We start from the raw sequence: 456,742 nt of genomic DNA, 5'->3' as shown, positions 1-456,742 counted from the left end.
TTACGTAATCCTTACACTGTGCCCATGAAGCAGATTCGGTTTCTATTCCCATTTTACAGATGAGGAAAAGGAAGCTGAGCGGTTAATTGACATGTCAGAGTCACAGCACTTAGAGTAGGCTACCGAGTACCTGAACTCCTACCCACTCTGAATACTGCCTTTTCCGAGAGAGAAGCAAAGGAGATGTGCTCTGCACAGCTGTTATTGTTTTACTGGGATATTGATTTTGTTGAGAGGTCATTAGGAGGTGAGCCATTGTTGGTGCTTTCCTCCTGAAAGACGCTCATCTCTGAAGAGTTGCTCAGGGCCACCCTGCCTGCACGTGCACTCTGAGGTGCATATGCTACGGACATAAAGCCAATGGTTTCTTTCATTTTGAAGATAGGAAATCCACTCCCACAGCACTTTAAAACAAGGTGATTGGGGTGAATGACCAGATGAGCAGAGACTGTGAGCAGAGGAACTGGGAAGTCACAAAGGAAACCAGAGGCTGGTTGGCTTCCTCTCTCAAGGACAAGGAGGCAATATACTGGGGAGAGCCCAATACAAAAGCAGCACATAGACACCAGACACTGGAAAATAAGCCTGGAGCTCTGCTCTCAACCCCACCTCATCAGTGTTCTGGGGAGCCAGCAAAAGGCACTACAGGGAGGTTTTTTAAACATGTCAAACTTTGGTGTAAATCAACAAATCAAGCATGTATGCTTTTTAACCTGCCAGAAGCTGCAAAGCCATCTGAATTTGGCTTCTCTACTCCAGGAAAATAGGAAGAATTTTATACTTAAAAAATAAAAAAACTTAGGTTCTGGAGTCAGGGAGCAGTGGTTGATGGCACCCTCCTTCCCACCTGCCTCCTCCCTGGAGAGAGGAGAGGGGCAATGAGAACAGACTGTTCCAAAAGAGGTTTTCACCTTCTCATTGCTTACCTGCCCTCCCCCCAGCTCCTGCCCTTCCAGAAACTGAGCTTCCTAGGGTGCAAAAGACTCAGCCCACACTGCCCACCCCCTGCCCATTCCAATGCTATTTGTCACCCCAGAAAGCCAAAGCAGAGAACTTGGCTAGGAATCCAGCCAAAGCAGAAATGAAAAGAGCATTTGCATCACCTTAGATAATACCTCTCTTCCCACTATCCCATGCATGTCTTAGATAGCACCTCTCTTCCCACTATCTAAAAATTGCAGGGAGTAGTAAGAAGGAAGGAAGGAATGGAGGGAGAAAAGAGGGAAAGAAGGAAGGATAGGAAGAAGGAGGGTGAGTTTAAGAATTCTGGAGCACAGCTATTGTAAACACTCACCAGCTCACAGTCACTGTTCTTTGTAGTTAAAATAACCAATTCTAGGAAATTATCACTTCTGTGTCTGAAGTCCAGTGTCTCCAGCAACTTCCATGTCTCAGCCCAGCATAGAGCATGGGCTGAGCACTTACATGTGAGGAGCAGCAACTGTCAGTCTTTCCACTCTGGCCTTGTAAAGGCACTTGAGTGTCAGGATGTATCTGAACTGCAAGGGCTCCCCACTGTATACTAGGCTCAGGGACACAGAAGTGAGGAGCAGCCCTTCCTTCAAAGGGGCTGGCCGGACCACGGGAGAAGGCACATACTAAAACACAACCCAGCTTAATAAACACCATAAGAAAAAAATAAAAAAATAAACACCATGAGAAGGGTTACCTTGGGTGCCAGAGAGAACAGATGATGAGGATCTAGGGAGGGGCTGGAATTGGGGAAGGTTTCTTAGAGGAGGTAATGCCCTCAGTGACTCTAGAAAGCCTCTGAGTGGGATGGAAAAAAGACCCTTTCACTATGTCTTTATGGGAAGAATAAAGCTCAAGCCCTTTGGGAGGCAGGGATTCTGACCACCTGGCCAGCCTCTCCCTTATCTCTTCCTGCCTGACACCTCACTGTCCCCATTCAAAAATTTAACAAGCTTCTCTATACACACCTGCCTGTTTTCTCCTGTCTGCAGGCTAAACCCCTCTAACCATCAAGTCTCCACTTAGGCATCATTTTCTCTAAGTGCTCTTCTCTAATACAACACCTTAGTCAAAGAACTAAGTAGAAGTATTTATGTGTGCCTGTCTCCTCCCTTCAGTGAATGAGCTTTTTGAAGTTGAGAACTATGATTTACTTCTGATTATCTTCACAGTGTCTAACACAGTGACTGGAATATAATAGACAATCAAACAAATGTTTATTAAATATTTATGAGCATCCTATTGGCACAGAGGGGCTGCTGTGTGCAGGGAACTCTTGATTCTGGCTCAAGAGAGAGACCACAGCTAGTGTGGTGTATTTGAGTCTGCACCTAGTGCTGGGAAGGGGAGGGTGACGAAGCTAGAAGAGTGTTCGGGAGCGAGTGAGATGGTGTGGATCCCTGGCCCGTCCAGCCAGGCTAGTTGTATTTTATTCTGAAAGCAATGGCAGTCATCCAGTTTTTAAGCAGGTGAAGAGCTTGAGCTAGTTGGCATTATAGAGAGGTCACTTGGTTGGGGGGTGGGGGGGTGCATAGAAGGAGGTGGGAATAAGACTGGAGGCAGAACAATCAGGAGGCAGTGCTGGGCAGCCGCTGCCATTAGAACCCTTGCGTTGTCCCACATGCTGATAGCTTCCTGGGTGTCTCTGTCTGAGAGAATGCTCTGGCCAGAAGAAGTACAACCGATGGGGTACGCAAATACCCCCGTTTCCTTACATCTCAGGAAGGCCATCCTGAAGCATGTTCCCAAAGTCCCTTATGGGGGGAGACCAAGTGTTCCAGTGGATCAAGCCCCAACTACCTACAGAAGTGACCTACTCATCAGCACATTTCTGTTACCTCTCCTCCCTTCTGCTGTGTCATTTCCTGACTCTCTCACAGCACTTCCGGGGATCACCTCTCAAACAAACTACCAGCACTAAAACCCATCTTCAGAGGCCCACTTTTCAGAGGACCCATTTAAGGCAGATGGTACCTGTGTTTAAGAAGAGGACCTGAATTAAGACAGTTGACAGGGGGTGGAGTAGGGGAGGAATCAAGGGCAAAACAGAGTGCTGGCTTGATGGTCATTGAACCTGGGGTTAGGGAAGGTTGAGGAATTCCCGGTGCTCCCAGGTTTCTGTTTTGGGTTAACAAGTGGACATCGTTTAAGTGGGGAACACTGGAGAAGATGAGATGTAGGTGCTTGATGGGGAGAAGTTAGATGAGTTCCAGTCTGCTCATGGTGAATATGAGATGCCTGTGGGATAATATATCCTTAGCCTTGGGGTCTGGAGAATGATACAACTAGATGAGACTGGACACTTCATGGAGGGCTTCTTAAGGAGGAGAAATTTAAGCAGAATATTGAAGTCACAGTGCATGGGCTGGAGAAAAAGGGAAATGACTTATGGAACAGAAGAATGACCAAACGGGAATTGACAGGAAAGAAAAATGGATTTATAAAGAGAAAAAAGTACTTTTACCTAAACCAGAGAAAACTAGAGCAAATAAACGATTGGGGCAAAAATAGCTTGGAAGGAGTTCTAATTTGTGAGCTGCTTGAAGAAAGGGACCATGCCATGTTCAATCTTTCATCCCCAAGACTTACCCAAAGTTGGTATTTATTAAATTGTGTGAACCAGGTGAAGTGTCTCAATAAATAATCTTCATGATGCTTCAGTCATATAAGAATATAATTAAAAATTGAAGGTTTTAAGTGTATTATCCCAAATCAGTAAATTCTCCCTCTAAAGTTAACTTTGTATAAAGATGTGTATGTTTTTGAGAAACACCACAAATAGAGAACCTACATCTTACTTGTAAAGTTAAATCTAATATAAAGTCAATGACTTGTAAATTTTTCATAAAATTAAAATCTCACACTTTAAAGATAAAAAACATGATCCACTTTGTACCATGAAGAAAGAACTGCGAGTTCTTTAGAGTTACAATCACTAATGTCTGTGTGGACGAAAGAGAACATTATATACATCTTTTCTATTGCAAGTTCTGTGGCAAACACCCAGGTCTAAATGACAGGTTTTCTTTTTTTTGCAGTTTTTGTCCAGGGCCGGGTTTGATCCCACTACCTCTGGTATATGGGGCCAGCGCCCTACTCCTTTGAGCCACAGGTGCCATCCCTGACAACATTTTACAATACAAGGAACCAGGGCTCCTTGAAGAAATGGTTTATTCCAGGACTAGAGGAGGAAAAAAAAAAAAAAAGAAAATGACAAAGCCATGTCAAAAGCACATAGGAACGAACCTGTGTCCCAATGACAAATGGGACACATTCAAAACACGAAATCATGTGAGTGTTAGATTATAATCCATAGAATAAATAAATATCCATGAGCCTATACTTACATAAATAAATAACTGAATGAATAAAATTAAATGAGAGAGAAGATACAGATCTTCTTCCCAGGAGAATTCCGATTTAATAATGTAGAAGATGTTTATCATCTTTAATCATTAGAGAAATGCAAATCGAAGCCAATCTGAGATATCACCTAACGCCACTTAGATTAGCCCACATCATAAAATCCAAAATCTACAGGTCCTAGTGTGAATTTGGAGAGAAGAGAACACTTCTACACTGCTGGTGGGATTACAAACTAATACAACCTTTATGGAATGAAGTATGGAAAATTCTTAAAGAACTAAAAGTCAACCTTCCATTTGATCCCACAATTCCATTACTAGACATTTGTAGTAGAATGTTTATTGCAGCTCAATTCATAATTTCCAAGTTGTGGAAGCAACCTAAATGTCCATCAACCCATGAATGGATTAACAAACTGTGTTATATGTATACCATGGAGTACTGTTCAGCTGTAAGAAAAGATGGAAACTTTATATCTTTTATGTTTACCTGACTGGAGTTGAAATACATTCTTCTTAGTAAAGTATCTCAAGAATGAAGAAAAAGAATCCAACATCCTCAATATGAATATAAAAGCTATATATAAACAATTACATGCCCACAGGAAAAATAAAACACAAATATGGTCTAGCAAGGGGGAGGGGAGAGGAGGGAAAGAGGAGCACGGTGATTGGCGGATCTCACCTAACGTTCAAATGTGAGGGTGTTCAGCACACCTCCTGAGTGAAGGGCTCAACTATAACTTGAACTTTACCTTGGAAATGAGAACAATGCAACCCAAAAATTGGTACCCTGATATTAATTTGAAATGAAAAAAATAAAAATGTAGAAGGAATGAGAACAATATAAAACCACCATTAGACAAACACCACTGTTAATCATTGCTGCAGTGGATGAGAGAATGATGAGACATAGGACATATGCATAGTCTCCAAGTATCTCCCTACAAGATATTTATTAATCAAAAGAGGAAAAGACTAACTTTACAGTAGAGAAACCAGCAGACACCACCATAACCATGTGAAAAGGTGACCATCATCAGTAATAAAGTATATCAATATCATGTACCCCGCGGTATAATACAATGAGAAGAGTCCATCTCTTCCTTGGGGTTCTTGCTAAAAATGTACAACCTGCATCTAATCATGAGAAAACACCAAACTGCAACTGAGAGGGCATTTTACGAAACAACTGATGAGTAAACAGACTACGAAAGACAAGGGAATTCTGAGGAACTGTTACAGACTGAAGGAAACCAAGGAGACCTGACATCTGAATGCAAACTGCAATCCTGGATTGGATCCTGGTACAGAAGAGACAGTAAGTGGGAAAACTGGTAAAATTTGTCAGTTCTTTATAATTATATAATACGATAGGGTTATATCTATGTTAACTTTTTGGTTTTAATAATCATTGTCCTTATGTAAGACGATAACATTCGAGGAAGAATTTAATGAGTATTTTGTACCATTTTTTAAACTTTTGGAACATCTAAAATTATTTCAAGATTAAAAAATGTTTAAGAGGCAGCACCCATAGCTCAGTGGATAGGCGCCAGCCACATACACCAAGGAAGGCGGGTTTGAACCCAGCCCAGGCCTGCTAAACAACAATGACAACTACAACAAAAAAATACCTGGGCATTGTGGCGGGCGCCTATAGTCCCAACTACTTGGGAGGCTAAGGCAAGAGAATCACTTAAGCCCAAGAGTTAGAGGTTGCTGTGAGCTGTGACACCACAGCACTCTACCAAGGGTGACATAGTGAGACTGTCTCAAAAAAAATTAATTAATTAATTAAAAATAAAAATAAAAAGTGTTTAAGTGATAAGATAAAAAAGTTTAGTGTTCTATAATTTACTCCCCAGTTTTTAACCTTTGTATGGGGTTACTGTAACTAGTATAAAGTATTTTTATAACACCTCTCAATAGTAAATTCAGCTTCAGCTCAAGCAATGTTAAAACCATTAGTAAAATGTTAATACGTATGAATGTTTTAAGGTGACCAATGTTCTGAGGTGAGGTGATAGAAACACAGAATATAACAAAATATTTCCAATTATTACACGAAGCAGGTCTACGTATTCCTAAACATTAGAAACTGCCATATAAATATGTATAACTTCTAATGTGGTCTATTACATCCTTTTAAGGCATCAACAGTGGTTTCTTATTTTCATATCACGGGGGCTCTTATTCTTGAATGCTTGATGATAAAAAGGATGAATTCAGATTCTCAAAGAAGGAGATAAAAGAGCTTTATTTTGCTCAGTTTATATTCTTACATGTAGAAGTCTACATAAAGATTAAATAAACTTTAAAAATATAAGAAATTGAATATTTGACAGCTGGATGTCTCACACAATGCAACTTCAAATAAGTCTTTCAATTTCTATTATATGTTGTCATTTTGTTATATTGTATTTTTTCTTCCATACAGAGTTTGTTCAGACTTTGTTATTCTTCTCTCCACAACCAACAATATATTCATATGTCAATTATAGTCATTCCAAACTTTGAGTTTATTATATTTTCATGTTTTTTACTCCATCCAAAGAGGGGCTGCATCTCACACATTTCTCCAATCTTCCACCCACATCAACCCTTGCAAGTGAAACTGTCATAATCTCTCTCTACTGGTGTCTCTGCCTGTGTATGTTCATCACAAATATTTCTTCTAAAAGAACCTGTCCTTCCAGGCACCCTTTAGTTCCCCTTCAATAATTTCCTTTGAAATGCATTCCAGGAATTACCAGACTCTGCCATGCCTATTAAGATGTCCATTTAAACCTGTTCTGGGCCTGTATGTCCCTGAAGATCTCCAGCCAAGAGAATAGTCAGTTCTCTCCGTTATTGCCGCATTGTGCAAATCATTCCCAAATTGCAACTCATGATCTAGCAAGGCCTTTAGCTGTTCGAATATTAATATGTTGAGGTTTGAGACAAATATTGGGGTCACTGAAAAAGAACACAGATTCGGGGTTCAAATGATCCTTTGTTTAAATCACAACTCTTCCGTTTCCTATGTGTATAACATTAGGCAAATCAGATGATATTAATCCTTGTTCAAGGTTATTTTGAGAATCAAGTAATCCACATAAAGCACCTCAATAAGCTACGTGTACCTACATAAATAATAGCTACATGTGTGGTGAGTCATTCCACCAACTTCTACTGGGCTAGGCACTGCCCAAAGCACTGGTAAAAGAGAGAAGACCCATGTTGTCATGAAGCTTGTAGTCATGGGGATTGGCAGATAGTACCAAAAAAAAAAAAAAAAAAAAACACATAAACAAGAAAATGTCAGATAATGATAAAAGCTGTGATGAAAATATCACGAGATCATGAGAAAGAGTAATTGAGCTTATGTCTTAGCTATGGGTTCAGGAAAGGCTTCTGTGAGGCATGACATTTAAACTGAGAGGCTAAAGGAGCTGGCCAGAGGAAGACCTAGGAAGAAAGTTTCAGGCAGAGGGAGGAACAAAGTTTTTGAGATGAGACCAAGATTATTTTGTTCAAAGAACAAAAAGAACACAAGGTGGAGGGCGCGGTGGTTTTCAAGCCATCAGAGGATTGCTGTTGTGTTGTCATTACCTGAGTAGGATAACCAAGAAACAAAAGATTAAATTGTCAGCAGGTTGGTACAAATTGCTCCCTTCCTGCTCAAAAGGGGCAAGCAAATAATCAGGGGTGGGTTTTTTTTGTTGTTTTTGCTGTCAGTTGTTTTGTTTTGTTTTTGTTCTTGCTGCAAATGACAGGAAGCCAATCCAAACCAACTTAGCTCAAATATTAAAAGAGGGGGAACTTAATTGGCTTATTGACTGAAAGATTCAGGGACAGATATTGGATTGAAAGCTGAAATAGCATCCTCCATTCATACCCACCCACCCCCAATCTCCATTCACCTCTTCTGTTGCTTTCACTCCCAGGCAGGCCCTCTTTGCACAGAGTCCTCCAGCAACTCTGGTCTTAACATTTCCAAATTAGCATTCTCTGTTAAGAAAGAGCTTTCTTTTAAAATTTTATTATCAAAGCCCCAGAGTTAAACCTAGACTGGATCACATGTCTCTCTCTGAGTCAATCTTTGTGGCCAGAGCAATAGAATGCTCTGATTGGTCATGCCTGGGTTACTAGCCCACCTCTGAGTCCCTCAACAAAATCCCAGGAATGCATTGACTGGGGGTGAGGGGACCTATTCTCCCCAAACTGGGATGCTATTACCAGAAGGGAAGCCTGTGTGCCATTAAGTTTACCTATCAACTAGGCCAACTCTGCATTACTTGGACCTAAAGCTAATGGTTCCAAGTTCCTGCCAGCCTGCAAAATTATCATATAAGCCAATCACATTCTCCTGCAGGAATTAGGGGACATCCCACCTTTTTGATACTACAAAGCCTCTACCTGCAGCCCCTGCTGGTTTACTCTGCTCTTGAGCACAACCCCCTTGTGATGCTACATCATTTGTGGTACCCTCTTCCCCCAGGCTACGAGTATATACGACAAATAAACCGCTGCCAATCTCCCCTATCCACTGTCAGGAGTCTGAGTCTGGCCATCTCATATTAATTAGGGCAGGGGATCCCCCTCTTCACCAATGGGATGAACAGGAAATGATCAGAGCACAAACTTCAACTGCTTTCCTAAGAATAGCCAAAACCCTTTGTACTGGCCAGTTAACTTCAGTACTAAGTGGTGGTCTATGATAAACGCCTCCATACCTGTAGTCCCTCGCCCTTCTTCTCTGATAATCTTTAATGTGAATTCTGCCCAGTAGCAGGGCATCTTTTGTTTTTTTGTATGTTTTCAGCTTAATATAAGGGCATAGGCCATTAGGTTACATTGTTTGCATTTGTTAGGTAGAGTCCAAAGTTGTAGTGTCCCTCAACCAGGAGGTGTGCCATATACCCTTAACATTGTGCCTGTTAGTTGAGAGCACACTCCTCTCCCCCTCCCCCAACCATTTGAGTTTATTTGTTTTTCTCTTATATGGGTATGTATTTGTTCATCTACATCATTGTTTCATACTAGACTTGACTAGATTGATACTTGCTCTTCCATTCTTGTAGTACTTTACCAAGTATAATATTCTTCAACCCCATCCAGGTTAATATAAAAGATGCAAAGTCTCCATCTTTTTTTTTTTTTTTTTTTTTTTTTTTTTTAGAGATAGAGTCTCACTTTACCACCCTTGGTAGAGTGCCATAACGTCACATGGCTCACAGCAACCTCCAGCTCATGGGCTTAGGTGATTCTCTTGCCTCAGCCTCCCAAGCAGCTGGGACTACAGGCGCCTGCCACAGTGCCCAGCTATTTTTTTTGTTGCAGTTTGGCCAGGGTCGGGTTTGAACCTGCTACCCTTGGACGGGGCCAGCGCCCTACTTACTGAGCTACAGGTGCCACCCTAAGCCTCCATCTTTTTATGGCTGAATAATATTCCATGGTAAATGTGTACCACAGATTTTTAATCCATTCATGAATTGATGGGCACTTGGATTAATTCTACATCATGGCAATTGTGAATTGAGCTGCAATAAACATTCTACTGCAAATGCTTTTGTGGTAAAATGATTTTTTTTTCTTCTGGGTAAATACCAAGTACTGAAATTGTGGGATCAGAGCAGAGGGGTATCTCAGTCGTTAGTGCCCTCCCCAGAGTCCCCAGCTGGGGACTTGACACATAGTAGGCTTCCAATAAATGTTCCCTCAGTGAAAGAATAGATCTCTGTCTTCAATCAGGCAACAGTAAAGTGCGGAACACTCTGGTCTGATTCAAAACCTTGGTTTAAGTTAGAGCCAAAGTGACCAGCCCAGAAACTCCGGGAATGGAAAATCTATTTCACCTTGGTCTTTACAGAGGAAGTACATACTGGAGATCAGAAGCCCTGGTTTTCAATGTTCACATTAGCTAAGTATTGAAATGGTTTACAAAAAAAAAAAAAAAAAAAGCTTCATTCTATGCTTATATTTTTCCATGAGGTCCCTGTTTTTGTCTGAAATTTCAACCTCTGCTGTGTAATTGCACAACTCCTGACTTCACTTGGCCTGCGGAGCCTTGGCATGACTTTTTTGGGTACATGCTGTAGGCAAGATTTTTATGAGGCTTGACTCTTGTCTTTACTTTATTTGATCATGTATATCTGTAATTCGGCACACAGATTAAAGCAGACAGCACCTCTCAGTAACCATGATAGTGAACACCACAGAAAATGATAAAGTATTTATCATATACAGATCTACAGGAATGCAAGAAACCTTTCCAAAAATCATGCTCTGGCATGTTGTGTGAATTAAGCACACAGTTGCAAGGGACTAGGTCCTCTGCTTGAGAATCATTTACAGTTTCCAGCAGCTTGGGTAAGTTGGGTTCAGCCTGGTGCCTCCCCGCCCCCCCCCCCAAAAAAAACTGAAATGCTTTATCAGAATTATTCAGCAGTAGGGCGCCGGCCCCATATGCCGAGGGTGGCGGGTTCAAGCCCAGCCCCGGCCAAACTGCAACAACAAAAAAAAATAGCTGGGCGTTGTGGCGGGCGCCTGTAGTCCCAGCTGCTCGGGAGGCTGAGGCAAGAGAATCGCGTAAGCCCAAGAGTTAGAGGTTGCTGTGAGCTGTGTGACGCCATGGCACTCTACCCGAGGGCGGTACAGTGAGACTCTGTATCTACAAAAAAAAAAAAAAAAGAATCCTTCAGCAGAGTTCTCTGTCCTGCTCTTTGGATCTATAAGAGGGTGCATTTTTTTAAGCAACATCTCTTTAGAATTCCTGCTCTAGAACTGCACATAGTGGCAAAGCTGAGAGGTTACAGAAAGACTCCATTTTTCACCTTTCACATTTAAAAAGATGAAAAGGTTTGTTAACATGCTGAGTTGGCAAGGACATATAGAAACAGGTATTCTTATACATTGTTAATGAGAGCAAAAAATTGGTGCAATCTCCTTGGAAGGCAATTTGGTTAGTATCTATCACAATTTTGAATGTGCATTCCCTGCACCCAGCAATTCCACATTTAAGATTTGACTCCATAGAGACACTTACAAATATTCCTTGCAGAATTGTTTATAGTACAAAATAATTGAAGAAAGCAACAAATATCTATCAAAGTGAGATTGAGTCAATAATTTACAGTACAACCATGTAAGAGAATACTATTGAGCCAGTTATTACAAATATACAACAGCTAAATGAGTGTGTGTGTGTGTTTTTTTTTTTGACCAGTTTTTTTCAACAGGAGAGACATTTGGTGACGTCTGGAGACAGCTGGGGGTGGGTGCTACAGGTATCTGGTGGGTAGAGGCCAGGGATGCTGCTAAACTTCCTACAATCAAAACAGCCCTTCCATCCACAACCAAGAATTGTCCAGCATGAGATGTCAATGATTCCAGGGTTAAAGACTCCTCCTAGACAAAGCTCCATCTCTGAGAAAGGAAACTAGAAGACTGGGTGTAATGCTTTGTCCTGATGGGAATTTTACATGTGCATGTTTGACATGTACTTTTAAAGAGCAAATGCTAAGCAGTTTTCCGATGTGCATTCTCAGACTCTCAGGCAAGGTGGCGGCAGACGTGGGTGCCACACCAGTACTTTCTGCACCTTCTTTTGCCCCGATCCTTTCATTGCTTAGAGAAAACAGCAGAAACAGTGAGTGAGCTTGAGGTTGAGAAAAACTGCTTGGAATTCACAAGTTCCTGAGCCATTTCTGGTCACCTGGACCAGAAACATCATTGATACGCTGACTCAATACTGTAAAAAAATAGTAAAACACTGTGGTTTTGTTTCATTTTGTTTTGTTTTGAGACAGAGTCTCATTTTGTCACCTTTGGTAGAGTGCTGTGGTGTACAGCTCACAGCAACCTCTCACTCTTGGGCTCAAGTGATCCTCTTGCCTCCACCTCCCAAGTAGCTGGGACTATAGGTGTCCACCATAACTCCCAGCTATTTTTTTTTTTTTTTTTTTTTTGGTGTTTGGCCGGGGCTAGGTTTGAACCTGCCACCTCCGGCATATGGGACCAGCACCCTACTCCTTGAGCCACAGGTGCCACCCAACTCCCAGCTATTTTTAGAGATGAGGTCTTGCTATTGCTCAGGCTGGTCTTGAACTGCTGAGTTCATGCAATCCACCTGAAAATAGTAAAATATTATTTTTTTAAAAGTAAAAAACATCAAAATGTAAGAGAAAGTATGTAAAAGACTATGGAATTAAAGAGATAATTAAAATGAATTGTTCTTTAAAACTACACCTAAATTCATTTACAGTTAAAATGGCACACACATGAACCTTCAAATATGACAAATGTCATTGAAATGTCATTGACTGGAACATATCTTGTTATTATTATCATTGTCCTTATTATGATAGTTGCCATTATTTTTTAATCCATTAGTATTTTTGAGGGTCTACAACAAACAGAAAGCCTTGTAGCTAATTCTATGAAGAAAGTAACTATGATTAAGATGTGGACACAGGTGTATACCCCTAGAGTTACCTGCCTGCTGCGGTGATGGGCTTACGCTGGTTTACGTCTGCCAGCTAGCTGACCCAGGTTAAGAACTCAGGCTACTCCCTGCTGAGGATCAGTCTGGTCTGAGCACCAATTGTTACAAAAATCTCTCCCTTGTGGATGGACTAGGGCCTGAAATCTCCATTATAGTGAGTCCCAGTGTTGACAAGAGAGACTGTTTTAAAATAAAATGCTCATGGAGCAGGCACATATTTTTTAAGCTATGCAACGTAGCTTCTCAGTGTAATGTGTTTTTATTCCTCCTGCTAGCAGATAATATAAATCTTTGCCAACTGGGGGCAAAGTGGGTTATTTCCAGTTGAATCTCATTCAATTCAGGGATCTTCCCCTTTCGTATGTTTGGGCCTGACCTATATTGGAATGGAGGGAGGGAGAAGCTGGTTCTTGGCTCTTCTCTGTAACCAGTTGGCATCCCCTGAGATCTCCAGTCCACTCTCGCTCTTAAGCACAGTCATGGCCACTTGCTGGTAGCTGCCAAGGCTGGGCCACGGCATTCCTCCCCCAGCTGTGAGGCTCTTCCAGCTGCTCTATTAGTCATAAAATGCCTGTAAAACCCCACCAGACAGATCACAGATCAGATCCCCTGGAATTTCATCCTAGTTTTGTGGTTCTCTACCTTGGCTGCATTTGGAATCAACGGTGGAGTTTTAGCACATATATAGGCCTCCTCATTTCCCCAGATCTTCTGATTTAATTGGCTTTTGTGTGACCTAGGTGTTGGGATTTTTCAAGAGTCCTCAGGTGATTTTAAGGTGCAGCCAGGATTAAGAACCACTGACCTACTTTCCCCAGGCAACAGAAGCTTCTATGGAGGGTTCCACTAGACGTCATCACGAATTAGCTGAATGGGAGACAAGTGAGTGCTTGAAAGAACACATGGTGAGTTTTTCAGGCACAGGCTTAGGAGGGACCCTCAAAACTTCTGTTCCCATTCCATTTGCAAAAGCACCAGTCCCACAGCCATGCCTAATTGCAAGGAGATCTGGGAAATACAGTCTAGCTGTGTTCCCGGGAAAGGGAAGAAAATGAATTTGGTGAAATTATCTGAGTCTCTACCACTTTTACTCTAGTTACTTTCTGCCAACAGCCTCGGTTTTCTTGCTCCCTCTTTGCCTTCAAAATAATTAGCTGACAACACCCTAAGTTTGTGATGAACTCATCATCTGCCTTCTTGCTGACACCACCTAAGTAGCTGAACGTGGCTGGACATGGTTTGGCATTTAACTCACGACTCTAAACCTTAAATGGGCACCCAGCACCTGCAGCAATCAAACATGTCTCCTTACTAAGCTTGCTGTCCTCTTGCCCAGTGTGACCATTGTACACCTTGACCTCTTCTCAGTTTTAATGTGTTGAAAACTGACCTTGTGTTCACCTCTCAACCCAAACCAGACCTTCCCCCAAGCATCATGTTTCCTGGAAAAGTATCCTCCAGCCAGTTGCTCAATGTAGAAACTCAGCCATCATCCTGATTCCTCCCTTTCTCTTCCCTACATCCAATCCATGATTGAGTCTCATAAGTTTTGCCTCTAAAACAAATCTTAATCCTACCCTCTTCCTTGCATCACCTCTCTCACTACTGCAGGCCAGGCCACCATTTTCTGTTCTCTCTCACCTGGGCTGCTGGCTCTTGCATCTCTTACAGCCTCGTCACCATACTTAGCCTTGGGATGTTCCTGAAACATAAGCACTATCGCCTCATTCCCTGGCCCAATCTTCTACAGTGGCTCTCTTTGTGCTTTGTAAAAACTCCAGACTGGTGATTGGGCCTCCTGCTACACCACAGCTTGCCTCCCCCAATCCAGCCCTACTCTCCTCCTGTCCGTGGGCCTTCTGCCTTCAGCCCTCAAGTCTCTTTCCTTCCTCAAGATCTTCACACTTGCTGTTCTCTTTGACCTCAAGGCATTTCTCCTGGGTCTTCCAGGATAGCTCCTTATACATCTGTTAGGTCTCAGTTTAAAGCCCAGTCAGTTGGACGTCTAAACAGGTCCTCTTCATTCTTTACATTTCACAATTCTTCCCTCACAGCACTCATTATTCTTTGTAACTGATTAGTTGTGTGTGCTTATTTGCTGACTGCTCACTCCACCAGATTCTTTTCTACACCAGGGGAGGGCTCATGCATGCTTTGACAGTGGCTGTCCTTGATGCCTGATACAGTCTGTGTTCATTGAATGTGGTACAGGTTGGTGAATGCAATGCAGTGAAAGAATCCAACAGGGCAGTGGTTCTTCTCTATCTATGTGAAGGAACTCTTAAGAACCTGATGAAAGGGGTATCTAACCTTCTACCCATGGGCCACGTGTGGATTACGTGAGGACTTTTTGCTTGCCTGTGGTGGTGGATATCACAAAAATATTCTGACAGACCTGGGTTTTTGCGCATCAGCTTTCACTGGTGTTTGTGTATCCAAGACAATTCTTCTTCTTCCAATGTGCAGCAGAGAAGGTAGATACTCCTACCTGGGCCTTTTCTTCTGAAAAAAATCAAGCTCTTACAACTTTGTATTTAGTTTTAGGTGATCCCTGGGCCTCCAGAATCCCATTCACTCATAAATTAGATGAATAATTCTGGAACTAAATACTATTTTAGCTCTAAAATTCTTGTGGTAATGCACAGTACAGCCTTGATAAGATGGCACCTGGGAAAGGTGGGATAGTAAGGGATAGTAAGAAGAAGCAGGAAATACCAGGAGTGTAGGCCATTGCCTTCAAAAACACGGCTGGAGAAAGACACTCCCAAATGGAATCTCAAAGCCATATTGGAAGGGGGGAGCTCCTAAAACAATCCAGGAATATCCAAGTAGGGCCCTTAGAGCCAGCTTCTAGGCCAAGAGGCCCCCCTGGATTGCCTGATGCATGGTATAGCTGGGAGAGAGGGATCACCTGCAGGCTGCTGCCATGCGCTCCCTGAAGAGTGCTCCAAAGCCCATGTTTGTTATCTTGGCAGCCATGGCTAATGGAAGATGGGGGACAAGAGAACAGTCCATCAGGGGACACTTCCCAAGGTACAGCTGTGAGAGTTCTGGCAATGAGTCTCGCCTTGTTTGAATTCCTTTAGCACTTCCACGTGCCTGTGTGCTGGAGCTACCTGTTCCCATCCATTCTCTCTCTTGTCCTGGACAGCAAACAATGCCCACAGCAACTGTTGCAGGGTTTGCACAGGGGATTCCTAAGAAACATTTATCATAGCAACAAATACATCTTGTGCTACTGCCTGGGCATTCACAAGCCCCTACAAGCTGGGAGTAGGGGCTAAATAAAAGGAGCCACTCCAGGGAGGCAGGCATCCTCATTATAGAAGAAGCATTAGGACCAGGCAACTCATCATGTCGAATGTCAGGTGACATGCAATAGCCTCATCCTTGGTCCAACAGGTGCTGGAGCACCTGTCAGCATAGCTCCTACAAATGCCTGGGTATGTCACAAAAAGAACACAGGGTCAGCTATCCGAAAGGCAGCAAGGGGTTTGGGTAACTTCAGGGTCCTCACCTACAGGTCACAGCTGTCCCTGGCCTTGGGCAAGCAGGCCAACAGCCACTAGCAGGTGCCACCCATAACTGCTGTGGGCCAGAAGTTGATACCTTGATCATTCAGCTGTTGGACATTCTGTGAAACATGTGTTGTGGGTTGTGGGCGGGATGATGCCAGTGTTTGAAATTTTAGGATCAGTTTATAGATAGGCTTTGGTCCCACTAGTTATTTATATAGAAAGTGGGTTTTTGCACATGGAAGAAACTACCCAGAATATGAATAGGACCCCTTTGTCCCAAGAAAATAGGTTTTTTCTTCCTTCCTTCTTTCCTTCCTTCCTTCCTTCCTTCCTTCCTTCCTTCCTTCCTTCCTTCCTTCCTTCCTTCCTTCCTTCCTTCCTTCCTTTCTTGACAGAGTCTCACTCTGTCAAGCTGGGTAGAGTGCCATGGTGTCATAGCTCACAGCAACCTCAAACTTGTGGCATCAAGTGATCCTTTTGCCTCAGCCTCCCCAGTAGCTGGGTACGGGCACTTGCCACAACACCCAGCTAATTTTTCTATTTTTAGTAGAAACAGGGTCTCGCTCTTGCTCAGGCTGGTCTCAAACTTCTGAGCTCAAGCAATCTACCTGCCTTAGCTTCCCAGAATGCTAGGATGACAGGTGTGAGCCACCGTGCCTGACCTTTTTTTCTTGCTTATTAAAGTATTGAAAAGGTTATCATAGGATTGTATATTATTTCAGCTTTCAAGTAATAGTTTAAATAATTAAATTTGGACTCTACATTATTTAATAGATGCATTTAGAGTAAAAGTCTGATGGCAAATATTAACTTCAGGAGAGTTAAATCCCCTGAAGTGCAAAGGAAAAGGAGAAAAAAGAGGAATGGAGCAGAGAAACTCTCAGCTATTTATTTATGTTTACTTAAGAAAAATACACACATGCAAAGATCTGAAAGAATTATAGCAAAACATCAATGTCTGTTAAATCTTGGAAGTAGAGGCTCTGTGGATGTGTGTCTGATTATTTTCTGTCCTTTTTTGAACCTGAAACTTTATAATCAAAATAAACATTGGTTTTAAATGATGAGATGTAGAAAGAAAGAAAATTTATGGAACTTAGATGCATACTGGAATTTTTAAAAAGTGTGTATGTGATTATTTCGCCTTGGAGATAAGAAAAAGGCATAATAAAAATAAAAGCAAACAGGTATTTAGTAGGTGCCGGACACAGCTCTAAACACTCTACTCATTAACCCATTTAGTCAGGTACTAGAACAAATTTCCATTCAGAGACCTGCCCACCTGACAACAAAATGGTTTCAGTTGCTGGGGTTTCAACCTTGCCACACTACGTGAAAGGAAATAGGGAAGCCTCCAGCCAGCAAAGATTAAGTTCCTGTTTCTCAATGCTTGAGTCTCAGGATTAAGTGAGCCAGGGAGAAATAAGTCTCAACTTCTGGTATAGCATCCTGTGTGAGATGGAAAATCAGACCCCACTTCTATGAAGGGACCAAAGACCATAAGTAATAAGGGAACTGAACCCTGCCGGATAGCTGTCATGTGCAGTAACTATCCCTTCACTTAAAGATAACTATCATCCTGACTGCTAGCACCATGGATTACTTTTGCTTATTTATATAAAATATAAAAATATAGTTTGAATCATTTTGAATTAATATATAAAATATATAAAACTATATATAAAATATATAGTTTGAATCATTTTGAATTAATTCTTCTGTCTTGTTTGTTATACCCAAGGCTATATTCATAAAATGTATTTATGTGATTGCATGTATCAATTATTCACTTGTCATTACAATGTAGAGCTTTTCATTGGTCTGAATAGATTGTAATTCATTAATCCATGATGCTATTGATGGACAATTGGGGAGTTTCCAGTGGAAGCTATTATGAATGGTGCTGCTATGAATGTCCTTATGTATGCTTTTTGGTGTAAATATTTATTCCTTTCTTTTTAATACATCCTTAGATTATGTTCAGTTTTTGTAGATGTTGCCAAACAGTTTTCCAAAGTAGTTCTACCAATATGCATTTCCTCCAGTGGTGTGAATGTGTTCTCATTGTTCTATGATATCATCGAAACTGAAATTTATCTGTTTTAAATAAATTAATATCTAATCTATGCCTCTGTGCTCATATTTAATATTTTTATAGGGAAGAGATCCCTGGTATGACAAGAACCTATGCCTTACACTATTTTTCTTTTTCAAAAACTTCCTTGTTTCTTTCATTCCTTTTTTATTCTAGGTGAATTTTATGATGAATTTATTAAGTTTCATAAAAATTGGCAATTGCTAGCCTAAGGTTACACACATGTAGTTTTAGTAGATACTGCAAACTTGCCCATCAAAAACGTTGTGTCAATATATAGTCCTAAAAATAATACATCATTCCCAACTAAGGATAGGAGTTAGCTGGAATGGGCATGAATTTTGTGCTTTCTCTGTGTCTCTCAAGAAGATTATTTGGACTTCTTTATTCTTTAATTGGGACAAATCCTGCCCCTAGTTGGGAATAATGTATTGTTTTTATATCACTGATGGATTTGATGTGCCAACATTTATTAGGATTGTTACGTATATTCAAAAACAAGATTAGCATTTTTGATACATACTACACCATTGCATAGATGTATTATATTTAGCCAGCTCCCTATTAATGAACATTTGCATTTTCCCCAAATTTTTCCAATACAAACAATATTACAATGCTGTTGCCATTGTGTGCGTTTACCATGTCACCCCTGTGCAAGTACAGCTGTAAATAAATTCCCAGATATGAGAGTGCTAGCTCAAAAAGTTAGTTTGGTATTGCCAAATTGGCTTCCATACAGTTTTTGTCAATTTATACTCATACCAGGAATGGATGAGAGTGGCTATTTTCCCAGATTTCCCAGCAGAGCGTGTCCATCTCCATCAGTGCAGTAAGGCCACTGGGCTCATTTGTATCCTCCATTGGCCCCAGTGGTCTAGAAATTGTCTCCAGGAAGAGAGTAGGGCAATTGTTTGGCTCATTTATTTTTCTTCTCTGAGGGTTCACAACCCTGTACTGCCTGTTGTTCAATATCAGTTGTTAAAAACACTTTGTTAGGCTTCTTGGTTGTTTATGGTGAAACATTAAGTCTGTTCTTACTACTCTCTATCATGGGACAGAAGCGAAAGTCCTGGTTTTTCTTTTTACTTTCACCCTTTCTGTACATAGCACAGTTAGGTTGGGTTTTGTAATTCAATCTGAACATCTTTTATATACGTAAGTTACTTTACATTGATTGATACAAACTTACTACCATGCGCTTATGTTGGCAGCCCTGTACAAACAACTTGGTAAAGTTTCATAACCTTGGTCTATCAGGGTCTCACAGCTGTGTTCATCTCAACATGTGGTGATGACTTGCTAAGTAGCATTCATTATTGTTGTTGCATGTTTTGGGGTGCCCTCACAAGAATGTTGGAGCTTGAATTAGAGCAGGGGTCCTCAAACTACGGCCTGCAGGCCACATGAAGCAGTATGATTGTATTTGTTCCCGTTTTATTTTTTTACTTCAAAATAAGATATGTGCAGTGTGCATAGGAGTTTGTTCATAGTTTTTTTTTTTAAACTATAGTCCGGCCCTTCAACAGTCTGAGGGACAGTGAACTGGCCCCCTGTTTAAAAAGTTTGAGGATGCCTGAATTAGAGCAATGAACAAACATTCATAAATTTCATGTTAAAATTGGCAAGAGCAGATCAAGGACACATTAGTTCAAGTTTGTGGGGATAATGCCATGAAGAAAATGGCAGTGTCAGGTGGCACCTGTGGCTCAAAGGAGTAGGGCACCGGCCCCATATGCTGGAGGTGGTGCCAAAAAAAAAAAAAAAAAAACCTGCCCCCCCCCAAAAAAAAGGGGCAGTGTACAAGAGGATTAAATGTTTTTCTGAGAGGAGAGAAAGCATCCCCAATGCAGAGAGGTCAAGGCAGCCAGTAATGAGCATAACTGATGAAAACATTGCAAAAATTTATTGAATTGTGTATCAAAATTGTTGCCTGACTGTGAGAAGCATAGCAGACCAAGTAAACATTGAAAGAGAAAATCTTAGCTCAAAATATTGGCCAACAACTCATGGCTCTTACATCACAATGCACCAACTCACATGGCTGCCTTTGAGGGAGTTTTTAGCCAGTAAACAAATAACTGTAGTGGCTTGGGCCCATAGCACACTGCTTATGCTGCCTGCTGCATACATCAAGGTTGGCGGGTTTGAACCTGGCCCAGGCCAGCTAAACAGCAATGACTGCAACAAAAAAATAGCCAGGTGTTGTGGTGGATGCCTGTAGTCTCAGCTACTTGGGAGGATGAGGCAGGAGAATTGGATTAGCCCAAGAGTTTGAAGTTGCTGTGAGCTGTGACACTACAGCACTCTACCAAGGGTGACATAGTAAAACTGTCTCAAAAAAAAAAAACCCCAAAAAACAAACAAAAAATAACTGTAGTGGAACACACTCCCTACTCACCTGATCTGGCCCCTAGTGACTTTTTTCTTTACCTAAAGATAAAGGAAATATTGAAAGGAAGACATTTTGATGATATTCAAGACATCAAGAGTAATAGGACAACAGCTCAGATGGCCATTCCAGAGAAAGAGCTCCAAAGTTGCTTTGAAGAATGGACTAGATACTGGCATTGGTGTGTAGCTCCCCAAGGGGAGTACTTCAAAGCTGCCTGTAGTGATATTCAGTAATGAGGTATGCTGTACTTTTACTAGGATGAGTCCTCAAACTTAAATGTCAGACCTTCTATGACAGATCAGGGTCATATCTCAGTCTGTCATATTATTTTCTATTCTGCTTACTTTCTCTATTAAAATCATTCACTGTTTGCCTTTTCTTTCCCCTCACTTTATTTTTGGGCAGGATTTTTCTGCTGTTCAGGCAGGTTTGCATTTTTTGGTGCTTACCTTTGTAATTATAACTTCAGATAATGTTCTTAATTCTCAACTTCTTTGGACTATGCTGTCGGTTCCCTATTATGAGCGACAATAAAATTAGCATAATTCTTCTTCCCTCCCTATATTTTGTCTCTCCTTCAACACCCAATTTAGTCAATATTAACTTTATTGTGTTTATCTTTGTACATTTAACATGGCTTCAATTCTTTTATATGATTTTTAACCTTAAATTATATGCTTTGATTCTTGCTATCACGAAAGTCAGTTAGCAACCTCATTTTACCTCCCACTTTTCCCCCTTCTCTCTTTTATTCTGTAATTATATTATTTCTACAGTTTCAGCAGATTGTGTGACATCTATTTTCTGGAAATCTTTTTTTTTTTTTTTTTTTTTTGCAGTTTTTGGCCGGGGATGGGTTTGAACCCGCCACCTCCAGCATATGGGGCTGGCGCCCTACTCCACTGAGCCACAGGCACTGCCCTATTTTCTGGTTTGTCATATTTATCTCCATGTTCATTTTAGCCTTAGAATAATAGTTAGGAATATTCCTTACTCAATCATCTCTTGGCTGCCTGAAATTTGTCCCCAATATTCTGTATGTTAATCATCCTTTGTTTGTCTTCTAGGTCTGACATTTTTTCTTTTTCTTTTTTTTTTTCTTGTAGAGACAGAGTTTCACTTTATTGCCCTCAGTAGAGTGCCGTGGTATCACACAACTCACAGCAACCTCCAACTCCTGGGCTTAGGCGATTCTCCTGCCTCAGCCTCCCAAGTTCTGACATTTTTTCATTAATCTTTTGTAAAAACTTCATTTCCATTTCATCTGTTCATTTTTCTCATTTTTACCATTTTTGTCTGATGTGTTCCTTTCAATTTCTATGGTGCTTTTGCTAGTTTTTTTTTTTTCTACTTCTTTCCTGAGTTCTTCAAGTGTTATCATTATTTCCTCCTATTGTCTTTTCATCACTTCCCTGGTATTTTTATTTTTCAATTTTAATTTTGCTTTGTGGTTTTACTCTCAGAGGCAATTTTTCCATTAATTTTTAATTCCATGACAACATATTGGTCAACATTTTTATTTGGTTCATGATGTTAGAGTTTGTCTGATAAGTATTCTTTATTTGGGGTGGCGCCTATGGCTCAGTTGGTAAGGTACCGGCCCCATATACCAAGGGTGGCGGGTTCAAACCTGGCCCTGGCTGAACTGCAACCAAAAAATAGCTGGGCGTTGTGGCGGGCACCTGTAGTCCCAGCTGCTTGGGAGGCTGAGGCAAGAGAATCGCTTAGGCCCAGGGGTTGGAGGTTGCTGTGAGCTGTGTGATGCCATGGCACTCTACCGAGGGCCATAAAGTGAGACTCTGTCTCTACAAAAAAAAAAAGTATTATTTATTCGTTGGTAAGTCTTGATGATTTTTCCACAATAAAAAACCTCTCTAATATCTTTGAATTGGTGTTTTATATTATTGGTGGGACTTTTTTATTATTCATTGTTTAATGACTTGAATTTTCCTGACTCAAGAGGTTTCTGACAGGGGGTGATATGAAGAGGAGGTTTGAGCCAGTATAAGCTTCTGAACTTCATGACTCACAAACCGTAGTCTTCTCTGCTACCACAGATAGACTGCTTCCTACAAATAGGGCCCATATCTGTGGTTGTTTGAGTAGCCCCACCTCCGCTGTTTCTTTGAATCAGATCAGGCCCAAGAGTGTCTCTGCTGCAGTTTGCTTATTATTATGATTGTTATTATTACTGAAAGCAGAAGATACACATTGACACTTCTAGGAGAGCCCATCACATATTTTTATCGGCACTTTCAGCTCAATTCTTTTATATGATTTTCAATCTTAAATGATATGCTTTGATTCTTGCTATCACAAAAGACTTAGTTAGCCCCAACTTCCAGAGGAGATGGGGCTACTCAAAGAATCACAAAGATGAGCCGTATTTGCTACTGGGCCATTTGCTCCTCTTGGAGACTTTTTCTGCATATTCTCCTCACAGCTTTTCCTTAACATCAGCTGTTTTGACATGCCTTGCACCTTTTTTGTAGTCAGTATATAATATCTAGCTATCTTGGTTTCACTGCAAATGGAGTGTATAGGGCTTTTATCATTCTCCTTGCTGCTTTTGTAGGATTCTCTGGGGGACCAGATGAAAGATGTTGACTTACTCAACCATGTTCTTACTTGAAGTCTGACCCCATTCTTTGTCCTTGCAGTTAAAACATCCTGTTGACAGCATCCTTGTATATTTTGGAAAATGTATTATTATCTATGTTACTCAATATTTCAATTCAGTCAAAATGTATGATTATGTAATTTTTATAGATTTTATTTTTATTTGATAAAAAATAAAAGAATGATAAGCGTGAAAGAGTGAAATACGCACCAGTTGGGGTGACAGTCTGACTCTCAGTGGTTCCTTCTTTCAGAATTGGCACCAGGACTTTTGGGCAGATCTTATCTCTATCCCTCTGACCACAATTCCCTAGTACAGTAATACAAATGATCAGTAGGAAATGCCATCAATAACTCAGAAATAACATAATTTCAGAAACTCATCTCTTATCTTTTTTCTACTTTCTTCTAGAAAGAAAATGGAAATACATTTTTAAAAAGTTTATTGTACCTACAGCTTATAATAACTGCTATTATTATCTTCATTTTATAGATAATGAAAGCTCATAAGCTCACAGAAGCTTAGTTCCCCTGATCACACAGCCAAGAAGGTGCAGAGATAGGATTTAAATCCAAGGCCACCTAACTCTGAAGTCCACATTCATTTTAATATGCTATACTATCAATACTATATACCATACTACACTGTACATCAAACTATGCTATCCATACTGTACTATTTCATATACCATAGTATACTACATAGCTTCCTTGCTTTCTAAGGTGAGTTTGCATTCTTGGAAATATACATATTCTATGGGTTTGTAAACTTTACCAAATTATTAAGTTTAAAAGCAGGAACATTTGGTCATTAGGTTGTTAGTAATGCCTATTTTTCTTTTCCAAATGATAATCAAAACTAATTTTTGCACAGGAAAGAGCCTTTTGCTTTTCCTCAGATTTTATACTCTACCCCCAGGAAATGAAAATTTCAAACATGTTGAAGAGTTCTTTAACTCAGGGTCTAAAAGCAGGAACACATTTCCTATTCAGTAAGCCTTGGAACTCATCTACATTTCCTCCACCTCAAGAGGCAGAGAGAGCAGAGTCTTTTCAGCTCCTGTCTGAAGGTGAACACAGACAGCTCATGGGCAGCTCCCAAGGCAGCAGGATGCTGAGGCAAGAATCCAGACTTCCATGCCCTCCTCTGTGGCTCTGCAAGCTGGGAGCCTTGGGCAAATTACTTATTACCCTCTTGGGATTTCAGTTTCCTCATTACAAAGAGTGTGTTGGACTAGATTGTTTTATATAAGTTCTCCCCTAGGGCAAAAATGATATAATTTTATGCTTTTTATAATGCAGGCTACCTGAGTTACACTGTTGTAGTTTAAAAAAAAAAATGTAGCTGACAAAAGTTATTGAATATACTATAATCCAAATAGCATCTGAAAGGAAATGCAATGCATTTCATAAATCTCTATCTCTGGGGGGGTAGAATTTTCTTCTTCGTGTTTGTCTGCCTTTTTCAGTTTCTGTACAATGAATATGTATTATTTTTGTAATATAAAAAAAGCATTTTGGGTTTTTTTTAACACATTGGAAACTGCAAAAGAACCAAAAATAGAATAAAACAACCCAAATTTTAATGTAGCCAGGATACCAGACGGAAGGCCCAACATCCCACATATTATGGAATGTTTTAAGATGTCAGGGGGTCAGGATCTCATCTGACAGATGGACTCACCAGCATCCCAGTCCTCTCAGCAGCATCCGGGGACAGTGTTTCCATAATGACTCATGCGACTATGCCAGCCAACCCCAGATCACAGCCTTTTCCATTTCCAGACCTAGAGTTGTCACGGCCTGACACTGTGGTTCTCATGGAATTCTGAAACAAGCCTGGCTTCAGCATAATGACTGCCTATTCAAGGCAGAAATGGGAAGGAGGATGTGACTAATGACATTTGGAGGGAGTATGGGAACAAAACCAAAAATTACAGTGACTTTCTGGTTGGGACACACTGGATAGGAACAGAACTGTGTATTCACAAATCCAAGAGTGTGTGGCCTGGCCAAAGGACCAGAGGCAAAAATAGACCACAGACCTGCCCAGTTTGTCAGTTTTGAGTGACGAGTCTTGAGATTCAGACTGGGAGTTGGGCAAGAAGCCATTTGACAGGTGGACTCCTCAACACTGGGGTCAAATACCCTTGCTCTGGGAACCACAGTGGAGGGGCACGAAGGACATTCCCATTTGTTCTGTAAATACTATTTTCCCCCTTCTGCACCAAAACTACCCCCATGGCATCTCAGAGTAAATTTAAATCAAATCATTGCCAGTTCACGAGTTTAGCCAATTGTGTAAAATTCCCAACTCCTAGGCACTCCAGTTTCCATTCATTAAAATGGGAACTTTTAGCCTGGATCTATAGACCTCTCAGGGGTCCATGGATGGAATTCAGAGGTTCTTGAACTTGGATGAGAAAACAATCGCATGTTTATTTTCATTAACCTCTGACTAAAATTTAACATTGCCTTCCATAATGTATGTTGGCAACAAACCACAGTAATCGTAATAAGATCCTGACATTATTACCAACAGAAACTGTGGATATATTCAAATCACAATACCATTGTTGCACTCAGAATATTGTTTATGCTCATTGCTACTTGAAAATCACAGAGCTTATCAGAACCACTGCTAGGTCTTGTTATTTAATGCATTAATTAAGAAGCACATCTATTAATATAGAGCAAATTCACTCAGAAAAATACTCTGGTAACTATATCTACTACAATGGTTTCTTCTTTAATCTTCCACATCTTACCTGTGCTTCTCATAACATTCTGATACACTATCCATAGGTTTCACAAGATGGCCAGAGGGTCCACAATGTAAAGACATTTAAGCATGACTACATTAAAATGAAAATGTATCCACATTCAACATGAGGCTAAATCTTTGGCATTTCACTACCTCTGAAGACTCCTGATTCCAGACAAGATGAAATAATGGTTTGGTACTCTCCATCAATAAAACTTAAAATTTGCACAAAACACATGAAATAACCATTTTTAAGATATTAGACATCAGGCAACAAAGGGTGCTGATCCTTGAGAGACAGGGAATGAATGAGGGAAACTCTCCCGTTGCCTAAATGTACTGCAAGAAGAGAATTTCTAGGCATCAGAGGGAGGGGAAACACAGGTGAAACTAGTTTAGGAAATGGAGCTGGCTTTCTGCTAGACCAAGGTGACTAGAGTTTGCAAGACAGAGTATCAGAGAAGAAAAAAATGTGAAGAGAAAGAGCTCTGCAGATCTTTAAGGGATCCCCCATAAATCTTCAGCTGAGGACAGATCAGCACCTGAGTAAGAGAAAGTGACCCAAGGCTGAGAAAAGAAGTGCCTGACAGGATTGGACGAGCAATCTCCAGAGCTCACACTGAGCAGGCAAGAGCACATAATTTGTTGGGCCCTGTTTTTGCCTCAGTAGTGGGGAAAAAGTTAGCTCTATGCTAAATGCTTCTCTGATCAAAACTTAAAAATAAAACCAGAAAGAATCAAACTAGCGTCCTAAGTGCCTTAGTTAAATTTCACAAAACTCAAGAATATTGATAGGAATAGGAATGCAAAAATGTCCAATACCCAAAAAGGTAAAATTCGCAATGCTAGTATACTGTTAAAGATTTTAAATTACATATATATAATAAGTAAACATTTACATTAGAACTCATTTCTTCTATGTAACTGTATGTTTGTACCCATTAACTAACCCCTGTTCTTCCCCCCTTCCACCCACACACCCTTCCCAGCCTCTAGTATCTATCATTCTACCCTGTACCTCCAGAGACCAATGTTTTTAGCTCCTACATATGAGCAAGATCTAAATATATGCTGCCTACAAGAGAGTCACCTACATGCTAAAAATAAAAGGATAGAAAACAAATACTCCGTGTGCAGAAAAGAGTTGACATAGAAGACCTAGGACTGCTATCCTAGTCCTTCTTACAAGATTGGTCTTTGGCTGGTGTGTGGGAACTTGTACTTTGGAAGTGTTAATGCCATTTTCAGAACTGATAACTGTGACTCAGTGTGCCTAACTATTTGTATAAACAATGTGCTTTATGGTGAACAACTGCTTACCTTCTGGGAATCTAGAATTTTGATATTGCTAGGCAGAGAGTATCCATGGGAGCAACTCCCCTGCCTTAAAAAGAAAACAAAGAAGAGAAGACAAGAAGGGAAGGGAAGGGAAGGGAAGAGAAGAGAAGAGAAGGGAAAAGAAAAGAGAAGACCGTGAGCATTGAGTCTTTAACGAGTTTCTCTGGCAGGAAACATTTCATATATATTGTCACCATTCATTGCTGAAGGAACTAAGGGCATCCTGTGTCCTGATTGTGCTTTGCATCCTTTTACTAAACTATAGCCATGAGTATAATTCTCTATTGAATCCTGCATGTCCTGCATTTTTTTTTTTTTTTTGGTAGAGATGGAGTCTCAATTTATCACCCTCGGTAGAATGCGGTGGCCTCACACAGCTCACAGCAACCTCCAACTCCTGGGCTTAGGCGATTCTCTTGCCTCAGCCTCCTGAATAGCTGAGGCTACAGGCGCTCACCACAATGCCTGGCTGTTTTTTTGTTGCAGTTTGGCCGGGGCCAGGTTAGAACCTGCCACTTTAGGTATATGCGGCCGGCGCCCTACTCACTGAGCCAAAGGCACCACCTGTGTCCTGCATTTTTATGGTTAGAGAAGAATAGTTTCTAATGATCAAATGGCCCACTAATCTAGAGGATGTGATAATCCCAAATGTGCCTGTAATGCATAACAGAGTTTCAAAATACTTGAAGCATGACTGTTCCCTTTTCTCCACACCCATGCCAGTATTTGTTGCTTTGGGACCTTGTGATATAGGCCTTTTCCCACAGGGTTTAGGTGATATCGCCAAGTGGTTTTGATTGCATTTCTCTAATGATTAAGGACAATGAGCATTTTTTTTTCATGTGTTTCTTGGCCATGAGTCTATCCTCATGAGAAAAATTTACACACTCCTCAAAGAACTAAAATTAGACCTACCATTTTATCCTGCAATATTGTAAGAATGAATTGCACACTTCCTGGGTGAAGGACACAACTAGGAACCCAGAGTTTAACTGCACAAAAACAAACTATGTGACCGAATAGTAAATAGTATATTAATATGAAATTAAAAATAAATTATTAATTAATACTTGAAATAAAAAGCAAAATAATTAAAAGAAAAACAGACAAATCATTAATTACAATTAGAAATTTCAACATTCCTCTACCTATAATTGATACACCAATTAGATAGAAGATAACTAAGGATATAGAAGACCAATTTGACCACAAAACTAAAGTAGAATTCAATAAAAAGGTATTTGAGAAATCTCTAAACATTAGGAAATTAAACAAAATATTAAAAAATTCATGCATAAGAAATCACAAGGAAAGTTAGAAAATATTCAGAACTGAATGAAAGTAAAATACCACATAGTAAAGATATATGAAACGAAGGAAAACTAGTGCTCCCATGGATACTCTCTGCCCCTCCCCTCAAGTTGAATTGAAATGAGTTTTTCCTTCTCAGTCGGAATATTAATATTAATAGCAGGAGAAAAAAGAAGTTATCAGGTTACAAGTTATCAAATTAGGAGGTACCAGGTAATTCCATAAGGAAAAGATCCACCTTTCAATAAATGCTGTGGGGAACAATAAGCTGTCCATATACATAGTCCATAATGGAATAAAAGATATAGACACTAATGACTGCTTTTCTGATTCTTTGTTATTTTATAATTTCCAATTTTCAAATATAAGGATGAATTACTTTTATATATTTTTTAAAAGTTATAATAAAATATTCTTAGCCAGATGGCATGGTGCAACAAAAATCTGGCTATTGGTTATTGGAGAGTAAAAGAGAATAGAAGAAAAAAACAAAAAACTATTGCTAAGATCATTTCTGACCTAAAAATTCAATGATTCTCTATTCCTGCTAGTTAGCTATAACCCAGGGCACGTGAAATGCAGCTCTGTCAGTGGGTATGGTCTTTGTCACCACATCATAATGGCCCTGCTTTCCTTGCTCTAACACTAACTTCCCTGCCTCCCTCCAATATGCGTCTCGACCTTGGAAAAAGATCCAGTCTATTCTTTGGTCATTTCAGCAGGCATCTCTTGCCCCAACAATTTTTGTGGACTCTAGGCAATTGTCTTCTTTTGGATGCTGAAATGATATTTTAAAATTTTTAGGGGACATTTTCTTAATTGACTGCAACCGCAAAAAATAGAAAAGATTCGCAGAAGTATGATGTGAACAATATTATACACAGAACTATCTGGATCAGATCTTGAGTTGTCTTTAAAGGTTTTGTTAAAAATTTCATAAGGTAAAAGTAACACAACCTTTATATATGCAGTTCCTTCTGTTAGAAATGTTCTTTTCCTGTTCAGCCAGCTAACTTCTTTTGATCTCTCAACATTCACCTGAACCATTGCTACCTCAAGAAAGTCATTCCAGACTTCCCAGAATAGATTTGGTCCAGTTATATCTTCCTGAAGATCCTGGTTCTTTCCTGTATCACAGGAGGCAGCTGTATACTTATAATTTGATAACATCTGTCTGATCCCCTGGAATGCATGTTCCACCAGGCCAGGGAGTGTGTCTGATCAATCACCTGAGCACTCCTATTTTCTGATCCAGAAAATACCAAGAATTCAATAGAGAATATATTTGACACATACCAAGAATTCAGTAGAGAATATATTTGTTGGGTGGTGCCTGTAGCTCAAAGGAGTAGGGTGCCGGCCCCATATACTGGAGGTGGCGGGTTCAAACCCAGCCCTGTCCAAAAACTGCAAAAAAAAAGAGAGAGAGAGAGAGAGAATATATTTGTTGAATGAGTGCATGACTTTTCCATCAAAACCAATGTATAGACTTCAAATTAAGGTTTCTACTAGTAAAAGTGAGTAGACCATATTTGTTAGACTCCAATTAAAAGGTTTTTAAAAAACAGTTTTCTTCAAATACGTGCTAGTTCCAGACCCATATGCCCTGACAACAGCATTCCATTTTCTCTGTGTTTACTTTATTATTTTTTTTTTTTTTTGAGAGTCTCACCTTATCGCCCTTGGTAGAGTGCTATGGCGTCACACAGCTCACAGCAACCTCCAACTCCTGCGCTTAGGCCATTCTCCTGCCTCAGCCTCCCGAGTAGCTGGGACCACAGGCACCCGCCACGACGCCCGGCTATTTTTTTGTTGCAGTTTGGCCAGGGCCGGGTTTGAACCCACCACCCTTGATATATGGGTCCGGTGCCCTACCCGCTGAGCCACAGGTGCCGCCTGCTTTATTATTTCTTTTTTTTATTTCAGGTTTAATGTAAGGGTACAAACAACCAGGTCACAGTATTTGAATTTGTTAGCTAGAGTCCCTCTTGTAGTTGTGTCCTGCACTCCAAGGTGTGCCATATACCCCTACATTGTGCCCATTCAGTGGGAGCACCCAAACCCCCCTCCCCTCTCTCCCTCCCCTCAAGTTGAATTGAAATGAGTTTTTCCTTCTAACTCAGCATGAATTAGATCATCTACTGGCTTCATATTAGTATTGAATACATTGAATATTTGCTTTTCCATTCTGTGATTCTTTACTGAGAAGAATGTGTTTCAACTCCATCCAGGTTAAGACAAAACATCTGAAGTCACAGTCTTTTTATGGCTGAATAGTATTCCATGGTATACGCATACCACAGTTTGTTAATCCGTTCCTGAGCTGATGATCATTTAGGTTGTTTCTATATCTTGGTGATTGTAAATGGAGCTGTGATAAATAGTCTAGTGCATATGTTCCTCTGAGTTCATTTTTCTTTAGGACAGTCTTACTCTCTCCTCCAGGCTAGAGTGCAGTGTAGTCATCATAGCTCACAGCAACCTCAAACTCCTGTGCTCAAGGATCCCCTGCCGTAGCCTGCCAAGTACCTGGGACTATAGGTGTTCAAAACCACACCTGGCTAATTTTTCTATTTTTAGTAGGACAAAGTCTTGCTCTTGCTTGGGGTGGTCTTGAACTCCTGAGCTCAAGCGATTGTCCTGCCTTGGCCTCCCAGGGTTCTATGATTCCAGGGGTGAGCCACAGGCTTATCTTGAATTTACTTTTCCTGCAGGAATTCTCTCCTTTGTTGAGCATCCTCAGTTTTCACATGCTCACTCTGAACCATCTCTAGTTACAGTTGCTCTAAGTGTTCTGAAGTTGTCTGAAGATTTTGTCTCCTAGATTTAGTCAATAGCTCTTTGAGATCAGAAAATATTTTTTATTTCTTTCAAATCCCCACAGAATATTCAGCACAACAGACGATAGATGAAGCTTGGTTATTGATTGTGACTAACTTATCTAACGTGCCTAAGTCTCTACAAAGTAAAAAATAAATTCAAAGTTGAGGGTGTAATGCCCCCAGTTTTTCTCTGTGAAGGTAGCTGCTTTGAAATTAGTAGAAGGGGAGGAGCAGAGGGGAAAGGGAGAGATTCTACAGAGGGCAATCCCTCCCTCCTGGTGAGGGGACAGTTGAGAGCAGGAGTCAATCCTCCACATCCCTGTGTCCCTGCTGTCTCAGTCAGGGTTCACTGGTAGACAGCAGAAAAGGATTTACTACAAGGAACTGTAAGCTGAAAAATTCAGTGGAAGGCTTCGGGCGCAGACCTCAGGATGGGCTTTGAGGAACAAAGAACGTGTACCGGGAGCTGCCACATCAGGGGGAAGGGGAATCCAGAGCTGCCCAAGATGCCCTGCCTGTTGGACACCTGCCCAATCCAGGGGTCAGAAAGCCACTGTTGAAACATTAGCTCTCAAGCCAAGGTGGTGAATTTGACAACACCAGCAAAAGATGAGTGCTCTGCGCCCTGCCTCTGGAAGACAAGATGGAAACTGGGTCATCTGAGGTAACAGCACAATCCAACATAGCCTTGTGGGATTTGACAGCAAAAACTGCAAAAATGTGCCCTGCACCTGACTTCTGCCTGCCAAACTTTGTGTAAGGGCACTCAAACTTTGTGTTGTGATTGCCAAACAGAATCATAGCCAAAAGACGAGCTGCAAGGGATCCTGGAAAAAGCAGTTGTTAGCTTTCTAGCCTTCCAGGACACAAAGTCCTGCTAGGGCGGTAGGATGGACTGTGTGTCGATCCGTAGCAACTTTCTCACCTTAGCCTCCCACTAGACTTCATTTTAAAAAATGTTATGAAGAGATGGAGGATCAAAGTTTGTATTGAAATATAGAAGTTGGAACTGTTGTCCTCAAGAGTCCTGCAGATTGCAAATCCTTAGTGAAGGGGCTCTGTGAGGTGCTGATTTTTCACGGAATTTCGTCTAGACCTAAGAGAATCTGAGCCTCTTGGAGTAGGAAGAGACATTATTTCATTCTCACATTAAAGCTGAAGAAAAGCTCAGCAAAGTCCAAGCCCTTGGCACTCATATTCTAAATTGAGCTCTCAGACACACAATAATCCCCTCATAGAAAATACTTGCTGTTCTAGAAGGAAGCTCCTAAAATCATATTTTCGTAGGTTTTAAAGAGTTTCACAGACTACACAGTCAGAAATGTAACTGAACAGAGTCTTTTTATGCCTGAAGCAAGTTCCAAGTGCCCCTCCAATTCGCGCCCCTTATTTGCCAAACCAAGGGACAACAAACCTGTGATTAAAGTTGTATTTTTAAATTGACTGAGTTTTATGTGGCACTTTTTCCCCTACACACAGTCTTGCCAAAATGCTGTTATTTTCACCGAGGAAATACAAAGAGTGGGCTTAAAATTATAAGTCACATTCTAGCTCAGGAAAAGGAAGTGGGTTCTTTGGGGCAACCTTCAAGCTGGACTCCATGCTGTTGTCCAGACCTCATTATGCCACAGCGTCCAGCACTTAACGCTAGCCATAGTCTGCCCCTGAAATGTGAAGACTGCTGCTTCCAATATTTCTACCCAGATCCTCAGTACCTTCTCGGCCCCTAGATGTGTGTGCACAGGCACCCATGCTTCTGGTGAGGTTGATGAGGAGAAAGTTTGGCCCCTGACAACATTTCACTTAAATGTCAGATATGTTCTCATCGCCAAATGTCCTTGCCCCATGCCCCACTGAGCCTCATGACATTTTATCTGTTCTAGAAATGACAGAAGACAGGTCCCCCTGGGATTCATGAGCCTCTGCTGGGATTTTCACACCATTCACCATGTTAACATGAAGCAACAGCTGGGTTGAAGAGAGCTGTTAAAAATAGCAATATCACGCTGCAGGCAAGCTGCACGGAAAAGACGGAGAGTCAAGTACTTAATGCAGGGTGGCACTGCTTTCTTTTTTTCTCCATCCAGACATCCAGAGCTGCATTTCTTGGAACATCCACTTTTTCAGAAAGAGCGGAACGAATTTCTTTCCCATGTGAGTGTTGGCTAGGAGAGCAGGTAGGGCCAGGCTGCTCCCGCTGTCCTGTTCCTCTAGTGGACATGGGCGTGCCTGACTGTCCTCAGGTAGATCAGGCAGCCAGCTTAGCCCCCTGAACAAGTGAGCTCAGCCAACCCCGGGAACTTGGTTTTCAAGGTTGCTGTGTGTTGCTGCAGAAACTTCCTGCCATTACCCTATCTTTCCATTCATTAAAGTATAGCTTGCAATTGAACATTCTGACATAACATAGCTGAAATTTTTGGCAGCCATGTTAACCATATTCAAGCACTTCCTTCAGACGATGTTAAGTTTTTATATCCTCATGAATGCCTGCCACCTTCCTTTAATAACTTGAAAAAACAAGCTTCTCTCAGGAACTTCATTGCCCCACTATTTCCCCAGCACACATTTACTCCTTTTAGAAGTATGTTAGGTGTGTGTTTATTTATAGAGTCTGAGTGTACATAGGAGGATTAGGATTTGACATCTTATAAAAAGTCGGCGATGTGAATGGATCTCAGAGAAGAGGTATTAGAAGTCCTGTATTTTCTTCACAAGATCATGTTTTTCTCCTTCTAAAATATTTGATCATTTCACCACAAAATTGTATTTTATCAAAAAGGGTGCATTCACTGACTCTCAGATTCCAAGTTTGGAAAATAGCCTTTTATATTTGTAAGGCAAAAATGTGTAGAAACATTAAAAAGGCGGGGTGGGTGAGGGTTTCCTTTCCCTTCCTCCATCGTGAAAAATGTAGTCTTATTGCATACATTTATGATAGAATTTAAGTAGAATTTAACCAAATTAATTGGTTTAAATTTCTAGCTACTTCGGCAACTGGAAATCTTTTTAAACCCATTCTCATTAAAATGCAAAGTGACAGAGTACAAATGCAATGGAAAGCCAAAATGAATTTGTAATTTTTAAGTGCCCACACAAATGAAGTTTGTCCTCTTCTTGGATGGCAAATGATTTAGTAGGTTCTCTAAATCAAAAGTGATGGTTGTTTGCAGGCTGAATTACGGCAGCAGAGTTACTGTTTCACAAAACTTTAAAAAGCATTATGTAATATAACTCAGTGTGGTTAACTGAGATTTTGACCCAAGTTATGACATTATTGAACCCAACAAGCTCTACTTAAATTTGGAAATTGAGATAGTTGTGGTTCTACATCCCTGATCTACATGAAGGACGAATACACAAGGACAAATACAAATACAAGCTAGTGTAGCACCAGAACAGCTATGATATTAATGACTTACTTCATCTTGAATGTACATAGCAAACTTTAATAGTCCCTGTTTTACACATGAAGAAAGTGATGCTGAGAGAAGGTAAGGAAATTGTCTGAGCTGGTGTTACTAAATTAGACTCGAAACCCTGGCTTGCTAACTCCAAAGTTGACATTATAGCCATCCACGTGAGTTTGTATTTGTCATCTGAACCTTTTGGGTTTATATCATGTCACCTGCTGGGATCTCTTGTCTTTGTGTGAATTAGAATTAAATCATGATGGTTTTTAATTGACTTCATTTCCCAAATGTGTGCAACACTAAACAAAAAATAAAAGATCACAGATGGGATTCTGGAATATGATTTCTCCAACAAAAGATTTTATAAATGTATCAGGCCCAACTTGCTTGGTTGGCCAGATGCTAAAATTGTATCGCAGAAGTTTGGGCAGCATCTAAGGAAACCGGCTGCTTCCTGTGTGCATTTGTCAAGCCTGCTGTGGCTTTAGCCCTCACACTCTCCCCCTCCCAACTCTAATCCCACAAAGAACCCACATCTGGCCAGAGTGTGTGCCTGGGGCAGACAGGCCAATGCCAGCCAGGCCAGTATGGTACAGAGCTGGGGGGCTCTCACAGAGCCCCAAGTACCCAGAGACTTGTGAGTACCCTGATTTCCCAGAGGAAAAAATACTGTGGGAAGTGTGAACCAACAGCTGAAATTACATAAGAATCAGAGCCTGGGTGGACAAAAGGACACAATGGAAAAGAAGAGAATTTGGGGAGGTGTGAGAATGGAAAGTCCTAGAAAAACTAGCACATGCAGAGAGAGGAAGGGAGAGAAAGATGTGAGAAAGTAGGGGAAGAAAGGCATGTCTGTGCAGGGAAGGGCCAGTGCAAATTAACTGGCATTGAGAGACAACACCTCCATGTCCGGGGATATTGTGGAATCCTGTCCTCTGTTTTAGTTAGGCCATTCTTGATTGGAGGTGTGGAGAGAAACATAACTGGACAATTTTTAACTAAAGTAAGAAAATGTGGCTCGGTGCCCGTAGCACAGTGGTTGTGGTGCCAGCCACATACACCAAGGCTGACAGGTTTGAATCTAGCCAGGGCCAGCTAAACAATGACAATGGCAGCAAAAAAAAAAGCTGGGAATTGTGGTGGGCTCCTGTAGTCCCAGCTACTTGGGAGGCTGAGGCAAGAGAATTGCTTGAGCCCAAGAGTTTGAGGTTGCTGTGAGCTGTGATGCCACTGCACTCTACCGTGGGTGACATAGTGAGACTCTGTCTCAAAAAAAAAAAAAAAAAGAAAAGAAAACGTACTATCTCTTGTAGCCTAACTGTGGGAAGGCAGATAGGCACCTGCCATGGGGGCATATGAAGCCAGGACCTGACTGAGAATAGACCATTCTCTTGCTGCTCTCTGTTTCTCATCTTGGTTTTTGTGAGTGGGCTTCACTGTCTCATACCAGTCCTCTATGAGGCGAGGGATACCATGCCTATGCATTGGACTGTCCTGATCTTCCTTTGCCCAGATTCCAGACTAGAGATGAGAGAACATGTGCCTTCTTAACTACCCTCTACCACTACATTTGAAAAGTCCTTTTGGGCCAATCATTGCATCCAGGGGCAAGCAAGATGCTGTGATTGGCCCAGAGTTGGTCATGTGCCGACTCTCGGGGCCAGTCACTGCTACCAGGGGCAGGTGACTTACTGTGATTGGCCCAGCTTTGTCTGTGTGTCCTGCTATGGAGGAGGAGAGGCTAAGTCTTTTACTTGGTGCAGAGCAGTTGGGGTGCTGGACAGGTGAAAACAGTAAAGGTCTTTTTTACTGTCCACCTTTTTCCATCATGTTTTGGCAATGGTTTGATCTTTCAGGACTCAACTGAGACTAGCCAGGCTACTCTCTCTGTTTTTGTTGGATGGTCATATCAGGATCTCAGGGGGTGGGGACAGTTGCATAAAGCATATTAAATTATATGATTCATTCAGTGTGCAGATGGGTGGACTAAAAAATATATGATTCATTTGCTTTTCTTTGAATCACAATATTTAATTTCATTTGAAATTTCAAATAATATTGAAGAAAGGCACACAATGTTTACACTAATCAGAAAGGGGCCTGGCTTAGAAATGTCTGAGAAACAGCATTGTAAGGGGGAGGGAGCTTCTCTAACTGCCTTGCAGTAGCAGAACTCATTTCTGTTTGGACAAAGGCTGGCTTTAGTTCTTTGTGGGGTGAATGGAAGATGTGGTCCAAAATGGTCAGCCACCTTCAGAGGCAGCAGAGGAGAGGGACGGAACCACCCACGTACTGTGAGCGGGTACCGCATATCAGGCACACCGCGTGTACTTTCTCAAAGTGACCCCATTTCATCCTTTTGGCATCTCAGCGAGGTGCAGCTGCTCAGGCTATTTGTCACAGATGCACCCAGCCTTAAGACAGGCATCTTGGCAACTTGCTTAGACTCTCTTTCAAGGTGCTTCCAAGTCTGCCACGTGAATAACAGTCCATTGTGCCTGCATCAAAGTACAGAGAGGATGGATGAGACAGCGTTGGCAAAGCCAAGAGTGATGAAGACACTTCTTTCTGTTCTGAAACCTTATTAGGATACTGAGAGTTCTTTCAGTCCAGCATCTACTAGGGTTTTGGTCATGCTGCAGCCTTGAAAATGACCAGCCTGTTTCCATTTCTTGCCTAGAGCCAGCTCTCAGTAGAAAGCAGTGGGGGTGAGTGGAAGGCTGGGTGACCACAGGCAAAACACCACGGGAGCCACAGCTCCCTCCCTGTGAAATGAGGGTGACAATACTAACCTTTGAGGGTTTTAGTAAGGGACAGAGAATGACCATATAGTGTCTGGAGCCAGGCCAGGCCTGTAGGACGAGCTGGATACGTGCAGCTAGTGTTACAAAGGGAGCATAAACATCTGCCAACTTATTTTTGTTTTATTTATTTATTTATTTTTACCCTGAGCTTGGAGGCCTAGCTTTGCTCAGCTTGCTGGATGCCAGCCAAGCTAAATTAACACTCTTATCTTCTGGCCCCTGCAGCTGGCAGCCTTCCCATAGGACCTTGCTGCATTCTCTTTAGGCTCAGCCACTCACACTGGGAAGACGTCTTGGGCTGTTCCAGACTGTCCTCTACCCTAGGCTCTTTTGCCTACCTACAGGGGAGACAACCCCAGGCTCTGTCTCCAGGGCCAGCGGGGCCCATACTTCTATGCTGGGAAATGGAGGTCACTGGGGCAGCCATTAAGTTCCACAGTCAGTGGAAACACAGAACATCTTGCTGTGAGAAAGAAGAGAAGGGGCAAAAAACATTCAAAATAATTGTCCCTGCTGATCAAAACTTCACCCAGTTTTGCCAGAGGGGACTAAGCTATGCATCTAGCAATATCAGCAGTACCATGGGATGCCTCCCAGGCTTTTTGTTAGGCTACAGTCTCAAACTCTAAAGTGCATGCTAACCCCTAGGGACCTGATTACAATGCAAATTCTGACGGAGGAAGTCTGGGGTGGTGCTAGAGATTCCAAAGTTCTGACACTGGTTTAGACCTTGCTTCTGGGATTCTTTCATTTCAGCAGAGTTGATATTTCTGCAGGAGCATTGAGAATTCTGGAAGGGAGTCACGGTGATTTTTGGACACTGTACTAACTGCTGCAAAGAGCACCTTGCTGTGCCCAGCAGGCCGTGTGGGAGTAGGGCTCTCCTAGCACGAGCCAGGGGACCTAAAAGCAGTAGACTGTCCTTCCACAGCTATATACAAATTGCATTTTATTATTGGCCACAAATTTTGTGAAAACCTGTGCAGTGACTAGAGAATAGAAAAAAAAAAAAGTCTAAATTCCCTGCTGACTCTGAGACGCTTGTTTACAACGTAAAAAGTCCCTGGTGAATTGTTTCATTTATAATTAAATCTAATAATAAGCCATTGTGGCTAAATTAATTTTGAACTAATTTCATAGGAACTCCATGTCCTGTATAACTTCTGAACAAAAGAGCTTGATGTGGCACATTCTGAGGCCACGCCCCCAAGAGGAGCTCCAGGACTTTGAGGAAGAAATGCCAGGTTAAGAGCTAGTGCTTAGGATCCCTGGAGGCCAGACACCCACGTGATGGGTTCTGGAAGCTCCTGTAGGTTGTGTGTGGGTTAGTTACCAGAGAGTGGCTCCCTGCTCAGAGCACCACGCTCTGAACAGCCTTTGACTAAGGTCTAGAATCTGGCCTGCTCTGAACACAATTTGCAGAGAGCCAGCATCCTGGCCACATATGTTTCTATACAGCCTTTTTAGTGCTACGCACACCTTGATGTGTCAAGCACCTTCCCAAATGGGATCCCACCTCATCCCCAGCACAAGAGGTCTGCATAGTTCTCTTTTTGGGGGAGGCTACAAGGAAGCTCCTAAGACCATGTGAGAAGGTTGGTGAAGGGGCCTCCACCTGGACCCAGATTCCCGTCATTCTGTTCCTTTAGGAAACAGTGACTATGAAGATCCCCAACCTCATCTAGGGGATATCTCCCAAATCTCTTGGTGAGGATCTCTAAAGTTTCTCTGGGAACTTCTTCCTTTGAGTCTCAGATTTGATTCTGGTTCTTAATTTAGCTATCGGTTACTCACATTTGAATGTGAGTAATTTTGAGACAGACTTTGGGCCCCTTTGTTCTGTGGTGGGAGCAGTGAGGGGCCCAAGAAAAGGGATGGCGAGGGTGCCAAGGACAAGCATCCCAGGATTCACTTATCCTTGGGAGAAATGACCACTCTTAGTCTTCCTTTCTTGTGCCAGTTTGTTGAAAGGACAAATCCATGCGCCTCCCACCTTCCGTGTAACAACACCTGCCTGTGGGTGTTTTCAACCATAGTAGAGTGGAATTCTTTTCCTGGTTGTGCAACTGGTTTGGATTAGGATGACCTTTGAAAGAATTCACAGACCAGGTCCTTTATAGGGTTTCTGAAGGGATGCATTTTAATTGAAATTATTTCTGCAAGCAAAAAGATTAGGTTAGTGATACTGCTCCCGTGTTTCCTGTTTGCTCGCCGACACCACGGTTTCCTTCACATCTTGGCCTTCCCCACCTGGACAGGTTGTGTCTGAAGGCAAGGACAGAGCCACTGGTTGGAAAATTTAGAGTCTTGGGGAACAAATGCTGCGAGGCAGTTTGCCTGTGTTAGGACCTAGGGAGGGTGACATTTATGTTCCTGAGCAGGATATTATTTCCAGCTGAATAGTCTGGGCACTTACTCAGCCTTTACTTTGGCTTGACCGTGTGTTGAGTGCAACCAACATCCCTTTTAAAAGCTCCTAACAACTTGAATTGATGCAGCTGTTTTGTTTCTAACCAAGGGATGTCTGTGGCATCAGCAAGGAGGGCAAACCCCCTGCACGTGGTGACTGTAGGAGCTAAGCAGAAGGGCAGGAGCCAGCTCCACTGTCCAGGCTGATAGGCGCATTTCCAGGGCTGAGAAATGGCAAGATGGAGCAGTGCCTGAAATACTCGAAATACTCGTTTTCTTTTCCTGTCATGTTGCTTCTTTGTTATCTGATGGCCTGCACTCTGACCTTCCCAGCAGGCTGCAAAACAGTAACTGCTGCTCCCTGTGGGAGGTGACCTTTAACTGGAAATACTATCCTGTGGAGAAGGGGGCACAGCAAAAGGTCATCATGTGGACCACCAGGGGCTTCACCCTCACTCAGCCTTATCTTTCCTGCCCCTCCTCCCGCCATCCTGGGACAGGAGGTGGTCTCCCTCCCATGTTCACATCCAGTTTGTCCCGCTCCTTGCCCGGACCTCATGTCAGCAGAATCTGGTTTCATCTCTGTGTCCTGCTGCAGGAGTGGGAGGGAGTGGCCCATTACTGAGCAACTTCATTGGTGGGCAGTCAAGCACTCCTGGCCACAGTGGCCTTTCCTTCCACTTAGACGTATCTTCCGGCTGGATGGACGCAGTTCCCAGGGGAGGGGTTCCTTCCTGCCGCCTCTTTCCAGCTACTTGATCCTTGCCCCTGTGCTGTCCCTTCTCTGACCCTCTTCCCTGAGGCAGAATCTCTTTGTCCCCTTGGCCTCCCACTTGCTGCTTGGTTTGGATCCTTGAGTGGAGCATCTTGGGGACCATTAGAGACATTTCTAGGAGTTCCCTGCCCCAGTGTGTTTCTCAGGTGAAAGGAAAACCGTTCCTTGTCATTTGTTTTTGCTTCTCAGCATCTGAGCCTTGATCTTTATTTGGACAATTGCCTTTTAATTTTTTTTTTTTTGTCTTTGTGAAGAGTAAAACCACCAGTCTGAAAGGTAATGTGATGGTCAGATACTTCCTTTTCCCAGCCTGCCTTGCAGCTGGGGCTCAACGCTTGCAGCTTTGCTGTGGCTGGGCAAATGCACCCATGCCAGACATAGGGCAAGTGGCTCAGGAGGGAAGGGACGATGATGCCACAGAAGCAGCCTCGGGAAGACGTGCAGGTGCCTTAGTGGTCATGGCAGGATTTCCCCAGCAGCCTCACTCTGTGGTGTGATTTGACTCATTGTTCCTCAAAGATCAGCTTTATACCTATCCTCTAACCCCATATCCTTTTAATGGACTCCCTTTCTCCACATCAGGCCAGAAATGGTTTCTGTTGCCTGCCACTAAGAACTTCATTGCAAACCGCATTTGTCTCCCTCCACCTCAGTGCACATCCCAACTCCTGCCCTTGAGATGTCTTTTCCTTATCACATTTTCCCTATTGGGCTAGGAAAGGAAAGTCATTTGAATTTCTGAGTGGATTTTTTTTTTCAACCTATAGACGAGTAGCAGTAACAATACTCTTTTAAAAAGCCAGGACTTTGGTTTCTTCAACAAATAAATTGAAGTGGGGGGGGGAAGCAAGAGGAAGTGAGCCTCATGGAGAACCATGTGCACCATGGCACCAGAAGCATGGAGGGACCCCAGCAGATCGGCTACCTGTGGCCTCCCAGAGCCCCCAACATCCCCAGGTGGTGCACCCAGTGTTTCTGTGCCATGGGGGAACAGGGGTATGCCTGAGGGCAGACTGGGGATGAAGAGGACATAGAGGTGCCTGCTTGGGTCTGGCACCTGGAGAGTGGAAGGGGCACAGATACAGATGTGGCAAAGAAGGTGTCAGTGTCCTGGGGCCAATAAGTATTGGCTGCCAGGGTCACAGCCACACTACTCCTCCCAATTCAAACAATTCATAATGCATCCTGCTCAAACTTATCACCTGGAGAGAAGGGGAGGAAACAAGAATGAATGAATTCCAGACTCATTCAGTTTTTACCCAAAGAACACTGAGTAAAAGCTGGTGGTGACTGAATGTAAATAAGGGCTTGGGAGCTAATTAAGTTCAATAAGAAAAAGAAAGTAATTTATTTGCCTGAATGAGTCTGTGAATACCCTCATCACCTCCTGGGGTTACCCTAGCTTTGATAAATGCTGGATTCCAGATGGGGGTGGAGATTTGGCATAGAAAACCATCCATCTTCCAACTCAGCTTTATCTTTCCTGTTAGAATCCCAGGCTCTCTGCACTTGACATAGTTACATCTTTGAACTTTTTGGCCAGAAACACATGTCTGCAATTTGGCCTTGAAAAGTGATGCCTACAGGCAGGTCACATAGAAGGGCCAGATCCTTATTCCAGGAAACTTTCTGCTTTCCTGGGAAGAAAAATACTGCAGTGAATGAAAATGAGGTGAAACAAAACCAAAGGAATCAATAGATTTCCATCTGTCCTTGCTGCCTTAGTCTTCATTTGCAGAAGCTCAGCCTCAGAGGTGGTTGGGAGCCTACTGAGAAAGTTTTCCAAAAAGGTCAACGTTCCTGGGTCATTAAGACTAGTCCTGGAGCTCCAGGCCTGCCACTGCAAGGCCCCTCCTCTGTACCCTTCAGCCTCACGTTGTTCTGGAAACATCTCCTTGGATCAAGTATGAATGGATGGATTGACCCCTCTCTGCCTCTGGCTTTAATGACATTTTTCCTTGGGCGACACTCAGGGTGATAACACACAACCTCCTCACATCTGTGTGTTGCTTGGTGCCCTCCACCTTCAAGGATAGACACCCTGCCTGCTGTGAGCCAGAGGCCGGAGTTTCCACACCTGCTCTTGCCTGACTCAGTAGGCTCTAGGCCACATTCAAGGAGCTTTTCCTGTGGTCCCATCTGCCTTTGCACTGCACAACTGGCTCCTGTCCAAAAATGTCACCCGCTTTGATGACTGTGCCTCTAAGCCACATTGTCTCCTCAACCCAGAATACTCCTTAGCCTGCACGTCCTCCCCCGCACCGTTCCCTGCCTTCCTCGGTGGGGTGTGGCTTGAGCATTGACCGGATGTGGGATGGTGATGAATCATTCAGTCTCCCTGGCCTCTGCTTCCTCATCGACAAGCTGATGGGGGTGGATGGCTGCATCTTGCTGCCACCTTAGCATGCCTCAGTGATTCCAGTTGTGCTCCACGTTGGCTCACTCACGTGCCTTTTGAGAGGAAGCCTCGTTCCTTACCACACAGACCTCTCCATGAGGCTGCCTGAGTGTTTTCACAACATAGCAGCTGGTTTTCCCCAAAATGAGAGATTTGGGCGGAGACAAGGGCAAAAGCCACCACATCTTTTATAACTGTCTATCACTCTCCTTATTATTTTTCTTTTCTCTTTTTTTTTTTGTTTTTGAGATAGAGTGTCACTCTCTTGCCTAGGCTAGAGTACCATGGCCTCAGCCTAGCTCACAGCAACCTCAAACTCCTGGATCAGTCTCCCAAATATGTAGAACCACAGGCATCCACCACCATGCCTGGCTAATTTTTCTATACTTAGATGGGGGTCTCACTCTTGCTCAGGCTGGTCTCGAACTCCCGAGCTCAAGCAATTCTCCCACGTCAGCCTCCCCAGAGTGTTGGGATTACTGGCTCAAGCCACTGTGCCTGGCCCATTCTGCTTTATTCTACCACATAGACCAAGCCTGCTGTGATGTAGGAGGGGACCACACAAAGTACAGCTGGTGGGAGGTGGGATCATTGACGGCCGTTCTTGGAGGCTGGCTGTCTTAGAGCTTTCACTCCAACCTTAATTAAGCTCACCTGGATTGACAAGACATCTACCTGGGGGATTTCATAGGAGTGCCTGCCCTCAGAGTCTGTCTCCTGGCCTTGTGCTGCAAAGGGATGGTGGGTCCTGTGGAGTTGGATCCTAGGAAAGTCCTTACATGAGACAGAGCACTGCCAGGCACAGAGTTCACAAATAAGACTTGAGAGCCCGAGTGCAGTAGGGCCCAGGGAGCCAATGCTGGAGCTGAGTGCAAGAAGACATGATTTTTTTCTTTTTGAAGGAGGGAATAGGTTCTTCTTAGTTATCACTGAAGTGTATCCAGATTAATATCTTGAATTATATTAATGTGCTTTCCTTTTTTGTTGGTGAGTTCCACTTTTTCTTTTTTTTTTTTTTTTTGCAGTTTTTGGTGGGGGCCGGGTTCGAACCCACCACCTCTGGTATATGGGGCCAGCAACCCTACTCCTTTGAGCCACAGGCACTGCCCTATTTCCATATTTTTAACCACCGTCTCCGTTACTGGTGTGAGCAGTAGCTGGAATGAAGGAGAGAAAGGGAACAGGAATGGAGTACTCTCAGCTGTGGAAGTCTACAGATGCACAGGAACAGGAGGGCTGAAGGCTAAATTTTCAATTGCAAGAGCCAAGGGCCTGGAGAGAGGAAAGCATTTCCTAAATTCATATAGATTTCTTTTAAATACATGCGTAAACATCTTGGAGGACAAGCATGGTGTCCTACACATTATGAAGCAGGAAAGGATGTGACCTAAGAGGAGTTTCCTACCCCACAGGCAGAAGAACAGCCCTTCTTGGGCTGGCATGTCGACGGCAGAGGTGGGAGATATTTTCAGTTAATGCGGTTATTAGATTAAGATACTATATTTAGGGGGCAGGGAGAGATGGTGGAAATTTCGGATGGGCTGAGGCAGGACCTAAAAGCTTGCCTTTCACTTTATGTTTAGAATTGCAGGCTCAGGACACATTGCAGGTGACCAACGAGCCATGCCAGGTGGTTTCAGGAGGGGAGAAAGGGTGGCACAGCACATTTAGACAGAGAAGTTTGGATCCTAGGAAAATCCTTACATGAGACAGAGCACTGCTGGGCACAGAGTTCACATACGAGACTTGAGAGCCCGAGGCCTTGGAATGTCCAGAGCCACAAGTGCAGGAGGGCTCGGGGAAGCCAACGCTGGAGATGCCAAAGATGAGGTTCCGTAGGTCTGTGTATGCCTTTGGGGAGATCTAGAACTTTCTGTGTGAGATGGGAGTGGGGAATAGTAATGTTAGTAATGTTAGGAGGGTGGGGGAGAGAAAAAGGTAGTACCCGGTAGGGACGAGACCCTGCAGCTTGAGGCCACAACAGAATCACCATGGGTGGAGCTCATAGCCAGGGATGGGGCTGGCCTCTGGACACCAATAGGTCCACCCAAGAGCCTCCCTGACAGTCAAACTTGAAACTGGAAGACAGAGAGTGACCCAGGAACATCTACTTTGCCACCATGAGAAATAGAAACAACTTCCTGACCATCTTTGGGGGAACAGGAAGACTTCTGAGAGGACAGAACTCTGAAAAAGACTGCCTATTGATCTACTGAATTACATCCTCAATTGCTTGAGTAATTATACAAAGGAGATTAAGTTTTTAAAGGGGTGAGAATTAAACTGAAAGCAGAAAGCTTAGTTGTTTTGTTTTCTTGCTTTCAGTGAAAATAAAGTCAGTCTTGAGTCAGTTGTGAGTCAGTTGAGTTTGAGTAGAATTCAGCATTTCAGCCATTTGGGTGACAGAGGGTATGCTTTTTTTCCCTAGTCCTTTTTTTATTTGTACAAATTTAAGGTGGACAAGTGCAATCTTGTTACATGGATATATTGCATAGTGACAAAGTTTGGGCATTTGGTGGATCCATCACCTGACTAATACACATTGCACCTCTTGAAGGTGCATTTTAATTCCCAAAGGGATGTGATAGAAGACGGAAAGGGAGGGGTAGCAGGAATTCAGCTCAAGGGACCCGGGTAAGATGATTAATGACCGCTGTTTTACTTCTAAACACCTTCCTTTGGTCTAGAACAGTGTTTTTCAACTTTTTTTTTTTTCTTTGAGACAGAATCTCACTTTGTTGCCCTGGGTAGAGTGCGGTGGCATCATAGCTAACAACTATCTCAAATTCTTGGGGTCAAGCAATCCTCTCACCTCAGCCTCCCAAGTAGCTGGGAGTACAGGCGTCTGCCACAACACCCAGCTATTTTTAGAGACGGGGTCTCGCTTTTGCTCAGGCTGATCTCCAATTCCTGACCTCAACCAATTCACACACTTGAGCATCCCAGAGTGCTAGGATTATAGGTGTGAGATACCACACCCGGCCTTGTTTTTTATCCTTTTTTATATCACAGCATAGTAGGGGGAAACTTCCATGGCACACTTAAATTATGTTGATCAAAAAAAAGAGTAAAAAACGAATACACTTACTATGCTTTGGACTTCTTTCAAAAATAATTTAATTAAGGATCTTTAAAAATGTTCATGGCACTCTTAAGATCCTCTCATGGCAGATTCCAGACCAGTTGGAAATCACTGGTCTGGGATATGCAAAGAATGCCTACAAATCAACAACAATCAAAAAAAGATGAACAGTCTAATAAAATGGGCAAAAGAGTTCAATAGACATCTCACAAAGAAGGTTCATAAATGGTCAACAACACATGAAGGGGTGCTCAACATCTTTAAGCATTTTGGGAAATTCAAATTAAAACTAAAATGAGCTATCATTTCACATCCACTAGAAAGAGCCAAAATACAATACAATGAATGTTGGCAAGTATATGGAGCAACTAGAACTTAGTCATTACAGATGGAGAACTGTTTAGCAGCTTCTTGTAATAGTAAATACACATCTGCCCTATGACCTAAAAGTTCCATTCCAATGGAAGGAAAACAAATGTCCACACAGAAACTTGTAGAAGAATGTTTACGCTAGTCACACTCATGAGAGTCAAACACTGGAAACAACCCAAGTGCTCATCAACAAGACAGATAAACAAAATAAATACAGGAAGTCCATTTAATGAACTATCACTCAGCCATCCAACGAACCATCTACCTTGATACCTGCAACATGAATGAACCTCAAAAAAACATTATGCTGAGTGGAAGCAGCCAGACACAAAAATGTATGTACCGTGTGATTCCATTTCTATAAATCACTAAAAGAATCAAAATGGATCTATGTTGATACAGGTCCAAAGGTAGTCGGGGGCATGAGGTAACTCTCTAGGGTGGTGGATACGTTTTCTGTCTTGGTTTTGCTGGTTGTTCCATGAGCATATACAGACGTCAAACCTCCTCAAACTGAATACTGAAGTGCTGTGCATTCACTTTATTACATACAATTTATTGTATGTAATTTACACCTCAATTTAAAAATGCATCAAAAGCACCCTCTCCTCAGAGTTTTGGTTCCAGGTTCTTACAGCGGATTAGGCTGGCAACCAAAATTTACACCCAAGCCCCAGAAAGTTCTGGATCTGTAGGGTGCCCCTCGCCTTCATCGCCTCATCTGTTCCAGGTATATACACACTCTCTTACACACACACTGCACACTTGGTGCACGCACACACATGCCGCTCCATCCCCTCACAGGGACCCTACAGGGATGCCCTGCCCTCCTGCTGGTCCCTTCCTCCACCCTCCCTGACCGCTCCCTCCTTCTCCCCACCCCCGGGGTGGTCTCTAACTGCACTAGAATCATCTCCGGTTCTAAACCTCAGCACACTCTAAATCATAGTTTGTATATGTGTTTTTTTTTTTCTTCAGCAAAATATGGATGCTTTTGAAACCACTTTCCCCTCTGAAGGTCTCCTCCTTCCTTGTTAACTCCAGGCTCAGCTATTTCATAAATAATGCAGTTCCCTCCTCTCTCGTCTCAATTACAAATGTGGACTCTTTTGGAAGGATCAGACAGGCCTCTTTTGAGTTGCCTGCTTGTTTCTCAAGTCTGGCCAGCAGCCATCCCTGGAACGAAGGGGTCGCTCTGACCCCCTCGGAGGCAGCTCTGTCTTGGGGCTCAGTCACTTTGTTAAATGTGCCTTAATTCCTCTCTGTCTTGCTTTTGCCAAAAGCAGCTCTCCCTCTCCCTTCAGCCTGTGGGGCTATGTGGGAGGTTCTCTGTATATGTGGTTCCCAGAGGAGCAGCTCTTTCCACGGGATCTGTGCACGTGCCATGTCACCAGCCTCAAGGAACAAATGCATCCACCATGATTATCTAATTCTCCATTTGAGGTTCACACTCTCCAAATAGTTACTAATCTGGTACCAGCCAGGCCAGAAGGCTATTCCTCAGCTGGCAAAGCTGCAAGTCCATAGGCCAGGCCAGGCCTCCACTGTCTCTTCTCTGTCCCCCACCCACAGCTGGTGGTCTCAGTGAGGTCAAGCACATCCTTCCCTTCCTGTAGTTGGGCGTTGCTTGGGAGGCAAATGGCACCCTTGGTCTATTGCTGAGCTCCATGCTCGCGCTCTTCCCTGTTAGTGGGGGAGGCCGTTCTGGAGCTCGCCATGTCTTTAGAATTCCTAACCCTATTGCTCACCCCAAGATTCCTGGGTCCTCCTTGAGAGATCATCCTCCCTGGGCTGGCCCCATCTGCTGACAGTGGTAGCAAGGCGCCACCTCCTAGGAAGAAGCTGGCCAGAGAAAGGGCACTGGGTGACACCCCTGCCACTAAGGTCACATGCTGGCTGCTGACTGATAGGCTCCCAAGACATGAGCCCTAAGAGGGGAAGCTCTTTCAGATCCTGCCATGCAGTGCCCGTTATGCAGGGGGTAGCAGTCATGAGGCCACAGGGCCAAGGTCTGGGGATGAGTGAGGCCAATGGCTGCTGCGAGGGGCCAGTGCAGCAGCTTCTCTGTGGAGGGCTGGGGATCCTGGGGAGGGCATGGGGGCACCTTCCCACTGGGGGTCATGGGCCACCTCCAGGCAAGACATAGCTGAGTTGGCCGTGTTGTCTTCCCAGGTCTGGCCGTGAGCCAAGGTGACTGAAATAGATCACTCAGGAAAAACTGATAATCTCATATAACACATGTATCCACCTTGCCTTTTGATGCTTTCCATTGTGGAGTTTATAAGAAAAAATTCATGTCCCTGTTCCCTTGCACTGCAGGTGCAGGCTGGAGGATGGTGGGTCTGCCTAGGGGTCCTTGAGATGTGGCGTGCACGGCCTCAGCCACAGGCCCTGGGAACACATGATAAGTGCTGTGGGGATGGCATGTGCCAGCAGGCTTCAGAGCATCTTGGCCCACTGAACAAGGCCATACAAGCAGAGGGAAGGCCCAGTGACACCAGGGTGTGGAGGCCCATGGTGGTCACAGCTGTAGTACAGCACAGGGTGGTCAGCTGTATCCAGAAGGGCTGTTGTGGCAGGGACATTCCTGGGCTGATGGCCTCCCAGCCCAAACCACCCCCCACCCTTTCTGTTTGCTTCTCACCCCCCAACTTTATCTCTGGGCTCAAGGTTTGTATGCTCCTTTCTAAATATCATGAGGAATATGGCCTGGTCCAGGTTCAGAACTGCCCCCTGGGAGTTTCCCAGGCTTGAGCTTCCCATCCCTGGAGATTGGGTGTCAGAGGACAGTCCTGCAGTGAAACCAAAGGTGGAGCAGGACCTGGTGAATGATGGGAGACAAGGCCAGGGGGCATGTGGGATTACAGAGGGGCTCTGGGCTCATGCTCAGGGCATTATCCCTCCCCCTCTTTTTTAAATTAAATCACAGCTGTGTACATTAACGCAATCATGGGGCACCATGTGCTGGTTTTATATACAATTTGAAATATTTTCATCAAACTGGTTAACATAGCCTTCCTGGCATTTTCTTAGTTATTGTGGTAAGACATTTATATTCTACGTTTAGTAAGTTTCACGTGTACCCTTGTAAGATGCACCATAGGTGTGGTCCCACCAATCAGCCTCCCTCCACCCATCCTCCCTCTCCCTTTCCCCACATTAAAAATATGGAACGCTTCACGAATTTGCATGTCATCCTTGCACAGGGGCCATGCTAATCTTCTCTGTATCGTTCCAATTTTAGTATATGTGCTGCCGAAGTGAACACTATCCCTTTTTTTAAACATTGTGAAGAGTTGCCCAATGTTGTTAACTGGGGACTAGGTCTGATCTAAGTTTTCAAAAGCTCCCCTGAGGCTATGGCTAGGGAAATTAGGACTAAAAATTCAGTACCTATTTTTCCAGCACTGGGACTGCCTCCCAGCTCCCCTTTTGCCCCAGCTGAAGGCTGACAGTCACTGAAGCTGCTGTTGAGGCCTGAGGGCTCCCCCATTCTCCACCTTCTCTTTCTCTTCTGGGGTTCTTGTCCTCTTCGGCTTTCCCTTACCTCCATCTTACTGTACACCTCACCCTGCGTCATCTCCTCCCAAATCCCTCCACGTTCACCACCTCCAGGCTTTATATCACAGTTCCTGTCTCTCCCTCCTGCTGCTTGCCTCTCCTCCTTGGGACTCTCTCTGTCCCTTGTCCCCCAGTATCTCTTTTGATTGGCTATTTGGGAAGCGGAAACCCTGGATATGCACAACTCAACTCCATCCTTGCCACTCTGGGGGAGGCTGCCTGTCTTCACTGCTTCCTTTGTGGGCTGCCTTTGTCAGAGGGGCCCAGTCCATATCTTAAGCTTGCCAATTTTAGAGTTGAGTTTAGCGTCGGTTTAAAATTTAGTGCTAGTATCATGAAGGCCAAAGCCCACAGATAAATGCCTTGTCCTCCAACAAGGGCTGAATGTCTGTGTCTCCCAAAATTCATATGTTACAGGCCTAATCTCCAATGTGGCATTAGAAGGTTGGAATTTTCAGAAGTCATTAGGTCATGAGGGTGGGGCCCCCATGAATAGGATTAGTGCTCTTACAAAAGGAACCCAGAGACCTCTCTTGCTTTCCTTCTGTCATGTGAGGACATGGAGAAAAGGTGACCATATGCAATCTGGAAGAGCACTCTTAGCAGAACAAAACATGCTGGTATCTTGATCTCAGATTTCTAGCCTCTAGAACTATGGAAAATAAAATTTTCCGATTTATAATATGCCCAGTCTATTTTACTTTGTTACAGCAGCCCAGACTAAGACATCTTGTTAGTAATATAGGGTGATGCTTTGGGTTCTACCTCTTACTACTTACTTCTCACTTGCTTCAGAACCCAGGTATTATTTGTTGAAAGATGCCAAAATGAGGGTTTCTACATGTCTGCAGAGGTCACAGCCCATTCTCACTTACTTGCTTGTCTCCTGTGTGTTTGCAGGATAGGTGTTTGCACCTGTTGTTTTGAAATGAAGAGGAAAGGACTTTCCCTTCCAAGAAGGAGTGGAAGACAACATCATGCAAGGCTGTTGCTGCAACAAGTGGAGAAAACAATTACACCAGGGAAATAGTATTAAAATGACCTTAGAACTATGGATGCAATGGAGACTAGATAAACTAAGAGATGAGAGAAGAAAGACCTCCTTCCAGGGCTGGTGGGATAGAGAACTGCTAGACTTTCCGTAAAACATCTGGGTGGACTCATGTGAAGAACAGGGAGAATAAACCAGGAATGACTCAACCTAACTAACTAAACCCAGCCCCCAACTCAGCTTCCTTTCTTGTGGATTGAGGTAATCAGCTCCATCCTGTCAACTAGCCAGAGGACAGGGTGAACTTCTTCTACATCCTCCAGAGTTCTTTGATACACACTGTCCAGCATACATTAAAAAATTTAGAGACACATGAAGAGACAGAAAACTGTGAACAAAAATTAAAAAAAAAACTGCAGAAGGGGTCAAGGACTTTAAAGTTAATAGATAAGGACTTAAATATAATTACAAAAATATTTTAAATAAAATAGAGGAAAAGATGACAAAATAGGTAAAGAGAATTGAACAGAAAATTGGGATCTAAAGCAATTAAGTGGACATTCCAGAATTGAAAAATATGGTCTCTGAAATCAAGAATTCTCTCTCAGACAGATTTAATGGTAGCAGGCCATAGCAAAAGGCTGGATGTGTGATGCAAATCAATGAGAAATTTTCAAACTGAAATACAGAGAGAAGAGAATGGCAAGAACAAAGCGGAGTATGAAAGACACCTGGGGAAGCATCAGGTATCTAACACCCGGGGCCCCAGAGGAGAGGGCCGAGGCTGGGGCAGAAGCAATATTTGGTGATACAGTGGCTGAGAATTTTTCAAAACCAATTTAAAAAATCGATCCACTCATTCTCAGCAACCCCCAAGAAGGATAAATACAAAGAAAACCACACTTAGACACATCATGGTCAAACTGCTCAGAACCCAAAACAAAGATAGAGTCTTAGAACCATTTTTTTAGAAAAAAGCACATCCCCTGCAAAAGAGCGATCCTAAGTGTACGACTGACTTTTCAGTAGAAACTCTACATTGTGGGCAGAATAATGTCACTCAAAGATGTCCAGGCCTCCATCTCTGGAGGCTGTGATGATGTTACCCTACATGGCAGAAGAGACATTGCACATATGATTAAAGATCTTTAGACAGACTGTCCAAGCAGGCTTAGCGTAGTCACAGGATCCGTGTAGGAGGGAGTGGGAGAGGCAGAGTCACAGAAGGAGATGTGAGGATGAAGTGGGGTGGAAGGACACAATGGCTGGGGAGGGGACACGAGCCAGAGAATGACAGCAGCCTCTGGAAACTGGAAAGGCAAGGAAACAGAGTCTCCCTAGAACTAACACCTCGATTTCATGTGGCAACCTGAATCTAGAGTGGAAAGATCATAAATTTGTGTACATTGTACAGGTATATTGCGTACTTCCTGGGTGAAGGAGTCAACTACAGCTTGGACTTTAACCTTACAAAAGCAAACTATGTAGCCTAATCATATGTACCCTCATATTAATCTGAAATTTAAAAAAAAGAAAAAAAGTTTGTTTTTTTAAGTCACTCAGTTTGTGGTCATTTGTCATAGCAGCAGAAGGAAGCTGATACACTACAGAAGTCAGCACAGTATGGAATAGCATCTCTCTGAGGAGCTACATAAATGAATAGATTAGCTGTCACTTTGGTCTGCATTCTTAAAGTTTGGGGATCCCATCAGCTAATCACAATGAGACCCTTGGATGCAAGCTTTGATACCTCAGCCTACCTTAGAGACAGATGAAACTCAAATCTCTTGACGAATCTTAGCACTTCTTCTTCTTCCTTTTTTTTTTTTTTTTCTTTTTAATTTGAGACAGAGTCTCACTCTGTTGCCCAGGCTAGACTGCCATGGCCTCAGCCTAGCTCACAGTAACTTCAACCTCCTGGGTTCAAGTGATCCTCCTGCCTCAGCCTCCCAAGTAGCTGGGACTACAGGTGCCTGACACACACCTGGCCAATTTTTCTATTTTTAGTAGAGATCTTTAGTGGGAAAAGATCTCTTTAGATCACTCTTGCTCAGGCTTCTCTCCAACTCCTGATGTCTAATGATCCCTCCACCTCAGCCTCAGCCTCCCAGAGTGCTAGGATTACAGGCATGAGCCACTGTGTCCAGCAACCCTAGCACTTCTAATACAAGGTTATTGAAAACAGAAGGATAACTAATCAATTACAACTAGACTGTAATAAATATAATATTGCCATAATATAATATAATTGCAAATTATACCTAAACTAATTTATAACTAATTAATGACATTTTTTCTTTTTTCACATTCTTTTTTCACATTTTCTTATCCCAGTTTAGCTAGGAGAGGATTCAGATTATTATAGGATTAAAAAGAGAAAGCAATACTCCCCTGGCAGGGGAGACACCATGATCACGAAGGTGGTTTTCCCAGGTCCAGCTCGTCCACTGCACTGCTGATATGCTGACCCTATGATTTCTCCAAATGCAGGAAACCAGACCATGTAATTTGTGGTAGGGGGGAGTGTCGATGCTTTCCCCTAATATAAGTAAATGAATGAATGAATAAATAAATAAACTTTTAAAAGAGAAAGAAACCATGTTTCTTGATATCCAGGAGAAGCTCCTAAAGCCCCTATCAGAAGTAAGAGTGAGGCTTTCAATGGTAAGGGTCAGGTACATGGGAAACAAGTCTTCTTACTCCCCAAAGCCAGAAAAACAGAACATGGAGTGCTGTTTTGTTTTATTAGGGTAAAATACACATAACATAGAGTTTACCACTTCACCTATTTTTGTGTGTACAGCTCAGTGTCAGTAAGTCCATGTACATAGTTGCACAACCGTCACCACTGTCCATCTCCAGAACCTTTTCATTTGCCCCAAACTGAAACTCAGTACCCACTAAACATTACTGCCCATTCTCTCGGTCCCTACCCTCCCTCCTCTTCCCCCCCCACCCCATTCTGCTTTCTGTCAATATCAAGTAGAGAGCTTTGCTTCTCAGCTGTAGAAAGGGAAGGGAACAGGCAATTTCCACATAAGAATGTGACAGATCTCACTTTCTCAGGCTGGAAGAAGAGTGCGAAGAGAGAGTCAAAAAGAATTGAGGCTTAAGTGTGTGGCCTGTGCCACTGGAGGTAGGAAGGAAAAGTAGTAATCCCAGTAGGTTGGGGCAACCAGAACAGGGGTGGTTGCCTCACATCCCACCAGCTAGAGGGCCTGGTCCCTCACCCAAGATTGCCCCAGGCTGCCATGTGCCACCTGGAAAGACTAAACATTTCTACAGACATCTGGACTCAACCAAACTGTAAACTCAGTGTGACTACATTCTCCAGGATGGATGAGGTTAATCTTTTTCCACTACTGAGTAGAAATGAGACTCTTCAACAAATTGAGTTCAGTTGTAGAAAATAAGGAAAGTTAAATTTCCTAGCGTCTGTGTCTTAATTGTAAATTTTATATCTGCTACAAATACCCCAACCCAAGAGATTCCTTCCTGTCGCCTGCAGGGTTCAAGGCCGGTGTCCCTTGTTCCCCAGCACTTTGGCTCTGAGCTGGGTGGGGCCCGCACGCAGGCGCGGCAGCCCTGTGTTGAAAGCTGTTTCAGATTTCTCCCCTGGGCAGGGTGCCACACGCACATGTTGCAGTCCCTGCCGGCAGCCATGCCCAGCGCCCTGGCAAGCCACCCGCCTCCCAGACTGCTCAGACCACTCGCACACACCCACTCCTCCTCCAGCCCCTCCCTTTTCCTCTACCACCCCACCTCTCTCTCCTGCTCCAGGAAAAATATTTTGACATTGCACGTCCGTCCTGTCACGAAACACACACAGAGGACAGAGGACAAAGGCAGGTCCATAGGAGCCTAGGCGACCTCAGAGCAGTTCATTTGTACAGCCAGCCTAGGGGACGTGGGCTGCATATCCACCGCCAGGCTAGGGAAGCTGGCCCGCAGATCATAGCCCCAGGGACTGACTAGGATGTGCTGGGGATTTGCAGACTTGGGGAACATGTAGGTCTGTGTCTCTGATTTCCTCTCACTTCTCCCAGACGTGACCTCCTTGAAGGCAGGGGTGGGCTTGGCTATTTTGAGTCCCTCCATCTCATCTGTCCTTGCCGGGAAGACCCACTGCTCATCTCCCTTCCCTCCACCCTCAGCACCCCCCTAGACATTGTAGGCTCCTGGGGTTCAGGCTGCTGTGGTGCAGAATGCAAAGTAGTGCAGTTCAACAGTCAGAAATTGTCTGGGGCAAATCCCACTGTTCACTCACATTTCCCCCCAAAGATCTTAGACAACACTTCTTAGACAAAGTCTCTGGAACACTTCCGCCCTCCTTCTCACCCTGCTTACCTTCAAATGTGGAGAATAAAATAGTGCCTCTCTCTCTCTCCCAGTCCTTCCTCAGGAAGTCCTTGTCTTCCTCCCCCCTGCTCCTCTCTCCACCTTCTTATTTATTTATTTTTGAGACAGGGTCTTACTCTGTTACCCAGGCTAGAGGACACTGGTATCATCATAGCTCACCGCAGCCTTAAACTCCTGGCCTCAAGCGATGCTCCTGCCTCGGCCTCCCAGAGTGCTGGGTTTATGGCATGAGCCACTGCGCCCAGCTCCACATTTTGTCTTCTGTGTTGACTTCCCTGCTCTCTTATATTTTGGGTCCCAGCCTTTCCCATCCAGTTTGCTCAGAGGTGGCTTCGAGGAGAGTTTCTACTCTCTCGGACCTTACCTTTTTCTTTTCTAGAATCATATAGCAGTGGATACCCATAAACATTCTGGTCTTGGGGATTCTTGAGGTTTGGGGGGGCACAGTCACAGAGCATCCCCTGAGGTCCTAAATCCACACCTTCTTGTCCTGGCCCAATCCTGCTAGGCAGAGGCTGGGAAAGCTGGACGAATGAGAGGCTGAACTGTGACAACTGATGGCCTTTTTTCTATAAAGGAGCGAGGAGACAAGGTTTGGCAGTTCAAAGGCAGGCTGGGCTTAGTCTCCCTTAGGGTGGGGAGATTTGCTTCTTTCCCACAAACACCTCCTTCTTTCCATGATCCTTAGGTGCAGTTGGGCCTTGTCCAGGAGACATTGTCACCACCAACAACCTCAGCTGTGACCTCAGGAACAACTCAGAAAATCGGGGTCTGCAGGAGTGCTCTTCCTGGGGAGCCACCCAGTACCCAGAGACAGCAATGCTCCTGGAAGGGGGGGTGGTCAGAGGTAAGGGTCTTCAGTGGGGGTCGGAAGACTCCAGAGTTCTGTGCGAAGCTCCTTAGCCTTTGTGACTCAGAAGATGAGAAAAAGCTGCCCAGCCCCAGCTGAGGAGGAAGATATGGTAGATGTTTGCCTCTCGGGCTTCTTGCCTCTGTGCCGGGGGCTGTTAGAAACGTGTTGTTCCGGGCGGCACCTGTGGCTGAAAAGGAGTAGGGCACGGGCCCCATACACCGCAGGTGGCGGGTTCAAACCCAGCCCTGGCAAAAACGGCAAAAAAAAAGAAAGAAAGAAAGAAAGAAATCAGATAATTGCTGCATCAAAATATTAAGCGATAATAATAATAATGCAATGAAAGTAACATTCACATTCAAAGAAGAGTATGTCTATTATAGAATGTTTTGACTCTGAGATTGAGTATGGAGTCATCAGTAAACTTTTTATTATTTTTTTTAAGTCTCAAAAGTATACAACTAATATTTATAAATAAAAGTAAAAGATAATTTCAAAAAACAGATCATGCCAACTCTTATAGACAAAAGAAAACAAAGAAATACTTCAAAATCATTTTACTTGATCTGGGTACACCTGATATTAAAACTGGAGAGACTATATTATTGTAAAGGGGAAATTAAAAACATATTTCACCTATAAATGAGGAGGCAATATCCCAAACAACATATTAACAAGTTGAATTGAAAATTAATGTTTAAGTAATGTATTTTGGTCAAAATTAAATCCAATTTATGTGAGAATTAAAAAAAAAAAAAAGAAAGAAAGAAACAAACGTGTTTTTCCTGACACCGTAGACCTCCCCATGTGGGAGGTCCCCACACCCACCACTAGCAGAAGAAGATGAGGCTCCCCTATGTATCACGATTTCTGCAAAGCCATTCAGAGTCAACCTTTAAGTCATGTCAGACGTGTGACCCAGATGTGTGACACTTAGGACATTTATGACCGATTACGATCTGTGGGTGGCCTCATCAACAGACTGATCTCTCTTCATTGCATCCATATTAGCTTAGAGTTACTTGTGCCTCGTTTAGCACATCATCTGCTCTTTCGTCTTCCTTCTTTGTGAAACTGGCTTTCTTGGCCAAATGCTGAGATGCCTGTGAGCAGCTCCTCTGCCTCTTATCGCATTTATTCTTTTAACTCATTTCATCTGTGCGCTGGCTGTGGGCCAGACACTGTCCTAGAACCCAGGGACACAGCCCTGAGCAGAATAGAGTTTCTACTGTCTTGGATGGAGCTTACCTTTCTCTTTTTTGGAATCATATAGCAGTGGATGCCCATAAACATTCTGGTCTTGGAGATTCTTGAGGTTTCTTTGGGCAGAGTCACAGAGAAGCGTGCCCCAGCCTGCACTGGCTCCGTGCATTTGCCTTTGGTTTCTCCTGTGGAGGCTTTGTTCTCTATTTGTGTTGACACATCCCCTGGAGAAAGACCACCATCCCTGCGCCTGGGCATTGACATTTGATCCCTGGCAGGGCATTTGAACTTCCTAAGCCCTTTTCTCCATCATATGATGATTTCTTATATGACAGGTTTGTTGTGAGCTGTAAGCGGGCTAAAGCACATGGCAAGATGCAAATGTCCCTTATTATTGCAGCACAGTCATATTCAAAGATAAATATTCAGGATCCTCTTTCCACCTCTCCCATCATGTTCTTATTGCCTTGATTCTTCCGGAGGTGTCCTTTCCCTGGAAGAGAGAGGATGCAGCAGAATACAAATATCAAGGAGTCCAACCAGTTCTTCACTTTGGAGTTTCAAAATAGACTTTAAAAATGTTTAGAAGAAAAAAATAATCAAGTGAATTAAGATGTTTTGCTACTTAAGAGGGAAGCTTTTTTTTTTTTTTTTGTGGTTTTTGGCCGGGGCTAGGTTTGAACCGGCCACCTCTAGCATATGGGAACGATGCCCTACTCCTTGAGCCACAGGCACCGCCCAAGAGGGAAGCTTTTTGAAAGTGAAATGGAAATCTCAGTACAAGAATATGGGGAAGGGGAAGGGAGGGGAAGGGTGGGGGAGGAAGGGTAGAGAGGGAGGGTGATTGGTGGGTCCACACCTAGGGTGCATCTTGGAAGGGTGCAGGTGAAGTTTACTAAGTGTAGAGTATAAGGGTTTGAACACAATAATTAAGAAAATGCCATGAAGGCTATGTTAACCAGTTCAGTGGAAATATTTCAGACTGTATATGGAATCGGCACGTTGTACCTCATGATTGCATTATTGTACACAGCTATGATTTAATAAAAAAAAAAAAAAGAAAGAAAGAAAGAAAGTGAAATGGTTTACTGAGTTTCAAAGAAGATGGAACATAAAGTTTATAGCCCAACGGGAGAATGGGAAGAGGGTAGGAGAAGAGGCCCAGTGAGCCAGCTGCCATGAAGATGAGATCCAGGTTACCAAGGCTGAGGGAGAAGGGGCTAGAAGGGAAGGAAAGATAAAGAAACCCCTAGATGAGTTTAGGGAAATCAATGGCAGGGATGTGGGAACAGCAGAGTGAAAGTCTGGCTTTGGTCTCCTGAAGTCTTGCAGAGACGGGGAGGGCAGCCAGGTGTCTTCCTGTCCTGAGATAGACTCAGTAGTAAGCAGAGAATGGGAGCTAGTGGTCCAAGTGGGTGGCTCATTCTCACATGACAAGAAGACACAGCCATCAGTGGCAGAGTGGGCTGGGCAGGCCAGAGACCAGATGGGGCTCCATTCAGTCCCATAGACAATGACCTAAGGAAGTGGTGGATGCTTTGATAGATACCAGTGGAAATCAGTGTTGGTGGCCAATGCTGAATGTGTGTGTCTCAGTAGGGGCCATCACAGGTTGACTCTTGTTTGTCAGGTTAAGATAGGCTCTCTCCAGTGGTAACATGAAACAACTACACTCTAAGACTCTAAGACTTAGTAGTTTGATACATGAAAACATGTTTTTTTCATTATGGTCTACTCTACTGCACGTCTGGAGGGTCTCCTGAGTAGTTCCCTTCTAAGCAATGACTCAGGGGTCCCATTTGCTTTGATTTTAGTTTTGACTTCTAGGGTGATCTCAGCAGAAAAAGAGGTCTGGAACACCACACGGGGGCTTCCTTAGCAAGAACATGATGGCCGTTGTTTCTCCCTACAGCCCCTTGGCCAAAACTAATCAATCACATGACTCCAGCCTAAATGCAGAAGAGGCTGGGAAATGCTGTCTTCCCTGTGCCCACAAGGAAGAAATGGAATGGGACTTGGGAAACCCTAGCATTGTCTTCTATCACCATTGCGTACCAGGCATGTCCTGAACATGATGATCTGTAAATTCCCTGTGGAACTAAGATGTCATCTCAGGGAGAAAACCCTACATTTCAACAAGCTTTAACCTATATTGAGAAATCACTGAATTCAATTTTTTTTTCCATGAAAATGACTATGTTACTTTTTTTTTGTCATCAGGGAGAAATGGGAACCAAAGATGAGAAATAGTTTCAGATAGAAAAGCAAACAAAGTTGAATCTTGGTACACATGAGAACATGGGCATGGTATTTGTGCCTCCTACATTATTGGTTATGTATTGTTAATAGCTGGGAAAAAGATCTCACAGACTTTTGGTCAGAGGTGGACAGCATAGTGATTCAATGCGTTGGTCCATGGGTTCAAAGCTGAGTTCTGCTGCCCCTTGTGAGCTGCTGTGCGGGCTATGTGGGCTCAGAAGTGGAAACACCAATCATCAAGCCCCTGCAGTCTATATCAGCTACTAGTGGTTATAAACCTTCGCAGCTCAAATTAAGATCCAAGGATTCTGGCTTCCCATATGGCGCTTTTCCTTTACCCCTGCCCCCCACCCAAGTTCTTGTTATATTGTTTCCGCTGCTAAGATGAATGATAACGATGATAATAAGAAGAGGAAGCATATAAAGAAGAAGGAGGGACACTATCATCAGCTGAGCTCCCACAATGTGCCAGGTGTACACCACTTAACTCATTCAGTACTTAACAACAACTCTGTGAAGTGGGTATCGTCATCACCATTCATACACGAGGTCATTAAGGCCTACACACAGTCACTGGGGAAGCTTTAAAACATATTCACATTGAGATCCAGCACTGGCCTTTCTGTCCACTGACTGTCAGACCCTGCTGGGAAAATTACCCGACCACTCTAAGATTGCTTTCTCTGCTTATAAAAGGGAAATCAAAATTAGTCCCTGTATTTAAAAACAAGTCCACAAATTCTTTGACCTTCTGCCAACCAAAAAGTAGAATATCTGCCCCTTCTCTTTGAGTCTTGGCTGGCCTTTATGACTTGCTTGTAATCAAATTGAATGAAGCTCAATTTTTTTTTTATTTTTATTGTTGGGGATTCATTGAGGGTACAATAAGCCAGGTTACACTGATTGCAATTGTTATGTAAAGTCCCTCTTGCAATCATGTCTTGCCCCCATAAAGTGTGACACACACCAAGGCCCCACCCTCTCTCTCCGTTCCTCTTTCTGTGTTCCCCCCCATAACCTTAATTGTCATTAATTGTCCTCATATCAAAATTGAGTACATAGGATTCATCCTTCTCCATTCTCGTGATGATGAAGCTCAATTTTTAAGACTACTGAAAGGAGACAAGGTGGTTTTTGCCTGGTTCTTTTGGGACATTTGCTTTGAGAGCCCTGAGTGGTCGTGTGAGTGGAATTGGGCCAATCTCCCAAATTTATTTATTTATTTGTTGTAGTTGTTACCCTCAGTATCTCAGAATGTGACATTTAGTCATAGGGTCTTTACAGAGGTAATCAAGTTGAAAAGAAGTCATTAGAGAGGGCCCCAATCCAATATGACTTGTGTCTTTCTAAAAGGGGGAAATCTGGACACAGAGAGACAGAGAGAGAGAGAAGACAACGTGAAGAAAGACCCAGGGGGAAGACAGCTGTTTACACGCCAGGAGGGAGGTGGGAAGGGCCCCTCTCTCATAGCCCTGCAGACAACGATCTTGGATTTCCAGCTTCCAGGGCTATGAGAAAATAAGTTCCTGATGTTCTAAGCCACCCATTTTGTGGGGCTTTGTTATAGCAGCCCTAGCAAATGAACACAGTTGTTAGGTAAGAAGCCTAACTCCCCAGGCCATAAGGGGAGGCTCCAGGCAGCTCCAGGTAATGTCTCAGCCAACAGCCAGGCAGCATCTACCACCAGACAGGTGGTTTCAGCCCCCCGCTGTGAAGTCACACTCCCACTGTCACCTTTAGTGTTCCCAGGTGAGGCTCCAGACATCTTAATGTAGATCCTACCATGCCTCACCTGAATTCCTGACCCACGGCATCTGAGAGCGTGATAAATAGTGTCTTACACTGCCAAGTTCTGGGACTTCATGCAACAACAGTTAACAGGAATAGCATCACGGTGAGTGAGGGCCAGGTTCTGGGCCAGGGTGCTAGACTCTGTTCCTTCCTCCTTCCTGCAAGCTCAGCAGCCTTGTTGCCTCAGAGGGTGCCCAGAGAGGAAGATTTTGCTGAGTCTTGTCTCAGAGGAAGCAGGCCTGGCCCACATGAGCTAGACTCTGTTTAGCCCATGAGGACTGCCTGGCATTTGAGGAAGCCTGGCGGGCTGGCCAGGCTCCCGAAGGCAGCCATCAAGTCTGAGCACTTGTTGAGGACCAGAAATGGCAGGTATTGCTTGTGCCTGTTCCCACGATCATTTTGCTAATGGGTTTGTGTAACTTTAGAACTGTCGAGAGGCAGAATAGAAGCTTGTTGTCTGGCTGCCTGGTTTAAATTCTGGCCATGTAACAGCTCATTAGCTGTGTGGCCCCGGGAAGTTACATAACCTCCCTGAGACTGTTCCTTTGTCTGCAAAATGGGCAAATAATAGTGCCCACCTTGCAGGGGGTCTAGCTGGGGTTTGGTCACCACATGTTCATGTGACACTGGAGCAGAGGCCTGCGTAGCATACAGCCTGCTGCAGGTCAGCAACATCAACCGCCTATGGGTAGGGATTTGTTTGTTCTCTCCAGTGCAGACTATTTTAATGCCTGGAAGCTTCCCGCAAAGGGGAGAAGCAGCTTAAAATAAACCCAAACATTGAGCTCTTTCAAAAGTTAATTTAAAGAAAAGTAAAGATGCTAGACAGACGTAGGGTAGCATTATTACTGGTTTCATTGTTCCAAACAGCCTTGAAAAACTCCCAGCTTTGAGGCACCAAAGGGTAGCAATTAGGCCTCTGGCGAAAGTCTTTAAGAATAAAACCTTGCCAAAGGACTTCCCTTCTTCCCCATTTTGTGGTCACCATGTCTGCCTGTGCCCCCCATCAGGGACCAGACAGGAGTGGGGTGGAGGGCCACGTGGTCTCCTAACTGCTGCAGGAAAAGCTGCCTGCTGTCCCGATGACTCCCACAGAGAGAAAGCAGGTGGGGTGACTCAGGTGAGCCGCCGCCTCCCCCCACTCATGCTCGTGCCTGTATGCTGCACCCGGCAAGTCCCCTCTTCTGAGCTCCAGACTGAATCATGGCACTGGCTGTGGGGACGGACTGCAGGGTGCCTCTGCTGGTCAGAGCTCATTCCCTCCTGAGCAGCAGACTGCCCCATGGCAGCAGTTTGTCAGAATGATCTCTGGGCTTGCTGCTGCCAGGCTGCTTGCTGACTTCTAGTCCTCATCCTGCTCCACACGGGGCAAGGCTTGTCCAAATATTTGGCCTGATCCTGCTTTCTGATTCATCATGTGCAAGAACCTCTGTAATTTCATCTACTGCATGACTCAGACAAGAGCTAAGCACAAGTGCCGTGCACTGGAGGCCCTGAGCTGGCACAAGGGCTGGGTCTGCTGCCAGCGCCCGCTGCTCCCCAGCTGGCCTCCTGGGCTTGGGGGGAGATTCGGGTGCTCTCCAGACCAGCTAGCCTGAGATTAAATCTCTTTTGTCTGAGATGATTAATGGAGCCCCAAACACATCTCGGCACAGGGTGTGAGGTACACTTTGTACCTTTTCCAAGTTTTTTTTTTTTTTAATGCTATATCTATTTGCATTTCATAAATTATATTGGCTTCAAAATGAAGTGTTCCTGACAGCAGCCGGCAGGGTATGGGCTCCATTAAAGCATTTTCCCCGTAGTCCCATCTCTCACTCTGAGACCCTAGGAAATACCCTGCTGATCTTCTAAAGGAGAAGGGGAGGCAGTGAGTGACCTAGATTTCAAATCAGAAACACGGGTAGAGCTGGCTTGCCTGTCTTCAAAAGGCTGCCCATGCACAAGTTCTAGGGGTGCAGAAGGAGCTCGCAGGAGGATGTGCCTTTGTGCTCCTGCCCAAATGCTTCTGCTTATGGGTGACAAGGTTATTTGCTCCTTCAGTAGGTTTGTGTGCTTAAGAAAAGCGACAAGTTGGGTTGGGGGGGCCTCTGAGGCCCCCGCACTGCCCCAGGTGATGCTATCTGGGCATAGGGGAGGGCCAGGAGTGGGTGATTGACAGCAGAGATCAGGCGTCCGTTGTGCAGGTGTGTGGGATGAAGGAAGGGGACCTCTGAACAGGGGGTAGGGAGTGAGGATGGAAGTTCAGATATAGGGTTCCAGGAGTCAGAGGTGGTGGGGTCTGAATCTTTCTTCTACCACTGTCCAGCTCTGTGACTTTGCCCTCTCTGAGCCTCTGTTCCTCTATCTCTTCATTTGTTCAATACCATTTCTTGAGCACTCCTTCTGTGTCATGTCAGGATTAGACTTCCCCTTGCCCTATGGCTCTTAGGTTCCAAACACTACATAGTAAACACAACCATGTACATCCATAGCACATCGGCTGGTGGAAAACACCAAGCAGAGGAAAGAGTGTGGTGTAGGCCAGACAGCTAACAGCCACGTATGAGGCAGGTTAGGGCTGAGCATATGAGGAGAGCAGCCCAGGAGACTGAGAAGGTGCAGCCTGGGAGGAGGAGGGACCAGAGAAGGCGAGGGTGCAGATAGAAGGCACTGGTGCACACGCAACACAGTGGGGGGTCAGCAAACGTCAAGGCTGCAGTTACCATCTGGCAGTGAGGATGGCAATACAATCGGGGCGAGGACACCAAAGAGAAGAACAAAGAGAAAGTGGCGGAAGACGGCTTAAGATCCAGGGTAAATGGCACAGCCCCGTGAATGCTGTCATTTCCCTCCCAGGTGCCCTTGGTTCCCGAGGCTCCAAGGCACAGGCAGGCTTTACTTCCCACCGTGCCCAAAAGGTCAACAGCTGGGGCCTCACAGGTGGACGTACCAGGCCTGGGACCCACATGGGGAGCACTCTGCCCATGGTCAGGCCTCCAAGCTCCTGTCCAGGATCTGCTGCTGGGGCTCTGGCCTGTCCCAAGGGACCCTGGCTGCTACCAGGCTGAGATGTGTCAAGAAGAGGAGAGAGATAGGCCCCGCCATGGGCAGCTGCCCTTACCCTAAAGGACCTGAGCCATGCTTGGGTCAGGGAGTCACGGTCATGGGCTCTTCCAGCTCTGCCCGGAGATCGTGTAGAGGGTACAACGTGTTTAGACATATATGTACGTGTATGTGTATGTATCGACCGTACGTATATGTGATTTCTTTGCTTGATATATTTAAATTTTTATTTCATTTAATTTCCATATCCTATGCGGTGTCTCTTACTTATCCCCATTTTATAAGTAAGGAAAAATAAGACTCAGAGAAGTCCAAAGAAACTAAGCCAAGAAGCAGGCAGGGGAACAAAAGTTCAAAGCTGGAGTTCTGCACCTTCAGGCAGTGGTTGTGGAAAAAGGGGGACCAAACCAGGAGGTTGTTCGAGCCTCTCTTCTTCTTTTTTTTTTTTTTTTTAGAGAGATAGAGTCTCACTTTGTCACCCTCGGTAGAGTGCCACAGCGGCATAGCTCACAGCAACCTCCAGCTCTTGGGCTTAGGCAATTCTCTTTCCTCAACCTCTCGAGTAGCTGGGACTACAGGCGCCTGCCCCAATGCTCGGCTATTTTTTGTTGCAGTTTGGCCGGGGCCGGGTTCTAACCCTCCACCCTCTGTATTTGGGGCTGGTGCCCTACCCACTGAGCCACAAGCACTGTCCATTGTGCCCCTCTTCTCACTACAGAAGTCATTATGCTTCATTAGTATAAATGAAAGGAAGTTTTGTGTCTTCTTTTTTAAGGTTGAAAGAATCAGAAGAGCTTAAACAAGGTCCCCCATCTCCTTCACAGGCCAAGCCAGCACAGCTTGGCCCCATGCTCTAGGCTCTTGGAGGATCCTTCCTAAGGGAGGGTCCCTGAGGGCTCTGCCCTTCCCCTCCCCTTTCTAGACACTATTTGGGGTGTGCCTTGGTTATTTAGGGGTCTCATGGTGCCAGATACAGTGGCCAGTGACAGGGACTCTCTCTGCTTTCCACCTTTGTCTCCACAGGGGGATGAGAATGCTCCGCAAGTTTGGGCCAGGGCACAGCTCAGTCTGTCACTAGCAGTAGACTCAGCTGAGAAATACAATCCTACCCAGCTTTCCGTGGCTGCAGATGAGAGGGCAGAACCAGCCCTGCAGAAGGCTGTCAAGTGACAGAGCAAAAAAATCACTTCTCAGCCTCAGAGGCTGCAGCAGTCCAACCTGGAACGGAATAATTCCTCTTAGTGGGAATAAGGGCTCTGAGCTCAGTCACAAAGCAAGGGCTGCCTTTCAAATGGGCCTGGAGGAGCTTTTCAGAAATAAAGGAAAGTGGCTTTTATATCTTAGGGAAATTTAAAGACACTCAGAGAATGAAATCTTAGATTTTATCTTCCTGAAAGGCTGAGGCTGGGCAGAATTCTCTGCCTTTGTTCCCCTCTTTGTCTTGGTTAAATGTTCCTGGCCATGCTGTACCTGTGGTTTTATTGTCATCCTTTTTGGAAACGGGCAGGGTATAAATCAGTCAGTGAAATTTAAAAATGTAGCTCTTTGGTCTAGCATCTAAGTAGACAAAGAAGAAACAGGAACTTAATAAGTGCCTCCGAAGGCTTGTGATTTTCATGGGGCTTCCAATAAAAGGCAAAGTCTTTGCTTTGAGGTTATGCACATTGGACCCAGGGTGGCCCTCAGGCCTCTGGTCACAGCATGCTCAATGCTGGTGCCTGGATCTGCAACCCTGGTGCACACAGCAGCTGGGGACCATCTGTCCCAGGCTCACCTCCGGGACTTCCCGGAAGGGGGAAGAGCCAAGTTCCCTGCTCCTTTCTGTAGCCAGCAGTGGACATGCTGCCGTGATTACTCCTCTAGAAAAAGGGAGTGTGACTCTGAACAACCCCCCTTCCATACTTCTTGCCACTGTGGCTTCCCTAGATTTTCCCCCAGTGCCAAGGAGGAGACCTGACAAAATTGGGGAGTCAGAGCCTTTGGGAGGGTCCCCCTGTGAAGCCAGGTGAAGGCTGATTTGCCTGTCCACACACTGGGTACAGCATACTGGACGTGGTGGGGTCTTGGGGCTTGGGAGTGACTATAGAAAGAAGGTGAGAGGGATTGCTGCCACAGCGCAGGGTTTACCACAGCCAGCGCCAGAGTCAGTGAGTTCCCTGACATAAGGAAAGATCCAGGGAAGGATTGTAAAATCCTGGCCAAACACTATTACGTGGAATGGTTTACATACCTAAGCGAGGCTGTGGAGGAAAATAGGTGTTATGAGAAACTGCCCACCTGCAATTCTTATCCTTTATTTGGGAGGGTAGCCATGATAAAAACCTTGAAGACAGGTCTCAAGGTCAACATGCCATCCTGAGTCATTAGCCAAACATCTTAGTAGATTAATACAGAACAGTCTTGACAGATGAATTACACCCAGAAGTTGTGTGTAAGTCTTTGGTGTTGATGTTGAAAGTTTCAGTTATCATAAAGAGAATGATGCTTGCTTAATTTTGATAGGGTATAATCATTGTGATAAATGTCCTTAAAGTTTTCTTTTATTTTTTTTGACAGGAAAAAATATTTTTTTAAATATGAACTCAATCCATTTGGTGTATTTCAAGGGTGCAATACTTTTCTTCATTTATCAGTGAAAGAAGTTAGAAATTAACTTCCAAAAAAAAATCAGCCAATGGCAAACAAATTTCCTTGAAAGTCACAGTCACATAGATAGTGCATCCTAGAAAAGAGGAGGGGCAAGACAGGTTCTACTCACTTTCACGAGTTTCATCAAATGCTGGATCTACTCAAGGGTGGAGAGAAAAGGCAACTTTCAAAAAGGAGTATGTTATTAAATGAGGCATTTACTGTACTCCTTCCTAAGAGCACCAGATGGGGAACATGTTTTCTAAACTAGATCTAAAAAGTGGAATGTGGAATCAATCCAGCCTCCTCCCCTTAGGGCTGTCCACTGGTTAATGAATTAAAAAAACAAGACTAAAAACAAACCCCACACCCACTCCCCCCAAAAAGAGAGGAAAGAAAAAAAAAAAAAAGAACACTAAGATGTCCCAGATTACTCTCCAGAGGGGAACCAGGGAGCAGCTTCAACAATTCAAATTAGTCTGTTACAGAGTCATCACAAGCATGCCATGCTTTAAAAAAAAAAAAAAAAAAAATTCTTTTTTTTGAAACAACAAAACAAAAACTAGTACTGATTGCTTTTCTGACAATACACAATTACTCAAAATTAACTAGTACTAGGAGGGGAAAGAGGGGCCAAACGTAGGGGCCTCGTCTGACACAAGTGCATATGGGTAGGTGCAAGGCATTTGTCATTATTGCAAAAATAAATGTTAATTTTTAATGTTTAGTTTGATTTAAACATTGCTTTAGTATGATGTCAGCTGTACAGAAAGAGCTCTGGAGAGATGTTCAGCAGCACACACCTGTGGCTCTTCTTTGGTTCTAGAAGTTCCAGGGCAGCCAATATTGTTTCATCAAATACATTCTTGAGGCCTTTCTGTATACATGCAGAACACGCCACGTACTTGACAGCCTTCAAGTCATGGGCCAGCTTTTCAGCAGTCTCTGGTGCAATAGGTTTCTGTTTGATGTTGGCAAGTTTCTCAATAGTAGAAGGGTCATCTCTGAGATTGATTTGGGTCTCAACAAGCAAGAAAGGAATCTTTGGACAATGGTGAGTTATCTCAGGCACCCACTTTTCTTTCACATTTTCAAATGAGGATGGAGAGACCACTGAAAAGCAGACTAGAAATACATCTGTTTGTGGATAGCTCAGGTGTTGTAATCTGTCATAATCCTCTTGCCCTGCAGTATCAAAAAGTCCAAGAGTATATGGCTCTCCACCAATCATAACTGTAACTGCATAGTCACCAAAAACAGTCGGAACACATTCAGATGGGAGACATGTTTTGCCATCGCCTACCACAAGGCACTTAATTGTCTGCATGGCTGAAATAGTTTTATATCCACTTTAGATATTTCAAATCTGATGTTGATCTCAGCATCTCCAATGTCCTTGAAGTTTAACTCTTTTATTTCACCCACCATTGTGGACTGCATATTGGTCTCTGTCCAAAATGCGTATGTTGAATCCTTTTTGTTGTTGTTGTTGAGACAGTCTTGCTCTGTCACCTGAATAGAGTGCTGTGACATAATTATAGCTCACAGCAACCTCAAACTCCTAAGCTCAAGCCATCCTCTTGCCTCAGCCTCCCGAGTAGCTGGGACTATAGACCCCACCACAATGCCTAGCTAGTTTTTTTATTTTTAGTAGAGATGGGGTCTCACGCTTGCTCAGGCTGGTCTCCAACTCTTGAGCTCAGGCGATTTACCCACCTCAGCCTCCCAGAGTGCTAGGATTACAGGTGAGAGCCACTGTGCCCAGCCCATATGTTGAATCCTTAACCCTCAGAGGTCCTCAAACTTTTTAAACAGGGGGCCAGTTCACTGTCCCTCAGACCATTGGAGGGCCGGACTATAATTAAAAAAAAAAACTATGAACAAATTCCTATGCACTCTGCACATATCTTATTTTGAAGTAAAAAAGCAAAACGGGAACAAATACAATCACACTGCCTCATGTGGCCCGTGGGCGGCAGTTTGAGGACCCCTGCATGTTATTAGGAGGTGGGGCCTTTGGGAGGTGATTAGGTTTAGGTGATGTTGTGAGAGTGGAGCTCCCATGATGAGATTATAAGAGAAAGAGACTGGAGCTCTGTCTCTTCATCATGTGATGATGCAATGAGAGTGGCCATCTGTGAACCAGGAAACTGGTCCCATCAGAAATTAGACCTGCTAGTGCCTTGATCCTGGACTTCCCAGCCTCTGGAACTGTGAGAAATAAATGTTTGTTGTTTAAGTTGCCCAGTCTATAGTATCTTCTTATAACATCTCTAACTGACTGAGATATTGTCTGAGCATTCTCCAGAGAAACAGAACCAAGAGGATATACATAGATATATAAAAGGAGATTTATTATGGGAATGGCTTACATGATCATGGAGACCAAAAGTTCCACAATCTGCCATCTGCAAGCTGGAGATACAGGAGAGCTGGTGGTGGAGTTCAGTCTAAATCCAAAGGCTGGAGAACCTGGGGAGCCAATGGTGTGAGTCCCACTCTGAGGCCAAAGGCCTGAGAACATGGGGAGTGGAAGGCTCAGCCTTAATGAGTCACCTGGACATTGGAGGACAGGGTTATATTGTGTAGATACAGTTGCCAGGAGCCCTCCTCTGTAGGAAGGGGGTGGAGGGGCTCAGCACTCAGAGAATAGAGTCATTATGAGCAGGACAAACTCTCCAAAAGAAGATGTGTCCTGCTCCTGAGATCAAAATGGTGCACAGTAAAAGGAAACAATCAACATAGTGAAGCAATTACTTAAGGAATGGGAGAAAATATTTGCAAACCATGCATCTGATAAGGGGTTAATATCCAAAATATGTGAGAAACTGAAACAACTTAATGGCAAGAAAATATATAACCTGGTTTAAAAATGGGCAAGGGACCTGAACAGACATTTCTTTCAACAGATCTATGAGAAGGTACTCAAAGTAATTAATTATCAGGAAAATGCAAATCAAAACCACAGTGAGATATCACCTCAGATCTCGTAGTATGGCTATTATCAAAAAGACGGCAGACAAGTGTTGGCTAGGATGTGGAGAAAGGGGAACCCTTGCACCCTGTGGATAGGAATGTAAATTATTATAGTAAGCTATCATGGAAAACATGGAGGTTTCTCAAAAAATTAAAAATAGAACTCTACCATATAATCCAGCAATTCCTCTAGTGAGAATATTTTCAAAGGAAATAACATCAGGAGATCTAGGAGATCTCTACCTTCCATATTCATTCCAGCACTATTCACAATGGTCAAGATGTGGAATCAACCTCGGTGTCCCACAGCAGATGAATGGCTTGCACACAATGGAGTACCGTCCAGCCTTTGAAAAAAAGGAAATCCTGTCATTTCTAACAATATGAATGTACCTGGAGGACATTATATAAAGTAAAATAAACCAGGCACAGACAGACAAATACACATGATCTCACACCTGTAGCTCAGTGAGTAGGGCGCCGGCCCCATATACTGAGGGTGGCGGGTTCAAACCCGGCCCCGGCCAAACTGCAACCAAAAAATAGCCAGGCGTTGTGGCGGGCGCCTGTAGTCCCAGCTGCTTGGGAGGCTGAGGCAAGAGAATCGCCTGAGCCCAAGAGCTGGAGGTTGCTGTGACCTGTGATGCCACGGCACTCTACTGAGGGCAACAAAGTGAGACTCTGTCTCTAAAAAAAAAAGGAATCTAAAAAAGTCAAATGCACAAAAGGCACAGAGGCAAAAAGTAGATGGCAGTTACCAGGAGCTGAAAGGACACAAAATCTTAGATCAAAGGAATAAGTTCAAGACTTATCATACATCGTGGTAACTGCAGTTAATAACAAGGTATTGTATACTTGAAAATTACTAAGAGAGTAGATTTTAAGTGTTGTCAGTACAAAAAATGATAAATTTGGCAAGTAAAGCATATGTTAATTAGCTTGATTTGCTCATTCCACAAATGCTGTACACCACAACTACAGATGTCCCAAAGGTTGCCATGCATAGGGAAAATGGAAAATTGTAGCTAAATGTATGAAATTTTACAAAGAGGTGGTCAACATATAGAGATTATTTTGTAAAATTCTGTAGTGAATATTTTGTAAATAAAGGTATATTTAGCCACAATTTTCTAGTTTCCTGATGTATGGCAAACTTCAGGACACCCTGTGCATACAATTTTTATTTATCAGTTTAAAAAAATGAATCAAAAATAGTGTTCCGGGGGTTTCCCGATGCCAAGACAGCGTGATGGAATCCTGGGCGTTAAGACACCAGCCTCCCCACTCTGCTCTCTCACGCTCCTCCTTTTCTCTGTATTACAACTTGCTTTAGCAAATAAAGGGCCTGGTGGTCATGGTTTCAGCCCTATCAGTTATACAGTTCAAAGCTTGATTCCCGCAGAGGCGCTTTTGACGTGTGGGTGTCTGGGCTGGGCAGCAGGATTTGAGGTGTCGAGATCACCTTCTCTCACAACCCTCCCTCCAGTGGGGGGTGGAGGGGCATGGAAAGTGCCTCATTCAATATTGCAGACACATCTGGATTTTTACCCATATTCTGCTACTTACTAATATCTGCCCTTTCTAAATCTTGGTTTTCTGTCTGTGAAATGGAGATAGTAAGTGACACACATCCCTCAGTGTTGCTGTGAGAACTGGGAACCCTCACTTTAGAGTCTGGCACAGGGAAGACGTCCAGCACACCTCAGAACCCTCAGAGTCCCTCCCCACCACACCAAGTCCTCCGAGGGCAGCAGTATTGATCTTCCCGCCCCTTCCCTGCCAGGGAAACTTTTAGCCAAAGTCCTAATGGCAATTAGTGCCATCCGTGAGTAGTCTTAGGCTTCATCACTCGGGGTGCTCGACCACTTAGAAGAATTAATATCATAAACATTTAAACAGGCCCGTGCATTTATAATCAAACAGGGCATCTTGACCCAGTGCCTCAGAGATACGACATTTCCTTGAAACCATCAGAAACAGATTCTGGGAGGTTGAGCCATGGACACTCTTTAATTTTTGAGTTAATGTTTCTTGAATGAGTGAGCCAGGATTAACAGATGATTCAAACTTTTCACAAGTCGGACCACGTAGAGAGAATGAAGTGAGAAGCCCACAAGGCCTGGGAGAATTTCTGAAGCATCTTCCCAGAGTGGTTAGGACAAAGAAACACAGGAGCCCTCCCTGTCTGCAATCCACCTGGACCCCCACCCCTGGGGCCAAGGTCCCAAGTCTGTCAGCTGGAGGCTGGGGCGGCAGAGCAAGGACAGGTCCCAGGATTGAAGGGAAGTCCAGTGTCCAGTCCGGTAAACCACCTACTGTAGCAGGTGGGTATCTCCTGAAATCCAGACTCCCTTCCCCTGCCTGCCCCTGCTCTGCAGGCTTCCCGGCACTGTCTGCACCAGGAGGCAGGGAAAGCCCCAGCCCACACCATTTCCTGTTCTTCACATCCGCCCAGGTCTTCTTTGTCCAAGGTTCTTCCTCTCTGGAGGGCTTCTTATCTGCAGTGCCTCAAGTACACAGCAGCAGTAGGCCTGGAGGGGGCCGGCCAGCTGGTTTCCTGCCTAGGCCTCTCGGATCTGAGTCAGAAGGTCTGGGTTTGAAGCCAAGGTCTGAAGTTCTTCCCAGCTCAGTGACCTTGCCTGTTATTTTCATCTCTGCTAAGCCTCAGTTTCTTCATCTGTAAAATGAAATGTTTTTTGATGTTGCATGTTTTTTTAGCACAATCTGTCATTAAAAGTGAAAGTATGCCTCTCAACTATTCCCTTCCACCCTAGACATCAGTGTCAATCCTTTATGGATCTTTTCATGCATGCATTTACAAACATACTTAACCCTGAATTTGTTTTATAGAAAAAGAATGACATAGACATGCTCTTCTATGTTCAACTCTGATTCAGGTACTTCCCATAGACCTCTGTTATTCATTCTAACAAGTGCTTATCTTGTGATGGGTGAATGGCCCGGTTTACTTAGCTGGGCTCCTAATAGCAGACATATAAACTGTTTTCCTTCAAAACATTTTTTATTTAAGTTCTTATTTTGTGATAACTACAGATTCACATGCAGTTGTAAGAAATACAGAGAAGTACCATTTATCCTTTGTAACATTGTTTGAAACTATAATACGGTGTCCCCACCAGGATATTGTCCTTGAATACATGGCCAAGATACAGAACTTTTCCATCCCCATAAAGATCCTTCCTATTGTCCTTTTCTTTCAGCCACTTCCACTTCCCTCCCATCCTTACCCCCAACTACCTGCACCCCATCCTTTACCCCCGGCAATCACGAATCTGTTTTCTATTCTATAATTTTGTCATTTCTAGAATGTTATAAAATGGGAACATACAAAATGTAATCTTTGAGGATTGGCTTTTATCCCTTAGTATTATTTCCTGACAATTTATCCAGGGAGTTGCATATATCAGCAATTTGTTCCTTTTTGTTGCTGAATATTATTCCAGGGAATGGATGTACCCAAGTTTGTTTATTCACCTTTGAAGAACATCTGAGTTGTTCACAGTTTGGGGATACTACTTATAAAGCTCCAATCAACATTTATGTACATGTTTGTGTGGAAATATACATTTCATTTCTCTAGGAATAATGCTCAGGGGAGCAAATGTTGGTCCGTATGGCAGTTGCATGTTTACTTTTATGTGTAACTGCCAAACTGCTTTCCAACATGGCTGTGCTGCCATTTTACATTCCTGCCGACAATGTAATCAAGTTTCTCCAATAACATTTAGAGTTGCCCCTATTTTTATTTCAGCCATTCTGACAGACATGTATTAATGTCTCACTGTGGTTTTAATTTGTATTTCCCTACTCCCTAAGGATGCCAAATGTCTTTGGTGAAATGTCTCCTCCAGATATTTTCTAATTGGCTTCTTTGCGTTTTGTCCTGTTTTGTTCTTTATTATTAAGTCCTTTGTTGGGTATGTGGTTTGCAAATATTTTCTCCCAGTTCATAGCTTCTTTTTTTTTTATCTGCTTAACACAGTATTTTACAAAACAAACCTTTAAATTTTGATGAAGCCCCATTTATCAGTTTTTTCCTTCATGTATTATGTTATGGGCATCAAATCTAGGAACTCTTAGCTTAACTATAAAGCCCAAAGATTTCTTCTAATTTTTTTCCTAAAAGTTTTATAGTTTTACATGTAAGTTCCTGATTCATTTTGAATTAGGTTGAGTTTTAGGTTGAAGTGCGTTTTTTGCCTATTGCTGTCCAATTGTTAGAGAACTGTTCGTTGCAAAGGCTATCCTCCCTCCATTGAATTGCTTTTGTGCCTTTGTCAAAAATCAGTTGGGCACTTTTGTGTGGGTTTATTTTGGGGTTCTCTGTTCTAGCCTTCTGCCAGTACTGCACGGTCTTGATTACTAGCCAGATTAAGTCTTGAAATTGGGTAGACTAGCTCACTTTATTCTTCTTTTTCAAAAAGATTTTGGTTATTCTACTTCATTTACTTTTCGAAACAGGTGTGTCAATATCTTCAAAAAATCTTGGTGAAGTTTGGATAGACATTGTATTAAACTTTTATATCAAACTGAGGAGAAGTGACATCTTTACTGTGTTGAGTCTTCTAATCCATGAACACAATCCATCTCTTCATTTCTTAGATCTTTGATTTCTTTCATCAGAATGTTGTCGTTTTTAGCATACAGTCATCCCATGTCTTGTTAAATTTTCATGTAATTTTTCTTCTTTTTTTTTTTTTTACAGTACTTTGATATGCTGTTTTATTTCTTTTTAAAAAATAAGTGTACCTGCCTGTGCATGAACAAGACCCTGTCTGTACTAAAATAGAAAAAAGCAGCTGGGTGTGGTGGCTTATACCTATAGTCCTAGCTATTCGGAAGGCTGGGGCAGGATCCCTTGAGCCAAGGAGATGAAGGTTGCAGTGAGCTGTGATGATGCCACTGCACTCTAGCCTGGGCCACTGAGCAGGACTCTGTCCCCCCGCCCCCCCCCCCAAAGGAAATTGTACTCTGTTTTTTAATTGCTAGTGGTCATTGTTATTATGTAGAAATACAATTGATTTTTGTATGGCTATCTTGGATTCTGTAACCTTGCTGAACTCACTTATTAGTTCTAGGAGTTTTGTTTTGTAGATTCCCCAGTGTTTTCTACATAGAAGGTTGTCATTTGCAAAAAGGGACACTTATTGTTTCCAAACCGTATGCCTTTATTTCCTTTTCTTGCCTTATTGCAGTGGTTAGATCTTCCACTGATGATAATGGACATCCATGCTCTATTCCCAGTCTTAGAGGGAAAGCATTTGGTCTTTTCCAAATATGTTAGCTGTAGGTTTTCTGTAGATTCTTTTACCAAGCTGAACAAGTTGCTATCTATTCCTCATTTGTTGAGAATTTTTATCATAAATGGGTGTTGCACTTTGTCAAATGCTTTTACTGAATCCACTGATAGGATCACACAACTATTCTTCCTTAGCTTGATGGTATGGTAGACTATCTTGACCGATAATTTCAATTTTGAACCAACATTGCATATCTGGAATAAATCCTATTTGGTTATAGCATGTAATTCTTTTCCAATATTGCTGAATTCCATATGCTTATATTTTGTTAAGGATTTTTGTATCTATACTCATAAATTAGTAGTCTATAATTTTATTTTTTATACTATCTTTGTCTGATTTCGTATCAGAGTAAAACTATTTTTGTTAAATGAATTGGGAAGTGATCCATTCTCCTCTATTTTCTGGAAGACAGTGTGTAGAACTAGTGTAATACAGTGGTGATTTTTTTTTTTTTTTTTTGAGACAGAGCCTCAAGCTGTCACCCTGGGTAGAGTGCCATGGCATCACAGCTCACAGCAACCTCCAACTCCTGGGCTCAAGAGATTCTCCTGCCTCCACCTCCCAAGTATCTGGGACTACAGGTGCCCACCACAATGCCCGGCTATTTTTTGGTTGCAGCCATCGTTGTTTTTTGGCAGGCCCAGGCTGGATTCAAACTCGCCAGCTCAGGTGTATGTGGCTGGCGCCCTAGCCACTTGAGCCACAGGGGCCAAGCCGGTGATGCCTATTTTAATGCCATTGATTTGTGCTCTTACCTTGTTTCCTTTCTTCCACTTGCTTTGAGTTTAACTTTATATTCCTTTTATATATTCTTGAGATAGGAGTTAGATTATTGATTTGAAACTTACCCTTTGATCTAATGCAAACATTTATTGCTACAAATTTCTCTCTCAGACTGCCATAACTGTATTCCACAAATTTTGATACATTATATTTTCATTTTCATTTAGTTCAATATGTTTTCTTTTCCTTGAGACTTCTACTTTGACCCATGAATTATTTAAAGATGTATGTGTTTGATTGCTAAGTGTTTGAAGATTTTTGTTATCTTTCTGTTAGTAATTACCAGTTTGATTCCACTGAAGTCACAGTACACACTCTGAGTTCAATTTCTTTAACTTTGCTAAGATTATCTGCATGTCCAGGATATAGTCTGTCTTGGTAAAGGATTTGTTGTAATAGGCTCTTGTAAAGAATGTGTTTTCTGCTGCTCTGGGATCAAATGCTTTGTAAGCGTCAATGAGATTCCATTGGCTGATGTTTTGTCTTTCTTGTCCTTGCTGAATTTTTGTCTAGTTGTTCTTTCAATTCCTGGAAGAGAAGTGTTAAAGTCCCCAACTATAATTATGGATTTGTCTGTTTCTCTGTTTTATCTGAACAGAGAAATAGTTCACCTAGATGAAATAGTGTTTCTCTACTACAAAGTTACTGTTTCCCCTACCCTCACACTTGCTTTCTTGCTCCTCAGAAAGGAAGACACTACCCACAACCCACATGTAAGGAGTAGGGAGTTAGGTTTCATTTCCTTGAGGAAAGAGTATCTCAATTATTTGGAATTGTTCTGCATGTGAGAAAATGGGAACAATGCCTCTTTTCTCCACTTATTTATATAGTCAATCATTTATTTATGGCAGTGTGGACTCAAAGATACTTGTTTTATTATACTTTAAATGATAATCTAACACTGTTTTGTGGCTCAAATTGTCCCAGCGTTAGTCCTGGAGAGCTCTTTCTGTTGGCTCCTGTGTTCTTTTGACATGCTCCCATAACCATATTTTGTTCTGTTTTGGCTTGGTTTTGAGTACTTCCTTACTTTCTGGCATTAAAAGATGATCCAGGATCCTCTCCTGTATTCCTTGCCCCAGCTGTAGAATCAGCTATTCAGAAACGGGGTCAGAAATCAAGATTGGGCACTAGGTGTGCTCCCAGAAGCTCTATGGCTTCTAGCCCCTGGCAACTGAGAAAGCAGGGAGATTTACATGTGCATACTAACTTGTGTATACACACTTACCTATAAATGTTTCTAAATGTATCCATCTGTATCTATATTTTAGGCTAAACATGAGTTTATACTTATAGTCTCTGAGTGTAAGAAGCCATCACCTCATGGATCATTCTAGCCTTCTCTCCTTATTTATAAGTTCCCATTCCAACGGTGAGAAAGTTGGCTTTGAAATCCACCACTGATTTATGTAATTATTCAATTCCAGTATACACATATGATTTTTTTTTATTAAATCATAGCTATGTACATTGATATGATCATGGGGCCCAGTATACACATATGTTTGTTTTTAGAATTCTTAACTCATATCCCTGAGGTATGAGTTTTTTGTTTTTTTTTTTTTCACTTTGTCACCCTTGGTAGAGTGCCCTGACGTAAGATCTCACAGCAACCTCCAGCTCTTGGGCTTAAGTGATTCTCTTGCCTCAGCCTCCCAAGTAACTGCGACTACAGGCACCCGCCACAAGCCCAGCTGTTTTTTTGTTGCAGTTTGTCTGGGGCCAGGTTTGAACCTGCCGCCCTTGGTATATGGGGCCGGCACCCTACTCACTGAGCCACAGGCGCCACCAGCCCCTCTGCACCAGTTGCTTTTGCTTTTAGTCTTATAGTTTCCACTTTCTTCCTCACCTCCTTTGGTAAGCTTGTTTCTTCACCAACGTAGATATTTGCAATACAGTTCGATTATTTTCTCATTCATGGTCTGCATTCCATCTCAGGATCCTTTGTCCTCCTAAATGGTTTTTTTAATTTGCGTACATTAAGGTTCACTCTTTGTGCTGTGAAGTTCAATGGATTTTGACAAATGTATAGTGTCACAGATCCCCCATGGTATAATTATTTGGCCTCAAAAATAATCTCCTGTGCTTCACCTCCTTACCCTTCCTCCTCCAAACCCCTGACAATCACTGCTATATCTATAGTTTTGCCATTTCTATATAGCTCATAAATGGAATTATGTAGTTTCAACCTCTTCTGACTGGCTTACTTAAATTATCAATGTGTTTTTAGGATTCACCCATGTTTTGTGTGGCTTGATAGCTAATTCTTTTTTATCACTAATATTCCATTCACCTATTGAAGGACATAATGGTTGCTTCCAGTTTTGAGCAATTATAAATAAAACTGCTATAAATATTCACATACAAGTTTTTGTGTGGAGTTATGTTTTTAGATCTCTAGAGTAAATGTCTAGGGACATGATTGCAGGATCGTATGATAGAACTATGTTTAGCTTTGTAAGAAACCATATATTTTCCAAACTAGCTGTACCATTTGACATTCCCATGAGCAGAGAAAGTTCCTCTTGCTTAGAATGCTAGTGTAGCAACTGGTATTATCCATTTTTACTCTTGCTTTCTTTTAATTAGTATCCATGTATCTTTTCTATGCTTTTACCTTCAACATACTTATGCTATTATTATGTTCAAAGTAGGTTTCTTATAGACAGCATGTAATTTCATTGTGTTATTAAATCTCCTTTGCCAATCTCTGTCTTTTAAATGATGTATTTAGAACGTTTACATTTAATGTAATTATTTATATGTTACTGGTTAAGTCTGCCATTTTACTATTTATTTTCTCTTTGTTCTTTCTGTTTTCTATTTCCCTGTTTTCTTATTCCTGCCTTCCCATGAGTACTTGGAAATTTTTAGAATTCCATTCTAATTTATTTATAGTGTTTATATAGTATCTCTTTGTATACACTACAAAGGTTGTTCTAGGTTTTGTGTTATATCTACATAACTTACCACAGTCTACTGGTGTTGATATTTTACCAGTTCAGGTGAAGTAGAAATCTTACTTTCTTTATATCCCTTTACCCTTTCTTGTTTATAACATTATTGTCTTAAATATATCCTCTGTATACAGTTAGAACCACATTAGATGTGCTATAATTTTTGCTTCAATTTAGAAAGCTCAAAAGGAGAAAGAAAATGTATTTCCTGTATTTTTGCTTTTTCCATTGTTCTTTGTTCTTGATGCTCCAAGATGAAGGCACCTTTCATCATTTCTGTTCAGATAACTTCCATTCTTTTAGGTCTCTAGTGACAGATTCTCTTAGCTTTTCTCCTCCATTCATAAAGGATATTTTCTTACTGCATATAGAATTCTGGGCTGAGATTTCTTTTCTTTCAGCACTTAAGAAATACAGTAGAATTTCTTTTTGGTCTCCTTGGCTTTTAATGACAAATCCACTGTCCTTTGAATTATTTTTACCCTGTAAGTAAGGTGTCATTTCTCTCTTGCTACATTAAAGATTTTTATCTTTGTCTTTAGTTCTCAATATGATGGGAAAGTTTCACGTTGAGTTTTACTGTAATGAGTCTCGATGTATATTTCTTTGAGTTTATCTTGTTTGGGGTTCACACAATGTTTTGAATTTGTAGATTCATGTCTTTTGTCAAATTTGGGAAGTTTTCAGCCATATTTCATTGAATACTTTTTTATCCAAGCACTTTCTAATGTTAGATTTTTGTTGTTGTTGTTTTTGCTATCATCCCACATATCCTCTTTTTCCTCTTATTCCTCTTTCTCCTCCTCCTCCTGTGTTCTCTTTGATGTTCAGACGGGTAATTTCTGTTATGCATCTTCAAGTTTGCTGACTCTTTTTTCTGTCTATTGTATGGTTAAGCATAGCATTGACATTTTAATTTCAGTTATTGTGTTTTTCAGTTTTAAATTTCCTATATCTTCTATTTCCTTGTTTAGGTTTTCTATTCTATGTTTGTTTCGAGTGTGTTAATTATAATTGTTTACTGAAGCATTTTTATAATGTTTGCTTTAAAATCTTTGTCAAATAAATCTAACATTTCTGTCATCATGGTATTGGCACATATCGATTGTCTTTTTCACTCAAATTGAGGTTGTCCTGTTTCTTGATATGATGAGTGATGTTCAATTAAAACCTGGACATTTGGGGTATTAGATGTGAGAATTGGGATCTTAGTTAAATCTTCTGTTCTAGTTTGCTTCTTCTGAGATTGCTCCAGCTGCAAAAACGGGATGCTCTGCTGCCATGTTATTGCCAGATGGAGGCTGAAGTGCAGCTTCTCTGTTTGTTTATTACCACCTGAAGCAGGACCATTCTGTGGGTTCAGAGTGGTGATTCCAGATCCTCTGCTAGGCCTCCAGTGATTCTGCCCTGATGGGAGAGAGGGAGAAAAGCCACATTCTTGGTGAATCCAGGCTCTGCACATACTCTCCATTGACAACATGGGGGCAGGAGCTAAATTGTTTTCCTCTTTAAAATATGTTGTCATAAATGAAGATGTGATGACCATTTGTGCTCAAATGCAGTAAAATTTCTTTTTACTGAGAGGGTCTGGAGTCTTGGAGGTAGATCTGCAGGTAAGAGGGAACACTCCTGACACTTTGAGAGTAATGCTGCTTGAAATAGGCATTCCATGGGGTGCTGGAAGCATCATGAGGAAGCACAGGGAGCAGCAGTTGAACCTTAGTTACAAGGTGTCACATCTAATATCCCAACAGTTACAAGGTGCCAGGCCAACTGGGGCTCTGGGTTCTCCCCCTGGATTCGACAAAGACATTCCCTCTCCCTGTTTCATTCACTCAGCTTCTGGGTAGAATTTCATTTGAAGAGTTAGTTCCATGGCTGATTTCCTGTCTCTAAAAAGAGAAAGAAAAAGCATTTGGAAACCACAGTGAAAATGTTTGTGTTTCCGGGCGGTGCCTGTGGCTCAGTTGGTAAGGTGCCGGCCCCATATACCGAGGGTGGCGGGTTCAAACCTGGCCCCGGCCAAACTGCAACCAAAAAATAGCCGGGCGTTGCAGCAGGCACCTGTAATCCCAGCTACTTGGGAGGCTGAGGCAAGAGAATCACTTAAGCCCAGGAGTTGGAGGTTGCTGTGAGCTGTGTGAGGCCATGGCACTCTACCGAGGGCCATAAAGTGAGACTGTCTCTACAAAAAAAAAAAAAAAAAAAGAAAGAAAATGTTTGTGTTTCCTTACATTTGTGAATTTCTGTGATTATGTGACTCACAAACTGTCCCAGTCATGCTTGCAAGGCTGCCTGGGGAAAGAGCCATAAAGCTGAGTGTAAATGGTTATGAGAACCTTGGAAAATAAAGAATTTGCCATCAAATTATCTTAAAACGCACACCACCTCAGTGCATTTAAAACAGCGTTTAATTTGTAACAAAGCCAATTAACATAATTTTTCAGACACACATCAGTTCTGTGGAGGAAGGGGCACCTGTCCTGCAATTCCTAGGTTCATAAGTTCAAGGAACATCTGTTTGGATGGGCCCTTAGAGATGCATTTGAAAGGAGGGTCAGATCAGGATGTTGGCAGGGGAGGAAAATAGTTGCAACAATATTCTGAACTTTAAAAATAAAGGTCTCTTGCTAACAGAAGTTTTTTTCTAAAATGTCCCTCCTCCTGATCTCCATCTACCACTTCCACCCTGCATGCAAGTCTCACTTCCAGAGGCAGCTGCCTCACATTCAGCTTGTGACACCTTCAGAGCTTTTGCTAATAAATGCAGATTGAGAAAGCGTTCTGTCCATGGGGACCAATTTCTTTTTCCATCACCCATGGTTTCTCAACATGAAATTAAAGGCAGAAGCAAGTAATTGCAGCTGGTGGCTGCTCCCAAGGTTCAAGTGCTGCTGAGGGACCCAGTCTGTGTGCCTCATCTCCTCTGTCTCTCCCACTTCCCATGCAGGGACCAAGCAAAATGTGGCACTTGGCCCTTGAGCAAGTGGTCCGTCCTGCTGGCTAGAGCACCATTCCTAGTGTGGGGGTTCTCAGGAAGCCTCTGGATCTAGCCCAGCCAGGCCTTGTCCCAAGTACAGAATATGGGGGAGGATGCTGCCAGCCCTCTGTCCCCAGCTCAGGATCATCAGGAACCTCAGAACCTGCTGGTTCCTTTCTCCACTCAGAGAGAGAAGGTAAAAAAGAAGGAGGGCTTCTCATAGTTCCCATCTGGCCTTGGCCAGAGTTATCTGTGACATTGTGACATTTCATAGTCACCTGGTCAAACACAGATATACGGGGGGGCGGGGAGGGGGGAAGAGCAAGAAGCTTTGGATTTTGTATGTGACCTGTGAGAGAAATATGGGAATCAAGGACATCACCATGAGTTTCAGCCCAGATTAAGAAAGGATGGAGCTGGCAGTGCCTGTGGCTCAAAGGAGTAGGGTGCTGGTCCCATATGCCAGAGGTGGCGGGTTCAAACCCAGCTCCAGCCAAAAACTGCAAAAAAAAGAAAAAAGAAAGGATGGAGTTGCTGAGGCATCAAGAGGAGCAGCTTTGGGGTTGGGGGTGGAAGTCAGGACTATGGGTTTGGGGAGGATTTATGAGCCAGGATTTCAGGGGAGAGGGCCTGTCTGGAGATAGAATGTGGGAGGCAATGGCTGGTTTAGGCATTCCTTCCCTGATGACTTCATACCTGGCAAAGGCCTGGCTTCCCCTAACTCCCTTGTGGGGTTAATTGTGCTCTCGTTGGGGTCTCTGCCCACCTGCACTCTCCCCCTGTGGAGAGGCGACCTGGGGGACAGTGCCTGGGTCTGTGCCCCTGCCAGGTTCCAGGGCTGGAGAACTCTCTCTCTGTCCCCACATGCAGTTCCCCTGATAAGATTCCTCACCCACACACGGCTGCCCACCCACACCAGCCAAGTGTCACGGAAGGAATGTGGTGGCAGCTGGGCCCGAATCATAAGACAAAAACACCCAGGACATGGACGTCAGGCCGGGAAGTGCCGCCTGAAAGGGAGAAGCCCCAACAGGCCACAGAGGGGCGGGAGCTCAGAGGAAACCAGCCCTGGTGACTCAGCCTGCAGTTCTGCTGGACCAAGCAAGCATGTGTTGCCAGAGAAAACAAATTCCTCCCGCAGGTTTATCTCCTTGTGGAGGAGGCACCGTCAGCAGCATGAAGTGGCAGAGGAGGGAGGCCATGTGCTCTTGACCCCGCCTGCCCACCCGTGCCAGGTGGGGTCAGCTGGGCTGAGCATGGGGTGCTGGCCAGAGGCTCATGCTTGGTGGGCCTGTCGACAAGGGGGATGGGGCAGGGGGGGCACCCCACCATGCAAACAGGTCCACCATCGCCCACACTGCCCCAGGGCCAGGGCCGCAGGGAGATGGGGCTCTTACATAAATGATGAGGGACAGAGGAAGGACGAGTTAAAGCAAATGTAGGTACAGAATTTCTGAGGCACCATGTGAAAGTGTCCATGGCTGCACTCCCAGCTCTCAGTGGGAGGCTCGTTAGGTTTGACAATCCCGAGAGGGGTGTACAGATCCATGCGGATGGTGGCTCCTGGTTGTGCCATACATGATCTGCCTGGCCATCCCTGGGGATGCAAGGCCCCAATTCTCCACCTATAAGGTGCTATTACGTTAGAAGAGACAGGTTCCCACGGCTAGCAGGTAGGTGCCTTTGGGAGAACCCCTCCCTGGGGAGCCATGTGTAACACTTAGGACAGTGGGCCCTACCAAACAGATCAAGTCACACCCTAACGGTGGCCATGTAGGACCACTTTTAGCTTTCTCTGCCCTTTTCTTCTATTCCAGTGGTTCTCAAAGTGTGGTCCTCAGTTTGGCAGCATCAGCATCCCCTAGGAACTTGTTGGAAGTGCCATTCTGGGGACCCAAGACCTGCTGAATGGGAAATTCTGGGGTGGGGCCCAGTTTTCTGTGTGTAACAGCCCTCCAGGGAATTCTGATGCCTGCCAGCTTCAGAAACACTGTTATTCCCTACACAGCAGGGGGACAGGTGATGCTCAGCCTTGGAATGACCTGGTGAACTTTAAAAAATGCTGATACCTGGATCCCACCCCTCCAGATTCAGATTGTACTGGTCTGAGTTTCAGCCTGGCCCTCAGGATTTTTAGCCGCTTCGCAGGTGAGACCTTTGCTCTCTGGCGTGCTTGGTTCAGGGTCACCCTCTGGAACCTGGGGATTAGTCCATAAGGTGGAGGCTACACCTGACACCTCAGATGTTTGACCCTTACACTTGGGGAGGCAGCTCAGCTGGGGAGAGGTTCTTGGTCTTTGCTGTGCACTAGAATTCTGCCTGTGTGAGGGATGCTTGTGGGTGCAGCTTCCTGGGCACCCAAGAATCCCAGTTCAGTAGGTCTGGAGCAGGAGTGGGCATGTGCATTGTCAGCGATGTCCCAGATGGTTCTGATGTGGGGTCAGGGTCCTGCCCTTGACAGCCACAGGACTCTCAAGCAGTCACCAACCACGTGACCTTCACAAGTCACTTCATCAAATTTTGCTGCATAACCTAGGAAGAACAGTACCTGCCCTGGGCACCTCAGAACCATCCTGATACAGTATAGCTGGTTGAGTGTGACAATTGTGAATAGTGGACAGACAGAAGGAGCTTCTGGGTTGTCTTCCAGGCAGCCTATGGTTGAGCCTGGGTGAAAGTACTTACTAAAATAGGAGCAGCTGGCAGAGGTGAGGGGACTCCTGGCTGAAAGACCAGGTCCAGAGGGAGTGGGTGCCAGTCTCAGCTCCTAGCAGCCACGAGGAAGGGACTGTGAGCCAGAGCCAGGATTTGGGGTGTGTGGTAGCAGAAGAGATGGGCTCTGAGGTCCGGGGGCCAGATCTGAGACCAAGACCTTGTCTTTTCTGATGGGTTTCATGACCTTTGAGGTTTCAGATTCTGTTCAGCTGCTCCTGATCACAGCCGACCACAGCCACTTAACTCAATAGGAGTTTTGCTTTCTTACAGAACAAGGTTAGAAGCAGACAGAGCTGGTGGGGCCCCATGAGGAAATGCTGGGACCCCAGGCTTCTTTGAGTATTGGGCGGTGCCATCCTTAGCATCAACTCTGCCCTCAGAGTCACCAGATGGCCACCCCCAGCCAAGCTCTGCTTCTGCATTCAGGCAGGAAGCAGCAAGGAGACAGGGCGGTGACTGTGTCTGGAGCACCACACTTCCCCAGGCGTCCCGGCACCCTGCCACGTGCAACTCATTGGTCAGACTGGATCCTGTCCAGGTTCTGGCTTTGGAAAAAGCTGGGAAATGGGCTTGCCTGGAACAAAATCCAGGTGGTGAGCCAGGAGATGGAGGCGGGAGGAGTGAGCAGACTCCTGCCTGGTTGCACTGCCTCTGAGGTCGCCTCTCCTTGAGCACTCCACCACAAGGTCACAGTGGCCCCACTCAGGCTGTCACGGGGCAGAACAGGACCTCTGCCCTATGCCCTGGCCCCACAAAGCCCAGAACATACCCCCAAAAGGCTGTACCCTCTGGAGAAAAGCCCCTGACTAGGAAGAGCTTGCTTCCTAGTCACCACAGCCACACATGTGACCTGCGGAGTATCCTTGTGCCTGAGAGCCTTGGTTTCCATGACAGTCCCCAGCTACCCAGGGTTCTTACAAGAATCAAATGAGGACATGACTGTGGGAAAATCAAAGGGTTAGAAGTCTAACAAAAGTGCGAGTGATCCAGCCCTGCCTTGCTCACTGCCTCCTCCCAGTTTTCTCTCAACTCAGACCTGGCCCCAGGTTGGATGAGCATTCACAATTCCCTGGCTTCTGTTGTTCCAGGGGCACTGGTGTCTCTCTCCAGGAGTGCTGGCACCGAGAGCGCCAGGGTCCTCTGCACACCCCCAGGCTCCGTGCTCAGGTGGCAGGGCCTCTGTGGTGGCCTGGGCCATGTCAATGTCTGACCTTGGCTAGTCTCATGGCCTTTCTCAATCAACACCTGTAAAGAGGAGATAAAAATGTTGCCCTGACTAAGGCAAAGGCTGGGAGGGAAGGCAAACAAAAGACCCAGCACTTGGCAAACCTAAAAAGCCCTAGAAATGCTTCCTAATCAAAATGCTTTCTCCCTCTTTTGAAAACAGAAAGGAGGGATCGTGTAAAGGACAGAGAGAGGGCGGCAGGGTCACTGCTTTGGGCAGGGAGGGGAAGGAGAGAAGAGGAAGGGGAGGAGAGGAAGGAGAAAAGAGGCGGGGAAGGGGGGGAAGGAGAGAGGAGGGGGAAGGAGGGTGTTTGCAGTAGGCACCTCAGGAGGGGGCTGGGAGCAGCCCCTCTTGGCACTTGTGAAGTGCCCCCAAGGGGGTGGACAGGGTGGCCGGAAACCCTACTGCTCCAGGCAGCAGGAGTGTGGTCCGAGATAGTAGTTGTAGGACAGCAAAGGATAAGATGTCCCTGGGCTCTGCGTGATGGCCACCAGCTTCACCGAGTTGCCAGGAGGGGATTGTGGACAGAACTCAATTCTGCTTTTAGGCTCAAGGAGGACAGAGAGTGTCCAGAACCTCTGAGCAGGGAAGTTGTGTCACCACAATAATCAGAGCCCGTATTGCTGGGGCCTACTCCTGGGGTGACCTGGAGCTTGTCTGGGGTCCCTGACTCCAGCCTAACCAAGAGGTTCCAATGGCATCCCTGACACAGAGCCAACCATCAGAAGGAGCACCCCCTCTTCCTCACTGATCCTACCTAGTGAGTACCTCTCTTGCCAGAGGCTAATTAGTTTTATGATGGGGGAGTCTCTAGGCTTGGAGACTCCCATGAGTCAGATTCCCAAGTTTTCCAGCTTGTCACAGGGAAATCAAGACCCTTCCATAGAGATAGGTGTCAACTGTTCCTTTCAGGCAAGTTCTGACTTAGGGGGAAAGAGTGGACAAGCTAAGCCTGTGATTTGTGATTACACAACCACAAAGGGACTGCTCTGACATGGAAGGAGTTTGGAGCTTTGATCTCAGAGAAGAGAAGGCCGAAGGGGTGGGAGTTTGGTCATTATCTTCCAGCGGGTGAGAGCTTTGTTCTGAAAGTGGCCTGTCCTTCCAGTGAGTAGCTGACCTCATTGGGGAGAGGGGGTGGGCAGAACAAAGCAGGAGACTGGGCTCAGATACAGGGAGTGGCTTCCCAACCAGCAAGGTGAAAACAACAAATCACTGGCGTGGGTTGTAGGGAAAGGAGTAGCCAGCTCTGGGCCTGGGCCTGGGCCAGGGAGTGTGTTTATAAATTGTCATAAACAATTATAAAATCAATACCTGTGCATGGTGCCCCAATTCAAACATGCTTCTCAAAGTGAGGTCCCTGGACCAGCAGCAGCACCAGGGGACTTGCTAGAAATGCACAGCATTTCTCCGTCCCCAACTCTTCCCCTTCCACCTCCACCAGGCCTGCCTGATCATACATTCTGGGGATGGGCCCAGCAATCTGCATTTGAACAAGACCCTCCAGGGAACCCCAACAGCACCAGAGTCTGAGAAGCCTAGAACACAGAGGGAAGACCATGGAAGGTAAACTTCTCATTCTGAGTCCCCGAAGGACCCTTTTTTTGTTCCTGTTCTCACATAAATGAGATCACACCCTGCTACACACTGCTCAGCCCTTCACCTTTTCACCTAATAAATATATCCTAGTTCCACCCTGCTCCTGCCCAACTGGGACTTAAGAATCTACCTCACTCCTTTTAACAGCCGTGTAGAACCCCCTCGCAGGGAGAGAAGGCCGTAAGACTTTCAGCCATTGCTCTATCAGAGGCATTTGGGCTGTTTCTAGGTTTTTACTATCTCAAAGGCTGGTGCGGTGAGCATTCTTGTGAGCAGCTGTTTGTGGGGCAGATACCACGTGGTGAATGCATTGCTGAGTGGAACTGTGTCTGCAATGCCGATTTTGTTTAAATAGTGCCAGATCCCAGATAATTTCAAAACCAGTTCATCAATTTACACTCCCTCCCAGAATAGTGGGCTGGATGCTGTGGCTCATGCCTATAATCCTAGCACGCTGGAAGGCCAAGGCAGGTGGATCTCATGAGCTCAGGAATTCAAGACCAGCCTGAGCGAGAGAAAGACCCCTTCTCTACTTAAAAGTAGAAAAACTTAGCCAGATGTTGTGGCAGGTGCCAGTATTCCCAGCTACTGGGAAGGCTGAGGCAAGAGGATCGCTTGGGCCCAAGAGTTTGAGGTCACTGTGAGCTATGATGTCACAGCACTCTATCAGGGAAACAGAGTAAGACTGTCTCTCAAAAAACAAAACAAAACAAAAAAAAGGAATATAGACAAGTTTTCCTTTCTCTGTTCTCTCATTCCTACTAGAATTGTGAGTCTTTTCCATTTTGCCGTTCTGACTGGTGAAAATGGAGGCGCAGCATTCTGATTTGCATTTCTTTTTTTTTTTTTTTTTTTTGTAGAGACAGAGTCTCACTGTACCGCCCTCGGGTAGAGTGCCATGGCGTCACACGGCTCACAGCAACCTCTAACTCTTGGGCTTACGTGATTCTCTTGCCTCAGCCTCCCGAGCAGCCGGGACTACAGGCGCCCGCCACAACGCCCGGCTATAATTTGCATTTCTTTAACTGTGGCATCCTTAGGTGACTTTTTACCTGTTATTAATGGTAGCCACTTATATTTCTTCTGTGAACTGTCTGTTCATAGCTTTTCTCTTCACCTGCACTCCATTTTTCTTTGGGATGTAGAACTTTTTCTTATTGATTTGGAAGACCTCATTGTATGTTAAGAAAGTGGTGATTGTCAGATATTATGAGTGGTCTCCCAAACACTTCTTTAGTCTGAGTTGATCATTATATTATTATTGGCCATGAATAGGTTTGTTTGCAGGAGGTTAAATTGATCATTGTTTTACTTTAATGCTTCTGGATTTATGTCATGCTCTAAAAAGCTTTTTCCACCTTGATATTTTAAAAAATTCCTTATGTTTTCTTGAAGTTCTTGGTTAGGAGGCTGAGCTCCAGCGTTAGGCAGCTTGTGTTCAAATTTACTGGATGATCTGGGCCTCACTTTTCTACTCTGTCACGTGGCGGTAAGGAAGCCTGCCTCATAAAATCAGGATAGGCGAGTGTTTCTTTAGAGGATGCCTCCTTGAACTCTCAACTCAAAGGTGGTTAAAGATCCAGATTAATGTGGAAGATTAACTGGTGCCCCAGGGGAGCTGAAGCCTAGATCACATGGCCTTTCACAGTGGTTCCCAGGATTTTCCAACTCCAAGAACAAAGGTCTTTTCCTGAGCCTGAACATGTGCTTCACCACAGCTTCTCACCTAGAGGTGGGAACTTCCCAAGAAAGGAATGTAGTTAATATCTTCTGCTATTTCTTTTCTTAGGGTTTCATAGTTTTATGCTCATGGCTGGGAAGAATCAACATTGTTAAAATGTCTATATTTCCCAAAGCAATCTACAGATTCATTGCAATCCCCATTAAAATACCAACATCTACTTTCAAGATTTGGAAAAAAATAGTTCCTCATTTTGTATGGAATCAGAAAAAATCCCATATAGCTAAGGCAGTTCTTAGTAATAAAAACAAGGCTGGGGCATTAGCCTACCAGACTTTAGGCTATACTACAAGGCCATAGTGATCAAAACAGCATGGTATTGGCACAAAAATAGAGACATATACTTCTGGAATCGAATAGAAAACCATGAGATGAAACTAAAATCTTATAGCCACCTGATCTTTGATAGACCAAACAAGAATATTCACTGGGGGAAAGAGTCCCTATTCAATATATGATGCTGGGAGAACTGGATAACCACATGTAAAAGACTGAAACTGGATCGGCACCTTTCTCCACTCACAAAAATTGATTCAAGATGGAAAAAAGATCTAAATCTAAGGCATGAATCAATAAAAATCCTCGAAGAAAGTATGGGCAAAACACTAGAAGATACCAGCCTGGGGAAAGACCTTAAGAAGAAGACTTCCATGGCAATTGCAACAACAAAAATAAACAAATGAGACTTAATTAAACTGAAAAACTTCCGTACAGCTAAGGACAACAACCAAAGCAAATAGACAACCTACACAATGGGAAAGGATATTTGCATATTTTGGATCAGACAAAAGCTTGATAACTAAGCTCTATAGAGAACTCAAATTAATCCACAAGAAAAAAGCCAATAATCCCTTATAGCAATGGGCAAGAGAAATGAATAGAACCTTCTCTAAAGAAGACAGATGAATGGCTAACAAGCATATGAAAAAATGTTCATCATGTGGTGGCTCATGCCTGTAATCCCAGCACTGTGTGAGGCTGAGGCAGGAGGATTGCTTGAGCTCAGGAGTTCGAGGCTTGTCTGAGCGAGAGTGAGAGCCTGACTCATGAAAAAAATGGAAAAACCCAGCGGAGTGCTGCAGTGAGCACCTGTAATCCCAGCGGTTTTGGACACTGAGGCAGCAGGATGCCCACAGCCCAAGTGTGAGGCTGTAGTGAGTTCCAATGCCAATGCACTCTGCTCAGAGCATAGGGTAGAACTCCTCTGTCTCAAAAAAAAAGAAAAAAATTTTTAAGGCAAAAAAAAAATGCTCATAGTCCCTAATTATCAGAGAAATGCAAATGAAAACCACCCTAAGATATTACCTAACTCCAGTGAGAATTGCCCACATGACAAAGACTCAAAGCTGCAGATGCTGGTGTAGTTGTAGAGATAAAGGAACACTTTTACACTGCTGGTGAGACTGCAAACAAGTAATGGTATATGTATTCTATGGAATAGTATACAGCCACTAAAAAGGGTGGTGACTTTACATCTTTTGTATTAATTTGGATGGAAATGAAATACATTCTTTTTTTTTTTTTTTTTGTAGAGACAGGGTCTCACTTTTATGGCCCTCGGTAGAGTGCCGTGGCCTCACACAGCTCACAGCAACCTCCAACTCATGGGCTTAAGCGATTCTCTTGCCTCAGCCTCCCGAGTAGCTGGGACTACAGGTGCCCGCCACAACGTCCGGCTATTTTTTGGTTGCAGTTTGGCCGGGGCCGGGTTTGAACCCGTCACCCTCGGTATATGGGGCTGGCGCCTTACCGACTTTTTAGTAAATCATCACAAGAATGGAGAAGCAAGAATCCAATGTACTCAATTCTGATATGACAATTGATGTCAGTAGATGGTGGGGGAAGGGAGATGGGGGAGAGAGGGAAGGAGGGAGGAAGGTGTGGGACCATGGTGTGTGACACTCTGTGGGTAGGACACTATTAATAGAGGGACTTCACCCAGCAAACGCAAGCAGTGTAACCTGGCTCATTGTACCCTCAATGATTCCCCAACAATGAAAAGAAAAGAAGGAACATAGGTTCTGCCCCAGAGTTTGGCAAGCGGCAGACACCTTCCAGGGGTCCCTGGAAGGCTGTTATGGACTGAACTTTGTCCCCTCTCAAAATTTGTATGTCGAAGTCCTTAACCTAGTACCTCAAAATGTAACCATGTTTAGAGATAGATAGTGTTTAAAGAGGCAATTCAATTAAAATGAGGTCATCAGGGGATTACTAATCCAACCTGACTGGTGTCCTTTCAGGAAATTTGGACACAGAGACAAAGAGAATATGATGTGGAGACACAGGGAGAAGGCAGCCATCTAGCAAAGCAGAGAGTGGCCTCAGAAGAAACCAAGCCTATCAACATCTTCAGCTCAGAATTCTAGCTACAAGTTTGTAGGAAAACAAACTTCTGTTGTTTAAGCTCCCCAGGGTAGCCAGTTGGGGGATAGGCTCTGCACTGGGCTGTCCAGTTGAGGCCTTCTTGCCTCTGACTGTCGAGGCCTCAAGCTACAGTGGGAGCATGTGTATTCTCTCCGTGTCTTTTATCTCTGACCTGAAGCTAAAGTCCACCACCCTGAAGAGACAACTGTTCTCTGGGCTTTCTCTCCCCCTACTCCATCCCAAGGCAACCCCTTCCCCAACCCCCACTGAATAATTTGAAAGACAGTATATGAGGCTTGGGCTTGGACAAAGATCAAAGGTAAAGGACAGGTGCTCAGGCAGAGAGTGAGGCCCTTCCTTCACCAGGCATGGACAGAGACATCCACATGGACCTCCCAGAAGCTCTGGCGGTCCTCCAGCGGCCCTCAGACAGCTGCAGCAAGAACAGGTGTGGGGGCCCACAGGAAGCTGGCAGCCTCCACAGTCTCCGCAGTGGGAAGGACAGCACAGAGGGTGGGTGGAGTTAATGTGGGGAAAGAGTGATGGGCAAAGGAGAGCATGGCATCTGGCTCTCAGAGTCCCCCTCCTCTCCTGGCCCAGCAATGTCTCCAGGCCTCCTGGGGGGTGGGGAGGGGCCTCCTGCTGGAGGTGGGTGGGGCCACTTAGGGTGGGGCGTATCCCCAGAAATTCCTCTGCCACTGTCAGCTTGCCCCAGAAGGAACCAAAGTAGAGGGATGTGTAGGGCAAGAGATCTGGGGGAGATGGGTATAGTTTAGAAGTTTTTCCTGAGTTCAGGGATGGAGATTGGAGTCCATGTGCTGAAGGAGCAACAGATCTGAGTGGAGGACAAAACTGCTGTTGAAATTTAGGAGACAGCCCTGCTTGGAGAGACTGACAGTGCCTCTTTCACTGCCCTGTGCCTTCACTGTCCTGTGGGCCCTGAGGAAGTTGTTTCATGTGGGGCAGTGTTAGGGCCTTAAGAACCTTTCACAAAATGAGAACCCTGCCTCTTTTAGGTGCTGGATGCCTGCATGGGTAGAAAGTCTCCACCTGCCACCCCAGGGCCAAGCTGGGTTGGGAGTGGCATGGTGGGCATGTACCACTCTTTCTGGGGTCTGGGCCTGAGGTCCACACAGGCCCATGTGACATCTCTACTAGCTCTGTCCGCTGGGGAGGCTGTGTCTGCTAATGAGCCACTTGCCAAGGAGTGGCTCCTGGCAGCTGTCCTGGCCCCATCCAGTGTGTGTGGCTGAGGCCACTTGCAAAGGGTAACAAGCTGGTGCTACAGGATCATTGTCCCTCCAGGAAGGCAGACGTGATTTCATTAGTGATGTGCACAAGGTCAGGAAAGGACTCCTGCTCCCCTGGGTTGAGGACGTGCTCAAGATAGAGAAGGTGCACCATCTGCTCCAGGTGCAAATGGGACCAAGGTCCAAGTTTCATGGGAATAATGGAGGAAAAGAGAAAGAGACTGGGCATTCTAAAAAAAAGGGATGCAGAGACTTATGCCACAGTGCTCCCTGGAGAGTGGGCCCATGGCTTGCTCCTTCCCCAGCAGTGTCAACTCCCACCTTATGCTCAGGCCAAGTCCCTAGCCAGAATGCCCTTCCTCTGTAGACCAGAGCTCTCTTCCAGACTACTGCTTCATCCTTTCTCTTTCCTCTGAGCTCCTGTGCTGCCATTACATGCTCCACCGGGGTTGAAGGAAACTGCCAACACCTGACTGTGCTGAGGACATCCCTAAACTTCCAGTGCCTTAATTTGTGCTGGGTGCTACTTCTTTGGTCCCCATTCTTGGCATAGGAAAGCACCCCCAGAAAAAGAGGAAAATTAAAAAGTAAGCTGGGTGAGTTGAAACGAAGAAAAGTCAGCTAGTTTACATGTAAGCTAGCCATTGCTCCCAAGCTTCCTGCCTTTTCTGAAATTCTAGCCTGTTGGGGATACAGCTTACAAACTTCCCTGCTGAGTCTGTGAGCACTCTAAGGAAAAATGGCCGTGGAATAGACTATGGCAAGACCTAGAAAGATACATTAACTGGGTCATTTCCTGCCTACTAAACAGGCAAAGCAGATACTCACTGTTGAGATCTGCATTTGCCTGGGGCAGAGATCATGAGAGTAGTTCGAGCCCTGAGATATGGGCAAAAGAGCTTATATCCCTTATTGCAGAGGAGGATCCTCTGTGGTGATGGGAGGAAAATTCCTCCCTCCCACCGATTCATCAGAGAAGATTAACAGGGAACGAGTGGAGTTTAACACCTCCCTAGAAATCTGTGTGTGTCATCTCAAGCAGAAGGCTCTCCCAATACAAGGCTCACATTTCATATTTCTCAAGGCTACCCTTAAGGTTAATAATAATAACAGTAGGAGCAGATATGCCCAATCAGAGAAATTGCTGGCGTCTTTGTTCCCTCCCTCATCTTACCCTCTGGGCAAATAGACTTCAATAAAAGCAAAGTGGAGCAAACATACGGTGCCATTGCCTGAAGCCCACAAATGGGCAATGGACCCCTGAGCTCCCACTTTTAATTCTACGCTATGTCTCATGTCTTGTTCTTTTTATTTTTTTTGTGTGTGTGTTTTTTTGGCTGGGGCTGGGTTTGAACCCACCACCTCCGGCATATGGGACTGGCACCCTACTCCTTGAGCCACAGGCGCCACCCTCATGGGTGTTCTTACTGTCAGTTCTGACAGTTCTTTACTGTCTTTTCTAACTCTATATTTCTCCAGTCGGTAGCCACCAGTTTCCACAGGTCTTAGCAGACCCTACTCCCTGGGCAGGACCCTGATGCTCTACCACTGTAGAGTCCAGTGTCCACTGATTTGCTCTGTGAATTCTGCTCTCCTAATCTTTTTCTTTTATTGCAGGGATATTGACTTTTTTTTTTTTTTTCTGAGCAAGGAGACTTTTTGGAGAACCTGGTGGAAGCTATGGACGTCTTTGGAGAAAAATGTACATAAAAATAAAAATAAAATGTGTGTAATATCTGGAAATCTGTGGATTCTCTAACATCCATCTATGACCCTTCCAAGCCAGCAGTTTCCAAATTTCAGGGTGTATCAGAATCATCGGAGCTTTTCAAAAATACAGATGTTCAGGCCGTACTAGCTGCTCTGGGGTATAACAGGGAATCTGCATTTTGGCCAATGTATCTGTATTTTAAAACTACATTTCAAGAAACACTGCTCCAGGAGTCCTTGGAGCCCATGTGTACAGATCTTAGCTTCCCAAAGGAAATCCCAAGTTCCCTAACAGAGGAACTACATCTTAAATCTCTGTATCCAGCCCCCACTGCCCAAGACCTCATCCATAGCCCTCACTGGTCCGCACAACTCCTTAAGATTCCCTAAGGAGGAGTCTGGGGAAAATCCACAATCTAAGCAATGTGGGCAGACTCTTTTTTTCTTGTGATATGATGGGATTCCATCCGCTCACCTCCATTCTTTCACCATCAGAGGCACTTAGAAGGGTCTTTGCAAAAGTAGAAATAATCCCCCAGGTTTATGGTTTTTCCTGCCTGACTCCACTGACTGCAGGTAGGCTACCATTCAGGGAGAATGGGTGTGATGCCATTATCATGCCTCTGTGTTAGCTAGTTTGAATTTGGAATTCTAATCTGATTGACTAAGTAACTTTTACTCTAATTAGAACAGTAGGGTTTGTTCTTAATCTGCAACCATTTAATCTTCTGTGTCATTAATTGTACAAAGGTCTTTATGAATATGTTGATTGGGAAGGGAATACAAGATTATTTGACCTTGAAGAAACACATAAAATAGGTGTACCTTCTCAGCCTCCCATTTCCTTTTATTATGCAGATGCGAAAATTGGTAGGGCACCAAATCAGGCTATTGTGGGTTATTGGCAACCTTGCAGCCTATTAGGATGCGACATTCTGATGAGCAATACAAGTTTAATAATTAGTATAGTATTTACATGTGAGTTGCTTACTGAGAATTTGCATGTGAATAGGATTGTGTCTGTCAAAACCAGTCAGAAACAATCCACTGGTGAAAAATGTCAAAAGGATCCAAAATAAAAAAGGAAAATGCTTGTGGAGGAAGGGGTCAAATGCCTCCAGGCTTTATAAACACTCATTTTTAGAGTAAACAGCCTTCTGAATATACCTCATGTCTTTGCTTTTAAAGATATTGGTAATTTGTCCTTGGAAAAGCTTGGAACATGAAGTCAGACAACTTGATTTAGTTGGTTAGAATCTTCACCGTCCCACCCAGCAGCCAGGACCCCTTCCAGTCTCAATTTTCTCATCCATAAAATGGGGGAAAATCCCACCTTCCCCCACAAGATTGTGAGGATTAAGTTAAATGACACTGAACATGGAACTCCTTGTACACACAGACTGCCCATAAAATGGACATAAATATTTACATATTTATTTACTTTCTTCTTCCTGACAATGTGTTTGGAGTCTAGGAAGAAAGTATTTTCTTAGCTGCTGAATTGAGTCATGGGGAGAAGCCTGTTCTTGGTTAGGGGAATGTTTGTGGGAAATAAAGGTTCTTTATTTAGCAAACCACTGGCTTTTCTTGTGCCAAAGGGGTTTATAAGTCAGAGCTAGGGAGACAGAAGTTCACAGTTTGCTGGGATCGGACCTGGTGTGATTGTTAAATGCCCTCTTTCACTTTCAGAGCACCCAGAGTGACATTCGTCAGAACTGAACTGTTCGTGACCACCAGCAAGGTCCTGAGAGGCCTCCTGGCAGAAGAGGGCATGGTGGATGAGGCAGCTGATGGGGGCAGAGTGAGCCTGGTTCCCATGACAGCATTATGCCCCTGCTCTGTGCTATACCACAGTCTCTTCTGGCTCCCCCAGTGTCTTCCTATGTTACGCCGATTAACCTGCCATGGAGTTGGATCTCTGCAGGATATGAGGATTGCTGAGATGGCCTCAGGACAGGTGTGTGGAAAAAGAGGGGACCATGGAAGTCCCACACTCCTGCTCATACCTGGGACTAGTGTTTGGCCAGTACTCCCAGTGATGGCTATACCAAGCCATCAGCAAGTCCATGGCTGACCCAATACTACCCCAGGGTCCCTGGGATACCCAGAATCTCCAGGACAGCCCCATGCCCCATGGAGTAGGCTCCAGGATCCAGCACCAGCCCATCCACTGCCATGTCTTCTGACGTGACTCCCTATAGGCATGCACCAGCAGTTATTTGTTGGAATATCATGTCTCAGGTTACCGATGTCTGCACCAAGCTCAAAATTCATTTTCCATATACAATTTCCAGTGGCAATCCTGTGTTTAAGAAGACTCAGCCTTGTTATCCTCCAAGAGGGAATCATCTATGCTCTTTTCCACTGTGGTCCAGAAGGTGTTTCAGTGAATGTTAAGAGGGACTCAGCCAAAGCACCCGCGCTCTCTGCTCAGTGATAATAGGCACCCAAGGTGGTGGGCAGGGTGGGAAGAAGGCATGGCTGGGGAGGAGAGGATGTGGGGTGGGGTGTGATTTTTGGCACGTGGCCTTTGACATAGTTACTAATCCTTCCCTCTGCCAAGAGCCTGTGATGGAGATGGGGTGGAGATTCCTCCACTAGCCATGTTCTGAAGCAGGAGAAGTGGACACACAACTATTGCTGCTTCTATTCTTTCCATAGAGAGCAAATAAGAGCTGAGACATTTTAATAGTTAATCAGCAGTTTTCAGATGACATAGTTCACATTCCTTTTTGTGTTCAAACACCAGTGAGAGAACTCTGGCAAAAAGATCAACTCCATAGATGCTTGAGTGATGGAAAAAATAGTGACACAGTTTTTCCATTGCAAATCAAAAAGATATGATCTTATGTTAGTACAGGGAAGTGTTTATGAGCAGTGATATTAAAGGGGACAAAACAAAAGCCGGCATGTATACACCAATTAAAAGTGTATACAAACAGCTCTAGGCACATCCACAAAGATTGCATGGAATCAAATAGCTATGGTAGGACTCTCTTTCGAATGCAAAGTTGAGTTTTGCATTGTTCATGTAAATAGTAATCAGCAATCTGGACCAACGGTTCCAGGAGGTGGGTAACATTCTCAGGGCTAACCAAGTGTTTCTTGAATGACTGGTGCCAGGCCCTCTCCCTGCACGCCATCGCTTCAGTGCCAGCCACCTAAAGTCGACTTCAGACAGGTCAGAGAGTGGGGGAAGGAAGGAGGATGCCGAACAGCACAAACTATGCAGCTGCAGTGTGTGCACAAAACACACCCAGACACGAAGGTGCAAATACGCCCAAGGGTGCACAATCTGTGTCTGTTCCAGAGTCGGCCTCCGGAGATTAGAGAAAAGGCTTGGGCACAGGGAAGGAGTGAGGCTTCACTCAATTCTATTCTGTGCTATTTGGTAAAAAATATTACAAACATTTTCCATAGCAAAAATGAATTTGCTAATTACTTAAAATATTTAAATGCACCTCATCAGTGAACTTATCTGGGCTCCAAACAAGAAGTCCTTGGAACAGTTAAACCTTGTCCCCCACTAACACCTACCTCAGTAATGGCAGCCTTGGTTCACTGCACTGGGGACAGTGCTTCAATAGGGTTAGCCCTGAGCTTTTCCTTGTCTAAAGTCCTCACACCCAATCTTTTCTCTGGTGGTTGCTTAGAGGTGATCACACCCTCATTGCTTTCAGAAAGAGGAAAGTCATACTGAGAATGAAAAAAAGCAAAAAATAGGTGATATGCTTGAAAAAAATCCGCTTCTTTTTTTTTTTGTAGAGACAGAGTCTCACTGTACCGCCCTTGGGTAGAGTGCCGTGGCGTCACACGGCTCACAGCAACCTCTAACTCTTGGGCTTACGTGATTCTCTTGCCTCAGCCTCCCGAGCAGCTGGGACTACAGGCGCCCGCCTGAGATAGCTTCTTGCAAATCAAAAAGGAAACTAGAAATAAGCATAGAGTTTGTTTCTTAATAATAATGTAGAGAGGAGACAGAACACCTCTTCCCCCTCTGAGGGGGGACATCTGGGCTGGTGTGGCATTGAGGTGAGAAGATTCCAGGGAGGCTGAGGGCCAAGGGTGGGAGACCAAAGCAGAGCATGGGGTAGGGGGTAGATAATAAAATGGATGATACGCAGTTAAAATAAAGTTTCAGATAAACAATGATAATGCTTAAGTGTGTCCCAAACATTGTGTCGGATGGGCCTGGACTGGGGTGAACCCACCCTGTGGCAATGATATTCCAGACTCTTGACCTCCAGGAGAGGCTGTCATCCTACCTGGCGTAAGCCAAGCATCCTTAGCAACTATCATTCCAACATTCTTATTTTATACATAAAAACATGAAATGAATCCAATTGTCCAGTTCTTTTGTAGCTGTCTACACAGTAAGTGGTAGACTGGATTCTTACTGATACCAACGCCTCTTGCTGTGGCCCTCAGAACGTGGCTGGGCAGTAGAGAGGACGCTGGAGGCCAGTGGTTCTCAGCCTTCCTAATGCCATGACCCTTTAATACAGTTCCACATGTTGTGGTGACCCCCAACCATAAAATTATTTTCATTGCTACTTCATAACTGGAGTTATACTACTGTTATGAATTGTAATGTAAATATCTGATATGCAGGATATATTTAGGCGACCCCTGTGAAAGGGTCGTTTGACCTGCCCCCCGCCCCCGAAAGGGTTTGCGACTCATAGGTTGAGAACCCTTGCTGAAGGCTGTGACTTGCAGCTGTAGTTGCCTACACCTGACAAGTGCTCAGACTGAGTCACTGCTCAGACAACAGGGTTCAGGCATCACTGAACATGTTCCCTACTCTACCCAGTGGGTCACAATGTCATGTTCCTTTTTACTCTTTCAGCTTTGGAAATCCCCCCAGTAAAGACCAATGTGAGCACCACTAGTAGTGTCTAAATCACAAATTCACTCAGGAGGTTGAAGCCAGAGTGAATTTGTGATTTGTTGAAGTTAAAATGCTGCTTGCCTGGAACAGATGCCTTCCCACAATGCCCATTGCAGCCCTGCTTCCAAATTGGATCTCAGAAAAGCAGAGAAATGGAGGAACCACCGAGTCCAGGAGTTGGCACTACTCTGAGAGGACAAGGCTGAGCAGACAGGTTAAGCCCCTTGTCTCGGGTGGCCCAGACAGAGGGTGTGGCCACCAATCCTGGGAAATGAGTAACCCTCAGCTCTTTCTTCTTTCCAGCTTATCTCACGGCTCCCAGGGATGGGGCTGTCCACAGCTGTCCCCTCTCTCCCCTCAGCTGCCGGATGATGCGATTGTCTAGCCGCAGTTCTAGGGAGAAACCCTCCTTAGCCACCCTAAGAGGCAGTTTTGAAGAGAAAGCAGCATGCCCTTCTACCTTTTCGGGGCTAGGAGGAGCCTTTTGAGCCAAGTGGACGTGACGGTGAGGCAGGGAAGACAGAGAAAGTGAGAACAAGAGCAAGATCCACGGATCCATCGACAAGACCCTATGTGAATGACGGAAGAATCCAGTGCAAGTGGGCTTAGGCAAAATAGAAAGAAAGAAAGAGAGAAAGGAAGAAAAAGAAAATTTATTTCCATAATACATTTCTGTGAGATGGGCTCTATTTGAACCCCTATTTTAGAGATGAGAAAACTGAGGTGGAATTGGTTAAAAAGCTCGCCTCAGCTGACAGAGCAGGCAGCAGGGCGGGGTTGAACCCAGGCTACTGGTTGCTCTCACCCTGGGCCAGCAGCCTGGGAGCTTGTGAGGAATGCAGGGCCCCAGGCTGTTCCTTAAAATGCTGACCAGATGCTGCTTCTAACAAGGCCCCAGGAGAAATGCACCTCTGGGGAACTAGGTTTGTTGGAACACAAAGTGGTGGCAGGAATCTTGGTTGTGTTACTGTTGTCATCTCCAGCACCTAGAACAGCGAGTGGTTCTCAACCTGTGGGTCGCGACCCCTTTGTAACAATGAAAATATGTCATGGCATTAGGAAGGTTGAGAACCACTGATCTAGAACAATGCTTGGCATATGGTAGGTGTTCAATAAATGTTTATTGGATGAGTGAATTGAATTGAATTTAGGCCTGGCTGGGTTTAGACTCTGAGCTCAGAATGACCTTCTGGTGGAGCTTTTGCCCTGGGCTGGGCCCCTCTTCCCCAGTCATCCTGATGGAAGGTGGGAAGGGGGAAGGTTACCTGGGGATTGATTTGTCATCATTTGGGAAAATCTGCTTCCCTCATTTGTGGGGATAATCAGCAGTGGTAACTTTGGCCCCATGTTGGATGTGAAATCTCTGGCAGCAATCTCCCATGTTCCTCATTTCTTCCATTTGTTCATCTAACCATCCCCACCTCGGGCACCGGGGCTGTCGTTGTCTCAGGCACATTTCACATACCTGGGAGTTATTTCAGCAACATCTCTCCAAGGTCTGCGAAGGGTTTTATTTTTGTTCCGTGAAAAGCCTTCAAAGCCCTCTCTCTGAGCTTTGAGTTTGGTGTGGGCAGTTTGAAACATTTAATGGGAATTGTTATTTTTTTTTTTTTTCAAGAAGGAATTATTCTCAGCAAAGTCTGGGACCGGCCGGAAGGAGACAGCCAGACATTGGCAGGTAGAGCGAGCGTCCTGCTGTTCCCGGGTAAATCAAAGAGAAACCTGCAGCCCCTGCCTCCCACCCCGAGTCAGGCCTGACCCTGGCCTTTCATGTGGGGCAGCAGCAGGCAGGAGAGAAAGTACAAAACCAGAACAAATCCTCCAAAGTAAAGGCTTAAAATGAAGCTATTTCGCCATGACAATACTCTGTTCTTCTTTCAACTCTACCCAAGAACAAATGGAAGTCTTTTTGTCCGTGGAAAGACTGGATGGAGGCTTTTATCCTCAGAGCCCTTTATTTTGGGTGCCTCCCCCTCTTCCCTCCTTTCATTATTTCACACCTTCTTAGAGGCCGAGTGGGGGCAAGGAGAGGGTAACAGGAGGCTCCAACCAGCCCCAGCTGGAGGACCCAGGCCTGGGCCTGGTGACGCTTGGTCTTGGGCCTGCTCTGGTTTAGGGGATAATGAAGGATCTACTTTCATCCTGGCAGTGTGAAATAAACTAAGTGCAGGGAAATAATGATGCTGTTGCCCCCCAAGCCCCTAGCAGGGATCTGCTCTGCCATCTTCTTTCCAACCTGTATTAACAGAGAGAGTCATAATAGAGCTGGTGCATCTGGTTGGAAATCTGGGTCTTAAAATAAAATATTGTCATCCAGCCCACTTGGCTAGTGTGACTCTGGGTCCCTGCACAGTGTGCTGAGCAGGAGGGTGGCATGAAAGGCTATGTTGGCCACATGGCCCTGCTGGGTGGCCCCAAGGCCCAGGATGACTAAGGGAAGTCTTGGGGATTTCAGGGTTAGATGCTGCTAGTCATTCCCGTGGTGAGAAGGCATTCACACGTGGCTGTAGGTGCACAGAGAGGTGAGAAGAAGCTGAGTTTCAAGTAAAACGTTGCTCCTTCCCTGGGCACAAGACTTTAAAATCAAGGAAGGGTGGCCAGGCAGGCGTGGCCCCTACAGCCCAGTGCTGAGCCCACTCCTGGTCCAGGCCTCAGAGAACATTCTGCATGGAAAGTCTTCCCAGCCAGAGGGGCCCCCTGGAGAGGGGAGCCTGGGGAGACAGTGATCAGAGGGTGTCCCTAGGGGAGGAGGCTCCCTGGGAAACATGCAGACAGCTTAGCCACTTCCCCCTTGGGTCACCAGTGGCTCTCAGTCAGGTCCCTCTGGCACCAACACTCTACTGCCTTGTGTCAAGGGCTTTGCACAGTGCTGGCTTCCTCTCTCTCCTTGCATCCTATGTCCCAGGCGGGCAAGGACTCCCAGTACACTGGACCCTGTGTGGCTCCCTGGGTAGGGATGAAGCTAAGAGGTGATGTGGGCCCCAGCTCTGCAATGGCCTCTCTCCCAGGATGGGAGATGGTCTCTGGCCAAGGCTGAGTGCTCAAGGTGAGCAACGTGGGAAAAGCCAATGGCAATAGCTGCTGCTCTCCCAGACAGGAGTCAGCTGTCCTGGGAAGATGTGGAGAGGAAGGTTACAGGGAGAGGTTGAGGAGGGAGAGCTGAGTGGCCAGGCAGCAAGGAGGGTGGAGTGCCACTGCCAAGAGCCAGTGCAGGCCACACAGGGCCCAGGACTCATTGTGGTGTGGGAGCTATGCTCTACCTCCATTGCCAGCACCACCCCTACCTGCCTGCCTGTGAACTTGGCTGCATGGGATAAGATTTCCTGGCGGGACAAGGGGCACTCCCCTTGACTTCTGCCACCTACCTTCTCAATGCCAGGGTATAAAATCTCAAGAAAGACCCTCTAACTGATATGTGTGTGCCCGTGATACATGGGGGCAGGGAGGGCAGTTGGGCCTGGCAGGCCCCAGTACATGTGGGGACAGAAGGAAGTGCCCAGAGGAAAGAGTGCTGGCACGGAAAAGTGGAGGGATGCTGTGCTCACCTGGTGCCCATGTCCCCGTTTGGCCTACGACCTGACAACGTCCACAAAGGTGGCCCTGGCAGGAAGCCCCGACCCAAAGACTACTAGGCATGGCCCCTCCCCACTGCCCAGCATGAAGTGTGATGCTGTCCACCTGTCCCTGAGAAATGCGGAAGGGCCCCTGAAGGGTCACAAAGGTCAGGCTGGGGGCCCTGGGAGATCTCCCAGTACCATCTTCCCATTTTACACCCTAGGAAAGGGAGACCCAGAAGAGCTGCATGTCTCCTCCGATCACACTTAAATTAGTGTCAGAGGCTTGTGCTCCTGAGCTGCGCACTTCACAGAGGGGCTGTCAGGCCCTCCCCCAGGCACCAGAGGGGGATAGGGGCCAGGAGAGCCCCCCTGAAGGCTGCACTGTGTCCCCTGGGGGGAGGGGCACCTGTCCTGGTGGCCTCCAAGAAGGAGCATCCCCTGTGGATCCCACATGGAACATGAGAGTGGACTGGATTTTATGGGCTTGAGATAGCAGAGGGGTCTCAGGCGAGGCCCAGACCGGGCAGAGGGTAGGGGCGACCTGAGCATGGACAATTTAAGCCCTTTTTAACCCCAGAGGCTTCTTCTTTCCTCTGAAGCACTGTCCTGGGCAAAATCAAATATGTTTGTGTTCCCTTTTTCCTGCACTCTGGGCCCCAAGAGGATGGCGTCAGGTTGCTCTGAGCTACACCCCCAGGGTCATTTCGCTGCCTGCCCCCTGCAGTGACTGACCGGTTGCAGACGGAGTAGCTGAGGACAGAGAGAGAAGAGGCTGGCAGGGGAGTTGGGGTGATGCCACACTGGGCTTCAAATGACCCCAGGGCATATCTGTACCCTGTGCTCCCTGCAGACCAAGCCCAACTGCGTGTCTAACCTTCATGTCTATGGGGGGCATTAAGCTCCCTAACGGAATCTCTGCTTCCACATCTTTTTTTAAGGGCAATAAAAAAAGGATCAGGCTCTGGAAATCTGCCTGAGTTTTTTTTCTCTGAAGCCATGAAGTGGAACAAGGAGGATGGAACTTATCTCTTCTTACCCAAGCCACTTTGGGCATGCCACTTACCTTGTCATCTGTAAAATGAGATGGTGAGCTGGCTTAGTAAAGGCTCTTCTGGCTCTCCTTTTTAAAGTACTGAGAACTCATTCCTGAAGTGAAACTTTGTTCAGAATTTCAATATAAAACAGACAGAAGCAGAGCTGCCTGGCTGAAGTTCAGATGTGAGGGATGGGGGGTGGGGTCAGGCTAGACTCCTCTTTGCCCTGGTGGCTACCCCCAAAACTCCTCCAGGGAGCCCCAGAGTGCCAGGGGACCCCAGTTTGAAATTTGTTCTGAAGGCCTAGAACTCTCTCCAGATCCAATTCAGATGCACAGACAGAGGGGAACAGCTTTGCCCCCAGGAGGCCCCACCCCTCTAGCTGCCAAGAAAGCCTCAGCCCCGTCCCTCTGGACCCCAGGCAGCATCCTTGGGTGTCATTGGTGGAGGCTGGGGCCATCCTACAGACCTGAGAAGGCTGGGGCCAAGCCGGAGGAGCCCCAGACTGCTGGGCTCAGGCCTTTCTGGAATACCTGTCACCTGGCTCCTCCCCTGCCAGCCCCCTGCCACCACCATGCTGTGACAGACACACATGCCTAGCATAAGTGGCTGCTGCCTTCCTGCTAACTCCCCTACAGGGCTATGGCTGGCGCACCCTGCAATTAGGGCTGCCCGTCCCCTGCCTTCCTGTAGTGCCTGCCTCACCTCCCCACTCCTCTGGTTAATTGCCGGGTTTGCCCTTCACCATGAAGTAATGGGAAGGCCTATCCCTCCACTGCTGCGCTGGCTGTTTCAGTGGCTGCAGGGGAAGAGAATTAAGATGGTTTCAGCAAAGCACTACCCATCGCCTGGGGAAGGGAGCTCAGTGGGCAGCCAGTGCTTCTCAAACCAAAATGTGTGCTTGTTTGACCTGGATATTTAGTCCACCAGCAGACTCTGGTCCCCATGGGTCCAGGAAGGGGCTGGAGATGTGCAGCACCCAGAGGAGAGTCAGCAGCCCTCAGTGCGAGGCGTGAGAGTGTGGGGGTGTGTGCAGAGGAAGTCAGGGGCCCCGGCCAGTGGGTGGCTTGCATGGGACTTGCTGGGCAGCATGAAGTAGGTCCTGCCACCCATCTGGGGGTGCAGGCTCAGGATGTCCCAGGCTTTGGTGAGGACCAGAGGCAGGCAAGTACACTCTATTTGAGCCCAAGGTTGGTCCTGCCAGAAGGGCTTCTAGGAGCAACAGGGACCCCAGGATCTTCCCTTTCCACCCTGCTAAGAAAGGGTCACCCTCTTCTGAAGAAAGGATTCTTTTTATTCACAGAGTGCCTGTGGCATACCGGGCACAGTTTAGGTCCTGAGAATAAGGAACAAACGAAACAGACAACATCGCTCCCTCCTGGAGCTTTTATTCTACTGGGCATCAGGGCTGGAAGAGACAAAGTAAGTAAGTCAAATACAGAGTGTGTCACTGGCAGTGCGTGCTGGAAGAAAAACAAAGCAGGAGAGGGAGAGGGAGAGGTGTGGCTGGGGGGGGTCTTAATATAAATAGGGTGGCCATAAGGCCATTCAGGAAATCCCAGCAGGACCTTTAGAAGACCCAAATGTATAGGCTTTTTAAACATATTGACTACCATGCTAGGAAAAAATATTTTTCCTTGGGGCCATGGTGATTTATTAGATCAAGTGCATTAATGGACATGTGAGTTGTATTTAACTCACCCTAGTTTTGAGCCCAGGGCCTCATAAAGCATACATAACTCCCACATCTCTTGATCTAATAAAATACAAGGAAAAAAAAATTTTTTTCTAGTGTGCCCATCAAGGTGCAAGAAACACATGAGTTATATATGCTTCATGACACAACTCCCATGGCACTTAATGTTTTAAAAAACTGAAAAGATTTCTGAATGTGTGACAAGAAAATGAATTCCCTTATGACAGGCCTTGTCCATCTGGATGTGGGCAGTGGTGGGATGGGAGGTGAGCTCTGCTGGCTGCTTTGAATCTGTGGCGTCATTAAATCTTCCCCACAGCACTCTGTGGAGCCTGTCTCTTTGACAGGGGGCTGCCTTCCTGGTCCTCAGCCCTGCTTTAGGGGAAGGAAGATAAATTCCCCTCAGCCAGAAGCAGCAGTCACCCATGGCCTCCATAGTCCCATGGTGTCCCTGCCACAAAGAAGTTGCCAAGAAGCCCCCAGAGCCACCAGGGAACCAAGCTGGGGCCCCAGAGGTTCCTGCCAGGTAGAAAGAACAGATTGAGAAAGGGCAGCTGAGAGTTTCCAAATTCACCAGGGTGTTCCCGGGGTTACATCTGGCCTTCCACGTGGTCCCACAGGGGGCCTTCTCCCGAGGCCTGCGCTCCCTCCCTCAGGTCTAACCCAAGACAGAGGTGGGGGTGGTGGGAAAGAAACCAAGCCAGGAAGCTGCAGAAATAGCTTTCAGGGGGTGGGAGGGTGTGGCGCTTGCTTGCTGAAGGCCAAACACCCACTCCTGAGCAAGGTGTTGTTTCCCCACCCTACAAAGCCCGGGGATTTCTCAGACACAGGCTGCTTTCTCAGGAGTTAGGCCTGTGAGCAGCCAGGTCCCTGCCCCTCCCAGCCTCTGTTTCCTCTTGCTGTTGTCCACTAAGCAGCTGGGAGCACCAAGAGCTGGGCCCAGTGAGGAGAGGACAGCTATATCCTGCTGGCCTTGGCCCTGTGATGTGGGGGGAGGGGCATTGGCCAGAGAGTCCTGTGCCTGCCCGTGTCTGGGCTCCGTCTAACCCCACTTCACCATGCTCACAAGCCAGCTCCAGGCACTAGTGTGGCACCTGTGGGGTCTGTCTTCAGTGTTCCCTTCTCATCTCACTCCATGGCCTTTCCAGTCCCAGCCTCACCCACAGGGGGCCATTCCTGCCCCACGCTGGACTCCTTGGAATCAAGGCTGCACAGGGTTCTGGATGCCCATCTCGGGGGAGCTGGTTCAGGAGGAGCCCCGGGTGGATGGGCCCCAGACCTGGCAGCAGAAGCACTTGCCCAATGGGACAGCAATCAGCTGTGGCTGGGGCCTCATCAGACAGAGGGTGTGAGGGCCAGAGGGGCTAGGGGTGGTGAGGGGAGGGACCCAGGAACCACTGGGGACTGGATTGTGGGGACTGGGTTGTGGGCTCTCCCTTCACCAGAGAATGTGCTGGAGGAGCAGCTGCCTGCGGCTGCCTCAGTGAGGGTCATTGCTCACACAGAGGCTCTGCTGTCCTGGGCCACTCCAGTCAGTGACACAGTGCCATGGCACAGGCATGAGAGCAGGGTCCTGCCCTACTGACTCCCCTGTGCCAGCCTCAGCCTTGCTCCCTTCACTGTCTTCCCTCCTCACGTCCGGCTGCCTCTGAGGCTCTCTGCACCTGTCCAGCTCCCAGCCCCCATCTCCTCGTGCATCCTCCTGCAGTGGCGCCTCTCTCGGCAGCACACAGTAGGGCCTTGAGAGCACTTGGGAGGATCTATGAGCTCTGCATAGACCAGGCCCAGGAGCCAGACCTGGGCAGCCACGCTCTGCACCCCTTGCTCTGTGCCTCCTTCACGCATGTGGGCCTGTGGCAATGTGGGCCCAAGACTTGCAGGCGCCCATCCACTTCATCACCCTCTGCCAGTGGCTGCACTGGCTGGGCACCCTCCTGGCTATATCCCAAGGTCCAGTTCCAAGGGAAGAGACCGGCAAATGGCCTGCCTTGAGTGAGGGTCCCCCTATTTTGGGTCAAACCAATGTTGCCAGAATCCTTGGCTGGGTCTAATCTAAACAAGGTGAGGCAAGAGAGCAGGACCTCTGAGACCCAGGCAGAGCTCCTTCCCACACTCTGTCCTGGGCTGGAGACTGTCCACCTATCTGAGGACAGCCCAGGGCTCCCATGTCTTCCCCTCCTCCTTAGTACCGCCAGGGCACAGAGCCCTCCCCAGCCTCTCCCATAAGGGCCTGACCCCTCCCACAGTCCATTGCTCATGTTTGGCCCAGACCCCTGGGCGGCTGGAGCTTCTGTCTCCCCAGTATCAGCTGGGGTCCTGGCACCCAGCAGGCACTCACCATACTCCCTGGGAGCTTCCAGGTGGGATCACGTTGGAAACCAAATGGAGAGAGGACCCACCTATCTTCAGTTGCCACATCAGTCTGGTCCCCATGCGTACCTCAGCTGGGCCATAGCCCTCCTCACCCCTGCCTAGTCACACACCCACCACGGCTTCCCTTGGCGACTCCTGTCCACCTGTAGGTGTGGTTCCCAGACCCTGCAGGGAGGCCAGTCTTTCAGGTCTCCTCATGGCTGTGGGCACAGTGGCCACCAATATCCCTTGTGCTATTCCCGTCGTGAACTAAAAGGACTGATGTGATAATAACGGCACAGGCACAAGTTAGAAACAATGATGCCCAGTGACAGAGGGATGGGGCTAGGTAATGCATGTCAGTACCGCAGAGGTGGGCCCTGGGTTAAGCACTTTCTCTCATCCAATGCCACCAGCCGTGTGACCTCTGTTATGTCACTTAAGGTCTTTGTGCCTCAATCACCTTGTCTAAGAAAGTGGGGAAAGAGAAGAACTGCCCTAGGTAGAGTGGTCAGTGAGGGTTCCGGTGCTACTTCAGCCAGGTGCTGAGACAGTGTCTGGACTTGTGTGGGCTTCAGGAAACGTGAGTGATGACAGTGCTGGGGGAGGAACTGAGAGCCAGAGGCAAGGTGACGTGCCCAAGGTCACGCAGCCAGCAGGCAGCTGCTCTGCTGCCAAGGGAGGGCAGGAAATAGATGCGGACTGGGCAGGGTCGGTTTTCAGACTCTCTCCACAGAAAAGCCAACTGAAGTGTCCCTCGCCACACAGAAATCAATAGTGGGAGGCTGTTAGAAACCACGTCCTTATCGAGCCTACCGCTGGCCGGGAGCTGAGGGCTGCTGTTCCCTGCCCACCCTGCTCGGGGGTGGGGGTGGGGCCGGGGTCCGTCCACACCAAGCAAGCGCAGCCTGCACAGGGACAGGGGGGCAGGGCCGGGCCTGCCAAGGTCATGTGCGCCTCTCAGCTCCCTGCCCAACACTGTGCACTCTTGGGAGAGAAATTTCTCCCTGGCTGCTTCACATCCAGAAGAGACTGTCAGCTCTCAGCAAAAAAAATAAGGCAAGTGTGAAAACAGCTTTTTCTGCCAACTGGGGCCCCACTTCCAGGGGAGGCCTTCCCAGGAGGCCAATCTTCTGCCTGGCGGGGAGTCACACACTCCCATCAGGAATCCTCACGGCTGCAGTTGTCCCCACCCCCACCCCCAGGGAGTGCTTGGGGGTCTTTAGGGGGTTGGGGGGAAGACAGTGGGGATGTGGAAACACTTCAGACCATCCACTGTGTTTCTAAAAGGAAGGCCGGACACCAAGAACAAGAACCAACATGTCACAGCCATGGCTAGAGGGAGGATGAGGTGACTTATTTCTGGGACTTTTGAGAATATTTGGACCTTGACACTACCAGGATAAGTGGGGCTACTGTAACAGCCCCCAAGTCTCTGTGGCTAATCGCAACAAAGGATTTTCTTTCTTGCTCATGACAAGTGTTCACCATGGCTAGCAGAACAATAATCATTTCTCTCCAGGGCCAGATCCCTGGGAAGCTGCCATCTTGGACTTTGCCAGCCTCCATTTCAGAGGGAAGGAGACCCCTGAAAGCTCTCTGTCACACTGGTGTTCAGAAGCTCCTGCCTGGAAGTGTCACATGTCACCTCCACTCATTGGTCAGGATTGGTCTTACGCCTTGCCCAAACATGGAGGGCAAGGAAGGCAACCCACTGGGTGACTCCCATTGGTGCTCACTTCTCAGGCTCCAGGCCACACTCAGACAGGACCTCCTCCTCGCCTGCTAGCACCCGCCTGTCACCATAAAAGCCACACTGCCCGTCACAGGGCTCAGGGCCAGGCCTGCTTGGAGCCCTGTGACTCAGGCTGAGCCATCCCTGTGAGCTTCTTGTTTCAGATGTTTACTCTTATAAATTTTTTTAAGTTATAAATTGGCAAATTATTGTTATATATTTATAGGGTATAGGTGATATTATGATTTATGAGTATAATACAGAAAAATTAAATCAGGTTAATTCACATATCCATCCCCTCACATATTTATCATTTTTGGTGGTGACAGCGTTTGAAATTTACCCTCTTAGCAATTTTGAATTGTACGATACATTATTATTTACTATGTTCACCACTCTGTTGTAAGTCAGAGATTGACACAATTGTATAGCAAAGAAAAATAAAACTTGTGGTGCACTCCACTAGCCCTGGCCACTCAGGAGGCTGGAGGAGGAGGATTGCTTCAGTCAAGGAGTTTGAGGTCAGCCTGGGCAACATGGTGAGAACCTGTCTCCTTTAAAAAGAGAAGAAAATGTACTTGTTCTGCCTAATTGAGGCTCTGTACCCTTTGACTATCATCTCCTCATGCTCCGCGCCCTCCACAGCCTCTGGCAATCACCGCTCTACTTCCTGCACCTTTGAGCTGAGGGCTGCTGTCCCCCTGCCCACCCTGTGGGTTGTTTTAGATTCCACAGTAAGTGAGATCTCACGGTGTCTGTGCTTGGTTTATTTCACTTAGCGGAATGTTCCCCAATTCCATTCACTTGGAGACAAATGACAGAATTCCTTCCTTTTTCAAAGCTGAACAAAATTTAGCTATCTGTACACCCCATTTTCTTTATCCCTTCATCCATGCATGGACACTTGGGTTGATGCTATCATTTGGCTATTGTCAATGGCGCAGCAAGAATGTGGGGTGGCAGACCAGATAGATGTTCATGTTTGATCTGAGCCTGGACGCAGATCTCCAGGAAGGGACCTAAAACTATATATAACCGTGTATATACAGGGTGGCCAGAAAATTGCACATGAACTTTATGGCCATCCTCTGTGGGTATGTGTATATACACACTGTATATGTGTGTGTGTGTGTGTGTGTCCCTACAGCTTTCCTTGGAGATGACTTGCAGCTCTGGAGAGAACCTAAGGTCTGAGCACTTTTACCATTCTAATCAATGCTAACTAAGGGTCAATCAGTCGGGGGGTGGGCAAAGGGACCCTGGAAGCCATCTTGCTTTAGTATAGCTGCTCATCAGGCAGGCGATCAGAGGATAAAGCGGGGCCTCAGGAGATAAAATACATGCGCTGTTACCAGCTAGAACGGGCAGGTGCTGACTTTCATCTGGAGGGATTTGGTGACACCTGAGACATTGCCGCAGGTCCATTGTCAGGTCCCACTAAGATTGCCATGTCCTGCCCCTGCCTGACCACCTCTGCCCCACACTGCATGTTACTACCTGTGACTGTGAGGGCTCTGGCTGTGTTAATCATCTTACCTTCCTGCCGCTTGTGGCCCACAGAGCCCAAAGAGTAACTCCAGGTGGTCAGAGAGGATGAAACAGCCAATAGAAACTTCTCCCCACTTGTCTGCAACCCAAGGGGACATTTTCAGTTGATTTTCCGCCTAGGAGAGTGTTCACACAGTCTCTCCATCCACCCAGTCAGTCAGCATTTTCCTTTCCTTCAGTTTCCTGAGAGCTGGTGTCTGCCATGTGCCACGTTCACCAACTGAGTGTGGAACGAGGACCAAATGGAGATGGTGGCCCTAAGGGGAAGGAATGACTGCTCTCTGATCCTTTCCAGGAGCAGATTTTGATTAGAGAAAGGAGCCCAGCAGTATGAGGAGGGGCAGAGAGGAGGGGAGAGATGAGGGGCACAGAACAGGGCGGAGCAATGGCTGCTAAAGAGAGTCTTTATTCACGGCACACAGAGCAAAACTGACCACCAGCCAAACCCCATCCAGAGAGAAGGCTTGGAGCAGAGACCCCCAAACAGCCTATGGGGACAAGTGTGGGGCCACCCTCCGGGCTCAGTGCAGGGTAAGGGTTTGCAGGTCCTGCCAGACCGGTGCCTATCAAGGCAGGCTTTGGGGGTGGAGAAGCCACCATTAGAGGTGGCTGAATGGTTCCTGTGGGCCAGGAGGAGAAACAGTTTGAGTACATGGAGATTTTCTGTGCAGAATGTGTTATTATAGTCGTAAGTGAGAGATTGACTCCAAGTTTTAAAATGCAATTTCCAGGCTCTTGTTGCCACCCACTATGGGCGATAGAGGTTGGAGAGCCTTCCCCTTTGACACCTCCCCAGGCTACTCTAGACTGGATGCATTTAGGGGGTTACTTCCGGCCTCAAAGCCTGCTGTGGCCGCATTACCCTGCAGCACAGACCACCTTCAAGACTCCCATCTTGTCTCTACCACCAGCCCAGCCTGATCTGCTACAGGACATGAGCCTCTGGCATGTCTGCACTGTCCACCCTGTGCCGTCCTACCTCCTGGGACATCCCGCACAGCAGGTCCCCTGACTTCTCTCCTCTAGCTGCACCTGCTGCTTGCCTGAGGCCCTCCAACCTCACCCTCAACAGGGCCTCTCTGTTCTGGGGTGTTCTGCAATGCCTGGGGCATGGTTGTGTATGAATGGTTATGTGCCAGCTTCAGTGGTTCTCACAGGGGTCTTGCCTGGGCCACCTTGTCTCAAAAACTTAGTATTAAACTCAAAAATAAATGAGATAAGCCACTCAACATTGGAATCAAAACAGCTGGATTCAGGTCCCATCTCTGCCACAGTTAGGTGATCTCACAAATGTGTCCATTTCCTTGTCTGCAAAATGGAATATTTCCTGGGCTGCAAGCATCTGGAAGTGACTGTGATAAAGATCACGTGAATGTATTTCAAACTGAAAATGCTTTGCAGATGCTGGCCTGGCGACCAAAGGCCTGGCTCATATATCTGATCCATTTTCATAGGACATAGGCTTGGGCATATAGTAGGTGCTTAATCAATCCAGGTGACCATGAAGGAGGGCTGTGGCCAGAGGAAGGCAGGCAGGTCAGATTCTGTTGAAAGGCTCAAGGCTGCACTATGGGAAAGGCCAGGGGAGTGAACAGGATGGGCTGGGACAGACAGGCCCTCCTCATGGGGAACCAGGAGCCCCTGCTCCTGGTTCTCCACAGTGGGAGAACCAGGAGCACATAGGAGGAGTGGCCAAGGCTCTCCCCCTGAGGATGTTTAGAGGGCACAGGATCCTCGAAAGTGGCCCGGTACCCTCCTGTGGGCTGGCGATGTGGCAGGGCAGTGTGTCTCAGCATGGAATCACTGGACAGCCAGCCTGAGATAGGGTTGGGGCTGGGGCCAAGGCAGCACACAGGGAGCCAGGGACACTTGCAGGTTCCTGATGGACACAGGGCCTACGAGTGGTAGAGCTCTCATTTGTTGACCTGCAACCCACGTCTGGAGCTCAATTCCTGCAAGGAGCCACTGAGAACCCTGGTGGTAGCTCCTCCACCCCCAGGACATGTGGGACGCAGGTATACAGGAGAGTTTAGAGAGGACCCGAGGCATGAGCTGTTGAGGGGCTCCACAAACCCTGGTCCAGGCTCTGATAGAGGAATGGAGACCTGGGAAGAGGCCCTGGGGCCCTGGTGTTACCTTCTCTGCCTTCACACTCCATAGAAGGATCGGAAAGGGCTTCCCAACCCAGGCCCAGAAACTTCTTCCCCCTGGCTCTACGGTGGGACAGGTTGCATTCTTCCTGCCTGAGAGGGGCCACCACCTTCCCCTCTAACTTGGCTAAGACAGAGCAAGGCCCAGGCTGGGGGCCAGGCCCTCGTGCCAACTTGGCACTCCGCTAGGACTACAGAGTCAGAGATCGGTTGCAGGTGGGAGAGTGCGGCTAAGGCATCCTGGGCCCAGCCAGACAATAGGAAACTCTACCTTCCACCCAAAGACCCCATTGTGGGTGTCAGTGACCTAGAGGACGTTCTGGTTTCTGTCAGACCCTTGAGGCTCAGGCAACCTGATCCTGAAACAATGATAAGCCTCAGAACAATCCCTCCTAGCTCCCTCAGAGAAGTGTATCAGGCCTGGCCAAAAGCACAGCAGAACGGAAAATGACGTTGGGAGGGAAAGGTCAGGCAGCTGGGCCTCCCATGGCTGGGAACAGGTGGCTGCTTGTGACAGAGGGCCAAGTGGCATGGTCTGTGGGCACAGATGGGTGGCAGTGACTTGCAGACCAGCCTAGGCCCTGGTCACTGACGCTGAGCAGGCAGGCCCTACTGCCCCAGGCAGGACACCAAGGGACATTGCCTTGGCTTCTAGGCCAGCAGGCTGGCTCAAGCCCTAGGCTGCTTGTGGGTGCAGGAAGAGATGGCAGACAGAAAGCAGAACCCTGCTACCTGGCATTCGGCACAATAACTGATGCAGCAGGCCTCCCTTATAAAATGGGCGATTGTAGAGCCCCTACTGTATGCCAGGAAGTACATTTGTTACGGCTTCTCTTCAGCAGCACCATTAACACTAGCCCCATTTCACAGATAAGGAGATTGAGGCTTCAGTGATCCAACAGAATACCTACCCCCACTACCTGGACCCATGGCTGCCCAGCTGTCCTGTAGCACAGGAGACACAGACTACCCTGCTTCTCTATTCTTTCCTTCTCTGCCACCTTGGGAATGTGCTCCCATCCTGCAGGTACAGCTTGATCACGCCAGGGGATGCTGATCCCCCAGGGCCTCACATTCACAGGGATGCGAATCTGTACCAATGCCCACCTCCGCCCTGTCCTGAAGGGACATCAGAGGCCTGTGTCCCATAGTCTCTCTGAAGGCCCAGAGGGCTGAGCCCACTGCCCGCAGTGGAAAACCTCATTCATGGACTCGGTAGGGCCCCCTCTCTGCCCTGCCCTGCTTCCCTCCTCCATCCCCAGGCCCCTCCTGTGCTTAGTGGGATTACTTGTGAATAAATCACCCACATCCAAGTTTTTGCTATGGTTTGGTTTGTGGGGAACCCACATGTAGCCATGTCCCTTCCAGGCCGGGTGAGAAAGCATGGTACCCACGGCCAAGTGGGATGTGGGGTGGGGGAGGGAGTGCAAGCACCAGGCCTCAGTTCAGGATTCAACCAGAATAAAGCATCCTGCTGCAAAGATGCATGCAGACAGCCTGTGAGAAGTTTAAGGGGGAAAGATGTTGGGTACAATCGTGGTGTCAAAATGCTTTGGCTCCAAGTAATAGGAAATCCAGCTCAAACCGATTAGAGCAGAGGTGAGGGCTGGAGGTTGGGCTTCCCCATAGCTCCTGCTCTGGGCCCTGTGGTTCCCCTGTGTGGTCCTCCACCCACCAAGAGATACGACTTGGGGGACCATGACAAAAGGCCTGGGTTCCTCAGACAGCAGTAGGAGTGGTGGAAGCTGGGTGAGTAATCTAACAGCTTCCACCGGAATCTTTCTTCTCCAATTTAATTTTCTCTCTGGTTAGTTATCCTTAAACCCCCACTGACTGGGGGCAGAGGATTGCCTGCTGCCCAGTGCTAGCCAGTGACCCAGGGTAGTGCATCAGTCTTCACAGCAAAGCTCAGAGATGGGCAATACCTTCACAGCATTTCTGTGTACATGGGTCACGACGAAAATACTGAGATGGACCATGTTATGGTCTATTATTTCACTTTCAAGAAACACAGTTGACAGAGTCCTGAGTCAGCCAAGCAGGTTTCACCTTGCTCAGCTTATCAGTGTCGCTGGGAGGGCTTCATCTGTTTCCATCAGTGCGGATTTTGTGATTCTTGATTTTTGTGTATTTCAAAACTTCCGTAATGACCTAGTATATGGCAAACCCATGCACTGTGGTTTGACTGTGTAAATATAATAAAGTTGTATTATGTAAGTAAACATGTTCTTTCTTTCTTTCCTTTTCTTTTTTTTTTTTTGAAACACAGTCTCACTCAGTCATCCTGAGTATAGTGCAGTGGTATCATGGCTCATAGCAACCTCAAACTCCCTGGTTCAAGAGATCTTCTTGCCTCAGCCTCCCAAACAGCTAGGACTACAGGCATCCATTACAATGCCCAGCTAGTTATTCTATTTTTTTTTTTTTTTTTAGTGGAGACGGGGTCTTCCTCTTTCTCAGGCTGGTCTTGACCTCTTGAGCTCAGGCAATCCATCCACATTGGCCTCCCAGAGTGCTAGGATCACAGATGTGAGCCACCAGGCCGGACCAGTAAACATGTTCTTAACTGCAGGGGTGGATTTAATGCAAGAGAGTTCCAGGGCCTTCTTCAGGGAGCTGGTGCTTTCCCAGGATCCTCCCACAGCCCCACAGGCTCCTGGCTCTGCCTCGACCTGACAGTAAGGGCTCAGGGCCTGGTATCCCTCATTAGGGCATCCTGAAAACAGAGGGCACATCCCTGTCTCATCCCCCATCAATCCCAGCAGAGATTTTTCAAGGCTTCAACAGTTCCTTTAAATTCCTAGCTTCTATACGTGGGAACTCCAGGAGCTACTGAAGCCTAGAGTCTTAAGGCCCTACCTACTCCAAGAAGTGAGAGAGGACTTCTCCTCCTTGTGTGCAGTGGAGCGGGTGGATGATGGGCTCCACTTGCAGCTGTGTGGCCCTGAGCAAGGAAGTCCACCCGTAAGACCATGAGCGGGTTGCGATCATGGAGTTCGTGGGCCCCAGGCACAGGGCAGCTCTCCAGTCACACGGGTCCTTGCCTCACTGTGTCACTCAGGGTCCAGCTGGAAGCAGAAAGCCACCTCAGTTCTTTGAATCCATAGAGTTTACCTCAAAGAACTGCCAACCCTTGTGCATGCAAAGGCAACAAGCAAAAGCTAGGTAATACCATGGGGGAGCAACAGTAGAGAGAGGGCCAGGGACAAAGAGGCTGGAGAGGGGATGATTAACTCCCCAAGGTCTGGCCACTGCTGCTCTGCCCGAGTGAGGGAGAAGCAACAGTGTAGCAGGCTTGGCAATGTCCCTTCACGCTTCGTCCTGCAGGACCCTGTCCCTTCCAGCTGTTTGGCCTTGCTGTGCCTGTCCCCTCCTGCAATGCCATGTGGCAGGCAGCCTCTCAGACAGCAACCTAGCAACTCGCTTCTACTAAGTAGAATCTGACAAAGGTAATGGACGGCACATCCAAAATGATCAGCTACGGATGAGTGTGACTCCCGTCTTGCCTGCCTTCTCTTGCTCTTCCTTCTTCCTACTCTGGCTTTGCAAAAACCAGCCACCATGTTCTGAGCAGACTAACCAATGTCTGCAGCCTACAAAGCCAGCAAGGGACTGGGCCTGGCCAGCCGTCAACTAGCTAGAGCTTGGAAACAGATTCTGCAGCCCAGTCAGGCCTCGAGAGCCTGCCCACCATGGCTGGGGCCTGCTTACCAGAACCCCAGAGAATTTCCAGGGTCCCCTTCTCCCCTTCCACTTGAGACTGACCTTCTCCGATATTGTGGCCGCCCTCACAGCAGCCCTAGTAGGGTGTCAAGGCAATCCACACGGACAGGTGCTCCTTGATTACAAAGGGGCCACGTCCCAGTAAACCCATCCTAAACTGAAATATAAGTTTAAAAGGTTTGATACATTGAAATGATTGAACATTGCAGCTTAGCCTTGCTGAAATTAAACAATGCTCAGAACACTTTAGCCTACAGCTGGGCAAAAACACCTAACACAAAGCCTATCTTAGAATACAGTATGGTATTGCTTGTGTAATTTATTGAATCCTGTATGAATCCTGTATACTATGTCAAAATGTCAAAATCACTGTGGTTTTGCACCATCCTAAAGTCAAAAATCTTAAGTTGAACCATTGTAAGTTAGAGAGCATCTGTACTTCCTCAGGTGGACAAAGATTATATGGAATATCTACTTCCGACAGCTGGTAGCAAAGAATGCCCCAGCCTTGAGTGAGGGTCAGTAGAGGCAGAGAGGGTCCTGCCTTTGACCTAGGATTCTGTAGCATCCCTCACAGAGTGCTGGTGGCCTGGGTCATCATGCTTTGGCTCTCTCAACACTGCCATTGTCCCTCTGTCCCCTCCCCACTAGGCTCATTTCTTGCAGGCACCCTGAGGACTCAGCTCCCTTTCAGCCTCTGTCTGGGCAGCCTGGCCAAGGCCCTCAAGGCAGGGACATTTGACTTCATAATGATATTTCCTGGCAAGGTGCCCAGCTGGATCCTCGGCAAACCCTGGTGACCTCCCTCGGAAGCAGGGGATCTGCCAGGCTTCTCCCCATACTGCGGGGACAGAGAGAGGGAGGAAGAGTGGGTTTCATGCCTCCCTCCCACGGAAAACCTGCTGCAGCTGGGTTCCCAGGAAAGCCACCTCTGAGGTGGAGACTCGTCTGCAGGAAGCTGCTGGTGCCCTTCCCTGACAGGGGTCAACCCTGCCAGGAGGGAGGAGAACGGAACGAGCAGGAGGAGCCAAGGGAGACACCGGGCTGTGAGTCTCCACCAAGGGCTCAGGAGTCTTGGAATGGGGCAGGTTGACACCCCTAAGCTGCTCCCGTGTCCTTGGGTGAGGAGGCTGCTCTTCCAACCCAGACGATCCCAGCAGTCGGAGAACTCCTTGAAGTTCTGAGCCTTTCCCCCTTCTCCTTCCCTGGGGCCATGAGCTGCGTGACTCAGCCCTGGAGGTGGAGGGCTGCACGGAAACGGAGGAGGAGGAGGAGGGAAGGAAGGGACCTAAGAGCCACCGCCTGCAGACTCCACGGCCAGCCAGCCCTGTGCCTTGGGGAGATGACTCAGCCCTGGGGCCCGCAGCCCTGGACAGAGAGTTGCCCGTCAGACGTGCTGGTGAAGCTGCTACGGCATTTTGTGCCTGCCCCTCCTTGTTTCCTCCCTCCTCCCATGTGCTGCAGGAATGACAGCTTGTGAAGGTCCACCCTGGGTGGGACCTGGAGACCCTCATTGTCAGGGCTACCTGCTTCCCCAGCCTCCACGCTGGCTACTACTGGCTCCTTTCTGACTAGAGTTGACAGCTCATGGTGCTGACAGGAGCTCCTCCCACCCCCCCAACTGCCACATTGGTGACTTGTCACAAAGATGCCACGTGACATTTCACCCTAACACTTAGCTACCTAAGACAAAAAGCAATTATTTAGCTCAGGGACCTGTAGCTGGTGACTTAGGCTGGGCCCAGCTGCTGCTGGTCTAAAGTGGCCTCAGCTGGGGCAGCCGGGCAAGTACTTCTGTCCCGGGTGTCTCGTCCACCAGCACACCAGCTGAGGCGTGTTGTTGTGGCTGCAGCCAAAGGGCAGAGGGAGCAAGTCCTGTGCCAGACTTTTTAAGTCTCTACTTGCACCCCACTTGCTGACATACAGCTGGCCAAAGTGAGTCATGTGACTGACATGGGGTCACAAAAGGAAGATCCTGTGAGCGGCCCCATAGTAGGGTGGACACAGGGAGTGAGGGTGAGGCTGTCAGCTCCCTGCTCACATGTGTGCCTGACAAGACAGGCCAGCAAAGAAACCACAGTGTCACAATCACAAAGCTGATTGTGACATTAGAGCACATGGTCGGCCCCTGACAACTTCCCTGGGAGGGACCAGAGTGGCCATGACCTCATCGTCACGTAGCCCCTGAAGTCCAAAGGATACTCATTAGTCCTGAGTGGAGGTGACTTAGGGGGAGCTTCACACAGGCTGGCAGAGGGTCTGCTCTGAACTGGCACAAAGCCTGCCCCTTATCATAGCCACACGCTGGCTGGGACCCCATGGCCAGAAAGGGGAGCAGCATAGGGGAGGCGAGGTGGAGACAGCAAGCCCTCCGCGGGGTCCTTGACCAAGCTGGATTCTTGGCAAGTATGTGGCAGTGTGGTGTGTGGGAACATGCCGGTGGGTGGATCACACAATCCAGTCACGTTCACTAGCCTGCCACAGGCCTGCCGCTCCCCTGCACCTCTGTGGCTTTCTCTTTCCCAGTTCTTTTCTCACCTTCTTTGTGCTGGGGGGAAATGAGGGTCCACACAAGGCATCTTGTAAGAGGATTCAGAACGTGGAACAGATGTGGGTAACTGGGGCAAGAAAGCTCTTCACAATTATAAACGGTATGTGATTCATGTTGGGCATGAGTGCTGGGTGGAAGGAAGTTTCATTTCTTTAGTTTCTCTTGATTCATTTACCTCCAGCTCTGAACCTCATTGTGCTGGGCTGGACGGAACTGGACTTCAGTCATCCTTGGGCTTTTTCCTGGGGAAGAACAGCAGTCCTAGGCTTTCTGCAGGTTCAAGGGGACAGAGGCTCCGTCCTGGATTTAGCTAGACACTCGAACCCGGCCTGCCCTGCCCCGTGTGAGCGTCAGAATCTTGACAAGTCTAGGAGTTCTGGAAGCCTCATACTGCCCAATGCTGCTGGACAGCACCATCTAAGATATTTAAACCCCATCCCCCAGGGAAAAAATAAAATCACACAAAAAATGAAAAATATAATAAATCCATAAACAAACTCAAAGGATTCTCTAGTCCTACAAATAATAATGAGAATAATCATACTAATAATATCAGCCAAGTTTTATCACATGCTTACTATATGTCTAACATTATCCCAGGGTTTTTTTTTATGAATAATTAACTCATTTAATCCTCACAACAGGGTGGTATTACTACCATTTTACAGATGAGGACACTGAGGCATAGAAGTGGTCAGTAGTTTACCCAAGGTCAAATAGCTGACAAGCAGCAGAGCTAGGATTTGATGTTTCTGTTCCCTGGCTCACTCATAAGGTACCCTGGCACTCTGGACCTCTATGGCCTCCCACCTCTCTAAAGAGAAGCGCCATCACCAAGACTGCCAGGTCTCTGTAAGCGAAAGTGGAGTCCTGGTATTGGAAGTGTCCACAGGGAGTTGCTCTCTTTTCCTCTGGTCCCAAAGCCCATTGCCCTTAGTACTTCCACTGAGGGTCTTGGGGGAGACACAGAGGAGCACTAGGAAAGGCGTCCAGGACAGACAGAGCCAAGGCTTCAGGTACCTTTGACATGCCTATTAATCCAGACAGATCACCCCACAGCATCAATGGGCAATATTAATCTTTGAATTGCACCAACTAATCTCAGAAAAGGCATGTTGGCCAGAAAGGGAGTTGTGGGGAGAACTCGAAGAGCCCCCAGATCTTAATCACCTAAGGTCAAAGGAAAACACCTTCAGTAAGAGGCCAAATCACAAGGAGGTCTGCTCTCACATAAGCAGATGCTCAGTATTAGGGTAGGCTTCAGGAGGGGCTGAATCCAGGGTCTCTCAGTGATTCTCTCTGCTTTCCTCTCCCTAACTGTGTTAGCTTCATCCTCAGTCCACTTTTCTTCCTGGTAGCAAAATGGTGGCAGCTGTCCCAAGCTTTGCACCACATGCCCAGATGTCCAGAGAACGGAAAGATGTTTCTGTTGCCTGGCTCACTCTTAAGAGCAAGGATCCGTTTTCACATCTATCTGTTTCAAAGTGAGTCACATCTACCACCAAACTGCTAGAGCACCAGTTCTGAGGCCCAGGTTGATGCCATGTGCTCATTGGCTTAGTCCTGGATTCCTCAACCAATCACATTGCCCAAGTCAAGGGGAAGCCACTTAAACCAATTGTACTGAAGCCCTGGGGCAAAGATGATGGAGGCAGGCCTGGGGGAGGTGGGAGGGCTGGCTGGCAGAGGCAGTGAACCTGACCTCTTAAAGGAGAGGACATTTGTTTTAAAAGTAGGCAAACTCTGTAGGGCGTGGTGACTCACACCTGTAATCCTAGCACTCTGGGAGGCCGAGGCAGTTGGATTGATTGAGTTCATGAGTTAAAGACCAGCCTGAGCAAAAGCAAGACCCTGAGTCTAGTAAAAATAGAAAAACTGAGGCAAGAGGATCTCTTGAACCCAAGAGTTTGAGGTTGCTGTGACGTCACGGCACTCTACCCAGGGCGACAGCTTAAGGCTCTGTTTAAAAAAAAAAAAAAAAGTAGGCAAACCCCAGAAAATCAAACACTCCAGCTCAGAGGGGTCCTTTGCCTTCAGGCTGGGCAGCTAGGCTGGCTGTGTCTGGCCATAGATCCTGAAAAAGAAAGAGAGAGACAGCCAGACTCCTGGTCTTCGCTCAGCCTTGCATTCGCAGAGCCATGAAGGTTGGACCTGGAATTCCTCTGTTGTGGGCCATTTGCCCAAGGTTGCCCAGGTCTTCAGAGACTATGAGAACTCATGGCTTTAGTGCACTGATTATGACTCTGAGAGTAGGTTTGACTTGCATCCTGGCCAAACAGCCCTCGTGAAGAAAGGGCCCTGCAGTGGGAGATGAAGAGTGGCATAGGAGCCTCTCATACAGTACCAGGGCAGGCACAGAGGCGACATTTATGATAGAGCCGCTCTAGATAGGTTCCCTGTTGAGCAGAGCCTGGCTTGTCAAGTGGCTGCTGGCGTGGAATCTGTGCTGTCTGTGGGGCTCATGTTCTCGGGGATGCTTTGATAAACAAGCGGCGGCTTCTCATACAGCTGGGGACACGGGAGAAGCAGGTGGAACCCCAGCCTCCAGCCCAGGCCCCGCTCCCGAGCTCCCTCTACTCCTCCCAGGATTAGGTGTTGGGTACCCTTCGGGGTGCTGTGACCATCACCACCACCCAGATTGGGTAGCAGTGTCCTTTATGTGTCAGTCGGCACTGAAAACCTTTCTACAGCCCAACTTGAAATGGGAGCAAATGTGCTTTGTTTTCTATGTTTTTTAATTATCACCAAAGTGAGCATGTTGTGGTCTGGAAGGAAAATCATTCCTTGGCCAGGCAACTGTCTAAGAGTCAGCACATGCCGGTCATTTCTGGAGAGTACAGGAGGCAGCCAGGAACTTGCGAGAACATGCCCCAGTGCAGCAAGGCTAAATTAGTGAAAAAACAGTTGAAGAACAGGACTATCCGTGCAATGCTCACATAACAAATAAACAGAGACTCCAGACCACAGTCAACAAGAGAAGCTGCATCTGATGAAGGGGCTGGAGTCTGGGTGGGCACAACATTGATCCCACCCATTGATTTTCATTCTTTCTAAGTCCTTCCTCAGGCTGCTGGGAGTGGAGGCCTGGCCACCCAGGGAGGTATGGTTTGATGTCTGACCTTGTTTTGGGTTTAAAGGCATCCAAGCAACTTGTCACAGCACTTAGAAGTGTACTAGAGACACATGTCTCCAAAACTGGCCTCAAGCCACAAGGAGAGGAAAGGAGGCCGGGGCTTGGCAGGAGTATGATCTGAGTGGAGTCTAGAATCAGGCCCCTGGGAGCTGATCCCCTGGGGACAGAAGGGCCTTCTTCTACCACTCCTCACCCCCAACCTAATTCAGTTCCAGGGAGGCGAGGCTAAACTCTGAGCTAAACTCAAGAGAGGGAGAGAGGGGGCCAGAGGGGAGAGGGCTTGGCAGGGGTGAGCGGGCTTTATAATATCCTGGGCACATTTCATTATTCCTCAAAAGAATCCCGGGTGCAGCATCTCTTTGTCGTCTCCCTTTGTCAGATGAGGAAATGCGGCTTAGTGAGGCTAAGGGGCCTGGCTGTTCACACACAGTCTGGCTGTATAGCTGTGCCCGGTCCAGGGCAAAGGGTGCTTCTGGACATTAGGGACAGCAGAATGTGGGGGTGTTGGTGGATGAAACTTGGGGAATGTCACTTCCAGAGTCAGCCTGACATGGCCACAGGAATGCCTAGCCATTCCTTCTCTGGGTTCTTTGGTCCCTGGGCCAGGTCCTAGAAGCCCAGAAGAGCCGTTCTGAATGCAGATCTGGGCCCACGAGGCCAGCAAAGGGGAAGCAGGGTCTGGGGAGCCACACGTGGAGGCTCACATGCAACCCGCTGCAGCACCAGCACACCTGCCTTGGGTGGCCCAGCCTGACCCAAGACTATGTTGACATCTACATACACTTTGTCCAGAAACGTGGAACAGTAAAGTAGCAGTTACTCAATAAACGTAGGTTTCCAAGGCAGAAAAAAAATCTTTCAGGCACATGGGGCCCCGGGTGGGTCTTGGGGTCAGCCATTAAAGGTTCCTGGTGGAATCTCTGGGCAGGGTCCTCAGCCCTGGCTGCCCTCTCTGGCTTATGGCTGGAAGCTCCCCACTCTCTAGCCGATCACAGTTGTCCTTGGCACTGCCTGAGGTCCCAGAACAGCCAAGTGGTGACTGCCTCAGGCAGGGTATCAGCATGATATGGGCTTCCACACATACCTGTTGGCTGGTAAGGACCTACACTGCACGGTGGGAAGAGTGAGCCCCAGCCTGTGCCTAATGCTCCTAGCCCTGGTCACCTAGCTGGGCAGGTGTCCTTATCTCTCTGGTCCCGGCTGTCTACATGGGCGGCCCGAATGCTTCCTCAGAATAACACACAGCACCACATGAAGCAGGGTAGGGGGTGGGGGTGCAGCTGCAGGGCCGACACTGAGAAGGGCAACTGCAGTTCACAAAAGCATCTAACCATTCGGCTTGAGTTTGGGTAAGAATCAGGACCCACTTTTTAGAGCATCTGCTCTCTTTCTCATCTGAGAAACTCTCACCACATCTATTTCTGATCTTTGGCTGGAAGGAATCTTTATTATTAAGATGCTAACCCCGGCACATCCAAACCACAGAGTGGCAACGCTTGGGAGCTCAGCAGGCGTGACAGGACCACCCGGGCGCACCTGGAAGGCTGGCCTTTGCTTTCAGAGCAAGGATGAAAATTTTTGCTGCAAATCGCTGGCTTCATAAGTCCAATCCCACGTCTCTGAACAAAGGAAACTTTTTAATTTGCTTGTTAGAAACATTTATCAGTGCGAGAGTTATTTTTATGAGCAAGAAGACACGTCAGTGCTACCATCTCACATCTGCAAGAGTGGCTTTGCCCAGGAGGTGTGCGGTCCTCATCCGACAATATGGTAACTACACTTTCTCATTTCCTAGTCATGCCCACAGGTACCCGTGCCCCCAACCACATCACGTTCAGTTACTTCACCACAGCCTGCCCAGGGTGCCTTGGGTGGAAATGGTGACCTTTGCTGGGCGGCGCCTGTGGCTCAAGGAGTAGGGCACCAGTCCCATATGCCAGAGGTGGCGGGTTCAAACCCAGCCCTGGCCAAAAAAAAAAGGAAATGGCGACCTTCCCTAACGAAGAGCAGAGACCAAGGCTCCGGGCATCTCCTCCTTCTGGAGCCACATCCCCGTTCCCTGCTTGCCCTGTAAGGAAGGGCTGCTGTGGTGTGGTGAGCATGGACAGTGGAAGCCCAGGCCCACGCTGTTCGTGCCAGTTGACTCACTTTCTTATTATTCATTCCATTCACTCATTCACCATAGACGAGCCCCGTCTGATCTTTGGAGTCGCCCAGCAGTGCAGTATGTTTGGTCATACGCCCTCTCCCCAGGCTCTGTGTCTTGGGAGAGCCTCTTTCCCCTCCCCATCATGGTGAGGATGACCCATTAGGGTCCTTGGAGCAGTGGCAATTTGGGCTCCCTTAGCCCAGGAGCCCTCATCTAAGAAAGAAGAAACTGGGGACCCCAAGGATCCTCATGGAGGGTCTCCCCAGAGGGCTTTCTCCAACCCAGCAGCAGAGGGAAGTCTCGAGGGGACATTCAAATGGGACCCATCATGCCTGCCGGGGGTTGGGGGGATGCTCCTGGGAAGGAGGGGTTGGCCAGCACCCAGGCACCCAGCATCACAACGTCCCTAACTGAGCACATGGTGGATTGGAATAGGATGGCATTTATCCTTTTTTGATTATAAGTGTGGCCTCTTATCTATTCCCTGTTTCACTTTTCTACTAAGTATTTCTCACTCCAAGGGGTATAAATGAATGCATTATCAACTTCTCAACGGCACAGACTATGTTCCTTATGTATGATTTGACAAGATCCTCTGCTTTACCAAACCTTAGACTTGTTCCTGAGCCCATCTGTGCCCTTTCTTATAAAATCCAGTTTTTTTTTTTTTTTTTTTTTTTGAGACAGAGTCTCACTATGTCGCCCTTGGTGGGGAGTGTCGTGGCGTCACAGCTCATAGCAACCTCTAATTCTCTTGGGCTTAAGTGATTCTCTTCCTCAGCCTCCCAAGTAGCTGGGACTACAGGTGCCCACCACAACGCCCGGCTATTTGTTGTTGTTGTAGTAGTTGACATTGTTGTTTGTCAGGCCCGGGCCTGGTTTGAACCTGCCAGCTCTGGTGTATGTGGCCAGCGCCCTAGCTCCTGAGCTACAGGCACGGAGCCTAAAATCCAGTTTTTTTTGACAAATTCAGTTGATAATGCATTCATTTATACCACTTGGAGTGAGAAATACTTAGTAGAAAAGTGAAACAGGGAATAGATAAGAGGCAAGTCAAGTTAACAAGAACACCTGTCAGCGGTATCTGATCACCCTGGATATCTGATTGGGTTCCTCATCCTCCCCCCCCCCAACCCTGGTGAGTCTGGTCATCCTGGCCTGTCTTTACCAAGAATCTCCCTCCTTCCTGCTATCACCTCTTAATGATTTTCCAGCCACAGAACCCCACCCCGCTCCTTGGCTATAAATCCCCACTCGCACATGCTATATTCAGAGTTGGCTGACTCTTCCCCAAGGCAAAATACCGTCACAGCGCTGCTGGTACCTATTGCCATGGTCCTGAATAAAGTGTACCTTCTTGTGTTTTTACAACTGTCATCAAATTATCTTAGAGACCATAGGTACTCAGTAAATATTTCTAGAATGATAGGACCTGAACTCTCCTGCATTCATCCATCACAGATTGCGTGGGAAGCAGAGCAGCAAGAGAGCCGGAGCAACAGCGGGTAAAGAAGGAAGTCACCACACCCTTAGAGAACTATGGATAAAAGGCAGTGTGAGAGCAAAGGGGTCGAGTCTGTTGCTGCCCAGTGGAAGCGTAAAGGTCCAAAGGCATCTGAGCCAGAAGGCCAAGATAAGCAAAGGTGGCGATGTGTGTTCCCGGGCTCAGGCTGAACTCCACAATGTCGCTGGCACAGGCTAAGTACCAGGCATTAGTGGGCAATGTAGACACTTAGGAAGCCATAGAGGGAAAAGCAGGACCCCAGCTCCCAGAACCCCATAAAGAACAGGGCAGGGCATGGCCAGCAGATGTTCCGCGGGAGGCTCCCACCTCTGTGCCTCTCCCTTTCTGTAGGGCCTCCTGGAGAATGCAGCCTCATCACTGGGGAAAACCCAGGCTGCCTGGTGCCAGCAAATCTGGTTGGTGGTGCCAGCTGTTTGCAGGAGTTGTCTGGGAAGGCCAGCTGTCTGGCAACTGGAGACCCTGGCCAGAGAGAGTCACAGAGAAACCACTTGTCCCAAAGGAGACCGAGCTCAGTGGCAGCCCCTCTGACTGGAGGCAGGGGGCCCACGGCCCAGCTGGCTCACGGCGTGAGCAGCACAGTGATCCCTTGTGTTTGCGGATTGTCCTGCTCCGTCAGTGAAGCAATCAGTTGCTGCCATCTAGACAGAAGGAAGAGTTTTGAATTTAAGAAAGTGAGCTCATGGGCGGCGCCTGCGGCTCAGTCGGTAGGGCACCGGCCCCATATACCGAGGGTGGTGGGTTCAAACCCGGCCCCGGCCAAACTGCAACCAAAAAATAGCCGGGGGCTGTGGCGGGCGCCTGTAGTCCCAGCTACTCGGGAGGCTGAGGCAAGAGAATCGCTTAAGCCCAGGAGTTGGAGGTTGCTGTGAGCTGTGTGACGCCACGGCACTCTACCGAGGGCCATAAAGTGAGACTGTCTCTACACAAAAAAAAAAAAAAGAAAGTGAGCTCATTAGAAGCCATTCTGTATAAGAAAGTCGTGGAAAACCAAGAGCAGAGGAATAGGTTGACTCCAGAATGAAGTAGTGTCAGGATGAATGACAGCAAGGAGGACTTAGCTGCCCATAAGAGAAAGTGGATGGGACAGGGGTGACTTTGTTGTATCAACGGTCCTGCATCCCTGTAGGATCAGATGACAGCTCGAAGCATCCTCCCGGAGGCCTGAATGCCCTGGATGGCAGGACCTGTGCTGGGAGCTGCTAAGCGCAGCCGCCCGGGAGTGCTGCTCATGGACGGTGAGGCAAGATGGTGGTTTGAGAAGTACAGGTGGGTGAGAGTTGACCAACTTTGAAAGATAGTCAGGGGGAAAAGTCAAGCATGACTCCCACGGGAGGCAGGTGGTGGCTCCCTGGTGACGAAGGCATGGCTGTGGAGATTAGGGCTGGGAATGGGACAGGGGAGCTGGTGGGCATTTTCCTTTGTTTGGTAGGTATAATTTACATACCATAGACACACTCTTTGAATGTGGTATTCAATGGTTATTAGTATATTTAAGAGTTATGCAACTCCCAACGCTGATTTAAAATGACCAGTTGAGCAGTTTGTGAGGCTGGGGTTCAGGGCAGGCCTCCGGGTGTGCAGTAAGCAGGGGAAGGCCCCCGGCAAACCCCAGTGGGGCTGCAGGCAGCGGCTGCTGCCAGGGATAGATCGGCTGATAGACCTTGGTCCCGCTTCTTGGGCTGTGTCGGCTTAGCAGGTGGGAGTGCAAGAATGGCACAGAGAGGTTTGCAGAGCCGGGAGCCCTGTGTGGGGCAGTGAGTGGGGTGTTGGAGGGCCAGGCTGGGGGTGGGTGGCACTTTACCTTCTCCTCCCCTGTGTCCTCTGTGTGTTCTCCCCTGGCTTAGGCCAAGCCACCTCAGCCCTGACCTCCGATTCCTCTCCCCAGCATTACCCTGAGCAGTGTGGCAGACGTTGGCCTGCCTAGAATGCATCACAGACTCTCAGTCCTGCCCAGGGCCCTGTTTAGCCTCCCCATGGCTGTCATGTGGATCCTGCCTTAGTCCTGGGACAAGCCCTGCCTCTGAGCTGTTGGCTGTGCCATTCCCGGGCCTGGAACATTCTTCCCTGGCCACTCTGTTCCTTCAGACTCCCCAGGCAGTCCCCACTCACCCCTTTCTTGACACCTTCCCGTTTTCCTCCCAGGCACTCATCATGCTTTGTAACTAACTCTCTGGGTATATTTTTGTTTACTGTCTGCTTTCTTTCTCTGCCACCCCTTGCGTCTCCCAAGCCTAGCACGGTACCTGGCCCTTCAAAGGTTTCGTTGTGGGTGTATATGAATAAATGCATGGAGTTTTAGCCTGAATTCTTTTATTTATTTATTTATTTATTTTTGCAGTTTTTGGCCGGGGCCAGGTTTGAACCTGCCACCTCCAGTATATGGGGCCGGTGCCCTACTCCTTGAGCCACAGGTGCCGCCCCTTAATTCTTACTGTTATGCTGTAAATCCTTAGCTATGTCTTCTAAATTCCCTTTGGTGTTGCTTTTCTTGTCTACAAATGTGGGCAAAACCATCAGCCTCCCACTTTCTCTTGGCTGTACTGTTAGATGGCTCTGCTTGGTTTTTTAGGCCTCTGGACAGCCTTGGTTTTCTGACACTGGGGCTGTTTGTCACTGTAAACTGGTCCTCTGCAGAATGGCACTCCCAGCTGTGCCCTGCATTGCAGAAGGGGCCTGGCAGCGGTGAGGGGCTGGAACCCAGTGGCACATCTGAGTATCTCAGCCACGCTCTGTCTGGGGGACAAGCTGCTGGTCCTGGCTGCATCTCCCAGGGACACTAGCCAGGTCCTGCCTGTGGATCCCTTTCCCGAGTCAACAATCAGCACCATCTTTCCTATCTTGTGTGACTTTTCAACAGGTTGAAGTTTTTCATTTTTGGTGTCAGGAAAAGGGAGTCAAGTTTCTCTCCTCCCCTTGCTACTTTGTTTAAATGCCATTTTAGCTTTTCTTTGTTGTTGTTTTGGTGCTGTGAAGCATGCCTTGTTAACACCAGGTGCTGAAAGATTAAAACTTATCATCAATCACCGTCATCAAAGCAAGGTGGGGTAGGATGGTTTCAACTAGTCCCAAGTTTCCTGAAGGAATTTGGCTTTTTGTCAGTTCTTCTCTCCTGCTGGCTGGCATTACTAGCAGAACAAAGTTCTGTAGCTAAAGCTACAGCTGGCCAGTTGTGGGTTTTCTCCGTTAAAAATCTTACATAATGGGCTCTGTGCTAAGCACAAGGAAGGGAGCAACATTTTTTGACTGATAATATATTAGTTGTTTCTTGCAATTTGACTGTGGGACTCTAAGAATAGTATATTTTTCTGGAAGCAGAGTTTTAACAACCTAGAAAGCTTAATTAAGCTTTCCTGCTGCATTTTTTAAAAATTGAATTAGTAGCAAGGAGAGTATTTTTAGCATTGAAGTGATTATTTCATGTAACAGATACATGTCTGAATATTCTTAAACCTCTATATAGGCCAAAACGTAGCAAAAGGATTGACTTCACAAGTCTAAAAGTATGAACGGTGGCTTTTACATCAACACTATCATATCTATTTATTCTATTCATTCATTATTTATACTTTTCAGTTCTTCCTAAATACAAGGTGAGGTGGGGTTAGGAGGATGATTTTTTAAAAACACTTTACAAACACAGTTGGCATTGAGTGGGTTCACTGGTCCAAGTGGGTCCCCTTCCTAGATTTCAGTCTCATTTGGATTTTTTCTTCTATTCAGGTGAACCAGAACATCACTTCATAGTGACGGCCTTGTACATTACTGGATAGTAATGTATGATTACTATCCATTAATGTATTATTTACTATCCATTACGTTGGATAGTAAAAGTATCATTAAAAAGTTTTGTGATGAAGAACCTGCAGTTTAAAAAAGAAAAATCAGCCATTTAACTAAAGTTTACAATGTACATTGTCTCAGCAACTGTGAGGGCTTACAGTGAGGTACTGGGGGGCATGTTTTCAAAGGAATCCTCTGACTTGAATGGACCGTGAAGACTCCAGGGAAAAACATGACACAAAGGTGGTCCCAATGAAAGTTTAGGATTTTTTTTTTGAGAAGGATCTTCCCCTACAAGGAGAATAAAGATTATTTTAACATTGGCGATGTGGAAAATGCAGTATGCAGATTCTGGCCACCACAACGCCTGATTGACATCACTAAAATAATATACAATTAATGGGAGGCAGCTATAAAAGGAGAGGGAGCAATCTGAAGTAGAAATTATCCACATTTGCACACTACAGGTTTGGCAAAGGGGCTGAGAGAGATCCTTTGAGAAACCTGAGGGTGAGGTGGGGTGGGGCGTGATGAATTCTGTTTGAGGAATTTTCCACGTCCTCTGAGATAGGTTTGCCAATTCAGATACATCAGTGAGATCCACACAAAGATATGGGACTGGGCAAGACTGTCCCAAAGGAAGGTGGCGTGTGAAGACAACTCCTTGGGGTGGCCACAGGCACAGGCAAAAATCAAGTTATTTCTTGTGTTCTTTTGATATCAGATGATTTTGTTCTTTAATCTCACATTTTTATGTTTTCCTTTGAGCGAGTTTTAGTATTTCTCTATGTCTCTTCCTCTGCTAAGCACTGAAAATCCAGGGACCTTTCATAAAGCACCATGCACCATTTCTTCTGAAATCATATAGTATCTCCTCGTATGGTAACCTTGCAGGTTTTGCAAACCTTAGGGTTTCCCCTCATCTTCAAATACTCACTTAGCTTAGGCTCCACAGACAGAGGTGGCCTCACTTTCAGTCCAGTTTTTCTAAATTCTGAGTCTAAGTCTACCACACCCCTGGAGACAGAGTCCAGGCCACCCCCAGCCTATTAGCAATTTTGGCTGCTGGCAGGTGGGTGTCCCGCACCAGAGAAATCGGGGCACTGTGAGTTGTAGGCGGACTGTAGCTTAGTAGAGGCAGAGAATATTAATGGGGCATTCCTTTCCTTAAATTTAGATTTTCTTTCACTAGCAGGGTGTATAATGTTAAACTAACAGAAGTGGAGAGAAAACATAGGTACTGGTAAAATTAGGTCCCTTTTTAAGTAATGCCTTCTTCTGAAGGTGGTATTTTTTTTTTTTTTATCACCCTTACCTCCTTTCTACCCCTTTCTTTTCTCTTTGCCGCAATCTCTTTACTCTTCACAGTTCCTAAGTCTGCAGAGTTCCTCAGCCATGAAAAATCCCCAAAGGGTATGGCTTGCACTTCGGTAGCTGACACACATCCCCTCTGCTGCGCCTACCGGGTCTTTCTGATGCCATTTTCTCATTGGCATTCACACAACTCTTTCTGTGAGCTTCTTGTTTTTGTTTTTTTTTTTTGAGACTAAGTCTCAAGCTGTTGCCCTTGGTAGAGTGCTCTGATGTCACAGCTCACAGCAACTTCCAACTCTTGGGCTTAAGCGAGTCTCTTGGCTCAGCCTCCCAAGCACTTGGGACTACAGGAGCCCACCACAATGCCGGGCTATTTTTTTTTTTTTTTTGGTTGTAGTTCTCATTGTTGTTAGGCAGGCCCATGCTGGGTTTGAACCTGTCAGCTCTGGTATATGTGGCTGGTGCCCTAGCTGCTGAGCTACAGGCACCAAGCCAAGCTTCTTGTTTTAACTAAAGCTGAATTTCATATTTTATTTTTGCAGTGACCCCAGATCAATGTGTGAACTATTAATACTTTGGCCAGGAATCAGATATAAACCAATGTAGTGAATTTAAAATTAAACAAAAGCTTAATCGATCAAATTCCAGCTCACTTCATCGTTGTTGTTCTTACATAATCTGCCAAATGGAAACGTGTCAGGAAAACCTCTGACCGAAAAAACTGTGTGGCCGTGGCACACAGGCTTATCAGATGAAGACGGTCTGGCCGCCCATCACTGACAGCCAACCTGCAGAGATGGGGTAGGTCCACCAAACTTTGTCAGAAGGCCAGAGATTCTGGAGAACAGTGAGAGTCCCCTTTCCAAGACTGTTCTTTTCTATTATTTACAAAATCACAGTTTTATACATAAAACTTCAAAGCAAAGACCACACCAACCCCTATTCCAAATAAAAATCACTGTAACTCAGTGACTTTTTACAACATTCCAATTCCAAGTTGATCTCCTAAACCAATCCATCTAAACTATTCAGGATAGGCATCTTTAGGGTGGGAGCTAAATTTACAAAACAGTAAGAATGGGAGACAGGAGGTAAAGATCACTTAGGACCTAAACCCACCAGACCACCTGTGTGTGTCATGTTGTCCCCAACCCTGCTGATTGCATGTCTTTCAACAGAATAGTTACACAAACAAAAGGACGTTTGGAAGTAAATCTTATTTCAAAGCCATAGTCATAAGTGAATTTAACATCAAATAAAAGGATAACATTTTATAACACTGCTCTGGTTGAAAAGAGCTGAACTGAATCTTTGATGAACCACATAAGAACATACACTGGGGGAAAGAATCGCTATTCAATAAATGGTGCTGGGAGAACTGGATATCCCCATGGAAAAGACTGAAACTGGACCAGTACCTTTATCTGCTCACAAAAATTGATTCAAGATGGATAAAAGACCTAAATTTAAGGCATGAAATCATAAAAATCCTCAAAGAAAACATGGGAAAACATTTGAAGATACTGGCCCGGGGAAAGACTTTATGAAGAAGACTCCAGTATCAATTGCAATGACAACAAAAATAAACATATGGGGCTCAGCACCTGTAGCACAGTGGTTATGGCACCAAATACATACACGGGGACTGGTGGGTTCAAACCCAGCCCAGGCCTGCTAAACAACAATGACAATTGTAACAAAAAATAGCCAGGTGTTGTAGCAGGCACCTGTAGTCCCAGCTACTTGGAAGGCTGAGGCAAGAGAATCACTTAAGCCCAGGAGTTTGAGGTTGCTGTGAGCTGTGACTCCACGACACTCTACCGAGGGTGACATAATGAGACTCTCTCTCAAAAAACAAAACCCCAACAAAACAAAACAAATGGGACTTAATTAAACTGAAAAGGTTAGCTAAGGAGACAACAACCAAAACAAATAGACAACCAACACAATGGGAAAGGATATTTACATATTTTGAATCAGACAAAAGCTTGATCACTAGAATTTACAGAGAACTCAAATTAATCAACATAAAAAGAGCCAACAATCCCTTATATCACTGAACAAGAGAGTTGAATAGAACCTTCTCTAAAGAAGATAGACAAATGGCTAACAAACACATAAACAAATGCTCATCGTCCCTAGTTATTAGGGAAATGCAAATCAAAACCACCCCAGTGAGAATGGCCCACATTACAAAAATCTCAACACTGCAGATGCTGGCGTGGATCTGGAGAGAAGGGAACACTTTTACACTGCTGGTGGGACTGCAAACTAATACAACCTTTTTGGAAGGCAGTATGGAGAAACCTCAGAGAACTCAAACTAGACCTCCCATTTGATCCGGCAATCCCATTACTGGGTATTTACCTTATGGTAAAATCCTTTCACCAAAGGATAAGGACACTTGCACTTGACTGTTTATTGCAGCTTAATTTACAATTGCCCAAATGTGGAAACAGCCTAAATGCACACCAACCCAGGAAGGGATTAATAAGCTGTGGTATATGTATACCATGGACTACTATTCAGCCACCAAAAAAGATGAAGACTTTACATCTTTTGTATTAACCTAGATGGAAGTGGAGCACATTATTCTTAGTAAAGCATCACAAGAATGGAGAAGCAAGAATCCTATGTACTCAATTCTGAGAGCTGAACTTTTATAAAGTAGCAATGTACTACTTGCTTGTAAAGGAATTAATCTTTAATTTCTCAAACAAATTGCTACTACATAGAGAAGAAATGGGAAGACATTGATATGTTCAAGTACAAAAGCAATGAGAAAACATTTTTAGGTTTAGAAATATATTAAATATAAACATACTAAGTAATATTGGCAGAAATGTAATACTATGCAGTCAGAGATTATGTACAGCTATATTTATTGATTTGGATTTTCATAGTAGTTGAAGAAAGCAGGTTATAAAACTGCACCTTGTCAGGTGCCAATAGGTCAGTCCACGTGTGTATGTGTAAAATTCATACAAGAGAGAAAAGATGGATAAATACTCATCAAAAGATGAGAAGGATTACTGAGATTTTAAGCTTTTTCTTCATATGTTATTCTAGCCTGGAGCACTGCTTTTGTAATCAGAAAAAGGTTACTCTAATGTGAATTAGAAACTATTAAAAACAAAACCCTACATGGATAGATAATTCCTGTAAGGAGACTGGGATTAAAGTCTTCTGTACTAAATAAGAAAGAAGAGGTTTTCCCTTGTAGGGTAGTCTATCAAGTGTTTAATGATTTAATTATATAATTAATGTACAGGACTTAACAGTAATAGCTCATAATAAACTCACCTGGATTCTTTCAAATAGTAAGATCATTTGTCCTCTATGTATTACAAATGGATTTTCCATTTTTAAAAAATTCTTTGCCTTCCCGATCAAATAAAGAATACAGACCCAAGAGAGCAAGCTATAACTACTTTTTATACACAATTGAAAATATCATCTATAATATTTAAAATTTAACAAAATTTTGTTATTTAATTATACTATGCACCATCACAGAGGGTATATTTTACTTTTTTTCATTTTTTTAACTTTTAATTTTCAGATTAATATGAGGGTACAAACACAATCATTATGGATACCACTGTTTATTAATCCATTCATGGGTTGGTGGGCATTTAGGTTCTTTCCACATCTTGGCAATTATAATTTGAGCTGCAATAAACAATCCAGTGCAGATGTCTTTATGATAAAATGACTTTTTTTTTCCTTCTAGGAAGATGCCTAGTAATGGTATTGTGGGATCAAATGGAAGATCTATTTCGAGTTCTTTGAGGATTCTTCATACTTCCTTCTGAAGAGGCTGTATTAGTTTGTAGTCCCACCAATAGTGTAAAAGTGTTCTCTTCTCTCCTCATCCATTCCAGCATCTGCTTTGTGATGTGAGCTGTTCTTACAGGGGTTAGATTAGCGGTTCTCAATCTGTAGGTTGCGACCCCTTTGGGAGTCAAATGATCCTTTCTCCTTTCACAGGGGTCACCTACGTCCATCAGAAAACACATATTTCCAATAGTATTAGGAACCAAGACACTGCTTCTCATGTGTGGGGGTCACCACAACGTGAGGAACTGTATTCAAGGGTTGTGGCATTAGGAAGGCTGAGAATCACTGGAGGTGATATCTCAGGGTGGTTTGATTTGCATGTCTCTGATGATTAGGGATGACGAACATTTTTTTGAATGTATTTTGGCCATTTGTCCTCTTTAGAGAAGGTTGTGTTCTCTTGGAGGTTATATTTTTCTTTGGTCAGTAAATGTAAAAATGACTTTTATCAGGTTCAGAAATTTATAAACAGATTTGGGTTAAAGTATTTTTGGAACACTTCATAAAATAAACACCAATATTTAATAATTACTCTGAAAAGTTAGAACCTTCAATAAATAATTCCTCCCTGTACATTTTTGTTCTAGATAAAGAATGGTACCAAAACACTGTTGGAAACTTAGGGAAAAAGCAAATATGTCTTCCAACTGTGTTATAGGGAGGTACTTCCTAATATTTTACAGAATTTTGCATTTCATTATATTTTCAAACACATTAATTTCATGGTGGTTTACTTTCAGCAGGTTTTGGTCCTTGAGGGGCCCTCCCTGGGATGGCATCTCTCACCAACTAGATGGAAGACTCACCAACTAGAGTTTTTAAAATTCTTGTTCCTGATTTCATTTTATTTCAGGTTAGTATGAGGGAACAAATGATTAGGTTACAATGTTTGCATTTGTTAGATAAGGTTCCTGTTGTAGTTGTGCCCTTCACCCAGAAGCTGTGCCATATACCCCCACGTTGTGCCTGTTAGGTGAGGGCACACCAATCCCCCTCCAATCTCCCTCCTCCCGGAGAGGGCCAAATGTAGGGACCGGCCCAAATAGAACTGTCCTGCCCAGGAAAGAACATCCCACTCAGGAAGGAATGAACGTGCCAATCCCTACTTCCGAACTCTTACATTCCCATCTGCCTTAACTCACGTGCTGACTTCTTTTTCAGACTCAGCCCGCTTGCATCTGAGTGAAAGAAAGGCCACATTGCCCACACAGAACCTGGACCCCACTTCCAGTCAGTCACATCTTGGAATAATCTCTTGTTTTTGGCCCTTAACCTGCCAAGAACCTGGGAAGGGGAGAAACCCCCTTGGGGGGCCCAAATACACCCCATGGAACCCACTCCCAACTAGACAGACTTGTGCAGACTGAGCCCACTCGCACACGGGTGGCCACATTGCCCACACAGAACCTGGACTCTGCTTTTTTGTTCACATCTCAGAATAATCTCTCATTTTTGATCCTTAACCTCTCACTTCCCCAACTTGAATTGAGTTTTTCTCTTGTGTGGGTGTGTGTTAGTTGTCTACTGGCTTCACCAAGTAGAATTTTTTTTTTTTGGCTGGGGCTGGGTTTGAACCCGCCACCTTCAGCATATGGGGCCAGCACCCTACCCCTTTGAGCCACAGGAGCCACCCAAGTAGAATTTTTAAATGACTACAGTGGCCTGCTGTTGGTGTGAGGACAGAACGCCTAACCAAGAGTTATCACTTAGTTTCCATCCATTTTACAGCCACTGTGATAGCAGTTCCATTCATGGCTCCTGGAAGTTTTAGTTTATCCAAAAAATTTATTAACAAGTATGTAAAGTAAGTTGCATCACTACCTTTGATTTTAAAAATTGATATATAATTTATATTCCATAAACTTTACCCCAATTCAGTGGTTTTTAGTATATTCATAATGTTGTACAACCATCACTGCTATCCAATCATTTGTTGCTAATATATGAACTTTTCTATGCTAATCTCGTATCCTAGAACTTTTGTTGAATTTACTAGCTCTACTATTGAGGGGAAAGATTACCAGATTTTGCACCAATATATTAGCTATGACTTTTTCATAAATGCATTTTTATCTTCTTAGTTTTTTTGAATATTTTCATCAAGAAAGGGTGTTGGATTGTCAAGTGTTACTTTTTCTATATACATTGAGGTGATATGTTGTTTTTGTCCTACTTAGGGTTCATTGAGCTTCTTGTGTGAATAAATTTTAATTGAATTTCAAAGTGTTCAGCAATTTCTTTTTCAAATATTCTTTCTTCCTTCATCTCTTTCTCTTCTGGGACTCCAATTATGCCTACATTGGTATGCTTGACAGTGTCCCACAGGGTTTTAAGGCTCTATTCATTTTTTCTTCATTCCATCACCTTCCTGTTCCTCAGACTAATCTCAATTGACTTTTGCTTGCTGATTCTTTCTTCTGTTCCTCAAATCTGTTGAGCATCTCTTGTGACTTTTTCCTTTATTATATTTTCATCTTCAGAATTTATATTTGGTTATATTCATACCTTTTTCTTCAGTTCTTTGAATATATTTTAAATAGCTGATTTAAGGTCTTTGAAAGTCCAAAGTCTGGACTTCCTTTGGTGCAGTTTCTGTTGTGTTTCTTCCTCCTCTGCAGAGGACGTACTTTATTTTTGTAGAAAACTAGAGATTTTAAAGAATGTGGTAACTCTGGAAATCATATTTACTTACCTCCCAGTCAAGCTTTGATGTATTTGCTGTTTTTATTGATTCTTCTGAATTAATTCAGCAGTCTATACTAGCTTTGTGGCATTTTTAACTTGTCCCATTTCCATACCTCCCCCATCTCTGCTTATCCTTGAAAACCAGCAGTCTGAAAACTGTAGGTGACAAATGGGGTTGGACCACCTTTAAAGTTTCATTTCCAGAACATTCAGTATTTGCCTATCTTCCCTGTCTGCCAGCCCCCTGGAAGACGGCACCAGATTGAACCTCACCAAGTGTTAAAAGCCTTTTCCCCAGGGACATTTGTTGATAAAAGTCTCAGGGGCAATTGATTAACTTTATTGCTTGCTGAAGTGGTGGATAACCCTTGGAGTAGGTGATAATTTTCTTGTTTTTTTTTTTTGAGACAGAGCCTCAAGCTGTCACCCTGGGTAGAGTGCTGTGACATCACAGCTCACAGCAATCTCCAACTCCTCGGCTTAAGCGAGTCTCCTGCCTCCACCTCCCAAGTAGCTGGGACTACAGGCACCCACCACAACGCCCGGCTATTTTTTGGTTGCAGCCATCATTGTTGTTTGGCGGGCCCAGGCTGGATCAGTATGCTCCGAACACTGGTGTGCCATGAGAGGATCTTTGGTATGCTGAAAAATTTTAAAGATCATTAATTAAGAGTGGTGCCTGTGGCTCAAAGGAGTAGGACGCCAGCCCCACATGCTGGAGGTGGTGGGTTCAAACCCAGCCCTGGCCAAAAACTGGCAAAAAAAAAAAGATCATTAATTAAATTACTTTTGAAAGAAGTTCAAAGCACGTCTTTTTTTACTCCTTTTTTTTTTTTTGATCCACATAATTTAAGTGTGTTATGGAAGTTTAACTATAGGTTTAAGTGTGCCATGAGATAAAAGTGATTGAAAAACACTGCAGCACTGCAGCAGGCTTACCAAAAGCTGGGTAATGAGATGTCCAAAGCTCTGATATTCCTGGAAATTTAGATGGTCATGCACATGCATAGGGCTTTGCACATTTCCAGGGTTATGCTCCTTCTCAGGAAAGACCTAAGAACATCCAGGGCTGTCATTTTGTTGCACAAGGTTGACCTTGATGCACAAGCAGAAAGTAGAATCACAGGCAGAGCTGTCACCTTCTTGGATGAGTGCTGAAGGGGTGCCCCACCATGCAGGCGAGCTCCAGCACAGACTGGGAGACTCACCACTCTCAGATGTTTAGAGAAATCTCTGTCCAGTCATTACCTGACCACTAACCCACCTGAGCAGAGACTTCAGCATGCAGGCATCACAGTGAGTATAGACTGCTGAATTTCCGAAGAATCACTGAATAAAAAACAGCAGGTCTTGGGAAATCCTTTCATTATATATATTTAAACCTAGGATCATTATAGACTCAAAAAAATCACTATGGGAAACAAAACCTGATATTCTTTTAACACAAGTAGCAAGAATAATCCACAGCTGTGAGTGGAAGAAAACATGACCAATCCTTGTAAGTCTCTTTAATTACACAGAGGAATGATCTCCAAATGTTCCACCTTCTGCCTAGCCACCACACTGGGCCGCCAGTACTTTTCTTTCTCTGAAATACAAGGGACCATACAGTTAAGCTTCAAACAGAACAGCCTATGCTGTGAAGCAATCTCTTTTCCTGACCGAGGATAATAGTCACTCGGCTGTGATCAATCCCTTTCCTGTAAGACACTTGCATCACTTTCAGATCTATTAGCTGGCTGATGACAGAGGGAGGTACTGCCCAGATAGGGACAGTGAGATCTGGGTGATTTTCAGACAGAGATGGAGGAGAATATAGACTTTATAAAAATCCCGTTTGAAGAAAAGGCAAGATGAGTTCCTAGAACAATGTAGAAGCTCCTCATTAGGAGCAAGCAGAAACCACAGGAATAAAAGCATAATAAAATGGCCAGGGTTATGTAAAGATACTTCAAGAAAGATTCTTACAGAGTGTGTTCATAAGCCTGTGAAATGAATTTACATCTCAATATTTAATTGCATCAGGTTGCATTAGAGTCGATCCAGTTAGGAATCCATGTTCATAAACCATCTGAGTAAGAACGTATTGATTTGTGCGGAAGTGATTTATCATGTTAAGCATTTTATAGTAACAAGAATGTGTGACCTTCCAATTCAGGGAAGAGAAACATAATTTTATTATCAATAATTTTTAAAATTAGCTTCGCAAGTCCTGAGAGATTACAAAATAGGTATGTCTTTTAGGGAATACTATATTCAGAGCCCCATAAGCCAACTGGCATAGAAGCCTTTTTTCTTAGACTGTAAACATTTTAATTTGTAATGCTCAATCTGAAATAAAATTGAAATGTCATTAAACCAGTCAGACAAGCCAGAACGTGAAGGGTGAGCATTGACAAAAAGTTGTTTAATGTGTACCTTTTCCAGAACAAGGGGGTCAGATAAAGAAATTCATCAGAGTGGATACTCCAATAGTCAGGGATATTTTGTGCATTGATCCTTTAAAAAATTTTAAAAGTGTGTCCAAAATACATATATATATATATTTTTTTTTTTTTTTTGCAGTTTTTTTGGCCAGGGCTGGGTTTGAACCCACCACCTCCAGCATATGGGGCTGGTGCCCTACTCCGTTGAGCCACAGACGCCGCCCCAAAATGCATATTAATTGAAGATGCAACAGTTTGCCTACACAATACTATGCAGTCAAGGTTTTTGTTATAACAATTAGGCTGAAGACTGATAGGAAATTCACTAAACGGTTCCCCTTTGTACCTCATCATAGGAAGGCCTCTGCTCAGGAAGCTACACTGAAAGTAACCTCACACCAACTCGTTGGTGTCATCTTACCCGAACAGATGATACTTTCCAAGTAGCTCATCTTTTTTGGCATTATTCTTACTTGTGTGATGTATTTTTTTACCTACTGTAACTGTTGCTCAAAAAAATAACTTATATAATAACTTTAGATTCACTTTTCTGAAAAGCTTTGGACACAATCCAAATACACAGCATGAAGGCAGATTTTCTCGTCAACAACATTCCTTTATATCAAAAGATTAAGAATGGGTGGGGTGAGGTGGCTCACACCTATAATCTTTGCACTCTGGGAGGCTAAGGCAGGTGGATCGCCTGGGCTCAGAAGTTGGAGACCAGTCTGAGCAAGAGCAAGATCCTGTCTCTACTGAAAACAGAAAAACCAGCCAGGCATTGTGGTGGGTGCCTGTAGTCCCAGCTATTTGGGAGGCTGAGACAAGAAGATCACTTGAGACCAAGAGTTTGAGGTTGCTGTGAGCTATGATGCCACTGGACTCTCGCCAGGGCGAATCAGTGAGACTCTTGTCTTCAACAACAACAAAAAAAGATGAATAGTGGTATCAGAGAATCCAGTACAAAATTTCCAATGTGAACAGCACCAGGAAAATCACGGATGTTCTATTTCTCATTGATTAAGCTCAGGTGCTACACCTGAAGGTTAAAGTTGTGACTGCCCAGAGGTTATCTTCTGAGCCCGCTGGTCTTCAACACATGGTAGTTTATAACAATTAGAGAGAGAATACTTGGATGGTAAGCTTCTTAGTAAAATTTCCAACAAAGTAAAATTAATGTATTATATACCTTATCTCAACAAACAAGAATCCTGAATATCAGGTTAGTGCGTTTCATAGCTCCATTCTAAAACATGATCGTAGAGGATGGAATAGAAAGATGTAGTGATATATTTACTGTCACTTAAGTGACAGGTAGCAGACACTTAGGTCTCAAGAACATTTGCGAAGTTTCATGCCATATTTTTTCATGTGCCAACTTATATACATGTAGAGGATACGTTACAACTTCAATTATTCCAAAGGATGAAAGAAGCGTTACAGTTTGATATAGATCTTCAGGTCCTATTATCCTATAAGCTTTGAAATGTTAAGGCTGAATAGACCATGTTATGAAAAGGGACAAGAGGAAGTAAGAACAGTGCAGATGCAGTGAGGGTACATGGTAACTTTCTGCCTTTGCCATTCTACCTGGACAGTGTGCTTTCTGAGCAGCAGGTGGTGTGACTGTAAAAAAGATCACACATTTGTCAGTAACTATGTAGGATTTTTGGCACTGCTAGAGCTCAGCATTACAGAGTAAGGGCAGCTAATAAAATTGCATCAAGCAAATTCTTTATTAAGTCTGAAATTTTTTTCAAAATGATTTTTCTACCAAGTAAACTTTCTTGGTTCTCCTTTCATTCCTGCCTTTTAGAAAATTCATCATTAAAATAAAAAACATTTTATAAAAAGAATCACTTCATAGCAACCAAGATGAACATCTGGTAGCAAAGCAACATTAAAATGCCATACTTTCAAAGAAAGAGCAAATACGTGACTCCTCCATGAAGAGCAGTTCTTGCTGGCAGGGTGGAGGTTCAAGACTTGCTGTTTATGGACTTGCCTGCAAGTCCAAGGCTGAATTTGGACCCTACTTCTCCTGTACTTTCTCAATGGTATCTGGACAACAATATGTTAAGTATATAAGAAACCAGGGTAAAAATGAGGATGATCTCATAAAGGCTAGTAGCAGAAGCAGCTGAAGTCCATTTTTCACATGTAACAAAAATATTTCAGTCATTACAAATGTAATCATAAACCCATCTAACAAGAACACTGGAGGTCTTATTTTGATGGATAAGTTTCCTTCCCATTTCTCATTATAAAACACTGTTTATTATAGGAAAACTGTTTAAATCTGAGACCAGGATCAGATTTTGGAAAGCCTCAAATATGCCTTCCAACTCTTCTCATATTAAAAAAAAATCTTACAGAGAAATAAAAAAATTTCAAACTTTTTTCTGTAAATAGTCTTTTAAAATATGAATGTATTTCTTTACAATCTATATTTTTGTTTTTAAAAGCCCTCGTAAAAGTCTATTAATACATTTGCAAAACCTTCAAATGGCTGTAACTTTCCAGAGATACGGTATGGGTCTGGGATCCTCGCTGCACCCCACCCTGCTGTCCTGCAGTGCTGAGATCAGGGGACTGCTGACACTCTGAAAATGACAAGTTTCCACTGGAAAGACTGTGGAGAGTAACCTCTTGAGGAAATAATTCTCTGAGGAAAGAAAGAAGTATTGCCAAAGGTATGTGGATCCAAAAGTTAATGTGGCTGTACCATCACATTATATTAATTGTTCTTCAGGGAATGGAAACTTGCTTTAAATTAGATTTGGGAGGCTCACCAACCTGAATGGTTTTTGTACAAGACACACTCACATAAAAAGGAAAAACACAGAAGACAAAGGATCCTTAGTTTGGAGGAGGATATATTCCAACTTGGGGGAAGGGTGAAGGCATTTTAGCTCTGAAGCTCAATTATGACATTTCCAGAGAGTTCTGGAGTGCCCCCGTGTTTGACAGGACAGGGTGGATGAGCCTGTGCCGGCCTGGCTGGACTCTCTCGCTCCAATGCACAGTGTGATGCACAGGCGGGGCAGTGCTAAGCTGGCAGTCCTAAACTGGCAGTCCTCCCAAGGCTCTCAGCGTTCATCAGCTCAGCAGGTCAAAAGTCTGCAGACACTGGGTGGAGCAGCAGTAAGCTACAAAACTAACCGTTGTCCTCCTGGAAGGGCAAAAAGGGAGAGAGGAACACTGTGAGTTCAAGATTAAAGGCCCTGGATCCTTCCCATTAGAGACAGTCTTGTTACTGTCTTACAAGAGAGTAGGAGGCACGGTTAACGAACAACATAACAGAAATGCAAATTTCCTTTTCAACTGAGCCCTGAAATCAGGTGAGCTGTATGCATATGAGAAGTCATTTTAGTAGTGGTATCAGATGACCTGCTATCTCTAAAGTAGAAGCTGGGGAAAAAATAAGCCTTTTCCATATTATGTTTTGAATTCTGCATACTAGAACATAGTACAATCATAGAATTTGTAGTACCTTATAAAATCATAAAAGACATCACCAATTTAGCCAGAACACATACATATTGCAGAGCTTAAACAACATAATTGTAAGGAATTTATCCTGCAAGTGTATTCACCTAGTTTGCTCATAGAGGCAATTTTGGAATCTTATGCAATATAGTTTGAGGATCTTTCCACAAAACAGAGGAATCTCTTCTCAAGCTCTCCTTTAGGCACCTTTAGGGAGTATGCCATGAGCCCTTGGGGTCCTTAGACCCATCTGGACAGCTCCAACTCTACTGCTAATTTCACAGAACCCTCTGTGCTTCTCCACCTCTTAATCCAGCCTCTGCGTTCCGCTGTGGCCCAGGAAGGGGACCTCCACAGACACTATCACCAAAGCTGCCTAAGGTCTGGCTTCTGGTTAGACCAGTGGGAGGCACGCAAAAGAGCAGGAAGAGAGAAAGGTTTTTCTACTCCGCTCCTTCTTTGCCCATGACAGCTCTGCTTCTCACCAGGCTCCAGTCTCCCTTTACCCTTCAGGCCTGAGGATTGAGGTAGGCAAGAGCTTCCTACTGTTGCAGGTGCCTAGGGCCTCATCATCTTTGTGCATGTTCTGAACTCTTCCTGACCTTCAGTAAATTGTCCTTCTTCACTAATTCCTCTTCAAAATCCCAGCTGAATATTACTTTGTTCTCCAGGCCTAACACAATGCATGTTTTGGGGAGTGGCCCAAGGAAAGAGCCCATCAAAACATGATTCTGCGGTTAGGATGGTGAGTTTTATGTGTGACCTCCCTGCTAGGAAGAAGTGGGACCCTGCTAATCTGTAGCATGCTAGGGCATCAGGATCACTCAAAGTATCACTTAACGAGAATGTTGATGGAGGGTAAAGCACTTACCCACAAGGGTAAGATCAAGGGACTTGTGGCACTTGGTTGCTATGACATTGTGGTGAATTCAAAGTTTGTGGGGGTGGGGTGGCTTCTTCCAACTGTGATGAAGAGATTTCCAAAAAAAAAAAAAAGATAACCTTAGTGCCTTGAAATCTTGACTCAAGGTATGGGTAAAATATTAGAAAGTTTCTATGATGGCCTTAAAGAAATCCTTATCTTAGGCAGGTATGAGGGACATGGCTGAGGAATGCAGAAGTTTCAGGAGCACAGGCCTGACAAAGGTGTATTTGCTAAGTCTCTTACGCTAAGGTGAAGGTGCTGGTTGGGAAGGAGTGAGAACTTTAGACTTGAGATGGGAGCCTGTGCATAGAATGTCCGAACCATGAACCTCCGACATCTCCAAACATTTCTTCATATCAGAAACAGCCCTTTCCACCTTCTAAGAAAACCTTCCTGTGTTTGAAAATGTTTCAATGAGCAGGCATGGTGGCTCACACCTGTAATCCTAGCACTCTGGGAGGCTGAGGCGGAAGGATCATTCAAGATTAGGAGTTCGAGACCTGACTGACCAAAATTGACAGCCCGTCTCTACAAAAACAAAAAACAACAAATATATAAAAACACTAGCCAGGCATGGTAGGGCCTATCCATAATCCCAGCTACTTGGGAGGATTGCCTAAGCCTAGAAGTTGGAGGTTGTAGTGAGCTATGATGAGGCCACTGTACTCTCCAAAAAAAAAAAAAGAGAAAGAAAAAAAATTCCAGAACTGGATGCCCCATGATCGCATTAATGTACACAGCTATGATTTAATAATTAAAAAAAAAATTCCAGAACTGTAATTATATATTTTTTTTAATAATTAAAAAAAAAATTCCAGAACTGCACCAGAGACATGAGAGTTTTAGGGGAGAAACTCTGAGCTAAGCAATAAGCTCCACAGTCAAGAAAAAGATGCTGTTAAATTCCACAAAGAACATCAGACATGACATTTGTTGCTTTAGAATCTCTGAGCATATTTACAGGCAAGGCAGAAGAAAGAGCATTTCAGCTTGGTTTTACAATACAGAAATACCACTATTCCTTGAAAGAACGAATCACAATGCTGTTGGCACATACTGGAACCCACGAAAATCTTAAGAAATGTGGGATATTTTCTGCAAACGTGTTCCCTGATTAAAAACGAAAAATATCTTTGAGTCATGCAGAAATTCAAGCCAAAAGAAAATTAATATTTATAAGACAGAAATAATCAGATAAAATCTCGAGCATCTAATAACATTGCATCTGCTTGTCTTATTTACATGAATTGTGACTGTCTCTCATGGGAAAATTCTGGGCGCCGAATCAGGGGCCTAAATGGCATACACTTCTTCCTTTTTTTTTCTTTGAGATCATAGTCTTGCTTTGTTGCCCTCAGTAGAGTGCTGTGCCGTCACAGCTCACAGCAACCTCAAACTCTCAGGCTTAAGCGATTCTTTTGCCTCAGCCTCCCAAGTAGCTGAGACCACAGGCGCCTGCCACAACGCCCAGCTATTTTTTAAAAGACGAGGTCTCATTCTGGCTCCAGCTGATCTTAAACTCATGAACTTAGGCAATCTACCCACCTCAGCCTCTTTAGAGTGCTAGATTACAGGCCTGAGCCACAGTGCCTGGCCAACTTGCTTCTTTCTTGATTTATCCTTGCCCCATACATTGGGAGTGAGATATCTATGTGAAAGGGATTAGGTGGGTCTGGTCATACCAGATTCTCAGTATTGAGAACAGAGCATGGAACATAGCAGATGGTCAATAAATAATTTTTGAATGTTATAATGAGGAAGAATAGTTAAGAACTATTTACTTAAATATGTTGAATGATATTTCACTTGTGGAAAATTAAATAAATCACCTTAAGAGGGTGCCAATGAAGACTTCAGATGCAAGAAAAAAAAAATCCCCCAAATTGAGTATGCAAGTAATGTCAGTATTACTCATTTGGTTCCATAGAAGAAACTACTACTCACAAAAATCAAGAGTACAGAAATGTGAAATGTTTCATAAGTGACAAAATAGAATTACACAGAAGTATTAAAAGTAAACTCCTAGTTGAGTGGGAAAAGGGAGTAGGAAGCTGTTCTGAAATACAACGGGAAATCTTCAAAGTCAGTTCTGTATGTCCTCTGACAAACAGGTCTCTAACCCAAGGCGCAACAACAACCCAGACATCTGGCATTCTCCTGTAATCACTCTGCCCTGGAAGACCAAGAATTTCTGAAAGAACAAACTGTAACTCTGAGCTGCAAGCGGCCTGCCCAAGCCGGCAGCAGACGCTCAAAGCATGTTTGCTGACAGACTGGATGAATTAATCAACAAGAGGAGGAGTTCCTCTGGGCCGTGTGGAAGTAACTAGAGAAATACTTTTCACATGAATCCAATGGCTACTAATGTTTTAAATTAAAAATATTTTTAATTTCTGAAGCAATATCAGTTACAAAAATTCAATGCTACTCAAAGGAAAATTCAATGCTACTCAAAGGAAATCCTTTATGTTGATGTAGGAGACCTTCAAGATTTTTTCTACATACTGTTCAGAAGTGTATGTGCATGTATATACTATATACGTACACACATATAAACACGTGTATTTGCACCCATAACTGACAAAAACTGGATTACACTATGCATACTTTTATATAACTTGCTTAAAAACATTTCTGGAAAACACTTTTACTTAAGTAATATTTTTCTTTTAAAAATTTTTTTATAAACTTTTTTATCTTTTATTGAGACAGAGTCTCAGTTTGTTTTCCTCAGCAGAGTGCTGTGGCATCATAGGTCACAGCAACCTCAAACTCTTGGGCTCAAGCGATTTTCTTGCCTCAGCCTCCCTAGTAGCTGAGACTACAGGTGCCGGCCACCATGCCCAGCTAATTTTGTTTGTTTTAGAAGAGCCAGGCTGGGTTTGAACCCACCAGCCCCGATGCATGTGGCCGGCACCCACCTAAAAAAATTTTTAGAAAGGGTGGTGCCTGTGGCTCAGTGAGCAGGGCGCTGGCCCCATATACTGGAGGTGGTGGGTTCAAACCCAGCCCTGGCAAAAAATAAAATAAAATAAAATTTTTTAGAAGACTGTTTACATGTAGTAGTGACAAGAGGGGAAAGAGTAAAATAAGGAGTTCAATCTGCAACTGACTGTGAACATTCAAGTGAGGTAAGTCACTACCTTCAGACCAGCCTTTCCCTTTCTTTTTTAACATGTACAAAGTTTTAGAGATTAAAAAAATCTCTCTAGATGTAACTTTAAAAAAAATTGTTTAATAGATTTGTAAAAATATATCCTCACTGAATGTACAGAGTTGAAAATTAAAAGTCTCCCTCCCACCTGATCTTAACGCCAAATTCTTTCTTCCCAAGATAACCATAGTAGAGAGGCGGATTGACATTTTTCTAGACTTGGTAGTGCATACACCACACACACACATTAATGTATGTATATGTATAAATACACGCGCACATATTTCAAAAGTATCTTGCTCAGAGTAGAGAGTCTTTAATATTGTATTTATGAGTATTATTTCAAAATTTCTTCATGCTGTATGGTGATCCACTTAGTAGTTAATTGTACAGCACAGCAGCAAAAACAGATTTGGAGCTAGATTTATAGGGTTCAAATCCCAGTGCTGCTGTGAGACCTTGGCCAACTTTCCAATATTCTTGTACCAGTTTCCCCTGTGAAATGGGGATATTAGACCTAATGGACCAGATGGAAGTCCTAAGGTATATGATTCAGCCTAACAATAGTACTAAGAGAAATAATATAGTTTAACTTCCAAGCTGGATCTCCTGAATCCTAAGACCAGTGAGTTCTTTCTACTGCATCCCAGGGCCTGATCGCAAAACCTGAATGTACACTGTAATAATCTGTTATGGCTAAAATTTATCCCCACAGTATAAGAAAAACCACTGGGATACTGGGCCATTTGCAGCTACTATCTCAAAACAACCTGGTGATTTAAGTAAGACCTTTTGATGGCCTGTGATAGCTAATTTTACATGTCAACTTAATTTGGCTATGGTGGTCTAGATGTTGCTGTAAAGGTATTTTCCTTTTAGATGTAATTAACATTTGTATCAGTAGACTTTGAGTAAAGCAGATTATCCTCCATAATTTGGGTGAGCTTTATCCAATCAGTTGAAGGCCTTAAGGACAAAGAGGTAGAGGGCATTTTCCTTCTGTCCAAGTTTCCAGCCCTGCAGAATTCAGACTCAACAATACAACATCAACTCTTACCTGAATTTGCAGCCTGCAGTCTGTCCTACAGTTCTGAAGTTGCCAATCATGTGAGCTGATTCTTTTAAATTAGTATCCTTCTCTTTCTCTCTGCCATGTATGGACAGAGAGAGAAGTTCATTGTCTACAACCTGGGAAAAGAGCCCTCAACAGAACCCAGCCATGCCTGATTTCAGACTTCTCTTCTCTAGAAGTACAGAAAATGATTTTGTTATTGCCCAGGCTGACTAATACAGAGACTTTATTTGGAAACACTATCTTTGCACATGTAACAGTGAAGTAAGGTACTTAGTGTGGGACCCTAATCATGACTAGTATCCTTACAACAAGGGGAAATTTGAACACAGAGGCAGACATGCATAAATGGAAGATGATGTGAAGAGACACAGGGAGAAGACAGCCATCTACAAGCCCAGCAGAGAGGCCCAGAAAGAACCAATCCTACACACACTTGATCTTGGGCTCAATAGCCTTCAAAACTGGTAAGACAATAAATTTCTGCTGTTTAAGCCATTTAGTTTGTGGTACTTGTTGTAGCAGCATAGCAAACCAATGCAATGGCCTTGAGAAACGTTGGGTAGCCTGACTTCCTATTGGGAAACACTGAACTTGTGAGATACATACATGCTTAGGAAAAGCCAGGCATGCTTTTTTACTAACAAATAATCTTGTAAGTGGAAGTTCTCTATTTTGATTAAGTTTGGGGAATGAAAAGTTTTTATGCCTATAGAATCAAAAGTTATAAATTTACTAGCTATTCTTCTCTAATACGTATATTTGAAGGTTTGAGTATTTACTGTTTATGCAAAATGCTGCCAGGTCTTTTTATTTCACTCTGTATTAAATTTAGGTTAAAACTAACACTTCTATGGAACTTGGTATTTTAGAAGAATATTCAATATGTTCCCTTTTAAAATAATGCCAGATGTCCACATTAATTTAGATATTGGCTGATACAATGTATTATTTTATGACAAGCAATGCAAACTGAACTGAATATATTAGAAAACTTAAAAATAATCTTATCAAGATCTTTCAGAGTTCATGATATTAAAGAATATTGATTTTATTTTCAGCAACAATGTACTCTAGATTCAAGTATTTGATTTTCAGTTACAAAAGAAAATACTTTAAAGACTATAGTAGAAATTAAAGTCAATGCTTTTAATACAATCTCCATGGCAACATGGGAAGGAGAGCAGCCTGGTGAGCCAAATAAAAGCCATAAAATCTCAATTTCAGACCTTAGCATTAACTTACCACAGAAAGCTACGTTTATATCTTGGCATTTCATCTCTGCTACAAACAGAGGCACCCTGGCTTTACTCAACAAAAGGGAATCGTGTTAATCCTATGTATATATGTACTCATTTTACTAAATTAATACTATTATATCTATGTTCTGAAACAGTATAAGATTATTCACACCAAATTTCTGGGTTGTAGCAGGGAAATAAGTAGCAGCACATGGAAAGTGCAAATACTAAGTTCCCCAAACTTCATATAAAGACAATGTAAAAATGACTTCATTTAAAGGATCCACTTTATTTTCATAAATGAATGACCAAGACAAAAAGTTTACTTTTATTTTTTTGAGACAAGAGTCTCACTCTGTCACCCTGGGTAGAGTGACATCATCATAGCTCACAGCAACCTCAAATCTTGGGCTCAAGTGAACCTCTTGCCTCAGCCTCCTGAGTAGCAGGGACTATAGGCAGCTAGCTTTTTCTGTTTCTAGTAGGGCTGGGGGTGTCGCTCTTACTCAGGCTGGTCTCAGACTCCTGAGCTCAAGCAGTCAACTCTCCTTGGCCTCCCAGAATGTTAGGGTTACAGGCGTGAGCCACAGGCTTGGCTTGAGTTTACTTTTGAAAACAGGTATTTTGAATTTGATCAGCTACTAACTGAACATCCTAACCATATTGTTTTGTTTACATTTTAAGAAAATGTGTTCTATAGGAAGATGATGCATAAAGATCTGAATAATAGTTAAATGAATTAGTTAAGATTTTCCTATGATAATATCTTGCTAATATGAAGATCATTTGCTAAAAACACAACAAAAATAAGAAATAAAAACATCTCAGTTACAGTAATAGTTAATAGGAGTTAACATTTACTTAGTATTTATTACATGCCACATATTATCCTGGGGTCTTCATGTGAATGATCCCATTTAATCCTTACAATGACCTTATCAAGTAGATATTTTATTGATAAAAAGGCTAAGCTCAGGAATGTTCAGTAATTTGCTCCAGTTCTCCCAGTGGGGAGTCAGAATCAGGCCTGGGCACTGGACTACTGTGTGCAACTACTTCTCAGAGAGGAGTCTATTTCATCTGTTCATTTTATTCACACAGTAACACACTTGAAACCTCAGTTCTTTTTACTCTAATTTAAATGTAATTCCACCAAATTTGGTTATCTGGTCACATAAGATTACAAGTAGCAAACTATAATGGTTCAGAGGGAGCTCCTGTAAGCAGAAAACATTAAAAATATAGAAAATTGAAACAGGAACTGAAAGTTTAACAAAACAAGATTATCCACAGCAAGAAAAAACAAACATGTTTTGGGGACAGAGAGGGTAGAGATATGAAAATGGCAACCACCATTTGTTAAGTACGTCTTACATGCCAGGCTTTTGCCTTCATCATCTGCTAACCCTTATGCGGTCCTACCACACAGCCTGTTATTTCCCCATTCAAGAAGTTCAGCAGCCTGTCCCAACTCACAACAGAGTAGCCAGGCTTAATGCGTGAAAGGCCCCTGCTCTGAACAATGCACCACACTGCCCATCTTGCAAGAATTAAGAAATGAAGGAAGGAAAGAAAATCTTACAAAGTTTCTATAAAAATAATTACAATGGCTTTTTGGCACTGAAGGGGTAATAAGCTTTAGTCACTGGGAAAGTTAAAATCACCCAAGATACATCTCACAGTGATAAGTGAGGTGTTATAGTACTTTTTCAACTTTAAAAGGTTCAAATTTAGAAAATCCATAAGATAAAGTTGTGCAAATGGGATTTTTTTTTTTCATTTGATAACCTGTTTTTGTCTGGTATTCTTTTTTTTTTTAAGTACCAATATTGGAGTTTTACTTATTGAACAGTCTTAGCAAATTCAAAGCACTGTGGCAAGAAACTAAGAGTGGTATGAGAATGTCATTTGGAAGGGTTAAAAATTCAAAACAGAAATGTATGCACACCCACAGAACTCAGTCACACACTTTCAGTTAGACAGCAATTAAACAGAAGGGCTGGGGCAGGTGTGGTGGCTCAAGCCTGTAATGCCAGCACTCTGGGAAGCCACGGTGGCAGGATCACTTGAGCTCAGGGGTTCAAGACCAGCTTGAACAAGAGTGAGAACCCATCTCTACTAAAAAAAGTAGAAAAATTAGCCAAGCACTGTGGCAGGTACCTGTAGTCCTAGCTACTCAGGAGGCTGAGGCAGCAGGATCGCTTGAGCCCATGAGTTTGAGGTTGCTATGAGATAGGCTGATGCCATTGATACTCTAGTGTAGAGAAACAAAGACTGTGTCTCAAAAAATAAAAATAAAAAATAAACAAATAAGTAGAAGGGCTAGGCTCATTCCATTACACAACAAATTATTTTTTCCTGTATCCATCCATTATTGCTTAAAGACTACTGTGAATAGGGAAGTAACAGGAAAGCATTCCCATAAAGAATGAATCACATGAAGTAATACAGGCCGTCTATGGGTTACGTACATGAGAGGTTCTGTAAGCTTGTTCTTAAGTTGAATTTGCATGTAAGTTGGAACAGGTACATTTACCTATCACCTGTAATAGCCTCAGTTCATAAGTGCAAGTTGTACATCAGTCAGATGTTTGTAATTCAGGGACTTACTGTAATAGCCTCTGTTTGTAAGTGTGAGTTGTACATTAAGTTGGATGTTTGTAACTTCATGACTGCCTGTATACACATTCTGTATGTGACCAAAAAATTAACTAATAAAGGAAGGCTAGTTTTCTTTTTTTTTTTTTTTTTTTTTGTAGAGACAGAGTCTCACTGTACCGCCCTCGGGTAGAGGGCCGTGGCGTCACACGGCTCACAGCAACCTCCAACTCCTGGGCTTACGCGATTCTCTTGCCTCAGCCTCCCTAGTAGCTGGGACTACAGGCGCCCGCCACAACGCCCGGCTATTTTTTTGGTTGCAGTTTGGCCGGGGCTGGGTTTGAACCCACCACCCTCGGCATATGGGGCCGGCGCCCTACTCACTGAGCCACAGGCGCCGCCCAAGAAGGCTAGTTTTCTTGTGATGCTGAATATATGCACATGTTCCACTTTGCCGTATCTCAGGAAGCATATTATGCCCCTTTGGAGCTGCTTTCATGCAGGGCCTCCCCACACCCCATGCTGTACCCCTTGCCCGGTGTAAGGCCCGGTGCCCACTTAGGCATGATTACCCCTGGTGCAGCCCTGCCATCGGTGTCTCTCTCAAGGGGAAGAGCTTGGGGTAGACGATGGTAAACATGGGCTCGCTACACCGGTGACAGTGCCCTAGGGGGCAGTGCAGCAGCTCCAGGAGACTTCTGGGTAGTGAGATGGGAGATAGAAAGTTCAGATCTGGAACATAAGAGAAAATCATGCACATAAGCAAAAATCCAGACTTCTTTAAACTAGGCTTTAAAAAATATTTCTCTTTGTTATCAAATGAGTTCCGTTAGCTAAAAGTACTTCATGTTGAAAATTCTGTTATCTGATAGGCATTGAATAAAAAAACTAACATTATTTGGAAATGAAAGGTTTTTTTTTTTACATTTGTAATACTAAAAGAAAATGTAAAACCACTCTTTTAAGAATAATCAGACTCTGTCCTGAGGTAGAGGGCAAGGAAGGAATAAGATCAAATATTTTTTAAGAACAAGATCAAAAAGGCATCAACTTAGCCAAAGAGGACTTTGTAAGCTTATAAGAGTCAGAGAAATAAAAAAAGAACTCAGACTGAAGACCAAAACTGACTTTCATTGTGTTCTCCCTAAATCCATTAGGCATGTAGTATCAGTGAAGCATCAATCAAGGCTAAATCATATTTATAGAAAAGAATGAAACATAGGAAATCAAAGAGCAAGAAAAATAATGAAATCAAGCTCACTCCCAGGAACTGTTGTTAATAAAAATAGGGAGTTTCCTTCTCAGCTTAGTCTGAGCTTCACAAAAGAGACATTTAAAACAAAACATCCCAGTGGCCCAGGCAATGTTGGGCACAAATTTATACTGGATTTCTACTGATGATAAACATCCAGAAGAGAGAGAAATGGTAATGCTGAGGTGAAATCTAAAAATTACTGACTTAACTTTGGGAAGAAAATATAAAGCATCTTCTTACATTTTTATATATGTCCAGACTCAAAAATAACCACTTAAAAAATGTAATTTACTCGTAGGTGAAAAACTATAATTTTTTGTTTAGTTTTAAAAAACAAGTTAACTTTATATTAGACATTCCTGGGAAGCTAATGTTAAATGTTTTCGGATTCCTTTTTTTTTTTAAATCAAAGACAAAACATTTAGCAGCTTTAAAAACACTTGAAATATATTTTTCTTATTAATATTGCCTAGTGCTGTTTTATTAAAGCATTTCAACCTCCCCCCACACACAATACCTATAAAATCTATGCACTGCCAAATCCTTTCTAAAATAACTTAGCATGTTGTGATAACACTGCCAAAGGCTCTTGATATTTTTTTTTCTCTAGGTATGTACATTTCTCAGACGCGAGCAGGCTGTAAGGCAAAAATCTGCTTTGCTGTAAGAGGTATCCAACTTTGCTTTAAAGATAAGATCTTTCCAAGTTTCCCTACTGCCAGCCTTTCACTTCAGTTAATACCTATTCTCAAACACCAATTTCCTTCCACTTAAATCCCCTAGTTTTAACTTTTAACCACTGTCCTTTCCAACTAAAGACCATATTTTAAGGAATACTTCTCTATGTCTGTATGGGGTGCTAAAGGGATCAGTGTTAAGTCAATAAAATAGTAAAGCCAGTTTTCTTATAAGAAAAATCCTGGCCTGGCGTGGTGGCTCACACCTGTAATGCTAGCACTCTGGGAGGCTGAGGCAGGCGGATTGCCTGAGCTCACAGTTTCGAGACCAGCCTAAGCAGGTGCAAGACCCCATCTCTAAAAAACAACCAGGCATTGTGGTGGGCACCTGTAATCCCAGCTACTTGGGAGGCTGAAACGAGAGGATTGCTTGAGCCCAAGAGTTTGAGGTTGCTGTGAGCTGTGACACCATGGCATTCTATCGAGGGTGACAAAGTGAGACTCTGTCTCCAAAAAAAAGAGAAAAGAAAAAGTAAAATCTTTTTTTTTTTTTGTGGTTTTTGGCCGGGGCTGGGTTTGAACCCGCCACCTCCGGCATATGGGACCGGCGCCCTACTCCTTGAGCCACAGGCGCCGCCCAAAAAGAAAAATCTTGTTGTGTAATGACATAAATGTACTTAACATGCCACTGAACTATGTACACTTAACCATGGATAAAATGGTAAATGTTGTGAAATGTTTATTTTACCATAATAAAACCAAAATAGAAAAAAAGAGGCCAAAACATAAAACGCAATTTTAATGTTCATTGAATCAGAGACAGAAAAAAAAGAAAAGTCCCATGTACCTTTCAGAAAGCTGTGGTAGGTGTGATACAGACTTCTCATGGCCAGCTCTTGCAGAGGCAGGACGTGATCATTCTCGGTCCCGATGGCCTTCACCTCGGCTGGGAGGAAAACAGTTAGTTGCCCTGATGAAAAGGAAAGTAGCTTCATCTCGGAAACCTGAATGGGAGCACCACAGCTGCAGAAAGATAAGTATTCACAGTAGTATTAGCAATAAGAATGTGGGTGCCAATAAAAGTGTTAATCAAAATATACATTTGAAAATTTATGACACTGCTGAATTGCCAGAATTCTTCTCAAAGTGAACAGATGCTATCCTGGGTTCCTTAATAAAACCTGGCTCATAAATCTGAACTCATCTGTTGGAACTCTGGTAAATCATTGCTGAGGCCCAGCCATTTCCAGGAAGGATAAACTTTAAAGAAACTTTCCTTCTTAGGAGCTACACAATTTGCTTCGTAAGCTCTATTTTCCCTCATTTTTATACCCTCTCCAAATGGGTGTTAATTGAAACTTTCACAATTAAATGGAAAGTCCTTTGTTGATTTTTTAGTATCTTGGTTTAATACAATTTTTGTGGAGAAAAACTTAGACCCACAAAGCAAACAAATTTTAATTGGTGTAAGACAACCTTATTGGATCCCTCCACAAACTTGTGGAGAAAATATTCTTGGTATGTTGTGTAAGCCAACTCATGCCACTCATAACTCATAACCTGAAGGCAAAGATGTCATTGTTCCTTCAGCTGCACAGTTACCAAGTCTTAGGACTCGAATCTCATTCTGCATCTTGTCTGAGACCAAGAGAGATACCTAAAAGCCTGGATACTTCTCCTCTCTAGTGCCAACAAATCTTGACTCTCTGAAAACAACATGAGATATTATCACTAACCTTGATCAGAAACGCAATGGAGCACAGGATGCAGGGCTGGAAGGCAGAAGCCCTTGACTCACTTATTTGTTAAAAGTTCCCTCATATGTACATTTCTTCCCTCTATTGGAAAATATTTCCAGAGCACCTACTATATGCCAGTCAGTTAAGATACTTAGATTAAGAAAACCAAGATGACCCCCTTACTAGAGAAGACTAATTACAATACAGTTGATCTAAGCGGGGAGCAAAGAAGGGGTGACTGACTGCCCAGGGATTTAGAAACGATTTTAAAGAGGAGTCAAATGACTAATATAGCTCGACTGATTTCATCAGCAATAAATGAAAGGCCAAATGTACTAGTATTCCAAGCAAAGGGAACAGCACATGTGGCAGTGCAGAAACTTGAAAGAATCTGGCTATGTCTGTGGATTCAAGATGGCTGGAAAAATGAAGAGAGAAAAAGGCCAGGATTATTAGCTGAAGTTAGATGGTTTTAATTTATAGAGAAAAGTGTTAGATGGTTTTTACAAAACTATCTGGCCACAGTATAGTGAACAGGAAAGAAATTGGTAGCAAAGAGATAAAGAAAACTCTAAATACAGAAGGAAAAGGAATGAGGAAATTGTTAGGGTTTCCAAAGCAAGAGCCTGAGGTAAGTGGAAGAGGTAGGGAAGAGCCATTGTGGGTAAGAAGCCAGTAGCTTTCTTTGTTAAGTTCCTAAAGCAAATAACTTACACTTTCCAATCACTGATAATTTAGAGGGCTTGATATATTTTAAATAGAAACCTCATCAAATTGTAGAAGCAGAAAAGTAAGTCATATGTGAGGTGGGCTGGACAAATTTCCCTCTTTTTTTCATAGAGCTGTTTTTAAAGATTTGATCATAGGAACTCCATCTTTTTTCACTATAAGTATGCTTTTAAAAAAATTACTCAAAAAAGTCTAATATTGTAAATTTAAATTATGAAAATAATGCATGCTTATTGTTACAAGCCCAACAATAGAGAACATGAAGAAAAAGTGAACAGTTCCCCTCCTCACATCCTCTTTCTCCAAAGTAATTACTATTAACATTATTAGTTTGATGTTTATCATTCTACTCTTTGCTCAGGCAAAAACATAGAAAAAGAAATCCTCACTTATTTTTTTCCCAACAAATAAGATCACTTAATTCTGTAATGTGCTTTTGGCTCAAGTAATCATTTAGGCCAATCAAGATAAACTTAAGAGAATTTTTTTTTTTTTTTGAGACAGGGTCCTGTTCTCCCAGACCACAGTGCAGTGGTATCATCATAACTCACTACAATCTCAAAACTCCTGGGCTCGAGTAATCCTCCTGCCTCAGCCTCCCAAAGTGCTAAGGGCATGAGTCACTGTGCTCGGCTTAGAGAATTCTACTTAACTGCTACATAATATTCCATATTATGGATGAATCATACTATATTTTGCTGGTATAAGTATACCTTTTTTGCTCAAAATTTTGAGAGAAAAATAAGGTTGCACATTATACATGGGTAGTATGGCTCAGGAGCCAGGTATCCTAGCACCCTCCCCACATGGGCTCGCCAGGCACACAAGGTTCCATTCTGGAAGGATCTGGGACCTGGTGGGAGTGGGCCTCAGTGGCCTTGGCCGAGGGCCCCAATCAGGGGAGGTGAAGGTGGTGGGGCTTTGCAGGTCAAGGGCTGAGGACCAAGGTCCGCCTGTGTGGAAGGGGACCAGAAGCTCTGTGTAGGCCCCAGGGACCCGCCTGGACACCTGAGGGCCAAGTGGCCTCAGAAGCTCCCACTCACTGGCCACACCCATGGTGATCTTGGCTGCAGCCCCTAATATGGCAAGGAGGAAAGGGCTCTCAGAAGGAAGGGAAGGGGCAGCTCTCACAAGGCCAACAGCTTCAGGAGGGCAGTTCTGCCCATTTACCAGGGGAGCCGTAGCCCTTCCCAGATGTGTCTCTCCTGGCTGAGCACCAGCCACTTTCTTGTCGGGTAGTCTACTGAAAGTTTGGGGCAAAAAGTGAGCATGCATTATACATAAGAGCACATTACACATGGCAAAATACGGTAATTTACTAACCTTTCATTATGTTCATCTTTGTTTTTCCAAAGATTTCCCTCTACTACACAAATAGCATCACAATAAATCTTACATACATTCCTATCACAATTTTTTTTTATTATACGATGAAATTCCCAAACTGGGGTTGCTAGCCATAAAAACTGAAAATTTTAAGTGCTGAGATTTTCCAAAAAGGTTGTTATAAAAGTATTCATTTACCTACATCACATCATAACCAAATGTCATCAATCGTTTTAGTCTTTTGCTAATCTGATTAATAAAAATTATCTTCTTACCTTTTGATATGCTTACTGGCCATTTTTTTTTTTTGAGACAAAGTCTCAAGCTGTCGCCCTGGTTAGAGTGCTGTGGTGTCATATTGCTCACAGCAACCTCCAACTCTTGGGCTCAAGTGATCCTCTTGTCTCAGTTTTTCTATTTTTAGTAGAGATGGGGTCTTGATACTGCTCCTGCTGGTCTCAAACCCGTGAACTCAAGCAATCCATCTGCGTTGGCCTCCCAGAGTGCTAAGATTATAGGCGTGAGCCATCGTGCCTGGCCTGCATTTCTTCTTCTGTAAGCTGTCCACTTACATCCTTTGCCTAACTTTCTATTGACTTAAAAAATCAATTTGTAGGGCGGTGCCTGTGGCTCAGCGGATAGTGCGCCGGCCCCATATACCGAGGGTGGCGGGTTCAAACCTGGCCCCAGCCAAACTGCAATAAAAAAAATAGCCGGGCATTGTGGTGGGCGCCTGTAGTCCCAGCTACTTAGGAGGCTGAGGCAAGAGAATCGCCTAAGCCCACGAGTTGGAGGTTGTTGTGTGAGCTGTGTGATGCCATGGCACTCTACCAAAGGCGATAAAGACTCTGTCTCTACGAAAAAAAAAAAATCAATTTATAGGGATTTCCATATTGGTAGTAACAATTCTTTGACATATGTGCCGAAATATTTATTTCCACAAATACATACTTTTCGTTTTTTTTTATGTGTGGCTTCCATGAGGCAGCAGAATCAGGCCACGCTCCAGGAGGCCCTAAAATATTTTTTGTCTTTTAACTTTTGTCATTAAGCAGTCATTCTCTTTTGAGGTAAAATCTATCCATTTATTTCCTTTATGGAATCTACATTTTCTGATTTTAAGAGGGTTACACTAGTTTAAAGACTGTATATATGATATCCTCAAGTTTCTTTTAGTATGTTTATTGTATTATTTTACATGTAGATGTTTTATCTATTTGTCTTTTTTGATTTAACTTTTTCTTCTAAATGGACAAATAATATTGGTAGCATTAATAAATAAAACTAATTCATTTCTGAAATGTTCTCTTTATCATATTAAGTTCCCATATACCCTTGCATTAATCTGGAGTTGCTGATGTGTTTCAGTGACGTATTTGTTTAATCTTATGCTAATTCTACATTGTTTTGATTACAATAGCTTTATAGAAGTGTCTATTATCTAAGTCTGCCAAACTTCTTATCCAAATTTTTTCTCCAGAATTCTCAGTTACTATTCTATTTGAACATTACAATTATTTTAATTAGATCGCTCCCAAACCTTTTAAGGATCTGAATTAGAATTAACAGTGCTTTGTATGTTAATTTGAGTAAGACAGGTAATTGATGTTAACTTTACTCATTCAGAAATATGCTATGTCTATATTGTTCAGTTTTTGTTTTCTATTATAACTGTAATAAAAATCTCACAATTTTTTCATATGGATTCTGTATGAAATACAGAATGGATACATATGGATTGTGAAATTTATTATTTTATATTTAAATATGTAATTCTAATGTGAATGAGATTTTCCCCCCTTATTTTGATTTTTAATTAACTACTGAATATATAAGAAAAACTGATCTTTATATGCTATTGTATATTTAGCCACATTACTTATTAAATTCTTTAATGTAGCTGAAAGTTCTTTTTATGGAGTACAATATCCAGAATTTTCTATGTATTTAAGTACCCACTTGTAAAACAAGGATCTTTTTGGGTTTTCTCCCTAGTATTTATAATATCTATGACTTTTTTTTTTTTTTTTGAGACAGAGTCTCAAGCTGTCACCCTGGGTAGAGTGCCGTGGTGTCACATCTTACAGCAACCTCAAACTCTTAGGCTTAAGCCAGTGGTTCTCAACCTTCCTAATGCTGTGGGCCTTTAGTATAGTTCCTGTGGGTCGTGACCCACAGATTGAGAGCTGCTGGTTAAGCGATTCCCTTGCCTCAGCCTCCCAAGTAGCTGGGACTATAGGCATCTGCCACAATGCCTGGCTAATTTTTGGTTGTAGTTGTCATTGTTGTTTGGCAGGCCCATGTTGAATTCGAACCTACCAGCTCCAGTGTATGTGGCTGGCGCCCTAGCTGCTGAGCTACAGGAGCCGAGCCAGTATCTATGACTTTTTAAAATCTTATGGCATTAGCTAGAACTTCCATAATAATGCTAAATAACGGTGGTGACAGCCACCCTTCACTCCTAATTCCTGATTTTAATGGCAATAGTTTGAGTGTGTCATCATTTAATATAAAATTTGCTCTTCTTTTTGTGAAATAATTTATGAAGGATGTTTTATTTTAATTATCATCAATGGCTATAAAATTCATCAAATATTTTCCTGAACATACTAATGTGGTATTTTAAAATATAAAACTAAGGTAGTAAATTATATTTATACTTTAAAATAAACTTTAAAACATTTAATACATTATTCTAAAACATTGATAATCACATAGAAGTCTGCAAATCACAACTATATAGCTTGGTGACTTTTCTCCAGAAGAACACACTAATCGAACCATTGCCTAGTCAAGACAGAGAACCTCAGAAAGACACTCTGGGTCCCACCACTAAACAAAACCCCTACCCCAAAGGAAACTACCATTCTAAGTTTTAACACTGTAGTTCGGTTTAGCCTTTTTGAACAGCATAAAGTATTGTGTATCTGGTTCTCCTTGTGAACATTATATTTCTGGAATTCATCCATCTTGCTGTGTGTACTTTAGTTTATTCATTTTTATTGATCTGTAACTGACGGACATTTGGGTTGTTTCCTGTATGAAGCTATTATGAATCATGCCTCAGTAAAAACTGTGTATATTATTATTATTCGGTATATGTGAACATACATGAGCATATGCTTTTGTTAGGAACATATGTAACTGGAATTGGGTTTATAGTGGGGGGGGGGATAGACAATGAATGCATCATACATAATAAAGTAGAGTGAAGGGAAATAAGAGCTGGACTATTTTAGATAGCATAACCAAACAAAAGCTGTCTGGGAGGGTGACATTTGAGCAGGTAATTGTATGAGGAGAAGAGGAGACTCAGGACAGAAGAACCCACTCATGGGTTCTTACCCACCGTAAGCTGAGGACAAAGCAGCTAGAGTTCACAAGACAGAGAACCCTAAAGGAGAGAAATGCACAGGGAGAAAACATTGTGATTTGCAGAGGGTCCTCTTAGATACAGGGGTCCTCAAACTTTTTAAACAGGGGGCCAGTTCACTGTCCCTCAGACCATTGGAGGGCCGGACTATAGTTCAATAAAAAAAAACAAAACTATGAACAAACTCCTATGGATACTGCACATATCTTATTTTAAAGTAAAAAAACAAAACGGGAACAAATATAATCACACCACCTCGTGTGGCCCGTGGACCGTAGTTTGAGGAACCCTAAGAGTATCCAGCTAAGGACTGATCGACACGTACACGTGAGGAAACTAAAGTACCACCTGAAAGAATTAGAGGTAATAGTGCCCAGAGTTCACACAGGGTTGAGATTAGTACCTATTATTACCAATGAGACTCGGATCTCATTGTTCCAGGACCACTGAGTAAAGTAACAGAAGGGACTTACTTCAATTGTGAGAAATAATCAGCCCTAGTCTAGACTGAGCACCATTCCATTCCCATCTAACTAATCCTAAAAGCCAGACCCAGAAAGATTAAACTATTTCCAATGAACTTAATTGTGTTCCAGAACACAGATCAAGAATAGTGTAATGAATACAAAAATACCCAGCACTCAACATGGTAGAAGTCACATTGTCTAGCATCCATTACATCCATTAAAAAATTAACAAGCTTGCAGGAAAATACGATCTATACAGAGAAGAGAATCATAAAACCAAAACCTACCAAGAACTGATATAAATGTTAGAATGACAGAAAAGGTCATTATAATATTGGTAATTATTATAACTGGAACTACATAAAGAGTCATGTTACATACATACCTGCCACTTAAAGAAACTAGAACTATAAGAACAAATTAAATTCTAAGTAAAGGAGAAGAAATAATACAGCATCAAGATAATTGATGATATAGAAAATAGAGAAAAATTTATGAAAACAAAAGCTATATCTTTAAGATCAATAAAATTAATAATTCTCTAGTCAGATTAATCAGAGAGAAGACATAAATTATCAATATCAGGAATCAAAAAGAGATGATATCAACTAGTTTCTTCAGATAATAAAAAGGCAATAAATCTTTCATCAACATAATGCTTAAGAGAAAAAGGAAACAACTAATTTTATGCCAAAGTCTGTGAAAGACAACAGTTACTAAAGCTTACTCAGGAACACCTGAGACGAGCAGTGCTATATCTGTTAACGACATTAAATTTGTAGTTAAAAATCTTTCCACAAAGAAAGCCCAGGCTCAGTTAGTTTCCATGGTATACTCTATCACATATGTAAAGAAATAATTACATACGAACTCTTACAAAAAATTTCAAAGGTTTGAATACTTCCCAATTCATTCTCAACTTATTCTATGAAGCCAGAATTATTCTGATACCAAAACCAGACAAACACATTATAAAAAAGACAGAAACAACAACAGTGAACATGACTGAAAAAATCCTAAATAAAATTTAAGCAAATTGAGTTCAACAATGTATAAAGTCACTATGATCAAACAAGGTTTGTTCTATTAATGCAAGATTGCACTGAATTGGAAAACTCAATAAAATTTACTCTCTAAATATTACCCAAAAAAGAAAAACCATATAATCATTTAATATGTGCAGAGAAAGCTTTTAACAAAATTCAATATTCATTCCCATTTTTGAAAACTCTCAGAAAAATTAGCCCACTGTGTGGTATGCATCTAGCTCCTGCTACCTAGCTACTGAGGAGGCTGAGGTGAGAGGATTGTTTGAGCCGAAGAGCTCAAGGTTACAACAAGGTATAATCATGCATTGCACTACAGCCTGGGCAATAGGGCGACACTGTGTCTCAACAATGAAACAAAACAAAATTCTCAGCAAACAAGTAACAGAAGGAAATTTCTTCATCTGACAATATATATCTATGAAAAAACAATTGTAATACTGATATTATATTTAATGTTGAAAGATTGTTTTCCCCATTAGTTCAGCAGCAAGACAAACATATTTGTTCTTCTACATGTATTTAACATTGTACTGAAGCTTCTAGCCAGCTGTGGGGAGAGAAGGAGGAAAAAAGGGAACAGAGTGAAGGGTAGAGAAAAGGGGAGAGAAAAGGGGAGAGAGAAGGGGACAGATGGGGGAGAGAGAGAGAGAGAGGGAGAAGTAAAATGTATTTATCCACAGAACACATGATTGTTTGTATAGAAACCCAATGACATCTACAAAAGACCCACTAGAACGAATAAATGGGCTTAGCAAGGTTACAAGATCAATATACAAAAATCATTTTTACTTCTATATGGTAGTACCCATCAATTAGAAATTTAAAAAAACAATTAAATCTACAACAGGATCAAAAATATGAAATAAGGATAAATCTGACAAAAGATGACCAAGACCTATATGCTAAAAACTATAAAATATTGCTGAGAAATGACTAATGCTGTGATCACGGGTTAGAAGATGCAATATTATTAAGGTATTAATTCTCCCCAAATTGATCCATAAATCAAAAAAAAGTTAAATTACAGTTTTATAAATTGAAAACTTTATTTTAAAATTCAAATGGAAATACAGAACAGCAGGAATAGCCAAAACAACTATGAAAAACAAATTGAAGAATTAAAACACCTGATTTCAAGACTTATCATAAAAGTTCAGTAATCAAGGTAGAGTAGTCTTAGTATCAAAACAGAAAAACAGATCAACAGGAGAGAATGTCCAAAGCAGACCCACAAAAAATTTCTGACTAACGTATAAAGGAAACACAGTAGAGAAAGGATAGTATTGTCAACAAATGATGTTGGACACAGGAACTGGGTATGAACATGCAAAGAAAGAGAACTTCAACCATACATTATATTAACCACAAAAATTAACTCAGAATGGATCAAAGACCTAAAGGTAAAACTTAATCTATACAATTTGTACAAGAAAACCTTTGTGATCTTGGGTTGTCCCCAAAGTATGATCTAGAAAGGAACAAACCAATAAACTGAACTTTATCAAAAACATCTGCTGTCTGAAAGGCCCTCTTAAGGAAATGGGCTGGAAGAAAATACTTGAAAAGCATGTGTATAATAAAGGTCTGTATCTGGAATCCCTAAAGAACTTTCAAAACTCAATACTAAGAACACAACCCTATAAAAAATGGGCATTTATTTTTTTTTTTTGAGACAGCATCTCAAGCTGTTGCCCTGGGTAGAGACCATGGCATTATCATAACTCACAGCAACCTCCAACTCATGGGCACAAGCAATCCTCAATGGGTAAAATATTTAAACAGATACTATACCAACACAGATATGTGGATGGCAAATATGACATGAAAATGTGCTCATCCTTAGTCACTAGGGAAGTGCAATTAAAACCCACAATGAAATAACCACTACAAATCAATTATAATGGACAAAATGTAAAATACTGGCCATTCTAAGCATTGGCAAAGACGTGGAAGAACTAAAAATCTCATAGTGCCATTGGGAATATAAAATTGTATACTTATTTTCAGAAGGTTGGGCAGTTCCTTAGAAAAATTAAACACATACCTACTTCACAATCCAGCCACTCCACCCCTATTGTATTTCATTCAAGGAAATGAAATTTAGGTTTATTAAAAGATTGTCCACATATGTTCACTGCAGCTTTACTTGCAGTAAAGCCAACAACTTGAACCAACACAAATGTCCATTAACAATGTCCATTAAATGGAGACAATCTGTGGTATATTTATATAATGGAATACTACTTAGCAATAAAAAAACTATTGCTACATACTACACCACGGATAAATAACTCTTATGCTGAGTGAAAGAAGCCAGACTAAAAATGTGTATATACTGCTTGACTCCAGTCACATAAAACTCTAGGAAATCAAAGTTAAACAACAGTGACAGAAGATAGGCCAGTGGTTGCCTGGAGATGGGGTGGAGGGAAGGAATACACAAGACACAAAGAAACTCTGGGGGTGACGAATGTGTTTATTATCTTAAGGGCAATGATAGTTTCAAAGGTGTATACATGTCAAAACAGATCATATTTTATACTTTATGTAGCACTTCATTGCACTGTATGTCAATTATATACACACTAGGAAAAGCAAAGTGCAATAAATAGAAAGCGAGAGTAGGAGATTTTCAAAGGTAAGAGATGAAATAGGTGGAAAGGAAACAAAGAATAGAAAGGGTAAATAATCCCCAAAACTGGTTTTTTGAAATTACAAAAATAATGCAAATGCACCTGGTGTATCCTGATTAAAGGAGAGAGAAACTAAAAAAAAAAAAAAAAAAAGATTAGAACGAAAATGTATTAATACAACAGACATGAAAGAGATTAAAAGATTCATAAGAGAAGTTCCACTTCTTGTGATAGCAAAGCAGGTAATAGTAACTAGCTAAGGACAATTTAATAAGCTGGATAAAAATAATCTGTTTTACTGACTCAGCATTCTGGAAAAATTACAGAAGCAAGACGAAGACAAGATAGAAACTCAAGGGATAAGCTGGCATTTGGGCTTGTTTCTTTTCTAAGGGTATTTGTCAATTACTGAAAAGACTGGGTAGCATCTGACATCCTAATGGAGCTAGAGGGACAATACTGGTGTCCAGAACCCATCAAGAGGCAAGACTGATGAAGTCCTCTCACGAGGGGGTGTTTATTTCCCTCGAGTAAGTAGTAACTGATGATAGAGAGAGGCCATCTGAGGGGCAGAAGCCCAATTATGGATCATCTCAATCTGTGAAAATGGAGTAGTAATCCCTGGCAACTGGAAACTCCTAACAAAACGCTAGAGCATTACTGTTTCAGTCAGAGTCCAGCAAAGAGACAGAAATCACACAAGTAATTTGAATAGGGAAAACTGTAAAAAGTGTTAACCAGTAAAAAAGGCTAAAAGGGCTATTGAAGTAACAATAGCAGAAAGCAAGTACTCCCCCTAGAATTTAAGAAGTGTAAAAAAGAAGTTACTTAGAAACTTGGAAACTTTGGGGGAGCTCTTAGGACTGTAAGCTTTGGGACTAGGAGATGTGTTAAGAGAAGACATTACAAATATCTGTACGTGGTTATCCAAAAGGATGGCCACATTTAAGGGAACGATTATTTAGGAAAATAATAGCCATCTGTTAAAATACCATTTTAGTGACTCCCTAAAGCAGATTATCCTCCAAAATGTGACTGGGCTTTATCCAATCAATTGAAGATCTTCAAAGTGCCAAGAATGAAGTCCTCCAAGGAAGAGAGAATTCTGTCTCCAGACTGCCTTTGAACTTAAGCTGAAAGATCAAGTCTTCCTAGGGGCTCCCACATGCCAGTCTGCCCTGCAGATTTTGGACACACTAGCCTTACAATCATGTGAACTGAATTCTGACTAACACGCATAATAAGATAATATTAACTGGGTCCAATATTATCTTACAACCACACCACAGTATGAGAACCTTGGGAAAAACATAAAATAAGGAAAATGTAGTGTGGAAAACAAGTAAATCACTTGTGAACGTTTTCTTCACAGTATTATTGCTTTAAAATCTCCTGCTTCTTGGCTGGGCACAGCAGCTCATGGATGTAATCCTAGCACTTTGGGAGGCTGAGGCAGGAGGATCACTTGAGGTCATGAGTTCAAGACCAGTCTGAAGAAGAGTGAGACCTGTCCGTACTAAAAATAGAAAAATAAGCAGGGTGTTGTGGTGGACACCTGCCGTCCCAGGCACCTGAGAACCTGAGGCAGAAGGATCACTTGAGCCCAGGAGTTTGAGTTTGCTCTGAGCTAGGCTGATGCCACAGCACTCTGGCCTGGGCAACAGAGTGAGACTCTGTCTCTAAACAAATAATTGTTAAAAGCTGCTGCTTCTTAACCCAATTATGTATGAACTTTACATGGACATTACCCAAAGAGTTTAACAATACAGAATAACAAATAAAAGGTTAGAAAATAGAAAGCCATATTTTTCCTAAGGCTTTCCTTGTCTCTAATACTTAAAAAAAACAGGTGTCTAAACAGTTGAAAAAGCTCACATTAACAAGATAAATGGAGGGAACAAGATGGCGGCCAAGTAACAGCTTCCTTGTATCTGGGCACTGTGAGTCTGGAGAGATTAAGACTCCAGGCATCTCTGGCTGGTGGGATCTGCCTATATTCATCCCTTTGAGGATATAGGGAGTCAGTGAGAGACTTCTGGACCCCAAGAGGAGGACAAAAACAGTGGAAAACTGGCAAGTGGTCGCATGTGTTCAATTGGCCTAATCCCAATATAAGTACAGTAGCAGTGAGACTGCAAACTGGAAAGGCCTTACCTGTGAATTGTTTTGGTGTTTTTGGACTTGGCACTAAGTTGAACTGCCTTGGGGAGAGCTTGAGCAGGAATGCGGAGAACTTTGGGTGTTGTCTAGGGCCCCAAACTGAGCCGCTGAGCCGGACAAAACTAATAGTGTTTGGCTGTGGGCTGCAGGGAGCCACTGGGTGAGAACTGCCCCAGCAAGGTCTGCCCTCAGGGTTGCACAGCAAGGATTGGATGGGAGCTATTAACCTAGTAACTGAGCAGCCTAAAGGCAGGGACTGAGCTGCCTTACAGCCCTAACACTCAGGGGCAGAGTGAGACCGGTTTTGGCACACTGGGTAAGTGGATAGCCATTTCAGCAGCGATTCCAGCGACAAGCACTTTCCTGGGAAAGCTTCTGCTTAGCAAGTTTAGAAGTTTAAAGTGCCTTTTAAGAGGGCTGAAGAGAGATTTAGGGTGTCTACCCTGTGGAGTTTGAGAAATCAGCAGAGGCCTCCAGTCGTATCAGCATTATGATTAACATCTCATACCCCAGAAGACCACCTGTTGCCCAGACAATATTCAACAAGATATATACACTGTTTTGTTTCTGGTTGTTTTTTTCTTTTTGCTTGTTCATTTTTTGTTTATTTTGATGTTGTTGTTGTTGTTTTGTTTTTCAATTTCAACCTTTTCCGTAGAGATTTTTTCTTTCTCAATTTTTCTAGTTTAAATACAATTTCCCATTGCTGCCTTTTTCAATATCTAGAACTTCATTTTTGCTAGTGTTTCTACCCCTATTATTTGGTTTTTCACCCAATTTTATCCTGTAAAGTTTTCTGTTTGCTTGTTTTGGTTTGATTTATAGCATTTTTGTCTTTCTACTTGGTGGAGGTGGGGTACTGTGTCTACTCAGGTTAGCAAAGAGCTGCTGACCTCAAGGGACCCACCCAACCAGGCACCCCCAGAGGTTGGGTTTTTTTTAAGGTTGTATCAAAGTACCCTACTGTACACCTATATTGCTCTGTCTCCCTCTTTCTGTGCCTCTCTTCTTTTTGTCAATATTCCTTTTACCCACCCCCTCTCCTTTGTCTATCTTCTTTTCGCTCTTTCCTTCTTTCTTTTCCCTTCTTGCTCTTCAACCTTCTCATCCTTCTGGTCCTGTACCAAAAGGACTCATCGAAAGCTTAGTCCACAGGCACGGGAACTTAAAGAGCAAGAGGAAGTGAAAGGAAAATTAGGGCAAGGAAACAGATAAAAGAAATCACTCATGAGGAAGAATCAGCAAAAAACTCCAGGCAACATGAAGAACCAGTCCAGCACAACCCCTCCAAGGGACCATGAGGTAGCTACTGTAGAGGATTCCACCTATAAAGAAATGTTAGGAATGACAGAAAGGGAATTTAGAATACACATGATGAAAACAATGAAGAAAATGATAGAAACAATGAAGGAAACTGCTAATAAAGTGGAAAATAACCAAAAGGAAATCAAAAAACAGAATCAAATCAGAGATGAATGATATGAAGAATATAAAAAGGATATAGCACAGCTGAAAGAACTGAAGCAGTCAATTATGGAACTTAAGGATGCAATGGAAAGTATCAGCAACAGGTTAGACCATGCAGAAGAAAGAATTTCAAAGGTAGAAGACAAAGTTCTTGAGATAACTCAGATAGTAAAAGAGGCAGAAAAGAAGAAAGAGAAAGCAGAACTTTCACTTTCAGAATTATGGGACTTTATGAAGCATTCCAACATACAAGTTATAGGAATCCCAGAAGGAGAAGAAGAAGGCCCCAGGGGAATAGAAACAATACCAGAGAATATTATAAGAGAAAATTTCCCAAATATCACTACAGATTCTGACACACTGCTTTCAGAGGTATATCGAACCCCAGGTCGCCTCAACTCTAACCGAGCTTCTCTAAGATACATTGTGATGAATCTATCCAAAGTCAAGACAAAAGAAAAGATTCTGCAAGCTGCCAAGAGTAAGTGCCAGTTGACCTACAGGGGCAAATCCATCAGAGTGACTGCAGACTTCTCTAATGAAACTTTCCAAGCAAGAACACAATGGTCATCTGGTTTTAATCTACTTAAACAGAACAATTTCAGCCCAGAATTCTGTACCCTGCTAAGCTAAGCTTCAAAACTGACAGAGAAATCAAATCATTTACGGATATACAAACATTGAGGAAATTTGCCACAACAAGACCAGCTACAGGAAATACTTCAACCTGTTCTACACACTGACCATCACAATGGATCAGCAGCAAAGTAAGAACTCAGAAATTAAAGGACAAACCTAACCTCCACACTGATGCAAAAGATAAAATTAAGCAATGGACTTGCACAAAATAAGATGAATAGAATACTACCACACTTATCAATTATCTCAATAAATGTTAATGGCTTGAATTCCCCACTGAAGAGACATAGATTGGCTGACTGGATTAGAAAACATTAGAAAAAATTAGAAAAATTCTGCAAGAAACACACCTGGCTTCAAAAGACAAATTAAAACCCCAAGTCAAGGGTTGGAAGACAATTTTCCAAGCAAATGGAATTCAGAAGAAAAGAGGAGTTGCAATCTTACTTTCAGACACATGTAGATTTAAAGCAACTAAAGTCAAAAAAGACAAAGATGGTCATTATACATTGGTCAAGGGAAAAATACAACAAGAACACGTTTCAATTCTAAATATCTATGCACCAAATTTAAATGCTCCCAGATTCTTGAAACAGACCTTACTCAGTCTGAGCAATATGATATCTGATAATACCATAATGACAGGGGACTTTAACACTCCCCTTACAGAGCTGGACAGATCCTCTAAACAGAAATTAAACAAAGATATAAGAGATTTAAATGAGACCCTAGAACAACTGTGCTTGATAGACGCATATACAACACTCCATCCCAAAGATAAAGAATATACATTCTTCTCATCACCCCATGGAACATTCTCCAAAATTGATCATATCCTGGGACACAAAACAAATATCAACAGAATCAAAAGAACTGAAATTTTACCTTGTATCTTCTCAGACCATAAGGCACTAAAGGTGGAACTCAACTCTTAACAAAAACACTTGACCCCACACAAAGGCATGGAAATTAAACAATCTTATGTTGAGTAACAGATGGGTGCAGGAAGAAATAAAACAGGAAATCATAAACTTCCTTGAGCACAACAACAAGGAAGACACAAGCTACCATAACCTGTGGGATACTGCAAAAGCAGTTTTGAGAGGAAAATTTATCGCTTTAGATGCCTATATTAGAAAAACAGAAAGAGAGCGCATCAATAAACTCACAAGCCATCTTTCCATCTTTCTGGACTTGGAAAAAGAACAATCTAAGCCTAAACTCAGTAGAAGAAAAGAAATATCCAAAACCAAATCAGAGATCAATGAAATTGAAAACAAAAGAATCATTCAGGAGAGATTAAAGATGGCGGCCGAGTAACAGCTTCCCTGCAACTGGGAACGGCAAGTCTGGGGAGATAAGACTCCAGCCATCTCTGGCGGTGGGATCTGCCTATAATCATCCCTTTGAGGATACAGGGAGCCAGCAAGGGACTTCTGGACCCCAAGAGGAGGACAAAAACAGTGGAAAACTGGCAAGTGATTGCGTGTGTTCGATCGACCTAATCACGCCGGCAACCGTAAGTACAAGCAGCAGTGAGACTGCAAACCGGAAAGGCCTTACCTGTGAACTGTTTCGGTGTTCTTGGACTTGGCACTCAGTTGAACTGCCCTGGGGAGAGCTTGAGCAGGAGTGTGGAGGACTTTGGGCATTGTCTGTGGCCCTAGACTGAGCCACTGAGCTGGGCGCAGGAAGCCATTGGGAAAGAACTGCCCCGGCAAGCTCTGCCCTCAGGGTCTCAGAGCAAGGATTGGGCGGGTCAAAGTAACCTACTGACTGAGCTGCCTTACAGCCTTAATCCTTAGGGGCAGAGTGAGACGGTTTTGGTACACTGGAGCCTTGGGCTATTGCCCTGGGTCACAGCTCATAGTAACCTCAAACTCCTGAGCTTAGCACCGGCCAGACCTCCATAAGAGCTGTGCAGCAACCCCAACCGGTGACCCGCACCCACTGGGCCTCCACATTCCCTGACCAGGAACTGCGGGAGCCACGCAACCCTGCGTCCTCCCTCCTGTGTCCTCCCAGCTTCCACAATAGCCCGTTCATCTGGACAGGGACACTGGTAGCTGCGTGACCTTTGGAGCCCTCCCTGCCTCTGCGCAGAGCTCTTCTCCTGGCCAGAGACTGCTGGAACCTTGGGCTCTCTGTGCCAAAGTCACTGGGTGCCTGGCACTCCCAGAACCGTGCGCACCACCCCCAGCCCTGTTCTGGATCCGGGTGTGTCACAAACTGGAGCTGCTTCTACAACCAGAACGCCTTAGCTAGAGCAGCCCCAGAGGAACGACACAAGGTCACGCCCTACAAAGATCCAGCAACAATAGAGTGATCCCGCTGGGGTCTAATCTTGGAGAGACACCTCCCCAACTCTGAGGAAAGCCAGAGGCAACGGTAAAAAACAATCATGAGGCGAAATCAACAGAAAAACTCTGGCAATATGAATAATCAGAGTAGATCAACTCCCCCAAGGATCAATGGGGCAGAAACAGCACAAGACCCCATGCACAAACAAATAGCTGAGATGTCAGAAATTGAATTCAGGATCTGGATAGCAAATAAGATCGAATTAGAATTCCAAAAGTTATCTCCAGAATTCAACGATTCAAAGACCAAATGACCAAAGATTTCGACACATTGCGACAAGAAGTTGCATCCCTCAAAGATCTGAGAAACACAGTAGAATTCCTCAGTAACAGAATGGAGCGAGCAGAAGAAAGGATTTCTGACAATGAAGACAAAGCTTTCGAACGCTCTGAAACCCTCAAAGAAGAAGAAAAATGGAGAGCAAAAACAGACCACTCTCTCAGAGAGCTCTCGGATAATTTGAAGAAAACCAATATTCGTCTTATAGGGATCCCCGAAAGTGACGAAGTGGCTTCACAAGGAACAGAGTCTCTTCTCCATGAGATTGTGAAGGAGAACTTTCCAGACATGCCAAGAGATTCCGAAATTCAGACAGCAGACAGTTTCAGAACTCCAGCAGCACTCAACCCAAATAAGACAACCCCCAGACACATCATAATCAATTTCACTAAAATTAATATGAAGGAGAAAATTCTGAAAGCTGCCAGATGAAAGAAAACCATTACCTACAAGGGGAAGAATATCAGAATAACTGCAGATCTCTCTACAGAAACCTTTCAAGGTAGAAGAGGATGGTCTTCAACTTTTAATCTCCTAAAACAAAATAACTTTCAACCCAGGATCCTGTACCCAGCTAAACTGAGCTTCATTTATGACGGAGAAATTAAATACTTCAATGACATTCACATGTTGAAGAAATTTGCCACAACTAAACCAGCTCTCCAGGACATTCTTAGACCTATCCTCCATAAAGACCAGCATAATTCTCCACCACAAAAGTAAACCCACCCAGAAAATTTTTTGATCAAATTCCAACTTCCACAGTCACAAAAGGATTAAAAATGTCCACCGGTCTCTCGAAAGGCTTATCAATACTCTCAATTAATGTGAAGGGTTTAAATTGCCCTCTAAAGAGGCACAGGTTGGCTGAATGGATACAAAAACTCAAGCCAGATATCTACTACCTACAAGAATCGCATCTTACATTAAAAGACAAGTATAGACTCAAGGTGAAGGGATGGTCATCTATATTCCTGGGAAATGGAAAGCAGAACAAAGCAGGTGTTGCAATCCTGTTCGCAGATGCAATAGGCTTTAAACCAACCAAAATAATTAAGGATAAGGATGGACACCTCATATTTGTTAAAGGTAATACTCAATATGATGAGATCTCAATTATTAATATTTATGCACCCAACCACAACGCACCTCAATTTATAAGAGAAACGCTAACAGACATGAGCAACTCGATTTCCTCCACTTCCATAGCCGTTGGAGATTTTAACACCCCTTTAGCAGTCCTGCATAGATCCTCCAAAAAGAAGCTAAGCAAAGAAATTTTAGATTTAAACTCAACAATTCAACATCTGGACTTGAAAGAAATCTACAGAACGCGCCTGTAGTCCCAGCTGCTCGGGAGGCTGAGGCAGGAGAATCGCTTAAGCCCAGGAGTTGGAGGTTGCTGTGAGCTGTGTGAGGCCATGGCACTCTACAGAGGGCCATAAAGTGAGACTCTGTCTCTACAAAAAAAAAAAAAAAAAGAAATCTACAGAACATTTCATCCCCCAAAAACTGAATACACATTCTTCTCATCAGCCCACGGAACATACTCCAAAATCGACCACATCCTAGGCTACAAATCTAACCTCAGCAAATTTAAAAAAATAGAAATTATTCCTTGCATCTTCTCAGACCATCATGGAATAAAAGTTGAACTCAATAACAACAGGAACCTGCATACCCATACAAAAACATGGAAGCTAAACAACCTTATGCTGAAGGATACATGGGTTATAGACGAGATTAAGAAGGAAAGCACCATATTTTTGGAACAAAACAACAATCAAGACATGAATTACCAGAACCTCTAGGATACTGCAAAGGCAGTCCTCAGAGGGAAATTTATAGCACTGCACCTTCCTCAAGAAAACGGAAAGAGAGGAAGTCAATAACTTAATGGAACATCTCAAGCAACTGGAGAAAGAAGAACACTTCAACCCTAAATGCAGCAGAAGAAAAGAAATAACCAAAATCAGAGCAGAATTAAATGAAATTGAAAACAAAAGAATTATACAACAGATCAATAAATCCAAAAGCTGGTATTTTGAAAAGATCAATAAAATAGATAAACCTTTGGCCAACCTAACCAGGACAAAAAGAGTAAAATCTCTAATTTCATCAATCAGAAATGGTAATGATGAAATAACAACAGACCTCTCAGAAATTCAAAAAATCCTTAATGAATACTACAAGAAACTCTACTCTCACAAATATGAAAATCTGAAAGAAATCGACCAATACCTGAAAGCACGCCACCTACCAAGACTTAGCCAGAATGAAGTGGAAATGTTGAACAGGCCTATATCAAGTTCTGAAATAGCATCAACTATACAAAATCTCCCTAAAAAGAAAAGCCCAGGACCAGATGGCTTTACGTCAGAATTCTACCAAACATTTAAAGAAGAACTAGTACCTATACTACTAAACCTCTTCCAAAATATAGAAAAATAAGGAATATTACCCAGCACATTCTACAAAGCAAACATCACCTTGATCCCCAAACCAGGCAAAGACCCAACAAGAAAAGAAAATTATAGACCAGTATCACTAATGAATATAGATGCTAAAATACTCAATAAGATCCTAACAAACAGAATCCAACAATACATCAAAAAAATTATACACCATGACCAAGTCGGATTTATCCCAGGGTCTCAAGGCTGGTTCAATATACGTAAATCTATAAATGTAATTCAACACATAAACAAACTTAAAAATAAAGACCATATGATTCTTTCAATTGATGCAGAAAAAGCTTTTGATAATATCCAGCATCCCTTCATGATCAGAGCACTTAAGAAAATGGGTATAGAAGGGACATTTCTTAAACTAATAGAGGCCATCTACAGCAAACCCACAGCCAATATTGTATTGAATGGAGTTAAACTGAAATCATTTCCACTTAGATCAGGAACCAGGCAAGGCTGCCCATTGTCTCCATTGCTCTTTAACATTGTAATGGAAGGTTTAGCCATTGCAATTAGGGAAGAAAAGGTGATCAAGGGTTATCCACATAGGGTCAGAAGAGATCAAACTTTCACTCTTCGCAGATGATATGATTGTATATCTGGAAAACACTAGGGATTCTACTACAAAACTTTTAGAAGTGATCAAGGAATATAGCAATGTCTCAGGCTACAAAATCAATACCCATAAATCTGTAGCCTTTATATATACCAACAATAACGAAGCCGAACAAACAGTCAAGGACTCTATTCTTTTCACAGTAGTGCCAAAGAAGATGAAATATTTGGGAGTATACCTAACACAGGACGTGAAAGATCTCTACAAAGAGAACTATGAAACTCTAAGAAAAGAAATAGCCGAGGATGTTAACAGATGGAAAAACATACCATGCTCATGGCTGGGAAGAATCAACATTGTTAAAATGTCCATACTGCCCAAAGCAATATATAACTTCAATGCAATTCCTATTAAAGCTCCATTGTCATACTTTAAAGATCTTGAAAAAATAATACTTCGTTTTATATGGAATCAGAAAAAACCTCGAATAGCCAAAACATTACTGAGCAATAAACACAAAGCAGGAGGAATCACGCTACCAGACCGGAGACTGTACTATAAATCCATAGTGATCAAAACAGCATATACTGGCACAAAAGCAGAGAAGTAGATGTCTGGAACAGAATAGAGAACCAAGAGATGGATCCAGCTACTTACCATTATCTGATCTTTGACAAGCCAATTAAAAACATTCAGTGGGGAAAAGATTCCCTATTTAACAAATGGTGCTGGGTGAACTGGCTGGCAACCTGTAGAAGATTGAAACTGGACCCACACCTTTCACCATTAACTAAGATAGACTCTCACTGGATTAAAGATTTAAACTTAAGACATGAAACTATAGAAATACTTGAAGAAAGTGCAGGGAAAACTCTTGAAGGAATCGGCCTGGGTGAATATTTTATGAGGAGGACTCCCCAGGCAATTGAAGCAGTATCAAAAATACACTACTGGGACCTGATCAAACTAAAAAGCTTCTGCACAGCCAAGAACATAGTGAGTAAAGCAAGCAGACAGCCCTCAGAATGGGAGAAAATATTTGCAGGTTATACCTCTGATAAAGGTCTAATAACCAGAATCCACAGAGACCTCAAACGTATTAACAAGAAAAGAACACGTGACCCCATCTCAGGGTGGGCAAGGGACTTGAAGAGAAACTTCTCTAAAGACCGATGCAAGATCTAAAAATACATTAAAAAAAGCTCATCATCCTTAATCATCAGAGAAATGCAAATCAAAACTACTCTGAGATATCACCTAACCCCAGTAAGAGTGGCCCACATAACAAAATACCAGAACCAGAAATGTTGGTGTGGATGTGGAGGAAAGGGCACACTTCTACACTGCTGGTGGGAATGCCCACTAATACGTTCCTTCTGGAAGGACGTTTGGAGAACACTTAGAGACCTAAAAATAGACCTGCCATTCGATCCTATAATTCCTTTACTAGGTTTATACCCAGAAGACCAAAAGTCACAATATAACAAAGAAATCTGTACCAGAATGTTTATTGCAGCCCAATTCATAATTGCTAAGTCATGGAAGAAGCCCAAGTGCCCATCGACCCACGAATGGACTAGCAAATTGTGGTACATGTATACCATGGAATACTATGCAGCCTTAAAGAAAGATGGAGACTTTACCTCTTTCATGTTTACATGGATGGAGCTGGAACATACTCTTCTTAGCAAAGTATCTCAGGAATGGAAGAAAAAGTATCCAATGTATTCAGCCCTACTAAGAAGCTAAATTATAGCTTTCACATGAAGACTATAACCCAACTGTAGCACAAGACTATAGGGAAAGGGTCAAGGAAGGGGAATGGAGAGGGGAGGTTTTGGTGGAGGGAGGGTAATGGGTGGAACCACATCTATGGTGCATCTTAGAATGGGTACAGGCAATTGTACTAATGTACACAGCATGATTTAACAATAAAAAAATAAAATAAAAAAATAAGAAATAAAAAAAAGAATCATTCAGAAAAATTAATGAAACAAAGTGTTGGTTTTTTGAAAAAATAAATAAAAAAGATAAACGATTGGCCAGATTAACGAGAAATAGAAAAGTAAAATCTCTAGTAACCTCAATCAGAAATGATAAAGGAGAAATAACAACTGATCTCACAGAGATACAAGAGATCATCTCTGAATACTACCAGAAACTCTATGCCCAGAAATTTGACAATGTGAAGGAAATGGATCAATATTTGGAATCACACCCTCTCCGTAGACTTAGCCAGGAAGAAATAGAGCTTCTGAACAGACTGATTTCAAGCACTGAGATTAAAGAAACAATAAAAAATCTTCCAACCAAAAAATGCCCTGGTCCAGATGGCTTCACACCAGAATTCTATCAAACCTTCAAGGAAGAGCTTATTCCTGTACTGCAGAAATTACTCCAAAAAATCGAGGTAGAAGGAATCTTCCCCAACACATTCTATGAAGCAAACATCACCCTGATACCAAAACCAGGAAAAGACCCAACCAAAAAGGAGAATTTCATCCCACTCATGAATATAGACGCAAAAATTCTCAACAAAATCCTAGCCAATAGATTACAGCTTATCATCAAAAAAGTCATACATCATGATCAAGTAGGTTTCATCCCAGGGATGCAAGGCTGGTTTAATATACACAAGACCATAAACGTTATCCACCATATTAACAGAGGCAAAAATAAAGATCACATGATCCTCTCAATAGATGCAGAAAAAGCATTGATAAAATCCAGCATCCTTTTCTAATTAGAACACTGAAGAGTATAGGCATAGGTGGCATATTCCTAAAACTGACTGAAGTTATCTATGACAAACCCACAGCTAATATTTTACTAAATGGAGTAAAACTCAAAGCTTTTCCTCTTAGAACTGGAACGAGACAACGTTGTCCTCTGTCACCTTTACTATTCAACATAGTGCTGGAAGTTCTAGCCAATACATTAGGCAAGACAAGGAAATAAAGGGAATCCAAATGGGAGCAGAGGAGGTCAAACTCTCCCCCTTTGCTGACGACATGATCCTATACTTAGAGAATCCCAAAGACTCAACCACAAGACTCCTAGAAGTCATCAAAAAATACAGTAATGTTTCAGGATATAAAATCAATGTCCACAAGTCAGTAGCCTTTGTATACACCAATAACAGTGAAGATGAGGAGCTAATTAAGGACACAACTCCCTTCACCATAGTTTCAAAGAAAATGAAATACCTAGGAATATACCTAACGAAGGAGGTGAAGGACCTCTATAAAGAAAATTATGAAATCCTCAGAAAGGAAATAGCAGAGGATATTAACAAATGGAAGAACACATCATGCTCATGGATGGGAAGAATCAACATTGTTAAAATGTCTATACTTCCCAAAGCAATCTACCTATTCAATGCCATTCCTATCAAAATACCAACATCGTACTTTCAAGATTTGGAAAAAATGATTCTGTGTTGGAACCAGAAAAACCCCCGTATAGCTAAGGCAGTTCTTAGTAATAAAAATAAAGCTGGAGGCATCAGCATACCAGATTTTAGTCTGTACTACAAAGCCATAGTGCTCAAGACAGCATGGTACTGGCACAAAAATAGAGACATAGACACTTGGAATTGAATAGAAAACCAGGAAATGAAACTATCATCTTACAACCACCTAATTTTTGATAAACCAAACAAAAACATACCTTGGGGGAAAGACTGCCTATTCAATAAATGGTGTTGGGAGAACTGGATATCTACATGTAAAAGACTGAAACTGGACCCACACCTTTCCCCACTCACAAAAATTGATTCAAGATGGATAAAGGACTTAAATTTAAGACATGAAACAATAAAAATCCTCAAAGCAAGCATAGGAAAAACACTAGAAGATATTGGCCCGGGGAAAGACTTCATGAAGAAGACTGCCATGGCAATTGCAACAACAACAAAAATAAACAAATGGGACTTCATTAAACTGAAAAGCTTCTGTACAGCTAAGGAGACAACAACCAAAGCAATGAGACAACCTACATGATGGGAAAAAATATTTGCATATTTTGAATCAGACAAAAGCTTGATAACTAGGATCTATAGAGAACTCAAATTAATCCACATGAAAAAAGCCAACAATCCCATATATCAATGGGCAAGAGACATGAATAGAACCTTCTCTAAAGAAGACAGACGAATGGCTAACAAACATATGAAAAAATGTTCATCATCCCTATTAGAGAAATGCAAATCAAAAAAACCCTGAGATACCATCTAACCCCAGTGAGAATGGCCCATATCACAAAATCTCAAAACTGCAGATGCTGGTGTGGATGTAGAGAGAAGGGAACACTTTTACACTACTGGTGCAAACTAGTACAACCTTTCTGGAAGGAAGTATGGAGAAACCTCAAAGCACTCAAGCTAGACCTCCCATTTGATCCTGCAATCCCAACTGGGCATCTACCCAGAAGGAAAATAATCCTTTTATCATAAGGACATGTACCAGACTGTTTATTGCAGCTCAATTTACAATCGCCAAAATGTGGAAACAGCCTAAATGCCCACCAACCCAGGAATGGATTAACAAGCTGTGGTATATGTATACCATGGAATACTACTCAGCTATTAAAAAAAATGGAGACCTTACATCCTTTGTATTAACTTCGGATGAAAGTGGAAGACATTATTCTTAGTAAAGCATCACAAGAATGGAGAAGCATGAATCCTATGTGCTCAATTTTGATATGAGGACAATTAATGACAGTTAAGGCTATGGGGGGAAGGAAAAGCAGAGAGAGGGAAGGACGGAGGGGGGCGGGGCCTTGGTGTGTGCCATACCTTCTGGGGGCAAGACATGATTGCAAGAGGGACTTTACCTAACAAATGCAATCAGTGTAACCTGGCTTATTGTACCCTCAATGAACCCCAGCAATAAAAAAAAAACAAAAACAAAAACAAGATAAATGGATCCTTGTTTTAGACAAAGTTTAATTTCTCTTTAGCACTTTTTCAGCAGAAGTTCCTACTTTCCACCATTAGATATCAGAAGCTAATTAAATTTATTTTGAGATACATTTATTAAATGCCTCTGTGTATAAGGAGGTACAGCTAGGTAGAAAGCAGGCTGCAAGTAAAAAATTCGCATGAGTTAAGAACTTCAGCTGTTCCATGGCCAACAGCTTTGAGTTGTATCTGAGACCAAATGTCTACTGTCTCTGCTCTGGGGAGCTGGAAGAAAAGCCACATACATATAGTGATGATTCCTGACAAAGGAGAAGAGGGAGGCAGTGTACATGTACAGAGGTTAAGAGTATGGACAGTGAATAACTCTACCCTCACCTCACTTTGTGACCTTGGACAATTTACTTAATCTCTCTGAGCTCTGGTTTCTTCAGTTTTAAGACAGGAGCATAATAACACGAGGGTTGCTGGGAGAATTTTGTGCAATAATTGGTACACAACAAGTGTGAAGCCATTTTTACAGCCATGCTTTCTTTTTAGTATTCTCTATTGTTACAAGTAAGATTAGAGTGATGATATTCCAGGGAAAAAGAACCACATGAAGAGGGATGCAGCTCTCTGAACACACCAGGGCCCATGGGTAAAAAACAGTTCCCACCAGCTTGAGTGGTGTGTGTATAGGAGTGAGCAGCCAGTGGGAAGAAGTGCTGAAAAGTGAGTGTTGCTCACCTAAAACGATGGTGATAATGAACTGTTAGTAAGGAGGAATGGAACCCCAGGAGGTGCTTCAGTTCACAAAGACATAAAAGAATTGTTAGCTGGCAATTATTAAGCTTTGGTATCTTTGATTTATAACTCAATAGTTTTTATAAAATAATAAATGCTGAGGTAGTTACAAAAACAAATTTGTACACCAAACCCTCAGGTGAGGTATTTAAATGAGTTGAAATATGTTACAAATATTAGTACCTTTGGCTTAGTAAATATAGCTAATTTATAACATTAAGAATTTCCTCTCAACTCAATGCTTGTACAGCTGACATTCAACATTTAACTCAAAGCAAGCTAAATGAATAGTGACATCATCTTGCCACTGAGATTTTATGACATATGTGTACTCAATCAGTGTGTAATTAAGCAAATTAATTCAAATGCATTTCCCCACTCACAATTCTACCTAACAAATGTGTTAAAGGATTTCAATTCCCTTGCCCCAAACACACAAATATAACTCTTTTACCCTGAAAGTACATCATTGTGGGAACTGCCACAGATTACCCTCCTTTTTAGAAAGAAGTTTTTCTTCAGCTTAAAGTAAGAGGGAAAGAAGAAGAGAGAAGTGGATATGGAGATGAAAAGAAACTATGCCACCTAAAAAGAATAAACCTCGGTCTGGATAATGAGTCCAGCTGTCATCTTGGCAAAGCTGCTGAGGTCTAAGTTTTGTTCTGAGAATGTGTTTATATAATTCTGAGTTGACTTATTTCTCTAGCACTTTAAAAATCTTTTTCCATTGTTTTCTGGCCTTCGTTTCTGATGGTCTTTTGAGTTGTTCCTTTGTATGTAAAGTGTCCTTCTTCTTTATGAAATTTTCTTTTAACCTTTGGTTTTCAGCAGCTTTGCCTAGCTATGGTTTTCTCTGAATTTATTACTGCTTAGGGTTTACCATGCTTCTTGAAAATGTTCTCAATCAAATTTGGCTAATTTTTTTTTTTTTTTGTAGAGACAGAGTCTCACTGTACCGCCCTCAGGTGGAGTGCCATGGCGTCACACGGCTCACAGCAACCTCTAACTCTTGGGCCTACACGATTCTCTTGCTTCAGCCTCCCGAGCAGCTGGGACCACAGGAGCCCGCCACAATGCCTGGCTATTTTTTTGTTGCAGTTTGGCCAGGGCTGGGCTCGAACCTGCCACCCTCAGCATATGGGGCCGGTGCCCCACTCACTGAGCCACAGGCGCCGCCCCAATTTGGCTAATTTTTGAACACTATTTCTTAAAACATTTTTGCTGTTGTTACCTGTCTCTCCTTACTCTTCTCCGGGGTTGCCAATTATGCATGTATCAAGCTTTTTTATATTGTCTGAAAGGTTCCTAATGCTGTGTTCATTTTTGTTTTCAATATTTTTTCTATGTTTCTTAGGTTGGGTCATTTCAACTGATTGACTTCCAAGTTCACTGATTTTTCTGTGTTTTATCCATTTCACTATTAAGCTCAGCAAGCAAATTTGTTATTTTAGACATTGTATTTTCCATTCTAGACTTCTCCCTCCCTTTCTATTTTTCTGGTCTTTTCATTCATTATAAACCTTTTTTTCTTTTACTTTATTGATGACAGTTGTTAACAGCTGCTTAAATTCCTTGTCTGTCATTTCAACATTTTAGGTCATCTCATGTTGGTCTCTGGTGGTCACCTGTTCTCTTGAGAATGGGTCACATTTTCCTAATGTCATGTAATTTTAGAATGTTTACTGGATATCTTAAAAGTTATACTGTGGGGATATAAATTTTGTCATATTCCTCTAACACTTAAAAAGACTGTTAACATTTCTGTTTTAGCAAGCAATTAACTGCATGGAGTGAAACTGCAACCTCTGTCTTTCAGTGACTATTCAAATTACACTTCATGTGTAGCCGTACTGCTTTAGGCCTGACCATTGGAGGAATGGTTCAGATATTCTGTGTGTACACAGCATACCCCTCACCCCCAACGTACACAGAATATTTTTAGTCTATTAGTTTAACTCAGAACTCAGAATGACTTTCTCATACAAACAACTTTATTACCTTGAGGGGTTAAGTCAACCAATCTTTAGAAGGTCATTTAACCAATCTGCACACAATTCTAGTTACAATTGCTCATTACTGACTCAAGAAACAGCAAAGCAATGATCCTCCTATAGGATCATCTTTACCATCAAATTCTCTTCAGTAAGTAAATATGCCAACTAAAAACTTGCTCAAATTCTAACAAAGATGGACTTCTCTTTCTGGGTACAAGGTAGAAGTGCAGACATTTACTTCTATAGTAACAAACTCAGATGAAATGTAAAGATCATACTTTCCCACCAGTCTAGCAAAGAGCATGTACAGCACAGCTGTGACAGCCAAGCTCTCTGTGGGCTCCCAGGCATTCTCCTCCTAATGGTCACTCCCCATGTCATCCCCTCTCTCCATAAATAGGCTTCTCCCATGTCGTAAGATGTAACAGAAATAACGTGAGTGGCTTTGAGGCTAGGTCATAAAACACAGCTGCATGCGTTCCATTTCCATCATTTGTGTATCACTGGCTCTGTTGTTGCTGTAATTCTCTTAGACTCTTAAACTGAAAATGGTACTTATGAACTTGTTTCAGAGATACTACATAACAGGAGAAGGACATTCTGGGCCTACATCTGGGCTAGAAGCAACATGTAACAGCAGTGAAGAACCCACTGAACCCTAAGTTCTCAATGTCCTTAAAGAGAATGAATACCAAGTTTGTTCAACTATGTAATATTACTTATTTCCCTTCCTGGCTAAATTAGAATTTTAAATTAGTAATTTTTAGGGCATTTTACTCACTCACTCACAAATTAGAAGGTCCAGGACAGGGACTTCACTGCTTTGCTCACCACTGTATGTACTGGTTATCTAGCATGGTGACCCAACAGAGCAGTTGCTCAATCAATGCTCACTGAATGAACTGAACCAAGATCCTTGCTCAGGATCAGGAAGGGTAATTTCTTTTTTTTTCTTCTTAGAGACAGAGTCTCCGTTTGTTGCCCTCAATAGAGTGCCATGGCGTCACAACTCACAGCAACCTCCAGCTCTTGGGCGTAGCAATTCTCTTGCCTCAGCCTCCCGAGTAGCTGGGACTACAGGCGCCAGCCTCAACGCCTGGCTATGTTTTTGTTGCAGTTTGGCAGGGCTGGGTTTGAACCCACCACCCTCGGTATACGGAGCCAGTGCCCTACTCACTGAGCTACAGGCACTGCCCCAGGAAGGGTAATTTCTAGGTCTCAAATACACCTATGCCGTTTCTGTTAGATTTTCCTCAGAATGTTGTTATACCCCTCTAACCCTCCTTCCCCCTAGGCTAGGGCAGTAAGCACCACCACTTTGACATGCAACTAGGGAGGCCCTCTTTGCCTAATCCACAGAAAAAAGGAGACCTTTAATTCTGTTGTCAAGTCATCAGCAGTTATCTATTTAACTTCTGAATATACTTGCCACAGGAATATAACTTTTTAGGTGCAAAATAAGTCAAATAACCTTTTGATGAGCTGGCTTAGAAATGTAATGACTAGAACTGTTTCTACGAAAAATGCATTCTGAGTTTTGAGTCAAACCAACAGACTAAAAATGTTTTTTTGGTTACAATCTGTTTTGTAAGTGAAACTGCTTATACCTCATACTAATATAAGAAAATTGGTTGGTTAACTACTAACAAAAGAAGACCTTAATAATAAAAGTATAGAATATGTGTATCAGCTAGTAATTTGTATATTTTCCCCACTATTTATTTTTTTAAAGATTTGGAATTCACTAGTACTGCTATCAGACACCAAGTTGAGGATGAGAAAATCTCCTTCTATTCAAATAGCAGAAAGCACAAACAGAACTTCCTGGTATTAATAACACCAATATCTAAACATGAAAGAAGGCTCTTCATCTTCAAAGTTATTCCTTAATTGTGATAAGAGACTTAGGTCATATCTCAGTGCAGTCCCTGGAGGTTTGGTTGTAGTAAAAAGCACTGTTAGCTTTGGAGCTTGCTTGCATCATTCCACATATCAAGGTGATTCAGGGCATTCTACTCACCACTTGGAAGAATCAGGCTGTATTAAAATCCTTTAAGACCTTAATAGGATTAATAACAATGTAATAGGACAGCTGTGACATAATCAGCTGTAGAAAAATCACCAAGCTAGTTTTTACTAATCTGCCCTAGTGTCTCTGCCTCACAGAAGGTTCTGGAATACACCTCTCCGTTTGGATTTCATCAGCTTATATAGGCACTGAACTTACCTGGGGGTTTCCCAAGATAACAAATGTATTCCTAAGGGAAGACACTGATTCTATGATCACCCACTTTGGAGCAATCACAGTTGGCTGCCCATCCCCTGGAGTCATGATGTGATAACAGGGGAGTGGCTGTCCTTTATGTATAAACTTATTATCATCCCTTTTCTTTCCAGAACGTTGGGGATGAGAAGACGACCGTCAAACATGCTGGTTAGATAGCCTCAGAAATGTTCCTCTGGCTGCTTAAGTGGGCAAAGTGAGTCAGACAAAAACAGGTCTTGATAGTCACACAGTCCATTTTAATCCCAGACCACTCTGGGAAGAATTTTAGGCTGATTCTGTCCCACTGTTGTAAGAGAAGCTAAAGCCATCTTTGTAAAAGACTGACCAAAAAGGAAAAATTATTTCTGTTCTAAAAATAAAACCCCATTAACTAAAATGCCTGTTTTGGTTGATAGAATCATGACTTATTTTGAGGGTCTTTCTCAAATGCTGAGCTCTAAATATTTCCAACTGGTAAACCCTAGATATTAGGTCTGTTTCTTCAGTAAATTGTCACTGCAATAGGGTTTAGAGAAAGTAAACATCCACTTTCCATGACTGAAACCACTGAGTTTATGATGGTACCTGTGGCACTATACACATACATAAAATCATTACACTGTATACTAGAAAGATGCACAATTTTACTTTTCATTTTATACCTCAATAAACCTGGGGAAAAATACAACCATTCATTTCTATTGCAAAAAAGAAGGTACATATGGATTCATTTTTCTCTAGACTGGCAAATAAAAAAGTTAGTGAATTCAACGTGCACTATTCTAAACTGCTTGTCCAATATTCTTAGTTTCTAAGGATATGTGATTTAGCGTATTAAGGCCAAAGACAAAATTGAATAGAATTATCAAAAGTAGTTCACCTGTTTTTGAGTTCAAAATGTGAAATCGGCCTTACCCACTGCAGCCGATGACTTTATTGTACAGATAAGATGGCAAGCCTTTCAGGTGAATGTTGTTATCCACGTATACATACTGTAGTTCTCGAGATCGACCTAAATCTGTATTAGAAAGAAAAGTACTATAATTCCTATAAATAGGCACCATCACAATATGAAATAAAAATTTAATACATAATATTAGAAGTATTCAACAATTTCTATTCTGGAAGAAAAAATGTTATAGGTTTAGATCTGAGTGTGAAATTTTATCAGCAGCTATGTTAGATTCTGTATTAGAAAACATGACTTTAGGAAAATTACTTAACCAAATTAGACCTCTGTTTCTTAAAGTGTAAAATGAGATAACTGGAACCAGAATGTTATTAAATTTCTTCCTACATAAAAATTCTATCATGTTTTATAGACAATTTAAATTTAAGAATAAAGTTTGCAAAAAGAAAAATCTCAAAATATCCTTACAAGTGCATTTATTCACAACATAATTATTAAATAAAAAAAAAGAATAAAGTTTGCTGTAGGTCATTTATTTTCATTTTCCTCCACAGAAAATGTTATACAAAGTAAGTTGATGGGTCAGCCTAAAAGCCTAGTTCTGCTTGTTGATGAAGACTTGCTTGCGTTGGTCCGGATTCTAAAACTTTTCTTAAGTCCGTTTGTGGACTTCCCTGTAAAATCCAGTTTTAGCAATGAACCCTGCTACGTCAGCAAGAACGCATCACTCTGGTTATCTGACTGGGTTTCTCACCACCCCTCCTCCCCTGGTCTACTCACCCTGGCCTGTCTTCAGCAAGAATCCCCCTTTAATCTTAAAATTACCTCTTAAAACTATTTTCCATCCAGTGACCTCCATCCTATTCCTTGGCTATAAAGTCCCACTGCTCATGCTTTATTCAGAGTTGACTCATTGCAAGACTTTGTCACAGTGGTCCCCTTAGCTATGGTGATGGTTTCAAACAAAGTTTTCCTTACATGCTAACAAGTGTCATTGAATAATTTTTTCTTTAACACTCTATATCAAGATTTCCCCCTCCCTGGGCAGAGAGATAGGAAGTGGGTATAGGAGGGCTGGGAATCAGGTGCTAGCTGGACTGGGGTCTCCTGATCCCTATGGATGTGGGAATGGACAGAACTGCCCCCGGTTTCAGGGTGAGGAAGAAGTGAAGCCAAACCCAAATCCCAGTCCTCGTGAGGCATGAAGGTGAGGTGGACAAGATCTGTGAGCTATAATGGGGGCACCAAAAGAAGGTTTGTAACAGAAACAGGAATGCCAGAAATAGGAGCAGGGCAATGGGAAAAGCAAAGACTAGAAGAGGATTAAGTAAGGAAATAAGGTTCAAAATTCAGAGGGAGACTTCCAGCCAGTATAGGCATCAGAGATGTTTCCCAAAGTCCAGGCTATCCCTCCTCACATGCCCAGGAGTGTCTGGCCAGCTCTCCTTTCTACTCCTAACACTCACCTAGTAGGGCTACTTGTTTTTATTGTCACAGAGGCACACAACAGAGTCCTCAGCAGTCTTGCTAACCCTCTGCTTTCTGAAGCAAGAACATAATCTTTGAAAGGCTTTTCTAGGATTTTGCTTGTGAAAAAGGGCAGAGAGCTAAATTAGAAGTTTTTAGATTGACAGTTCAAAAGAAAACCCATTAAGGACCTTATAGACACTATTCTAGGCCTTGGAGATAAAGACATAAACACAGCATTACAAGATGTGAACAAAGACAGGAAAAATAAAAACTGTTACACAATATGGTCACTTCCATTAGAGAGGCTTTACACCAGCCTTATGGTTCATAGATGGGTTCTGGACAATTTGTCATAGGAATTTGGGGAAGGTAACAGAGGCTGAGGTGAGGGCCAGCTCCTATGGGGGAGAGAAGGGAGGGTTGACATCATGTCCCTCTCTCCACTGCTGAGATAAATGTTGGCAAGGGTATAAAGAAAAGGGAACCTTAATACACTATTGATGGGTATATAGATTGGTATAGCCATTGTGGAAAACAATGTGGAGGTTCCTAAAGAAATTAAAAATAGAACTAACTACCACATGACCTAGAAATCCCTCTTCTTGTATATATATACTCAAAAGAGGTGAAATCACCACCTCATGAAGCTATCTGCACTCCCATGTTCATGGCAGCATTGTTTACCACAGCCAAGATAGAGAAACAACCTAAATGCTTATTGACAAAGGCATGGATAAAGAAAATGTGGTCTGTATGTATACTAAAATTAGCCTGCCATCTTCCACAACCTAGTGGAACAAAAGGACGTTATGCTAAGTGAGAGAAATTAGATACAAAAAGAAAAATACTGCATGATCTAACTAATAAAATGGATTTTTTTAAAAAAAAGAAATAGTTCAAATACACAGAAAAAGAGAAAGCAACAGCGGTTACCACGGGCGAAAGATAGGAGAGTAATTATCAGGATGGGCAGGTCAAAGGATGCAAAGAGCAGATATGTCGGATGAAAAACTTTAGAGAACTAATGTATAACATGAAGATCAAAGTCAATGAAATTATATTAGGGATTTTTCTTAAATAGTTTTAGCTTTTCTTGTCACAAAAAACTATGTAAGATTCTAAAACATGTTAACCTGCATCTAAACAGTAACCATTTTACCATTTATTTGTATCCCATAACATGTTGTAGCCTTAAATATACACAAAATTTATTGTATATATTCCCTTCTGCAATGGAAAATAGCACTGAACAGAGATCACACAATGTATACAAGTTTTTATGTATTTTTTAGCAGGCAAGGGTTTAAATAAAAAACACTTTTGATGAGTTTGCCTCCATTAAAGCCAGAAAAGTAAGATGGCTTTATGGTGCAATAGATAGCACATTAGATTTCTTCTAAAGCCAGAAAAGTGGACTTTTAATAAATTTTGGCTTTGGTATAAACATAATATTTAAACTTAGAATAATGTCACGTTTTAATACACCTATTTTCTTTTGATTTCTGTAAAGCTTTCTGTATTTGCGAAATGAACAAACCCAGCTAGAGGTATCATTTGTACCAACAGCTTGTTTTATGCTTGTTTTATGAACATTGGTGGTGCTCACTATTAAACGATTAAGGACAGCAAAGGAATCCATTGCCCCATTTTTACATCCCCAAACCCCATGACCTCACACTGTATTTGAGGGACTGTGGCACAATCTGAACATTTGTACTTCCTTATCTCCCATCATTGCAGCTATTTGAGGATTACCGAATGACTAGCTCCACATCTCAACCTTGGTCTGAAAATCTGGGTATCTTCTTTTTCAGAATTTCAGGAGTCATTTCAGGAAACAATACTGAAGTTCCCTTTTAAAGCTTCTTTCATCCCAGCTTCATTTTCTACAACAATTACCCTTAAGCCTTATTAAGATCTCCCTTGGAGAAGTAGCATCCATTATGCTTATTCATATCAACAACTTTATCAAAATATCTAGTAAGCTTTTTTTTTTTTTTTTTTAGAGACAGAGTCTCACTATGTCTCCCTCAATAGCGTACTGTGGAGTCACAGCTCACAGCAACCTCAAATCTTGGGCTTAAGTGATTATTTTGCCTCAGTCTCCCAGGTAGCTGGGACTACAGGCCACAATGCCTGGCTATATTTTTGTTGTAGTTGTCGTCGTTATTTAGCAAGCCTGGGCTGGTTCGAACCCACTAGCCCCAGTTTATGTGGCCAGTGCTCCAACCACTGAGCTATGGGTGCCGAGCCAAGAGTAAGTTTTAAAACCAAAGATATACTCAGCTTATTAAGAGCAACCTCACAGAAACAGTGGATGTAGCCTGCTAATGCATTCTCCTCTTCTCTCCTTTAAAGCAGCAGACTTTAGCTGCTCTAGAGGACATTCCACTTGGATGTCTAGTCCCCAGTGTACTTAAGCCCGTAAACATCACCTAAAAAGAACACAACCTTTTTATTTCTGCTTGAGATACAAATGCTCAGTTTGGATGATGAGAATAAGTCAAGTACTAGAGAGAATGGGCATTTTTCTTGTTTGTTCCAGTGAACTCACATGGAGGAAGAGGCTAAACAGGACCTGGGCTGTTTCAGTTCTGTGACATCCATCTTATCAAATCTACAGCCTGGTAACTATTTTTTTTTTGTAGAGACAGAGTCTCACTTTATGGCCCTTGGTAGAGTGCTGTGGCATCACACAGCTCACAGCAACCTCCAGCTACTGGGCTTAAGCAATTCTCTTGCCTCAGCCTCCCGAGTACCTGGGACTACAGGCGCCCGCCACAGCACCCGGCTATTTTTTTGTTGCAGTTTGGCTGGGGCTGGGTTTGAACCCGCCACCCTCAGCATATGGGGTCGGCGCCCTACTCACTGAGCCACAGGCGCCGCCCCAGCCTGGTAACTCTTGAGCAGGACCATCCAGTAAGGCTGGAAGTGGTCAAAGTTAAAGATGAAGATGGCAAATAGAATTCAATATGTTCATGCAGTTTAGTCTGATGCCTTTACATGTTCTCTGAAGTTCCATATTTGGGGAAGAGCCTGGAGTGAGACCAAGGCCCATTTTTGTTCCACTGCTCCTCTGATTCTGCTTTGTCGTCTTGGAGAGACAGGTGGGGAGCTGGTGGAGGCCATCTCCTTGGCAGCTTGCTGAGACAACCAGTACTTCTATCTTTTGGTCTTGGGCTTCTCAAAGTTCACCACAGACGTAGGTGTTCTCAGTGTCAAGCCCCACCGTGTGAAAGGCTCTTCTGGTAACTTTAATGCATGTGGGGCGACCACAGCACCAAGATTCTTGAAAAAGTAGCAGGCAATTATTTCCGGGTTCAGCTCCCATTTGACATTGTTCTTCATTCCCACCTTAGTAAGTGGAAAACCAGGATGCAGACTCAGTTATGACTCCAAAGCCCACTACAAGATGTAATTTTCATACTGCCTTTCCCCACTGTATAGCAGATTGTGTTCTTTGGACAGATGAAGTATCTATATTAAATACTGATGTGCAGGTGGTATTATGCCGGCTAATGTATAACAAATTTAAACATAATCAATACTGGTTTTCTTTCAGCTTTAACATAAAATAGTTCATACCATTATGGGCATACATAAAAAATTATATTCCACAAAGTGGTTAGGAGATGGAAGCTGATTTCTGTAAAATGTTGAAAACCTAAGATAATATCTAAACCAAATAGCATTTAAAAAGTATTGACCCGTAATTTTTTTTCTATAAAACTAATATAGGAAAGAACACTAAAGTGCATGAGAAGTAGCAGGTGTCAACTTGTATTTAACTCTGTAGCGTGGTCTTTGCGTGTTGCCTCATTTAGTTTGCATGAGCTCTTCTGTGTGTGTTAGAGAAGACAGGTGCTTTCTCTGTCATGTCCCATACTGTGTCCTTGCTTGAGGGATGAAGCACTGTCTCCACAGGCTGTTGCCTCCCAACTGTTCTCTGTGCAATTAGAGTATAGAAAAGTGTTAGTACCATTTGCTGCATGCCAATAGGCCACACTTCCAAATATGTCACTTACTAATGATAATGAGAATGATAACTGACATATATTGAGAGGGCTGCATGCCAAGAATTATGCTTGATAATTTTTTTTTTTTTTTTTTTGCAGTTTTTGGCCGGGCCTGGGTTTGAACCCACCACCTCCGGCATATGGGGCCAGCGCCCTACTCCTTTGAGCCACAGGCACCGCCCTATGCTTGATAATTTTTAAACTTTGTTTGTAGTTGTCACTAAACTTGAGGGACAGCTTTATTTTCACCATTATACAGATAAGGAAACTAAGGCCACATATCTAGTAAGTAGAACAAGGATGTAAACCCAGGTTGTATGACTCTAAGTCTGTGCTCTTGCTGTCTTCCTTAGCATACTGCACTCCTTATCACTACCTAAATCTAAAGAAAGCATATTTCTTTTTTTCTCGAGCCACCTTGGGGCTCTGAAAGGCACATCTGAGAACAGAGATTATTTTATTTGTATTTTATCAATGTAGTTTCATTTTTTTAATTCCAGAGTTTTTAATATCCCTTTAAAGTTTACAGATTTCTATTTTTTGACTAAAGGATTTGTATACATATCAGAAAAGTAGTGAAGTAATCTAAAATAGGAATTCTTGCAAATGGATTCTAATATTTATGTTTTTCCCATCTATGTTATAAATGTCTAGTCTTTTATACCAGCAGATATGTATACACATGTTTACTAAAGTAGCACTATAAAATTCTTTGGTAATTTTATATTCTGATGCTTAAAAAACATTGCATAGTGATTTAAATTTCATAGATTGCTTTCGTATTCACTGATCCTTGGAAAGGTTGAAGGACCTTTAAATATAGATACTTCATTTGTCCAAATAACACAATCTGCTATACAGTGGGGAAAGGCAGTATGAAAATTACATCTTGTAGTGGGCTTTGGAGACATAACTGAGTCTGCGTCCTGGTTTTCCACTTACTAAGTGCTTCCTGACACCAGGAGAGATGAAATGCTCTCAGCCAGTTTCCTCCACCAGAAGATGGAGACTGCCTATGAAGATCAAACCTTGTATTACAGTGCCAAGCTTGATTCTTTGAAAAATGATTGCTGCTCAATACATATTAGTCTTTTACCTCCCCCTTCTGAATATAAAGAGAAAATCACAAAACAGCACAGAATTCTGAGGAGAACAGGCAGCTCTGTCGTTCTAGCTGACACAGCACAGCCTGCTGGTGAGGCTGAGACACCTGAACACTTAGGGCCGCAGGCTGTGAAGGTGGTGCTGGTGACAGCCCCATGAGAATATGTCGCCCCCTGGCAAAAACCCCAAGCACAATGGAATGGCGTTTTCAATCCTGCAGCTGAAATATGAGTATGTTCTTCGTGATAAAGGTTTAAGATATTTCTTGTATCTTAAGACAAAATCTTCACTCAATAATTAATATTAGAAGAGACCATTCATCTCCTAGCCAATGAGATGGTTTATTTTCTTCTTTCTGTTAAGAACAATGCACCAATACCTTGTAATAAATATACTGTGCAATAATTCAATAATATTTTTTAAAGTTCCTGTACAAAAATGCCAAATATATAAATTTATTAAGCAAGGAAGATATTAATCTACACAGATGCTAAAGCTATCACAAAACTTTTTCATGTGGCTTTTATTATGTTTAAAATATTTCCCTTTTTCCTTCCATGATTAACAGATCAAAGTTTACTTAGAAATTAGCAAAAGGAAGGAGTATTGCACAACTTCAATTCCTTTTTTTCTTGGTTTGTTTTTTTTAACCTCGAGGCTCTGGCATATGCAGTCCACATGGCTGAGATGGCACGAAGAGCTCCTGTTTAGGCTATTTCTCTTTAAAACATACCATGAAAGCAAGACTAGACACAACAGGCTCTGCATTACTGCACACTGTCCAGTATGCAACTCATCCATTTTGTCAAAAGGTGAACAATGCATTCTCTTAAAGAAAAATGAGGCAATTGAAACCATACTATCAAAGCAAAAGACCAAAACAGGTTGCCAGCATGCCTAATCAATGCTAGATCAATTATCATAGTTCAAGAAATCAGAGCTATTATTTATTAGTCATAATTAGAACATTTTTAATGTGGGTTTCTTAACAATGGACTCAAAGAAATTTACTGTGTATTCCAAAATAATTTCATTTTTTTTGAGACAGACTCTCATTATGTCGCCCTTGGTAGAGTACTGTGGCATCACAGCTCACAGCAACCTCAAACTCTTGGGCTTAAGTGATTCTTTTGCCTCAGCCTCCCAAGTAGCTGGGATTACAAGAGCCTGCCACAACGCCTGGCTATTTTTTGGTAATAGTTGTCATTACTGTTTGGCAGGCCCGGCTGGATTCGAACCCACTAGCTCCAGTGTATGTAGTTGGTGCCCTACCCACTGGGCTACAAGAGCAAAGCCCCAAAATAATTTTAAAAATTAATTTAAATTGCCGACACGCTGCCTTTTACAAAGAGAACTCTTCAACTACTTTTTCAGAATAATGAATTTTTTTAAATTCACATACACACAGACTCTATTAAATCTTTCATATAGGTGTAGTCTTTCAGTCTATTTAACTTTTACAAAATGAGATTTCACAGTGCATTACCATTTAATAAGACACTTTATACACAGATCAGTAACTGTTAAAATAGATTGATTTTAATGAATTTGAATGACTGAAAGTTTCCTTTGCTGTTGATGTAAATATTCATGCTTCAGCATCTCTCTTTCTGTTGCACAGATAACAAAGAAATGATAAGCAATGGGCCAGGCTCTTAGCTAAATGCTTGGGGTATAAACTTGAAGACACACAGTCCCTCCCCTTTCTAAGAATCTAGTGAAAAAATAGTTGATATTGACTGTATACTTCTGTAGTATTTATGAAGGCTGTGTGTTTTAAATTGATGTTATTTAATTCTCACAATCGTAGGATGAAGTAGGTGCTACTGAGACTTAGATGAATTAAATAAACTTCCTAAATTCAAGACTACACAGCAGTTAAATAGTAGGGCTGGGATTTAAAGGCTTGTCTGCCTATTTCACCATGATGTGAGTTAGACAGCACCTCCAACACATCATTTCCACATCAGCAGGGCACTTGCACACAAGGTAGGGAGTGGTACTACCCAGTAGGCTGCATGGGGGCTGCAGGTACATGAGGGCTGTGCCTCAGAGGTAGGTCTTGAAGGGGACATTGCCAAGAAGACAAGCAATGAACACAGCATCTCTTTCCCTCCTTTGAAAGAGCAGAAAACTGGTGGGCTAGTTCTGGCTTAGGGCAGAATACCAAGAATTCCTTTAGAGAAAATCCTAGAGAAGGAGACTTCATGCTAATTGCCCAGTACAGACTCAGGAAACACAACAGCACTGTGGCAGCCAGCGTGAAGAGCAAAATGTCTTTTCTCTGCATTGCACCTTGAACCGTTGCTCACTTGGACTTGTGCCTGTGTTTTCTTCCTTGAGCTTAAGAATACTGAAAACTATGTTTGATTAAACTCCATTCACATCTTCCGGACTTCAGTAGTACTGCACATCCTGGTCACTATTTAAAAAGCTACAAACCCAAGAACCAGAATAACAAAATACTTTGCTGGGAAACATTCTGCTCACGTTTCTAGCCGTCATACTATTTATTTTCTAAAATCTCTACACCTTAGGAATGAGCACAGCATCTTTGTCAGTATAGTGGTAAGGAGAAGAAAGAGAATGAGTAGCAATTTTTTTCTTAATTGATATTTAGGAAAACAAGGCTCATTTTCTTCACATTAATCACTTCCCATCCTCAAATCTTATTCTCCAACTTAGAAAAAAATATGTATTTGTACACCTGTCCATTTAAAACTAATCTGGCCAGGCACAGTAGCTCATGTCTGTAATCCTAGAACCTGGAGGCTAAGGTGGATGAATCACTTCAGCTCAGAAGATCAAAACCAGCCTGAGCAAGAGCAAGACCCTGTCTCGACTAAAAACTGAAAAACTAGCCAGGCATTGTGGTGGGTGCTAATAGTCCCGACTTCTTGGGAGGCTGAAGCAAGAGGATTGCTTGAGCCCAAGAGTTTGAGGTTGCTGTGAACTGTGATGCCACAGCATTCTACCCAGGGGGCAGAGTGAGACTCTGTCTCAAAAACAATAATAATAATTTACAACATCAATAGTCATTTAAATAATATAACCCCACCTCAAGTTTTTCTTTCATTAATTTATAATGACAGTTATCCAAAAAAAAAAAAAAAAAAAAAAAGAAATTCACCTGATCTAAATGCACTTTTGTCTTCATACATCAGCATAGGAAGTCAATGGCTAAGAAAACATGAGGCAATGAAAGAAAAGAAAAGCACTGTCCCAAGAGAGTAGAAAAGGCTCAGAAGGTAAGCAGCACAAGGATAAAGAGTTTTTGTTACAAAGACTTGCAAAAAGAGCAAGCTCATAAAGAAGCACTGAACATCCATTTTCTTGAAAAAATATGCATTCCAGAATTATAACTTAACTCCTAAAGCAAGATCTGTATGGATCTTAAGTTAACAGACTAACTGTCTGACAATTCTTTCCACCATTAGTTTTGAACCTTGTTTTCAAGCTTTACTTTTCTCTTCTTTTTTTAAATTATTAAACCATAGCTGTGTACATTAATGCGATCATGGGGCACCATACACTGGTTTTACAGACCATTTGACATATTTTCATCACACTGGTTAACACAGCCTTCCTGGTATTTTCTTAGTTACTGTGTTAAGACATTTATATTCTACATTTACTAAGTTTCACATGTACCCTTGTAAGATGCACCATAGGTGTAATCCTACCAATCACCTTCCCTCTCATCCCTCTCCCCCTTCCCCACATTCTTAGGTTATAACTGGGTTACAGCGTTCATGAGAAAGCCATAAATTAGTTTCATAGTAGGGCTGAGTACATTGGATGCCTTTTCCTCCATTCTTGAGACACTTCACTAAGAAGAATATGTTCCAGCTCCATCCATGTAAACATGAAAGAGGTAAAGTCTCCATCTTTAAGGCTGCATAATATTCCGTGGTATACATGTACCACAGTTTATTAATCCATTCGTGGATCGATGGGCACTTGGGCTTTTTCCATGACTTAGCAATTATGAATTGGGCTGCAATAAACATTCTGGTACAAATATCTTTGTTATGTGATTTTTGGTCTTCTGGGTAAATACCTAGTAGAGGAATTATAGGATTGAATGGCAGATCTATTTTTAGATCTCTAAGTATTCTCCAAACATCCTTCCAAAAGGAACGTATTAGTGTGCATTCCCACCAGCAGGGTAGAAATGTTCCCTTTTCTTTACATCCACGCCAACATCTCTGGTCTTGGGATTTTGTGATGTGGGCTAATCTTACTGGAGTTAGATGATTATCTCAAAGTAGTTTTGATTTGCACTTCTCTGAAGATTAAGGATGATGAGCATTTTTTCATATGTCTGTAGGCCATGTACCTGTCTTCTTCAGAGAAGTTTCTCTTCAAGTCCCTTGCCCAGCCTGCAATGGGATCACTTGTTATTTTCTTGCTTATACGTTTGAGTTCTCTGTGGATTCTGGGTATTAAACCTTTGTCAGAGACATAACCTGCGAATATCTTCTCCCATTCTGAGGGCTATCTGCTCACTTTACTTACTGTGTTCTTGGCTTTTTAGTTTGATCAGGTCCCAGTAGTGTATTTTTGAAGCTGCTTCAATTGCCCGGGGGGGTCCTCCTCATAAAATACTCGCCCAGACAGATTTCTTCAAGGGTTTTCCCTGCACTCTCTTCTAGTATTTTTATAGTTTCATGTCTTAAGTTTAAATCTTTAATCCAAAAAAAAAATAATAAAAAAAAAATCTTTAATCCAGTGAGAGTCTATCTTAGTTAATGGTGAAAGGTGTGGGTCTAGTTTCAGTCTTCTACAGGTCACCAGCCAGTTCATCCAGCACCATTTGTTAAATAGGGAATCTTTTCCCCACTGAATGTTTTTAATTGGCTTTTCAAAGATCAAATAACGAATGGTAAGTAGCTGGGTTCATCTCTTGGTTCTCTATTCCGTTCCATATACCTACCTCTCTGTTTCTGTGCCAGTACCATGCTGTTTTGATCACTATCGATTTATAGTATAGTCTGAGATCTGGTAGTGTGATTCCTCCTGCTTTGTTTTTATTTCTGAGTAATGTCTTGGCTATTTGAGGTTTTTTTCTAATTCCACATAAACAAAGTATTATTTTTTCAAGATCTTTAAAGTATGATAGTGGAGCTTTAATAGGGATTGCATTAAAATTGTATATTACTTTGGGTAACGTGGACATTTTAACAATGTTGATTCTTCCCAGCCATGAGCATGGTATGTTTTTCATTTGTTAACATTTTCAGCTATTTCTTTTCCCAGTGTTTCATAGTTCTCTTTATAGAGATCTTTCACATCCTTTGTTAGATAAACTCCCAAATATTTCATCTTCTTGGGCACTACTGTGAATGGAATAGTCCTTAACTGTTTTTTCAACTTGACTATTGTTGGTATATATAAAGGCTACAGATTTATGAATGTTGATTTTGTAACCTGAGATGCTGCTATATTCCTTGATCACCTCTAAGAGTTTTGTAGTAGAATTCCTGCTATTCTCCAGATATACAATCATATCATCTGCGAAGAGCAAAAGTTTGATCTCTTCTGACCCTAGATGGATACCCTTGATTGCCTTTTCTTCCTTAATTGTGATGGCTAAAACTTCCATTACAATGTTAAAGAGCAGTGGAGACAACGGGCAACCTTGTCTCATTCCTGATCTGAGTGGAAATGATCCATTCAATACGATACTGGCTGTGGGTTTGCTATAGATGGCCTCTATCGATTTAAAAAATGTCCCTTCTATACCAATTTTCTTAAGTGTTCTGATCATGAAGGGATGCTGGATATTATCAAAAGCTTTTTCTGCATCAATTGAATCACATGGTCTTTGTTTTTTAATTTGTTTATGTACTAAATTATGTTTATAGATTTACGTATATTGAACTAGCCTTGAGACCCTGGGATAAAAGCAACTTGGTCATGATGTATAATTTGTTTGATGTGTTGCTGGATTCTGTTAGGATTTGTTGAATATTTTTGCATCTATATTCATTAGTGATATTGGTCTATAATTTTCTTTTCTTGTTGGGTCTTTTCCTGGTTTGGGGATCAGGGTGATGTTTGCTTCATAGAACGTGTCAGGTAGTATTCCTTCTTTTTCTATACTTTGGAACAGGTTGATAATATAGGGACTAGTTCCGCTTTAAAGGTTTTGTAGAATTCTGATGTGAAACCATCTGGTCCCAGGCTTGATTTTGTATGGTTGATGCTATTTCAGAACTTGATATAGGCCTGTTCAACATTTCCACTTGATTCTGGCTAAATCTTGGAAGCTGACGAGCTTCCAAGTATTGGTCAATTTCCTTCAGATTTTCATATTTCTGAGAATAAAGTTTCTTGTAAATTCATTAAGGATTTTTTTAATTTCTGAGGAGTCTGTTGTTATTTTGCCTTTGTCATTTCTGATTGATGAGATTAGAGATTTTACTCTTTTTTTCCTGGTTAGGTTAGCCAATGGTTTATCTATTTTATTGACCTTTTCAAAAAACCAACTTTTTGATTTATTGATCTGTTGTATAATTTGTTTTCAATTTTATTTAATTCTGCTCGAAATTTCCTTATTTCTTTTCTTTACTAGGTTTGTGGTTGGAATGTTCTTCCTTCTCCAGTTGCTTGAGATGTCCCATTTACTTGTTAACTTCCTCTTTTCTGTTCTCTTGATGAAGGCTTGCAGTGCTATACATTTCCCTCTTAGGACTGCCTTTATGGTATCCCAGAGGTTCTGATAATTCATGTCTTCATTGTTGTTTTGGTCCAAAAATTTGGCAATTTCCTTCTTAATCTCATCACTGACCCAGCTATCATTCAGCATAAGGTTATTTTACTTCCATGTTTTTATATGAGTATGCAGATTCCTGTTGTTACTGAATTCAACTTTTATTCCATGGTGGTCCGAGAAGATGCAAGGAATAATTTCCATTCTTTTAAATTTACTGAGGTTAGACTTCTGACCTAAGATGTGATCAATTTTGGAGTATGTTCTATGGGCTGATGAGAAGTATGTGTATTCAGTTTTGTTGGGATGAAATGTTCTGTAGATGTCTGCTAAATCCAAATGTTGGATGGTTAGTTTAAATCTAAAATTTCTTTGCTCAGCTTCTTATTGGAGGATCTATCCAACACTGTCAAAGGAGTGTTGAAATCTCTGACTATTATGGAGCAGGAGGAAATCAAGTTGCTCTAACTCTGTTAGAGTTTCACTTAAAAATTGAGGCTCATTCTGGTTGGGTGCATAAATATTAATAATGGAAATCTCATCATATTGAGTATAACCCTTAACAAATATGAAGTGACCATGCTTATCCTTCCTTACTTTTGTTGGTTTAAAGCCTATTGTATCTGCAAACAGTATTCCAACACCTGCTTTTTCCTGATTACCATTTGCCTGAAATATGGACGACCACCCTTTCACCCTGAGTCTACATTTATCTTTTAAGGTAAAATGTGATTATTGTATGCAGCAAATATCTGGCCTGAGTTTTTGTATCCAGTCAGCCAACCTGTGCCTCTTTAGAGGATAGTTTAAGCATTCACATTAAAGGAGAATATTGATAAGTCTTGTAAAATTTTGGGTATCCAGTTTTTCCAAAGTCCAGTGGACATATTTAATCCTTTCGCCACTGTGGAAGTTGGAGTTTGATCAAAAGTTTCTGAGTGAGTTTAGTTTTGTGGTAGAGGATTAGGCTGGTCATTATGGAGGATAAGTCTGAGAATATCCTCAAGAGCTGGTTTGGTTATGGCAAATTTCTTTAACATGTGAATGTCATTAAAGTCTTTAATTTCTCCATCATAAATGAAACTCAGTTTAGCTGGATACAGGATCCGGGGTTGAAAGTTATTTTGTTTTAGGAGATTAAAAGTCAATGACCACCCTCTTCTGGCTTGAAAAGTTTCAGAGAGAGATCTGCAGTCATTCTAATATTCTTCCCTTTGTAGGTAATGGTTTTCTTACGTCTGGCTGCTTTCAGAATTTTCTCCTTCATATTAACTTTAGTGAAGTTAATTATGATGTGCCTGGGGGATGACTTATTTGGGTTGAGTTGTGCCTGGGTTCTGAAAGTGCTATCTGAATTTCAGAATCTTTTGGCATGTCTGGAAAGTTATCTCTCATAATTTCATGGAGAAGGGCCTCTGTGCCTTGTGAAGCCACTTCATCACTTTCAGGGATTCCAATGAGACAGATATTAGCCTTCTTCGAATTATCCCAGAGCTCTCTGAGAGAATGATTCATTTTTGCTCTCCTTTTTCCTTCCCCTTTGAGAGTTTGGGAGCGGTCAAAAGATTTGTCATCAGTGTCAGAAATCCTTTCTTCTGCTTGCTCCACTCTGTTACTGAGGGATTCTACTGTATTTTTCAGATCTTTGAGGACTGCAAATTCTTGCTTCAATGTCAAAATCTTTGGTGGTTTTGTCTTTAAATTTGTTGAATTCTTGAGACAACTTTTGAATTTTTCCTCGAATTTCTAATTCCAACTTTTGACTTGCTCCTCAAATTTCTAATTCCAAATTTTCCTCCATTCTATTAATCTTGTTTGCAATCCTAATTCTGAATTTGATTTCTGACATCTCGGCTATCTGTTTATGAATGGGATCTTCAGTTACATCTGCCATATCTTTTCTTGGGGGAGTTGATTTATTCTGGTTATTCATGTTACCAGAGTTTTTCCGCTGATTCCACCCCATGATTATTTTACACCGTTTGACTTTTCCCCCTGGAGCTTTGCCAAGGACCCATACAGTGCTACGACCTGAGAAACTAAGTGGCTCTGTCTTGTTTTCAGCTGTTCTCTGTCCAACCCTAGTGAAACAGTTACTCTGGGTTGAACTCTCAGCTGTGGAGAAATGCCAGCAACTAAGTCACCCTGCCCCCCACAGGCAACAATTGGAACAGGAAAATCAAACCTTCCTACAACCACACACCCAGTGCACCACTTGGATAGTCCTCGGGGAATTGGCTCAGTCCAAAAGGTCCAAATCAATTGTCTCAGTCAGCACCTGTCTCAGGTGGAAGAGTTTAAAAGGTCTCTGGCAACTAGATCGCAGGGGTCTGCTGACAACTCAAATACGACTTGCTCTGGTGCTCTGTGAGGTCAGGAGAACTGAACCATCATATAGATTAGTCTGGGAGGGTTGATGCTTCCTTACCCATCTTGCACCTCTGTCACCCCCAGTCACTGATTACCCTGGAGGGATGTGACCCAGTTGCCTCCAATGAGCAGAGATACTCCAGGGGTTTGTACCTGCCTGAATCAGAAGGAAATCTGTGTCTCCTCAGCCAGGCCACTGCTCTCTGCCTCTATCTGGCAGGGGCAGGAGAGGCCTGACAACCTTGGGTGCTTGATGGAGACTGGGGGGGTGTTCACTCAGTTCCAGCCCTGCCCCTGATTGATGTTGCTGACCAAAGAGAACAACTTTGCGGAATTTGTTTCTGTCTCTGCTAAATTCCCCTGAAGAAGAGAAGCTGTTTTGAGTTCACAGAACCTGCGCCTCAGGCCCTGTCTTTGCTGTTGCCCTGTAGTTTGTATTCGCAGCACTGTTAGCTGTCAGTTCTAGCCTCCTGCCCTCCTTTGTCTAGGCTGATGATGCCTTGGAGGCCAGGTACGTCTTAGGCTCAGTAAAGCAGTCCTCTGGGTCAGCCCCACCCTGGAAGTCAGCCGGCACTGCACATGCGTTTTCTAGTCCCCGTGTTCCACCCGGGCCAGTACTGCCTCAGGCAATCCCTTTACTCACGGGGCCTGCATTTAGCTGGTGGTTGCCACCTGAGAAGATGCCCGGCCTTCTCTAGTTGCCCAGAGAGACAGGGGGTGTGACTCCAGAATATCCAGGTGTGAGCCCTATTGTTGCCAAAAATGGCTGCTGCTCTGCGCCTCAGGGCACTGCCACTCCGGCATGGTTCCCTCTCAGCTGACAGTCCTCTCCTCACTCCCGTGCTGCAGAATCAACACTGACCAGCTACAGGCCAGGCCCTGTCCACACCCCTCGAGAATCACCCAAGTATCTGGACTCCTGGGGGACAGGCCTTCAGACCTCAGAGTGAGAATGGAGGGGAGTGCTGGGAGCTCAGAATTGCAGGTAGAGAATATTTACAGTTTTACACAGTTTAATGCCTGGCGGGAGAGTGCCATGGCACCCTAGTAGGGGAAGTAGGTCCAGTTTTTAGAGGGTCTCTCCCATGGAGTATATGGGAGGACTTTTGAATTCTGCTCATTTGTTTATGGGGTACTCCGAGCCGTTCTAATGGGGGAGGGAACTCCCGTTTGCTTGGTGATGGATTTTGTACCTTTTGTTTGTATCCTTGGGGTCATGGCTCACCTCAGCAGGGTTGATGTGTGTTCTTCAACCTTCTCTCTTGGCACAGCTCTAATCTGCCAGGTTACTTGCTAAATTTCCGTCCTTTAATTCTCCTTCTGAACCGGAAGCTCTGTGGAAAGCTGGCTTCAGTCAGCTATCTTGTCCCTGCCTCCTACTTTTCTCCTTCTTCACCATGCCCTTCATCAGAGATCTGCCCAACAATTCACCCAGGCAACAATTTTCCTCATATGTTTGGGTCCTCTTTTGGAAAGCAGTTATCATATTTTCTACCTAATGCAAGACTAACCCCGGCTCCTAGGACTTTTTGTTTGTACTAGAATAAACTTTTTAGGGTCACAGACTCTGAAAATTAGTACTATTAAATAATGACATCCAGAAAGTAGCTCTTCAAATTGCAGATAAATACATTTAGAGCTTAGTACTTACACAGATCTCTGAGATTTAAAAATAATTAATTGGTTTCTACCTTGTTTCAATACTGGTTTGAATTCTGAATGGTTTTACTACATGAAAAAAAAAAGAGTAAATGGCAATTCTTTTCCAGACTTCCTAAGAGAATACAGAAAAGGCAGGAAAAAGAGGCAACAGAAAAAACAAGTCCAGTTAATAGTTTCTATATGGAGTTTACAACAGAGCAGAAATTTCAGCATGTGTTCTAAAAATCCTGGGAACTAATTTCTAAAACTATGCCACTACTTGACATCAACTTTCTTCCACACAAGGTGTCTGATTCCTACAAAGGAGAAACAAGTACCCACCATAGTAGACTCCTGTTATGTGATAAAGGGCCGGTTTTATAACCTTCAAAACATCAATAGCCATTTAAATAATATAACCCCACGGTGTATGATCTGTACATACACAGTGGTGGAACCAGGCTAGAACCTGAGTCTCTGAATTTGTAACCTGGTACTGGTCCACTTATACTTGTTCTGTAACTTGTGGGTTAGTGTAGAAGGTACAGTGATTTAAAAAAAATCTGTTTATATTTAATATTTTTCAACATTATGTAGCACAGGTCCTAGAGACACTTAATAACTGTAGTTGAGAAAATAAATACTTTACTACTAGAATCTCCAAGAAACAGCTCTGGAACTGGTAGACAAACCCCCATAATTTCTCATTGGCAGGAAGATAGTCTCCATTAACTTCTGGACTTACTACATGGTAATTGATGCATAGGCTATTATATAAATCTCAGTGTCACGTGCAAATGTTCTTGTTTGAGAATTCATTCACTGTTTTCTAAATTAACAGTTAATTAAAATTCTACCTGCTAACATGAGTGCAACTTTTGTTTTCTTAAACTATAGAAGTTATTGGCATTGAATTTGGCTGACACAGCACTTCCTGGGAGCTAATTAAGGCATGCTTTTCCATAGCCAATTTGTACATGGGCAACCTTACTATCCTTATATCTATTATTCAACATTAAAAACATTGTAAGCATACTGGAATAATTGGGCAAATTAATTATGCAAGGGAAACCAGGAGCACATAGTGAAAAGCCTTAGTAAAAAAACTTTTTTCTTTATATTTCCCTACACTTTCAGAAGCCAAGAGGTGAGCCATAATTCTATGAGTGATTTGAGCTATACTGAATCAATAACAAATATTCAAGTTTCGAGGCTTCTACTAAATTTCATAGCACTAGGCTCAAATGACTGCTTTCCACTCCTCTGTGCTGGTAGTCACCACTGTGAGTAAAGCTTTGATCTGTAGACTGATCTGTCACTCAATTGCCATGGTGTAATAATAATAGGAAGATCCTTCTTTTTGATGCATCTTTTCATCTTAAGAAGAACTTTGGCACACTTAAATCATTAAAGAGTCTTAATGATTTCAATAGTATTACAAGTGACTTAAGAAGACCTACTGTTCTACTCACAGAGTGTTAATGGGTTAGACAGTATTGCAAGTGATTTAAGTCATCCTTACATATAGTTTCTGTAGTCACCTTTTGAAGAAGCTACCTGACATTCCTTTAAGAAGCCTCATAAGACGCCTGTGGCTCAGTGAGTAGGGCACTAGCCCCATATGCCAAGGGTGGCGGGTTGAAACCCAACCCCTGCCAAACTGCAACAACAACAACAACAACAAAAAAATAGCCGGGCACTATGGCGGGTGCCTGTAGTCCCAGCTACTAAAAAAAAAAAAAAGAAGCCTCATAAGGGCCAAGCACAGTGGCTCAGGCTTGTAATCCTAGCACTCTGGGAGGTCCAGGCAGGTGGATTGCTCGAGCTCAGGAGTTTGAAACCAGCCTGAGCAAGAGACAAGACACTGTCTCTAAAAGTAGCCTGGTGCTGTGGCCAGCGCATGTAGTCCCAGCTACTCAGGAGGGTGAGCCAAGAGAATCACTGGAGCCCAAGAGTTTGAGCTGTGATGCCACAGCATTCTATCAAGGGGCAACAAAGTGAGAGTTGTCTCAAAAAAAAAAAGAGGCCTCATAAAAACTGGTTTTCTCCGAGTCCAACTTCTTTATCAAGAAACTGAATTCAGTAAGAGGCTCCCCAAACTAAGATTCTCACTTGCCATCATAGGCAGAGATATCACAGCACTCTTTTCATAAAACTTTTAAGTTTCTGTATTATCCTTATACTAAACACAGAAGTCTTCTGATATTTGAAAACCTTTTGTGTGTGCTCGAATACACGTGTATATGTGTGCACGTGTGTGTGTATGCAGATAATCTCCAAACTATTGTAAAGAGATACAACAACTTGCTAAGTTTCTAAGAACACTTCATTTCTCTAAGGAAAGGCAGTGCCAGCAGCTGCATGCTTCGTTTGACTCTCTTCAGGAGAGTTCTTAGCAGTAGTTGGCTTTGGTTTATCAGAAAAGAATTCACAGAAAGGTTTCAAATGCACAAACTTAATTATTTTTTTACTAAAGGCAACTAAAATTCCTTTGCAAACATGTCTTCATGGTAGGAAAAAAAAAATTCCCAAGAAAGATAAAGACAAGGCAGACAATACTTTGGTCAGCTTCATTCTCTTCATCTTCATGGATCATCCTTCTCCAGTCTCCTGCAGCCTTCCCTGGTGACCTCACACTGCAGCTCTAGTTGTCTCATCCATTTCTTTACAAAGGACACACAATACACCAAATGTAGAAAGGCCACCAGTGCTTGTATCTTCTCCATGACCCCTTCTTCCTGCTGTTCTCAAAGAATCCAGATTTAGATCACGGTACAGGATTGCTTCAGGTAGCTTGCTTCTTTTTTTACTGGATAATCTTTGCCATCATCCTCTTGCTTGTATGATTTTCTATAGCAAAGTAAAATCTCTTCACAGGCCTATGTCCTGCCAGGGATGCGAGCCCATGAGTCTATTCTCTAATTGTTCTCATCACTGAATATTGAGTAGTGAAGAAGTGAGGCCCATCCCCACTTAGCCACACTGTGTTCAGCATGGTGCACACAGAAAACACTCTATTAATAGCTGAGGATGCCAAGGTGAAGAGACAGCCAGCCAACATGGCGCAGCACTCAATTCTCCACCTAACAACCATTTCTATCACCTTGCTTCAGCCAATCCAAGTCAGGTCCTCTGTGACTGCAAGCCTTAAGCATGACACAGTGTCATCGGCCAGCACCCCTAAATTAATAGTGCTCAAGTTCCTACAGGAATGGCTTTCCTCTATTCTCCCAGCACCACTGCCACCTTAGCCCGTGCTCAGCTGTGTTGCAGGTAGAAAAAAGGTAGGAATGAGCATCAAATGACCAGAGGAGTGAGGAGCCAGGGCTGCAGTGAGGTAGGGAGAAAAGGCAAGGTGAAGGGCATGGGAAGTGACAATATTAAGCAAAAGACATTCAATTTAAAAAGTCCAACTGCATGTGGGATTCAAGGCAGAGATAGGGTTCTAGAATTAGATGGCATTCTGACAGGAGGACATCTGGGTATCAGACAGGAGAACAGGGCTGTGGCAGGCTGGATGAAGCCAATAGTTGTATGAATGGTTTAGAGCTGAGAGAAAGAGTACGTCATAGAAGAACCAAGATAAGAAGAGAAGGAAAAAACAAGCTGTTAGGAACCAGGAGCTCTGGTAAAGTTAAAGGAGCCAGGTTGAAGTTGAAGAAGAAGAGCTGTCAGCACCGAGACAAACCTAGATAACAGGTCTCTGGGCTAGGCTTCTACAAGGTTTCTGTTGCTGTATGAGCTGCTAAAGGCAGGCCAGATGAGCAATTGGGAGCACCTGGATGGTGTACAGACTGGGTGGTAAGAAGGCATGAGCCTTTGGGGGCAGATCTTGCTAAATGAATACAGACTAAATGAGGTTAACTAGAGGGTCCATAGGAGTACATGAGCCCAAAATGACAGAGCACATTTGACAATGGAGACGGCCACACAGCAACTAGGAAGATGCTCAATATGGTTCAGCCCTCTTCCCAAATGGAGGTCCTTAATGGAAAGATTATGCCTGAAATACGGGGACAGCATGTCCATCAAGGTGGAACAAATATGAGGTTTAGAATCAGAAAAGAAACTCAATTCTGTCTCCCACTAGCTACAGGTTACTTCTGTGAGCTTCCATTTCCTCATCTGTAAAATTAGGTTGTCAATAGGTTTTGTAATAAAAGATTTTGTTATAGGTTTTTAATAAAGAGTATCTGTACAGAGATACAAGAAAACTTGCCTAAAGACTGGTGTTCAATAAATGATAGCTATTATTTCTAAAAATAGTCATAGTAGGATACATAATACCATTATTGCACATGGAAACACTCCTTCTTACCTATATAGTCAATAATAATAATACTATGAATAGGCAACCCCAGACTCAACCAACTAATCTGTTTCAGGCAACATCTGAAAGTCAAAGGTTGTTTATGATGGAATTTGTAGCTTTACCATGAATGCTAATGTTATGCCAGTACATTGCATTTTCTCCCACACAAATCATCACATCTTTTCCTTCCCTCCCTTCTTGCCTGCCTTTGGTTTCACGGCAGCATTGACTACATCATCCTGGCAATCACTGGGCAGGGAGTCAGTGCTGACAGAGGTTCCATTTCCATTAGAAAGTGGTAAATACAGGTTTGGGTAGTTATTATGGTGGGGGAGGAGGGTCTTAAATATGAGCAGGGTAAAAAAATTTTAAAGTAGGATATGATAATCCACAAGTTGCATCTTCCCATATGAGAGTCATCTACATTTATACAGTGATTTATAATTTTAATACATAAATTTTTGTATTCTACTTCAAAATAAGTCTCAAAGAAACAGGATAAATATTATCTATTGCTTAAAGATTAGAAGAATAAAGCTCAGAAAGGTACTGTTGACTTATTCTAGGTCACGCACTGTAAAATAGTGGCATCAGCCTAGAAGCTGGATCTTTGGATCTGTAACTTGGTGTTCATCCACTATAATTATTCTATAACCTGTGGGTTAGTGAATTGGGTACATTAAAAAAAATCTACTTGTATTTGATACTTTTCACATTCGAAAGAAAGCTCTGATTTCTTAGAAATGTAGCTTACTTCTGAAATAGCTTTACTTCATTTTATTAATTTTATAAGTATAGAACTTAATTATATTTATAAAAAATTAATTTCCCTAAATTTGATAATTATTTCTTGAGTTAATTTTAATGTCTCTAGTATTTTAAAATTTTCTTGATGAGATTTTAAATAGAAAGTAACATGTGCACTGAATAATGTTGGAAAATATTTCCTTTCAGGGACTAGTAAATTATTCACTTCATTGCCCTCAGAGATAAATTATTCATTATAAAAAAGTTCTGATGAGTAAAATCATATGATTCTTATGGTGATAGTTTAGCATTCTATGTGGCTTCATATTTTAAGTTTTTAACAAAATTATTCAGTTCTCTATGAAATAAATGAATTGTTTTGTTAAAGTCCTTTGTTCTTTGACATATATCAAAATGGGCCAGCTACAGAAAATCTGTACTATATGTTATATATTAGACATTTCCAGCTCACCAGGCAGTCCAGGCAATATTAAAGTCTTTGAAGTTTTGTAGTCTGGTTATTTGGCAATATTGATTATTAGAATACCCCAATATTAATTTTTCTAGGCAGAAGTCAAATATATTTAAGCAGATGTAACAAGTAGCTATCTCTTCTTACTATTCAAGAGCATCTATTAAATTTATAGTTATATACACACACGTACTTTTTTTTTTTGCAGTTGTTTTGGCTGGGGCCAGGTTTGAACCTGCCACCTCCGGTATATGGGGCCGACGCCCTACTCCTTTGAGCCACAGGCACCGCCCCCATACACATACTTTTAATTCCTTTCTCTGAGCAAATTATCTCACATATCTTGCCCCTAAACAAATTTTTAGCACAGATTTCTTTTTTAAAAAATGAATGTATTCATTCATTCCCTAAGTTTCAATTGTTAACCAAGAACATCTGCTTTGTTCATTGCACAAACAGATTTAGAGAAGTAATCTTCAAGATAAAGAGAAAGAAGGAAACTAACGGGTCCTAGTCAAAGAAATAAAGTCTTTCCACCTTATTCCTTGGATGTTTTACTTTACCATATAAACACAATCACTTACCAAGTGGCAAAAATGCAAGACGGTTTCCAGCCATGGAGAGCTCATTAAGGCTGGGCAGCTGGCAGAGATGGCGCGGCACACACCACAGAAGATTTCGGTCCACAGTGAGGTACTGCAGAGAAAGGCACAGGTGAAGCCTCTCGGGTAAAGTTAGCAAACGATTGGTAGAAATGTCTAGTGTCTGCAGCTCCTTCAAATCGCCAACCTCTACAACCAAAATCAAAATTAAGATAAATCACATCCTGATGAATTTAATTAAATGAAATGAATCAAATCTGTAATAGTTCAACCAAATAAAATCAGAAACTACAACTATTTCCATATATATGAATGCTAAACCACAGAATTTGGGGCTAGCATGCAAATAATTGTGTCTTTAAAATAGTCTGCTAGAATTTCTTGGCTGGCAATGAAGAAAGGAATGGCACCAAGTGGTGAATCTGACCAGAAGTCTGTTATTATGGCTTCTGCTTCTTGATGAGTCAAAGTTGTCACTATGGTAAGAAAAGAATGATTATAGTCACTTCAAGGTACCTGATTACTGCTACTTGTGAGATTCTACTGTCCATCTAAGTAGAAAATAGGAGACATAAATTATAGCATTCAATTAAGTACAACTTCTTTATACAACCTAAACAGAAGATTTCTGGAGAAATTAGGATATCTTCTGGAAATTTACCATAGCAAAAATTATAATAGTTAAATGAAATTATTGTTAGGTAACATTTTTAGATATTATTCAGCTAGGTGGCTCCTTTTAAAAATCCACTCAAAGTATACACAGCTATAAAGATTTACTTTAACTTCATCCCAATTAAATACTTCTAGTTACTCCATAATTCCCTCAACATTGATGTCTACAGCTGTAATCTGTTCCATAATGAGGACAATTATATCCTTTTGGAACATTAAATCAGTAAACTTGAGTGAAGAATGGGATGTTCTTACAAGAAACTTAGTTCATCCCAGGGAAAATCAGCATTTTAGGAGAGGGGCATTGACCCTTTCCCAGGACAGCACATTCCATTTAAGACTGCACAGTACACACTGTGTAGGATAAGCCTACTTCTTCTGCACCACAGACAGACAATGTAGAAGACCACTATGATGCCACCTTTTGCCCTTCTCCAATCCTGTCCCCAATCTGGGGGCCACTCTTGTTAGGTTAAAGTTTCCCACACTTGGCCACTTGACTGTACACCTCTGTGCACGTTCTGGTTTGTTCAGGACTGGATTAGTATTAGCAACATCTTCTCTATTGGATAGGAAAGTCTTCTGCCCTCTTGGATGCTCAATCAAATAGATTAGATTTGCAAACAGCTACAGACCAGAGACATGATGGCTCACAGGCTAAATCCAGCTTCATAATGTCTGCAATCTGACACTGGATTTACATTTTTAAAAGATGGTAAACAACAAGAACAAAGGACATGTGACAGAGACCATGGGTAGCCTGAAAAGCCTAAAAACACGATCTGGCCATTTAGAGAAAAAGTTTGCTGTTATTTGCTATGGACATATTGTTAGTAAGAGTATTTTTAATAACTATTTTACCTGTATAAAAGTAATACAAGTACAAAATACACTAATTTCTAGTTATTTTATAATATTTGCAAATTTGTGCCAGGACATTCGCACTTTATTGCTCAATTTCCACAATACTAAACGAAAATACACATTTGAAATGGGTAGGCAGAATTCCATATACAACCTGTGACTCTGCATGGAAGTTTCATTCTATTTGAACTTACCTTGTATACATGGGAGTTAATTTCACTATTAACTGGCACAGTGTTCCACCTAGCTAAGCCTATCTATTTTACAAAACTAAAATTCTTCTGATTTGGGGTATGTGGGGAAGAGAGAATTGGAAAAAGGAACTTCATGTTTCAGAAGTAAATTAACACAAAATCACATACACACAAAGAAAAAATAAAAAAAATTAAAAAACCCTTTCTGACCTAACTTCACAAAATGATTACAGAAGTGAAATGAGAAAGAAGAGCAACTAATCCACTACACTCTGTGGGGCCAGGTGCCAAGAGAATGAGACAAGACCTCTGCCATTGAGAACCACGTCACAGGCGGCGCCTGTAGCTCAGTGCGTAGGGCGCCGGACCCATATGCCGAAGGTGGCGGGTTCAAACCCAGCCCCGGCCAAACGGCAACAAAAAAATAGCCGGGCGTTGTGGTGGGCGCCTGTGGTCCCAGCTGCTCGGGAGGCTGAGGCAAGAGAATCGCGTAAGCCCAAGAGTTAGAGGTTGCTGTGAGCCGTGTGACGCCACGGCACTCTACCGAGGGCAGTACAGTGAGACTCTGTCTCTACAAAAAAAAAAAAAAAAAAGAGAACCACGTCACACCAGTGTACAACAGGAGCTCAGAGAAAGAAGAGCTAATGAGGGTTAAAGAAGCTTTTGAGAAATTTTGAAGACAGGAATTTATGTCAAAAGGAAAATGAATACAGTACTCGCAGCACGAGGTGAGGCATGGAAAGGAAAAACTAAATACAGCACACACAGTGGGCTCTTTGGGGCCCAACAAGAGCCAAAGACACTGATGACCAATGGGGGAAGAGCAGACAATTAAGTGCAGTACAGAAGGCCGGATGGAGACAGGGACAACAATGAGAAGCCTGGACTTAACAGGGATAACTGACATCTCCTGAAGATTCTCAAAAGATGTAAGGACTCTTTTCGAAAGGTTAAACTGGCAAATGCAGAAAACAATGACATGGAAAGAGATCCCAAGCTAAGAAAACAAGTGGACATCTGACTAGAATGTAGAGGCAAGTATAAATAGAATGTGATGGTAAATTCCAGAGATATTTTAACAGAAACATGAGGTAGGCTTGATTGGATATGGAAAATAATAAAACAGTAAAAAGTCAGAGACAGTAAGCTTCTAGACTACTAAAAAATTATTTTTACAGAAAAGAATATTAATACTACTGAACTGCATTATCTATAAAATCACCTACTTGAAGGCATTTGAAAAAAATTCCATTAAAATTTATAGGGAAGCAAGCAAATTAGATGATTTGCATCATTTCGAAAACACTGTAATAAAATATGCAAAAAAGTGTTTTGACATGGCAGCAGAAATTATAAAGGCTTACTTACATTGGTCTCTCATTTCAGATTTGCTTTGCCTTTACTGTATTGTAAAATGGGGAAATAACATGAGATTATAAATTTAAATTTTGATGAAAAATATTAATCTAAACATTTAAGAAGCTCAATCAAAACCAAGTAAGATAGACCCACAGAGATTGACACTGATACACATCATAATCAAACTGTGAAAGACAAAGATAAATAGAATGTCTTGAAAGCACCAAGAGAAAAATGACTCATCATTTTCAGGGGAACAACAAAAGTAAAAAATATACAGTAAAAAAAATTAACATATTAATTGAAACTGCATACCAAAAACGTTTGTCTAACATAATACAAGGCAATAATGGAAGCAGAAAGGAAATGCAAATACACATGGCAAAATGCCGGATGTAAATACAACCACTTTAATAATTACATTAAATGTAAACAGACCAAACAGCCCAATCAAAGGAGAGAGGATGTCAGACTACTAAAAAACAATATTCTATCTACTAGAAACACACTTTAGATTCAAAGGCACAAAAGGCTGAAAGTAAAAGGATGGAAAAAAATACACCATGCAAGCAATAACTATAAGAGAGATAGAGATATATTCATATCAGAAAAAATAGCCATTAAGACAGGAAATACTATAAGAGACAAAGAGGAATATTAATCTCTTTATGGTAAAATGGATAACACTTTAGAAAGATATCCCAATAATAAATACATACACCCCTAACAAGAGCTCAGAATTACATAAAACAAAAAGCTTACTGAATTGAAAGAAAAAGTAGACATTTCATCAATGACAAATGGAGATGTTAATATACCACTCTCAATAACTGATAGAACTAGACAGAAAATCAGCAAGGTTACCAAAGACCTAAACTATACAGTCAATGAAATGAGGTTGGGCCATCCTGAACAGCATATTCCTAAATGCTGAGATCCCAAAAGATCAAAATCCATCACTTTCAACTCCTTTCATCCCTTGCTTCCCTGGGAGTAAACATCAGTTTGTTTATCTTATTTCCTTAATGTCCCTGGAATAATCTTAACTTCACGCTTGTCTGGGTTGTTTACTTCTGTGCTAAACATACAATACCTTCAAACTTCACAGCCACTTTTTCAGAACATCCTAAAAATGATTTCATTATTGCCACACAGTGCCAATTTTGTGTCACTTAGACTAAGCACAAAAATAACATCATGGTGTCAATTTTAAAAGAAAAAACAATAATTCCCCTTTAAATTATCCTTTTCTGCTGATGAGCACTGACCTAACCTAAAATTTAAATGGGAATGGGAAGGAAGCCACCCACTACATGCCAAGCCCGTGACCACAGAGGCAATAACAAGGCTGGCTATTTTCAAGCACTGGTTTTTCCGGTACTGCTAAAAACAGCTCTAATTTAAGCTCCAAAGCACACGGAGCTAAGGAGAACACGTAGTAATCTCCCCTTATCCGCGGCTTCACTTTCTGAGGTTTCAGTTACCCACGGTCAACCACAGTCTGAAAATATTAAATGGAAAATTCCAGAAATAAATTTCACATCATTCTGAGTAACACATAATAGAAATAAAGAGCAAAGGCTGCTGGGTATCTCATGACAGACCACACTCCCAAATCTATACAAATTATAGACTGTCAGTAAAATCTTAAACACTATCTTACTACCAACAAGGTCCCCTGCTCAGGCCTGGCCTGTCTACCTTACCTATCTCACTAAAATCTAATTACCCTGTTTCTGTCTGGCCAAATCAAGTATCAAGTTATTTCTTCCCTCAGAAACTCTGAATCTATTATTCTTCTGGCGAGAATGTTCTCTGCCTAATTCTTCAAACTGTGGACTCATTCTTGTCTTTCAGAGCTGCACTATCACATGTTCCACAAAGGTGTTCCCTGACTCTGTGAGTAGGTTCTCTACTTCTCCATTATAGCATACTATGTATTCCCTTTCCTGTATTTACAATTTATTTGTTCACCTGTTAAATCATAGCCTGTGCTTCCACTAGAAATAACCTTCCTAAAAGCAGAGGCTTGGACTGACTTATTCACTGTTATACCCCTCGCACCTACCAGTGTCTAGCACACAGTAGGTGCTCAATAAATGTTCTTTGACTTACTGAATTACTTAAACTGTCTCATTGACCATAGAACATTCTTATCATGATTCAGATTTTTGCTGAGCAGTATTATAACTATTATAGGCTCCTGAGGAAACTCACAAATCCTTGAAAAAAGAAATACGAAATCTAAGACTCGCAGAGGTTTGGTGCACATTGAATATAATTTTTCTTCAATGTCTTAAAATTACCTCTGTGAATCCAAGTGATGGGAATATTCCATAAAAGTACCAACAGAAGACCAGCTGTCCACAAGCTAAACAGCCCTAGACTGTTAAGAATTTTCAAGTTTTGCATGTGATTTGCTATAGCTGAAACAGTTTTAGAGAAATAAATATAATGTGCATAGCTTATACAGTTGATTATAAGATAATGTAACTAAATTTTCAGCATACATTCCGGAAGTAAGCAAATAAATACTGCCCTTCAAGGTCATAAACCAGCAAAAACCCAATCCATTCATATTTTTGAAATTCCCATTTTGAAATTCCTTAAGATCTTGATGTAGGATTAATTCATGGATTCTAGGGATGAAATCCAACCAAAAAAGGATAAGGATTTGCCATACCTAATTATATTCATCAAACTCTAGTCTAAGGGCAAGTGCAAAAGAAAAAAATTATTTTAAAGGTTTAAACAAGATTGGCATTCTCAGAATAATATATGCTCCATAATGGCCCAGGGGCTTTCTTATAACATTGAGGTTCTTTTTGAAATTGTTTTTGAAATTATTTAGAAACCCTAATAGGATATCTTATTTAAAGTTATGGAGTCTTGGAGTAAATATGTCTTCAAGAATTACTAATTTGAAGACATTAACAACAGTTTCACTTCATAAATTCAGAATCTGGGTGTTATCTGCTTAACTATTACATCATTTTCACTTTTGGCAAGTTACAACCAGATCTACTCACTTTGGAAAAACCAAATCCAAGCCTTGACTGGTCTTTTGATGGGCCAGAAATAGCTTGATTTTTGGTTCACATGATGATCCAATAAAACTGAGGGGTCTCCAACAGCACCAGCGTGTTTCTCCCACCTTCACTTTTACCATATTTCATGGCGGCTGCATGCTTACTTGCACATGTTCCCTCCTACAACAGCAAGTGCATAATATATTTCAAAGGCACCAAGAGTTAAACAGGTGTTGGGAGACTTGCTTTGGAACCTACATACCAATTACTTTGGCTTTAAGAAATAATGGTCTACAAATTTAAACATGAACTCGTGTTAACACTTTTACTACCCTTAATGATATATTGATACTTAGGGTCTAGCGAGATAGGATACAACTGTCCATAATCATAAGAGGCCTGCTATATGGCTTTAACTTTGAATGTGTGACAGGTTATATTTAATAACAAATGCATAACAAAAAATAAAACAATACCAGAAAAAGTACTGGGAAAATCTATTAATTATGCATTTGTCTAATATAAACAACATACATATATAAGACCTACTTTAAAAAAAATTAAATCAGCAATTAAGAAGCCCTTTTAAAGAATATCTATTTATGAAAGATAATTAAATATTACTTGGCACCTAAACATATGACATAAAATTTTTCATATGACAGCTGAGAAACACAAGAGAAAGTAATTTGACTTATTTATGCCTAAGCATCAAGCTTACTAATTAATTCCCAATAGAAATTCTTTTTTTGTTGTTGTTGTTGTTGAGACAGGGTCCCACCCTATGCCCCTGAGCAGAGTGCAGTGGGCGTGGTAGATCATAGCAACCTCAGCGGGCTGCAGGCACCCTGCTGCCTCAGCCTCTGGAAGCCGCTGGGATTACAGGCGCTTGCCGCAGTGCCCGGCTGGGTTTTTCCATTTTTTTCATGAGTCGGGGTCCCTCAGGCGAGTCACGAACTCCTGAGCTCAAGCGATTCTCCCTCCTCAGCCTCCCACAGTGCTGGGATTACAGGCGTGAGCCACGGCGCCCGGCAGAAATTCTTATTTATATATATATATTTTTTTTTTTCAACACATAATAAATAAGGCATTTTTATTATAAGTCAGGAAGCTTAGTTATCTTACTTTTTTTTTTTTTAACTTGAGTTTAAAAGTGACATAATTTTCTTACATACAAAAAAAATCTCCAATTTAAGTGTACAGTAGAATAAATTTTGAAAAATATATACCTCTGTGTAACCACCACAAAAGCCACAATAAAAGTATAGAATACTTCCATCACTCCCCACAATTCTTTTTTTTTTTTTTTAATTTTTTAATTAAATCATAACTGTATACAATGATATGATTATGGGGCATCATGCACTCACTTCATAAACCATTTGACACATTTTTATCACAGTGGTTAACATAGCCTTTCCGGCGTTATCTCAGTTACTGTGCCAAAACATTTACATTCTACATTTTTTTTGATAGAAATTTTTAAGGGTAAAGATACTACTTCCAAAAAGAAAATCACATTGTTTTGACACTTTACCTGGTACTTCGTGTATTAATAAATTATACACCAGAATTTCATTCTATATTCTTCCAAATAAGTTATTTCTCAGGTATTTCATTGTATATTTAACCAAACTGTCAACTGGGTAGTAGAGGTACCCAGCAAAATATCACTGAGAATAACTAAGAAAAGTAACTAGACGTATTCTTGCTAAGTGGCAATTGTAACTAACTGCTAGAGAGAAACGGCTTTTATCTCTTCTGCAGATATATTATCTTTGATTTTTAAAAGCGTTTATTCTGAAACAGCATCTTTGTTATTGCTTTGTGTCAGCACATGGATTTTTAAGTGGAAAAATCCTGTAACTTCCTCATTCAGCAAGACTCAGGAGACTACATATGCAGAATTTCATTTATTTCATTTATTTCAGTGATTGTCCATTTTACAGATTTTTTTCTAAGTAGGTATTTTTCCTCTTTACTGAGGTAGCACAGTGAAGTTTTTAGGCTCTGACCTGAATGAGACCACTAGGTGTCCACTGTTGAGACACTAGGTGTCCACTGCCTCAAGAACGATCACAGCATAAATTTTTTTTTTTTTTTGTAGAGATAGAGTCTCATTGTACCGCCCTCAGGTAGAATGCCATGGCGTCACACGGCTCACAGCAACCTCTAACTCTTGGGCTTAGGCGATTCTCTTGCCTCAGCCTCCCGAATAGCTGGGACTACAGGCGCCCGCCACAACGCCCGGCTATTTTTTTGTTGCAGTTTGGCCGGGGCTGGGTTTGAATCCACCACCCTCGGCATATGGGGCCGGCGCCCTACTCACTGAGCCACAGGCGCCGCCCCACAGCATAAATTTTTAAATTTTACTACTTTGCAGGGAATAACTAAAAGCAATCTATATTCTTTGAGAAGAATGATACGATGATGCCTATATTCATTTCACTTTCTGAACTCTAAATAGGAAGAAATGTTAAAGAAAAAAATTTTAGTATATATAGGTACGTATGTATTTCAAGTTATTAAATTGATTCATTCCAATTTATTTCTTTGAAATTCCTATATGAAAAGTAACCACCATAAAAAATACAAAGTGGTAGATGACTCCTATTGACAGAACACTTAGAAGCCACTGGAAAAATGTATTGAACACAGTACATGAATCATATTAAAAACAGTAGTTTGACTTAAATATTTATGGCCCTAGGGATCAAGCTTACTTTAATTACCCCATTAGTTAAAAGAGTGGCACATCAAATTCAAAATATAACTCTGAATTCCTAAATACATACTCTTTGTAAGAAACAATAATCACATCACTGTTTACGTGAAAAATTTTGCAACAGAGATTTGCATGTATTGGTTACTAATTTTAGTATAAAAGCAAAGCCTCTAATTTTATGACTTGCTATTGTTTAGACTTATATGGTGGTAATCACCTATAGAATTAAAAAAAAGTACTCAAAAGTCATTATGAAGGGAGGAATAAAATGAGGCCCAGAAAGACATTAACTTTCTAAATTTAAAATTTTATTTATGTGCCCATGTATTACATTTATAATAAAAATTAAAGTAATTATTTAATGATACCTCATCACACACTTTACAATTCTTCAGAACAGGAAATACAACGATTCTAAACACCTGCTGCATTGGTTTTTAAATGTACTAGTTTTATTTATTTTAGTTAGGAATAATCACACAAATCTGTGACTAAAGTTCTAATAATTTGGGTTTCCTAATGTTATTTTAGTTCACTAAAAACAAAATTTAATAAATTTACACAGTGCTTCTGTGTAAATCTGTATTGCTGAGGGTCTTAAAAGTTGTCATAAAATCTTAAAAATTTCAAGGTTTATACAGTTCAAATGTAAGTATTGTAGAAAACTGTATGGTGATGCTAATAAGAACATATAAAAACATATTTCTTCAGTTTTTATTTATCCCCCAACCTTAGCAAAAATACTACAAAGAGTACTACTGCTTTGCTGCAAGTAAGTCAATATGTACTGGAGTTCAAAATCTTTTCTTGTGCTCTATAAATCCTCTGTTGTATATTGCATTAACAACACTTACAAATGTTCCTCAATAATTTAGCTTCATGGTAGAGCTGAGTACATTGGATACTTTTTCTTCCATTCCTGAGATACTTTGTTAAGAAGAATATGTTCCAGCTCCATCCATGTAAATATGAAAGAGGTAAAGTCTCCATCTTTCGTTAAGGCTGCATAATATTCCATGGCGTACATGTACGACAATTTGCTAGTCCATTCATGGGTCGATGGGCACTTGGAGGCTATAACCCAACTATAGCACAAGACTATGGGGAAAGGGCCAAGGAAGGGGAAGGTAGGATAATGGATGGGGCCACACCTAGGGTGTATCTTAGAATGGGTACAGGCGAAACTTACTAAATTCAGAATACAAATGCCTACATACAGTAACTAAGAAAATGCCATGAAGGCTACATTGAACAGTTTGATGAGAATATTTCAGATTGTATATGAACCCACACATTGTACCCCTTGATTGCACTAATGTACACAGCTATGATTTAACAATAAAAATAAAATTAATAAAAAAAATGTTCCTCGACTGCGGAGCAAGATGGCAGCCGAGTAACAGCTTCCTTGCATCTGGGCACCGTGAGTCTGGGGAGATAGGACTCCAGGCATCTCTGGCTGGTGGGAACTGCCTATCATCACTCCTATGAAAATACAGGGAGTCAGCGAGAGACTTCTGGACCCCAAGAGGAGGACTAAAACAGTGGGAAGCCGGCAAGTGGTCGCGTGTGTTCAATCCGTCTAAACCCGCCCACAACTGTAAGTTCAGTAGCAGCGAGACTGCAAACCAGAAAGGCCTTACCTGTGAACTGTTTTGATGTCCTTGGACTTGGCACTGAGTTGAACTGCCTTGGGGAAGGCCTGAGCGGGAGTGCGGAGAACTTTGGCCGTTGTCTAGGGCCCCAGTCTGAGCCGCTGAGCCAGACGGAGCTGATAGTGTTTGGTGGTGGGTCACACGGATCCATTGTCAGTGATCTGCCCTGGCAAGCTCTGCCCTCAGGGTCGCAGAGCTAGAAACGGGTGGGAGCTGGTAACCCAGCAACCAAGTAGCCTAAGGGTGGGGTCTGAGCCGCCTTGCAGCCCTAACCCTCAGGGGCAGAGTGAGATCGGTTTTGGCACACTGAGTAAGTGCATAGCCACTTCAGCAGCGATTCCAGCGAGAAAGCTGGGAAAGCTTCTGCTCAGCAAGTTTACAAGTTCAAAGTGCCTTTTAAGTAGGCTGAAGAGAGATTTAGGGTGTCTACCTGCTGGGGTTTGAGAAATCAGCAGCCTCCAGTTGTATCAGAACTGTGACTAACATCTCATACCCCAGAAGACCACGTGTTGCCCAGACAATATTCAATAACATATACAAACTGCTTTGTTTTTGGTTGTGTATTTTTTTCTTCTTTTTTTTTTTTGGTTTGGTTGTTTTTTTTGTTTGTTTATTTTGACGTTGCTGATGTTCTTTTGTTTTTTTAATTTCAATCTTTTCCACACAGATCCCTTTTTCTTTCTCAATTTTCCTAGTTTAATTATAATTTCCCATTGCTGCCTTTTTTAATAACTTCAACTTCATTTTTGCTAGTGTTTCTACCGATATAATTTGGTTTTTCACCCAATTTTATCCCCGTAAAGTTTTCTGTTTGCTTCTTTTGGTTTGATTTATAGCATTTTTGTCTTTCCTCTCTACTTGGTGGAGGTGGGGTACTGTGTCTGATCAGGTTAGCAAAGAGCTGCTGACCTCAAGGGAACCACTCAACTGGGCACCCCCAGAAGGTGGGGTTTTTTTAAGGTTGTGTCAAAGTACCCTACTGTACACCTATATTGCCCTGTCTCCCTCTTTCTGTGCCTCTCTTCTTTTTGTCAATATTCCTTATACCCACCCCCTCTCCTTTCTCTATCTTTCTTTTTTTCTTATCACTCGGTCCTCCTTTCTTTCATCCCCTTTTTTTGCTCTTCAACCTTCTCACCCTTCTGGTCCTATAACCCTTAGTCCACAGGCATAAGAACTTAAAGAGCAAGAGGAAGTGAAAGGAAAATTAGGGCAAGGAAACAGATAAAAGAAATCACTCATGAGGAAGAATCAGCAGAAAACTCCAGGCAACATGAAGAACCAGTCTAGAACAACCCCACCAAGGGACCATGAGGTAGCTACTGCAGATGATTCCACCAGTATAGAAATGTTAGGAATGACAGAAAGGGAATTTAGAATACACATGTTGAAAACAATGAAAGAAATGATGGAAACAATGAAGGAAATTGCTAATAAAGTGGAAAATAACCAAAAGGAAATCCAAAAACAGAATCAAATAAGAGATGAACGATATGAAGAATATAAAAAGGATATAGCAGACCTGAAGGAACTGAAACAGTCAATTAGGGAACTTAAAGATACAATGGAAAGTATCAGCAACAGGTTAGACCATGCAGAAGAAAGAATTTCAGAGGTAGAAGACAAAGTTCTTGAGATAACTCAGACAGTAAAAGAGGCAGAAAAGAAGAGAGAGAAAGCAGAACGTTCACTGTCAGAATTATGGGACTTTATGAAGCGTTCCAACATACGAGTTATAGGAATTCCAGAAGGGGAAGAAGAATGCCCCAGAGGAATGGAAGCCATACTAGAGAATATTATAAAAGAAAATTTCCCAAACATCACCAAAGAGTCTGACACACTGCTTTCAGAGGGATATCGGACCCCAGGTCGCCTCAACTCTAACCGAGCTTCTCCAAGACACATTGTGATGAACCTGTCCAAAGTCAAGACAAAAGAAAAGATTCTGCAAGCTGCCAGGAGTAAGCGCCAGTTGACCTACAGGGGCAAATCCATCAGAGTTACCACAGACTTCTCTAATGAAACTTTCCAAGCAAGAAGACAATGGTCATCTACCTTTAATCTACTTAAACAGAACAATTTTCAGCCCAGAATTCTGTACCCTGCTAAGCTAAGCTTCAGAATTGACGGAGAAATCAAATCATTTACGGATATACAAACATTGAGGAAATTCGCCACAACAAGACCAGCTCTACAGGAAATACTTCAACCTGTTCTGCACACTGACCACCACAATGGATCAGCAGCAAAGTAAGAACTCAGAAATCAAAGGACAAAACCTAACCTCCACACTGATGCAAAAGATAAAATTAAGCAATGGACTCTCACCAAATAAGATGAATAGAATACTACCACACTTATCAATTATCTCAATAAATGTTAATGGCTTGAATTCCCCACTGAAGAGACATAGATTGGCTGACTGGATTAAAAAACACAAGCCATCCATTTGCTGTCTGCAAGAAACACACCTGGCCTCAAAACACAAATTAAAGCTCCGAGTCAAGGGTTGGAAGACAATTTTTCAGGCAAACGGAATTCAGAAGAAAAGAGGAGTTGCAATCTTATTTTCAGATACATGTGGATTTAAAGCAACTAAAGTCAAAAAAGACAAAGATGGTCACTTTATATTGGTCAAGGGAAAACTACAACAAGAAGACATTTCAATTCTAAATATTTATGCACCCAATTTAAATGCTCCCAGATTCCTGAAGCAGACCTTACTCAGTCTGAGCAATATGATATCTGATAATACCATCATAACAGGGGACTTTAACACACCTCTTACAGAGCTGGACAGATCCTCTAAACAGAAATTAAACAAAGATGTAAGAGATTTAAATGAGACCCTAGAACAACTATGCTTGATAGATGCATATAGAACACTCCACCCCAAAGATAAAGAATATACATTCTTCTCATCACCCCATGGAACATTCTCCAAAATTGATCATATCCTGGGACACAAAACAAATATCAACAGAATCAGAAGAATTGAAATTTTACCTTGTATCTTTTCAGACCATAAGGCACTAAAGGTGGAACTCAACTCTAACAAAAATGCTCAAGCCCACCCAAAGGCATGGAAATTAAACAATCTTCTGTTGAATAACAGATGGGTGAAGGAAGAAATAAAACAGGAAATCATTAACTTCCTTGAGCATAACAACAATGAAGACACAAGCTACCAAAACCTGTGGGATACTGCAAAAGCAGTTTTGAGAGGAAAATTCATCGCTTTAGATGCCTACATTCGAAAAACAGAAAGAGAGCACATCAACAATCTCACAAGAGATCTTATGGAATTGGAAAAAGAAGAACAATCTAAGCCTAAACTCAGTAGAAGAAAAGAAATATCCAAAATCAAATCAGAGATCAATGAAATTGAAAACAAAAGAATCATTCAGAAAATTAATGAAACAAGGAGTTGGTTTTTTGAAAAAATAAATAAAATAGATAAACCATTAGCCAGACTAACTAGAAATAGAAAAGTAAAATCTCTAGTAACCTCAATCAGAAACGATAAAGGGGAAATAACAACTGATCCCACAGAGATACAAGAGATCATCTCTGAATACTACCAGAAACTCTATGCCCAGAAATTTGACAATGTGAAGGAAATGGATCAATATCTGGAATCACACCCTCTCCCTAGACTTAGCCAGGAAGAAATAGACCTCCTGAACAGACCAATTTCAAGCACTGAGATCAAAGAAACAATAAAAAAGCTTCCAACTAAAAAATGCCCTGGTCCAGATGGCTTCACTCCAGAATTCTATCAAACCTTCAAGGAAGAGCTTATTCCTGTACTGCAGAAATTATTCCAAAAAACTGAGGAAGAAGGAATCTTCCCCAACACATTCTATGAAGCAAACATCACCCTGATACCAAAACCAGGAAAAGACCCAAACAAAAAGGAGAATTTCAGACCAATCTCACTCATGAACATAGACGCAAAAATTCTCAACAAAATCCTAGCCAATAGATTACAGCTTATCATCAAAAAAGTCATTCATCATGATCAAGTAGGCTTCATCCCAGGGATGCAAGGCTGGTTTAACATACGCAAGTCTATAAACGTTATCCACCATATTAACAGAGGCAAAAATAAAGATCACATGATCCTCTCAATAGATGCAGAAAAAGCATTTGATAAAATCCAGCATCCTTTTCTAATTAGAACTCTGAAGAGTATAGGCATAGGTGGCACATTTCTAAAACTGATTGAAGCTATCTATGACAAACCCACAGCCAATATTTTACTGAATGGAGTAAACTGAAAGCTTTTCCTCTTAGAACTGGAACCAGACAAGGTTGTCCTCTGTCACCTTTACTATTCAACGTAGTGCTGGAAGTTCTAGCCAATACAATTAGGCAAGACAAGGAAATAAAGGGAATCCAAATGGGAGCAGAGGAGGTCAAACTCTCCCTCTTTGCTGACGACATGATCTTATACTTAGAGAACCCCAAAGACTCAACCACAAGACTCCTAGAAGTCATCAAAAAATACAGTAATGTTTCAGGATATAAAATCAATGTCCACAAGTCAGTAGCCTTTGTATACACCAATAACAGTCAAGATGAGAAGCTAATTAAGGACACAACTCCCTTCACCATAGTTTCAAAGAAAATGAAATACCTAGGAATATACCTAACGAAGGAGGTGAAGGACCTCTATAAAGAAAACTATGAAATCCTCAGAAAGGAAATAGCAGAGGATATTAACAAATGGAAGAACATACCATGCTCATGGATGGGAAGAATCAACATTGTTAAAATGTCTATACTTCCCAAAGCTATCTACCTATTCAATGCCATTCCTATCAAAGTACCTACATCATACTTTCAAGATTTGGAAAAAATGATTCTGCGTTTTGTATGGAACCGGAAAAAACCCCGTATAGCTAAGGCAGTTCTTAGTAACAAAAATAAAGCTGGGGGCGTCAGCATACCAGATTTTAGTCTGTACTACAAAGCCATAGTGCTCAAGACAGCATGGTACTGGCACAAAAACAGAGACATAGACACTTGGAATCGAATTGAACACCAAGAAATGAAACTAACATCTTACAACCACCTAATCTTTGATAAACCAAACAAGAACTTACCTTGGGGGAAAGACTCCCTATTCAATAAATGGTGTTGGGAGAACTGGATGTCTACATGTAAAAGACTGAAACTGGACCCACACCTTTCCCCACTCACAAAAATTGATTCAAGATGGATAAAGGACTTAAATTTAAGGCATGAAACAATAAAAATCCTCAAAGAAAGCATAGGAAAAACACTGGAAGATATTGGCCTGGGGGAAGACTTCATGAAGAAGACTGCCATGGCAATTGCAACAACATCAAAAATAAACAAATGGGACTTCATTAAACTGAAAAGCTTCTGTACAGCTAAGGACACAATAACCAAAGCAAAGAGACAACCTACACAATGGGAAAGGATATTTGCATATTTTCAATCAGACAAAAGCTTGATAACCAGGATCTATAGAGAACTCAAATTAATCCACATGAAAAAAGCCAACAATCCCTTATATCAATGGGCAAGAGACATGAATAGAACTTTCTCTAAAGATGACAGACGAATGGCTAACAAACATATGAAAAAATGTTCATCATCTCTATATATTAGAGAAATGCAAATCAAAACAACCCTCAGATATCATCTAACCCCAGTGAGAATGGCCCACATCACAAAATCTCAAAACTGCAGATGCTGGCGTGGATGTGGAGAGAAGGGAACACTTTTACACTGCTGGTGGGACTGCAAACTAGTACAACCTTTCTGGAAGGAAGTATGGAGAAACCTCAAAGCACTCAACCTAGACCTCCCATTCGATCCTGCAATCCCATTACTGGGCATCTACCCAGAAGGAAAAAAATCCTTTTATCATAAGGACACTTGTACTAGACTGTTTATGGCAGCTCAATTTACCATTGCCAAAATGTGGAAACAGCCTAAATGCCCACCAACCCAGGAATGGATTAACAAGCTGTGGTATATGTATACCATGGAATACTATTCAGCTATTAAAAAAAATGGAGACTTTACATCCTTCGTATTAACCTGGATGGAAGTGGAAGACATTATTCTTAGTAAAGCATCACAAGAATGGAGAAGCATGAATCCTATGTACTCAATCTTGATATGAGGACAATTAATGACAATTAAGTTTATGGGGGGGGGAAGCAGAAAGAGGGATGGAGGGAGGAGGGTGGGGCCTTAGTGTGTGTCACACTTTATGGGGGCAAGACATGATTGCAAGAGGGACTTTACCTAACAATTGCAATCAGTGTAACTGACTTATTGTACCCTCAATGAATCCCCAACAATAAAAAAAAAAAAAAAAAAAAAAAAAATGTTCCTCAATAACAGTGGAATGAAAAGAACAATAAAAACTTATAAGCATACAGAACCACTGTCTCCAAGGCCCCTAGCCCCAGTGCCGTAGGCAGGTACCAGTCCCTCCCTGTTAGGAAACAGGCCACACAGCAGGAAGTGAGCAGCTGGTAAGGGAATGATGCTTTATCTGTATTTACAGCCGCTTCACATCTCTCAAATCACTGCATCCTGTCCCATCTGCTGCAGCATTAGATTCTCAGAGAAGTGCAAACCCTACTGTAAATTGTGCATATGAGGGATCTACATTGCAAGCTCCTCTTGAGAAACTATGCTCCCAACCCCAGTCCTTGAAAAACTATCTTCTATGAAACTGGTCTCTGATGCCAAAAAGGGTGGGGACTGCTGATACAAAGAATAGCAAACAGTTCAGTGTGAACAGATGGCTTGTCCCTATAGAGTCTTTTTTCCCCCAGAAATGCTTTAGTGGCAAATAAAACTTCCAAGAACATTAACATTTTCCAAATTAATTTTATGCTGTACTCATCCTATTATGTATTTGAATTAATAATTTAGTAAAACAGAAATTATGCCAAAACAACACCCAAAAAAGCAAATTTGAAAAAAAGAACTAAAACAAAGCCCATATGTAGTTTAAAAATTAATTTTATCAAAAACACATTTGTCCTAAATGCCCAGCAACCCAGGAATGGATTAACAAGCTGTGGTATATGTATACCATGGAATACTATTCAGCCATTAAAAAAAATGGAGACTTTACATCCTTTGTATTAACCTGGATGGAAGTGGAAGACATTATTCTTAGTAAAGCATCACAAGAATGGAGAAGCATGAATCCTATGTACTCAATTTTGATATGAGGACAATTAATGACAATTAAGGTTATGGGGGGGGGAAGCAGAAGGAGGGAGGTGGGTGGGGCCTCGGTGTGTGTCACACTTTATGGGGGCAAGACATGATTGCAAGAGGGACTTTACCTAACAATTGCAATCAGTGTAACCTGGCTTATTGTACCCTCAATGAATCCCCAACAATAAAAAAAAAAAACACACATTTGTAATAATATGTAATAATAGGTACTACAGCATATATGGAACAACACTGATCTCGAGTAGTTTTTAATCCATTTTCACTGGAATACCAATTTAGAGTAATGTTCCCATGGTCTACCAAGTTTAGGAAAACCAATTGTGCTACTGTCCATCATACACATCATAATACACATTAGCATATTAAAGAGCAGTTATTTAGTCAGGGAACTCATTTACCAAGGAGTTCCCTGGACTGCCAATGGTACTACTGGCATAGGATCCTACAATTCTGTTTCCTGCCATAACAGGAAAAAAAAGTTAGGATGGTAGTGACCTTCCCCTGGTAGTTCATCTTAAGTCTATAATTGGAGAGTAAGAAAAGTTCATTAGGTTAGTGATTGAACATACCAAGACACTCTTTACATCACCAAAACAATGCAGGAACAGTAAGCACCCCAAACCATGAATGAATTAATTTTCTATTGTCTACATACATGTATTCTGTATTCTTATGTGTTGATCTGCTCTTCTCCTGAACAATTGTCATACTTTAAAAAATTTTTTTAATTATCTTTTTTTTTTTTTGTAGAGACAGAGCCCTCGGTAGAGTGCCGTGGCGTCACACAGCTCACAGCAACCTCCAAATCCTTGGGCTTAGGCAATTCTCTTGACTCAGCCTCCCAAGTAGCTGGGACTACAGGCGCCCGCCACAATGCCCGGCTATTTTTTTTTTCTTTTTTTTTTTTTGTTGCAGTTTGGCCGGGGCTGGGTTTGAACCTGCCACCCTCGGCATATGGGGCCGGCGCCCTACCCGCTAAGCCACAGGCACCGCCCAGTTAATTATTTTTTTTGAGACAGAGTCTCACTACATTGCCCTGGGTAGAGTGCCCTGGCATTACAGCTCACAGCAATCTCAAACTACTGGGCTCCAGTGATCCTCTTGCCTTAGCCTCCCAAGAAGCTGGCTCAGGTGCCCTCCACAATGCCTGGATATTTTTTAGAGACAGGGTCTGTCTTTTGCTCAGACTGGTCTCAAACTCCTGACCTCCAGCAATCCAACTGTCTCCATCTCCCAGAGTGCTAGGATTACAACCATGAGCCACCTTGCCCGGCAACATGTCATACTTTAATCCACTGAAATTATTCTATGCATCTCTGGGAACTGTTATAAGATTGGCATGCTTACTTGTTTTAATCCATCTTATGATAAAATCTTTTTTTCAATCCTCTATAGTTGAAAATCTAGAAAAACATTTCCCAGCTTTTGATATTTTCTTTACAGAGAATGAAAATTGATGTTAAATAATGCTCTAAGAAAAGCCAAGACTTGAATTTGTATACACATCTTACTGCTTTCTGAGAAAACTACAATCAAGCATTTACATTTGTCTTTGATTATATATTTACATATAAATCTGCAAGAATGGAAAAAATGCCATTGTCCTGAATGAGCCATACTTCAATGCCAAGGATACCAGAAAGATTTCTAAAGTTATACTTGAACTAAGAATCATTAGCTAAAAATGACAAAAGCCTTCCATCTTCTCCACTAGAGAGACTGATGTGCAAACATCTTAGAAAGGAACCTATTCCCCATATTAGGTGGAAGGGGTAAGAAGGCTGTCACCCTCTTTAAGGCAGTTTGCACACCTAATATCATCCCAGTCACTTTAAAATAGAAGTGCCACAGAACCAGGGATGGGAAGATACTATCACAAAATTCATGATAAAAACATGGCTTCTACAGATCAGTGGCCTCCTTAAGTATTTTTAGATAGCTAATTAAATAAATGGCCTGAGGATATTTAAACAGTGGCATTCTAGGGCAGTTATGAAGAGCTCAGTGATGTTTTCTCCACCAAAAACAAACATACCACTAGACAAAACTATAAGAAAAAAACAAACAACCAAAAAAACCCCACCAAAACCCACCATTTCAGGGCTCTGAAAATGAACCAAAGACAGACATCAAATTCAGATGCATTTGTTCTTAAAAACATGTCAAGTTTCATTTAACAATAGTTGGGGTCAGCCAGGTGCTGTGGCTCACGTCTGTAATCCTAGCAGTCTGGGAGTCCAATGTGGGTGGATCGACTGAGCTCAGGAGTTCAAGACCAACCTGCAAGAGCAAGAGCAAGACTCCATCTCTACTAAAAAGACAAAAACTGAGGCTAGAAGATTGCTGGAGCCCAGGAATTTGAGGTTGCTATGAACTATGACACTATAGCACTCTACCCAGAACAACAGAGTGAGACTCTGTCTCAAGGAAAAAAAAAAATGAGCGAGACCCCATCTCCATTAAAAAAATAGAAAAACTAGCTGGGTGTAGAAGAGCATGCCTGTAATTCCAGCTACTCGAAGATTGCTCAAGCCCAGGAGTTTCAGGTTGCTGTGAGCTATGACACTACCGTGCTCTACCCAGAGCAACAGAATAGGACTCTGCTTCAGAAAACAAACAAAACAAAATAAAACAACAACAGGTGTCTACAATATTTCCTTGCTTGGGATGGTTTGTATCACATCATACCCGCCACCAGCTCAAACTGAATGAATGGTAGTTTACCAAAAGGAGGTTGACTACAAAAAACAGCAGCTTGGCTGCCAGAGTGGGCACTTTCAATTTGAGGCAGAGAACAAAATCCCACAGCTTTGTCATCTAAAAGTATAGGAAAAGACAAAAAATGTCAACCAAGAATGGTACATCTTGCAAAACCATCCTTCAAAAATAAAGTTAAAGACATTTCCACATAAACAAGAAATGAGGAAATTAATTGCTAGCATACCTGCCCTATAAGAAATATTAACAGTGTTGAAAGAAAATGGTATCAGACAATAATTCAAAACAACAGAAAAGAATCAATTTCTTTGACATTTATTGAGACTTTTTTATGGGCTAGCATAGGGTCTCTGCTGGAGAATGTTCTGTGTGTGCTGGAAAAGCCTTCTATTATTCTGTTTCTGTTGAATGGAGAGCTGAGTTAGTTCAACTTGGTAAACAGAACTGTTCAAGTTTTCTGGGTTTTTTTAGTTTTTTCTTTTGAGATAGGGTCTTGCTCGGCTGTCCTGGCTGGAGTACAGTAGCACAATCATAGTTCACTATAAGCTGGAACCCCTGGCTTCAAGAGATCTTCCCAGCCTGCCTCCCAAAGCACTGGGATTACAGGTATGAGCCACTGTGCCTTGCTAAGTTTTCTACATTCTTATTTGTTCTATCAGATGCCAAGAAAGGAGTATTGAAATGTTCAACCATAATTAAATTGTCTATTTCCCCTTTTAATTCTGTCATTTTATGTTTCATGTATTTTGGGCCTCTTTTGTTAGATATATACATTTAAAATTGTTGGGCTTTCCTTTTATTTATTACAAATTATCCTTTATTTCCAATATTTCTTGTCTTAAAGTTTATTTATTTATTTATTTTTGGCAGTTTTTGGCCAGGGCCAGGTTTGAACCCGCCACCTCCGGTATGTGGGGCCAGTGCCCTACTCCTTTGAGCCACAGGTGGCAGCCCTTAAAGTTTATTTTGTTCTTTTTGTTTGTTTATTTTGTTCTTAAAACAGCTACTGCAGTTAATAGTTATATGTGCATAATGTATCTTTTTCCTTCTTTTTATTTTGGCCTTATTTGTGTCTTTGAATCTAAAGGGTGTCTGTAATTTGGATCTTGCTTTATTATCAAGTTGGAAAATCTCTGCCTTTTGATTGCAGTGTTGTAATTATTGATAAAGATATATCTGTGATTCTGCTTCTTATTTTTTAATGTCATGTCTTTTTCTTTATCTCTTTTTCCATTACTATTTTTTATCTTACACAGTCATGAGCTGCTTAATGACATTCTGGATAACAATAGGCCACGTGTATAAATGGTGATTCCATGTAATTATAAGGAAGCTGAAAAATTCCTATCACCTAGTGACATTGTAGCCATTGTAATTACAAACACTGTCACTGAAATCAGAAACATTTCTCTTCCCAAGTACTTTAATAAGGGATGCTTAACCTCTGTAAGTTTCTACCTTAATTAAGAAGCTAAAATTAGAAAAGTAAATCAAACCCAGAGTAGAGGGCGATAAATAATAAAGACTGGAGAAAAAAAATCAATACAATATGAAACAGAAAAGTTACAGAGAAAGCCAACAAACCAAAAAAAAAAAACAACAACAAAAAACAAAAAACAAGGTTCTTTGAAAAGATCAACAAAATTGGCAAACGTTAGCTAGAGCTAGACTGAGCAATGAGAGAGTACAAAAGTGAAAGAGCCAGAAAGAGAACATACATTGTCAAAATCAGAAATAGCCCTCCATGAAGTAAAAGAATTGTGAGAGAATATATTAAGTTTATGACAAGAATCTATGTAAATGAACTTGAAAAATCTTTTTTTTTTTTTTTTTTTGTGATTTTTTTGGCCGGGGCTGGGTTTGAACCTGCCACCTCCGGCATATGGGACCGGCGCCCTACTCCTTGAGCCACAAGTGCCGCCCGAACTTGAAAAATCTTAAAATATTATCAGAGGGACTGATGAAGAAAAAGAAAATCTTAGCAGAACTACCTGTATTTGCATAATTAATTAAAAATATTTACACAGGCACATATTGCTTTGTAGCTGAATTTGAGAAAACATTTTTCAATATTAATTCTGAAGAAAATGGATAGGCACATCCAAATATTTATATGGAAATTGAAGAAACCAGAAAGCTGAAATTTGAAAAGAAGGAGTAAGTTGGAGAACTAATACTACTTGATTTCAAGGCTTACTATAAAGCTACAATAACCACAACATATACTGACATAAAGGTAGACCAGAGGTGAATGGAACAAAATATAAAGTATAAACCCATAAGCCATAGATCATTAACACAGTTGCCAAGGCAATGAGGAAAAGTCTTTTCAACAAATGATGCTGAAACAGTTAGATGTCCACAAGCAAAAATGCAGATCATTATCTCACACCACAAAAGTCAACTCAAAATTGACCAGACTAAATGTAAGAGATAAAACTATGAAACTTCCTTGAGAGAACATTTGCCTAAAGTCAAAGATTTTTCAGATATATCCCCCCAGAAAAAAGTAATCAAAAAATTGACAAACAGAGCTGCATGTAAATTAAAAACCTTTACTCTTATTCCCTTGCTTTTAAAAATAAATCTACTACCTGGGTCTTTATATACAAGTATTCCTTGTTTCGGAAATTTATAAAAATGGCATAATACTGAATAAAGCAGTATTACTTTGATGTAAAAAAAAAAAACTTTGCTCTTCAAAAGACACTACTACAAAGCAAATCAAACACCTGATAAAGAAGTCCCATCTGAAATACGTTTTAAAAATTTTCAAAACTCAGTAAGGAAAAGATAACACAATTAAGAAATGGCCACTTTGGGCGGCGCCTGTGGCTCAATCGGTAAGGCGCTGGCCCCATATACCGAGGGTGGCGGGTTCAAACCCGGCCCTGGCTGAACTGCAACCAAAAAATAGCCGGGCGTTGTGACAGGCACCTGTAGTCACAACTACTCGGGAGGCTGAGGCAAGAGAATCGCTTAAGCCCAGGAGTTGGAGGTTGCTGTGAGCTGTATGATGCCATGGCACTCCACCAAGGGCCATAAAGTGAAACTCTGTCTCTACCAAAAAAAAAAAAAAAAAAAAGAAGAAATGGCCACTTCATCATAGAAGATATATAAGTGGAAAATTATATAAAGTCATCATGTTAAAAGATTAGCAACATCATTAGTGATTAGGGAAATGCAACTTAAAACTGTAATGAGACATTACTACACACCAACTAGAAAAAATATAATAAAAAAAATGACAATATTATGAGGAAGAGGGGGAGAAGGGAAGGGGTTGGGGATTCTTGGTGTATGACACACCTCTTGGGGGCGGGACACAATTATAAGAGGACTTTACCTAACAAATGCAATCAGTGTAACCTAATTCTTTGTACCCTCAATGAATCTCAAACAATAATAAATAAAAAATAAAAATAAGAAAACAATTGGATAACATTTATCACAAAAAAAATTATCAATTAAAGGGCGGCACCTGTGGCTCAGTCGGTAAGGTGCCAGCCCCATATACCGAGGGTGGCGGGTTCAAACCCGGCCCCGGCTGAACTGCAACAACAACAACAAAAAAATAGCTGGGCACTGTGGTGGGCGCCTGTAGTCCCAGCTACTCGGGAGGCTGAGGCAAGAGAATCGCTTAAGCCCAGGAGTTGGAGGTTGCTGTGAGCTGTGTGATGCCACGGCAGTCTACCGAGGGCCATAAAGTGAGACTCTGTCTCTACAAAAAAAAAAAAAAAAAAAATTATCGATTAAAGAAAAGAGTTGGTGAAGATATGCCAAAAATAGAATGGTCATACATTGCTGGTGAGAGTGTAAAATGATACAGCCACTTTGGAAAAGAATTAGGAAATTTTTTAAAAAGGTAAATGCTAAAACAAATACCACATGTACTCACTATTAAATTGGAACTAGTTGATCAACACTTATGTGTTCATGTGATAGCAGAAATTGATAGAAATCAAGCAGGTAGAAGGGGCAAGGGAGGAAGAAGGAAGGGGTAGATTCATACCTAGCCAGTACAAGGCACGCTATGTGAGGGATGGGCGCACTTGTAACTATGACTCACAGTGTACAAAAGCAACTCATGTAACCAAAGTGTCTATACTCCTGTAATATTCTGAAATTAAAAACTAAATAAAAGATAAACAGAGAAAAAAACTAAATAAGATCTAACAACTGCATTTGGCCGACATGATTCTTAAATCTTTTAATTTAAAATAGTTCTCTCTCTCCCTTTTTCATGTCTTTCATTTATTTAAAAAAAAACTAGATTTTTGTGTTGTATAATTTCCAACGTCCTAAATTAGTTTACTGTGTCTTCATTGTACCATTAAAAATATTCATTTATCCCTTGTTCAGTATACTTTGGCAAGAGTATAAGGCTAGAGCTGTATAATTCCAATTGCATCACACTGGATATATGACATAATGGCTGCTTGTCCCACGTTTAATTAAGTTAAAACTAGTGGAATTTAGTACTATCAGCCTGATTCACCTAATACGAAAGTTCCTATCGACTTTTTATCTAATGGTTTAGGAAGCTACTAAGAAATTTTTGTTAAGATATATTATTTCATTGGAAATTATAAACATTTATAATTTATTAACTATAATTATTAATATTATGGAGCAAAACTCCCTCATTCAACTATTCAATTGTCCTTCAACATAGCTGGTTTAGAAAAGGTAAAAATGTTTGATTCTTTCCTGCTAAAATTTTTCAAAGAACAAGTTGGTGGTACACTAGCAACGTCCAGAGTTTACCAATAAGTTATTTTTTAATGCATATCATTGTGAACTCACAGCTGTTTCTATATTTAATGTTTTGATTTAATGACTTCAGTCATTATTCTTTTGGAAGCTCGAATAGTCCACCTTTGACTTACACGCCCCCCAGTAGTATTTGATTGCATCTCTGTTTTCTGGTACTGGGTGCATATTCTATACATAGAAGACTCTGTGCCTCAACACAGTAGCCCAGATTCATTTTAGCAGGAAATGGTTTTCATTTATTTTATTTTTATTTTTGAAACAGAGTATCACTCTGTTGCTCTGGGTAGAGTGTCATGGCATCATAACTCACAGCAATCTCAAACTCCTGGGCTCAAGTGATCCACTTGCTTCAACCTCTTGAGTAGCTGGGACTACAGATACCTGCCATGACGCCCACATTTTTTTATTTTTAGCAGAGACAGAGCCTCACTCTTGCTCAGGCTGGTCTGGAACTCCTGAGCTCAAGGGATCCTCCTACCTCGGTCTCCCAGAGTACAAGGATTATAGGCATGAGGCACCCCACCAATGAGGAAATGGTTTCTAAAGACTGCAATTGCTCTGGTCTGGGAATTCTTCTTTATTTTGCTAGTCTACAAATGCTTTCAAAAATTATTAGATTAGATAACATATATTATTAGTAGATTCCTCCTCCCCAGTTTTTCTAGTTGCTTTCAAGGGGGAGGCAACTGAATTATTTAGCCTGCCAATTTTATAAGCAGAAGTCCTAACGTATAAAATCTTAAGTAAAATAAAAAGGATGAGGGCGGCACCTGTGGCTCAGTTGGTAAGGCGCCGGCCCCATATACCGAGGGTGGCGGGTTCAAACCTGGCCCCGGCTGAACTGCAACAAAAAAATAGCTGGGCGTTGTGGTGGGCGCCTGTAGTCCCAGCTACTTGGGAGGCTGAGGCAAAAGAATCGCTTAAGCCCAGGAGTTGGAGGTTGCTGTGAGCTGTGTGATGCCATGGCACTCTACCAAGGGCCATAAAGTGAGACTCTGTCTCTACCAAAAAAAAAAAAAAGGATGAGGAAACAGGCCATAAGAAGAAATTGTGATGGACAGTACCCAAAAGCTGTGAAAAGGCATCTTCCTTCAGCTGTAGGTCAGACACACAAAAAAAGATTGGTTCATAATAACAAAATAAGCTGGGCTAGAATTTGGAGAAGCTTCAGGAGTATAGATTCAGATCACAGTTCATTTTCTGAATACAGGAGTTGGTTCTACAACTTAATTTCATTTTCTTCTCAACTTACTTCATTTTCTGAACCCAAGAGTTGGTTCTACAACTTAATTTCTTAATTTAGTAGGCAAAGAATCTATAAAATATCACCCTGGCATTGGACTATGAGCAAAGGTAGAAGTAAACTAGGAAGTGAGACGGAAAAGAGCCACCAATAAACATAATTAGTTTGTTTTCTAGTGGCAGAAAAATAAGGATAACCTCTACCAATATACACTCTAGACACCAAGATTCTTACAGAATGAAATGAACAAGTGTTTATACTTCAAGTGCTAAGTTTACGTATCCAAAGCTCAGGTAAGAAGGAATTGATACTACAGAAAAAAAGACAAGGGTATCGTGTTCTTTTCCTAGGATGGCAAAAACAACCAAGAGTTCCTTTATTAGATTGCTAACATTCTAAAATATACAAAATTTCATTATATGATTTCAGCTATTTTTGTCCTAGTCTCAAGCACCAGAAACAGTATTAAGAGATCTGTAGTAAAATGTAGAATGTGAATGTCTTAACACAATAACTAAGAAAATGCCAGGAAGGCTATGTTAACCAGTGTGATGAAAATGTGTCAAACGGTCTATAAAACCAGTGTATGGTGCCCCATGATCGCATTAATGTACACAGCTATGATTTAATAAAAAAAAAAAAGATCTGTAGTAAAAACCAGATCTTTCTGCAGTCAGGCCTCAGATGAGACCACAGCCCTACCCAACCCAATCTTGACTGTAGCTTTCTGAGACCCTAAGCATATCTAGTTAAGCTGTGCCTGGCCTGCACTCACAAAGAAATTGAGATAATAAATGTGTATTATTCTATGCCACTAAGTTTGTGGTTAATTTGTTATGTAGCAATGGATAAATATGGTATTAAAAGCTAGTAAATGATTTTAATTTCCTCAATCACACAAAATATTTGAATCAGATAATTTTTAAAAAGACTGTGCTTCTGTTAACAGCTCGGGAAAAAGGCCTAGACTGAGAACCAGAAGGTCTAGTGTAAGTCTTGATTCTACCTTATTATGTCACCTTGCGTAAGGATCATAACTTCTCAGAGACTCAAGATTCCTTATTTGTGATCAGGGATAAAACCTATCCTGTGGACAAAAGAAAATGAGTGAGACACTGTGAAAATTATAAAGCACGGAAAAAATCAAAACCCAACTGATTCTCATCACTACTTCTCCTACAATTCTAGTGCAAGTCATCATCATCTCTTGCCTGGGTTATTTCCCTGGATTCCTAACTCATCTCTCAGTTTTCATTATTGGCTCCTACTTTACACAAAGAATCATGCCTAAATAACCTCATATCACTCCTGTGCTCAAAATCCTCTAGTGATTTCCCATCACATCTAAAACAGAGTCTACAATGACTAAGGTCACACATACTAAGTCTTTACTGTCAAAAAAGTATAGTATATTCCTTCTTTTTTTCTTTCTTGAGACAGAGTCTCACTAAATCGCCCTCAGTAGAGTGCTGTGATGCCACAGCTCACAGCAACCTCAAACTCTTGGGCTCAAGCGATTCTCTTGCCTCAGCCTCCCAAGTAGTTGGGACTACAGCACCCAGCTATTTTTTTTTGCTGCTATTGTTGTTGCATTTGTTTAGCTGGCCTGGGCCAGGTTGGAACCTGCCACCCTTGGTGTATGTGGCTGGTGCCCTAACCACTGTGCTGTGGGCACCAAGCCAGTATATTGCTTCTTAACAAGATCTTCAATCACAGTATTTTAAATTTTCCTTTAAAATTCAGACAAGGCTCCGTGCCTGTAGCTCAGTGGTTAGGGCGCCGGTCACATGCACCTCTGCTGGCGGGTTGAACCAGGCCCAGGCCTGCTAAATTACAATAACAACAACAACAACAAAATGGCCGGGTGCTGTGGTTGGCACCTATAGTCCCAGCTACTTGGGAGGCTGAGGCAAGAGAATTGCTTAAGCCCAAGAGTTGTAGGTAGCTGTGAGCTGTGATGCCACAGCACTCTACTGAGGGTGACGTAGGGAGCCTCTGTCTCAAAAAAAATATATGAAATTGAGATGAGATAAAAATCCTAAAAGAAAGTGTGAGAAAAATTCTTGATGATCCAGCCTAGAGAAATATTTTATGAAGAAGACTTCACTGGTGATCACAACAAAAATAAACAAATGGGACTTAATTGAACTGAAAAGCTTCTGCACAGCTAAGGACACAATAATTATAGCAAATAGCCTTCAGAATGGGAAAAGATATTTTCATGTTATGAATGTGACAAAGGTTGATAACCAGAATCTGCAGAGAACTCCAATTAATCAACAACAAAAAAAGCAAACAATCCCATGTATCACTGAGCAAGGGACATGAACAGAAACTTCTCAAAAGAAATAGATGAATGGCCAACAAAGCGAATACTTTTATAATGCTGGGAGGACTACAAATAATACAGCCCCTTTAGAAAGAAGTATGGAAAATCCTCAAAGAACTAAAAATAGATTTTCCATTTGACCTAGCAATCCCATTACTAGGCATCTACTCAGAAGGAAAAAAATCATTTTACCATAAGGACATTTGTACTAGATTGTTTATCACAGCTTAATTTACAATTGCCAACATGTGGAAACAACCCAAGTGCCCATGAATGGATTAATAAACTACAGTATATGTATACCATGGAATACTATTCAGCCATAAAAAAGATGGAAAATTTGCATCTTTTGTAGGGGACAGAGTTGGAGAATATTCTCTTTAGTAAAGTACCACAAGAATGGAAAATCAAGTATCCAGTATACTCCATACTCGTATGAATCCAGTAGACAAACGAATACCCACACAAGAGAAAAACTCGATTTGACTGAAGTTGGGGAGAGGAAGAAAGAGGGGATTGGTGTGCTCCCACCTAATGGGCACAATGTAAGGGTATATGCCACACCTCCTCAGTGTGGGACACAAATACAAGAGGGATCTTACCTAACACATGCAAACACTGTAACCTCATTATTTTACCCTCACAATCTGAAACAAACAAATAAATAAAATTGAGATGAGTGTTGGAAGGGGGGTAGTAGTGACTAAAAAGGGTAAGGGGGTTTCTGGAGTATTCCAACAACAATCAAGATCAGTATTCTTGATCTGGGTGTTGATTACAAGGTGTACTTATTTTTTGAAAATTCATTGATTATATACCTTTGATCTGTTCACTGTTCTACCTGTGACAACTTTTACATTTTAAAAAATGAATGAATTGGATTAGAATCTTTGATCCCTCACTTACTAGCTGTGTAACTTCTGGTAAAATATTTAATCTTTCTAATATTAGGTTCTTCATCTTTAAAACAGGTGAAAACATTAATATCTATCCCGTATGATTATTGCGACAATAATAAACAGTGGAAAACATTTAATAGTATGCCTGGCTTAGTTTAAATACTTAACGAATGCACTAATAATAATAACAATCTCTTGATTATCTGGAGAAGAAATAAAATTTACCAATTTTTCAAGTAACTATGATATATAATAATTGTTATTATTACTAGCAATAATATAAATACACTGCATTTAAAAATTGAAAAATACTTATAAATAGAAAAAATATCCACATACTAGATTATTACTAATATTAAGAATTACACAGTAACTAATAAATGCCAATTTATGTCTTTGGCAATAGGGATCTCCCCCTGCCTGTCCCTTACAGCCAAAACCTTTTTAGAATAGTGATCTCAGGAATAAACTGGAAAGCAAACAATGAGATGAAGAAGAGGGTAAATTCATTAAGTATATACTTAACTTCTACATTTTTTTTTTTTGTAGAAACAGAGTCTCACTTTATGGCCCTCGGTAGAGTGCCGTGGCCTCACACAGCTCACAGCAACCTCCAACTCCTGGGCTTAAGCAATTCTCTTGCCTCAGCCTCCCGAGTAGCTGGGACTACAGGCGCCCACCACAGCACCCAGCTATTTTTTGGTTGCAGTTCAGCAGAGGCCGGGTTTGAACCCGCCACCCTCGGTATATGGGGCCGGCACCTTACCGACTGAGCCACAGGCGCCGCCCCTTAACTTCTACATTTTTAAAAATGAATGAACTGGATTAGAATTTTTGGTCTCTGATGCTAAGCACCAGGCATTTATCTGCCTTGTTGAGATAGCACACATGTAGAAAAACAGGTAACTTTTAAAACCATTTTCACAGATGGGTAACCTTCTGATCAATTTTGGTCAAGAAACTGATGATGTTTAATATTCTTATTTATATTTTGCATAGCATTTATAAGATAGGAAATCATACTAATCTTAAAGTCAATGAGATCTGATAACTAAGTTTACATTAGATCCACTTGCTCTATATTGTGACCAATATTGCTTTAATCATGATTTAGACCCTGCACACTGTATCTTCCTCCATATCCCACTCACAGTAGCCCCAGTATTAGAATTAACTGTTCTCATTCCTGTTTGTTAACAGTTTTACATAGGATGAGATAAAATATCTATCTATCTCTCTCTCTCTCTCTCTCTCGCAATGAAAGTATACTGAGAATTACCTGCTGCCACTGTTTTACATACAGCTAAAGCCAATTAAACAAAGATCACCAGGGCAGACAGCTGGCTCTATTCTGACAATGAAAGGTAGAGGCTGAAGAAATGCATAATAGTTTGAAGGAGAAAAGAAGCAGGCTAGTGTTAAGGGCTTCAAGGCTCCTCTTCCGATGTAGAGGCAATGAACCTTCAGAGACCAAGGATGTGCCAGACCAGACAAAGCAGCCAGAACGAAAACTGTCAGCAAATAGGAAAACAGCCTGGGTGCAAACATTCAGGAAAGAAACCACTGCAAACCATCATAACACTGGCACTCTTGGTACAGGACAGACAACAGTCACCAGAGTCACCCAGCCAAGTTAGTACCAGAGCCAGTGTATAAAACCAGGCTCTTTTTTTTTTTTAATCTGTCTGAACTTTCTTACATTTTCTCATACAGAAGCACACTGAATATGTACATTGACTCCTTTATATTATGCTATTTAAAGGGTACTGAACATATATAATATCATTGAACAGAATTAGCAACTAATTTTCATGCATTATTTGCTGAAAGACAAAGAGCCTTTTTAAAGTTGACAAAAAATATGAAATTAAAAACATAAACATGAAGGGTAATTTTTAATTTTGGAAAAGGAAACAATATATCATTTTGTGTACATATGTGTTTAAACAAAACTGACTTTATTTAGGTGGCAGCGGGTTAGCTGAGTTCCTTTAAATAGTTAGGGATTTGCAAAGTGCAAAGCTCATGTAACATAATCTCTGTTTTCCTCAAATCCCCATCGCTCCATTTACTTAAGAAACCCATGCTTCCTGGCTGGGCGCCGGCATACCAAACCTGCCCAGTCGTGCATAGTTTTATTTCTGTTACTAAATTAGGAAACCAAAGCAGGCAATGTCTGAGCCAACAGCAAACAGAAAAGGCTCAGCATCATTAGTCTGCAAGTCTCCTTAAAAGCCAGATCATTATAAGATATTTAATTTTTAATTAGAGAGACCAAAGTAATTTAGCTTAATAAGGCACAATATTAAGAAATAAATTATACTAAGATAAAAAGGAGAAATCCAAATGTTTAACAAAAGTATTCTGAATAGCCTTAACATGTTAAAAAATAAATTAACCACTACCACTCAAGGCTTAATTTCTCACTGATACTAAAAAGGGTCCTCTTTTTCTTTTTTTTTTTTTTGCAGTTATGGCCGGGGCCAGGCTCAAACTTGCCACCCCCAGTATATGGGGCCAGCACCCTACTCGAGCCACAAGCTCTGCCCAAAATGTCCTCTTTTTCTAAGCAGTGTTAAGAAAATCCAAAGTTATTAGTCACAATTTTTACAAAGACACACTAATATACTTTACGTATAGCTCAGTTTAGAGAGATTTAGAAGAACACTCAAGTAGGCAAGTGGAGAAACAAAAGAATCAACAGAAAAGAAGCCATACTCTGTAAAATAATTTAAAGGGGTTTATTCTGAACTAAATTTGAGGACCAGGACCCAAAGCCACACCCAAGAAATCTTAAGCAAGTGGACTCTTTGTGGTGGGATTACAGTTTGGTTTTATACATTTCAGAGAGACAGGAATTACAGGTAAAGTTATAAATCAGTACATGGAATGCATATTGGTTTGGCAGGAAAAGGTTAGATATCTTAAAGTGGGGGGCCTTATACTAACGGGTTATAGATGGCTTTAAAATTCTTCAGTTGACAATTGGTTGAAAGAGTTAGGCTCTAATAGACCAGGAGTCAGAAACAAGGAATGCTTGAGCTAAGATAACAGTCTGTTAATCAGAGACAAAGTACAAGACATAGGCCCAGATTCAAGTAGTTCCTCCTGTGTATCTGAGGACCTGCAGGTATGTCTTGGATAGCCTTAGGCCTGTTAATAACTCACTAAGGACATCTCTAGAGATGTCATCTCTAAGGCAGGGGGACTGACGAGTCCTCTCTGATCTCCTTTCTTAAGACTAGCAACTCCCCTTGGGGGAGTTTTAAGGGATCCCCTTGGCCACGAGGGGAGTCCAGTCAGTTAGCTGCTAAAAGGGAGCCTTAAGATTTTTAGTTCACAAGGATTTCATGATAAAAAAGTCACTGTGGTTATTTTCAAATTAATTTATAAATGACATAAAAATATAGAAGAGAAATATATAATTCTCCTTCCAAATTTTATAGGTCCTGAATTAGCATATTATATGGCTTTTTAAAAAGACAGTAGCTATTAACACCTGTAACAGAATTTCCAAATGAACTCTGATACTATATTAAAAACTAAAGTTTGAAAATTGAAGGTATTAGGAAAATTTTAGGTCTACTAATATTTGGATATTTTTATTATAAACATTTTATTAATGTTAATAAATTTCAAAGTAGTATTTATTTTACTTTAGTTCTGTGAAAGACAAAATTAAATTGAGGGGGAGGAGCAAGACGGTGGCCAAGTAACAGCTTCCTTGCAACTGGGCAGGGTGAGACTGGGGAGAGAAGACCCCAGGCATCTTTGGCTGGGGGCATCTGCCCAGAAACATCCCTTTGGGGACACAGGGAGTCCGGGAGAGACTTCTGGACCCCATGAGGAGGACAAAAGCAGTGGAGAACTGGCAAGTGGTTGCATGTGTTTGTTGGGTCTAATCCCGCCAGCAGCCATGAGTACAGCAGCAGTGAGATTGCAAACTGGACAGGCCTTACCTGTGAGCTGTTTTGGTTTTTTTTGGACTTGGCACTCAGTTGAACTATCTTTGGAGAATTTGGGTAAGAGTGTGGACTTTGAGCATTGTCTAGGGCCCCAGACTGAGCTGCTGAGCCAGACAGAGATAATAGTGTTTGGCTGTGGGCCCAGTGGAGCCATTGTGGGAGAAATGACCCAGCAAGCTCTGCCTTCAGGGTTGCAGAGAAAGGATAGGGCAGGAGACCTTGGGCGAGTAATCTAGTGACTGAGCAGCCTAAAGGCAGGGACTGAGACGCCTAATAACCCTGGCCCTCAGGGCCATAGAGTGAGACTAGTTTTGGCAGACTGGGTAAGTGAATAGCCATTTCAGGAGAGATCCCAGTGACAAGCGCTTTCCTGGGAAAGCTTCTGCTTAGCCAACGCTGGCAATTTAAAGAGCCTTTTACGCAAGCTGGGGAGAGATTTAGGTTCTCCACCCTGTGGGGTTTGAGAAATCAGCAGAGGCCTCCAGTCTCCCATCTCATATAGCCGTGTCAGCATTGCGATCAACATCTCATACCTTAGAAGATAACCAGTTGCCCAGGCAATATTCAACAAGATACACACACACACACACACACACACACATACTGTTTTATACTGTTTTGTTTTTGGTTGTTTTCTTTTTCTTTTTTAAATTTCAACTTTTTCCCTCTAGACTTTTCCCTTTTCTTCATTTTTCTAGTCTAAATATAATTTTCCATTGTTGCCTTCTTTATCAGAACTTCATTTTTGCTAGTGTTTCTACCCCTATTATTTGGTTTCTCCCCCAATTTTGTCCCATAAAGTTTTCTGTTTGCTTGGTTTGTTTTGATTTATAGCATTTTTGTTTTTCCTCTCTACTTGGTGGAGGTGGGGTACTGTGTCCAAACAGGCTAGCAAAGAGCTGCTGACCTCAAGGGAACCACCCAACCCAGCACCCCCAGAGGTTGGGGGCTGCTTTTGAGGTTGGCTCAAAGTACCCTACTGTACACCTATATTGCTCCTGTCTCCCTCTTTCTGTGCCTCCTTCTTTTTGTCAATATTCCCTTTTACTCATCCCCTCTCCTTTCTTTTTACATTTCCCTTTTTTTTTTTTTTTTCTTTTTCCCCTTCTTGCTCTTTGGTCTTCTCATCCTTCTGGTCCTGTACTAAAAGGATTCATCGAAAACCTAGTCCAGAGGCATGGTAACTTAAAAAGCAAGAGGAGGTGAAAGGAAAATCAGGGCCAGGAAACAGACAAAAGAAAACACTCATGAGGAAGAATGAGCAGAAAAATCTTGGCAACATGAAAAAACAGTCCACAGCAACCCCCCCAAGGGTATGTGAGGTAGCTACTGCAGAGGATTCTACCTATAAAGAAATGTTAGAAATGACAGAAAGGGAATTCAGAATACAGATAATGGAAACAATGAAGAAAATTGATGATAAAGTGGAAAATAACCCAAAAAAATCCAAAAACAGAATCGAATAAGAGATGAACGATATGAAGAATATAGAAAGGATATAGCGGAGCTGAAGGAACTGAAACAGTCAATTAGGGAACTTAAAGATGCAATAGAAAGCATCAACAACAGATCAGACCATGCAGAAGAAAGAATCTCAGAGGTAGAGGACGACAAAGCTCATGAGATAACTCAGAAAGTTAAAGAGGCAGAAAAGAAGAGAAAGAAAGCAGAACATTCACTGACAGAATTATGGGACTTTATGAAGCGTTCCAACATACGAGTTATAGGTATCCCACAAGGGGAAGAAGAATGCCCCAGGGGAATGGAAGCCATACTAGAGAATATTATAAATGAAAATAACCCAAATATCACCAAAGATACTGACACACTCCTTTCAGAGGGATATCAGACCCCAGGTCGCCTCAACTCTAACAGAGCTACTCTAAGACACACTGTGATGAACCTGTCCAAAGTCAAGACAAAAGAAAAGATTCTTCAAGCTGCCAGGAGTAAGTGCCAGTTGACCTACAGGGGCAAATCCATCAGGGTGACCGCAGACTTCTCTAATGAAACTATTCAAGACAGAAGACAAGGGTCATCTACCTTAATCTACTTAAACAGAACAAATTCCAGCCCAGAATTCTATATCCTGCTAAGCTAAGCTTTAAAATTGACAGAGAAAGCAAATCATTTACTGATATACAAACATTGAGGAAATTCGCCACAATAGGAATTGTGGCAATACTTCAACCTGTTCTACAGACTGACCATCACAATGGATCAACAGCAAAGTAAGAACCCAGAAATTAAAGGACAGAACCTAAATTCCACAATGATGCAAAAAATAAAACTAAGCAATGGACTTTCACAAAATAAAATGAATAGAACACTACCACACTTATCAATTACCTCAATAAATGTTAATGGCTTGAATTCCCCACTGAAGAGGCATGGATTGGCTGACTGGATTAAAAAACACAAGCCATCCATATGCTGTTTGCAGAAAACACACCTCATGTCAAAAGACAAATTAAAACTCAGAGTTAAGGGTTGGAAGACAATTTCTCAGGCAAACAGAATTCAGAACAAAAGACGAGCTGTAATCTTATTTTCAGATACATGTGGATTTAAAGCAAATAAAATCAAAAAAGACAAAGATGGTCATTATACATTGGTCAAGGGAAAAATATAACAAGACGATGTTTCAATTCTAAATATTTATGCACCCAACTTAAATGCTCCCAGATTCTTGAAGCAGACCTTACTCAGTCTGAGCAAGATGATATCCTATAACACCATAGTAACAGCGGACTTTAACACTCCTCTTACAGAGCTGAATAGATCCTCTAAGCAGAAATTAAACAAAGATACAAGGGACTTAAATGAGACCCTAGAAAAACTGTGTTTCATAGATGCATATAGAACACTCCATCCCAAAGATAAAGAATATATATTCTTCTCATCGTCCCATGGAACATTCTCCAAAATTGATCATATCCTAGGACACAAAACAAACCTCAACAGAATCAAAAGAACTAAAATTTTACCTTGTATCTTCTCAGACCACAAGGCACTAAAGGTGGAACTCAACTCCAACAAAAACCTTCAACCCCACAAAAAGGCATGGAAATTAAACAACCTTCTGTTGAATGACAGTTGGGTGCAGGAAAAAATAAAACAGGAAATCATTAACTTCCTTGAGCACAACAACAAGGAAGACACAAGCTACCAAAACCTGTGGGATACTGCAAAAACAGTTTTGAGAGGAAAATTTATCACTTTAGATGCCTACATTCGAAAAACAGAAAGAGAGCGCATCAACAAACTCACAAGCCATCTTATGGAATTGGAAAAAGAAGAACAATCTAAGCCTAAACCCAGCAGAAGAAAGGAAATATCCAAAATTAAATCAGAGATCAATGAAATTGAAAACAAAAGAATCATTCAGAAAATTAATGAAACAAGGAGTTGGTCTTTTGAAAAAATAAATAAAGTAGATAAACCTTTGGCCAGACTAACTAGAAACAGAAAAGTAAAATCTCTAGTAACCTCAATTAGAAATGATAAAGGGGAAATAACAACTGAAGCCACAGAGATACAAGAGATCATTTCTGAATAGTACCAGAAACTCTATGCCCAGAAACTTGACAATGTGAAGGAAATGGATCAATACTTGGAATCTCACCCTCTCCCTAGGCTTAGCCAGGAAGAAATAGAGCTCCTGAACAGACGAAATTCAAGCACTGAGATGAAAGAAATAAAAAATCTTCCAACAAAAAAAATGCCCTAGTCCGGATGGCTTCACACCAGAATTCTATCAAACCTTCAAGGAAGAGCTTATTCCCATATTGCAAAAATTATTCCAAAATATTGAGGAGGAAGGAATCTTCCCCAACACATTCTATGAATCAATCATCACCCTGATATTAAAACCAGAAAAAGACCCAACTAAAAAGGAGAATTTCAGACCAATCTCACTCATGAATATAGATGCAAAAACTCTCAACAAAATTCTAGCCAATAGATTACAGCTTATCATCAAAAAAGTCATACATCATGATCAAGTAGGTTTCATCCCAGGGATGCAAGGCTGGTTTAATATACGCAAGTCTATAAACGTTATTCACCGTATCAACAGAAGTAAAACCAAAGATTATATGATCCTCTCAATAGATGCAGAAAAAGCATTTGATAAAATCCAGCATCCTTTTCTAACTAGAACACTGAAGAGTATAGGCATACCTGGCACATTTCTGAAATTGATTGAAGCTATCTATGACAAACCCACAGCTAATATTTTACTGAATAGAGTAAAACTGAAAGCTTTTCCTCTTAGAACTGGAAACAGACAAGGTTGTCCTCTGTCACCTTTAGTATTCAACATAGTGCTGGAAGTTCTAGCCAATACAATTAGGCAAAACAAGGAAATAAAGGGCTTCCAAATGGAAGGAGAGAGGGCAAACTCTCCCTCTTTGCTGGTGATATGACCTTATACTTAGAGAACCCCAAAGACTCAACCACAAGACTCCTAGAAGTCATCAAAAAATACAGTAATGTCTCAGGACATAAAATCAATATCCACAAGTTCACACTAGGTTCAAAGAAAATGAAATACCTAGGAATATACATAACAAAAGAGGTGAAGGACATCTATAAAGAAAATGATGAAACCCTAAGAAAGGACATACCAGAGGATATTAACAAATGGAAGAACATACCATGCTCATGGCTGGGAAGAATCAACACTGTTAAAATGTCTATACTTTCCAAAGCAATCTACGGATTCAATGCCATTCTGCCTTAAAATACAAACATCATACTCTCAAGACTTGGAAAAAACGATTCTGCATTTTGCATGGAACCAGAAAAAAACCCCGTATAGCTAAGGCAGTTCTTAATAATAAAAACAAAGCCAGGGGCATCAGCATACCAGATTTTAGGCTGTACTACAAAGCCATAGTGGTCAAGACAGCATGGTACTGGCACAAAAATAGACCTAGACATTTGGAAATGAATAGAAAACCAGGAAATGAAAACAACATCTTACAACCACCTAATGTTCAATAAAACAAACAAGAACATACCTTGGGGGAAAGACTCCCTATTCAATAAATGGTGCTGGGAGAACTGGATATCCACATATAAAAGACTGAAACTGGACCCACACCTTTCTCCACGCACAAAAATTGATTCAAGATGGATAAAGGACTTAAATTTAAGGCATGAAACAATAAAAATCCTCATAAAAAGCATAGGAAAAACACTGGAAGATACCGGCCTGGGGAAAGACTTCATGAAGAAGGCTGCTGTGGCAATTGCAACAACAAAAATAAATAAATGGGACTCAATTAAACCGAAAAGCTTCTGTACAGTTAAGGAGACGACAACAACTAAAGCAAATAAACAACCTACAAAATGGGAAAGGATATTTGCATATTTTGAATCAGATAAAAGCTTGATAACTAGGATCTATAGAGAACTCAAATTAATCCACATGAAAAAAGCCAACAATCCTATGTATCAATGGGCAAGAGACATGAATAGAAACTTCTCTAAAGAAGACAGATGGGAGTGAGATTAAAGATGGCGGCCGAGTAACAGCTTCCCTGCAACTGGCAACAGCAAGTCTGGGGAGACAAGACTCCAGGCATCTCTGCCCGGTGGGATCTGCCTATAATCATCCCTTTGAGGATACAGGGAGCCAGCAAGGGACTTCTGGACCCCACGAGGAGGACAAAAACAGTGGAAAACGGGCAAGTGGTTGCGTGTGTTCGATCGACCTAATCACACCGGCAACAAAAAACAACAACGGACAAGTAGCAGTGAGACTGCAAACCGGAAAGGCCTTACCTGTGAACTGTTTTGGTGTTCTTGGACTTGGCACTCAGTTGAACTGCCTTGGGGAGAGCTTGAGCAGGAGTGTGGAGAACTTTGGGCATTGTCTGGGACCCCAGACTGAGCCACTGAGCTGGGCGCAGGAAGCCATTGTGAAAGAACTGCCCCGGCAAGCTCTGCCCTCAGGGTCTCAGAGCAAGGATTGGGCGGGTCAAAGTAACCTACTGACTGAGCTGCCTTACAGCCTTAATCCTTAGGGGCAGAGTGAGATGGTTTTGCAACACTGGAGCCTTGGGATGTTGCCCTGTATAGAGTGCCCTGAAGTCACAGCTCATTGCAACATCAAACTCCTGGGCTTGGCGCCGCCCAGACCTACATAAGAGCTATGCAGCGACCCCCAACCGGTGACCCGCACCCACTGGGCCTCCACATTCCCTGACCAGGAACTGCGGGAGCCATGCAAACCTGCGTCCCCCCATGTCCTCCCAGCTTCCACAATAGCCTGTTCATCTGGACAGGGACTCTGGTAGCGGCGTGACCTTTGGAGCCCTCCCTGCCTCTGCACAGAGCTCTTCTCCTGGCCAGAGACTGCTGGAACCTTGGGCTCTCTGTGCCAAAGTCACTGGGTGCCTGGCACTCCCAGAACCGTGCGCACCACCCCCAGCCCTGTTGCTGGATCTGGGTGTGTCACAAACTGGAGCTGCTTCCACAGCCAGAACTCCCTAGCTAGAGCAGCCCCAGAGGAACTTCATAGGGTCACTCCCTACAAAGATCCAGCAACAATAGTGATCCCGCTGGGGTCTAATCTTGGACAGACACCTCCCCAACTCTGAGGACGGCCAGAGGCAACAGTGAAAAACAATAATGAGGCGAAATCAACAGAAAAACTCTGGCAATATGAATAATCAGAGTAGATCGACTCCCCCAAGGATCAATGGGGCAGAAACAGCACAAGACCCCATGCACAAACAAATAGCTGAGATGTCAGAAATCGAATTCAGCATCTGGATAGCAAATAAGACCGAATTAGAATTCCAAGTTATCTCAAGAATTCAACGGATTCGGGCAGCGCCTGTGGCTCAAGGAGTAGGGCGCTGGTCCCATATGCCGGAGGCGGTTGGTTCAAACCTAGCCCCGGCCAAAAAAAAAAAAAAGAATTCAACGGATTCAAAGACCAAATGACCAAAGATTTCGACACATTGAGACAAGAAGTTGCATCCCTCAAAGATCTGAGAAACACAGTAGAATCCCTCAGTAACAGAATGGAGCAAGTAGAAGAAAGAATTTCTGACATCGAAGACAAAGCTTTCGAATGTTCCCAAACCCTCAAAGAAGAAGAGAAATGGAGAGCAAAAACAGACACTCTCTCAGAGAGTTCTCGGATAATTTGAAGAAAACCAATATTCGTCTTATAGGGATCCCCGAAAGTGACGAAATGACTTCACAAGGAACATAGTCTCTTCTCCATGAGATTATGAAGGAGAACTTTCCAGACATGCCAAGAGATTCTGAAATTCAGATAGCAGACAGTTTCAGAACTCCAGCACGACTCAACCCAAATAAGACATCCCCCAGACACATCATAATCAATTTCACTAAAGTTAGTATGAAGGAGAAAATTCTGAAAGCTGACAGACGAAAGAAAACCATTATCTACAAGGGGAAGTGTATCAGAATAACTGCAGATCTCTCTGCTGAAACCTTTCAAGCTAGAAGAGGATGGTCATCGACTTTTAATCTCCTAAAACAAACTAACTTTCAACCCAGGATCCTGTACCCAGCTAAACTGAGCTTCATTTATGACGGAGAAATTAAATACTTCAATTACATTCATACGTTGAAGAAATTTGCGATAACTAAGCCAGCTCTCCAGAATATTCTCAGACCTATCCTCCATAAAGACAAGCGTAATCCTCCACCACAAAAGTAAACTCACCCAGAAAATTTTGATCGAATTCCAACTTCCACAGTCGCAAAAGGATTAAAAATGTCCACTGGACTCTCCAAAGGCTTATCAATACTCTCAATTAATGTGAATGGTTTGAACTGTCCTCTAAAGAGGCACAGGTTGGCTGACTGGATACAAAAACTCAAGCCAGGTATCTGCTGCCTACAAGAATTGCATCTTACATCAAAAGACAAGTATAGACTCAAGGTGAAGGGATGGTCATCTATATTCCAGGGAAATGGAAAGCAGAAAAAAGTAGGCGTTGCAATCCTGTTTGCAAACGCAATAGGCTTTAAACCAACCAAAATAATTAAGGATAAGGATGGACACTTCATATTTGCTAAAAGTAATACTCAATATGATGAGATCTCTATTATTAATATTTATGCACCCAACCACAACACACTTCAATTCATAAGAGAAACTCTAACAGACATGAGCAACTCAATTTCCTCCACTTCCATAGTAGTTGGAGATTTTAACACCCCTTTAGCAGTGCTGTATAGATCCTCCAAAAAGAAGCTAAGCAAAGAAGTTTTAGATTTAAACTCAACCATTCAACATCTGGACTTAAAAGACATCTACAGAACATTTCATCCCAACAAAACTGAATGCACATTCTTCTCATCAGCCCACGGAACATACTCCAAAATCGACCACATCCTAGGCCACAAATCTAACCTCAGCAAATTTAAAAAAACAGAAATTATTCCTTGCATCTTCTCAGACCATCATGGAATAAAAGTTGAACTCAATAACAACAGGAACCTGCATACCCATGCAAGAACATGGAAGCTAAACAACCTTATGCTGAAGGATACATGGATTATAGATGAGATTAAGAAGGAAAGCACCAAATTTTTGGAACTAAACAACAATCAAGACATGAATTACCAGAACATCTGGGATACTGCAAAGGCAGTCCTCAGAGGGAAATTTATAGCACTGCAAGCCTTCCTAAAGAAAACGGAAAGAGAGGAAGTTAATAACTTAATGGGACATCTCAAGCAACTGGAGAAGGAAGAACACTCCAACCCCAAACCCAGCATAAGAAAAGAAATAACCAAAATCAGAGCAGAGCTAAATGAAATTAAAAACAAAAGAATTATACAACAGATCAATAAATCCAAAAGCTGGTTTTTTGAAAAGATCAATAAAATAGATAAACCTTTGGCCAACCTAACCAGGACAAAAAGAGTAAGATCTCTAATTTCATCAATCAGAAATGGTAATGATGAAATAACAACAGACCCCTCAGAAATTCAAAAAATCCTTAACGAATACTACTAGAAACTCTACTGTCACAAATATGAACATCTGAAAGAAATCGACCAATACCTGGAAGCACGCCAGCTACCAAGACTTAGCCAGAACGAAGTGGAAATGTTAAACAGGCCTATATCAAGTTCTGAAATAGCATCAACTATACAAAATCTCCCTAAAAAGAAAAGCCCAGGACCAGATGACTTTACGTCAGAATTCTACCAAACATTTAAAGAAGAACTAGTACCTATACTACTAAACTTCTTCCAAAATATAGAAAAAGAAGGAATATTACCCAGCACATTCTACAAAGCAAACATCACCTTGATCCCCAAACCAGGCAAAGACCCAACAAGAAAAGAAAATTATAGGCCAATATCACTAATGAATATAGATGCTAAAATACTCAATAAGATCTAACAAACAGAATCCAACAACACATCAAAAAAAATTATACTCCATGACCAAGTCAGATTTATCCCAGGGTCTCAAGGCTGGTTCAATATACATAAATCTATAAATGTAATTCAACACATAAACAAACTTAAAAATAAAGACCATATGATTCTTTCAATTGATGCAGAAAAAGCTTTTGATAATATGCAGCAAAGCTTCATGATCAGAGCACTTAAGAAAATGGGTATAGAAGGGACATTTCTTAAACTAATAGAGGCCATCTACAGCAAACCCACAGCCAATATCGTATTGAATGGAGTTAAATTGAAATCATTTCCACTTAGATTAGGAACCAGGCAAGGTTGCCCATTGTCTCCATTGCTCTTTAACATTGTAATGGAAGGTTTAGCCATTGCAATTAGGGAAGAAAAGGTGATCAAGGGTATCCACATAGGGTCAGAAGAGATCAAACTTTCACTCTTCGCAGATGATATGATTGTATATCTGGAAAACACTAGGGATTCTACTACAAAACTTTTAGAAGTGATCAAGGAATACAGCAATGTCTCAGGCTACAAAATCAACACCCATAAATCTGTAGCCTTTATATATACCAACAATAACCAAGCCGAACAAACAGTCAAAGACTCTATTCCTTTCACAGTAGTGCCAAAGAAGATGAAATATTTGGGAGTATACCTAACAAAGGACATGAAAGATCTCCACAAAGAGAACTATGAAACTCTAAGAAAAGGAATAGCTGAGGATGTTAACAGATGGGAAAACATACCATGCTCATGGCTGGGAAGAATCAACATTGTTAAAATGTCCATACTGCCCAAAGCAATATATAACTTCAATGCAATTCCTATTAAAGCTCCATTGTCATACTTTAAAGATCTTGAAAAAATAATACTGCGTTTTATATGGAATCAGAAAAAACCTCGAATAGCCAAAACATTACTGAGCAATAAACACAAAGCAGGAGGAATCACGCTACCGGACCTGAGACTGTATTATAAATCCATAGTGATCAAAACAGCATCGTACTGGCACAAAAGCAGAGAAGTAGATGTCTGGAACAGAATAGAGAACCAAGAGATGGATCCAGCTACTTACCATTATCTGATCTTTGACAAGCCAATTAAAAACATTCAGTGGGGAAAAGATTCCCTATTTAACAAATGGTGCTGGGTGAACTGGCCGGCAACCTGTAGAAGATTGAAACTGGACCCACACCTTTCACCATTAACTAAGATAGACTCTCACTGGATTAAAGATTTAAACTTAAGACATGAAACTATAAAAATACTTGAAGAAAGTGCAGGGAAAACTCTTGAAGGAATCGGCCTGGGTGAATATTTTATGAGGAGGACTCCCCAGGCAATTGAAGCAGTATCAAAAATACACTACTGGGACCTGATCAAACTAAAAAGCTTCTGCACAGCCAAGAACATAGTGAGTAAAGCAAGCAGACAGCCCTCAGAATGGGAGAAAATATTTGCAGGTTATACCTCTGATAAAGGTCTAATAACCAGAATCCACAGAGAACTCAAACGTATTAACAAGAAAAGAACATGTGACCCCATCTCAGGGTAGGCAAGTGACTTGAAGAGAAATTTCTCTATAGAAGACCGACCCAAGATCTACAAACACATGAAAAAAAGCTCATCATCCTTAATCATCAGAGAAATGCAAATCAAAACTACTCTGAGATATCACCTAACCCCAGTAAGAGTAGCCCACATAACAAAATACCAAAACCAGAAATGTTGGTGTGGATGTGGAAGAAAGGGCACACTTCTACACTGCTGGTGGGAATGCCCACTAATACGTTCCTTCTGGAAGGACGTTTGGAGAACACTTAAGAGACCTAAAAATAGACCTGCCATTCGATCCTATAATTCCTTTACTAGGTTTATACCCAGAAGACCAAAAGTCACAATATAACAAAGACATCTGTACCAGAATGTTTATTGCAGCCCAATTCATAATTGCTAAGTCATGGAGGAAGCCCAAGTGCCCATCAACCCACGAATGGACTAGCAAATTGTGGTACTTGTATACCATGGAATATTATGCAGCCTTAAAGAAAGATGGAGACTTTACCTCTTTCATGTTTACATGGATGGAGCTGGAACATACTCTTCTTAGCAAAGTATCTCAGGAATGGAAGAAAAAGTATACAATGTACTCAGCCCTACTATGAAGCTAAATTATAGCTTTCACATGAAGACTATAACCCAACTATAGCACAAGACTATGGGGAAAGGGCCAAGGAAGGGGAAGGGAGGGGGGAGGTTTTGGGGGAGGGAGGGTAATGGGTGGGGCCACATTTATGGTGCATCTTAGAATGGGTACAGGCGATTGCACTAATGTACACAGCTATGATTTAACTATATAAAAAAAAAAGAAAATAAAAAAATAAAAAAAAAGAAGACAGACGAATGCTAACAAACAGATGAAAAAATGCTCATCATCCCTAATTATTAGAGAAATGCAAATCAAAACCACCCTGAGATACCATCCAACCCCAGTGACAATGGCCCACATCACAAAAATCTCAAAACTGCAGATGCTGGTGTGGTTTGGAGAGAAGGGAACACTTTTACACTGCTGGTGGGACTCCAAACTAATACAACCTTTCTGGAAGGGAAGTATGGAGAAACCTCAAAGAATTCAAGCTAGACCTCCCATTTGATCCTGCAATCCCATTACTGGGCATCTACCCAGAAGGAAAGAAATCCTTCTATCATAAGGACACTTACACTAGACTTTTATTGCAATTCAATTTACAATCGCCCAAATGTAGAAACAGCCTAAATGCCCACTGACCAATAAGCTGTGGTATATGTACACCATGGAATACTATTCAGCCGCTAAAAAAAAAAATGGGGACTTTACAGCCTTTGTTATTAACCTGGATGGAAGTGGAACACTTTATTCTTAGTAAAGCATCACAAGAATGGAGAAGCATGAATCCTATGTACTCAATTTTGATATGAGGAGAATTAATGACAATTAATGACACAGTGGGGTGGGGGAAAGGGAGAGCAGAGAGAGGGGGGTGGGGCCTTGGTGTGTGCCACACCTTTTGGGGATAAGACACGATTGTAAGAGGGACTTTACCTAACAAATGCAATCAGTATAACCTAGTTTCTTGTACCCTCAATGAATCCCCAACAATAAAAAAGAAAAACCACAAATTAAATTAATATTTGCTATAAAATCTACACTTTATATGGATGATTTATGTATTTAAACACCAGAATTCAGAAATTACAGAGAAATTATATGAGAAATGTTGAGTGGAGGTAATAGGCCCTGATATCAACTATGACTAAAAAAAATGTTCATGATATATACTATCTACACTTTAGCGAGAAAATTCATTCATATTTATAAAAATGCCAGAGAGATGAATTCATAAAAGAAAATAAAAATCTGAGGACTCTTTCCCCCACACTCCTCATACCAAAGGGAAAGTCAAGATTGGAGGCTGACCTTTGCAATATCCCCTTCCAAATGAACAGCTCTTACTAATGTTATGCATCAGCCAGATCCCCACAAAAGGTAAAAGGCCTTGGCATCTGTAAGGACTGTCCACCCCAGACCATTCATAAGGAAATTCCTCACTGGCCTCCCATAAATAAGAACAAGGAAATTGTAACTTCAGGTTGGTGGGCCAAGTATAGATCCTAAAACTAAAGTCTGTTCAATTCCACACTAATAATGCTGTTTATAAGTTTATCTTCCCAGGTTGCAGTACAGCGGAATGATAGAACATTCTCTGACCTACCAGGGACATCTACGCAACTGATACTTCCTCTACTTCTTTCTTGTCCTCCACCATTCACCTTATAATGATCTGAGACTCACGGAATGTAACCATTTGTCTCACTGCCCACTCCCCTAGTCATTTTTTTTTTCCTTTCTGCATGCCCTGTCCTCTTTAATTAAAAATTGAGTTCCCATATCTCACTTGGGAAAAACTGCCATAGATGTACCTGTGGTTTGTGTTTTTCCTAGATGCATGCTCAAATTTTGGCTTAATAAACCTCCACTGATTGAGATCTTTGCCTTAAGTCATTTATTTCAGCTGTCAAACTCTTCCAATAACCATCTTAGCTGTCTGGTGTGCTTTCATCGAGTCTCTTTTTACACATATGTATTTCCATGATCTCTAGGGGACACAGAAATGCACTTAAGCAATCTGGTGTGTGCCAAAACCCATAGCTATTCCTTTCTTTTGTTTAATTCCCATTACTAAGATCTGGCCGTTAGTGAAGAGTGTGAGCAGGTCCACAGGAGTGGGTGGGGGGCTGGGGGGGCACATGAGGTCTCAAGCCTGTCCTTATCCTTCAGTTACTGGAGTCACAGTAAGATCATGTCATCTGGCCCTCTCGTCTGGTTCTTCACTAACCCTGTAATTGGTAAAGGCATAATGTTTTGCAGGCACTATAAAATTGGAGAAGACTAAAGCCATAAGTTATAGAAATATAAAAGATAAGGACTAAATTAATCGAAATTATACTGAGGGTAGGTACAGTGGCTCACACCTATAAAGTGTGTGCTAGGGCATTTTGGGAAGCCAAGGTGGGAGGACTCCTCAAGGTCAGGAGTTCAAGACCAGCCTGAGTAAAAGTAAGAGTAAGACCCAGTCTCTATAAAACAAACAAACAAACAAAAAACCCCAGAAAAATTAGCCAGGGGTTGTGGCATGTACCTATAGTCCTAGCTCCTTGGAAAGCTGAGGCAGAAGGACTGTTTAAATCCCGGAGTATGAGGTTGCAGAGAGCTATGACGACAACACTGCCCTCTAGCCTGGGCAACAGAGTGAGACCCTGTCTCAACAACAACAAAATATACACAAATAGTGTCACGATCTCCACAGATCCACTTTGATAAAAGGTGGGTCAGATGCTTATTCTTATTATCACTGCAAAAAATTGATTAGGCTAAAACAAATTTGAAAAAGAACCAAGTTAGAGGACTTTCACTGTTTCATTCAAAACCTACAATAAAGCTACAGTAACCAAGCCAGTGTACTACTGTCACGAGGCTAGCCATTAAGATGAATGGAACAAAATAGAGTCCCCAGAAATAAACCCATATGGGCTTATTTTATGGGTTCAACAGGTTTTTGACAAAGATAACTCAATAAGGAAAGGAGGGTTTTTCCAACAAATTGTGCTGGAACAACTGAATAACCCATAAGTAAAAATACTCAACTCTTACCTTACATAATACACAGTAATTAATTTGAGATGGATCATAGACATAAATGTAAGAGACAAAACTTTATATAAAACTTGTAGGAGAAAGCACAAGAGACAATCTTTGTGACACAGGGTTTGGCAAATGGTTCTTTTTTTTTTTTTATAAGACAGCCTCACTTTGTCACCCTTGGTAGAGTGCCGTTGCGTCAGAACTCACAGCAACCTAAAACTCTTGGGCTCAAGTGATTGTCTTGGCTCAGCTTCCCAAGTAGCGGGACTATAGGTGCTCGCCACAATGCCCGACTAGGCAAATGGTTTTTAAATATAAAATCAACAGCACAACTCGTAAAACAACTGATGAACTGGACTTTTTTTAAATTTAAAACTTTTGCTCTTCAAAAGGCACCCCCAACTAAGAAAATGAAAACACAAACTACAGACTGAGAAAAAATATTTACAAATCATATATCTGATAAAGGAATATAATAAATATACTGCCAAGCGGACAATAGCAGGGTCCAGCAAACTTATTGTGAAGGGTTACTTAGTAAAGATTTCAGGCTTTGCATAGCATATGGTCATTGTCATATCTACTACACTCTGCCACTAAAGCACAAAAATAGTCATAGATGATGTGTAAATGAATGGGCACAGTTATGTTCCAATAGCACTTTATTTACAACATCAGATGAAAGATTGGCTAGAGTTTTACACCCTTGGTCCATCTTTGCAGGTTATCTGATCCTGATTTTAGGAGAGCTCTTTTACAACTCTGCAAGTTGAAGATAACTCACAGCAATGTAAATAATCTTTGTTTATAAATACACACATAAATTATGTCCAGTGGATGGACAACCCTTGGCCCCTGTGAAGAAAAATCAGCTTTTCCTCCAAATACTCATTTCAATATTCTTGATTTGTGTTTGTTATATAGATTTCTCCTTTGAACTGGTCATAACACCTTGCCAATTTTCTTATTAATGAGTTAAGTAAGAGCATTATCACCTTTTAAATTTCTTATATTTTATAGGAGTCATGATCTTAACTTTCTGGTGAAAATCATTCTTTAGGCGGCGCCTGTGGCTCAAGGAGTAGGGCGCCGGTCCCATATGCCGGAGGTGGCGGGTTCAAACCTAGCCCCGGCCAAAAAAAAAAAAAAAAAAAGAAAATCATTCTTTAGACAAATACATAAAGAACTCTTACAACACAATAATAACACAAACGACTTAACTTTAAAATGTCTGGGAGATTTGAATAGCTCTTCACCAAAGAAATGACAAATAAACACATGAAAAGATCATTAATTTTTAATTATTAGAAAAATGCAAATTAAAACCACAATGACATAAAGATACTAGAATAGCTACAATAAAAAAAGACAGAAAATACCCACATTAGTGAGGATAAGGAGGAACTAGAACTCTCAAACATTGCTAATGGGAATGTAAAGGGTACAGCCACTTTGGAAAACAGTTTGATAGTTTCTTTCTAAGTTAAAAATATACTTACCATGCAATCTAGCAATTCTATTCTTAGATATTTATCTGAAAAAAAGGAAAACACCCCCACAAAAGGCTTGTAGCAACATTATTCATAACAGCCCAAAATGGAAATAATCTAAATTATCGATCAATTCAGTAAATAAACAAAATATGGTATAGCCATACAATAAAATATTACCAAGTAATAAAACTAGATTATGCTGATGGTTCCTAAACTGTGGAGATTTAATAAAATGTAAAACAGTGAATTTTATGGTATATAAATTGTATCTCAATAAAGCTGTTAAAAAAATCAAGGGGGGGCAGTTGAAATAAATAACTCATGCCAGGAACAAAATTACTGACACTGTCAAAATGTTTAACAAGATACTATTAAGAAGAGATTTAAAAGTGATATAGAGAAAAAAAGTAATATATGGAAACACACTTTGTAAATTATTTATAGACAACAGCCTAAGGATAAGAAAATCAAAGTTCTATTTCTTTTCTTACCATTTATATATAATAACTTTACATGTGTTTTTGAATTAAAATTATTGTAGTTAGAAATTTAAACTGTGAATAAGAAATAAGCAAACATAATATGTAAACCCTCATGCTCTATTTTATGTAAACGTTCTTACCTTGTTACTATAACATGTAAGCCTTCATTACTCTATTATCTCATGTTTTTTAGCAGGAGAAACAAATTTCCAAAGATATCATTGTAAGTCTTTCATAAAATCAAACCTGCTAGAGTCAGTATAAATTTAAGCATGTTGAATTTTAGTGGTAGAATATTAGGCCTCTTCAAGTTAAAACCTATCTACCACATTGGATAACAAAAGGGAGATAAGGGGATCAAGTAACATTAACTTTATAGGCTTTTGTTTAATTTAAAGTTACAGTACTTAAAGCTCCATGAAATTCTAGATAGGAGAAACTTTAGATAGCTTTATTTATTAAGTGTAAAACCAGTTTCATAAGATATTATAAGCAAACCAAGAAAACCGGAATAAAATATACATTTTAGAAAAAATTCTTAAGAAATACAGAATAGATAATAAAATTATCATGAAGCATTGATTTATATAGCTGATCCAATCTACATTAAGAGCCTAAAAAGAAAAACATTAAAATGTTCACTTTTACTTATAATAAATAGTATTCTATAGTCTATATTTAGTACATACTACAATACTCACTAAATACAATATAAATATTTGGTTCTTAGGCTACCAAATAATCTATGGATTTGATCTGTGTTAAATACATATTGGATCCTACTGTTTAAAGTGAAAAAATCATAGAAATTTATCTCTAATCAAGAGCAACCCTTTTGGAGTGTTAAGACTGCAAGACAGAGGGACTTAACAAATTCAATCAGTGAAGCCTAATTCTTTGTACCCTCAATGAATCTCAAATAATAAAAATAAAATAAAATAAAATAAAAAGACTGTAAAAAACTTAATGTACAACACATTAATAGTGATGCCTCCTTCACTAGCAACATGTATGGCACCAGACAGGAAAAAATGTCAGACATTCTCAGACATGTAGTATTCAGTCTACATTACCTAGTGATATCCAGTAACAGAAGAATAGCATCACAGAAATCATAATTTTGGTTCAGGATACATACAGCAATATGCATAATTGTGCATACTTTAAAAAATGTTTTCCAATGTACTTCTGCTCTGTTCTAAGTATTTGCACAGCATGTAAAAAGAAAATTAGAATACTTCTTTGATTACTTGATTATTTTAATAATCAAAATTTTAATATACTTCACATACTAGAAACTTATACTTTCCCTCATAAAAATGTGTATTTATATTTTAAAAGGAGGTAAAAATGAATACAGTAAAGACTAATTTTAAGATTATTTTAGATATCGTCAAACACAGTAGCTCACGCCTGTAATCCTAACTCTGGGAAGCTGAGGTGGGTGGATTGCCTGAGCTCAGGAGTTCAATACTAGCCTGAGCAACAGTGAGACCCCATCTCTACTAAAAAACAGAAAAACCTAGCCAGATGTTGTGATGGGCAACTCTACTTCCAGCTACTTGGGAGGCTGAAGCAAGAGGATCGCTTAAGACCAAGAGTTTCAGGGTGACAGAGTGCAACTCCATCTCAGAAAAAAAAAAAAAAAGATTACTTTAAACATCCATACATATCTGTCAGCTATTTTTAATTATTTATTTTTATTTTTTTATTTTTGAGATAGTCTCACTTTGTCACCCTGACAGTGCTGTAGCGTCATGGCTCACAGCAACCTCAAACACTTGGGCTCAAGTGATTCTCCATGAAACTATAGTAAAAGCTATCTCATTTAAGAAAAATGGATGCAACAGGACTTAAATAATATGTAAGTAAATAATATGACTTCCACAAAACCTGCTGTTATTCCTAATAGTCAATATGTGTACTAACATTGGTACTGTAATTTCATACTAAATGATGAATACCAAACTTCTGAAATTAAAAAGCAAAAGTCACCAAAACAGACATTCAGACTTAATTTTCTTTCAGAATATACCAGGCATAGGAATGTCAGAAGATCAAGCTGAAAAGCACAGGAGATGTACAACTAACTGACATTTGTTATATGCATATAAGAATTTCCATTTCAGAGTCCTACCTTACTTCTATAGTCATAGTTTTGACTTCAAGTTTTCTTGCTACCTACAAATAAATACAAAGTAAAAACTAAAACTTATTTAAGAACTCAAAGTTACTTGCTTAAAATGTTGATTTTTGAATAAAAGGATTAATAAAAAGAATTAATGCCAATTATGTATGGGGGGATGTTCATAACAAATGATATCAAACCACCTTTTTAATCAACCCTTGACAAATCATAAAGCTTTTCATTCACTAAAATAATCAGTTACTCTAAAATTACTTGTAAACAATTTATAATAAATTGAAACTTTTAACAAGTTAAAACAGAATGTACAAATGAAGTAAACATGTTCCAAACCAAATGAAAAATAAAATGTTTTACATATTGAAGACATTACTTTTAAGAGATGTCTATTTTGGCAAATAACATGTATATTGTGAAGAAAGCAAGTATACAGTTTGACATGAAACTATAATTTTCTGGTCATGTAACAAAACAACAATATGCTGAAATCAAAGTAGAAAAATTAATTAAAACTATGAAATAATTACACAAATACAATCTTTGTTAATATATTTATCTAAAACTCACTTTTTCCAAAGCTTGGCATCATTAGTATAAGAAAAATGCGTCTGATACTATTTCAAGTAAAAATGAACTACTAACCCAAGTGTGGCCAAGGCAACCCAACTTGCCTAAACTGAATCTGAGTTTGAGACTGTGGTCGACAGTTTATTCAGTGGTTTTCCAGCAAGCTGAGGAAGACCATTTTTGTCCCTCTACACATTAGGTATGATATAAATTATTACAAGCCACCTCTAAAATACTATAAGGTGATTTGGATACAAAATGACAATTACATCTCTGAAGTCTCATTAACAGATGTGTCTAAGAAAACACATTTCATAAATTCTTAAGAAAATTCACTCAAAAATATTAAGAACACTTGTATACTAATCAGGTTTTTAAAAATATTCCTAATTCCTAGTATCTATCATAAACTATTATGAACCACGGCAACCACAACAATTTTGAATCTATTTGAATGAAGTATTTTAATTGGGGAAATAGTTGATCAAATCTGTATTTGAGAGCAATAATCCTGTAAGCAGTTTGTATAACAGACCATGAGATGAGTACATTTCGGAGTACAGAAAGTACTCAAAGTACTCAAAGTAACAGAAAATACCCAAATCCAAATCGCTGGCTCCTGTAAATGGTGATATAACTCACACACCAGCTTGGTCCCTCACACGTCACTCCTGACTCCTCTGAAACTCTCCTTAACCAAGGACCTAGTATTGTCATCACTGTTCCCATACAGCACCCAGCCTGTCACACAGGATGGCGCAATAAATTGTATAAGTAGTTCTGCCTGTGAAGTGAATTTGGATCACTTGGGTTGTGATGTCAGCTGCTTTTAAATCTTTTCACAAAGGAATGGTCCCTGGAAAACAGTTCCATGTGCCTTAGCCAGGAGTATGATTGATAGTAGTGGCTCTCCAAGACTGAGGGACCAATTTTTGATTTTTTAAAAAAACTACTGTTGCAATGAACTTTTATTTTTCAGACATTTGGCAAGTTTTCCATTTCCCCTCACATTTTCCTAAAAAGGAGTATTTTCTTTATTTATTTGACATTGAGAAATATATGTAATCCAAAAAACAAAATTTTTCTTTTTGAAGAACTTTGACAGCCATTATTACTCTAAGGTTTCTGCCAAACTTTCAAAACTTGTAAAAGTTTTAAAAATAAAATTTAAAAGCCTTTAGCTGTATTTGCAAGCAGATTTTACAATATGTAATACTATCTATAGTAAAGATGTTTTTCTGAGAAATCTTATCTAGTATACCAAGATAATTTTATGTAAAAATATGTTGGCTGTAAAGTTACTATATTTTAATTATACTATAAACTTATTTTACTAATAAAGTTCTATATATACTACAACATTACTAATAAAGTAACTTGACGTCTATAAAAGACACTGAGAGAATAGATTCTGAATCTGAGTTTAGGACTCTGGTAGACAATTTATTTATTCAGTGGTCACCCAGCAAGCTGAGGAAGGCAATTAGGTTTTTGTCCCTCTACCCATTCATTGTCAGAATGACTACTTAACCTCTCGGCTCTGTGCTTAACCTCCGACTACAGTGACACACTCTGTATTTCTCTATCTAAGTTTGTTTTTTTTTTTTGGTGGTTTTTGGCCAGAGCTGGGTTTGAACCCACCACCTCCAGCATATGGGGCTGACACCCTACTCCTTTGAGCCACAGGCACCACCCCTCTATCTAATCTTCTTTGGAAGTGGCATGTATAGTTTAGCTACTGGACAATGAAATATTATAAGCCCCCTTGATGGCCAGGTCTAGAGTTGGTCCTTTCACAGCACTTGCTCTCTCCAAACACAGCATGGTATACTTTGTGCCAACAAATATTTCTTATTAAGCTGATGAAATTGTAAATCTCCCCCCAGTCATGTAGTCTCCCCACCAAACAGAGAAAGTCTATTTATATATGTTGCTGATCACACATATATAGCCTAATGACACCAGAGGGCTGCTCTGCCAGTAAATTTTTAGATTCTTTTTAGTGAGAGAAGTGCTAGCTATTTTACCAGCACTGATGTGTAATCAGTGAAAAGCTGAGTCTCCTAGAAGGGTAAATCACCCAGAATTACTATGGTAACCACCTAAGAAGGGTAAGATGGGGTGAAGAGCTTTGATTATCTGGGGACGGAAGGCATGATAAAACACTGTGTTTCGAGGATTCACAAAGAGAACAGCTATGGTGCCTCTGAATTTAATCACCTAGGAGAGGAGGCAGGCACAGTGACAGAGATAACAATGAAACCAGGGCTGACCAGTGTTCCTCAGCCACCCGCATAACTACACACTGTAACAAAAGGGATTTAAATGCAGAGCACCTGCCACCAGGCCTGTGACTCTGGGGTGGGTGCAGCACCTCTGAAGTATCACCCAGCCTGTGCTACAATCCACAGCTTGTGCCAATACAGTAGCTTCAACAAATAGGGTAGTAAGCACTTGTGGAAGCCCTAGGGACCAGGCTCTGGGCCCTTCTATGTCCTCCACAGGAAAAAGGCTGAGCTTCTCCTACACACCTCCACACTAGACCAGTAAACACACAGATTTCAGAGCAATTCAGGTGGCAACATAACAAACTTATGAAGAGATACTCTTTCATTCCAATAAAACTATAGAGGTGCAACTGGAGAAAAAAATAAATCCTAAGAAAAAAAATAATAATAAACTTGACCATACTTGAACCCTGAGGTTTAGGAACAATTCATGCTAGTTATATGTAGTACAGGTCTCTTCCTTTTTTGGTATGCAAACCAACTTTTCAAGGACAAAAGTATCCCCCCATCACACAAAAAAGGCTGATTTATAAACTAGATATAAGTAACATCTTTTCTGACTTCTGGTTGTTGTTTGTTATCATAATCTGCCCTCATGGGAGTTCATAGAGCATTTACAGCAAATCACAGAAGTATCAAGCTTCTTTTAACTATCAAGATCAGCTGGTTTTCTAACTTCTCCAATACCCGCTGGCTTTACCAAGGACGAATATCAGAGTGTCTGAGAAGTAGTTCTGCACAGATAGGAACTTCCCCACAATAATCCTGTCTTTCTAGGTGCACAGTATCTGTATTTCTCCTCATCATAGATCCAATAATTTTATTATATCAAGTTTGAAAAAAAGCCTTTGGAAAAAAATTAATGTAAGTTTGTTCTATAATAAATGATATTTGCTTTGATACTGAAGAAAGACAATATATAAGTGTCTAAGTGGTACATGCTTAAAGAAAAATATATACATAAATATAAGAATGTGGGTAAGCAATCAGTTTAGAAATCAAAGGATATCTAATAGGATTTCCACTTCCAGACATGACAGGGTACCAGATACCAGATGTGCCTCCTACCAACTATAACCTAGTTAAAAACATTCAAAGCAACTCTTTTCAAGCAATGGACAGGAAACCCAGAACTACGATCCTTGAACTAAGGAGATCACCACAAGTGAACCCCATGTTGTACCAGGCTATGTGCCAAGGGGGATGTTTTGGGCCGCAACACAGACTAATGTAAGCCAAACAGAGCTCGGGTCTCACAGAGCTGAAGAGGCAGAAATCAGAGTCTGGGCTAACTGAAGCAGCTGGAAAATATGGGGCAGGGCACCAAAGATGCAAAAGCTGTGATGAGGGGGCTACGGTCTCAATGTGGCCTCTCAAAATTCCTATGTTGGAATCAAATCCCCAAGTAAGAGACGGGGCGTGGGGGTTGAGTGGTGATACTGTCATGAGGCTGGAGCCTCATGAATGGGATTAGTAGCCTTAAAAGGAGGCTCTAGAGAGCTGCCTTTCCCCTTCAACCATGTGAAGATATAGCAAAAAGATTCTGTCAATCAGTAAATAGGCCTGCACCAGACACTAAATCAACCTATGGGCCCCTTAATAATTGGATTTACCAGCCTCCAGAACTATAAGCAATAATATTCTGTTGTTTATAAGCTACCTAGTCTATGGATCTTTTGGGTTTTTTTGTTTTTTTGAGATAGAGCCTGGGTAGAGTGCCATGGCATCACAGCTCACAGTAACCTCCAACTCCTGGGCTCAAGCAATTCTCCTGCCTCCGCCTCCCAAGTAGCTGGGACTACAGGCACCTGCCACAATGCTGGATACATATATATATAAAATTATTATTATTATTATTATTTTTTGTTCAGAGCCGTCATTGTTGTTTGACGGGCCTGGGCTGGATTCAAACCCACCAGCTCAGGTATATGTGGGCTGGTGCCTTAGTAGCTTGAGCCATAGGTGCTGAGCCATCTTTTGATTGTTTTAATAGCAGCCTGACCACACTAAGACAGAGGGCCATAATATTAATAAATAGCATCTAGCATCCTTGGAGAACACAAAAGCCGCAGTGAAGCAGAAGACAGATCAACAGGTATCATCTAATCTAACCTTTAGATGAGAAAATCTCATCTTTGGATGAGGAGAAAAAAATAAAATTACAAAAAAAAATCAAAAAAGGAAGAACAAAATTCAGTGACCTATAGAATACTATCAAATGATCTAATATGTGTAACCAGAATTCCAGAAAGAAAGGAAATGTGGGGCAGAAAAATATTTGAAGAAATAACAATAGAAAACTCCTTAATTTGAGAATCAAGAAAACTCCATGAAGATAAATATAAACGGCCGGGCACAGTGGCTTACATCTGTAATCCTAGAACTCTGGGAGGCCGAGGTGGGTGGATTGCCTAGCTCACGGGTTGGAGACCAGCCTGAGCCAGAGTGAGACCACATCTCCAAAAATAGCCAGGCATTGTGGAGGGTGCCCATAGTCCCAGTATGTAGGAAGCTGAGGCAAGAGAATCACTTGAGCCCAAGAGTTTGAGGCTGCTGTGAGCTATGATGCCACAGCATTCTACCAAGGGTGACAAAAATATATGATACAATAGTACAAAGAAAAGAAGGTAAATAGAGGTATAATAAAGTTCCTATAATATATATGAAATGGTACAATATGCTAAGTATAATGAGTTAAGCATGCATATTGTGAACCCTAAAGGAAAACCTATAGAAAAAAATAACATAGAAAATTTAAACATACTCAAGTAGTAAAAAAGATGATAGAAAGGAAGCAGAGGAACCAAAACAAACTGTAGAAGCCATTTGGAGGAACGGGGTCTTAATTCCAATTTGAAAATAGAAAGCCAAAAAAGATCATCACTCTAACCCTAATGACCAAAGCAAGCTGGATAAGCTACATAATCATAGTGTTTAAAATCCACTACAGATTAAGGACACAGGAAACCTAAATCAACTCCAAAGAATGAAAAGTCTGTTTTAAAAGAGGTCATCAGCTGCTATCATCCTTGACTGAAATAGGATAAGCAAATGGCTAGAAAGAAAGGTTAAAGAGAAACCAGTCTAACTTTGAAAGCTATGTGTGGATTGGCATACCAGTGAAGAATCCAAAGGCACCACAGATAAAGAGAGACTGTACTCAGCCTCCCTATTACACAACACACATTCACTCACTTGGTCAAACTCATCCTACCAGTCTTCACCAAAAATGAAGGCAGGAAAATTGCTGAGAGAATCTTCCCAAAGTACTTTAGGCTCTTAGCTAAAGAAGATTGGAGGATTGGGCATAAGGGGGTAAGAGAAAAGCCGAGAGAAACTTCTCAGAGGCACGACCCACCTTCACAGGATACAGGGCAATTACAGTCCACCTACATAGGCCTACTACATAGGAGCAGTAGGACTGAATGAGCTCTCCAAGGCACCAAAAGCAGAGGGCAGAACTTGACAGCAAAAAGAATTCTTCAGCATTCAAAAATGATGACAGCTGCTCTATAAAGCAGGGAGAAAACTCCTACAATTCAAAAGGAAGTTTTGGCATAGCCCATAAAAACATGAGAAGGTGCTCAATAACATCAGTCAAGAGGGACATGCAAATTAAATTAAATGTAAAATACAACAACCCAATACTACCTCACCCACTAGGTTGGCTAGAAACAATCAACATTTTTTTCACTCTGGGGTGTTCACCTCCTCATCCCCTAGAAAGAAACTTATGTCCACAAAAAAAATCCTTATACAAGAATGTTTATATTAGCGTTATCCAGAATAGCACAAAGCTAGGAAAAAATCACATGTCCATCAAGAGGAAAATAAACATACAAATTGTATAGACAATGGAATACTACTCCATGAAAGGCATGAAGTACTGATGCATGCAACACCACGGATGCATCTCAAAACCATTATTTTATTTTGAATGAAAGAAATTAGGCACAGAGAATATACTGCATAGTTCCATTCATATTAAGTTCAACAAGAGTTAAATCAATCCATGATGATTAAAATTAGACGAGTATTTACTTATGGTCTTCATGTAGCTACGCCCTGGCACTAGTGTTCTCTGGGCCTTCCAAAATACTAGCTATACTAAGAGAGAAAAAGACATCTAATAGAAAGGGTACCAAGTACATTGTAAAAAGGCAAACCGCAGGTGACAAACAGAATGAACCACATCATACACACATACTAATGATGATGTTATTACTAACCCTGAACTTCCTACTATCAATAACAACTTTTACAATTTCAAAGCACAATAACTAAAAGGGTAGTTCAACATACAGTACAGCAGTTAAGTAACTAGGAGAATTCAAAATACAATTAATCCTATACCTCAGACAAATTGTTTTAGGCCTCTGGGGCTGCTTGTTAGTACTCTTTGGGTTGCAATTAAGAAGCCCATTAGAGCTAACCTAAATAAAATGTCTACAGATCTCAAAAGTGAACCCATGACTGGAACCTTAAAAAAGGTTTGAAAAGTTTTTTCTACCTTCTCCCTGCTTCATCTTTCTCAGCTTTTCTGTTTCCCACATGGCTACTATCAGTATTCCACAAGATCACATAGTATTATATAGCAAACCAGAGAGAATGAGAAAGTGATTTTCCCCCACTCTTTCCTTTCTTACTTTCTTATGCTCTACCGACTAAGTTAGCCGGGTGTTTCCTTTCTTACTTTCTTTTTTTTCTCCCCCAACCAGTCTCTTCCAGAAACCCCAGGAATAGGTCTGGTCCTGCCTGGGTTATGTATCTACATTTGGACCAGTCAAATGTGGAGAAAAAGCAATGGCATGTGGTTTAAAAGAAAAAGCAGTACCTTTCAATCCAACAGCAAGAAAAAAGGGAAATTCCCAGAAAATACTGGGCAAAGGGCAAACCCCCAAACAGATATCAACCATATAAGTCGTGGATCTGTTTGAGAAACTGCTGGAAACCCTGGACCTTCTTCACAGCAATATGTAATAAATACAAACACCAAACTGTGCAAACAATTTCAGGGAGTTCATAAAAGCCCTGTAAATCCCTTCTTAGATCCTAATTTTCAAACTCCCTATATCTATCTAAATTTTTCAAATTTTAAATACTGAATATGAAATTACATTCAAAGGTTTTTAAACCACAACAAATAAACATAGCAAAATATCAAGTCTCTGGAGGGAATATAGCATGGCCATAAAGTTCGTGTACAATTTAAATAGTTACAACTATTATGGTCCACCCTGTATAATACATGAGAAGTCTGTACGTAACAGCATGATCTATGTACAAGGGACTATCAATGACATATTGAGTGGTTTTTATTGTCACCAAAAGGGGCCACATGACAGTCCCTCACTTTATTTTCTACGCTTAGAATACTTTCCCAAAGTATGTCTCCAAACACAACCAAACATTTGGGGGATATAAACCTAGCCTTTTTATTCATTTGAATCATACTTTATAATGAATCATACTTTATAATGTGATGTACACATAAAGTGAGTCAAGTAATAACAAGGCCTAATTCATTGCTACTCACGGTGGCCTAGAAAGAATAAAGCCTACACATGGCCAATCAACAGCTCTTATCCCAAATACATAGCTATTTCTGTGTATAATTTTACTCAAAACAAAACCAAAGACAACAGAAAGCAAGCTAGGAAAATAAAAACAGAAGGCCATGCCCTAAGTCTCTGTGACACAGGTGAGATATAAATTAAAACTTACATGAAAGTAGTCAGGAAACACATCCTTCACTGGTTATTAGTAGGCAGTTAATGATATTAGAATAACTTAACTTCTAAGAATACATAATGGAAGGAAATGACCACATTCTACCACAAAATGTTCTTATATTACAAGAAAAGACAAAATAGTACAACACACAGAACAATGGTTTAACACATAATTTCATTTTTTACATATTCTTTAAACATGTAAAAATTTTATAAACACAGCATTGTATCAATGCCTTTTGATTCTATACTATATCTTATATAAGTTTAATATATGAAATGAAAATTTAAAGTATTATCTTTACTGATACATCTTCTAGGCAATCTTCAATAGAGAATCTAATTTTCTGGGTATCTGAATACATAAAAACTTAATAAAAACCATAACTCAACAAATTGCCATTGAGCCTGATGATACATATTATACTCTTAAGGAAAGATCATATTCCTATATTGTGTTAATAATATTTGTATTAAGTATACTAGGAAAAAGTAAGACACTCACTTTATGAGGTTGAAAAATTATTTTTTAAGCAAAGTCACTGCTACACTGGTACCATTTTTGTAAACCATATTGAACCTCATATTAAGGCTAATATGTAAAGTCTAAAAATTAATCAGTTACTATGTGTTCATTTAGAAATTTCTATACCTAAAAAATCTTTTAGAGAAAGTATTTGTAAAATAACAAAGAAATACCATAGATTTTCTTCATTCATGGGTTTAACATGCAAAGTTTTTAACATTCCCCTGTGACCCTGAAGTTCTATGATAGGAGTGATTTGTAATCAAGAGTCACACAGTTGACTTTAGATACACTAAAAGCCTGACTGCTGGTCCTAAAGAGTTATAAAGAAAATCAGTTGCAGTCAAATCAACAACTGTATCTTTCTTTGCTCCTTCTTGAATACACAGTAACTTACATATAACACATGAAGCATAAGGTTTTTATTTTTTAATTCATTATACTTCATCTATTTTTAAATACAGGAAATAACATGTAATAGTGAGATTTACAATTGTGTGGATTCATAAAACAAGGTCTCTGAATCTCTCTCCCAAGAAAGTCACAGGGTTTAATGGTGGCTCTCAAAGGAATGCAGGATTTCAGTACTGCCTGTCTATAGGCACATCATAACCTAATCAGATGTTCACCATGCAGTACTGACAATTCTAGGACTCACATTTAAACTGTGATACTTAATTTTAGTATGATTCCCTTTTAAATCAAAATTAACATACATCAGATGCCTACTGGAAAATAAAAGAAAACACTGTATCTGCCTTTTAGACACTAAAATGATTCGTATCATGGGAAGTTCACCTAAATTCTCTTATGTGAAATTCAGAACTGAACTAGCTCTCTGTGCAAGTATTTTGCCACAGCTGTGATTCTAAGGCGCGCTGATTCTACTGCACAGCTGTAGTAACTATAGCCCTACTTAACATAAATACTACCCTCTCGTTCGGCTTGCATCAGGAGAGAGACCCTTAGTGATATTTTATCCATATTCCTTAGTTTCACCTTCAAACAAATGGACAATTACTTACAAATATATCCATTGGCTAGACACACAGTGAGAAACATGAATAAAGACAGATTTGTAACATATAAGGAACTATTATGTGCTATTGGTTACCTGGAGGTAGGAATTGCAGTTGGTTATTAGCTAATCGAAGATGACGTAAAGCCCTCAGACGACCAATTTCTGGGCAAACAATTTCTAAGGCATTGTCACTAAGATCCAGACACTGGAGTTTTACAAGGGACCCAATGGCTTCAAAGAGAAAAGAAGAGGAAAGGCAAAATGATCCAGGTGTTACAGCCAAACTATAACACAGGTGTTCCAACTTAAAACATTTTAATACTTAATACCCCATCTCAGTTACTCACAAAACAGTAAAAATAATTAACTAAATTTTAAGGAAGTGATAAATACATACACCTCAAGATAGAATATAATAAACTTAAAAAAAAAAGCACAAATGAAAACATTAAAACAATGTAAAAAATTGTTTGAACAGGACAGGCACAATGGCTCACACTGAAATCCCAGCACTTTGGAAATTCAGGGCAGAAGGATCACTTGAGGCCAGGAGTTGGAGGCCAGCCTACAGAACACAGTTAAGACTCTATCTCTATAAAAAAAAAAAAAAAACAGAAAAATTAGGTGGGCTGGTGATGAGCAAGTCCTAGCTTCTTGGGAGGCTGAAGAGAGAGAATGGCTTGAGCCCAGGAATTGGAGATTATAGTAAGCTAAAATTGGGCCACAGTGCTCCAGGTAGGTGACAAATTTAGACCCTGTCTCTTAAAAAAAAAAAAAAATTGGTTAAATAAATCAATAATTCAGGAAATACACAAGGTCTTTTTTATCAGAATTCTTAGCTGCATTTATTGAGAAATTATTTTATTTACCTAATAGCAATAAATGTAATAATAATTTACATGCTGTATTTATTAAATTGAGAATTTATTTTATTTACCTAATAGCAATTCATCTAATAATTTACATAAACATTTTAGCCATTTTAGACTTATTATTTGTTCATAATTCTTAATTGGACTTATTAAAGGGAAAATTTTTGAACCTATAAATTAAAGGTACTTTAGAATTAAAATATCCTAACATATCAACAAAAACAGGTTTAAAGAGCCAATGTGAGCCATTCATGGTGGCTCAAGTTTGTGACCTCAGCTTTGGGAGGTTGAAGCAAGAGGATCACTGAGCCTAAGAATTCAAGGTTACAGTGAGCTATGATAACACTATTGCAATCCAGCATGGGCTACGCAGCAAGACTCTCTTCCTTAAAAAAATAAAGGTCCAGAGAGCGAGAGAAGACAGACAGACACACAATTTACTTACAAAGTAAAGCTTAAACTACATTGTTTTCTCACCGAAAATTCTAAATGTACCCACCTTCTGGAACAACAACGATGTTATTTGAGTGAAGGTACCTAGGGGAAGGAGAGAGAGAGAAAAAAAAAAAAAACCCAGCCATTATCATTAGTGCTTGTGCCAGATAATGAGTTTATACAATGCTTCCTTAGAAATTATCGAATACAAATGTGGCAAAACTTTTTTTACACTCTACTTTAATGAACCAACACAAAATACATGGTTATCACAGCCAATTAATAATACTTTCAGAATAATATTTTATGCTAGAACTGCAAATATTAAATCTATTTACTGATCTAGTTGCTATTTTAAAATAAAAGTATCCATAAAAAATTGAGGGTTTTTTAACCTCATATAACAAATTACTCCCTTCATTTTAGATTATTCATGTTTTCAAAAATATGTCCACTATGTAAAGAAAAATAAACACCTATTATGTAATAAAAACTTACTTTTTAAAGAATAACTTCATAAAATACATTTCTAGCTAACATGCCTACTGAAAACCAAGAATGGACAGATTACTCATTTACAGTATCTGTAGAAATATTCAAATGTTAAGTTATAGAATTTATTTCACAACAAAATAAACTTCATAAACAAGAAATGAAATTCCTCTCTTAAAAAAAAAATTTGCCCAGGCTGACAATACTAGGCAAATCTAAGTAAATAACTTCACCCACTGAAGTATCTTCAGCACACTCTAGTGGAAACTTTATGCAATCATCATAACCAATTATTCAGAGCAAAACAAAGTGTAGATCATACAGTAGTAATTTAAGAAAATAAATTTGTACCATTAATTTTGAAACAAGAATACTACATTCTAGTAAACTATTTTCAAATCTATAGTTTTACTTTAAAAATAATTAATCTTCATAATGTATTTTTAATTAGAATCTAAAAGTTTTCTTCTACATTTTAAGACTAATACTGAATGTTAAGATGTCAATGAACACAGAATAAGAAAGAATTTTATAAAGATTATTCTGTGCTGAATTAAATCAACTTTGTAGACAGTTTCAACCTGCGAGGTATAACACAATTTAAAGAACTAAACCATTCTGTATGTCATTCCTTGCTTTGTATATATGAAATGATTACACATTGTTTTCTTTTTGATTGCACATTTTTAAATCAATACTCCATAAACATTAATTTTAGAAAGGAATATATAAGTACTTATTAGGAGATGCTAAAAACAAATATCCACACTTGCATTTGTTATAAAATAGAGAACTGGGCGGCGCCTGTGGCTCAGTGAGTAGGGCGCTGGCCCCATATGCCGAGGGTGGCGGGTTCAGACCCAGCCCCGGCCAAACTGCAAAATAAAAAAATAAAATAAAATAAAATAAAATAGAGAACTGAGTTTCTAAAATTTTTTCAACAAAACATTCACCTCAAGTTCTACCTATGAAGAAAAAGGACCCTAAAGTGACAAATTAAAATATGAACTAAAGAACCCACTATTATAGTTAAAAATTTTTAAAACATTAAATTTATCTGCATTATAATAAAGATGCTGTATAAAACGGCACATAGTATTCCCAATCCTGACTACACATTAGAGTCACCAGGGTTCTTATTGGTGCCCAAGACCATCCTATACCAAGCAAAACACTCAAGTAATTCTGATGAACAATGAAAGAAATGAGAGCATCACTGGCACTGAAGCCAGGCTGCCTGTACCTTAATGGCCATGTGACCATGGGGAAATTACCGAACCTCTCACTCTCCTAATGTATATAAGCAAATAATAATTATACAAACAACATAGGGATGATGTGCGGATTGAATAAGTGACAGTGCCTCAAACACAGTACCCAGTTCAGTGAGGCTAAATTTATTATTATTATAATCACTTGTAATCATAGGCTTAGGACTTTCGATTTTAAGGTGCTTCCTTTTACTTATTTTTGGTAGTTTCAGAGTTGTTAAAATGTTGATATTTCAGTGTAACTAGTTTTCATTTTGTTCTTCTTCTGCTCAAATAATGCAGAAATTCTCATCCATTGCTGGTGGGAATGCCAGTTTGGGGTACAGCCATTCTGGAAAATAGCTTGACAGCTTTTTTACTAAAGTTAAAGATAGATATTTACTTAATAGTACACCATTTTCCCATTTCCAGTTTTGACAAATGTTCTATGAAATTCTACGATGTTAACAAATAAACTAGATGAGGTGTATGCCAGAATGCTCTGTACTATCTTTAGAACTTTTCTATAAATATAAAATTCTTCCTAACTTGAAAAACTATTAAGTTGTGTTTTAATTAAAAGAAGAATTTCTACTTCCAGCCATGATGAAGTAACAGGGATAGAGTAAACAAAATTTACCTGACAGCTATAAATATTAAGAAAAGCAGATGAAATACAATTACGCAGTGTTTAATGACTAGGATACATTCTAAGAAATGTATCGTTAGGTGATTCTGTCATTGTGCACAAATTATACTGGTGTACTTACACAAACCCTGATGGTACAGCACACTACACAGCTAGTCTATAGGGACACCCTATATTTAAACATCAAAAAGGTATAGAAAAATACAGTAGTACATATTACATGTATAATCTTAAGGGACCACTGTCAAATATGTGGTCCCTCACTGACCAAAGCATCACTATGCTGCACATGACTGTTTATGAACCAGTTACTTTCAGGCATTAACAATAGGCAAGTAGGACTACGTTCCCTAAGAGAAGGGAACATACAATCTTCATAGCTTTCTGTTTGGAGGCAAATTCCAAACTGTAGAACAGGAAGGAGACTTCAAAGTATAGAAGTCTCTGAGTTAAATAAACATTTCAGACAAGGAAAGTTGAGGCAGCTGGAAGTTGTGGGGTAGAGTTCTAGAAAAGAGGAAGTTCCTCCCCTCAAAATAAAATAAATTAAGAACCTTCAAAAATTTAAATAAGAGATTCCTTAACTCTTGGGTGAATTCTAAAATACATACACATAGAAGAAACTCTATGCAAAAATCAACTTAAAAGCTACCAGTTGAACAGTCCACAAAGCTGACACAGGGTTGAGAGGCATTCAAGTCCTGAGCAAATGTGCCAAACCCTTGTTGATAACTTAAGGTATTCAAAAGAGATCCTAGAAAGTTCATGCCTTAGAAACAGGGTTACAAACTTTAGTTTAGAGGTTATTCTAGACCAGGGGTTCTCAACCTTCCTAATGCTGCGGCCCTTTAATACAGTTCCTGTGGGTTACAACCAACAGGTTGTGAACTGCGCTGTTCTAGACCCATCCTAACAAAGCATTAAAAAGAAGCCACAAAAAGAGCAAACTAAACTGTAAATAATGGCAACTCAGAAAAGAGGAAAAGAAAAAAAGAAGAAAACGGAAATCTAGACCTTAAACAATATAAACATTTATAAGGTCCATCACCCTATAAAAAGTATTAGATGTGCCAAGAATCAGGAAAATATGACTCATAACCCGTCAATACAATAGACCCAGAATGACTGAGATGACAGGATTAGCAAATAAGGACATTACAACAGCTAGAACAACTTTATTCAGGTATTTAAATGAAAATATGAGCATTTTGAGAATTGAAAGATGTAAAGAAAAACTAAACAGATCTTCTAGAGATGAAAAATACAATAAGCAAAGAAAACTTTTACTGGGTAGGATTAACAATGGATTAGACACTGAACAAAAAGAAAATTACTGACCCTTATATATAGTGTGTCCCTGCCGAGACACATGGAGGAAAAAAAGACTGAAAGGTTCTTAGTAACTAGCGGACAATATTAAACAGTCTAACAAATGGGGGGGAGAGAGGGGCCAAAAAGTGGAGGCCAGGAATGAGATACAGAGATAAATATCTGAAGAAATAGTATCAAAATTTTTCCAAATTTGATAAAAATTATAACAAAATCTCAACGAACCTCAAGGATAAGGAAAAGAGAAACTACAAGAAGGTGTATCAAAATCAAATTCCTGAAAACAAGAGTGAAAAATGAAAACTCTTCAAAGTAGCCCTAAGGAAAAACAAAATAACATTCTGCACACAAAAGAACAAATAGAAGAAAAATAGGATGTCTCCTCAGAAACTATGTGAACCAGGGGATAATGAACATCACGAAAGTGCTGAAAGAAAGAAAAAAAAAAAAAACCTGGTGCCTAAGAATTGTAATTCCAAGGGGGAAAAATTATTTAAAAATATAAGAGGCAAATGTACAACAGAAAACTGTAAGATTTTTAGAGAAAAAAGATGGAAGAAAAATCTTTGGACTTGGTAAACGGTCTGTGAAGCTAGTGAATGATGCCCCATGATCATATCAATGTACACAGCTATGATCCAATTAAAAAAAAAAAAGAAAGAAAGAAAAATCTTTGGGATCTGGGCTTGATAAAGAATTTTTAGACTTGACATCAAAAGTATGATACAACAAAGCAAAAAGTGATAAACTGGACCTTATCAAAATATAAACCTTTTGCTCTGAAAAAGAACATAATGAGGATGAAAAGACAAGCTATACACGTTGAGAAATATTTGTAAACAACAAATACAATGAAAGACTACTTTCTATAATATGTAAAGAACTTTTAAAACTCAGGAATAAAAAATACAATAAAAAGATGAGCAATAAACATGGACAGATATTTTAACAAAGAAAAAAATACAGATGATAATGAAGTACATGAAAATATGTTCAGTATTATTAGCCATTATAGAAATACAAATGAAAACTACAATGCAGTAGAACCACACATCTATCAAAATGACTAAAATGAAAAATAGTAACAACACCAAATGCTGGTGAGATGTGATGACACTGAACAATCACAGATGCCAGGAGAAATGTAAAATGGCATAGCAACCTGAAAAATTATTTGGCAGTTTTGTATTAAATAAAAATTCTGAGCAAACATGGTAGCGTAAGGACTTCCAAAAAATTCTTTTCCATGAAATCAATGAGAACACTGGCAAAAATTTTCAATAGCTGCATGTACAGAACTCTGGAAATGAACCAAAGTCCTCCAGTAATATAGAGAGCACTTATTCAGGAAAAAAAAAAAGTAGGTAAAAGTCAGTAAGAACCATGGGCTATGAATTTCATGAATTTTCACTTGCTCTAAATCCTATCCCCCACTTCCCTGTTCTGCAGAAACCTGAGAAGCCAACAGCCTACAATCAAAGATTAAAGTATCCAAGTTGGGAGAACCAGGTTGGAACTCCTTCAAAGCCTCACACCCAGAGAATTGTCATTATTTGACTTGTCTCCTCGGTCCCTGGAAGACCTCATATGTAAGGCTGTCTTTATTTGATCTGACTAGAATCTGCCCAGCAAAAAAACCCCTTCCCCAGCGTTTTAAGTTGAAGCAAACTACAGGCAACTGTTGAACTTCACAGCTGCCTGAGACAATTGGAGCAAACTAGGAATTTAAAAGAAAAAAAAAATGGGGAAGGAGATGTCCATAGGAGTTTTGAAAAGCTCTGGAATATTCCTAGGAATCTATAACAGAAGATCACAGGCATTAGGGAGGTTGTTCATATGCCCAGAATTGTGCAAATGCTCGGGTAAGAACTGAGAAGACCTAAACTTCCACTTTTGCTGAACTTGATCTATATAAGCAAGAAGGAAAGGCTAAAAACTCATATTTAGGCATATCATAAACTGCTAAAAACCAATGATAAAAAAAAAATCATGAAAGCAACCAGAGAAAAATATCTTATCATACATGTAGAAAATGATTAAAATACAACTCAAAAGATGGTCAAAAATACCTTTAAAGAACTTAAAGCAAAAAACTGTTAAGTCAAAAGTCAACATCCACTGTATATGTAATTCAAAGTGGAGTATTGTGTTGAAGTCTTCAAGTTCATGATATTTCACCTCATCTCTGAAGGCCCCAAGAATTTTTTCTTCAGCTTTAAAGTCTGAAAAGGCCTTTCACAAAATTCCACACCCATTACTAATAAAATTCTTAGGGATCTAGGGATTAATGATGTGAAAGGCATGCCCAAAATAGTCCCCATTGATCTCTACCATCTGGCATTCATGTCCTTCTCTCAAGTGTGGGCGAGACCTAGTGACTCGCTTCTACTGAACAGAATATAGCAAAAGCAATGGGTTGTCACTTTCGAGAATAAATTAGAAAAAGAAGTGGCTTCTGTATTCTACATTCTCTCTTGCCTGCTCACTTTGATTGAAGTCAGCTGCTATGTTAGAGAGAACTACCCTACAGAAAGGCCCAGTGGCAAGATACTGAGGAGCTCTTCTGACCAACAGCTAGTAAGAAACTGAGTCCTTTAGCCCAACAACCTGTAAGGAATTGAATCCTGCCAACAACCAAATGTGTGAATGCAGAAGAGGATCCTTCTCTAGGTGAGTCTTCTTATGAGACCACAGACCTTCCCAGCAACCTTGACTGCAGCCTTGTGAGAGACCTTGAGGCAAAGGCATCCAGGTGCCAGCCATGCCCAGATTCTAGGGCCTCAGAAAACACAAGATAATAGATGTTTACTCTTTTAAATCACTATATTTTGGAGTAATGTGTTAAGCAGCAATGGATAATTATTTCAGATGGATTTTTGCTTAACACAACAGACTACATATACCTTCAATGTAAGCCAGCATTTTCTAAATGAGGAAATCTTAGAGGCATTCCCCATCAGATCAGAAAGAAGGCAAAGATGCCTCACCATCTCCAGTGTACTTTTACATCAATTGGAGGGACTAGCTGATGCAATTAGACTAAAGAAAATAATGAAAGGCAGTAGAGTTGCAAAAGAAAAAAATAACACTATCTGTAATTTCAGACTTGAGTATACCTGGAAAACCCTAGAGAATCTATTATAAAACTAACTGAAACAATAAAAGATTTTACAAGATATCAGGATGTAAAGTTAACATGCAAAAATCAGTTATGTTCATATATATGTAACTAACCAATTACAAGATAAAACAGATAAGAAAACTCATATACAACAGCAGGAAAAAAATAAATTAAATATTTAGGAATATACTTCACAAATCTTCAAAACCTGTATCAGAAAAACTATAATGCACCCTAAAGTAAAGGACATAAAAGTAAACCTAAAAAGATGGAAAGACATCCTCATTCTTAGAAATACACACTGAAGTATTTAGAGGGAAAGAGCCATGATGTATATAACTTACTCTCAAAACCTCAGGAAAAAAAAAGTACACATGTACAAAAAGAAGGAAATCAACTTGATAAGACAAGTTTTAGGTTCAAACACCACCAAAAATGTTTAAATGGAATCTAATCAAGAGGAAACAATTAGATAAATTCAGACATCTACTTTAAAAAAGACATAATTTTTGAAAACTGGGATAATTTAAACACGAATTATAATGTTTGGTTATACTGAGTTAATACACTACTTTCATAGGTGTGATAATGATATTATGCCTGCAATTTACTTTCAAGTGATTTAGCACAAAAAAAAAGTGTGGGGGGGGGTGAGGAAAAGGTAGGCAGGAGAAAGAGAAATAGCAAAATGCTGAAATTAGTACAGCAAAATGCTAAAATAAGTTAAATTGAGGTGAAGGGTATATGGGTGTTCTCTGCACTAAGGTTTTAAAAAATTTTTTTTCTTTATTAAATCAAAACTGTGTACACTGATGCATTTATGGGGTACAGTGTACTGAATTGATATATAATATGAAATGCTTACATTGAACTGATTAACAAACACATCCATCACCTCGCTTACTTATTTGTTGTGGTTAAGACAATTATACTCTTTTCTTAATAGTTTTGAAATGTACCATTGCATTAAATGAAGTCCCACCAAATACTCTCCCTCCTACTTTCTGGACTATAGTTATGTTTTGCCATTCATATGAATGTGTAGGTGACTATATACTGATTTCATAGTAGTATTGAGTATACTGGATACTTTTTATTCCATTCTAAGAAGAATATGTTCCAGCCCTATCCAGGTAAACATAAAAGATGTGAAGTCTCCATATTTTTTTGTGGCTACATAGTATTCCATGGTGTACATACACCACAATTCGTTAATCCATTTATGGGTCGATGGGCACTTGGGCTGTTTCCATGTCTTGGCAATTACGAATTGGGCTGCAATAAATATTCTGGTACAAATGTCTTTGTTGTAAAATGATTTTTGATCATCTGGATATATACCTAGTAGAGGAATTGCAGGATTGAACAGTAGGTCTACTTTTAGTTCCTTGAGTATTCAAACTTCTTTCCAAAGCATCCTAGGAAAACTATAGAACCATGTGTAGGTAGGGGGATGATTGGAAAGAAGTTTGCACTATGTTTTCAACTTTTCTATTAGTTTGAAATATTCCTAAATGAAAAGGTGAGACAAAAGGAAATGACAGGGAAGATGGAGGTATAAGTTAGCTTTCCCTTTTCTACCTCCTGAAAATCATGTCAAATAATAAAAAGAACAAGAACTAGCAATGAAAACCCTTCTGCAAAAAAATTAGAAGGCATCTAGGAAGAAAGATAAATATATCTAGATTCATCTTCCTTAGTGGTAAGTTAATAAATACTAAACATTGATGCATTAAAAAAACAAAGGTATAAACATATTCTTTAACATTATGGAAGTAATCACAAAAAGAACTATTAATAAAACAAATGAAGTATGGAAGATGTAAGGAAAGAGAGTTTTACTATGTATTTTAAATATATTGTCTGCCTGTTTATATCAAGGATCACATAGTAGTAAGAATAATAGCAACAGCTTTTCCGAATTACATGGACTACCCAGGATTCTTGACAAAAAGCACTATACTGAGAAAATGCATCTCTCCCTATCTTCATTGCCTTGAGGTAAGATATTTACAACTCAAATTTTAAGGGTAAAATACTAAACATACTATTAGTTTTAGCAGAATTGCAGGTCTAGCTACATGAAAACCATGATCATGATAGCAAAAGAAATTAATATATTAAAATGGTATTTCCTTTTTCAAATAACGTAAAATTATTTTCAGTCTTTTAAAAAAAAATTAAACAGACTCACAGTTCCACAAGGTTTGGAAGCTTCTGAGCAAGGTTTTCTGGCTGAAAATAAAAACTCAGAATTAAATTTTATTTTTGAAAAATGTATAAACATTTCTAATTAGCTTAAGCATGAAGTATCTCTTTGAGGAGTGTAAATTTTGAGAAAATGTGAAAGTAATAAATCAGCAGTCCTGCATTTTATGCTTGCATAGACAATACTCCAATTTATATTTATCAATTTGAACACTTTAAATCAATATCCCTTAAAGAAACCAGAAACCTCATATTGCATGGTCATGGAAACAGATGTGCAGACACAGACAAAGGGAAGAAAACCATGTGGAAACAGGGCCAGAGACCGCAGCGATGCAGAGCTAAGCCAAGGAAGACTGCTAGCCTGGACAGATTTAGGAAAAAGGCCCAAACACTCTCCCTCAGAGCCCTGAGGAGGAGCCAACCCTGACCACACCTTGATTTTGGACTTCTAGCCTCCCTAACGGTGAGAGAACAAATTTCTGTTGCTTTAAGATACCCAGTTTACGGTGATTTCTTACAGCAGCCCCAGCAAACTAATATACCCTCCAAACTCCCAAGTTACGCTGAAGAGAAACTAAAGGCAAGCCCCAGGACCCCCAGGTACCAAGACCTAACCATGTATTCCAAAAGAACAGAGGAAGCTGGAGCCTATGTGCTCCCAGGGAGTGTCAGGCCAGGCCAAAGGTTCTGAGAATCTGAGTAGAAGTGTAGTGTGGCAGGGATAGGAAACTGACCTTCACGTAGAGAGAGAAAGGAAGCAAATCTATGTCCCTTACCCAGAGTCAGAGCCCTCAAAGTGCTAGCTCTCAAAGAAAAGAATCTTAGAATAATTCCACTCACACGTTGAAAGCAGGCTTCTCTCTGCTGGAGGCCCTGCGTAGGGAAGAAAGCTGCCTGTAGATAACTGAAAGGCAGCTGCATGTGTGCGTGTGCGTAATCTCATACATACAAGGTCCAAATTTACTTGTACACAAAGATTTGAGTTATAAGACTGAAAGAGCACAGTGAGTCAGGAGTATTTTTCCATTCTACATTCAAGCAAGCTGTAGTGTAAACTACATATAAATAACAAAGAATTAGGAATGACTTTTTAGAAGAAATTAGGTCTGACTTGGGTTCTGAAAGATAGAAGTGATAAGAGGTTGACATGGGATGAAGAGGAAGGTAGTTCTGCATAGCTTTTCCATAGGCAAAAGCAGCAACACATGAAAAAGTGAAAGAGAATGAGGTATGTTTGGGAAATTCTAAACACAATCTATTCTGCTGTAACTCTGTTAAGAGTACTCCTGAAGAAATCTGACATTTTCAAAAATTCTTTTTATAAATACAAATGTGTCATAGAAAAACTAAAACGTTGGAGACTAGAAAGTTTTAGATTTGTTATAACAAAGCATGTTTGAAATTATTTCAAAATAAAAAAGCAAAATTTAAAAAAGTAATTTTTCATATAGAAAATTATCACTACAAAAAGCATTAGAATTGCTACTCTCCATCTACTCCTCCATTTGATTTAATGAGTGTTATGTCTTTTATAATTGAAAAAGTAAAAATTAAATCTTAAAATGTAGTATATACAGAATAAGCTTTTATGTAATTAACCAATTATATATAATTTGAAATCTAAACACTCAATAGCACAAATATCATTAGTTTGGTATAGCTGGGACATTAGATTATGAAAGTGTATGATTTTGCAGAGAGTGGCAAGAAACAGATGTATATTTTATACTAAGGAATAATTTTTTTAAAAATTCTGAATATAATACAAATCTACTGGTTTCTTTTAAACAGAAAATGGCATTATTAATTTCATATTGGCATGTTAATGTATTTAAACACAATACTTAGCAACAATATCCCAAGCTGCTTTTAGACATCTAACCTTGTCCTTTTTAATTATCAAGTATCACTGAAGCAAATGAAGTATTTAATGAATACCCACTTCTACCAGAACTTCTTGTATTTAGTTTTATTTATTTTTAGATACAGGGTCTTCCTCTGTTGCCCAGGCTCGAGTGCAAAGATGTGATTATAGTTCACTGCAGCCTTAAACTTCTGGGCTTAAATTATCCTCCCAGCTGGGCCTCCCAAAGCCCTGGGAACATAGGCATGAGCCACCACACCCAGGCTGAATTTAGTTTTAAAATGCTGAAAGCTGTGGTCCCCTTCCCCTCCCTCCCCCGGCATGTTTTGATATCAGTTATGTGCAATGAGCTCCTTCAAATGTTACTCATGATCTACATAAAGCCCTGGAATGTTTCTTTTAGTACTGGTTCTGTTTCATCTGCTACAATATCAATATTGCATCTGGGTAAATTATACAATCCCTCGTCCTTCTTTTGGGATGCCTACTTGGCTCCCTCAGACAGCACTGTATGTCCTCTTTTCATGACAAACTAGTCAGTTCTTTTAAACTACAGCTATATACACAATTAAGCAGTGAAATAACACCTCTGCTGCTCATAGTGTGCCTCTGTCTTTATTAATAAGTATCGTTAAGTTTTTATTTAAGAAGTACACTGGCCTTGAGGAAAGTGCAGTTTATTAGAATAATGTCCTTTAAAAACACAAACCAAAAAACCAATTATGAATAGATTTCCCAAAAATCTGGCAAATAGGCAGCTGGTTGCATAGGCTATGGCTGACACCTACTGGTGTTCTATACCATTCTCTGCTTTCTAATTCATTTTTAGCAATATAGCTCAATTAATATATGGGAAATACTATACATTTTAATGTTTATTCAGGGGTCCTCAAACTTTTTAAATAGGGGGCCAGTTCACTGTCCCTCAGAACGTTGCGGGGCTGGACTATAGTTAAAAAAAAAACTATGAACAAATTCCTATGCATACTGCACATATCTTATTTTGAAGTAAAAAAACAAAACGGGAACAAATACAATCACACCACTTCATGTGGCCCGTGGGCCATAGTTTGAGGACCCCTGATAGATACAGCAAGCAATTGGACAATTACAAATGAATGTCAATGTTTTTGTTACTCTCTGGATAACTAAGCTATAATGCTTAAGATGTCACAAGAGTTAGTTTACCCAAATCCACAGGACTAACAAACTACTAAGCTTTTACATATTTTTAAGTTTAAAATCCTGATAAAAGCAAGTCTTAGTTTTCTCAAATCTGTTATTACTATTACTTCCTTCTCTTTTTCACAATTTTGAAACAGGAAAGTTTTAACAGATGAATAATCTGTACCCAAATTCCTTGAGCATAAATATGACACTTCTTACTAAACATCTTGAAAAGTTTTTCTACATTAAGCCAAAGAGTCTCTTTATTAAATCTCATTTGCATTATCATTTAGCCAAACAATTTTTCTTTACAAATGAAAAACTGAACTTCAGCAAGTGCAGTTAGTGTCAAGTTTACTTTGGATTTTTAAGCAAGGATGCTTCACCATATACTTTTAGAGTCTCCTTAAGTGGGACTGTTTAAAAATTTTGTATTTTGGAACAAATACTTAAAATATTTTGCAACCACCACCACATGCAGTGATGTTCTCTGCTAGGCATGGGTACTTCCTTTTCTTCTTTCAAACACCTAGTAGGACTACACTTCTCTTCAAGCTGGCCAAGGCTAAGTAACTTGCTTTAGTCAGTGAAATAAAGTCAAAGCCTTGCAGAGATTTGATGCAGAAGGCCTCAGCCCTTCCACAGGGACTTCCAGGTAGTGGAAGCTTGGTCACACTTCATCCATAAGTAAGGACACCACAAACCAGAGCCTTTAAGCTTTGAGAGAGTAATGCAGGGTGAGCGAGAAATATCTGTGCTATTAGAAGCCACTAAGACTCAGGGATCAGCAAACTATGCTCTTTCTTGGCCTCTAATAGCACATTTCAAAGAAATCACAAATTAAATGCATTTGGGGTTTTATAGCAGTTATGAAAAGTAGAATGAAGCAGAATGAACTTGGATACCAATTTCATTCATACCACATATAAAATTTAACTCAAAATGACTTAAATTTAAAAGCTAAAAGAAAAAACATAGGAGTCTCCATAATCTTGGATTTGGCAATGGATTCATAAATGTTACACCAAAAGCATAAGCAACAAAGAAAAAATAGATAAATTGGACTGCATCAAAATTAAAAACTTTTGTGCATTAAAGGTCCTGGCAAGAAAGTAAAAAGACAACCTAAAGAATGGCAAAACATATTTACAAATAACATATCTGATAAGGATCAAGCATCTAGAATACAAAAAGAATTCTTATAATGCAACAAAAAGACAAGTAAAAAATGGGCCAAGTATCTGAATAGACATTTCTTCAAAGAAGATAAACAAATAGCCAAAAAGCACATAGAAAGATACTTAACATCTTTAGCATTAGGAAAATGCAAATCAAACCCACAATGAGGTACCACTTTATACCCACTAGCACAGCTGCAACAATAAGGACAAAACAAAAAATGGAAAATCGTTAGTGTTGGCAAGGATGTGGTGAAATTAGAACACTATACATTGCTGGTGGTAATGTAAAATGGTTCAGTCACTGTGGAAAACAGTTTACTAGTTCCTCTAGAAGTTAAACATAGAATTACTATATGACTCCACAATGTTTCTTTTATTTATATAACCAAAAGAATTGAAAACGGGTCCTTAAATGGGTACATGTACATCCTGTTCATAGCAAATATTAACAGCCAAAAGGTGGGAACAGCCCAAATGTCCATCAACAAATGGGTAAACAAATGGTAGTATATATATCTATATAATGGAATCTTATTGAACCATAAAAAGGAATGAAGTACTGATATATGCTACAATTTGGATAAACCTTGAAAACATTTTACTAAGCGAAAGCAGCTAAACGCAAAAGGTCATACATATTGTATGATCCCATTTGTATGAAATATCCAGAATAGAACAATCCAGAGAGAAAGAAAACAGATTAGTGGTTTCCAGGGCTGGGGGTTGGGGGAGAAGAGAAATTAGGAGAAACTGCTTAATGGGTAAGGGGTTTACTTTGAAGAGATGAAAACGTCTAGAACTAGACACAAGTGGTGGCACACACTACGAATATACTAAATGCTAATGAATTGTTCATGTCAAAATGTTTAATTTTGTTACATCAATTTCATGTCAATAATTTTTTAATCATTTTAATTTTTTAAAAGTTAATGAAGTTTTGGTACCAAAGGAAAAAAGTACTTCATTCACCACCTACCACAACACACTCAACAAAGTTTCTTGTTGGATCAATAACCTGGCGTCATTGCTTCTGAGCAGGTTCATGAGTTAAATACCATGTTTTCTATACGAAAACAACTGTAGTCAACTTCTTTTCCTGCCAGCAATATTTGCCCATTCTTCCTCCAGTATGTCCCTACGTTTTTATGTATGTGAAAGAGCAGTATTTATCAAGAGAAGGCTCAGGAACACTAGCAGGCTAACGGGATCACAGATAGATAACCAGCACAACCTTTCTTCTTCCACAGTAGCATAAAAGCCTCCAGAGTCGTAGTTCCCATTTGCTCCCCAATGTTCTTTACCATTTACCTTTGTCTTGTCTCTTGGCTAACATTCCATTAGTTACTTGTTTTCCTTTTTTTATTTCTGTCATGATGGAAGTATTCTTTATCTGTGTTGTCCAACAAGGCAGTCACTAGCCACATGTAGCTATTCAATACATAAAATGTAGTTATGAGGCTGAGGAACTGATTTTTAATATTCTCTCACTTTGATTTAAATGTTATTAGCCACGTGTGTTGCTAGCTACATTAGAGGGTGCAGAATTTATCCTTATACTCATGATCAATTTTTCCACTTACATTCCACTCTTTTAAATGTAACACATAAAAAAGAACTATTTAACTGTATGAATGATAAATTTTTAAGATTATTTTTCATAAAAATAAGTGAAATACTTGCTTAGTATTTATAGAGACTAAAATTACCATCTTAATATAAACTTTAAAAGTTTTAAATATTGTATTTTCACAACTGCAGATATTTTATTGCCAAAAATGTAAAATAAATATCAAGAGAATTATTTTTAACTTGCCAAAAACTACAAAAATACATTCAAAATTAAAAATGCTTTACATTCGGTATATATACAAAAAGGAAATATGTGTATGAATTTGATAAAAGCTTGATAACCAAGAATATTTTTCAAAAGAAAAAACTAGGCCAAGCACCTAGGCTCATACCTATAATCCTAGCAGTCTGGGAGGTTGAGGCAGGCAGACTGCCTGAGTTCATGAGTTCAAGACCAACCTAAGCAGGAACAAGATCCCATTTCTACTAAAAACATAAAAAACTACCTGGGCATTATGGCCAGCTTCTTGGGAGGCTGAGACAAGAAGAATGCCACGGCACTCTAGCCAGGGCAACAGAGTAAGACTCAAGAAAAAGAAAAAAGAAAAGAAAAAACTAGCATTAAAAATTGTGGAAATGCCTCATTAAGTATTAATCTTAAAATTATCTATTTAAAAATGAAAGCTATATAAATATTATAAACAAAAGTTGAAGGTTAGAAAAATCAATTGCCTTTTCTATTTTTTAATACACTTTCACTAAGTATGATTTTATAACTATAATTTTCAAAGCAATAGAAAATAAATACAAACAAAATACTAAACACTTATTCCCAAAAAGCCACATCTACCATTTAAAATTATACCTAGCCTAAATAATTCTGCAAATTTACAACATAATTGTTTTTTTGGGGGGGAGCATGTCCTAAGCCAGCAGTTCTCAACCTGTGGGTCCTGACCCACTGGAACTGTATTAAAGGGCCATGGCATTAGGAAGGTTGAGAACCACTGTCCTAAGCTATTGAGCTTAGTATATTTCAAGTGCCTTATTTACATAATGTATGTATTTGTTAACTGATTTCATGGGCTAACACTGGTGTTTCACTTTCAGTATACAGGTGCCTCATATACTCATAGTGCACTGAATGTTTGAATATGAACTTAAACTTATGAAAACATACACATGGCAATGGGCTTTGAGCCTTCTGCTGCAAATAATACCCTTCAAATACACAAGAAAATGGTCTGGCTGGTTGGTATAAGGGAAAGACTCCTAGACCTGCCATCTCTTTCTACCCTACACCAAATTTCCAGGCAGAAACTAGGAATCACAAAATGTAGATTAAGCCAGGTTCCATATATATATATTTTTGTTTGTTTGTTTGTTTTGTTTTGTTTTTGGCCGGGGCTGGGTTTGAACCCGCCACCTTCGGCATATGGGGCCAGTGCCCTACTCCTTTGAGCCACAGGCACCACCCTGAGGTTCCCTATATTTTAATTAAGAAGGAATGATACATGCTTCTAAAATATTTCCTTTAAGTTAGAGTTTAACTCACAGGAAAATTCAGAGGTAAATTTATAGAGGTTAACTGGGAAAATTCACTTAACAGGCAACACAGTGGATAAATGTGGTTAAATTTTAACTACATGATGCTAGGCTAGAAAGAAGTCATCCATAAATACCTGTAGAATTAAAGTGAAACCAAAATTAACTGGACTAAAAATTAAGAAACTTTGTTTTTTGCTCTAACCGGCCATAAAAGTGACTTTAATCTCTCCTAATCAGTTTCTTCAAAAAGAAAAATCGTCTAAAATATAGAAAAGCTCCTTCTAGCTTTAGAATTCTGTAAATCAATAAACAGAATTAAATTATGGGACATTTTCTGAAAAAGGAGAGCCTTTAAATTATGACGTATAAGAGGCTTATCTAGCGTATCTTAACTATCTGATGTGGAACCACTGTCAGTTAAACAGTAACAATGAGGAAAAAAATTTCTAAATCTGAAAATTCAACGTGAAAACAGCTTTGATTTGTAACAAAACTCTTGAATTTTCAGGCACAGATGTATTAATAAGACAGGATAAATCTGTAACTACTGCTTTCAAGGGCTGTACCACATATTACATATAAACACTAAAACGAACAGATCATCAGAATGCTTTATTATTTCACATTCTTATCTATTTTCATATACTCAATTTAATAAATAATTGAGAGCTTTTCTGTAGAGATAGTTCAAGAACAGAGCGATCAAGGTGATTCTGGAGGCCCTGCATCCCATTGCAGGTGAAGCTGCAAGGGTCCAACAAACTGGGGAAAACCCAAAACCCCTTGACTTGAATTCAAAATGTGAACCAAACAAACAACAAAATTAATTCCCTCTCCCTGGTTCTCCTACCATACATGGTTGTGTGATGCTCTTTTATGCCATCTCCTTATTTTTCCCTTTAGATGTTCCAATGCTCACTTGATCCAATTCCTACTATTACCAAATTCAAAGGTAGATGTAGTTGTGTGTCTTTCCGCCGTCAATCTCTCACCCTCAGCCTAGCCATTGAGTCACCTATGTCAATACAGCATAAATACATGCATCACCACCACTGTAAATCAAATAGACTGATTAACATTTGAGAGTTTGATAAAAACTCGTGGTACTACAGTCCAACCATCTAAAATTTATTCTCAATTATAAAAATATTGAAAAGAGTATAAATGAAACTTAATAGTTGAGCCTTCCCCTTTTACTATAAATACTTAAGGCTCTGTTTCTTCCAAACCCTCCACCCATCCACACCTATAATTATATTTGATGTACAACTTTTTTAATGCCTTATTTTCTTTGTCTATAAAATGGGGATAATAACAGTACCCACTTTGTAGGATCATCTTAAGGATTAAATAAAACATATAAATTGCTTGTAACAGTGCCTGCAACATCAAGCGATGTTAGCTGCTGTCACATTTTAACCAATCCAATACTAATGAAATTAGGTTTTATAATTTTTCATCACATACAGTCCTGTGATAAAGATCTGTTTCCTTTTTTTTTTTCTGTTGGGTAAATTCTTGCAAGTAAAAAATGCAGATACAAACACATACTTGTGTAAAATTTTGCTAGATATGGTTAAATCACCCACCAAAACCCTTGTGATTCTCCCTCCAAGAATGTGTGATAACATCTTCCAATGTTGGGTATTAATAATCTTTAACATTAGATATTATAATCTTTTTCATCTTTGCCAATCTGATAGGTAAAATTGATCACTGTTGCCATTTCTTCTACTGACAGTTGAACATCTTTTTATGTGTTTTTACTCTCTGTATTCTTTTATCATTTGCCTGTTCAATATTTGATGTAGGAAGTTGGGAATGTTTTTTCCTAGGCCAACAGGAAAGAAAACACTTCATCTGTGTCTGGTTCCCCAGCCTAATTCAGGAATATGATTGACAGAGCTCTTCAATTTCAAGGGAATATAATTTTTAAGTTAAATTCTCTCTTGTTGCACAGATTAATTGCTTAATAGGATCCATCTGCTCTTGTTGCTGAGCCATAAGCCAAACTCTCCCTCTTTCATTAAAATTTAGATGCCTCTTTTTTGTCCAACCATATTTACAAATAAAATTAGCAACTGGTAAGAGTGCCATCAGTACTTGAGTCATTCTTTCACTGCTTCAGGAAGTTCACAGACCCATTAAGCACTTCTGCTTCCAGGTTGAGATTTGTTGTGTTATTTTCCTCCAAGTCTCTTGTGGCCTTTTATTTTATAAATGAGGAAACTGAGGCCAACAGAGGTTAAGCACTTAGTACCTTGATCTGTTACCTCTCAGTCCAGAGTTCTGCTACCATCAGTGAAAGTTTTGCTGCCCCTTTCCTGGAACTGTAGCCCTCAAATGTTCCTACTGCTAATTTTCCTCCCTTGATGAGTTTCAGAGTTAGGAAGAAATGGTGATAGCTACTTCTAAGTTACATTCCTTCTCCCTGTTACAAAGACCCACAGTTACTGATGGCTTCACCTCAGCCCCCTCTACCCAGCATATCCAGACCTTGCTATCATCAGAAACCTTTCCCTTAATCTATTCCTCCCTCCTCCGCATATCACACTCAAACCATCATTGTAAATGATGGCCCCCTTCTAAACTTGCTCCCTATTTTTCTCACCTCCTTCTCAGCACTTAACCCACTTAACTTGGATTCTAGTCCCCAGAGCTTTTACCCTTCAATAGCACTATCGTGTCACTGAAGTCCTTGGACATATATTGATCTTTACCTTATTTGATGCAACTTAAATCACTCTCTCTGGCCTCCGTAATATCAACCTTTTTTTTTTTTTTTTTTAACTGCATGCTCAGCTCTCTAAGACTTGCTGGCCATAATATCAAACTCTTGATTTTTTTCCCTGCCTCTTTGACAGCTGCTTCTCATCTTTTATACACAAATTTCAAATGTAGAAATTTAAAAGAACTTGTTTCTTAATTTTTTAATTATTTCATTCTTACTTCCCTTAGCTTCTGTTATCATCAATATGGCACAGATTCCCATATATATGTACTAGAACTCTCAGGGGTCCTGAGAATACCTGTATTCTTCAAACCTGGTCCACCTCTAATATTCCCTCGCCCACTAAAGCAACAGCCACATGGTGGTTACTCAAACTGAAACCTACAAGTTATATTGTTAATCAAGAATTCTTTGGTCTCAAAGAAGAGAAAAAAAAGCCACTTCAAAGTAATTTCAGCAAAAAGAACAAGGAGGGGAAGGAAGAGAAGAGAAAAAAAATGTATAGACTTGGGTAACTACAATATAATAGGCACTCCTTAAATGTGTTAAATGAATGAATTATGAATAAATGAATAAATGGGGAAAGTCCAGGAATAAATCTAATTGCAGGGAAGCTGCACCTAAGCATTTAAATTACATCCTCCGGAAGCCTCTTGCTGTGCCCCTCAGATCAGCTTCCTCTCGGCTTGCTTCACTCTGGGGTCACAGCCAAGACAGCCACCAGAGCTTTAGGTTTATAATTTCAGATTCAGCATGACCTGGCCCCCCTGCAGAGTTCTTATCTCAGCTTTATCTTTTGCAATTCCCCTCTCACAAACTTTGTGCTAATTCAGTGATGTTCTAGTCCACTCTATGGATTCCTAAAAATTATATACAATTCCTTGGAAGGAGAGGAGTTGTATATTGAGCAACACTCCTGTCTCCCTCTTCTCCACCTAAATAAGAATAGCTTCTATGCATCTGTTTAACTTACTGAACTTTTAAAAAACCAGTTCTGCTAAATCGGGTATGAAAATGTTTCCTAGAGGTCCTCTGCACGTCACACCCGAGGGGCACTTCTGTGTAGAGAACCCCAATATACAAAGCAAACAAAAGGAGAGCTGCTCTGGATGCGGTGACACACCACTGCCTTGTTCCTCCTTGTGCTCCCTAGATTTCCCCACCTCAGCGTTGCTCAGCACACCTAGGGAGCCCATGAAGCCACTGCTAGACTTGTCATCTGAACTTTTGGCCATTGAGTCTTAGTTCATTCTTGTCCTTCAACTTATGTGAAGTGCTAGCATTTAATTTGAAATACTAACAAACTAAAATTCCACAAAAGAATCTGCTCCATGACATTACCTATTGTTAGTGCCTTGAAGAGTGCTGGGTATACAGTAAGACCTCAATAAATACATGATGAATGAATTATGCTCTTCTAAGCTCCTGCCAAAGTCACTCCTCAGTGACATAATTAAATTATGTGTTCTCCAAATATCAGGCAGTAAGTCAGGCAATGGGGACATAAAACTCAAGACACAGTTCCTGCCCTTGAAGGTGCTCAGTCTGGAACTTTATACTTATAGGCCTTACTCAGTTCTACTTTACATTAATTTATTTATTCATTCTACAATTACATGAATACCTATCACATGACAAACACAGATCTTGTATTATTCCTATTATCTTATTTATCTTAAAACTACCACAAGGACCCGAGAGTTTATAATTCTTGAATGACATTTAAAGTAATTAAAAAAAAATTACAGAAAAATTCTTTAAAACATTTTCTAAAGTAAATGTTAGGGACCCAAATCATATTTCCTAACTACTTCTTATCCTATTAGTTACATAACTAGATCCCTATATAAACCAACTCATATTATGTAAAAAAAAAAGAAAAAAAATTAAGGTTTCTCAGCTATATAAATAAATAATACTACATAATGAAATATTGCTTAAAGTGATTTTTTATTTTGGATTAACATAAGGGTGCATAAGATTAGATGACACTGTTTGCATTTGTTAGGAAAAGCCCAAGTTGTATTTCAGTCTTTCACCCAGGAGGTATGCCAGGTACCCCTACACTATACCCATTAGTTGGGGTGCTTAAAACTATTTTAAAATGTGAAATTTGTCTGCCCTTTGACCAGCAATCCCACTTTTGAAATTATCCTAAAAATACTATAAACATACATGTACGTACAAGGAGGTAAGTATATATACTGGCCTAGAGGTTAGTGGAATAATATGAAGTGAACAAAGAAATTTGCTGAGAAATATACATAGTATGATTCTATTTTTGTTCTTAAAAAAGAAAAAATATATCAAGAGAGTATATAATTACATAAACACAAGCAAGAAGATGAAATATGCTATAGTCTGAATGTTTGTGTCCCCCCACCCCAAATTCACGTTGAAATCTTCACCACCATCCCCAAGGTGAATATATTAGGAGGTAGGGCCTTCGGGAGATGATTAGGTCATGCCCTCATGAATGGAATTAGCACTTTAAAAGAGGCCCAAGAGGGCACAATAAGAAGGTGCTATCTATGAACTAGGAAGAGAGACCTCAGACACTAAAGTTGCCAATACCTCCATCTTTGATTTCCCAGACTCCAGAACTGTAAGAAATAAATTTCTGTGTTTATAAACCACTCCATTTATGGTATCTTGTTACAGCAGCCAGAATCAACAAAGACAGCAGGATACAATCAAACTATTAACACTGATTACTCCACAGACTGGATGGAGAGAGAGAGAACATTGCTTTCTAGATATTCGTTTATGTTGTTTGACATAAGGACATATATCATTTTTGCAACTAAAAATGAAAAACTTTATTCTTTTAAGTGTATGGAAAGGCTTTTTTCCTGTGCTTCAGTTCTCAATATGGGCACTCCCGAAGTTCTGCACACTTGACATACAATCATCTTACAAATACAACCTGCTATACTATAGCAAATGACTTGAAGGGCAAAATGGAGAGAGTAGAGGTTGTACATTGTGACAATTTCTCTTCTCACCAAGAGTCTTCAAATGCTCAGGAGTTGGGAAGAAAAGGAGGAGAACGTGAGAGGGCACTGAACACAATAAAACGATGTTAACAAGAAACAATAAAACAACACGAAAATGGATATGACTGGCAGGTTCCCAAGCTTGTTAAAAATAAACAACTAAAAGGCCAATTAGCCTATACTGTATGGGAGATAACATATCCTTTCAATGATGTTTTATCCTTTTGGCTAATACTATAGTTGTAAATCAAATTCCACATACTAGTCGCTTTCAGTAACTATATTTTAACAATAGCAAATATTTCAAAAGCCCTAACAGTTGCTGGTTTAGAGCACTCTAAAATAAGTAATGTTTTATCTGTTTTCAAAAACTGTGCAGTAAGCGGTCTTATATCCAGTATGATCAGGGAACAGGATGGCTTTGGGATAACTGCTACTATTCCCACCATTCCCTGGTATCTGCACAGCACTTTATAGTTTACAAAGTTCTTTGAAACACAGGCATCATCTGTTTCAGCTAAGAGAAACCAATTAAAATATATGTATCTATCATTATAAACATATGAAACAATTTAAACTTTGATGTTTAAAAAGGTGGCAGGGAAGGCAGCACCGTAACTCAGTGGGTAGGGTGCCAGCCACATACACCGAGGCTATCGGGTTTGAACCCAGCCCAGGCCAACTAAAACAACAATGAGAACTGCAACAAAAAAATAGTCAGGCATTGTGGTGGGGGCCTGTAGTCCCAGCTACTTAGGAGGCTGAGGCAAGAGAATCACTTAAGCCCAAGAGTCAATTTCTTTGAACAAAGTCTACCCCAGTAGGCCATGACTGATAGTTAATAAGTAACCCATTTAAAATTTGTATACAAATAACAGACACATGGGAATATCTGGGCTCTAATCTCTTTTTTTCCTTTTTTTTTTTTTCAAGAGACAAGATCTCATTCTGTCACCCTTGCTGGAGTGCAGTGGCATGATCATAGCTCACTTGCAGCCTGGAACTTCTGGCTCAAGCAATCCTTCTGCCCAAGCCAATTGAGTAGCTAGGGCTACAGGTATATGCCACCACACCACTTTGGGCTCTAATCCTGGACGGAATATTTCTCATACACTTCTTCCTGACAGTGTTAAAAAAAACACTAGATATATATGGTTTCACATTATGGGATGATGATTTTGAAATAGGATTCATAGAACTATATATAGAATCTCCAAGTTGATAAACTGAAAAATCTAATTTAAAAAATCTACCTAGACACTCAGCATATATACCAACATACTAAACACTATAGATGAAAAATACATATCCTTTTAGTTCCAGACACAGCAAAGATAAACAAATTTTACAATGCTTTCTACCCACTATAGGTATTTTACACATATTAAACTTTTCCAGGAAAACATGCCATATATATAATGCCAGTAAGATATACTTTCCAGACATTTTGGGAAGTCTGATATAGAGAAGAGATGATAACTGGGGTTAGTCTACAAAGAAATAAGACATCACAAATCATCTCAAATGAATAAGAACTAGCATGAAAATACAATATTCAAGTGAAGTTATTAGCAATAACCAGAAAAGGTCATACAAAATAAATCAAATAAAAAGCTTGATTAAGACATTCCCTTGAAAATATTGGGGTTTTTTTGAGACAGGGTCTCACTTTGTCACCCTTGGTAGAGTGCCATGGCTTCATAGCTTCACAGCAACCTCAAACTTCTGGGCTCAAGCCATTCTCTTGCCTCAGCCTCCCAAATAGCCAGGCTATTTTTAGAGACATGGTCTCACTCTTGCTCAGGCTGATCTCAAACCAGTGAACTCAGGCAATCCACCTGCCTCAGCCTCCCAGAGTGCTAGGATTATAGGCATGAGCCACCACACCTGGCTGAAAATATTTTTAAATAGTTTCTTTATCTTATATGTAATAAAATCTGAGTTATAATGAAAACTATGTGCTTATTCTTAAACATTAAAAGAATGAATCGAAAGATTTGGTTGTTTTTCCAACAAATTTGATGGTAGTCCATTTAAAAATAATTTGATTTTCACAGGATAATCATAATGTTTTGTTTTGAAAACACTCAAAGGTGGGCGGCGCCTGTGGCTCAGTGAGTAGGGCGCCGGCCCCATATGCCGAGGGTGGCGGGTTCAAACCCAGCCCCGGCCAAACTGCAACCAAAAAATAGCCGGGCGTTGTGGCGGGCGCCTGTAGTCCCAGCTGCTCGGGAGGCTAAGGCAAGAGAATCGTGTAAGCCCAAGAGTTGGATGTTGCTGTGAGCTGTGTGATGTCATGGCACTCTACCCGAGGGTGGTACAGTGAGACTCTGTCTCTACAAAAAAAAAAAGAAAAGAAAACACTCAAAGGTTGCATTAAGCTTAAAAGTATTAAATGCCTCTCTTAATACTTTAATCTTCAAATCGTTCTCTTTTTAATGCTTATAACTCAAAGCATCCTGTTGCTTTCTTGTATACTTTGTTTTGGAGCCGGGCCTTGCTCCATTGCCTGGGCTAGAATACAGTGATGTCATCACAGCTCACTGGAACCTCAAATTCCTGGACTCAAGCAATCCTCTATTTCAGGCTCCCAGGCAGCTGGAACTACAGGTGCAAGTCACCACACCTGCCTAATCTTTCCATTTTTTGTAGAGATAGGGTCTCGCTATGTGGCTTAGGCTAGTCTTGGGCTCTGGATCTCAAGTGATCCTCTCACCTCAGCCTCCCAAACTACAGGGATTACAGGCCTCTTGTGTTACTTCATAACAGGTTTATTGAATGCCATAACAAACAAAACTCATGTAGGAAGATTAACACACAAAGAAATTACAAGTCAGGATAGATGCATACACTATATGAAGAGGAGTTGTCCAATAGGGACTAATTTTATAAGTGGTACATCACTATTTTGCTTTCCTATACAATTCTTCCTGCAACCTCATACCTGCAGGGACTTGGGTGAAAAATTTACAGCCAATGAAAACACCCTATGTATTTATATTATCTGTATACACAACAAGAGGGGATATACATCTTGATCTTAATATTTTAGGATATATAAAATATATCTTGATTAGGACCACATTTGTAAGAATTTCTTTTAATGTAGTATAATACTGTACCAAGGTTGTAAGGGAGTTCCTTTTCATATAGAGTCTTTCCAAGTACTGCAGTCCCTCATCTTTCAGTAACTCCAATGGGAAATGGTGCAGATTCCTATAGTTTAAGAACAAATTCTTGTGCTTTTCCAGCCTTGCCACAGAGATCGTCTTACAAAGTTCAGATGCCATGACTGAATATATTCCATTAGGCACGCTGCAGCACTACATCTTGTCAAAATTGGTCCATTTCTATAAAGAGAACAATATTTAATTGTTATAAGACTTGTTATAAGCCGTATAAACCAGTTAGCATATAGAGCTACTTGCTGGTATAAAAAGATAATTATACATTTAATCCTATATTTTTATTTCACAGCAACTAAAATTGCCACACATATTTAGGAGGAGATTAAAACGAATAATACAAATACTCTTGATAAACCAATATTCACTAGTTATTAGATATAATCCTAGTGGAAAAAAGCTTTTGGACTCAAGATAGGAATCCTTGTCTAAAAGAACAGAGGCCAGTTTCATAACACAGTCAAAGGAAAAGCTTAAAAATCAAATGTGGCAAACTGCATTTCCTTTTTGAACTATCTCATTTTGTATTTAGCTTTAAAGCATTTCAAAAATATTAAAACGTATATTTGAGATTACATATATGTGCGTGTGTATATGTACACACACACACACACTATTCTGTCGCCCTCTGTAGAATACCATTGGTATAATCATAGCTCACAGAAACCTGTCTCTTGGACTCAAGAGATCGTCTTGCCTCAGCCTCCTGAGTAGCTGGGACTATAAAATATATTAAAATAAATATTATTTAGAGGCTGTGCACGGTGGCTCACACCTGTAATCCTAGCACTCTGGGAGGCCAAGGTAGGTGGATTGCCTTGACCTCAGAGGTTCCAGACCAGCCTGAGCCAGAGTGAGACCCTGTGTCTCTACAAAAAAAAAAAAAAAAAAAGCCGGGTGTTGTGGTGGGCATCTGTAGTCCCAGCTATTTGGGAGGCTGAGGCAAGAGAATCGCTTAAGCCCAAGAGTTGGAGGTTGCTGTGAGATGTGACACCACAGCACTCTACTGAGGGCCACAAAGTGAGACTCTATCTCCATTTAAAAAAAAAAATTAAAATAAATATTATTTATATCTAGAGCACTTACAGCTTCATTTTCTTCAACTTTTTAGTATCTACATATTGTCCTATAATTTTTTTCTTTTATCTCTCTCTTTCTTTTTAGCTTTGCAGATCATTAGATAGTAAAGGAATAGATCCAGGCGCATATAGTTTCATTATTTTAAATTATTTCAATGAAAGAAGAAACACTGCATGCACTAGGAAATGTGAACCCTGTATTATTCTATTACACTCCCTCTGAGCCTCCATTGTCCAACGTATAAAATGGAGATAGCGAATTAATGTATTAGTTTAAAGGCCTGAGTCCAGGACAGATTATATTAAATTCTCCTCTAGCTCTAAAATCCAAAAGGCAGGAAGAGAAGTAACATTCTGTATAGAAAGTGCAACTTTCTAGGTAATTATTCACTCAACTAGTAAACTAGAAGCAGTTTAGATGTCTCACAAGCATCTCAAACCTACTACATTCAAAAAGAGCTTTTGATTTTCATTACCAATCCAAATCTCCCCAGTTTTTCCCATCTCAGTAAAGGGTGCACACCTCTAGCCCCCACAGCTGTACAAGCCAGAAAGCTGGAAGTCATGAATGATTCCATCCTCTCATTCACCGGCCACCTCCCATTCACAAGGTTAATGGTTTCCACCCCCAAAACTCATCTGAAATCCATCCACATTTCTCCTTCTGCCAAAACCACAAGCCACTGTCATCTTCTGGCTGGCCCACTGTGTTGCTGGTCTCCCTGCATCCTTGTCACTTCTGACACATTAATCACAGCAGAGGACCTTTAAAAATGTAAATCTAATTATGTCAGTCTCTCTCTCAGACATACATCTTACAGAATAAACCTTTCAGAAGTTTCTTATTTAGAAAATGAAACAGCATAACAAGTCTTCAGGGCTCCTCACCATCTGCCTCCACCCACTTCTCCATCCTTATCTCTAGCACTTTCCCTGGCTTCTCACCAAACTCCTGGGTGTTGCTAATCCCTTAAACTACCAAACTCCTCATAGTACTTGCTACTCTCCTCTTAGCCTTGGAAAGCAATGTCCCATTATCTTTCAACGTAAAAAACCACTTGCCCATCCCAAAGTATTTCCCTGGTATTGTTTCAGAGTAACCCAGCTATTTGTTTTATTCGTCAGAGTCTTCACAATTTATAAACTTGCATTTATTTGTGTACCTGTTTACTGTCAATCTACCCAAAAACCTGTAAAATCCTGAGCCGAGATTTTGCTTTCTTCATGCTTGCATACTTGCATCTAGTTAAAAGTAAGCCTTCAAACAGCTGATGAGTGGAGGAAGTTAGGACATCTGGAATAACTCTGCAAGGCTGATTTTTCATCTACCCATCTCAAGGCCACTTACAGAGTCTAAACTTGCTGCATGCCATAAAGATTGCTAATCTTTACAACTATGCATTGCAATAGATATTATTTAGCCCATTTTATAGATTAGGAAACTGAGTTTCTCACAGAGTAACTCGCCAGAATTCCAACACAGGTTGACCAACTGCAAAGTCTGTGCATTGCCCTACAATGCAGTCTTTCAGGCATTTCAATGTGATCAGTGCTTCTATCATTTTTACATTGGAGGCAAAGCTTACACAAATGGAAGACTTGCTTTTGTCAAGTAAAACTATATCCAAAACCACACTCACTGGTGGAAGATTCAGTTTAAGAACTCACTGTAAACTGATCATCTCTGTTCTGAAAGAGCTGGCTGGGAAGGCTGCCTCACAAACATCATTACTCAGGTTAAAATTCATCTTGCTACAATGGCAGATTGGGAGATAAAATATACACAAATGAAATCTGAAAGGTGCCAGCAATCAACAATGCTCATGGTTTTCCAATATGCATTCATTGGCAATATACAGCCTTTAACAAGATAATTTACCTCATTTCACTTAAATACCTCCCACCTACAACAAAAGCACATAGTATATTTAATATTAACTGTATACAGCTGCACTTTTATGAGAATTTTCTGACAGGTAAAACACTATCTTATGACTTTTAAAAAACCCAGACACATCTTAAGTAAATTCCACACATTTTAAGCCGAGTGTTTTAAAGGAAAAGAATCCCTTAGACCGACTTCTCTGTACTCAATTCCCCATTCCCATTTCCTAAACACTGGAGATTAGACCATTTTAAACTGTATATTAAAAGAATTTGTAAATGGCTACTTTCTCAGTACTGTACCAAGAAACACTTACGTCTCAGGTAAAACACATGCCGTTTTGCCTGAGTTAGCGAGACACTAAGGTCGTTACAGTTTGGAAGAAGCGAGCCCAGCGACAGGGATGTCCCAGTCCGGGTACCGGGATCCTCAGGTTCCAGGGGCCGCGGGACGCAGAGGGCAGTAGGACCCGGCAGCCCTTGTGATGTGACCGAAGGCCCAGACGGCCCCCTGGTCCTGCTCACAGCGGCCTGGACGCTTCTGCGGGATCGTTATGGGGCGACCCAGCTTGGGGCCGGGCCAGGGGGTCTTGCCACGTTCACCACCCGACACGGACAACTGCGCTACTTACCTTGGCGCCCGCAGAGACAGCGCTTCAGAGCACAGCGGCGCTGGACCCCAAGCGGAGGGACAGCAGGCGGGGGTGGAGGGGGGCGCTCTGGACGTCGAAGGCGGGGTCTTGGGGCGGGGCGGAACCCGCACTCTTAGGAGCTGGGGAAGAGGGAGCTGTGGAGCGGAGGACCAAACCTCGCGATAATTAGCGGTATTTTCGCGGTTTTACGATAGGTGGGCCGGAAGGCTCGTCTTCCAAGCGATGTGTCTATTGGCCGAACGTGCGGTTTGCTCCAGGCTGGCCCCGCCCCCGGCTCAAATCGTGCTTCCGGATATGGCTGGTGGCTTGATGTGAGAAGAACGGCTTTTTGCTTAGCGTCTCGAAGGGGTAATTTAACTGGCTCCTTCCTCATGAATCGCCAGTTAGTGACATGTACTTTTATTCATACATTCATTCAGGCACTCGGCATCTCATTCTGTGCACACGTTAAGGATTATAATAACATCCGATGTTGAATGCTTAATATGTAGCAGGCAGCGTTCTAAGAGCTGCATGTAGATTATCTCATTTAACTCTTAACAGAGATCCTCGACACTGTATTATACGGTCTGCTAGGTGGTAAAACTAGGCGGGTAGATTTCTGTAACGCAGCCAAGGTTAATTAACAAGTAATGAGGTTAAGCCCCGGATGTGAGGGCTCACTTTGGAGTTCCAAAATTGAGGAGGTAACCTAGTCTCTGCCCTTCAAACACCCAAGGGCTATTTTGAGAAATGATTTCTGAAAATGATAAAACAACTTAGTACGCTAAATATTGTGGCAGTTTCTGGCAGACTGAGTAGGGTATTAATAAAAATATTTCTTAAAGACAAAAAGTCCTATATCAATAAAAGACATCAGGAAAGAGGGCTTCATCTTGGTTATTAAAAGAAAAAACAAGCATCGTTTGTGAACATCAAAAAAAAAAAAAACACCTATTTTTTGGATACTGTGCTCATTAATATGGCAACTTTCCTTGAATTTTAAGGAAAAAATTGTTTTCCTCTTCTGAAATTGCTGTTAATTTTTGGAAATTTTTTCCTTGAATTTTAAGGAATTTTTTTCCTTAAGGAAAAGTTTTTTTCCTCTACTAAAATTGTTGTTAATATTTGTCCTTTGAAAAGCTTTGTGTCTTATTAACCTTAACTTTATAATGAATTAATTTTACATTAGCCTACTTAATTACTCTTAAAGATGAATAACCTAGAAAATAGAGTTAACACCAGGTCTAAAATGAGGTATAAGTTACATTAAAATATTTACCAATTATTTATTAAATGTGGTCTTCGGGAGTTCCCGAACGTGGTAGATGCTATGTATTTCCAAGACCTTCTATACAGTCTCATAATACCTAAGAATTTGTAGTACTGAAGAAACCTGTATTTTGTGTGAAAACAAAAATCGTTAAGGTATTAAGGATCAGCCCAAATAAGACTTGCTTCCAATATATGAAGTCACACACACACAAAAAAAGGATTAACAATAGAACAATTTTCAAAAAAGTAATCAGCCTCTTACATTTCAGTTCTATTTTTTTTGAAAAAAGGAAATGTTATTTTTCAATACATTAATTTAACATGTAATGTTTGATCACGAAAATCAATCATGTTAAAATAACTTTTACCTCCTCCCCAATTGACATAAAAATTGCCAAGTGATTATATGTGATAGTTTAATATCCTACGACCACTCCTAGAAGTTCTCTTAATTTGTAGAGCCAACTTGCACATTTTGTCTCACTTAAAACAAAGGGGCCACCCTCTAATTAAAGTTGGTGATCTTACAGTCTTTGACAAACTTTAACATCAACAGGGAGCAATACCACTTTAAGAAAATTCCAAGGAAAAAGACAACCCCATTTTAAAATTCCCACCTCTTGCTCCGAAGGATTGGGTTCTAAACTTCGACAAATTACTCTCCTCCATTCCCTATTGGTGAATGTTCTATCATTCAAGTCTTCTGCCTGGAGTTTTGCGCGGTACCGGTTGCTTTACGGGAAAAGGCTGCAGTAATTTAGTTTGGGACTGCCCTACTTTACTTTTTTTCCGTTGTTATCAATCCATCCAAGGAGCGAAACGGGAGCGAAAATGGCAAATCGGGCTGCCAACACAATTGTGTCATTCTCTTGAAAAAGAAATGGAGAACATCTCAAGCCGACTGGATAAACTGACAAAGGATTTTACGACGTAGTTGGAGTCTTGAGAGTTAAAGAAACTTCTCCGAGTTTTTCGCTAGTTTTAAAGGAGAAAGTGTCAGGAAAAACAGAAAATACAAACACAGTCCAAGAGTGGCAGGACGGAGAGTTTTCAGAGGGCGTTTTTCTCTTTAGTGTGAGGATGGAAAGCATCATCGCCAGATTATCAGTGGATTTTTAAAAGGTAAAGGAACCAAGATGATAAGATTAATTGTAGATTATTTTCTACTTAAGAAACTGCTTTCCTTTTCTTTTTGCTTAAATGTGGATTTATAAGGACATTTTAAAGGATATGAGAAAATTAGAATTGGCTTTGGACACAAACTTTGTGTATATTTGTTAAGAAATCCAGAGACAAATCTGCTAATGACCAAACAAAACGTATTATTAATATCTGAAGCAGAATCAGCAGGTAATTAATATAAGGATAAATTCTCCAAAAAGAAATTCAGCATTTATATTTTCAGAATGATATTTTGTATTAAAGATAAAATATAAAACAATAGGAAAATATTGATAAATAAAAATAACTATTACTTGAGTGGCCTCTGTTAATTTATGTATGGATATATAAAATAAAATGTAGTCCCTCTAGAAGGTTTTACTCAACCTCAAGAGCAAATGAGCCTGGGAACATTTAAATCAAAATTTTGGACAGGCCAGGTGCAATGGCTCACTCCTGTAATCCTAGTACTCTGGGAGGCCTAGGCAGGTGGATTGCTTGAGCACAGGAGTTTCAGACCAGCCTGAGGAATAGCAAGACCCTCAGACTCTAAAAAATAGCAGTAGTCCTAGCTACTCTGGAGGCAGAGGCAACAGAATTACTTTAGCCCAAGAATTTGAGGTTGCTGTGAGCTATGAGGCCATAGCACTCTACCAAGGGGGACAAAATTAAACTCTTGTCTCTAAACAAAAACCAAAATAACTTCTGGACAGTTCTTAATGTCCAAATGACTGTTATAGACCATAAGTACTTCAGGAGCTCATATCAAAGTGAGCTGAATTATTCAGGCAAGGTTTCACAAATTATGGGTTAAGATCAAATTTTGGCCTGAGCAATGGCCCAAATTTCAGATGAAAAAGAAGAGAAGTGACATCGAAGGTAGTGAGTGAGTTGTTAGCAAGTATGTGTAACCTAAGAAAGATTTGGCTTTGACTGCAGCGGAAGCTTCATTTGGGAACTTTGGTTACAAAAGAAAAAAAAAAAACTCAAGAACTTACATGAAGTGCTAAAATTGTCAAAATTAAGGGATACCTGCTTTTGAACAGGAGGGACACCTTACGAAAGGAATATTTAAAGATGATAAAACTGGGTGGCGCCTGTGGCTCAAGGAGTAGGGCGCCGGTCCCATATGCCAGAGGTGGCAGGTTCAAACCCAGCCCCGGCCAAAAACCACACACACACACACACACAAAAAAAAAATGATAAAACTGACAGTGCAATTTAAGATGGCCGCAAGGGCAGAGACCAGACAGAAGCCTGAGAGGCTCGCTACTACACTTAGGTTGGTAACTAAGCCTCTTAAGCTATTGTATCCAAATTCCTTTACCATTGTTAAATAACATAAATCTTGATTCATTTCTTTATAGTCTTCGAAATCACTGAGTTTATTAAAATTTTGGGGACCAGGAGCAGTGGCTCATGACTATAATCCTAGCACTCTGGGAGGATCGCTGGAAGCCATGAGTTGGACACCAGCCTGGGCAACCTAGTGAGACTTCCTACCCCCACCCTTGTCTCTACAAAAAATTAGAAATTAGCCAGGTACGGTGGCACCCGAGTCCCAGCTACTCAGGAAACTGAGGCAGGAGTGTAGCTTGAGAACAAGATTTTGAGGTTGCAGTGGGCTATGATGATGCCACTACACTGTAGCCCAAGTGATAGAAGGAGACCCTGTCTCAAAATTGAAAAAAGAAGATTTGGGGGGCCTCTGCCACACTGTGTTGGAGAATCAGGGTTGCCCTGTTTTACAAAAGTTTGGTTGTGGTAAGATGTATAAAACTAGAATTACACTTAAAACTGCATTATGGTTTCATAGATGTTTTTTAACAGCTTTAATGAAGTGTAATTTACATACTATAAAATTCACATTTTAAGAATACAACTCAATTATTGTTTCAGAAAATGTACAGAGTTGTGCAACCATTACCACATTCCTGTTTTTAAAAAATTTCCATTACCCTAAAAAGGATACCTTGTGTTCACTTGTAGGCAACTCCTCACTCCTATACTCACCCCCAGATTATAATTGTATCACAGTAAATACAGAACAGTATTTTCCTGTTATAAATAATGCTGCTGGAAAGATAAGTACAAGTTTTTGTGTGAACACGTGTTTTCAGTTCTCTTAGGTATATACTTATGAGTGAAATTGCTGAGTCATGCTTGAAAGGTTAGACTCTACCTTTAATTTTTTGAGGATTTGCCCAACTGCTTTCCAGTGTTTCCACCATTTAACATTTCCACCAGAGTGTGTGAGGGTTCCAATTTGTCCTCTTCCTCACCAACACTTCTTACTCTTTATCTAATTTACTATAGTCATTCTGGTGGGTGTGAGGGGGTATCTTGTTGTAGTTTTGATTTGTTTTTCTGATGACTAATAATTTTGAACTTCTTTTCATTTTTTATTGGCCATCCATATATCTTCTTTTGTAAACTATCACTTCAGATAGTTGGCTTATTTTTTAATTGAATTATCTGTCATCTTATTATTGAGTTGTTATTTATATATTTTGGGTCAAAGACCTTTATCAGATACATGATTTGCAAATATTTTCTCTCATTCTGTGGGTTGTCTTTTACTTTAATGATGGTACCTTTTGAAGCAACAGAAGTTTTTGTTTTTTTTTTTATGAAATCCAATTTTTTTTCTCTTTTATAACTTGTGCCTTTGGTGTTGTATCTCAGAAATCTTTGCCTAACCGAAGCTTATGGATTTTACTCGTGCGTTTGCTAAGAGTTTTAGTTCCTATTTTTAGGTTTGTGATCCATTTGGAGTTAATCTTTATGTATGATGTAAGATAGAAGTTCAACTTTATTCTTTTGCATGTACCTATACTGTTGTTCCAGCACTACTGGTTGAAAAGACTATTCTTTCCCCATTGAATTGTCTTGGCGCCCTTGTCAAAAAATAATTGACCACATATTTAAGGGTTTATTTTTGCACTTTTAACGCTATTCCATTTTTCTATATGTCAGTCCTTGCATCAGTACTACACTGATTTTTGGGGGTTTTTCCCCTAGCCTTATTGAGGTATGCTTAACAAAAATCTATATATATTTGAGGTGTACATCATGATATTTTGACATAAATATACCTCGTGTAATGATTCCTGCAATCAAGCTAGTTTATATATTCATCTCTGGACAAAATTACTCTATTTTGTACATGTGAGAACACTTAACATCTATTCTCTTAGCAATTTTCAAGCATGTAATATATTACTAACTATAGTTACAGTGCTATACATTATATCTCTAGAAGTTATTCATCTTATAACTGAAGTTTTTTTCTTTTTTTGAAACAAAGTCTCAGTTTGTCACCCTCGGTAGAGTGCCACAGTATCACAGCTCACAGCAACCTCAAACTCCTAGGCTTACGCGATTCTCTTGCCTCAATCTCCCAAGTAGCTGGGACTACAGGTGCCCATCACAACACCCAGCTTTTTTTTTTTTTTAATTTATTTATTTTTATTGTTAAATCATAGCTGTGTACATCAGTGCAATCAAGGGGTACAGTGTGCGGGTTTCATATACAATCTGAAATATTCTCATCAAACTGTTCAATGTAGCCTTCATGGCATTTTCTTAGTTACTGTATGCAGGCATTTGTATTCTGCATTTAGTAAGTTTCACTTTTACCCATTCTAAGATGCACTGTAGATGTGGCCCCACCCATTACCCTCTCTCCACCAAAACCTCCCCCCTCCCTTCCCCTTCCTTGGCCCTTTCCCCATAGTATAGTTGGGTTATAGCCTTCATGTACACAGCTTTTTTTTTTAAAGATGAGGTCTTGCTCTGGCTCAGGCTGGTCTCAAACTCCTGCCTCAGCCTCCCAGAGTGCTAGGATTACAGGCATGAGCCACCACACCCAGCCGTAACTGAAGTTTTAAGTATGAAACTTTTGATTACTATAGTTCCATAGTAAGTTTTAAAATTGGGAAGTGTAAGTTCTCTATTTCTCTTATTTTTTTAACATTGTTTCATCTATTTGGGGTCTCTTCATTTGCACATAAATTTAAGGATCAACTTGTCAATTTCTGCCAAAAACAGACAACTAGAATTTTAATAGGGATTACATAAAATCTATGGATCAATTTGAAGGGTATTGCTATCTTCATAATATTGAGCTTTCTAATCCATGATCATGGAATGCCTATATGTTTAAATCTTCTTCCATTTCTTTCAACAATGTACTTCTTTTATTACATTTATTCCTAAGTATTTTATTCTTTTTGATGCTATTGTGAATGGAAAAGTTTTCTTAATTTCATTTTTAATGATTTATTGGTAATGAATAGAAATACAATTTTTGTTTCTTTACTTTGTATCCTATGGTCGTGTTGAACTCATTTAGTAGTTTCGGTAGGAGGCTCATTGATTGATTGACGGACTGAGGATTCCTTAGGATTTTCTACATAGAGAGTCATGTCACCTGATAATAAAGTTTTATTTCTTCCTTTCTACATCGCATGTCTTACTTTCTTTTTATTGCCTTATTGCTCTAGCTTGAATATTAATTACAATCCTGAATGCAAGTGACGAGAGCAGTCATCCTTGCCTTGTTTCCAGTCTCAGAAGGAAAGTATTCAAACATGTTATGTTGTTAGCTTTAGGTTTTTTAAATTCAGGTTTTTATCAGCCCTTTATTAGGTTGGGGAAGTTTTTATCAGGAGTGAGTTTTGGATTTGGCCTAATATTTTTCTGCATCTGTCAAGGTGATCATGTGGTTTTAGTCCTCTACTCTATTACATTAATGATTTTAGGTTTAAAACAATCTTCCATTCCTGGAATAAATCCCCCTTGATCATAAAGTGTTGTGAGATTTGCTTTGCCAATATTTTGTTGAAGATTTTCGTGTCTGTATTCATGAAGGATATTTGTTGTTTTCTTGTGATGTCTCTGTCTGATTTGGTATCTCTGGGTAATACTGGCTCCATAGAACAAGTTGGAAAGAGTTCCCTTCTCTATTTTCTGATAGAGTTAATAAAAGACACATCTTGTTTCTTCTTTAATAGTTTGGTAGAATTCATTACTGCTATTGTCTGGGCCTGAATTTTGTATACATATTTGTAATTACTAATTGAATTTCCTTACTTGTAGATTGATTTGGATTTTCTATTTTTTTATACAGTTTCAATATTTTGTATTTTTCTCAGATGTTTTACTAGTGCCTCAGCTGACATACAGGTAAGGTTGTTTTTTAAATAGTGTACTCTCATATATGGTTGTTATTTTCTAAGAGCCACTGCCTGAGGGCTCCTGCCCCTCCTTGAGGCCGTCCTACATCTCCAAGTCAGCACCCAAACGTTAACACTTCAAACAGCAGGGGACTTTCAGAACCTAGCTCCAGCCTAGTTGTCATCCATGCTAATTGGTTGGTCCTTCTGCTGTTCCAGTTCTTAATTATTTTCATCATCACCTCTTAGAATGGAAGACTGAGACCCTACTGAGATCCACCTTCAGACCTTTTCTTCCTCACTCTTGATCTGGGGCTGATCATGTGCTTCAGCATTCTATTGGGCAGGTCTGGCAGAAGGAACAGGCATCAATTGATTAAGTCTAACTGGCAGTTGTGGGTCCTGGTAGAGAAGCCTGGAAAGCTAAACCAAGGCTGGCAGAGAGAAGGTGGTGTGTGAGTCTGGGTTGATTGCTGATAAAATTGTAACCCCAGCTATGGCTATTACAAAGAAAAAAAAAGTGGCTGATGATAAGCCAGTACATCAAAGTAAGTGAACTGAAGAGTAAGTTTTTATATTAAAGATGTTACTATATGATGTCATACACATTGGAACAGACATAGTTAAAGCAAGTTCACTCACTCAGTGCCTCCAGAAGCCATGGTAACATGCTTCTCATTTCACTGATTCAGAGATGGACATTTCTTTTGGCATTTCAACATCTCTGAATAATTTCAAGATTACACATTACAACTGCTCATGAAGGGTGTATAAAATAGCAGGGTCGTCTAATCAGTGGTGCTTTACATCAGATGAAACACAGGAAATGAATGGTGTGGGCCAGGAAAATCACATCTCTCTATGTCAGCTTTTCACTTTTGAAAGAGAGAGTTGGATAGACCTTGTATAATAAGAAAAACAACACAAGAGCAATGACAAATGGCAACTACTGTGCTGCCTCCATGTCCAGGAGCCAATAAGGAGTGGTGGCAACTGGCAAACAGGAGAGTCCTCTTGCCTCCAGGGACAGCCACCCTTCTGCCCTGCTGGTTGTTGCCTGTGGCAACATGGGGCCAGGGTTGACAAGTATTCTGAGCTTTCAAAGAAAGTCAGAAATTTAGATATTTATATGAAACTTCTAATTTTAAAATAATAGTTCAATTTTTTTTAAGGCAAAAAATGCTGTACCAGTCAGATCCAGCCTATAAGCATTCAAATTACATATAAAACTCCTGTTTTGAGGAAGCCATAGTAAGAGGCAGCATGAGACAAACCACTTTTTGCAGTTAAGGCAGGAAAAAAAAACCCATTTCAAGGTTTAACACTAAGTTCAGAGGGCCAGAATAACAAATATTTCAGGGCATATTTCTTATGTCATCTTTAGACCTTCTTTTCTGCTTCCTCCTAAATAGAAGATAAGAAAATGTTCAGGAATTCAAAGTTGTAGTGAGCTGTAATTTTGCCATTGCACTCCAGCCTGGGTAACAGAAAGAAACTCTGCGCGCCTGTGGCTCAGTCGGTAAGGCGCCGGCCCCATATACCGAGGGTGGCGGGTTCAAACCAGGCCCCGGCCAAACTGCAACCAAAAAATAGCCGGGCGTTGTGGCGGGCGCCTGTAGTCCCAGCTGCTGGGGAGGCTGAGGCAGGAGAATCGCTTAAGCCCAGGAGTTGGAGGTTGCTGTGAGCCGTGTGACGCCACGGCACTCTACCCGAGGGCGGTACAGTGAATATGTGGTTAAGTTTATTGACAATGTTGCTTTTCTTTTTTTTTTTTTGTAGAGACAGAGTCTCACTGTACCGCCCTCGGGTAGAGTGCTGTGGCGTCACACGGCTCACAGCAACCTCTAACTCTTGGGCTTACGCGATTCTCCTGCCTCAGCCTCCGGAGCAGCTGGGACTACAGGCGCCCGCCACAGACAATGTTGCTTTTCTGATCACGCTATTGATCACTTTCATAAATGCATGCTTAGGTTTCCAAACCAACAGGGTTTGCTTCCCACTGCTATAGACTTTGGTCAAAGAAAGACAAGATAATGTGTTAGAAAATGATAAGTTATTAGAAGACCCCAGGGTCCTGGTTCTGGTCATGTGATTTTGTATGAGTAATTTAGCTTCACTCAGCTTCATTGTCCTCATTTATAGAAAGGAAATAATGATTCCTGCCTTAGCAATTATGAATTGGGCTACAGTAAACATTCCGGTACAAATATCTTTGCTATAATGTGATTTTTGGTCTTCTGGGTATATACCTAGTAGAGGAATTGTAGGATCAAATGGCAGGTCTATTTTTAGATCCCTAAGTGCTCTCCAAACATCTTTCCAAAAGGAACATATTAGTTTGCATTCCCACTAGCAGTGTAGAAGTGTTCCCTTTTGTCTGCATCCACACCAACATCTCTGGTTTGGGGATTTTGTGATGTGGGCTAATCTTACTGGAGTTAGATGATATCTCAAAGTAGTTTTGATTTGCATTTCTCTGATGATTAAGTATGGTGAGCATTTTTTCATATATCTGTAGGCCATGTGCCTGTCTTCTTCAGAGAAGTTTCTCTTCAAGTCCCTTGCCCAGCCTGTGATGGGATCACTTGTTCTTTTCTTGCTAATACGTTTGAGTTCTCTGGATTCTGGTTATTAAACCTTTGTCGGAGACATAACCTGCAAATATCTTCTCCCATTCTGAGGGCTCTCTGCTTGCTTTACTTACTGTGTTCTTGGCTGTGCAGAAGCTTTTTAGTTTGGTCAGGTCCCAGTAGTGTATTTTTATTGCTTAAATTGCCTGGGGCGGGGAGAGGGTCCTCCTCATAAAATATTCACCCAGGCCAATTTCTTCAAGTGTTTTCCCTTCACTATCTTCTCGTATTTTTCTAGTTTCGTGTCTTAAGTTCAAATCTTTAATCCAGTGAGAGTCTATCTTAGTTAATGGTAAAAGGTAAGGGTCCAGTTTCAGTCTTCTACAGATCGCCAACCAGTTCACCCAGCACAATTTGTTAAATAGGGAATCTTTTCCCCTACTGAATGTTTTTAATTGGCTTGTCAAAGATCAAATAACGGTAAGTAGCTGGGTTCATCTCTTGGTTCTATATTCTGTTCTATACATCTACCTCTCTGTTTTTGTGCCAGTACCATGCTGTTTTGATCACTATTGATTTATAGTATAGTCTGAGGTCAGGTAGTATAATTCCTCCTGCTTTGTTTTTATTTCTGAGTAATGTCTTGGCTATTCGAGGTTTTTTTCTGATTCCATATAAAATGAAGTATTTTTTTGAGATCTTTAAAGTATGACAGTGAAGCTTTAATAGGGATTGCATTAAAATTATATATTACTGGGCAGTGCCTGTGGCTCAAAGGAGTAGGGCGCCGGCCCCATATGCCAGAGGTGGTGGGTTCAAACCTAGCCCCAGCCAAAAACTGCAAAAAAAAAAAAAAAAAAAATATATATATATATAGTATGGACATTTTAACAATATTGATTCCCAGCCATGAGCATGGTATGTTTTTCCATTTGTTAACATCTTCAGCTATTTCTTGTCTTAGAGTTTCATAGTTCTCTTTATAGAGATCATTCACATCCTTTGTTAGGTAAACTCCCAAATATCTCATCTTCTTTGGCACTACTGTGAACAGAACAGAGTCCTTGACTGTTTTTTCAGCTTTACTATTGTTGTTATATATAAAGGCTACCGATTTATAAGTGTTGATTTTGTAACCCGAGATGCTGCTGTATTCCTTGATCACTTCTAAAAGTTTTGTAGTAGAATCCCTGGTGTTTTCGAGATAATACAATCATATCATCAGCGAAGAGTGAAAGTTTGATCTCTTCTGACCCTATGTAGATACACTTGATCGCCTTTCTTGCCTAATTTCAATGGCCGATTACAATGTTAAAAAACAATGGAGGCAAAGGGCAAACTTGCCTGGTTCCTGATCTGAGTGGAATTGATTTCAATTTAACTCCATTCAATATGATATTGCCTGTGGCTTTGCTGTAGATGGCCTCTATCAGTTTAAGAAATGTCCCTTCTATACTAATTTTCTTAAGTGTTCTGATTATGAAAGGATGCTGGATATTATCAAAAGCTTTTTCTGCATCAATTGAGAGAATCATGTGGTCTTTGTTTTTTAATTTGTTCACGTGATGAATTCTATTTATACATTTATGTATATTGAACCAGCCCTGAGAACCTGGGATAAAACCCACTTGGTCATGGTGTATAATTTGTTTGATGTGTTGCTGGATTCTATTTGCTAGGATCTTGTTGAATATTTTTGCATCAATATTCATTAGTGATATTGGTCTGTAATTTTCTTGTTGGGTCTTTTCCTGGTTTGGGGATCAAGGTGGTGTTTGCTTCATAGAACATGTTGGGTAGTATTCCTTGTTTTTCTATATTTTGAAAAAGGTTGAGTAATATAGGTACTAGTTCATCTTTAAAGGTTTGATAGAATTCTGATGTGAAGCCATCTGGTCCTGAGCTTTTCTTTTTAGGGAGATTTTGTATAGTTGAAGTTATTTCAGAACTTGATATAGGCCTGTTCAACATTTCCACTTCATCCTGGTTAAGTCTAGGAATGTGGTGTGCTTCCAAGTATTGGTCTATTTCCTTCAGATTTTTGTATTTCTGAGAATAGAGTTTCTTGTAATATTTATTAAGGATTTTTGAATTTCTGATCAATTTGAGGTTGATTGTCATACCCACAGCACAACTCCCTTTTATCTTGCTACTTCTGTATGTGGCATCACTGTTTTTAGGGTTCAGTAAATTTTTTCTGAAAAGGACCAGATAGTAAGTATTTTAGGCTTTGAGGACCATAGGATTTTGGTCACAATTACTCACCTCCACTATTGTAGTACAAAACTAGCTGTAGACAATATGTAAGTAAATGAACATGGCTGTGTTCCAGTAAGACTTTATTTTATAGAAACAGTGGGCAAGATTTGGCCATGGCCATAGTCTTGACTGTCCTAATGTATATATGTACAAGCAGCTCTCAAGTTGCAGTCATGATTCCGTTCAGTAACTGCCCCATAGGTGGCGCCCACAAGTAGGGCGCTGGCCATATACACCTATGGTGGTTGGTTCAAGCCCAGCCTGGGCCAGCTAAACAACAATGACAACTACAACAAAAAATAGCCAGGCGTTGTGGCAGGCACCTGTAGGCCCAGCTACTCGGATGGCTGAAGCAAGAGAATCGCTTGAGCCCAAGAGTTTGAGGTTGCTGTGAGCCATGATGTCACAGCACTCCACTGAGGGCAGCATAGTGAGACTCTGTCTCAAAAAAAAAAAAAAAAAAAACAAGAAAAAAAAAACTGCCCTTATCACTCCTGCCTCTTCCCTCCACATTGCTACTCTGCCCCTAAATTCCTTCTGTATAATTGCAGTAAAATACTTAGTGTTTTTTTTTTTTTCAACTGGAGGTGTGTGAGTAACTGTAGGACTATATCTATTTACTGAAGAAATATCAGAATTTTGGGGGATAAGTTTTAAGAAGCATAAGGAATATTATTCTATTGTTAGGGAAAATGCTGTTTTGTCAGCATATTAACTACAGAAAGTAAAATTTGATGACATCTTCTCAGATGATGGGTCACAGTTAAAAATAGTGTGGAACATGGTTCAGTGTCTTCCCAAGGTATGCAGTGCTTACACTGGTGATATTAAGTGGAACATGGACAAGCTTTTAAAATATTGATAACCTTTTTTTGTTTCTTTTTGTTGTTGTTGTTGTTGTTTTGAGACAGATGCTCACTCCATTGCCCTGGGTAGAGTGCTGTGGCATCATAACTCACAACAACCTCAAACTCCTAGACTTGAGCAATCCTCTAACCTCAGCCTCCTGAGTAGCTGGGACTATAGGCACCCGCCATGATGCCTGGCTAGTTTTTCTATTTTTAGTAGAGATGGTGGTGTAGCTCTTGGTCAGGCTGGTCTTGAACTCCTGAGCTCAAACAGTCCACCAGCCTCAGTCTCCCAGAGTGCTAGGATTATAGGCATGAGCCAGCACACCCAGCCCCTTATACCTATGTTTTTATTTTAATGTGTATTAGGGGAACATATGGCTAGTACAGCAAATATCACTTATTATTTATTAGCATGAGGCTGAAGTAAATATTTAAGTTTTTTTTTTTTGAAGTATGTGGATTTAAAGAAAACAATAAAGTTCAAGCAGAATGAAGATGCTGTAAAAGTCATCAGGATGGTACTAGACTATCTGAAGTTTGAAATCAGTGTGTACTTTGCCTCCTACTGTTTGATTATAATTTATTTGTATGCTAGTTACAGGTCAGTGTCATAGAAGCATTTTCATTCCTGATGGAAACTTTTGGTGGCTAACCACTTCCCACCCAATAAAGTTAGTCAAACTTATCCTGAAATCAGTGCCTTCTTAGCCTAGAATCTAGCCTTCCACTTTTTCTCTATCTCAGAGTTTCTCAGTGTTTTAAAATTACTAGTTTTCAGGAGTTCAAGACCAGCCTGAGGAAGAGTGAGACTCCATCTCTATTAAAAATAAAAAACTTAGCTAGACATGGTGGTGGGTGCCTATAGTCCCAGCTACTTGGGAGGCTGAAGCAAGAGGATCTCTGAGCCCATGACTTTGAAGTTGCTGTGAGCTATGATGCCACAGCATTCTACCCAGTGCAACAAAGTGAGACTCTGACTCAAAAACAAACAAACAAACAAAAATGGCTGTGAACATTTGCATGTAAGTCTTTGAACATATGCTTTTATTTCTCTCAAGTAAGTATTGAAGAGTGAAATGGATGGATCCTGTACTAGGTACGTGCTTAACTTATTAAGAAACTGTTAGATATTATAACACCAAAAGCACAGGCAAAGAAGAAAAAAAGAAAAAGTAGATAAATTATACTGCATCTAAATTAAAACCTTCACACATCAAAGGATACTCTCAACAAAGTGAAAAGACAACCCATGGAATGGGAGAAATATATATGACGGGCTTAAGATATAGAATATATAAAGAACTTCTAAAAGTCAGTAACAACACAACAAAAAAAAAAAACAATTTAAAAAAGTGAGAAAAGGATTTGAATAGACATTTCTCCAAAGAAGATGAATGAATGGCAAATAAGCACATGAAAAGATGGTGAACATCACTGGTCTTTAGGGAAATGCAAATCAAAGCCACCGTGAGATATCATGCCCATTAGCATAGCTATTACTAAAAATAAAAAACAAAAATTAAGTTTAGGGGAGGATGTGGGGCAATTGGAACCCTTGTGCACTGCTGGTGGGAATGTAAAATGGCATAGCCTCTATGGAAAACAAAATGATGTTTTCTCAAAAAAATGTAAGTGTAATTATCATATGATCTAGCAATTCCACTTCTGGGTATATACTGCCCCAAAATGAAAACAGAAACCCAAAGAAATATTTGTACACCCATGTTCATAGCAGCATTATTCACAGTAGTCAACAGGTGGAAACAACCCAAGTGTTCATTGATGGATAAATGGAAAACCAAAGTATGGTATTATATTATTACAATGGTATTATAGTATTCAACCTTAAAAAGAAAGGAAATTCTGACACATGATATAACACGGATGAACTTCGAAGACATGCTAAGTGAAATAAGCCAGTCACAAAAGGACAAATACTTACATGTGGACAAATCCACACATAAGAGATACCTAGAGGAGTCAAATTCCTAAAGACAGAAAGTAGAATGGTTGCCAGGGGAATGTAAGGAGGAGCAAAGAAGACGTTACTGTATAATGGGTAAGAGTTTCAGCTTTGCAAGATGAAGAAAGTTCTGCAGATGGATAGTGGTGATGACCACATGACACTGTGAATGTACTTAATGTCATTGAACTGTACACTTAAAAATGGTTAAAATGGCCATCTGATGTGCAAAAGGAAAACAAGGATAAAAGAAAAAATTGTAAAAAATGGGAAATATTATTATGGATATATACCATGATGAAGAAAAAAAAGCTCTGCCAAACTGTTTTCCAAATTGGTTCTACTGTTTTACACTGCCACCAGCAGAATATGAAAGTTCCAGTTGTTTACCAATACTTAGTACAATCAGTCTTTTTAATTTTAGTTATTCTAATTAGCATGAGTGATAACTCATTGTGGTTTTAACTTGCATTTCCATGAGGCCTAATGATGTTAAGCATGAAGTATGTGCTTATGTGTTCTTGGTATATCATCTTGGATGGCATGTCAAAATAAATTGCCCGTTTTTATTGTTAACTGTTTTCTTATTGAGTGTTGAGTTCTTTTTATCATTAAGATACAATTGTTAATTAATTTATTTTTTATTGTTTGGGATTCATTGAGGGTACGATAAAGAATTAGGTTACCCTGATTGCATTTGTTAGATAAAGTCCCTCTTACAATTGTGCCCTGCCCCATAGAGGTGTGCCATACACCATGACCCCCCACCCCTCACACTCCTTCCCTCTCCCCACATGCTCATTCCCCTACTCCTCCCACCCCTGTATTAGTTCATCTGCTGCCTTCATACCAGGATAGAGTATATTGGATTCTTGCTTCTCCATTCTTGTGATACTTTACTAAGAAGAATGTATTCCACTGCCATCCAGGTTAACAAAAGATTAGCCTCCATCTTTTTTAGTGGCTGAATAGTATTCCACAGTATACATATACCATAGATTGTTAATGCATTACTGGGCTGGTGGGTATTTATGCTGTTTCCATATTTTGGCAATTGTAAATTGCACAGTCTAGTGCAAGTGTCCTTATGATAAATGATTTTTTCCTTTTGGGTAGATGTCCAGTAATTGGATTGCAAGATCAAATGGGAGGTCTAGTTTGAGTTCTTTGATGATTCTCCATACTTCCTTCCAAAACAGTTGTATTAGTTTGCAGTCCCACCAGCAGTGTAAAAGTGTTCCCTTCTCTCCACATCCATGCCAGCATCTGCAGCTTTGAGACTTTGTGATGTCGGCCATTCTCATTGGGGTTAAGTGATATCTCAGGGTAGTTTTGATTTGTACGTCTCTGATGGTTAGGGACAATGGGCATTTTTTCATATGTTAGCCATTCATCTGTCTTCTTTAGAGAAGGCTCTATTCATCTCTCTTGCCCAGTGATATATGGGATTGTTGACTCGGTTTTTCTTGCTTAATTTGAGTTCTCTATAAATCCTAGTTATTAAGTATTTGTCCCATTCATAATATGCAAATATCTTTTCCCATTCTGAAGGTTGTCTGTTTGCTTTGGTTGTTGTTTCCTTAGCTGTACAGAAGCTTTTCATTTTAATTAAGCCCCATTTGTTTATTTTTGTTGCAATTGCCCTGGAGTCTTCTTCATAAAATCTTTCCCTAGGCCAATATCTTCAAGTGTTTTCCCCACACTTTATTCAAGGATTTTTGTTGTTTCTTGCTTTAGATTTAAATCTTTTATCCATCTTGAATCAATTTTTGTAAGTGGTGAGAGGAACGGGTCCAGTTTCAGTCTTTTACATGTGGTTATCTAGTCTTCCCTGCACCATTTATTGAATAGGAATTCTTTTCCCCAGTGTTTGTCTTGTTTGGTTTATCAAAGACCAGGTGGCTATAAGATGTTAGTTTCATTTCATGGTTTTCTATCAGGTTCCAAAGACAATGTCTCTATTTTTGTGCCAATACCATGATGTTTTCATTACCATGGGCTTGTGGTATGGCAGAAAGTCTGGTAGGCTAATGCCCCGGGCTTTGTTTTTATTAAACTAAGAATTGCCTTAGCTATACAGGGTTTCTTCTGGTTCCATACAAAATGAAGAACTATTGTTTCCGAATCTTGAAAGAATTTTAATGGAGATTGCATTGAATCTGTAGATTGCTTTGACATTTTCACAATGTTGGTTCTTCCCACCTATGAGCATGGTATGTTCTTCCATTTGTTAATATCTTCTGCTATTTCCTTTCTCAGGGTTTTGTAATTTTCTTTATAGAGGTCTTTCGCCTCTTTTGTTAGGTATATTCCTAGGTATTTCTTTCTTTCTTTAAGCTGTTGTGAAAGAAATTGTGTCCTGGATTAATTTATCATCATGACTATTATTGGCATATACAAAAGCTACTGATTTGCAGACAATGATTTTATATTCTGAGACATTGCTGTATTTTTTCATCACTTCCAGGAGTCTTTTGGTTGAGTCTTTGGGGTTCTGTAAGTATAAGATCTTATTGACGGCAAAGAGCGAGAGTTTGACCTCCTCTGACCCTCCATTTGGATGCCCTTTATTACCTTCTCTTGCCTGATTGTATTGGCTAGAACTTCTAGCACTGTGTTGAATAGTAAAGGTGATAGAAGACACCCTTGTGTCTTGTTCCAGTTCTAAGTGGAAAAGCTTTCAGTTTTACTACATTCAGTATAATATTAGCTGTCAGTTTGTCGTAGGTAGCTTTGATCAGTTTAAGGAGTGTTCTACCTATGCCTATATTCTTCAGAGTTCTAATTGGAAAAGAATGTTTAATTTTATCAAATGCTTTTTCTGCATCTAATGAGAGGATCATATGATTTTTGTTTTTGCTTCTGTTGGTGTGGTGAATTGTATTTAGAGACTTGCATATGTTAAACCAGCCTTGCATCTCTGCTTGATTGTGATGAATGATTTTTTTTAATGTGCAGCTGTAACCAGTTGGCTAGGATTTTGTTGAGAATTTTTCCATCTATATTCATTAGTGAAATAGGTCTGAAATTCTCTTTTTTAGTTGGGTCTTTTCCTAGTTTTGGTATCAAGGTGATATTTGCTTCATAGAACTTGTTGGGGAAGATTCCTTCCTTCTCAATGTTTTGGAATAATTTCTACAGTATGGGAATAAGCTCGTCTTTGAAGGATTAATAGAATTCTTGTGTGAAGCCATCTGAACCAGGGCATTTTTTTGATGGGAAATCTTTTTATTGTTTCTTCAATCTCAGTTATTGAAATCAGTCTGTTCAAGAGATCTGTTTCCTCTTGATTACGTCTGGGGAGAGGGTTTGATTCCAGGTATTGATCCATTTCCTCCACATTGTCAAATTTCTGGGCATAGAGTTTCTTGTAGTACTCAGAGATGATGTCTTGTATCTCTATGGCATCTGTTGTTATTTCCCATTCATTGTTTCTGATTGAGCTTATTAGAGATTTTACTGTTTTGTTTCTAGTTAATATGGCCAAAGGTTTAGTGATTTTATTTGTTTTTTTTTTTAAACTTTGTGTTTTGTTAATTTTCCAGATGATTCTTTTGTTTTCAGTTTCATTCATCTCTGATTTAATTTTGGTTATTTCTTTTCTTCTGCTGGGTTTGAGATTAGATTGTTCTACTTTTTCCAATTCTATAAGTTGGTTCATGAGTTTGTTGATGCACTCTCTTTCTGTTTTTTAATGTAGGCTTCTACTGCGATAAATTTCCCTCTTAAGACTGCTTTTGCTATATTCCACAGGTGTTGGCACCTTGAGTCTTCATTGTTGTTATGTTTGAGGAATTGAACGATTTCCTCTTTTATCTCTTCCTGAACCCAACTATCATTTAGCATAAGGTTGTTTAATTTCCAAGTTTTTGGGTGGGGATGAATGTTTTTGTTGGAGGTGAGTTCCACCTTTATTGCCTTATGGTCTGAGAAGATACAAGGTATAATTTCTATTCTTTTAATTATGCTGAGGTTTTATTTGTATCCTAGGATGTGGTCAATTTTGGAGTACATACCATGAGTTGATGAGAAAAATGTATGTTCCTTAGCTTTGGAATGGTGTGTTCTGTATATGTGTATTAATCCCATTTGTTCTGGAGTCACGTTTAAGTCCTTTGTATCTTTGTTTAGTTTCTGTTTAGAGGATCTGTCCAGTTCTGTCAGGGGGGTGTTAAAGTTCCTGACTATTATGGTTTTATGGGATATCATATTGTCAGACCCATCAAGGTCTGTTTCATAAATCTGGGAGAATTTAAGTTGGGTGCATAAATATTTAAAATTGAAATGTCTTCTTGTAGATCTATGATGAGTACCCTGGGGTGTCTGAATCAAAGATTTTGATTAAACCCTGTAACTCTGAGGTCCATTGCAAAAAGATTCCTGTTCATCATCATCATGGGAAAATGGACACACAATAATCCAATCATTCTCTAGTGAGAAAGATCTTGGTTATTATCTTTTTGAAAAAAATATATAGAAACCTGTAAGTAGCAAAGTAATTGCTTCTGGATTGGTGATTTTTTTATGCATGTTAAATCTATTATTGCAAAGGAATAAATGGCTACATATAAACATAAAAAGAAAAAAGAAATGTCTTCATGTTATCTTGTTCCTTTGACCAATATAAAGTGTCTATCTTTGTCTTCCTTAACTTTAGTTGCTTTGAATCTGCTTATACTTGAAAATAAGATCGAAACCCTTCCTTTCTTCTGATTTCTATTTGCTCAAAATACTGTTTTCCATCCCTTACCCCTGAGTCTTGATTTGTCAAGACTAGGGGTGTCTTCTGGGGACAACATATGGATGGCTTATACTTTTTTATCCAGTCAGCCAGCCTGTGCCCCTGTGCCTCTTCAGTGATGAATTTGGTGCATTGGCCAGCCTTTGCCTCTTCAGTGGTGAATTCAGTCCATTGACATTTATTGAGAGAATTGATAGGTATGGTAGAGTTCTATTTCTCTTCTTTTGTGAATGTCTGTTATGTAGTTTTATCCTTTGCACTATTGTGGAAGCTAAATTTTGACCTTTAGCTTCTGGGTGTTTACTTTGCTGGTGGTCCATTATGGTGATTAGTGCTGAGAGTAGGTCTAAGTATTTCCTGTAGAGCTGGTCTTGTTGTGGCAAATTTCCTCAGTGCTTGCATATCTGCAAAAGATTTGATTTCTTTATCAATTTTGAAGCTTAGTTTAGCAGGATACAGAATTCTGGGCTGGAAATTGTTTTGTTTAAGAATGTTGAATGAAGGTGGATGACCATGCTCTTTTGCCTTAGAAGATTTCAGTTGAAAAGTCTGCTGTCATCCTAATGGCTCTGTCTCTGCAAGTCAATTGATACTTACTCCTGGCTGCTTGTAGAATTTTTTTCTTTCATCTTGACATTGGAAAAGTTCATTACAATTAATCTTGGAGAGACTCCGTTTGAGTTGAGATGACCCAGGGTTCGATATCCATCTGAAAGTTGGAAAGTTTAGTAAAACTTGGGAAATTTTCATTTATGATAGTCTCCAGTAGGGCTTCCTTTTGGAATCTTCTTCCCTTTCAGGAATCCCTATTATTCTTATGTTATAATGCTTCATAGAGTCTCATAGTTCTCTAAGTGCCTGTTCTGCTTTCTCTCTCTTTTTTTTCTGTCTCTTTAACTACCTGGGTTAACTCGAAAACTTTATCCTCTAGATCTGAGGTTCTTTCTTCTCCATGGTCTAACCTATTTTTGATACTTTCTTCTGCATTTTTAAATTCTCTGATTGTCTCTTTCATTTCCTTAAGCTCCGTCATATCCTTTCTATATTCTACGTATCTCTCATCTAACTTTTGGCTCTGTCTTTCCATTTTTTCATCCATTCCTTTTATTGTCTTTATCATCCATATTTTAAATTCCCTTTTTGTCAAGTCCATTAATTCTTTATAGGTGGAGTCTTCTGCAGTAACTGCCTCATGGGGAAGTTGGGGAAGTTCCTCTTTTTTGTTTTCTCATGTTGCCCAAAGTTTTCTGTTGGTTCCTCCTCATGTGTTTTTTCTTCTTGTTCACCTCCTTATCCCCTTTTTGCTTCTCACTGCCTCTTTTGTTTCAAACAGAAGTCCTTGCTGTTGATGACAGTATATTGCAATATGTCACCAGGACACCAGGTTGCACTGTGGTTTTTCTTAGGAAACAGAGAACTCAGCCAGCATCCTCTGTGGTCCTTAATCCAAACTTAGTTGCCTTTGGTGATTGCCTAATTGTTTCCTCAGCATTCAGACCCTGTGGGGATGGGAATCCTTCAGGGGCAGGTCTCACAGTACCCCCTGATGCCAGTTCTCTGGGGTGCGGGAGTCCCTCAGCCTGTCCCAAAAGTGGAGTTCTGATCCTGGCAGGCAGAATTCAGATGTTGTGCTTTAGGCTCCTGCTAAGACCTTCTCATGACCTTCCTGCAGTGGCATCCCTTTGGCTGCCTCGCCAACCACCAAACCTATGGCAAGTCCACTCCAACTGGCATTCAAATCTGGTTGCTGTATACTGTTCAAGTCTGCCCACTCTTCCAAGCTTTCCACTCAACATGCAGCTTCCCTCAACTACTGAAAACTCTAGAAAGGCTTCTTCTCATCCCAGACCTCTGTGGGGAGGCAGCTGATCTCAGCCAGTTGCAATCACTTGCCTAATTCATCAGATTTCCACTGCCAGGGACCATATGCTGTATCCAGCTCACCACTTCCTCACTGTGCTCCCTGAGCAATGACTCTGGGTAAGGTCCTCCCACTAGGTATGGCTGGGTTCTCTCTTTTTCTTCAGTCATTCTAGGAGAGCTCAACTGAATGATCCTTTTGGTCTGCCATCTTGATCCTCCATCCTAAGATACAATTCTTTAATCAGATACATACTTTTAAAAATATTTTCTCCTGGCTTGTGTTTTTTTAATTCTCTTAATAGTTTTTCTTAAAAAGCAAAAATTACACATTTTGATGAAGTCTAATTTGTCATTTGTTCTTCCTATGATTCTTTTTGTGATGGCCATATATAGGGAATCTTTGCCTAAGCCAGGGTCACTAAGGGTTTCTGATAGAAGTTTTTAGCTTTATGTTCCATTTTGAATTAATGCTTATATGGTGTATTGTGAGGGGTAGATGAGAAGGTTTTCTTATTTTGTTTTTATATGTGAATATCCAGTTGCTCCAGCACCATTTGTTGAACAGGCTAATCTTCCTCCAAGGAATTGCTTTTGTACTTTGTCAATAATCAGTTATTTAGGTCAGGCATGGTGGCACTCTGGGAGGCTGAGGCTGGAGGATTGTGTTAGCTTAGGTGTTCAAGACCAACCTGAGAAAGAGATAGATCCTGTCTCTACTAAAGAAAAAAAAAAATCACCAGGCATTGTGGCAGGCACTTAAAGTCCCAGCTACTTGAGAGGCTGAGATAAAAGGATCACTTGAACCCAAGAGATTGAGGTTGCTTTGAGCTGTGATGATGCCATGGCACTCTACCCAAGGCTACAGAGTGAGCCTCTGTCTTAAAAAATAATCAGTTATTTAATGTGTGTATAGGTTCATTCCTGGACTCTCCTTTCTGTTCCATTGCACCATTTGTCTATCTAAACAATGCAAACTGCCTTGCCTACCATAGCTTTATAGTAAATCTTGGGGAATATTCATGTTAATCCTCCAACTCTAAAGTCTTTTTAGTGTTCTAGGTTCTTGGCATTTTCAAATGAACTTTAGAAATAATTTGACAATTTCTACCAAAAACATATTCCCATGAACATCCTTGAGTTTTGTTATCTGGTACAGTTAAGTTGTTTGAAAGCAGTTTGGTCCTTTTAGGTCTTACTTTTTATGATTTGTTAAGTGTCTGAGCATAGTTCACTCTAGGGCTAATTATTCCCCACTGCTTCGACAAAAGCCCTTGAGTGGTCTCTCCAGTGCTTCATGAATTGTTTTTGTAATTTGGTCGGTGGCAATAGGTGCTGCCAGCCCTGTGTAAGCACAAGACTTCATTCCTTGTAATCTTATTGCAGTATTCCTCTGCAGACTCAAGTAGATTTCTTACACACATGCTAATCAGTATTCTCTCCCCATATTTGAGGGAGTCCCTTTGCGAATCTCTAGGGTCTTCTCTTTGTGTAGCCTTCTCTTTAGAAATCTGTCAACCCTAGCCATCTTGATCTCCCCAAATTCTCAGTTCTGCTTCCTCAACTCAGGCAGTCCCACCAGGTACCTTCTGAGTCTCCCCTCTGTACATTGTATCCTGGAAACTCTCTCAAAGTAATAATAAGCTGGGGCAATGGTAAGTCTCACTTGGTTTTATTTTGTATTTTTTCTCTCTCTCTCAGGAATCACTTTTGTTACCTGAGTCTTGTCTTTTTTTTCTTTTTTTGAGACAGAGCCTCACTGTGTTGCCCTGGCTAGAGTGCAGTGACATCAGCCTGCCTTATAGCAACCTCAAAACTTCTGGGTTTAAGGCTTAAACTTTAAGCAATCCTCCTGCCTCAGCCTCCTCAGTAGCTGGGACTACAGGCACCCAACACAATTCCCAGCTAGTTTTTCTGTATTTAGTAGAGATGGGGTCTCAACTTTTGCTCAGGCTAGTCTCAAACTCCTGAGCTCAAGAGATCCTCCCACCTCAGCCTTCCAGAGTCTAGAATTATAGGCATGAACCTGTCTCTTGGTTGGAAGTAAAAGTTGTAACAATAGTTATTCATTTTCTACCTCAATGTCAGTTGGGGTTCAATTGAGAGTTGGTTGGGCTAATCTAATTTCTACATGTGTCTCTCTCTCTCTATATATATATCTATATGTATGTGTGTGTATTTATATATACACACACATTATCATTATTTTTTCCTTAAAGAATGTTTGATTTGGTTGAAACTGGAAATCAGACTTCTTTTTCTTTTGAGACAGACTTACTCTTGCCCCAGGATAGAGTGCCATGGGGCATCATAGCTCACAGCAACCTCAGAGTCTTGGGCTCAAGCAACTCTCTTGCCTCAGCCTCCTGATAGCTGGGACTATAGATACCCACCATAATGCCCAGCTAGTTTTTCTATTTTTAGAAAAAAAAATTAGAAATGGGATCTTGCTCTTGCTCAGGCTGGTCTCAGACTCCTGAGCTTAAGCAACCACCTGCCTCAGCCTCCCAGAGTACTAGGATTACAGGGGTGAGCCACTGTACACTGCTTGGCCATGAAAATCATTCTTTAAGTTTCATAAATAAGTCGTGGGTGTAGTATTAAAATGTATGTTTTTTTGAAGTAACTGTGGAAATTATTATTTAACACCTTTATTTTTTCCTTAAAAATTAGAAGACAATGTATATAAAAATATGCAAGAATCACAGGAAACCCACATATCCAACCACCTAGATGAAATTGTTGCAGCTGTCAGCATCACTCCAAGAAAGAAGATCCATAACAAGTTGCCTCAGACAGCGCTGTTCCAGCTTCCCCGAGAGAAACTCCACCTCTGTGAAGAGAAAGCAAAATCCTACGCCAGTAGTCACGATGTAAGGAGCCTTTATATTATATACTTCTATTCTGGGAATTGAGCTCTATAACATGTGATTGAGAGAGGTTGGATATTTTAGGTTATATTCCTAAGTGCAAGCAAGTATATAAGAGAGCATGAGTGAGTGTAGTGCTTTATTATAGCATGAGTGAGTGTAGTGCCTTGGGGCATTAGTACTGGTCAGCATCAATTGGAACGGCCCCCGATAAATATTTCTTGAGCTCCTACTATGTGCTGAGCGTAGGCTCTGGGATTTAAGCCAAACAAAGCAGATGAAGCTTCTGCTCTTATATATAATTGAGAATCATAATTCTTTATAGTTCTAATTTTCTCTTCTGTGTACTTCTTTTCCATTTTTTCCTCAAAAGGCCTCTCATTCATTCATTCTGCATTTCTCTACCACCTCTTGTGTGTCCCATCCTGTTTTTCCAGTCATTTAGTTCAGAAATATCTATTGTGTGCCCAGTATGTGTCAGGTACTATATGCAGGTGTATGCTGGGGGCAAAGAAGGGAAAACCACGGCCTCTGCCTTTGAGAGATGTATGGTTTGGTTGAGAAGATAGACAGGGGACAGATAATGGTAGTCAATGTGATAGTTTCTGTAAGGACACAAGCTCAGGGTAGTATTGATGCAAAACAGAAAGAGGCTGGCAATGAGCCTGGAGGTGGGAGAGGGACAGCAGTTAAGGGTCACATGTTGGGATGGGAGTTACTTGGACTGCACTAGTAAAACAGTGCTTAGGAGTTGGGCAGGTGAGGAAGAGGCCATGGTCTTCAAGGCAGAAGCAGCAGTTGAACAAGAGACAAGGGTCTGCGAGAGTGAATCTATTTGGGGAACTACAAGGACTTGTCTGGGGCGAAGGCTTTAGTGACAGGAGGGAGACAGGAGGCTGGATTATGGACAGAAACTAGGCTGCTTGGCCCTCTATATGTTTAGTGAGAGTTTTAATTTTTTCCTAAAGGTATGGAGGATGATCCTGGGCTTTCTTCATGAGCAGCAGAGTGCCATATGAGCAGATTTCAGTTGTAAGGATAACCACTCCCATAGTTGTGGAGGGGTATGGATACGAAAAGAATAAAACTGGAAGAGGAGCAACAATTAAGAGGGTATATGGAATAAGCTTGGCAAAGAGTTGGGAGGGTCTGAACTATGTACATCAGTGGCGGTAGAGATGTAGCGTTCTTTTGAAAGGAGTTTTGAAAAGCAGCTCAGTGGGACTGGATGACGAAGGGGATAAAAGGGATGGAAATGTGAGAGTGAGGCAGAGGGACCTCCTGACTAAGGTCTCTGTCTGCTTGTGGGGGTGGGGCTTATCTGTGTCCTTAATCAACATATGAATACAAGAGGAAGATCAGGATGCTGGAGATGGGGTGAACATTTAGTTTTGAGTGTGTGCTTGTTTACTCTACAACAGATTTTATTCAGTACTTACTCTGTGCCAAGCCCTGTGCTAGGTAGGCTGTAGGCTGGCAGCCTTTCTCAATCAGAGTTCTCTGTCAGAGAATAAAGCCCTAACGTCTAAAAGTCATTTAACAAACGTGAAGGCTTAACTTCTCTTCTATGTGTCTAGAAAGATACTAAAACATTTCTGTGTCCTATGGTTCAAATGAAGACCCTGGAATATAATGGTGACCAGGACAGGCAAGGTACATCCCCTCATGAACCTGAGCAGCAATCAACATTGTAAATAAAACATAATTATAGACAGTGATAAGTGCTGAAGAGGAAACAGTGGGCCCATCTTGGGTGGGGTGAACAGGGAAGGCCTTGTGAAGAGGAGCAGATGACCTGAGATCTGAGGAAGAGAAAGAGCTCTAGGGCGAGGAAACAGCTCCCATAAAATCTACAAGGTGGGCCCAAGCAGGACATGTTTGAGGTGAAAAGAGGAAGCCATGGGCTGATGTGAAACCTGGTTAGGGAGGCTGTCAGTTCACTTAGGGCCAATCTAAGTGCTATGCAAGGCCCCAAAAGTACTTTTCAGCAAGGTATCAACATGACGTAATTTACTTTAAAAAATCTTCAGTTTGGGAGTAATTTTTTATTTTAAAATAATTTCAGGTTTATAGAAAAGTTATAAGATCTACCAGTTGTTAACATTTGCTTTATTGCTTTATTAATCTCTCGCACCCTCTCTTTCATTGTTTCTCTGAACCATCTCAGAGTGAGTTACAGATATTATGGTCCTTTACCTCTAAGTACTTCAATGTCCCTTTCCTAAGAGTAAAGATATTCTCCTACACAACCACAGTACAGTGAATCTAATTAGAAAATTATTAGTAGTACAATACTATTATCTAACCTATAAACCTTACCTGTATTTCTCCACAAATAATGTCCTTCACAAAAATAATGTCCATGGTCTAATTTGTGAAGTCATGTTGAATATAGTTGTCATGTCTTTTTAGTCCCCTTTCCCCTGTAATACTTTCTTTTTTTTTTTTTTTGCAGTTTTTGGCTGGGGCTGGGTTCAAACCTGCCACACCTGGTATATGGGGCCGGAGCCCTACTCCTTAACCCACAGGTGCCACCCCCCCCCAATAATACTTTCTTAACTTGCATGTTTTTCATGATCTTGATATTTTTGAGAAGTACACTCCAATTATTTTATAGACTGTCTCTCCATTTGATGCATGTGGGACAGGGCCACAACCATAGATGTGATGTGGAGCTGTCCCAGTGTCTTTGCATCTTGTTACTGTGATGCTAACTTTAAACACTTGGCTAAGGTGGTGCCTGGCAGGTTTCTTTACTGGAGAATTGCTGTTTTTCTCTTTCTAATTAATAAGTATTTGGTGGGGTGATTCATTGAGATGATATATATATTTAAAAGTTCATCCCACAGTTTTAGCACCCAATGGGTAATTGTTCACCAAAATCAATTCTTACAGTGATATTTGGCATATAGAAAGTCTTTCAGTTCAACGTTCTTTCAACACTTGTTTGTTGGTATCCTATTATAAGGAAGAGCTTTTCTTTTTTTCATATCTTATTTATTATTCATAATAAATGAATAATAAATTATTATTCATTAATATATTATTGATAATAATCAATATTCATAATATTCAATAATGTTCAATAATTCAATATTCAATAATATTATTATTCATTTATCTTATCAGTATGGGTTCAGGAAATCAAATATACCACAACCCATTGTTTTCGTTGAATTTTAAATTGTCCCATATTTTCCAGTAGGAGCCCATTCAAGCTGCCTCCTGAGTTCTTGATCCATACCCTCATTCTTTGAACACTTCCTTAATTTTTGGCATGACAAGAGTTTTGGGGTTCCTCTTGTACCTCTGCTAACAGCCCTGGAGCAGAGAATCTTGGTTCCTCTTAGTGGAGTAAAGTATGGGCATATTTTTAAGTATATGTATGGCCAGCCCTACTGATCACCAGAGTTGCATAATTTTTTTTTTTTTTGAGACAGGGTCTCACTTTGTTACCCTTGGCAGAGTGCTGTGGCATCATAGCTCACAGCAACCTCAAACTCTTGGGCTCAAGCAATTATTTTGCCTCAGTCTCCCGAGTAGCTGGGACTACAGGCACCCACCACAACGCCCAGCTATTTTTTTGAGACAGGGTCTTGCTCTGGCTCAAGCTGGGTCTCAAACCCATGAGCTCAGACAATCCACCCACCTCGGCCTCCCAAGTGCTAGGATTACAGGTGTGAGCCACTGCGCCTGGCCTCAGTGTTGCATATTTTAATATTAAGAAGTCCTAGACTTAATCAAGAAGAAATAGATCTCCTGAATAGACTGATTTCAAGAACTGAGATCAAAGAAACAATAAAAAATCTCCCAACAAAAAAATTCCCCAGTCCAGATGGCTTCACACCAGAATTCTGTTAAACCTTGAAAGAAGAGCTTATGCCCATACTACAAAACTATTCCAAAAAATTGAGAAGGAAATAATCTTCCCCAGCACATTTCTATGAAACAAACATCACCCTGATATCAAAACCAGGAAAAGACTCAACTTAAAAAGGAGAACTAAAGACCAATTTCACTAATGAATATAGATGCAAAAATTCTCGGTAAGATCCTAGCCAATAGATTACACCTTCTTATTAAAAAAGTCATACATCACAATCAAGTAGGTTTCATCCCACGGATGCAAGGCTGGTTTAACATACGCAAGTCTCTAAATGTAATTCATCATATTAACAGAAGCAAAAACAAAGACCATGTGATCCTCTCAATAGATGCAGAAAAAGCATTCAGTAAAATTCAACATCCTTTTCTAATTAGAACTAAAGAATATAGGCATAGGTGCACATTTCTTAAACTGATCGAAGCCGTCAATGACAAACCGACAGCTAATACTATACTGAATGGAGTAAAATTGAAAGCTTTCCCCCTCAGAACTGGAACTAGACAAGGTTGTTTTCTGTCACCTCTACTATTCAACAGAGTGCTGGAAGTTCTAGCCAATACAATCAGGCGAGATAAGGTAATAAAGGGCATCCAAATGGGGAGTCAGTGGAGGTTAAACTTTCCCTCTTTGCCAACGATATGGTCTTATACTTAAAGACTCAACCACAAGATTCCTGTAAATAATCAAAAATATAGTAATTATTTCAGGATATAAAATCATTGTCCACAAATCAGTAGCTTTTGTATGTGCCAATAATAGTCAAGATGAGAAGCTAATCCAGGACACAATTTCTTTCACAATAGCTTTAAAAAAAAATGAGATACCTAGGAATATACCTAAAAAAAGAGGTAAAGGACCTCTATAAAGAAAATTACAAAACCCTAAGAAAGGAAATAGCATAAGATACTAACAAATGGAAGAACATACCATGTTCATGGCTGGGAAGAACCAACATTGTGAAAATGTCTATACTTCCCAAAGCAATCTACAGATTCAGTGCAATCCTCATTAAAATACCTACATCACACTTTCAAGATTTGGAAAAAACAATTCTTCATTTTGTGTGGAACCAGAAGAAACCCTGTCTAGCTAAGGCAATTCTTAGTAATAAAAACAAAGTCTGGGGCATCAGCCTATCAGACTTTCTGCCATACTACAAGACCACAGTGATGAAAACATCATGGTATTGGCATAAAAATAGAGACATAGACATCTGGAACCAAATAGAAAACCATGAGATGAAAATAATATCTTACAGCCACCTGATCTTTGATAAACCAAACAAGAACATACACTAGAGGAAAGAATCTATTCAATAAATGGGTGCTGGGAGTACTGGATAACCTAAAGGACTGAAACTGGACCTGCACCTTTCTCCACTCACTAAAATTGATTCAAGATGGAAAAAAGGTCTAAATCTAAGGCAGGAAACAATAAAAATCCTCAAAGAAAGTGTGGGGAAAACACTTGAAATTATCGGCCTGGGCACAGAGTTTATGAGGAAGACTCCAGTGGCAATTGCAACAACAAAAATAAACACTTGGGCCTTAATTAAACTGAATAGCTTCTGAACAGCTAAGGAGGCAACAACCAAAGCAAAGAGACAACCATCAGAATGGGAAAAGATACTTGCATATTATGAATCATACAAAAGCTCGATAACTTTGTATTTGAGTTCTCTACACAGAACTCAAATTCAGCAATGAAAAAAGAGCCAACAATCTCTTATATGAATGGGCAAGTGAGATGAATAGAACCTTTTCTTTTTTTTTTTTTTGGCCGGAGCTGGGTTTGAACCCGCCACCTCCGGCACATGGGACCAGCGCCCCACTCCTTGAGCAACAGGCGCCGCCGAATAGAACCTTTTCTAAAGAGGACAGACGAATGGCTAACAAACATGAAAAATGCTCATGGTCATTAAATATCAGACAAATGCAAATCAAAACCACTTTGACATATCATCTAACCGCAGTGAGAATGTCCTTCATGACAAAGACTCAATGCTGCAGATGGTGGCGTGGATGTGGAGAGAAGGGAACACTTTTACACTGCTGGTGGGACTAATACAGACTAATACAACCTTTTTGGAAGGAAGTATGGAGAATCCTCAAAGAACTCAATCTAGTTTGATCCTGCAATCCCATTAACTGGGCATCTACCCAAAAGAAAAAAAATCCTTTTATCATAAGGACATTTGCACTAGACTGTTTATTGCAGCTCAATTTACAATCGCCAAATTTTGGAAACAACCTAAATGCCCACCAATCCAGGAATGGAGTAACAAGCTATGGTGTATATATATACCATGGAATACTATTCAGCCACTAAAAAGGATGATGATTTTACATCTTTTGTATTAACCTGGATGGAGGTGGAACACATTCTTCTTAGTAAAAGCATCACAAGAATGGAGAAGCAAGAATCCAATGTACTCAATTCTGATATGAGGACAAGTGATGCTAGTACATGATAGGGGGTAGGGGAAGGGAGAGAGGGAAAGAAGGAGGAGCCTTCAACAATAGCTACTCTTTGCACCAGAATTTGACATATCCTTTATCGAATAATGCCATTTGTGGGAATTTATTTATTTATTTTTTTTTTTGTAGAGACAGAGTCTTACTTTATGGCCCTCGGTAGAGTGCCGTGGCCTCACACAGCTCACAGCAACCTCCAACTCCTGGGGCTTAAGCGATTCTCTTGCCTCAGCCTCCCAAGTAGCTGGGACTACAGGCGCCCACACAACGCCCAGCTATTTTTTGTTGCAGTTTGGCCGGGGCCGGGCTTGAACCCGCCACCCTCGGTATATGGGGCTGGCGCCTTACCGACTGAGCCACAGGAACCGCCCTATGGGAATTTATTTTAAGGAATTACTTTCACAAGCAAAGCTGTCCATATAGGATACTCAGAGAGCAAAACCTTTAAAAACAACCTAAATGGCCAACAGTGGCTTGAGCAATTCAATCATAGTCATATAATAAAATACTGTACAGCCATTAAAACTTATAGACGATGACATGAGAAACATTGATAATTATTTAAAAGAGCAGATGCCAAACCTGCATGTAGCTTATGAGCCTATTTATGAAAAAGAAAAAAAAGTATAGATAAATTCATAAAAATAAAAAATAAAGGAGTATTTAGTGACTTGGTTATCTGTAGGAGGTGCGCTTGCAGTTTTTATCTTTTTTCCTGTTTTTATCTTTTTTCCTATCTGTGTTTTTCCTATTTATGTTCCTTTTGACAAGGAACATAAATTAATTTTGCAGTAAAAAACATGTTACTATAAAAAAAGAGCCACAGCCCAACTTCTTTCAGCACCATGGGCTGAACATGTGCCTCAGATTCCTCCTGCTTGGGTCACAAAAGTTACTCCTTTTGGTCAACTCTCTGGCTCTGTATTTTTGTCAAGAAGAATGTTATTTCAGGATGAAAATGTTCCTTTGCATATGGGAATTGTGTGGTCATGCAGGCCCTTTGAGCTTTGGCATCGATGGTGGTGCATCCCAGGTTCTGGATCTTACCCCCCCCAACTTTGTCCTTGTTCTTAACTTTCTTTCTCTGTCCTATAGAGGATTAAACATCATACTTACTACGATAGCCACCAACATCATAACTCATTTGAGGAATTACTGAGAACAAGATGTTCTCCTGGCAATCCTGGAAATCTCTTGTGACTTGGAAGGAAGGCAAGCCACCAACTAACTCAGTAATCCTAGAGGAGCAAAGTTCAGTCCTGTAGTAGTAAGGCTAATGTTAAACATTAAGCATTTTATGGCAGTTCCTTGAAGGATTAGTGGAGAAAAATTGCATGTAGTATTTTTGGAGATCATTTCCCTTACCACCCTGGAAGATCATTTCCTTGAGTACGTACTCTCTTAGCACCTATGAGATCATTCCCTGAGCACGCAGCCGCTGCATGTCTTTGCTTAGTAATCTTTCTGCCCATTATGTATCTTCTCAATAAAAGGACTCGGCGAGAAGTGCTGGGGGCTATCCTGCACCTATGGTTAGCCTCACCTCTTGCAGTGTGTACTGTCAATCCATGTCTCACACGATCATTTGTGCGGTCATGACAGTTCCCTTCAGCTTTCTGTTGTCAGCCATTTTAGCTCCTACCTCTCTTGCTGTTCTGGCTATTTATTGCTGCATAACAACCCAAAACTTAGTGGCATAAAGCAAAAACAACCATTCACTTTGCTCATGAACTTGTGCAGAGTTCCATGGGATCTGGTTAGCTCTGCCCCACGTAGCAGTGGCTTGGCTGGATGAGGAAGGAGAGTCTGCTGCCATAATGGCTCACCCAGACTCTCAGTGCCTTTCCCTGTGGTCTCTCCATAGGTTCACTTGAACTTTCTCAGAGCCTGGCAGTTGGACTTAAACAACAAAGTTCTTTTTTCCGTAGTTCTGGAGGCTGGAAGTCTAGATCAAGGTGTCAGCAGGGCTTGATTTTATTCTAAAGCCTTTCTCCTTGATTTGCAGGTGGCTGTCTTCTTGCTGTGTCCTCCTATGGTACACACACACACACACACACACACGAATGTCTGACATTCCTAGTGTCTCTTTTCTCTTCATATATAAGGATACCAGTCATTCTGGGCTCAGGTCTATCCTAATGGCCTTATTTTTGCTTAATCATCTCTTTAAAGACCTTATCTCCAAAAACACTTACATTCTAAAGTACTGGTAGTTGAGACTTCAATATATAAATTGGGGGAGGGAAACAATCCTGGCCCATAACAGGTTTCAAGAATGAGTACCTAAGAAGAGACAAAAAGTGGAAGCTACCACCAACCGGTTCCTGAAGACTTGGACTTGAAAACTAACTGCAACATTTCCTGTATGTTCTACTGGCCAAACATAAAGCGTATGTTCAAAGGGAACGGAACATAGACACTCATCTCTGGATGGAAGGAGTGTCAATGAATTTTGGAGCTATGTTGTGAAACTACCAGCTTTACTTTGAGCATATTGATGCTCCAAGATGACTGGGACTGTACAGTTACCTGTTGTCTTTGTCCCAGCCCCCAATGAAAATGTGCTTCTTGTTGCTTTAATAGAGTCTGTCAGTTCTACCAATCTCATTTGCTGTGGAATATCCTAGGCTGCCAAGGAAGGTTTTGAATTGAGAGTTAAAGTGACATCATTCGAAAACCACTACTACTTGCACCCTTGTTGTGCCTGAATTAGATAGTAGCTATTCACTGACTGGCAGCTGGAAAACTTAGACAACAGTTTAATGTCTGCTCTACCTTTTCTACCTTCTCTTTATTTCATTACATTCTTCACCATTAAGCATACTACAAATGGTACTTATTTCTTATGGGTTTTTGTCTGTTTCATCCTACCAGATGAATACTCTACCAGTTGAAACAAATATTTGTCTCTTTTATTCTCTGATAAGTGCTTAGAACCATGAGTAGCACATAGTAGGCACTCAATAAATATTTATTGGATAGATACAAATATAAGTTAATTTTGTGCTTTGTCATTCTTAAACTTTAAGTTGTCTGACTGGCAAGCCCATTTTCTCTTCCTAACAGCATAAACAGGCTATCCATGAGCTTGTGCGTTGTGTAGCACTGACAAGAATTTGCTATGGTGACTCACATTGGAAACTAGCAGAGGCCCATGTTAATCTGGCTCAAGGCTACCTCCAGCTGAAAGGTGAGCTCGTCTCAGAGTGATGGGATTGGTTGGTTTGTTTCTGCTCTTCTCCCTAAATGTGATTCACGCTTAACTAGAAGGATCAGGGTTTTGAATATTCTCCTTTCCAAATGTTGGGAAGCCATTTCCTTTTACAACAAGTCAGTAACTTACTTAACATATTTTTTTCAAAGGGGGAAAAAGGGAAGAAATATTATAACCCTTCTAGATTTTGTTTTTTATAATCTCAAAGGTAGGGTTCTTAGGAGAGAATAAATCTGTTAGGTCAGAAAGTGTCATAGAAAAATCCCAAGGTGGGACCTAGAATGGGATCCATTCACATTTTTATTGCAGAATCTCTTGACTATAAGTAAACAAAAATAAAATAGAATACTAACCCAAACTGACAAATATAAAAATTTATTGGTCTGTGCAAGTGCAACTTAAAAATTTAAGGGTAGAGCTTGCTTTAGACTTAGCCATATCCAGATGTTCAAACAATGTGACCACAATTCAGCTTCTCTATTTTCCTACTGCTTGGGTCTGTTTCTCTTGATATTGACTCCATTCTTAGTCAGGTTTTGTCCACATGGCAGCAGCAAGGCTGCCAGCAGTTTTAGGCTTCCCTTCTAAGCATTCTCAGGAGAAAATATCCTACCTCAGGATTTGGGGATGGGGGTGGTTCTAATTGGACCACCTTGGTTGTATACGAAAGGTAAGGGATAGTCTGATTGGCTAGATCTGCCTTTTGATTCCACTGGATCCTGAGGGAGAAGTTGGCCTTGGCCAGGTTACATGAATTGGATGTACAAGAGCCAGGTATTCTAAAACAGTGGTTCTCAACCTTCCTAATGCCGTGGCACTTTAATACAAAAATTAGCTGGGTGTGGTGGCACATGCCTGTAGTCCCAACTACTTGAGAATCTGAGGCAGGAGGATTACTTGAGCCCAGGAGTTGGAACTTGCAGTGAGCTATGATAATGCCACTATATTCCAGCCTGGGCAACAGGGCGAGACCCTGTCTCTGAATTAAAGAATGAATTAATACATAAATAAATAATGTGAAAGCAATATATATTATTTATTAAGGCCTCATTGGATGCCAGGCACCATGCTATTTTCCATGCATAACTTCATTCCATCTTCACCACAATCCCAAGAGATTGAGGTTAAAGGGTATTATCTCTGTTAACAGTTCAAGAAGCTGAGGCCAGTATCTCCCAGTACATAACAGAGCGGGAGTCCATTCTCAGCAATTTGACTTTAGGACTGAGGTTCTTGAGCCTCAGCCTATGCTGCCTTCAGAAGACTGAGTTCAAGTTCCATAGTGCAGTGAACCACAGTTGAATTCATTCCACCATACCTTTTATAATATCACAAGCACAACTGGCACTAGAATAAATTTCTGGCAGTTTGATTAAGTATGTGCTTTTAAAAAAATAATAAGACAGCATTCTTTAAGAGCATGAAATGCATACCCTTGATTTTCTCCATTAGAAAATATATTCTTCTTGTTTTATAGACTTAGGAACAGAATTAACTTCATATTTTGACAGCTTTTGGAGAGATTTGAGGTACAATTTCACATAATTAAGAACATAGGATCGGGGGTGTATGGATGTGAGTGGAGAAGGGTGTCAGTGTAGAGGAGGAGAATGGGAGTGTAGGGAAATGCAAAGCTCTGATGCCTGGCTGGTGATCCCACTGTCGCCCTTCCCACAGAGTAGCAAGCCCGTGGGAGAACACAACATGCTGGGGAATTCATTCTGCATAGTAACTTTTTTTTTTTTTTTGCTCCATTTTGTTTCACATTAGTCTTTTTGACAAATGAGAATAAAAAATTGTCTACTCAGCCCTACTATGAAACTAATTTATGGCTTTCACATGAAAGCTGTAACCCAGTTATAACCCAAGAATAGGGGGACAGGGGAGGGGAGGGAGGGGGGAGGATGGTCCGAGGGAGGGCGATTGGTGGGATTACACCTGCGGTGCATTAAAAGGGTATATGTGAAACTTAGTAAATGTAGAATGTAAATGTCTTAACACAATAACTAAGAAAATGCCAGGAAGGCTATGTTAACCAGTGTGATGAAAATGTGTCAAACAGTCTATAAAACCAGTGTATGGTGCCCCATGATCACATTAATGTACACAGCTATGATTTAATAAAAAAAAAATAATAATTCAAAAAAAATTGTCACATATTAGTCTATTACCTAATTGGAACTGTGTTTGTAAGTTTTTATAGATATCATCCTATTCATGTTAAAATAATTCTCTGACATTATGATTATGAATATCTTGTTTCCTGCCCAGAATGCTACATAGCCCTTGTATTCCATTTGATTTTTATAATTATTTGTAAATGTTTTATTTCTGATATTGATGAGGTTTCAAAGCTGTTCAATTCCAGCTTATTCTGTTTGTTTTATTTCTAAAAGGGCCATTTTGGGGAAAAATTTTTCTTGAATACTCAGTACAAAACACTTCTTTGGTTGTTACAGTTAAGACACTATTTCATGATGGCCAGATACATCCCCATGTGCCACTTGGCGCAATGTGCAGGAAGACCTTGTTAGCTGTCCTTCCATATTCCTGTCCAGTTGAGATTAAAGAGAAACTGAGATCTCTTTTCTTTGTCCACAGGACTGTCACTGCAAGCAAAACAACATGCAGAAAAAGCTAAAGAAATCCTCATCGCATCCATTGTGCCTCCTTATAACGACGATACAGATGTTTTCAGGTGCTCTGTTGAGCTTTTCCACACCATGGGGAGAGCCTGCCTCTCTCTCCAAAAGTATCCTTTTGCCTCTGATATTTACAAATACTGCTCACAGAGTATTTACATTTCATTCTCAAGGCCAAATAAAAAGCTAATAGATGACCCAGGAAGGGCAATAGGAAGTACGGGAGCTGAGGAAGTGCAGGACCAGGGGTCTTTAGAACCTAGAACCAAGTGGAAAGTTTCCTGAACACAATACAGATTTAAAGAAGCTTCAGAAAATTTGGGAAAAGCAGAGAGACTTTCAAAGGAGCTACTACAGTGTGAAAGAATTATAAAGGAAGAATGGATAGAAATTCAAGCCCGGATCAAATTGTCATTTGCACAGTAAGTTTCAAGTTTTGGACTTTATACACATAATAGCTGGAGGTTCTTTGCCGGCAGAATCTGAACTCAGGTAGGAGGAGCCTGTCTACAGGGCATGTCCACACCTCTGCTAAGGCCATTGTCTAGAAATAAAAGAAGAGCATGGTTATGTTAGAGTAGCCCCAACCAAGACATCTATCAGTGTGTGATGCCCTCATGGCCCCAGAGTTCTGATCATGATTCTCTCAACTTTCTTCCTGCCTTCTCTCCCTCCTCACCCGCTTTCCCTATGGCCTTCCCTGCTTCCTGCCCCTCCTACCTCCCCCCTACTTCACGTCTAAAATGCTTCAGTAGATTGATTTTTATGTTTAGGGCTTCAAAGGAGAAAGATCTTAAACATATCTGAATCCATGATAATGAGAGGATTGTTCTTTGTTCCTCACCTCACTCCACACTTAGCAAATAGACCCAGCTGGAAGAGATATAAAAAGAATATGGTGCATCTTTGGTAGTTAGTACATTTTTCCCTCCCTAAAGGCCAACACTAAGCTAATTCCTCAGAGTACTGGGATGACAGAGGATACCTACACTGTTTGGAAAGATGGATTTATAGGGAGAGACTTTACTCCAAAAGTCTATTCTAAAACACACAGAGAATCCCAGTTTCCCTACATGGCTACCCTTAGCCAAAGTCCAAGAATTGGCTTTACCTTCATAACCAAACTTCATGCAGAATCTGATTCCTAAGAGAACTAAAAGAATCGTTATAAGACAGGTATTAGAAAAGAGCCCCAAGAGATCACAACTAATGCAGCCATGTGAATGGAAAATAGGAAGGACCAATTTTGACTCATGCTTTTAAAGAGTTTTCTTTTGTGATCCTCCTTGCTGATTTGTTTTATTTGGGTGTTTTTTGAACTACAAGTGCAGAGCTCATCTGTCATGCAAGCCCTTTGGTATGCTTTTTAAAACTAATTATTTTCCTTCATCTCTGATCTCCACTCTCATTGTGCCCCCCCAACACACCATAATCTATTTTAATGATAGTTTCTGTCTTTAACTATGTATCTCTGAATAATAAATAGCATTGTTTTGTATTATTATTTACATTTTTAAGTTTATAAATTGATATATATCTCATTCTGTTTCTTATTTTTATCACTCAACTCTTCCGAATTGTTACCCATACTTGAGTTTGTTGCTTCTGGTGCCTACCCAGTACTCCATGGGATGAGCACATTAGTCACTTTTACCACATTCCAAGTCAGTTTGCCCCCAACTCTGTGCCCCCACAGCATGCTGTCATGACCATACTTACACAGCTTCCCTTATGTAGCTAAGCAAGACTTTTTCTGAGGTTTATACCCCAGGAGTGGTATTGCTTGGTGACAGGGTACAAACATACTTCAGGTTCAACAAGCGCTGGCTAGTTGCTACATCCATCTGCATTCCCACTTGCAGGGAAGGTGAGTTCCTGTTTTCGTATATTTCCAGCAATACTCGGCATCATTGGTCTTTCTAACTGTTGCCAACATAGCTCATGTAATGTTCTATCTAATTACTTAAATTCTATTTACATTTATCTTACTCATGAATTTGGATGCCTTTCATGTATTTCTTAGCCATTTGGGATTCTCCTTCTATGAATAGCCTATTAATATTCTTTTCTTTTTAAAATTATTATTGTTTTTTGGGTTTTTTTGAGACAGAGTCTCATTATGTCACCCTCAGTAGAGTGCTGTGGCATCACAGCTCATAGCAATCTCAAACTCTTGGGCTTAAGCGATTCTCTTGCCTCAGCCTCCCAAGTAGCTGGGACTACAGGCACCCGCCACGCCTGCCTATTTGTTGTTGTTGTTATTGTGTGGCAGGCACAGGCCGGGTTCACACCCGCCAGCCTCGGTGTATGTGGCTGGTACCCTAGCTGCTGGGTTACAGGCATAGAGACTATTATATATATATATATTTTTTTTTTTAATTTTTATTTATTTCTTTTTTAAATTTCAGGTTAATGTGAGGGTACAACCAACCAGGTCAAAAAATTTGATTTTGTTAGGTAGAGTCCCTCTTGTGGTCCTATTAATATTCTTACTCATTTTTCTTTTGGAATTCTTTGCACCTTTCATATTTATAATTTTTTTGTATATTATAAATATGAATGATATTGTAAATATTTTCTCACATCTTGTGCCCATTTATTGATTTTCATCTCTGGTGTTCGCCATGGCATAGAAATTCTTAACTTTTACCAGAGTTAAACCCATTCATTTTTACCTCATTAAGTTATGTTTTGGAAAATTTGTTAAGAAAGTCTTCCCCATCCAAACATCAAATATTTTCTCCAAAATTTTCCTCTTAATACCTGCTTTAACTCTACCCCATACATTTTAACGTGTAGCATTATCACTGTTACAATAGTAAGTCCTTAGTATTTCATATTTTGTTTTATAAATTACTCTTTAGTCTGAGGCATGGAATCAACCTTCTGAAATTTATTGAAGCTTTCTTTGTGACCTAGTCCATGGGCAGTTTGGGGGAATGTTCCAAATATGCTATGAAAAAAATGTATTCTTTATTTTTTGCATATAATGTTCATAAATCTGCATTAGGTTGATCTTATTAATTCTATTATTCAAATGTATATGTTGGTTTATTTTTTCTAATTTGGCATATTAGTTTTTTTTATTTTCATTTTTACATATACATGTGTTAATTAGGTTTCCATTTTTTTGCCTTCACAAAATTAAAAAGACTTAAAATTTAATAACAATAACAATGTTTAAGATAAGGATTAGAAACAAAAACCTTGTAAACAACAAACAAACACAAAACAAATATCAACAGAATCAAAAGAATTGAAATTTTACCTTGTATCTTCTCAGACCATAAGGCACTAAAGGTAGAACTCAACTCTAACAAAAATGCTCGACCCCACCCAAAGGCATGGAAATTTAACAATCTTCTGTTGAATAACAGATGGGTGCAGGAAGAAATAAAACAGGAAATCATTAACTTCCTTGAGCATAACAACAATGAAGACACAAGCTACCAAAACCTGTGGGATACTGCAAAAGCAGTTTTGAGAGGAAAATTCATCGCTTTAGATGCCTACATTCGAAAAACAGAAAGAGAGCACATCAACAATCTCACAAGAGATCTTATGGAATTGGAAAAAGAAGAACAATCTAAGCCTAAACTCAGAAGAAAAGAAATATCCAAAATCAAATCAGAGATCAATGAAATTGAAAACAAAAGAATCATTCAGAAAATTAATGAAACAAGAAGTTGTTTTTTTGAAAAAATAAATAAAATAGATAAAGCGTTGGCCAGACTAATGAGGAATAGAAAAGTAAAATCTCTAGTAACCTCAATCAGAAATGATAAAGGGGAAATAACAACTGATCCCACAGAGATACAAGAGATCATCTCTGAATACTACCAGAAACTCTATGCCCAGAAATTTGACAATGTGAAGGAAATGGATAAATATGGAATCACACCCTCTCCCTAGACTCAGCCAGGAAGAAATAGAGCTCCTGAACAGACCAATTTCAAGTACTGAGATCAAAGAAACAATAAAAAAGCTTCCAACCAAAAAATGCCCTGGTCCAGATGGCTTTACTCCAGAATTCTATCAAACCTTCAAGGAAGAGCTTATTCCTGTACTGCAGAAATTATTCCAAAAAATTGAGGAAGAAGGAATCTTCCCCAACACATTCTATGAAGCAAACATCACCCTGATACCAAAACCAGGAAAAGACCCAAACAAAAAGGAGAATTTCAGACCAATCTCACTCATGAATATAGATGCAAAAATTCTCAACAAAATCCTAGCCAATAAATTACAGCTTATCATCAAAAAAGTCATTCATCATGATCAAGTAGGCTTCATCCCAGGGATGCAAGGCTGGTTTAACATACGCAAGTCTATAAACGTTATCCACCATATTAACAGAGGCAAAAATAAAGATCACATGATCCTCTCAATAGATGCAGAAAAAGCATTTGATAAAATCCAGCATCCTTCTCTGATTAGAACACTGAAGAGTATAGGCATAGGTGACACATTTCTAAAACTGATTGAAGCTATCTATGACAAACCCACAGCCAATATTTTACTGAATGGAGTAAAACTGAAAGCTTTTCCTCTTAGAACCGGAACCACACAAGGTTGTTCTCTGTCACCTTTACTATTCAACATAGTGCTGGAAGTTCTAGCCAATACAATTAGGCAAGACAAGGAAATAAAGGGAATCCAAATGGGAGCAGAGGAGGTCAAACTCTCCCTCTTTGCTGACGACATGATCTTATACTTAGAGAACCCCAAAGACTCAACCACAAGACTCCTAGAAGTCATCAAAAAATACAGTAATGTTTCAGGATATAAAATCAATGTCCACAAGTCAGTAGCCTTTGTATACACCAGTAACAGTCAAGATGAGAAGCTAATTAAGGACACAACTCCCTTCACCATAGTTTCAAAGAAAATGAAGTACCTAGGAATATACCTAACGAAGGAGGTGAAGGACCTCTATAAAGAAAACTATGAACTCCTCAGAAAGGAAATAGCAGAGGATATTAACAAACGGAAGAACATACCATGCTCATGGATGGGAAGAATCAACATTGTTAAAATGTCTATACTTCCCAAAGAAATCTACCTATTCAATGCCATTCCTATCAAAATACCAACATCGTACTTTCAAGATTTGGAAAAAATGATTCTGCGTTTTGTATGGAACTGGAAAAAACCCCGTATAGCTAAGGCAGTTCTTAGTAATAAAAATAAAGCTGGAGGCATCAGCATACCAGATTTTAGTCTGTACTACAAAGCCATAGTGCTCAAGACAGCATGGTACTGGCACAAAAACAGAGACATAGACACTTGGAATCGAATTGAAAACCAAGAAATGAAACTAACATCTTACAACCACCTAATCTTCGATAAACCAAACAAGAACATACCTTGGGGGAAAGGCTCCCTATTTAATAAATGGTGTTGGGAGAATTGGATGTCTACATGTAAAAGACGGAAACTGGACCCACACCTTTCCCCACTCACAAAAATTGATTCAAGATGGATAAAGGACTTAAATTTAAGGCATGAAACAATAAAAATCCTCCAAGAAAGCATAGGAAAAACACTGGAAGATATTGGCCTGGGGAAAGACTTCATGAAGAAGACTGCCATGGCAATTGCAACAACAACAAAAATAAACAAATGGGACTTCATTAAACTGAAAAGCTTCAGTACAGCTAAGGAGACAATAACCAAAGCAAAGAGACAACCTACACAATGGGAACAGATATTTGCATATTTTCAGTCAGACAAAAGCTTGATAACTAGGATCTATAGAGAACTCAAATTAATCCACATGAAAAAAGCCAACAATCCCATATATCAATGGGCAAGAGACATGAATAGAGCTTTCTCTAAAGATGACAGAAGAATGGCTAACAAACACATGAAAAAATGTTCATCATCTCTATATATTAGAGAAATGCAAATCAAAACAACCCTGAGATATCATCTAACCCCAGTGAGAATGGCCCACATCACAAAATCTCAAAACTGCAGATGCTGGCGTGGATGTGGAGAGAAGGGAACACTTTTACACTGCTGGTGGGACTGCAAACTAGTACAACCTTTCTGGAAGGAAGTATGGAGAAACCTCAAAGCACTCAAGCTAGACCTCCCATTTGATCCTGCAATCCCATTACTGGGCATCTACCTAGGAGGAAAAAAATCCTTTTATCATAAGGACACTTGTACTAGACTGTTTATTGCAGCTCAATTTACAATCGCCAAAATGTGGAAACAGCCCAAATGCCCACCAACATAGGAATAGATTAACAAGCTGTGGTATATGTATACCATGGAATACTATTCAGCCATTAAAAAAAATGGAGACTTTACATCCTTCGTATTAACCTGGATGGACGTGGAAGACATTATTCTTAGTAAAGCATCACAAGAATGGAGAAGCATGAATCCTATGTACTCAATTTTGATATGAGGACAATTAATGACAATTAAGGTTATGGGGGGGAAGCAGAAAGAGAGACGGAGGGAGGGGGGTGGGGCCTTGGTGTGTGTCACACTTTATGAGGGCAAGACATGATTGCAAGAGGGACTTTACCTAACAATTGCAATCAGTGTAACCTGGCTTATTGTACCCTCAATGAATCCCCAACAATAAAAAAAAAAAAAAGAACAAACGAACATTAATACATTCAGAAAAGGAATCAGACAATTGCTTCATCGAAATATTAAGCAATTGGGAGGCGGAGCAAGATGGCAGCCGAGTAACAGCTTCCTTGCATCTGGGCACCGTGAGTCTGGGGAGATAGGACTCCAGGCGTCTCTGGCTGGTGGGAACTGCCTATCATCACTCCTATGAGGATACAGGGAGTCAGCAAGAGACTTCTGGACCCCAAGAGGAGGACTAAATCCGTGGAAAACCGGCAAGTGGTCGCGTGTGTTCAATCCGTCTAAACCCGCCCACAACTGTAAGTTCAGTAGCAGCGAGACTGCAAACCAGAAAGGCCTTACCTGTGAACTGTTTTGATGTCCTTGGACTTGGCACTGAGTTGAACTGCCTTCGGGAAGACCTGAGCGGGAGTGCGAGAACTTTGGCCGTTGTCTAGGGCCCCAGTCTGAGCCGCTGAGCCAGACGGAGCTAATAATGTTTGGCGGTGGGTCACACAGATCCATTGTCAGCGATCTGCCCCGGCAAGCTCCGCCCTCAGGGTCACAGAGCTAGAAACGGGTGGGAGCTGGTAACCCAGCAACCAAGTAGCCTAAGGGTGGGGTCTGAGCCGCCTTGCAGCCCTAACCCTCAGGGGCAGAGTGAGACCGGTTTTGGCACACTGAGTAAGTGGATAGCCACTTCAGCAGCGATTCCAGCAAGAAAGCTGGGAAAGCTTCTGCTCAACAAGTTTACAAGTTCGAAGTGCCTTTTAAGTAGGCTGAAGAGAGATTCAGGGTGTCTACCTGCTGGGGATTGAGTAATCAGCAGCCTCCAGTCGTATCTGAACTGTGACTAACATCTCATACCCCAGAAGACCACGTGTTGCCCAGACAATATTCAATAACATATACAAACTGCTTTGTTTTTGGTTGTGTATTTTTTTCTTTCTTTTTTTGCTTGGTTGTTTTTTTTTGTTTGTTTATTTTGACGTTGCTGATATTCTTTTGTTTTTTTAATTTCAATCTTTTCCACACAGATCCCTTTTTCTTTCTCAATTTTCCTAGTTTAATTATAATTTCCCATTGCTGCTTTTTTTAATAACTTCAACTTCATTTTTGCTAGTGTTTCTACCGATATAATTTGGTTTTTTACCCAATTTTATCCCTGTAAAGTTTTCTGTTTGCTTCTTTTGGTTTGATTTATAGCATTTTTGTCTTTCCTCTCTACTTGGTGGAGGTGGGGTACTGTGTCTGATCAGGTTAGCAAAGAGCTGCTGACCTCAAGGGAACCACGCAACTGGGCACCCCCAGAAGGTGGGGTTTTTTAAGGTTGTGTCAAAGTACCGTACTGTACACCTATATTGCCCTGTCTCCCTCTTTCTGTGCCTCTCTTCTTTTTGTCAATATTCCTTATACCCACCCCCTCTCCTTTCTCTATCTTTCTTTTTTTCTTATCACTCGGTCCTCCTTTCTTTCATCCCCTTTTTCTTTGCTCTTCAACCTTCTCACCCTTCTGGTCCTGTAACCTTTAGTCCACAGGCACAAGAACTTAAAGAGCAAGAGGAAGTGAAAGGAAAATTAGGGCAAGCAAACAGATAAAAGAAATCACTCATGAGGAAGAATCAGCAGAAAACTCCAGGCAACATGAAGAACCAGTCTAGAACAACCCCACCAAGGGACCATGAGGTAGCTACTGCAGAGGATTCCACCAGTATAGAAATGTTAGGAATGACAGAAAGGGAATTTAGAATACACATGTTGAAAACAATGAAAGAAATGATGGAAACAATGAAGGAAATTGCTAATAAAGTGGAAAATAACCAAAAGGAAATCCAAAAACAGAATCAAATAAGAGATGAACGATATGAAGAATATAAAAAGGATATAGCAGAGCTGAAGGAACTGAAACAGTCAATTAGGGAACTTAAAGATGCAATGGAAAGTATCAGCAACAGGTTAGACCATGCAGAAGAAAGAATTTCAGAGGTAGAAGACAAAGTTCTTGAGATAACTCAGACAGTAAAAGAGGCAGAAAAGAAGAGAGAGAAAGCAGAACGTTCACTGTCAGAATTATGGGACTTTATGAAGCGTTCCAACATACGAGTTATAGGAATTCCAGAAGGGGAAGAAGAATGCCCCAGAGGAATGGAAGCCATACTAGAGAATATTATAAAAGAAAATTTCCCAAACATCACCAAAGATTCTGACACACTGCTTTCAGAGGGATATCGGACCCCGGGTCGCCTCAACTCTAACCGAGCTTCTCCAAGACACATTGTGATGAACCTGTCCAAAGTCAAGACAAAAGAAAAGATTCTGCAAGCTGCCAGGAGTAAGCGCCAGTTGACCTACAGGGGCAAATCCATCAGAGTTACCACAGACTTCTCTAATGAAACTTTCCAAGCAAGAAGACAATGGTCATCTACCTTTAATCTACTTAAACAGAACAATTTTCAGCCCAGAATTCTGTACCCTGCTAAGCTAAGCTTCAAAATTGACGGAGAAATCAAATCATTTACGGATATACAAACATTGAGGAAATTCGCCACAACAAGACCAGCTCTATAGGAAATACTTCAACCTGTTCTGCACACTGACCACCACAATGGATCAGCAGCAAAGTAAGAACTCAGAAATCAAAGGACAGAACCTAACCTCCACACCGATGCAAAAGATAAAACTAAGCAATGGACTCTCACCAAATAAGACGAATTGAATACTACCACACTTATCAATTATCTCAATAAATGTTAATGGCTTGAATTCCCCACTGAAGAGACATAGATTGGCTGACTGGATTAAAAAACACAAGCCATCCATTTGCTGTCTGCAAGAAACACACCTGGCTTCAAAAGACAAATTAAAGCTCCGAGTCAAGGGTTGGAAGACAATTTTTCAGGCAAATGGAATTCAAAAGAAAAGAGGAGTTGCAATCTTATTTTCAGATACATGTGGATTTAAAGCAACTAAAGTCAAAAAAGACAAAGATGGTCACTTTATATTGGTCAAGGGAAAACTACAACAAGAAGACATTTCAATTCTAAATATTTATGCACCCAATTTAAATGCTCCCAGATTCTTGAAGCAGACCTTACTCAGTCTGAGCAATATGATATCTGATAATACCATCATAACAGGGGACTTTAACACACCTCTTACAGAGCTGGACAGATCCTCTAAACAGAAATTAAACAAAGATGTAAGAGATTTAAATGAGACCCTAGACCAACTATGCTTGATAGACGTATATAGAACACTCCACCCCAAAGATAAAGAATATACATTCTTCTCATCACCCCATGGAACATTGTCCAAAATTGATCATATCCTGGGACACAAAACAAATATCAACAGAATCAAAAGAATTGAAATTTTACCTTGTATCTTTTCAGACCATAAGGCACTAAAGATGGAACTCAACTCTAACAAAAATGCTCAACCCCACCCAAAGGCATGGAAATTAAACAATCTTCTGTTGAATAACAGATGGGTGAAGGAAGAAATAAAACAGGAAATCATTAACTTCCTTGAGCATAACAACAATGAAGACACAAGCTACCAAAACCTGTGGGATACTGCAAAAGCAGTTTTGAGAGGAAAATTCATCGCTTTAGATGCCTACATTCGAGAAACAGAAAGAGAGCACATCAACAATCTCACAAGAGATCTTATGGAATTGGAAAAAGAAGAACAATCTAAGCCTAAACTCAGTAGAAGAAAAGAAATATCCAAAATCAAATCAGAGATCAATGAAATTGAAAACAAAAGAATCATTCAGAAAATTAATGAAACAAGGAGTTGGTTTTTTGAAAAAATAAATAAAATAGATAAACCATTGGCCAGACTAACTAGAAATAGAAAAGTAAAATCTCTAATAACCTCAATCAGAAACGATAAAGGGGAAATAACAACTGATCCCACAGAGATACAAGAGATCATCTCTGAATACTACCAGAAACTCTATGCCCAGAAATTTGACAATGTGAATGAAATGGATCAATATTTGGAATCACACCCTCTCCCTAGACTTAGCCAGGAAGAAATAGACCTCCTGAACAGACCAATTTCAAGCACTGAGATCAAAGAAACAATAAAAAAGCTTCCAACTTAAAAATGCCCTGGTCCAGATGGCTTCACTCCAGAATTCTATCAAACCTTCAAGGAAGAGCTTATTCCTGTACTGCAGAAATTATTCCAAAAAATTGAGGAAGAAGGAATCTTCCCCAACACATTCTATGAAGCAAACATCACCCTGATACCAAAACCAGGAAAAGACCCAAGCAAAAAGGAGAATTTCAGACCAATCTCACTCATGAATATAGATGGAAAAATTCTCAACAAAATCCTAGCCAATAGATTACAGCTTATCATCAAAAAAGTCATTCATCATGATCAAGTAGGCTTCATCCCAGGGATGCAAGGCTGGTTTAACATACGCAAGTCCATAAACGTTATCCACCATATTAACAGAGGCAAAAATAAAGATCACATGATCCTCTCAATAGATGCAGAAAAAGCATTTGATAAAATCCAGCATCCTTTTCTAATTAGAACACTGAAGAGTATAGGCATAGGTGGCACATTTCTAAAACTGATTGAAGCTATCTATGACAAACCCACAGCCAATATTTTACTGAATGGAGTAAAACTGAAAGCTTTTCCTCTTAGAACTGGAACCAGACAAGGTTGTCCTCTGTCACCTTTACTATTCAACATAGTGCTGGAAGTTCTAGCCAATACAATTAGGCAAGACAAGGAAATAAAGGGAATCCAAATGGGAGCAGAGGAGGTCAAACTCTCCCTCTTTGCTGACGACATGATCTTATACTTAGAGAACCCCAAGGAGTCAACCACAAGACTCCTAGAAGTCATCAGAAAATACAGTAATGTTTCAGGGTATAAAATCAATGTCCACAAGTCAGTAGCCTTTGTATACACCAATAACAGTCAAGATGAGAAGCTAATTAAGGACACAACTCCCTTCACCATAGTTTCAAAGAAAATGAAATACCTAGGAATATACCTAACGAAGGAGGAGAAGGACCTCTATAAAGAAAACTATGAAATCCTCAGAAAGGAAATAGCAGAGGATATTAACAAATGGAAGAACATACCATGCTCATGGATGGGAAGAATCAACATTGTTAAAATGTCTATACTTCCCAAAGCAATCTACCTATTCAATGCCATTCCTATCAAAGTACCTACATCGTACTTTCAAGATTTGGAAAAAATGATTCTGCGTTTTGTATGGAACCGGAAAAAACCCCGTATAGCTAAGGCAGGTCTTAGTAACAAAAATAAAGCTGGGGGCATCAGCATACCAGATTTTAGTCTGTACTACAAAGCCATAGTGCTCAAGACAGCATGGTACTGGCACAAAAACAGAGACATAGACACTTGGAATCGAATTGAACACCAAGAAATGAAACTAACATCTTACAACCACCTAATCTTTGATAAACCAAACAAGAACTTACCTTGGGGGAAAGACTCCCTATTCAATAAATGGTGTTGGGAGAACTGGATGTCTACATGTAAAAGACTGAAACTGGACCCACACCTTTCCCCACTCACAAAAATTGATTCAAGATGGATAAAGGACTTAAATTTAAGGCATGAAACAATAAAAATCCTCAAAGAAAGCATAGGAAAAACACTGGAAGATATTGGCCTGGGGGAAGACTTCATGAAGAAGACTGCCATGACAATGGCAACAACAACAAAAATAAACAAATGGGACTTCATTAAACTGAAAAGCTTCTGTACAGCTAAGGAGACAATAACCAAAGCAAAGAGACAACCTACACAATGGGAAAGGATATTTGCATATTTTCAATCAGACAAAAGCTTGATAACCAGGATCTATAGAGAACTCAAATTAATCCACATGAAAAAAGCCAACAATCCCTTATATCAATGGGCAAGAGACATGAATAGAACTTTCTCTAAAGACGACAGACGAATGGCTAACAAACACATGAAAAAATGTTCATCATCTCTATATATTAGAGAAATGCAAATCAAAACAACCCTGAGATATCATCTAACCCCAGTGAGAATGGCCCACATCACAAAATCTCAAAACTGCAGATGCTGGCGTGGATGTGGAGAGAAGGAAACACTTTTACACTGCTGGTGGGACTGCAAACTAGTACAACCTTTCTGGAAGGAAGTATGGAGAAACCTCAAAGCCCTCAAGCTAGACCTCCCATTTGATCCTGCAATCCCATTACTGGGCATCTACCCAGAAGGAAAAAAATCCTTTTATCATAAGGACACTTGTACTAGACTGTTTATTGCAGCTCAATTTACCATTGCCAAAATGTGGAAACAGCCTAAATGCCCACCAACCCAGGAATGGATTAACAAGCTGTGGTATATGTATACCATGGAATACTATTCAGCCATTAAAAAAAATGGAGACTTTACATCCTTCGTATTAACCTGGATGGAAGTGGAAGACATTATTCTTAGTAAAGCATCACAAAAATGGAGAAGCATGAATCCTATGTACTCAATCTTGATATGAGGACAATTAATGACAATTAAGGTTATGGGGGGGGAAGCAGAAAGAGGGATGGAGGGAGGAGGGTGGGGCCTTAGTGTGTGTCACATTTTATGGGGGCAAGACATGATTGCAAGAGGGACTTTACCTAACAATTGCAATCAGTGTAACTGGCTTATTGTACCCTCAATGAATCCCCAACAATAAAAAAAAAAAAAATTATTATGCATGTCCAGACAAAAAAATAAATAAATAAAAATAGAAAAACTAGCCAGGCATAGTGGTGGGCACCTGTAGTCCTAACTACTTGGAATGCTGAAGCAAGAGGATTTCTCAAGTCCGAGAATATGAGGTTGCTGTGAGCTATGATGCCATGGCACTCTACCCAGGGCAACAGAGTGAGACTCTGTCTCACAAAGAAAAAGAAGAAGAATAGCTACTCTTTAAAATATTAAGATGCCATTAACTGAGTTCAAAGGTATTAAAATAAAAAAATACTGACCAGGCATGGTGGCTCACCCCTATAATCCTAGCACTCTGGGACGCCAAGGCAGACAGACCACTTGAAGTCAGGAGTGTCAGGAGTGAGTTTACCTTGAACAAGAATGAAACGCCATCTCTACTAAAAATAGAAAAACCAGCAGGGTGTTGTAGCAGGTGCCTGCAGTCCCAGCTACTCAGGCTGAGGCAGAAGGATCACTTGAACCCAGGAGTTTGAGGTTGCTGTGAGCTAGGCTGAACCCATGACACTCTAGCCCGGGCAAGAGAGTGAGACTCTGTCTAAAAATAAATAAATAAATAAATAAAAATACTCATATTTTAGAAAAAAAAAAAAAAGAAATATTAAGCAATTAAGCAATAATAATAATAATGCAAAGAAAGTAACATTCACATTGTCAAATAAGAGTATGTCTATTATAGAATGCTTTGACTCAGATTCAGTATGAAGTCAGCAGTTAACTTCTTATTTTTTTTAAGTATGAAAAAATAGACAACTAATATTTATAAATAAAAGTAAAAGGTGATTTCAAAAAACAGATCATGCTAAATCCTATAGACAGTAGAAAAAGAAGAAATACATCAAAATCATTCTACTTGATCTGGGTACACCTGATATTAAAGTTGGAGAAAATATATTATTATAAAGGAGAAATTACAAACATATGTCACTTATAAATGAGGATAAATATCCTGTATTAGTTTTTAAGATGACTATGTTTAAATCTCCTGCAACAATTATTAATCTGTATCTCCTCATGGTGCCACCAGTCATTATTATGTATCTTCTGTGGCTATTTTAGGGATGGGAGAATGCAACATCAGTATAGCTTGTTATCTGTTATTTAATTGATCAATATATCTTTTCCTTTTCTCCCCCCTGTATATTGATGAAATTTTGCTACATCTTTTTTCATCTTTTAAAAATCTTTATTTAGGTTTAGATTTCCTTTTGTCCTACCTATTTTATGTTCCTTTCTTTATCCTTACTTGCTTTCTTTTAGGTTAATCAAATATCTTTTTCATTGCATTTTTCTACTCATTAACTTGTAAGTTATGCATTATTTGCTTTTTCTCCTAATAGTTACTACAGACTTTATTCCTTATATCCCTGTCTTATTAGAATCTAATTGTAAATTAGTCATATAGCTACTTCCTGAACCTCAAGGACCTTTGAGCATACTTATATTTTTTATACCCTCCACTTGGCATTACATTGTCCTGTATTTAAATCACTATATATTTTTCACTACAGACAAGCACAGAGAGGAAACAAATATTTGTAGTGCATATAACTGAAAAAGGCTTTATGTCTAGAATCCATAAAGAACCTCCATGCATCAATAAAATAAGCAACTTAATATAAAAATGAGCAAGAGACCTTTCAAGAAAAAAAGGGCACACCCATAGCTGATAAACATGTTGAAAGGTGTTCTATCTCATTAGTCATCAGAGAAATGAAAACTAAAAGCATAAGATAACAGCACTACAGCACTGTTAGAATGGCTGAAAGTTTTTAAAGGCTGAGACTAATCAAGTGTTGGTGAGGATGTGATGCTCTGATATGCTTTCTCGTATGCTGCTGTTGGGATTATATCTGAGGTAACTACTTTAGAAAACTATTTGGCATTATCTATTAAATTTGAACATTTGCATACCCTTTGATCTGGCATTGTCCCTGCTGAATATGCACTCACCAGAAATGTATGCATATGTTCAACCAAAGACACAGCAGAAGGGTCAAAGCTTTATATCCTCGCCCTCTTTTGATACAAATTTTCCTGTACCTTTTTCCTTCTTTTCAAAAATCTTTATGTATTTTATATTCCTTTCTTTTTGACAATAGCCAAGTGTTGGAAATAGATTAAATGTTCATCAAAAGTAAAATAGAAAAAAATTGTGGTTTGTTCATACAAAGGAAATTATCAAACTACTCCTTTACTTAACATCATGGATGAGTCTTGTGAACATAATGTTTAGTGAAAAAAACCAGGCCCACAATTCCATTTATAAGAAAAGGGTTGTTAATGACTGGGAGGGCTTTACCAGTTTAGAATCTCTTCATTAGAGAATGAAGGTATTCTGAAGAATTAGGTATTCTGTCCTGTCCAACATGAAATATACAAATCAGAGGTCTAAGAGGTAGTATTTGTTGCATGGTTGAGACTTGTTAATACTAACTGTTGCTCAGTATTGCTGAAAAATAGAGTAAATTAACCTCTGCCAGAATCTGGCTCGTCCTCCAAAAGTGCTTTCCAAATTAGCAGTACCAAGCCTCGCCAGCAGATGGCAGGCCTTGTACGTATCTGTGCTGGATAACCAACAAGAATTTAACATCCCAGAGTGTCCAACAAAGTTACTTTTGTGTTTAGCCAAGTTGTTTCAAACTTCGCTACTTCTTTTCATCCTAATTCTTCAACACAACGTGCATATTTAAATTGAATTATTTTCATCCAATTATTTTGTTTTTTTCTCATGGAAATGTTAATATTTTGCCCAAATTGATCTGCTTTAGAAATTAACAAGGCTTTGGTTTTATACATTTCTATAGTTACGCTTGAACCACGAAGGTCTTTTCTTTTGCCAAGATAATTTCTCAGGCAGCTCTCATAGGATTCATGTCCCTATTAAAAGGACATCTTGCAGCGTAGCCTTCCCCTCCTTCTGCCTCTCCTTTTATGGTGCCTATCATGCCAGCCCTGTGCCTTTCTCCTTGGGCTGACACATCAGTGCCCGAGGGTGACTCATGCTCTGTACCTTCCACCCTGACTACAGCCTGAAGCTTCTTCCTTCACTTCTCCTCCTCTATTCCAGCACTACCTCATTCAGTAATGACATCTTAATTTTGGAGAATGAATATGTATCGTATGTTCCTTTGTACACAGTTATATTTCTTAAAATCTGATAAAGAAAGTTCCTAGTACAAACAGGAAAACTTTCCCCAGGATTAAGAATTATTTTCTTTATTTGCTTTTATTTTTTATTTACTGTTATTTCTTAGAGACAGGGTATTGTTCCGTCTACCAGGCTGGAGTGTGTGGTACAATCATAGCTCATTGTAACCTTGAACTCCTCCTGGGCTCAACCAATCCTCCCGCCTTAGCCTCTCAAGTACCTGAGACTATGGGTGTACACTACTATGCCCAGATACTTTTTTTATTTTTTTATGTTTTTAGGAATAGGGGTCTTGCTATGTTGCTCACACCAGTCTCAAACTCCTGACCACAAATGATCCTCCTACCCTGGGCTTCCAAAGCTCTAGAATTACAAATGTAAGCCACCCCACCTGGCCAAGAACTATTTTCTATACTGGTTACTGAGAGATCCCCCAAAACAGATATTTGTGTTTCCATAGACACAGGCATACCCACTGCATGCACATATACATGCACACACAGACACATACACAGAATCATCTCTGTGTGGCATGAGGATGATGATTTATTTATTTATTTATTTTTATTGTTGGGGATTCATTGAGGGTACAATAAGCCAGGTTACACTGATTGCAATTGTTAGGTAACGTCCCTCTTGCAATCATGTCTTGCCCCCATAAAGTGTGACACACACCAAGGCCCCACCCTCTCCCTCCGTCCCTCTTTCTGCTTTTCCTCCCCCTGCCCCATAACCTTAATTGTCATTAATTGTCCTCATATCCGAATTGAGTACATAGGATTCATGCTTCTCCATTCTTGTGATGCTTTACTAAGAATAATGTCTTCCACTTCCATCCAGGTTAGTACGAAGGATGTAAAGTCTCCATTTTTTTTAATGGCTGAATAGTATTCCATGGTATACATATACCACAGCTTGTTAATCCATTCCTGGGTTGGTGGGCATTTAGGCTGTTTCCACATTTTGGCGATTGTAAATTGAGCTGCAATAAACAGTCTGGTACAAGTGTCTTTATGATAAAAGGATTTTTTCCTTCTGGGTAGATGCCCAGTAATGGGATTGCAGGATCAAATGGGAGGTCTAGCTTGAGTGCTTTGAGGTTTCTCCATACTTCCTTCCAGAAAGGTTGTACTAGTTTGCAGTCCCACCAGCAGTGTAAAAGTGTTCCCTTCTCTCCACATCCACGCCAGCATCTGCAGTTTTGAGATTTTGTGATGTGGGCCATTCTCACTGGGGTTAGATGATATCTCAGGGTTATTTTGATTTGCATTTCTCTAATATATAGAGATGATGAACATTTTCTCATGTGTTTGTTAGCCATTTGTCTGTCATCTTTAGAGAAGGTTCTATTCATGTCTCTTGCCCTTTGATATATGGGATTGTTGGCTTTTTTCTATTTTTTTTTTTTTGTAGAGACAGACTTTCACTTTATTGCCCTCGGTAGAGTGCCGTGGCGTCACACAGCTCGTAGCAACCTCCAACTCCTGGGCTTAGGCGATTCTTCTGCCTCAGCCTCCCTAGTAGCTGGCACTACAGGCACCCGCCACAAGGCCCGGCTATTTTTTTGTTGCAGTTTGGCTGGGGCTGGGTTTGAACCCGCCACCCTCGGTATATGGGGCCAGTGCCCTGCTCACTGAGCCACAGGTGCTGCACGATTGTTGGCTTTTTTCATGTGGATTAATTTGAGTTCTCTATAGGTCCTAGTTGTCAAGCTTTTGTCTGATTGAAAATATGCAAATATCCTTTCCCATTGTGTAGGTTGTCTCTTTGCTTTGGTTATTGTCTCCTTAGCTGTACAGAAGCTTTTCAGTTTAATGAAGTCCCATTTGTTTATTTTTGTTGTTGTTGCAATTGCCATGGCAGTCTTCTTCATGAAGTCTTTCCCCAGGCCAATATCTTCCAGTGTTTTTCCTATGCTTTCTTGGAGGATTTTTATTGTTTCATGCCTTAAATTTAAGTCCTTTATCCATCTTGAATCAATTTTTGTGAGTGGGGAAAGGTGTGAGTCCAGTTTCAGTCTTTTACATGTAGACATCCAATTCTCCCAACACCATTTATTGAATAGGGAGTCTTACCCCCAAGGTATGTTCTTGTTTGGTTTATCGAAGATTAGGTGGTTGTAAGATGTTTGTTTCATTTCTTGGTTTTCAATTCGATTCCAAGTGTCTATGTCTCTGTTTTTGTGCCAGTACCATGCTGTCTTGACCACTATGGCTTTGTAGTACAGACTAAAATCTGGTATGCTGATGCCCCCAGCTTTATTTTTATTACTAAGAACTGCCTTAGCTATACAGGGTTTTTTCCGGTTCCATACAAAACGCAGAATCATTTTTTCCAAATCTTGAAAGTACGATGTTGGTATTTTGATAGGAATGGCATTGAATATGTAGATTGCTTTGGGAAGTATAGACATTTTAACAATGTTGATTCTTCCCATCCATGAGCATGGTATGTTCTTCCGTTTGTTAATATCCTCTGCTATTTCCTTTCTGAGGATTTCATAGTTTTCTTTATAGAGGTCCTTCACCTCCTTCGTTAGGTATATTCCTAGGTATTTTATTTTCTTTGAAACTATGGTGAAGGGAGTTGTGTCCTTAATTAGCTTCTCATCTTGACTATTATTGGTGCATACAAAGGCTACTGACTTGTGGACATTGATTTTATATCCTGAAACATTACTGTATTTTTTGATGACTTCTAGGAGTCTTGTGGTTGAGTCTTTGGGGTTCTCTAAGTATAAGATCATGTCATCAGCAAAGAGGGAGAGTTTGACCTCCTCTGCTCCCATTTGGATTCCCTTTATTTCCTTGTCTTGCCTAATTGTATTGGCTAGAACTTCCAGCACTATGTTGAATAGTAAAGGTGACAGAGCACAACCTTGTCTGGTTCCGGTTCTAAGAGGAAAAGCTTTCAGTTTTACTCAATTTAGTAAAATATCGGCTGTGGGTTTGTCATAGATAGCTTCAATCAGTTTTAGAAATGTGCCACCTATGCCTATACTCTTCAGTGTTCTAATTAGAAAAGGATGCTGGATTTTATCAAATGCTTTTTCTGCATCTAATGAGAGGATCATGTGATCTTTATTTTTGCCTCTGTTAATATGGTGGATAACGTTTATAGACTTGCATATGTTAAACCAGCCTTGCATCCCTGGGATGAAGCCTACTTGATCATGATGAATGACTTTTTTGATGATAAGCTGTAATCTATTGGCTAGGATTTTGTTGAGAATTTTTGCGTCTATATTCATGAGTGAGATTGGTCTGAAATTCTCCTTTTTGTTTGGGTCTTTTCCTGGTTTTGGTATCAGGATGATGTTTGCTTCAAAGAGTATGTTGGGGAAGACTCCTTCTTCCTCAATTTTTTGGAATAATTTCTGCAGTACAGGAATAAGCTCTTCCTTGAATGTTTGATAGAATTCTGGAGTGAAGCCATCTGGACCAGGGCATTTTTTGGTTGTAAGATTTTTTATGTTTCTTTGATCTCAGTACTTGAAATTGGTCTGTTCAGGAGCTCTATTTTTTCCTGGCTGAGTCTAGGGAGAGGGTGAGATTCCAAATATTGATCCATTTCCTTCACATTGTCAAATTTCTGGGCATAGAGTTTCTGGTAGTATTCAGAGATGATCTCTTGTATCTCTGTGAGATGAGTTGTTATTTCTCATTCATCATTTCTGATTGCGATTGCTAGAGATTTTACTTTTCTATTTCTCGTTAGTCTGGCCAGTGGTTAATCTATTTTATTTATTTTTTCAAAAAACCAACTCCTTGTTTCATTAATTTTCTGAATGATTCTTTTATTTTCAATTTCATTGATCTCTGATTTGATTTTGGATATTTCTTTTCTTCTACTGAGTTTAGGCTTAGATTGTTCTTCTTTTTCCAATTCCATAAGATGGCTTGTGAGATTGTTGATGCGCTCTCTTTCTGTTTTTCGAATGTAGGCATCTAAAGCGATGAATTTTCCCCTGAAAACTGCTTTTGCAGTATCCCACAGGTTTTGGTAGCTTGTGTCTTCATTGTTGTTATGCTCAAGGAAGTTAATCATTTCCTGTTTTATTTCTTCTTGCACCCATCTGTTATTCAACAGAAGATTGTTTAATTTCCATGTCTTTGTGTGGGGCCGAGTGTTTTTGTTAGAGTTGAGTTCTACCTTTAGTGCCTTATGGTCTGAGAGGATACAAGGTAAAATTTCAATTCTTTTGATTCTGTTGATACTTGTTTTGTGTCCCAGGATATGATCAATTTTGGAGAATGTTCCATGGGGTGATGAGAAGAATGTATATTCTTTATCTTTGGGGTGGAGTGTTCTATATGCTTCTATCAAGCACAGTTCTAGGGTCTCATTTAAATCTCTTATATCTTTGTTTAATTTCTGTTTAGAGGATCTGTGCAGCTCTGTAAGAGGAGTGTTAAAGTTCCCTGTTATTTTGGTATTATCAGATATCATATTGCTCAGACTGAGTAAGGTCTGTTTCAAGAATCTGGAAGCATTTAAATTGGGTGGATAAATATTTAGAATTGAAATATCCTCTTGTTGTATTTTTCCCTTGACCAACATAAAGTGACCATCTTTGTTTTTTTGACTTTGTTGCTTTAAATCCACATGAATATGAAAATAAAAGTGCAATTCCTCTTTTCTTCTGAATTCCATTTGCCTGAAAAATTGTCTTCCAACCCTTGACTTGGAGCTTTAATTTGTCTTTTGAAGCCAGGTGTTTTTCTTGGAGACAGCAAATGGATGGCTTGTGTTTTTTAATCTAGTCAGCCAATCTGTGTCTCTTCAGTGGGGAATTCAAGCCATTAACATTTATTGAGATAATTGATAAGTGTGGTAGTATTCTATTCATCTTATTTTGCGAGAGTCCATTGCTTAGTTTTATCTTTTGCATCAGTGTGGAGGTTAGGTTCTGTCCTTTAATTTCTGAGTTCTTACTTTGCTTCTGATCCATTGTGGTGATCAGTGTGCAAAACAGGTTGAAGTATTTCCTGTAGAGCTGGTCTTGTTGTGGCGAATGTCCTCAATATTTGTATATCCGTAAATGATTTCATTTCTCCGTCAATTTTTAAGCTTAGCTTAGCAGAGTATAGAATTCTGGGCTGGAAATTGTTCTGTTTAAGTAGATTGAAGGTAGATGACCATTGTCTTCTTGCTTGGAAAGTTTCATTAGAGAAGTCTGCGGTCACTCTGATGGATTTGCCCCTGTAGGTCATCTGGCGCTTACTCCTGGCAGCTTGCAGAATCTTTTCTTTTGTCTTGACTTTGGACAGGTTCATCACATTGTGTCTTGGAGAAGCTCCGTTAGAGTTGAGGCGACCTGGGGTCCGATATCCCTCTGAAAGCAGTGTGTCAGAATCTTTGGTGATATTTGGGAAGTTTTCTTTTATAATATTCTCTAGTATGGCTTCCATTCCTCTGGGGCATTCTTCTTCCCCTTCTGGGATTCCTATAACTTGTATGTTGGAACACTTCATAAAGTCCCATAATTCTGACAGTGAACATTCTGCTTTCTCTCTCTTCTTTTCTGCCTCTTTTACTATCTGAGTTATCTCAAGAACTTTGTCTTCTACCTCTCAAATTCTTTCTTCTGCATGGTCTGACCTGTTGCTGATACTTTCCATTGCATCTTTAAGTTCCCTAATTGACTGTTTCAGTTCCTTCAGCTCTGCTATATCCTTTCTATATTCTTCATATCATCTCTTATTTTATTCTGTTTTTGGATTTCCTTTTGGTTATTTTCCACTTTATTAGCAGTTTCCTTCATTGTTTCCATCATTTCTTTCATTGTTTTCATCATGTGTATTCTAAATTCCCTTTCTGTCATTCCTAACATTTCTTTATAGGTGGAATCATCTGCAGTAGCTACCTCATGGTCCCTTGGCGGGGTTGTTCTGGACTGGTTCTTCATGTTGCCTCGAGTTTTCTGCTGATTCTTCCTCATGAGTGATTTCTTTTATCTGTTTCCTTGCCCTGATTTTCCTTTCACTTCCTCTTACTCTTTAAGTTCTCGTGCCTGTGGACTAAGGGTTCGATGAGTCCTTTTGGTACAGGACCAGAAGGGTTAGAAGGTTGAAGAGCAAGAAAGGGATGAAAGAAAGGAGGACCAGGTGGCGCCTGTGGCTCAACGGGTAGGGCGCCGGTCCCATATGCCGGAGGTGGCGGGTTCAAGCCCAGCCCCGGCCAAAAAAAAAAAAAAAAAGAAAGGAGGACCGAGTGAAAAGAAAAAAAAATAGAGAAAGGAGAGGGGGTGGGTAAAAGGAATATTGACAAAAAGAAGAGAGGCACAGAAAGAGGGACACAGAGCAATATAGGTGTACAGTAGTGTATTTTGACACAACCTTAAAAAAAACCCACCTTCTGGGGGTGCCCAGTTGGGTCGTTCCCTTGAGGTCAGCAGCTCTTTGCTAACCTGATCAGACACAGTACCCCATCTCCACCAAGTAGAGAGGAAAGACAAGAATGCTATAAATCAGACCAAAACAAGCTAACAGAAAACTTTACGGGATTAAATTGGGTGAAAAACCAAATAATAGCGATAGAAACAGTAGCAAAAATGAAGTTCTAGTTATTGAAAAAGGAAGGCAGCAATGGGAAATTATAATTAAACTAGAAAAAATGAGAAAAAAGATCTGTACAGGAAAGGTTGAAGTTAAAAAACAAAACAACATCAACAACATCAAAATAAAAAAAAAAAAAGCCAACCAAACCAAAAACAAACAAAGAAAAAAAAAAACAGAAAAAACAAAAGAAGACCAAAAACAAAGCAGTATGTATATGTTGTTGAATATTGTCTGGGCAACACGTGGTCTTCTGGGGTATGAGATGTTAGTCACATTTCTGATACGACTGAAGGCTGCTGATTTCTCAAACCCCAGCAGGTAGACACCCTAAATCTCTCTTCAGCCCACTTAAAAGGCACTTTGATCTTGTAAACTTGCTGAGCAGAAGCTTTCCCAGGAAAGTGCTTGTCGCTGGAATCACTGCTGAAGTGGCTGTCCACTTACCCATGTGCCAAAACCAGTCTCACTCTACCCCTGAGGGTTAGGACTGCAAGGCGGCTCAGACCCCACCCTTAGGCTACTCAGTTGCTAGGTTACTGGGTCCCACCCGATTCTAGCTCTGCGACCCTGAGGGCGGAGCTTGCGGGGGCAGATCACTCACAATGGCTCCCTGTGGCCCACAGCCAAACACTGTTAACTCCATCTGGCTCAGCAGCTCAGACTGGGGCCCTAGACAACGGCCAAAGTTCTCCGCACTCCCTCTCAGGCTCTCCCCAAGGCAGTTCAACTGAGTGCCAGGTCCAAAGACACCAAAATAGTTCACAGGGAAGACCTTTCCAGTTTGCAGTCTCGCTGCTACTGAACTTACAGTTGTGGGCGGGTTTAGACGGATTGAATACACGTGACCACTTGCCGGTTGTCCACTGTTTTAGTCCTCCTCTTGGGGTCCAGAAGTCTCTCGCTGACTCCCTGTATCCTCGCAGGGGTGATGATAGGCAGATCCCACCAGCCAGAGATGCCTGGAGTCCTATCTCCCTAGACTCACAGTGCCCAGATGCAAGGAAGCTGTTACTCGGCTGCCATCTTGCTCTCCTCCAGATGATGATTTATTGAAACTGCTGCTCCAGAACATGTGACTTATCCCCATTTCCCTCTGTGACTGTTCACATATCTTCTCTGGAGTTTCCCTTAGCTTACCCAGCAAGCACTTTGACTGGCATAGCTGTGCTAAACACCATGTTTGGGAATAAGCAAACACCTTTCTTTCCATCAGGTGTTTCTAAATGGTGTGCCATGTTGTCATCACCAATGAAGCCATTAGAGTCAGAAGCCCTGGATTCAAATCAGTGTTCAAATTTCCTAGGTGTAAGAATTAGGCAAGTTTTATTCATGAAGGCCTTGAAGCTTCACTTACCGGTCCTGTTAGTGTGGGACTGATAGGACCTCTAAGGGTTGCTGTGATTAATGGGTACCACATTAAAGCATCTAGGCACATGGTAGACCCTCAAAAGCAAAAAAGAAGGAAAGAAAGAAAAGTAGCTATGATTGTTGTTAGCATCTAATTGAACATTTTCCTTCCTGAAATTTCATCCAGGAAGTGATTTCAATCATGTACTTACATCACTGATTAAGATTTTGTACTTCAAGATTGCTCTGGTGTGCAGTATTTTACCATGTATGTCTTTTACCTGTGACTTGAGAAGGCTAAGCTTTGTTGTCTTTGGTGTCCTGGACTATCTAAGCTAAAGTAAAATCAGATAATTTTACATGCTTACTTTTAAAGCTTGATTTTATTACTTTGTCTTGCTCTCAGGCAAAGGATTCCTTGAAGGCATGAGATTTGGAAAGTGATTCTAACACAAGTTTTCCAAAGAGGAAGGAATGGGGAAGCTTTCTCCTTTAGCAAGAACTGCTTGAGAAGGAAGAGAAGGTCATGGAGAAGTGAAATGGCAAGTGGAACATGTATGATCTACCTGTCGTCACCTCTTTGAGATGGCAGGATTCTACTAAGTTTCACATGCTTCCCCATTAATGCATCTCAGGGGGGTTTCTGATACTTTAGTAACACCCTGTTAACATCCCACTGTCTTCCCTGAATTTGTCCAGTAAGTAATTCCCAAAGCTGTTTAAAAAAAATTGTAGTTCTTACCATCACTTGGAGGCCCTTAATGTCTAAAGTCACATTTCCTCTGCATTTGTCTTTTGACTATAGAGGCTCTGACAAATGTGGGACTTTGAATACTCTGCATTTGTCAGAGCCTTTATAATCAAAAGACAAATGCAGAGGAAATTCAATTTAGACATCAAGGGCCTTGAATGCTTATGCTTATTTAACAAAGAAGGAAATCTCTTGGGGGGGGTGGGGGAGACTCTTCCTAATCTTATATTCCTGTGGTTGAAGAGATGCCCATTGTAGAAAAAGTGCTGTGTACCTCATTGCTAAATATTACTACAGTCACCAACACCAGCACCGAGTCCACTCTTCAAAGCAATTTTGGAACTCTTTTTCTGGAATGGCCATCAGAACTGTCACATTATACTTGATGTCCTGAATGTCATCAAATATCTTCTTTCAATATTTCCTTTATCTTCAGGTAAAGAAAAATGTCACTTGGCCAGATCAGGTGCATTGGGAAGGTGTTCCAGTACAGTTATTTGTTTACTGGCTAAAAAATTCCTCACAGACAGTGCTGTATGAGCTAGTGCATTGTCATGATGCTAGAGCCATGAGTTTTGGCAAAAACTTCAGGTCATTTTTATCTTTCTCATGCAGCCTTTTCAGCAATTCCAAATGGTAAACTTGGTTAGCTGTTTGTCCAGTTGGTACAAATTCGTAATAAACAGTCCCTCTGATATCAAAAAAAGTGAGCAACATCATTTGGACTCTTGTTTTAGATGGATAGAACATTTTTGATCATGGAGAATTGGCTGACTTCCATTGTGCACTTTGACACTTTGTTTCAGGGTTGTATTGGCACAACCATGTTTCATCACTAGTGATAAAACAGCCCAAAACATCATCTTGCTTCTCCAAAAGGTCTTGACAAACATTGATGAGCTCCTTCAGGACCATTTTTGCACACACCGTTCTCATGCCATGATTTTCAATTCAGATTTTCTAACTGTTTCTCTGTTGATGTTTGCTTGGTCTACTATACTTCTCACAGTTAGCCAGTGATTTTGATGCACAATTCCACAATTTTTTTCAATGTTTTTTCAGTTCTGTTTGTTGCTGGTGCCCTGACCTCTGTCCATCAGGGACACTTTCTCTTCCTTCAGAAAAATGTTTAATCCATTCATAAACTGCTATTTTCTTTATGGCATTATTCTCATCAATTTGGACTAACATGTCCCTGATTTCACTTCTGCTCTTGCCAAGTTTAACAAGAAATTTAATGTCTGTTTATTCATTGTTCTAATTCTAGTCCAACAGTCTCTTAATGGCACCAAAAAACATGCAACAACAATAATGAACACCACTCAGCAAGACATTGGCACATGTCAACACAAACACAGCTGTGAAACACTGATATACCAAGGTTATGAAAACTCACCACGTTGTTAGTACAGTGCGGCTGATGTAAGCGCATGGTGGCAAATTTGTGAGTTTGTCAGACCTCGAATACAGTAGAACCTCCGTAGTTGACCACCTGTATACATTGACCACCTCCTTAAGTGGACCTAATTTTCATAAACCGGATATAAACCACATGAACGTATCAGTATAGTAGGCCTAGTTCCTTATGTTGACCAGTTTGTTACAGTCCCATGGGTGGTCAACTTACAGAAGTTTGACTTACCAAACCCATTTAGGGGTATGCTGGGTAATAAAGCATCCCTGGCAGGTCAATAGAAATGGAAAAGAGAAAATATCAAATACATCAAATAATAATAATGATTTTTAAAACCATACTAGCAATCTATTATTGACCACCTTCTGTGTTAGGTTCTTGCTAAGGGCTTTACAGTCTTCATCTCATTTCACCCTTAGTCTTTCCTATAACATGGATATTCTTAGTATTCCCATTGTCAAATAAAGCAACGGGGGTTGAGAAAAGTGAGGTCATGTCCAAAGTCACACGGGTAGGAATTAACAAAGCTCAGAAGTGGCACAGCAGAGCCCTGTCTATCAAACACTCGTGTCCACTAGGCTCCTAACCACTGCACAGAGCACTCACTAGTGCAGAATGGAAACTTCATGATGCACTCAACAGAAATTGTACATACATACCTGTATGTGTCAAGCAGTAGAAAGAAACCCAGATAGACATCTTTTCTCACTTTGACCATAGAAAATCCCACTTGTCTTCTCTCGGGATTGGTTTCTTATCAGATTCTGATTATCAGTGACATTCCCATAAAGCTTTTCTTTTATACTAGTGCTCCATATTCTTGCCTAATTCTAGAGCTTTTAAAAGGAAACTCTCTTTTCTTAATAATAGCAGAGATTGTGTTTGTTTACTGCATGTTAAAACAAGTATCCATCCTCGTGGGATCTTCTGAAACTTGTCTGGAATGAGATAGTGTCTCATCGTGTTCTCTGTAGAATTACTATGTCTATATTTTCATTCAATAAAATATTCCATGGTTTAAGTTGTGGACCTGCCAAATTAACATACTGCCACATTCTGTTGTTCAAAATTCTCTGTCTTTTCATCTGTCTGGTGTGTTTCCTAAAGCTACCAAACACATTGAGGGGTGTGCTAGGTAATAAAGCATCCCTGGCAGGTCAATAGAAATGGAAAAGAGAAAATATTGCTAATCTAAGCATTATACATGAGAAAATGGAAACGGGTAAGATTATCTGAAACTGCTGCTTTAAGTGAGTTGAAGATAGAGGTAAGACTACTTTAGTTATCTCTTGATAGGGTGTTCTCTCAAACCCATTTTTTATTAAATATATCTGGAAACTAAAGTAATTTTATTTTCTATTTTTCCCTTTCTATTAAGTGAATAGTGTACTCTCAATGAGCATCAGAAGACTTATTGTGGGTTGCATGAGCTTGATAGCCTCTGGCCGTGTTACTGCCAGAACTCTATAATAACACACAACAGCAACTTCAAGAGGAGAGGGATTGAATGCGCTTCATTCTTGGTACACACGCATGCCTGTGGCCTGTGGGCCACATGTGGATTTTGTGAAGACTTTTTTGCTTATCTGTGATGTCAGTTATCACGAAAATTATGCACAGACTCTTTTTTTGCTCATCAGTTTTCATTAGTGTTTGTACATGTAATATGGTCCAAGACAACTCTTCCTCCAGTGTGGCACAGAGGAGCCAAAAGGTTGAACCCCCATGCGTCAATCTAAGAGTGTGTGACTTGGCCATCTTCTTAATAAAATAATTTAGGCACACAAAAGTAGAGATATTGTTATACAAATTCTCATGTGCACACTACTAAGCTTACAAAATATATTTCAGATAAATGGAAACCAAGTATGCATTCTCCCCAACCCTGTTTTCTTCCCCTACATGACAGGCAATTATGCCGAATTTAGTGGTTTTTCATTCCTCTAAATGTTTTTGTACCTTTACTGTATGCATGTATAGCCATAAAAAACATGTATTGGTTTTCCTATTTTTAAAATCTACATGTATATATGTGTTTTCTTCTGTAGCTTCTTTTTCTCCCCATTACATCTGTATTTTTTCCCATCAAATTGTCTCTAAGTCAGGCATTTGTATGATGACGTTTTGAGACCAGAAAAGGCAGCCTGGCATTCACTTACAGTAATACGCTGTGCTTTTGGCTAAGATAGTCAGTAGGTGGCTACAAGTTGTCCCTGCTCTCCAACATTTCAAAACCACAAACATTTCTCTTTAGTGAGTTATCACAGAAAAGAAGGGATTTTTGATATATGAATTAATGGCATACCAGGTTATTATTTTTGCATTTATGAATTTGATTACTTAGCTTGGACTATTGTTTTCTTTTAAATCAGTTACCCGAATGAAATTATTTAAGGTGTTTGTATTGGTCTTTTTACTCTTCTGTGACTTTTACAGGCAGCCTTTGGAACAAAGGACCCATTCTTTATTTCCTTGGCATGTTGCATCATTCTACAAACATGAGAAAGGAAAAAGATGATGATTCTTTTCCTTTGCTCAAATATCTATGGCACTGTCTGAGTTCTTGAGGCTAAATTAGGTTGAAAAAAATCTGAAGTCATTTTGAAAATAACTTTCTATAGATTCTGGAACACAGGTCAGCAAACATTTTCTGTAAAGGTCCAATTAGTAAATATTTTAGTCTTTGTAGACCATTTAGTCTCTGTAGCAAGTACTCAACGCTACCATTCTAGTTCAAGAGCAGCCATAGATGATACATAAGCAAATGGGTATGTCAATAAAACTTTATTTACAAAAAGCAAACTGAGTACATTTGACCCCCAGAGCGCAATTTGCTCACCCCTGTTTTCTGTTATTTAAGCTTTGTCTACTAGGAATCTAATTGTTTGGCCAAATGATTTCTTAACAGTCATATGTTTCAGAGACTCTTTATCACCAGAAGTTCTAATGGGTTTTCTCTTTAAAAATAAACTGTGATATTTGCAAATGATTACCCATAACATTCTGAGTGGGTAATCTCTCATTAAGAGTCAAAAGAGAAGCCCAGTGTTACTAGGTCAGCTATTAATCTTTTCCCTTCCAACACTAGAATTGCTGTAAGCTATACAAGGTCCAGATCCATATTGAAGTCTGGCCTTTTCCTGTGTTTTAAACCTCTTCACAATTACAGAAGGCATCCAAGTTCATAAACTATTCAATCAGCATTTTATTCCATTCTGGCCTTCTGGACCACAGATCTGAAAAGAATCTTTGCTTCTATTAATTCCTCTGGTGTGAAAAATACCCATGATTGAGTTGAACATAAGACCAATTTTTTGTGGTTCTTTAGTCACTTTCTCACTTATTTCTCAGTGTGCCCCTGGGCAACTTGGGAGGCCTTTTGTGTATGAAAGATTCTGGAGCATAGGACAGCATAGGAAGATCTTTCATTATGAATTTTGTACATAAAATTTTTCCATGAAAGAAAAAGTTTCCAAAAGTCTTCACAGATATTTGGGGGAAGATGATTTTTAAATGTATATTGTTATGTTTGCTGAACAATATATAGGAATACATTTTTTATATGGGAGATTCTTGCCCTAAGAAGCTGAAGGGGTATTTTCTCACTTTGCCTTTACTTTTTTTTTTTTTCTTTGAGACAGTCTCACTATGTTGCCCTAGGTAGAGTGCTATGGTGTCACAGCTCACAGCAACTTCAAACTCCTGAGCTTAAGTGATTCTCTTGTCTCAGCCTCCCAAGTAGCTGGGACTATAAGTGCCCACCACAACACCCAGCTATTTTTGGTTGTAGTTGTCATTGTTGTTTGGCAGGCCCAGGTTGGGTACAAACCTGCCAGCTCCGGTGTATGTGGCTGGCACCCTAGCTGCTAAGCTACAGGTGCCAACCCTGCCTTTACCTATTTTTAAATGGTAAAAAAAGTACATCTATAATGTGTAGTGCTGGGTCAATAAGTATGGATCAGCATTAACTTCAATGGCTACATGGCATTCCACATTTTAAATGTACTTCTTATCCCCTGTGGGTGCATTTTAAGTGCTTTCTACTACTGTAGAGAATGCTAAGGTTAACATTCTTGTATATATCTTATTTTCCTGCTAGAGTATGTCTTTAATATAAGTTCCTAGAAGCAGAATTAGCAGGGTCATGTGTATGTGTATATACATGTGTATATATAATTTTGATATAGAAAAGTTTATGCCCAAATAATATTCTCCTTAACAGTTAGTAAGAGTATTCACATTCTCACCAATACTGGGAAATTTTAGAAGTTTCTCAACAGATCAATTATCAGCATCTCAGCATCCTTCATTGTTGCTATTGTTGTTTTGTAAGGTATTTTATGTTTTTTATACCAATGTCTACACAGTGCATAGTATGTGTCAGAGACTGTTCTAGGTGTTGTTATGAATAATAACTAATTTCATAGGAATATAACCCAGAGAAGTAGGCACTATTATTATCCTTAATTTACACAGGGGAAAGACTTGAGTGACTTGATGGTCATCATCCACTAAGGAGTGAAGCCAGGACTTGAAGCTTCCTAGTGATTTCAAGGTCCATCCTTCTTGAGTTTATGCCACAATTCATCCCACAATTAAGCCCTATTACCTCCCAGAGGAAAAGATTAGTAGAAGAGAAAACAAACTGGACGCTAGGGGTCAGAGAGTCACATCGTAACTCTCAGCTCATGGATATTTTCAGTATCTCCTATTTTAATTATTTTAAAAATAATCCTTTTGTTTTTTAGGGTGTGTCAAGGTCAAAAGAAATCAAAAGAAGCTTTACCCCACTATCAAAAAGCTTTGGAATATGTTGAGATTGGTAAAGGTGAAAAAAGTCTTGAGTGTGTACCAGTATTGAGGGAATTAGCAGGTGTAGAGCAAGCCCTGGGATTCCACGATGCAGCCATCAACCATTTCCTACAGGTAAGCTGCAACACACTGGCCACCAAACCTGTTCTAGACCCAATGCTTTTCATAGACACAAGTGGCAAGAAGCTCTGAAAATACTGGCTTTGTCATTTGCTCTAGATAAGGAAAACACTTAGTCTAGAGTAGATGTTCAACAAAGATTTTCTTATTAGATGGCCAAGTAGATGACAGCAGGAGGTTCATCCCCTGTCATGGGTTGCACAGGCCACAAATAATTTAAGTATTATTTCCCAGAAAAAGTTTCTTTATCCTTTAATATTTATTGGATCATGTGATTTGGGGGCTGGTAAGTCACAGGGCAGGCCAACAGGCTGGAAAGTGAGAAAGAGTTTCTTCTTCTCTGGGAAATCTCAGGTTTTTGTATTCTAGGTGTTCAACTGATTGGATGAAGCCCCATCATATTCTTGAGGGTAATCTCATTTGCATAAAGTCAATTGATTTGAAATGTTAATCACACCTATAAAATGCTGTATATTCACAGCAAGATCTAGACTCTGTGTGACCAAACCACCAGGCATCATAGCCTAGCCCAGCTGATACGTAAAATTAACCATTACAGTCATTTTGATGTCTTTCTATCATATCATCTGCTAAAGGAACTTCTAAAAAAATATTTCTGAAACTTTGTTCCTGCAGAAATTGCAAGATGAATACTAAAATACTAACCCATTCTTGTTATTTCAAAGACATGGCGCTGAGAATACTTTATTTCTATTTCTTTTTTAATTTGTCTAACAATTTATACTCCTATTCACAGTTTGTGAGTGTCTCATTCTCTCACTTTATCTGGATTATCTTCTCTATGACATTTTATTATTTACAGTTTATAGATGAAGAGGTCAAGAATTAAGTTGAGTGATAATGCTTGCACCACTAGAATTCCTAGCCTCAAACAGTCCTCCTGCCTGGCCTCCCAAAGTGCTAGGCTACCAGACATGGCCTGCACTTCTGTTTTTAAAAATGGAGTTGAATATGTTTTCATATGTTTAAGATACTTTAATGAATCTTTTGTGATTGTCTTTTTTGTGGATTATTCGTATCATTTGCCCATTTTTAAATAGGAGTTTTGGTCTAGTTTCCTTAACTTTTATGTGGCTCAGTGAGTAGGGCGCCGGCCCCATATGCTGAGGGTGGCGGGTTCAAACCAGCCCCGACCAAACTGCAAAAAAAAAATAGCCGGGTGTTGTGGCGGGCGCCTATAGTTCCAGCTGCTTAGGAGGCTGAGGCAAGAGAATCGCATAAGCTCAAGAGTTAGAGGTTGCTGTGAGCCATGTGACCTCATGGCACTCTACCCGAGGATGGTACAGTGAGACTCTGTCTCCACAAAAAAAAAAAAAAGTTCTGTATCTCTTACACATATTACCCCTTTATCTATGATGTTTGTTGTAAATATTTTCATTCAGTTTGTCATTTATTTTTCATCATTGTTCAGTTTTTGTTTTTGTTTTTTGTAGAGACAGAGTCTGACTTTATGGCCCTCGGTAGAGTGCCGTGGCCTCACACAGCTCACAGCAACCTCCAACTCCTGGGCTTAAGCGATTCTCTTGCCTCAGCCTCCCGAGTAGCTGGGACTACAGGCGCTCGCCACAATGCCCAGCTATTTTTTTTTTTTGTTGCAGTTTGGCTGGGGCCGGGTTTGAACCCGCCACCCTCAGTATATGGGGCCGGCACCTTACCGACTGAGCCACAGGCGCTGCCCTGTTCAGTGTTTTTTATGGAGATAATTTTTGGACCATAAAATTTACCCATTTAAAGTGTACAATTTAGTGGTTTTATTAAAAAGTCACAAAGTTCTGTAGTCATTACTGCCTTCTAATTTCAGAACATTTTCAAGAAACCCCATACCTGTTCCTCATTCCCTCCTCCTCCCATCCCCTGGCAACTACAGTTTGCTTTCTATTTGTAAGGATTTATCTATCCTGGACATTTCATAGAAGTGGAATACATACTCTGCGGCCTTTTGTGTCTAACTTCTTTCATTTGGCATAATGTGTTCAAGATTCATCCAACTTGGGCAGGCATCAATACTTCATTCCTTTTTATGGCTCAGTAAAATTCCATTATACAAATATACCATATTTATCCATTCATCAGCTGATGGACATTTGGGTTGTTTCCAATTTTGGCTATTATGAATAATGCTGCTATGAATCTTAATGTATAAGTTTTTGTATGGACATATGTTTTGAGTTCTCTTGGGTATAAAGGTATGAGTGGAATGGCTGGGTCATATGATAACTCTATTACTTAACTTTTTGAGGAAGTGCCTCGCTGTTTTACATTCCCACTGACAATTTATGAGCATTCCAGTTTCTACACATCCTCACCAACACTTGTTACTATCTGTTTTTTTTTTTATTTTAGTTATCATAGTAAGAGTAAAGTAATATCTCATTGTGTCTTTTTATTTGAATTTCTCTAATGACTAATGACGTATTGTAGCACATCTTTTTATATGCTTATTGGCCATTTGTATATCTTTATGGGGAAAATGTTGATTCAAATTCTTTGCATATTTTTAAATTGGTTATTCTTTTTCTTGTTGAATTCTGTTAAGAATTCTTCATATGTTCTGTATACTAGATACTAGACCCTTGTCAGATACATGATTTGTCGGTACTTTCTCTCAATATGTGGCTTTTCTCATCTTTGTCCTTTGAAATACAAAAGTTCTTGGTTTTTATTATATCCAATTTATTTATTTTTTCTTTCTTTCTTTGTGCTTTTGGTGTCATACCTAGGGAACTTTTGCCTAAACCGAGTTAATGAGGCTTCTATCTGTGTTTTCTTCAAAGAGTTTTTAGTCTGACTAAAACTCTAATTTTTAAACTAGTTTCTAGTTCTTACACTTAGATCTTTGATTAATTTTGAGTTAATTTGTGTATATGGTGTGAGGTAGGGGTCCAACTTCACTTTTTGATGTGGCTAACAGTTGTCCCAACACCATTTACTGAAAAGATTATCCTTTCACCATTGAATTAACTTGACACCCTCGTCAAAATCAATTGACAGTAGATGTAAGGATTTATTTCTAGACTTTCAGTTCTATTTCATTGAACTGTTCATTAAGTCTATCATTATGCCAATGTCACATTTTCTCAATCACTGTTGTTTCATAGTTAAGTTTTAAAATCAATACATGTGAATCTCTTTGTTCTTCTTTTTCAAGATTAGTTTAGCTACTCTGGGTCCCTTCATTTTCATATGAATTTTAGGGTCAACTTATCAGTTTCTTCAAAAAACAACAAAGAAAAATCCACCAGGATTTTGGTAGCGATTGCATTGAATCTACATTTCAATTGGGAAATATTGACATCTTAACAATATTAAGTCTTTCAGTTGTTGAACATGAGATATCAGTTTTTTAGCTCTTCTTTCATTTCTTTCAACCATATTTTATAGTTTTTAGAATATAAGTTTTATACTTCTTTGCATAAATTTATTCCTAAGTTATTCTTTTTGATTCTATTACAAATACAGGTGTTTCCTTGATTTCCTTTTCTGATTGTTCATGTATAGAAATACAAATGATTTTTGTATATTTATCTTATAGCCTGCAACTTTGCTGAACTTATTTATTAGTGCTATTTTTTTACCATACAATTTTTTTAATATTTTTATTAATTTAATTTTTTAATTAAAAACCAAATATTCAACCTTTCCTGGCATTAAGTTTAGATTTTGAGCCTAAGTTAGAAGAATTTCCCTATATCCAATTTATAAAGGAATTCACTCATTTTATAATACTTGTAAAGTTGATAGGTGACATTTACTGTTGTTTCTTGTTGAGGTTAACAAAGATTGGAGAGTATTTTAAATAAATTATAGATTATCATTAAAGATATAGTTTGGTGAAGTGAAAATAACATTGAATTTGAAGGCAGAAAATCTGGATTCAAGTCAAGACTATTCTGTTTCCCAGCTGTTTAATTTTAGGCAAGTCATTTAGCTCCTTACAAATAAAAGAGGAAAAAACCTACAAAAGACTGTATCCACTTAACAGCACTGCTCAAAATTTCAAAATGGAAAGTGCTTTGTGAACTATTAGGCCTGCTGCCAATATAAACAACTCATATTTATTAACAGTAATTATTACACATTTATCAATGCTTCCCTTTTCTTTAGGAGACTTACCTAAGATACAGAAAGGTGCAGTGTAGCCACAGCCCTCCAAGGGAACCTGTGTCTAAAAGCCATTTATTAATCACACACAAAGAGGTTTTGTTATTTCCCTGTTGTTTTTTACTTTTCATTCCTTTGGAGTGAGAGAAACACCCAGAGAGAAAAGACCTTTTATTTCCTGTAGAATGTACAAGAAGTTCCAATGTATTTTAGGAACTAACCCATTAAAATGGAGAAAATTAAAACCACATCCTGCAGAGCCACCACACAAGGAAGGCAGCAGTCCCCAGGGTCTGATGAAAGAGCTGTCATCCAGCCCACCCGTTCCTCAGCCCTCTGCAGCAGGGGTCCATGAGAAAACCATGGCAATGTGATTGCTTCTGAAACTTTTCAGGGCAGATTTTGGCAATAAAACCTTATTTTTCTATCCAAAAGAAAATCACAGGATTTCACTTACGTGAGCGAGAGTGTGTTTATGGGTATGTGTATAAATTAACACTGTACTCACTTGGATTGCTTTTCAGTTCCAGAGCACTTGAATTGCATATCCCTCTTTTCAGTTTTCAGGGTAGCTCTGCCATTCAGTAGTTCCCAAATTTAGGGAATTTTGACTGGCAAAGTATAATAAAATAATTGAATTATTATTTGCTCTACCAAGCCTTTCGGGTCTGAAATTCTAGCTTTGGGTTCCAGCTCTGGGCAAATTACTGGTCTTGGTCAGGCCTGGGGAGACGGCTGCTTGATGTTTATACATGGCTCTGGCAAACACAGAGCCCTCAGCAAATGGCAGCACTTCTGACTGGCTCTGATCATTTGCTATTTATTTGCTATAATGTACGATTCATTTATTATAAGTAATCAGAGCGATGCTATTTACAATTTTAAAAATCTCTTAAAATTCAAGACTTTTTGTTTAATATTAGAAAAGATTCTATAGAGTGAATTTGTGATTTTATTCATTATAAAAATTTTCTAAGAATGATATAAATCCACAAAGGGGAGAAGATTACTATTTCTTTGTGAATAGCAACCACTTTTATAAAAGTGATCCATGCTTTTCATTAAAAAGAAACCAAGGCCGTATAGAACAGTACAAAGATATGAATCCAGACCTCCCTGCTTAGAAATAGCTTGTGTTGACATTTGTTGAACATTTTTACTCTGCCGATGTACAGATGGGTATAGATTAGGATACAGAAGAGGAGAAAAAAAGAGAAAGAGTGATAAATTTGATAGCATTGAAATGAAAAACTACATCATAAATTCAAAAAATAAATGTCTAAGAGGGGAAATACACAAAGAGTTCTTAAAAACACAGATGAAAAAGTCAACTTATTAGAAATATATACAGAAGACTAAAACAATTTGTAAGAAACGAAATGCACGTGGCCAATAAACCTACAAAAATAATCCTCAGTGTCACTCATTAAAGACATGCAGTATAAACTGTCTGACCATTGTGACTGGAGCCCAGAGTGGGTTGTGGAGATGAAGCTGAGCAGGTGGTCGGGTCGTGATCTTGCGCGCGCGCACGTGTGTGTGTGTGTGTGTTTTCTGGAACCACATGCAAGAAAGTGTTCACAGCCATTAGCTACAAGGAGTCACACTGGGAATCGGGAGAAGAGAGGAGAAAGCATGTAGACACAAGGGAGGGAGTATTTTTAATTTTAATTGTTTGTTCTTTTCTACCACTTAAGATTTTTAAAAATTGTATGCAGGTCTCTTATCACTTAAGTATGTAGTTCAGTTTTAAGAAAACACAGAACCAAAAGAAGAAAGGATAAGCCCCTGAGACATCTATTTTGGTACTAACCCTTACAGAGAGTAGGACTTTTTCTCCCCAGCCTTTGGAGGAGCTAAAATTGACATCTGGAAAGCTGCCACTGAGGACATTCTCTGACTATTAAAAGAAACTGGCTTGGTTCTGGGCCCTCAGAACTTCGTTTTCTGATGCTCCCCAGTGACTTCTTGCTCATCTAATCTCCACCAGAGATTCCCAGCTCCATCGTTTCCTTAGCCTTGGGTCCCCGGCTGCCCCAGGCCCCCATGGTGTGTGTGGTCATGAGAGGCTCCCCTACTCGGCAGTGATGGAGAGGAGATGAAGTGGCCACCTGGGACTGCAACTTGACCCTGTCTTGTCTTAGTGCTGTCAGCTCAAAGCCAGGGGTGGAATGGCCATTTTGGGTATGGCTGGGAGGGAGAGTGATACAGCTTCACAGCTGGTCAGTTGTAAAGGAAGAGTAGCAAGCTTTCATCTCCCAGTAACAAGTGAACTTAATTCTGTTGAATTAAGGCATAAACTTGAAGCAAAGCAAAGATGTAGACTCTTGGTGGAAAGCAACTTAACATCTACTCCGTCACCATACACTGCTCTTCTCTCCTCTGAAACCCCTCTGAAGCTCTCAGAAGCTGCTTGGTCATCCACAAATTGGTATCTCTCTGCTCCCTTAGGCAGCCTGCTATATTTCTAGACAAAGTCTACTATTTAGCAACCTCTACCTCTTACCCTTAAATTGTTCTTTATTAAATTGACAAGAAAATCATCTTTCTGTAATTTCTACCCTCTCAATAACCAGGTGTTAGACTAGAAAAGTCTGCAATTTGGAATTATGGGCCTTAGCTGAGTCTCTTTCAGTCACTCAACCACCACGTGACTTTTAGCCAATAGCTTCATCTCTTAAGGCTTCATGTCCCTTTCTGGAAATCAGGCTATTCACTTTACTGGTGATTTTGAGATGAAGCAAGCTGGTGTATGTAACTCACTTAGCACCACACCAGAAAAAGCAGGTGGCAGTCAGTGCCCATGTCTCTCTTTCCCTCTGTCCATACCTCGACTGTACAAAGAGATCTTGGCTGTTACTAAGTTGAAGATGTCTGTTGTATTCTCCATGTGTGTTCTTGTCTCCAAAGTAAATACTATACTCAGTTTAAGTCTACAAATTTACCTTGGGGTCCTTGTGTACTTACTTTTCACTTTGCTACAAGGGAGGAGATTTTGCTTTGTCAGTGATCCCCTAATTATTATGAAGGTGGGGAGCTATCCATTCCCTCCCCTGGGACCCACCCACCCCCAAGAGCTGAGATTCCACATTCAGACCCTTCTAGGGTTTTAAGTTGAGTATTCATGTATTGAGGTCTGCCTGCATAAATAGAAATATTCCCTCATCCTTTTACTAGTCATCAAGTTTTCTCTTCAAGAAATTTTACAAATCCTAGGGGGCAGGCCCAGTTAGATAAGAGCCTGCCAGCTCCAGCTCTGGCTGGTCTATTTATTGACAGCTGGATTGGCATGAGAAATTTGTGGTTTACCCCAGAACACACATGAGGCACCAGAATGTAACAGCTGCTCTGAAACCTTGGCAGGGGTTGAGGTAGTTTGTCTTACAAATAATTTTTTTAGAAATAACAACCTTGTTCAATGTGGGATATCAGGTTTATTTACTTGTTTTTTTTACCCAGTCCAACATGCTAGTTGAAAACAACAAAGATGTGAGGGGAAACTTGAGCCCTAGGGAGATTAATAAATAATGAGGTGAAGGAGTGAGTGTGGTCAAGGATGGATCCCCGGCGGACTCATTACTTGGGCTCCAATGGAAAGCCAAGAGAGGCAAGCAGGACTCCTGTCTTTCTGTTAATTGTGATTCCTGGCCCTTAAATGCTCTCAGATGCACATAACAGGGTGATTACATTCTCTCTGCGAAAGCAGCATTGTTCCAAAATTGTGAAAAGTGGTCGAGTTTGGAAAGATTGTGTGTAGTCTAATCTAATCACTAGCTTTGTCAAGCTCCTGTGTGTGCTGTGGTTCTCAATCTGTGTCACCCTGAGCCCTCATGTCCCAGGGCGGTTTCTAGCATCCATGAGATTGGCAGGAAAGAGATGGTGCGTATAAACAGGTTAATCACAGAGGTCAAAAGTATGATTCTGTATGCATAACCTCCAGTAGGAATAAGCAGGCTTCCTTGAGAGCAGCCCCACATTTACCTGCTAAGTGTATCAGAGAACCATGGAAGATTTTGTTTGGGTTATTCTGCTCCAAGAAAAGAACTTTGAAGTCAGTGGTGCCCATGGGGTTTGCATCTGTTTGCAAGTTGCTTTTTCTACTCAGTGATATGCTTTTGAAATAGACCTGTGTTGACATATGGAGAGTTCAATCACTGTAAAATACGCCACAGTGTATTTGTTCGCTTGCTGATGGATATTTAAAGGGCCCCTAATTTTTCACCATTTCCAATAATGCTTCAGTGGAGTTGAGGGCCTTTTCCATATGTACAATGGACAGTGCATCGTTAGCTGGACAGGTGGACAGCAGGGAGTTGATGGCTAGTGAGAACATGGGGGCAGTGGAGTGGGGGCCTAGGAGCTTCACAGACATAATAAAGTCAGGTCTCCCCAACAGTCAAAATGAGTCTATGAGCTAGAGGACTCAAAGGTAGCACAGACTAAGCAAGAATGAGGCTTGAAGTGTGTTTAGGGGATTGGACGGCTGAGGGTAGAGAGGAAGATGAATCTGTCAAAAACCTGAAAGTCCAAGGTATTAGCTAGGTCATTTGCTAGGCATTCTTGTTGTCTCCTTCAGTTCCACTCTGAGTCCTTCTCAACCCTGCTGTGTGCCCCAGAGGCTAACCTTTAAATACTGTCTCAGTGCCCTTGCCCTTGCCCTTGCCTTTGGCCTCTGAATGACAAGCACATAGCCTAGACCATGGAAGGGTATACGGTATAGGGTGCCATCCCCAGCCCCCCCTGTGGAGTCCCTGCAGATAGGCTGCATCCCTCTGCTGCATCCATTATCATGGATGCTGGAATCCATGATAATGATGACAGGAGCAAGGAGAGAGGAAGTTGTTGAGTCCTGTGCTAAAACCTAATGAAGGACAGTGTCTGTGGGTCCACATAAAATGAAACTATTTCACATTTTATCCTTTAAAACCAGTATCTGTGCCTCATTTTTTCATGAATTGCTAGTGTTAGCACAATATCTGACATGTGGAAAGCATTTTAAAATGAAAATAAATTGAATTGAATAAAACTGAATTAAATTAAACTGAATTGAATTGAATTTTACTGAGTAGTTGAGATGCTAATTTTTTATATTTTAAACATCATGGGCGACCCTCCCTTCCTCTAGCATATGCTCTGTAAAAGCTTCATGAACATCCAATAATAAATTAGATCAGGGATTGAACTTCTGAAATGAATAGTAAGTATTTGCTTATATTAGCATTTCATGTATAAAAATGTTGAGGTCATGAAAATTTTGTGATAAATTCATTTTCTTGTTAGTGTGGGAAGTTTTGTTCTTAGAAAACTTTGCTAGAGGCGGCGCCTGTGGCTCAGTGAGTAGGGCGCCGTCCCCATATGCCGAGGGTGGCGGGTTCAAACCCAGCCCCGGCCAAACTGCAACAACAAAAAAAATAGCCGGGCGTTGTGGCGGGCACCTGTAGTCCCAGCTGCTCGGGAGGCTGAGGCAAGAGAATTGCATAAGCCCAAGAGTTAGAGGTTGCTGTGAGCCGTGTGACGCCACGGCACTCTACCCAAGGGCGGTACAGTGAGACTCTGTCTCTACAAAAAAAGAAAACTTTGCTAGAATTTCTATCTTCAGAGCAAAAAAGCAACTTATAGTACTTTCAGAATATGTAATTATTAATTTAAAAACAATTTTGAGAGACATATATTTATTAGGCTGTGTGCAATGGCTCACACCTATAATTGTAGCACTCTGGGAGGCTGAGGTAGGAAGGTCCCTTGAGCTCAGGAGTTCCAGACCAGCCTGAGCAAGAACAAGACCCCATCTCTACTAAAAATAGAAAAATTAGCCCAGTGTTGGGTGTTGTGATGGGACCCTGTAGTCCCAGCTACTCTGGAGGCTAAGGCCGGAGGATGCTTGAACCAAGACTTTGAGGTTGCTACAAACTAGGCTGACACCACGGCACTCTAGCATGGGCAACAGAGTGAGACTATATCAAAAAAAAAAGACATAGTTGTTATATTTTCTTGAATCATAATACTAAATAGAAACAAGTTAGAAAATATTTGAATTTGAGTTTTAATCATCTTAAATACTCTGTGTTATGTCTTTGAACAATAGGAGTTAAACCTTTTCTGGCATTATACAGTGATTATTCTTTTGTTTGAAAAGAATGTTGTTTGAACAAATTGTAGGGATAGTTAACCAAGGGGAAAATACAAAGTAAACATGGCTCAGTTTGCATTCAGTATTGGAGGTAGGAAGGCATTTCCTCTCATTTCCTTTCTCTAAACACTGCACACATACTGGTTTGACTATCCCTGTGGCTCCTATTGTTTATCCTTAGGTGGCATTGCATTTCAGAGTGCCCATTATTTGAAAAGCACTTCAAGACAGAGCTTGAGATTGGGCCCTTCATGCCAAATCAAGGACAAGGACAAATTTGATGTTGCTGAAACCATTTATTCAATTCTTCATATGGTATAATAAGAAAAGTAGTTTTAAAGCAAAGGATATTGTTAGCATTTAAAAAGAAGAAATTGTAACTGTTCTAGTGCAGCAATAAAAGTTCTTATCAGCAATATTAATTTGGAGCATCCCCAATTGTAAAAAGTCTAGAGCTAGTATCAAAGCAGATTTTAACATGGAATAGACAAAGGAGGGGATAGTCTGGAGTCAAAGATGATACCCCCACCCCAATTAAGTCTCAGAAATGGATTCAGCTTTTTATTAGAGGAGCAAGAACTGCTTGGTCCAGGCTGGAATGTTCAACTAGAATGACTTCATCTCCAATGCCTGCTCCTATGGATGAGCCCTAGCTCCTGGAGGCTGAATCAGGGGTCCCCAGGGACTGTGCTGGCATTGATTAATGATGTCTGACACCACAGGCGAGGGTGGGGGAATGGCAACATTCAGGATGTGATGGAAAAAGCAGAATTTGAAGTCAGAGTACCAAGGTCAGACTCTTATCTTCAACTCTTACTAGTGGTAAGGTATCTTGGGCAAGCCACCCCCTCAGCAATTTTAGTTTTCTCATCTATCAAATAAAGATAATAAAAATTATCAAGACAATTAAAATTCTTCTTAGTAAAGTATCACGAGAATGGAAAAGTATCCATTGTACTCAATACTAACATGAAGCCAGTAAATGAACAGATACATGCCCACACAAAAGAAAAACTCAATTAAATTCACATTGGAAGACGGGGGGAAGAGTGAAGAGCAGGAGGCAAGGCGGGGGCTGGTGTGCTGTCACCTAATAGGCACAGTGTTAGAGTACATGGTACACCTCCTGGGTAAAGGGCACAACTACCACGGGGACCTTACCTAACAAATGCAAACCATGTAACCGAATGGTTTGTAACCTCGTATTAATCTGAAACTTTAAAACCCAGAAAATTGAAATCAGTATCACAAAAAAGAGTTAAAGTGCAGCTTAGTTCTTAGTTGTTGCTAGTGTGTTTTGTCTATCCCAACCTGGTGTTTCCCTCCTTTAAACTCGTGGTATTTCATAATTTTTATCACCCTTTTGGCAACAAATTTCCCTCTACCTATGGACTTACATTAGTACTCTGTATCACTTTGCCACATCTCATCTTTCTGTGCTGCCTGTGCTTTCTAGCACATGCCTCTTCTGTGCAAGGCAGCACGTAACTGTCTGTTTTGGGATGAATGTGAATGCATCATTAATAGCATTTTTTAAAAGCTCTAAATGTTGATAGGTAGATGAGCAGTAACTTTATCCTTTTTTTGAAAGATGTATTTTGTATTTTATGGGAGGATTATTATTATTTTATGTTCATATGATCATACTTTTCGTTTGTTTGAATGGGCTTTATTTTCAAGGAACTGAGCTCCTGTTTGTGCTCAGACAGCTGCCATGGGCCAGTTTGCAGAGGGTGCAGGCAGTTTTGCCTGGGGGGTGAGGCACAAAGAAGGGGTCTGTATTTCTGTGGGGCAGGTTGCCAACCTGTGGGTAGGTCCCACTTTGGGGTCCCCCCGGTAGGCAGTGGGGCTGGGCTTTGCTACATCCTCTGTACAGCATTGATTCTTTTTATTCATTTTCTTACTTCTCAACACTGCTGCCTCCTCTTCACTGACACTGGACTCAAAGGATCATAGACCTTTTTTTTGGCAGTTTTTGGCCGAGGCTGGGTTTGAACCCACCACCTCCTGCATATGGGGCCAGCGCCCTACTCCTTTGAGCCACAGGCGCCACTCAGGATCATAGACTTTTAAATGATTTACTTAGTAACAGGCCCCAGCCATAGCAAGGAGCCATCTGGATTCAGTGTCCAGCGTTTTCTGCATTGTTCACTGCTTTTAAAAGCAGCTCTGCCGAGAGTTAATTGCACTTCCACATAAATCATTTCTTACAGCTTTCTTCCAGCTTTCTGGAAAGTTCCTTGGCTTTCTGCTTGTTGTTATAAGGACGATTAGTTCTTTGTTGCTGCTGCAAAGCATGTTAACAACATGTTTCTTCTTTCTGTGGTGACAGGCACATCTCATCGTCCAGAGCAGAAGCCCCTCTCAAGAGGAGGCAGCGGACTCTGCATACTTTGTCGCCCATGCTGCCCTGACTTCTGGGTGGCCCAAGCACCATGGTGAGAACAAGCTTTTTCTCTTCCCATCCCAGGTATCTGGGACTGCAAACTAGCTGCCCTCTAGATAGGTAAACAGGTGGACTGAGTTATGAGATGGGCCCTCCAGAGAACCTTCTTTCTTTTATGTGATCATCTATAGCTGCTGTTCCCAACCCCTGGCTGCAGACTGGCACTGTCCTTGGCCTGTTAGGAACAGGGCCACATAGCAGGAGGTGAGCAGCAAGTGGGCAAGTGAAGCTTCATCTATATTTACAGCCACTCCCTAATGCTGGCATCACTGCCTGAGCTCCACCTCCTGTCAGATCAGTGGCAGCATTAGATTCTCATAGGAGCGCGAACCCACGATGCATGTGAGGGATCTAGGTTGCAGCTCCTTATGAGAATCTAATGCCTGATAATCTCAGGCGGAGATGTAATGCTCTTGAATCATCCCAAAACTGTCTCCTCCACCCCCATCCATAGAAAACTTGTCTTCCATTGAAACCAGCTCCGGTGCCAAAAGTGTTGGGAACTGCTGATCTATAGCTATGCTACTCTGCTGATTTTCCTAGCACCCTTTGGTTTCTATGCCCCAGCCTTCCTCTAATCTTCAACTCTTAAATATAGCTGATCTTCATCCAAACACAGCTGTTAAGAGCCCCAGAGATTTGGTGCTGGGCTTACAAGGAAATCTGCTCTGCTTTCAAAGGTGATCTATTTTTAAAGATTGTTGTGACACTCCTGTGGCAACAGCTCTGGCCTGTGGGCAAGCTGGCCTCAGACTCTCTCAGGGCTGAACTTATGCAGCTTCAGGATTCCAGAAGGAAGTTGCCATTTAGGGCTTATAAAATTGTCATATCCCCACATAATAGGTAGAGCAACGAGCACCAGGGACTCTTGAATGCGCCATCCTGGCTCACAGCATACAGAGTTTACAGTGTGCCTCTAAAGATAAAAAACACATAAGTGATTTTTTTTGGTCAGAATAATCAGATATGGAGCATAATTCATAAATAAGATCTATGGGTATATTTCAAGATATCAGGTAAGGATAATTATATACTTGAATAAAAATAAGGTCCAATGTGCCTGAAAGCATAAACTCAGTGTCTGGAAGGCTTGGGTTGGTTCAGGAAGCAGGAGTCAAGCTAAGATGAGGATGCCAGTAGTGGATGGGGGTGAAGAGAAAGCCTCTATAAGCAGCCTGGTCTGAAAAAACCCACAGAAAAGAAGGGGGCTCCAATCTATAGAGGAGCTGATGGAGGAACCACTGTTCATCCATCTGTCCATCTTGCCTTGCACATCTCTCATTCTGGCCTCCTAGAGGTTGGGCCCCTTTCACATCTGGAGGAACCCGCCTAGGAATGGAGAAAGGAGGCAGGTGACTTTTCTGGCCCATCCTCCCTAGGATATTCTAAGATAACAGTCAGGTTTGCCTTTAAAGCCTTCAAAGAGTAAACATTTTGATCAACTTCTTGGTGCCTAAAATTCATTTAATAGGAGGAAAGATTTCATAACTATTTATAAAAACACCTAAAATGCAAATACATGTTTGTTTGATGGAAACTCCTAGAATAGCAAGAGTCACAAATCTTTTGTCTACTGGAACCAGCCAAGCAATGTGAGTGAAGTAGGTGGTTAGTAGAAATGAGTAGCCACAGCAAGCTTAATTACAAGTGGCAGCTGTAGCTATAGTATGAGAGAGACAATAGAAAGTGGTGAGGACTGTGGCAAGCTAGAAAGTCCTGTATCCCAGTACCTAGCTCTGGCCGTTGGCAGCCATGTAGAAGGCGGATTTATATTGGCAGATACTTCTGCTTTTTCAAGAGAAGGCAGAAATTGGGATTTTTTACACAAAATCTCCAGTTTTTAATTGATGGCAACTAAAATATGTTTAAAGCACTGAATGAGTAAAAATAAGTGAGATTGTTGGAACCATGACTTCTGACCTGGAAAGCAGGAGTGTGAGCAGGTAGTTGTCAGATCATTCTGTTTTTCTCAGGGGCACATAGGTTAAAACAATCGGAGAGTTCTGAGCATTTGACCTGGTGCAGATCTGGGAAAGAAAGGTCTATTTCTGAGCAAATACTAGACAGAGAGAGGAGGCTAAGGCCAAAAGACTGTCTGTTTGCCTAGAGAGATTCCAGTTTCCAGCCCCCGATCTAGTGTCAGTGCACTCACTTGTTGAAGGTAGGAATTGGGTAGGAATTCTGCAGAAGTTATGCCCTAAAATGTTTTTGTCACATAGCTGCAAAGTTAGGTCACTCTGCCTGGCATGATTTGTAGAATCAGAAACAATCAGATTTGAATTACATATTTTTTAAAAAGCTTTCCAGCCTAAATATAGTGTTCATATTGTCCCCCTGTGGAATGAGAGTAATAATACCTACATGATATAGATAATAATGCATGTGAGAAGTAAATTACTTCACACAGTAATAATAGCTAATGATTACGTAGGGCATGCCAGCAAGGGTCCTAACCACACTACATTTATTAACTCAAAAATCCTCACAACACTTCTATGAGATAGGTACAATTATCTCATTTTTTTGGATGAAGAAACTGAGGCATGGAGAGATTAGGTAATTTTTTCCATAGCTGGGGAGCGATAGAGATTAGAACACAGGCCCCAAACTCTTCATGCCAAGTCATATTCTAGAGACTGGCACTGCATGTCTTCAGCCCTGCCCCTTAGGCCCACCAAAGAGTCTGGGAGTGTGGTTCAGACAAGGGACACAGAAGAAGGAAGGCAGCCCCACAAAAAGGCTTTGGAGTGCCAAGGGGAAGGGCCAGGACCCCGGAGCACCTCACCTCCACCCTGGACCCCACGTCTCTTCAATAGCTTTGGGCATTTGGTGATCTGTACCCTGAAAGCCCACCTGTCAGTCAATTGAAATATGTGAGGAACATAAGGTAGAGGGATAAGAAGACAACTTCTCCCAGGACCAGGGAGTTGGGACTGATAGGTTTACAGATTAGGAGGTGGGGGGTGGGGGTTTGGGGGTTGGGGGATGGCTTCTGCTTGAGGCCCAGAAGGATGGGTTTGCTTGAAGCATAGGAAAAAGGACGGAGAGAACCAGAAGCAAGTAGGAATGGCAATATTAACAACAACAGCAGTGACAATGACAACAGCAGCAGTTGAGCGCCTTGTGTATGCACGTACAAGCAGGTCCACAGACACGCTCGTGCAATGCTTTTAACAGCCCTTAGAGACAGGACACAAACTTGTATTTTATAGATGAGCTCACACAGCCTAGCAGGGAGCCCCATTGATCTAGAGAACCTTCTCTCATTGCTCTTCCCCAAAAGGACAAAAGTCCCCATCAGCCTATGGGAGTCTCCTAGACATGCTTCTCTGATTCAGCATCCACCAACCAGAAGCACTGAGAACATTGATCACCTTGAAGCTGCTAGGTGTAGAGTTTACTGAAGGCTTAAATAGGAGTAAAGTCTATGTGAGCAGCCTGGACACCAAAGCAGTGGGACAGAAATAGATGCTGATTATCCAACAGCAGCATGAAGCCTGGAACAGGTGCAGAAAGGCACACAGGCCTCACCCCTGAGGCCTCACACAGATCACCTACGAGACGAGTCAGAAACTAATAGAAGCTGGAAGAAACCTCAGACCATTTCTACCCTGGGAACCTAGTCAGAAAACTGCTGCTGTTAGAGTCCTTGTTCTCTTAGCAGCAAATGTGGGAAAAGCTGGAAAATGAGCCTACCAGGCCAGCACGCGTTGCATGTGGGGAATCAGCTTCCCTCTAGAAGCAGAAATGAGAGAGGCGCCACCTACCTAGGGGCTACAGTGGGAGCCTGGTGGGTGGAGGAGGTTCCTGTTGTCTTCTGTGTCATCTCTCTGCTGTCCCTTAATGTGGCTAATGCCCCCACAACAAGAATGAGAAAAACTCACTCAGGGCTAAGGTTTCTTCAGGACTCTGCTGCCTCCAGCAGGGGGAAATGAAAGGGGACAATTTAGAACTTATCTATATCTAACAGCTAAGTGAAGACCAGATAGATCCCTCAGAGCTCTCACCAACATGGAACTTTCTAACCTGTCCAGATCCCATGGCAGCCAGTCTGCATGTCCCACTGGGCACTAAGGGAGTTGCTTAGCTTTGCTCTCCAACCCTGTCTGTGCTGAGTATGAAGACTTTTGGAGGTTTGTTTTTGGACTTTTTTTTTTTTTTTTTTGTTTTAAGAAAAGAATCTTTAATGAAAAACCCTTCTCATTTGAGGATTCTCAGTAGCCTGCCTGCCTGCCTGCTTGCTGAATGCCCATTGAAGGCATTGCCCTTTAACAAGGGCCATGAAGCCAGTGTTTCAGGCTCCACAGCTTCAGCTAATCCCTTTGCTGCGTGCCTTTCCTCGATTCCTTATGCAGACAAAACTGCCATAGAAGTCACGAAGGACTGTGATTGCATAAAGATTCCCAATTCAGGCTCCTAGAATATCACTAACCTGAGCCTGGCCAGCTTCCCAGCACAGCTGTAGACAAACTTGGTATTAACAGCTCTCCCAGTCCTGCTACGTGTTCAGGGCATTAGCTTTGTGTTTATAACTCTTCTCCTAACGAATATTAAAATGAAATGGTCTGAAGCCAAGTACATTTCAGTCTAAACCTTTGAGAGGTGGATCCCACTGAGTGCACACAGCCTTGTATGGAAGTGGCCCCCGCTGAATCCTGGGCTCCAATAGACCAGGGAGTTCTGCAAGGTCCAGTGACAGCAGACAGTATGGGCTAGGGTCAGGGGCCAAGATCCCTTACTAAGTGGATTCCCAAGATATAAATCCCTATATGCAAATATGTTTATCTCTCCAGCCCCCACTGGTCCTAGCCTCTCCCCATATTTTACACAATAGACATGAAAAATGTCACATATCAGAAGCTAGGTACAGTGCCTCTTTTTTACCTTACACGAACCTTTCCTCAAATCTGCCCCGGTAGCCTGCCTTCTAGCTTGCCCCATGCTGGGCCCTACCCCGTGCCCTGCTCACTGGGTTACTGATGCTCCTGGGGTCTCACAGGTCCCAGAGAGACCAGAAGTCAGGCAGCCCCTGGCAGATACAGGCACCCAGCTCATGTGGGCCCGTGTCAGGTAACAGGGCCATCTGGGAGCAGCCAGAGTCAGGTAGCCTTCATCTTCCTGTGCTCTCCTTCACTGCCCTACTGCCTTCCTCACCCCTCCTCCAGTCTGAGCCTCCAAGATAAGCTTGGGGGCACAGCACTGCTAGAAAGCAGAGTGAGCCACCACTGGCCACGTCCCACCTGACTGTCACCCTTCACTCTCCCCACACCCTTGCAGCCCTGCACACCCTGAGAGAACCTTCCTCAGACCCATCTCAGAGTCCATTCCTGATTACCAAATGCACAGCCAACCTGAGCATGGCTGGCTCTGAGCCCCGCAAGCAGCAGCCGTTGGCATGTGTGCCTGTCCTGTCTGAGCCCCGGGAGAAAGGGCAAGGGATAGGGCAGTGAGGTGAGACCCAGAGAAGGAAGGGAATGCCTCTTACCCTGTTTCCACTGGCATTAGGAGGATTTCCTCTCAGAAACTCCTAGAAGTCCCCTTCAAGCCAACACTTCTGGAAGATGGAGGTCCAAGCGTCACACATTAGGGACAAACCAAGGTCTAGAATGGAGCCCAGGTGCTACTCACTTACTACAGTCCAGAACCTGGAAGCTGCCTGTCTCCAGGCTCAGAGAGTAAAGGGTGCTGAGAAACCCTCCGAGCCGGCAAAGGAGGAAGCGGCAGGCCTGTTGCTCATCTGAGTGCTGTTGGCCCCTCTCCTGAGTGGGCAACAGGGGACAGAACTGAAGCCTCACCAAGCTCTGCCTTCTGTCCTTTGGGTCTGAGAGCAAAGCCTTGTTTCTCTCCTAGGCAGGATGAAGTGCGTGAAATCTGTGGTGACCTCTCTCGAGTGGTTCAAGCTTTTCACTTTTGTGCTGGCCCATGATTTGTGTTCAGAACTTCCCAAAAAAGCCTGTGTTATTTATACCCCCATTTAGCTTCCAAAAGGATTTTTAACGCAATTTTTAAGGCATATAGAAAATGTATATGCACCACCGACCAAGACAAGTGAAGGGAGCCAGAGGCCTGAGGCTGCCAGAAGCCTGACCACTATGTGGGTGACCCCGAGTAGGACTCTGAGTGGAAGGGGGTAGGTCAGCTTCCTGGCAGTGAGATGTGCTGGTGGACACTTACAGCAAGCAGACCCCAGTGGTGCATGAGCCCCTCACCAGCTGCTGTGAGTACAGGCCCTGTGCAGGCGCTGTGCTGGTTCGTACCACGTGACCCTCACCCGGCCTGCTGCCATCATGGGCACCTCCCATTACTGGTGCAAACCTGCCCTAAGAGATGGCTGTCCCAAATCTAGTGAGCCACTCTCTCTGTGGCCCTGTGATAGTGTTCATCTTGAAGAAGGTCTCTTCTGGGGACCGCTGAGGGCCCCAGGGTGAGGGAATAGTCTGTCCTGTGCTTTGTTTGTCCTCAGCCATCCCTCATCACCCCCACAGAGTCTAAATAGGTTCAATCTGTTAGATTTCCTGGGTGAGGGAGCTCCTCTGAGATAAAACCAGACTAGGATTTGAGACTTTACATTTTTAAATTCCCTTGCGTCCTTAAAGCCTTTGCAGTTAATACGGAATAAAGACTATTTTTAAGACTGCTTCAAAAGACAATTGTACTTGGAGGCTTCCACCTTGATGAAGTTGGCCTTACTGTATCAACTCTTGCCTTAGGATAAGCCCTAGGAACATGAGCCCAGGGTTCCTGGAATTTATTTTAATTAAAAGCCTCCTGGCCTCTAGTGGGCCACAGTACAGTCCTGCCTTGCTTTCTTTTGCCTGTGTATGAATATCTCCATGTAGAGTGTCAGGGCCTCCAGGAATGACTTGGCTTCAAGTGCCCAGAAGGAGCCGTCTGCAGAGACATTACATCACCCTGCCCACCAAGCCTGTCTTCCTCCCTGCTCTCTTAACATTCTACTGGAGTGAAAACGGGAAAGATTCATAGCTGTGGAACACCTGTGCCACCAGGGTTCAGATTTACAAGCTAAGTCATGCCCCAGTGTTTTAGAAAATGACCTCATCTTCTGCCCAGGCCAATGGCATCATATTGCAGAGGATTCTAGAAGTGGTTTTAAAAGTTAGGGTTGGCCATATGCAAGCGTGCTGAAACTGCTCTCTGTGTGAACCCACAACCAGCTTCAAGGTATAGGGTACGTGCCCTGGAGGTGACATCCCATCCTTGGGGCTATGACTTCATGTCCTCATGGCCAGCCCCATCTCAGCAACAGACAACATCCTTCTCACCAAATCCTTCTCAGGCTTCTGGACTCCCTGACTTCCTTTTCTGCCACCAACTGGATAAAATTCTCTGCTTTTCAAGGGCTCTTGTGATACAGTCTGGCCCAACAGACATCACAGAAGTACTGTCTCATTGTACCCAAAACCAAAGGGGAAAGATTGTAGAAGGGGTCACTGGGGGCATTGTAGAGTTCTACTGAACACACTGGCTTTTGGCAGGGAGCCCCATCCTGCTTCCTACTGCAAACAGGCCTCAGCCCTCATCCCCAGTCCAGCCCATGCTTAGAAACCCTTGGCAATTGGGAAATATATTTTTCTACTGTGCTCCTGAGCCATTCAGCTGTAGCTCCCACTCACAGCAGTTCCCTCCTCATTTTCCACACCTGAGATTTTCCTTTTCTTGCTTTCAAGATTAGCATGTATTTAAAAATATTTTTGTTACAACCAGTATGTTGAGGTGTTTGGAATAGTTGGGGTTTCTTCCCTCAGCTGCATGTGAATGCTATTTTCCAGATTTTAAATGTTATAGAAATATGTCCCACAGCTGGGTACAGTGGCTCATGCCTATAATCTTAGCACTCGTGGGAGGCCAAGGCGGGAGGGTCCCTCAAGCTCAGGAATAGAGACCAGCCTAAGCAAGAGCAAGACCCCTTCTCTACTAAAAATAGAAAAATTGGCCAGGTGTCATGGCAGGCACCTGTTTAGTCCCAGCTACTCAGGAAGCTTAAGCAGGAGGATTGCTTGAGCCCAGGAGTTTGAGGTTACTGTGAGCTGTGACACCACAGGGCTCTAGCCTGGGGCGACAGAGTGAGATTCTGTCTCCAAAAAAAAAAAAAAAGAAAAGAAAAGAATTGTGTCCCAAGGTTATAGTCAGAGTTGACTGAATCCACTAAAATAAGTAGACCCTTAGGGGTCTTAACCTCAAGGAGGATGACCAGAGTCATAAAAATCAACCTGAGAACTTGCCAGTGTGTTCAGGTATAATTTCACCTTTTGCATGAACTTTGCTTTATGTATCACTGGGAATGCTAAGATGTATGAAAATTAAGGAAAGTAAATTGCCATAGCCTTCTGAGACCTAAATTCTTTTTCATAAAACAGGAAGATTAATGGGCAAAGGAAAATCTCCTTAAATGGTTTTTCCTATCCAAATACCTATTTTCAAATAGTTCACCACCAGTAAAAGTGTATTTGTTCTGTTTCCATTTCACATCTGTGCACAGTTTTCAAAGTTGCTGTTCTAATGCTTTTCTTCAGATGTGGCTGAGCAGTACTTTCAAGAGAGCATGGCTCATCTTAAGGATTCTGAAGGGCCAGGGAGAGCCAAATTTTTTTCAATTCAAGATGAATTTTGCCAGTTTCTACAGATGACTGGACAAAAAGAGGTAAGTGAGTTGGATCACAATTGTCTGGCTATTCACTTGAGCAACCCAGTTGATAGCCAAAGGGTTACCCTGTTGGTCTGCAAGCCTTAACTAAACACTTACTGTGTGCAAAGCATGTGCCAGGCTCTGGAGGGACGTTAATAAGGCCAGGTGGCCCCTCTCTAGCAGGTTACAAATACCTGCTCTTAGAAACTATAAAACCAGCCAGGCACGATGATGGCTCACATCTGTAATCTAGCACTCTGGGAGGCTGAGACAGGTGGATTGCTTGGGCTTTAGAGTTCAAATCCAGGTGGATTAGAGCTACACTAAGAGAGAAGGTTGAAGAACACACATCAACCCCGCTGAGGTGAGCTGCAACCCCAAGAATACAAAGAAAAGGGACAAAATCCATCACCAAGCAGACGGGAGTCCCCTCCTCCATGAGAATGGCTCAGAGTGCCCCACAAACAAATGAGCAGTGTTCAAAGGTCCTCCCACTACACTCCACGGGAGAGACCCTCCAAAAATTGGACCTACCTCCCCTACTAGTTCCCTGCCAGTCATAAAACTGTATATATTCTCTACCTGTAATTCTGAGCTCCCAGCACTCCCCCTCCACTCTCACTCTGAGGTCTGGAGGCCTGTCCCCCAGGAGTCCAGATTCTTGGGTGATTTCTCAAGGAGTGTGGACAGGGCCTAGACTGCAGCTGGTCAGTGCTGATTCTGAGGCACGGGAGTGAGGAGAGGACAGACGGCTGAGAGGGAACCACACCAGAGCGGCGGTGCCCTGAGGCGCAGAGCAGCAGCCATTTTGGGCAACAATAGGGCTCAATCCCAGATATTCTGAAGCCACACCCCCTGTCTCCCTGGGCAACCAGAGGAGGCCGGGAATCTTCTCAGGTGGCAACTACCATGGAACAGATCTGGGACAGAAATGCAGGCCCCGCGAGTAAAGGGTTTGCCTAAGGCGGTACCGGCCTGGGTGGAGCTCGGGGACTAGAAATGCACGTGCAGAGCTGGGAAGTTCCCAGGGCAGGCAGACCCAGAGGACCGCTTAACTGAGCCTAAGACACACCCGGCCTTCAGGGGATCGTCAGACAGAGGAAGGCAGGAGGCTAGACCTGACAGCTAACTGAATACAAACCTGCAGGAGCAAAGACAGGGCCTGAGGCGCAGGCTCTGGGTATTCAAAACAGCTTCTCTTCTGCAGGGGAATTTAGCAGTGTCAGAAACAAATTCCCGCAAAGTTGTACTGTTCTGTTCTGTTCTGTTCTGTCAGTAACATCAATCAAGGGTGGGGCTGGAACTGCGTGAACACCCCCCAGCATCCATCAAGCACCTGAGGTTGTCAGGCCTCACCTCTCCCTGCTGGATAGAGGCAGAGTGCAGCGGCCTGGCTGAGGAGACATAGATTTCGTTGTGATTCAGACAGGTGCAAACACCTGGAATATCTGTTCACAAGAGGCAACTGGGTCACAGCCCTGTGGGGCGATCAGTGACTCAGTGTGACAGAGTGCATCAATCTTCCCAGACTAATCTATTTGCTGGGCGGGTCCTCCTGACTCCATGGAGCACCGGAGCAAGCCATATCTGAGTTGTCACCAGACCCCTGCGATCCAGTTGCCAGAGACCTTTTAAACTCACCCACCTGAGACAGCTGCTGACTAAGACAATTGATTTGGACTTTTTGAACTGAGTCAATCGCCTGAGTACTATTCAAATGGTCCCCTGGGTGTGTGGTTGTAGGAAGGTTTGATTTTCTTTTTCCAATTGTTGCCTGAGTGGGGCAGGGTGACTTAATTGCTGGTATTTCTCCACAGCTGAGAGTTTAACCCAGAGTAAGTGTTTCAGTAGGGTCGAACAGAGACCAACTGAAAACAAGACAGAACCACTTAGCCCCACCACAACAAACAGGTCCCCAGTTTCTCAGGCCATAACACTGTACAGGTCCTTGACAAAGCTCCAGGTGAAAAATCAAACGGAGTAAAACAATCATGGGGTGGAATCAGCGGAAAAACTCTGGTAACATGAATAACCAGAATAGATCAAACCTCCCCCCCCAAGGAAAGATGTGGCAGATGTAACTGAAGATCCCATTCATAAACAACTGGCCGAGATGTCAAAAAATTGAATTCAGAATTTGGATTGCAAACAAGATTAATAGAATGGAGGAGAATTTGGAATTAGAAATTCGAGGAGTAATTCAAAAGTTGTCTCAAGAATTTAACGAATTTAAAGACAAAACCACCAAAGATTTTGATGCACTGAAGGAAGAATTTACAGCCCTCAAAGATCTGAAAAATACAGTAGAATCCCTCAGTAACAGAGTGGAGCAAGCAGAAGAAAGGATTTCTGACATTGAAGACAAAGCCTTTGAACGCTCCCAAACTCTGAAAGGGGAAGAGAAATGGAGAGCAAAAACGGATCATTCTCTCAGAGAGCTCTGGGATAATTTGAAGAAGGCTAATATCTGCCTCATTGGAATCCCTGAAAGTGATGAAGTGGCCTTGCAAGGCACAAAGGCCATTCTCCATGAAATTATGAAAGAGAATTTTTCAGACATGCCAAGAGATTCTGAAATTCAGATAGCAGACAGTTTCAGAACCCCAGCACAACTCAATCCCAATAAGACATCCCCCAGGCATATCATAATTAACTTCACTAAAGTTAATATGAAGGTGATGAAGTGGCCTTGCAAGGCACAAAGGCCATTCTCCATGAAATTATGAAAGAGAATTTTTCAGACATGCCAAGAGATTCTGAAATTCAGATAGCAGACAGTTTCAGAACCCCAGCATAACTCAATCCCAATAAGACATCCCCCAGGCATATCATAATTAACTTCACTAAAGTTAATATGAAGGAGAAAAATCTCAAAGCAGCCATACGTAAGAAAGCCATTACCTACAAAGGGAAGAATATTAGAATGACTGCAGATCGCTCTGCTGAAACTTTTCAAGCCAGAAGAGGGTGGTCATCGACTTTTAATCTCCTAAAGCAAAATAACTTTCAACCCTGGATCCTGTATTCAGCTAAACTGAGTTTCATTTATGATGGAGAAATTAAAGACTTTAATGACATTCATATGTTGAAGAAATTTGCCATAACCAAACCAGCTCTTCAGGATATTCTCAGACCTATCCTCCATAATGACCGCCCAATCCTCTACCACAAAAGTAAACTCACTCAGAAACTTTTGATCAAACTCCAACTCCCACAGTGGCGAAAGTATTAAAAATGTCCACTGGACTTTCGAAAAACTCAATACCCAAAATGTTACCAGATTTATCAATATTCTCCATTAATGTGAATGGCTTAAACTGTCCTCTAAAGAGGCACAGGTTAGCTGACTGGATACAAAAACTCAGGCCAGATATTTGCTGCATACAAGAGTCACATCTTACCTTAAAAGATAAATATAGACTCAGGGTGAAAGGATAGTCATCCATATTTCAGGCAAATGGTAATCAGAAAAAGCACCTTGAATAGGCTCGAAACCAACAAAAGTAAGGAAGGATAAGAAGGGTCACTTTATATTTGTTAAGGGTAATACTCAATATGATGAGATTTCAATTATTAATATCTATGCACCCAACCAGAATGCACCTCAATTTATAAGAGAAACTCTAACAGACATGAGCACCTTGATTTCCTCCAGCTCCATAATAGTTGGAGATTTCAACACTCCTTTGGCAGAGTTGCATAGATCCTCCAATTAGAAGCTGAGCAAAGAAATTTTAGATTTAAATGTAACCATCCAACATTTGGATTTAGCAAACATCTACAGAACATTTGATCCCATACTTCTCATCAGCCCATGGAACACACTCCAAAATTGATCACATCTTAGGTCACAAGTTAACCTTAGTAAATTTAAAGGAATAGAAATTATTGCTTGCATCTTCTCGGACCACCATGGAATAAAAGTTGAATTCAGTAACAACAGGAATCTGCATACTTATACAAAAACATGGAAGTTAAATAACCTTATGCTGAATGATAGCTGGGTCAGAGATGAGATTAAGAAGGAAATTGCCAAATTTTTGGAACAAAACAACAAGACACGAATTATCAGAACCTCTGGGATACCGTAAAGGCAGTCCTAAGAGGGAAATGTATAGCACTGCAAGCCTTCCTCAAGAGAACAGAAAGAGAAGAAGTTAACAACTTAATGGGATATCTCAAGCAACAGGAAAAGGAAGAACATTCCAACCCCAAACCCAGTAGAAGAAAAGAAATAACGAAAACTAGAGCAAAATAAAATTGAAAACAAAAAAATTATACAACAGATCAATAAATCAAAAAGTTCGTTTTTTGAAAAGGTCAATAAAATAGATAAACCACTGGCTAACCTAAACAAGAAAAAGAAGTAAAATCTCTAATCTCATCAGTCAGAAATGACAAACACAAAATAACAACAGACTCCTCAGAAATTAAAAAAATCCTAAATGAATATTACAAGAATCTTTATTCTCAGAAATATGAAAATCTGAAGGAAATTGACCAATACTTGGAAGCACGTCACCTTCCAAGATTTAGGCAGAATCAAGTGGAAATGTTGAACAGGCCTATATCAATTTCTGAAATAGCATCAACCGTACAAAATCAAGCCCGGGACCAGTTGGCTTCACGTCAGAATTCTACAAAACCTTTAAAGAGGAACTGGTCCCTATATTACTCAACCTGTTCCAAAGTATAGAAAAAGAAGGAATACTACCCAACAAGTTCTATGAAGCAAACATCACCCTGATCCCCAAACCAGGAAAAGACCCAACAAGAAAAGAAAATTATAGACCAATATCACTAATGAATATAGATGCAAAAATATTCAACAAGATCCAAACAGAATCCAGCAACACATCAAACAAATTATGCATCATGGCCAAGTCAGTTTTATCCCAGGGTCTCAAGGCTGGTTCAATATGTGTAAATCTATAAGTATAATTCAGCACATAAACAAATTAAAAACCAAAGACCATATGATTCTCTCAATTGATGCAGAATAAGCTTTTGATAATATCCAGCATCCCTTCATGATCAGAACACTTAAGAAAATTGGTACAGAAGGGACATTCTTAAACTGATAGAGGCCATCTACAGCAAACCCATGGCCAATATCATATTGAACGGAGTTAAATTGAAATCATTTCCACTCAGATCAGGAATGAGACAAGGTTGCCCATTGTCTCCACTGCTCTTTAACATTGTAATGGAAGTTTTAGCCATCACGATTAGGGAAGAAAAGGCGATCAAGGGTATCCATATAGGGTCAGAAGAGATCAAACTTTCGCTCTTCGCAGATGATATGATTGTATATCTGGAGAACACCAGGGATTCTACTACAAAACTCTTAGAAGTGATCAAGGAATACAGCAGCATCTCAGGTTACAAAATCAACTTTCATAAATCAGTAGCCTTTATATATACAAACAATAGTCAAGCTGAAGAAACAGTTAAGGACTCTATTCCATTCACAGTAGTGCCAAAGAAGATGAAATATTTGGGAGTTTATCTAACAAAGGACGTGAAAGATCTCTATAAAGAGAACTATGAAACTCTAAGAAATGAAATAGCTGAAAATGTTAACAAATGAAAAAACATACCATGCTCATGGCTGGGAAGAATCAACATTGTTAAAATGTCCATACTACCCAACGCAATTTGCAATTTCAATGCAATCCCTATTAAAGCTCCACTGTCATACTTCATAGATCTTGAAATAATAATACTTTGTTTTATATGGAATCAGAAAAAACCTCAAATAGCCAAGACATTACTCAGAAATAAAAACAAAGCAGGAGGAATCATGCTACCTGACCTCAGACTATATTATAAATCAATAGGGATGAAAACAGCATGGTACTGGCACAAAAACAGAGAAGTAGATGTCTGGAACAGAATAGAGGACCAAGAGATGAATCCAGCTACTTACCGTTATTTGATCTTTGACAAGCCAATTAAAAACATTCAGTGGGGAAAAGATTCCCTATTTAACAAATGGTGCTGGGTGAACTGGCTGGCAACCTGTAGAAGACTGAAACTGGACCCACACCTTTCACCAGTAACTAAGATAGACTTTTACTGGATTAAAGATTTAAACTTAAGACATGAAACTATAAAAATACTAGAAGAGAGTGCAGGGAAAATCCATGAAGAAATCGGTCAGGGGCAGTATTTTATGAGGAACCCCTGGGCAATTGAAGCAGCTTCAAAAATACACTACTGGGACCTGATCAAACTAAAAAGCTTCTGCACAGCCAAGAACACAGTAAGTAAAGCAAGCAAACAGCCCTCAGAATGGGAGAAGTTATTTGCAGGTCATGTCTCCAACAAAGGTTTAATAACCAGAATCCACAGAGAACTCAAACATATAAGCAAGAAAAGAACAAGTGATCCATTGCAGGCTGGGCAAGGGACTTGAAGAGAAACATTCTCTGAAGAAGGCAGGTGGATGGCCTACAGACATATCACTGCCCACATCTAAGTCACTCAAATCAGTGTTGCTCAAAAGATGCACCTCACTGTCCCATGATGCCCTTGGAGATTTTAGCAAAGGGACTCTTCATTCTAGGGCCCTTCGATGCCCTTGTGAGGATAGAAAGAGCTGCTCCTTCCTCAAGTATATAGAGCCAGCACCTGAGTGGAACATGGGCTGGACCTCAGCCTTCCATGTGCCCCTGCCAGGTGCCCTGGGACAGGGCACAACCTGCCTAGCCAGATGTGCCAGCCCCATGCTGCTCTCACGCTTTGGTTTCAAACCTCTCACTGAAGGTTCTAGCAGGAGTTGGCCAGCAGGGGCTGGGCCCAAGCATAGTCCCAGAGATGAGCCTGGAGCCGCACTCAGACCATCCCAGATGTAGTCACAGCCTAAGGGGGGTACCACAGGAGCGAAAATCACTCTGCCACAGGTTACGATGCTCTGTGTGAGTTTATCTTCTAGTTGTGCTTTTCTCGTGCTCAAGAACCTTTTCTGACTTCGTATCCCTGTAAGAAAATTTTAACTCCTCAGCCCACTTTGAAGGCCATCACTACCTGCCCCAGCCCCATCTCTCTAGTCCCCTTCACACTTTCTCTGTGGCAGTCAAACGAGTCCATCCATTTGCCCTAAACAGGCTGTGTGCTCCTCCTCCACTCCCAGCTCCCCTCACCCTCTGCTCAGCCCATCTGAGACCCTGGTGATTCTTCACTCATCTCCATTAAGCCTTCCCTGACTATCTGAGACTCTGTTTCATATAAACCCATGAGGCATCGTTTCCATTGTCATCTCGACTTGCCATTTAACTTCCTGCACACCTGTCTGTAGTTTCCCCAGTCAGGCTATAATGAGCACTGAGAGCTTCCTTTAGGAAAAGGAGTCTCTGACCACTCTTCTTTCCATCACTGGCTCCCCAAAGCCTGCCAGATAGTTCCTATGGAAGAGTTGCCAAACTCAAGCTTCCCTCAGTCTAACTTCTTGCTCACAGATGTTGGGAAATGGTTTCCCTTTAGGCAAGTCTGGGTTTGAGTTCTCGTCCATTGTGTATCTCCATGGACCTCACCTGGCAAGTTACACCATCGCTCTGCCTCTTCAGAGATTCCTCTTTCTACCTAAGAAATTGATTTCTACCTCCTTAGCCCCTTTATGTTGTTCCCCCACCCGAGCCCAAGCCCCTAACTCCTATCATTGCCAATAAAAGGATTAAAGAAAGGCCCTGCAAGCCCTTTCTTTTTTTTTTATTGTTGGGGATTCATTGAGGGTACAATAAGCCAGTTACACTGATTGCAATTGTTGGGTAAAGTCTCTCTTGCAATCATGTCTTGCCCCCATAAAGTGTGACACACACTAAGGCCCCACCCCCCTCCCTCCCCCCCTCCCTCCTCCGTCTTCTGCTTCCCCCCCCCATAACCTTAATTGTCATTAATTGTCCTCATATCAAGATTGAGTACATAGGATTCATGCTTCTCCATTCTTGTGATGCTTTACTAAGAATAATGTCTTCCACTTCCATCCAGGTTAATACGAAGGATGTAAAGTCTCCATTTTTTTTAATGGCTGAATAGTATTCCATGGTATACATATACCACAGCTTGTTAATCCATTCCTGGGTTGGTGGGCATTTAGGCTGTTTCCACATTTTGGTGATTGTAAACTGAGCTGCAATAAACAGTCTAGTACAAGTGTCCTTATGATAAAAGGATTTCTTTCCTTCTGGGTAGATGCCCAGTAATGGGATTGCAGGATCAAATGGGAGGTCTAGCTTGAGTGCTTTGAGGTTTCTCCATACTTCCTTCCAGAAAGGTTGTACTAGTTTGCAGTCCCACCAGCAGTGTAAAAGTGTTCCCTTCTCTCCACATCCACGCCAGCATCTGCAGTTTTGAGATTTTGTGATGTGGGCCATTCTCACTGGGGTTAGATGATATCTCAGGGTTGTTTTGATTTGCATTTCTCTAATATATAGAGATGATGAACATTTTTTCATGTGTTTGTTAGCCATTCGTCTGTCGTCTTAGAGAAAGTTCTATTCATGTCTCTTACCCATTGATATAAGGGATTGTTGGCTTTTTTCATGTGGATTAATTTGAGTTCTCTATAGATCCTAGTTATCAAGCTTTTGTCTGATTGAAAATATGCAAATATCCTTTCCCATTGTGTAGGTTGTCTCTTTGCTTTGGTTATTGTCTCCTTAGCTGTACAGAAGCTTTTCAGTTTAATGAAGTCCCATTTGTTTATTTTTGTTGTTGTTGCAATTGCCATGGCAGTCTTCTTCATGAAGTCTTCCCCCAGGCCAATATCTTCCAGTGTTTTCCTGTGCTTTCTTTGAGGATTTTTATTGTTTCATGTCTTAAATTTAAGTCCTTTATCCATCTTGAATCAATTTTTGTGAGTGGGGAAAGGTGTGGGTCCAGTTTCAGTCTTTTACATGTAGACATCCAGTTCTCCCAACACCATTTATTGAATAGGGAGTCTTTCCCCCAAGGTAAGTTCTTGTTTGGTTTATCGAAGATTAGGTGGTTGTAAGATGTTAGTTTCATTTCGTGGTGTTCAATTCCATTCCAAGTGTCTATGTCTCTGTTTTTGTGCCAGTACCATGCTGTCTTGAGCACTATGGCTTTGTAGTACAGACTAAAATCTGGTATGCTGATGCCCCCAGCTTTATTTTTGTTACTAAGAACTGCCTTAGCTATACGAGGTTTTTTCCGGTTCCATACAAAACGCAGAATCATTTTTTCCAAATCTTGAAAGTACGATGTTGGTATTTTGATAGGAATGGCATTGAATAGGTAGATTGCTTTGGGAAGTATAGACATTTTAACAATGTTGATTCTTCCCATCCATGAGCATGGTATGTTCTTCCATTTGTTAATATCCTCTGCTATTTCCTTTCTGAGGATTTCATAGTTTTCTTTATAGAGGTCCTTCACCTCCTTCGTTAGGTATATTCCTAGGTATTTCATTTTCTTTGAAACTATGGTGAAGGGAGTTGTGTCCTTAATTAGCTTCTCATCTTGACTGTTATTGGTGCATACAAAGGCTACTGACTTGTGGACATTGATTTTATATCCTGAAACATTACTGTATTTTTTGATGACTTCTAGGAGTCTTGTGGTTGAGTCTTTGGGGTTCTCTAAGTATAAGATCATGTCATCAGCAAAGAGGGAGAGTTTGACCTCCTCTGCTCCCATTTGGATTCCCTTTATTTCCTTGTCTTGCCTAATTGTGTTGGCTAGAACTTCCAGCACTATGTTGAATAGTAAAGGTGACAGAGGACAACCTTGTCTGGTTCCAGTTCTAAGAGGAAAAGTTTTCAGTTTTACTCCATTCAGTAAAATATTGGCTGTGGGTTTGTCATAGATAGCTTCAATCAGTTTTAGAAATGTGCCACCTATGCCTATACTCTTCAGTGTTCTAATTAGAAAAGGATGCTGGATTTTATCAAATGCTTTTTCTGCATCTATTGAGAGGATCATGTGATCTTTATTTTTGCCTCTGTTAATATGGTGGATAACGTTTATGGACTTGCGTATGTTAAACCAGCCTTGCATCCCTGAGATGAAGCCTACTTGATCATGATGAATGACTTTTTTGATGATAAGCTGTAATCTATTGGCTAGGATTTTGTTGAGAATTTTTCCATCTATATTCATGAATGAGATTGGTCTGAAATTCTCCCTTTTTTTTGGGTCTTTTCCTGGTTTTGGTATCAGGGTGATGTTTGCTTCATAGAATGTGTTGGGGAAGATTCCTTCTTCCTCAGTTTTTTGGAATAATTTCTGCAGTACAGGAATAAGCTCTTCCTTGAAGGTTTGATAGAATTCTGGAGTGACGCCATCTGGACCAGGGCATTTTTTAGTTGGAAGCTTTTTTATTGTTTCTTTGATCTCAGTGCTTGAAATTGGTCTGTTCAGGAGGTCTATTTCTTCCTGTCTAAGTCTAGGGAGAGGGTGTGATTCCAAATACTGATCCATTTCCTTCACATTGTCAAATTTCTGGGCATAAAGTTTCTGGTAGTATTCAGAGATGATCTCTTGTATCTCTGTGGGATCAGTTGTTATTTCCCCTTTATCGTTTCTGATTGAGGTTACTAGAGATTTTACTTTTCTATTTCTAGTTAGTCTGGCCAATGGTTTATCTATTTTATTTATTTTTTCAAAAAACCAACTCCTTGTTTCATTAATTTTCTGAATGATTCTTTTGTTTTCAATTTCATTGATCTCTGATTTGATTTTGGATATTTCTTTTCTTCTACTGAGTTTAGGCTTAGATTGTTCTTCTTTTTCCAATTCCATAAGATCTCTTGTGAGATTGTTGATGTGCTCTCTTTCTGTTTTTCGAATGTAGGCATCTAAAGCGATGAATTTTCCTCTCAAAACTGCTTTTGCATTATCCCAGAGGTTTTGGTAGCTTGTGTCTTCATTGTTGTTATGCTCAAGGAAGTTAATGATTTCCTGTTTTCTTTCTTCCTGCACCCATCTGTTATTCAACAGAAGATTGTTTAATTTCCATGCCTTTGGGTGGGGTCGAGCATTTTTGTTAGAGTTGAGTTCCACCTTTAGTGCCTTATGGTCTGAGAAGATACAAGGTAAAATTTCAATTCTTTTGATTCTGTTGATATTTGTTTTGTGTCCCAGGATATGATCAATGTTGGAGAATGTTCCATGGGGTGATGAGAAGAAAGTATATTCTTTATCTTTGGGGTGGAGTGTTCTATATGCGTCTATCAAGCATAGTTGTTCTAGGGTCTCATTTAAATCTCTTATATCTTTGTTTAATTTCTGTTTAGAGGATCTGTCCAGCTCTGTAAGAGGTGTGTTAAAGTCCCCTGTTATGATGGTATTATCAGATATCATATTGCTCAGACTGAGTAAGGTCTGCTTCAAGAATCTGGGAGCATTTAAATTCGGTGCATAAATATTTAGAATTGAAATGTCTTCTTGTTGTATTTTTCCCTTGACCAATATAAAGTGACCATCTTTGTCTTTTTTGACTTTAGTTGCTTTAAATCCACATGTATCTGAAAATAAGATTGCAACTCCTCTTTTCTTCTGAATTCCATTTGCCTGAAAAATTGTCTTCCAACCCTTGACTCGGAGCTTTAATTTGTCTTTTGAAGCCAGGTTTGTTTCTTGCAGACAGCAAATGGATGGCTTGTGTTTTTTAATCCAGTCAGCCAATCTATGTCTCTTCAGTGGGGAATTCAAGCCATTAACATTTATGGAGATAATTGATAAGTGTGGTAGTATTCTATTCATCTTATTTGGTGAGAGTCCATTGCTTAGTTTTATCTTTTGCATCAGTGTGGAGGTTAGGTTCTGTCCTTTGATTTCTGACTCCTTACTTTGCTGCTGATCCATTGTGGTGATCAGTGTGCAGAACAGGTTGAAGTATTTCCTGTAGAGCTGGTCTTGTTGTGGCGAATTTCCTCAATGTTTGCATATCCGTAAATGATTTGATTTCTCCGTCAATTTTGAAGCTTAGCTTAGCAGGGTACAGAATCCTGGGCTGAAAATTGTTCTGTTTAAGTAGATTAAAGGTAGATGACCATTGTCTTCTTGCTTGGAAAGTTTCATTAGAGAAGTCTGCGGTCACTCTGATGGATTTGCCCCTGTAGGTCAACTGGCGCTTACTCCTGACAGCTTGCAGAATCTTTTCTTTCGTCTTGACTTTGGACAGGTTCATCACAATGTGTCTTGGAGAAGCTCGGTTAGAATTGAGGTGACCTGGGGTCCGATATCCCTCTGAAAGCATTGTGTCAGAATCTTTGGTGATGTTTGGGAAATTTTCTTTTCTTTTTTTTTTTATTGTTGGGGATTCATTGAGGGTACAATAAGCCAGGTTACACTGATTGTAATTGTTAGGTAAAGTCCCTCTTGCAATCATGTCTTGCCCCCATAAAGTGTGAAAAAAACCAAGGCCCCACCCACCTCCCTCCTTCCCTCTTTCTATTTCCCCCCCATAACCATAATTGTCATTAATTGTCCTCATATCAAAATTGAGTACATAGGATTCATGCTTCTCCCTTCTTGTGATGCTTTACTAAGGATAATGTCTTCCACGTCCATCCAGGTTAATACGAAGGATGTAAAGTCTCCATTTTTTTTAATGGCTGAATAGTATTCCATGGTATACAGGGAAATTTTCTTTTATAATATTCTCTAGTATGGCTTCCATTCCTCTGGGGCATTCTTCTTCCCCTTCTGGAATTCCTATAACTCGTATGTTGGAACGCTTCATAAAGTCCCATAATGCTGACAGTGAACGTTCTGCTTTCTCTCTCTTCTTTTCTGCCTCTTTTACTGTCTGAGTTATCTCAAGAACTTTGTCTTCTACCTCTGAAATTCTTTCTTCTGCATGGTCTAACCTGTTGCTGATACTTTCCATTGCATCTTTAAGTTCCCTAATTGACTGTTTCAGTTCCTTCAGGTCTGCTATATCCTTTTTATATTCTTCATATCGTTTATCTCTTATTTGATTCTGTTTTTGGATTTCCTTTTGGTTATTTTCCACTTTATTAGCAATTTCCTTCATTGTTTCCATCATTTCTTTCATTGTTTTCAGCATGTGTATTCTAAATTCCCTTTCTGTCATTCCTAACATTTCTGTATAGGTGGAATCATCTGCAGTAGCTACCTCATGGTCCCTTGGTGGGGTTGTTCTAGACTGGTTCTTCATGTTGCCTGGAGTTTTCTGCTGATTCTTCCTCATGAGTGATTTCTTTTATCTGTTTCCTTGCCCTAATTTTCCTTTCACTTCCTCTTGCTCTTTAAGTTCTTGTGCCTGTGGAAGTTGTGGGCGGGTTTAGACGAATTGAACACACGCGACCACTTGCCGGTTTTCCACTGTTTTAGTCCTCCTCTTGGGGTCCAGAAGTCTCTTGCTGAATCCCTGTATCCTCATAGGAGTGATGATAGGCAGTTCCCACCAGCCAGAGCTGCCTGGAGTCCTATCTCCCCAGACTCACGGTGCCCAGATGCAAGGAAGCTGTTACTCGGCCGCCATCTTCCCTGCAAGCCCTTTTCATCTGCAGAGCACCGTGGGGACACCTGTGGGGCTGTGCTGGGGGCAGCACCTTCATGCTTAATTGGCAGTTAAATTCAGCATTCATTTTCTGAAACTGTAACTGTTCCTTCATGTAGAAGACCGTGGAATAATTTCTGGAGAAAATGTGCAAGTTTTCCCCCTGCATGTCTTGGTGTCTACAGAAATTAATATTAGAACTCACATTTTTTTATCCCATGTTGGTATAGACAAACTTGACAGACAAAATATCAGGCTGTGTTAGCATGCTTACTTTTGGTTTCCTAAACTATTTCCTAAGAATGGGAAAGTCTGGAGAATATTCTGGATGTTCTGTAAATAAATTGCCAGGGATGACTAGTTTTCATTTCTGTAAGAAAGGCAGTGTGTATAGAGGAAAGAGGGGTTCAGAACTAAAAGGTATTAAAATCACTGGCTAGTTTCAGAGCTATGCCATTGTAGAGCTAGGCTGTAAGCAAGTTCCCTGACTGCTCTGTGCCTCAGTTTCCTCCTCTGTCTAATGAGGATTAAAATTGCACCTATCTGAAGAAGGCAATGAGAATTAAAGGAGATGACACACATCAACCCTTTAGCACAAGTCCTGACACACAGGACTCACAGTAGCTTTTGCTCTTACTACTCAATGGCAGTGGACTCCTGTAGGAGCTGAATTGGGTTTTTGCCACCAGCTGCCCTTAGGCATTCTCTTTTCATCGTTTACACCTCTCCCCACACATTCTGTCTCCTGCTCCACCAGAGGAGAGTAGGCTCAGCTCAGGATACTACTAGACCCATTCCTACAAAACATGAAAATAGACATCAGTTACATAATTTTCTCAAGTGGCACTGATCCTAATCAGCCTTTGAACTTTCTTACCAGAGAGCTTTTTGTTCATTTCACAGAGAGCAACCACAATCCTGAAAGAGTCCCTGGAAGCCAAAGTGAGAGCATTTGGAGATTTCAGTCCCGAGGTGGCAGAGACATACCAGTTCCTGAGTGGGGCAGACGTGGCACAGGGGAACTACAGCGGGGCCCACAGGAAACTGAGGAAGGTAAAGTTGGAGCCACTACCAACTCCAGGCCAGGCTCTCGCCCACTCTCCACTGTCACCTTCTGTCCCTCTACTGTACTCCTTTTAAATGCAACTTTGTAAGTGGCTTCTTTAGGTAAGATGACATCCCCTTTGTGGTAGATCTAAGCCGACACTTCTTGAGTGAAAGATAATGGTAATCCTCTTAGACATGTATATTTAAAAAGTGAATTATCAAGTAATTTTACCAAGTAAATACCTTTTTTACATAATATATTGATCCGTAAGTTTTATTGTACTCTTTCTATACACTGAGTTTACAGAAGAATTCTTTTATATTTTCTTCTATTATTCTTTTCTTTAATTTGGAATTTATTTGTGTAGATGGTATAAGAAATACATCTAATGTTGTCTTTTTTCCAAATGGTGACCTAGTTGTCCAGCATTGTTCATTCAAGAACCCATCTGTTCCCCAGGGATTTAAGATGACACCTTCATCCTACACTGAACTTCCATATGAATTTGAGTCTGTTTCTGGACTTCCATCCTCTTACTCTAGTCTTTCTGTTTATTCGTGTGCCAGTATCTTATAGTTTTAATTATAGAGATTTTATAAAATAATTTAATATGTAGTAGGATTGGACACCCCTTATGGCTTTTGGAAGTTCTAGGCATTCTTGTACATTTATTTTTCTACAAGAATTTTTGTGTTAATTTGTCTAGCTTCATAAACAATTTACTGGGTGTTTTTTTTTTTTTAGTATTATTTATATATAAATATTGGGAGCACCAATATTTCTGTGATGTTGAGCCATTCCATCCAAGAACAAGGAATATCTTTCCATTTGTTCATGTCTAGTTTTGTATCTTCCAGGCATATTTAAAGGTGTTTTTCACACAGGTTTATTCTGAAGCATTTTATCTTCATTTTATCTATTCTTGTCAATGAAGAGTTATCTATTATTATATTTTTATTTTTGTATATATGCACAGAGTTTGTTTCTCTGTGTTAATTTTATGTACCACTGATTGCCTAGTTCTTTTATTGCTTGACTTAATCTGAGCATTGATTCTCTCAAGTTTTCAAAGTATACATACTACGCAGTATTACAACACCTACAAATAGATATAGTTTTACATCATGTTTTCTAATTTTTTATGCCTCTAATTGATTTCTCTTATTTAATTGCATTGGCTCATGCCTCCAGCATACTAAATAATAAATAGTAGTGGAGATAATGGATATTCTTGCTTTGTTCCTGATCTTAGTGTAAATGCCTCTAGTGATTCTGTCTTGATAGATGCTGGCTTTAGAGCTAAGGTTTGTTGTATTTTATCATTTTAAGGAAGTATTTATCAATTTCCATTTCATAAGTTTTTTAATTACAAATAAATGTTGAATTTTAATAAACCCTTTTCAGCATCAATGGAGACTATCAGATGATTCTTCTTAGATCACGTAATATGGTGTATTTTACTATAACATTGAACCAACCTTGCATTCCTAAAATAAATCCCCTTTAGTCACAATGAATTACTTTCTTAATATCATACTGTCTTACTGTTTTGTGCTGCTTTTTTTGTTTTGTTTTGAGGTAGAGCCTCAAACTGTCACCTTGGGTAGAGTGCTGTGGCATCACAGCTCACAGCAACCTCCAACTTCTGGGCTCAAGCAATTCTCTTGCCTCCGCCTCCCAAGTAGCTGGACTACAGGCGCCCGCCACAACGCCCTGCTATTTTTTGGTTGTAGTTGTCATTGTTGTTTGGCGGGCCTGGGCTGGATTCAAACCCGTCAACTCAGGTATATGTGGGTGGCACCTTAGCTGCTTGAGCCATAGGTGCCGAGCCATGTTTTGTGCTCCTTTAATAGAATACCAGAGATTGGGTAATTTATAAAGAAAAGAGATTTTGCTACAGTTTGGGGAAGTCCAAAATCAAGGGACTGACATTTGGCAGGGGACTTCTTGCTACATTATCCTTTGGTGGAAAGTGGATGGTAGAAGGGCAAGAGAGGGCAAAAGAGAGTAAGAGAGAAAAGGGGGAAAAATTCAGCTTTTTATAATGAAATCAGTCCTGAAACAACAACATTAATCTGTTCATTAGGGCAGAGTCCTCATAGCCTAATCCCTTCTCATTAGGCTCCATCTCCTAACATTGTGACACTAGAGATTAAGTTTCTAACACATGTTTTAGGGGAGATATGTTCAAACCATAAAAGACGTTGATTGTGTTTGCTAACATTTATTTTAGGATTTTTGTACCATTATTTATGATATTTATTTTAAGTATCGATGTTATATTTGTTTCATAAAATTAATTGGAAAGTTTACCTTTATTTTTTATGCACTGAAATAATTTATGTAGTATTGAAAATATCTGCTCTATGAAGGTTTGTGTCTCTTGTGAAATTCATTAGACGTGGGGAAATTTCTTGACAATGTTCTGTATTTCTTCTACAGAAAGTGGTCTGTTGAAGCTTACTATCTCTAATGGAGTCATTTTGGTAACCTATTTTTTTAGGTAATTTTCAATTTCATTTACTTTTTTTTTTTTTTTTGAGACAGTCTCACTATGTCACGTTCAGTATAGTGCTGTGGCATCACAGCGTACAGCAACCTCAAATTCTTGGGCTTAAGCGATTCTCTGGCCTCAGCCTCCCAAGTAGTGGGGACTCCAGGTGCCCGCCACAATGCCTGGCTATTTTTCACTTTTTGTTGCAGTTGTCATTGTTGTTTAGCTGGCCCAGGCTGGGTTCGAACCCACAGCCTCACTGTGTTATGGGCACCAAGCCTCATTTACATTTTTATATTTATTTGCATAAGGATTTGCAAAGTAATCTTGTGAATTCTTGGATTTTCCCTTTTTAACAGTTTTTTTCCCACTATAATTTTGTAGCTTTTATATTTGGGTTTTCTACCATTTTCTTGACCAAGTTAGTTGGTGGTTTGTCTGTTTTGTTAATTTTTTCAGAGAACCAGGATTTTAACTCTGTAGGTTTATTGTCTTTCTGGTCACTATTTCATTAATTTCTGATTTCATCATTATTTCTGTCCTGTACCTTATTTTGCTTTGCTTTGTTGACATTTTCTTTCTTTCTTTCTTTTTTTTTTTTTTTGTATCTTTGGATTGGAAATTTCATTTGTTTCATTTTTATTGATCTGAGTGTTTATTGCTATGAACTTTTTATCTCTTACTGTTGTTTTAAATGTATCTCATATGTTATGTCTGGTTGTGTTTTCATTATATTAATTCGTTTTTAAGTGGGGAAAAGCTGGGAATTTCTGAGTAAGTACCATAACTGACCAAACCAAAAAATTAAGTTTAGTTCTGAGTGGGCTGTCCTATAAATCAATCCTTTTTCTTCTTTTTTTACATTTCTCATTCTGCTGCAAAAGGCACCAGATTTGGTTAACATGTGCATTACCTATTTTTTAAGGAGATGACACATATCTATCCTCAGCCAATAAATAGTTACTGGGCACCTTCTATGAGCCAGTTACTGTGGTAGCCAGACCTGGGGGGGAAACAGTGACCAAAACAAATATGCTACTCGTCTTTATAAGTTGCCAGTCTAGCCATGAAGGCTAATAATCATTTTTTAATAATTTAAACATTACACATGTGCCAAGGACACTTATGGTGGAGGGACAGGTGAAAAGGAAAGGTGAGGGTGGCAATTGCTTGGGGGTTCCCTATCCCTCGCTGCCACATAGTCACAGCTGATGGCTTTTTGAGTGATTGTTATACCACTGGTGCATATATTAACTCATTTAACCTTACATGAAAGGTTTTTACATGAAGTACTTTTACTCTCCGTGTTTTACAAAGCAGGAAACTGAGGCTGCCAGGGAAGTGTCTTGACCTTAATCACACAGCTGAGAGTGGTTAGAGTAGGGACTTAGCACCACGCCACCTACACTATACAGTCTACACTACACCATCATCTGTCACATCATGAGCTTCCAAGTAAGATTTGTTCTTTGAACAAGGAGGGTCCTAGGCTTAAAAAATGTTTGGAAGCTAATGGCACAGAGAGGAAAATGCCAAGATCGGGACAGTAGAAATCTTTGGGTTGCCACTGGCAAAGTACAATGGGAAGGAGCTCAGATAGGGGCTTCTGTTGTCTGCAGTTTCCAAAGAAGGGCAGAACAGCCAGATGAGTAGCAGGCAGGGAACTGCTGTGCTGCTGGAGGACCTGCAGAGCCAGAGCAGCTGGGAGGGCCCTCTCTGCCCAGACCTCCTCCCTGCACGTCTTCCTCCTTTCTCATGGCAGTGTCTTCCCTCAAGAGGGTGATCCTAGCTGCCAACATTGGAGAGTTTTATATCCTCCCCCTGTGCCTTTTCTTATCTCATCTAAAGACCTCAGAGAAAGAGTGACAGGCCTGGCTGGACTCCAGTGCCCACCCCTGGGTCAGTCAGGTGAGGCCAGGCAGGTGGTAGGCTGTAAGAATATGGTGTTTTCAGGGTAGTGGGGTGGCCCAGGGTGAAGGTGGCACAGGGGACACAATCCCATAGTCAGAAGACCTGGAACAGGGTTAAAAGGCCCCTTCCTATTTCAGGAGCACATGCAGTGGAAACAATAGGAATGAAACATCCCTTTCCCTTAACGGTGTTCCAGACCAATAAGAGAATTGCAGACTGTAACTCCCCAAGTATATTCTGTGCTAAGTTCCACCCTACATGTCCATGCTAGGATGATGGGAGGGATAGGATTTAGGGAAAGTGTCAGATAAATAGTCCAGAAAAAGATTTTGCACTAGGAGAAACAGGAATTCCCAAGGTGGGAAACGGGGTGAAAAAAGGATGCTCCAGGGCAAGAGAACAAAGTACATTTGAGGGACAAAAGGCAATGGGGGCCAGTCAGCTGTAGGGTTGCTGGTGAGGGTTTGCCAGGCTAAGGGGCTGAGACCTGATTCTTTAAGTAAGGGTCCTAAACTATGGCCCTAGGCTGAATCCAGCCCTCCACCTGCTTTTGTGTGGCCCTTGATTAAAAAAAAATTTTTTTTAATGATCATTTGCAACCAATTTGATGCTAGGGGATGCTAACTTTGAACTTTAACTAAGTAAAATGTTATTCTGAGGGGGCGGTTTGATAGAGGGAGGGTAAATAGTAGGACCACACCTATGGAGCATATTGCAAGGGTACAAGTCAGATCTATCAAGTATAGAACATAAATGTCTTAACACATTGATTAAAAGAGGTGAAAGCTATGTTAATTAGTTGGATGTAAGCACTTCAATTTGTACCAAAAATCAGCACATTGAATTCCGCAAAGGCATAAATGTATTCATGATCTATGTGTATATGACTTAATAAAAAGAAAAATAAAATAAAATATTATTCTCCCCCCAAAATGAATCCATTCTTCTCATTAGGAAAATTGCATTGGGAAAAAACCTACTCATTATTATCAATCAAAATCTTTGTGGAAATTTGTCCTCTCTTTTTATATAAGTACTGTACCTACCTTGAAGCCTTGATTTTGTCTTTTGGACCATAAAGCCTACAATATTTATCATCTGCTGCTTTTTCAGAAAAGGTTTTCCAAACTTTGCTGTAAGCAGCTGGGAGCTGTTGAGGAAATTCTGAATAGGGCACAATAGGTCTATAGTTGTTGTCCTTTTTTAAGAAAATCACGAGGAGGACAACATTGAAAGTGGAATGCAGTAGACCAAGAATTGATGCAGAGGCCTGTTTTTTCATCTGTAAAATGGAGATAACAGCAGCAATTGCCCTTGTTCCTCCCACAGTTGTTCCAGGGATCAATTTGAGTGAGTGGAGTGAGGCTGCCCTGATGGGCACCAGACACTGTCCTAGTGCAAGAAGCTGGAGAGCACTGTCCCCCGACTGTTAGCACCACTCCAAAGGGAGCAGACAGCAGAGCTTGGTGGCCAAGGTGGTGCTCACCATGGGGCGTTGCCACCTCTCTCCCCTCCCCCCACCCCCATTACTCCCCTGAAGAGGGTAGATGATGTCTGGAAAAACTCTCCCAAGGGCTTAGCTCAGCCACTCAACTCTCGGCAGGGGAGGGACCTCAGACTAGGGAAGGGTGGCAAATGATGACAGAGGTCCGCAGAAACTTGAGCAGGGCCACACAGAGCTTCATACCCTTTCTACTGGCTCTCTGTGGGGCTAGGTTTGTGCTTGGAGGTGGGGTTGCTACTGCAGGGGGTGGCGCATACTTCATTGTGAATTTTTACAGCAACCCTGTAGGTCAGACCTGCATTGATTGCACTTTTTACAGAGCAGGGACCTGAGGCTCCCAGAGTTAAGTCAACTGTGTTTGGGCAGGTTACTCTTAAGCAAGACCCAGCTGTTTTCTTTGTGCCACTGGTGTGCCAGGTGGGGGTCTTAAGCTCCCTGCATCAAGGTTGCCTTCTTAGAGTCCCAGTGGTCTGCACGTTGGCCAGCACTCTGGGCCACACTGCCAGCAGAGGGGTGAAAGTCAGCTCAGCTTCAAGAAACTTGGATCACTCCAAAAACCTGTGGTGAAAGTTGGTGACCTTGTTTTCCTTTAGTTTGTCTTCATTAACCATCAATCCTAAAAACAATGTCTTTGACATTTTAAAGATAGCTAGCCATTTTCCAGAGAGAAAAGGTTGGCATGTGTATTTGCAAAGATTGTGTGGGCTGAGAAGCACTCCCTCATCACCACTTCACCTGCACCCATCTGAGGACAGGGCTGGTCGCCCTGGGGACACCAGGGCACAGATGGGGACTTTAAACATGCTTTCACATCTGCTGCTGACTGGAGTTTCTCAGATGCCGTATTTAGCAGTGGGCTCTTTGAAGCCAGCAGCCTTCTAAAGCTAAACATTGGCAGAGCATTTCTCTGGCTTTTATCACAACTACAGCTGCATCCCCCAACTTTTCAACTCAATAGCAGGAACCCAGTGAGTAGTGACTTCCCAGATGCACCCTCCTGTGCTGAATGGTCCCCTTAAGTCCTGTGGGCTGAAAAACAAAACCAGGGAGGCACGGGAAGCAAAGCAGACAGGAGATTAAATTACCAGGAAGGAAACCTTATTATATTATTGATCTGTCTTTTAAAGGCGTCTGCCTGCAACGGAAAATTGGAGAACTCTGTTGGCCCCAGATGGAAATTTCCATAGCAAAATTCACATACTTTTGCAACACAGAAACATGGTTTGATTCTAAGATGACCCTCACTGCCAACATTTTCACTGGGGTAAAAAGGCTGGAAAAGAATTGTTACTATTCCTCTTCTATTCCTCTTCTGTTGGCCTGTTACTGTGCTAGCCAGAATTGGGGTATGCCGAGCTGAGGACAGTATGAAGTCGGGTTTGGGTCCAATCATAATCAGGCCTCCATATTAGGTACTGTCATTAGCAAAGTTCATTCCACTGTCTCACTACTTTATATCTGTGAGCATTAAACATTTCCATAAAAGAATAACAGTTTGATGCAACCCCCTTCCTCCAAAAAAATTCAGAGCCTGCTATAATGAATCTTTTCAAAGAAAGGAGATGGAACATTTTATTCTTAGGTCGTGCACAAGAAAGCCAGTGGTAGACAGGTCTTCTGTGCTCTTGGATCAAGACTGGGGACTGCAGGCTGGCCATCAGGTCCCTGCTGTGTTCCAGCCATTCCTCCAATAGCTAAACACATGGGGCCTTCGTAGAGACAGTTGTATTTTATATACTACTTGTGTCCTATAGGTCCATCAACGGCCTACTTCATTTTACTTTTCCTTTGGCATGTTTGGTGCTTTCCTTGTTGCCCTGGATATAGCAGGAACTTCAGAACTGAACAGGAGTCCCCACAGAGCTGCCCTGTCAGCACACTGTCTACACATATAGAACATCATTTGTCCATGATCCTGATTTTTTTTTTTTTGGTAGAGACAGAGTCTCACTTTACTGCCCTCGGTAGAGTCCCATGATGTCACACGGCTCATAGCAACCTCCAGCTTTTGGGCTTACACGATTCTCTTGTCTCAGCCTCCCAAGCAGCTGGGACTACAGGCGCCCACCACAACACCTGGCTAGTTTTTGGTTGCAGTTTGGCTGAGGCTGGGTTTGAACCCACTACCCTCGGTATATGGGGCCAGCACCCCACTCACTGAGCCACAGGCGCCAGCCCATGATCCTGATTTTTCTAATCATCTTTGACTAACCCATTGTGATCCTCATTTTTCTAATCATCTTTGACTAACCCATTGTTGGACTTCAGCAGTCTGCCTTCTTTACAGAGAGGAAGGTCAGACTGTCACTAACTTTGTATAAAAAGTCCTGTTCTTGGGTTGAAAAGTGTGCTTAAAAACTCAAGGATTCATGACATGATGATGTTCATAAATCTGTTGACGTAATATGAGAATGAGAAGTGATAATTAAAGGGTTCAAGGTCATTCATTCTTAACCTTCAAGGAGACTCTCCCTCACCTGCTATGCTGGGTGGAAATGACAGTTCCAGGTCTCCTGGCCACAGGCTGCCCTGGGGTCATCAGCTGTAGGGAAAAGGTGCCCTCTGCATATACCCAGAATGCCCACAAACGAGGCTGTATGTGCATGGAAAAGCTCCTCAAATATCAGAACTCTCACTGTGGCTTGGCGAGTGCACAAGGTCTTGCAAATTCCTCAGTTGGCCTTAAGGCCTAGAAGGGAGGACAACTGTGGGTCTGGACAGACTGTCCCGCCTGAGGCTATCAAGGGATTTGTCAGAACCTTGCTGGGTGCAGGATTATAGTGAGTTTATGGTGGATGGCCAAGGATGGAAGGAAAGGCAACATCTCATACCACACAAACTCAGTGTAACCTTAAATAAGTTGAAAGTGCAATGGTCAGGAGTGGTTGATGCATACAGACCTAGGAAGGGCGGAGCAAAATCACTTAAGCTCCTTGTCAACAGGAAAATATGCCAAGAAGAAGCAGCTCCGAAGGCTCAGCCTTAGGAAAGTCTGCATCCCTGGCTGTGGCCAGCTCAGAATTGGGCACATCCAACCTTTCTAGACAAAACTGGCTCTGGCTATCCACTTGACAAGGAAGCCTCCCTTTCTGTGTGGATACACAGCAGGATATATTTGTGTTGCAGTTGTCCTGGAGAGAGATGATGGTAGCTTGCTCCAAGTCAGTGGCCAAGGGATGGAGCAAAGTCATGGGGAAGTCAAGGGATGTCCATAAGGACATAGACCCCAGGGCACATGACAAGCTAGAGATGAGGAGTGAGGCAATCTGTGAGGACGACCTCCACGCTCCCAGGGCTGGCACCAGGAGATAGATGCTCAGCAGGAGCTTTCCAGAAGGGTCAGCTCCACACAGCTGTGTGGGTGGCAGTGCCTGGGCCCCCCTTTCTTTCTCCCTCATCTCCCCAAAAAGCCTAGGGCCCCTTCCTACCTCACCTTTGTCTCTCTCACGGGAGGCTCCCTGCCCGCCCAGTGGTGCATCAGTTCCTCAGGATTAGCACCCTGCCAGTAAGGGAGCTGCAGGGGTGTATGTGTGAGGGACAGACAGACAAGGAAGGAGACCAAGGGAGAGAGGATGCAGGGTGTGTTCCCCCAAACACTTGTAATTCTTTCTCCCTGAGAGCCGCCCCATCACCTCCTCTTCTGCCCCATGCTGACTCTCTGTCCCTCAGGTCTCAACTTCAGTGTCACCTCTTCACAAAGCATGTTTTCATAACCCCATTTTTTATAGCCCGGAATCCCAAGTGGTTGTGACATGTTTGTTTATGTAGTGTTAAGTGTCTGCCTTCCTCACCACACTGGAAGCCCCCAGGAGAGAAGGGCCATGTCTGCCTGTCCTCTGCTGCATTACTGACATGGGCACAGGTCGGCCTGCTGCAGGAGGGAGCAATCCTCTTGCCTCAGCCTCCCATAACTGGGACTACAGGCACCTACCACAACACCCTGCCAAATTTTCTATTTTTAGTAGAGATGAGAGTCTTCCTTTTGGTCCAGCTGGCCTTGAACTCCTGAGCTCAAGCAATCCGCCCACCTCAGCCTCCCAAAGTGCTAGGATTACAGATGTGAACCACCATGCCCAGCCCCAACCTTGTCTTAAGACTCCATATAAAAATGTCCTTAGCTGGTCTGTTTGTTGGTCTTTTTATTCATTCATTCATTCATTCATTCATTTTGTAAGTACTGCATGTACTTGTGGGCTGGGCGGGGACTGTGCAAGGCCCTAGAACACAAAGGTGAGCAAGACAAACATGCCTCTCCCCATCTGGGGACAGCCTGCAGGCTAGTCTAACAGCAGATATTCCCTTTTGTCTTCCTGCAAAGGAAGGGAAAGCTCCTTCTTTGCTGTTTAAGGAATAATAAAAACACAAGTGACTTCTCACAACTCTTGCTTGTAAAATCAAAGAGATACTCAGAACTTCAGTTATGGGGTCAAGACATGATTGCAAGAGGGACTTTACCTAACAATTGCAATCAGTGTAACCTGGCTTATTGTACCCTCAATGAATCCCCAACAATAAAAAAAAAAAAAAAAAAAGAGAGACTGTAAAAAAAAAAAAAAAGAAAGAAAAAGAAAAGTGAGAAACACTCTTTAGTGGTTGATTTCAAAGAGGAGTGCCTTGGCCTCTGGGAAGAATCTGGAGAGCACGTAATACCTTTATTTATGGTGGAGAATGTTCTGATGTCAAGGTCTGGCGAGTTCTTTACTTACCTCAGCAAGATGTTTACAAAGCCTGGCTCCCACAAGGTTCAATTAACATTTATTGACTTCACCTCTGTCAATACCTATGCTTTTAACAAAAGAATTGAAACACTTCACACAAAAATGGTTAAGTAAATTTAGCCAAGAGCAGCAGAACATTGGAAAATTCAATTTATGTTTCTTAGATAAATAGACAGCTATAATAAAACATTTTCTAGTAGGAGTCCGTAATGGGTTATTTTCATTATTTAAAAAAAGTATCTTTTGAAAAGCAGTTCAGTTAATGCATGAACCACTTTCTGTTGCCTTGGTGCCGGCTCTTACCTCACTGAACACTGTCATCCTGAAAGGGGGCAGGAAGGAGAGGCCAGCTCTGTTTCTGTATCCTCCTTGACATCCCTTTGCCTCTCTTCTAACTTCAGCTGGAATTTTAGGCAAATCACCTTAGTAAGGATAAGTGGCCTTAGGGAAAAATGTCTATCAATACCAGAAAAAGAAGGGTCTTAACAGGGGTTAAGGTAGATTGGGGATGTGACTCACCTCTCTAGGGCTTGATATTAGTTTTTCCTCACTCCGTTGCTTAGATGGAGTGCCGTGACATGACCACAATTCACTGCAGCCTCAAATTCCTGGCTTCTAGGTTCAAGCTATCCTCCTGCTTCAACCTCCTGAGTAGCTGGGATGGCATGCCCCACCATGCCTACTGAATTTTTTTGTTTTTCTTTTTATTATTATTATTATTATTAAATGATAGCTGTGTACATTAATGCGATCATGGGGCACCATACACTGGTTTTATAGACCATTTGACATATTTTCATCACGCTGGTTAACACAGCCTTCCTGGCATTTTCTTAGTTATTGTGTTAAGACATTTACATTCTACATTTACTAAGTTTCACATGTACCCTTGTAAGATGCACCATAGGTGTAATCCCACCCAATTTTTTTTGTTTTTCATAGAGACAGGGTCTCTCTATTTTGTCTAGGCTGCTCTTGAACTCCTGGCCTCAAGCTTTCTTCCTGCTGTAGGCTCCCAAAGTGCTGAGATTACAGATGTGAGCCACCCCAGTCCTGGTCCAGGCTTGATTACTGGAAAAGGGTCACTTGACCCAGCCACAGTTCTCTCTGCTAAGTCTGTTCTGTCTACTAATACCCCCAGTGAAAAATGATCAGTACACAAGATCTGGAAGAAATGGGGTTAGTTAGTAAAACCACTGAGAATGTTTAGAAGCATTACCAGGTGCCTTCTCTTTCTTCCTGGGAATTCTTGAATATGTAGCCAATGATAACACTTTCTCTAGAGCATATGGGGGCAGGGAGAGAAGCTCTAATCAGCAAAGGGGTAGGATGGAAATTCTTCCCGAGCTTTACATTTGAAAGGCCATCTATTAAGGCAGAGTGAACTGAGACCTACTGTCTCCACTAATTGTTATAATGTCAGTAAAACCCTAATGCCACAGTGATGTACCAAGCCATGTACCAATATCAGCTCTGCTCAAATGAGCTGTGGCAGAGGCATTCATAAATATGTAAACAGGGAAGTTTGGGTGGCTTTAAAATTAGCCCTGACCTTTTACATTGAGTGTAGGTATTTCTGGGCATGGAAGAGAAAATGAAGTCTGTTCTGACAAGAAGTGATAGCCCTTGAGAAAGAGCCTCCCTGGCTGGCAGGGCGTTAGGGGGAGCAGATGGCCTCTCTTGCTTGCTGTCCCTCTCTGAGCACGTTGGCCTCTGCCAGGCCCTGTATGGGGTGAGCTTTGCCTCATTTCATTGATGGGGAGACACACCCAGGCTTCCTAAAACTGCAACTGGAGCTGGGTACTGGAAGAGTTTCCATCAAGTATCCTAAGTGTCAAAAACCTTTCCTCCCCTCCAAGTAACAGAGCTTTCTCAAAATTCCTAAATTTCCAGGATCACAATAATCTACCTGTGGATTAAAGCAAGGCTGGCTGGGTGGCCCTGTGGCTCAAAGGAGTAGGGCGCCAGCCCCATATGCCAGAGGTGGTGGGTTCAAACCCAGCTCTGGCCAAAAACTGCAAAAAAAAAAAAAAAAAGGCAAGGCTGGTTCACTCCCATGGAAAGAAAGGCTCATTGCCTAGGCCAGGCTAAGGCCCCAGTACAGATTTAGAAAGGCAGGGGCTTAGTGGGCGGAGGGGCTGGGATCCTTGTCTTTGCAGAATTTGAATTATGTGTTGAATGGAATAATATAGTTCACTACTTCTTGTGCTAGAGTAAGAAATAGAATATTTTCTATTATTTAAAAAATCCTGCCAGTCTTGTTTATTTTCTTCCTCCCAAAAGAAGGCCAGATTCTTAGATTCCAGAACTACATTCTCAGTTCCTCAGATTGAAACAGATAGTTTTGATATTTTCCACAGCTTATAAAGACAAAGCCCTTTGATGGCTTGCATTTTAATTTTCTTGAAGACCTAAAAATGATTGGCAAATCAAAATGAATAAACAATCTTCAGGACTAAGTCCCCAAACCCTCAAACTTTTCTTGACTCAAGCTGTTACCATATAGAAAAATTAACTCAGGGCCAGGCACAGTGGCTCAGGCCTGTAATCCTAGCTCTCTGGGAGGCTGAGACAAGAGGATCACTTAAGCTCAGGAATTGGAGACCAGCCTAAGCAAGAGCAAGACCCCATTTCTACCAAAATTAGAAAAATTAGCTGAGCATTGTGGTGGGTGCCTATAGTCCCAGCTACTCTGGAGGCTGAGGCAGGAGGATCACTTCAGCCCGGGAGTTTGAGGTTGCTGTGAGCTGTGATGATACCACGGCACTCTAGCCTGGTGCAACAGAGTAAGACTCTGTCTCAAAAAAAAAGATTGAGACTCTGTCTCAATCTTTTAAAAATACATTATGAAATAGTTAAGATATGCAAAAAAGTATAGCAAACACCTTTGAACTCACTATTCAATATAAGAAGTAAAACATGACTCATATGGCTGAAGTCCCCTATATACCTCTACCCAGATAGCAACTACTCTGAATTGGATATCATTTCCTGCTTTATTTTACTATGGTTTTGTCTTACATGTTTTAAAACTTCATGTATATGTATTATTTTCATTCATCTACAATTTTCTTTTTCCCCTTGACTTTATACGGTTTATCTATGTGAGTATATACACACACATGTACATATCAGACATTTGTATATCACATACATATGATACATGTATGTCACAATTTATATATCCTTTACTAAATATTGCTTAATAGTTCTACAAAGGATTTATACCAACTTGAACACTCACTATCAATAAAGAAAGGAGTTCTTGTTGCTTTGTATATTTGACAAAACTTGGTGTCATCAGAGTATAACTTTTGCAACCTGATGGGTAAAATGGTACTTACCTCATTAAAGTTTGCATTTCTGGTTATTAGTGAGATTAAGCAGGTTTACTGGCCAATTTTCAACCTTTTGGATAATATGTACATATCGTTTGACTAGTTTTCTATTGAGAGGTTATTTTACTTCTCGTTATCTCAGGGAAGTTCTTTATGTATACTAAATGCCAAACCTCTCAGTTGTGTGCATGGTAAGTATCTTTCTCCAGTGTTGGCCTGTCTCTGTACTGTGCTTAGGGTGAATTTTGGTTCACCATGTTTTGAGTTTTCATATAGTTACATTTTATTAGTCTTTTGGTTTGTGGAGATCAGTGGTTCTCAACCTTCCTAATGCTGCAACCCTTTAATATAGTTCCTGTGGGTCACAATCCACAGGTTGAGAACCATTGGTCTAGATCTTGTCTAAGAAATGCTTTCCTACCTCAAGATGTTTTCATCTAAAAATCTCCCAAGTTTTGCATTTCACATTTAGTCCTTTAAATCTTTCTGGGATTAATTTTTGTGTTTGATAAGGGGTAGCGATCTGTTCCATCCATTTGGAAAGTAAGTGGTCCCACTCTTCTCACTAGTCCTGCAAGGCCAGTCTATTGTCTGTCAAGTCCTGGGCTCTCTGTCCTGTTCCCCTGGGTGGAAAAAACACTGCCTTATTACTATAGCTTTATAAAAGGTCTTGGCATTCAGGAAAGCGAGTTTCTTAACCTCATTGTTCCTCAAAATTATTTTGGCCATTGTTGGCACAACTTTAATCTTTTTCCTCTCCTGAGTTTGCCCTGGCCTGGTACAATCAATCAGATCAACCCTAATAATCCATAAGCTCAATATTTATCTACTAATAAGGAATTGCTGTGAACTAATGGGTACACAGAAAGCCCATATACAAATAAAGCTTTTGTTTATTTTATTTTTATTTTTTTGCAGTTTTTGGCCGGGGCTGGGTTTGAACCCGCCACCTCCAGCATATGGGGCCATATGCCCTACTCAGTTGAGCCACAGGCACTGCCCTAGCTTTTGTTTATTTTTAAAATCTTTCTTTGTAAAAAACTTTTCTGAGCTAAAGCAAGGGCCACTTTGAATGGACTAGCAAATTGTGGTACATGTATACCATGGAATATTATGCAGCCTTAAAGAAAGATGGAGACTTTACCTCTTTCATGTTTACATGGATGGAGCTGGAACATATTCTTCTTAGCAAAGTTATTTCAGGAGTGAAAGAAAAAGTATCCAATGTACTCAGCCCTACTATGAAGCTAAATTATAGCTTTCACATGAAGGCTATAACCCAACTATAGCACAAGACTATGGGGAAAGGGCCAAGGAAGGGGAAGGGAGGGGGGAGGTTTTGGTGGAGGGAGGGTAATGGGTGGGGCCACATCTACGGTGCATCTTAGAATAGGTACAGGCAAAACTTACTAAATGCAGAATACAAATGCCTAAATACAGTAACTAACAAAATGCATGAAGGCTACGTTGAACAGTTTGATGAGAATATTTCAGATTGTATATGAAACCTGCACAATGTACCCCTTGATTGCACTAATGTACGCAGCTATGACTTAACAATAAAAATAAATAAATTAAAGCAAGGGCCACTTACTAATAGAAACTAGACAGGGTCCACTGGTCAGTACCAAGGTTCTTGCCTTTCCTTTTTAAAAATACTGCTTTTAAATATATTTTTGCATAAAGACATTCACTGAGTTTTATGAAATAGCACTAAAACTGTATATGTATTTTCTGGATCCCTCAGAACATCCGAATCAAATGTCAGACTATCCCTAGGAGAAACCCTGAGAAAGCACGAATTCTGTCACAACAACGGTCTAAGAATGAAGCATTTTTTTCTCTCATTCAAGGGAGACTTTATTTTCCTGCAAAATATTCCCCATGACATTTCCATAACCTTGTGATTTCTACTTGGGGTTCTACAGTGTCTTCAGATTCAGACCCTCTTATACGGAGCAAAGGACAAGAGGACTTTGGCCACCAAGCAGACTGTGGACATCCTATCTAAGTGAGTCAGCTTTCCCTCCCTTCTCCCAGTATCCCCTTCCTTTTCTATTCAGAATCTCAGAGGAATCTGTTCTAGAAGGTTCTGTGAAAGCTTCCTTGGGAAGTTTTACTAACTGACTTTCCTTAACTTACAGTTTTAAACATAAGACCAGTTGTAAAAAATATCCTTGCCCAGGTATTAAAAAGGAATTTGCTCTTGAATAGTGTCAGAAATACACACTGGATTTTGTCCTCCTGCAGACCAGCCTCTGCTGCAGGTTGAGGCACCTGCCAGAGTGGGAGGGCGCAGAGGACTGGTTCGGCTGGCTGTCCTGTCAGGACCAGAGTTGAGAGAGTCCACTGATTTTACCTTGAAGGCTGGGCCCTATGTCTCTGTCAGCCCCTGCTGTGGAGGCCCCACTTACAAAATCTCTGTCTGCCAAAGCCCCTGGGCTGATGGCCAAGTCCATGCTCCGGGAAGCCGGCAGCAGCCTGGAGCAGACTGCGCCCAGCCCTTTAGGGCAGGGAAAGCAAGCCAGTGAGGCCTCAGCCCAACCTCCAGTCTTCTTTGCTTGTGTCCTGCTTCCTGAACCAGCTGAGGGTTCACTGTTTCTGACCACATGGGTGGTCACAAGGAATTAAAAGATAGGAGGAAAACATTTTGAGTTTTACCTTCTTGTGCCATGATTCCTGTCTCACTCACAGCCCCTACTGAGGCCTCTCATTAAAAGTGTCTCAGCAATTGCTTCCCAGCAGCAAAGGCCAGGTGGGAACCGTATGCAGGGCTGAGGGGCGCCACACTCACCCAATATCCTCTGCTTGTTTGCAGGGCCCCTGAGGTCACCATGAAGCCAAGGCAGGCTGCAAAAGCCAAAGTAGCCTTCTGCACCGGGGTCCCTCAGCACACCATTCTGGGGAAGGCCAGGCTCAACGCAGCAGACTGAGATCCCACCCCCACCCCCAAAGAAAGCTGTGGGCAGGACAGGCCACTGTCATTTAGGGTATTATACAAATTTCTCTCCAAGATGGAATTCAACAGTTCAGGGTACAGATTTTCACGGCCAACTGTTTGCTCCAACGTGCACAGTGACACCATGAAACTCTGATGGCCACAGGTGGGCAGTGGTTGCCCTTCAGGTGATCTGGCACTTCTATAAAACGTTTCTATTTTTAAAAATAAACCTAAGTGGTTCTTCTTGTCTGGCACTTCTATAAAACGTTTCTATTTTTAGAAATAAACCTAAATGGTTCTTCTTGTCAACAGGAATTTTTACTCATCAGAGCTCTACTGTGGCTGAAAGTCTTATCTTCAAAAGTTGTACAGGAAAGATTTGGCATTCACTTGTACACAGAGTTCCTTGCATAGGTCTGGGGTCAGATTTGGAACAGTAAAACTCTGGAAAAAGCCCTTTCTTATAGGAAGCTAATAAGGATTGAACATAAAATGAGAATGAAATGCTAATAAAGGGAAACTTGAAAGTGCTAGTGTCAGTGTTTTCAAAATGAAGCCTTGCTCGGAGCTCCCAGAAGCCTTCTCAGGGTCCTGGAGATGGCTTCCTTCATTTGTATGTCCGGTCGCTCTTCACAGTTTTTCTTGGGCACTTAGGATATACCAGGTGTGTGCTAAGAACTGGGACACACAGTGGCCATCCAGTGTGGCACTAAGTATTGAAAGTATGCTGGTGGCATCGATGGGTGTCAGTGGTAGCACCTCAGCCAATAACCAAGTACAATGGGGCAGGTGGCCACTGTTCCTGGCTTGGCCTTGGGGTCAGGCAAGGCAGGTGTAGGGGAGTGGGAAGAAAAGCAAGCAGGAGTGAGGCTGCCAAGACGGGAGGCTGCTGAGTGTTTTGCATACCTCCCCTGTGGCCTCTACTCCAGGCAGGACAAACATGTCCACCACCCTGGAGCTGCTTCTTGAGTTGGCACTGACCTGGGGTCCACAGTAGTCTTTAGCCTCCTGGCAGATGGGCCACAGTTGTGTGAAGATAGCAAAGTCAAGCAGGAAGCTTTGGGCACCTTTCTCCACACTGTCAACCAAGAGATCCAATGGTAGAATGAGGTGGATGGAGCACCCAGAGGGTGGGGGGTGCAGGTGTGGGCAAAGCCACCCTCTCCCCTACATCCCAGGCACCATGGCCAGTGAGGCTGCAGTAGGCTGGTGCTTAAAGAAGGCAGCAGACTGCAGCATGAGGGCCTTTCCCCTCCAAGCCTCTGTGGGAAACCCAAACCACCCTGGGTCCATTCATATAGGCTGTCACCTCAAGAATCAATGGAGGAAATAAAGATATGACAGGATGGGGAGAAACAAGGTCCCATGTCTTCCTCAAGAGCCTGACACCTGACCATGTAGACCATCTCTGCTGTTACTCACCAGTCCCAGACCTGTGCCATGATGATGATAGACTACAGAAAAGGACTGGGATATGGTCACTACTCACCAAGTCTCCCATATAGTTGAAAAAATAGGTGGCATCTGTTGTGTACTGGATGTTTGTGTCCCCACCCAATTCATGTTGAAGCCCTAATACCCAATGTGATGGCATTAGGAGGTGGATCTCTGATCTTTGCCTTTATAAGAAACACGAGAGAATCTGTCTGCACCCTCCACAGCAACAAGGCAGCTGTCTGCAAGCCAAGCAGAGACCTTTCACCAGGAGGAGAATCTCTCGGCACTGAGACTTTCCAGCCTCCAGAACTGTGAGACATTTGTCATTTAAGCCACCTGGGCCAGTGTTTTTGTATCACACAGTAGCCTAAACTAAGACTCTGTGGTGTGTTTTTTGAAACAAATGTGAATTCTGATCTGTTCCTTTCTTTTTTTGAGACAAGAGTCTCAATCACCCTGGGGTATAGTGCCAAAGCGTAATAGCTCACAGCAAACTCTTAGGCTCAAGTGATTCTCTTGCCTCAGCCTCCTGAGTAACTGGGACTAAAGGCGCCCGCCACAACAGCCAGCTATTTTTTACAGATAGGAGTCACTCAGGCTGGTCTCAAACTCCTGAGCTGAAGCAATCCGCCCACCTCAGCCTCCCAGAGTGCTGAAATTACAGGCCTGAGCCACTACGCCCGGCTCCTTCTTCCTTTTCTGTATTATTTGGTAGGTTATCTTAGAATCACAGAAACTAAAATACATTTTTAAAATTTAGTCCCGCACCCCCACCCCAGGAAAGGATGAATTTAGTACTGTTCCACCAAATGTCTTCCATCTATTAAATTTGTTAACTTTAACAAGAGATGGAAATTGCAGCTATTCATGTTTTTGTACTTTTTTGGTAAAAGACTAAAAGATTATAAACAGGTAAAGATATTTAGCTACTCCTTTGTCTCAACTTAATTTTTCAAAGCACCTAAGAAATGGCTGTGATTAACAACCGTTTAATTTGCACTTACAAGGTAACCAACTGTCCCAGTATGCCCAGACAATCCTGATTTTCGCACTGAAAATTCTCATATCCCAAGGAACCCCTCATCTCAGGAAAAATGGATGGTCATGTCCTGGCACTGGTCTTCCAGCCTGTGATGATGACATATTACCACAAATTGTTCAGTATATATTTGAATACAAGCCACTTGGTCTATGCTTTGCCATGCATTCTGTCTTCGTGTTAACACTATCAAGTCCTATTCAAGTAAGGAATTAGGGAACTAGAACTGTTCATATACATTCTCCCCAGTAATTTTGTGCTGCCCTAAAAACATGCACGTAAGCATATGGATTCTTCAAGTAGAGTTTAAAAGAAACCACACCAAAAATCTACTGGAAAATACTCTCTTGAGGAACAAGGTGAGTTTTTTCCCCTCAGATTTTTATTTTTATACGTTCTTGTGACATTTCTCTTTATGGGGAACAGGAGGTTAACAAATTCAGCTTTTTAGATGATTCCATTCTAAATATACACCTTAAACAAACAATATCAAAACAACCAGTGGGAAGTTGGAAAACATTCAATGAACATGGTTTTGTCTAAACAATAAACAGGAAAACACTGGTTGTGTTTCCACCTCGTCCAACCACGAAGTTGATTTCTCTTATCTCCAGAGTGACTATTTTTAAAGAACACAGAAGTTTGGGGTGACCTATCACAGTGTTGAGGCCGCACTCCCTCCTAGGTGATGCAGAGACGTAGTAACCAACAACAGCTCTGTTATACCATACTGGCAAATACTTCTTGAAGTTATGCATTACAACTTGGAGGTGAAAATTAAGATGTAAGACATTTTCCAAGGTAAATAAAAGTAGGTCATGATATTAATAACCTGTTCACATCAGCATCTATTCACCAGGTTATAAGCCAATATGCTGACATTAAATTCAGCCCACTTAAGATTCGTAACAGATTCCTCATCAGTCTGTGCTGCCGTCAAACAGGAGGCTGTCACTGTGACCAAATTCTCATCGATCACTTTTACAAAGACCATTACCAATTACAGCTAATATAAAACCAGCACATCTTTGACTGTATTAGAAATGACAAATCTTTGCAAAGCAGTCACCTCCATAACCAGTCTGACAATCAATAGTTCACTTGGCAGATGGATAACAAAGGTTTAAACTTGCAATTCAAATTAACTTTCTTTCTATCCTGATTCATGGTGTTTTAAAAATAGATCATCTTGAGAGCTGTGCTGGATTTCTCCACTTATTAGGAAAACGCACTCTCTGTAAACTACCTGCTGTAGCTGCTCTGCTATCAGGACCAACAGAGATGAGCATCCTTGGGGATGACCACCCTGAGGACCACCCTGTGAACCGAGAGGGAAGAACTTCCAATGCTGTCATCCTAACCTACCTGAAGGTAGTATAACCTCAGATCGCTATTCCTCAGCACACTACAGTCAGTTCTATGATATACTGTGTCACAGGAAGTAGTACAGTTCAGACATTATGTGAAAAAAACTAGCCTAAAATATTGCTGTAGGCTAAAGATACTATTTTTATGTGATGCTATATCTTTAAAGATAGAAGCTTTGAAAACAATACCCATGTGCAAAATAAAACAAATCAAACCAAGCACACTATCTACCATCTTAGACTCGGTGGTGTGAACCTGCAGGTCCTCATCCTGTGGCCCACCAGAGTGATGGCCTTCTTCCCCTCCAGGGCCTGTCCTAAGGGTCTCAGAGCCACCCAGTTCCTTCCTCAAAATAGCTTATTCTATTTAATGTATTATTTGTTTCCTGTACAAAACACCCCAACAACGGTAAAGATTTCTGCTGAAAGTGCAAAAAAGCTTCTGCAAGGTTGGTTAGTGACTGTTGCATTTGCATCTTTCTGAGCTCAGAGACACAGCCATGAGCCATGAGGGGGGGCCATGAAAGGGGCAGAGAAAGGCTTCTTTGGGAGGCACAGTCTACCTTGTGTTTCCAATTTTCCTGCATGCAACCCACTTGCCAGTGCAGCTGCAGTCTGAGCATTGACATTGTCGTCATCATCTTTAGGGTCTACCTCCCACCTGTGACGTTAAGTGTCTGGGTGCTAAGGGCTGGGGGCACATAGAAGCTTGAATATACTCAGTCTGGTAGGAGCTGCTACTCCAGAACACAGGCTACAATGGAAAAAAAAAATGTTCAGCCTGTGCGCTACCTAACGACCCAGTGCCGTTAAGAAATGATACCCTCGGGCAGCGCCTGTGGCTCAGTGAGTAGGGCACCGGCCCCATATGCTGAGGGTGGCGGGTTCAAACCCAGCCCTGGCCAAACTGCAACAAAAAAATAGCCAGGCGTTGTGGTGGGCGCCTGTAGTCCCAGCTGCTCGGGAGGCTGAGGCAAGAGAATTGCGTAAGCCCAAGAGTTAGAGGTTGCTGTGAGCCGTGTGACGCCACGGCACTCTACCCGAGGGCGGTACAGTGAGACTCTGTCTCTACAAAAAAAAAAAAAAAAAAAGAAATGATACCCTCAGTGACACCCAATAACCATGTCCCCTATTCATGGGTCCAGTGAAGGAGAAGCTGTGCAAATGTAATTTGAAATGTTATAATAGACTACAGCTGTCCTCTCCATAAATAAAATACTGTATTTTTTAAAGTTCTGCACATAGACAGCAATTCATTTAATTCCATCTGCAACTTTTTCCTAAAGATGAAATCATTTAGCAAAATTTTCTTCACATAAGCAGTCTGCTTATTTCCAAGGATTTCTTTTTGGAAAGACTTTGGAAGAAAATATATTTATTTTTCCCTTAAAATGTTAGTTTATTATTTCTTAGTAGCACATGCAAACAAAATTTACTCTTTAATATAATATTACTTTAATCTGGTTAATGTTTAGGCATCTTGCCCTTAAGATAATTATTGTTTTTAAGCAGATGCAAGCCATGTCTGTGACCAGGTGCAGAAGTGGTAGAACTTTGTCTCCCAAAGTGGAGAGACATTTTCAGGAAAAAGAAGTGTTTTGTAAAAGTCCCAAATCAAATTAAAATGCCAATGCCTTATGAAGCATGAATTTTAAACCTTTATAGATTAACTTTAAAATAAATTGACACTGCCTGGAGAACTTTAAAGAAAGCAAAAAAGGGGGAGGGTTTACAAGTGAGCTTCTCCCCACCCCTTGAAATAAGGCCTTTGTATGTTGGTATGTTACCAAATAAGGTGTCATTTAAAACAAAATATTTTCTGTTCATCAAAACCAATGCCCATCATTCTCCTCCTCATTGTCTAGATAGAGGAGAGCAACTTTCTTTTCATCCGAGATCACTGACCTTTGGTCTACCATTCTCTGCAACTGCACCGTTTTATCAAACTCTGCCTGTGCCTTGCCCTGCTCTCCGTGGACCTGGTGTCCAGCTCCCCCAGGGGCGGTAAAGCTCGCGCTGGCTGCCTGGTCATTCCTACTGTCCGTGTCTCTCCAGGCACCACGGTCAGACATACTGTGATCATCTGCTTCCATTCCTGCCTTTTGTGTCCAGCGGGGGGTGGCCTCTATGTGACTCACATCCATCTGAAAGGTAAATGAAGTTTCTTTGGGCCCCAGGGCAATGTGCCTTAGTGTTCCACCGCCATCCACTAAACCACCCAGCTCAAGGGGGTCTGCTGAACCAGGAAGAGGACCTAGTTGAATGTGCCTAAAGGATCTGCTAATGCCCGATGTCACTTTTGCCTCTGACATGTCTTCCACATTATCGTCTTGAGAAGATTTGGAAATGACCCTTTGGAGGGCACTCTTTTCAGTCATTAGGGCTTTACCCCCCAATGTGTAACTACAAGTGGCCTGGGTCACATCTGCCGAGCCCTCTCTGCAGACAGTGCTGCTTTCTGAAGCACTAAATTCCACGTGCTGGGGGACTGGCCCATGGTAAACTATCTGCTCAGTGGTTTGATGCCTCTGGGGTTCAATACGGACACGTCTGATGGACATGTCATTCCCTGGGAACTCTTCTGTGGGCACGGAATCTTCAGTGACACCTGACTCCATTCTGCCTGGAAGTGGGGCTACAAACTGGATTTGCTCAGTGAACCGTCCTTTAGGGCCTAACTGAAGGTGCCTCACGGAAGTGTGGATACCCACTGCCTCTTCCCCTGCAGAGGAATCACCAGCCTTCCCTGCCGCAGAAATGGGACCCTGAAAGGTAATTTCCTTTTCAGCATGAAACTGGTTGGGGCCATATGTGCTGTGCCTCCCTGATATGTCGGGAGTGTCTGTGGAAAACTCTGCTGGGCCTACGTCTTCTGTGCCTCCCACCTCCTGACAGGCAGGGGCAGGGCCTTGGAAGAAGGCTTCTTTGGATGCTTGACTCTGATGGGGACCAGACACTCCGGTGAAGCTCACTGCCTGCCTGAGGTTACCTCCCCCACTTACCTCCACCACTCCTGTAGTGGGTCCTCCCTGCGAGACTTGCTCAGTCCTCCAGATCTCAGTGGGACCTAGTTTAATGTGCCTTACAGAGTGACTCACATCCTCCAGCACGTGTGACTGAGCAAAGGCCCTGGGGCTGCTGACTTCTACAGTGGCTGACACTGGGCCGTGGGAAGCGAGCTGTTCCCTGCTGTCGGGGGCCCCGCCAGCTCCCCCACTCTCACCAGAGGCGCTGTACAGTTCCCTGGTGGCCCATCGCTTGATGCCAACAGCCGAGGCCTCCACTCTGCCTTCCCTGCCTGGGCTTCCTGGTGCTGAGCCATGTCGCTTGGTCAAGCTCTCTAGCACCACTGACTCCACGGCTTTCTCTATTTCTCCGGCTTCATCTTTGCTCAGCTCCTCCAGGTCTAACTGATCAGCATCCACAGTCTGAGAGAGGCTGACTTCAGCCACCAAGGACACAGAACCACCACCAGAGGTCTGGACTTTCTTTACATCGACTGAAACGCCCCCTGACTCACCCAGTCCCTCTCTAGTTAGGGCGGACAGTTCTTCCTTCATGCGCTCCGGAAGGGTTTCTTCCAGCTGCCCGATCACCTCCACAAGCTGGTGCCGGGGCTCCTTGTAGGACATGCCCTTGATGGAGGTGTGGAACTCATGTGGTATTTTAATCTCCTTTTCAATGACTATTGGTTCAGCATGAAATTCACCACTTCTAGCTTGTTCTTTCCAGTGAACAGAACTTGCATCCCCTTCCAGAGAAGGTGCTGGAACATCCAGGGGCTGCACAACCTTCTCACCGACCTCATCATCCCTTTTTTTTCTCCTCCACGTCCCCTGCACAATTTCATCTTGCCAAGAGTACCTGATGGTGGATTCCTCCTCGATGTGGATCTGCCCGTACACGGAGCTGTCATCTCTATCATGGTCCCCAGGGTGTTCATCTGGAGTCGACACAAAATAACTCTGCTCTCCCTCTGAGTCACCTGCCTCTGTCACTTCTTCAACGTGAGCTACCTTCTCCTGAGGCTGCCTGGTCCTTTGACGTTGAGTAACTGAGAATGTGACGTCGGTTTCTTCGTAACTCTCCTCTTCCTCAACAAGCCCCTTGGCGCCGGGAGACATATCATCAACCTCCTCCACCTTGAATGGGACAGAGAACACCTCTGCCTTGTCACCAGCTAGGTAGCTCACAGGCTCTTCCACGATCTCCACATTGACCACCTTTGCTCTCCCCTCCTTCCCTTTCAGACCTCGTTCGATTACATCTCCAATCATCTGCTCAGCTGATTTTCCTTTCAGCCCCACTTCCTTAATATCCTTGCTTAAAAGGTAGTCCAGGCCAGCCTCATCGGAGACATCAACATCTTCAGTCAGTTTAGACTCCACAACTATTTCGGTCTTTGTTTTCCTTTCACCAGGAAGCTCTCTCCTCTCCATGTAAGTGACTCTTGTGTCTGGAAAAGAATTAACAGTTGCTTCTGTATCTGGAGACTGACTAAACTGCTTAAGGATGCTGGTAACGATGTTTTCTGCTATGGTTTCTGTCATGGAATCACCTGTCAGAGAGCTGGTGGTATCACCAGTGCCCAACCTGAACCGTGCCTCTCTGGTGTCCACCTCTCCACCTGTACCTGCACCGTCACCAGTATCCTCCTTTCCTGGCATCTGCGTCTGCAGACTTTTAGGGGACGTCTCTGGTATGCTGTCCCGGGATACTTCTACACTAATCGGCACCTCTCTTTCTCTCACACTCTTCTCCTTCAGTGAGTCCTTCCCTTTAGCCCTTTCCCTCATTTGCTGGCTCTCTCTCTCTCTTGCTTCTTTATCTAACTTTGTCAGTTCTTCCCATCTTAAATTTCTCTCCTCTGAAGCCTTCTCTTTAGAATCAAACATTTTCTCTTCTTGCTTTTTTCTGATGGTTCCTGGTTTGCTTCCTTCTTGCTCCCTTGTGGTTCTCACTTCTGTTTTCTTTCCCAAAGTGACAGTCCTCTCATTTAACTGAGTGCTTCTGGGAGCACCTGCTGCCACGTTGTCTCGCTGTGACTCCTGGGCAACTGTAGTATCTTTGGCTAAGTAAGTGGGGGCGTCCCTTGTATCTTCAGCTTTTGGTCTTTCTGTGAACGTTTTCACTTGAGTTTCAGTATCTCTTAAAAGACCATAGGTTGGAGAAAAAGTTCTGAAGCTGGTTTGACCATTGACAATTTTTCTGTAAGAATTTTCGTGCCAGGTAGGGGCCAGGGAAGGGTATTCCGAGCCCCTTTTGGCAGCACCTCCAGTAGACATTGTTGTCTGAGATCCAAGGTATCCGGACCGGTGGGAGTAGACTGCCGAGCTGGGAATTGAACTTGCCAAAGTTGCTTTCTGCCTTGAGAACAGATTTCTTTGATTTTCCCTTTGTAATACTGAGTCAGTATATTGATAGGCCTTGCTTCTGAATTCTGTAGAAATTGAACAAACAGTTCGTTAAAATGATAGACATTATTACTTTTTTTCACCTTTAAACATTGTTACAGGTCAAATCCCATCCCATCACACAAAATATATACTATTACCACAGAAAGGACATTATAAATACACTATTTTCAGTGCCCAAATTATCTTTTGTGAGTTTTAAAAATCCTATTACAGTGAAAGGCAGCACAACAAATACTTTAGCCTAGCACTCTTCCCCAGTTACTGCTCTGAAAATACTCACTCACTCTGACAAAAACATCAATGTTGACAGAAAGCACAGCACATGTGCAGAAAACTCAGAGGTGCTAGTTGTTTTTATGGCTGAAATTTCACAATATTAGGATATTTTGAGATCATTCATTACTACTTTGTTGAGATAAGTTTATTTTACTTACTTCACCAGAGAACATATAACTACAAAGTATTTAATTACTGAATACCAATACCACAATATAACCCCTGTTTATATGCTGTTATTTTTTACTGATTTCTGTATTAGATCAAGTATTAACAAAATTAATAATTTTTACACTTCCTAAGTTATTTTCACATTGACAACCTCCTCATTTGTAAAGATGCTGCTACAGAAACACTACAGGTTTTGCCTTTTTTTTTTTTTTTTTTTTTGAGACGAGTCTCACTCATATGCTCTAGGTAGAGTGCTGTGGTATCCCAGCTCACAGTAACCCCAAACTCTGGGCTCAATTGATGCTCTTGCCTCAGCTTCCCAAGTAGCTGGGACTACAGGCACCCACCACAATGCCTGGCTAGTTTTTCTACTTTTAGTAGAGACAGGGTTGGTCTCAAACTCCTAAGCTCAGGTGATTCACCTACCTCAGCCTTCCAGGGTGCTGGGATCACAGCCATGAGCCACTGCATCTGGCCCACAACTTCAATTCTTTTATGTCAGTTCTGCAGTTACAGAAGCATGGGCCCTGTCCTATAGTTGGCCTACACTAAGGCAATCCTCAGAGCACCTGGGCACATTTTCCTGAGCTGCACACACCAGCCTAAGGTTGAGGAAACAATGTAATTCTTCCCATCCCTGCGCTGGTGAGGCAGCAGGTTCCAAGGTGCTGACCACCTGCCCTTCAAAGCCCTGCTTCCCTGCACTTGTGCTACAACCATAGCTCTTTGATCTGGAAAGCAAAAGTGTCCCTTCCCAGGAACTCTTGTGTGGTAACTAAATCCACGTGTACTTTCTCCTCACCATTCTTACTGCTCAGTGCCATCAGCCCCTCTGCTCCTGCTCCATGTTGGCTAGGAAGCACCCCCAAACGCATGAGTTTATCAAGCACTTCTCCGCACTCTTATTTATATCATAATTGAAATTATGTCCCATTAAACCAAAATGTATTTGGTATATAAAAGAGAGATGAACTACTGTTATCTGAACACCATATCTAACTCCTGTTCTTCCAGATAATTGGTGCTTTACTATCTATCCATGAAATGAACAATTCAGATGGAAAGCATTTTGTGTTTTAGACACAGGGACCCCCTTTGTTGCCCAGACTATAGTGCAGTAGCACAATGGTACTGTGGCCTCCCAAGGCGCTGAGATTACAAAAGTGAGCCACTGTGCCCAGCCTGGAAAGTATTTTTAAGTTAAATAATTAGCCTTCCTTTCATTTACCTGGTTGCACATTTTCAGCATGCTCAGTCCAAATCAATATCTCTGGATTGCTTTCTCCTTCCAATAAGGCCCTGTAAAAATAATTTTTAAAAGTAATTCATTAGGAAATTGAAATGTCAGAATGCCCCGTGTGTTAGGATTCATGTCGGCAGAGTGGCTGGGGCAAGGCTGCACCATGGGGCTGGCATGCCCACCCACCAGCCTCAGCAGACCTGGGCCAGGCTCCCCTGCTCTGCTCACTGCCACGTCCCAGGCACCCAGCACCGAGCCTGCCACCCAACAGCTGTGTGGCCAGTATTAGCCGAATGAACAGGAAGAGTGGGCAAGGGCCTCGGCAGCACTGCACAGCCAAGCCCCTCTAGAAAGTCCTCCTTATCCACGGCAAGGAAAGCTTAATCACCAGGGTGCTTGAGAGAGGTGGGCCCAGGAGGGAAGGGCAGGTAGAGCCTGGCTTCTGTGGGAAGCAGGCCTGTGCGTGGGCATGTCACTCTGGGCTAGAGGGCTCAGAACAACTGCAACCCCCAATGGGGTCTTTTTGGAGTCAAATTGGGGGCAGCCTGCAGAGGGCCGACTAGGAGCAGCGCAGGGACTGACACTTGTTTGTAAGGCAGCTGGACTGCATCTTTGATTTTCGAAGTGGGTTCCATGAGGACATCTTGCAGCTGACAAAAAGAGGAGAGACAGAAGGCAGATAGGTAGAAAAGCAAAAGGACGTACGCAGACCCACTCCTCCCCACATCCAGGCCTCACTCCGTCCACTGTGGCATCTTATTATCTCCTTTAATAAAATGATGAAAAGTACCCAACTGGGTGATTTCTTTGGCTAGGTCTAGCTCCAAGATTCTAAAATTACACAGTCTTCATTAAGTGGATATTCACATCTACCACTTCAGAAGCCAGCACTAAGGAGAGAATGAGCCTGTCATGGTTCAACAGTCATTTGGTTGCTAGAGCAACATGTGAAATCACTAACTCCGGTTCCAAGAAATACACTGTACATGGCAAAGGGCACCCAGACCAGAGCCCACTTGGAAATGCTGATGATACTAATGAGAGCTGGGCAGAAGGTCAGAGGAGGGAGCCCAGATCTAGCCAGGACTTGGCACTTCAGGCAAACTGCACCCTGCCTTATTTCCATCCATTTTAAACGTGGTGATCCCCATGAATGTGAGAACCCCGTGAGCAGCTGCAAGACAGCAAAGGAGGCCAAGAGGACTTTTCCCGGAGGTGCACACAGGAGGGCCTGCCATGGCAGCTGTGACTACAGAGCACACACATACTGACGCGGGAAGTCAGGGGCCCTCCGGCTTCACATCCCCGGCCCTCCACTCAGGGCGAAGGCCAGGAAACAGGACACCAACTCAGTAAGTCCCACACCCTCATGACCAAGCACTTTAGTTTCCAGGAAACAAATAGTTCCACTGCCCAAACGATTATGAGGTCTGCATGGTATGAGGAATGTTCAAGGTGAAAGCCAGACTCTCAGAGTCTGCACCCCAGGATTACATCAACAGAAGAGAGGGAGTCCTACAGCTAAGGGAGCCTGAACAGGGCATGGGGAGATGAGCCATGTTCTCCTTCAGATCCTCCCCAGCCAGCTCAGCAGTGAGCTTCAGGCACCACAGGCCTCTCCCTTAACCTGCCTGAGTGAGGACAGAAGGTGCCTGTGAGGAGCTCAGTCAACAGAGGTCATCACTGACAGGTCCTGGGGGTGCAGTGGAGTTCATGATTAAGAAGATCATCCCTGAGGGAATCCAAGGAGAATGTCCTGTTCTTCTTTCAGGAGAAATCCAAAGCATGAAGATATTACTGAGTTCAGGACCCTGAGTAGTGTGCTATGGTGTGTAATGTAGGGCACAAGGACGAGACATCCCCACCACCACCCATCCCCAGGGCCCTCACTAGCCCTAGCTGACACCAAGCACCACTGTCGCACTCACGTCTGTAAGCTGCACAGTTTGAGTTGCCCCATACATGCCTCTGGTCAGCATCCTTGCTCTATAGTCAAGAAGACAGGAGCACTGGTGGTGCCGGTAGCTGAGCTGTCAGGGCACCCACCACAACACCAAGGGTGGCAGGTTCGAACCCAGCCCTGCCCAGCTAAAAACAACAATGCAACTGCAAGAACAACAAAAAATAGCTGGGCATTGTGGCGGGTGCCTATAGTCCTAGCTACTTGGGAGGCTGAGGCAAGAGAATCACTTAAGCCCAAGGGTTTGAGGTTGCTGTGAGCTGTAACACCACAGCACTCTACCAAGGGCGACATAGACACTGCTTCAAAAAAAAAAAAACTGCCGATGAGAGGCCAGAAACATGATTTCCTCTAAAGCTCTTCAAGGGTCATTCTTAAGGAATAGACTAATACAACTTTAAGAAGTGCGTAGAGTGTTCTCTGAGGCTGCCATCAAGCCTGGTTATTTTGAGAGCAGTGAGGGAAGCGTCCAGCCTTCAAGCCATGGAGACTGAAAAATGCCAACCCCCTGAGTCATGGACTATTCCTGAGCATTTCATACAGCTCATAGGTTGGCGGCCCCTTCAGCTGGAAAATAAGCAAACAAGTGCAGGAAAATTGAGTCTCTGGCCCTATTAGGGAGTCCAACCCAAACCCACAGTGGGGAAGTGAACGGTGATGTGGTCTCTGGACGGGCTCCAGGCCCTAATGGGCCACCTGAGTCCTCATCAGGCACTGAGGCAGGGCTCTCTGTCTGGGGTAGATTATCCTAATGGCATTTCTGGGCATGTCGACTGTGATTCAGCACTGTGGGCACCACACCGCCACACTGCACACCACCCCCATTTAAATGAGGACAAGAAGGAGGAGGGGCAATCAGAGGATGTTTCCAGAAGGGATGTCTATGCAGAGCCTGCTGGGTCCTAGGGCCAGTGGATGGTTCACATGGTGCTTCCCAACTAAAACTAGGTGGAAAACCAGGGGGAAGAAAGGGAGATGCTGGAGCTGGGAGGAAAAAGCCTCAGAACTGCCTCCCTCAGCCTCGTCACTGTGCTCCATGGAGGGGGAAGCTCTGGTCTGGGGCCCCCTTGGAAGACAACAGGATGGGAGGTTAGCAGAGGGGAGACAGGCAGGATTCCACTCATGTGACCAGTACAGCAGCCTGAATGAGAAAGGCGCAGATGGCCTCCAGCTTTACATGAAGCCAAGGAAGTAACAATGCCGGGCCATTTCTGGTGACTCCCTCTGTGGCCAGTATTAAATCACATCCCCAAAGCCATCTCCATGTCAATATTAGAGGCTGGAAAAAAAGTTAGATGATCAACAGAGAGACCAAGTTACTCCTAAAACACACACAGGAAGCACAGGGATGGTTAATGGAGTAGGCTCCGGAGTCAGGATGTCTGGACTCAAATCCCGAGCTTGCACTTCATACTTCTGTGACTCGACCCTGCGTGGCTCAGTTTCTTCTATGCTGAAATGGGGAGCATTCATAGGCTTTTGGTGGCAGTCAGGTGATTAAGCAAGCAGGAAGGTCTTAGATCAAGGGCTGTCACAGAGCAAGTGTTCAATAAACATCAGCAATATCATGTTCATCACCACCACCGCCACCTCTGCCTTTCACCACTGTGGAAGGAAACTGATTTTCAGCTGAAGTGGGGCAAGAGGGGGAGAGAGGCTGGTCACCTACGCTTTACAGTTAACTGAGTGTTCATTTGTTTATTTGGCCTCAGCCACGTGTACCAGATGATCATCTCAGTTACGTATGCTTAAAACTACAAGTTTTTATTAATTTCAAATATTTTATCTAGTTACCAGGTAAGTCTCCATGTTAAAATAGTTTGTTAATCCTTCAAAAGAAAAGTATGATTTAACTTTTTTTAAAAATGTACTTCTGCAAGATCTCGAGAAACCCTTAAGAAATGTTTTCCTTTGAACAGACACACGAAAAGAATGGGTGACTTAAAACCTAACGGAGCCGCCAGAAAATGTCATTAGAATGATGGAATTATAAACATTCGGAGTCACCCAGGTTGCTACCCTAGTAGCCCATGTTAGCCTAGAAACCAAGTCCTATTTCCCTCAGTTAAAAAACGTTGCTTCTGCTTACCGGGGTCGCAGAGGACACAGTGCCTTCCCCACAGACAAGTAAGTGCATCTTTTGAGGTTGTAGTTTCCAATTTAACCTTTTTAATGGCCTTTTGCCTTAAAGATCCCAGGCAGTAAATGAATCTCTGCATTACATTTTCATATCTGGCTAAGACTGCCTTCAGGATTTGTCTTTGGAAAAATCATTTTGGCACTGCTTTCCTTTTTTTCTTTCTGGTGAGACTCGGAACAATTATTACATCCTTCCCCTCCCAACAGAAACAGACGAAGCCTCCATCGTCTGCCTTCCAGCTCAGAGACCCAGGATGGGCCTCTCAGTTTTGGTGGTTTCTGCACACAGTTCCCCCACCCCCCAAGCATTGTTGCTTTTGTTTCGATTTTGAGGAGGGATGTAGGGCAATGTAGAGCCCTGTGTAATGTAGGGCACAGGGATGTCTCGTCCCTCTGCCCTACATTACACGCCATAGCACCCTACTCAGGATCCTGAACTCAGTAACAGCCTCATGCTCTTTCCACTGTATTTTCTAAGAGTGGATTGCAGACGACTGGACTCTATTTTGAGTGTGTGCATAGGCAGGGGCTGGGGAAGGGCTTTTGGAGGACTTTTATTTTCTAACTGAGCTTCTGTAAGTTCTCTATCTGTAACATCTGGACCAGATCCTCACATCGGCAGTGAGAGGGGTTGGAGACATTGCAGGTTCTGGATAGTGCTATGTTTTCATCATCTTCAGATTATCAAGCACTTCTTCATAAGCACCTGCTTTAGGGAGAGGGCTGTGTGCTGGGTGGCCTAGCCTGCAGCAGCAAGTGGCAAACAGCACATAGCTCACCTGGTCTCACCCAAGGGCCTCACAGCTCCTTGGGCTCCAGGGCTACTTATACTAGGTCCTCATTGCCCAAACTCTGGTGACTAGGGGGAACTCCTTAGGCCTCCCTGCAGCTGCCCAGAAGAAGCCCCTTCCACTCCCAGCCTCCTGCACTCCTGATTGCAGCTGCCTCCCCCACCACATGGCACTGTCCCTGGGACTGCCCCTTGCCTGCCATGGGAAGCCCCAGTACAGCTGCCTGGCTTTGGAAGTCCCCCACAATCTGCCTCCTTCCCAGACCTCTGCTCACTCACCTTGCAATTTCCTCCCTGCACTTGTTTTCTCATCCAAACTTGCCCACGTGGAGACCTTCCTTGCTTCCCTTCTGCCAGTCCAATTCCCATCTCCCCACTTCCCCCATCTTCCAAAGGCCCAGCTCAATGAACCCTACATCCTTTGGAAATCTCTCCTCAGCACCTTGGCCCGAAGCCCTCTATCCTGTCGCTGAGCCATCGTTATGTGCCCCCACTAGGTGGCAATGAACCATCTACAGCACCTCCTTGAAGGGCGCGTTCTAGTCTTTTAGCATCTTATTTGACTTTTTTACCTAAACACGCCAGGTCCTTCCTGCCATGTGAACGCCTCACTTTCCACCTCTACCTCTCCCGCATGTCTGCTCACACCTCCCGCTTCTTTCAGGACCCTGACCAACCTCACGGCCCTCCTGATTCTCACACCCACCCCTCTGGTCTGGTCTTTTGCAGCATTTCTTGTTTCCTATCATGTAAGAGGCTACTTAGGTCCATGCTGCCTTATCATGGCCCTCAACATTAAGGCCACACTGACCATACCTTTCAAGTCCCCTGAGCCCAGCAACAAACCCTGCATCCCCAGCATCTCTGGAGCAGCCTGAGGGCACAGATCCCAGCTCACAAAATACTCAAGGCTTCACAGCTACAGCTCTTGCCCATTTTTCATCTTTCCTTCCGTGGCAGGCCCCCAAAACTGAACTACCCAGGGACACCCAAATGCCACAAATGGCCACAAATCCATCCTCAGAGCCTCACCCAGGCTATTCCTCCCACTACCTGAAAAGCCCTTCCTGCACAGTTGTTTCCTGGCTTCGCTTCCCTTCCTGTGAGTGCTGCCTCTTCTAGAAGGCCCTCCCTGCATGCTTGGTCCACCTCCCCATGAACCTAGCACGTCACTATTCTAGAGCTAAGCATCTCCACCATCTTCTGCCCACAGTGTCCCAGTACACCAGCCCCTTTCTGTCTAACTCAGCAATCAGCAGGGCATGAAGGGGGAAAGCCTTGACTTAAGGCCTGAGGTTTAAATCTCAGCCTTTCTACATACTAGCTGTGTGACCTTTATCACAACCTCCTTGAACTTGAATTTCAACACATGCAAAATATACCTCTTTGGTGACGTTATGAGTCAGTCTACAAAGCACTTGGCACATGATAAGTGCTGAGCACAGGGCAGCGGTCATCACTTGCTATTCACTAACAGCCAGAGGTATGGGCAGCTATTTTGGAATGCACCAAAAAATAAGATGGGTGATGATACCAAGGTAGACCATCATGAGATAAAGCAAATTCAGTAAAATGTTCATGCTGGTGGGTATAAGAGTGTTAATAATTCTTTCAACTTTTCTTATGTTTGAAATGTTCATAACAAATGTCAGGAAGAACTAGACAGACTATTTTGACATAATTCTACAAAGTAAGACTTAAAGGAATGAACACCTCTGGGGTATTCAGGGATCCTAATTCCGTCCAACCTGAGTCACTACTTTCTCTAAAGTGTGTTCTCTCCAGGTGGCTCCACAGGATTCTGTCACTTTAGGGAGGTCAGATGTAGCTCTAGAGCGACAGCCACACAAGACTACAGACAAGACTGACACATGTAAACTTGAGTATCATCCTGACTTCTTCCTCTATCCTACATTAATTCATCCTTTGTCTTGTCCTCCAGGCTGCCACTGAGACAGGCCCTCTGAAGACAGGCGTGTGCACACGGTATCACCCGGAATCCAGAAGGTCCAGGTTGAGTGTGAGACTCTGCATTTCCAACAAGCTTGCAACGTCTCATGATACCAACACCCTAAAAGCAGTGAGGCTCTGGGCAGTGGTTCTTTACACTGGTCATCCAAGGAGGTTTAAACCACCGTGCGTGAGGCCTCCCCGCTCTAATCTAGTCAGAATCTCTAGCACTGAGAGATTCCCAGGTGCAATCCAGGCTGCGAATGACCCTGCACTGTACCTGAGCTTCTCCCCTCTAATCACTCAGGGCCAGTGCAGTGAAACTCACACTACAGGATCACACATCAGATGGACAAGCACCTCCAGCCCCCAACTACACCAGTGCCAGCCTGCAGGACCATGTCTCCTCTTCTCTCTGTACCCCGACCCAAGTTCAGCCCATGACTCCTGCTCATTGCCACCTGCAACCCAGGAGGAAGGGGCGGGGACAGTGCTGCCTGTCCTCTGGTATCTCAAAGTCTCATTCTCATCTTTTCCTGCCAGGTGAGGGACCAGCATCTTCCCTGGCCACAAACCGGCTGATCGGTGAGGTGTGATACCAGCCTCCACCTTGGACTCTCTAAGGTTTGCTTTGTTTCAGTTTTATCTTATGTTTAGTTTATTCAACTATACAGGGTATCCATATAGTTTGTGTGCAATCTAAAATAGTTTAATATTTATTTATACACTTATTTATAAATTACAAGTATATATTTGGTAACTATAAGTATACAATTGTATTATTTTATGATAACTTTAATGTTTCTCCTTAGACCAGTGGTTCTCAACCTTCCTAATGCCGCTAGGTATTTTCATTGTTACAAAGGGGTCGCCACCCACAGGTTGAGAACTGCTGCCTTAGACGGTTACCAGGAAGGACCAAACATCTGGGTTGGGAAGTGCTCTGGACTTTTAAGAACTGGACTCAGAAATTCCAGCAAAATGTGCCTTCAGCATTAAAAAGCCACAGTCCCTTCTCTTACATATGAGATGTTAAATCAGATGGTCAACTAAGCAGTTTGAGGAACAATGGCCAACCACAGGTGGGTCAAGCTTTGTAAACAAACATCAGATGGGCACTTTGGTGAAAGATGAAGGGTCTGAACAGCGACACATTTTCACACCTGTCCTCAGAGTGTGAGCACCAGCATAGACTATACTGAAAAGAGTCACATAAGGGATGACAAGGGCTTATCCTCAAGGCATTCACTGGTGATTAAAAAAGTTACAGGTCTTTGGTTTATATACAACTAAATTGGTTCTGTTCAACTGTCTGTATGTCTTTTCATCTATAGGCATCTCCCAGACTAGACCTGCAGCACTGGCAGACAGGGGTTGGGAGGGAATACAGTGATCCCAGCCCCTGAGGCTGAGCAGGGTGGGTGGGCAGGCTCCCAAAGGCAACCTCAGTTTCTCTGTACAACCTGGGCAGCAGAAAATGGAACACTGAAATCAATCACTCGCTCCCCTGAAAGCAATGATGGCTCCTAAATTCCTAGGAGATGGCAGAGTCAGGCCATAACTGGGTTAGGGAGATGCCAGAGACGACAGAAGCAATCAACTCTGTCTCTGCTGACTGACAGTGGGCAAGAACGGCTCAGGCTGGGTGCCCCTGACAGAGCTAAGCTGGAGGGGCTGGAAACGCCCTACCGAAAAGGCAGGCCCTGGACTCCTGCACGTGATGCCCAGCAACACAGTATGCCTTTTCAGGACAGAGAACAGCGGGTAGGGCAAAAGGGGAAAGAAAAGGGTTCAAAGTCCCAGAGAGACAAAACACAAAATAAAGGTCTCCTGATTCTAACCCAAAGAATTATTATGGAAAGGAAATGAGAAAATCTAACTGCCTCTGCAGGGAAAGACTCACTGGACATGAGGTGCCTTGATGCAGATGCCAAAGTCAGCCTTCTGGGCCTCCCTGGCAACTGTTCCAGAATAGCACCCACTTGGGGGTTGCTCCCACCACAGCTTCAGTCTATGTGACTAACAAGAAGCTGTCCCCCACCCTCCAGTCCCCTGCACATGCTCTAGAGAACTTTATCCCTCTGGCCAAGGATGGGATCCAGGATACGCATATGACCCCATAGAGCCAGAGAGCTGGGCCCTGGAGCTCCGAGGGGATTGCTGGGAAGAGGCCCTCTCCTTCGAATAAGGGGACATGGCTGAGTGGCCCTAAGGCTAGAGCTACTCCGGGGCCCATGTAGTCACAGGCTGTGAAGGGCCCAGAAAAAAAGAGACTACACAAAGCAAGGACAGATGGCTGCCAACCTCCTGTACCATCTGGACCGGCTGTGTCTGAAACTAAGGACTCTGTCAGGTATCTGGGTAATGAACTCCTTTTTTGGCATGAATCAGTCTGAAAAGAGTCTCCTTCACTTGCAGATGAAGAAAAATCCAGATTAATATTTTCTTGCCCAAATAAAGCCTCAATGTTTTCAAATTTTCCTTAATCAATAAGTTTAGATCATCTAACTGAGCATGTGATTCAATACCCTACGGATTTAATTTTGCCATTGTTCCCCCATGAAATTTCCAAGGAGAATGCCAGGGATGGACCTTTGGAAGGACCAGCTGGCTGATGTCTCCTCTCCTCTCTCTCCCTGAGCCCTGACCACCAGTCCTCTCTGGAGAACTTAGCCACAGCTTGGCTCTCAGTTGGGGATCCAGAAAAGTCCCTGCTGGCTGGGCCCCAGGACTACCTCTCAATTCACCTCTTAGCAACTTCCCTGGGCCCAGGCTTCCTCTTCACTGATAGTCACAAGCACTGTCATTAATCCTGGCTGATGCAAAGCTTCTATACGATAAAGACAGTGAGGCCAGCCCAAGGCAGCAAAGTGAACTAATGTACCAGCCGTTAGTTTAATGGACATCAAAGCAACCCAGGGCACTCTGATATTCTTAGAACAAAAATCATGATCAGAAGATTGTATAGGCAGCCTACAAAGGCTGCTGAACTAGGCCTGGACTTTGCCCCTGCCCTGCCCCTACCCAGGGGAGCTGATTTCCTTCTTATCCTCTCCAGGTCCAACTCCCTCACCTGTTGAGGACAGTGCCACTGGAACATGGCATTCACAACATGCCTTCTACTCTCGGCGGAAGCAGTCTCCCAAGCATGCTCACCCCTTCCCGAGACTTATGCTCACAACCCTAGGAACAAAGCAGGCACGGTGCCCTTTTCATATGGCTTGGTGGGTAAGGCACAGGTCTGGAGCCAGTTCCGGCTGGCTCTGTTCCTCACCAGCCTACAATCTAGGCCTTCAACTATAAAAGTAGTGAGTGGTGCCCACCTCAGGGGGTGACTGAGAACAGAGACCAGCAGCAAGGAATTAAGCACTGTGTGTGCCAGGCAGTAAGGGTTCCATAATGTTAGCAATTATAATCTTTCTTTCAAGTGGGAAATCCTAGGCTCTAAAAATTCCTGCCCAGAGGACTTGATTGTTTTCCTTGCCCTGCCCTGCCCAGCACCTAGCCCCTTTGAGTGCTTTGTGTCCTTTTCATGCGGTTGATCAGTATCTAGATAAACAAAGCCAGTTGCCCTAGAGTACCATGTCAATCTCTTGGCAGAAATGCAGTGCTTCAAGGCCAAACCCATGCAGGGTGGCATCAGAGCCTGGGATTTGAAGCACAGTAGAACAGGCAGACAGACTAAGACTTCCTGGGCCCAAATCCTGTCTCTCTAGTTTTTAGCTCTGTAACTTCTCTGAGCAAAGCTTGTTCATCTATCAACAGTTTCTAGTTTCTGGGATCCAATATGATGACATATTAAAGCTCTAAACCAGGGCCCAAAACATACAAGCCAGCTAAGGGTGAAGGTGTAAGGGGATACCTGCTGGGTGGTCTGAGCAAGGCCCTAATCTTCCTCCTCCTCCTCTGGGCCTTGGACTTCTTGCCTGGCCATACCAAGGCCTGCTCTCTGCTTGTCACAAGGCCACGGGGACTCCCCAGAGGATGATTTCCCTGGCTTCAAGGCTGACTCTACACAGCATCCTTACCGGTAAGTGGCCACCTCCAGACTGAGGCCAGTCTTCACCTGCAGGAGCTCCTGATAGTCTCGCAGCCGGTCAGCCATGGCCAAGGTGAGGTTCTCCTTCTCATCTTCCAGGCAATAGATCACTCTCTGAAGAGAATAGAGGGGCTTTTAGATCAGAGAACTGGAGCTTTACCGGGTCAAGAACTTGGCACCTGTAGCTCAAGTGGCTAGGGCACCAGCCACATACACTGGGGTTGGTGGGTTCGAATCCAGCCCAGGCCTGCCAAACAACGACAACTACAACCAAAAAATAGCTGGAGGCTGTGGCAGGCACCTGTAGTCCCAGCTACTTGGGAGGCTGAGGCAAGAGAATCACTTAAGCCCAAGAGTTTGAAGTTGCTGTGAGCTGTGACGCCAAGGCATTCTATCAAGGGCAACAGCTTGAGACTCTGTCTCAAAAAAAAAAAAAAAAAACTTCAGGTGCCAAAGGTACAGGGCATAAAAAAAAGATGAAAACCCTCTAAGCTTATTGAACACACAGACATTTGCAAGGATGGTTTCAAATACTGCCTCCCTTCCATACGGAAGATATTATTTTACTGCATATGGACGACTGTGACAGAACACAGGCTTCTCCTGCTTAGGAGTTTATTCAAATCATCCCCATGGTTCAGACATCAGTCCATTTAAGAAAACCAATAAATACATCAACTGGTCAACTCAGATGTACCAAAAATAAGCCAAGACAAGAAATCAGAGGTTCTACAATATTTCAGACAGACATCACTCAAAATTTGAACTAGAATGTCCCCTGCCCCAAAGTCATGATTTCCCCGATGGTAAACAGATAACTGATCTATAGTTCTTTGTTTCATCTAGAAAAGCTACTTTAAAATCATTTGGGGAGACAGATGACTACGGGCCTAAAAGACAATATCCAGACCCAGGTATGAATCTTCTTTTTGAACTGTCCTTGTACAGTGTAGCTAATTAAGGGCTCCCTCGGTGCCTGTCCACACACCCTCAGGCCCTCCATAAGACTCTGCTTGCCCCGGCTTAATTGCCTCAGGCCACCTTCTCTCTCCCAGGATGGGAGATACTGCTGCCCTTGGCACCCGCCCCTGGGCCGGGACCCTCCATACAAGCTGCACCACACCCAGCTGCGGAAGTGAATTGAAAGGAAATGATGATGATATCACTCTCCTGAAAATGTACCATTTCAAGTCAATAATATATTATAATTAATAAAAGCAGTGGCTTCTTTTGTACCATTTTACAGTTTTCTGTCTTCTTCCTAGTGGTTAGTTCCTTTGGGAAATAATCAACCAAGCAAATATTTAAACATTGCAGTACGTCTGCATACTTTTAACTGCTGGTTTGTAATAGGAACTAGCATTAGTTCTTAACATAATTAACTAAACTAACCTATTTGTCTTTGTAGAATTCAAAAACTGCAAGGCAACTGAGAGAGGGAACATACTTTCCTTGTTGATGGAATCCCTTCACCAATGGCTGGTGAGATCCTGAGGGTTCACAATAAACATGGAATGTCTGTGACACCAACGAATGAATGTAACTAAGACCTGACACTGAATTTATCATTTTTTAATTACATGATCAGCATGTAAATAGTTCTGCTTCCCATAACAGTTCTATTTCTATGCTAATGATGGTTGTTAGGTTTTCTTTGTATTAATATATAAAGGATACTAAAAAGAAAAATCAAAATCATTTAGCTTTTATTATTTTTTTTTTCTTTTTTTAAGTTTTTGGCCGGGGCCAGGTTTGAACCCACCACTCCCGGTATATGGGGCTGGCACCCTACTCCTTGAGCCACAGGTGCCGCCCAAAACCATTTAGCTTTTATTTTTTATTTTTTTTTTCAGCTCTTTTTTTTTTTTTTTATTAAATCATAACTGTATACAATGATATGATTATGGGGCATCATACACTCACTTCATAAGCAAAGGAACAAATCTAAGAGCAACTGGATAATGTCCCAGGGTGGATATATGTTAACAGACTCCCTTTATCTGTTATTATGAACAGATAAAGAGGTTCACCAGAGAAGAGAATTCACCAGTGTTGATGTAAGTGAGAGAATTGCCAGAACTTAGCCACAACCTTCAAGTGTTCTATAGTTAAGTCTCAGTGTTAAAATCTTATGTTTCTCTAATTTAGAGGGATTATAAATCCGGAAACAAAGTTATGATATAAAATGTGCAACATATATATCACTTTAGGAAATTTGCCTAAATAGTAAAAATTAAAAATTTATAGTAATTTATTCTTTACAAAAACGTTCAAGTGTTGTTAAACTGTTTAGGAAAAAAATCAGATGAACTCAATTCTCTGACCACTAACCTCCTAAGCAGGTCAAAATTTCCCAGGTTTGTCAAAGGGTTACGCAAGAAAATTCTCTCTCTTTCCAGAGAACAGAGGTCTGTACCCCATGAAATATAAAAAGGAAAATCAAACTGTGTTTAAGTTGACATAAGTACAGTTCCAACCACATTTCCACATGAGTCAACTCTTCCTAAATTGCCAAAGGAAAATTAGCCAGTTTTGGAAGTAGGAACGTAAGACTTGTTGGGTCCCAACCAATCCTGCCACTGAATGAAGCTTCAGACTGGGGCCCCACTTTGCCAGAAGTTTAAGCTATGGCTAGGGCAGAGTCAATGGAGTACCCACTAGGAACGCTAATTCTAACCAAAGCAGAAAGTTTCACTTGGTGTTGCAAAAGCCTGGGAGAGAGGTCACCTCCCTATTTAGAGAACTTCTGGGCAGCATCACAACCAATGATGAAATCTAGCTCTGCACCAGGGAAAGCACACTGCTGTTAGTACCAAAGGAACTAACTTTCCCTTAACCAAACTTGAGCTGCCCTTTCTTGAGCAAGTCACACAGACAGGACAGGCAAAGCTCACAAATATCACCATCACTTAGAATCTTGCATTAGTTTGAGATGCCTCTTAGATACCCAACTGGGATTGTAAAATATGACTTGAGTTCAAGGTGCCAGAGCTGTAAATACTTAAATTAGCACTTCATCAGTGCTTATTGTTACTAACACACTTGATTTTTTTGTCTAAATGAGATTATCACACTATTTAAATCCCCTTGAGTTATAATGAGAGCATCTCAAACAAACAGGGGAAATTTGGCACTTTAGGAAGAGCTGACTCACATGGAAATGTGGTTGGAGTGGAAATGTGGTGGGGAGTTTTCCACCCAGATCCCCCTTCAACAAAAATGTACCCCCTTCTTCTAGTTGCTCAGGCCACAAGCCCTGGGGTCAACTCCAATTTCTCCCTTTCCCCAACCACATCCAATCTGGTAGCAAATCCTGTTGGCTTCAACTTGAAAGCAGGTCCCCTCCTCAGCCCCCTCACTCCCACTCCTGGTCCAAGCATCCAGCACTTCTAGCCCAAATAATCACACAGTCTCTCAACAAGGTCTCCCTGGCCCCACCCTGCCCAAAATACTCTGTTTTCAACACAGCAGCAAGAGTAATTCCCACTAAGACTATAGGTCCCAACTCCTCTCTGCCCAGAACCCCCTAGCGGCTTCCTACAGTACTCAGAGCAAAAGCCCAAGTCCTGTAGTGGCCACTCTCCTCCTCCTTCACAGGACCCCAGCCACAATGGCATCCTGGCTGCCAACACCCCCCACCCCATAGCTCCATTGTTTCTACTCAAGGTCTTTGAGGTAAAGGGATTTTCTCTATTTTGTCTGGTAATTTTTTATTGCTATTTCTCCAGCTAAGAAGAACCAAGCTCAGCACACTAACCCCTTAATAGCTATTAGACAAATGAACTGGATGTATACGACCTGTGAGCTACCTTCATTATTCCCATTTTTCACAAATGGAGAGACTGAGTTGCAGAAAGGTTCCCGCCCAGAGAGCAGCAAAGTCAGGATCCAAGCCCAGGCAGGACAGGTACAGAGTTCTGCTAGCCACACGGCTATTCCCATCCCCCTGCCAAAGGAAGGAAAAGTTTTCAATCATGTTTTGGGCGGTTGGAAGCCTTTCACAAACAGCTGGCCTCAGCACCTAAGACACAGATTTTCAACCAATGTGTACACTGATGAGGTGTGAGGGGATCTTAGGTACGTTGTGAAAATTTTTAAAGATCATTACTAAATTATTTTCAAAAGAAGCTGAAAGCATAGTACATATATTCCTTTTTCTTCTTTGCTCTTTTTTTTTTTTTTTTTTTGATCAACACAATTTCAGTGTGTCATGGAAGTTTAACTACAGGTACAAATGTGCCATAGAGAAAAAAGATTGAAAAACACTGAGCAAAAACCTCAGTGTTAGAGTTGACATAGATCACATGTCATCAAGTGTTTTCTGAAGCTCCTTCCTGTAAGACTGGGTATGTTACTCAGGCTTCAAATAATCTAGATCACATATGATATAATAGGAACCTGGATGTCAGTTCAGCAAACTTTTCTTAGATAAACCTAAGGCACAGGGCAAGCCGACAAATATCGTCTTACATGCAGAAGGCACAGAAGCCATCTGGGAAGGAGTTGTTTTCCCAGAAGTATAGTCCAAGGAAGCATTTTTTCCCTTTCAGCTGCAGAACAGGGCTAGCGGCCAGGGAGAGGCTGTATACGGGGACCACCGACTATCCACCCAGTTGGAACTGTGTCCAACTCCAGTTCCTGCCTCCAGGTAACAGGGAGCATTAAGCCACATGGAACATAGAAAGTAGTACATGAAAGAGATTTAATGCTACAACTCTTCTGACAACGGCCAGCTTAAAGGGTCTAAAAGCATTTTAGGACTTTGAGAGAGTCTTCTGGACTAGCCCTTAGGAAAGGCAATTATCATTATTCTACAAATGCAAGAAAATACTAGTTAAAGATTTCTTTGATAGAACAGACAAAAGAGTGGAAATGTTGCCCAGTGGTTAGGTCCTCAGGCACTGGAGTCTGAACTGAACTCTGGCTTAGCTACTTACCAACCAGATGGACTATGTGCCTCAGTTTTATCATCTGTAAAATGGGGCTAATATTATTAGTACCCACCTGCTAAGACTGGTGTGATGACCAAGAATGAATGCTTGTGAAGGGCTTGGCATCTGTGGTACCTGGCAGACACGAAGCACCTGCTAAAGACTAACTCTTAATAATGTGACATTTATTATGGAATACCAGTTAAACCAGATTTTAGGCTTTTTCAGTCTCCCTAGCCCCAGAGTGAGCTTCTGTAGAACCTGAAAAAATTACAAGTCTGGGGTTAAATCAGTACTTACCCATTAACATAATTTCTAGCATTTTTTTAGATTTTTTGTTTGAATCTTTTGGAATGCAATTTGAAATACTGTTGCTTTAAACTAACTGGGGAAAGATTCAGGATATGGCCAACATTCAGTACCAAGAAACCTCCACAAATTGGAACTGAAAAAAAAAAAAATCCAAGTTCTTACTAACATTTCTCTTGTTCTTTACTTTTGGAGGAAAGAGGTAAATTCCACCGAGAAAGGCATCACTGGATAAGAAAGAGAGTGGGGTCCTGGTCCCCGGGCAAGTGTGACCTCAGAATAGGTACTTCCCCGTGGTCCCTGCATCACAAATCTGGGCAGTGATTCTAACTGCACTTCCAAATTCCTGCCTCTCCTCCAGTTAGAAGAACTCTGCATTCATCTGTCTCAGATTTAGGGTTCCACTGGAAATTTCACTGTTGGGGAGAAAAGATTTTGCTTGCTAAAAAAAAAAAAAAAAAAATGGGGACTACAGTTTCAAGGTCTGAAATGAGCCAACTGAGCAAATGGCAAGCATTTAGTTCACAAAGCACGTCTCAAAGTAGCATTTTCCAAACCCGCTCGTACAGAACAGGCCCTTTGAGGTGGTAGTTAAGGCTCCCTACAAAGGGGTGCCCTGGGCAGTTAAGTGTGGCAGACATTTTTTTTTTTTTTTTTGAGAGTCATAATACCGTTGGTTAAAAAATCTGTGAACACCTGCATTAAGCTCTTTAACTTTCACCCTGTGGAACTCAACACCCTGGCCTGGCCTCTGTCACTGAGGAGGAACACCAGCACACACTGCATCAGTCCCTGTCCTTGCTCCACCTACAGCAAAGCCCAGACTAAATACTTCCAAAGATGACAAGGCGGAGGCAAAACAAAACTCACAGTTCAGAAGATTAAATCTCAAACAATTTAATACCATATTGTTTTCTATGATTTCCCATCTGGTCTCTAGCTGTTGAATACTGAAACTCTAGTCCCCTCCGGGGGGTGGGGGGGGGCTGAGGGACAATCAGTAGATCTTTGTTGATTCTTTAATCCTGCCGCACCACCACCACCCCAGGCATTTCATACCATAACCCCATGCTCCCTTCACTTCTAGCTTTCAAAGAGCACAAAATCACAGCCTCAAATCTTTAACTCACAGCTACAAACTGTTCTTTTAAAGTATTTCTGAAATTGCACAAATATTATTTCAACTGTCTTCCTGAGAACTACTGATAGCATAACTTAGGAATATTTCCAATTCTAGGTGAGGCTGGACAGGGCAGGGGCCAAACACTAGGACAGGACAGGACTGGACTGGGCATATCACAAACCAGCCGCAGGTTTTGCCCTGTTGGTGTCAGAGGGGTTGTTTCTCTAAAACAGCAACTTTTTATTACTCTGCACTTGTACTAACATCCTGCCACAGGGCCCTGCTTTCCCACGTTTACACTACCCAGAGATTTGAAGTCAGCCTTGTACTATGTGCAAAGTATCTCTGATCAAGCTCTTTTCTGCATTGTGGTAGCTGCCCCTCCCAAGAACAAACAAAGCAGCCGCCCAGGGAGCCACAACCAGTTCACAGCCACAATCATTCTGGCAAAATAAGAACCGTTTTAGAAAGCAATCCTGAATTTTCCCCTGAGGAGCCCTCTAGGCGACAGGTCTGTCACTTTTGGAAGTCAGAGAGCTTTCATGTTTGACTTTTAGATCTAGATCTACTACGTCTAGGAAGCGCAAGAATTAAAAGAAAACCGAGAGCAAACAGGGGCATTTGTTAGGATGCACCCAGTGAAGTCAAATTCTAAAGAAACCGACGACCTAACAATGTGACAGGGACGGAGCTATCCACTGGGACCTGCCACATGGCACTCGTCCACAGAGTGCATGGGACCATCCGACGGTGCTCTTCTTCCAGAGCTAAAAAGATGTCAGGACCCTGCAGCAGCTCAAAGTAAGGTGGCTCCAGGCCCATCAGGGATCTTCCGGGCGGGCCCCGGGTGAAGCCGCTGCAAGTCCCCATCCGCCGCTGCCCCATCCCACCACGTAGGGCGCGACCCCGCGCACCGACCTGCCGCTCCTCCGCCTGTAGCTCGTACTCTTCCCGCATCCGCAGCAGCTCCTGCTCCAGGCGCGCGCGCAGCTGCTCCAACTCCAGAGCGTCGCGCCTCAGCGCCTCCGCCTCCTGCGCACACAGCCGCGTCTCCTCCTCCGCCCGGAGCCGGCTCTCCTGGCCGCGCCGCAGGGCCTCCTCCAGCTCGCGCACCTCGTCCTCGTACAGCTGCACGGTCTCCCGCCACGACTCGGCCACCAGCAGCGCGTAGCTGTCGTGCACCTCCCTCAGGCGCCGGGAGGGCTCGGCGGGGCCGGCAGCGCGGGCGCGGTAGTGCATGGTGAGGCCGGCGGCGCGCGCGCGCAGCTCCCGCACGTCGCGCTCGTGGGCCGCGTCGAGGCCGTGGCGCTCGGCCTGCAGCCGGCCCAGCAGCGCCTCGAGGGCGGCGCGCGCGCCCAGCGCCTCCTGCAGCTCCCGTCGCTGCGCGCTCAGCTCGGTGTCCAGGCGGCCGCGGGCGGCTCGCGCCTCCGCGTCCAGGTGCTGCAGCTCCCGCAGTTCGCGTCGAAGCGCATCGCGCTCGTTCTCCGCCAGCGCCGTGGCCCAGCTCAGCTCGTCCAACTGCTGCCGCAAGTCGCGCGCCTCCTCGGCGAAGCGGGCCTGCCACTCGGCCCACAGGCTCTCCTGCCCGCGCCGGCCGCGCAGCTCCTCTTCGAGTAGCAGGTTCTCGCGCTCCAACTCCCGCACCCGGCACACGTACTCATAGAGCCGGGCGTTGAGCTCCTGCAGCTCGGCCTTCTCCGCGCCCGTCTGCAGCCGCCAGGACAGCATTTTGCTGGATGTGTGGAGCTCTCCCGGCCAGCCGGTTCTCTCCTGCCTTGGTCTTGTCCCCTCAGCCACGCCAGTCCGGCCCCGCCACCGTCTGGGAGGCCAGCAGTCTGGGGAGGGAGCTGGACAGCCGCGTCACTTAGGGGACGAGGAGGGCGGAGTGGGCGCGGGCCACGGCCTCCAGCCAATCAGAGCGCGGCCGGACGCGGCCAGTGTGGTCGGACAGCGCCCCCTGCCGGACATACTGAGGCGTCGCGCGCTGGGCTACCCAGCCCAGAACTCGGGTGGCGTTGTAGAGAGATTGGCCCGCGGGTGGCTAGTTCCGCGGGGCAGGGCTCCGACAAGGGGAGTCGGAGAAGGGCTGCCTATTGCTGCGCCGTTACGCGTATCTAGGGCACCCAAGTGACCTAACTTTCGTGGATGGAAACAGAAGCTGCCACTGAGATGCTGAGTTGCTGTGATACTGGTGATTTACCAAGGACTTCTCACTTGAGGCCGTGGAGGTTGGGGAGTTGAAAAATGATACATACTGGGAGAGCCAAAAAATGTATACACATTTTAAGAGATATTGTTAGAAGTAAAAATCAATCTCTCCCAAAAAGTGTAAATGCAGGTAAAATGGATGGGTGTGGCATGTCTACTTGACCAGTTAATAGTACCTTCAATTCAAAAAGTATCTTCAAAAAGTAATACATGGACAACATCTCTTGAAGTTTGTATACATTTTTGGCACCCTCTATATACATTTATAATATATAATATACACATGTAGACATATACACATTAATCTCTTTAACTTAAAGCTTAAGTACATATCCATATGCCAGTATTTCAGCAGTCAAGACTTCTCTTGATATAGGTTGACTGGAATTCTAGTTATCCATCTTTTACAAACTACCCTCAGGGGACATATACTTTCCAATATCCATTTCTTTCATTTGAAATGAAAATTTAGATCATGAAGTGCTCTGAGAGAACTTGCTAAAAACCCAAGATCTCTCCAGACTTTTATAGTTGTCCCCTCCATATCATCTAAATGTGACAGCATCTTTTTCCAACAATGGGCCCTTAGAAAGCCCCCAATTTGGCTAGGTGCAGTGGCTCACACCTGTAATCCTAGTACTCTGGGAGGCCGAGGCAGGTAAATCACCTTACATCAGGAGTTTGAGACCAGCCTGAAGAAGAACAAGACCAAGACCCCCATTTCTACTAAAAGATAAAAATTGACTGGGCATGGTGGTGTACACCTGTAGTCCCAGCTACTTGGGAGGTTGAAGCAAGAGGATTGCTCAAGCCCAAGAGTTTGAGGTTGCTATGAGCTATGAAGTCACTGCACTCTACCCAGGGCAACAGAGTGAGACTCTGTCTCAAAAAAATAAAAAAGAAAAAAAGACTCCTCCGGAGGCTGAGGCAAAAGAATCGCCTAAGCCCAGGAGTTGGAGGTTGCAGTGAGCTGTGACACCATGGCACTCTACCGAGGGTGATAAAGTGAGACTCTGTCTCTAAATAATAATAATAATAATAATAATAAATAAAAGAAAGGAAGGA

The 456,742-nt window shown here is 41.4% G+C and overlaps 4 protein-coding genes and 3 non-coding genes across 13 annotated transcripts; 3 read left to right on the top strand and 4 right to left on the bottom strand.

The window, feature by feature from the left end:
- Positions 1–50,098: 50,098 nt before the first annotated feature.
- On the bottom strand, positions 50,099–50,205 carry LOC128579979 (U6 spliceosomal RNA). Its single transcript, XR_008378345.1, has one exon. It is a non-coding gene; the product is annotated as a U6 spliceosomal RNA (small nuclear RNA).
- A 3,667-nt stretch (positions 50,206–53,872) lies between these two features.
- Positions 53,873–54,031, top strand: LOC128580337 (U1 spliceosomal RNA). The gene has a single exon (XR_008378630.1). It is a non-coding gene; the product is annotated as a U1 spliceosomal RNA (small nuclear RNA).
- A 14,350-nt stretch (positions 54,032–68,381) lies between these two features.
- On the bottom strand, positions 68,382–68,951 carry LOC128598596 (cell division control protein 42 homolog). The gene has a single exon (XM_053609172.1). It carries the CDS (start codon positions 68,949–68,951, stop codon positions 68,382–68,384), a length of 570 nt encoding a protein of 189 aa, XP_053465147.1.
- A 75,244-nt stretch (positions 68,952–144,195) lies between these two features.
- Positions 144,196–304,189, bottom strand: LRRC28 (leucine rich repeat containing 28). Of its 2 annotated transcripts, XM_053581801.1 has the most exons (10): positions 304,052–304,189; positions 300,394–300,621; positions 284,199–284,239; positions 275,228–275,265; positions 273,950–274,087; positions 211,303–211,509; positions 187,877–187,979; positions 156,596–156,771; positions 154,389–154,548; positions 144,196–144,509 (listed from the first exon to the last, which is right to left on the bottom strand). In XM_053581801.1, the coding sequence occupies exons 2-10, from the start codon at positions 300,559–300,561 to the stop codon at positions 144,437–144,439; spliced, it is 1,104 nt and encodes a 367-aa protein (XP_053437776.1). In that variant the 5' UTR covers positions 300,562–300,621; positions 304,052–304,189; the 3' UTR covers positions 144,196–144,436. The 2 variants fall into 2 exon arrangements, with proteins under 2 accessions (XP_053437776.1, XP_053437777.1); XM_053581802.1 differs by lacking the exon at positions 154,389–154,548.
- Positions 304,190–304,358: 169 nt separating this feature from the next.
- On the top strand, positions 304,359–427,709 carry TTC23 (tetratricopeptide repeat domain 23). Of its 5 annotated transcripts, XM_053581795.1 has the most exons (12): positions 304,376–304,420; positions 306,139–306,448; positions 328,582–328,781; positions 338,205–338,328; positions 340,954–341,104; positions 341,291–341,416; positions 372,307–372,484; positions 385,075–385,180; positions 393,723–393,850; positions 408,231–408,380; positions 424,269–424,351; positions 425,159–427,709. In XM_053581795.1, exons 3-12 carry the CDS (start codon positions 328,602–328,604, stop codon positions 425,271–425,273), a joined length of 1,341 nt encoding a protein of 446 aa, XP_053437770.1. In that variant the 5' UTR covers positions 304,376–304,420; positions 306,139–306,448; positions 328,582–328,601; the 3' UTR covers positions 425,274–427,709. The 5 variants fall into 5 exon arrangements, with proteins under 5 accessions (XP_053437771.1, XP_053437770.1, XP_053437772.1 ...); XM_053581796.1 differs by lacking the exon at positions 306,139–306,448 and having other exon boundaries at positions 304,359–304,420; XM_053581797.1 differs by lacking the exons at positions 304,376–304,420; positions 424,269–424,351; positions 425,159–427,709 and adding an exon at positions 408,794–409,090 and having other exon boundaries at positions 305,933–306,448.
- On the top strand, positions 323,603–323,674 carry LOC128580279 (small nucleolar RNA SNORD113/SNORD114 family). The gene has a single exon (XR_008378582.1). It is a non-coding gene; the product is annotated as a small nucleolar RNA SNORD113/SNORD114 family (small nucleolar RNA).
- Positions 427,710–430,213: 2,504 nt separating the features above from the next.
- Positions 430,214–455,322, bottom strand: SYNM (synemin). Of its 2 annotated transcripts, XM_053581794.1 has the most exons (5): positions 454,388–455,321; positions 447,096–447,220; positions 436,217–436,287; positions 432,127–434,564; positions 430,216–431,268 (listed from the first exon to the last, which is right to left on the bottom strand). In XM_053581794.1, the coding sequence occupies exons 1-5, from the start codon at positions 455,195–455,197 to the stop codon at positions 430,951–430,953; spliced, it is 3,762 nt and encodes a 1,253-aa protein (XP_053437769.1). In that variant the 5' UTR covers positions 455,198–455,321; the 3' UTR covers positions 430,216–430,950. The 2 variants fall into 2 exon arrangements, with proteins under 2 accessions (XP_053437768.1, XP_053437769.1); XM_053581793.1 differs by having other exon boundaries at positions 430,214–434,564; positions 454,388–455,322.
- Positions 455,323–456,742: the final 1,420 nt, after the last annotated feature.

This window comes from Nycticebus coucang, chromosome 2 (genome assembly GCF_027406575.1).
Source record: "Nycticebus coucang isolate mNycCou1 chromosome 2, mNycCou1.pri, whole genome shotgun sequence".
Lineage (NCBI taxonomy): Eukaryota > Metazoa > Chordata > Mammalia > Primates > Lorisidae > Nycticebus > Nycticebus coucang.
The sequence above is the reverse complement of the archived record's forward strand: the minus strand, read 5'-3'. Positions and strand labels throughout refer to the sequence as shown.

Excerpts from the sequence above, each read along its gene's own strand:
- LOC128598596 (XM_053609172.1), bottom strand. The coding sequence starts at position 68,951 with ATGCAGACAATTAAGTGCCTTGTGGTAGGCGATGGCAAAACATGTCTC.
- LRRC28 (XM_053581801.1), bottom strand. The coding sequence starts at position 300,561 with ATGGCATCTGAACTTTGTAAGACGATCTCTGTGGCAAGGCTGGAAAAG. Across the intron at positions 211,510-273,949 it reads ACTGCAATTCCTACCTCCAG|AGGTTGGCGATTTGAAGGAG; the intron begins GTAACCAATAGC and ends TTTTGGTTGTAG. Across the intron at positions 187,980-211,302 it reads TCTTGCATTTTTGCCACTTG|ATTTAGGTCGATCTCGAGAA; the intron begins GTAAGTGATTGT and ends TTTCTAATACAG.
- TTC23 (XM_053581796.1), top strand. The coding sequence starts at position 328,602 with ATGCAAGAATCACAGGAAACCCACATATCCAACCACCTAGATGAAATT. Across the intron at positions 341,105-341,290 it reads GCCTGCCTCTCTCTCCAAAA|ATTTAAAGAAGCTTCAGAAA; the intron begins GTATCCTTTTGC and ends AACACAATACAG. Across the intron at positions 424,352-425,158 it reads ACTGTGGACATCCTATCTAA|GGCCCCTGAGGTCACCATGA; the intron begins GTGAGTCAGCTT and ends GCTTGTTTGCAG.
- SYNM (XM_053581793.1), bottom strand. The coding sequence starts at position 455,197 with ATGCTGTCCTGGCGGCTGCAGACGGGCGCGGAGAAGGCCGAGCTGCAG. Across the intron at positions 447,221-454,387 it reads TACAGGCGGAGGAGCGGCAG|AGAGTGATCTATTGCCTGGA; the intron begins GTCGGTGCGCGG and ends TATTCTCTTCAG. Across the intron at positions 436,288-447,095 it reads CTGGAGGTGGCCACTTACCG|GGCCTTATTGGAAGGAGAAA; the intron begins GTAAGGATGCTG and ends TTATTTTTACAG.